The sequence below is a fragment of the Enoplosus armatus genome, chromosome 5, assembly GCF_043641665.1.
Source record: "Enoplosus armatus isolate fEnoArm2 chromosome 5, fEnoArm2.hap1, whole genome shotgun sequence".
Classification (NCBI taxonomy): Eukaryota; Metazoa; Chordata; class Actinopteri; order Centrarchiformes; family Enoplosidae; genus Enoplosus; species Enoplosus armatus.
In genome coordinates this window covers 22,818,907-23,395,622 of record NC_092184.1, presented here as the reverse complement: position 1 = coordinate 23,395,622, position 576,716 = coordinate 22,818,907, and the positions used below count along the sequence as shown (strand labels likewise).

The following is a 576,716-nucleotide window of genomic DNA, read 5'->3' as shown; positions in this document are numbered from 1 at the left end:
CATGACTGTCCACTCACTGCCCCTTTTGACTTACACACATGCACATACCCTCAGAAGATTGCCGACACACACACACACACAAACACACACACACACACACAAAAGCCTGCCGTGTTTTTTTCCTGTCCTCCTGCTAAAGTTGGACTGTATTCCCTCCTTGTCCTTCACCTTTGACCCCCACACACCCTCCTCCTCCTCCTCCTCCTCCTCCTCCCCACTTTCTTTCTCTCAGTCTTGGTGAGGAGTTCTATAAGGAGGCCATTGAACACTGTCGCAGCTACAATGCCCGTCTGTGCGCCGAGCGCTCCATGCGTCTCCCCTTCCTGGACTCCCAGACCGGCGTGGCCCAGAGCAACTGTTACATCTGGATGGAGAAGAACCACCGTGGACCAGGTGTGTGTCTCTGTGTGTGTGTCTCTGTGTGTGTGTGTGTGTGAGGTGTGTGTGTGAATAAAGTGGCTGGCTGAGGCGTGAGGAGCACTCCAGAGCGCTCTTGTTGGTGTGTGCGTTGTGATTGCCAGCTGTTGTGCTACACAAATTGTTCTCTCCGGTCATTTGTCCCGTGGCTTCCTTTCTTCCTCTGCTCTGCTTGTGTCCGTCTCTCTCTTTCCTTCCTCTCCCCTCTTCCTCATTTCCTCATCCTCTCAGGCCTCCTACCTTTCAAACCTCAACTTTTTTTAAGAACTTTCTCCAAAGGGTGTTTCCTCATCGCTTTCTCTTTCTCCATAACATCAGTGTATTTTGGCAGTGAATCAGACACCCCTGTAGGCGATGATACGCCGCTGGCACCAACTATTCCAGAGAGAATGCACTCGTGTGTGTGTGTGTTTGTGTTCTCGTGCACGAGTGTGTTTAGTCTGGTGTCTGCCAGTACAATTCTTTTGTTTGTTTGTTCGTTAGTTTAGTTAGAACTTGATTTGCATAAAATAGTATTGAATTAAATAGAAAATCAAATGTATTAACATTCAGATCTAATTTATTTTTATTTCTATTTGGTTAATTTCAGTCACGTTTTGATGGCTGATTATTCATCAGCAGCAACATTGCCATGACATTTTACAAAACCAACAAAAAGAAAAACACATTTGGAAACATGTACAGCACCATTACAGACTCCCATTTACACCACAGCCCGACTGAAATATATTATATGAATTAAGATAAAATATTGTGCCTCAGAGTGGAGTTTCTCGACAACTATTGGATGGATTGCCATGATGGTTCAGACATTCCCCCTCAGCATAAACTGTAATAAGTTTGGTGATAAAATATCTAACAATACCTGAAAAACCAATGTCATTCTCATCATCTTCAGCTGCACTTTGTACTTAGTGCTAATTGGAAAATGCTAGCATTCTAATAAAGTAAATTAAGATGTGTCAGCATTTAGCCCAGTGCAGCCTCGCTGAGCCACTAGTCGGGCTGTAGACTCCTAGTCTAGTTAAATGATGTAAAACACCAAGATTAGAACAACAAAATTAAAATGATGTAGATAAACATAATGCTAATATTCCATCATGTCAGACTGACTCTCTATTTGTCTAATCGCCCATTTATGTTCATGCACTATTGAATGTGTGAATTCACGGTGGTGTAAGACAGTAAATGTGAAATAATATTGTGGGGCATATTCTCTGTAACAGTGAACCAGGTTGTTTGCTGTAGTCAAATTGAGGAAAGAAACGTAGAAGAAGAGCTCTTAGTCAGAGCAAGTGCTGTTGCTGTTGCCAGCCTCACGTGTTGTGTGTCAGTTGGGGAGAACGCCACATTAAGTTCCATAAAAGCTCTTCTTTGACTCCCGTGGAGCAGCGAGAGTTTTATTTTCACCTGAAGTAATACAGTGGTGATAGTAGTAAGTCCTATAGCCGAGCTGTGCATTCCTCTGTGTTTCAGGTCACGCTCCAGGTCAGTTGTACACATATCCTGCTCGCTGCTGGCGCAAGAAGAGGCGGCTAAACATCCTGGAGGACCCACGGCTTGTACCGATCGAGTTCAAGATCGGTAATTGAGAAGCAATTTTGATAACTTTTACCGATGACAGAATTGTGAAATCAGAGTCATTAACCCTAACATGCCATTTTGCCCTTTTAATTCACCTTATGTAGCCTTAAGGTTTGAAAAGTCCTCTTTATTCTACATCGTCTGACAGTATGTCGTATATTCCGCTTATGCAACTATCATTGAAGATATGTTATTTTATAAACATGTCCCCAAAATTCAGACTGACGTATTTGGCGTTTTTGAAAAGTTTGGGAATGCTCAGCTGCACACCACGATAGTGTAATGTCCCCCCCACCAGCAGGTCAGTGAGGGTCAAGATGTACATCACCACTTCCACTTTCCTCTACTTTTGCTCTGTGTCATGGCCGAGCTTTGTGTTTGTATCTTGATTGAAAGAAAGTTTTATTCGTAGTCATAGTTATTAGTTAAACTCACAATAATTTGCATATTTTGCCCATTTACTGACATTCTGCAGCAGGTGAAAATGTGGATGCTTCCCACAAGCAATTCACATAGTTTTAGACAAACTGCAGATGATCACTCCGGCGTCTGTACACTGAAGCTGAAGTCCTTGTGTCGCCATGAACCAGCCAGATTTTGTTTCCTCGGGGCACTGTCGGCTCGACTGAGCGTGTCAGTATGACTGTGAGATCTCTGCTGTTTTCTGATTGTAATTGTCTCATTCTCTAGACTACGAGGCTTCTCTAAAGAAGGAGGGGGGTATCCCAGACGGCCCTGTGTTGGAGTCGCTGCTCGCCGGGGAAACCCTGGACAAGAAGGTAGAAACCAAGGAAGAAGAGCCAATGAGCGAGTGTCAGGTGAGACTCTCGTTTCTCTTTCTTCCCTGTCTCATTTCCTCTCTCTCGCTCTTCACTACTTTGTTGTTCTCTGTGTCTTCTCCTTGTTGTTTTCTTCTCATCAGGCTGTCTATCTTTTTTTTTTTTTTATCCGCCTGTATTACCCTCTGTGTTTGTGTTTCTTTGTCTGTCTCTGCCTTTGTCTCTCTCGGAGTGTGTGTTTTGGTGGTGACACTGCCTCCCGCGGCTCTGACAACTCCCTCCTGGCACCGAGTGTGTGCGCGCTTGTGATTGTGTGTGATTGCGCTGCAGCCAGTCTCGGGGTGTTTTACAGGGATTCGCCTCACGTGTTTTAACCTTGTGAACTATTTGAAGGACATTTGAGGAAAAGTCGATCCATCTCTTTGCTCTTTGCCCTAATACTTTATATCAGTAACTTCTGAGAAAAAACTTAATGCCCGTCTGGCTGGAGTATTTCACCAGCTGGAGGCAGCTGCTCTCGAATTCAGATGGACAGCTAATCAATCAGCAGTTGAGTGAATGGCCCTCACAGTGGCCCTTTGAGAGCTAGAGTAGTGTTTAGGGCCTCTAATCCAGGGCTTCCCCTGACTCCAGCCCAGCTCAAGGCTCACCCAGGCAGGCATTGCTTCAACACACTGTGCACACTTTGCTCTTCCCTTGGTGCTATCTCGTTCAGATGTTTTATGACTCAGTATCAGAGATTGTGTTGGTGTTTTCCTACACCAAGGACAAAAAAAAGCAAAACGCCTCTTGTCTTGAAGGGGCAGCCCACTGATTTTACACATGGAGTTCAGTTTATTTGTCATGAGAAGTTCTACACAGCCTGTTGTAGACTGTCTCATAAAAGAGACTATCAAGTTGCATTATGGGAAATGTAGCGTCCAGGGTTTTTGGAGCTTCACCCATACTAGGAACTAAAGATCAGGATATCTTGGCCTTTGCTCCTTGATTCTTTTGAGTCCCCTAAAAGAGACTATCAAGTTGCATTATGGGAAATGTAGCGTCCAGGGCTTTTGGAGCTTCACCCATACTAGGAACTAAAGATCAGGATATCTTGGCCTTTGCTCCTTGATTCTTTTGAGTCCCCTAACTTATAGAAGCACAATACTAAATTGCGTTGGTGTACCCCCGTTAACTGAGGACGTTGTAAATCAAATCGTTTATTACGATGAAATGGTGACACATTTGGCTATATTTAGTGTTAAATGGTTCTGCTCTTAAGGTTGTTGATTATGGATTATGTAAACACTCTCAAAACCAGCAGGGAGACGTGTAATTTCATGATCACCCATGGGTCCATGCAGAACAGTGCGAAAGCAGGTAGAGGCTGAGATGGTTGAGGGGAAAGGAGAGCAAAGAGAAGAAAAGGTAAAAAATAAATTAAAAAAGACCATCTGTCTCTCACTCTCTGTATCTCATCCACAGAAGCTGCTGGTCGGGGATTTCCCTCATGAACTAGAGGTGGACGAGATGGAGGAAGACGTCCCGAAGCGCAAGAACCGTACCAAAGCACGGGTAGGACATCGATTACATTTCACGATTCATCTCTCTGTGGTCATTTTTTAGTAAATTAACAAGCCAAGAAAGACATTGTTTGTTTAGCTGTCAGGGTAGAAGAGTGAAGCTGGGGAAGCCAAAGGCTCAGAGTCAAACTGTGATGTGAAAGTTATTCTGCTGCACTGGCACGACCCATATAATCATAGTGTGAGAGTCCTGTGTTTCTTATGTCAGATTAATATTGCAAGGATTTTTTTCTAATCCCTGGTCTGAGGTCTACGGTAGATGTGATATATTTTATTTCATAGCGAGTTTGACTTTAACTTGTGCTTTCTCTGTAGTCTGTAGTGAAATGTCGTGTGAAAAAAACAAGCACTAACGGATCCAGAGATTTAAATCATGCTGGGACAACCTTGTGTTTTTTTTTACAACTTTGATTAGATCAGACAGCCCCCCCCCCCCAACTCTTTTTGGGCATCCTATGGGAAGATAATCAAGTGTTAACAATGTATTCTGAAAGTCATCACACACACATACACATGCTCACACACAGACACCAGGGTTGCTAATTGGAGCTGTTGCTCCCCTGCTAGGTGTCATCAGCCCCCTCCTGCTGGAAGAGGAGCTTTACACTGAGAGCAGATGATTAGAATGCAAACGTGCGTGTGTGTGTGTGTGTGTGTGTGTGTGTGTGTAGACACTTGAACACACAAGTGAGGAGTGTGCTGTTACGCTCTTTATGTGTATGTGTGTGCATACAGGACTTGTATGAAGTGTGTGGAGGTTCAAACTTTTTGTGTGTATCTTATATACACGTGTGATGTTGCATGTGGCTGCCTGAGGTCTCACAAGTGTGTGTGTGTGTGTGTGTGTGTGTGTGTGTGTGTGTATGTGGTCTCTGCAGGCTTACGGTGTCGGGGGCATGAGGAAGAGACAAGAGCCCGCTGCCATTGAAGATAGAGACAAGCCTTACGTCTGTGACAGTGAGCGTTGCAACTTTATTTCTTTGTTCCTGTTTCTCTTTTTTTCTTGACTTGCACATACAGAAAACATTTTTTACACTGTGTGTGTGTGTGTGTGTGTGTTACAGTCTGTGGAAAGCGCTATAAGAACCGCCCAGGGCTGAGTTACCATTACACTCACACACACCTGGCAGATGAGGAGGGGGAGGAAGACTCGGAGCGACACACACTACCCTTCCAGCGCAAGAACAACCACAAGCGTGAGTCTGCTCCCTGAATACTAAACATACTTACAGTCCAGCTGTCCATCATCATCCATTATTTACCTCATGTGGAGTGTTTTGGTTGGCTGGGTACACAACGAACCTATAGTTTAGGCGTAGCAGTTTCAGGGTCATTCCAACAATCCTTAATAACCAGAATATTATCAAGAGTTATTGATTGTCCTGGAGTTCCTCCTGCAGCATTATAGATAGTTACAGCGCTGACTGAGCCAAATCCAAAGTGTGCACTTGTGTGGATGAAGGATAAGGTTTCTCTCAGTGGAGTACTGGGTTTAGCTGATTTCTTCAGCCCTCATTGATTCCCCTTTCAGACAGAGCCGCAGGTTAAAACTGTGGGGTCGATGAAAATGGGTCAACGTAAATCACCCGACTTTGCTTCTTGACCCAACTCTTGACCTGGGTTAAACAAGGGTTGCACGTTGGCTTTGGTGAACAGGTAAAAAGTCTAAAAAGTGAGATAAAGCGGAAATGGCGTAATGCAATGTTGTGTAATTCGCAGTAATGTGGTTATGCAGCTGCAGTTGGGAGCTTTTGTGGAGACAGTGCTTGTTGTTCCCTGTCGAGAGCCAGAAAGTGTGTCTCCAAGTCAAACAAAGTTGCACATAACACCTCGATATTTGCATGGTTGCCCCAAGGCTAATTTAGTCCAAGGGTAATTTACTTTTTTTTGTCTTACAATGCAGCATTTAACCTTTCACTGTCTGTGCTGCAGTAGCCCAGGGCCAAAGTCACTGTCAGGCCTCTTGTATTAAAGGTCAGACAGTCAGGAAGAACGCAGAATCAGCTGCCAACAAGCTTGTGGAATCATATAGACATTTGTCTTAATAATAATACTCAGAAAAAAAGGGTAACTATTTACATGCAGTAGAAGGACAAGTGATGGTGGCAAGCGTACTGTATGATAAAATACTAAGTTCACATTACAGCTAATTGAGCAGCATTGATCTAACCTCGGAAATGTATAGGTGAGCGTCATTACGGTGTTTCTATCAGTCATCACCTATCTGAGTTAATGTGACACTTCAGACAGTTTCAACAGCTGCTGCAAAGATACATCAGCTCAATGAGGTAACAAACAGCTCTTCAATCAACACTTGTCAGCTCTAAATAACTATCAGTGAACAAACACCAGTCATACACTCACTTAGCACACTCTACACTTATATTTCAACTTCTACCTTTGAGTTCGCAGCACACAGTATAGCTGCAGCTATCAATGGCTTAATGTGAATCCATTAACGCACTGCTCCAGAATATCATGAGGTAGTAATGAAGACCCACGGTATTGTTTGCCAATGCCTCCAGCACTTCTTGCCAGACAGTGTAGGTATGTCTGTAGAGGCAGAAAGATTAATACAATAAAAAAAAACCAATGCTAGCGGTGTGGCTCGAATGTCAATGTTGGTGTTGTTGGTCGGCCCACCACTTCGGTCCAGACTCAAATATCTCAACCACCATTGCATGGATTTCCATGAAACGTCATGCAGACATTCACGGTGCTCCGTAGAGGATGACTCCTAATTACTTTGATGGCTTTTCTTCTAGCGCCACCATGAAGTTCACATATATGGTTTTTGAGTGAAATGTCTTGACTTTTGGGTGGATTTCCATGACATTTGGTGCAAGCATTCATGTTCCCTTCAGGTTGAATTGTAATCACTTGACTATTACTCTAGCGTCCATCATCAGGCCAATATGATATACATATTTACTATATTTTACTATATAGTTTGTCCAATACTTTGGTTTATCACCAAATACCTACAAATACTAACGACTGTCCGATCAACCTCAGCTGTACTTCATGTTTAATGCTAATTAGCAAATGTTATCATGGTAACTTGCTAAATTAAGACGATGAACATGTTAAACATGACACCTAATCGGCATCAGCATTGCAGTTGTGATCATGTTAGCATGCTGACGTTAGCCACTAGCATGGCTGTGGACTCTTGTTAGTAATAGACCCAAGATTTTGAGGGATGCAAAGTATCGTACATTTTATGTCACAGCAATAAATCACTAGCACAGATTATTACTGTTGTTGCAGTAGGCACTGTCATAGGGAGCATACCCATCAGTTTATCCCACACTGAAGGCCCCAGTATCCTAGGAATTACATTCATATTGGACAATTCCACAGGATGCAGTGTCTTTTATGAAGCAAGGCAGAAAGTAACAGTGTGGAGGGGGTGAAGGGGGTGTAGCATGTTTGACTTTCATGCAGAAGAGACATACATGCAATATTTGTTTGGCTTTTTCTTAACCATAACCATGATCTTTCCCTAACCTTAGTTAGGTTAAGCAACAAAGTTTTTATGTTGCTTAACCTTAACTGTATTTTTTACCATAGTTAATTTGCCATAATCTAAATTTTAATCTCGACTTTAAACATACAAACGCATCAAGAATTTGACATTAACATTTGTCATTGAATGAATAATCGAGGGCTTTGCAGAATCATCCGCTATCAACACCCTCTGTCGATGAGGTTTGAAGGCCCCACGAGGTGCATGAAGAGCGCCATCGTCTGAAGGAAGAGGACAATATGTAAAGTTATCATTTTATAGGAGTTATAGAAGTTTTCCTTCCTCCATAATGATGACTCCATTCCATTTTGGGTGCTCCAATAAACCAGCATACCAACCATGTCTTGGCACTACATGGAACAATTTAATTGAATGTGGCCACTATAAATGTTATTACTCAGTTATAATGCCCATCATAAAAAATGTCAGATGTAAATCAGGCTCAGGGACGTTTACTCACACTGAATATCGGTGTGGATTTCACCTCAGACCACATCGTTCCCTGTGGGATTTTTGGCTTATATTTAATAAGATGAACAGCAGAAAGTAAGTATGAGAGTTATTGAGTTTTGGCAGACTTCCTGAAGCTGTAAAGGGGCCTAGTGCAAAACCTGGAGGGATACAGGTTTGTACAGGCATTTAAACAGTAGAGCATGATTGTCCAAAGATCACTGGTGCAGTAAAAAGCATTGACTTGTAGCGTACAGTATGTATAACAGTGCTGCGGGTTGTAGGCATCCCAAGACTGCACTTAGCGCAAGGCTACAAAGGTTCTGCTAAATGTATCATGGGTATCATAAGAAAGCAATAAATGCCAGTGAACAACGAGGAAAGCAAATATTTAGGTTTGAACAGACCTCAAGCCTCCCCTCCTGTCAGCTGCAGCCTCCACACTAACCAAATTGCTCAACGTCTTTGTTTCTTTGTGGCTATTTATTTTCACCCCCAGGGCTAGTTTTCTATCAGTATGTGGTTTTTGTTCGGTGTTGTCTTCTGTCTGTGTTTTGTTTGTTTCTGAGCACTTCTTTTAAGGACAATAGTATGCTTTTGTCCTTTGGGAGATTGTGTTTTGGTCACTAATCGTCAGTAAAATGACTACAGTTGTTCAAGCTAGAAAAAAAAACAAGAGAAATAGCTGTGGACATTTGAAAAAGCAGCGAAGACTATTCACCCACTGTCTTTTGTTCCTCCCGGTCTTAAAACAAGCAATCTGCTCAGAATAGAACGCAGATAAACACACAAAAACACACATATTCACATTATCTGTGAATGCTGCACTACAACAATGTCCACACTGAAACTATGCTGCCTCTCAGTTAATTGGCAGTGTGTGTTTTTAAATTGGCCTGTCTGACAGAACAGACTGGCCCTGTGAGTGTGTGTGTGTGTGTGTGTGTGTGTGTAGTATGTGTTGTGTGTGTGTGTGTGTGTATGTGTGTGGCTATGCTGCAGTCTTAGGTCTCTCCAGTGGAGGAGAGCAAGAGAGACAGCATTTGAATCGTTTAATATCCCCCATCACTCCCTCCCAAACAGTCAGTAATCGCACACACACACGCACACAAACACACACACACACACACACACACACACACACACACACACACACACACACACACACAGCCTCAGAAAATGCAATCTTCTCTGCTGAAATGAAAAAGGAAGCTTAGCCTTTTGGCTTGGTGTGTATGTCCACATGCACATGCATTTGCAAGGCTCTGTGAGTGTGTTCATACTCGTGAGTGTGCGTGCATTAATGTGTGTGTGTGCGCGCCATCATAGCTTTCCCCAATTTGGTGAGTGTCATGGAGGAGACTCCACCACCCTCCACCCGTCGGTATATTGCCACATATGTAATAATATTAATATGGCTCCCCCAAATGAGAGCAACCCCTGCATGCATAATTAATGCTATATTCTGGCTCAAAAAGCTGTCTAGACGCTATAGCATGTATGCTGCATCCACAACACAAGTGTGAGCTGAAACTTATCACAAAAACTATGAAACTGTCTTTTGTGAACCTTATCCAGCTCCATTCTCTCTCCCTGTTTTTCCCTCGCTGTGATAGATGAGAAATTATTCCACCAGGAGATGAGATTTTCCTTCCCTCTCCTTCTCTTCGTCCATCTTTCACTACTTTCCTCTTCTCCTTTTGCTCTGCGTCCTCCTCTCCCATCCCTGTCTGCCTCTCATTTTCCATTCTCTTCTCTATTGTTTTGCTTCATCCATCATACAGCTTTGGGTTTGCTTTCAATTTATTTCTTTGTTTTGTGTCTATACCCCCCCCCTCATCACCAGAATCATCCACCACTACTAAGACTCCCCATACATACTGGATCCCAGCTGATATACTATTTACTCAATATGAGCATCATTGCCATTAAAATTCATGACTGCACCACATACTATGTTTTTTTTTTTCACTGTTCTTCCACTTATTTTCTTCCAAACAGAAGATCGGAGGTTGAGATGGAAGGAGGGAGGGAGGGAGGGAGAGGTGGATATGGGGTGGGGGGTAGAAGAAGAAGAAGACAAGGAAGGAGAAGAAGAAGAGGAAAAGAAGGCTGAAGAGAAGTGGATGAATAAGGGGGATGTTTACTTTAGAGGTCGACCCTGCAGTGTCCACCTGAAAATTGGTTTTGTGGGAGAGAGAGAGAGAGAGAGAGAGAGAGAGAGAGGAGGTAAATGAGAGAGAGAGACCAAAATAGTGAAATAGCAGGAATGAGATAAATAGATTGCAAAAAGGACACAAACTGAGAAGAACAGCAACTGTGAATGAATGAGAGGAATAAGAGAAAGACAGAGAGAGGCAGAGGGGAAGGGAGAGGGAGGAGGGGGGGGTAGATGTCATTAAATCCCCCCTCTCAAATCAGAGCTGAGATTCAGAGGCCACTTTATCTGGACGGACAGACGGTCCTACGGTGTGGAGCAGCAGGGACGCTCTGAGTGTGTGTATTTAAAAATGCACACAACACACACACACACACACACACACACATGCATGTGCATTTCCTTTGGTGTGTGTGTCTGTTTGTGTGTGTGAATGCGGTGTATGGGCAATCATGCCCAACTTTGAGTGTGTGTGTGTGTGTGTGACATGTAATTGAGCCCTTTGAAGGTCAGCGTCCCTCTGTTCCTACTCACCATTGTTGGTTGTTGTTGGGGTTCTTTTTTCCCTCTCCATTTTTTTTTTGTTGCCTTGTGTCTCAAAATGGCCTCCCTGTCCTCCTCCCGCTGCCTGCAGACAGACGAGTGAAGGACGAATTTTGATCAACCATCATCAATATAAAACAACGCTGAGAACCTAAAATGGCCACTCCCCACTCCGTGTCTATTGTCACCACTGCCTCTGTTTTTTTTTTCCCCTCGCTCTACATCTATCTGTCTTTCTCTTCTGAATAACAGACAAGATGATTTGAAGTGTGGTAAGATTCCAGCTCTTGTGTTTATTGCTTTAGCTATTACATTGCCATTTATAGCAGTATCACTGGGAAGATACAGATGCGTTTCTCTACTGGGACTAGTCTTTGTAAGCTATCACGTCTCTGCATCTAAATGCTGTTTTCCACCAAAACTTTCCAAACCTGTACATTCGGACGGAAATGTCTGAGGAAAATGTGGAGTGATGTGCTGCGATTTTGTTTGTGTTAAGTTTCAGCTACCCTTTTTTTAAAAATGCGTTCAAAGTTTAATAGATTTCTGAGGATTTGTTGCTTCATCTTTGCTCTCAAAGATGCATTTTGAAGTATGGAGAATGCCAAAGCTTGCCAAATTGCCCAAAATGCCCAAGTTTAATGACTCATCTTTTAAATGTCTTTCCATTGGGCTCCAGTGGTGTGTGCACGGTGGTGTAATTGTATGTTAATTAGCACATGTGTAAATTGCCTATTATTTGTCTGTGTGTGCACGTGCACAGCAACAATAGGAAAACTGGCTTTGTGTTTCACATTCAGAGGAAAAACCCTCTAAATGTTTGTTTTGTTTGTTTTCTAATTGTATTTTTCAGGCCTATTCTGTATGATAACACATTTTCAATTTGAATTTCATGTCTTTCAATGCAAGAGGCAGATTGATTTAATGTTCATTTGTGTAATATTTCTCCATGTCAGGACAGCACATGTGGAAATAGAGGGCATGCAGTGCTTTCTGGATGTCTTCTGAACTTTTCACGTACACCGGCATTCCTCCTCAGCTTTCGATTGGTTGATTGTTGCCGCTGCTGCACGGCGCAGGAAAGGAAGGGAGAATCGGCTGTTGCCTAGCAATCCGGTTGCCATAGATACCGCCAGGGCTCCCTCCTAAAGAGTACACTGTTATGTACATTGAAAAAGAGAGGGAGAGACAGAGGGAGACGGTAGGAAAGGGAGGGAGGAGAGGTATGGAGAGAACAGAGAAGGAGAGGAGACAGAAGGAGAGAAGAAGAATGGAAGAAGTTGAAGTATAGGAGTGGAGAGAAGGAGCGGAGGGGGCACAGAGGAGTTCATTACTGTAAGAATAACATAAAGAATGGGAGGAGAGAGAGAAAACAGACAAAGGCAGAAGCAGAGCGAGAAGCAGAGAGTTATACAAAAAAGAAAATCTCTTCATGATTCATCATATAGATTCCCCCAGACAGTTGGAGTGGTGAAGGCAGGGTAATATTGGAGTCTGCTTCATTTGGTATTCTGTCTTAACATGTGGTGCTGTGGCTTGCCGGCTGGTTGTTTTGTGGTTCCTCAGCTGTCTTGGCCATGTTTGGATAAGCCCCCACACCACCACAACACCCCCCCCACCCCAAATCCACCCACACCCACTCCATCTCTATCTGTCTGCTTGTTGTCTGTTTTTCTGCGTGTGAATGTAACTGTTACTGTAAAACACAGTGAGGAGAGGAGGACATACATTCATCAGTTATTTCTGCTATAATATAGCATAATATGTGTAAATATGCATATTGCAATAGTGATTAAACTAATGAAAACTTTTCCACATCCTAGTCTAAACTCTGTCAGACATCAGAGATGTTCTTTGGTAAAAAAAAATCTTCTGGTGCACAACAAATGATGCCTTTTACAGTTCTGGTTTGTTTGGAATAAACTGCTAATTGGTAGTGAGCACAAGCAGCGATAGCCACCGTGACTTGAACACACAAAGAAAACTGCACCACCTACAGAAACTCAAACTCACTATTCCAGAGCAAAAATGCCACAAAAGCTTGGATGCCGATTTCCATTTCAAATGTCTTTTATTTTTGTAAAATTCTCCTTCTTTCATTCTTTTATGTTTATGTTTTGTTTTAGCTCGACTGGACATTTTTGACATTTCCACCCGACAGTACCCGTCTGACACACCGTATAGTGGACCATGTGAGGTTGGGCACAATTCAAACAGGATTTCACAGTCACATTCCGAGCCGGCTCTCTCCCTGGAACAAAATAGGATTAATAATTTGCATTTTAACTCTTCATTGACAGGCACACACAAGCCTGTGCTGGCTAAGTGGCTCTTTTTGAGAATATGCATGTGCACAAAATATATGCACACATATGCATAGGCTGTGTGTGTTTGTGCATATGTGAGATTTCTTTACATGCATGATTTATGGAGCAGTTGGTGTGTCTGTGCGCGTGTGTAATTTATTGGCATGTGTGTCTATTTGCTACATGTGCACGTGTCTGCAGACTGACGGACTGTGTGTGTGTGTGTGTGTGTGTGTGTGTGTGTGTTCCTGTGGGTCAGTGTGATTACAAAGCATCCATAGATCAAGTTTTATTATGCACCAAAACTGCCTCTGTCCTCTTTACTTTGCAATGTCATCTCTGCACACTAGCTCACATTGCACACACACACACACACACACACACACACACACACACACACAAATGCATGCATCCAGACCCACAATGCACTGGGAGTTACGCAACCTGCTGACTGGACATGAGTGAGAGTAGTACTTGTGTGTGTGTTTAAGGGTGAGGGGTGGGGTAGGTTTGGAGGGTGCAGGGATGGAAAAGGAGCAGAAATGGGGGTGGGGGGGTGGAGGGGGGGGCAGAGGAGGAAGAGCAGAGCATGGCACTGGTGCAGGCATTAGTGTGACAACAGATGGATTGCAGGAAAGAGTTCCAATTTCCTCTTTGAGAGTAAAGCAGAGGGAAGGAAAAAAATAGACAGAGAGACCAAATAAGGAAAGGGAAGCGAAGAAATGAAGCACAATGAAGCGCAGAGAAGAGATCGAATCAGAGGCAGTAGCAATAATGAGAACGCATGAAAGTGCGAAGAGAAAGAGGGAGGATGAAGATGGGAGAGAGAGTGAGAGGAGGAAGAGAGAGAGAGAGACAGAGAAAGGAAGCCAGTGACTTTTCATCTGTGACTGTCGCTTTCCATCTGACTGCATCTCTGCCTCCTTCTCTGCATAAAAAACCTGAAGATGTCTCCTTGAGCGTTTTGGCTTTGTGTCTGTGTGGATGTACATGTGTGTGCTTTTTATATGTCCTTTTGTTTCCAGTTAAAATATGCACAATTCCTGCGACTGTAATTGTGTGTGTGTGTGTGTGTGTGTGTGTGTGTGTGTGTGTGTGTGTGTGTGTGTGGCTGGACGAGGGTTACAGGGACTCTCATTTATCACATTAAAGAGAGCAAGTGGGGGATGGGACTGAAACTGGACAGCAAAAGTTATTATGCAAAGGCTTGGTTGTAAATCTCTGAGTGTGTGTGTGTGTGTGTGTGTGTGTGCACTCTACTGTATGTGTGTGGTTGTGGGTGTTTTCATGTTTGTGTGTGTGTGTGTGTGTGTGTTGGTGCTCTCATTGTGTTTGTGTGTGCGTGCGCTTACTCCTCAGAGGCTCTCCTCATTAAGCAGCGGGGCGACAGGAGTGCAGAGTGTGTGTTTTCACACACCGCTGCTCCGATACAACGGGAGCCACTTTTTTCGCCTCCTTTCCTTCTCTCCCCTTTGTGCTTCCTCATCTTTCTACTCCTCCTCTTCTCCTTCTCTCTGTTAACCCCTTTGGCTTCACCCGTTTTTTTTTAAATCCTTCCCTTCCTCCTCCTTATTCTCTTCTTCCTCCACCTTTGTACCTCCTCCTCCTCATCCTCACCCCTTCCTCCCATCTACACCTGCAGTGCTGGAGTGTTTGTTGTGAAGAGCAGATGCACTCTGAAAGTGAAAACATTCACACTCAACGGTTACTTGTTAATTCCCATCTAAACCTCAGCCTTGATTAACCAAGTTTTGTATTTTTGTGATGGTGGTAGCCACGGCAACATGTTAATGTTTGAGCTTACCTTTATGTGTGTCTACACAACAGAACAGAAGTTTAAAGAAGCACATTAAATCACCTTCAACCAGTTCAAGCAAATGTCATGCAAATGTGTTAATACTGTTTGATATGCTAGCAAATCAAGGAGCAGGCGCACAGGCAGAAAAACACAAAAAAATAGTGGAGACAAAGATGAGATATTTAAAAAATGTGGTGGAAGAGAAAGTGAGAGAAGTCAACAGGTAGGCCTATTTGTTTGTGTGTGTATGTGTGTGTGGAGAGGTAATTCCCTTTGGATGGAAGCACTAAGTTGATGAGGCTTCCACCGCGGCCGGCCAGAGGATGAGATTATCGACCAGCCAGAATCGGGCTGTGGTATTGATTCCAGGCCAGAGTATGGGAGGGAGGCGGCGGGGAGAGGGGAGGAGGAGGAGCAGGTAGAGAGGTTGGGAGACAGACAAAAAGGGGAGGAAGAAAATGAGGGACAATGCCAGGATGGGGATACAGATCAGGTCACGACTTCTTCATGTTTTTGGTGCTGTGCTTTTCTCACAGCGTCGCTCTTTTTGTCTTGTTCCTTTTCTTAATTACACAGGAAATGTTCCTCTCACCACCATTAGTCACATAATCTTCAACTAAACCTATTCTTCAAATAAAATTATTCTGTCAATTATTTCCAGTGCGGTACAAGTTAAAAAGCACAAATCAAATCAAAATGAGAAGTCCAATTTAAATACATATGTTTTAGCAGGACAGTGAAAATCATTTTTTTGATTTTCAATTTTTCAGACAAAACCGAAGAATAAAGTGTTCATTTATGGGTCGAGAACAATCTCCTACTTGTTGAAGCTAAATAAACCATTAAAAGCCCATTAAGGTATCTGCAAAATGCATTGCTACAAAGATGAAAACAGGGTTGTATTTCTAAGCTCATGAAAAGTTGATGTTTTGGACGTGCAGACGTATCGAGCAAAGTGTCTGCCGAATGATTACAAAGCATTTAAAATCATGCAACAGTGCACAGATTTGAAAATTCATGAGTTCATTATTTCATTAATCTGTGACGTGTCGAAAATGCAAAACATTGAAAACAAAATTATTTAAATTAAGGACTTTGTGTCATTGTTTCTGCTCTGCTCTCCCCCCACTTTTTCCGTCTTTTTTTTTTTTTTCTAACACGCAGGATTAATCAATCGTCTCATTTTGGCCAGCAGAACTTCATCACTACGTTTTAGTCGCGTTTTTTCAGGAAAAATTGCTTCATTAAATCTCTGAATACATAAATAAGGCACAAAAATAAACAGAATAAAAGAGTGAGTGAGAAATGTAAGAGGATACAATTATTTTTGCTAGAGAGAGTTCAGTTGAAAAAGGAGCAGGGGCAAGAGAGCGAAATAACAACGCAACGTAACGAAGGAGCAGCATGGAGGAGGAAAGGAGAGAAAATGAGACAGGGGGAGAAAGAAATTATAAGCAGAGAGGGAGGAAGGAAGGATGGGGAAGGGCAGGTGTTGGGGGGGGCATTTGAGGATTCATCTCTTGCTGGATAATTCCCAGGAGGATCTCTCTCCAACACTTGAAAGCTGTGAAGTGTGCGGTTCTGCTCATACTCCTCCTGGTAATTGGAAGAGGAGAGGGGGGAGGGGGGGGGGGGGGGGGGGGAGAAGAGAGGGAGAGGAGAGGAGGGTCAGGTAAAGGAGAGAGATATGGAGGTAAGAAAAGAAAAGAAGAAGAGGAGAGTGGCTGAAGCAGGTAAAGATTTGGAGACGGAGAGGAAAAAGAAGGACAGGAGGAGAGACACAAGTAAGGAGGGGGTAGAGAGAGAGAAGAACCACCTGACCTGTGCCTTCCTTCTTTCTTCAGTCTCTTTTTTTTTCCTCAACCTGGCTCATATCTCTTATTCTTGCTCATTAGCTCACTCCTCTTCATGCTCTCCCTCCCTCCGTCCCTCCCTTTGCCGGCGATGGCGTGTCTGTGGTTGCAGGCGGCTTCTAAAACACGGCCGCAGGCGTTTAATCATTGATGGAGTTTTTTCCTCTATGCAGGCAGGCCAGCAGGCAGCCCCAACTCACTCACATGCGTCAGGACCTGCTGATTCACTCTCTGGGGCCTCCAAGCACACACACACACACACACACACACACAGATGTAGGCACACACATGCACACAGGAACGAATACAAAGGCAAACAGAGATGCACACACAGACAGAGATAAAATGTAGCCTGAGTGTGTGTGTGTGTGTGTGTGTGTGTGTGTGTGTGGATATCCACATGTGTGCCTGTCTAGTTTATCCCACCAGGGATTGAGAGGCCTAATCAGCAGCAGTGAGCCCAAGTAAAAGCAGTGAAGATAAAAGCAATTTATTTGACCAGAACAAGGAGACAAAAACGTGTTTGCGTTGGCTCCAGGCCTGCACGCCACATATGTCTCCACAGCTTTATACGTCCTTCTGCTAGACTCAGTAAACATCTGGCTGTGTTGTTCTTAAAAAAGTAAATACACTTATATAATGTATCCTCATCCAGTATCATTCTGCTCTTCATCTTCTGTATTCTGTTCCCCTTTCATATGGAGCAGGACGTCTTCATGCAGTTTGCACACAAGGTTCAATACTCTACTCTTTAGCCATGCTAGCGGTGTGGCTAATGTTGGTCAGTCCACCGCTTTGGTCCAGACTGAAATATCTCAACTATTGGACGGATTGTTATGAAATGTGGTACGGACATTCATGTCGCCCTCAGGATCAGTTACAACAACGTTTCATCTACTGCCATCATCATGAGGAAATTTATTTTTTTCCATTTTCTTTTGGTTTTGTGACCAAATGCTTGAAAAAACTGCTGGCATTCCCATCAGCCTCAGCTGTACTTTGTTTAGTGCTAATCACCATGCTAACAAGCTAAACCAGCCATGAACACCCTAAACTAAGATGTTATGAACACTATACCCGCCAAACATCAGCATGTTAACATTGCCATCGTGAGCATGTTAGCAGCCTGATGCTAGCATTTAGCTCAAAGCACCACTGTGCCAAAGAACTGCTTCACAGACCTCTAGCGTGACTGTAGACTCTTATATAAAAATATAGGGATTACATGTTGGAATGTGTTGGATTTATGGTAATATATGCAGCACTATTTCAAAGGAGCCTGAACTGTTTGATGTACAGGAGGATTTGAAGAATATACTTATGTATTTTGTTCATTTATATGTACAGCTTACTTACTGACTTACTTACTGCTACTACTACTAATAATAATGATAACAATCTTCCTCGTCCTCTGACTTGCTTATGCAGAATCCAACATCATCATATCATTTCAACGATATAAAAGACCTCACTGACTTTCTGATGATTTTTAATAAAGGGGGGGAAAAAATAGGCCAGCACATAGTCCTGATGATGTGCAGGTAAATTTATTTCTCATTATTTGAAAAAGCTGACACCAGCAAGATCTCATAATGTTATCACTGGCAAAAGAGATTATTGAGGAATTAGGAGGATGGAGCCATCTGTGTTAAAACACTAAATTGTGAATTTCAGGTACCAGACAGTGTGTGTCTGTAGCCACGGCCAAGACAACCCACTCAGTTCAGTATACCCACCTTTTTTTTGTTTGTTAAATCTTACGTACAGTACAATGAATCTGTGGCACTGAAAATCCTTTCGTACATCCTGGTAACGAATATATTTTAAGCACATTTATTATTGTTCCTTGTTATTCATCATTGCATTTCATATGAAAGTGCACAGCCCAGCAGTGAAGTCCTATGCAGTTGTATTCTCTCAGTATAGATGGCAGCCTCGTGCTTATGGTTTTTGCTCAGCACACTCCTGTTGAATTCTGCAGTAGCAGGTCCAGTTTCCCTTTCCCCTCCCCTCATCTGTTCTCCGTCTGTCTGTCTGTCTGTCTGTCTGTCTGTCATCCTGATCAGAGAGGTTTTTTTTTTTTATTATTTTATTTCTCGGGGGATTAAAGCCAGACCCTGTGGAGTAGAAACCCAATCTCTCTCACTCCTCCTTCCCTTCTCACCCTCTTTTCCATCAAATTCACCCTCTGCTCACCCCCTCCCCTTCCGGCCAAACAAGACTCCACCCTCAAATGGATGGATTAATGACCTCTCTCTGTCTCTCATGTAAACACACACACACTCACACATACACAGTATCACCTGCAGCACACACAGTCTGCGTGCCTGTGTAGGCTTATCTTTTGTCTTTCTGCAGTATGTAAGCCTTTGTGTTCGTGCCTATATGTATGTATGTATGTGTGAGAGCGAGTCCCTGTGTAATCCACTTTATTGTATTTACTGTTGCTCTGTCCGGCCTGGTGAGTCATTGTGAAGGACTCGTCCAGTGCATTACATCTCAGAGAAGAAAGCGCACATACAAAATAGTCTGCAGTTGTTATGTGATTGCTTCCATTAAAGTGATTATGCAATCAACAGCAGTAAGTCAGGCAGGAGGCAGACAGGCGGGCAGACCAACAGGCAGACAGACAGACAGACAGACAGACAGACAGACAGGAGGACGGGGGGGTAGACGTGGAACGCACACACATATATACACAACACTCAGGCAGGCAGGGGGGATTTCTCTCTTGTTAATAATCATTATGAAACGTCTTCACGTGGAGCACTTGGCTCACCGTGCTCAGCATGACGGCAGGTCTGTCCCGGCAAACCTCCCTACGCACACACACACACACACACACACACATACACACACACAGACACACACACACACACACTCCTACTTCTCCCGCCTTTCTTCAGTCCCTCCTCTTCTTCCACCTCCTCCAATCCTGACAATATTTACCAGACCCTAGGGGCTCCCAGTGGACGTCCCTCTCTTTGCCTCTCACCGCCACCCCCTCCCACTTCCTTGGTGAGCCGGGGTTTGGTGAGTCCCAGGCTCCAGCGCAGGCCTGCACCGCTGCTTGTTTTTACCAAAGCAAACAGATGGAAAAGGAGAGACAGATAGAAATAGCGTTGTGCTCAGCTGGGATGGTGAGCAGCCTGGCAACGGGGACTTAGTTACAGATCTCCTCTCTTCTTCTTTGTTTTACACCTCAACATTTTACCTCAAATCACTCCCTGTCAGTGAAACACTCTGTCGACGATGTTTTCTCTCTCTCAGCACACCTTGGTGACGGGCGCTCTGTTGACTGCTGACTTTTACTGTCTGTCCCTCTCCACTAGAGATTGATACAGCTCCTTCACTCCAGGGCAACATTTCATAACACTGACTTATGAGTTTACACTCTGCTCTCCATCCCCCTTTTCTTCAAGAGCCCACTTTTTCTTACCTGCTTCTCTTTTCCTTGTCCTCTTCCAGCCAAGAAAGCACCCGACGGCTCAGTGATCGCCAACGGCTACTGCGACTTCTGCCTCGGAGGCTCAAAGAAGACCGGCTGTCCTGAAGACCTTATCTCCTGTGCGGACTGTGGACGCTCAGGTAGGGCACCGCTGAAGGGGATGATTGGCAGGAGGAAGGCGGTCCTCTGTTGATGCACAATTTTGAAAAGTCTCATTTGTTGAGTATAGATTTCGTATTTACTATATAAATAAATGCAAGTTTCGATTCCTGTTACTCTTAAAATGGATGGACCATACCAGTGTTTTTTGTTTCAGCCCGTCTACTACAAATCATGTACAGTATACTTAACCGTATTAATAGCCATTTGCTGTAATGTTTTAGATTTTTGTGGTATTTTTCGCACCTTCCAGGCAGCCATTGGTTTACATGTTTTACAACAGCTTGAAACCAATTTGCAGAGACTTGAAACTCACCCGAGATAGCAATTTTTTAAACTATGGTGGCCCTGAAGGACAAAATACAGGCAGCGAAAGGTTATTGGAGGTTCTCCAAATAAAAATGCAAATACCAAAACATATAAAAGTAGTTAAATAATATTAATAATGCTAACTCACTAATGTTAGCTAACAAGGTGGCATCACCTCTCACTACCTGTGACTTTAACTTAACACTAGCCGAGGTATCTATAAAGTTTGAGTCGGCAATTAGAGTTACTTTGGTGACTTATTGTCCTTAAAGGCCACCGTACATATAAATGAGATTCATGCCTGCTTTTATTTGTGTAAGTTATGTGTTTGTAGTAGTTATAAGCGCAGGTTAATTGGAAAGATCTGTGCTGCATTACCGTTCAGCAGTAACACAACTTGCAAAATAAAAACGTACATGAACTTCACTGTGATGTGTTGCCTTTTGTTAAATTGTTCTCCTGTATGGAAAGGAATAGAAGCCCTTGGCTGCCTGAAAGGTAGAAAACACATTACAACTTCTTAAACAACATGACATGCTTTGGAAAACAGTGGCTATAATGTCAAATGTACTGAAATCTTCTGTGCAAGAAGAATTTCTCGCTTCACAAACACACATCTGTTGCTGCTTGAGAGGTGTGAGAATGGCAGGAATTTAAATCCACTTTTAAACCTTATTTTGAACACCCAAGAAGAAAGTGCTATTCTATATAGAGTGTAATAAATTTCATTTTGGATTTTGTAAAGTTTTGTATAATTCCAAGAATATCAAATAGATTAGATAAATCACATGAAATGCAATTTAAGATATTTAACAAATTGCATGTAGCTTCCAGTATATGCAAGAAATATGATGTTACGAGCTCTGCAGTATGCCAGAAGTGCATAAACACTCCGGCATGAGACTACTGTTTCCAGGGTCAGGAATGAACTTTCACACTCAATCTGGCTCTTATTTTCCTTTAATGTGGTCATGTCCATTGATCACAATGCTGTCAAAACAAAGACATTCCTTGACATTAAAATATGAATGGATTTAATAAAATGTAATCTTGGTGTGACCTTCTTGTCTGGCCAAAAAACACAACAAAATCTTGTCTTCTGCACGCCTTTCAATCCTTTTTAAATACTTTATCATTGTGATTATGAACCATTGTCTATTTCTTCTTTTGAAACCGTGTCCCATGTGCCACAAGGATCTAAGATGAGTTTGTGAGAGAATGGCCGCCCTTAGTATGTATTTTGGTTGTGAATGCCCAACAGTAAATTTTATCGGAGTAGAGTTCAACTATGATTTTTTTTTTTAATATGGTTGTATTATTTTTTCCCATTATAAATCCATTTGTTTTGGTATAGGATGTGTTTGTATATTCTGGTTATATGTATACATGCAGAGATTGCAGTGTATATGGTGCAGAATTTGTGTATTTATTACTTGATTGCATGTACTGTATATATATATATTTTTTCCCCCACATGTTTCTCTTCATCTGAAAAATAAAAAAAACAGAACAAAAAAGATGTACGTGACTTGTAGTGAATGGGCTACAGCATGCAGAATGCATTGGTATGGTCCTCTTCTTTATAACCACTCACAAAGAAGACAAATGAAGGTCAGACAATGACATAACAATATTTATATCGTTGTGATCATGTAACAGCAGCTACCAAGAAAAACTACACAATAGGATAGGAAGAGGAAGAGGAGAGATAGAATATATTCTAAATGGCAAGGAAGTAGACTGCAGTGGAAAAGGACTATTTCTTTCCTGTTACACCTGCAAAATTGATGATTTGGAATTTGTTACCACTTTTATTAACTATTTTTGTAGTTCTCAAGATCAAATCAAAAGTACGCTGATGGTAGATTTATGTTACTTTACCTTTCCTAAATATTACAATTTTACCAAAGTTGTACATTCTTAATGTAAATACAGGTATGTCAGCTATCTCAAGTAATGTAATGTTCACATCTGTTGAATTCCCCCTTCAAATGCAAATAAATCATCTGCATGAAGCAAACAACCCAATGGATAGACAAAGTAGATGATGGGAAGCAATGGTGAAAAATGTTGTGTGGGCGTGTGCTTGTGTGTGTGTGTGTGTGTGCGTGTGTGTGTGTGTGTGTGTGCACCCAGGCCACCCATCCTGCCTGCAGTTCACAGTGAACATGACGGCTGCGGTGAGGACTTATCGCTGGCAGTGCATCGAGTGCAAGTCCTGCAGTCTGTGTGGCACCTCTGAGAACGACGTAGGATCTCACTTTATACTACATGTTAACACATGTGGCTGCACACACACACACACACACACACACACACACACTGTAGTACATAATACTGGAAAACCTTCTAACTTATTGCTTGAGTTCAGGTTTTATACAGTCTTTTATAGGTATAGCCAGTTGAGTGGATACTGATATTTGAGATCCAGGAGCTTCACTGGCTTGCTTGCAGACTGGAGTACATGAAGGTTTGATCCCTCTGGCTGAAAGATGATTTCTAACCACTGGGCTATACTGTTGCCCAGTTAGTCTCACTGGGATGAAATAAATTTAAACTCATGAGAGCATTTCAAAGATACATAGATGTCAACCTGGAATAAAAGCAGTATATTTTTTTATTCCTGAAGCGTAAGCAGGTTTTTGTATTCACACAAACTGCAGTGCAGATAATAAAGTCCCAGTGCAGGTTATTATTCTTTCTTGGTTAGAGAGAATAATTTCTGTGAAGGGAAGTTGTTGATTACTCTCCACCAAAATAAAAGTCCACAGTGTTAACAGTGTTTCAAATAGATAATTGGATTCTCAATTCAAAAATAATCACACCTCAACCTTTTGATTTATATTCATACAAATTCTCTAAGTGCTATACACATTGAATAAATGTTCTTGCATCCTCAGCTTTGATTTTCAAATCTGTCACCGTATAATAACATCTGTTTGTGTGTGTATTTTCCTCTTTGTTCCAGGACCAGCTGTTGTTCTGTGATGATTGTGACAGAGGCTACCACATGTACTGTCTGAGCCCTCCCATGTCTGAACCACCAGAGGGTATGTATAAGCATTATAACCAAGGGATACTGCATTCATATCAAGGACTTCTGAATTCACAGACCTATATTTGGTCAGACTGCACAGCCCAAGGAAACTCATCTTAACATTTTTGTTGTTTGTACAGAATTACATAACCGTCTGTACTGTAGGTGGAGAGACAATCGCAGTGAGGGGAGTGAAAGCTGCGGTCAAAACAGTCAGACTATCCCCGTACTGACTTTTAGGTAGCATAAAAGAATTTAACCCATCATTGGACGGGGGACCCTCAGGACTCCTCATGAATCTGGATCTCTTTGTGGGAACATCGTAATTTAACTACACTTTAGCTACTGACGCTGTGACCATCGTCCCAGAAATGGAGCTGGTACATCGTTCCAAATTAAACAGTCATTTGAATACTACACATAAGATGGCTGCCTTTGGATGTTTGATGGCGTTGTCATGGAAATGAGTAGTAGAAAAGATAATCTGTTTCCATGGCAAAAGTGTCACTTGGCTGAACATACAGTAGCAGTGCCACTTGGTGTTCAACACTCACTAACAGTGTCATGCTCTGCCCACACATGAAACGCTTTTGAATTACAAGAAACGTCGGTTATTTTAGCTTTACTCTCAGGAAGAAACCCGACTGAGCTCTCACACGGAGGGTAAACATATATTTTTATACATACTGCTCTGTGCTTCGTGCTCACAGTATACCTTTAGGCGTAATACAGCAGGATCTACATACGCATTGACGAATAAAGGCTCAGAGTTGCATTTTAACATCCATCTCAAGTTGATGTTTAATTAATGTCACAAATCCCATGCTCAAATCCAAACCAAACTAGTTCTCAAATCCCCTGCATCCGCAAACCACAGACACAGCATGTGGTGTTTTAACACGCCGCTTTAATTTACAGTATTACTCAACGCTCTGTCTAAAATGAGGGTTTAATCCACAAGGCTTTACAATAGCAGTGATTGAACTGATCTGAACCGATCTGTGATGTGCTCTGCTTGTGTGTTGTACAGGGAGTTGGAGCTGTCATCTGTGTCTGAGACAACTGAAGGAGAAGGCCTCGGCCTACATCACCCTCACTTAATCTGCGGAGCTGCGCCTCATCCTCTCGGCCCTTCATCGTCTCCCAAACCACCTCTTCGTCGCCCCCTCTCTGTGCCTCAGCTGCCCCCCTCCTCGTCTGATCCACCCGCCGCCACTTCCTCTACAATCCGTCCCAGTGACCTTTGACACAACTGAGCACACAGCGCCGCACCCATTCTTGAACGTCTGTCCAGCGGCGAGCTAACCTCCGTCCTTTTGTGTCACTCACATTCCCTGATGTGCTTGACCTGAACACCCCCCCCCCTTCCTGCTCTGTCTCAACAGAGGAATTCATCAGCTGGCAATAAGTTTGCTAGCGAGACACACACTCCAGCCTGCCAAGGGCACTTCAGAGGCATACTACTCCACAGGAACCCTCTTAAGGGCCCTTGGAAGAGCCCTAATGATCTTCAGCTGCAACTCAGTCAAGTAGTGAGTGAGAATTAATAAGATGGATAGGTGTTAGGCCGAGGACAGGGCATGGAAGACCCTGGATAACCATGGAGCAGTATGTTTCAGTGTTAGCCAACTGTGAAATATACACCTAACCAAAATTTCATTTACTCCCTCTGTCCTTTTCCGTGTACAGCAGAGCTGAGACGTTGAACTCTGCTATTTGTCTGCAGGACTCAATTTCAAAAGGGGAACGAATTGTACAGAATTCAGACTGATTCTCTATCTACACACTCTTGAAAACTCCCCACACTGGCAAACAATGAGCATCTGGTCAGGAACTCAGACCACCTTTGACCTCACCGCGTCCTTTCTCCTTGCATGTGGTTTCCACAAATGAATGATGCATTTTGGGATTGACACTGAAGGTTTTAGTGTTCAGATGTGATCCGGGGATGAGAGGAGAGATGGATTCTTCTCTAATCAGCTATCTCTGATCAAACAATGTATTTAAAAACAACAATTTAGGCTTAGCATCTCTCACAAATCCTTTACCTGACCTTTATCCGCCCTTCCCTTCTATGAAACAATGACTGTGAAGCCAGTGCGAGACTGAAACACTCCTGGTGCTTGGTGTGTATTATCTGTGTGTTAAGAATGTAGGATTGATGTGTGGACAATGCAGATCTTTGTCTGGCCCATGCAGAGGCCTAAAACTTCTTTTTTATGATTCTTTTTTTATTTCTTATTTTCATTTGCATGTTGTTATTTCAATTGTTTTTAAAGACTTTTGATTGAAATTGAAAAGAAAGCACACTTAATTCGCAATAATGTGTTTGTGATATGAACTATTTTGGCCAAACTGGGTGTGTTTTAAACTCTGTGTGTGCCTGTGTGTCTGTTTGTGCGAGTTTATCTGAGCACTACAGTACTTGTAGCCAGCTCCGTGCCAGGTGGCATCTGTGAGAGGATTTGAGTAGCACGAAGGTAATGTGAATGTAAAGAAAGTCAGCATTTTCAGGCATTCTGACAGAGGTTGGACAAAGTCACTGTTTTGCAAGTCACAAGAACAACAAGTGTTAAAGACATAGTTTGACATTTTGGGAACTAGATGCAAATAAAGACAAGTTAGTTTTGTGCCGAACTATTTCTTGGCAGTAACTCCAGGAAGTCACTGTGCCCAGCCAAGAAATAGCCTGGCACATAATCCCCCGTAAAACCATAACTTGTCACTTTACCCTTGTTTTGTTTTTTTTTGTACAGATTAAACAAACAAGCTATATGAGGTCTTGGTGAGCTTTAGAGGTGCTAGTAGGTGGATTTTGTTGCCTTTGGACAGAGCCAGGCTAGCCGTTTCCCCCGCTTCTTAATGCTAAGCTAAGCTAACCATCTCCTGGTTGTAGCTCCATATTTATCAAATATCAAATCAAATATGAGAGTGGTATCAATCATCTCAACTAACTCTTGACAGTATAGTGAATGAGTGCATTTTCCAAAATGTCAAATTATTCCTGAACTTCGAGTCCATTTACTAAACCTTGAGCTTCACGATCTTCTTGCCACATTTAATGCCATTTAAATCATTAACTTCATGTTGACATCTGTATTTTATTTATTCCTAAGCATGATACTTCTTATGTGAGCAGGCCTATCCGTTTTTCCCCTTTCTTTTCTCACAACTCTCTGATTTTACTACACAATATGTAGATAGATATCACCACCACCATTGATTTATGTTCTGCAGAGACACTAAGCTCTTTGTTACTAGCTTACTGCACCCAAAATATGTCCTTTTAGGATCAAACACTCAACACTTTTTGACTTGAACCGTGGCTTTTAACACTAAACCACTCCTGTAACTTAATCCACTTCTTCACTTTATATTTCGATCGAAACACTTATAATATCACCAAAATACGGCTGAATGCACCGCTTCTGTTTGACACTCGCTAACATGTGCACACTCAAGGAACATACTGAAGCATTAGATTTGATGAAATCATTTTTTTTTTTTTATCTTTGGGCTTTGTGAGGGTGAAGTCACAAGACATTGGTGTTAAAGTCAAAGTCAAGTGGCAAATTGCGTTAGCTTGCTAGCTCTGTTTCTTGGCAAGAGAAACAAATTGTTTTTATTACCTTTGTGTCCTGCAAAACACCTGTTTTGTGAGAGTGAAACACTGGAAAGAGAAGGATGTTAAAAAGAATTCTGCTATCTGCCAGTCTGCTCTGCACGTTAGAAGCCACTATAATAAATCAGTGCTTGAAGACCAAGCTGAAATGTTAAGGCTGAGTTTGTCTTAATGGGATTAATCTAGCCAGCCAGCATGTATTTTTGTGAGCTTGCACTGAGAAAAATCTCTTTTTTCTTCAAACCCAAAGGCCCATTGTGTTTATCCTCAACCAGTATAACTGGACTTCTCGATGCCACTTTAATGGGAACATTATAAGATAACTAAAGTGCAAGTGCTGATTTTGGAGGATGTTTTCAACATTTCTGAATTGTTTGTCAGTATAGAGAAGGCATTCATCCAATGATCTTGAGCTTTAAGCTTGGAGACAATAGCTGTAAATAGGGGATTGAATTAAGGGCAACAAATTGCCATTTCATACCGTATTTCATATTCTTGTGTACATATCAAAGTATGAAACAAGTCAAATTCAGTTGGTTTTGGTTTCAATGACCATCTCATTTTAATGCTGCATCATGTCTCTAAAGGGAAACTTGCAAGATCAGATGGCTTGTGAGAATGTACCTGAACTGTAATTGTGTTTGCCATCTGATACAGAAAGACGTTAGGTGCAAATACTGTGCTACCCCCAAATTCAATGTAACTCCACTGATGCATGAATGACACCTGAAATGTTTCTGATTTCATATTTTGATATTGTCAGTATTGCTTTTTTAAATAATGATGAGAAATAACCTTTAACTTATGTTCATTTCCTGTTTGTTTCCTTGTTTTGTTTTTGTAATCTGTGTCTTTTCACATTTTGCACAGCGTGGCTGCATTTTGCGCTCCAAGTGTGTTTATGCCTCTGTGTGTATGTGTGTGTGTGTGTGTGTGTGTGTAATAACTACTTATGATTACTGGAAGGTCAGAGAAAAGCAAACCGAAACAAAAATAGTGAATTATAATTATTCTGCCGACATTTTCTTCTCAGCGGAACCACTTCCATGGCACAGCACTTGTAGGGTGTCGAGTACAGATTACAACAAAAGTGTACTTGAGTGTACACATTTCACACAGGGCACTTATACAAGATGAATGCTAGTGTTATCAGTCAGTGTTATATTTGCCAACCAAAAAAAACAGTGGTATCCAATCAAAAACTGTTTATTCCCATTAACCAATCAGAGCTAACGTCTAGATTTGAAGTGTGTTTTGAGTGGAAATAGTTTGACGATGAAATTAATGCTAATGATTGTTAGATTGAATTTAATGGAAATGTTTGTGTGGTGGATGGATGATGATGATGATGATGATGATGATGATGATGAAAAGCCTTTATATTGGGAGCTTTCCTGGTGGAGTCGAGTTCATTTTGATTGTACTATCTGGAAGGATGTCAGTGTGATTACTTAATGAAATATGAGCCTTCCCTTTGTACAAATGGACAAACCAAGGTGGTGATGGTGATGATGATGATGATGATGATGGGGAGAGGGGGTCAAACAAGTTGATGCCATTACCCCCATGTCCCCCCATTTTAGGCTGTTGGGGCAGCTCGGTCAGAGGGTTGAGACTTTGGGCCACTCGAGGCCTCTCTTGTACATTGTCGTTCTGTGATCTTGCTTGCACTTTTTTTTTTTCTTTTTCATTTCCCAAAAACAAGAAACTAATTGTAAGTATGTGTGTGTGTGAGTGCGGGTGCCCTTTTTATTTTTAATCTTTACATTTTTTCAACGTGATTGTCTGTTGTAAACAACACTGGATAAAGATGAGTTTTTAATTTGTATTTTTTACCTTGCGAGGAAGATGAAATCTTCTTGGACATTTTTTACCCCCCCCCCCCCTTGCCCCCCCCCCCCCCCCCCTTGCCCCCCTCCCCTTCTCTGTCTGGTACCTGAGAATGCTTTGAAATGTGGACTGTGACCGCATTGCTGTCATCACTGCAGTCAGTCATTCTCTGTGAATTCATCCGACTTTCTCAATTTACCCAGTTTTTTCTCTCTTCCCTCGTCTCATTTTTTTTCCATTAAAAAGATGAGATTGAAAAATGACCTCTACCTTTGTGTTGTCATTGTGTGTGTGTGTGTGTGTGTTTGGTTGTGCATGTGCATTTATTTGCTGTAGTTCCTGCGGTATAAATCACTGTGTGCGTTTTTGGACAGAAGTCAGTCTGTCTGTCTGCTCGTCTGGTTGTCTGTTGTTGCCAACTAGGGCAGCTTACAACAGTTAACATGTTTTTCTCAGGTGGGGAGGATTTTTTAGCCCACACAGTTCTTCCATCACATGCAGTTATAAGCTGAAGCCAACACCAATCATTAATTCATCTTTTCACTATGCAGATAGCAATCTATCAAAGCAGTATGTTCAAAGTCAGCAATCAAACCCTGAATATCTAATTATCATTTCCAATTTAAATACACTTTGTGGCTAAATCACATTCACTAGACCTCCTGTCTTGGCTTTTTTGCAGCATACTCCAAAAATATTCTAACCTTTTGTGTTTGAAAAAGGAACAAATTGGCTATAAATTGACAAAAGATTAAGGGACAGCATTGTTTTGCTTTTCCAACTGGCCTGAAAAACTGGGAATGGGGGACAAAAGAGCCCCATTGTCCGCGATTGTTTTCGAACAACACTGCAGAAGAGAGTATACTTTGCTATTCAGGGCAGGTACAGTTTTGCTATTTGTGATGTATTCCTGGAGATGAGACATTCATCATAGCTGCTGTGTTGGCCAGACCTGGCTGAGCAACAGCAGCAGGGTGAAGTCAAGCTGATCAACAATTCCATTTTTTTCCCCTTACCTGCTTCCTTCCAGAAGCCAGAAAACCGAAAACCAGTGCACACTCGGTTCCTTGGGGGAATATAGGTATTTTTAACAATATGCTCTGAAAAAACTCCTCCATCCATCCTTTGGCAGAGCTCCAACCTTATCCAAAATCCTGCACAGCACCCCCCCCAACCCCCGCCTTCCTGTGCATACAGAAACCCACACACAAAAACGCCCGTGTGCCACACACACTCAGACAAGTGTGCACACAAACATGCTCTTTCACACACATACTGTACAGAATGCACATGCACACACAGCCTAGAGCCCCCATCTTCTTATGAGCTTCATTACTCTGACCCCAGTCTCCCTTTCATATCTCTGAGGATGTTTATGCAGTGTGTGTGTGTGTGTGTGTGTGTGTGTGTGGGGGGGGGGGGGGGTGTGTGTGTGTGTGTGTGTTTTCCACTCAATCCCCAATAGAATATGTGTATGTATATGTATTTAGGCCCAGAGTAAGTATTGTGTGTTTATATGTGTGTGTGTGTGTGTGTGTGTGTGTGTGTGTGTGTGTGTGTGTGTATTTGTGTACATGTGCAAGGCTGTGTATACTGTATGTCAACGTGTGAATACTGTACTGTGTGTGTGTGTGTTTGTGTGTGTGTGTGTGTGTGTGTGTGTGTGTGTGTGTGCATAGTGTGTGTATGACTTCCCAGCCAATTACCACATCTCCCAGACAGACTGAGACTGCCTAGGCCCTGCCAGCCAATCAGAGAGGGGCTGCGCACTGCCGGGCCGGAGGTGGTTGCTATGGTAACCAGGAGGCCTGTTTGCATGGTGGCTGATGGAAGAGTGATGGATTACAGTAATGGGATGGAGGGAGGGAGGGAAGGAGGGAGGAAGATAGGGAAGGAGGAAGGAAGAAAGAAGGAGGGAGGTTTGGGAGGAGGTGAGGATGGGAGGAAGAGAAAGACAGAGGGAGAGAGAAAAAATTGGGGGAGGAGGGAAGGGAGGGACAAGGGGAGGTGAGGAGGAGGAGGGAGGGAGACAGACTCATACATAAAGATATTGGAAATGTATGAATGCATCTGAAATGAAGCGACTTAAAAAGATGAAAAAAAGAATGAGAGAAAATGATAAAGGGAGAGTGGGGGAGGAATGGGGGAGTATTGGGAAATGGGGTTGGGGGGTGGGGGGGGCAGTCTCTGTAGTGTGTGATTGAATTCCTCTCTTTCCCTCTTCTGTCTGGGCTGAGATGTGTGTCTGGCCATCTGTCCTTGGAGCAGACAGAGAGGTAAGTGTGTGGAAAGATGCAGTCTCACCTTTTTGCCTCCTCAGCAGCGCTGCAGTCAGACTGTACGAGAACGACTTCAGTGTTTCCTCCCCAGTCTGCTCCCACTCACACTGAAATATGAAGATAACGCGACAACACGATGCACTTCAATAAGTCATTTGGAATCTGAAAACGGTGCGTGTTATGTTAAACTGAATTACAGGAGCCTTTTCACCCGTTCCTGATCCAATTGATAATTAACTCTCTAACATTTGCTTTACTTCCTCCTTGTTTAGGGTCCCACAGACTCCAGATTGCTTTATGTGTAAAAATAATAATAATGGAAAAATCTAAAAAAAAAAGTATTTGGGCAATGATTGAAGGGGTAGCACCTCACTTTGAAACAAACTGGGCTTGCACATGTGATGGTGACAAAATACAATAACAACATTAAAGTGTTGTTTTCACCCCGAATGAGGAAATGTATCATGTTGTATGTGCAAAGTACAATTGTGTACAAAAATGTACAGTTAGTTACCTGATGTATAAGTTATGGAGGTCTAACAAACTGATATAAAACTAAACTAAACAGACTTACTGTACCATCTGAGACATGTGGTCAGTCCAAAATCATGTTTGTAAGCAATTAAAATAAATAAAACTAAGAAAATATGTAGAAATAGAACCATGTTAAGTATGTTTTATTGAGCTGTTATAGAGGGCTCTACGACCCCAAACTGAATATTGGGGTTAATGCAAATAACAAATGAAACGTTAATGCTGACTACTTAACATAAACAATAATCAATAACAATAATCTTCATTATCCACGTTGGATCTATATGACCAGAGAGCCCAAACGCAGTTGACAATCAAATTGGTTAATTGACAGTATGACTAGCAAATCAATCGAGTGACCAGGATCAATGTGAATCAAAGCACATGGTTTCCTGGACTCACAAGAGTCTCGAGAGGTGAGTTCAGAAAATTGTTCACAAGTGAATATTTAAACAGAGATTTTTTGCTTCCAGGTCTATAGTCTCTCACACATGCAGTTTTCCTGTTGAACCACACTGACTTCCCTCTCATTGACAGACAGCCACTGAGGATGCTTTTGAGTCAAGGATTAGACTAAATCTGCGTCTGGGGAACCAAACTCCCTGTGATCTTTTTAAGCGACAAAGCGCTATTCATGTCAATTAAAGATGCAGTCCACTCAAATTAACTTCTTGGCCAAATCAAAAACATAAAAAAAAAAAAAACGTAACTAAAATCCATCATAGTGGCGGTTCAATACGTTCTCTTGTCATTCAGAGTGTCACCTTTAATGATTATCTGCCACAGTCCTCACTTTGAAGCCATCTATTGAGACAAAACTGTAATTGACTTGTTTTGAGCGTTGATAAACCAGCCTATCAATGATTGGATCATCAGTGTGCAGAATGAGTATTTTGCAATGCAATATAGTGTTCAAAGGAAGGAACAGACTTCAAAGGTGCACTTAAAATCATAATTCAACACTGCAACCTAGAGGCAGACTTCAGCAACAACATCGGCCTTTCAAATAAAGTAACGCCTGCTTCACCTGTGCAACATCGACCCATCAGTCAAATACATGTACGGAGAAAGGAGGAATTCACTCATTCATAATTCAATTTAAATCACGAGAGAAAGAAAACAAATGAAGAAATGTATGAAAGCATAGAGACAAAAGATTATGCTGCACATTAATAAAAAGTGCAATGCTCATTGTTTCCTGTGATTCTATGTGTGATTTATTTGATTGTTTGAAGGAGCGAACAGAGTCTCATGAATGAAATGATTTAAATTTGTCGATGATTATCTGAGTCCTTGGTTTGGCTGCCTTTTCTTCCCTCTCTGGATGTTTACACTATTTACATTACTGAAATTAGATAGACAGCCAAACAGTATGGATCATTAATTGCTACGTTAATTCATTTCCTATAACAATAAAGTAATTACCCTCAGCAAACACAGTTACAACGTAGTGTGCTGTCGTTTCTCTGTCTTGCAGTCATGTACTGCGAGATTTACACTGTTTGGTTAATGTGAGAAATGAACGTCAGCAGAGTAATGGGAAAATACAAGACTGATTAAATAAAGCCTCACTCTCTTTATCTTATCCCTTATGTTCCCTGTGTTTTCTCTGGCAGCCACCAGCATCCATGGCTTCATTCCAGTTCAATATTATTCAACCTTCAGTGGGCCGCTTTTTAGCTAAAAAGATTTGAAGGATTGACTGTCAATAACATTATAAGTCACCGAGAAACATCCATGAACTAGAAATGTGTGTGGCTATTCATTTTGGGAGGCGAGCTTGCAAATTTAGATTTAAAATGAGGATGATTTTTTTCATATTGGGACATGAGATGATAGCATGGTGAGTTGATCATGTCTCAGCAGCTGTTCTTTAATATATTATACTACAAGTGTTGCCGGAGTTTTGACCAAACTCGTTCAAAAGCGATGACACTTCAATCAAAAGTTACTTTCATTCATTTTCTTACTTCCACAACATATTTATGTGAGTGTGCAAAGAAAAATAAATATTAATATTGACCCTGAATATGTCCCACCAAAACCCAAATCCCATAAATAAATAAATCATGATTATAAATGTGGGGCTTGCACCCAATGTAACAACACAACTGGTTCAGCTGTCCACAAGAAGTGTCATTTATCTGTTAACATGTCTGTGTGGAAATTATTACATTATTATTACTCATTCAATTAAGTGTAAGCAGCATTTTACCAGTTGGTTGAGGTGAAGCCAGTTTTCAGCTATTTAATATAGCAACTAATGATTATTTTCATTATGGATTAATCTGATAATCTGAATGTTTTCTCAACTCGATCAATTGTCTGGTTTGTAAAAACAAAAAAAACCCCAGAAAATAGCAAGAAGTGTCGTCACAGTTACTTCACAATGCTTGTTTTGTTCAACCAACTGTCCAAATCTCAAAATTATTAAAAAATAATAATCAAAAGGAAAAAGCAACAGATTCTCACGTTTGTGAAGCTGGAAACATGAAATGTTTTAGCATCAAAAATGAGTTAAAAGATTATCAAATATGCTAATTAATTTTCTGTCACTTGACCAACTGTTTTATCTGTAAATACATACAGTTTAAAGTGTTGGACAGTCAATCATAACAAAGCATCATATTTCATAAGATGTTTTGTATATATCTTAAGGTTTGAAGTCTCTTCCTTTAGACACATAGAAATTGAAACGGTATCTCTGTCAAAGCAAGTTTGTCTTTTTAACTTTAACCCAGAGAGGGTTAAATAAAGATTAGACTTGAAGCCGTTTTTGTCCATATTTGTTCTCAAAGAATATACATTTGTTTTTGGGAACAATAGGAAATGTAGTTAAAGGATGGATGTGTTAAGGTCAACCAGACTGACTTTGAAATCCATGAATGATGAGACATTGAACTATGTTGGGTTTTAAGGTTGAAATTGTACAAAATTTGCTGCTTTGTATTGAAAATGAGACTCAACCTTTTTATCAATTGATTGCTTAAGATGAAAGATTGTATATAATAAAGAATATTTGGAATATATTTGAATAATGCTATTGTATATTTTGTATTTGTTTTAATTGATATTTGTCTCAGAAATGTCTGTCTCCTCTTGGAGCAAATATCTTGTTTAAAAAGATGATTGATGGTGATTTTGTTTCGTATACTTTCGACGGGCTGTATATAAGGAAGTCAAAAACAACCTGAGACACCATCCTGATGAAAGCATGATAGTGAACAAAGCATGGTGTACTGGAGAAGGCCTCTCTGGAGACACATGGAGCCGGTTAAACATAGAGATTCCTCCAGGGGTTCTCACATTTAGAGCATTTTTGTGTTAAGCGAATGCAAGTTAGAGAGCTGGGATTAGTCCACATGTGAGGTTCGCACATAGCCTGTGCTGTGATCGTGGGAAAAAACACACATGAGCAGATATCTTGGTGTTACCTAACCAACAGCTGGCTGCAGGAGATTGTGAGTGAATTTGCCAAATGCACATGTAGTAAATATTTCAGGAGGTGTTTTTTTGTGGTATTAAACTCATAACAGTCATCAAATGTAATCAAATGGACTGAAACGCAGATTTAAATGCTTAAATGTATTATCTCAACATCACCACAAAGCTGTAACTCTCTGTCTGATTCACAGTGTAAAATGATCCAAATTAGACAGTAGCTATAAATAGACAGTTATGTATTGGAAATGTGCTTGATTTCATACAGTATTAGGCATCAAATGACCTGTGCAGTGGTGGAAGAAGTACTTAGATCTTTAACTTCAGTAAAAGTAACAATACTATTACAAGTAGAAGTCATGCATTCAAAAGTAGTACATCAAAACATACTTCGAATACCAAAAATATAAAAGTGCTCATTATGCAGAATGGCCCCTTTCAGAGTAACATGTATTATATCATTGGATTATAATTGCATTAACGTGTACGTCACTTTAATGCTGCAGCTGGTAAAAGTGAGGTTAATCTGAATTATTTTTTCATTTATTTGTTGATTGCTGATGGAGTAAAAAGTATAAACAAGCAGAAATTGGAAATACAAGTACCTCAAAATTAAAGTATTTGGATAACGTGAAATATTGTCATAGTGACAGCACATAAAAATGTCCTGTTCATATACACTTATCTCATATCTTTCACAAATTCCTCTGGGACTCATTGTCATTAGTCGTGCTAAAATTGGCATTTTCTTTGTCATTGTTCCATTTTTACACACTCGTCCACATCCACACCTCAAATTCTGGTTCATCCCACACAAATATCACGTGTTAACAGCAGTTCAGGTGAAAGGAAAGGACAAACAAGGTGAAAGGTGATGAGAAGTCAAACATAAAAGCCAGTTCCTGCTGGACTGCGGCAGCTCGCAGGTGAGTGGAATCACACGCATCCAAACAAACTGATCATCTCACGTCTGCAGGCCTAAGCTGTTGCAGTAGACCTGCTGTATATTTACTGGTTGTATTTTTTTTTTACCATATTCACATGTTTCTGTTCTATTTGACTCTACAGGGCAGACGTTTTGTCCAGGATGCAAACCTTCATAACTTTGTGCGCTCTTCTCTCGCTCCTCTTTTCTGTCCATGCAGATGTTGTGGAACGTTTTGAGGTTTGTGTCCTTATTCCGGTTTATTCAAAAGCTTTGTGTGTGTGTGTTACATAAGTGGTTCACTTAGGAGCCTGTGTTATTTTGTTGTTTTGTCCCAGGATGTGCCAGAATGCGTGAAGTACTTCTATAAAGAGAAAGTGCCAGAGTGGGGGGCTTCTACACCCGGTGCTGCTCGTCTCTGTCAGCGCTTTGTCAACAGGTAGGGAAAGAAGAAAGACGGTTTACAGCACTATAATGTGAACTCCATAAGTGGACCCATTAAGATGTAGCTTGGTTTCATTCATTTTCTAATGCAATAATAGCTCTAAATGTTTCTCAATTTTCCATTGCAACACTTCCGATCTCCAAATACTCCAAATATATCTTTGCACCACCAGGTACCACTTTGCCACTCTGTATGACACCAACCATCGTATTGCCGTCTACTCCGCCTATCATTTCCAGCCCAGCAATGGAGGTGGCAGGGAGAGAAGGTGGTTTGTAGAGCCTCAGGTCGGTGAATACTGTGCATGTGTATCTACAGTAGTATAGAGTATGGAGAGTACTGTTTAAATCTGAGAGGTTTCGATTTGCCCTGTAGCTGGTGAACATGTCCTGGCAAACAGAGATGAAGGATGGCTACTGGCTGGGGAAAGACCACCCTGGGGTCTACTTGGGAGAGAGACAGGCTCTGAATGAGGACTACACACACTCTGGCTTTGACCGTGGTCACCTCAACCCCAATGGACACCATGCAGGTAATGGAGGTTGAACATGGGTGATTTTTGGGACTCAGGTCAGTAGGTGGCAGTAGTCACCAGCCAAAGGCATCAGTTGAGTTCACCAGGGGTGATGTACAGTATTGGGAAGTGTTGGATTATTGCTTTAAATCAGTGCTCTCACGTATTCACACAATTCACATACTTGTCATTTAAGTTAGTTTGCTGTTTATGAAATTAATGATAACCACACCACATATCCACCAAATTATGATCCAGTCTAGTACAATGGCAGCGTTCCCTTCTGCAGCTCATTATAGAAGTTCACATACATGATATTGGGAAATAATGAGCATAAACAACACCTTCACAATGCTTGTTTTGTCCAATTAATAAAATAAAAATAATTAAATTAAAACTATTATTATTAAATTATTAAAAGAATTAATAGAAAAAGCAGCAAATCCTCACATTTGTGAAGCTGGAACCACGAAATGTTTTTGCGTGAAAAATGACTATGAATTCATTTTCTGTCTATCGACTAATCGATTAATCGACTAATTGTTTCAGCTGTACTTGTATAAACTGTTGGGTATTTTAATGCATGTCACATGTTGTAACTAACTAAAGCTGCTGATGAATGTAGTGACGTAAAAAATATTTCCCTCTGAAATATGGAGTGGATGACAAGAAATTACTCAAGTAAAGTACAAGTACCTCAAAGTACAGTACTTGAGTTAATGTTACATTCCACCACTGGCATCTGGTTAATGTTAAGGATAGGCACTTGTGTAGCAACCATTATTTTGAAGATAATCTCTCCACCCAGCTGCTGCCTTGTATTTTGACCTTCTCAGGTAATCAGGTGTGCAATTATAAACAATTTTAAAGAGTACTTTTGGTGAAATCTTTAAACCAGGTAGAACGAGAATGATCCAGCTACAATAGACACATCTTCTCTCCCTTCTGCATCCTGTCAAGCCACATTTACAATAGATAAATGTATTTCTTTGGATCCACAAACCTCATTTATCACATAACTCTCCACTCCTCTCTCTTACAGTCCCTAGCCGCAATGCCACTTTCACCCTGACCAATGTGGTTCCTCAGAACCCCAAGCTGAACCAGAATGCCTGGAGGATCCACGAGTCCCAGCTCACTGACCTTTTCCGGGACAAGTGCTCCAAGGCCTTTGTGCTGGTTGGTGCCATTCCCTCTGCAGACAACTGGATTGTCAAAAACAATGTGAAGCGGGTCAACATCCCAGACTACCTGTGGAACGCCTACTGCTGTGTGGACAACAATGGCAGACCCATTCAGGGTGGTGCTGCCACAGCGAGGAACACAGAGGACAACTGGGTGGAGAAGGTCTCTGTGGATGAACTGGGAGAATTTCTGCAGCAGTTCTCCAATCAACCAGTTGGGGAGCTGTTTTACAACAACTGCAGGGCATAAAAGAGAACAGGGGGACGAAGAAAGGATTATCTTAGGTGCAATTGCTCTTTAATGTTACATTACATTTGTAGAACCACATATTGATTCAAGTGTGGTAATACAGTTAAAAAACAAATGTACTTTCACACCGCTGTCAACATGGTGTACGTTACCATTTAACAGCTTTAATACGTCCCTTATTATTCTCCTTCAACCACAAATAGATGAATAAAAATCAATAGCAGAGGGATAAAGTGACTGTTTCCTTGTGTCTTTTCCATCGACAGTGAAGGCAAAAATCAACATACAAAACTGAAAAACATAAGCGTCTGTCTTATAAATCACTTACTATGATATAATTACTGGATAATTAATAATTAATAACTGACTGCTCTCCTTACAGGTCCTCCCAGTCTCTTTTCTCTTCCTCCGTTCTTTACAAGAAAATACTGTTTTATTTGAGGGGAAATTTAGAAAATTATTGCTTTAGAGTGATGCAGCATTATTTAGCCACACAACAATGGAGCTGTACAGATTATCATCTCAGTCCATCACTTTGGTCCAGAGCGAAAGAATATGGTAAAGACATTCAGTGTCCAGAGGAGGAGTTATAACTTTTATGAATCATTACTAAATTGTAATTACGAGTTTTCAACAAGCGGCAAAATGTCAACTTGTCCAATGCGTAAAATGATGAACTCTTGTCAGCCTCCTAGAAATAGGAATAATTTCCGTGTTAACTAGTCACCGGACACCCAACATGGTTGTATGACTGTCAGGTGAGGGTGAGAATTACTGTGCATTGATAATATATGACTATTAGCATCACATTAGGGTTTATGTACCCTGAGTGCAGGACTTTGGCTTATGTGAGGCATCCATAGTTATTTGTCTTTTCAGGCAGGTATTGTTAAATGTCAAGTCGGATATCAGAGCTTTAAAAAAAACGTTTACAGTTTCACAAAGACATACGTTTGCTATTACCACGGACATAAAGTTATGTGTCCTATGATCTCTACACTTTCAGTCAGCAGCAGTCTGAAGTTCAGTCATACTGGACCATGGGGTGGTCACTCCAGGAAGGCAGGCTGGAGAGTTTCTCCTCAGTGGCTGATTCGATGGGCCAGCCCCAGGCCTTAAAGAATCCAGCCAAGTTCATCCCCACAGTCTTGGAGAAAGTCTCAGCATACAGGTTCATCTTTCCTTTGTTGTCCTTTGGAAAGTCGCTCATCTCGTGGTAGGCAGCAAACACCTTCTTAAAGGCATCCCAGCCAAACTTCTCCTGGAGCTACGCGGAAAGGGGACAGAGGTAGAGGGAAATGTGAATAGAAATATTAATATTATTATAATATTTGTTCATATTAACAAAATCAATCATCACTGAGACAAAGTGTATGGCTACCAAGAGACACTGACAACCCAGAAACTCCTCTCAAAAGTACCACAAAACACTGGAAAGCATGCCAAGTGTGGTGACTGCTATACAACTTGGATTAACACTTGGTGCGTCCACTGTGATGCGTGACTTGGAATTGAGGAATGTCTTCACGGACCACCGTCGGTCCATGCACTATACAGGTAAGGAGTACAAATGCCTGAATGAATGACAGCACAAGGTCCACACAGAGATGAGTCACCTGCAGCTCTTCTAACGGTGACTCCAGCGGTTTAGGTACTTCAGTGTTTAATTATGGATTTGCGTAATGGCAGTATAAATCTTTGGTATCTTTTGCATGTAGTAACTTCACAAATAAAATGCATGTGCTGTGATTTGCTCTGGTGCAGACATGGAGTGAGTGAGGTTTTCTTCTGTTAAGGTTAGAGTGTGTGATTAGTGATTTTTCTCTCACCTGCATATATGTCTCCAGGGCAACAAACACCTCCCAGCTGCTGAGTCTCTTGCCCCCCTTTTTATACTCTGATGCACGAGTCTTCCTTTTTGTCGAGGTCATCATGGGATGAGCCTACAGCACATTACACTTACTGATCAAGGTGAAATTACATGATGTTGACAGTGTGATCACAGTGAAAAGTTACATTTCTCCAGGAAGGATTTACTCCACCTGTTCCCTGTTAATCCCCAGCACCTCTTCATGCACATACACTGACCACAGGTTGCATGTACACTCTGTGGTGTGTGGTGGGAACCCCCAGCAGTCTCTCTGTTGGTTGTGTCCAAGCTCGTGGATGGGGCCCCACAGGCCTTCACTCCGAGCATGGTCAATGCAGACCAGCTCTGCTGCTGTGGGCCTGTGTGTCATGATAGGATAACCTGCATGCATCCAACCTGAGAAAAGTTAGAAATAAAAACACAAAATTAAAGTGGTGGGTCACTGATGAGCTCACCGTCATACAAGCGCATTTTATTTTGACTTTGGCCTGTGTGGCTCCTGCTGAGCAAACAAGAGGCATTCATATACAGTACCACAGCCACTTACCATAGGAAATCTGCACATCAGTAACAAAACGTTCCTTGCGGGGAAGTTTGTGTGGGATGGCAGCAAGATCAGCGATGCCTCTCATGATGTCATCCCAGTGCGCTGCCAGCTCGTCGGGGCGATCCAGGTCCCGAACAACATCTGACGGTACAGTAAGGATGACGTTGTCAAACTCCAACTCTGCCCAGGGCGAAGGGGCTGTGCGCAGCGAGAACCAATCAGCTGCTGTTGTCACGCCTGAAGCCAAGAGAGCATACGTGTATTCAAAAGTGAGTCTGAATTTGTGTTATTTTGAACTTTGAAAACATGCACCATGGTTGACAGGTCATAGTGAGTAGAAACTGGGCTCCAGCCATCAGAAAGTAACACCACCGAGCAACGAGCCTTAACCAGGATGTTGCATCTCCTCCTGGAGCAAGCTGGTGATATGAGTCGAGTGTGCACCTCCACAAGCCTCTTTCCTTTCCACTGCTCCTTCAGCTTCCAACCTCCACTGATTAGTGTCTCCTCCATCCAGGCCTTTGTCTGCTGCTGCCGCCACACCTTAAAAATGGCCCAGGCAGCTTAACCCAGCTGTTCATCTCCGACTCCCTAGGTCCATGCACGACCATCCTAACTTCTTTTGTGTGCTCCCTTTGGATTTGTTTGCCACATTGACTGTCTTTCTGCTGTTGAACCCGTTGAACCCCTGAACAGTTTTTCCTGCCTTGCCTCTGCATCCTGATTTTGAGTCCTCACCCGTGTGCCAGAACACTTACGCCATTGTCCCCTACTGTACACTTACCAGATTTATAATATGGTGCAGGGACAGCCATTTGCACTATGACCTCTACCCCATGCACTTGTGTTTTGGGTGGGGCTATCAGGTAGATGAGACCCCCCCACAGGTTCCACACCTGCAACATCTCTGTGGTAACAGGAAATAGCTCATGAACACATGGTGCTCTCTTCAACTCCTCATCATTCAGTATGTCTGTTTGGCAGCCTATCTGGACCTGAGGAAGACATGGAGCATGTGTTACTGCTTTGAAAACCTGTCCGAAGAGTGCAGTATAGTTTGTTATATAGTTGCATGTATGAGTAAAAGGATGTAAGGCCAGCAAGATTACCAGTACTACTGCAGAAAGTACACAGTAGCGTCATGGGATATTACTGATTGGCTTGATTTGTTAGATGGGGAATTTCTTTTAATAAAAAAACCTTGATGTTTAAATATGATTTTGTGCACTGTACCTCCCATCCCTTGTTGACAATCTCTGCTGGTATGGCCATGTAGGTCTTCATACCAGGAGAGAGGTAGAGACCTGTACTGATCCACTCCTCCTCTCCTGACACACACACACACACACACACACAAGTTTTGCGTATTTTTGCTATGCAAATGCACACACTACAATATAATCAGTTGTGCACACAAATTATGTCAACAGAACAACCCCAGTTCTGCAAATACAGTATATTACTTGGAATTACAAGTGCGTCATGCATGTGTGTCTGACCTGCTGTGTTAGCATCAATCTTGATCTTGTGGTTGTAGACAACGGGCATCAAGGGGTTGTGCTTGATGAGGTAGGGCAGGAGAGCATCAGGATCTGGGCAAACCTTGTATACCTCTGCCCCCACACTGAGGAGTAGGTGGTCTTTGGGACTCTTCACAGGGGAGCTGTCACACACCTTGAAAATGAATGACTGACGTTAAAAAAGACGTTGCTCACAGTATTTGCAACCAGGACAATGACATCAGATCCCATGCAGACATTATAGTCCTATTGGTAGTATTGTTCCTATGGTACAATTATTTGTACTAAGCAGAGTGTGGTAATTAATGCGCCTTCAACTTATATGTCCAAGGTAACTGAATCTGTCACTCAAGGCAGTGAATGCCCGAAAACAAACTGAAAAAGAAGCAACAAAATGGAATCTTCCTTATTCACAAACTCATTACAATTATAGACTATAAAGTCATTTACTGCTCACCTGTGGCATGCCTAACTTTAAGATGTCGGTGAGAGTGGACACCACCCGCGTATAGGAGGAGCAGTCACGAGCCTTCATGTGCAAGTAGTCGGCACAGTCCCCACCCAGTTTCTTAAGGCATCCCTCCTCATGCCCTGTTAGTTCCTCCCCGTGCGTTACATGACCAGCAAAGCAGCGCAGAAGGTGGAGGAAGTGGCAGGTGTCTTTGATGGCCTGGCTAGGCACAGGGGCCTTGTAGGAACCTTCCCAGATTATCTTCTCCAGCAAGCTCAAGCCCATTTTGTTCAGGATCTTATTCCCTGAAAGTGCAAGAAACCTCACTTGATCTAAGTAGGACTTTTGGACTAATGGCCAAACCTAAAATGTGGTGCTGATATTCAACATATTTGAAAGTTTGTGCAGGTCTGTTATAAAACAACAGTCTACCTTCTTTCATTACATTTGCCCACATGCACCATCTACAAGAAGTAGATGTAGGTAACAGTGGGCCATTTCCCTGATCAGACTGGCCCTGACCCTGTTGTTGGAAAAGGGTTTCAGATGTTGCACACTACCTGACAGGAACCTATTTGAAAAATAATAGAATATATAGAATATAAATTTCCCTGAGCTTGATTTTATGTGCCTCCATGTAGTGATTGTGTGGAGTCTGACTTGCGTAGATGTAGGCATGGGCCCATTGCCAACACTGTGCCTGACCCTGACTTTTTCCCTGCATTTAGATGGTGGTACCTGTGATGTATACCCATGCTACTACTTGGTACAACAACTAATGATGATGAACATCCTCAAGAACATCTTCCATAATAGACTGTACTGTACCTTTTCATCTGACTGCATTTGGGCAGTCAGCATTTTGTGGAACGCTCTACCAGACAACATAAAAAATTGCAATTCGATCAGTAGCTTTAATGCCAAATTAAAAAACTGTTAAACTACTCAGCACAGTAACCTCAGACTCTGCATTTTATTGGTTTTGCTTTGTATACAAATATCCTTGCTTATTAATTTGTCTTACATACACTTATTGCTGACACGGTGTGTTTGTGATGTACTGCTGTGTGTAATTTTGTATTATGTGTTCTATTTGTTTGGTGGTTTTCTGTCACTGTGCGTGTATTTTAATTGTGACCTGCAAAGAGACTGCAGATGAAAATGAGCTTTAACCTAACTTGTACATGGTAACATACAAATAAAATAAATACATGTCATATTATCATGGATTGTAATTGGCAGCATACAATAAAACACTTGTGATGTATTATCATACCTGAGAAATCTGTCATTGGGTTTTGCCCATGGTGTGTCTGTACCCAGTACCAGGAATGTCCACCGATCAGCAGGCCTCCTCCCTCTGCCACAAAGTTGTGGATTTCTTCCACATGTTCATCGCTATACGCTGTACACACAAATACACTCAGGTCTTCCCTGAAGTTTGACTTCTTACAATTAAACTGTGACTTGCTGAAGAGGTTAAAGGCGTGGTCGAGGTTTGGCACTACGCCAATAACCCCATTCCGGCTTTGATCCAACCAACGAATGGCATTGTTCCAAAATGGAGCCAGAGTCTGTGATAAAGGTTCATCCAAGAAAGACAGAAGTTTGTTAATCACATTTAAAAAAAATACTTGGCAGATTGAGTATACATCTCATTACTTAGCACACTACTGGTGGTCACAAATGAATGAGCAAGAAGGCTTTCTGGAAATGAAATGGATGTTTGCATCAATGTAATAGAGTCACTTGATTTGTAAAGTATTTAATTCACTTTATTATCCATAAACAGACAACAGACAGACAAGTCTCTTGAACTCTACTGAAGAGATAAATATAGTTATCCCCTCCTTTAGTGCTTTACTGTCTAACACGCATTCCAGGTGTTCAGAGTGAGAGTGGCATGCCTTAGCATATGACTGACTTGATTTCCAGACTCAAACCATTCAGTGACCCCCACATTTCTGCTTATTAAAAAACAAATTCAGACCCCACCTCTTGTCTCAGAAGTCCTTCATGTGTGATCACAACAACCCGTCCCAGGCCAAAGTAGGCTCCTGCCAAGAACGCTCGTCCATCCTTGGTGGTACCAATGGGGAAGGCAAGTGGGCCATGGACCAGAACCTCAGAAGCTACGACCCCATTCTGGAGGTCAAACTCTGACACACCTTGGAGTAAGAAGTCTAAGTCGTCCTCAAAATCTTTACCGATTCTGAATTTGAAAGGGGTAAGCGGAGAGGGAAAGAGAGGTGCCCAATATGAGAGATAGTTTATTATAGATTATTCTGATTCTGATGACCAAACATTCATGATGACCAGAGGATGAATCCTACTAAAGTTTTGGTGACCCTCTGACTTTTCCTGTAACCAACCATGAGGTTGACATTTGTGGTTTTAGTGAAATGTCGGAAACTATTACACATATTCATGGTACCCAAAGTTTGATTTCGGTGGCCCTAATAGTTCACCTACCACCAGTAGGTCAAAGTTTTTACTTGTCCAGTAAAATATCTCTATGTCAACGTGACGGATTGGCACAGAATTTGGTACAGAAGTCCATAGTTCCCGGACTATGAATCCTAATGAAGTGGGTGATGGCCTCACTTTTCCTCTAGCTAACATTGTCTATGTGAGCATGATATCATTGTTGATGTTAGCATTTAACTAAATACAAAATCAACCTCACACAGCTAGCATGGCTATGCCCTCTTGTCTTGTTGTCTTAAATTCAATTCATTAATTGAACAAAAATTCAACCAAATGTGTGCAGAAGTTTTAAGATTGACAGAAAAGCTGCCATTACACAACTTAAAACTGTTTCAAATGTGCAAAGAAAAATAAGTATACACTCACTTTACAGCCATCCAGGAAGATGGGATCTGAGGGTAGACAGGAAGGCACTCTACCGCACCATAATGGTCAGAGAAGTAGATCCCTGCCACACCAGAAACCTTATTCCCTTCAAACTGCAGCAGCGTGTTTTCCTTAGGGTGCTTTGCAGCCCAGCTCCACGCCTGCCCCGCTATCAGCACCCCTCCTCCAGCTTTCAGAAATGCCACAATGTCCTTCACGTCTCCGTCCACGGAGTAGGCGTTAGTCACATACACCCCCACATTGTTACTAAAGCGCCCCACAACTTCTGTGCGGAAGCTGGATTTGCTGAGATTATCAGCGACTGCCTGGACATTTTTGTGGACCCCCACAGAGAAGTTGTCAGATCCATCTCCTCTCAGCCAGGTCAGAGCGTTCTCTACCAGAGCAGGAAAGGTGGTCAGGTAGCCCTCATGACCCAGGACCAGAATCCTCCCACGGCCGTACAGAGAGGCAGCCATCAGGACCTGGCCTTGGCTGTTCATTGCTAAAGGAAAGGCATGGTCTCCATTCAGAACCAAGTCACTGGGAACACAGGGGCCCCGGAGGTCCAGCTCTCTCAAGCCTCTCATCAGGGACATGTAGGCCCCTTCATGGTGGTTTTGGATGGGCTGGTTAGACATGGCGAGAAGGATTGATGCTCTGAACATCAGATGAAGACAAGAGTGGAGAGCAAAAGACAACTATGCTGAGTCAGATGTAAATTTTGTTAGCGTATGAGGTTTAACAATTGTTCTTAGATGGATGTGTCATGGCTGTGCAAACAGGGTAGTTAGGCACACAGGGAAAAGGATCCAAATGTGGATCACTGAGGCAGAGTTGATGCGAAACCAGTGCAAGACTTACAGGATGGTGAGACAGAACAAAGGTCAAAACCGCAGACGGAAGTTCAAACAGGCAAACAGGCAAACAAATCCGACAAGGAGCAGCCAGGAATCAAAGTCCAGTAGCCAGGCAAAGAAACAGGAAGCCAAGACATAAATCACACATCACCATAACATACAATGAACTGGCAAAGGAATGAGTGGAAGACCCAAACTACATACTAAACAAGGGTGGAAAAACAAGACACAGTCCGGGCAGAGCATGCAGTCAAAACTGGCAGGAAACACACAAACGCAGTAAGTGAGGTAGTCTGAAACAAGAGGAGAGGGAGGTAACAAAATAAAACAGGAAACATGAAACTAAACACATAACTTAGGAAGCAAACTGTGACAGAATGGATGTTGTGTGAGTCAGGCTGTTTATGTTACACATCTATAACAATAAAGTGAGATCAACAAAATATCGATCTGCAACTTCAGCTTCAGAGACAAAAAGTATATACGGTAACGGTAACCCAACAAAAATCAAAAAGTTATATTTTTTACCTGAAAGTTAAGTTGTTTTTCTGCTTGTTTTATTACACTGTGTCCCAACAGTTTCCCAAACTGGCAATCCACCAGGAAAACTACCACACAGGACAGAAGAGTGCATATAAATGAGAGCAAGAGCAGGAGGGACTATTTAAATGAAAAAGGTAAAGACAAAAAAAGGAGGGACTTCAGGCTGAGGCTAATGGGAGAATAATCACTGGACAGAAGTGACTACTACGGTCACCACTCTGTGTTTGTTTTCACTCCTCAGGGCTTACTTATGGGGCTTGAAACAGAGATACATCTTTACTGTGACTATATAAGAAACCTGTTCATCCAGTCAAAAAAAGTCAATATTTGTGGATGCTAAGACTCTAATGATAATATATTGACCATGAAATGTCACATTTGTGTATATAGTTCTTGAAGAAACCTATGATGATCTTGTGTAACGCAAGAGAAATCTAATACAATCTATGGAGTAATGTTAAACAGCCATTTTAATTTTTGTGGTAGAGAAAGAATCATAAGGTCAGTCATGGGAAATGATCCCCGCTGAGCAGGAAGATGAGAAGTCCCAGATGTTGATCTGGCTAAAAGAAGAATAGTTAATGCTGGAAGAGTGTAACACTAGATAAAGTATAGGTTTATTTCTTTGTCAAAACTGAGTTGTTATTATTGACACCCTCCTGCAAAGCTATCATTATAAATGTATAATGTGATATTGCCACAAAAAAATCCCCAAAACCTTGGCATTACAGGTGCTGCATTGACATCAAGTCAGATATCAACCCTGGACATCAAAGAACCCCACAACTTAGTTGAAAGTCCAAACTACAAAGGTCATATATCAAATATCCAAACAAAACTAATAGCTTTTATTCAGCCATAGCTTAAAGACTGTGGATGTTTGCTTGCTTTGTGGGAACACTTTCAGCCCTGAGCTACCTCCCCTATAATCAAATGCACAGACTCTGTTATAATGGAAATGGGTGCTTACTGTACATCACTAACCAACAGAGTTTGTGTCAAAAACAACGGCTGAATCAATTTGATTCTTGCAAAGAATACTGTGGAAATACTCTTAAACTCAATGTTGTGGGAAGACATTTTCACGCCTCCCCCGTTACCTCCCAAATACCTCACTTTTGTTCCCGCCTCCCACATTTGCATAAACTTGCACAACAACAAATGCCCTTGAAAATCCTGCTCTTCCTGTTTTGGAGTACGGTATGTTGTCTGCTGGACTGCAAGTCTTGATGGGTAACGTGTCCTGATCATAAAGCTTAATTAGTGCACAGCTGGACAAGCACTCGGCACACCCTTGCTTCATGAGAACACGCTGTATGACATTGTATTGCTGTGTACTCAGAAATTCACAATCTTTAACTAAAAAGATAATATAGCGATACAATATATTCAAATGAAATTATACAGAAAACAAATTAATAAATGAACGATATCCAATAACCAGCTCTCTCTCCACTCAACCTGTAGAGGAACTGCAGGGCAAAAACGATTTGCAGAAGGAACAATGAAAGGAATTGTTAAGGTGTATCTGCAATTGAATTCGACATTAAAGCTGTCTATCGTTGAAAACACTAATCCATCCCTTACTACTCTTGCCATTCAAGAACAAATGGATGAATAAAAAGAAGTGGCGGAGGGGTGAAGTAAATGTTTATTAGTGTCTTTTCCCACGAGACAGTAAAGGCAAATATCATTGTAGTGAAATTAAAGCCTGACTGATTTCGTACTTCTTATAGGGTTGAGATGGGGCAGTAGAGGAAACGATGTACCACGGAAAGATGCAGCTTACTGATTCACACACAAAACATCAACACACCAGAGTTTGTGTTATTATGACCCTTTTGTTCTTATAAATGACCTCATGCTAGTACTGTGAAATCAAATAGCTCCCTAATGCATTCAGCACAGGTTACAGTGGTAGTGCAAAGTACTAGGGACTGAGACAGGTGTAATGAAGAGAAAAGTCTAGAAGCAGAGTGAAGTGGCTGCATGTGAGAGCTGACCGCAGCGGAGGTATTAATGCTGCATTTCCAAATAAAACAGAAAATTTAAGTGCAGCCCACCTGGTAGCAATTGTGTTCATTTAATGTCCTCTTGGGTTTTGGTATTTTGGTTTTAAAGCATTTAATAACTACAACATTTTTTTAAATGTAGCTACTTTAAAAGCTGTATATATATATATATATATATGGTCAACTATGTAACTCCTGTTTCTTTTATAAAATATTGCAATAAATAAGGTCTAAATACAACAACAACGAAGAAAACAAAGTCAGTTCATTGGATTACCCACTAAATACTCAATATCAAGAATTTGGTCCTCATTGAACCCGTCTCTCTACACTTTCAGTCAGCAGCAGTCTGAAGTTCAGTCATACTGGACCATGGGGTGGTCACTCCAGGAAGGCAGGCTGGAGAGTTTCTTCTCAGTGGCTGTTTCGATGGGCCAGCCCCAGGCCTTGAGGAATCCAGTCAAGTTCATCCCCACAGTCTTGGAGAAAGTCTCAGCATACAGGTTCATCTTTCCTTTGTTGTCCTTTGGAAAGTTGCTCATCTCGTGGTAGGCAGCAAACACCTTCTTAAAGGCATCCCAGCCAAACTTCTCCTGGAGCTACGCGGAAAGGGGACAGAGGTAGAGGAAAGTTTGAAAGAATGGAAGTAAAAATAGAAGATGAATAGAACATTTTTGTTGTCTGGTGTACAATGGGCACTAAAGCCTCACTGGGTTGAATGGGGCCAGAGACTTTCAGTCTATTTGACATTTTCATTTGCCTTTGAAGGGGCGCAATTTTGTTTAAATGCTGACTCCGATGTGACATAGTTTCTCTACAGGGTGCAATGAACAGTAATTCTCTCTCACCTGTATGTATGTCTCCAGGGCCACCCACACTTTCCAGTTTCTGAGGTCCTTGCCCCCCTTAGCATACTCCTCTGCTCGGCTGTTTCGCTTTGCTGAGGTCATAGCTGAATGAGCCTGCATTGAACAAGATGAAATGATGAAAGTGAAGCAGTGTAATCCCAGTGAAAAACCAAATACGATTCTAAACATAAGACAAAAAAGAGAGAGGAGATGTCTTTTGTGACCTCTACTGATGTAAAAAAAATATGTCACAATACACCTTAAGACCAGGCTTTTCTAGCTATTGGTCTCTTGTTTTGTCTAAATAAATAAAACAAATTTACTCCACCTGTTCCCTGTTAATCCCCAGCACCTCTTCATGCACATACACTGACCACAGGTTGCATGTACACTCTGTGGTGTGTGATGGGAACTCCCAGCAGCCTCTCTGTTGGTTGTGTCCAAGCTCGTGGATGGGGCCCCACAGACCTTTACGCCTAACATGGTCGGTGCTGACCAGCTGGGCTGCTGTGGACCTGTGTGCCATGATAGGATAACCTGCATGCATCCAACCTGAAATGGGGAAACGGATCATTAAGGTTCCGTATCTATGGTAAAGAAACATCACAAAATCCTGTGTCAAAGTCAAACACACTTACCATGGGAAATCTGCACATCTGCTACAAAGCGTTCTTTGCGGGGAAATTTGTGCGGTATGGCAGCCAGGTCAGCGATGCCCTTCATCATGTCATTCCAGAGCGCCGCCAGCTCATCAGGGCGGTCCAGGTTCCGAACAACATCTGATGGTACAGTGAGGATGATGTTGTCAAACTCCAACTCTGCCCAGGGTGAAGGGGCTGAGCGCAGCAATGACCAATCAGCTGCTGTTGTCGCGCCTGAAAAGAACAAACGGATGGATTCAAAACTGACCTAAGAATTATTGCAGAATTATTTTGTAACTGCTAACTTACAAACTAACTTTACACCTGCTAATCTGAAATGATTTCACTTGAATTGTCCCATTGTTTGATGATAACTAATGATATTGTGTTGGATTTTGAACACGATGTTGTTACTTATACTGAATCCATATTTATATATACGATATTTATCCCCTACTATAATGGACAAAAATCACTACACACCTTCTATTTACCCCCATGAGGATACACACATCAGCAGACACATACACACATCCACCACAGACTCACCAGATTTATAGTACGGCGCAGGTACAGCCATCTGCACTACGACCTCTACCCCAGACACTTGTGTTTTGGGTGGGGCTATCAGGTAGATGAGTCCCCCCCACAGGTTCCACACCTGCATCATCTCTGTGGTAACAGGAAATCGCTCATGAACATGTGGTGCTCTCTTCAACTCTGAGGACTTGAGATGGTCTGTTTGACAGCCTATCTGGACCTGAGGAAGACGTTGAATTGTGTTACTGGTAGTAAGTGTTGTTTGTACTATAAATAAAAGGTTGCCAAGCTGGAAAAATGGATATGAGTAAGATCCTTTTTGTTTAACCGGAAAGTCCGGTGAGTTGCTTGTGAGTTGCTGCAGGAAGACTGAAGGATTTCTTTCCACAATGTTGTCAGACACTTAGAGTAACTATCTGAGCCTGTCAGTGGCAAAAACAAGCACTTTTAGTGGACGTACTTTTCACGTTGGAACCACTGCTGCCCATTGGTGGCTGTCGACTGAGGTGACCAATTCCCAAACTTTTGGTAACTATTACTCATTTAGGCCAAATAGGGCCCAGGTTTAAAAATACCGGAATTACCCTTCAACAGAGACACAATGAACTCAAATTTGTGCACAGTACCTTCCAGTTCTTGTTGACAATCTCTGCTGGTATGGCAATGTAGGTCTTCATACCAGGAGAGAGGAAGAGACCTGTACTGAACCACTCATCCTTTCCTGTCACACACACACAAACAGCAGAGGCAAAGATTAAACTCAAGTTATATTTACATGTATAAAATCTGTGAGGTCCGTAGATTAATGCAATGTAATAGTTAAAACATAATTCATGAATAGTTCACATATTTGTCCACAACAACGAGGTCTGACCTGCTGTGTTAGCATCAATCTTGACCTTGTGGTTGTAGACAACGGGCATCAAGGGGTTATGCTTGATGAGGTAGGGCAGGAGAGCATCAGGATCTGGGCAAACCTTGTATACCTCTGCCCCCACACTGAGGAGTAGGTGGTCTTTGGGACTCTTCACAGGGCAGCTGTCACACACCTTGAAAGAGAACGAATAGTGAATATTATTAAAGCTGTTCTGACTGGTTGTCAGCCTTGTGCTGTTCTACTGTGCCTACTCACCTGAGGCATGCCTGACCTCTTCAGGATGTCAGTGAGGGTGGACACGATCTGCATATAGGAGGAGCAGTGAAAAGCTTTCATGTGCAAGTAGGTGGCGCAGTCCTTGCCAAGCTTTTTAAGACACTCCTCCTCATGCTTGCTAAGTTTTTCGCCGTCGCTTACGTGGCCAGCAAAGCGGCGCAGAAGGTGGCGGAAGTGGTAGGTGTCTTTGATGGCCTGGCTGGGCACAGGGGCCTTGAATACGCCTCCTTTGATTGTTGACGGCAACAGGCTCAAGCCCATTTTGTTCAGGATCTTGTTCCCTGAAAGACATTCCAGCAAACATGATTTGATCTACTGTGTTGTATTGTTGAAACAACTATGTTTAGGGATTGGCCCGATGTGGGTGGCTTATAGAAACATGAACTAGTCATTCCGCCCTTGCCCCCATGATGTCCTCAGTGCCTGCCTGACTTCCACCCCAGCTGCAGTTCGTATGATTAATTACCCTCCCTTGTGCGCCTGCTGTACATGTACAGGACCTTAACACAAATCACCACCAGCCTATAAATACTGTACTTTCCCTCTTTGCACTCACATGTAGCAGAATGTCTTGTCTGCCCTATCTCCTGTCTGTTGTTAGCCCCATCGTCTGTGCACCTTCAAACAATATCTTGTCTATGACAGCTGGCCCTCGACGGACGGGTATGAACAACTTCCTTTTGATCATAATCCCACCCACTAACATCCAGCCTGACAGATATGAGTCGTCGCCTATCACATCATCACACCAGCATGTGCATTAGACAGTAGTACCTGGAATATGCTTTGCATGCATTATGTTATATTGTCATGGGATGAACTGGGCAGTACATAATCATACTCTTGTGGTGGCATTATCATACCTGAGAAATCTGTTAATGGATTTTTCTCCTTGTGTGTCTGTGCCCAGTACCAGTTATGTCCACCAATCAGCAGGCCTCCTCCCTCTGCCACAAAGTCTTGGATGTCTTCTGCACGATCAGAGGTGCTCACTTTGCACACAAATACACTCAGGCCTTCCCTGAAGTTTGTCTTCTTACACTGCAACCCCGACTTGCTGAGAATTTTGAGTGCAGGAGCTTGTGATACACCAACGACCCCCTGCCGGCCTTCATCCAACCAATGAAGGGCATTGTTCAAAAATGGAGCCAGTGTCTGTGATAAAGGCAGTTATTGCAAGACAGGCAGTTTGTTAATCACATAAGCAGGTGAGCACACATCTCATTATTCAGCACACTGCAGTAATATGGAACAAAATAAATAGGCAAAGTAATCATATTTACATTACATAGTCTAGGTATAAAATGTAACTCTACCTCATGTTCTATCATTGCTTCATGCGTAACCACAATGACCCGTCCCTGTCCATAGTAGGCTCCTGCCGCTAACACCCCTCCACTGTCTGTGGTCACGATGGGAAAGGCTAACGGGCCGTGGACCAGAACCTCAGAAGCTAGTAATCCAGGCTTGATGTCAAACTCTGAAACCCCATGGAGTAAGAACTCCAGGTCATCCTCAAAATCCTTACCGATTCTGTATTTGAAAGGGGGGGAAGGAAAGGGAAAGATGGATGTCAAGTATGAGAATACAGTATATAATATAATTACAATAAAATAAATCTTTTCTATTCTTGATCAAAACTTTTAATCTGCTGATTTTGTTTCTCGATGAAAGAGTTTAATATAAAACAGTAAGTGCAACTATATAAACAAACAGTTATCATAATTATTATTATTATAGTTGTTTGCATGCCCAGAGATTAAAGTTTGTCACCTTGCACAGTGGAACCTTTCTAAGTGTGCAGTAAAAGAGTACAGTATACACTCACACTACAGCCATCCAGGAAGATGGGATCTGAGGGTAGACAGGAAGGCACTCTACCGCACCATGATGGTCAGAGAAGTAGATCCCTGCCACACCAGCAACCTTATTCCCTTCAAACTGCAGCAGCGTGTTCTCCTTAGGGTGCTTTGCAGCCCAGCTCCACGCCTGCCCCGCTATCAGCACCCCTCCTCCAGCTTTCAGAAATGCCACAATGTCCTTCACGTCTCCGTCCACGGAGTAGGCGTTAGTCACATACACCCCCACATTGTTACTAAAGCGCCCCACAACTTCTGCTCGGAAGCTGGATTTGCTGAGATTATCAGCGACTGCCTGGACGTTTTTGTGGACCCCCACAGAGAAGTTGTCAGATCCATCTCCTCTCAGCCAGGTCAGAGCGTTCTCTACCAGAGCAGGAAAGGTGGTCAGGTAGCTCTCATGACCCAAGACCACAATCCTCCCACGGCCGTACAGAGAGGCAGCCATCAGGACCTGGCCTTGGCTGTTCATTGCTAAAGGAAAGGCATGGTCTCCAGTTAGCAACAGGTCACTGGGAACAGCGGAGCCCCGGAGGTCCAGCTCTCTCAAGCCTCTCATCAGGGACATGTAGGCCCCCTCATGGTGGTTTTGGATGGGCTGGTTAGACATGGCGAGAAGGATCGATGCTGTGAAGGTTGGATGGCAGAAAAAGGTGTGTTACGTCAGATGCAGGTTGCGTTAGTGAGTGAGTTGCACCACAGTTGCACCTAGATGTATGTCTTGAGAGTTGGATGTCCTGTAGGAAAAGAAAAAGAGCTGACGGAGATTAAAACAAAATACAAACGTGATCTGATCTGATAAGTAATGTGTTACACGTTTATAACAATCACATTAAAACAACCAAATGTCAATCTACAAAACCAAAAGTTAATAAGCTGCTCTCCACCTGTTGTCATTACAACCAAACACTTCCTAAAACACAAAGTGATTGTCTTCTTTCATTTACCTGAAAGTTAAGTTGTCTTTCTGATTGTATTATCAGACAGCAGCTTTTCCAGGCAGGCAATCCACCAAGAACACTATCGGACCGGACAGAAGAGAGAATACAAATGAGGACAAGAGCAGGAGGGACTCTTTCAGGGTAAATGACAATAAGAGGAGGAACTTCAGTGAGACCAACCCAGTGGACGGCTATTAATGACTGCCAAGACTGCCGTAGATACACCCTGGCTGAGACTGTTTAAGAAACCTGCTTATCCTGTCGGTGCAGCTCAATGTTTGTGGATGTTGAGAGTACAACAGGACATCTTGGCTGTGAAATAAACCAATAACCACATGTGTGTTTTGGAGGTCTTGGAGAATCTGTGTTTTCATGTTGTGTTGTACTCTGGGTTGAGTGTGTGTGTGTGTGTGTGTGTGTGTGTGTGTGTGTGTGTAGTTGCAAGTCAAAGAAGAAGAAGAACATTTCTATTATGCCTCTAAAATAAATAAATCTAAGTACACTGGCCATCCTGTTATGGAGGAAATAGTTTATCCATCAGTTATTCATCAAGACATTTAACGTTTATATCATTATACAGTATAATAAAAGGGAAAGCTGGCGAACAGGTATTTCTTCCTTAGACTACATTATTATGGGCAGAGAAGCCTTGAGCCCAAACCGGGACCATGCCATTTCTCTTTAGTGTCTTGCTCTTGGCTTTCTCCTCTGACTCTTGTCTGGCTGGCTGGAGGAGCAAATCGGTACTTCACCAAGTTACTGTCCTGCGCAGCCCTTAAAACCGAAACTCCTTCAAACGTACAAGAAATAACGTTTTTGTTGTTACCAAAAACTTAATTAATGAAAAGGTCTACTTTACCATGCGGACTTGGCTTTCGTGACTACGGGGGGTCAACAAAGGAAGAATGATCAGACTTTGCTGCTAGAAGGAATTATGTGTGCAGTCCCGGAAAAGTTAGTCATGAGCGGAACCTTCGAGGGGATGACGTTTCTAATCGAGCGTATTTTTCTGATGGACCCCTCCTGATTGTTTTACTCTTACTGCGACAAACTCCGATACAAAGAAGTTGTGGCAAACGCAGTAATTTTAAACGCAGCGATAAGTGTTTTTATTTCTGCGTTTCTGTTCATAAATCTCTGAAACGAGTCGCTCACGAACACGCTAACGTCACGTTAGAGCGACGGTCGCCCGCTCAGATGTCCTGCATGCTGGTTGGCGCCTCCGGAGCTCCTCGGGTCCCTCTGGAGGATGGCCGAGCCGTGATTCTGGGCCGGGGTCCGGACACCGGGGTCGCCGACAAGAAATGCTCCAGGCATCAGGGTGAGGGAAAGTAGGACACCAACTGCACGTGCGGGTCACCTGTCCACCGAATTTACCAGTTTAAATTTTTATCGATTACTTTGCTTCTTTTGTCCAACACATCAGTCCAAAACCCGAAGACTCCTCATTTACTGTCATGGACGACAAAGAAAAGCAGCACATCTTCACATTTAAGAAGCTGGAACCAGCAAATGTTTTACATTTTCTGCTTGAAAAACGACCGGATTATCAAAATAGTTGGCAAATAGTTTTGATGTCATTCTTGTGACTGTGCATATAATACCTGGAGTGTATCACCAAATCAAACTGGGGCAGAAATGTGTCATCATCAGAGACATCTCTGAGATTTAATGAATATTTTCATCATTGATTAATCTGACATCTGTTTTCTCGAGTAGTCCTCTGGTCTATAAAATGTCAGAAAACTATGGAAACTGAACATGCAAACAGCTTGTTTTTGCATTGTTGCTGGAAAAAAAGTGACTTCAGCTGTGAATTATAAAAACTGTTGTCAAGTAGTCAACGAATCGTTTCAGCTCTAAGTGAATGTACTCTTTGAAATGTGTCTGTGAGTACATGTGAGGGTAATACTCCTTTGTGTGTTTCTTTCAGTGAAGGCGGTGGCTTGCTATGCAGACCAGGATGTGGTGGTTACTCAGGTATGAAAACAAACACTTCGGCCCGGCCCAGTGTCACAGTTTATAATTCGGTTAGTCTCCCTGTGAAACTCTCAGGCTAGAGAAACGCCGCTGACAGGTTGCGCTCGACAAACACCAGAGAGAGTTAATATTTGGCACCACACAGTCAAAACATCAGTTATCATGCCTCAAAACAGCACACCTCACTGCCAAGACCCCCTCTGGTTATATTACACCCTGTAGAATAACAATGTAAAGGCTGCTGTCCAATGTCCATGCATGTCCTGTTTTCTTCCACAGCTGGGTCCCAATCCCAGTTTCCTGGACGGTGAGAAGCTGGGCCGAGGCCAGTCTGGTAAACTCACTCATGGAGGCACCCTCTACCTGGTTAACCAGAACCATCCGTTTAAACTGCACTTCTCCCTGAGCTCAAACGGAACGGCCTCCAGCGCTTCACAGAAAGGACTAAAAGCCACAGATAAGACAAAGGGAGGAAGAAACGGGAAAGAAAGAGAGGCACAGTCGAGTCCAAATCCCAAGCGCAGTATCAAGGATTTCTTTTCTACCTCTCCCATAAAGGTAACACATTTGTTTGTTCGTTGTGTTGAATGTTACAACGACGAAGGTGAAATTCAATGAGACCGTATATTTATTTTTCGTTTTCAGCCATCTAAAAGACGACTGAGCCCAGAGAGGGGGCACCGTGAGACGAAGCGCCAGAGAAGAGATGAGGAGGCCTCAGATAGAGGGGTGAAGGAAGAGGACGAGGATGAGGAGGAGAGACTGGCAGAGGAAAAGCTCAAGCAGCTGCAGGAGATGGCAGAGAAGTCTATGGCAGTGAGGAGGAACAGCACCCAGCCCTCGTCTTCGTCATCATCTTCAAAGGGCTGTCTAAAGAGCAGCTGGCAGCAGATAGGCAACCTGTTGCTTTACACTGCAGCTGGAGTCAAAGGGAGTGACAAGGTGGGACCAGTTTCAACGAGACATTTAAATACCAAAAGGGGCTTGTGACATTAATTTACTGTTTTCTGATCTGGGTAATGGGTAATGAAGTTCAAGTGTCGATCTGGAGGTGTGTTCCCCATTTTGGAGGTGGTGAGATCATGCAGCTAATGTGCAAAGGTCTGAACATTTCCTTTTCTTTTTATCCTCTCCAGATTGCTGGCTTTGACATAGATGGCTGCATCATCACCACCAAGTCTGGCAAAGTCTTTCCCACCGCACCAGATGACTGGAAGTATGTCTGCACTCCTGAACTTTCCATTTTAAACCGTTTGCTAAAGCTAAGAGCTGTGAGAAATGACGGTCCTCTTCCTGATTTTCAGATCTGTGTTTCCAGCTCGGTGGCTATTACAGATTATATTTCACATCGACAGAGTTTGTTGTAACTGTCCTTGTGTTTAATTACCAGGATTCTGTTCCCTGAGATTCAGCCAAGACTGGCCAGCCTGCTAAAAAAAGGATACAAGGTGGGAGGGAGCTAAATGCAACAGTTGCTAATAATGTTTAGTGAAATTTGCGAGATTAAATCCAGTTAAATATTACTGAATTGTATGTCCTCTGATAGTGTTTGTCACTGGATTTCCTAGTCTACCCTTGCTCTCTTCCTGCAGGTGGTGTTCTTCACCAACCAGATGGGGATCGCTAAAGGCAAACTGAGACCAGAAGTCTTCAAGTCTAAAGTTGAAGACGTCCTCACCAAGCTGCAGCTACCTGTGCAGGTTGGCCAGTGTTGTAGGTTGTCTCTCGTTTCTCTCCTTAGTTACTGTCTTAAAAAAAACCTGATGTTTGCACCCTCTCCTTGTCTGTGTCTCAGGTGTTTGTAGCAACCGGTCCTGGTATCTACAGGAAACCCGTGATGGGAATGTGGAATCACTTGTGTGAGAAGGTAAATGTCAGTAAAGAAACATGGAAACACACCCATATTATTTAGGAACCACACCTCGTATGCAGTATGTGCACTAAGACAGACAGTACAATGTATGAATTACTGTCCACTGATTCAGCTGAGTCATAGGAGTCACTCCTCACAGCATTGTCTACAATAAACAGTCTGTTCTAATTTTAACTATGTGTCTTTGCATGTGTGTTTCCTGCTCAGGCTAATGATGGTGTGACTGTTGACAAGACACAGAGTTTATATGTAGGAGGTGAGTGAAGTGGTGTTGCCATAGTGATTAACATCCCATACTTACAGGTGGCTGTGTGTTCTCAGTTATCTGACCGCAGAGCTGCACACACAGACAAGCATTCATCTACATTTTGAAAACCAAACTTTTAGTTCAATCCTATTTCCCTAAATCCCAAAATGATCCCAAATCTTAACCATGATCAGCCTAACTACCTGAAATCTCCCCAAATCCTAATCCCTAACCCTTAATGCTGAAAGCTAGACCTAAACCTGTACAGGATGCCCAGGTCTTAATCTCAGAAATGATCTTCAATGTGCAGAAATGCAACAAACGTTTGCCTTGGAGGGGCAATTTTTCCGACTGCTTTAAGAACATTTGATCCCCAGAAAGTATAAGAACACACACACAAACATGCACACACAGCTGACTTTACCTCTATGGACAGATGCTGCAGGTAGGCCAGAGAACTGGGCTCCAGGCAAGAAGAAGAAGGATTTCTCCTGCAGTGACCGACTGGTAAGAGACCTTCTTTTTACCACTTTGTGCCACTCCTCCTCCTCCTGTCTTGACTTGTTGTCTTTGCTAATTTGTGTTCTTATGTGTCATCTCATCAAATAGGTCTTGAGTATGTTCTGGATGTTTCTTGATTTTATCTTAATGGGATAAGGTGCACAAAATGTATGAAATAAGAGCGTTGCGTACCAGTTACTGTGTTTCTTCTTGTTCTTCTAGTTTGCTCTGAACATTGGGCTGCAGTTCCACACTCCAGAGGAGTACTTCCTGGGTTGGAAGAGCGCCCCCTACAGCCTGCCTAAATTTGACCCTGTGAGTACAATGAACATACTGGTTGCGCACTGTTTTTGTTTTTTCTACAGTCTATGAGAATACATTTGTGGGTCTGGTCTGTGTCTGTATTTTTGTTCTTCCAGAGGAAGGTTGACTCCACTGCCCGGCTGTACGACCCACCGTCTGCCTCTCTCACCTCCAGCAAGACAGAAGTCATTGTTGCCGTGGGTTTCCCTGCATGTAAGAGAAAGAGGACGGTGTGTCACCTTTTCTGATCTCCCCTCCCACTGACACCATTCTGATCTTGTTCCCTCCTCCCTTTCTCCACAGCGGGTAAATCCTCTTTCTTCCACACCCACATCATTCCAAAAGGCTATGTGTATGTCAACAGGGTGAGTGGACTTTAATGAGCAGGGTGCAGCCAGCAAGGCTCCACCTCTAAATGCAGCCAGAACATTTTATATATGTTAACTGTCAACAATAGAAGGAGTTTTTGGTTCACTTTGATAGTATTATTGTAATGATGATGAACTAACAACATGAATAATGTTAATCTGTTATTGAGCCCTTTCCTTAAAGTCTTCCCTGACGTGTTGTGACCCACCTTTTGTTGTGTATCAGGACACGCTCGGTTCGTGGCAGAGCTGCGTGTCAGCATGTGAGCGCGCTCTGAAAGAGGGCCGCAGCGCCGCCGTAGACAACACCAACGCAGACCCAGAGTCTCGCAAACGGTAAAGCACACATGTCTGTGTGTGTGTGTCATGTTTCAGTGTGCAGGGTACACCTTTATGCAAACAGGACACACAAGACAAACACCTGGAAGGAATGATTCAAGCTCACTGCAAGTATGAGCTCAGGATATGAGATCACTTAAACAAGCTGCAGCTGAAGAATTTAGTGCTGTATTCCAGAGACATCAGTTTCTGCAGCAACGTGGTGAGCAGAATGAATCTACCACTCCATGTCTGGTAACTGCAATTAAGGGGGGCTAGTAATTGTTATAACCATATGTCTTGTGGACTATTTATCATGCAACGCAGGTTTGTTGCCGAGTAGCTGTATTTCTTGCAGTAACTGGATGTATCCTTCTCTTCTCTGTCACTAAGTGCTTCCATTTTTCTGCAAATAGCCAAACACATTTACACTTTTTAGTATAGTAAGGTATAATGATGAATTATTTAATTGATTAATCCCGATTTACATGTAACACTTCTACCCTTGTAGAACGTCAGCGTATGAGGAACACTTTTGGCCCATGCTATTCATCTCTATAACCGTTTAACCTGGTTCAGACACAGCAGTATATTGCACAGAGACATTGTAACAGACTATATTACCTTCATTGCCACAGTCGTAGCCTTTTTCTAAAGGGTGCATTTAATAATGTGTGTACTAATTGTATGCTCCTGTTGCTGTATTTTGTGTTATGAATATACTCCTACTGCTGCCTGCTGCTTGTATGGGCATTATGTTTGTGTAACCAATGTTCTGTGTGCATTTTCCAGATATGTGGACGTGGCCAAGGCCGCAGGAGTGCCCTGTCGCTGTTTCCACTTCTCAGCCTCTCTGGAGCAAGCCAAACACAACAACAGAGTATGACTCACCTCTCCACTCTGTCTCTCTTTACTCTGTGTTTTGTTTTATCCTGGCTGGTGGTGACTAAGTATTTTTATTGTTGTTCCCAGTTTCGTGAGATGGCTCCATCAGAAAGCAAACACGCTAAGGTCAATGACATGGTTTTCCACAGCTACAAGTAAGAAAGAATACTTACTACAATACTTTCTTCTCACACAATGAAAATCTGAAACTGTGGGTTTTGAAAACACTTCTTTGTACTAGCTCTGGTACTGGCCTCTCTAATCTGGCTTTCTCGCTCTGGACAGGAAACACTTTGTGGCTCCTGCTCTGTCTGAGGGATTTTCCGAGATCCTCCAGGTCCACTTTGTCCCGAACTTCAAGGACAGCCAATCAGAAATCCTATTCCGGCTGTTTTCTGAGGGCTGATTGGACAGCTGGCTTTCTAACAGCTTTTGACTTTCACACTGACACAGAAAATACACAGATGACAGTGAAGCAGCTGCGGCGTGAGATCCAACCAACAAGCAACAGTCCTAGAAAAACACACCATGTTAGCCGGCATGTTTTTCTGTTTCAACTGATGGGCCGTCTGTATGGGATCCTCACTGACGTCTGTGTATATGCATAACTGCAAAGTAAGACCTGTTAACTAGACTTGCAGCTCCCAATCAGGTCCTTCCTTTCAAGTATTTTATCTAACAGTTCAACGTATTCATATGAGTACAGATATATTTCCATTATATATGTACCTCAGGAACAGATTATGCACGTGTTATACATGTTGAGTTTAGAAACAACACAGCGAGAAATCAAGAAGAAGAACTTTTTTATGTTGTGTGTGTGATTTGTTAACAAAATGTCTAACAAACGTCTTACCACAGCTAAAAAAAATCAGTGTTATTCCATTTGACAATAAAGCTTTGGAAATCAGTATTGAATTCTGCATTCTGCTTTGTGTTATTGCGGCTTAATCCGAAGAGATCTCGGCTGGTTGATTATTCTCAGTCGAACTCAGGCAGGAACTTGATCTCCCCACCCAGATGCTGTTTCAGCCACGGCATTATCTTGAACAGGTCGATGTGAAAGTCTCGAGCATCAGGAGGCGGCCTGTCAGAGCTCAGAGCTGGGTTGAGTGTGTTGCATACATTAGTGGTGCCCCAGCTCACTACCCCCACCTGGAGATGAAAGCAGGAGAATTGTTCCAGTGATGCCGATTGCAGTGTGTTATGAGGCTTTTTGTTTTTTAAAGTGAGAAACTTGCTGACCTGAAAGTAGCGCTTTCTTTTCTGCAGGAACAGGGATCCACCAGAGTCGCCTTTACAAAAAGAGACGACATGTAACTGCAATGTGAATCCCGTGTTGGTCAAACTGTGGTGGCTATGATGCGGTAAGTGCAGAGTCCAGACCTTTACAGGTGATCGCATCCTGATATCCCGAGGATCCCCCAGAACAGAGGAATCTGTCGGTTATATACTCATCCAAAGTCACATCGGTGGGCTCTGCTAGTGTTTGCATCGCCTTCTCCACGCAGCTCTGCCTCTGGAGACGGGAAATCAGTCACAGTTCGACACTCGTAATAAAACAGCTATTTCCTCCACATTGTTGAGTATCCGCATGAGAGACGCCTACAGTCAACTGTCGCTCACCTGACTCTCTGTGTGAATATGTGTTTCTTTGCGTTTGGAGTCCTTATGGATGAAAAAGGCAGTGGTCTCCGTGTGTGGTAGCAGTTCCTTCCCTGAATACACACACTCATTTTACTGAGAATTTACTGTATTCAGGATTTTTAGTTGGAGTTCTAATATATCATTAACACTATGTTAACAGGGATGATGTGGAAACCTTGCATACTCTTAAAGATATGAATGCTTCTGTGTAGTGTAAAGGTCAAAAGGTCACATACTGTGCTGCTGACAGGTTGAGTTGATTTTCTTCATGGCCCGGCTGGCCGGCACGGTACATGGCAAGCAGATGGGTCTGTCGTATAACATACAGCATACTCAACACTGAAACTCAGGAGCATTTATAGTAGTTGCATATGTTTTTTCCCCTTTTCTAAGCTACACAAGGGTGCAAATATAAGTCACTGCCCACACACGTCTTAGGTTAGATGTGTGTATCCCTGGTGGCTAACAGTTAAGCATCTTTTCTCCGGAGTGTCTCACCTGGCTTTCCAGGAGAGCGGGATACTCTTGTTCACCTGTACCAGAGCTACATCGTAGTCATAGAACTCGGATACATTTTTGTGTTTGAGTGCTCTGGTGTTGTACTTGGGGTGCATGATCACATTCTTGGGAATCACTGTGCCCTCACCTGGGAACCAAAGAAGCTGCTTGTTATTTCAACATTAAAGGGTGCTGCTGTTTTCTACAATGTAGTGCTGTAATTAACAGACACTGACCATGTTGTATGAGCACCTGCTGAGGGACCTCGTCCGTGCTCGCTCTGGCAAAGCAGTGAGCAGCTGTCAGGACCCAGTTCTGGCTCACAATGGATCCAAAACACGTCATAGACTATAAGGGAAGGAAAGTGTTAATGTGTGAAAATCCACTCTAAAATATCAGATGGGGGGGAGAGGAAATATGCATTATGATCTTAGTGACTGACTCTCACCGTTGTCACAGTGACGTGCCAGGGTTTGGTGTAGACTGACTTATCCTTCTCCGGTGTGTCAGAGATGGCTTCCTGAGCTACCCCACACATCGTCACAGTCTTGTCACCTGTATTATGAAACATTTAGGCTTTTCAAACTTCCCGTGTTTAGTCGATTCTCAGGGGAAAACCCTGCAAACTCTGGGCTAACCCAACAAGCCCTAGGCTAAAGTCCGGGTTAGCCCATTTGGATTGCGCCAGTGTGAAAGCTTTCTTAGCCTGGGGCTAACAGCTCCCTTAGCCTGGGGCATAGGTCAGTGTGAAAAGCCTTAAATATTGGTATTAACTTTTAATAAGCAACATTGCATTATTAGATTTTAAAGATCACATATTATGCTCATTTCAGCTTCATATTTTTTTCTTTGCATGATTCACAGTTATACTGGCCCTTTATGCAGCCCCTCAGTTCACCCTCTCTCAAGCCGTTTTCGACAGACTGAGCAGGTGGATGAGCATCCCTGTACTTGGTGGGTGTGCTGTGCCTGGAGCAGGTGACCTGCTGGGGGGCGTGACTGAGTGCAGTGACTGTATAGTTGTGACATCACAACCGCACGGAAGTCCTGACGGCTCGTTTAAAGACAGAGTGTTTTGATACTTTCACAGTATTTATACAGCACCTAGACCTGCTTTATAATCAAACAAGACATGGAAATCTCACTTTCTACAATATGGGACCTTTAAATCTAGTGTGAAAACTGCTCATATTTTTGTACATTTTTTTTGTATTATACTTTTCTTTTTTCATGTTGCCAAAATTCAATGTTCTGCTGATATATTGACAGTTGAAATCAGAAAACACACAAGCTTTTTGTGCCTTAGAGTTCTAATTACTTCTTACTAATGATGCTGTTGAACACCTGTCCCAGTGTTTTGAAGTCTTTGAGAACGAAGACGTGCCTCTCGCCGCGTTTCTTTGAGGCGAAGGAGTTCAACTGATCTCTCTTCACTTCTTCCCCAATGCCAAATACATAGACATCTGAAAACGCACACAAAAACAAAATTTGCCTTGCATGCCTGATTTATGACAGCCGGTCATTTTGGTGATGCAGGAGCTGTTGCACTCAAGTAGTTAAAAAGTAAATACTATACATGGTGTATTAGAACATTTTATTTTTGATTTTTTTTTTTGTCATAATACCCAGCATTGTCTCGTCTGTGTGATCGTTGGACATGTTGTGGAAGCCCAGCAGATGCCGGATCTTGGCCAGGGCAACCTGAGGCTTGGTGCCTGTGTTAGAGTAACCTGCCAGCAGAAAGACATAAAGAGGGAATGAACGTCTGAAGATGAGGCTCCTCTAAGGGTCTTCTTTTCCAATATTCAAAGAGCTCTAATGGGTTTGAAAAGATTCGCATGAGCTGGAGATGCTCAACAGATGCTTTGTTGCGAGTTTGGGAGACATTTCCTGTGTCTTTACCATCTGTTTCTATGATGATGATGTTCTGAGTCTCATTAAAACGGTTCTTGTCGCTGTTTTGCTTAAAGAAGGCGATCACCTCACTGACACGGTCCAGGGCAGCGTGGAGGTTGGTGCCCGTCTGACTCCCATGGCCTGCAGATGAAAACAAAATGCAAAAGATTAGATGATTGAAAAAGAAATTGAATGAACTGTTGAGCACATTGGTGCACTATGGTTGTAGCGTACTGTAATGATTAAGGTCTACTTGAGGAGATCACCCCGCAGGAGATAAAAATATATAGTCGTTAAATTAATTAATATTGCAAATGAATGAAGGGATAACAAGCCGAGTCCTACTATGGTAGTCAAACTGCATGAGACTCCATATGACGTCCTCTGCGCTACCACTTGTATCCTCTTCTGTGATGTCTACAATGTCTAAAGACTTGCTGGCAAATGACAACACGTGGAACTTCAACTGTACCTCGTAGCTGTCCAGCTAGAGGGGAAATGAAGAGGACATGAAGGTATCACACCCACTGAGATACGATGGCAGACAAACTAGTAGACCAATGTGGATCATTTCTTTCTCTGTCTTTCACCCACGTCTCCTGTCGACTGAGGTAAGCTCATTTGGCACAGACCTTTCTGATAAGAGCAATGGTGGCCTCCCTGGATATTTCAAAGTCCTGCTTTCTGATGCTCCCTGATGTGTCCAGTAAAATGTAGACATTCATACGGCTGCCTTCAGCCACGCGGAAGGTTCGGCCAAAGGACATCCTTACATCTAAACACACACACACAAACACACACACACAAAGTACTTTTTATTGCAGTTGACTTCAGGTATAGGTGCTCTTCTTCATATTCCTCTCTCGCTCTGAATATGTTGTTGTAATAAGACAAGTTATGCGCACCTTTCTTTTTGGAGTCTGGTGAGAGTACATCCATGACTCCTGCAAGAGACCCTGCCATGGCCTCCGCCACCATGCTAGGGGAGTCAAAGGTATTTGGGCCTGCAGTAAAGCACAAAGATATCATGCATGGATGTTTTATCATAATATAATAGTTCACTAGATACTGTTTTGGCACTGCTTTGACGCCCAACTGCTGTAAGTCCTTTTTTTTGGTCTAAAATGAGGATATTCTGTTGTTTTCGTGTGTAATTACAACTAGACAACTTATTGGATGTATAAAAACTGTCCCTCTGCACCTTGGCACCGTGGTGTTGAGCCGCTCCACTCCCTGTTCTCCAGGCAGACCCTTTCAGCCGACCCGAGCAGATCCAGACCAGTCTGACACCGGTAGATCACCTTGTCTCCCGTGTGAAACCGTCCCGCCGACCTCTGGGCCCCTGGTGGGATCCCTGGGTCATTACAGTCGTCAGCTGCATTCAAAGACAGAGGGCGGCGGTAAACAAAATATTAAAAGCATTTTTTTTAAAAAGGATATTGGTGTTTGTGCTCGACATGTTCAGAATAGAACTTTATTTTGAAAAGATTATGTTGTACTTTGAAATGATGTACTCAAGCATTTTAAGACATCAAAACACTGAATCATAAAAAGTAAGTAAGTAGAGTACCTGTCACCACACAAAACCACAGTAAACCACTGTATAGAATTAAAATCTGTTTATAGGGATTACTTATTTGTATTCGTCAAAAGCTGCTTTACAATGTAAACCTCTGTAAGTGTGAGCTTAGTTAGGGCATGCTCGATCTACCACAGGCTCTAATACACCTGATGACCTGATTTATTATGAGCAAGGTTTACAATGTTGTCCGTCATCACCATGGTTGTCACAGACAGGAGTGGTTCCTGTCCAGTCCCCAGAGAGGGTGCAGTTCCTCTGGGCCGACCCATACAGGGTGAACCCTTCCCAGCAGGAAAAGCTCTGCGTCATCCCAATGCGGAGCCACTGGTCCCTGGGCCAGAAGTCACCATTATCCAGCTGGAGCTGAGCCGGACACAACACGTCTGGGAGCGGGAGAGAGATGGACGGACAGAAAAGAGGATGGAAGGAAGGAGAAGGGAAGGGTGAAAACAGAGAGAGGTGCTTTGAGAGAAAACTCACATTATGAACACAAGAGTCCTCTTGTGCACCTATGAGACTGAATGCATCCCCATTCAAAACATTACCTTTGCAGGTGGCCCGCGTCACCGGCCTGCCATTGGCTAATCTCATGGCCGACCAGACCCCACTAGCACTGCAGAGCCTGTGGCTGACCAGGGAAGGGTACCGCCCCTGGCCACAGTGATAGGTCAGCACACTGCCCGGCAGCCCTCCCTGCAGAGGACACATGGTCATTTTTGCAGTTAGATTACGTAACATGGAGCTTTCCAGTAAAGAGATGCTTGATTTGTTTCACTTTCCAGACCTTCTAGTTTTTTTTTGTCATGAATATGGCCTTCCTAATTCAGCATTGACTATCATTTTTACTTGCAAAAGCATTATTTTCACTTAATTGTTTCGTTATTGTTTCTAACATATTACTATAATATTAATATCATCCTCAATTTGACCCATTATCTGTCCCTGTAGTCCTGGCTGGTTGAGCACCTTGTAATTTGCGGTGTTTTATATTTCTGTTATTAGCCTGTTAGAATGAAATGTATTATTACATCTCAATTCACCTTTAAAACATAAGAAACAACTACATCAGGGCAACAGAGCTGAGAAAATGCATATATGCACTCTCAAAGGAGGACTCCTTCCCTGTGGTGTGAAATGTGACCTCTCATACTGAGTGATGTACATTAAAAATGAAGGTCTGTAGATTAATGTGACCATTACACCAATCATTCGTCTTTTAAACATCAGAAGCAAACATTTAAAATGCTCTAATCAGCTCTAATGTACAGTGTGTTATTTTTACCTGTGAGTAAGTGACATGTCCACCTTTGATGCTCTCTGTGGTTGAGCAGTTGGTTGGCTGTGGATCCTTGTGTGTCTCGTCTTCATAATCATACACAGTACCATAGTCCTGCAGTGAAACTGGAGCGCAAACAGTAAAAGTGTTGCTGATAAACATGCATCTCTGCATGCACGCACAAGCAAAAGGCTTCCACGGACACATGCGTCAACACGGCCGTATGATATGGATCCATATAGATTTGACGTAATCACACATTACAAATGGATAGAGTGCAACACCAAATGCTCACCCTCCTGGACGGAGATGAAGAGAAGGATCCACAGTACGGGCTTGACATACATGATCAGACTCTGTATCAGTGGTGTTTGCGTCTTTGAGAGACAGAAAACACAGCGAGAGTGTCTGTATTGACCTGCGGTCAGCTGCTTTGTTTGATGACTGATTACCCATTAATACAAAACTGCACCAAACTGGGAAGGAGGGGTTGAGCAATTTAGGACAGAACACAGATTTGAGCTCTTACTTTCACTTTTGGTTGCACTCATTTGATCTGATTCTCTTGTTTTAGGATTTTCTTGACATTTGGTGACATTTTTTTACATTTACTCATTCATTTAAAGCCAAAGAGTGGCCTCGAAAAAAGCTGCTCCAAAGCTTTTAAATAAAAATCTAATAAGACACTCAAGTGCAATGTCATGAGCCAGCTTTGGGCAACTAATGCAATTTCAAATCTCACAATCTCTTTGGCACTTTTTCACCGAACACTGTTGTTGTTTTGATGCCTAATTACTAGGAATGATTACGAAATGACTCCGACTGCGCTGTCTCTGTGTCAGTGTTTTGGGGTTTTAAAGGATGTGTTGTGCTCACATGTCTTTGCATTTGTGTGTTTGTGCACCTGCTGGCTCAGGTTTGGGCATGCAAGCGTGCGTGTGAATAAAACATTTTAGGAGTTTAAAAGATCATTATGGGGATTATACAGAGATTTAACAGGGACCCTCACCCCTTCTCCCCTCCCCTGTCCTCCCTCCTCCTCCTCCTCCTCCTGGGGGCTCAGTCCACTCAGCTGACTCGGCTTTATTCAACACTGCGCAGGAGTTTCTAAAACTCTTTTGTAACCACTCACACCATCAAAAAACAAGAGAAATACAGGTTGATGCTGCTAAAACAGGCAAAAGGCAGAAGAACAGCAGCAAACATGGATATTTTGATAACTGGAGTTTGAACATTCTTTGCTGTGAATTATATTGTGTTGCTTTTTCATTTTGATCTGGACCACATTGATGGATGTCCAACAAAAGGCTCTGCCGTGCTGGAGGGGTGAAGGCCGTGAGCTTACCGCACTTCAGTGGAAGTTTACTGTTGGAGCAAAAATTGAACAATGTTAAGAAAACCCAGGAAAACATCTGTAACGTTCCCTCTCTTCACAATGTCACCACTGATGTATTTATCACAGCGTCGGGCTCTTTGAGAAGAGGAGCGCTGACAGAGTGACAGCCGACTGAAGATGTCTGACCTCAGCCAAGTTGCAGTGTACTCAGACTCTTCAGACATTTATAAGGTGAGTGAAGATGACGAGATGGATGATGGTTGTTAATGAAGGTGCTGCATTGTGGGAAAGGTCTCAGAGTTATTGAGACATTCAGCAGGAGATTGGTCAGCACTTGATCATCATTTTTTTTCTGAATAGCTGGCTTTGTATATATATTTGACATGAAGTCAAAGTTCTTCCTCATAACTGGGCATTGGTTTTTGCTTGTACGTGTGTGGTAATACTGTTAATACAAGCCTTGTGGACCTGGAACCCTGCGATGGCAGTTCTATGTGTGCATAGTTCACAGTTTCAGTTTATTCTGTTTGATATGGACGTATCAATAGTGTTGGAACTGCAAAGTACACTTATGCACAAGCACCAGATGCATTATGTTTAGTGTTTATAGCAAAAGGCCAATTTATAACACCTGTCCTTTTTTTAAGTTAAAATAGAAAGAATGAAATATAAGAAAAAAAAGACACAAAAGGAAAAGAAAACACAATACAGATATAGAAATACAATACAATAAAAATCCAGGTGTGTCTATACAATGTTGTTTCTCTTTTAGCCACGATTTAACACCTCTAACTGCATTGAACAATCCTGCTTCTTAGCTGTGTGCATTTGTCTCTCATGTGTGCATCATCGGTGTAAATGTAACAGCATGGGTTAGTATTTAAAGCGATGACAAGATGACTGCACATTGAACATTTCCTAGGATTCAGTCATTTTGCTTTAAAGCGGCTATAATTCATATTTTAATAATTTTAATGATCTCAATGTGAAAGGAGTCATGAAGGCATCCCATCACTTGAATCTGCAGCTTTACGCAGCTTTACAGTGAATTTCAGCTCATTTTCTGGCTTTAATGTTCTGGTTCACTGTCACCGCTTGAGCACTAAAAACCCACAGTACGCGACCCGCTCAGCACCAAACAGCAGACAGACACAGGTAGAGACTAGCTGGTAGAGACCAAAAACAGAGCTAAAAGAAGAGTGAATGCTGGACTTATATTCTCCAGGTGGACAGAAACACGACTCCAATGAATGAATTATGAATGATAATGTTGATCCATAACTACTGGGTGTGTAAATAAGCAACTGTTTGCTAACAAAGGTGATGATATGTCAATGTTGTGTTCTCAATTTGTTTCTGCCGCCCCCAAGTGGCGAAACAAAATGAGCTACTGCAGGTCTAGACACCATCATGAGGTGACCTGACTGAGAGCGAGTGGAATGGGACCATGAACACAAAATAAAGTTAGCTAACTGATTCAGTAATACAGCAATATCTAAAGTTTGCTAACATGAGCTAACAGTAGCCACCAAGGGATACTGGTCATACCAGACCACATAAAGCTGTAGCAGCAACCCCCCTGAGCCTGTTTAAATGAGTAAAGGTGTGTTTCACTGCTTTTGAATTCAACTTTTCATTTGAAGAAGGAAGAACGTGACATTCATTATTTCAAAAGTTACACAGTCTCGCCTTGAAATCAACACTAATCTTTTGTCTGTGACTCCATGACCTTTTTCTTTTAAATAGATAGTTTCATTTCCACTTCTTTCTGTCGTGCAGAATGTGTTCTGCAACCCTGCCTTTGAGCTGGAGGGGGAGCGAGAGGAGAGGGTGGAGGGATTCAGGACATCCTCGTCCACCCCTGAGCCAATCAAACCGCCGGCAGCTAGTGAGTCAGCCAACCAGCTTGCTGAACTTGAACTGTAATTAGCTGTGTGTGTGTGTTTGACATGTGTTGGATTAGTGACATTATTGCTTCACTTAAACTCACTTAAAGTCCAGACAATGACCCTGATGACGTCATCGTGATAGTCATTTATATACATTCATAAAAGAAAACCTGTATTAAAAACTGGAGGTGAAGAGTTTGAAAGACATGGCAATGTCTAATAATTCGTATACAAGGGACTAAAAGTATCTTTCAGTCAAATTTCTTTCAAACATTGGAAAGTCACAGTCAATTTATTAATTGTGCATCGTCAGAATTGCTGCAAAATAAATGATACTGTTGACTTTCATCCTGGTTGGTTGTTTTTGACCCATGTCTGAAAGTTTCAGTTAGATGTGTTTACATCTATTTCATTACATAGCAAGACAGAGAAATTAATATAATAACTTATAATAATAAAATCAAAATAATTAATTATTTCTCAAAAAAAGACACCATTTTGTTAAAAAGATATTACAAAGAAACATTCAGCTATGTGCTAAATACCGTTGAAAATGAGCACAGGTCATTTTTGACCCATGTTGTGCATCAGAGGGGTAACTGAAAACAGCACCATACATGTCTGGGAGTAAACATAAATAAAAATAAAATGAAATTACACAGTGACCGCAGTATTTTGTCTGGTTTATTTTTAGCTCCCATTTTGATTCATTGTAAAATGTGAGAGGGGAGTCATTTCTGACGTGGTGAAGTATTCTGTAAGCTTTGGAGCATGTGACGTCATTTTAATACCAATTAGGTGTTAAATGAAAGGGGGTAAAGAGAATAACATCTAAACAGCAGAAAGTTAAAATCATGAAAATAAATATCTCCTCTGTCCTGCCACATACCCACGTTTGTGTGTGTGTGCGCTGTGTCATTCAGGCCTCGGCTGGGGTCTGTTTGGGGTGTGTGTGATGCGTCTGCGGGGCCCGGGTTGTGGCTGGGGGGTGGTGGTGGTCTCTGCTGCTGCCCTGCTCCTGTTGGCAGCCCTGGGACTGGCGCTGGCCCTCATCCTCACACGTGAGTCACTGCCGCGCCTCAGATCATCATCACAATCAAAAAGAAATACCTAAAACTGATCTAAAGGGATCAAGTGATTTTATATATTCAGATTCAATGCCTGAAGATGTCATGTTTCCACCCTGTGTGTTTTTGTCCCTGATTTAGAGATAAAAGGCCAGGCGGTGGAGGATCAGTTGCTGTCCACCAGCCCTCCAGACCTCCTGAGTGCAGGAGATGGAGCGTCCCATACTTTACCCACAAACTCTGCTAACAGAAGTCAGCCGGACAGCACAGCTGCACCGCAGCCCGCCAGGATCCCGCCATCTGAAACACGTAAGAGATTCAAGCAAAACGGCCATTTTTATTCTAATTTAACATCCAGCATTTGTCAGTTTCATGTCTGTCATGTCGTGTTGTCTTTTCTTGATCTGGAGGCTTTTTCTTTCCTTCTTGTGAAACTGAAACAAGGCATTCCTTTCTGTCTCTCAGGCTGTGGGGGGGTTTTAACAGACTCAGAGGGCAGTTTCAGTTCTCCAAACCACCCCGGCTCCTACCCCCCCAACTTGCTGTGTGTGTGGGTAATACGAGTCCCATCCCCCTCCCTGGTCCAGATCCACGTGTCCTCTCTGACCATAGAGGGACCATCTCCCTGCCTGTTTGACTGGCTTGAGGTGCAGGAGCAGATAGAACAGAGATCAGTGGTCACCAGGTTGGTCAGACCCCCGACTATCTCCATGAATCAAATACGTTCCCCTCCAGATGCAACACATTTTTGGTTGCTTGTAGATTTGTCTGTTGCACTCACTGTCACTTTGGAGAAGAAGAATAAAAGCAGCTGAAGTGTTATTTTAATACGTTTATACTATCTCACCAAATCAAGTGTCTGGAGGACTTAATCAGACCTCAAAACTCAACCTGTAGGCTTGTCCCACTTAGTCAATTAAGCATCATTTTTATACATGTTCTCCCTAAAGCAACATTGTTGAGGTTCATGTCATTACCTTAAATTGTTGGTAGATGGCGCTAAAAGTCTGTGCATAATTGGAGAGCACTTCTAGGTACTGAGGGCTTCTTGGAGACATGTCAGTACATGTGAATACTGTGACCTTTTTTTGCTTGCTTGCATTTGTGGAAAGTGTCGTAACGTGATTCGTGAAATTTAAAAAAAAAAATGTTACGTAACTTTCTCGCAAATCCTTTAAAGAACTCATAGTGCAAAGTTCAGACTCACGTGGCAACTCTAAAGCTGTAATATGGAGGGAAATAAACAGATTATTCAAACAAAAGGTTGTGATTGTTAAACGGTCTGTTCTCTCCTGCAGGTTCTGTGGTAACGTAGCACCACCGACAGTCAACACGAACAGCAGCACAGTGTGGGTCACCTTCCGCTCTGATGGCAGCATCACAGGCAGCGGCTTCACTGCACAGTACAGGGCCATACTTCCTGCACACAGTCAGTAGTGTGTGTGTGTGTGTGTGTTTTAATACATGTACCCATTCCCATTTGAATGTATGTGCATGTATCTACTGTGTGTTTTCTCAGAGAGCTGCTCCAGAGAAGAGTTCATGTGTGACAGTGGTCGCTGCCTGCTGCCCGTGTCAGTGTGCGACGGCCATCCGAACTGCCACGACCAAACAGATGAGGCAAACTGCAGCCATAAACACAAAGGTGAGCAAGTTAAAAACACAAGGTAAACACACTTGAAAAGGCCCTAGGACACACAAGGGTGAACTCATGGACCTGGTTTCTACTCACAGAATGTGGTGGGCAGAAGACCGGGCCGTACGGTTACATGTCAAGTCCAAACCACCCCAGGCCTTATCCTCACCAGCAGGTACATTCTCAACCACGTTAGACCGCCGCACACACTCCAAACTGGCTATCACAGGGCCGTCGTACACTAATCTCTTGTTCCTCTGTTTCCCGTCAGTTGTGCATATGGTATATATCTGTTGAGGAGGGTCACGTCATCACACTGAGCTTCAGGAACTTCAGCCTGGAGACTCAGGATGTGTGTGAGTTTGACTACGTGGAGGTGCACGACAGCGTCGATACTGGGGCTGGAAAAGTGCTGGGAAGGTGAGTACCACCAAAGCCTTTATCTTTCATTCTGTGCATGTCAGGTGTTAGATTCAGTTACAATAACTGTAGCCTCAAAGATCCTGTCCTTGTTGTTTAACTCCTGTATGTTAGTGAATGTGTGCCCTCCTTTATGTGAGTTATGTAACCACAATGTTCTGAAGCAGCTTCTGTGTCCTCCACCTTTGACTCAGGTTTTGTGGCACCACCTTCCCTCCAGACCTGACCTCCTCCGGCCCCCACATGACTGTGGTGTTTGTGGCTGATGAGGGAGTGGCCGACAGCGGCTTCAACGCAACATACCAGGCTGTGTCTGTACTGGACAGTGAGTTCTTGTTTTTGTAAAGCTAATTCATATCTAACCAAAGAGCTGCTGTTTTTTCCCCCTGCCTCTGATCCGTCTTTCTTCTCTTCCTTTGTTTTCCTTCCTGTCTCATTTGTGTCTCTCCTTCCTCCTTCCTTCTTCCTTCAAATCGTACCTCTCTTTGACCATCTGTCCTTTCTTCTCTGACCTACATTTACTCTTCAAAAATTGGCAGCTTATACCTGATGCTTTGTCAAACCCTCGGAGGCCCAAATTCTTTCCTATTTCAGTACTTTCTTCCTTTTCCTATGCCTCTTCCATCGCTCTTCACGTCACTTTTGGCTTTCTTAAACCCTCTCCTGTGTGTTTTCTTCTTTATTAAAAGGGACATGTGGTCCCAGCCAGTTTGCCTGCAGAACAGGGGAGTGTCTTCAGCAGCAGTGGTTGTGTGATGGATGGAACGACTGCCCTGACGGAGCAGACGAACAGGGCTGTGGCAACTCCACCTACCCTCCCTTTAGTGAGTTATCTCTGACCCCGATCAGAGTCCCACTAGAGAGTCACAGTTGTTTTTGTGTCCAGAGTTTTTATGTTGAAATCACTTTTTAAAAATAAAACCCTTTCAGAATAAACATTTGCAGGACAGAGAGGATTTGTGTGAACGTGTATAATAAGAATAGGAATGATTTCCTTTCTCCATGCCCTCAGCGTCATCGTGTGAGTTCATAGAGGTAGAGATGTGTCGAGGCCTCAGCTACAACCTCACCTCATTCCCAAACATCTGGTTGTCCATTGCTGATCAGAGAGAAGCTGCCACACTCCTGCGACAGTACCGGGTAAAAGCTACCTTCGTTACCTACTTATATTTTCTTGCTGCTTTTGTATGAGCTTCAGAAGTGGGGCTCCTGGGAAGCACGAACACACAAACTTCTTTTAGCAACTGCACAAGCCAGACATTCAACCTCACACGCTGCCCGTTTCTCCGTTTTGTCGTCCAGGTGCTGATGGAGCTGGCGTGCTTCGAGCCCTTGCGGAGGCTGGTGTGTGGGATGTTTCTGCCCCAGTGCAGCCCTCAGGGTGGCGTCCTCCAGCCCTGCCGCTCAGTCTGCTCCTCTGCTGAGCAGCAATGCAGCCAAGCCCTGGATCTCTTCTCCTTCAGCTGGCCCTTCAACTGCCACCTCCTGCCTGACTCACAAGACCCCATGGAGTGCTCGCTGCCTTGACACTTCAAGAGTTTGAAGTTTCTGCTGTGTTGATGATCATCTCCATCCCAGTCTGCTTTTTCAGAGAACATTACACACCAGATTTGCAACAGTATTTGAGGACCGAGAGGCCGGCATTTCACAGAGCTGGAGACTAATTGTCTGGACTCAGATCAACATTCAAGAGTTGTGTAGAAATCAGTTTGACTTGTAGCATGACTGAAACCCTCCCCCTATAAAGCTTGTGGTGCATGCCAAAAATTGTGGCACAGTAGCTACTTTTAAGACGTTTTTCTCCAATAGAAAGCTGTTGTAAGTTGTCTTTTTTCACTATTTATTGCTTTAATGTCAATCGTGTAAAACAGATCTAACCTATGAAGAAAAGATTAATACAGAGAATACCTTTAAAAACAACCTTTATTGCATTGTTCATCAACACACCACATGATGTGCTTACATCATTTCAGTGTTTCTAACAGTCCAGATAAAATGGGCAGAAATCATGGACTCATGCTGTGCTTCGCTGTGCCGACATGATAAAAACGGGACAAACACAAGCCTCATGTGAAACTCATGTCAAAAGTTATCTCGATTGATTGATTTAACTAAAATCCATTTCATTGGTAACTGGTGGGAGGAGTTGTAAGCATTTAAAAATAAAGCAGCATATATATTTATATATACTGAGGTAAGAATCAATCAGGTATAACAAAGTATTCGCACTGCTTCTTTATGTTGTTACTTCATAGCTGTTCTTCATCAGTGACCGCCATCTTTATACTTCATTCAATAGATTCTTATACACCCGAGGTGATACTCCCAGAGAGGGAATTCACCTTCATGAATGAGAGTGGATGAATGAAAATATTTTGTATTAGCGCCGATTCCTGACATGATTTTCCGACACAAAGTTTGATTGCACATTTGTCATAATCAAATCTGAGTTACATGATAGTTGTGATGAAGTACTGTGTGTGTGTGTGTGTGTGTGTGTGTGTGTGTGTGTGTGTGTGCCGTAAACGGTTAAGTAACAGTGACTGAGCTGCTACAGAGGGACAATGAGTTTCAGGGTGTAGTCTAGGGCGATGGCAGTCAGGCCCCACACTCGATGCTTCCCGTTACGAAATACTGGAAGGGTGTATCCGTACTTGTCACCTGTGCGGAAGTGTGTGTAGCCACGGTTCTGAGGGTTGCACAAGTGGGACAAGGACAGGGTAAAAATTTCCTCCACCTGGGACGGAAACAGAAAAAGGTTTACAACTTTGGTCATTTGTTTACTCGTCTATTGATTTGTATTTATTTGTTGCTAATTTAAAAAAGACAGAAACAGGGTGTCTACATGTATCAGCAAGTTTAATGCTTTAATGCCACCGTTTAATTAAATTCAAGGCCAATTTTGCAATAAAAATAAACATCAAATGTGAAAATATAGGCAAATTCTCGTCTGAGTAAAAGCCTACATTGTCAGTTCAAAAGTAAAGCAAAATGACAACAATTGGTTGAGTTAAAAATCATTTGGCCAAATATGTGTATTAGTGTGACAAAAATATAATTGTCCTTAATGATATTAATCACTTCAAGAAGTTCTGAACTGAGGCTATATCAAGGTAGAATGCCAATTTTGTCACACTAATAAACGTATTTTGATTTTTTTTTACTCAACCAGTTATTGTTATTTTGCCTTACTTATAATTTTCAACTGACAATACATGTAATTCATTTGGAGTGAATTTTAGACCATGCTTCAATAAATAAATATTGAAGACCTTCCCAAACAGAATTTAATACTTTTTAAGAACTTTGACCCGTGGCCACCATCGGTGAAAGTGCTATAGCATGAAAATACTATAAGTAAACGGACCATAATATCCCTCTAGTGTATATTAGGATCTGGTATGATTGTGGTGTGACATGGGTGTGCCAGTGCTGGAGAAAGGTTTGGCTGAACCCATTATCATTCTGGTAAAGGGGGCAAAAAACACTCTGTCTTGTTTGTATTCTTTCAAACCAGTCACAGTCGTCTTAGGCGGTGCTAAGCCCAGGAAGCAGCGACGGTGCCCTTGACAGTGACACAGAAATAGTGGAAGGGGAGGAGAATGCCGACTGAAATAGTCGGCCAATGGCAGACTTATCCCCCACTTATGGTGAGCCAGACTTATAAAAGAGAGACATTTTTTTTAAAATCTGTTATCTGCTAGTAGTAAAATCACTGACATAAACTGTATAAAACATGACTTAATAAATACATAACCACCATCTCCACCATGTCCAAAAACAAAACCTCCAGTCATTTAAACGTGGAAACCAGCCCATTTCAAGTAGCTACAGAATATAGGAAGTGCTAAAAATAGGATGCCTGTACCTCTCCAGGGTTTGGTTTGAAGGACAACTCCTCTAGGGGACCGAGGTTAGCCAGCACAGGAGCAATCATCATCCCTGACTGGTGGAAGACAAAAGACACAAACAGCGTCAGAATCAGACACAGATTTATAATTCACGAACTGTTTAGCCTTGTTTTAATCATGATTAGTGTCTGTATAAGTGACACAAAACAACTGACTGTTTTTTATTTATCTATTATGAAGACAAGATTCATCTGTGGCCTAACTTCATCACAAAGCCGAGTCTGTATAGTAGTGGACATAAACAGAAGCGTCTGTGGGCCTAATCATGCTAAATTTAAGGCTAGCGCTGGAACAATTTATCAATTGATCGAGGTGTCATTCAACAGAAAATTAACCAGAAACAATTTTGATAATCAAGTGATTTCTCTCAATAACAATTTGTAAATTTAATATGTTTGGGTTTTAGACTGCTGGTCAGACGAAACAAGCAACTTGATAATGTTATCTTGAGCTCTTGGAATTTGGGATGAGCATTATTTACTATTTTCATTATTTTTCACACATCAACATTTATAGACTGAAAGATCAATCAACACAACTGTTGACAGACTAATTGATGATTTAAATTATTGTTATTTGCAGCCCTATTTAAGACTTTATAACCCATTTTCAAAGCTAATGAAAATGAAATATGAAGAAAACTTTTGCAATCAAAATAGATGTGTTTCCCCAACATAGAGCCACGGTTTTACAATGCCTGCCATAGATTCATAAACAGTAAAAATTCCATCAAATCAATTCCTTAAAAATTACATCAAGTGGCGCATGAAAGGAGCGTGCAGTGAGTTCAGCTCACCCATTCATTATATGTCTTAATCCCTTAAAGACATAACAGCACTTGCACTCACCATGTCCCTGAGAGGCTTTAGGATGCCCCACACTCTCTCTGTTGCCACATTAACACCCAGCTCCTCCTTGGCTTCCCTCAATGCTGTGGCCACCACATCTCTGTCTGAGGGATCACTCTTTCCTCCTGCAAAACTACAAATGATTGGAAATGAGATACAGAGCTCTACTGACCATTTCAAAACAATGTAGCCTGTTTCCAGCCTGCCACTCACCTGACATCTCCCTTGTGTCTGCCCTTCAGTGTGCTGGAGCGCAGAGTGAAGAGAAACGCCGGCTCCCCCTCCACAGAGCAGAGAGAGACCAGGACTGAGGCCCATTTTCCCTGGTTCTTTTCCTGGCTCTGACTCGCCCCTTTTCTCTCCTTGTCCACCTTGTACAGCTTCAAGTTGGGCCTCAGGTGCTGTCGACACCTGTTTTCATTCTCCAAGGATAAACAGTCTCTCCAGGCGTCTGCCACATGAGGGGCAGCCTGATGAGCAGCTCTGGTTTGGTGAAAAGAGAGGCTGGAGGGTTGTGGTCTACTGTGAAAGTGGTTCAAAATCCATGCCGTACGTGTCGACAAGCTGAATGGTCTAATAAAGTGCTGTCTGTAACATAAATGGCTTTGAAGAAAGTTACACGGAGTCTTATTGGTGAAACTGAGTGAAGGTTGGCCAATGTCCCAAGGCCTTCTCCGGGGTTGAAGACAAGTTACGTTGATTAAACAGTCCTGGTAAGTGCTCACAGCTTTGAGGTTTTGACCTAAATGTTCCACTTCAGTGCATTTCCAAAAATCAGACGCTCGTCTGGCTTTTGCAGAGGCAGAAACCTGAGGGGGGTGATGATGGCTGGACAAAATGGCTTTGGATAGGAGGTTTTGCAATGGAGCCTCTCTCAGCTGGTGATTATCACAGTCCAAGCTAAATAAAGACAGCTGTGTTGTGCAGGATACAGTCTCTGTGGACAATGATGACCTCTCCTTACTTCCATCGATCCCTTCATATCTTCTTTCCCTCACCGCTCTCGCAACCTGCCATCCAGCCCCAGTGTGCTCAGAGAAAGCAGAGAGGTGGGATTCTCTCAGCAGCACGAATGGCCTTATGGGACAAGACCAAGCCAGGATCTGAGGTCCCCTAAACATCCTACAGAAAGAAATAGAAACATACAACGTCTTGTCAATGATTGTGCTCATCAGACAGCACGTGAAGTCCTTTCTATCTCACACCTGACTCCACCTGCAGAGGAGGAGTGTAAACACGAGCTGGTCACAACCCGGCTGGTCTGAGCTCAGAGGTTTATCCAAACGTAACACTTAATCACCACTGTTCACGTAACCTTCAACTGTTGCCCACAGCTGGTACAGATCCGGAAAACTTATTCCATCTTAGCTTCAATTCTTCAAACCCACAAAGTTCAGCTATTACTCCCCAAGTTTGTTACAGTTTGAGGTCAACTTATCTGCGAGTCCCATCGCTGTCAAACTTTGGCTTTTTAGCTAACTGTTACAGCTGCTAGTTAGCTGAGTTTCGTTAGCTACCATGACAATATAACGTTAAGTATCAGGTCTGTGGCTTCTTCGCTACTAACTAAAACTATCAAGAGCTGGTTTAGTAGTCGTCAAGATCTTCTTTGGCTCGGAAATCAGCTGTCGAAGTGTTACGTAGGCTAACTAGCCTGCTAAGGCATTAGCATAAACTAGCAAAAAAACAAAGCTAGGTTAATGTCGTATCCAGAGGCTGAAATTTAAATTTCGCCAATGGCAAGCAGAAAACACGACAATGACCCATTTTCTAAATTGAGAAGTAATCTGAAAGCGGAAAACTCACTCACCTTAATAGTTGAATCAAAGGCAGCTGGCCTCTCGCCCAGCGAGCCGACTGCCACTAGTCAAGATGGCGCATAGTAGCTTCAAGCGCGTCACGGTTGCCCTCACTGTGCTGTGATGACGCCAAACTCATTTCATAGCTCCTCCATTTAAAAACAATCTAAATCTAAGTTTTTGTTTTTATAAATATAGGGTGGGGGTGTGACAGAGTATTTACATTATTTATTGATGATAGCATTGGGAACCCCCCCCCCACACACACACACAATTTACATCACTAGTCACGTCGTCAGAGTTGAAAAACCAGTCTGTCCTCATTGGACCATGCAGTAACTAGGCTGAGACTGAAAGGCATGTTCATTGTAGTTTTAGTTTCTAAGGAGACTTACATCCTTGTCTGGCTTAAATTCTGAACATATGAATTCTGAATGTATGATTCCATTATTGGGCATTAGTTCATTTTCACAATAACATATAAAGCTGTCATTATATCATGAGGTCTTCCATTTATCATTTCAGAAACTGGGAAGCACCTGTGACATGAAGGAGAGAAACTCCTCACCACACCTGTTTTACCAGCCGCACCCTGAGCCCAGGCTGCCGCGTTTTTTAAGCAGCATGTGATTCATGTGAACTGGCATTTCAGCCTTGCCATCCTTGGTGTCTCTGCTTGTTACCATTATTTCCATTCAAACAGGGAACCTTGTTGTTGTCTATACATCCAGGTCTGACCTCCAAGAAATCTAGCTCATCCTTCTCCGTTCCATCCAGCTCCATATGGCCTCAGCCTGGTCTGAAGAGGAGGCCTTTGTCTGCTCAGTATGCCTGGACATCCTGAAGGACCCGGCCACTCTACCCTGTGGACATTCATACTGCTTGGCTTGTATCAAGAGCCACTGGGACAAGAGAGACAGCAAGGGTCAGTACAGTTGCCCCCAGTGTAGGCAGATCTTCAACCCTCGACCCTCGCTGGCCAAAAGCACTGTGCTTGTGGAGGCTATGGAGAAACTGAGAACTAATAGCCTCAAGGAAAGCCCCTCCACAGCTTCCTCTGCTCCACCGTCGATGCCTATGTACCTGGAGGTCCTACCAGATAGAGGTCCACGGCAGGGCAGCATGTACCCTCAGCTTCCCACAGCGGACCCCAGACCCTGCCCTCAACACAACCGACCCCTGGACCTGTTTTGCCATGAAGACAAGGAGTGTGTGTGTGAGGTGTGTTGTCAGGACGGACACAATGGACATCGTGTGGTGAAACCACAGCAAGAGAGGATGGAGAGACAGGTATGTAATGGACAAGACAAATATCACCAGGGTAATATTATCAGTGCTCTTTTGTAGTTTTTTCTGTGTTGTTGTTGTTTTTTTCAGAGTGTAAGATGAGGTGCAGGTGAATCAAGAACTGTGTCACAAGTGTAGTATTTCCAAAATGTAGCTAAACTTGAAGTACATGTAAAACAACGGCCCTTTCTGTGCGATCCTGTCATATGTGTGTTCTTGCTCCTCTTTAAGGGGATTTTCTGGCCAAAATATTTTACAACTGACTCGTCACAAAGTAAAATATAGGTCCATTACTGTATGTGGCCTCTCTTCAATACTAAGTCATGGATGACGTGTGTGTGTCTAGAAAGAGCTTGTTCAGATGCAGGTAGACATACAGAAGAGAATCCAGGAGACTGACAAGAAGCTTAAGGAGGTCCCACATGTTGCTCGTCAACACAAGGTAACAATTATGGTTGTTTTCTTATGCGCTAAGTCACCATTTCTGACATCTTGCTTGTAGTTCTGTTAATGACATTTACATTTTCATTCATTCATTCGTTCCCTCTAATCTTCCCGGATCCTTCTCTTCCTCCACATGCACTCCTAGGCCTTGGTACAGGCTCTAGAGCAAGAGAGCACAGATTTATTCTCGGAGCTCGTCAAGGACGTGAATCTAACCGGCATCCAGGTCGGTGAGCTCCTCAGCACCCATGAGACCTCCTTAGGCAGCCATGTTGAGGGGCAGATCCACAGACTGGAGCAGGAGGTGGCACAGCTGCACTGGAAGAGTGAAGAGCTGAGCAGGCTGGCCAATATGCAGGATCACATCTGCTTCTTGAAGGTAATTCGTGTGAGGCAGGGGCGTGGCTGGAAATTGATTTCACTGGATAAATGAAGAATAAGGTTCACTGCTGTGACTACTTGTAATACTTTGTGTCATCTGTTCTCAAGAACTTCCTCATCATGGAGCCTCTGGGTCAGACGGGTGCCACAGGAGAGTCAATGCTGAGTCAGGAGGAAGCGGTGGTAGCCTCCATCCGCTCAGCCATGAAAGAACTACAAGAGTCAATACAGGAACTCTGCAAAGCCAGCCTGGCCAAGATCACCAGAATAAGTCAGTATTCTTCGTCTCTTCTCTTCTTTTCTCTTCTCTTCTTCAGACAGTCAAAACCTTCCTTTTCTTTATAGTGAATCAAGAGCCTGTGAATACACCCGATGGTGCAGCAGCAGCAGCAGCAGCAGCAAACCCTACAGCAGCTAATAACAGTGGTCAGGCCCTTGTGGAAAACACAGGTACGGGAAATTAAAATCCCCCATTGTGTCATAAACACAGCATAAGTTCAAGCACAACTCATCCACTCTTTTCTGTAGTGTATGAGACGATGACAGACCCTCCACCTCTGCCACTTCCACGACCTCAAGGTAAGTTACTTTAGAAACTTCAGATACTGTATGTCTGTGGCTCATAAAGCAAATGCTCATGGATCGGATAACATTCAAATGTGGCTGTTAGAAAGTCCCTGAGTTCATATTTTGCTTCATCTATTCGTTCTTTTTTCCCCCCAGAGCACAAGGATTCATCTAAATCTCATCCTGCATGTCCTCAAGGTAAGAATAAGAAAGCCTGCTACAGTACATGAAAAAAAGTTTTAGAAATGTTAGATGTCATGTAGTTGAGATTTTGTTTGGTTTACCTGTTCATTTGTTTCCTCTTCCCCTCATGTTTCTGGACATGAAGCTTCAGCCCCCCCTCCACCCTCCCCTCCTCCTCAACCTCAAGGTAAATACAAAAGCATTAGAAACTGCCATATCAGTCTACTTCTTCCCCTTGTAGAAGTAGAAAGTGTGGTGTAGACAACTTTTGATCCCTGATTTGTTATATTCATTTTTGTTTTTTCCTCTTAGCACCTCCTGTAACAACAGTGGGACTTGTTAATCCAGAACCAAAGACAAGAGAAGAGTTGCTGAAATGTGAGTCCATCGTACTCCACAGTATGAAACAGAATGTAGAACAACGCCAAAGCCTTCGGGAGTCCTTACTAAAATGCATCCTCTCCCTTCAGTTCGCTTCGAACCCACCATGGACCCCAACACAGTATATCGCCATGTGCAGCTGTCAGATGGAGGTCATAAGGCCACGATGCGGGCTGAGAACCTGAACCCACCAGACCATCCTGAACGCTTTCACTTCTGGAGACAGGTTCTCTGCAGAGAGCCCCTGGCTGGGAGCCCTTACTACTGGGAGGTGGAGTGGACCGGCCAGAAGGTGATAGTCATCAGTAGGGAAATGGGTGGTTTCAGCTAGGCGTATGCTTCATTCAATACATTGCAATCATTTTATATAAACTTAAAGCACTAAATCAGACTGCAGCTGAGACCTGTGGGTATAAAACAGTTCTCCACCCACACAAGGTGACAACTCCGTGTAAAACATGGGCTGTTCACTGACATCCCTTTACATGTTGAAGATGACATTTTACTGTTACCCCTCACTGCCATTTGCAGCCACCAGGATTTGCTTCCTTTCCTAATCTAGTTTTTTCTTGTCCCACCGTACAGATCACCATCGGCGTGGCCTACAAGGAGATGGAGCGTAAGGGTTCTGATGACAACAGCCGGTTGGGCCACAATGCTCTGTCCTGGAGCTTATACTGGTCCGGGACCGGCTTCTCCTTCTGGCACAATGGCCAGGAGAAACTGCTGGGCTCACCTAAGGCCCGACGGATTGGCATCTATCTGGACCAGCATGCAGGAATTCTGGCCTTTTACCGCATCGTCAACAACCAGGCTGATCTCATCCACTGTCACCAGACCCAGTTCACTGGCCCACTGTACCCAGGGATCAGGTTCTGGGCACGAGCAGGAGCAACAGTGACTGTTTGCCAATTGGATTGAGTTGTAAATGAATGATGGGCTGTTTTTTTAACCTTCTTGTCTGGTTGGAAGCATGTGACACTTTGACATTTGAATAAGGAAGTAAATGACATCCTTTAATATTCCCTTTGCACCAGCCTGTATTGATGTGATGTCAGTTTTCTAAAAATGTCTTTGTAAGTTAATAAAAGAGCAGTAAACACAGGTTTCATCTATACATCTTTTTTTTAAATGAAGGTTAACATCTCCTAAAGCATTTAAGTAATTAAAAAAAAAAGATTAATAAAGACATTTGGACTGGATGGTTTGAGTATCCCTCAGTGTTAGTGGGACTCTTATGTAGGCTAATACAGAACGTCTTTTGTGACTAAAGGAATAACCAGAGTACCGCTGATCTTATCTTTGATCCCCATACCTCGGTGACCTGGAGGCATTTAAGCTCTCCTCTATTATTAAGTTATCTGTAGTATCTTTAGTATTCCCACATGGAGATATTTGACCTTCGCTGGTCTTTTGTCCACCCATTCCTTTCTCTTGACACAGCTAAGATGCTGTTTATTAACCGGAGTCCAGATTTGTGTTCAATCAAAGAATTATTTCGAATAATATTCTTCCCTCCTCCCTTGTTGCTCTCTTGGAGAAAACATGTTTGTGAGTCTTTTCTCTCTTATTCCAAACATTCATAAGCCAACAACCCTGCTTTGTGCAGGTAAACTCAAGAAATTCAACACTATTTAAAGGAGGACAATGAAACTCTCATTTTACACGTGGTGGCAACAACTTGGTGTGTCCTGCCCTGATTGAAAAAGTTGGACAAATTAGGAAGATATAATGAACACTGATGTACTGGCTTCTTGGTGCAAACATCTGTCTTGGAGATCTGCCGGTACAGAAAACAATACTGCGCCGTCAGTGTTCAATGTATAATTGAATGATGTGATGGACACAAACCTAAATCTCAGCTCACATCAACGATAACTCTAGTTTTGCCTTTCTTAAACAGGTTCATGTGAACTAAAATCCACAGTATCTTCAGCGCTGCAAACTGTCTTGCCACTCTATCTTTGATGCACAGTAAAGCATTGCATGCACTAAACACTGAGCAAAGACGCAATCTTTGTGTGCTGATGGGAACACTGAACCACATGGACCACCCGCCTCAGAGGATAAATGATACCTGACCTACATCTACAACACAAAGCCCTGGAGGGAGTGTATGTGTGTGTGTGTGTGTGAGACAGAGAGAGAGAGTGTCTGTGAAAGGAATTAGTTAAGGTATACAGGTGTATACGTACACAGGTGTGAAGGCAAAAAGGGTGGACTATAGGGGAAATAGGGAGGAGCTGAATTGATGGGAAACATATATATACATAGAGATGTGACTCCTGACCCTGCATCAGTCTTTCACATCTTCTTCCTGAAGCCATCATCAGTTGCCAGCACCACCATGCGAGGTGAGAATGAGCTATAGAGGTGATGCATGTAGGGAGACAGTTTGAGAAGTTTGTTAAGATGTAAGGGTAAAAATGTCTGTTCTCACGAGAGTCAATGTTATGATTCTTTCCGGGTTTAGTGGTTCACGCCTTCACTCTTCTTCTCTCAGCTTTTGTATTGCTGTGTCTGTTGGAAGCCGCGTTCATCCAGGCTAATGAGTATTCCTGGACCGGACCTGACGCAAACAGGGGAAATGGAGGCGTGGATCCCAACACGGAAAATGGTGAGAGATTTTTATGAAAATAAAGTCAAGTCATGGGACATAGTCAGCGTGTCTGCACTCACTCTCATTGGCAACCTACTACATTTCTGTGTGTGTGTTCAGTGTGTCTTACGGACCAGGCGTCGTGTGGCTGCTGTCTAATGCAGCAACAGATACACAGGATGAAGATGTTCTTTAACATGAGCCTCAATGAGCTGGAGAAGGAACTGATAAAAACAAAGACCGTCCTCAACAATGTCAGAGGTGAGACAAGTGTACAAGCCACACAAACCAGAAGAGATTGAATGCCGTCAAAACAGGTTAAAGAATCAAACATTCTCAATTCTTGATGTTTTTTCTCTTCCTCTCTGCATCTCCAGCCAGCCGCAGTGCCTTTTCTGTCGCTCTATCCAATGAAAACAACTTGAAATGCTTTGGCCCCTTCCGCGACGACAGGCTCATCGCCTACAAACATGTCTTCATCAACCTGGGTGATGGCTACAGTGCGGAGACCGGTATCTTCACTGTTCCCCGCTCTGGTGTCTACAGCCTCGCCCTCACCGTCTACAGTGATGCTGGTTCTCCCGGTAACAGTCTGGCTGCCTGCGCCGGTCTGCAGGTTAACGGCAAGCTGGTGGCAGGACCCAGAGAAAAAAATATGCAAGACCAAGAGGACAGTGCCACTATTGTTGTGGCCCTCCACCTGAAGGCTGGGGAGCAAGTGGCTGTGAACCTGCCCATTGGATGTTTCCTCTGCGATGACAAAAGCCACTATAACACTTTCACTGGTTTCCTTCTGTATGCTACTGACTAAGTTAGGCATATGTAGCTGCTCTGGGATCTGTACCAACTCTTGCTCAAAGGTTTTGATACATGAAATCTTTGAAAATATTGTCTCTATTGTCCCCTTTCTGACCTTCCTCACAACTGATTGATGTCATACAGTCTGGGTATCTTTGTTCTTGTAACTGTAAATCTGTCACTTACTGATTTCATGTGATCGAAATTGTGATGGAATTATGTGATATACCTGTAAAATTACAAGAAAATAAATCAGGATTTTGAGCAAAATAGTAGCACCATGAGGTATTTTGTTTTAATCTCCACAATGGCACACTGAAGGGTTAAAAGAGGACTCCACTGATTTAGTATAACATTGTTCGACTCACAATGGACAGTTACAAAAAACATGCCCACAATGCAACTCAACCGAAACAGTTAATTCGGAAATTCAGGTGTGTTATGCTTGTAGCCCCTAATGTAGCCTCAAGCCGCTATCCGTAAGCATAATTAAGGAGTGGGCTGCAGAGGTCTGGTAAGCTCAGTTCTTTCTAACTCCTGTGAACAGACTTTGGTGTGTAAACCCCCCTTTAAGAGTGATGCCCAAATGTAATAATGGTTGTTGGCAAACAGAGTTAACTTTGAATTTCAACATGTACGGGAGGTAGAGCTGGTTAGAGCGGGTTGGGGGATCGATCCCCGACTTCTTAGCTGTAAAGTGCTTTGGGAACTGTGAAGGTTGAAAAGCGCTATACAAGTGAGATCATTACAGACAAACACATTTCTTTTGACTGGCTGGTCAGGTTTTGTTCAAAGCCATCACCTTCCTGCTGTGAGGCAACAGTTACGTCACTCTCTCACCAGGATTACTAACAACTACTATATAACTGCGGGCCGGTTACGTGTATTTCTTAGTTCAGAGGCTTAGCGTGACCTGCTCTTCCAGGTGGCACAGAAGAGAAGAGCAGTAAACCGTAGACCGGGAGCAGAGAAAACCCTGATCTACAGCAGTCAGTGACAGAGCTCAGGACAGCACATGTGACAATGGACCAGCAGATCTCAGGAGGGAAAGAAACTGTGACAGCAGGTTTCTAAAAACTAAGCTGTTGCTACCAGCTCACTATAGCTAAACGTAGCAAGGCCTAGCTGAGGTGAAATTAGCATCACTGTGTGACCTTTGTTTCTAAGGGCCGAGCATTTCAGTATTATTTACAGTAAGGGGGAGAAAAACCTGCATGACTGTAGGCGGGAGACTGCTGAGGACAACACAGAGCTGAATGTTTGGCAATAATCTCCAATTTATGCAAACAATTTCCAGCAAAGGCTGGATATTAGCTTGTTGAGGGGTGGCAAGTACTTGCTGAGTACTGAACGTTGAGGGACACCATACATAACAGAGATTAAAATTTATTATATGATGATGATCAATGAAAATCAATGCAGCAGAACAACAGATATCGTCGTTTTTATTCTATTCTAATATTGAGAGGCTGGAGGATCTGATGTTGAAGCCTGCAACCGATTTAGTCACTGATAAATTGGAAAAGGTATATTAGAGGCCAGCAGTGGTAAATAAGAGGATCTCTTCCTTATCACTCTCCAGGGCAAGCTACCCACTCTGTGAGCTAGACTATTACTTCGCCAAGCCAGGTACAGTTGAGGGTGGTGCAACTGCCACACCAGGCAGTGATGCAGTCAGTTAGGATGCTCTCAATGGTGCACCTGTAGAAGTTGCATAGTATCCTGGCGTCCACGCTCAGCCTCTGCAGCCTGCAGAGGAAGAAGAGCCGTCGCCTTGCTGACTTTACGGTGGTGCTGGTGTCCATGTCAGGTCCTCGCTGAAGTGGACACAGAGGAACCTGAAGCTGCTGACTCTCTCAACCGTAGTCCCGCGGATGGAGAGGGGAGCGTGTTCTCCTCTCTATTGCTTCCTGTAGTCCACAATCAGCTCCTTGTTGCTGACGTTAAGATGGAGGTTGTTGTCCTGACACCAAGATGTCAGGGCATGGTGTTAAATGCTGAACCACAGTTAGTGAACAACATTCTCACGTATGTGTTCCTCTGATCCAGGTGGGAGAGGGCAGTGTGGAGGGCTTGAGAGCCTGGCCCAGGGTGCCATCAGGTCCAGGTGCCTTGCGTAGGTTGATCATTTTGAAGGATTTCCACACATGTGCCCTGGATATGACTAGTGGGCAGGGGTCCTGGGCCTTTTGTGCCTCTTCATCCAGGGATATGCAGAGATGTACGTGTAACAGGCATTCACTACAGATAACTCCCATTCCTATCTCGACAATCCACTGGATATGTAACTGACTTTGCTCGTCACTAGCATCTCTAGGCTAGGAAGTAGCATCCCCGGGCTAGCCGTTCACATTCCAAGGCCACTCTGACTCACGAACGTGCGCTATTTAAGGAACATTTATATGTAAGGTATGCATGCAGGTGCACATCATTGCTGTCCGATGAAAAACAAGTATCTCCAACAATCGGTCTGATCATCCATAACAAAAATTCCTGTGGGTGTGGGCCAGGGGACACAGGGGAGACTCTGATTAGAGGGCGTTAACATCCTTTTTTAGATAGATTTCATTCAATCCCAACCAGTCGACTCTGTGTTAGCATTGGCCAAGTGTCAATATTAACACCAGCATTGATGTGTTCACATCACAGTACAGTCATATCATTTAGTTTACAGCTAAATAACATAAATGTAGTACTTCTATGTGCAATGCTCCACACTCATTTCGTTCCAAGAAGAGAAATATGTTCTTTTTCAAGTGTGGACCGGGTGGTTGGAACAGACCTATAAAACTATGAAAATAATTTAAATTATGCAGCTCTATGAACCATAGTGTTTGGCTGCTGATGAGAAAACTGAAATCCACATTCAGAACACCTCATCTCAGGTGATAGGTGATACCTGGGTGGCATCAACAACAAAGCGCTGGAGGGTGTGTGTGTCTGCTTGTGTGGGATTTTTAGAAAATGAGAACCCCTAGTGATGAAGAAATACATCTCCAATGATGAAGTTATAAAGGCATATAGGGCGGGTAATAAAAAAAAAAGGAGGAGCGATGTCAAAAGAGGATGAATAAAAATGAGAGGTACCAAGGGAGGGGCTCTCAGCAAAATATATATCCACGACTTTTGTCTCATGATCAGTCTGCACACCGTCCATCCTTCTGAAACCGTCATCATTTACCAGCATCAACATGAGAGGTGAGACAAGTTGCAACTACCGTGGCATAATATTTAGGAGGGAGATGGTTGGAGACTCCAGAATGACTTTTCAACTGAAAGGTCTGACGTAATGGAAGTCGTTGAGGTTAGAAATATCCTGACTGGAGGTGGTTTATGAGTCAAATATATATAATGTGGTAAGATAAAGTGTCCTGTGTCTTCAGGTTTAGAATAAATACAAATTAAAAAAGAAAAACAATTTGGGGAATAAAGAACAGTGTATTGGAGAAGAATTTTGCGACTTGTTTAATAGATGGTCTTTTATTGTGCTACATGCCTTTGCTCTTTTCCCCTCCAGCTATTGTATTGCTGTGTGTGCTGCATGCAGCTTTTGGTCAGAAGAATCCATATTCCTGGAACGGACCTCCCCGCACAACGCTATCACCTACAGACCCTTATCAAAACAATGGTGAGAGAGTGAAATCTCTTCTGTCAATATGTAGTTAATGTGTCTGCATAAATCTCATCTGCAACCTAATGTATTAATGTGTGTGTGTGTGTATGTCTGTGTGTGTGTAGTGTGTCTTTTAGACCAGGCGTCATGTGGCTGCTGTCTGATGCAGACACAGTTAGAGAGGATGGAGTGGTTCTTTAACATCACTTTTGACGAAATGAAAAAGGAGCTGACAAAATCAAAGATGGCCCTCAACAACATGAGAGGTGAGCGAACATCATCCAAGTGTCTTAAAGTAAAAAAGTGCTCCACTTCTTGTACCTCTAGTCTGACTATTTCTTCTCGCTTCTCTGCATCTCCAGCCAGCCGCAGTGCCTTCTCTGTGGCTCTGAACAATGACAAAAGTTTGAACTGCTATGGCCCCTTCAGTAGTGACGAGCTCATCGCCTACAAACATGTCTTCATCAACCTGGGAGACGGCTACAACGTGCTGACAGGTATCTTCACCGCTCCCCGCTCTGGTGTCTACAGCCTCAGCGTCACCATCTACGCCGCTAGTTCGTCTGGTGGCACCCTGGCCGCCTGCGCCAATCTGCAGGTTAACGGCCGTCTGGTGTCTGAGCTCCTCGAACAGAACGGCCAGGACCTTGAAGACAGTGCAACTACTGTTGTGGCCATGAAACTGAAGTCCGGGGACCAGGTGGCCGTCAACCTGCCCAAAGGATGTTTCGTCTGCGACCAAAGCAGCCACTATAACACCTTCACTGGTTTCCTGCTGCATGCTTCTGACTAAGTTAGCAAATGTAGCTGCTCTGAGCTTCGTACCAACTCTGCTGACAGTTTTTGAGTCTGTTAGATTAAATCTTTCTATGGTGACAGTCATGATTTGTAGCCCTTAATCTGTATCTGATCTACTATCAACAATCCCAACACAATGCTGTCATCCTGATTTTGTTTGTTGTATTCCATCATGGTTCACTACTCTTCCTGAGATCATTATCAATGTTTTTGACCTTAAAAAAATCATTTTTCATGTCTCGCTGTTTAAGTGTTAGCTGTTAATCTTGAACTACTGAAATGATGTGATGTGAAGTGCGAAAGAAATGTGAATAAAAGAAAACTGCTGTACCCAAAACCTACCAACAAAATAAACCAGACTTTTAAACGAACTCGTTGGCATTCTGAGTTCCTTTGTTTCAATCTCCATTAAAGAAACTGAAAATACAAAAGTGATGTCGATTAGAGATGTCGTAGTTGACCAAGTTGAATCAATAATGAAGCTACTGTGAGCTGGTTAATAAAACGAACATTTTAGGATCAACTATGATAACTGAAATCTTCCTCAAACACGCTATAAAACATTTTGTTGTAGCCCTTACGTTACAGTTTTGATTACCCGTGTCATTGCCTTACTGATAGAAACTGAAGATTATTTCAATAAAAATGGATGCCATTTTACCAGATTGATGAAATAGAATCCATAATAAATAAAGTGTGACTACACTAACATATATATAATTAAAATCTAAAGACTACTGTCCAACATAACTCAAATACATTGTGGACATTTTTAGGGTCTCTTATTCTGTACATAACACACCATATCTGTAATGAAAGCAGTGAAGAAGACATTGTCAGGATGAAATGAGATGTGACCTATAACATAACTATAGATTTCTACCCTTTTATAGAGCCATTTTGAACACAATCTCTTCATTATTTAACGCAGCAACAGGATATGGTACAATCATGAGCAGATCAGTGCACTAAACCAGTGTATCACATTGGACACAGTAGCATGTCATCACAGAATATCACAGAATATAAAAATCATTTAAACTATCTTGCTCTTCAAACCTGCACAGACAACTCTTTCCAGACAATAGACTATACCTGGACTGCAACCAACCACACAAAGCCCTGGAGGGTGTGCGTCTACTCGTGTGTGATTCTAGAAAGTGAGAGCAGCTGGTGATGACGATAAAAAAAAATGCCCAGTTATACAGTAACAGGGCGGACGATTAAAAGCCCCCCCACAAAGAACAAGGAGGAGCGATAACAGGAGAGGAGGAATAAAACGGAGAGGTAACAAGGGAGGGGCTCTGAGAAAAATATATATCCATGACACTTCCTCTACTGATCAGTCCATCACACCTTCCATCCTTCTGAAGCTGCCATCGTTTACCAGCATCAACATGAGAGGTGAGACATTTACAGAGGTAGCAATGGTTCAGATGTGCAACAATACAGTAACAGCAATGCAAAGCTCCTTGTGGGTTTAGTGCTATATGCCTTTCCTCTCCTCTCCCCCCCCCCCCCCCCCCCCCCCCCCCTCCAGCTTTTGTATTGCTGTGTCTGGTACATGCAGCTTTTGGTCAGGGTAAGACATTTTCCTGGGACGGACCTGGCCCCGGACAACTGGATCCAGAACCCAACACAAGAAGTGGTGAGAAATTGTGGGTACATAATCAGTGTGTCTGCATATATTCTTTTCTGCAAGTGTATTTATGTGCGTTTGTGCTCAGCGTGTAACACGGACCAGGGTTCTTGTGGCTGCTGCCTGATGCTGCGAGAGAGCAACAGGCTGGCGAAGTACTTTAACATGACCCTGAATAAGTTGGAGAAGGAATACATACAAACAAAGCTGAGTCTCAGCAATATCGAAGGTGAGTGACGCATCCATGAGTTACACCAAGCAGGACAGAGTGCAGATCATAACACACACCTGTTGTCTCCCCTTTGCGTCTCCAGCCAGCCGCACAGCCTTCTCTGTCGCTCTATACAACGATGATCATTTTAAGTGCTACGGCCCCTTCGGTGTCAACCACCTCATCGTCTACAAACATGTCTTCCTTAACCTGGGTGGCGGCTACAGTGTGGAGACCGGTATCTTCACTGTTCCCCACTCTGGTGTCTACAGCCTCGCCCTCACCTTCTACAGTGACGCTGGTTCTCCTGGAAACAACCTGGCGGCCTGCGCAGGTCTGCAAGTTAACGGCGAGGTGGTGGCCGGGTCCGAAGACCAAAATAGGAACGACCAAGAGGACAGTTCGTCTATTGTTGTGGCCCTCCACCTGACGGCCGGGGACCAAGTGGCCGTCAACCTGCCCATTGGATGTTTCCTCTGCGATGACATCAGCCACTATAACACTTTCAGTGCCTTTCTGCTTTATGTTACTGAATAAGTTAGGCAGACGTAGTGTGCTGGTATCAACTCTTGCCCTACTAACAAAGTTAGAGTCTGCTAGATGAAAACTTTCTGTGGTGCCTTAAAGCCCCTCAAGTCAATCTGCTCTTTCTGAGGGAAGCCAGGTTTTAAATCCATCACATCTGGATTCAACCCATGCAATCTGAAAGCATACAGAGTATCTTGAAATGATGTCTTGTAACATTTGAGAGAAATACACCCATGCACCTGTAAAATTACAAGAAAATAAATCTTTTAAACAAAGTAGTTGGCATCATGGATGATTTTGTATCGACTGAAGAGATGTGTGATGTCTACATTGAAGAGATGGTTGACAAACTTAAAGTGTTGAAATATTACCCTCCCTTTGGTGTCTATTTTTGATACAGTTCTAACATTTTGGATGAAACGGATCTATTTTTGGTATGAAATTTGAATTTTAGTTAATAACACAAATCTAAACAAAGCACTTTATTCCCAGTTTAATTTATCTGTGTATGAGCCTTCCTCACAGAACATCATGAGTTGACATTAAATTAAAACCATATCAGCAGCCAAGCGAAGTAGAATCTGTGATGAAGTGCAGTTTGCAATACGAAACATACAGTAAAATGAGATATGTTAACATTTTGTTGGATGGTAATTTTAAGGCCTTTTATGCGACATGTTCACAAAACACTGCTGACAACATTAAGTGTCTACAGAACATCTGAGACAACAGATCTATACTATATACATGACTTTGTTTTCATTTTGTTGGGATACTACAGTATTACTGTTGAATAATACAACAGCAGCACATGTTTATCCACCAAATAATTACAGGACCAGAGTGGATATTAGATCCTAACATCCTGATGCATATGTGAACAAAATGTTGTATAAAGCCGCTTGTCGCTCCAGAGGGAGTCAGCATCGGTTGGGTCTGAAGAGTCTGAAAATGAAAACAACCTGTAAGAAGTGGGTTTACCAGACGACCTCTGTAGCCAGCTCCTCATCTCTGCTGGAGACTAGCAGCTCGAGGTTACATCAGCAGCTACTAGTATAACACACCCGATCCTCGAAAAAGGGTGGTTGAGTTGCATTGTGGGTAATGTAGGCACATGGGGCCCCTTTCTTTTTAACTGTCCATAATGAGTCAGACAATGTTGACAAAATCGGTGGAGTAGTTTTTTATGGGAAAGGAGATGCATTAGAAGTGTGTTTAAAATGTTTCGAAAATTAAAGAAAAAAAATGTAACAAATACATTTGGGAAGTGTATTTGCAAAGTTTTCAAAACATGCTGTTAAAAACAGTGGACACAAGCTGTACATTGACTTATCATCATCCTTTAAGTTGAAAAAGAAAACTTGTTAGCAAACAGTTGCCTATTTACACATCCAGCCGACACAGAGCATTAGAGTTGTTTCTGGCAACCTGGCGAATGTGAAGTCCAATATTCACGCTCTTTTAACTCTGTTTCTTTTAACTCTGTCTCCTCAAACTCCAGAGGGAAATATCTGGCTCTTTAGACGCTAAGTGCTCCACCAGCTAGTTTCTAACTTTGTCTGATGTTTGGTACTGAGCCGGTAGCATACAGTCCATTTTTAGAGCTTTTTCGCTGAAAAACACATCTGCCTTCTGCGGATGAAGACAAAGTAAAATTGCGGGCTGTAGAACCAAAATAAAGAGTTATGTAAAGATCCTTATCTTTAAAATCCTGTGTAACAGCTCGTAATGGTAGCCTTAAAAAATGTGTAAGCCCCGTTTGTGGCAAAGGGAAAGGCTATCACTTCAATACTTCTCTAGATATGGAGTTTTAATGAGGCCAGAAAAAAAAACATTTTAACCAAAAGAATTTGATTTGAGGTTGAGTTTGAAATTCTTATTTTTTTACATACAGAGCAGTGGGATATGAAGGGCAATAAGGAAGTAAGTAATTTTCCTTGGAAAAGTTCAGTAATCTTAAACCATTTGAAGGTTTTTGTGACAAGACATGGCCACTTGCTGATGGCTTCATCACAGGAAAATAAACTTTTTTCACCTTCATATCAAACAATCTCAGAAAGACTGAGTAACTCTTTTATTTTCACCATTATGCAGTAATTCAAAGGTCTGGTTTGAAATCACATCTGAGGCCAGGGCACAGCTCATTTCACTTTTATCCCATGCTGTTATATAAATCACCTCGAGGACCGGGCTGCTTTCAAGAGGTGTGTGCAAAGCAGACATAATAACACCGGATACACCATGGCCTCTATCTAGCAGATAAGGCTATGTGAAGAACCAGGTCAGGACTTGGGACTCCATACATGCAGGTGGGCCATCATAACAAACACAGACAATGCACTGCCACCTGAGCCAAGACAACTTTAAAAGCATCTGTCAACACAGGAAACACCCTGTTATCTAATAGGACTAGAGGAACAACAACTGTCATTTTGTTTTGAGCTCTCTACGTATGTCACACACGTCAGAAAACCTCCAGTACTCCTGCAGAGAGTCAGCAGGTTGTGATTTATGCATGAATATCACCAGACTCTTTTATCATTGTCTAATTTTCCATCAATTTCCCTCTTTTTTTCTCTGTGGATACTCAGCCGTGACTTCACTTGGCTCTAAGGTTATAAGCCACAATGCAAAGTTAAAAGTGCTTCCATTACCAAATTTCTCCCAAATAACTGCCTTTTTCCTTCTAAACATAGGGACATGAGGCAATATTTACCCACAGCTCCACAGAGAGGATAGACAAAATGACTTAATCAGGATTAAGATGGCTCCCGTGCTTCTTTGTTTGTGCAACACAAAGCTTGAATGTCGTTCAGAAATTGACTTTCTTTGAATCCGTCATTGAAAAACAAGATGAAAGAAGGCAACACCGAGCCGTTCCTGTTAATGGCTTCGTGACTTATTATTAAATAAATGGAGTCCACTTTAGCCGAGTAACTATCCACCCACAACAAACCACAATCAATACATCTAGGTTTCCAACAATATTCGAAGGGAAAGTAATCATGGGAACATGCAATATCACTTCTCTCTTTCAGCATGAGAACCAGGCGTCGTTGTATTTTCTTCTGAAATCTGGGTCTTTATCGATGGGCTGATAACACTTTCCTATCAGCTTCTTTTGTCTTCTCGTCTGTAGACCATTATATCCTCAGGGACAACAACGTTCTCCATATCAGCTGGTGTCCTGTAGAAGGATGGCAACCAGATCTTGCTGTCCCAATAAAGTGTATTATGGTCCCAACAAAAGGGTCCTGAAAGGTGCTTGTTCTTTCACACTAAAGGAAAACCATCTACTGTGCACTGTGACACGGGGGGCGTACGTGGCTCTGTTTTTGCTGTGAAACCTGTGTGTGTGTGTGTGTGTGTGTGTGTGTGTGTGTGTGTCCGTGAGGAGGCGGAGCTTCTGTCATTCACCTCCTCAAGGGGAGGATCACCTGAAGTGCATCAATAAGATGCTAAAACCATCCTCTGCTTAAAACCCTCAGTTTCACAAACTCACAAGAACTTGACGTAGTCTTTCTGAACAAGGAGAGGGAGGAACAAAAAACAGTAAGTTTTATGTTTCTGTCTGTACAGAGCTCTCACCAACTATAACTATGGTCCAAAATTGGTCACTCTGGCTGTCAACCACCAACCAATGCAACTGCCTTGATAAAGACTGTGAAGAGTTTTATAGCTTTGTCTTTTCTCTCTCAAATATGTTTTGCAAATTATTGGGTGTGATGATTGATGTGGTTTTGTGACACAAAAAACGAATTCTGCAGGTTGGGTTTGACAGAAAATGTAACACATCTGGAGTTATTGTTAGATTATGTACCCCAGTCAGTTGTGTTATCTATAATTCCTGTAATTTATTATTATAAGTTATTTTATCTTTATATCAATTACTCATTATTCCATGTAATAATTTAAGCCTGTATTTAGAGACTTCTGTCCACTAGTGGCAGAAAGAGTCAAAAACAAACCTACAGAAACGAATATGGCTTGTTAAGTTGTTGAGACTAACCTGTTAGCAAGCAAATATCTACTTGCACATCCAGCAGACACATAACAACATGGGCATCCCACTATGAGTTGTGTTTCTGGCCTCTTGTAAGTCTAGTATTCACTCGTCTTTTAACTCTGTTTTGGTCCAGACAGATATCTGTGTTTTTCAGCTGTGTGGTGTTTGAACTTGTTTTGTGCTTGTTAACTTGGTGCTTTGTTGTTTGATGCTGGGCAGACAGCTAACCTTGTCCTGTTTGGCTAATTCAGAGCAGGTTTGTTTGAGTTTCCTAGTAAACATTGATTTGGTGATTTGCAGGTCTAGATATATAGATTAAAACCAGGCTAATTTTGTAGATGTCTGGGTTACATAAACAATTGTTCCATCAGCATTTAAATGAAAACATTATTTCATTCTTTTATTTATTATCGTTTGTTCATGTGTGTCCTTTAAGAGATTCCTGACACTGCTCTGAGCATTCAGCTTCTCTGGTTTTCAATCCAAGACTGATCCAATACTGAACACGTCTTTTTTCAGATGGTTGTACTACCGGCTTTGTTCCTGTTGGGGTCGCTGTTTCTCTGTGGTCGTGTGGAGGCCCAGTCCACCACCTCTGAGATACTGAAACAGGCTGCACGTAAGGCACACAAACTTTATCCCTTTCATCCAGCGCTCATCCACACAGTATATACATATACATTTCATATTCATGGTTCATATTATCCACCTTTAACGTTACGTCTTTTGTGATTGCTATACAACCCAAATTTGTGCTTTTTTAACTTTAAAGTGGGTTAGGGTGAATTTTTTTGCTTAAACTTATCACTATGAAGTAAATGTTGATTGCACAATGTACTGGCTACAGAATAATGACCCCATCGGCGTTTAGATTGGTTCCCTTTAAGCTTCCACTTCCACTGCTTCCACTGCAACCAAAACAGAAAGAGGATAGGGCTTTACCCAGGGGTGGCTTTACCCCCACTCCCTGCCCCTGTTTCCTGTCGGCCTCTTCACTGTCAACTGTCGATAAAGGTGATAATGCACCTCCACCCCCATAAAAAGAGAATAGCACTATTGGTAGCTATCCCCAGGTAACATTGGAGTAACTGTGAAGAGAGCTGCAGGACATGAGAGGGTTCCAGACCGACATTCAGTTGGCAGTCTTTCTACTAGATCAGTAAAAAACGAAACATGCCTACTTATTAATGATATCGGCTGCACTGAGATCGGGGTGTCTCGTTCAAAGTGGGATCCTTACGGTTGTTTCTTGCTTTGGACAGTTGCTGGGCAGTGTGTCCTGTGCTGTTGGAAGCTCTGAGGAAAACGAAAAGCGGTCCAGTTGGCTTTGCCACAGTGGCGCCAACAATAATACCACTTGGAAACGCTACGGGGAAAAGTTGTCTATTGCCACTTTAATTTACTCAGACAAAGTGGACAAAGCAAGCATGTTCATTTGCAGCAACATCCTGCTTCAAAATTGCGCAGTTACACGTCTCTGCCCTCCATGTAGAACTTGTCTCTCACTTAACCTTCTGTCCCCCCCCTCTTCCCTTTTTAATTTCTCACCGCTCGTCCATCCTATTCCAGTTCAATGGAAGGGGCCTCTGACCTGTGACAAGTGGGACTGCAATTGCACTTTCAATCGCCAGCGTGGCTGCTGCTGTGCAGCCAACGACATGTACCAAATAGAAGAGGATACTTACATAAGGATTAAATATTTGTGGCATGGCATCAGCACGCTGAATAGCAGAGTACAGGCGCTCACAGGTAAACACACTCACAGTGATGGATGGTAGATTAAGACCAACATATCTGGCAACACTCACACAAAACTTATGTTTCAAAAATCTCTTGTGGACACTGAGCTTCATTATACATTACAATAACTCTCCCTCTCTGAATCTCAGATGGTGTCAAGGTTGCCTTCAAAGCAACCATGGATTCAAATATTGCCATCACAATTCCTGAAACTACTGAACGTTGCTTTGGTCCTTTCAATACTAATGTGCCAATCCCCTACTCCACCGTCACTCTCAACCATGGCAATGGATATAACCCTTCTTTGGGTAGGAAACACACACACACACACACATCAAAACTCAAATGACTTGTGAAAGTTTTACCCACCATTTTAAATTAAAGCCTCATGTAAAACATACATCACTACAGCTCCACTAACTCTTCACCTCCCTCCCCAGGTGTCTTCACTGCCCCTCGTCCTGGAGTTTATGTCTTTTCCTACACCGTCTACTCATTTGTGGAGAGGGATGAGCGCCTCTACCATAAAGTAAACAAACCAGATAGATTAGCAAATGTGTGATATCAGAATAGCTTTAGCAAGTCATTTGTACCTTAATTTTGTGTCTTGTTGTGTCTGTAGGTCCAGTTGATGAAGAATGGGAAGGCGACGGTGAGCGTGTGGGAGAACAATAGAGAAGATGGTGAAGACAGTGCCAGTCAGGTAGGAAGTGAAAAAGCACCTGATTGTTTAACTAGAGCGACGTAACGTGATTCCACAAATGGTTGCTACAAACAAATCTAGTGATCAAACTTTACAGTTACGTGAATCACGACAGTTCACTGTGTGTGCTTTCAGGTTGTGACGCTGGAGATGCAGAGAGGCGATCAGGTCTACATGGAGCTGATGTCTGGGAGGAAGCTCTGTAAACACCTGCAGTACAACATCTTTACTGGTTACATACTGTACCCCGACATGGATGAGTAATACACCAGCTACTTACATGTTCTGACGCCAGGACCTTAAGTGAATCCATTTTTCCTCGCTCCACTGAAATCCTGATTCATGAAAAAAAAAAAATAGTGTTCTTTGTCACATATTGACCCACCGGACGTAAGTTTGTGACCTATCGTGGGACAAGCCCCCATAGTTTAAGAACCCCCTGCAGTAGAGATAAACAAGATAAGTTGTACACTCATAGACTGGTGAACGTGTATGCAGGCATTTATGAAACACAAAGAAGGGCACACTTATATTTTTGCATAGCATGAAAACAGAAAGTCACACATCAGGAAGTATTTGCATCATTAAAATATATATGAGAATGCCTGTGAATAAACTACCATAACTACTATGACTGTGTACAGGAAGTGGGACTTTTTTTATTCATTTGGACATAAAAGTCTATTTGACAGGTATTTTCAAAATTGGTATGTATTTTAACTCGACACACACACAAACACACACGCACACACCATGAATGGAAATAGGTGGCAGTCAGAGGCTTTGATATAATTTGGGAATGATAACATTGGGTCATAACGCTGCCATTGCTAGCATTTGGCCTATGACAGTATTGTATAATACTGTAAACAAGTGCCTTTCATGGAAGCTCATCACAAATGAATATAAACCACAGGCAGACCAAGTAAATTCCTTCAGTTGAATAAACACATGATGTAGGAGCAGCTTGCACACACATGCTGCACACACTTTCACACACACACACACACACATGCGAGTGCGTTTAGACGTACCAGTACTTCCAGTAAAAAGGTAGCAGGAAGCGTTGGCTGGTGGTTTTATGTTGTGACTTTAAAAGGAACATTTTGGGAAATATTATTCGCTTTCCTGCTGAGAGTTAGATGTGAAGATTGATATAATAGATATGACTGTCCGTTTAATCTTAACCTAAAGCCAGATAATGTTAGCTTAGCTTAGCACAAAGACTGGAAACTGGTAGCTTGTTGTTTACATGTTGGTTTTTGTATGTATTAAACAAAAGAGAGTTGTAGAGGCGCTGGTAGGTAGATTTTGTTAGCTTTGCACAGAGCCAGGCTAGCTGTTTCCCCCTTTGTTTCCAGTCTTTATGCTAAGCTAACTGACTGCTTGCTGTAGCCTTATAATGGACTGACCATAGACTGTATATACAGATGAACGACATAACAGCTCCCCAAAAGTGAAGCCAAAACATCTCGATCGCCCCCCTGGTGGCTGGCTGCAGTATAGGTCAGTTAGCGGATGGGACATGGGCCAAACTGACTATACAACCACAGTACCTGTCAAATAAATATAGTTAAGAAGAACTATGAAGCAACAAAAATGGAAACGCGTAAGTACATGAACTTCAAAATTGTAGTTCATTACTATAGTGAACTTTTTTGCAAGAGAGTAAGCACTTTGTTTAAAGTAAGGAAAGGATCGTGGTTTCGGTTAAATGTTGATAATCAGGGTGTGTTTTGTGATTTAGGAAAGTGAAGTCTAAGCAAAATAAAACTTGACTCCCTAACCTTAACCAAGAGCAGTGAGTGCTTAACGATAACCGTAAAAAAGTTGAATAATGCTGTTGTTGCTACGAGTGGATTGTATTGCAAGATTGGATATTTTGACAGATGACATATGTTGTCAGTGAACATTTTACCGACGTTTAGTATCAACATGTTTGCCTCTGCAGATCAGATGAATCACATTTACAGGAGACAGGGTTAAAATACATGCATAAGAAGGAAATACATATGACAATATGAATATTCACGTCATTTCTTTGTTTGATTTGTTTTAATTTATGCATTTTAAATGCCATAGTTTTTGTCAACTATCAAAGGAAAATCAATCACATAAACACACACCCAATAAAAATGTGTGCAACAACATCTGGCTCTGATCTACTTACAGCCGATCCAAGCAGGATTTAATGAGAAGACCGCAGCCATATGGCACTGAATATTACAGAACCAAAAATGGAAAGACAGATGAGACAATTTGAAATCTGTGACATTGGCGAGGTTTCATTTCTTAATATCACAAAGGAATTACTCCTTCTCCTCCTGATTATGAGGCAAATGTTCATCATTTACTTCATGCACACATGAACACAGTTTTGTACACACTGCAAAATACTTTTTTGTTCAAGAGAAAACCTCTCTGGCCTTGCAAAGCTAATTATTTTAGAGAATATTCAAAATGATATAGATTCATAGTTAGGTTCAATTTAAGTGTGTAACTTAATCATTGAGAATTGTTTTCAAGAATGCAATCTGATTTCACTGCTCTGTCTATATGAATCCTACGTACAGCATGTGTTAGAGTGAAGGTGGATACGAATGAGTGTCTCATCTCTTTAACTTCAAGCTTTCTACTGAGGGAGTGAAGCCAACTGCAGTTATAACACCTCTCTATTGAAGCAGGAGTGCTGTGCCAAAAGGTGTCTGTAATGGAATGGAAGTGATGGAAATGTCATGAGTGGTGGTGGAGGGGTACACACACACACACACACACACACAGTGGGTGCAGCTCTTAAAGAGGACCCAGGACTTACAAGGAGTTCTCTGCCTGAATGATGATGACTCTGTTACTCCTCCTCACTCCATCGATTTCTGTCTCTCCACTCCTCTTCTCCTTCATCCTCTTCCTCCCCTCTCCTCCTTCTTCCTCTTCTCTCCTCTCCCTATTCCTATCACCTCCTCTCTTCTCTCCACATTGTGCAAAAACCACGTGTGGACATTGTTCCTTCCCTACAATGGGACAGGACCAATACCTTAATTCTTTCTCTGAATCTCTTTTCCACACCCAGTGTCTCTTTCTGCATTTTCTCTAAGTCCCATCTCTTCTCTCCCTCCATCTCTACTCCTCCCTCTCCCACTTTCCATCAGCCCCATCCCCTCCCTCACCATCTCGCTGCTACTTTGAACGAGGAGGGACGCGGTGAAAGTATTTGGAGAATTCCTGCTGACCAAACCAACCCTGCCTGCCTGGCTGCCGTCTCTCTTCTACATGGAGCAGCTCTACCCAAATAAGGCTGGGCTTTTAACTAGACGTGAGGGGAAGAGACGCACAGACAGGGAGAGGGAGCTGCTGAAAGGCCATGCCCTTTTAAGGATGAAGTTTCCTTTTTTTCCTTCCCTTCTCTCCATCCTATTCTCCGTCACATTCCCTCCTTCCTCCTCCCTCTCCCTCTCTCTCTCCCTCTCTCTCTCAGTAGACTAGTGAAGTCATCTTGCCTCATCTGCTCCTTTTAAGCCAGCATTTTTGAGAGGGAGGTCCCTGTGAAGCATATACAAACACTCAGTCAAGCATCCACACTCACCCCACACGGTGCACTAGTAGCCAGCAGAGAACTGACCTTTACCTTCACACAGTGAGTATACTTTTCTTTTATTCCTCCATAAATGAAAATGCTCTTGAACTGGATTTGGGACTGTTAGTTGGACCAAAGTGGCAGATAGTTTGTCAAGATGCCATCCCTTTATAGATCAGTCAGTCAGTAGTTTTGAGGCCTTCCTCGCTTCTTATCAAAGGATGTGCATGTGTGTCCTTCATCTCCCAGTGTTTGAATGTAAGGTGATAACAGCAGAAGTATGTAGCTACGTAATCATTCAATGGTCAAAGGAGAGGTCTGTATGCAAATATATACACTTTGTTTCATAGTGGCGATCACTTACAGTATGTGCATAGAATATTTAAGGTGGTTGTTTAATATATCTAAGTTTAAAGTTTCCTAGATTATATGATTATGATAATGTCAGTAAGAATACTGTTAGTTACATGTGATCAATCAGGTATTAGTCAGTTGGACCCGTGTAGTAATAATCATCTGTTAAAAACTGCTGTTTTGACATGGAGTCTGGTTGAATTCAAGCTGTGTGCTTTTGATTGGGATTTCTACAATAACCTAAGTGTGACAGAGGATTGTCTCATTGTAAACTGACTTGCTGTTTATCCTCGATATGATTCAGAGTTTATTTGAGGGTTAATATGTTTTCCATGTGAAGCGACAAGAGGAGAAGCAGAGAGGTGAGCCAGACAGTGTTGCATATCTCTGTCAGTGTACATACTTTTATCTGCACAAGCAAATGATGACCGCTGCCTTAAATGGGCTTTGGAAGCCTGTGAATTGTGAAAGGCATGAAAGGTAGCCACACTTCCCAATGAGGACAGAGATGCAGATAGACCAGCAGGTATAAAAAATATTCCAGGAAGGCAGGCACATTGACACAGACATGCGGAAACAGATTATCTCCACACAAGACATTTGAACTGCAAACTTTCACTCTCTGGCTATGAGCACGGGTGTTTTATAATAGAAAACGTCTGCAAGCTCGCTGTGATGTTTGAGTCATTAAAGATGGCAGCACACACAGTGATTCCAGTAAAGCCAGACCAGCAGTAACAGAAGGGAAGTACCAGTGGGCAGCTTAGCTTCCAAGCAGCAGCAACAGGGGCAGATAACACTATCTCCACTGCCAATCCTGTGGCAGCACATAAACACAGCAGAGCACAGTAGTTTATAAGGCCAGGAACTAACCACATCCGTGTAACAGGGCAGGGGCTCTGGCACTGAGATGAATCGGACAGCACTATCTACACTTCAGAGTCCGTAGAAACACATCAGCTCAGGCACACAGCAGCTATGAAGTGAATGACCATGACGGGTCTGGGCAGCAGTTTCAGAAAATTCTTTCAGTGCTCATAAAAGTCTGGCATGTCTACGTCAAAGCAGCAGATTTCTGTGCAGCTGGCATAAACCAGAGCCCTGTAAAAAAAAGGGCTCTGAGTCTGAGGATGTAATTAACCTACAGTACATCAGCTAGCAGGGAGATGACTCCAATTACATCAACACTCAATCCAGCTGCTTTATAACTGACCCCGCCCTTTAACAAACTTACAGTGAAGGATAAAATTATTACAGCAGCTGTTGAATAAACAAGTCCCCCAGCAGTTTATTCATACCAAATCATTACATGGTGGTTAGCTGGTTAACTGCAGAGGAGACGAGGCTGCATGACGCCACGTCCCCTCAGGCTGCCACAATTGCCATAGCCCTCTCACTGGTTTCCTGTTCCTGGCATCGGGCAGATTCACCATGGTAATAGAGAAACAGAGCAGGAAAAACACAACGGAGAGAGGCGGATGAATGGGGGGAGGTGATGAAGTCATGTTTGTGGGATACAGCACATTTTAAAATGGGGCATTTTGGCTTTCTTTTACTTGAAATGTGTGGTTTTATCCTACTTTTGATCATTTTAGATTTTTTATCTTCATATTTCCCTTCTTCTACTATAATCTTTTCTCTGTCTCTATTGTTCACATTAAAGGCCATTACTTTTACTTTACTTTTCGTGCCTCATTCACATTTTTATTGAATTTTAGAAAGATGTCTTGCATTGTAATACTTCTTCAGTTGTAGTAATGAATTAAACTACTACTAATGGCAGTACTAGTACATGCAGCAGCACTAGTAGCAGCAGTTGTAGAAGGCTAGTCGTTATTATGACTGCAGAAACAGATTTTGTGCATGGAAAGTTTGATTCTATTGTAGTAGTAACTGTTATTGATGCAGTAGCAGAAGTTGTATCAGCAGTAACAGTAGCAGACGTGGCTTTTGTACCACTAATACCAATAGTAATTGTAGCATCCTTTTCTTGATAGACAGTAGAAAGCTCATGCGGTAAGTCATGTTTACTAAAAGTTTCAAACAGAATTTGTTTTTATATTATTTGTCAAGTGAATACTGCCTTAAATACTTAAGGAGAAGCAGCCAGACAGCACAGGAGCTTGTTTATCAGATTGTTACTGAGTTGTTGGACCTGGGCCGGGTCCCAAGGATAACAACAGGTCCCTGGATACACATAAATACCAGAAATAGAGATCAGGCCCTAACGGACTTGTTCAACCTCCAGAAATATTAAGTGATCTTTGTACGTTTGTCATACAAATGCACACATACAGAGTGAAACAGTACAGAACTTATGGGAGAAATAGTGATTCTCTTCTCTTCTTTCCACAAGAGATGAGAAGGCAATGAGTGCACAATGTGGTGAACATAACTTCTATTTCTTTCCCCACAAAGGGTGCAGTGTGTAGTGGGTTTGATTTGCAATTGTGGTCCGGAGTGTAGTTTATGAGGCCAATGGAAAAAAAGTTAACGGCATACCAGACAAACATTACTCTGTAATAATGATTATATAACGATGCATGTCAGTGACAATAACAAGGAGTGTGTGTGTGTGTGTGTGTGCCAGAAAGAGAGAAAGGCAGACAGACAAAGATAAAATATAACATTTGAACTTGTGGTTGTACTTAAGTGAGCGTGTTGCCCAGCATGTGTGTTTGGTTTCTTGAGGTCTGGACGAGCACCACGGGGAATGCAAAGAGTATAAACGAGGGCTGGTGGTAACACTCTGGGCAGGAATCCATTAATGGCATTGGCACGCAGACTGTAACATGTAGACATGCAGTGTATCTATTTGCAGTGTTGGAACAAGTATAAACACGCTTTGTTTAGCATTACCACAAGGTTAAAAAAATACTCCACTACTATTAAGTCCTGCATCAAAAATGTTACTTTATTTACTGTGAGTAAAAGTAAAGAAGTAATAGCATTAAAATGTACTCCGGTACCTATAGTACTCATTGAGGGCAGCTGTGTAATGTTAAAGTGGTCGCTCGTAGTTATAACATGCTGTTCCCCTCAGCTCCACGGAGCATTTTAGCATCTTTCAGCTCATCATTGTTACCGCCCGAAACTTTCCTACTTTGGTTCGCTCTCACCACTCCCATCAGATCATTTCCAGCCGCAGCAGTCAGCTGTTTTTAGTGAAAAAGCTCTGATAAACCCACTGCACTCCCTGCCAAGCACCAAACAGTAAACAGACAAAGTTAGCGACTAGCTGGTGAACATGGTGGAGCAATTAGCAGGTAAAGAGCCAAACATTTCCCTCAGGAGTTGGCAGGAAACAAAAGCAGAGCTCAGAGAGAGTGAATGTTGGACTTCTTCAGGACACAAATGTGACTCCAAGTGAATAATAATGTTGCTTCATATCTGTTACATGTGTAAATAGGCAACTGAACATATGCCAGCATTGTGTTCACACCTATTGCGGGTTTAAGTTTAGCTTTCTGATGAAACGTTTGTATGTACATTATTATTATTGAGTTCAGTACTAGTAACTTTCCATCTCTGTCTGTATATCCTCTTGTTGTTTGTAGAATATATGTTGGCAATACGATGAGACAGATTTACTTGAAACATAAAAAGTCCTACGTCAGTCCAGTGTTGGCCCATCTTGACATTCTGTCACTTTATGCGATGAACACTACAGCCAACTGGAAAAATCCAGTGACCAATGGAAAAAGACTCCATGCACTCAACAATGCACAAAAGGTCTGTGTATTGTTCACAGACAGAAGTGTATTGTTGCTCTCAGTAACAACATTTCCCATCTTATGCCAGAGATGCGCCTTCTCCAGTTAACTCCTGGGTTTAACCTTTAACATTTGAACTTTGAACCTCCCTAGGAACAGGAAGTTTTGAAGTGACCTGACATCAAGATGGCAACAAAGGTTGGATGGTGCAGACAGCACTTTGATATGGGTTTTGCACTTGGCTGTTGGCCCAAAGGCAATACAGAAGCATAAGACAAAAAAAAAAAAGTGCTGGCAATGGTATATGTGTTGACTAGGAGGGAAAGAGTGTGTATGTGTGTGTAAAAGGAGAAAATATGCAATAAATCAGCTGGCTGATATAGAGCTCCCATTGTACACCACTTGGCCTCAGACACAGGTCCTGATAGGGCTAAATGGTGTGCATTAGGAGACACAACGCTGTTAATGCCATTGTTCTGGGAAAGGTGTTTAAATTAAGTGCTGAGCATTTACGCTTATATACACGCTTATGACCTGCATGTTTGTACTGGTGTATATTATGTACAGTATATACTGTATATGGAGTATCTGTATGTGTGTGTTTTAAGTAAATATGCCTTCATCTAGATTATCCGCACACTATGCATGTTTGTGCATACAGGCTACATCCAAATTTTACAATTTTATGTGATGTGAATGTTAGAACGTTAACACACAAGAAAAGTAAGTTTATAAAAACAGTAAGTTTATAAGATATGTTTGTTGTCTTGAATATACACACTGCTGTAAATAGTCAAGATAGTAGATGAGGATGATGCTGGTGAAAATCCAACAACTGATCATCACATTTACTTAGATTTCACACTTTCTCCAGAGATCATTGTTCCTGAAAATGTTTCTTTGACTTTCTCCTTTTCTTCTTGCATCTCTCTTTGTCTCCTTCCCCGCGCTGCCTTGCTCACCCATCTCGCTCCACTGTATTGTCCCTCTTCTCTGCCCACCTCTCCATCTCAATCTTTTTCCCCTTCCTCCGTTTTACGCTCACTTCTCAGGGCGTCGGCATGGCTAACAAGGGTCCATCCTTCGGCTTGAGCCGGCAGGTTCAGGATAAGATCGACAGCAAGTATGATCCCGAGCTGGAGCAGATCCTGGTGGAGTGGATCATCCGTCAGTGTGGCTCTGGTGTGGGAAGACCAGAGGCTGGCAAAATGGGCTTCCAGGCCTGGCTGAAAGACGGATGTGTGAGTGCAATGCATCTGTTTGAAGACTTGTTTTTATGCCTCTCCGTCCTCTCTTCCCCCCTTACCTTCTCCTCTACCTTCTGTTACTCCGTCTCGTCTCCCCAGGTTCTGAGTGAACTGATTAACAGTCTGTTTACCGGAGACAAACCCGTGAAGAAGATCCAGAGCTCATCCATGGCCTTCAAACAGATGGAGCAGATCTCCCAGTTCCTCAACGCTGCCGAGAAGTATGGCGTCACAAAGACTGACATGTTCCAGACTGTGGACCTTTGGGAAGGTCAGAGGGGTTTCGTGATCTTCATTCCTCTGTTACTGCAAACATGTTATGCTAGAAGACAAGACTTTGCTTGGGTTTAAGCACGTTGGTTGTGTAGTAGCAGAAAAAGTGCTTGGAGCATCATAATGTGACTGATGCTAGGGTGTGTTTGGGAACAGGTAAGGATCTGGCGGCGGTGCAGAGGACCCTGTCAGCTCTGGGTAGCTTGGCCGTCACTAAGGATGAAGGCACATACAATGGAGACCCTAACTGGTTCTTCAAGTGAGTCCAATTCATGAAACCGATTAATCTATACCGATCTAACCAATTAGAATAAGTATTCATAGGACACTGGAGGATAGTTTCATTCATTTAGTGAGATTTTCAATGTTGTGTTGCAGGAAAGCAATTGAGAACAAGCGGGATTTCACCGATGACCAGCTGAAGGCGGGCAAAAATGTGATTGGTCTACAGATGGGGTCCAATAAGGGAGCCAGTCAGGAGGGCATGAGCTACGGAAGAGCCCGACAGATCCTGTAAAATCACTGAGCCACAGAACCTTTTCAGCCCGTTACACCTTCTTAGAGCCTGTAAGCGTCTAACTGGTCAACTACAACTCCCCTTTCATCATAAAACCTTTTTTGCTTTAGAATTTAGTTTCTTACTAACAAGTACCCCCTACTTCCTGGTCTTGACACTTGCCCTGAACCCCTTTATATAGATGCTTGCACTGGTGACCATCACAGAGCTCACCATGCTTAGTTCTTCCCACTGCAGTTAGGACCAGTACAACTGAATGTTTGTAGTCTTAAGCGGAAATAGTAACCACAAAAATGACCAATGTATTGCCTTGGAGGTAAAAACACCAAGATGGCCGTGTGCCAAAGTCAAGCTGTTCTGTCCTTCTAAGAGGTTTAAGAAATGGCAAGCATATTATTGATAACTGACCAGTTTCATCTGGCCAGCTTTCACCTACAACTTCCCACAACGCTACGCCTGCTGTATCAGCGCCAATATTTTTGTACATTGTCTTATTAAATAATGACTTTGAAATACATCTCTGAATTGACTTTGTGATTCTGGGTACCTCATACACTGGATCTTTCTGTTACTACCACTATTTAGGACAGGCTAAGTGGGTCAAAATCCACAATACTGTGTCTGAGCAAATATGCACCTCTTTCATTGGAGTTGTGCTAAAAAGGGATCTCTTCAGACAGGAAAACAGCGACAAGTAACTCTTTTCATGGGCGTGTTACCATAGACTTGTAGAAAAATCTGAACCCATCCTTTTACATTTGAAAGTATGTGCGCTGTCTTCCAAAAATGTTATAGCTTTGTTGTTTTAAATTTGAATTCAATTTGAGTTATTTAGCTATGCTAGCTGTGTAGTTTTAGGGAATGATTACCAAATAATTGCAAATGTTGAATTGAATTTTAGCATGTTAACAGGCTAAACTAATGGTGAACGTGGTAAAAAGTTGCCTTTCCTACACCACACATATAGAAACTTCACACAACCACAATTATGTTCTCAAAGTGTGTGACTTTGTGTCTAAAAGATGATATTCCATCAGCAGTCTTTTATCTTTCAGATCACCTGTGACTTCCAACTTCACTCCAAACACTACTTTCCATTAAAAAATTAGAACTCTTTAATACATTCTTAAAAACACTTTGTATAAATCATTAAACACAGTTGGTATATATCTGTATGGCAGGCACACATTGTGTATATATTACACTTCATAAAAAAATACATATACAAATCCCACACTTGAAAATCCCACTTCAAGTTTTCAGCAGTAGTTGGTTGATAACCCACAGATAATAACCCCAGACTTAAAAATCAAATGCATCAAATAACACCTCAGAAAATAAATCTTATTCTTAAAATACATCAGTACGCTCTAAGAACCTCACATTTGAGGACACTTTTTCAAGGAAGACCTTGCATATTGCAAGCACACCCACACACACACACACAGCAGATTCATACATTCCTCTAGTGCACATCACGTTTTTTCACGTGTTTCTTGATTAAAAGACGCCAAAGGTGTCCGTAAAGTGTCCACCAATCTGTAAGCTCAGTTCCTCTTTGGGTAAACATTTACATACAGACTGCAGACAGACATACAACATGTACAACATGCACTTGTACTGGGACATTAAACCCTACTAGGTCCCTCTCCAGCACATGCTTGAACCCAAACCTAACCCTGATGAAATGTAACTCCGGGGGTGACAAAATATCCTCACTATGGGAGGATTTTGTTCATTTTTCTTTCCTTATGAGGACATTTGTTAGAGGGACAGTTGTAGCAGAACACACATACACACTCCCACACGTACTGTCACGGCATAAACACAGATTTTTCATTCAAGGCCACGTGTTTGGAGAATGCAGAGCAAAGAGTCCGCTCTTCAGTCAAGTCCATCTGCAGTCCACACTGTGACCCCCACCACCACCACCACAGATAAGGTTGACTGGAGGCTGGGTGGGTGAGGAGGAGAGGGTGAAAGCCTGAGAAGTCCCATGAGCACAGACAGTGAGAGGTTTTAAACCCATCATCTGGCTCAGTGCTATGTTGCCAACCGCCCTCCATTTAAAAGAGACACTTTGGCTTCGGAGTCCAGCACCGCCTGCAACTCCACCCCAGAGTCCCGCTCCTCTTCTTCCCCGTCCTCCTCCTCGTCGTCTCCCACCACCTCCTCCACTCCTCTCCCTCTGTGCCCCCTCCTGGCCCGGTGTCCTCCCCGTCTCCTGCGCAGGCAGAGAAGGCCCCTGAGGTCCATGTGGGCCAGTGTGACCTCCAGTGTGAAGTAGAGAGACCAGAAAAGAGCAAAGCAGCCAAGCAACAGCAGGAACTGGAGGGGAGGACAAGGAGAGAGAGAGAGAGAGGAGGTAAATCACAACAGCACTAAATCACTGGTGGATGCATGTGTGGAGGAGGTGGAAGACAAAAAGCAAGAATGGCTACAGAGAGGGCAAAAGGAGAGGACGTGACGCACTCTATGACTATTAGTATCCCCTTCCTGCTTTAGATGATTTAACCAGACTCATATAAAGGTTTTTTTAATGTCTCTGCCTGCAGTGAGAAGATTAGCTTAGCTTGGACGTATTACTGGATGTCTATGGGATCAATTTGATGCAAAGATTTTGTAAATTTTACAATTATCATTGCAACCTCACTTTTAACACAGTAATCAATGTCAATTTCAGATTAACTTCCTGAATGAAGATTAAAATTAGTTTTTTCACCACAACAGCTTTTCTAAACTGGTCAGAACTGTACAAAGTACCCTGAGCTAAAGTACGCTAGTCCCTGCATTTAATATACCTCCATACTGCATATAGAAAATAAATCATCCTTTAGCTTGTTAACTCTGAGTAATTAGGAGGTTTTGAAATGAAACTGTCCCTTTAATGTTGATTTTCTAAAGGGATGAGCAGCCTGATTGTCAATATATTGAGCTAACTGTTAATGGTATTGAATCTAATTTAATTGTATTCTCTGACTTTGAAGAATTTATACATTTTCATCACTTCCCAGAGAGACACGGTGAACATGTATGGTGTTTTGGGTTGTGTAGTTTACCTTGAGGCTGTTGGAGGTGAAGGGGCTGACGATCTCTGGAGGGATATCCAGGCCTGGAGGGCAGGGCAGAGAGAAGCTGCTGTCCAGATATTTGCCACTCATAGCCTCCTCCACTAGCCTGTCAATCATGCACAGCCTTTTATGTCAGTCAAAACACTGAGCCAAACATTATCACTAGATTCAGGTTACAAGTATGTGAATAACTTAAGTCCAAGAAACTGAGATGAAAGCTAATTGTTATAGACACTGCTGCAGCATGAAAAAAAATAATGCAACTGCAACAAAAACGGGAGTTAAAACAGAACACAATTTCAGGAAAAACAGGCTCAGGAAGCACAAAAAGCCTGCGAGGTCTCACCTTTGTCTGTCTTTGACCTCGCTGTCGGACATAGAAGAACCATACAGGGTCAAGGCCCACTGCTTCAACACTCCCGCGGCGGCACACTGCTCAGGCAACGGCTCTTCTACACGAGCAGAGAGAGAGGGGTCAGTGTGGGCAGGTGAGGGACACGAGCTCACAAGGAAACAACATAAACAGTGACTACCATACAAGAGACAGACGTGTGTGTTTTGTGTTTCCCACTGCTGAGAGACATTCCAACCCCATTGCCCACACATGACAGTGTTTGTGGCTGTGTCGGTGTGTGAGCAGTGTCTTACTGTGGTCAGATATCTTGAGGGTGTACTGGCCTTCAGCTGTCTCTCCCCAGCAGCGCACAGTAGAGAAAGTCCAGTCCTGGTAGCCTGCAGGATCTCTGTGCGCAAAACACAAAGACACTATTATACACTATTAGACACTTATACTTTAGACTGCAGTCAAAAATGTTATTTTCATATGACATAGTTACATATGACATAACATCTGAGGTACTGTTACATATGATTATTGTGGGTTTCCTTTTGTAACTTTAAGAATACCTTATTTTCCTCTACTTTAGACACATGGGATTGTGTGTGTGAGTACCTGTCGATGGCACGGCGTGCCCCGATGACCGATGTCATACCGCTGGGGCAGACCAACACAATCTCTACGTTGCCACGGCAAGGGTGGGTTATCGTCACGGTAATGGCCACATGCTCCAGTGTCTCCATCCCAGACTGTCTGAGGTCAGCAGCCGAGACTGAGGGAGAGGACAGAGCAGCTTAGTCTGTGTCTGTGTGTGTTCGACCATTTCCTGGATTGATAAGGGTAGTCATGTGCCCGTTATTGGGAAGATTTGACCCCTGCATTATAACAAATGAAAATTCAAGTGAAAAATGATCACATTAATTGTCTTTTATTGCACATAATGTGATAGGGAGAGAAAACATCATTTTTAAATTAAATCTTCCATCAGACTCTGGATCTTTCTTCTTCATTTTCACTTTGAAACCAGTATCAGTCAGTCTTCCTGACCATCTCCCGCCCTCCCACTGTGAGTGTCTGGTAATTTCCTGGTATTTCCGGGGCTCTGACTACTAATGAGCCATGGTGCTCTCTGGCCATGTAGGGCTGCACACATCCTCGGGGCAGGGAGGGACGCAGAGGGACGAGGGGGTGAGGAGTGTAAACAGAGGTGTGGAAGGAAAGACAGAGAGTCAGGGGACAAATGTAGGAGAAAGAGGGAGGGGGGAGACGGTCAGGAGATGGAGACAAGTGGAGGAGAGGCACAGGCTGCAGAGTTTCATTCAGCTTGTATTCAAAATTATTGCTCATGAATTTTGTACTTCCAGCTGCATTTTTATCCAGATATTTTAAAGACAGACAATGTCCACTGGCTATAGTCTCTCCCCTCCAGGGGGTTTATATCAGTAATATATTCCAAACTATTGTCCAGGCAACAGACGGACCTGTCTATGCTCAGAGATGAAAGGATGAAGACATATCCTGGAGCAATGTGTGGGAAAACTCATTCTGCTCCTTGAAGAACCCAAACCACCAGCTTCTTCATTTTAAGTCATTTCACGGAGCTTTCTAAACCCTGCAGGAGTTTTAATTCACATAGAAGCAACAAACACATGATGTGGGACTGTCCCTCTGTTTTGGGGTAGAGTATCCAAAGTTTCGTCTGAGTTGATTATTTAATGAAAGCCAAGGCGAGGTGATGCCAGGGGGTCTCACGGCCACCAAAAAACTTCTATTCCAAATATGGCTGCCGCCTCGCGAACATTGCACCAGAAAATGGCCGACATATTTTCACGCCATTGTGTCAGTTAGAGCTTGAATTAATCAGGCACAATCCATAACTTAGGAGATGTGGCCACATGCAGCAGTGCAAATAAAAAAGAAGTTCCATGAACAGAGGAACACTTTACATCATACCTTACTCAATTTATTATGGTCAAGCAGTCCATGAGAGGGGGTGGGTGGTTGGGGGGTCTGGGGATGGAGAGATTCACTGTAGCTGCACATTTTCTCCTCTCTCATGTGTTTTTTTCTCCCCTTTTCAGAACAGATTCCAGCTGAACAGGTCACATTTCCATACAACTTTTCCCTTTAATCACAATCTTCCTCTTTTGCTTTCCTTCACCTCAGAATATCCCAAAACGTCAGCTCTTCACGAGCATGACCATCTGTATACACACACACACACACACACACACACACACACACACACACAGTACCATGTGACTGGTCATTATTAGGTCAAAGCCAGTCACTGCGTGCACACACAAACACACATTTGTGGCGACGGTGTTCACGTGGGAAGCCACCAGTTGAAAACGGTTAAGGGGCAGTGCATTAGCCAATAAGGCAGCCAAAGCACATAGAAACTACAACAACAAACACTGCTGAGAAGTGTGACAGGCAGACCTGAACTCTGTCAGTGACAAAAAGCCTGATTGAACAGAGGATTAAATGGCAAAGTGTGTGTTCCAGTAGTTTGATTTGATTCAATTTATTTTAGAAATGAAGCCCTGACGTACTTGGTGAGTCTGTTCTGTAAATGTCAGCAACTTTGCTCTTAAGAAACTCCTGTTGCGTTGCATGACACACACACACACACACACACACACACACACACACACACACTTGTTTCTGGCTGTGCTCCTGACTGCGACTAGACCATAAAAGAGAGAAGATATAGATCGAGGGAGGAGAGGAAAAGTTTCTGCTAGAATGAGGTCACCATGAGCATATGTGAAAAAGTGCGTGTGAGGAAAAAGAGAGACAGATCGCATACACAGACAGTCGAGTATGTGATAATTTGGAGGGGGTGGGGAGTGAAAAGGGAACAAGAACTACAGAACAGAGTTGTAAAACGCAAACACAGATTTGGGAAAAAAAAATCGAGGCAATCTGGAAAAATCTCACCCAGTATTTCAATGTGGACGCAGGAACTGACAAACAAGAGAACATTACCTAATATGGAAAGGCAGACTGACTGAGGAGCAGGCAGGCAGGGAGGGAGGGAGAGAGGGAGGGAGAGAGGGAGGGAGTCGGCTACGTAGTGCAGTGTGTAAACTCGACATGCAACTGTCCAATACAGAGCTGAGAGAGGAGCAGACGAGCAGACAGAGTTACCATTCCAGGTGCGGATTAGCTCATCGGGATAGGTCAGGATGGATGCTTCCTCCTTTATTACTGAGCTCTGATAGGACACGAGGAACGGCACCGACTCCCATACCTGAGAGAGAAGAGAGAGAACACTTAAAATATCATGTTTGTAAATTAAATGTGTCATTAAAAAAAAAGAATCAATACATGAATTCAACGGCCTTTGCAGCCCTACTTGTGTGTATGTATGCATGCATGTACCTTGGCAGCATTGACGAGTCTCCATGCGTTGAGCAGACCGAAGCCGTGCTGGTGGCTGTGATGGAAACCGGCTCCGTTCATCCTCCAGTCTGCACTGTCGTCACACTGTTAAAACAAATATAGAGATGACACACACACACACACAGCCCAGTCTACCCATCTTGGAATGCATTAAACATTACAGATGGATGATACCAGTAGTGCTGACACGATTAGTCAATTAATTGATTAGCTCATTGAAAATAAACAGACAACAAGTTTGATAATTACGGATTTATCAAGGTGGAGTGCCAAACATTCGAAGTTCCCAGCTTCTTAAATGTCAGAATTTGCCGCTTTTCCCATTTTTTTCCATTGTAAATTGAACATCTTTGCTGGACAAAACAAGCAATCTGTGGGGATTTTTCACTATTAATTAATAATTAATTAATCAAAACAAAATAATCAACAATAGATGCAAGCAGGCTCCAGCTACACTGATGCACATGTTTTGGCATTGCCCCTCATTAGGTACCTTCTGGAAGTCAATTTGTCACCCTATTTCTGAAGCATTAAAGATAATCATTGACTCATGGGCTGGAAGTCTAATCAACCACCATCTCATATACATTGGATGAGATATTTAATGAGTTGCTGACATCTTGAAAAGATTAGATACACACGACAAAGCAAGGCACATAAATTTCATTTTATCTCTTCTCCTCTTTGACCGCTGACAAGCTCCTCTACTGACTCCTCAAGTCTGACTCACTCTCGACTATCCTCATAAACCAACCAGCCAGGATGTACTGTGGGGTGGTGCCCATATTGGAAGAATAAGCTGTTGTCCAATAAAGATAAATGGAAGAATCGAAACTGTGAGCTTAACTGTGCCTGTTTCTGAATTTACCTTACTTGTTGTCCTGTCCCCTGTAGGTTTTGAGCACCCTGAGGTTTCATACACTGATAGAAAGCATGTCATTTTGCATCACTTTGTGAACTGCTGCCGTCCCACCTAATTGGCTCTAACAAGCGCACAATCACTTTCAGACCAGTATAACACACCTTGTCCATTAGTATTTCATTTCTCTTCATACAAAGGTAGAGCTCCCCTGGTGCACCACAACATCCAGGAATGCCACTGAGAACCCCTGCCTCCTGATACTAGTATCCAGGTGAATGAAGCATCAACACAGGCATGTATACAGTGCCGACCGAGGCAGCAGGAGATGTAGTCAGACCTACCTTGGTGGCAGTGAAGGCGATGATGTGCTGGATGTCCCTCCAGCTCAGACAGGGGCGGACCTGCAGCATGAGGGCCACCATTCCTGCCGCCAGGGGTGCCGCGGCAGACGTGCCGGTGTGGCCCTCCGTACACCCGGTCCCCGGCTGCACGGACCAGTCTGATGTCACCTGCAGAGACAGACAGATGAGTTAAGCAGAGGAATACGACCATGGAGAACAAACAGTGCCACGGTGGTAATAGCTCTGGCAGGAGGCCACACACGAACTGGCACTAACATATGTAAGTATACACTGACAGACGAGTGAAGGCAAACCTTTTAGGGGGTATATCCAGTACAAACTCTTGAGCATGAAGGTTCTGTAACTAAACTTGCAGCAAAGAACACTTTACTCAGGCGCCAGCATCATGGAGCCATCATGACAAAGCGACATATTTACTTTACTTTTACGGGTGGCCAGAGTTCAGCACTGTTTGTGTACAGTTAATGGAATACATGAGGATTGTATGACAGGGGTTTAAAGGCCTGGGGAGGTTCCGCTTTTAAAGAGATGAAAAGAAGAAGGACCAACCAATGAATGAAGAGTAGGCAAGTAAACGCACAGAATGGAAATGTAGAGAACTTTGAAATCCTGATTAACTTTATGAGCAAAAAAAGACCAATATAATGTAGTTTTACAGCTTTGTTTCTCATCACTATGTGAGTGAGGTCAAACCAACCCATATGCACAACTGCAAACATGTCTCACATGTCTTCCATGTGCACCACCCGCCGGTACACACACAAGTGACAGTCTGTCGGACAGAAGGACCACAGCGATGTGGGCTGAGGGATTCCCATCCCTGTGTTTACATGTGGGCCTTTTCCAACAGCTGCTCCAGCCATGTAGAAGGTTTTGAGCTACTGTGCAGTGTTGTGCATGTACAGGGTGCCCTAGCAGGGCTAAGTAATGTTCATCCCGCCCAGCTGTCTATGTGGTGAGAGTATACAGGCATCATCAGGAGACATGCTACACATGTGTGTCCATTTGTAAAAGTCACCTATTATAATATATTCATTCAAGTAGGAACACTGACTCTTTTTGGGTGAACGGCTGAATCTAGAATCCTGTGTCATATTTTGGTTAGCCATAGACATTTCGTGCCTTACATGATCAAGAATCAGTGATGAATGAGTCTCTAGAACAACCTCACATAACCTGATCAGCCAGCGGCCATCAAATATCCAAAACTCTTGTTGAATATTCTATAACTAACCATGGAAGTTCCCATTTTGTGACTTTTCCAGGCTTCACAGACTCGGAGCACTGTGATAAAATGCATTTGTGAAGGCAGCAGTTCTTGGTACACTCTTAATGGGTTCTTCAGAATAATACACTAATGGGCAGTGTGTGGTAAGCACTTGGCCTGTGAGTACACTGTGGTTGGTGGTGGTTCAGCCTTCTCCAGAGAGAGCCAACCCTGGCTAAACTCTTCTCCCCCAGGCGATGACATCCCTGGTCCAAGCTGTGTTGTCATGGTGACAGCCGCAAACAGCTGCAAATCCTGGTCAGTGGCTTCAACGGGCCCTTGCTCCTGTCATCATCCGTCATCGTTTCAGATGAAAATAGCCTCTGCTCCTCTGGACGCGGAGCTGCTCTTTCACGAGCTTTCAAACATTTGTCACAATCACTAAATTCAAAGTTGTTAGACCACTTGAGGTTCCATACAGTGACATTGAGATATATTGTTTTACATGTCATGTTGTGTGGAATATGGTGTCTGCACGCTTCAAGAGACGCTTCTTTCCTATATTACAACTAATGAATTCAATGAATTTGAACAAGTCTCTCGTTAACCTGAACAATAAGAAGACAGACTGTGTCTCCCACGATAACCAGGTCTGAAATGCTTCCCTTATACAGATCACTTAGAAGATCCCTTTCTTGACAGTTCCTGGTCACCAGATGGATTTAACAGTAGTTTAGCTACTATCACAGAATACTGTGGTTGGTCTTCCTTGCTTTCACACCACAAACAAACCGTACCAGAGTCCAACTAGAACCAGACCTAGACCCTCCTTTTCAGGTGGTCCTAGTAGGGTTGCATTCAGTAGCATTCACAGCTTTCATACCAGCCTAAACAAACCAAATGACTATGGTCAAACACACAAGAGTCTGTTTGAACTGTACTTAACAGGTTAGGTGTGAAGGCTCCCTAACTCACTGTGATTGGACCAACTAAAGAATACGATGACATCATCTTTTCAGGTCTTTTTCCAGCTTTGGGGAGGTCATCATTGACTTCCTGCTTTCCTGTTGTTCTTTATGCCACTACTCACCCATTCTCTAGTGTAGTCATCATCAGTGTGTGTGTGTGTGTGTGTGTGTGTGTGTGTGTGTGTGTGTGTGTGTGTCTGTGTGGGTGTGTGTGTGTGTTTGTGTTCCAGTAAGACCTACAATGCTCCTCAGCTTGCTCCCCCCGCTGCTGAAAGTGACAGCCAGCATGGACGCACACTCCTCAGCATAGAAGGGCATCCTGCCTTTCTCATCGACTGCTCCTGCAACCCACACACACACACACACACACACACACACACACACACACACACACACACACACACACACACACACACACACAGTGTATTGATTATTCATGGCCCTACATATGCACACCCAAAACACAGGTGACATTACAGAGGCACACACTCACACACCTGTGAGACTCGTCTTACCGACTGTGATGGTGTAGATGGAGTTGGCGTAGCCGTCATAGTTGCAGTTGTCATTGTATTGACCTCCGTTGCCACTGGCAACCACAAAGATGCTGCCGAAGCCTTGTCTGCCTGCAATCACCCCGTGCTGCAGCGCCGCCTGTGGATGGAAAATAAAAAGAGGAAAGATTATACTTTATACAATCAAGAACCAAGACAAAATCAACCAAGTGAAAGCACTGCACTTTTTTCTCCTACATGCCTACTCTTCTGTAATCTGTTGCAGTGTACTGCCCCCTGCAGGACAACAACAGGGCTCCACACAAACTGTCTTTCTCTTACCTTGCCCAGGGGATGGGGCCCATCCACAGTGAGTCCGTCATCATCTGGACCCCAACTAGAGAAAACAAGAGTCTAAATAAGAATCCAGGCAAGACTTTCACAAAACGGTACTATAGCATAGAAAATATTACACCAAATTACACAGGGAATGCAGACGTTACATTTTCAAAGGCTTGTGGAATGAGGAGACACATGCACACATACACATCTGTATGATGTTTTAAAAGCCATGTTGCTCATGGAAATACTTCATGGGACCACAAAGAGGCATGTTTGTTACCTGCAGCTGTAGATGTCATTGACCTGGTAGTGCTTGTTGAATGCTATGGCCTCCAGGCTGTCCGTCAGCGGGCCATCCAGGACTCTGATACCTAAAGGGAAAACAACAAGGGAGAGATGTTTCACCACCAAAAGTCTCAGCTTCTGTCTCTGTGGTTCTTAACACTGGGACATCCACGTTTTAAACAACAGTTCCAAATCAAATTATCTCGTCAGTACCTGCCACCTTGCTGCCGTAGGCCACCCCGACGGCACAGAAGCTGTTGTTGGGAACAGCTGCAATCTCTCCGGCACATCGCGTCCCGTGGTGGTTGTCACTGCGGACGTCTGAGTGAGGCATGGGGTCTGGGTCATTGGAGTTCAGGTCGTAACTGCCCTCTGGACTCTAAGAGGGAAACATTCATAAAGAAATGAAAAAGTATTGTTTGATTTTATAGACTAGGTGCAGCACTGACACAACCAGAAAGAGACTTCTACTACTATGTGAAACTCTTAACAACACATTCACTGTGATCATTACTGAATTTGAATAGGATTAGTTTTAAGCGCTGTCACCTTTTCTGCCACTACTTTCTTCCTGGTTGTTGCTGCCATTAACTGTGAGCTGTGTATACAGTGTGAAACTCTGCCTCCCCTTTACTGTGAGTGACATTCTCTTCAGTTTAGAAGTCTTCTGCGCTCTTGAAAATGAAATGCTCGCTCCGCTTAAAATAAAGACAGGCACAGCAGTTTTTATAGAGTGCATGATTTATGTAAGCCTCGCAGGTACTGACGGCCTTCCACGTAAAAAGGCACTCGGACGCTGACAAATAGCGATGAGCACAGTCTTGCTGGTAAACATCAAAACTGTTTCTTGCTGTCATTGTTTTGTTTTTCGAGATCACAGGTAAGGAACCACTGTTAGTTTTGACTTACATAGTTGGGCTGGATGTCCTGGTGGGTGTGTTCCACCCCGTCATCCACCACCACCACCGTGACTCCTCGGCCAGTGATGTTGCGCTCCCACACCCCTGTTACGTTGATGTCCATACTCTTATTGAGGTCATTGTGCTGCAAGAACAAGAAGAGCAAGGAAAAGATGAGGTAACATAAAGGGGAGGAGGACAAAAAGGTACAGGATTAAAAAGGCAAGTCAAGGAAATAAAAAAAACACTCACTGTGCAACCAGGAGACACATTAAGTCTAATGCAAATATAACCAGAATGCCAGTAAAGCAGTCTGTACTGAGCTCAAGAACTAGTACCTGCGGTCCTCAACTGCTTTTAGACTGTATGAAAGTCTCCGTCTGTAGTTGATCAAACCTCTACAGCCATTTAAAGCAGAACAGATCTGTGTGTTCTATCTACAGCTTCCAAAATGCCACTATCACCAACAGTATTTACCTCGATTAATTCACACAAAACCTGTTCCAGGCTGCAAAACAACCACACTAATGTCTTTGCTTCAGCAAACACCAACAGCTAATCAATGTTGTTCTCTCACTTTACCTGTTGTGAACCACTGCACGGCGGAAACGTGACAACCTATTCTAATCATGTAAAGAGGATTATTTAACCGGATTATTATAGGGAACTGAGTCATTTCTTGCAGTCATGTGAGCACCTTTTTGGCAGCAGTGGCATTATTGTCATTGTCAACATGAAACATATCTTGATATCATTCGATGTGATTTGCACTTCTAGAGGATATCATTATCGTTGATGCCCATTGAATTACAGGAGGACCAACGAGTTTGCTGAAAAACAGTAGGTGACTGCGGCTGTAATCATTTCTGGGGCAGGAGTGAAAAATGACCCACATACGTGCTTGGGACGGGATTAAAATCACTGACCAGTGTAGGTAATGTTAAATTCACCCCACCTCCCCTTAAGTCTTGAGCTGTGCCTGCTCTTAAACGTTGCCCCTGCCAGTAGTGTACTCTCACTGATAACAAGAAAAGTAAATGAAAGCACATAATGGCTCTGTGAAAAACAGGCTCCTGACAGGCTGCCAGCTAGACTGGTTCTATATAAAGTGCTAGTGTTGAAACAAACAACCAAAAGTCAATGATGAATATTGCATGCAGATTATTTTGTCTGGTGAATTATTTACTTACCAACTCTTGACAGCCATTAAGTTAAATTTAGACACTAATCTAAGGCAAGGCTTACTGCTAGACAACTAGTGAGTGAGCAAGATGGTAACAAAGATACACAATAGTCTAGATTCTCACCAGGTGCCACTGTTTAGGGTAGCGGGGATCGTTGAAGGCCATTGATCTCTTAGAGCGGCTAAGCACTCTCTCCTGGGAGTGCCACAGGACATGAGGGTGGGCTGCCAGGACGTCCCCAGGCTGGACACTCTTGCTCCAAATACCAGCCACAGATCCAGTTCCAGGCTTGACAGAACACATCAAGTAGTGGCCTTCCAGCTGTCCTATCTGGCCCTGGTTTTGCAGCCCAGCCTGCTCTGCTACCTGGGATGGAGAGAACACTGACTGACAATACTTCTGAAAGTGGGCAACTTGTGTTTTTTCCATTTTTAACACATTAGATAAAACTTCAATGATACATGCAGAGAAATGGGGCAAATGGGAAGCATTTAACTAAAACAAAAAGTGCTAGGCATTCTTAGAGAAAGAAGATGAAAGAAAAAATGTATCGTTCCCACGAATCATAGCCTCACAATCAGAACCAAGTAAATAAATATTGTAGCCCTCCTGAATTCTGTTTTATTTTGAAAATGTCAGAACAGAGACATGAGTCTCTGAGCCTTGGGAAAATTCAAGAAGTGACAACCTATATAAAGATTAAAATGTATCGGCAGAAAGTGTTCATGAAGTACTGTACCCTGTCAGCTATCACATCCAGGTGCACAGAGCTTTCTTCACCATCTTCTTCCTCGTGATGTGGGCCAGCATAGAGCCGGACAGCCCAGGACTGACCCAGGCCGCAGGAGAGTGATGGCCAAGTTGAGGGAAGAGAGGCGGAAGAAAAGGGAATTGATGGGGCAACGGAGGGCAGGAGGGTCAGAAGCAAGAGGGTAAAGGAGGACACAAAAAGGAGGAGCAGGAATGTGGGAAAATAGGGTGTTGCCATGGCAACGGAGGGCAAAACACGCAGGGTCAACCAGGCCAGCCCTCCTCATCTGAACAGGAACCTGGACATGAGACAAAAATGAAGGTCTTGTTAGTAGTGAGGACCATCTGAGAATGAGTGGCTGGTTGATTATCATCTGTGTGCTGCATTCAGAGGCCACTTACTAACTTCACAGCATCACATTAACTGGACGACAGTTCAGAGAGCTGTAACCACAGCACATTCAACTGACACTTAAATCAAAGTTCCTGCACTGACTACTGTGAAGAGGCCTTTACAGATGAATGCTATTCTATTAGCACTGTTAGGCTAGAAAATTAGATAATAGGACACCATTGCCTTGTTGTGACATGAAAAGGTGGAGAATGCATGCATGCATGCAGTACACTTCAGCAATGATTTTAGTAGAGCAGCCTATGAAAAATTAAAAAAGTCTACCTGGAACTAAATGTACAGTTGGCTTAACCTGTTTAGGGGTGTGTGTGTGTGTGGGTGGGTGTGGGTGTGGGTGTGTGTGTACCCTGTCACTCCCAAGTAGAGTATACACGACATGTTATACATGGCAGATTCATTATTTGTTCAGACATTTTTTTTCTCATATAAGGATGTATAAAATACAGCGAATGCGTATTTATGTATGATAAAAGTAGTCACACCAACACCCCCACCTTGTCTAATCGTCTTTGAGCAAAACACCAAACCCCTGCCAGCTGCTCTGTAACTGTAAGCCGAATGTCTAATCTAATACGTTCATAACGGAAATAGATAATGGAAAGGTTATCAACAGATCCCCCGTCAGACATTAGCATCAACAACAATAGCTCAGACTTAAATGACATTCAGCTTCTTCAGTTCAGCGTCCTTTTATGTGAAACCACCTGATATGTGCTAGAATTTGCTGCCTTTGCTATAATCAAACCTGTTAGCCCTGTTGTCAGCTAGCGTTAGCTAGCGCTCAATTTTGCTGAATGCTCAGTTTTTATTTAACGTTAGCCAGTAGGTCAGCTAGCTATTCGGGCATCTAGCTGAGGTTAGTAATGTAATGAATGTGACTGTGACTAACTTTACAGGTATGATAAAACAAATAAACCAGTATTAACTAAAAAAAAAGTCAAAACAAGTTGGAGTGGGACTCGTGTTTCAACCGAAGCATTGTTGTTGTCATAGTGAGTTAGCTAACGTTAGTGTCCTGACGCTAACTATTCAGATCGCTGTTCTTTAGTAAAACAGCACGAATCCGTCGTCACGACAATTTACCGCGATTATACAGTTATATCTTACCTTTCTACTGAATTCGTTTTTCTCATCTGTTCACCCTACTTGTGGAATTTATTGAGCTTGACATCTCATTTCCGTAATACACAAGTCTTAACCCGAACGTACTACGTCATGAAGTGTCGAGCGTCCGTCGTGCGCGCCACCTGATTGGTCCAGAGCCACAGCGGAACACAGGTACTGCACACCGTCAGTCTAAACTCGTTCCTTTCAGCTGCACTAACACTACTACTGCTGCGGCTACTACATTGCAACAGGGGAGATTAAAGCAGGACCCAAGAAACCAACAATGAATGAAAGAGCAAATAAATGAAACATGTTTAGTCCATTTTAAAGGGGGTCTTTCATCTTCTCTTGGGATGCACAGTTCATGTCATACTTATTCCTTATTATTAAAGTTTAATTCTTCTGGGATCTAGTTGGTAAAACGTTCATTGAAAACAGCTCCACCGTGCCATAAATATCACTTTGAAGGTTTTACTGTGGAGTTTCTTTTTTTCTTTGGTATTCATTGGATTGTATTTGCTGTATTTGCATTTTCTAAATTCTTTCCCATCATTACATGAACTTTATGGGGGAAGACATTGAATCTTTGTAAATATCAACACTGAAACGGCATAATTCAAATCTATTGGATGTCAGTCTATAAGTTAGTTTTAGAAGTTAATGTTTTGTGTGAAGAAAGGAAAATCACATCACATGTTACAGTTACAATAAGTACTTTATTGGTTCAACGGTGCTGCCAGCGCCTGACAGATAAATATACAGTTCTGAGTTTATCTATTTACAGCTTGCTGAGAGACCATACAAAGTGTCCCTTGTAGACATACATAGTGTTCTTTAGTGTATAACATACTTTGGGCTGGTTGTCCAAGCATATATGGTCCCCATTGAAAGATGTGTTAGGCTGTTTCTGTGTCTGTGAGAGAAGCCCTATCAAGTCTTGGTTTGCGAACATGTAATGTGTTGTTACATGTGCAAATGGTGCAGCAGTAGGATAAGCAGAGTGTATTCTGTGGGTGTCTGTGTGTGTGTGTGTGTATGTGTGTGTGCCTGCGCAAATAGAAGATCTGGAATGCACCAATTCTTATGTACAATAGATATATTTAAGCTATCAATATAAGAGGGAAAAGTGACATCTGATATTGACTGCGTTCAGTAGTCAGTTTCACACAAAGCGAAACTGATTTTATGCAGTAAATGCTGTTACAATCTGATATTTCATCAAATTAGCCTCTTTATGCTTTCTTAATTTGCATTGCGGAATTCCTTGCTGGCATTTGCAAAATAGTGTAATTTCATAGATGCTATTCATACTCAGTAGTATCATCTTCAGTTTCATTAAATCTTTCTGTATACTCTTCACTTACAATACAGCTGTGCACACAGACATGCATGCTCACACATATCAACCTTGTTTCATTCACTCATGAGCCAAAAACAGTAGATCTATAAACACACACGTAACCTCACGCTCATATGTTCAAATCAGACTACATCATGGCTTCCCACCACGTGTTCACATTGTTGTGAGTTTCTTCATTTATGTTTGTAAATGTTTTCTCTTTAATTTTCCCCAAATCCCTCTGTGTGGAGCTCTGTAATGTTAGGAGACAAATCTTTCAAAATTCCAAATCCAATCCACCTCTGAGATCTATTTATACACTATTTATAACAAAGAGCTGATTTTTTTTTTGTTTGTTTCGTGTTTTTCCCACTTCAGCTCCTCTAGCCACGCTGATCTGCATAGGTAGCTTAAACAGGCAAAGTTGACACTGACGACATCAACTCTCTTGTTTGTCCTTCAGGTTAGTAATGGCTCAAGTTATCCTCAAGTGCTCTCAGATTTGAGGGCAGCACTGTTCACCGTGTGTTCTCTGCATGTCACCTTTTCCTATACTTTACATATTATATTCCTGAAGTGCCTTTTCAAAGCTCTCTTTCAACAGCACCAACATTATGTAACGATGTAAATCCCTTTCACCACAATCCATCCCTGTCCTGTGTTTAAAGTGTAGGTCTCTACGACTCCTTTGCGTCTCCTTCCCCCTTCACTTAAGGAGCGATATGTCGTCAGCAAAGTCCCCGTGTGGGTGGAGGCAGCGGGCGAAGCGCCACTGGCACACCATGAGACACAGCGGTAGCATGAAGAGAGCGCAGATTCCCGCCATGATGTAGGCGATGGTCATGAGAGTGGATTCATCCGTCTGAGGGATGTTGTAGCCGCAGTCCTCCAGGTCGACACCATGGAACGGACCTTCCACAGAGGCTGTGCGGAACTCATCATGCACTACAAATGGGAGAAAAGGATTGAAGGTATTTAAGGAACACAAAGATCAGGATAACAGATACTGTGTGTTACTGCAATAATACCCTTAAAAACTGATATATCCTGAATTTTCTATATATTATTTTCCTGCCTTTTAGGTTGGCCCTCCACTCCAATACTTCCTTCTATGAGTGTACATATTGCTTTTCCATTTTTCTCTCCTTCTTCCTCTTCCCCTCCCCATCCCTCCACCCTCTCCTCCTCCTCACCATGGCAGGTGCTAACAGCAAAGCCGATGCGTTTCTTTTCTCGGTCGAAGACCACATAGAAGCCTTCCATGATGACAGCCCCCATCACTGTGCCAGTGCTGGACTGGGACACGGCAAACTTATAGCAGTCCTCCTGGGCGGAGGCCACATCCTCTACTGGTCGCAAGTATTGCTACATAAACAAAAATGATAGAAAAATCAAGGAGTGGAGACATGGAACAGCACACACAGCCACTTGTCGAAGTGTAATGCCTAGAATAGCAACACAGCTCTCACTCTATGTTGCGCTAAATAATGAAAGGGGCATTATGAATCCCTGTGAAATGAAAGACTTTTGAGAGGTACACGTTAACATTTCCAGTGTTACAATTGTTCATGTGAGTAGATATGTTGTAATGTAGAATCTGTGTTCATTTCTGTGATGTTAGGATGCATTATGCTCTCTTCCTTCCCTTCTTTGCGTTCTGGACTTTTGCCACAGTTAAGGCCTCTTGGTGGAAAAGGTGCAGTGGAAGGTGGTGGTATAGTGCAAAGAGCTCATTTGAGTATTCATTGTAACCCCCGACCAACGCAGTTGCATGGCTGATATTATGGGTTGACTTTAGTTCATCTCAGATATATATTGTAACAGCGTATACTGTGTGTTGCCTAATAACTAACAAGAAAGTGCAGTGGATACATGCCAAAGACGTTATTGCTGTCGTTACATAGTTTGTCCACCAGAGAGCACTAACATGTTTATCTCTCATCCGTGAAATGCCCCACTCAGTGCGTACCACGGTCACAATTCTTTATAAACAAATTAGGGATCCTTATGAATATTAGCTGATATAATATCAGATTCCTTAAACTCTCAAACAGCGATTTACAGTATCAGCCTCAAATCTTCTAGTTCATTGGTACATTTGCACCTTTGTTTTCCTGTCTATACATAGGGTCAGTGTACATTCTATAAGTGGTGATTTACTTTTGTACCTTTTTGGAATTAGAACAGAAGGCGCAGAAAGTTAAAGGTTTTCTCAAGCGTTTCTTTCTGTATCAAGGACACGAGCCTCCCACAGACTTATGGAACCTCGCTTGTAAATCTCACTGTCAAATCTTATTCATTCCACCACCATCAAGGCCTTTCTGAGTGGCTTTGAATAAAACCATTTAATGACTTTCCAGAGCTTTATGAAAAGCTTTAGAAAATATATTCAAAAAGGTAATTCTCTTTGAAATGTGGTCATTATTATTTCCTTCATGGTTCCTATCCAGACTTTCATCTATTGAGGACTATATAAGTTCGGCTGAAGGATAGGGTGACTTACTGTGACCAGACTTCTGTATGAGTGCACAGGGAAACAAAAATTTCTGTTGTACGCCTCCCCCAACCTGTCAAGTTGCAGTTGTTACATCCATGTCTGTCCAGACTCATACAAAATATACGTAGAGAACACATGGAAGGAATTGAATAAAAGGTATAGAGGGTATTTTCTGACTGAATGGAAGTTATCACCATATCGATGATACATATGTATGATTCCAGTGAATTTACATTGTTGAACTGATTAATATCATAGATGTATTAGCTAAACAGGTACACATGTACTTGATTACTATGTAAAGATGGATTCTTATAGAGTATAGCTACACAACATGTGGTGCTTTTGTTTTCTCCTGGTATTTTTAGATGTGAAGCCTCTCTATGAGCTGTAGGTGAAACTAGGCACGCTCCATTACGTTGTTTGCAGTCACGTGATTCCGATGACGCAGAAAGTGAAACGCAGAATGGACGAAATGGAGGAAAGCGTCTTCCCGGCGTGGAGTTATAACGAAAACTCTGCATTTATTCAGGATTACAGGCAGTCCGTGAAATCACCTGAGACCTCCGAGTTACAGAGGATGTACATGACTCATAGTAATGACAAAAGTATTACAATTTTAAGAAAATATCAAAACGTCTTATAGGCTGAGAGGATCATTTTCACTTCATGAATCCAGGTAAAATAAAATATAGTAGCTACTGATCATTTGGACAGTGATATTACTTCATATGGTCTTAAGTCCATCCCTGACCTGAAAGCATGCATGAACTCCTGCTTTACGCAACCACACACGTATTACCTGTGGTAGGATGGAGATTCTGAAGGACTGGTTGTGGTTTTCACTCATCAGGTAGAGGGAGATGACGGGGAAGATGTTCCAGGGTGTAGTGCCGACCTGCCAACATACTAGCTGCTCCCCGAGCCAGAACCCAGAGGGAAACTGTTCTGTCTGAAAAACAGGGTCGAAAGGACATTCATTCTTTCCTTTCCCGCTCATTACAAATCAGGGCCATGAGAGGAGGCTGGAGCTTATCCAATAGCTGTGGGGAGAAAATCGATTCACATATGAATCGTGATTCTTATTTTCAATGATTCTGAATCGAACCAGATTCCAAAGATCAATGTTGTAGGTGATTTTATGTCATTTATTTATTTATAAGGACAACACACATTTCTATAAATGTGTCGTGATGTCGTGGAAAACAGTGGAATACAAACAAGTCTCAAGTTTTTTAGACTTATGTTGTAGACAGTGTGTTATGAGAGATAAAGTTTCCATAGATCACAGCCCTTTTTGGTAGTCTTTTCACCTTTACATTAATATCAAGGTGAGAGCATTAACAATATCCATCTAATAAAATGAGTCTCAAGCTTTTCCATGTGGGGTAAAATACTATCATCTGCTTCCATCGCACATCTCAAGAAATCAGAAACAACTGGGGCAGCGAAAGCAACAGAGGAGGAAAATGAGTGTTACACAGATTACAATAAGGATATATCATGGTAAGGACTGACCGAAGAGGCTGCTTCAATAGCCTTGACTGCAGCCTGGAAGACTTTTCTGGGCAGTCGAAGGTTGGTGGTGCCACTGTCCACAATGCTCTTATCATAGTTGTACTGTAAATGACAGATAAACACTCATCTATTACAGATCTCTTACATAGCTTTTAGTATCAGCCATTGACCATGAAATCATTCTCGCTTTCTTTGGTGTTTGCAGCCATCCCTCTGTCAGATCGTACCTCTTTACAGTCCATGTTGAGGTCCTGTCCATTCACCTCTATACGTACAATAATGACCTCATAGTACCACTCCCTGCGGATGGGAGTGTACCAAAGCTCTCCCACGTAGAGTGATGGGTCCACTCCTCCAATGATCTAAGGGCATAGGGAAATATATAATCCAGTACAAATATGATATTAGCTGATTTTTACGTGTGTGTGTGTGTGTGTGTGTGTGTGTGTGTGTGTGTGTGTGAGTCTCACCATGCTGCCCCCGACAGTAGCGCTGCCCAGGGAGTAGTTTTGGGTGAAGCCAGCTCCACACAGCTGGAGAGAGAAGAGGTTGGGGACAGGAGTCTGGCGAACCAGAGAGTCAAAGAAAGGCTCCAATGTCTCGTCAGGCTGGAGAGAGAGAGAGACAGAGAGAGAGACAGAGAGAGACAGCGAGAGAGAGACAGAGAGAGAGAGAGAGACAGCAAGAGAGAGACAGCGAGAGAGAGACAGAGAGAGAGAGAGAGAGAGAGACAGCAAGAGAGAGACAGAGAGAGAGACAGTGAGAGAGAGACAGCAAGAGAGAGACAGAGAGAGAGACAGCGAGAGAGAGACAGAGAGAGAGAGACAGAGAGAGACAGCGAGAGAGAGACAGAGAGAGAGACAGCGAGAGAGAGACAGAGAGAGAGAGACAGAGAGAGACAGCGAGAGAGAGACAGAGAGAGAGAGAGAGAGAGACAGAGAGAGAGAGAGACAGAGAGAGAGAGAGAGAGAGAAAGAGAGAGAGACAGCGAGAGAGAGAAAGAAAGAGAGAGACAGAGAGACAGACAGACAGACAGAGAGAGAGAGAGAGACAGAAAGAGACAGAGACAGAGAGAGAGAAATAAGCAGGATAGCTCTTCTTATGAATGGCCAAACAAATCTGCTGTTTTCAGCTTTTCATTTCCAAAACACTGAACAAGCTTCAACCTTTTCCTAACCTATCAGCATCCCTGTTGTCAGATCAGTTTTCCCTATCTCTCCTTCCCAGTGAATACAGCGGTCTTACTGATCATTCCCATACAAATGCTCTTTAAATAATTTGCTAACAGTAACTAAGTAGTTTGCTTACAGTGTTAATTTTGGCATATAAGAAAAAATGACGCGTCCTTTCCCTTACAGCTAAGTATTGATCTAAGATGTGATATTTAGCTCTCTTCCTCCTCTCCTCAATCTCCCCCTTTCTTTGTCATATACTGTATGAGTTTGTATACTTCACATGTTACTAGAAACACTTCGAATTCACTGGACTAATATAACTTTTTAGGCTTCAATAATGCAGTAGGCAAGACGTCATGTAATGTAATGTAAAAATACATACATGTGCGCTGTGCAGCTTGAAACTGAGATCATTTATCTGAATTTTATTCAGATTTTGAGGGACCAAACCATTCGCTGCTCTTACTCGGGCTATGTCGGCGTAGGCCAGTCCCAGGATTCCCTCCCAGTTGGATCCGTTGATGAAGAAGCGGTCCGACTGGATGATTGCAGCGATGTTGGCGCGCAGCGTGGCGTTGGGGCCATGTGGGACAGAGACTAGGTCGGTGCCCAGCTCCCCCTCCCAGCGACCCTGGGTGTAGGGAACATACACACTCCTACCCTGGTCACGGTATGAGCTGGAGCTGTGAATGGATGGTGCGACAACAGAGTTCCACTGTTATTACAGTAAAACACGTATTTATTTTTAACGTGTTTATTCTCCTTTTTGTATGTAAAAACACAGTGACTTCATTTTAAATCAGTTTGACACTATGTACAGTGATAGGATACAGAATGTGAGACTATGATTTGCCATTATGATGTCAGTTTTAACAATTAATACACAAGACCTTAATGATGAAATAAAAAAGCAAAACGGCTCCTTATTTAGAACCAAATGTGGCTGTACATTTTACCACCCGTGTGTCGACTCACAGTGAGCGATGGTAGTATCTGCGCAGGAAGGGATGAGCAGCTGCCCCGACAGCAAAGTTACTGCTTCCTGTATCCACCAGGATGTTCAACTAAGAGAATAAGAGAGAGAGAGAGAGATTTATTAAATTGCATTTTGCAAAAATCAATAGGTTTGTAAAACTGACGCTTGGGTTACATTGTGAAATTGATTATGTTCAATCTCTGAAGGGGAAATTAATCTTTATCTTTGCTACCTTAGAGACAGGCTTTTTGATCTGGTTTGACTTTTTTTTCCAGACTGATGGTCTTACAGGGTATGTTTTTGGCTAATTTTCTCTATTACAGCAAGTAGTCAGCCTCACCTCTCCCAGATTTTCATTCTCTGTATCCATTTCTCTTTCCTTGTAGTGTCCTGTGCTGTTTCCTGTTGCCCTAAATGCCCTTCTCTGTCCCCTCTCTGTCTCCACTCTAAGCCTCCACTCCTCTCAGGTTGCCCGTTCTACTCCCTCTCTCTCCCGTCTCCTCCTCTTCTGTCTGCATCTCTATGTAAGTATCATATTTTGCGTGATCGGTCAAAACAGTTAGTGAACGTGTGAATGGAGCACAATGGCAGAATATACAATACCTCCTGTATATGCATCATATTATACATTAGAAAGTATACTTACTACACACAGTTTTACTGATTGACAAATAAGGCAAAAGAACAACTCCTTGGTGGAACACATATGGTGGATACGCAGTGTGGCACAGACCCAAACAGCCATGAACAGACAGGCAGCCAAAGAGCCACAGCAAGCTGTTCAATAATGGATTGGCTCTTTAAATATCCAGAGAAGTGCTACTGTCTCAAGGGCTGGGCCCGAACGCCCAGAATAAATACTGTCTCTGTACACCTCACTTTTTTCTAACACACACATACACCCATTTCAGTGATATACATTCACACACACACACACACACACCACCACTGTCAGTAATAACGCTGTGCACACTCTGTCTTCCTCTCTTGACCAGAGATTTGCTGACTGCTCAGGATAGATCTAATTCTTTCATACACAAACACTCACACACACACACACACACACACTAAAGGCCACATCCTGACACACTGAGACCTCATGTCTTTCCCTCCTCTCTCTGTCTTCCTGTCCTCCCTGGCAGAGAGCCTGTCTGCTCCAGCCATTACATTTGCCCTTCCCCCTCCTCTATGGAGGAGAAATCATCCAGTGGTTACCAGAACAGAACGCAACATATCTGACAGTTACTGTAAATCTACAGAGCATCTCAAGTTAAATGCTATTATGATCATTAGAGTTCAAGACCATTTACCCTTGCTGAACCACTGAATCACAGTGCCACTTTAAATTCATTTTATGTACAGACAGATAAATGAATTTATATAGTGCTTTATTTATCTAGATGCATTAAATACATTAGGATAATTTGATTCTAGATATCTTATCTGGTTATCCTGACTGGTCATTTTAATAAAGGAGATGGTCACTGACCCTGGACCAGCACTTTCCTGCTTGATATACACAACTGCTGTTTTTACTGTACTACAGGTCATGCATCCCCTGAAGGCGCTGAGGGTCAGTGTGCTTGGTATCTCAAGGCTCCCAACAGAGTGACTCTTTCCTGAGCTCCCCATCAATTCAAGCACATATCAGAAATCTCTACTACACCCTTTAATATGGTCCAATTTTATTCTCTCAACGCCTGAAATGAAACCCAATCTTTCGCCATTTCACATACATACATCCACCAACGAAGACTGAGCAATACTCAATCAAAATGTGAGAAAGGTTGTGGGGATGTTCGCTGATGTTTCCAGCATTGTCGAAGCAAACCCACACGGTCCCAATAGAGCTGAGTAGCAGAGTTTTTGATTGTTAAACTCTTAATAAATAATACCTATATGAATATATATGTAAGTTGAAACCAAGTTTTCAGAGGCCTTACATATGCTGTCGGACATGAGGAGCCCCTTTGTTTTCCCCCCTATATTTTTGGAGTCCATATTGTCCAAACTAAAGTTTAAAAAAATAATCCTACAGGTTTTCATTGAAGGCAACGGACATTAAAATGGTGCGTAGACCTTTGATATCCATTGAATATACTTGGGTTTTGCTCATTACTGTATATTAGGACTACTATGCTAGTATTTATAAAATCCTGGGTGTGCCTTGATGTGAGCTCCAAAATGCAAGAGAACTAAAATAATGTGATAGCCTCCCGATTCTTAAAATGAAATTCACTTTTTGATTGTCTTTAGGTCAGAGGTCATGGAGCTGGAGGTAATCAGGCTCCCATGAACAGTGCAGTGATTTTTGGCTGTGATTAAAAAAAACAACATGTACAGTACACACAGCTGTGGTGAAAATGCTCAGAGCATCTTAAACAGGACTATCTTACTGTCACAAAGTGATATAAACATGTTTGGGGTATTCAATGGTGTGAAAGGGCCCCTATGTTTGGATCCAGCGTTTAATGCATCTTTGGGTGGGATTCAGTGTCCTGGTCGTGGTCTTTGATCAGTTTCTCAAATCATCATTTTTCCAATTTAAGACTGTATTTTATTTAGGCAAAGTTCCCGTCGGGCCGCTTGTGTCCAAACACCATTTAACCTTTGAGAGCTTTGGTTTCTTGATTAAATAATAAAGGGGGGTTTTGTGGAAAAATGTTTAGTAAGGTGTCTAAGAAAACACTGGTTTAATATCAGTAACTGGTATTGTGTCGCCACCAAAATAAAACATTTCAAATTATACCCGGGCCTGGATCGTGGGCAGGGTGGATAACAGCTGACATGGGAGGGAACCCAGACTGCAGAATACCCCCACCAGGCCGAAACATCAGTGTGACATCTCCACTGAGGGCCCTCCATCTCTTCCTCATCATCACCCTCTCATCTCCTTCTTTCTTTTTGTTTCCCCAAAAACTTTCTCATTCCCACATCCTCCCTCCATCATGGTTTCTCTCTTCTTCTCTCATTCACTCCTTGTCCCTCTGTCACGTTCTCCCTCCCCTTCTTCTCCTCTTCGACCACCTCATCACTTTCTCCCCCTCCCGCCGTCCGTCGCCCTCTGTGTGCCAGCCTGTACACTGCAGCTGCACCCAGTTGGCAATCCTCAGTCTGCAGAATTAATGGTTCCATTATCTGTCTGTGTCACTCAGTCCTTTCTCTCACTTTCACACACACACACACACACACGGGCCATCTGTCATCAACAGTATTGGACAATCGGACAGTATCTTTGAAGTACTTTCTCGTCAACTGACTTTAATTTTGCATTCCCTTTTAAATTGTAGAAATCTTACATTAGAAATATTAAAGTATGAGAATATTTACATAAATAAAGGACACACACTGTTGAGTTTCATAGTATCTTCTATAGTATGATTGTAATGTAGGGTGTAGTGTGTGTATGTGTGTGTGTGTGTGTGTTTGTGTTGCTTAAAGATGAGTTATATTGATCTATTATTGTTTTTATAGTGTTGTAATTTGTGCAGTTGGTAAAAAGTGTAATGAAATTGTAAAATTGATTGTCATACTTTCATATCAATAAATAAAGAGTGAATGAAATATTCCGGCCAATAAAGCACATTAGATTAAATTGAAAGCGAGAGACGGCGGGTGGGAGACCAAAAGATGAAAATTACATTTTGCAAAGAGAGCCAGCCTCAGCTCAGAGTAGGCTGATAAGGAATAATACTGAGCAGTCACACTGAATGTCATCCTTAAAGAAAGGTGCATTGATTTATCTGAGTGAACCTGGATATATTGTAAATAAAACCGTTACCTTCTGCGGAGGAGAGCCCACGGCCATCTCCACGTAGTATCCCTGACCGGACTTCCCACGCAGGTTATCAATCATGTCCACGAAGCTGACACCGCCCGCCGCCGCCGCTCCTCTCCGCCTGCGCGCCGGGTGCTTCGCCGTGTTGCCGCGCTCGCGGAAGGCGGCGGCAGGTGGCAGCGGCGGTGGCTGTTCAGCGCGAGCTCCTTGCCGCAGTGGCACGCGGATGGCTAGAAGGAGGCCCGAGGCGTCCGGCGCCGAGTGACCGCTGCTGAGCAGACACAACACGGTCCACATGAACAGACACGTCAACCAGAGGGGCTGCAGCGTCGACGCCTCCATGTTGAAACTCGGTAAAGTTGTATTTTTGGTTTGTTAGGTTTTGACTTCACGGCGCTCCGTTCAGTTTGACATCCAGTCTGCGGCGGCACAGGAGGGCAGATCAGGTGGCGATGATGCTAAAGTGACGGCTAAAACCATGATGGCAGTTGAACCGCAAATATGAAGAGGGACCGGGTCGCTGTGGTTTTTCTCCGGTTTGCTTGACGTTAAATGAAAATCAAAACAAAACAGAAAGCAGTTTTAGACCACGACAAAGTAACATGTAGTGCCCGATAGATTACGCTGGAAATCAAATCACCTTCACAATTAAACCAGGCAACCTTCGGTGTCACAGATAATTTGACGGGTAAACGAGGCTCTCCCTCCGCGCTCAGTGTATCAACAAACCGCAGGCCTGTGTCGTTTTCTCCGCACATCCTCACGTCAAACGCCCGAAACCATCGTCGGTAGGCAGGCTGGCCGGCGGGCTACCGTAATCCGCATCCTTCCCCTGTCCAGACCCGTTCATTCTGTTCTCCGCCTTCCAGTCTTTCACCTCCTCCTCCTCCTCCTCCATCCACCCCGCTGCATCCCTCAGAGCTGCGAGAGCGCGAGCAGCACCACCGTCAAGGTAGAGTACAAAACCACGCGACTTCCTGTAAGCATTTTCTAAATAAGACCGTAATAAACAACCCAGCTGAAACATCAAGCAGCATAGCACCCCAGTTAGATATTTATTCATGCAATAAAATACTGTATGTTAGATTATAACACATACATAAACATCATACATACCTGACATCATTCCACTCTATTGTAATAAAAATGATCTGGACTGCCCTCTTGTTAAAGAGTTTTGGTGGCGCTGATCATTTAAGTTATAGGTGGGGGACACAATAACAAGCAGACCTACACCTGTATCCTACATTATAATGTAAGCCAATATAGTAGGTCCTCAATATCCTACATGCTACCTCAGAGAGGTTTTAAATGATAATGATCATGATGATAATAATAATTATTCGGCTGGGGTGTGATGTTGTTGTTGTGATCAAATTGCATTACATGCGCCGTGTTATTATTATATTATAATATTATATTATATATTATAATATTATTATGTGTATAACTGTTTTTTTTTTAAGGAAATACTTTAATTTGGATTAATTTAGGATACATTTTGCGTCTTGCTTTACAGGGTTTTGTTCGTTTTTCAAAGCGTCTTTTAGTTTGAAGGCCAAATCGCTATCGCGTCACGGCTCTCGCCGCTTCTTCAGGAAATAACCCTGGAACACTCCGCATTCTGGGTAATGAAGTTTTCGCCGTGATGGCTTTTGCGGATCACAGAGGTTTATATTCCCATATCACATAATTTGCTTTTGAGGCATTGCTTCCTGCTGTAATCCAGAACAACTAGTCCAAGTCCACATTATTTACATTTTCTGAACATTTGTTATAATCAGAGACCAAGATTTCTGAATGTCATTTTATTTTCTCAGACAACAGACAGATGCATTGCAGTTGCACAAATGTTATAAGGAGAAATTACCATATTTTAATAACATTACTAATGAGACTTACTATAGTGTGTTTGTTGTTCTCAGCTGTGAGCTTGTGGGGACATCACTGTATTGTTCCTGTAATCTGTACTACTGTACTGTGACTCTGTGGTGCTCTTATTGTATGCTATGGTATTATTATAGTGTATGGCGTCATTACAATATGTCTATCCTATTGGTTAATGCATAGTATCCCTATGACGACATTTTGTGAAGGAGACCACAAACTATATACATTTATTATAAAACACACATTCAAGTTGTATGATATCGAATGAGGAAGCAAGCAGTAGGTGAAATTCAGTTCAAAGCTCAGTCAGTTCTCTTTCCCTATGACAGACTGCCTCTCTCTTGAAATGACCATGGCCAGTCCCAGTAGGAAGGAGGAGGGAGGAAGGAAGCAGGTGCTAATATACTGTCCCCGTCTTTCTTCTCCGTGGTGAGTCCTGCAGAGTCTTTACAGTGATGGAACAGTCCACACTGCTCCACCAACAACGGGGCGGGGTCCTCCTGTCCTGAGGATGCAGGAGAACACAGTTGGATAGGTACTGAGACAAAGTTATGTCCTCTATCTATCAAATCTAAATCATTGCACCACTGCTGAGCAGATTCAGCAGATTCTACCTGTTAACCCATCCAGCTTCACAACACTGGGTAAGATTGATGAATATGGTCAAAGCACTGCTGGATAAACCACAAAGATGGCTGCATGAAGCATCTCATCAGCAAATAGATCCCATTAAGGGCCCGAAAATTGTGGATGTGGATGAAAATGTGTTATTATATTAAAAACTAGAATGAAACACTATGTACTGAACACAATCAATTATCAATTATGTTGAGTCCTTGCAATCAACATATGGTGTAAAATACGGAGAGATGCTCACTGGTTGAAGTCTTTGAGCCCCAGCTTCTCTGCTCTCCAGGTTTGATGATGAGGGGCTCAGCTCTGCCCTCTGGTGGACACCACAGCGCCAAGGGTCCAGAATTACCCACCCTACACACACACACACACACACACACACACACACACACTTAAGTATTCACCCCACACAGATACTGTATATAGTCACACAAGCGTAGTAGACAGAGGTATACACACCCATACGCACACGTCCCTCACAGTTTTACCATGCATGGCCAGCAACCTGCCATGTGTGAACCTCCTTTGCATTCAAAGGTCAAAGATTAGCTATCATCGAGACTGCTGCCTTATCGCTATGTACCAGCTGATAACAGCGATAAAGATGCACTGTGATCTGTCCATGATTTCAACAGGCGTTTCCAGGAAACTGTACTCACTGGTCCTGGGGGTCTGTAGTCCTGAAGCCCTTAGCAAACGGGTTGCTAGCAATTTTTAGCTGGGTGATCTGAGAGAGAGAAAGGGGTTAAAATTAATGAGATAAAAAGCAAAGAAGTCATATCAGTCCATTCAAAATGTAATATTTTAGGAGAAAGGTGTCAGGCATCTGCTTGATACAAGTGTGTAAAAACAGATGCCTGATGGGCCGGGGGAATATTTAGTTTGAAGCCTACTGATCCTGGGTTTCCTACCCGGTGGTTCTGATAGGCAGTGACGGCCGTGAAGCGTGTCTCGGGGAAGGAAAAAGAGCAGAAGTTCCTGTATGCATTTAAGTGACTGTTGGGAGCTGGATCCACATACACCACATGGAAGCGTGGCTGGTAGCGATGCATGGAGTTCAATATCATCTGGCAGGGAGGAAGGAGGAGAAAGCACACGACAAGCAAAAAAAAAGAGAGACATTTCTATATGTTATTTCATGATGAAATGGAAATAAATCAGAACAATGTACTTTGTTTCTTAGGTTGTATGCTCTTTTTCCTGCTCCCAAAAGTAAAAGCATGTAACATAGGTGAGGACATAGATGAATTGACCTGGGAGGCTATCCTGGCTTTTTACATTTTTAACTCTACTGGCCAGGGCCCTGAAGTGCTTCTCCCGCAACGCAGTCACACTAGCCGATGTCGTTCACTTCATGAAATTAAATGATACATACCCAGGACCATTACCAAATGTGACCGTACTTGGCAGCCTCTCATTGGGCATATAGAAGAGCTACAGCTCCATCCTCCGACCCCTTCTTCAACTGTCTAAAACTAATGTCGGACCCACAGTTATATATTTCATGTGTATCATGTGAAAACTCCTCAATCAGTTTATATATAGAACCAGTGTAATGTCTGCACTTCTTGTTCTTATTATGGTGTGTTTTGTATTATTGTTATTGCTTTTTTTTTATTCAACCTCTATATTTTTGTATTTCTCTGTCCGTTTTGTATCTAATGAGACAATCTTAAAAACAATCATTTAAAAAATGTAAAAGTGTGCAGAAGTCACATTAAAGACATTGACTGACATGTCCATTGTCATCCGTTGTTATTTTAATTTACTTTTTGTTTTTATTCTACTTCTGTGATTTTGTACGTCACTGTTTTGTACCTCTCTGTCCTTTTTGTATCCAGCGATAAAACCTTATTAATAATAATGATGACATCTTATTAAGATTAGTAGGAATAATAAAAATAATAATAAAAAAGTAAACATCATGTAGAAGTCATATTAAAGATAGTGACTGACATGTCCATTGTCATCCAGCAGGTTGTTGGTGAGCTTGAGAGTGTCGAAGGATACAGTCTGCTTCATCCACTGGGCTCCACAGGCGGGTGAGTCTGGGTGGAAATGCATCCTACTTGGGGCTACAACATCCGCTTGCCCTGCCACCAACCAGGATGAGCTGTGGAACGCATATCTGATACATACACACATGTTTTAATTTGTAAAATAGGAGATGAAGATTGTATGGGGGCAACTAGCACAGATCTAGGTTATAAGTGGACAATGGTGGTCTTGAATAAAGTGATGGAAATACTAGAACAGATCAGAGGTAAAATAAAAACATTTACTGTGTGTTGGATCTCTGTTACACGCTACAGACTAAGCACTGCACACCTCACTCTGTATGTGTGTCTGACCTGTATCTTTTATCGTCAACAGGGATAAAGTCCATGAGCAGGACGTATTCAGCTGCAGGATCCATCCCGGAGATTTGCACTTGGAATGTTGGAAACATCCTCCTGCAGGTTGTGAACATGTAAAAGAACGTAATGTAATAAGAGACACCAGAGAAAGAGAAGCGCAAGATAAGGTAATGAATAACATAGATATAAGCGTTATTGTTACCTTCCAGCTTTGGTAACAATCATCTCAGTGCCCAGCTGGTCAAACTGCTGCCAAAGTGCATGCATCTCCAGCTGAACTCTAACCCCACTGACTTGGGGGGCCTTGGCACTCGACAGTGACCCCCCGTCTGCACAGCAGGGCAGAGATAGTTCACAGCTCTGAGACAGCTGAGGACCTAAGGAGAAGAGAAGAGAGGAGAGGAAAGATGTGTGGTTCACAAGCATGTGTATTTTCTCCACTGAGCTCAGATAGTTTTGATCATAAATCAAACACTTACCATCCATAATTTGAAGGTCTACAAGATAAGGAATTAATTTGCCGGTTTTATCCCTTCCTTTGATATTTATGTTCACTCTAGTCTGTTCTTCCACTTCTGACCACAAGTAGAAATCCAGTCACTACATTAAGACCAGTGGAGAACCAAACCCACAACCTTATGCATAGAGCATAGCGTAGAACTGAAGGCAGAAATCTTCCTCCCAATCCAGCGCCAGGTGCTGTGGTAGATGTACATCCAAGAGTGGCTGTTTGTGTCCAGGAACAAGCTGGTTTTATACACCATGAGACTCTCACTGGGGACCTCCATGCCCGCCTCATCCATTACAATACTCATAGTGCTACTGACATGCACTGATCACAGCTGCACGCGCATGCTTGCATGCCCCAAGTATCTCCTATTGTTTCATATAGCCTAAAGCCTTAAGTGGAGCTTGTCTTGACCAACCAGTAGGACATTAATAACATCCTAATCAGCCTAGTGTTACTGGGTGTGGACAGATGAAGACAGCAACAAACTGCTTTTATTATTCATCGCCCATTTTCTTGGAGCAGAGTTTCAACACCATACTAATTGGAGACTCAGTTATTCCCTAAAACTGACTGACATGGATATTTCTGGTTTGGTTTGATGGCCAAATTCTAGCATATTTGTAAAATGCAACACATCAGACTGTAATGTTGTAATAAAAGTTGTCCTTGTCCCGCAGCCTGTATGTGTAATGCAAGGTTTTGTGTCACATGAAGACCTGACCGTAGTTCATAACACTCAAAGTAAGACACAATTAATGTGATATATGATCTTGATAAATCAAAGTTGTGTGTGTGTGTGTGTGTGTGTGTGTGTGTGTGTGTGTGTGTGTGTGTTTACAGCCTCATGTGGCTCTATGATGGGACAGTGTTGACGGGTTCCAGCCTGAGGGAGCCAAAGTAGAAAAGCAGACTTTACCCTAATAAAGCACAAGAAGACTTAAATTTGTCAATAGGCCAATTCACACCCCCGATCACCTCATTAATCACAGCTTTCAGGAACACAGGCAGAAATATCTCATTGTTATTGTTGTTATTGGATGCTTGTCTTAAGTCGAACTGATTTTATTAATATTGTTTTTCCCAATGGACCTTGTGATCAATGATGACCCCCTCAAAATGCTGTCTGTGTGATATGACCTTAGAGGCTCACCGAGGTCAAAAACACTCAAATAAAGCTTAAGGTGTACTGTTATATTCCTGAGAGGATCGTATTTGTTATTATCATTATGTATTTTAATAGTTTAGTTGAAGAAGCCATTTCCTTATGTTGGCTTCAGATAGATCAGACATGGGTGTAATTACAAAGTGAATTGCAGTGTGCTATAGATTGTTATAGACAATATTCTGTTTCATTACAGACAGACCATTTAGGGAATTTCAAAGTCATCATTTCAATATCTAAGTGGCATATAAAACTGTTCAAGTGAGAGTCAGAGAGCAAAGTAGTATAAACAGTCAGATGTTTATTGAGCTGTATTTCGTCAAAGCACAGTTTTCATCAGACAAGCATTATTACACAGACGTTCAGGCACTTGTGGTAATTCACATACGATTCCTACACAAAATGTAAGCAGTTGGCCATGGCATGCAAAGAGTACAGCATGTGTGTGCTGAGTATGTTTGTGTCTGTGTATGTCTTTGCTTGCATGTGCTTGAGCATGTGCGCATGAAGTAAGGTGTTTGCATGGGAGAGAGAGAGAGCAAGAGTCCCGCCATTTTGTTGCAAAGACAGGCATCAGTTAGGCATTGGCTTCATTTTGGGAGGTGGTCTGTATGCGCATGTGAGGAAAGAAGGAATGGCGAGAAAGGTGGAATGGATCTAGGATTGACAGGTAGGTGAGGTTAGTTACAGGAACAGGGAGGAGAGGACTTAGTTCTTGGTGACGGTAGCAGCAAAGGCCTCGAAGATAGCTTGAAGCTTAACCTTGATATCAGCGACTAAAGGCGCAATCTTCTCCTGCAGGGCATTGATCTCATCGGTGTTGATGGTCTGCGCCTGGCCGTAGGTCTGCACCAGCTTGTCCTTGTATTCCTCAACGTAGGGAGCAGCCAGCTCCTTCAGAGCCTCCAGACGCTCAGAGAGCTTGGTACGCACACCCTCCACGATGGGTATCAGGGCGGCCTTGGTCTCCTCCACGTTGGTAGCCACCTTCTCGCGCAGAGTCTCCACAAGGGGCTCCAGTTTGGTCTTCAGGGTTTCCAACTCTTCTGTGTGCTTGTTGTAGTACTCTGTGACGATGGGCTGTATCTGCTCGCGGTACTCAGTGATGTGTTTTTCGATGACTTCCCTCAGCTTATTACGTTCGGGCTCCAACTTGGTTCTCAGGCCTTCAATATCCTCCAAGACAGAGGAACGTAATTCAGCTGTGGCAGCAGAGAGGGTGCTGACGACGCTGTCAGTGACTGGGGAAACAGTCTTCTGCAATTCCGTGATTTGAGTGTAGATGTCGTTCACACGCTGAGATAGGCTGGCCCTGGGAAAGAACAGAGATGGGGGAGCAAAACCATTTAGCTTAGGTTAAATAAACACAACAACGAGTTAATGGTGACTAGAGAACTGTACAAAGTGACTATGGGAGAAAGGTGAATGAACCAGTGGCCGAGCAAGTATCAATGACAGAAAGTGGGACTGACTGCGGGAATGACATGGTCTTACTTGAGTGCACCGTGCTCAGCGTCATCAAGCTGGTCCAGGGCTCTGAGGGAAGTGTCCTTCACCTGATTCAGGTAGACACTTAGAGCAGACCGGAAGTGTTCCAGACCTGAGGGTGCATCAGCCTGCAGGGAAGCAGCCTGAGAGCCTGAGGAGGATAGGAAAGGAAAGGTGGGGAGGAGAGATGAGCAAAAAGAGAGTGAAGTGCCATTTAAAATAGAAAATATAATTAAAATATATCAAATGGTACGTAAAATTGATCTACCGACTGAGAAAAGCTGCACATGCAGGTTAAGTGAGAAACAGCACAGTACTCACCGACAGCCAGCAGAAGGGCGAGAGCGAGAGCCACAAACTTCATGATGGTGGTCTAGAGTGGGAAAACAGGTAACCGTTGCTTATTATTCAGTACACATGTCACACTCACAGTATTACACTTATTGGTTTTAATAAATCCGTTTAAATTACACAAAGAAATGAACAGAAACCCCCATGTCAAACTGGAAACCCATTCATTAATCCAATAAATCTTAAATCCCCCACCTAAAGTAATGTGAAGGCCAGATGAAGAGGCTTAAAAGTAAGAATGTCTAAAGCTACACACTCATCCCTGAATTGGCCCAAGTGAGTTCACACTACACATATGGCTGCCTATTGAGAGAACCTGTAATCTGGGTAGATTAGCGATGGCTGCAAATGAGAGATTCAGCTCGATCAGATTAGCTCTGGACTGCTACGTAATCCTCATCCAGGCTTTACAGTCAAAGAATTAGCAAGTCATCTCTGTGATCTCAAAGACAATCTCAGTTCAGTCACACTTAAATTTAGGCATCTCTTCATCTCCGTGAAATGAAGATAACTGCTAAAAATTTCACCACAGGCTAAACAGCATTATAACACTACAACTTTTCTATGTCACAGAGAAACTTATTTTAGGCACTGGCTCACAACTTCATCAAAGTCAACAGATTGAAGAAAGCTGAAGTCTGGCAGACAAAAAGTTCTCCAGCAAAGTTCTTCTTTTTTGGCTACCCATTCTACAGCCCAAGTCCCAGTTAGCGCCACAGCGTGTGCTTGTCTTACCTGGGGGGAGTTCTTGACGAGACTGAACAACTCCAGCAAGAGCAGACTTTTTATAGTGCGGGATGAGTCCATGTGGGGAAGAGGGGCGGGGGGGAGGGGGAGGTGTGAGGACTGTGTGTCTCCGTGGAGGTGGACCTCACCCCCCTGCCATCTCCCTCAGCAGGGGGACTGGGTTGAGAGTTCAACGGTCACCTGCTAGGAGGAGATCACTCAGCACACACACATTCACAGATTCACTATACATTATCATACATGTACTGTAAGTTTTACAGAAGTACACACATTTCTTAGGGAGAGCCTTACAATCCTCTAAATTCACCACATTTTTAGGGCAACAGAGCATTTTACTATTATAATACTTCTGGTATTGTAATAGTAATAGTTATGGATAGCTATTAGCATTTTGTTCTGCTTGATGAAGGCCTTTCAACAAGGCCGCTCTTGTTGTGTAGAAGACATGAACAAAAGGCATGTCGGTGTGAAGACGGAGCCATGCAGATGGTTAAATTAGGAAAGAAGTGTGAATATGACGAAAAGGGGAGGGAGTGACAAAGACAGAAAATGTAGTTTTTTTTATTCATTTTTGCAGCATACTCTTCCAACAACAGTTTAGGTTGACCCCCCTCCTAGTGGTGTTCTTGCATACCATTTGTTACAGAAGAGTGTGCAGGACAGGAAAGCCACATTATTTACAAAAGGCCAAAAGGCTGCCAAGAGAAACAAACAAGAGCAAACAGAAGACAGGGACTTGTTGCAATCAACTCTCTGAAATGTAATCACATTCAATCTGCAGTCACTAAATTGTGGATGACAAATAAGCGTGCCTTTTCATTCACACAGGCACACACAAGACCAAGTTACAGGGCAGTGATCTATTGAGAACACAGTGTCATGGCAGACTTATCTCAGCTCATGGATAACAAAGTTTGTGGCTGGAGTGTGTGCGATGATTAATAGGTCAAAGGCTGGTGTGTGCCATGCTGTTGTTTGTTGTCCTATCACCAGTGGACTTTGGCACCGTGGTTTCATGTAATCTGAGGAATAGGAAAGATCATAGTATAGAAAGCTGTCTCTAATTATACACATACAGTATATGCATATATCGTGTATGTCCTCTGGCACACAAATATAATAATTCCTTAGTTAAAGGTTCAGGCCAATTCTTTGGAGAGATATTAGGAAAAACAAAAAAACCCACTACCCTCGTGACACGAAGTGAAATACGTGGTAAAATCAGTAATACACAAATTAAAAACACGTTCTTGTTCAGGAACTAAAACAATGCTACTTAAAACAGAGAAGGTGACGTAATGTACTTGCTTTATTAACCCTTGTGTATTAATGTGCTGTATTAATTATACATTCTGCACGAGCATCTCTATGTGCTGATAGGTGTACCATGATAGAAGGAAAATGCTGCCATCTGTATATCAGACCACAACTATCTGCGGAGTGAAAGCTAGTCTAATAATGCAGTGTAATTAGGTGCAAGGTTCATTGTCATCAGTGGTCATTGCCAATCAACTGTAACCAAGAGACTCGTCTGTGTTTCTTGCATAATATAGTTCCAGTAGCCTATATAGTCAACGCACTTTTCTCTGAATACCATTACTCTCAAATTCTTGTGCTGTCAATACTTGCTCTGAGTGATTGCAACATGTCCAGTTCATATCTAATTTGATTCAATTCAATTCAATTTTATTTATATAGCGCCAAATCACAACAAAAGTCATCTCATGACACTTTACAAATAGAGCAGATCTAGACCGTACTCTTTATAGTATTATTACAGAGACCCAACAGTTCAGTTGGAACATGTGGCAAGATACTACAGCAAGACTTCAAATCATATACGGTAACATACATTTATATATGACATTCAAGACAATTGACACCACAAACGGCTAACTTTACTCTCAGTTTTCCATATCAAACACAAGTTCACCACATCGAATAAAACTTATAGATGGTGTTAGATATCCAACAGCAATGCACTCCGTAATATGAAAATAGGAACCCTAGTTCAGTGTTTTGAAAGCCAAATTGAGAATGTTCATCAGTAATAGTGACTTACTGCCATACAGCATGCTGGAAGAATGCTATGGTACGTTTTCAGTTCAGGCTTAATTTGTACCTCAACCCATGAGAAAGTACACCTGGTGGATCAAATGGTCTGCATCTGGTCTCTTAAGGGCCCATTATGCTACACCAGCAGTTGAGTCAACTAATCCCTGTCAGGATCTCAAGAAAGAGCTGAGCATGAATTTATTACACGGCGGTTTTGTTGGATTTCATTACATTTGTGTTGGGATTTTTGTTTTTCAGGAGTGAAAACCTCAAAACAAATTTCCAGTTTCCCTTTGTGGTGGTTTCAGCGTGTGTCTGCTGCTATTCCTATATATGCCCATTTAAAAATCACATTTGACCCTTCTTTGTCTTTTTCTACTTCCATTTGCCTTTGTTATTCATCATTTGACACCGTGGCGTCTACCTTCACTCTCGCCTCCGGACTACAAACTCACTCGCTTTTACATTTTTATGGGCAGGAGCCAAGCTGAGCTTGATGAGGCCATGAAGACAAATGGGTGGCACAGCTCTCACCTATGCAAGCCACATCAATGCTTGCTAGGTTCAGACCAATGCTATAAACTCTAGCCATTTGTCTGACACCAATTAGCAAAATACAGCAGACATTTTGAAAATGTTATAAAGCTTTGTAGTTGACATCCAATAATGTGTATGTCTGAATTTCTGCTTGAAGAGTGCCTTATTAAGCAAACAGCCAAGCAAGGACAACAATGGTTTTGAATTGTTGGTTGGACACAAACAACTTGAAGATGCTACCTTGGGCTCTGGAAAATTGTGAGGCGCACAAGTGATGAAAAAAATGATCAATAATGAAAATAATCGTCAGTTGCAGGTCTCCACTATACACACCAAGAACAGTAAAGGGCTGAACAGATCACAGCACAGCCCCTCTCAATGGCTCCAGCTTGTAGTGTCATTGCACAGTAGTCTTTAAGGCTTTTGACCTGGCCCGTGAGATAAGAGTGTACTACATATCAGCTGCTCTGAGCTCAGAGCTGCTGAGTGAAACAGTCCTCGTCAAAAAGAATGACTCTTATCTGGAACAGCAACCTTTGAGACTGCTTGCATTGCACCACGTTGATTCAACATCCACAAGGAGCCATCTATCTAGATTACCGCCGTCGTAATTGTTATCGATACAAACTCGGAACACCTGGCTGGCAAGAAAATTGCTAAGGTGGCATGTTTTGCAATACTGAAGGCATCTGAACACTAAGTTATTGTGACGAGCGACAAGAACATTTCAAACGGGCAAAAGGGATCAATCTAAAAATTTGGGACATTTTCAAACTTAAGTTGCTGACAACCATTTTGGTCAAAATCACAAAGGCATTGTATCGGCAGCACCATCACTGGGTCAGAGATCCAGCTGGATTGCAAGCATAACTTTTGCTTGAATTAAGACAATATCACTGCTAAACAGAGACAGTTTAGGATTTACTCGGCATCAACAAGGCCTACTGATTTCTAGCCTGACACATGTGATGGGATTTTATTGATGCTCTACTAATAAAAAGGAACTTCTTTGTTGATGATCAACAACCAGTTTTACAGTGACCATCAAACAGCCAGACAGATGTGGGGTAATTGCCTGGAGCTGATAAATATTTAATCAGTAAATCCACCATTTGATCAGGCCCTGGCTGAGGTTCAAAGGTCACGTCATTGTTCCAGCTGCCTCCATGATGGAGCACTGTTCTCAAACCAGCAGGGGAGGTTATCTCAGCTGTGAGCAACAGTGTGGAGCTCTTTCTCATTTTCTCCGGCACACACACCACTTCAGATTGCTATACCCAAGTCTACTTAACTGTAGTGATGTGGTTTTGCAATGTCACATCTGTTGAGGTCGCTTCTGCTTTAATACAGATATTTGGACCAAAGCCCTGGTTGGAGAGTGTCACTGTAGGTTGTATCGCCCTGTGGGTTGTACAGCTTGACAGCAAAGCAAGAAAATCCACCCTGAACTCAGATAACCTAAATCATTAGAGGAGCAGAATGAAGGTGACAGTCAGAGTCACAGTCACCAAGGAATATTGTTTAATCACAAAATAATCAAACACGCTCTCACAAATACGCTTGCACAATTAGAGAATAATGAGGACACACTTCAGTGCCAACCAACATGCAGTGAGATGCCGTCCTGACTAGTGATAGGGAACATTATCTTCTCCTTTTATGAGCCTCTGTAGACATTAGCTGCTCTCAAGACTGTTCCAAAGATAATGTAATGTATTAAAGTGCACAGTTAAATGTTAGGGCCTGCCAACACAAGAAGAACATGGTCCTTGGTTCAGAAGTGCAACACTTCTGAAAGCTGATATAGCTGTTATAAACTGTGTGTGTTTACATTGTCAAAAAGGACACACACTGCATAGTTTAAGTCTTTGCTACATACTGTAGTGGTCCCCTCAAGAAGGTCACTGCCAGAAAACATGATGGTAGAGTTTTCCATTTTTATTGATTTGATCCATAGAGAGAAATATGCTTTTTACTTCACTACATTTATATTTTGGCTGCATAGGTTACAAGAATGCAGATGCATATTTCTCACATGTAAAACATGCAAAAAAGCTCAAACACTATTATGCATTGCAATAGTTTAATCTAACAAGCAGTTATCTAGTGCACTTGCTGCTAAATGCTTTTTTACTGTTACTAGTAAAACTCTGAATGCATGAGTTTTACTTATGTAAATGTATTATGACTATTACATTATTATTTCAATGCTTTCTCCACTACTAATTTTAAACAGTGGCTAAACAAGGTATTGAACACGTCAGTTATTGGTGAAAGAACCTGCACGCATTAGCATGCTTGCATCATTTTTTTCAATTTCAAATGTTTCCTGAAATGGAAGGGGTCATGATGCTTCTCAAGTTGGGTTGTTCAACAACACAGATGTAACATCTGCCGCCATCATAGATTAAAAAAGGATGAGTTGGCTCAAATTTTAACCTTAAAAAAATGAACTTCGTGGCTTCCAAATTGTAGCTCCTTCACAAACTGAAACGTACATGACACATGTTTGGGGTGCTGTGTTTGAAATACACGCTGCAATCTCACATTAGGACTGTGTATGTTGTTTTAGCGCGTAGGTGTTGAGTTGATCATCTGAGTTTCAAGGCCTGTTTGCAATGCTAAAGCTACCATTGCCAAAGATGTAGATGTCATTCACCCTGTTTCTAAAAACCAAGCCGCCCACACCATGGCAAACACAGAAAGAAAAGTCGTTTTTTACCTGAACCCATGCAAGTCAAGGATTCTGGATCACTATTTATTACTTATTAATACCAATCAAATGTTACATAACTATCATTAATATGTGCTTTATTAGCGTTTTATTATCTAATAATATGTACCTATTACCAAAAAGTAGCATGTCAAATATGTGAGAAACCAACACGTGAGAGGGGAGGAAATACATGTTGAGCAGTAGGGGGTATTTGAAAACTTAAAACTGCATTATTGGCACCACATTAAGCCAGAGAGTTAAAGTAATTTACTTAATTCAGTGCATCACCACAGCTTCTATGTCAGAGAGGTGGACTAAAGACTGCTTGTCAAGTGAACCATGTCATGTCATGTCTCGCCATGTTGCATCCTTCCTGCCCTCTTGTGGTAAAGATTCTCTCAGAACGTAATTCAAAGTAAGATAGTGTTATTTATTTGAAGCTATAATCCTACTCTGTGTACATACTACACCAAGATGGTGGACAGAAAAGTCGTTCTAATTTACTAGATAACAGTCAACAATGGATTGCATGAGAAGACTGTCAACAATCTGATGTCACACCCTGGCTCCGGGACGGGACAAAGGCAGCGATTAGCAACACAGTGTTAATGCAGCTCCCAGCTGTTATTAAGAGGTTTGGGGACAGAAAGTGCAATTTGCCACACTACAGGGATCCTTACATTGTAAACACATGCAAAACACTTCCACTTTTCCCTTTGTAAAAATAAACTCAGTCCTACTAAGCTGTTTTTTTTTAAAAAAAGAGCAGTTATTTGAATTACAAGTCATGATAAAGAAATGACAGTATTCTAATTCAGATTGTTGGAGACAATGCCAGGCTAACAATGCAAATCACTATCATATATTTTGGTCCTGCCCTGTCCTGGCCGCTTACTAGAACGATATCCATCAGACTTTAGAGGAGGTATTCAGAACCAAAGCTCTGAATATTTCTCAGTGATGAATTTAAGACATTACAACATAACCAGACACCGCTTACAGGTGGAAAGGGGAATATGAGTAATTTTTCCAAATATATATAATATTCCAAACAAAGTATTCAGTGCTCCTTTTAAGCAGAAATGGCAGAAATGAATGTGACTTCAGTCCTAAACCTCACAAGAGGAAGAAAAGAGAGTGAGAGTAGGATGGATACAGTAGCCACGTGTAAAATGTAAACCTGGATCTCTGAAGCTCATTCCCTACAACACCCACACTAGTTTTGCCCTTGAGAAAAGCAAAATTGATTAATGTTAGTAAATTTATAAAAAATCAATTAAATGCTTCTGTAATATTGTCTTATCTCTCTGGTTATGCTGAATCAAAGGCGGTTCAGTGACATTTTTCAATCGAACAAAAGCCACTAACGACACTATTATTAAAAGTACTGTATATGTTGACGAATAGGGGAGATTACGAGGTCGCCTGAACGCCTCATGTGGCTCAGCCAGTCAGAGCCACGTTTCCATCGTCAACAGGAAACGGGGGAAGCGTCCTTGGAGATGTTGTTAGTGTTGTAACTTTCGCATTTTTCTCCCCTCTGCGCACACAATGTCTGTGTCAAACAACTGACAACTAATCGATATTGCCACAGAGGCTAATGAGAAAACGATTAAAAGTTTGGAAGGTAAATCACTTATCACGAATAAGCTATTCTCAAACTACTTAGCGGGCTGAGCTAACGTTAACTAGCTAGATGGCGCCCAGCTAGCTAGCTTTGAAGTTAGCTGAGATGCTAGCTTAAATAGCTTAGCTCACCCCTTTCCCAGTTGTCCCACGCATTACTGTCCTTAAAATGATTTCACGACAATATCTTTTATTTATCGAGATGTTGATTCGGCTTTACTGATGCACAGTTTCTCACAGGCTCAAGAATGTGCTTTTATATTGTGTACAACAATCTAGCTAGCTTCAGAAGTTAATTTGTTAATCTTATTAGTTGAACATAATGGCAAGGCGTTTTGCGCTATCGAGCAAGACTTGTGTAGTTGTCTGCCACTGTGTTATATACATCTGCCCTTCTTGTGCCACTCATCTTGTTTTGCATTTCCCCCGTGTCTCTGCAGTAACCATGACTGCAGCTGCTCTCATAGGAGACCAGCTCATCCTTGAAGAGGACTATGATGAGACCTATATACCCTCTGAACAAGGTACACGGTGGTGAGGGTAATAACCTGGGTATGGGGACCAGCAAGGATATGATTGACTCACTGTGCCTAGATTAGCCCAAAATAAAAATGCAAGCCCCAGGTAAAATTTACTTGCAGCAGGTATGAAATCCTCAGCTTGATTGTTTTACACTGATATGCTGATTATTGATGATAGATAATGGAGGATCCTTCCTGACAGCAGCAGTATGGAAAGTATTAATGTAGTTTTATTTACACTCTTCATTTATTCAGTGTCAATATCGAGAGTATCTCCCCTCCCAAACTCTCACATCATTCTTTTGTATCATGTTTTGTTTTGGGGGTGCCTCAATTTGCCTTAATGAGCTGTTAAACCTACTAGATGCTGTGTAATGTACAGCTTTTACGTTCAGCTTGTCTCATACCACTCTTTCTCTCTGTTTCTCTTTATCTTGTCAGAGATCCAAGAGTACGCCAGAGAGATTGGCATTGATCCCGACAGTGAGCCAGAGCTCCTGTGGCTGGCCAGGGAAGGCATCGTTGCCCCTCTGCCTCCTGAGTGGAAGCCTTGGTAAGTAAGGGGAGAGAAGCTGGGGAGCTTGGCGACACACAGAAAACAACCTTACGCAGAGATCTGGAGCAGAGTATTTGCTGTGGTCTTCTAGCGCTGGGTGTATTATGGAATCCTATTTAAATGGTGTGGGGAGGCTGTGGTCTTACAGTCTTACTCAGGGTTCCTATTACTCTCAATTTGAGTTGAAAGTTGTTGTGACCAGTCTTGGTGATCCATAATGAACCACCAAAGATACAAGCTGTCCCAGCAGTGTGTTTGACAGTAATGTAGTGAAGGAGTGTTTGTGCCCTTGCAACTAATCAAGGGTGAAGGTCTGTCCTTGACACCTGAAATTTGAAGTGAATAGCAACCTTCTCGTAACAACGTCTCCGTGGAGATGTCAGCTGCAGTGAAATAAATAATGCCTTACGTTACAACACACTACTAACACAGCAATCAATACAAGGTATAGTTCTGAGGGTTTGTTTAGGATTGATAAAGCAACAAGCAGCATCTAAACCAATTGAATTGCTTATTGCTCAACTAAATTTAATACCCGTCCACCAGTTCTCCTCTCTGTGTGTGCTCTTGTTGACAAATTATGGAGAAAACAAATTAAATTAATTTGTGGGATATCACTTCAATCTGATGCTTTGAGTGGATGGAACTAATAATAAAATAGATTTTGTGGGTGTAAACGAATAAATAATAAGTTACACAGTCAGTAGTTTCAGGTGTCAACACAACCTCTGACAGCTCTCTGTTCACCTACCCGTCCACTCATCATCTCTGCCTCCCTTTCCTTGGCCTTTTTGGAGGTGCTGAAGTGACCCCCCCCCCTTTCCTCCCTCCTCCCCCGCAGCCAGGATGTGACGGGGGACATCTACTATTTCAACTTCTCCTCGGGCCAGTCCACCTGGGATCACCCCTGCGACGAGCACTACCGCCGCCTGGTGGCCCAAGAGCGTGAGCGCGCCCAGCTCACAGTGGCTGCAGGAGGCGCAGGGGCGAAGAAGGACAAGGACAAGAAGAAGAAGAAAGAAAAGAAGGAGAAGAAAGAGAAGAAGAAGAAGGGGCCAGTCAAGACTCCTGGAGTGAGTTTTTTTGTTTTGTTTTTTACCACTCTTTTAATCATGTATTTCAGTTTTTTGTGTGTGTGAGAAATGCTTCACTCTGTGTTGTTACTGCCTTATAAGAGAGCAGAACAAATGTATTCAGCCATTGCATTTCATTACAGAAAGGTATACATGAAAAGTGAAATGAAAAAAATGTAAGGCCCTTGAGAGAATATTTAGTTTTTTAGTAGAAAGTTTACATATTTATCATAAACCTATTCCTATTGTGGGAACCCATCATGGAAAGAAAATCGAGGTTGGCCGAGAACAAGGTCTCACCACAAGAACACACACACTGTATTTTCCCAAAACTGAGCCCAATGACAAGTTCAAACTGTGGGCACAAGCGCATGTGGGTGTGACCAACACATCTTTGAAATTTTGAAGACCAGAGGTGCCAGTTCAAACCTGGTGCAATATTGTAGCCTATATAGTAAGAGTACAGCAGTGTAAGCAGGTACAGTCAAGACAAGCTTTAATGATGGCCAATTTCATCAGCTCCCTTCATCCCCATTAAAATGATCATAAAGTTTAATGGTCCCAGAGGAGGTATAAAATGTGTTTTAAATGCTGTTTGTTGTTTGTAAACCTGGTGTCTCTGTATTGGAATCGAGGTGAAGGAGCTTTCACATCCTCCAAGCAGGTGTGGATCATGGAAAGAATCACTCATTAACCCAACCTTGTACAGAATGAAAAAGGTCAAAATGTGAAATTGGAAGAGCAAAGTGCAGGATAAAGGAAGAAATCATGCTGAATTTGGAGAGGTGGTTTGGCAAATTTACCACACAATTACAGTTTAGAATACAGTTTATCTGTATTTAAATGTGTGCATTTTGTCAATGCTGAGTACGAAGCGAGATGGACCTCACAGCAATATTAACAATTATCTATTCTTGCTTGGAGATGTCAAAATGATTTGACTCATCCGGTCGTCTTCTAATTTGTCTATAGGGATGATAAAGCATACTCTTTGCACACTTCATGCTATACACTAGCAAACATAAAGGACTCAGTCAAAAACTTGATCTGGAGATGGCCAATCAACTAGTGGGGATTCTTATTTTAATGAATTATGTACGTGTTTCTGATGTTTAGAGATTCTCGGTCTCTGTGCTTACTTCTCTGACTGTGTCTCTTTTCCAACAGGCACTGAGCTCAGCCTTGGGACCCCTACCATCCCCGCTGGGCAGCCTGGCTCCTTTGAGAGGTCTGGATGCCCCAGGCCCACTCCCTGGTTCTGCCCCTGCTCTCCGGCGGTCCCTCGGTAGCTCTGGGGGACTGGAGCCCCTAAAGACCCCCCTTGGGGTAAGATCCTAGTGCTATATGAAGGACCATATGATATGCTTGTGAATTTGTAGCCTCTCCCAAACCCTTACAGTATTCTGTATCTACCGCTGTCAGGGCCCTCGGAGTAGTGGAGCATCTAGTGTTTTGGGCAGCAGGCAGGAGGAAGAGAGGGTGTCTCTCACTCTGCCTGGCTTTGATGATGATGATGATGATAATGATGAGAAAATCTCAGAAAACGAGGTACAGTACAACCTAAAGACAAATGCAAGGTGATGAAAGCAGTTGGCTCTTGAATGTTTACTTTATGTCCCTATCAAACCATTGTCACTTTTTCAGCCGAGTCCTCGTGGTTCAGACCGTTTATTGAAGAACCTGCATCTGGACCTAGATGCCCTTGGAGGAGGCCTACAGTATGAGGTAGACTGGACAAGCTAAATCTTACAATAAGAGAAAATAAGAACAGCTGTTGCAAGGCGCATACTAATATATTTCAGCCTGATAATTCCCTCGAATCGAAACAACAGTGTTCATTTTGTAGATTTAGATTCAGTTTGATTCCATATTATTTCCAGAAGCAGACTCCAGTGCTTTTATTATTTAATGGTTTATCAATTCCAGTGAAAAGGTTTAGTGTCCTGTGTGTGCGTGTGTGTGTGGACATGTATTACTCATGTTGTGGTGACATAAATCTGTTTACACAGTCACGTTGTGGGGACTAGTCCCCATAACTTAAATCATTAAATGTTAGGGTGAAGACTTAGTTTAAGGTTAGGCTAAAGTCAGGTTTAGGTTATGGTTAGGGATAGAGTTAGGCAAGTAGTGGTTATGGTTAGGGTAAGTCTCCAGGAAATGAATGTAAGTCAATGTAATGTCCTCTGAAGTGATAGAAACACGACTGTGTGTGTGTGTGTGTGTGTGTGTGTGTGTGTGTGTGTGTGTGTGTGCTCTAGGACAGTGAAGCTAGTGGTGAAGCGCCAGCTGAGGAGAGGACAGAGCCAGAGTTACAGGACTTGGCCCTATCTGGAGATCAAAGCCCTGAACCACCATCCCGACAGGTAAAAACACACCACACACACACACACACACACACACACACACACATTGTCCACTTTTGCAGTGGCTCCCAGCTTTGTTTTTGTCTTTCTTGCTCGCGCTGCCATTTCTATGTTCTGTGTGTAACACCTGTGTGTGTGTTTCACTGTGATTGACAAATGATTACCTCTGACACATTTTTTTTCATATCACATGAGTTCACAGGAACCTTAGAGGCACAAACCTGGCATCTGAGGTATATTCATAGTCATGGAGGTTAACATTGCGTCTGCACTGCATCTTTGAACCAGAGATTTTGTATAAGACCAGAGTTAGACTAATATGTTTTTAAGTTTGGGGCTGTCCTAATGGTTTACATATTTCTACACATTCTCAGCGTGGCACAACTATAGTGGACTTTTCTTGTTGTCTCTCTGATTCTAAACTATCTGTTATTCCTTCTCTTTGTCTCGTGTGACCTCTTTGACCTTTAAACCCCTCACCTTTGCACCGTGACCTGGGATGTGTTCCTGTAGCTGCTGTGCTGCTGGGATCTGTCCTATGGCCACGGCTGTTACTGTGTCTTCCTCTTTGTCCTGCTGTCTTCCTACTGTCACTGTTACTGCTTTGCTGTCTGAAGCTATACATCAGGAGCATGTATCATCACCATCAAAACAGTGAATACTGTCATTTCCCTCTGATTTATGTTCTCATCCTCATTGGGACCAGTACAACTACCCAACACTGTCATTAGATTCAGTCAGTCATAATTTATTTCACATTTTCACATTACCTGTTAATGAAAGCTGGTAATGAATTTATTCTTTGTTCTAAAATTACACAATGGTTTAGCGGAACTAATGCGTATAGATTCAGATATTTCTTCTACGCATGTGTTGGCTGTCTAACTTGAATATTTATGTCTTTTCAAAATGCACAATCTGTTAGTTTTGCATGTATTTGTGTCAAGATCATCACCCCCCCACCGCCCTTCAACGGGGGTCACAATATTTTTGTCTGCCTCCTACGCTCACCTGCCCTCCTCCGTCCTTTCTCTCCCTTGTGTTTCTGTTTGGGATGGATGGACTATTCTTCTTACCCCCCCCACCAAGGACTCTTTGAGGGGCCGCCACCTCCACCTGTCCTCGTTGGCGGGCAGCGGAAACCATGTCAGTGTGGTGGGGTTAGGTCCTATAAGCCCTGAAGCTGAACACTCTGCTGGACAGGAGGAAGCTGAGGAGTTAAATGAGGTGGTGGAGGAGGAGCAGGAGGGAGGACAGTTGGAAGATGAGGAGGATGAAGGAGGAGGGGAAGCAGAGGAGGGAGGGACGGAGGAGAAAGGAGAGGTAGGAAATGAGCAGGAAGAGGGAGAGGCTCAGGGTGAGGGAGCAGATGAGAGAAGAAGCAAAGAAGACGGGGAGGAGATGGAGGAAGAGCAGGGAGGAAGTCAAAGGTCTGTAGGAAGCAAGAAAGAAGAGGAAGAGTGTGACGAGGTAGAGGAGGAATGCTGTGAAGGTGGTGATGAAGAGAACGAGGAAGGGGATGGTGGAGTGTCAGAAAACATAAAACAGGACGAGAAGCAGGAGAGCAATGAAAGAGAGGAAAATGGCAGCGAGGAGGACGTAGAAAGTAGCCAGCATGATGAGACCAAAGACAGAGAAGAGAATATGGAGAGTTTAATGGAGGAGAAAGAAGAGGAGAAGGAGAAGGTGCACGCAGAAGAAGGAAAATGTGAATTTGAGGAAGGTAGCGATGAAGTTGTGGAGAAATGCTTCAAAAGTGACAAGGAGAGAGATGAGCTTGAGAGAAGCGTAGAGGATGAAGAGGGGCAGAATGAGAGTGAGGAAGAGGAGGTAGAGATAACAAGCGAAAGGGAGCAAGAGGAGAAAAAAGAGGAGGAGGAGGAGGGTGAGAGCGATGCCGCTTTGGAGAGATGCTCCCTGAGCCAGAGGAGACTGACAGAGAGTGACGAGGAGGTGTTAGATAGATGTGTACAGAGCGAAGGAGGAGAAACAGAGGGGGAGGGACTGGAGGAGGTAGACGAGCAATCAGACGCCCAAAAGCCCAGAACTGCTTCGGAGAGTGAGGAGGAAGTCGTCGAGGTTTTTGAGACTGGAACGGCTCAAGTCCGACCAGCCAAGCTAGGCGAGAAGACGATGCTGAGTGACCTTAAAGCGCTTGACCGAAAGAGGAAAACTCTTGCTGGCAAGATGAAGGATGTGACAAAAAAATGTCCCCTTCCTGCAGAGGTAGGGTTTGTTGTTGCCTCTGTGCGTGCTCAACCCTCCACTCCACCCCCCATTCACCACCTGACCCCAACCCTGATCCTGCTTGATCTCTGCAAGCAGGTGCATGTAGTTCCCAGAATTAAATTCCACTGCCTTAGGGGCTTCTCACCCTCTGGGATGTCTTTACTCGCACACTGGAACATCAATTGGTCAAAGGACAATCCATTTGAGCCCCTGAGGACTGGATTGGATGGTTTTGCTCCCTTTTCCCACTGACAATGCAGGCTTTTGGTAGTTTGGTAGTAGCTTTTAGTTTGGCAGTTGATTTTGAAGGGACTCTCATCTCCCGCCATCGCCTCTCCCATTTTCAGAGTCTGCTTGCTTCAGTTACACAATGCTCGACTGTCTGGTTTTACAGTATGCCTGCCAACTCGCCGGCCTTGGTTGTGTTTGCATGTACGCTCTGCTTTTTACCTTCTGCTGTGTGTGTTCCTGTGTCTCCTCACACTGCGACGTTTAGTGCTGCTTGCGCAATTTTGGTTGTGTACCTGTGAAGAACTGTCACTGAGTGTGTTTGCGTGTGTGTGTTTATTGCAGGAGTCCGAGGCCAGTAAGAACTTTGAGGAGGCTTCATCCTCCATAGATGTCAAGGTAGAGCAGTGTGACACCAACCCACCATTCATTCATTCATATTGTCAACTAGTTTTGTAATGATTCTGGTTTTGTATCCTAAAGCTGTCGGAAAAGATTCTGGACATCAACGACCTTTCTGGCACTGTCAGTCCACTGGAGAAAGACGACAAAGGGGAAACAAAAGAAGAAGAGCAGCATGAGGAGGGGGCAAAGACAAAGATGGCAGACACTGCCAAGAGGTAGGTTGTTGTTTTGATATTCTTCCTGGAAAACAGCTGCTGTGCTCAGACTAGGAGGCACTATCCTTACGAGAAGTCTCTCGAAGAAGTGTGTCCACGTCTTCAATAGTGTCTCACAAGGAATTAGAAGTCTTACCTTTTATTTTAGAGGCCCTCTTAACCCAGTGTTTTCCATCATCCCCCGACAAATGAAGCTATGTGTCATGAACATTCAGGAAATATGCACAATTTGTCCATTAATAAAGTAACACTGAAAGCTGTGTGCGATCTTTGGATATTTTCTGCATGTATTTAACGTTGGTGTAACACATCTCTCCCTCTTCAGGCATTTGCAGGCGGCTGGCAAAAACAACCCTCTGGCACCGAAAGTTGACCGACTCGTCCTCCACCAGTCCAGCCCCTCGTCCTCCCTCTCAAGCCTGTCCCACTCAGAGCATGGTGTCGGTCTCCCTCTAAAAACCAAAGGCCTCGGCACGTCTCTGGGGCTACAAAGGCCTGAAACCTCCAGAGGTCGGCTTGTCCGCCATGCCAACACTCAACTGGAAGATGCTGAATCCCCCGTACAAAACCAAGAGAGCCCACTGGAAGAAGAGCCAAGCTGGAGAATCCGGAAAGACAGAGAAAAGAAAGAGAGTGAGAAAGAAGAGGAGGAGGAGGAGGAGGAGGAGGAGGAGGAGAGGAAGAGGGCAGAGAGAGAAGAGAGGAGTCTGAGAGAGAGGAAGGAGGAGAAGGAGAGGGAGAAGAGGAAGGCTGACCAAGAGGTGGGGGAGGAGAGGGAGCATCTGATGAAGGAGAAGGAGAAGAGAATGCGCCTCCTGCAGGAGGAGCTAAGGAGAGAAGAGGAGGAGGAGGAGAGGAAGCTGAAGGAGGAGAGCGAGGAGAGACTGAGGTAGACGAGAAGAATATAACACCAAACTTTCCCTGCTTTATTACATTACATTTGTTAATTCATAAATGCTTGTGTCTCCCCAGGACTCTGCGGCAGCGCCTCCTGTCAAAGAGGAGAGAGGAGGAGGCCAGGCTGAATGAGGAGTCTGATGGGAAGCTGGAGGAGCTCAGGGAGTCTGCCCAGGGGGAGAGGGAGAGGAAGCAACACAAACTCAGGTCAGACACACATTAACACATAAAACAGAGGTGCACTAGAGCAGCGGATGTCAAAGTGAGGCTAAATCTGCGAAGTCTGATCACATGGGTGGCTGATGGCCTAATAGGTGTCATATTATTACTCTTTACTTACTCATTATAGACATCTGAGAACTCCTGCTTTACAGAATAGGACCCTTGCAAATCAACTGAATTTAAACCAGTTTGCAGTTAATCACCTGTAATCCCCCAAATAACATCAATGTGTGCATCCTGTGCTCAGGGAGGAGAGCGAAGTCCTGCTGAAGGAGTTACGCGCCACTCTAGAGGAAGAACGAGTAGCGGAGCGCGACAGGCTGGAGGCCCAGAAGAGGCAGGACATTGAACGTCTGAAGGCAGAGTCGGAGGAAGAGCTGCGAGCAGAGAAGAGGAGACTCCAGGGAGAGAGGGAGGAGAAACTGAACTCTCTGAAACAGGAGGTGAATGAGGATGATGCTGGCCTGCTTGTGTCCAGCTCATTTTGGATTTCGGTATTATTTAGCTATTCAAATCTCACTGTTTAAATGTTGTTGGCATGACTTGCCTTGAGACAAACACACTATGGAACAACAAAAATAGGTACAAATAGCTTGACAAACATCTGTTTGAAAATCAATGATTTAAGTTTGATAAATGAGTGAAAAACAAATGACTCATAGAGCTTCTTGACCCATGCTAGGTATTGGCATATTAACCTGGATACCAGTTGTTTTATGTAGAGGAAAGGTCAGCCTGAGACCGTTCTAGTTCTAGTTCTAGTGACTCACGCTCCTGTCACCCTCATCAGCACAGCTCCAGTTTGGGTTTATTTCCTGTCAGTTGTTATTAGCAAAAAGCAAGAGCAAGAATTCTTATGTTATGTTGTTGCTATCACGTTTTACCAACATATTTGCACCCATTTTGGAAGTAAAATGTTGATGCCACTGTGTTGTTGAGTACGATAGGGCAGCACTGTTGTTCTATTTGTTTTAAAGAGTGGCATTAACAGGACATGAACTCTAATCATTTTCGAGTGTTAATGTTTAAAGGGGACCTATTATGCTCATTTCCAGCTCTATATTTTCATTTAGTGATTCCACTAGATTCCACTAGATTCCACTTTTTAAAAAGTTTTAAAAAGTCCTGATTTATCTTATACTGGTCCTTCATGCAGACCCTCAGTTCACCTTCTGTCCGAAACAAGCCGTTTGAGCCCCTGTCTCTTTAAGCCCCCACTTTCTTCTGATTTGCCGGCTAAGTTCCAGAAGTCTTGGGAAGAATTTCCGAAGGCAAACTCTAAACCTAACGTTACTAAGCAACATTGACATAAGCATAAACATCTGGTCTGTGCCTGGAGCAGAGATACCATATTAGGACATCCGTGCCTGTCTGACATCAGACAGACACGGTGGATGAAAAAACTGAAACAGAGCGTTCAGAGGCTCACAGGGATTACTTTTACATACATTTATCTCGTTATTTGGCAACTCTGGCAATGTTTAGTATGAACATCCAACATTTTAACATTATATATATATATACATATATATATATATATATATATATATATATATATACTGAGGTAAATGTATGTAAAAGTAATCCCTTTGAGCCTAAAGCTCCGGCTTCAGTTTTTTCATCTGCCAGGTCTGTGTGATGTCAGACAGGCAAGGATGTCCTTATATACAGTATATATATATATATATATATATATATATATATATATATATATATATATATATATATATATATATATATATATATATATAAATATATATACGTATATATATATGACAGAAAATAAGGAAAAGCATAATAGGTCCTCTTCAAACATGTTGGATGATCACATTGTTCTTGTGTTAGGTTTATATGAACAACTGGAAACACCATGAGAACCAAAAGTTTGTGTTTGTTCTGTTTTGATGGAACGTGTTGCCTTTGGACTTGAGGGACACAGATTAATGACCTGTCTGTGTGTGTCTGTCTGTGCTTGTTTCTGATTAAAGGCCAAAATCACAGAGAGGAGGAGGGAGCTCATGAGTCCACGACCTGAACACCAACTGGCAGAGTACCACCGAGAGGTTAGAGGTCACACACACACACACACACACACACACACACACAAACACACACACACACACACAGATTTTGTACAGTTACGTCGTCATCATCATCATCATGTATTTCTTTCTGAATGTGAGTTAAGGTTTTAATTAAATGTTGACTGGAATCTAACTTTTTGTTCTGTAAACTGACTTCACTGTCACCGTCTAGCTGGCCGATGTTCTTCAGGAAGTGCGGGATGAAGTGCAGCGTGATCACGAGAGGAAGCTGGACCAGCTGAAGGAGGACCACAGGAGGGAGATGAGCAACATCAGAGAGAAATACCTGGATGAGGTCAGAGTGTGACTACATTTCTCAATCAGCTGATGTGTGCCCTCGTCCTGTATGACTTATAATAATGAAAACAGCACAATATGTTGAGATCAGTGTTATATTTTTGTTTCCAGCAGCCATCAACAAAGAACTTCAGGCTCAAAATTATAACAGTAAAACCACAGCTTGTCATTTTTACACTTTGGTTTTTATACAGGTTAAACAAAGAAGATATAATGAGTTCATTAGTGAGGTTTAGAGGTGCCGGTAGGTGGATTTTGTTACCTTTGGGTAGAGCCAGGCTAGCTGTTTCCCCCTGGTTCTCGTCTTTGTGCTAAGCTAAGCTAACTTGCTGCTGGCAGTAGCTTCATATTTATTGTACAGACTAAATTTCACCTCCATCCTCCTGTTCTGTTTGTTTTTATCAGTCATCCATCCCAAAGTCTAAACTAGCATAGATGTGAAATACCAACAAAATGCGTCTTGTTTTTGAAGGATATCATCTTGCTGCTTTGAGAAGAAAGTAATATTGTTATATATTTTAAGAATTTTGAGTAAGAAACACTGTTCAGTGGTCAGCAACACCACCTAGTGGAGTGGCTTTCCCATTTTCAGTATTCCCAAGTTTTTCAGTTTTTGTTGTTAAGGATGGCGATTATAAAACGTTGTGTTTGTGTATTCCAGGAGACTGCTCAGAGGGAGCGCTTGCTTTCTACTCTGCAGGAGGACAGAGAGCGTCTCCAGGCCTCGCATGCTGTCCAACTAGAGAAACTCCGCTTGCAGCTCGACACACAGATACAAAAGACACAGCTGACACACTCGCGCAAGGTGAGACCAGACATACACACACACACACACACACACACACACATATTCACTAATGATGCAGTTCTGAACTCGTGGTGCCAGTATATTGTCTAAGGTCCTCCTTTTCCTCCTGGTATCACTGTTTGGTGTTTAAATGGATGTTTTTAATGTAAAACATGGACTGGAACCATGTTGTGATGGGAAGACTTTTCTAATATAATACACACTTTATTCCAGAGAATAAATCTGTCTTATTTTTTCTATTAGGAGTCAGAACTGCAGGATCTAGCAGATCAGATGGAGCTGAGAGCCAAAGAGCTGAAGAGCCAGGAGGCCGTGCTCCAGACCAAGGTCTTCTATCCCACACTATATGTACTATTAATCACTGATACACTAGCCTAAGCCACATGGACTAATGGTTTCTGTCGCTTATCAGGCAGCAGATCTGAAGAGGAGGAGGAAGAAGCTTGGGGAGGAAGAGGAAGAAGTGGACAGACAGATAGCGGTGGGACATCCCACTTTTTCTTCCTAAAAAGGAGAGATTATATTCACCCACCCGTCCAACTATCAACCCCCTATTTCCCCACCTATATGTGTGTCCAGGCCTTACCCCGGCTGGTCCAGGAGAGAGACCAGCTGAAGGAGGAGCTGGAGAGGATGAGAGAGGAGAAACATCAAGCCAGAGAACTCATCCAGAGAGCGAGGGAGGAGAGGAGTGAGGCCAAGGAGGAGGAGGAGAGGCTGAGGGAGGAGAGAGACAAAGCCAGGGAAGAGAGCAGGAGAGCCAAGGAGAACAAGGAGCGCCTGGAGGGCAAGGTGGCGCTGCTGCAGGAGAGATGCGACCGTCTCAGTCGCAGAGTCAGGTATAGTGTCCGACACAGGACATCCACGCATTCCTATGTTTTTACTTTTAGCCAGTGGAATTACTCAACTGAGAAGAATGCAATGATTGTGGTCTTATTTTGTCCAATCAGTGAGCTGGAACAAGGCGAAAGAGTGAGCGCCTCCCCCAGGCCAGAACCTGAACCGTACAAAAAGAGGGCAGAGAAAGCAGAGGTGACAGCGCCCTCCAGTGACCGGAGAGACTCATCACTACATGTAGAGGACCTGGACGAGCGGCCACTGTCCCCTGCTCCTGACAGCCACAGCAGCATGGACGAGTAAGGACAGACAGAGAAAACAGAACACTCTTGTGATGATAAAAGCACTAATTTTGGTATTTACAGGGTACAGATGAACTATTAGTCTATTAGGCCTCTGATCAATAGAGAGTTGTCAGTTCTTACAGGTGTTAAATGGATTACTGAAAGCTGATATGCTAATATTCAGTGTTGTTAATGCCACGATAACAAGTAGAATTGAATAATTGTTTGTCTTCAGCCAGGGCAGTACTGTTGTTGTTGATGGAGGATTTAAGTGGTATGAATATTACTAATACCACGGCATTATTTGATTGTACAATAAACACAATCTGTAACATATCCATCAGTTGAAGGTGTATGAGGGAAGTAATGGATCACTAAACCTTCGTATTCATGTCATCTTAGCTTATAGATAGCTGATAGAAGGCCTAACATTACTCTCACCCCCACGCCTCTATGTGTTCAGGTTCCGACGCTACATCTCCTCACATGGCGCATCCATCCAAAAAACCAAACTCTTCCTGGAGAAGGAGAGCAGTCGGCTGATGGAGAGACAGGCAGCTCTGCAGGCGGCCCAGACCAGCTCCTCCCAGGACCCCAACCAGGAAGGAGGGGTGGTGACCGAGGAGATGATAAGAAACCTCCAGCAGGTAGGGAGGAGCATAACCCCCCCCCCCTGCAGAATAATAATTGGTGTGATGACGGGGTTGAGTTTAAAATAAGTGTTATGGGCTGGTTACTTCCCCTCGTTCTGTCAGGAGGCCAGAAATGTGGTGGAGCTGCAGCGGACGGTTCAGAGGGGAAACAGTCTCCTGCGGAGGAAGGAGGAGCAACTCCAGCAGCTCGAGAGCTCTATAGCTGAGGAGGTCAGGACAAAAATACCAGCCGCTATCTGCAGCCTTACAGTAGTGATACTTAAATCATACTTCACAAGTGTTATCGACATCATGACGTCAACCAGCACCTTTAGTCGTAGCTGAAACATTCAGGGTGATGGTGAAAATGTATGCTCATAACAAATCTATAAACATAAATCATTCATTTCCTCGCACTCTCTGTGTTCACATGTGTAATCTGTATAGTCACTCTGATAATAGAGTTAGCTCTAAATAAAATTAGAAAATGTCTTAATAAAATGACTTGGATGTTGGCGATACATTGTGTACCGAAGCTTACTTTACTTTAAACCTCATTTCTATTCAGAATGGGCATTTGTTAATTTTGTGTTTCTAATATTTTTCCCAGTTTTTATGAAGATAAATCAAATCAACAGGTAATAAATACATACAGGCAAATCATAGCTGCTATTAACCACACTTTGTCCTGTTGCATTCCCCGTTTAGCCGCTGTTTGAGGATCTGTCTCGGCTGGCAGGAGAGAGGAAGGTGACCTTTGATGTGACTGAATCTGACCTCAGCAGCACCGTGGACCCCCCGGATGGGACAGGTGACACATATTCATAGTTTCACTAAAGAATCTGACACAGACTCTGTTATTATTGCTGTTTCAGAAACTCTTCTCAGATTATTATATTTTTCCAGCTACCCTAAGGTTGTGTTCCTCTCTTTCTCTCCATTTCTCCCTCACCCCCCCATCAGGAGGTCATCCCACTGTCCCGGACAAAGTCCAGGAGCTAGCAGAGTCCCTACAGCAGATCTCAGGCCAGCTCAACACCGTCCTGAGTGCGTTGGGTTCGCTGGCCCAGAGGCAGAGCACCACACCCTACACAGTCTTTCCCTCCACCTCTCCCTCTGCCCCGGTCATGCCCCAGATGCACACCCTGGGCCCCAGCTCCTTAGCCCCACCACCCACAGTGAGGCTCTCAGAGCCTTCCTGGAACTGGGCGCCCCAAGGCACCTCCGCCGCCCCCCCTCTCTTCAGCACCCCCATCAGCAGTGGGCTGAGGGCTTCTGAGGGCCTCATCAACAGCCGATGGAGCCAGATATTCCCCAGTAAGCATTAGAAAGAGTGAAGCACCAATGATGGGGGTTGTTAAAAAGGTTGTTGGTCCTGAACTGTTGTTCTGTTCTCCAGGAGCAGCTATGGACCCCGTCGCCTCCAGCACCATGAGGACAACCTCAGCTTACTCATCATACGCTCCTGCTAGGTAACCTGCTCTACACCTTTAACCATGTTATTATTACATATTACATACACATGTGCTCACAACAACCCTCAAACTGTGTGTGTCTCAGTGAACACGGTCGCAGCCTGCGGTCCGTGCAGAAGTCAGTGGAGGTAGACGGCCAGAGGCTGCAGGGCCTGATTGACGGCAACAAGAGGTGGCTGGAGATGCGGAAGAAAGACACCAGCATGTATCCTTCTACCATACACACTCATCCACTCACACTGACACACATACATGTTAGCGTTGTGTTGAATCTACGTGAAGAGCACGCAATCCTGTGTCTCATCTCAATGTACAAAAATGCAGTATCCTCCAGTCATTTGGTCAAAAAGCAATGAATGTAAAACTCAACTGTGAGGACTGTTGCTAGCTAGCTAGAATTATATTTCTTTTTACACTTTTCACACATTTTGATTATGTAACTAACAATGTTATTTATTGATACATTCAGTTATATTTTTGATTCGTCTGATAACCTTTTACTACTTCACATCATTGCCATCTGTTGTCTAAAGCACACCATCACTTGTCAGACTGTTTTATAAACACAGCGCCTGTCGTCGCCTTTAACTCCAGACCTTCCAGACCTCTATTCACACGCTATCAGGCTCCTTCAACCAAGAGCAGCCTGGTCCAGCTGGGCCTGGACGATAACAACCAGATCCGAGTCTATCATTACTGAGGACAGGAGGCACAGTTCAGTCCTGCTGCACCGTGGCTGTCACTGAGGACTTTGGAGCATTAATGACTGTGACGGGTCAGTGTTGCGTCGTTTACACGTAGGGCCTCGTACAAGAGTCCTGTGCCCTCTTTGAGTCATTCTTTTTTTTAAGCCTTCAGTGCAAAGGTTTTCAGGGAACGTAAGACCTCCTCTGCTGTGATTGGTGGAACAGATGACTGCAGAGGGACTTGGCAGTTCAGGGAGCAACATGTCACAGAGGGCTGAGGACTTTTATCCTCCAACATAACATATAGCTGTGAGCAGCAGGTGACTTTTTCAAGCACTCCCAGTGTCACGTTTACAGATTATAGCTCCGTGCCAGACTTGGGCCAATCCGTTTTTTTAAAAGGTTTAGTTTACTTTGATGTCAGATAGGAAAGGTTTGCTTCTTACTGGTTATAATAAGACAATCACGTAGAAGATAAGTACTTATTTTACTGAAAACGATTCCAGACTCATGTTGTGAACCCATTTGCTGCTGCTGGCACTAAAAAGCAGCTGCACAGAGGCCGAGCGTCATTTCATGACAGATTACATTTGTATTTATGCCACTAGGTGTGTAAGTGACTTGTTTGTGAACTGAGTTTTTAAATAATTTCTACAGTTTTTGTCGCCTTTCAGAAATCACTTAGTATCAGGTGAAGCTAGCTTACTTTACATTTCCATATTCCACTGACGTTGGCACAGCAGGAGCAGTGAGCTGTTGATTACACTTTCAACATATGTCCAGGCAAAGAGATAAAATGTCTGTCATGTTTGTGTAAATACTGTATTTTTCTATAAAATATTTTAATAAATATAGTTTTATATATACATATATTCATGTATTTCTTGTGTACTGATCCTGCTATAGGCAGGTACTGTCGTGTGTGTGTGTGTGTGTGTGTGTGGTTGTTTGTCCATGTGCGTACAGGCAATTATCCACACCCAGATTATCGTACTGTATTTTGTTCACACAGATAACAACCTGTCAACCTGCACGGGCTCACGAGTGCCAGTATCAGTTTGCTCAAGTTCATAGATTATGTTCAGGTAGGAGTCGCCGTCAGAACATGCAGAAATTAAAAAATAAAAGTTTCTGAAAATGACACCTTTATTCAGTAACCGCTCATTGCAATGTTTGACATTAAAATCAGTTTTTTCATACAGTACAGTGCAAAAAAAACCCTTCGCATTCAGACTTGAGGGCAGTCGAGAAGTAAATACAATCATCATCATTATTATTCTCCTATGAGAAGGACGGTTAGAGGATCTGACCAATCAGAGCACAGTATGTGACTAACATGATTAGAACATTAAAGGCCACCGACAGACTGGACAGAATTCATGTTCTCACATTTATGTTTGTAAACACACTCACACCTGTACAAACACTCACACAGCATATAAACAGCATACAAACAGTAATTTCAAAATGCGTTGTAATGCGGACAGTATAAAATAAGTTAATTCAGATAGTTTTTTTAGCAAGTGTGTACATTATCTTCAATGTCAGCAGTAAGTAAACATCGATTACAACAGTTATATTGATGATGGCAGCAAGAGGACAAAACACTTCAGCATCGCTCCACGTCCATCCGGCTCTTCATTGGCACATTTGTGTCCATGCAGGTGGAGGGGGGGGGGGCTAGTGCCCTTCCCTGACTGGCTGATTGGCTGTGAGAGGCAGAAAGGTGCCATCTGTACAGCCTTTGGGGGAGGGGGAGGGGGGGCAGGCTACTGGCTGTGCTTTCTGAGAACATGACGGAGACGCAAATGGAGAGAGACGGTAGCGATAAGGCAGAGAGGAAGAGCTGAGCTCATCTCAGAAGACAAAGATCTTGTCTCTCTGGACGGTGTCAAGGTCGTCGTCCATGGTCAGGAGGACCTAGGAGGGAACGGAAGAAGTGGGGGGGTTTGTCAACAGAGTTTCCTGTCTGCAGATTCCAATGTCAACAATATATTTAAGTTTAAAATGTCACATATATTTTGAGCTGTCAGCTGTCGGGTATTTACTGTACTGGCTGTTATTCACATTCATTGTTCTGAACTGAAAACAACACAAAGCAAACGTGATCATACCAGGAAGGATCCAAACATGGCGATGGAGGAGAGGAAGTGCCAGATGTCGTGGTCGTCAAAGAACGAAAGCAAGATACAGTCCCTGTTGTGCTCACGAGACTCTGCTGGTGTTTTCTGAGTCGGGAGAGAGAAACACACACAAAGTAAACTAATGCCACATTATGTAGGAAATACGTAGTTTGAGAGCCAATATGTACTCTCGCTGGGTGGAAGGCAAAAGGTGTGTAAGGCTAATGCTTCGTCTGTATACGAGTGTGAGTTACTGACCTGCCAGGTGCTGAGACCCTGGAAGAAGAAATACAGTGCAAAGCCCCACACGACGGCTGTGAAGAGAATACACACCAACGGCAGACACTGGATTCTCTCGCCGCTCCGCAGCTACACACACACACACACACACACACACAAAAGAAAAAATAGCTTTAATTATACAAAACATTTCTGCTGTTTCAGAAATCTAAACAAACATATAAACACACACCTTCATAATGATGTAAAAGGCAAAGTAGAGCAGCAGGTTGCAGATGGCGATGGCCAACAGGTAGGAGGCAAAGTCATTGGGTCTCTCTATGAGGCCGTAGGCAGCTCTACAGGGAGGGGGCAGGGAGAGACACAGAGATGATGTCACCAGTCAGTCAGCATGTTTTATTGTCTCCACTGTGGAAGAAACACACGGCGTTTACTTACAGAGACCAGTTGACTATGTTCCCCATTACGAGCAGAACCATGCGGTCCTGTCAGACGGACAGAGGGGGGGAAGATGATTCAGTCAATACAGGACACAGTGATTCTTATACACACCTAGATGTTCTTTACACAACACATTTCTGCTTTTAGCCTGATAACAATAACCTCCAAGCCCCCCCCTCCAAAAAAAGAGACAATAATTTAAGGCAATATTTGTATTTTCCCGTGACATCTGAAGATGTAACTGCATCTCCACTTTCTCCGTATAAACGTAATAAACTCTTAAATACTATGATTTCTTGTTTCTTCACGCCATGACAGCACTTCCTGGTTATTACTCACAATGTACATGGGTCCACTGCACTGTCTGATGGAGTCTGTGTAGACGATGTACACCATCCTGCGCAGGACCCCAGAGTCTGACAAAGACACAGACGAACGTTAGCTGCAGTTGATCGAAACTACCGTGTTGCTGCTACACATTATAACTGATTGTTATGAAGCCACTGCACAGCATCACTGCACAATATACACAGCTAGTGTAAAGAATGGTGTTACCACGGTCTTAAATGTTCCTTTTTCTCTAAAATGACCATGTATGATTTCTATAAAGTGATGCATGCACTTGAATACAACAGAGGGGGAACGTTTAAATAAATCAACCACCACTAATATCAAAACGTTACGATTCCAGAGGCTAAAAGTAGGAGTTTTCATGTTCCTTGCTGTGATCTTACCCAGTCTCCATCGGCCCATGTAGTAGAGCTGTGTGCTGAGGAGGAGAGTGGCCAGAATGTGGATCACTGAGAAAACAATCCAGAAGACTGTGTTTCCTTTCCCAAATACCTGCAAACAGACATGAATAAAGGTCTATTTTGTGCATTTTTGCGTGTTAAACATCACCAAGGCGTGTGTGTGTGTGTGTGTGTGTGTGTGTGTGTGTGTGTGTGTGTGTGTGTGTGTGTGTGTGTGTGTGCATACATACCACGCCCAGCACGGAAAAGAAGATAACTGCAGCCAGGCAGGCGTAGGCAGTGTAAGCACTTGCGTTGATGTCTGGGTGTCTCTTCTGATACAACTTCAACATACACAGTCCAGCGATCATGTACATGAAGGACGTGTCTGCAAAGGAAAACAGAAACATTACAACATTACAACATCATCAACTCTCTCAATAATACAAATGATAGAGTCGGCAACAATCTGTTTCTATTAAACAATGTTGTATGTCATCTCAATGAAACAACAGAAAGCTGAGTGGAGGATGCAAATGTCACATCAAGCTAGTGATTCTGCTACAACAAACACAACAGAGGGCACATGAAGTTAACGCAAGCTGTCTTACCAAACTGGAAGTTGGTGTAGTTGGGACAGACGTGGTAGCAGGCACTGAGCAAGCCCTCCATCATCAGAGCCGTTCCCATGGCATAATACAGGCCAAAGTGCTTTGGGATGCCACATTCCTGGGTTTGAGAGGAAAGTTGAACTAATAAATGTACTGTATATCCCTGGATGTGCATGTATCCTCTCTTCAATACTTCCTATTTCTGATTTATTTATACAAAAAGCTACCTGAAGCTGTGGCTTACGAAGAGCAAAGAGGTGTTGTTATGCACATCACAGAGTAGAGTGTCTAAACAGTAACAAGCCATAGCACAGAAACCACTGTTTTTGTGAGCTAATTCGTCTCACGGTGTGCGTACTGCGCATCTGTCTGTTTGCATGTGTCTTTACCAGCGCGTTGAGATCGTTGCGGACCAGGGCTCGATTGTGGACGATGTCTCTTTTGAGGACGATAAGGAGGAAGAGGAGTCCCAGCATCACGTAACCGAGGTTGCTGAGGATGTTGTTGAACGCACTGTGTACGGCAACAGGTTAACATTCAGTCTTAACACTACTTTAAACACAGGTAAGTGATCTGTTAGCCATACTGCGGTTGTAATGATACATTCAGACACCTAAACAGACACAGACACACACCTTAGAGCTCCCAGGGGGTGGGCACACAGGAAGTTGTAGAAGCAGATGTCCTGGTTTCCTGTCACATTGACGACCTGAAGAACAGAGTGTCAGTTAAGCATCAATCTACAGCGCACATCAGTGTGTTGATGTATTTTATAACTCTTTTCTTATCTTTTCACATCATATCTCATAAATCACAGTCTCGTCGGCGTACCGTCTGATAGGTGATGACCAGCTGGACGACTGGCAGGGCATAAAACACGGCAATAGTAGCAATGTTCCTGGAGAGAAGAAGAATCATTAGACTTGTTCATAATCACGATGACAGGTTTGTTGAAAGGATGCCGTGCTTCATTATTTCACATCTCTCTGTAGATGCTCTAGTAGATGCGGCAATTGCAGAGCATGTGTATAATTTCAGCATTTTTTATATTTCATGACATAATGTCAAAATGGTGACAGAGTGTCATTGACTATAAGCTGGTTAATGAACTGTGGATCTATTTGATCTCGACTGGGATATAAAGGGACCTGTTCTTGTATTGATTTTTGTAATTGATTCAACTCTTCGTGGTATTTGTCAGTCTCGGTGTAACCAGTGTCCTCACCAGAAGTAGATTTGGTATTTCTTGCTGAGGATCCTCTTGTCTTTGCGGGCCAGGTCAGACACACAGAGAAATTTCTGGAACAAGGAGAGGACATTATTACTGATCAAGTACAATGGGCCACAGCAAGGAGCTACATTACAAGCTGATTTGCCATTTACAAAAATCAAAATGAGTCATGTGTATTGAGATGTAGAGACAAGGCGTACCTTCGTGCGGACAATGTTTTTGTCTGAGTCGATGTCGTCCAGCGTGTCGTAGTCATCCTCCTCCACAGAGCTCAGAGACTCCTGCCTGCTTCGCCCGACGCTCTCCAACGATCGCTCTGAAGGAGGGAGGGAAGAGAGGAGAGAGGAGGAGGTCATGGCGGAATAAAGAAAAGATGCTTTTAATTCACTGGAGGGACAATCTGATCAATTAGACGGACGCCTGGATTGAAAAGAATTTCTTTAATGATGCAAAGGTGTTCAAACACACCACACCTTTTAGAATTTCTTTGTAATTTTCAAATAAATTCAACAGAAATATTGGAATGTCATCGGATTAGGGAATCTGGCCACATGCATCAACATCTAAGTCTCATTGATGTATGATTCACACAGTGCTGATTGGTTTGGCGTAACCCTGAACTGATTAGGCCAATTATGCGGCAGTGTGTCACCGATGCGGACGGCTATGTGGTGAAGGTGATTGAGGATTGGGCGACGTTTGAAAGGCTCCTGTCCTGATGAACAAAAGACACACAGAAAACCAGTGAGGGACCAGAGCTGCTCAGAGCACGCCAGGCTGTGGAGACATACTGCAAAGTGACAGTGTTGGGCCAGAAGAAAAAAAAAGTGTGTGTCCATGTTGGCCATACCCAAGTATCCATAGTTGTTGTCAGTTGATGTGGCGCTGTCAGTGATGGCCTCTGAACTGAGCGTGCTGCCGTTGTCAGCTGGAGAAGAAGGTTAAAGGTTATTTAATTCAAATCCCTGCACGAACAAAGACATAACCGAAGCCAGAACTGTCCAACACTCACCAAAGGAGCCATATTCATATGGTGAGGCTGGAGTCTTGCCTGGGGAGATGCAAACAAACACACACTTAAAGTAACTAGCTGGGCATATGTTAACAAAATGCACATACATGAACTAGCACCACTACAACCAACACTCATTAGTATCTTAACGCTACAACACCACTGCAGCTGAGTTGTTAGTACAGCGACACAGACAGGTGAACACATGCAGGGATCCAGTTAGATAACTGGTGCCAGCTCAGACTGCCTGAGTTTTAGTGAATGGGTGAAACTGTGAGTACGGAGCAGTGCAGAGGCTGATTTGTTGTGGAAAGTGGTGACTGCTGCAGTGAGAGTGAATTGTTTAAAACTGTGTCCTGCGGTTTAAAATCATGTCAGCAAACACTGCAGTGAACAGATACAGACTCACACTGAGAGGCAGCCCTGAGCTGAAGAACCACATCAGCAGTGTACACGTTTATCTCAATGATTATCTCCAGGATTTCTTCATGGAACAACTTCTAGTTTATGCTTTTGTTGATCTATCATGTCGTTAGCATTGCCGACTATAATGTATTATACTTATGTGTTTCTTCAGACAACAAACTGTCTAACTGTGAGGAGAAGTACAAGGACACCACTGGGACCAAAACCGGCAAAATAACAGGATGGTAACAGTACTTTACTAATAAGTACTTGTGTATCTGTTTATGATGCAAGCCACACAAGCTCAATTGAGTTACTACACTACAGTCAATCACATCTTTTTATCTTCCTGTCTATGAATGCTGCCTATATGGCAAAAGATATGATAGCATGTGAACTAATGCATGCAGAGCATCTGCAGACAAGCAACACGGTGAGAGCAGAGGGCAACAAGTGCAAGATAGGAGTAACTGTGTCGCTATACCATCTCCGTTCTTCCCGAGCAGAGAGGCTGAACCAATCATTAGCATGAGGGAGAGAGAGTGAAAGACATTCAGTACACACAGACATGTTATATTCCACATAAAAAGCTTAAGAGTTAAATGATTATTATACAGTATATTAAGGGTAGTTTAACATTAAATATACATTGTGGCGTCTACTTTACAGTGCAGGTTCATGACTTTAAGAAAATGGTATGCTCCACACACCCTCTGACGAGCCCCTAATGGGCCAGTCCATCATAGCTAGTTGCTGGGTTACCTGTCTCAGCAGGCGACATGTCAGCTGGATTCTCAAACACCTCTCTCTTCTTCATTCTGCAGAAACAGAGAGGAAAACATGCAAATTAAAATCATTTGTATTCAGTTCTTCTTGTGGTGCAGTTGTATAAATCCAGATTCTTCCATTCCAAACCCCTGAGTTGAAGTGGGACCAATAATATATACAAGTTTTCACATTGTGAACTTGTAACTACTGTTCTTTTTTAGAAAGCATTTAAACTAAACATTTTTTCTGGCCTTTAACCATATTTAACCAAACAAAAACCAATTAAGGTTAATAAAATTGTCAAAGGTGCAAATATCGCAATGCAAAGTTTTACCGCTTGTTTTCCAGACAGGCCATCAGCAAGGTGAGCAGGTAGAAGGAGAGGAAGATGCCCAGACAGAACAGCATGCCCATCACATACACCTCCGCTGTGGAGTGCGAAGACAGATATATTTACTGTAAGCCTATTCACATGCTAATACTGCATGACCTTGGCTGCACTGCATAATGAAATGATACAGCATCATTAACTACAGCTTACAATTGGGTGAGACATAAACAATATGCAGTACGTACCTTACATAAAGACAAAAACCTTTGTTCTCTGTCCAACTTTTCCCACTTTTGGAGAACATAAATTTTATCTATAACTTTTGGGAACCTGGAAAGATGCTTACTTTCCCCACAGTTGCATGGTTCATATTGCTGACATTCACCAAAGAAGCTTCTACTGCAACAACACAATCATGAACCTGATGATAGCTGAATAGGTATGTTAGCTTTTTAACAGTTTAAGTCCAATTTGGAGCAAGCTCTTCAGTGTACAACAAATCCACAAGGGTTATTCCTCAGTCCAAACTGTTCATATTTGTAAACATGTGACTTACAGTTGATAGCAGGGGAGACGATCACATCAATGACCTTGCTGCGGTTGCCTGCGTCGATCAGCTCATCAGGACGGAGAGGGTAGAAGCGCAGCGGACCACCGCATGCCTCGTCCTCTGTTTTTACCACTACCACCACATAGAAACTGTTGCTGGGGAAATCTTTCCTCTAGATGACAGACAGAGACATTAGAAGACATGATATGACTCTGCAGGTGTGGTAATGGGGTGGGCGGTATCAACGTATGTGACTGTGTGGTCAAACACTACCTGCACAGTGATTGCGCCTTTTTTGGTCATAGTCTGGTACATCCCAATGAAGGCCACATTGTTGTCAAGGTCATAGACAGGGCACTGAAGAGAGAGACAGAGACAGAGAGAGAGAGAGAGAGAGAGAGAGAGAGATCTCAGTTCAATCTTCTCAGAACACCATGAACTGACACTGTTACAATGAACTAAATTATGCCCTCATGTGGCCCAAGAGTGTTACTGCGGGCTGACCACAATACCAGGGGCCACTTGAGGACAGCAACTGTCTGGTTTGAGGGGATGGGGAGGTGGAATAATTGTACCTGGATGTCCTGGATGGACATAACGGAGCAGGGAAAGTTCATGTCTGAGTTGACCTTGACGATCACAGTGTCCATCCCATCAGGGAAGACATACTTGAAGTACTGAGAGAAAGGGCAAGGGAAAGAAAAGATAAGTCAGGAAGGGAGTAAGCAGAGGGGATCAGATTGGAAAACATCAACCTTTTTTCTGTTTCCCATCTTTCATCACTATCTAATTTACGTATGTAGGAGGATGTGATCATTTCCACGACAAAAAGCACAACATGATGAAACAAAAGTAGATAAACTGAAGTACTGGGTGACCGTCACGACTGATGCACAATTGATTACAAGGTTTATCTGAGAGGTGCTACAAGAGGCCGAAAAGAAAACACAGGTCATGAGTTGAAAAGCAGAAATGACAAAAAACAATGTCGCTGCATGTTGAATTATTGTGTAATATCTGAAATTTACTCCATTCTTACCATCAGTTTTCACTTCCACTTTTTCCTCAGCTTCTCTCATTCTTCCCATCATCTGTGTCCTCCACCCCCATCCCTATTCTCACCCTGTCTTCTATTTACATTGCTGTTATTTAACTTCCTTGTTGTACAAGAGCACTTAGTGCCATGCTTCTAAACACACAAAGCTCAATATCGAGGTGTATACCTGAGGTTGGGATGGTGACGCCGTGAAGCTGAATTTCTTGTCTGTCCTGTAATCAAGGCGACAATAACATGTCAGACATACCAGAAAGTTACTTGTCACAAAACCAAATTCAGGCAGCTTCTGCACAGTGTGTTTGTGTGACTATATCAGATATCACTCACTGCAGGGTGAAGCTTTCAACGCGGCTGATCCTGAGCTGGTAGTTTGTACCCTGGCTGGACAGGGTGGACACGTCCACAAAGAAGTACTGGGTCTCGGACGCGGCCCGGGTCGGAGGCTGGCACAATGTCCGGCCCACATGATCGTAAGGGTACTTCCTCTGGTAGCTGAAGAACAAGAGTGCTCAAGTTCCCATTCAAAAGGTTAATGTAATTTTGCAATTACATTAGTAATACATACAGAAAATAAATGATATGTAGTATTATTATATTTATTGAAAGCTCCTTTCCGTTGTATAGGATAGGCAGACACAGAGTAATGTAGACGAAGAAAGAAATCAAAGCAAAAATATGGACTTGTTACATGATAAGGAGGGAAATTATTCTATTAGGTTCTTCAATGTTATAGGAGTATACTACATTCTCAAGGATTGCTGGTTCAGAATCAGATGACCTAACTAGATAATGCATAGTCAATCCTCTCTGAGCAAAATCAATGAAAAAACAGCTCTAGCATATGTTGCTAAATGCAAATGGCGTAGCTCAAAACATGGAAGTGAATTCTTGTAAAGACAGGATTTGACAGAACCTCCGCAGAACAGAAGTAAACAAAGTCTGACTAAATCAGATAAATCAGAGATAGCTCGTTTACAGTAAGCTGGGCTCCTGGTGGATTTCAGAGGGGGAAGTGAAAGTCCAAGGCTCATTAGTGATCTGCTACAACATGTGGTCCACATGACTGCATATGCAAGACTATGACCAAGTCATTCTGGTGTTGCACAACCACAAAGACTCCCACTCCGATCACATCACAGATGGACTGTTGGCCAATGGTTGATAAACAGCTCAACTTTTAACCTGTCATAAAGCTCCACCTGTTTAAGTGAGGTTACAAAAGCTGCGTGCCCCACAACCACTGAGGTCCAATCCAGATAATAGTAAAGGCTGTAAGTTTGGTTGTTTCCTCCCCACAAAGTACATCCACAGCTGGCTTTAATGCTTACACCCATCCAGAAAAGAAATCAACAACTAGCAAATGTCGAAATACAACTATTACATCTCCAAATGAGAGACATTCCTAAAAAGCAGCACTTCCTGGAATAAATCTGACCCTGGATCTCAGTGTTGTTCAGACTTGCCTTATAGTCCACTTTCAATTGATTTGGTCAGTTTAGGCATTGTGACAGTATGTCATGACATACAGCTAAATCTGTACTTGTGCCTATCTTGTTCCTTTTACTGTCTAATTCTCTAAGGAGAAGTGTGCAGATTAAATTCCATTTGAATTCCATATGTATTTAGGAAAGTGTATGTGGCAAAATATGAGACACCTCAAAGGAGCAAGGGACCAAAACACAATCAACACGAGTTTCTTTTCAGCTGATTTTGAAAGAAAACATAAGATCATAACTTCTGGATGAGTCCAGTTCCCAACTGGTCATACTCACAGGCCTCTTAGTATGAGAGGGACTTGAAAAGACAGCACAGCTTGCTTCTGCCGTACCACAAACAGGATAGGACTCTCCAAACCCTGCGACAACACATCCACAGACACGCGCACTCCCTCCGTCTGAAACCCCCAAAAAGGAAAAAGATCATATTACACTCCATATTACTCAACGTGAATAAGTGGAAAAACAAATCTAATAGTCTGCCGATTAAAACTCACCTTATTCCTGGAGATAGTGTGATTGAAAGCATAGATGGTCTGGTTTTCACTTGTAACCGTGTCATTATAGGTGACATCAAACTCTGCATCCTTCTGAATCACATTTTTGGTCCCCCCCACCGCCCCACTGCTGCAAGCAAACTGGGTGACACATAACCAGAGCAGGGTTGCCAATCCTGACCGGATCCAACGAGGAGCAGGTCCGGGGTAGTTTTTATGTCGAGATTTCCAGCAACTCCTTAACACCATTTTGTCTGACACCGTCTTCCTAAACTGGAAACTAATACCTAACGTTACTGTAGCCGGTGCGGCGATACTAATGAAAACTCCACCCCATTCAACAATCACTCGGATAGCAAGCTGGCTCGCGTAACTGTGCCACTTCCAGCAATAACCAACAATAACAACAGCTGCTAACTGACAAGCTAAAGAGACAGCGGGGTGTTTACATTAGCTAAAGACTCGGTCCTCGTCCTATTGACATCCGTAACAAACTCTGTGATGTCCGCGATGCAAGTTTCAAGACAACAAGATGATGCGACATTCAATTCCTCTTCACCAGAAACGCAAAATCTAGCAGGCTGCTAGCTAGCTGTGCTAGCGTTAGCGTTGTATGTCCGTACGCTGGTCGGCCAGCTCCATGTTTTGATATCGGAGTTCAGTTCCAGCGTCGCGGACCGTGTCAAAAATAAAACAGCACCAAGTGTTTTTTCAAGTCTGTCCGATGTGAGCGGTTGTCAAGGCCTTTATTGGCGTCGCCGCAGCATTGTACAAGACTTCTCGTGCGGAGGGTGAAGAGATTCGGTGTGTTTACAGTGTGAAAAATGTGTATCAACAGCGCCCCCTCCACGCTCAGACAGTAAACAAACCCAGTGCGACGTCATGACGTCACGTCGCTGCCCTCTACTATTCAAATGAACAGTCCTGGGGTAGAAATGATTTTTATCAATAGGGAAATGATTATTAATGTGCAGAATGATATATTTGATGTGATGTTGTACCTTGTAGTTCATGTGGCGGATATTATCTGTATAAATCAGTTGCTGGTCATTTAGTAGATAAAAGTATTTTCATATTGGCACAGATTTTGGTTAGGTCTGTTATCGCTTTATAACAAAATACTAATCGGTTGAAAGCATGGAACAGTCTACCAGGGGGTCCTGGGGCAAAATAAGCTGTTGGGCCCCATCGACTCTTCTCTCTCTGTGTATTAGCCTCCAGGTACTCTTCAAGTACAGAGCACAAAAGGCAACTTTATTATATTTTGCTTAGAGCCCCAGAAACCAACCAGTACTCCTATGTCCTCGAGTACTTCCTGACCCCATGGTTTTCTGTATGTCAATTGGTCTGTTTAAACACAAATTTATTTATGAATTATATGAATGCGTCTCCTCAAAACTAGATTTTAACACAGGGCAGATCTACAATCCTGTGCCAATCTACAATCCAGTGCCTAGAGTTTATATAATGCAGGGTCTGTCTTTAGGGATATATCAGTTCAGCTGATTTAATAGTGCCCATACCAAAAGAACATTTCAGTTAATCAAATCACCTCAAACAAATTGACCTATAGTGAACCTGGTTCTTTCTAGGCCCCTGGAGTTGAGACGCAGGGCAGCCTTGCTTTGCTCTGCTCAGTTGCTAATCCAGTTTTGAGTAACAGGATGCAGGAACTCCTCTCTACCATGGAGGGGTGCTGTCTACAACCTCTTGACGCGACCATAGAAAAGAATAGAAGAATTGTATTTTCCCCACATACTACAGCTCCCTTACAAAACAGCCTATTCTAACGCATTTCTGCATAACAGGTCAGAATAAACAGCAGCATGATATGAAATCATTAAATTAACAATGTTGTTGAATTTAAATAATAGATTTTAGGTTTTGGTCGTTGTTTTCAACTATGCATGTGTATTTCACATACTAGACTGGACACAGCAGTACATACCTCTTCATATTGGATCGTCGACTTTAATACAAAATAATGAAAATTATATATAGATAAATAAATAAATCTGTTTTTCACTTTAACAGGACCAGAGAGGTGACTGTGGTAGATGCTTTCAATGCCCAGTGTCTGACAAAGGACAGCACACAATATGAAAAGGCCCAGAAAAGAAAATGTATATGTAATATGCAAATAAAGTACTTTTTTGAAATGTGCTTAATGCTGTAGGAGAAAAAAATATGTTCTTAGTTCCAACTGCACCTGTGTAGTAGAACTGCAGTTGTAGTAGCCTAGAAGTGTGTGCTATGTGTCCAGTAATACATGTTGGTAAAGGTTCAGAGTCTTGGGGTCATGGAAGCTATTGAAAGAAAATCATGAATTTTCCATAAGAATATTGTCATGAAATAGAAGAAGCACTAAAATCCATTAAGAAGAGGTAGCATATGTCCTATGTGTCCAATGTAGTAAATCTTTTTGGTACTGAGTGACATTACATGGAAGCTTTTGAAAAAACTGCCATTATTTTCTGTCAAAAATATTTATGTAAAATAAAAGAACTAGCCTACACATTAGCAATCAAAATGTATAAATAAAACAGTGTGTACGAACAGTATAAATGGCCGTGGTTTGTCTGGACCTCGTCAGAATGAACAGATCCTTTGTGAAAATGTGTCATAACGTCAGTTATGTGTATTTGAACACTATGATAGAGTGAAATTGTGGCTTGAGAATGTCTGTTTTCCTCAACTTGATAATTTGAATATGTCATTGTAATGTTAGAGCGGCGTATACCTTTAAATCCTCATCATAAAGCCTGATCATACATAGTGCAGCAGTTTGCAAGGAATCACTGAATCATGGGAACCAGAGTGATAATGCGCACTTCTTTGTCGCCAAGGCAACCACAATACGTTTCTGTGGATGAAGTCATTTGTTACGCTGATCGTTACCATGGTTACAACCTAGAGAGGGCGCTGCGGAGGAGCGTTCCACGTAAAATGACGCAGGGCGGGGGCGTGCCCGCGATGCGCGCTGCGCAAGGCTGCTTGTTGTTCCCGCAGAGAGGCGAGAAGATGGCGGCCGTGTCAAGCGGAGGTGCTGCTGGGTCCGCTGCGGCCGGGATTACGCACTCTGCCCGACCGACCCACGCAGGCATGGGCTCCCAGAACCGAGCCCAGCCATCCTCCGGGATCAGCCACTCCAGTCGTACCAGCACGGCCACTGGGTGCATCACCAATCCTGGCCACACTTCGGCCACCAGGCCCCCCCCAGCCCGAGTGGGCCACTACGAAATCGAGCGGACCATCGGCAAGGGAAATTTCGCGGTTGTTAAACTAGCCACACACATCATTACCAAAGCAAAGGTAAGACGACTGATGTCCAAGCGTTAGAGGTGAACAATTACAAGTTGTCATTGTTTTATTTCAAGCCTTTTCGACCATGTACTCAGGATGACGCTGGGGCCTTCAGGCTCTGGAGACACAACGGCCAGCCCGCTTTGGTGACACCGCTGCTTGGTGTTGGGGGGGTCCGTTCGACACGGGGCATCACCTCTAACTACTGGACACAAACACATTAACCACAAGATAAATCTGTTTCCACATATATTAACTAGTAGTATTTTTAAGGAAAGCTAGAAAGGCCTGAGGTTAATGTGTGGCAAAGCGCAGAGGACGGAGAGAAGGGTATTGACGAAGATGAAAAAGAGGAGACACAGAACGTTCCGACTGTAGTAGCTAGCTTAGCTTACTAGCTAATTAGCTAGCTGTTTGGCTAGATACAGATATCTTTCAGACAGATGCCAACACACAAGGTTAAAAGTTTGCAGCACGCTATTGGATAACTTTAAATTAACAATGAACTTCCGAAGTTGGTAGGTGTATGTTGCCCAAGTATTGATAGCTCTCTATGAAATTCAACGTAAAAGTACCAACGAAAAGCCGACTATGGCAGAGTCGCTAGCTTGACAGAGAACGATTTTAAATAAACAAACCACTTTCCTTTTGTCATTTTGCGCCAGGAAAGTTTCTCACATCTTTTTAGTCAAATACAACGAATTTGTGGTGATGTAACTTAACCAATTTGTCAAAGCTGTATTTCACTTTAGTGTAACCTGTTTTTTGGTATTTATATATCCCAGCTAATATCTAGATGACATTTCCATGAATCCTCCTCAACAAGAAAACATTGACATGGCAAAATTAGTGGTTTCAAAACTGCCACCGCACACTTTGAGTGTACGCAGATGCTTTTGCACCAGGTAGCAGTATACTGGATGATTGACACCTTCACTAGCAGACACTGTTATCAACAAATTATGTTCATGCAAAACACAGAACAAGTCAGCCCTGTGCTGCAAATCTATAACTCTGGTCATGACACTTAACATTGTACCAAGGCATTTTTTTTATAAATGGATCTGTTAGTGTTTGTTACAGACAGAAGGCTTGGACCTTTTAGGGTAGGAAGGGAAAGTTTGGGGCATTACAAGAGGAAGGGATAGTTTATTCCAAGTAGTGTTTTTCTATTGTGCTGACCTACTGGATCAGGTTCCTCAATGTTTCAAAGCTTTATTTGCCTGTGAGCAGTCTGTTGTCACTCCCAATATGTTGGCTGTATCTTCTTGGCTGGCATGGTAGTGTAAGCCCAAAAGGGCCAAAACAAATCTGAAAGCCTCAGTTGGTGCATTTGACAACCGCAGCATCAGTAAGATTTCTGCTAAGAAACACTTTGATTTCCAGCCTATTGGAAAGTTTCTATTCAGGACCATACTTACAATACGGTGACATGAGAAAGCCTTCCTCTGATGATATGACTATTGTGATCAGTATGCACATCCCTTATGATGGATGCTGGGGTTGAACACTCACAACAAATAGGGGTAGATGAAGCCTAAACTTACAGACAGCTCCCGCAATATAATTTTTTCTTTACCTGGTGAAGAGCCTGTAATTCTGATGGAACAAATAAAGGTGTGTCAAGGCAGCTGAGTGTGCAGATTTACCTCTATGCCCTTGTTGACATACACACAGACGGGCAGACACGAGTCATTTGGGTGCTTTGCGCCACATAGCCCAGAGAACCTTCCATTTAGTTTCATGAGGCCAATATAAACTGGGGTCAGTGATGGCCATGTAGTATTTTTCAACACTGCAGACTTCTCTTTAAGCACCTCAACTGTTGATATGACTATAATGTAATTTACAGACTAGTAGGTATGGGAGCAGTGTCTTCAGTCTTAGTAATACAAAGACAGTACAGTAGCAACATTATAGTGTGAGATTGATGAGCTGGTTGTGAAGCTCCTTGTGTGTGAGCCTATGCTTGCCTGTATGTGTGTGTGTGTGTGTGGCTGTCTGACCGAGTATGAGAGACAGACAGAGGACAAAATTACAGTGGAACATGGACTGACAGAATGAAAGAGATGCCTTGTCTGTTGTCTGTTGATGGTGGTCACAGACAGACCAGTCAGCTCATGATTTTCATCAACTAGCTCAGGGTTTCAGCACCCCCAGTTGTTCATGAATATCAGAAGAATAGGAGTGTGCTTTTACATGCCTGTGGATATCATGAATATGGATATGATGATCAGTCATCAGATGAAATGCGCTTCGGAGCCCTGTTTTATGGCCTAGGTTTTATAACGATCCAACGAGAAATGCTTACTCGTCAAAAATAGCCTAACAACTCTCTCCGTTGTTAGATGGAGCTGGATGGTATCCTGCAGTGCAGTCACACAGAAGAGGACCTGGTTATTTATACTTGGTAGCTTAGAAGCCCAGAAAGGGATGGTCCCTTTCTATGCCTCATTTGCTCTCTGTTGTTTTGTAAAACATAGAACATTCAACAGGCAATTTGTTTAGTTTATTTCTCCAATATACACACAACCATTTCAACCATGTATTTTGCAAATTCTTGTGGAGCCGGTCAGTGTGCTGCACCTGGATGTTGCAAAAGTGAAAGTTCATCTCCTCTTGACAAAGGCAAACTAGTGAAGTGGAAGTCAAAACAGGAGTTTTGATACTCTCACACAGTGTATCAGGAGTTTTGATACTCTCACACAGTGATCACGCTTTGATTGCTGTGTTGATAAATGTTGATTTCAATGTTCAGTCTCTCCATAAACTTTATTGCTGGTCATGACACTTCAACAAGGGCCGTACATTTTCTTTTAGCTCTGGGTGACATTTTAAACAACTCGTTTTAGGTGTAGCTCTAACACTTACTGCTGTACACATTTAGGGACTTGATAGACTATGACCAAACGATTATATTGCTTGTGATATTTGGGATTTTGTTTTCAGTTATTGCAGCAGCACCAACAGCCAATTTGTCCTCTTTGATTTCCATTTTTGCAGCCTAGATTAATATACAGGAATAGCTGTCATTTTAGGTGCAGCCAGTGTGAAAAATGTCAGCACATAAACATTTAAACTAATTGAGTTAGCAAAGAATATATTGTTTGACATGGTGAATACATGCATTACAATACAGTGTTGCCAATGATAAATATTAAGAAGTAATGATAGATATTATTAAACAATTTATATGATATGATTTTATTATCAATTAATCTGTTGGTTATTTTTTCTTTTAATCAAATCAATGAATTGTTTAGTGTATAAAATATCAGAAAATAGGGCACAAATGCACATCACAGCTTCCCAAAGCCCAAAGTGACATCTTCAAATAGATTTCATCGTCTGACCAAAACAAATATATTTAATTTCTAATGATATGAAACTGAGATACACAGTAAATCCTCACAGCTGTAACTAGCAAATGTTTGACATTTTTAATTATAAAGAGATTACTAAAATTGTTGGGTGTTGCAGTTTGAATTCCAAGTCTGTTTCCATTCTTAAATGTAATCTAGTCAAAGCCAGTGTTGTTTATCTCCACCACTCCTGAATTTCTTGAATTACTTGTACAGAGGCTGGTAAAGAAATGTTTAATGTATACACATGTTGCTTCTTGGGTATCACGCACAGAGAGCCAAGTTGTTGAAAGAATTATTTTCCTGGTGGCCGAGGTTATGCAAATGACCGCCCCACACCGCAATTTGATAGGTTATTAATGAGGCCTTGTGTTTCTATTTACTTGCGATGATATTTCAAATCCTGGCCACCTTCCTTAACAGATGGCATATTTACACATCCTTTCTACGGCCATTGTATGCACAATTAATTGATTTGAGACAATGAAATCATTCATCATTATTCTAGCTTTGATAATTTTAGAAATTGTCCATTGCTGCTAGTCAGGTATAATAAAACATCTGTGGTCCTGACTGGCCTCTTATCTTAGGTTTTCTTACTTTATCTGATCAATTGCAAAAAAACGTATAAAGTATTCATTTCATAATAATACGAAACAACAAAAACACTCTAATCTTAGTCGATGTTAAGCTGTAACCAGAAATTTGCCATTCTTCTATCATAATAGACGACATTGATAAAATGATTATCAAGATTTCAATGTTCTGTCAGTCACGTAATTGACTAATTGTGTCAGCTTTCTCTGCAGAATATGCTGCTTTTTGTCTTCAGTAATGTACCGTTATATGTACCTGTATGCCAGCAATGTATTACATTTGAGTGGATATTTTAACACAATCTTTTCCATGTGAGTGTTTGTCGTATTTGATAAGCCCACTGAAATACAGTGAATGCGCGGGACTGCCATTGTATGTTTGTGTGTGTGCGTACTTGTAATAGCTTGACTTGACAAAGGAGGTATGGCCAGTGCCCTTGTATGACCGGACTAAGGATCAACTACACTTTGAAGGTGAGCAAGACTGGTAAAAGATGGCACTGTGTGGCATGTCCCAACCTGTCCGTCTGTGGGGAAGCAGGCCTTTTCCCCTTCCTCTTCTTCCTGTCTTCTCCCCCTTCCTCTCCAGTGTTTTTTAGGCAAGAGAAGGATGAGCAGGAGGAAAAGGGCAGGCAGGATGGCAAGTGTTAGGTAACAGGCCTAATGTACTGTGTAACAATTTCACTCACTCCCCCAGTCACACTCACACACTCACGCAAAGCTCTCTAACATACAGCATCCCCTCTATGTTTCTCAAAGACACACATTCGCACACTCAAATGTGATTTCATTTGGGTGAATAATATGACAAAGGCTGTGTTTCTGCTTGACTTATCTTCATGCCCTCTAGTCGTCTTCTGCTGCATTCTTAGTTGTGTCAAAAGAAGAACACAGTCCAGACTGTGTGTGTGTGTCTCTGTTCCATGACACGAGGGAGGGCAATGTAGGCTTCATCAGTATGATCGTGTTCCTCATCATATCAGCACCTATGTTTTTGCCCCAGACTGATGCCAGTACTGTTTGTGTGTGTGTGTGTGTGTGTGTGTGTGTGTGTGTGTGTGTGTGTGTGTGTGTGTGTGTGTGTGTGTGTGTGTGTGTGTGTGTGTGTGTGTGTGTGTGTGCGCATGTGAACCCCCCGCCCCTCCTGTAACCATGTACGAACAGCACACATTGTGGCAGTTAAAAATCACAACTGCCATCATCATCCACTGCGCTGCTTGTTGTCAGAGGCGGCTGTGTGTTGCCAAGGCTCCTAGTTGGAGAAAGGTCGCTCCATTGCAGTCTTACTGGTTTCCATAGCAATGGTGGTGATTCCAGCCCCCAACCATCAATTCTGAATGGAACTGCCTTGCCATTGGCAGAGCTCATTGTCTGTCATGAAGACAGTGTGTGTTATGTGTCATTTGTTCACCAAAGTTATAGACTGGAGGCAACAAAATTTGTCAGGTACGCTTGGGTTTGCCACCCCAATGTTTGAGACAGGCTGGGTCCTTGGCTTCTCTTTGCCATTGAATTGTTTAGTGAAGATGGTAGTTACTCTGCTGATGCAAAGTCTTCCAGCCAGAAACCACATAACATGATCTGTGCTCTAAGAGTGGGCAACATGGATAAAATCCTCTACTAAAGTATATGCAACTTTAGGTCCTGATAGCAATATATATTGTGATATAGAACATTTGTTTTGTTTTTGGCTAATCTTATAAAATAAATCAAAGTCACTTCAATGCAATAAACATACAATATCGTTCAAATAATTGTTTAGTCAATGAAATATTAAGAAGCCCATAGTGATGTCTTCAGATTTCTTGAGTAGTCTGCTCTCAGCTTTGTCAAGTCCAAAACCCAAAGATATTTAATTTATTATCATACATGATAAAGAAATGCAGCAAATCCTCACATTTGAAAAGCTGGAACCAGCAAATGTTTGGCATTTTTGCATGAAAAGTGACGATTAATTGATAATCAAAATAGTTGCCCATTCATTTTCTTTTTACTGACCAATCAATGAATCGATTAATCATTGCAGCGCTACGTGAACATTTGGAATGATCACAGTGGACACGCAGAGATGATGGTGTAGGACTAGGGGTGACACGATTTCGATTCTAAATTGAAAATTGATCAAAATGAGCTTTCACGGCCGTCCATACCCGGGAGCCTGCCACCTTGTCTGGACCGGAGTACAGGAGGTAACGTAGACGCCAGAAATTACAAAGATGCAACTCTGACGAGAGGTTTCACTCTGTCTAAATTAGGGTAACTCCAATTCTGTAGAGTAATTGTGGAAACCAAGAATGTCTCGACTGACCAGATAACTTTTGTACATACTGATACAGACTGTATCAGTATGTACAAATAATAAACACTGTGGGAAACACAAATTGCACCGTGACCTTAGAATCGAAAGTCAAATCGAATTGTGGATTTGGAAAATTGTGACACTTAAATGTAGGACGTATGAACGTAAGACCTGCTACAGCTAGCAACGATATAGTTCAAGTAAAGCAAAAATGCTCTATTTTTATATTTAAGTTTGTTCTGTGTTGTAGTATGAAGACTTCGTGTCTTTGAGAGACTGGAAGGCAGCATAATATAAGATGGTAAGGCTTCCTCAATTCCAATTTAGGTGGTGTGTTCATCAAAAATACTTGCCAAATACTGGTTATGGTTACGTCTCCATGTCTCAGAATTTACTCGCACAAGTGTGGGCTCTGCTATGCAAGAAGAAGAAAAAACTGCAAATTAATGTGTGATGTCCAGCTTTTCCACACTGTAGCATGTCCCCAGTCTTGTACTTTCAGCCTGACACACTCAACTGAGTCATTTCCACATATAAACTCATACAAGTGCAAAACACACAAGCAGAACATCTCTGAAAGGCATTGTGCTGACTCATACTGCCTGTACGCTTTCATCTCTGTGTACACGCACATAATACAGTCATAGTGCTGACCTGCCGTGACCTTCTCTTGTACGTATGGTGCTGTGTGATCTTCTCGTGACTTTATACAAACTCTGACACACACACAAAAGCCTCAGTTTTAGCTTCATCCCAAGGAGCTTCTAGTTGGCTGTAAAGACAATGTTTCCAGATAGCCATGATGCCATGTTTCCGTCCTGTCCGTTCGTCCGTCCGTCCGTCCGTGTGTGCGCATGCATGCGTGCGCTTGTGCGCATGCACGTGCGTGTGCCAGTACGGGTTAGACTCCCTCACATGCTGATATGGGTTAAGCCTGAGCATTACACCCCCTGTGGGTCTTGTAATCTGTGTCACCTGTTGAGCAAGGTTAACCTCATACGTAATATCACCACCCCTGTGAATGTGTGTGCATCCACTTGCCCCAGCTTCCCACTGTAGACATTACACCATAGACCCAATTCTCTGTTTAGGATTAGTCTCATTGTAGTTTAGTCATGGATGGATGTTTTCAAAGTGAATATTGGAGTCTTAAAGGAGGCTATATAAACATCATATATAAAGATATATATTTAGATTTGTTCATTACATATATTTTGCTTAAAAATCTAAACCTGTGTAATAGACCTATATAAATAGAAAAAACAATGCCTTTATTATAGCATAATGAGGGATATATTTCACTACTTCCAGTATTATTTCATCAGAGGGATGAAAAATGCATCAACCAGGACTGTGATGAATAAGCCATTTTGTTTCTGGTTATTTTGATTGTTTAGTCTACAGTGAGTTGTACATGTTGCTAAAACTAATGCAGTCCTACAATAAATCCTACCCTCAAAAAGACAAATTACTCAGCCTAACATTTATAAGAATCATGGAGTGTTATGCACTTATGCAAATCGATTTCTTGTTGTAGTAAACGCCACTCTATGCTTTGTTGTGTAAATAGTTTCTTAAATGAGTGGCATGGCATAGGCCATATCTCGCAAATAGTGGTACACATTAAATTTTTTGCTGAAAATGCAGGTATTTGTATTGTACTTTAACCAGTGACAATGAAATGTCCCTGTCACAGAGCAAACTCATGTCTGCATGAGTGCAGGAACGTAGCACAATTAGATATTCTCATACAATACATGCTGCTGTGTACATTACTATAAATGTGTTGTGGTATTAACATGATGGTGTGTTGACATAGAGGTTTCTAACTCAGCCAGCCAACGCTTTCTTGTTTTCATGTATATGTTTATACAGGTTATTAGCCTGTGAGTAAGCTCCTAACAAGCTCCCAGTAATCTCAGTCTTACTAGTCTCTATATGGTAGGTGCATTGTTGTTACATCTTCTTAACATATTGTAGGGTTTCTGCAAGTGCACCTGCCTGAAATAAAGCGCGCTTTCGCTAATGACAAAGGAAATTATTAGATTTTTCTGAAATATAATAATAAGCATCTGGGAAAATGTGCAGAGGCGCTACATAACACAGCAAAGGCCACATATTTAATGAGTGATGCAATTGTTCAAACTATCATCCAGTGGCTATTTTAACAATAAGACGAGATATGTCTGCCTGATTCAGCTCAGCAGATGACAGTGATTGAATGTTCGCACTGTTTGTCTGGGTATTTTATTTTAAACTCGTTTTGTTGCCATCAGCCGCCGTTATGTCTTTAGTAGTGTAAAGCTAGAGTCAGTGTGTGTTGTGTAATGTACAGTAAATGGTCCAGAAGCCTTTGCTGGGCACCAGCTGCTCTGGCATGGTGCTGTATTGAGGTCACTGTCTTGTGATCAGAGGGGCTACGTGACACTTCATCTCATTGCAGCTGGCCTCTCAGGAGTGTGTGTGTGTGAGAACCCAGATCTTTTGACGGAAAATTCCAGGGTCAAGGAAGCTAGTGCGAAGCTGACTGAACACCCTGATGCTGGTCACAACATATTTACTGTATCTTGGCTGGAAACCCAACCTTTGAGATATACACTGCTCACATGGTTGTTTGTACGGCTTACTAGCTAGCTAGCTAGCATCACTACTCGTCCCGCTAGGTCTATGCCTTGTCGTTAGTCGTGTTAACAATTATCCAATCTCTATGGTAGGTGAAACACAGCAGTTGAGCGACCAATATGTAAAGCCTGAAATGTTTTGAACTCCACAGTGTTAGTTAACTCCTGTTGTGCCAGGGTGTCCATCTTGTCATGGAGCCACTGAACAAGTTCCCTGGCACAAGGTTTTATATTCAGACACACACCAAGCCTTTGTAATTGTAATTGTAGCTCAGTTTTCCCATCTCCAGAAGGACCCACTGTCCTCATCATGAGCATAATGTCTTCATACAATTGAGTGTGGGAGTGTGTGTGTGTGTGAGATCCAGATGTCCTCTTGTTACCCTCTAGAAGATGCAGAGGGGAGCGATTACGTCAACAAAACTGGATAACTGCCAATGCCAAGAATACATTCTTAGAGTTTAAAATACCACACAGTCACACATTCCAAACAGATGCGTACATAAACACATACATGGCTAGAGATGTTTATTTAAATAATACTACGCCAATCCAAAAAATACAAGTGTAATTGTTTTAGGTGGGCTGTAAGTGTCTTAAGGCTGAGTGACGCTCTACCATTTTAATTATAAAGAAACATACAGGATGCATCAATATCTTTTTAAATGAAGAACTCATCCACAAAAAAAGCACAATTGAATAATCAAATAAACTGTGCAGAACACCATGGTTGGTAAACTGACTTGAGTCAGTCTTGTAAATGAGTACATGTTGGGACGACATGAACTCTACCAATACACATGTTTTGCACCATTGTACAATGCCCTTGAAGGGAAGGGCCCTGCCTGAAGGGAAGCTACACACAGACACACACTGATCTGGATTAATGCCACTGTTAGATGTGGTTCTGTGCTCTCTCAGGAGCCCCCTCTTTGCGCTCCCTCACTTCCCCTTCCTGTCCGCAACAGGAAGTCAGCCTTGTAGGGCTTCAGATGGCCTCATCTTCTTCATGTTTGGTATCTGGAAAAGGGGAGGTTGGGAAGGCACTCAACAAAATTTAATGGATGAGGTGTGTGTGTGTGTGTGTGTGTTAATGCAGGACGCATGCTTTTCATTTTTTCACACACACTCAGGCTCGGCCATCTATTTTTGGAAGACACTGTGTTTTGGGGCAGCCCCATTAGCTTCGCTTGATTAAGTCATTAAAGTCGTCTACCCATTCATAAGTGGCAGAGCAAAGCTCCTGTCACACACCATCACCGTCCACGCTGCCGGAGCCATTGTCGAGGGCTCAGCAGTTACGCAAGAGTCGTGCTTGCAGTCGAAGGTCGTGGCTCAGGTCAGGTTAGCCAAACAAGCTGGAATCCAGAGAAAGCGCAGTGTTTGACAACACACAGTTTGGCTAGTCGTCATCTTAAGTGCTAGTATCTCCTCGTAGTAACTTGTTTTCTTAACTTAGCCGGTGGCAGATAATTATTTGTGTGTTTTACTTATTTTTGTGTTTGTTAATGGATTAGCTGTGCCAGGTCATGTTAGATTGAGTCTGTCTGACTCACACCTAGGTGGTTGTTTTCTTGGCGCTTTGCTCTTCTATGCTTATTGTGTCATCACAGCAATATTGCAAGGGCACTGGGAGTGTGCCCTGGTATTGTTGCCTATAATTTAAGTGTCAGCTAAATACCATTAATGTGAATTTATTGTCTGTATTTTGAACACTCAGCTGCTGGTAAACATATTGCATGGTTTTAAAATGAATTCTGTTTCTGTCTCTTTCTGTCTTCCACACCCCCTCCTTGCCTCACTGTTTTCTCCTTAATCTCGCCCTCTCTCTTCACCACTTCACCCTCTCTCATCATTCATCCTTATCTCTCCCTCCATCCCTTTCTTGTCTCTCTGTCTCCAGGTGGCTATAAAAATAGTGGATAAGACCCAGCTGGACGATGAGAACCTGAAAAAGATCTTCAGAGAGGTGCAAATCATGAAGTTGCTGAAGCACCCCCACATCATCCGCCTCTACCAGGTGCACACTCGCACTCACCCACAGAGCCGATAACGCACTCTGCTCACATCGTACACCTGAGACCAATGGCCAAATAGGAAAAGGACAAATAAAATTGTTTATTTAGCATTAACTGATGATACCTGCCATTTTGGGTTATCTGTACCACGGCGTTGAAGATTGTAGGCATTGGTTGGCATTAAATTGTAAACTGTACCTGGAAGAAATACTGTTTCAATTTGTATCCAGGGAAAGTTCACAGTTTCTTTTCACATTCATGGTTTCACATCTGGGGGGCTGCCCAGTACAACCACAGTCTTCTGCCTAAGAACTTTGCGCTGGTGAGACTCAGTGGTAGAAGCTGAGAAAAGAGTGTTTCCTATTTGTTTTCGTCACCCAAACGTTTCCAGCTGTATGGGGATTTTAACACCAAACCAACCTGTCACAAGTCGACTTTTACAGCCTCTTGTCTGAAACGGCCCCCAGCAGCACAAAATTTAGTGTTGAAATCCACACGCATGCATACAGTGAAAACTGCACTGAATAAATGACAGTTTTTTGTTCTATTTAAATCCATCTGTTTATATGCTGAACACTGCTTACTCATTCTGTTGTGTAACGGGTGAACCGCCCATCACTAGATGTTGGCCTGTCAGAGGGTCTGCAGGTCCTGGTTGTTACCATTTGTTTATGTGTTTAGGTGATGGAGACTGAGAGGATGATCTATCTGGTAACAGAGTACGCTAGCGGTGGAGAGATATTCGGTAAGGGAGTTCCCCACTGTTACCTCGAAGTAGATTGTCTTTGTTGTCGCCTCTGCTCCCTCTGCTTTACAGTTTGTTTATGTTTCCTTCTGACTTTTGACTGCAAAATTTAACAACAACTTTCTTTTAAATTCCAAACACGACTGTTTTTTAAAATGTCTGGCAATAAGTTATGTTGAGCACAGGTCATGTTTTCCCGTTATTGACTTCCTCTTGTCTTTTGTTCCACTTATTTGTAGAGTTGAAATACCTCTCTGAGTCATATCATTGTCTCCTATGTCCCATTTTTCTGTTTCTAAAGGATTTGAAAATATGTTCTGCATTTCTCCTTGGTAATTAATGTTGTCATTTATTAGGCCAAATCAGAACAGAATCACAGGCCTCACTTCCTGTATATTCAAAGATACAAATGGGTACTATAAATCTCTAAACTGTACATTGTGTGTGTGTATGTGTAGATCACCTGGTAGCTCATGGGCGTATGGCAGAAAAGGACGCCAGGAGGAAGTTCAAGCAGATTGTGGCAGCAGTCCATTTCTGTCACTGCCGCAACATCGTCCACAGAGACCTGAAGGCTGAGAATCTGCTGCTGGACCACAACCTCAACATCAAAATCGCAGGTGTGTGTGTTTGCACTTAAGAATGTATGGGTGGGAAACTTAATTTAGTGGTTTTGGGCTGTCTTGGTGAGTGGGTGTAGGCAAGTCTCAACATGTGCTTTTGGAGCATTTTCCTGGGTTGATTGAATTTACTCTGAGGAAAGTGATAAGATTGATTAAACTTCTCCTCTTTTCCTCAGATTTTGGCTTCAGTAACCTGTTTTCTCGAGGCCAGCTGTTGAAGACGTGGTGTGGCAGCCCTCCCTATGCCGCACCAGAACTCTTTGAGGGCAAGGAGTATGACGGACCTAAAGTAGATATATGGGTGAGTAGACTTTTAGGTATGCATAAGGCCCCGTTGGGCTGCAGCACAGGGTGCAGCTAACTGGCTTGAACTTAACAGGAAGACCCTGACAGGTTTTTGTCTTTTGTCTATAGCGCTCTGGATTGGTTAATAATGAATATAATTGTTTGTTGAAGCCCTATTTTAAAATGATGTACTCATCATTTGTTTCCTGCTGTCTTTTCTCTGTATAGAGCTTAGGTGTGGTGTTATATGTGTTGGTGTGTGGCGCCCTGCCTTTCGACGGCAGCACTCTACAAAACTTGCGGGCACGTGTCCTCAGTGGCAAGTTCCGCATCCCCTTCTTCATGTCCACAGGTAGGACTCCAGTCAACTCTTACTCTTTCCCATGTCTCTCCTCTTCCTCCTCCAGGCCATACCTTAATCAGTTTTTTCTATCCAAGGGCCAAGCAAATTCCACAGTGATAATTTCTTTAGTATCAAGCACTTACCACTGTTTGCTTGAAATGTGGCTATTGAATGCCTGTGCCTTACCAAACGCACTTAGTGTGTCCTTGAGGTTTAATAAACATGTTGAGTGCATTTCCTTCCTCATAAAACATTTGCAAAGCATATTTTCTTTTCTGTGCAATGCATCATGCAGTATTTATATTAATGTTTGCTTGCTTGTGCGTGACCACGACCAGCTGTTGATCAGCAGAATAGTGTGACACAGATGGCAGGACGTGAATTGTCCCGCTCGTGTGTGTGTGTGTGTGTGTGTGTGTGTGTGTGTGTGTGTACTATCTGCGTCCTTGTGCATGATACAAACAAAACAGGGACCCACTCGTGAAAACATTGCTCCATAGCGCTCTTAGTAGTCACACATTCTACAGGGAACCTTTAACAGTGGCTTTGGTCAGCTTGAATTTGTGTTGGTTAGATTTGATACCAATAGTTTTCACATTGAAAAGAAATATAAAGACGTTCACTCCTGCGGCATATTATGTAAACAGATATACAGTGGAGGACACAGAACAAACGGATATACAGTGGAGTGGGTTGAGAATTTTCTGTGGATATTGAGATGCTTATTTCTGCCATGGAAAGGACATTAGAATGGGAATCTGTTGTAACCAACACGAAACACTGTTCTTTACTACCAACTTTTAACAGCCACCATTCAAGCCTACAATATGTAGTATTTGATTAAAAGACTTTGAGGGGAGTATTTTCTTTTTCTTCTTTTCTTTCAATCACCTTTTTGAAATGTCAAAAGAAATGCCAAATAGGGTTGATCCACACAAATGGACTTCCTGAACATAAAACAGCTGGTGAAAACTAATGCTGCAAATGTTTACTGTCTCTTTGCATGTTTTCCATGTTTAAGTTGCTTTAATATATGTAATGTTTCAAGTGGTGTTATCTCATGTGAACGCACCCGTGTGTTTGTGTGTTATTGCAGACTGTGAGTACTTGATCAGACACATGTTAGTGCTGGACCCCAGTAGAAGGTTGACCATGGAGCAGATCTGTAAGAACAAGTGGATGAGACTAGGAGACCCAGACCCAGACTTCGACAGGGTGAGACCCCTCTAGCAGTATTCAGCAGTTAATATCTTCTCTCAGGGCAGGGTCATGTTATTTACATAAAGCAAAACTGTGTTTCTCCTGTGCTGTCCATTGTATATCTTTTTTCAACTGTTTTTAAGAATGTGATGACTTTTGTGACCTCTTGACAGCCCTTGTGTTGTGTGTATCATCGTCGCCAAGATAACTCACCCCCGACCTGAAGTGCTCACTGTATTTGTTACATTAACAAAATATTTTCCTGGCAAATAATGTGGTTTCCACTAAAGATGTTAACGATTCATCAGAGACTGATTAATTACTGTTGCTCTGTCTGATCGATAAAAGTGTGTTTTAACTAACAATGCACACAGTTGGGGCCCTAGTATCCAGGCTCTTTCAATGTTTTTAACAGTTAAAGAAAAGGTCTCTCATATCTGTCCGTTAAATCTACAGTGTGTAAGGTTACAGCCAGCTACCAGTTAGCTTACAAAGCCTACACAGGCTTTACACTTCCCTTCTGAAGTGTATATGACTCGCCTCTTCTCCCCTCCAGTTGATAGCAGAATGTGAGCAGGTGAAGACGGAGAGAGAGACGGAGCTCATCAACGAGCAGGTGCTGATAGCCATGTCTGAGATGGGCCTGGACCGAGAGCGCACACTTCAGGTTGGACACAAACGCGTAGCTGACTCACACTGGTGTATTTACATTGTCAGCACTGCCTTTTGTCAAAAGTCATCCTAGCTACTTCTCTTTTATCCTCTCTAGTCCCTACAAACAGATGCATACGATCACTACAGTGCCATCTACAGTCTGCTGGCTGACCGCCTCAAGAAACAAAAGACCCTGCGTGTTGCCCCGCCCACACCGCGACCCATTAGCTATCCTCTTAACGCTGTACAGGTGACTGTCCATTGGTGTTGGCATGATATAACGGTGGCTTTGCAGCCTACATGTGTCAATTTTCAAAACAGTTTGATTGTTGTGGCGAGTTGGGTCTATTCTAAGTTTTTATAGCTTTAAACAATATTTCTAGAGCCAGTGGGTCACAACATGATCTTAACACACCCTATAGGTAGCTGATTAATCCTGTGTATCTGTGTACTGTGATAAATTGATTCTTTGTGGATATGATGTCATGATGGACTTGATTGGCTTTAACCCACATCTGCCAATCCCACTGCACTAAGGTGATTGTTAGAAAAGTAGCACAATCCTCACATGACCTGTGTGTGTTTTGTGTTCGTGCCCAGCAGACGGATCCACAGGGTAATCCCGTTAGCATGACTGTTCCCCATGTACAGCTCATCAACCCAGAGAACCAGATTGTTGAGGTGAGTCAACGATGATGCCTGGGACCAGGAAGGTATCCCATCCGTGGCTCTAACCCTAACTGCTTCTACCTTAAAGAGTTTGACTGGTTGTCACTCCTGGACAGGAGTCCCTGACCTAGCACGGAATTGCTGCAACACTTCTTTGTAGCACGAATCAGTCAACACAACAGCATCCAGTCAGTCAGATTATATATGATTTGCATGTTTATAGTCAGTGGTTGTCTTTCTAGTATTCACGGTTTACTACTACAGTTTACTGCTGTGAGTGTAGCGCGGGATACATCTCATAGACACGCATACATGCACACACACTCAAACATAACACACACAGCCTCGAAGCTGACTCACAAATGCTGTGAAACTCAAGAATGTGTCAGATCACTGCATTGCAGCAGGGATTTTAATAGAAGACCTCAACTTTTGAAGCATGTTTATTAGAATTGAAGTACATTTGAAATGTAAATTATGTTTTGATACATTGCCACACAAGCATCCAACACACACTACCACAGGGCATCACTAAAACCAAATATGTGTGTGTATTTATTATTTAGCCTGATGGCAGCATGGCACTGGACAGTGATGAAGGGGAGGAACCATCTCCCGAGGCCATGGCTCGCTACCTTTCGATGAGGCGGCACACTGTGGGGGTACCAGACCAAAGGTAACGCATAAACACACAACTCTTCAACCTACTATCAGTGATTTTTCTGTTAATGCTGCAGTATGAGAGGAAGAAAGAAAGAAATCACCTCAGTACTTTACTTACTTTAACAATAACACCCCCATCATTTCCATGTATTTTTATTTACACTGGCACGTTTTGTTAAAGAGCTGGTGCATTAAAATGCCAGATCTTGTTTATAATGGGCCAGCAACTTAGTGAAAATAAGTCTGCATCTTTCAGCAGTTCCAATTTTTCTCTCTTCTGTGGTGAGGATCAAACGTAAGCGCTGTATTCATTCATATTATCAGAATTTTGGGTGGAAGACTGACGTCACAATTGCGTTTATTTAAGGCTGTTGACAAAAGATGGTAAATGCTAGGCTTCTGCCAACTACTGAGCAAGTCAAGGGATTGCAAGTTTTAGAAATCAGTTTTATAAGTTTTATTGTAGCTTTGTAAATAATCACAAATTGGAAGTGTTTATTGGTGGGTACGTTGATGCAGGGATGGTGGATTATTTAAGGTGCATTTAAATACTCCCAAATAAGACATTGACTAGTATACAAGTTAGTTTCTAGCTCATAGACGTATCCAGTGACTCCTTCCTGTTGTTCTCCCTCCTCCCACCGCAGGACAGAGATGCAGGAAGACCTCCAGAAAATGCCCCCGGGTTTCCCTCGTGGTGCAGTTCCCCAGCCCCCCTTCCAACCACTGGCCCCCACTATGGGCCAAATGCACACTCTCATGCCCACACAGAGCTTGCAGCCCACTCAGCAGCTGGAGTACAAGGTACAGTCAGTTGGGTTAGATTGGACGTGAGGTCTTTCATTTGGCTTTAGAAGGCATCTGGAAGTCATCAGTTTGCAGAAACCTGCATGTGGAGGGTCTAAATATCAACTTTATTGATTTTCTTCTCCAATCTGACTTGCTGTGTCTGCTGATCCTTCAGGAGCAGTCGTTGCTGCAGCCACCTACACTGCAGCTGCTCAACGGCATGGGGCCTCTTGGTCGAAGAGCTTCCGATGGCGGGGCCAACATTCAACTACATGCTCAGCTCCTCAAGAGGCCCCGGGGGCCCTCACCACTTGTCGCCAGCCCGGTGAGGATCTGGACTTCTGTATGTGTGGAATTTGTATATTTTCCCCTCATATAAACTGTGTTGACTGGTGAACTCTTTGCCTCCCTTAGCATCCTATCCCTGCGGTAGCTCCGGTGGATGAGGAGGGTTCAGACGGAGAGCCAGACCAAGAGGCAGTACAGAGGTAACCCACGATGACAGGTTTTGGTGAAAGGATATACTGTACAGAGGTGCTGTCTAAGCTGGATACTCTGGAGGGCTTGTAACCTGTGACATCAAGTTGGTGGTTTCTGTATGAATGGTGAAGTAAGGATTCAGCTAGCTTAAACGGTTCTCAAAGCATCTTTTTTTTAGATTTACATTTATTCTCTTAAGGCTTGATCTCATATCATTTAACATCATTTACCAGCTGTAGTTCAGAATACAGATCAGCATCACGGCCTTCAATGTAAACAAACCTTTTACAGCTTTAAAAGCTTGGTCAGTACATTTTAAAGTAGGGGACTGTGTTAAAGCTGAACACAAAAGCAAAAACAATAGACTTGCATAACAAATACTAGAACCATGCAGTGGAGGTTCATAGACATGTTTATGCAAGAATCTAGAAAAACTGTCCAAAACAAGAGCTTTGACATAGAATGACCTGAAATTAGGCTCAGGTAAAGATAGGCACAGGTTTGGTATATGGAGTTGAGGGGTTGGATTCAGAGGTCCAGGTTAGGGTTTCCAAGCTGGTCCTCTTCAGACAGCACCTTCTGTAGACTTCGCTGGTGTCCTGGGTTGCTGGGAGTGAGTGCCTTTAGGCTGCTCTGCTTTTTCCCACGGGAGGTGGCCACTCTGCTGTGGTGCTTACCCCATCTCTCCTCCTTTCTTCATCGCGCAAGTGCCTTCTGCCACAGTTCCGAACTGAATCTGCCACCAAATCCAGCCCTCCTATCTCTCAAACTCTTTTGCCAAGAGCTTCTTTATCCCTGTCATTTCAATAAGTGCCAAATTATTCTCCGGACTTTCTCACGCTTTCTCACACAGCTTTGCTAACTCTGAAGCTTGCAAAACCAATGAGTTAAAAAATGGCAACCAGTCCAATCCTTAAATTGGAAGCTGGGGGGTTGTGGGATACCCATAAGCTATAACATCCATCTATGGTGTAATTTTATTCTATGTTTTTCTGATTGGCTAAGATGATATGAATGATGGCACCCATTGGCAGAGGTGGGAAGGGGTGGGCCTTTCCCCCCATCTCCATTAGCCAATGAGGACAGAGAGCTGACCAGCGCTGCTTCCTGTCTCCCACCCTCACCCCCGTCCTCCCCCCTCCCTGCGGCCCAGGTACCTGGCGAACCGCTCCAAGCGGCACACGACGCACGCGCTCACGGGCACATCGCATGGCGAGCCCTCGGCAGAGTCACAGCGGCCCCAGGGCCCCCGCCAGAGGGGGGGCTGGGCCCCCGACACACACACCCGGTGAGGGGACACGCCCGCTCCGAGCTGTATATGCACAACACACACACACACACACACACACACACACACACACACACACACACACACACACACTCACATTAAATGGGCATATTAAGCCTAACTCTTTTTCTCTCACGCACTCACACACACTTGCACACACAGCTGATTTCCCACACATTGGTGATGATGTTCTCGCACCAAGTGAAGGTTGTGCACCTTCCAAAGAGGAAGCATATTTTTGTCAATAGTGGTTTTGGAGGTGGAGGGTGTGGCACATGACAGACATATCTCCAGTAAACCGCTTTTCAGTAACTGTTATATATTAGCAGTAACTGTTAAGTAACTGTTTCTTCCCCACAAACCTGGAGGAGCAGGTATGTGACAGGTTCACGCCAAAGATTTAGCAGAATGTTCTTGTTTCTGCAACCCCTCAAAGCTAAATCATTACCTCTGTGTATTTCCTCTCGGTCATAGCAGTCATATTTTTGTGTTGTCCATGTAGTAATTATAGCTGTTTTCCTCCATAAGTATCGCCTCCAACTCAGTTTAAAAAGTCTTTTGAGGTACTGGGTGTACTTTTTCTTCATTGTGAATTTTTGTGTTTGGATGCGGTGGTAGGCAGAACTTGTGGTCTAAATTGGGGTTTGGTATAGATAAATTTGTGCCTGTTGTTGTTAAAGAAAGCATGCTCTGTTGAGCTACAATGGATGTATAAAACCAGAACCTGTATCTTTTGTTTATGGGATACTTTTTGGCAAGCAAAAGGCTGTGATCTGCTGAATGAAAAATGTATTTCTTTGTGAAAGTGACAGCTGCATCATTCAGTTCTCTTAATTATCCACCTTTTTCAGTAATTTAGTTCTCTATGACATATGCCAACACATAGTAGTTGTTTATGTTCTCTTTACTGTGCAATGAAAACTAGCTTATCTCCTAAGAATTGCACAGGGAAACATCTGTCATCAATGGCAAGTTGAGTAAAGAAGCATCCCTTTAATGTCCTATTTTGGCAGTGTTGCCTTAGAGACTTCCATTAACAATGGTACATGTATATATAACTTGCCTTCAACTGATGATCAACTGTGACATGGAAGTTTTTGCGCCATTGACTTCAGCTGTTAATGAGGTGCAGTGACCGCTGAGACGACGTATCAAGGGTTTAAAAGTGATATGAAACGTAATCACTGTGCAACTGTCAAAATATTAACTTCCAAACATTCAAATCGTAGCCAATTTTGCACAGTTTCTCTTCAAAGTTAAAATCTCCCCCCATAACCTGTCTCTTCCTCTGTCATGGTGGACAGGATGGATGACATCATTTTAGTTGTGTGAATTTTGGGGTCATAATGTTTTGTACACTCAATGTATCACAGTCAGATTCTTTACTTGCAATATTTTGTGCACGTTCGAAGAGCTCAAGCTTCTCATGTGTCTGTTTCTGTGTCTGTATGACTGAATACGTGTGTGTCCATGTGTCTGTGTTATCTGTCACGTTCTGTCTTTGTGTGTGTGTGTGTGTGTGTGTGTACACACATGTTTGTGTCTGCTCCATGTGGTCCCCTCCTCAGATCCTGCTATAAGGACTGTAACACCCTTCATCTCCCCATGGAGCGCTTCTCACCTGTCAGACGGTTCTCTGACGGCGCCGCCACCATTCAGGCCTTCAAGGCTCATCTAGAGAACAGCAGCCTCATTAAGCAACTCAAACAGGTACGTCACTCTACTTAATGTCGAGGGGTATTGTCTCCTTTTTTTCTCTCTTGCCTAGCTTTACGAAAAGAGATGTTCTTTTTTCTCTATCTGCAGGAGAAAATAAGGTAGAATTTCTGTGGTGGGCTGATAGGGTTATTGATCAATACCAATGACAATTACTTAAGCAGGTGCTGAGATTTCAGAAATTCCCCTCTGCCCTAACCCCCCTGCCTTTCCAACTGCTCATATGAGGAGGAGGACTGATAGGTGCTTGCAAACAGTGGTGCAACACATTTGGCTCTCAAGGCAGAAAGTGCAGAAATAGTGACACATTGCAGCTAGTCTGATGCAATTTTGACTCTCTTGGGAATACAAACCAAGATCCCTGGCGCTGCAAATCTGCTTTATGAACTGAGGTAAACTGATGCAGGAGTCGGTGTAGGAGCAGTCACTCACTGGATATGGACCACTGTGATGAGCCCCCTCGTTGCATTCTTCCCCCTCATGCTCTCTCCTCTGGTCTCAGCTGCCATTTCAGTGCAGAACAGAAACAGTCAAGCTACAGTAAGAAGCTAATGGTGTCAGCTTATTTCTGGTTGTAGTATTAAAAAAACTGCAGTGTTGATCTGAGTAAGCTTGGTGCCATTTTTAATCTCTGACTGACTGCGTTTGGCCCTGGAGTTCAGATCAGGTCTTCTGACGTCCCAGCCTCAGGGATAAGGTCTTATCCTGTGAGCAGCATGACGATGGTACTCCAAGTAAGCAGGGGGGAGGGGACAAAGTGAGAGTTAAAACAGGGTCATCACCGGAGAAAAGCTTACCTGTTGTGACCAGCAGTGCTACAAGAGACACCCAGGACTCATTCTGTTGGGTCAGAGGTAGGACGAAATGGTTAGAGTGAAAGTGTTGACAGGGATGAAAGTCAGATGCAGCAGGAGTTTTATGTGACCATTCACTTCAGATCTGACTTCACTAAGTCTTAACCTGCCTTTTTTGCTGTTTGTGATCAAGTGATGTTGTAGCGTAAACTGGGTGAACCAGTCGAAGCATTGTTATTAAACACTGACACCATTTAACTCACTGTAATCTTGACACACAACATACAGTATTTCTCAAGGTGAGTTCAAGCGGAGTCTTTTACCTGAGAAAACCTCAAGCTGCTTCTTGAGACATCACATCATTCGCAGTGACAATGAGATTACCTCACCCAGTAGGAGGCATAGGTAAGGAGAAGGATAATCATCATGTTCGCAGTGGGTGCTTCATTTTAGGCACGCACTGACGTGCTGGGATTACTCCCAAGTGTTAAGAGGGTTAATATGGGTAGAGGAGAGGTTAACACATGATAGCTATACCCAGGAAAGGACACCTGAAAAGATCAAATGTTTATTGAAAATGAGTGTGCAGATTCTACAACAGGGAAGAAACTGGAAGTAAACAAGTGCAGGGAAGATAATACGTCCTCAGAGTACATCATACGTGTTGTAGCTGGTTCACACAAGCCTGTTGTTTTTTTTGGGTTGGGTTGAGTTTGGACTTCACAAAGTGCTTAGAGACATTAGGTTTCAACATCTCACTTGCACGTGGCAGGAAATTGGTTTGGACTTCCATTCCGCAACTAAATGTAACTCAATGTGATTAGCACCATTAACCAAAGCATTAGCTTAATTGTATGAGTGCACCTGTGTTGTTCAAGCCATTTGACTAGCTTTAGGATAACAGTCAGCCAGGTGATGACACATGGTGTTAAACTTTGGGCCCACTGGGAGCTGCAAAGTAGATGAGTGTTGTGTTGTTAGTGTTGCCTCTGAACACTAACCATCATGAACTAATTACATAAAGCAGCATTTGCATAGACTGTTTAGATATGATGGTTAGTGCTGAGATGTGCTGCCGTTGTAATTGCTAGCAAGATGGTGATTTCTTACAGGTTTCTTATTTTAAGTGTACAAAGGTTATGTATTACCACTTGCGGTTGATTCATTGTTAAATGACTGTATTTTACTGCAAGACAAGAATAATAAATTCGATTTTCACCCGTAAAAAATGAATACATTTCAGCCACTGTGTTGGCTACTTTTCTAGATCCAACAAATGACAAATGAATGTAATGTAATATTTGGTCTGTGTTTCCAATAGGAGTGTGAGCAGCTCCAGAAAATGTACGCTGCCCAGCAGGATGAGCGATTCCTGGAGCACACCCAGCAACAGCATATCCTCTACCAGCAAGAGCAACAAATCCTCCACCAGCAAATCCAGGTATTTGAAGCTGTCAAATAGCTGTCATAAAGACGTCATTATGAGCCAAAACTACACTCACCATGCATGGTGGTCACAGAAGGCACCGTGATGTTTGTAAGAGATTATAAGCTCTCATGCAGGATGAGGTGAGCTGTGTTAATTGACCTTGTAAAGCATAGAGATCATACTTTAATTATAGCAACTCTTACATTATGCATGCGTTATATTGAACTACGTGGGTATCTATAAAGCATTGATATAAGCTTCATAGAAAGTGCTATTGATTCCTATCCTGCGCTGTGGCCTGATTTGTCTCTTCAACTTGATTCCTTTCTTTGGGTCACGAACACTTTGTATTAGCACTTCTATCATCTCATGCAGTCACCATCACACAGTCATAATCACATTAACAAATCATTATATTGAAGCTTTGAGTTAAATTTAATTTCTCTTTCCCTGCAGGGTCTGTCTTTAGGCCATGGAGAGAGCCAGCCCAGTCACCTAACCCACCAGCTCCAGAGGTAAACACACACACACACACACACACACACACACACACACACACACACGTATTACTCATCAGCTATTGAACGGTGAACAATGAACTTGATACTGTGGTGCAGTGCTATCGACTGAAGTGTTACATCATTGTCGTATCTCTCTCTTCTCCTCTCCTACTCTGTCCTGTCCTCCCTCAGGTTGCGTATCCAGCCCTCCAGCCCTCCGCCAACACATCCCAGCAACCACCTCTTCAGACAGCCCAACCAGAGCCCTCCGCCTGGCTCTGCAGGCATAATGCAAGGGCATGGTTAGTAATGCATTTGCTAGAGCGCTTAAATGCTTCTTATCTTGTAACTTGGGACTTTAAGTAGAAATGGATAGCTCCATCTTCCTCTGATCATAATCTTCTGACAGATTATATAAAGTGGTGACTGGTTATTTCAAAGCTCAGTTTTGTCTGTTCGGTCACATTTTTCGCCTTTCAGCTTACATTTGTTATTCATGGTTATACGACAGTTGACTAATTATATTATTATTCGTTTTTTTGAAATAGGCTTCTTACTTGCAGGGCATGACATTCTGTCTCTTGATCACTTTTGTCACCTGCACACAAACACTGACATCTGACATATTCATTTTTGACATTGTGTTGTCAATAATGTACTAGAGGGCGTAGTTTATGCTGACACAATGAAAATGTTTTCCAGAGGCAGCAGGTGAGTAAACATGTCGGTCATCAAGAACACAATAACTTATGATGATTACTATGGTGAGATAACAACTGATTGTATTTACTCATCCTATCCGGTACCATTAGTTCGGATGCCTAACAATTAGTTTGAGAGTAGTAATAGAAATTTAGCTGGCACCCAACCAAGCAAGCTTAAATAGATGGAACAAAGGCCAGCTAAAACATGGACATTTCAGAAAGAAGTTCATATGGAAGACTTTGAACTTCACTCTCATTGCCAGAGGGATTTTGGTGGGTCAAAGAAAGCTTAGCTTTCAGTAACCGGGGCCAGAGATTTGCTCTCATGACTTCTCTCTTCCCCTAGGAGGTCCGTCACCAGTGCAGTACCAGCACGGAACTCCAGCGTTGTATCAGGGCCAGAGTGGCAGCCCCCCTCCCACAGGCATGCCTCGAGTCTCTCTACCAACCAATCAACAAGCAGCATCTGCTCGCCCCACCGTCCCACTGGCACAGGGTGTACCTCAACAGCAGCAGGTGACTGGTTTTTGTCATTTTCTCTCTGCTGATGGTCGCATATATTTCTAAATGAATTCCCTCTGACTGACATCTAAATCATCTAGATCTGTTTTGACATTTACGTCTGAATAGAAATGTAATTGGTGGTGGCAGCAAAGTATTTAAGGGTGTTACTCTGATCAATAATCAATATTAACTGTTTGTGCAGGTGACCATTCAGGTTCAGGAAGTGGAGCTGGGAGGTGCGGCGCAGAGACAGGGCAGCTTTTTGTCCACGCCAGGCGGACACAGAGTCCTCGGGAAGCAGCTGAGCGCAGACAACGCTGAGTCGCACAGGTGACCCCACCCATCCTGTCACCACGTCCCCTGATGGAGGCCAAACTCTCCCAACAATACCAATGGCCTGTTTCTCTGTCCTCTTCTTCCGTCTTTTGGTTTTATTTTTGTTTTATTACTCTCCATGACCTCGCCACTCACAACAGACACCGTCATGCTATTTGTTGTTTTTTTTATTTATCATTGTATGTTTCTCACTGTTTTGTTTGTGTTTTACATTTCTGCCATGTCCACTGTTTTTCTAGTTTGTTTGTTTTTAGTTTTGAAACTTCAGACTAATACTGGTGCTCAGGCCAGAGATTTTATGTGTGAGAGGACAGACTTTGAGGACACTATTTGTTACCAGTATTGAAAATGAATGTAAATCCCTCATCGACTTTGCTGAGATGACATCCTCAACAAATTCTCCTCCTCAGTGTAGCTGGGTGAGTGGTTGGATGTACTTATTTTGGAAGTATATGTAGAGTAGGAGATCAGTCATCATGTGACCCCTGACATCATTACCCCATAAACACCCCCTGTAACCAGGACTGCCTTCACTGAGAGAACGTGTAACAATCTTCAAATAAACACTTAATCATAATGTGTCCTTTTGGTCTTTACACCTCTCAGTGAATACTTGAACCTGGACTCGACCTGAAGTGTTTGCTGTGTGATGATTTAATGAAGGCCCTCTGTAGATTGCTGATATATTTGCGCTGAGGATGGGGAGCATGTTGATGCTAATTGTCCTCTGCATTTCCTCTTTCTGTCCAGTCGCAGCCTTGGCCGCTTCACATCAGCCTATGACCAGGCTCAGTTCAATCCCCACCTCTTCTCTGGCGACGCCGCCTCCCGGGGCGCCTCCGGAGTGGTTGGCTCCTACAGCCCCTACCTGCAGGGAGCCTCCCTCAAAGTCCCTGGCCTGGATGGCTACCAGAGCGGGGTCGTGGGGACCAGCAGCTACGGCACCCCCTCTACACTACAGCAGGCTCTGCTCTCCCCAACTCCTTTGGACTACCGCCCCCCACAACAGCACGTCACTCCCACCCTGCAGGGCCTCCTGTCCCCCCGCCACTCTTTAACAGGCCACACCGATCCCAGGCTGCCCCCCCAAGACCTGGCCGCCCTGCTGAAGAGGCAGAGCCCCCGGCCGTGCCCAGCGCCCCCCACACCACCCAGCGGTGCACCCCAAGAGTATGGAGAGATGCTGCTTCTCCGCCAGCTGAGCCAGGGTGAGAGCTTGGAGCCACCGGCACCGCAGGTTGCCTCCGGAGGCCAACACTACCACCACCTCCTCCAGATTCGACCCCCAGAGGTGCAGCCACAGCCGCACCCAGCCCAGGCACCTTGCCCCAGCTTACCGCACTCAGAGAGCATGGAGGAGGATGAGGTGCCGGCTAGCTACCACCACCCACACGAGGGCCTGCTGGTCAAGGCAGGAGAAGGTCATGAGCTTCTGGGGCCTCCCCGAGGAGGCACCCCGCCCTACAGCTCCCCTACACACAGGCATGGTGGCTACATAAGGAATGCTCCTGCAACTCGAGGTAAGACCTGAACAAAGCTGTTATAAATGTCACTACTCTGTCCCGACCTTCACTTTGGTTTTTGCTGGCTTTCATTTATCAGAGCAGTTTTATTTTTTACTTCAGTATACATATACACCTAATCTTTTCTGTCAGAATCTGAGCATGTGGAGTGCAGGCCCCCAGGGCAGGCCATGGAGGTGCCTGATCATAATGGTGTGGGCTATTCGCGAGGTCCCCAGGGTGACGCCTATAGGTCCCGTGGACAGCTACAGCGCCACCACACCATCCAGACCTGTGACGATGCCTATGTAAGTGAGACCGCTCCGATCATACTATGTTAGAAAAAGCTGTAGTTAAGCCTGCAGCATAACTGGGCTTTTCAATGTGTGATGGCAGGAACAATGCAAACAATGGATGCATATTGGAGAGTATGATGTATCTGCTCATCTTGCTTGCCAGCGCAGTGCTGGAGAGAGCCAGTTCAGCACGATGCTCATCCAAACAAAGTTCTGACTCATCATAGCTGCTGGAGGCTGTTCATTAAGTACCAGTATGCTTTTTTTTCCTGTGTGTAAAACTGTTGTTCACTTTCTGTCCAGGATCAGGCAGACCCCATGTCTGGGATGAGCCTGTTGGCCGGAAAGGCACTAAGCTCCGCTCGCATGTCGGACATTCTCAGCCAGACGTCACTGACAGGAAGCCAGCAGCTGCACCAGCGGGAGGAGTTGGGTCAGTAGGAGACATGCATTCGTCCACCTTTTTAAAATCCACCTGAGACATTGTGTGGATTGTCTTTGGCCATATCCGTGAAAGATGTGTGTTTCTCACGCAGTGTGTGATGTCGAAGGGGAGCTCCATGCGGCAGCCTGCTACCCCTCCTCCTGCACCAGTGACATGCTCCTCAGCTACAAGCCCCCTGACCTGCAGTACAGCATGGAGCAGGCTGGGGTCTAGCACAGGTACACACAAACACATTTCACAGCTACATATACAATTGCAGATTAAAGATTTTTCCGTATCTGTACGTCCTGTGTGGCCTCAAGCTGCATCACATCTTTAATCCTAAATGAGCACGATGGCACATCACCCCATAAATTACTTTGTGAAACTAATTTTTATAGATTTTATATAATCACCACGTAGTAAGTGCTTTTGATCTTGCGTTAATGGTTTCCTTAACATTTATTACCTAGCTTTCTCTGCGTCTGTTCATGTTCTCGCCTTACAGATGTTTTTATGTTTGGACATGTGACAAATCTGTCTCTAAAAAGTATCACCTCACTTGGACCTTTTCATGTTGTTGATACCATTAGGCTTTTTGACACAGGTCAAACAAAAAAAGAACTCAAATGTCAAAATGAAAACAAATTAATCTAATTTATGTATGAATATAAAACACAACGTGAGTGATTTTCATTGTTTAGTAGAGGTGCCTTTGGCAACAACTACAGCCTAGAGTCTTATTTTTTTATGATTGACTTAACTATGAGGGACTTTAAGTGCCTTTAGAATGTTTTGTATTCTTCCAGATGCTTTTTACTTAAGTAGCTGCTAATTTGTTTTGAATGTTTCTTTGTGTTTTGTTTCTTCCTCTTGATGTAGTTTGGATCTTCCAGATGCCTTAGAGGGCAAAAAACATTTGAGTAGGTCATTATAATTATTGTTAAATGGGTCTTTCACCGGTTTAGTATTACACTTACATAAAGTCCAACTTCAGAGAGACGGATTGAAAAAAGAATAATCAAAATCAAAGCAGCAGAGTTTTAGTCTCTGATATGGTTGAAGCTCTAAGATCCTGCATTTCCCACAATGCAACTCAACTGCATCTTTCATCTTTCACCCAGTTTGCAATCCAGGCTGTCTGTGTACGTGTAGTCCTCAAGCCCAAATCAAAATAACCCCAATGTACAAATATTCATTGTTTCTTCTTCCCCTCTGTGTCCTTTTAGGAAGAGGTGTATCCTGTGTACAGCGGTCCATATCAGCCATCCTGAGTTGTGTTGACTTGAGTTGAGCAGCATCACGCCAAACCACCGTCGTCTGCCCATGCGGGGGCGCTCTACGTCCATCTGTCTGTCTCCATCTGTCCCTGGGAGGGCAGTCTGGGCGAGAGAGGGGTATGTGGGTGGGTGTAGACATTACAGGGTGGGGCCTCGGGGTTCAAAGGTCAAAGTGCCAGCATTTTCTGCACAGACATCCAGCATTCATTGCCGCAGGTTGTCTCCTCTTCTCACCTCTCATCATGGGTAGATTGGGATTCCACTCCTCCCTCTTTCGACTTGACCCCCTCACTTCCTCCCCCTACAAACCTCCCTCACCCCCCCCCCCAGCGGCTGCCCTGACCTAATCCTCCCCTTTCACCCTTCGTCTTCTAGTAACTGTTGGCATACTTCATTATGTGCCTCATTGGCCAACGCATTGATACAGTCTTGCAAGAACATAGAGTCCAATAACACAAAGAAGCAGACACACTGCTGCCACAAACCCAAAGTATTCACATTAGGTGTGAGAGTGTGTGTGTGTGCGTGCGTGACTGACAAGAAGAGGTGAGCGGAGGGGAAAGGTGTCTATGAGGTTCAGTCTGCTCCTCCGTCTCTCCCCCCTCCTGCTGTCCTGCAGCAGATCATTCCGGAGCGGGCTGAAATCTCAGCAGCAGTGCCCCCCCCCCTTTTTTTTTTTTTTGGTCAGGTGGCGGGGTTTGTTTGGGTCAGGCTCCAACTGGGCAACAAAACCGCTCTCTCCAAAGATGGAGCTCAGTGACATCGCACAGGACAAACCAGCTCTCTCATTGTTTTTTTTCTTTCTTGTTCTAGCATTCATTTTTATTTTTTATTTTCTTTTAAAATTCATTTTTACGGCAAATGTCCATGTAGGCATTATGTTCAATATTGTTACTCTTATTGTTATGACTGTTTTCTGTAAAAGAGGTTTTATTATAATGAATATTATTATTATTATTATTATTATTAAAGGAAAAACAGTTCTGTGTTGCAAGGAAGACAACATTGTTCTTTGATTACTTAAGTAATTCTGCACTTTCGGTTCAAGCTATCTTCTCTCTGTCTGTTTCAACCCTCCTCGCAGTTCCTCGCTCTCTGTCATGCTGTTAGCCCCCACCCCCCCACCTTCAACCTCTTCTAGCCCCAACTTTCCCCACCTTGTGTTACCCCTTTTCTCCATCCTCCCTCCTCCTTACCCATGTCAGTGACAGTGTATTGCATTGTGGGTAGTTTTACCAGACATTTGCTCCTTTCCTTGTACAGTGACGCCATGTATAGAACGCTATTGCAATTTCTGTATCAAATCTTTTTTGTTACTTTTTTGTTTTTAGATGTTGTTGGGGAGGCTTTTTTATATTGGTATTGTTTATCATTTGTATTTTTGGATGTCTTCAAAATGTTTTCTTTTTCTTTGTTTTTGTTTTATGAATCTTGAGATTTCTAGCCAAAAGAGGACAGAGAGAAGAGAGACAGTGCTCTTTCTTTGTCGTAAAAAAAGATTGTTTTGATTTGTTTTAATATTATTATATCGAGACACTTGAATAAGAGGAGAGTAATTATTTTGTGTTGCTTTTTAAAGTATCATTTCAATCGATGTTGTTGTGACTGTCATTCTTGTTGATGTTGGGCCTGTTTTCTGTTAATGGGGTAGTTGTGGCAGTCTATACAGGGTCAGGCTTTGGGCTTTGTCTGGGTTGGTTCGGGTGCTACAGAGACTTGACACTCTTAAAAAAAAAAACAACAACAAAAGACCAAAAAAAGACAAAAAACGAGGGAATAACTTGTAAAATAGCTGACATATCATCCTAAACATCACAAGTGTGGAGACGGACAAACCCCCTCTCTGTCTCTCTTCTGCTGCCCTGCCTATCTGCTGTGATCCTCCCGCCATCTTTTACTACATCGGCTTCTGATCGGATGACGCCTTACAGACATGGCCCCTCCTCCTGAGCTAACCCTGTTACAACTACTACTAATCGACCCCCCCCCCCCCCCCCTCCTCTTTTGGTTTTTCTTTAACCCCCCAAGCCTGCAAGGGAAGATCGCTATGGCTGTGTGTCATGAACAGTTAATGGATCTTGTTGTAGTTGGATACACCCGGACACACCTCCAAACCATAAAAGGGAAACATTTCAGGAGGTGACCATAGGAATGCATTGTTTGAGTTGGACTTCCACAGCAGAGGAATACAAGGTTGTGGCCAGAGCGGGGCAGGGTGTGCCCACCTTAAACATGTCTACCAAGGACTGTGCCCTAAGCTGAGCCCGGCTCCAGCACAGCCAGATGGAGGCTACAGCACATTGGGGACCACAGCAGAAGATTGAACCCCCCCCCCTTTTCTCTCTCTTTTTTCTTTTTTTAATTTAATTTTATTGTTTGACCTCCATTTATCCTCCCATATACAATACCCCAGTGTATTGAGTCTGCATTGGGCCAGCAAGAGACTGTGGTGCAAAGAATAACGCTCCACTTCTATGTGTTTATACAGGCCAGATTTCACAATACCTGGCTGCATGGTTGACTTTGTATGCTATGTACATCTGAGGGCTGTGGATGGTGTCATGCAGCGCCTCTGCTTTCCATTTGCACTCATGTCACTTCCTCTGTACCAACGTTCACTCTTCTTCAGAGCAGATTAGGATTCGTTTCCGAATCTCTAAAACAAGAGTGCGTGCGGGAGTAAACGGAGAAGCGGGATGGAGTCATGAAATTAATTGTGTTTTCTGTTTCTTTCCAAACCGAGTCAGTGCCTCAATGGGCAGAAGAAGCTTGTCTCCATTCCATCTCAGGATTCCCTCCAGCTCTCATTCATTCATCTGCCAGATCTGTCCTCCTGTTTTCTCTCATTGTTTACATCAAGCCAAAACTGCGATCTGGAAGAGAAAGAATACTTGTCGGGTATTGGAGAGGAAACGGCTGGAATGGAAGACATTGCGTGTCTCTTGTCCCATGGCAGGAAAGAAGCTCTAAAATTAAGAGCAGAGGCTCCGACTTGTCTAATATCGTGACCGGTACCAGAGAGCAGAGGCACACAGGAAAGGACAGTTTGAGTGAAAGGAAAGCACTGAAGATGATTCACAGATAACAGGAAGGAGAGAGCTGCTTCACACACATCTTCTGCCTGATCAGACTGACCCTTCTCCCCCCCCCCCTCTTTTTTTTTCTTAACTCTTCCATCCCTCCCCTCCGTCTTTTCTCTCTATCCCAGCCTCCCTGCTCAGCAAGCCAGCTCTCTGCTCTACTCATGTTTCTTAGGTTCATTTTGTTTTATATTGGTTCATTTTGTCCTTTTTTTCCGTTTTGTTTTTATGTTCATTTCTGTTGAGTACAAAAATACTAAAGTGCAACAACAATGATTAAAAAGAATATCAACCAAACTGAGATGAATAAATAAATATATATAAATAAAGAAATAATTTAAAAAGGTCATGACTTGTGTCTCTTTGTATCACCTGCTTGTCTGGGTTCACGGCGGAGCATTGTAAGTTCTTATAGTGCAGTGCAAGTGTTACTAGAAGACCATAAAGGAATATGTCAGTGTTTTATTATCTTTTCAATTAACATAATGTCTCAGATCATTAGGGCTGCAAATACTAACAATTTTAATTTTTGATTTGGCTGAGTTATCGATTCAGTAACACGAATTCTTTGTTAAAGCCCAAGGTGGTGTCTTTAAATAGCTTGTTTTGTCCAACAGTAGAATACCCAAAGATGCTCAGTTTACTATTGCATAAGACAAAGAAATGCAGCAAATCCTCAACTGAGAAGCCGGAACTAGGAAACGTTGGCATGGCATTTTTGCTTAAAAAAAATGAACCAAACAGTTCCCGATTGATTTTCTCATCGATTAATTGACTAATCTCTCCATCTCGAATGATAATGCAGTTGTAAGTCCACATAGGTGACGAAACATAAATACATACATGTGATTTTTACAAGAACAATAGCAATTTATTGTCCGATAGTAGTCATCAGATCCCTGAGTTTTTTTTTTTATTTAAGAATTGTGACCAAGATACATGCTGAGTGGGACATTTTACAGTCAAAAAAATCAGCTTGTCAATGCTAACGGGCTTCTTCAAAGACATTTCTATTACGAGGAAATGGGATAAAAATGGAAAGGACAGTATTTCCTGAAGAGAATTTGAAGCTTGTATTTCTGCATTAGCGCAGGAGTTATATCTATTCTACGAGTTTCTTTAGTCTGCAGCTCTGCATGCTGCTGCTCAGGTCTGTACAGCTGCACTGCAGAGGCTTTTCAGTCAGAAGTAATTGAGCTCAGACAGTGTGAGCCATGTAGAGTGACTGCCTTTGTATATCAGGGGTTACTTTAACATGCCTGATGGACAGGACGAGATCTGTTTATCCTTCTGAACTGACAGTTAACTCTCTTCCATCCACCGCAACTCCATGTTCAATCACTAGTAGGTCGTTGAAGATTGATGTTTTGCACAGAGCTCCTTCTATTGTGTTCCAGCCTGTATATCCTCTCCTCTCCCACTCCTTTTTTCTTCCCTCACGACTCTGTGCCCACTCTCCTCTCCCTGCATCCTCTGCTCCTCTCCCTTTCTCCCTGCCTTCATTCTCTCCTCTTTCCCTTCACTCTCTCCATCTCCTCAGCTGCCGGCTCCTTCCCTCTCTCCCTCCCTCCTCCTCCTCCTCCTCCCATCCCACTCTCCCCGTCCTCGGAGTGGCGGCAGCGTGACTGCCTGCGTCAGCCAGCCCTGCAAGCCCCTGCCAGCTAGTAAACGCTGCTACTGGAGCTGCTGTGTGTGTGTGTGTGTGTGTGTGTGTGTGTGTGTGTGTACGCAGATGGGAAAGCAACTGAGTCAGGGAGGGCTGCCTCTCATCTCCTCGCTGTTATCACCATCCTTCACTCTCCCTCCTCTCCTCCTCTGCTGCCATGGAGCTCCAGCAGGCTGAATCACAACATCGTCTGCAGAAAGGGCTGAGGTAATACTGTGTGTGTCGTAGAGGGCTCTTTGTCTGTATTTAAGTGCACACACATCTGCATTGAAATGCCTGCATGCAGCCTTACAAAGTGCAGTATGTATATGTGTGGACTTACAGTGTAATGTGTAGCCCCTTGCTGCCTATTATATTACTCTGATCGTCAGTGCAACCCCAGCATCCTCAACCCATAAGGGCCAAGAGCTGCAACACCTGCTATCGTGTGCATGTGTTACCAAGATTTATTTTCTTGGTCGTCTCCATATGTGTAGGATTATGAGTGTTTCCTTGATGGCTCAGTTCCTGCTTTCGTCCAAGGTGCTCGCACAGATCACGTGACCCAGATTGCAAGCAAGCACCAGGCATTGCTCATTCCCCGCTCCTAGTGTTTGTGCACAATCAGCGACCAGGAGCAGGCCTGTGAATGTTTTGTTTTGTAGTGATGGGGTAAGTCTGCAAATCAAAGCTGGACAGGCAGTGTATTATTGAGAAGTGAGAAGCATGTCACTGTTGGTGAAACATCTTTACAGGATTGCATTGAAAGTTTCATTTCAGTAGGTCTGTCTGCTCCTTTGGGCTTACATCTCGGGTGAATACACCAGGATCACAAACCAAACCCATATCCTCATGTACCCCCCCAGTGGAATTCAGCCATGTAGTTTTGAGATATCCATCTCGTGATAATCCATAGAACCTCATACACATTTCATCTCTTCTCCAAGCAGGTAGATGCGTATGCGTGTGTGGTGCTCCGTTGGGCCAGTATGGAGCGTGGCTGTCTGAGAAGGTGGGCTTCGGGCTCCGCTGTCGTGTTCCTTCACACACTGGCCTTATCTTGGACAGGTAAGGCACACAGCACCTAGTGTACATGACCTGCTCCTTTTGCATAATTAGAATTCAATCCAAAATTGACCTCTAGGCTTTTGCACTGCACCTATTTTAATGGTGTTAATAATATAATACAGTAGGTCATAAACATGACGGTTGTCTCATCCAATTTCAAGCAAACTTGGTCCTTAATCTTTTGGTATTTCCATTAAAACACACGTAGCATTGGCTGCAAAGAGAGTCCTAGGTGATAAGATTTCAGATGGAAGCAGGTTCATTTACTCTAAATATCTTCGGAAGATAAACTCCAAGAATCACTTTTTAAGACCCGAACTAAAAACTGCAACTAACCAGCAACTTGGTAAACGGTAAAGAATTAGTTCAACCTTTTTCGGAAATACGCTTTATGGCCGAGAGTTAGATGAGAGGGTTGATACCATTCTGTCTGTAGCATGAAGCTAGAGCCAGGGGACGGTTAGCTTAGCTTAGCACAAAGACTGGAAACAGGGGGAAGCAGCTAGCCTGGCTCTATCTAACGAAATATCACTGATTAACACATTATTGCTTGTTTGTTTAAACCGTACAAAAAGTAAATATGTTTTACAGGGGCTGGAAACAGTTAGCTTGGCTCTGTCCTGGACTCTTCCCTAGTTCCCTAGAGCCATGCTCCCAGTCTTTGGGCTAAGCTAAGCTAGCTGGCTGTAGCTTTATTTGTAGTGGACAGATATGAGAGTGATATCAATCGTTTGCATGTAACTCAAAATATGCATGTGGGGCATGTGCCCCAAAATGTCGAACTATTCCTTTAACTTGTAATATCTGTGTAGAGTGACACTAAGCCTGTACTCACAGGTGCAATTGAGCCCACCCCCAAAATTGACGGACGGCACCAGGCAGCTGTGACACTGCAGGAGAACATGACACACCGGTTCAACTGCCAATCAGGCGGCTGGGATCCCCGTGCCCCTCCCTTGCTAACCTGGTACCTGAACGGGGAGAAGCAGAGAAAGCCATCAGCCAACCGTGGGCGCCTGGTGATGACAGATTCTGAGGTCATGAGACCGGGGACCAATCACAACAGCACCTTCTCTCTGCAGGCCAGGAAGTGGGACAGGGAGCTGGTGTGTGTCGCATCAAACCCCAGGACAGGAGAGAGCTACAATGCCACGGTCACACTCAATGTCCAGTGTGAGTCTATGTGAAATACTTCAGGACTGTAAGTGGACCCAGTTATTTTCTGTTGATACAGTGAATAAAGTCGTTCCTCACCTCTGTCTCCCAGTTCAGCCAGAGATCCTCAGGGTGAACGCCCACTACAGTGAAACCTCAGACCCCGGCCTCTCCCTGGTCCTCTTCGCCTTGGTACGGTCCAACCCGCCTGCCACCATCACCTTCGTGGACCAGTCCGGCCAGCTGGTGGCCAACACCTCCGACTTCCTCATCCTGGACTCGCGAAGCTACCCCTGGCTGACCAATCACACGCTGAGGGTCATGCTCAGTAGCCTATCAGGGAATGTCTCGCTGAACGCCAGCAACAGTGTGGGAACGGTGCAGAGCAACCTCACGCTGGCAGGTCAGTGATGGTAAAAGGCAAAGGGAAACCGATAAGGTCTCTCTTATGCTAAGCTAACTGTAGCTTCATATTTACCATACAGACACGAGAATGGTATTGATCGCTCATCAAAGTCTCGGCAAGAAAGCAAATGAGTATAGTTTCCAAAATGTCTAACTATTCCTTTAACTCTCTCCTTCTCTGTCCAGAGTTCCTGCAGTCTCGTGTGGAGGTGCCCATGCTGGGAATAGTGACTGGGGGAGCCATGGCCTTCATGGCCCTCCTCATCCTCAGTCTGATAGTTCTCTGCCTCATGCAAAAAAACAAGAGCAAGTCCTTTGGTGAGACCAGAGTCTGTTTGTGTGTGTAGGGAGCAAGTCAGCTGGAACATTTCACTATAGCTTGCATTGTTTTATATAACACGCATTCAGCAGGATAATACATCTCCTTGTATTATGTTACAGACGAGCCGGTGGAGATTCTGATGACAAAGAAAAGGTAAATAACACAATCAGACTTCTGTCATTGGATGTTTGTGTGAACTCCCTTAATAGACTCAGAATGGAGAGCGAGTAAAGCGGGCCAACAAAATGTTGACATGACAATGACTCACACGCCTATCCGACATATCATAATAATTTCCATCTCAGCATCATTAGTGGATTGGAAGGAAAACACTGATGAAAGCGTTTTTGTGCTCTTATGAATACTTTATGTCCATCCTGTAGACCAACAACACGTCTAATCCAAGTTGGATATCTCTCCTCCATATTTCCTGCACAGTGACTCTGCCAATCTGAAGACAGAGAAGGCTGATAAGACCCACATCCCCAGAGAGAACATGTCTCTGCCTTCCAACATGCAGCTCAACGACCTCAGCACTTTGAGAAAAGGTAAGAACCTCATGCCATGAATACAATCTGTTAACTCATGAGACGGTATACTATGATTTCAACTGTCACAAGAAGGTTAGCTCAATTAAAACATAAGTCAGTCAATAAACGAATATCAATACAAATATTTCAGTTGTTTTAACCATCGATGCTCAGTGCTAAAGGTTGGCAAAATGGAGCCTCTTACAATTGGGTACTTTGCATGCTGAACAAAATATGCACACAAAGGTTTCCGACCAACTTCCGCTTTGGTGTAAAATGCGATCAATTGTGGCCCAAGTTCTTGTTTACGAGCAAGCACGTTATTCAAGCCATGATCCCGAAAAGGATTTGAATGCAGCGTAAATTGGCCGTTTAGTCAGGGCTGGGGTACGGCAAACGCAGGGGCCCCGATTCCTTCTGTAGTAGTACTTATCAGGTTAATCCAGCTACGCAGTTAGTAATGTAATGTGTTGTTTTTTACCCAAAGTGTAAAAACAAAAACATGTGTTAATGAGTGAGCTTTAGAGGTGCTGCTAGGTGGATTTTGTTACTTTTTGAAAGAGCCAGGCCGTCTGTTTCCTGATGTTCTGCTAAGCTAAGCTAACCGACTCCTGGCTGTAGCCTCACATTTAGGGTAAAGACACGAGAGTGGTATCAATGTTTTCATCTAACTTGCAGCAAGGAAATATAAATGTATTCCCCAAAAACTATCCCTTCACACTCATCCCTACATCTCTTCTGCTGTGTCCTCCATCCTTCATAAATCACTTCTCGTAGCCCGTGAGGCCGCCCAGCAGAATGGTGTGGGAGAGAAGAAGAAAGAGGAAGAGGAGGAGGAAGATCTGTCTTTAGCCTACGCCGCCAGAGGTCAGGGAAATACACTCTGATACATTTTTCATTATTTATACTTTAGATTCAGTGCGTGTTTTTTCTGTGCGGTGTTCTGTCTGAATGCTTCCCCCCCCGATGATTCCCAGGTTTTGCCAGATATCCGATGGTGGGCTACATCTATAAGGTGAACAGCACAAGCAGTGAGGAGATCTGGCTCTGACTGACCTCAAAGCTATGCACACATACTGTACATGCATGCAAAACTACTTCCAACGATGCAGCTGTCCAAGAGGAAACCCAGAACAACTGCCAGCCAGTCAACCAGGAACCAGAAACCGTCTTGTTGTGAAGATCTTATCTGGTTCGAGGCCACACACCGTCTCGACACTCTCTGACGAGTTCATCCGTGAACTTGAATTTCTCGACGTCGTTGTCTGAGTATAAACTCTACATAGAAATGCTCATGTTCTGTATGTCCTGACATGATTTCCTCCTGTAACCACATACTCATAATGTCCTCCTCCCTGTTGCATTACTGGAATGCGTTAATTGTTCTATGCTAACACCAGAAAGTCCAAGACAATGTACTGTACGTGAGATTTGACATTTTGACCCGTAATATCCAAATGAGATGGTACATGATTATAGTATTTGTATATGGACATGTAACATGTCATGTACTGTATATTTGTATGCATATGTATATGTGTATAAAAGAGGACGTCTAATAAAGATAATATTGAAATTGTATGAAGTAATTACTGGACTTGCTGTGGTTTTATTGATGCTCACCAGGGGGCGCTCTAAGGTGCTTTATAAGCTGGAAAACATGGAGGACTTTCTGTTAGTCATGCGGGTGATGTGTGTTTTAAACATTATGCTAGTGATGAGTGTGTGTTATGTGAAGGTGAAAGCATTGTAGCATGTGGTGAAGAAAGAATTTGATACTCTGCTTTCTTTTTTTGCAATAGCAGGTGCAACACACAGATAATGCCTTTATGTTAAAATAATGTCTTTATGTTTGACTGTGTGTGTGTGTGTGTGTGTGTGTGTGTGTGTGTGTGTGTACCAGGTGTTAGCTCTAGGTCACAGGTTGTTGTGGCTTTTCTTCAGACAGGATGCCGAGTTGTGTTGTGGGAGCATCTCTTTGCTTTCGATCTCTCTCTGCTTCTTCTTCTTCTTCTTCTTCTTCTGCGCCGAACAGGGAATGTAGTCATTCACACGCAGCGGGACAAACATTTACAGCACACAGGGAATTTAAATATTAATATGAACACACACAGTTGTGTTCATGTCTTTGTTATACCAGATGGAGCTGCTCCGCACATCTCCCAAAGCAACCATCCAGCGAGTAGCAGACATTTACAGCTGATATGTGGCTGGCAGTGACTTTATTTCTATAGTCAATATGAAGATTTTCCTTCACAGATTATTGCTTGTGTCTTTTGGAAAATGTGGAGTGTTTGTCCAAATGAGAATGAATTAACAGCTCACTTAACAAGTCATTGGAGCTTACCTGTTGCAAATGTACTTAACATTAGTTTAATTTAAATTCACCGTCAGTATATCCTCATATCAGTAGAGGAGGAAGATACTTTACTTGACTGAAAGCAGTCTACTATATAAATAGTCCATCACAAATAAATCCTGCACTGTCACTTGAGCAAAAGTACGTAAGTATTATTAGCAAAATACAAAATGCATGTGTATGCATGTGTCAAACGTAAAAATGTCTCCTGTCCTATTACAGATTATATTATATTCGATTATTAGGTTATTGATGCTGGTGCAATAATGTGTAAATAGCACTTTGCTGTCACAGTTAGTCAAGGTAGAATTAACCATTTGAAATAGTGTTCGAGTAGTTTAATTCACAACAATGGAGCATGTATTTTGTATGTAAAATAAACATAGTACTATGTACAACACTTCCCTCTGAATTCTAGTCAAGTGGAGGAATAAAGTGAAATATTCAAGTACTTTTCAAGCAGTTATATCCCACCAGTGTCTAACATATGGTGTCACATGTCGTATGCTGGAACAGATATAACTCCAGATGTAGAAATCAACAAAGCCTTCCAATAAACCAACCACACTCACTTCCTTCACACACACACACACACACACACACACACACACACACAGACTGAGACACTTCAACAGACGGAGGTTGGATGCTTTGACAGCAGGGACACGGCAGCTCTTTATTTTAAGGTCTGTACTTTTATTTATAATGTGCTGTGGATTTCATATTTTCAGTTCAGCTCAGATTGCGGTGTGTGTCAGTGTGTATGTTTAGATGGAGACCCAATAATACAATTTTTTTTTTCTTTTGTAAAATCAACTAAGTCAGAGTTTTTATTATAGATTAGTTGTAATGATTTTTCTTGAAATAGCACCCTAAATGTCGTCTTCTGTCATAACTTATCTGTTACAATAAGTTGAATAAAATGGTCGATGGGAGCAGAAAATGGCGCTCTTCCTGTTTGCCGTTGCTCTTACTTACAGCGATCTGAAATAGCTCCTTCTGTCATCTGCAGAACTCAGAGGAGTAAACACACAATGAAGTGTCAAGTTCTGCCTGCCTGCTTGCTGCTTCTTTGGACACTGACAGCATCTGTCAGTGCACAAGGTAAGAAGACTGTTTCAACTACATGTGTGAAATTATGTTTAAACCTGTTTCTATGAAAGCATGCCAGAGGGTAATTTGCAAGACACAGTTCAATAATCAGCACATGGTGCAGGTTTATTGTCTTACATTTTTAATGTTTCTTTTTCCTACACAGAGGAACCTCCAGAGTTCGTTGTGAAAACTGTCTCTGATGGGATTGAGCTGGTCTGTGGTGACAATGATATAATTAGAACAAAAGATGATAAAAGTGTTAAATCCACAAAATTGCACTACAAAGATGAGAACACAGGGGAGTACATGTGTGATAATCCTGGCGAAGCAAAGTCAAAAATCTTTGTGAAATTTCGGAGTAAGTTCTACAACAAAACTTGTGTCTTGAATCATGTGATGAAAGCACTCATTGCAAGTTTTTATGAGTTTTATGTGTACTTTTCTGCTTTTATTACTTGTACTTACACTGTATTATACGTACAGTATTTCTTGACAGTAATCATAACAAAGATTCTCAAGATGCTGGTGTTTGTGTGTTTGTGTTTGTGTGTGTGTGTGTGTGTGTGTGTGTCCAGCCTGTGAAAATTGCATAGAGGTTGATGCGACAGCCATAACGGGACTAGTTGTAGGAGAGGTGATGGCTACGGTTGTGATTGGAGTGGCTGTCTATCTCATTGCGTCCCAGTTTCGGAGCAGCCCATTCACCCCTCAAAAGAAAAGTAAAATCTATCTATCTATCTATCTATCTATCTATCTATCTATCTATCTATACAAGGCATGTCATTCAATAATACAGTATTTTCTGTGTAAATTTGTTAACTCTGAATAGAAATCAGTATCCTGTTTTGAAGTACCAGGAACTACTTTCTGTGTTTTCACAAACACAGCTGCATTACTGTATACTGAGTTAAAGGACAGGTTGACTTTTTTCCAAGTCTGTCTTAAAACAGCAGCCAGGTGCCCATATGAACACTGAAAGAGGTTTTGGTCGCTGCAATCATTTCTCCTGTTCATACTGGCCTCCATTGTAAGTGATGGGGGGAAAAAAATCCACAGTCCTTAGAAAACATCTGTGTCTTTATCTGTAGCTAATGTGAGACTTCAGCAGTAGGTCAGTCAAACCAGGAACAGCTTCATCACAACGCTCAGCCAGCACAACCATGTCTATTCGCTGCACACATGCATCCCCTGCATATAGTTAGTGTTACACGCATTAAAGAACGCATGTGTCACAGCCATGGTAATCATAACAATCAAACCACAGGCGTGACTACAGCCATAATCTCATCTCTTAACACAGTGGAGCCAGGTTCACTAGCCTCCACTAAGCTGCAAACACTCATACTGTATACTGGACTCTACTTTCCGTGCCATGCGCTGCTATCAAACCTCAGAGGCAATGCAAAACTTAATGCGGGGTAACGCAAAAGTATTGAGAGGGAACACAAACGTTTTTCAGACAGAAATTCCCACCTTGCGTAGGAAACAGCTAGCCTGGCTTTGTACAAACACAATAAAAGCTGCCAACCAGCACCTCTAAAGCTCACTCATTTACATGTTATATCTCGTTTGTTTAATCTGTACAAAAACTGAAGTGTAGGCAGATTTTGTTACTTTTAGACAGCGCCAGGCTATCTGTTTCCACCTGCTTCCAGTCTTTATGCTAGGCTAAGCTAACCAGCGACATATTTTGCGTACAGATGAGTGGTATCGATCTCCTCCACTAACTCTCAAAGTGAATAAGCGTATTTCCCAAAATGTCAAACTATGTCTTTATGGGTGTTGCTGTGTTGAAGGTGCTCCTGTTAGTTTTGTTCTAAAACACTTCACAGATAAGTTGACCAAGAGACAAATCTCCTGAAACATCAATCCATTAGTTTAACTAGCCCACTAACTATATATACTATATACTTTATATACTATAGTATATGCTATATACTACTATATATACCACATATACAAAAAACTAGAAAAAAATCATGCATTTACAATTCAATAACTTAAATAGGCAGTAGCAGTAAAATGTATTCATTATGAAAACAAAACTTCAGTGGTAATTTACACAAATACTCCTAATAACAGAACTTAGTATTAATAATAATAATAATAATAATAATAACAATAATAATAGTAATAATCCGATTAGCCTCTGTTTGCCACTTAACTGTGTGTTCATATTTCTATATTAATATTATCAACACATTTATCCTCAGGCTCTGATAGACAGCATCTTGTTCCAAATGAAGTGAGCAACAGAGCGCCCAATGACCATTACCAGGTAAGCTGAAATGTGAGGGGTCTTTCGACCGGCACGCGTGATTATCACATGTAAAAATGAAAACGATAAAATGACACCTTTTCTCTTTGTCCCCTTCACGTTCGTTCATCATGCAGCCTCTGAGACACAAAGGTGGTCATAAGGAAACGTATGATGTACTGTCCAACAGACGATAGAGGGGTCCGTGGCTTGCTGCCTGGGACCATGCCCCCCCCCCCCTCCAGGCTGAAAATATACCTTCCACGTGTCCTTGCAACTCAAACATCTGCAGGAGGGAAAAGTGTGTTATCTGTTCGCGGGGTCAACATCATGGGATCATCATCACTTTCTGACGTAATTTGCTTTGTTTGATACTGTTTTAGCTTGAGATCTCTTATCATTTCTTTTGCCTGTAAGATGTTGCTCTTAATAGACCGCTCACATAATGAGTGACTTGTTAACCATCATAGTTAAGTTTTATCAGCCGTTGTTTTTTTTTGTGTTGTGGTCTCATTTGAATCGACCACTGTGGTATATTTCATTCATTATCTATGTTTCTTTCTTCCCATACTGTAAGTAAGGCTGCTACAACAGCCACTTCATATTACCGACATTATCATGATGCAAAATTAAACACTGAGGAATAAAACAATTTTGAGGTACTTGTACTTGCTACTTTATACTTCTACCTCAATACATTTCAGAGGTAAATATTGTGCTTTTTTAATGCCCTACATTTATTTGACAACTATGATCACTAGTTCCTTTTCAGATTAAGATTTTAATTCAAAAGCAAATATAATGCACTGTTTAAGAGCCTATTTGGTTTGTGACCCCTTATGAAAATAAAAAAATGAACAAATAAACAAAGATTACAGACGTGTCTAAAAATGAATACAGATTTGTGGTGCTGAACTTAGTTTTTTCTTCTTTTCCGCCTCATTAATCACGACCCTGATCCCTTGGTTGGGAACCACTTGACTAAATTACCAAACCGTAGGTGACAGTACTTATTTAAAACTAGCTCCACCTCGACCAGCTACAACAGTAAAATGCTTTTTAGGCATTGATGCATCAGTATTAATCTAATCATATAATATATAACAATATATTGGTCACATTTTGTGCATAATTAGTACTTCATGAAATCAAACAAAGTTTTTGATACCAATGTGTTTGCCTATTTTTTGTCAATAGCCATTCAATGTATTTACATTCTGTAATTAACTAATATAGTGTAGTATTTTTAGTGGCGGAGTCCGCCATTCCAGCTCTGGATTCTGGCCGGCATGTAATCCAGCGTTTTGTTTGTAATTTTATTCCATTGACATCAGCCTCACTGTTTACTGTTCACTCAGCTACAGCTACATTAAGTTACCTCTAATGCTAAACTGCACTTACCACCAGTAACCACAGGTGTCGCCACATCAACCAGGACAAAAATCTTAAGGATTATAACTTTGATGATAATACTGTATTTTTATGTAAGCAGAACTTTAATTAAGGGCTTTTACTTGTAATGGAGTATTTTGACAATGTTGTATTAGTACTTTTACTTAAGTAAAGGATCTGAATACTTCCACCACCAGAGGTCTATTTCAGTCTGTGGCAGACACGATTAGACGAGAATACAGAGACATAGAGAGAGCAGTGATAGAAAGAATTACACAACAAGGGGTAAAGAGAAGAGCAGAGATGAAGGTAAAAAAGACAGAAAGGTTAAAATAGTAACAAAGACGAGGAGGAGGTGGAAATTGTGAAGAGGAGGACGTGAGAAACTCTGACTTTAGAGGAAGCCTCCCCATGTCAGATAACCTAATTGCTCAAATTCTTTGATCCCTGCTCGAGACTTTTGCCTTCCTCTTGACGCCGCTGTGACAAAGCTACAAACTGCAGTTTTCTACCTGAGGAAGAGAAGAAAGATCAAACAACGAAGCTTAGACAACCCTGATCAACCCACACACACACACACACACACACACAACCAATTTCTGACTCAACGCGTGCACACACACTTTCATGCACTCACACACAAGCTCATGTGTATGTTCTCGCACAGCGCAAATGTGTACGTTTGTGCACGGACGTTCACTCACACAACCACATACACTCGTCGAGTAGATGTAGGTCTGTCGGTTTGACTTTACTTAAGACAGATAGAGGAGCACATAGTATACAACGCCCCCCCCCCCCCCCCCCCCCCCCCAGCTCCTCTACTTCTTTGTTTCTCTCTCACACAAACATACAGCAGATGTAGATGAAGATAAAACCGAGCAGCAAGTGTGGGAGTGTTTCCACTAAACACTACACCTCGGAGCTACATACAGTGTCATAGACTTGTCAATTATTAGTAGTCTGAAGAAGCGATATTACGTGTTCCCTGCTTTCATTTCCATCACTACAGCTGTGCTCAGTCACTGCAGGGAAACACACAAGTTCTACAAAAACATGACACAACATTTCCATTGTGAGCACAATGGATGTAAAAAACATGTAAATATGCATTGAGACAAAAAAAGAGACTCCAGTGATGAAGACATATTGATGGTGATAATGTGCATGCGGGTGCTATGGATATGAGCTGTGGCTTTGAGGCCGCTTCATGAATACATATATATATATATATACAGTTGTGTTCAAAATAATAGCAGTCCCACATCACTAGCAAGATAAATCACTGTTTTTGTTAAAATTTCAACTTCTACACTGCAAGTAAGTTTCTAGAAGGTTTAGTAAAGGTATAGAAAACCAACAGACCCAACAGGCATGGCGTGCATGCTGCTGATTCTGTGAAACTGAATCATTAACTGAAAGGGGCGTGTTCAAAAAAATAGCAGTGCTGAGTTCAATAAGTGAGGTTATTGATAATGTGAAAAAAACAGGTGTTAAACAGGCGGCCCTCATTTAAGGATCAAGGCAACTGACGCTGCATATGCTGGCTGTGCATTTGTCCTTGAAAAACAGAGTAAAATGTGTCGTTCAAGACGCTGTTCAGAAGAAGAGTGTTCTTTGATTAAGGAATTAATCAAAGAAGGGAAAACCTATAAAGAAGTGCAGAAAATGATAGGCTGTTCAGCTAAAATGATATCAAACGCTTTAAAATGGCAGCCAAAACCAGAAAGGCGAGGAAGAAAAAGAAAAACGACGATTCAAATGGATCGGAGAATAACCAGAATGGCAAAGGCTCAGCCAATGATCAGCCCCAGGAGGATCAAAGAAGATCTAAGGTTGCCTGTGAGGACTGTAACAATCAGACGACGTCTACGTGAAGCCAAGCTACCAGCAAGAAGCCCCCGCAAAGTCCCATTGTTAAAAAAAAGACATGTGCTGAAGCGGTTACAATTTGCCAAAGAACACATTGACTGGCCTAAAAAGAAATGGCGTAATATTTTGTGGACTGATGAGAGTAAGATTGTTCTTTTTGGGTCTAAGGGCCACAGACAGTTTGTCAGACGTCCTGCAAACACTGAATTCAAGCCACAGTACACAGTGAAGACGGTGAAGCATGGTGGTGCAAGCATCATGATATGGGGATGTTTCTCGTACTGTGGTGTTGGTCCTATCTATCGCATACCAGGGGTCATGGATCAGTCTGAGTACATCAGAATACTGGAAGAAGTCATGTTGCCGTATGCTGAAGAGGAAATGCCCTTGAAATGGGTGTTTCAACAAGACAATGACCCCAAACACACCAGCAAGCGAGCAAAATCATGGTTCCAGACAAACCGCATTCAAGTAATGGAGTGGCCAGCACAATCCCCGGACCTTAATCCCATAGAAGACTTGTGGGCTGACATGAAAAATGCTGTTCATGAGGCAAAACCAAGAAATTCAGAGGAATTGTGGAACGTAGTACAAGTGTCCTGGGCTGCAATACCTGTTGACCGGTGCCAGAAGTTGGTCAACTCCATGCACCACAGATGTGAAGCAGTTATCAGAAACCGTGGTTATGCAACTAAATATTAGTTTATGATTCTCAGGAAAGTTGAATCTTCAAGCATTTCTTAGTTTATACAGTACATTTGAGTTTGTAAAGACAGATGTCAACACTGCTATTTTTTTGAACATTATATTTCTTGACTTTCTGTAAAATATTATCAAATTCAATTACTTTTTCCAATTTTCTTGCTTTGAAATAGAAAGTGCTGTGTCCCCAATGCATTTGTGTTCGTTAAAATACAATTTATTTGAGGGATTTTGACGTTTACTCACCTTTTTAATCACACTGCTATTATTTTGAACACAACTGTATATACATATCTGTAGAAGCATCTCAGTACTGTTTCGAGCTGAGCGAAGAAGAAAATGAGAACAGTGTTGGCTGTGGTTTGTTTATTAGTGACACATGTTGCGCCCATTACAGTAACAAGAAGTTTAACACCGCAGATTAGAATGAAAAAGCAAAAAAGAGAAAACACAGTGAGCAATTTGCGCAGTAACATTTTACATGTCTGACAAAAAGTAACTGCTTTTACAGTGTAATAAGTCAGAACTCATAATGACATAATCATAAAAGTATGTACAAAAAACACAAACATAAAGCATGTATCTCTCTATTTGAAATCACAATCAAGTTATGATTTTTATTCATGACATTATTGTAGATTAAACAGTACAACAGTACTCTGCCAACTTTTTATATTAAAGGGTCAGTACACTCATAGTACAATGAACTAGTTTTCATGCACTCTCAATCTCAACACTTCAGGTAACTGTCGGACTACGATAGTTGGTAGAATTGATAGATTATTGTGACGATAAATGTGTTGAAGATTAGAATCACACCAATTTGTAATGTAATTTGTGTGTGTGTAATTTCCTCATAAACTCAAATGTGTCCATATATATCATATAATCAAATCATAATGTCATATTTATTCAAATTAGCTGCGCAGCATGACTTTTCCATGGACCCCCTTGTTAAATCTGATCCACAGAAACATTGTCCCCGTTGCTCTGAATAATCCTCTAAACACACTGTCAACAGTTTTCACAGGGACTATTTCTTCAGAAGAAAGTAGTCCCTAAGTAACTTTTAAATACTGTGAGCACCACAAATTGAATGCCTCTCTTGTACCGTGGCGGCGGCGGTATACCTGGACAAATTAAACCAAAGCTACTGCTACTGGCTAGAATTTCTTTTTTTTGCCATTTGGATTAAACAGCCCTTTAAATTGAAAAATATAAAAGTCAGTGTGTTTATACTGGGTGCATGGTTGATGCTCATGCATGTCTTTTGTGAATTTTTGCCTTCGGTAACCTGTCAGGTGTCAGGTGTCTCTATCCCGTCCTGTTCACGATGGAGTACGTATCCTGGGAGCGAGTGTGAGTGTTCAGTTGCTGCCGAAACACAACATAAACAGCGTTAGGTCAATCACAGTCATATAACTCCTAAAAATGTGAGATGTTTTGTTTTAAGATGGTCGCACTGGGCTTCCAGGGGCACTAGTAAACTATGTCAGGAAGTAGATTTTTAAATGAAATTATTTTCATTTACATAAAGGAACAGTTTGACATTTTGTGAAATACGCTTATTTGCTTTTTTGCTGAGAATTAGATGACAAGATTTTACGATGGGTTACGTGCTGGACTATTTCTTGGCCGGGCACAGTGACTTCCTGGAACACAACGTGTGGTGCTTACATTTTGGATTTTGTAAAACAACAATCTATTATTATATTAAAAAACGATATATAACGTGTTATCCAGTGAGCTTGACAGGTGCTCTTCGGAGGAATCTTTTAAAACTTTTGGGCAGTGCTGGGCCATCTTCTCATTTACCTCTCGACAAGAGAGCAAATAAAAATGAATAAATAAAAATGACCCTCCCTCATCTTAAGTCTTTTATTATTTTGCAAGGATAGTTTGACAGTTTTTGCTTGAAACATAATTTAACATTACTTCTGCGCTCACTCTGGAGGGGGAAAAAAAAATCAGTTGAATGTAAATGCAGAAGTAAAATGCATCATTTAATACACAATACCTACCTCATAGTGAGAAGATGAGACAGGTGGACCCTGGCCTCCTGAACGAGCAGGTGCTGCAAGATAATGACAGGAATATGTGTGACCAATCACTTGGGCTATCAGTACTTACTTAATGGGATGCTTTGTGGTTGATTGTGCATGCATACAGACAAATATTATTATGAGTTAAGATTGAAATTCAAATCTATGTGTCTATGTTTAACTCATTCGCAAGAGCTGCATGAGAAGACATACCCTCCTATTTCTCAACTGCAAATACGTTGAGTGCATTCTTACCTTTGGAAGCATGAGCCGAGCTCTCTTTCTTCTTGGTGCACCTGTAGACAATCATCATTACAAATGCTGTCCCGATCACGTCCGCAGCGATGGCCAGCCCAAACAAAGACGCGTCCAGCTCGAAACAGTTCTCGCACACTGAGGATGCAAATACCAGCAGTTGAACAAGTGAAAGCACAGTAAAGACAACTAACACAGACGGCACATCGTGAGGAATTGCAATTTGTTACTCACCCTTTCCTTGCACGTAGAAATAGTATTTCATTTTATTTGTCTCTGAGAATTCGGGGTCTTCGTAATATTCACAGTAGTAAAGGCCTTTCTTGGTATGTTCATACTTCAGTTGATATGTCGCTCCCTCAGAGACATTTTGTTTTTTGTAGTACCAGGACCCTTCACCTGGACAGGTCATTGTGAAATATTCCCTCCAGACTGTTACGCCTCCTTGACAGACACAGACAGATATATGTACTTCAGCGTGTGCATGCTTTAGTTCATCATTTCATCAAGACCCTTCTTCCCCGTTACTTTTCAGGGAGATAGAGCTGATCAGAGAGCTGAGGTGGTTTTTCAAGGCTCAACTCATCTCATGTACGTCAGAGTGTAACATCATGCTAACGTCTTACATACACAGAGCTGGAAATGTTTCCAATAATTAAGTAACAAAGATTCATGCAACTAAGTGGCATACCACACTACAAAAAAGAATAAAGTCAATCTGAACATAAGAATGAAAGGAGTACACGGTACAGGGGGGTGAAACACACAGAAGGATACACAATTTTTCAACACAGCAGTTAAGGCGTATAAAGTAAATACAGGAAATTGGAGTTTTTTTGGAAAATGCTCTTAAAAGTCATATTTTTTTGTTAGAATATGTGTTGTTCTAAATCAAGACCAGTATATTGAAACTTTATGACTTCAATATATGAAGTAAAATGAAATACAATACAATATTTACCTTCACCAGCCTCCACGGCAGCTATGAACAGGAGGAGGACGGCGAGCGCAGGCCGGACACCCATGCTGTTCATTTTCTTAAGGCGACCTCTGTTTTTTATGTGCTGCGTTTCTAGCTTCAGCTTTCCACTCTGCGGGTCAGATCCAACGTATCCACTGCAAGATATAAAAAAACAACAAGCTGTCTGTTCAATAAGACAACAAGCTTCAGAGAAGTAGACTTGGTGGTTCTCGCTCTGACTCTCTCTCTCTCTAAAACACACACACACACACACACACACACACACACACACACACACACACACACACACACAGACATGTCACACAGGAAGTGTTTTTTTCAATATGAATTCACGGTTAAACCTCAAGATGAAGCCAAACTGTGGAACACAGAAACATCTGTTCCTATTGATATAGAATCTGATTCCTGATTGATTACTGATCAGAAACTCACACACTGTGAAAACTGTTTTATTGGTTATTCATGATTGTGCGTTATGGTCTGTTTTGCATCATATTCAAATGTATATTATTGTTTTTCAGTATCTTGCATTATTTTAAATGTACTCAGGTCTCATAAAGGTTACATACAACTACAACAGCCACAGGAAAACAGTTTGACTGACATACTACTGCTGGATGCATCATATCGCAGTAATGAATATGAACGTTCATCGTGAAAGTCGCCATCGTACATATGAACGACTTGCTTTTATGCAAATACTTGCTCCCTCTCTTTGAAAACACATTGTGAATATTTGATGGTAGTAAATGTACGTCATACATTTTGTTAGCGGAGTGTGTAATCAATCAGGTCTTTATGACATCTTCACGATCTGATGTGGTAATAACATGTGTGGCCCTCTTTTGTAGTGTTACAGTAAAATGTGTTTGTATGGGTTTTATATGCATTTCCCCATATCGCTACAGAGTAGGTGATGTATGGATCAATAACTATAATTCTGACGTAACAGATGCTTATGTTGTTTGATTTTTAATTGATTGATTTTTGACATGATTAATAAGTGCATATGAACAGTTTATGAAGTGGTACCAAATGCTGATTGGTCATTTTACGGCTCCCTTTGGTAAGATGTTTCTTTCAAGTTCATCATTTTGTGTCACAGCTCATAAACTTGTATGTTTCCAAGTCATAAAGCTGATGTGTAGCAGTTCATATGTCAAACAAATATACAGGCTACAATTAAGGTAAAAAATGTCAACTTTTTTAGGTGAACTATTGAGATCTTTGTGCAGTTAACAAAGGTGTAAATGCGCTCATTTCACAGCCTTGTCCAGTAAGATTGAACTCCCAACGTAAATGAAATATATTGACAGAACTTACACAGGGAGGCTACATCAAAGTGCAGCTCTGCCCCCAAGTGGTTCAAACCAGTAACAAGCCAGTTTCACATTAAACTGTACAGCTTGCTGCTGGTCTGCCTGTGAAGGAGATTCACATCTCACTGGTTTGTTTTCACAGTGAAGACAGAACAGTCCAATCAGCATCAGCTTTGTGGTTGTGAAGCTGTTCATGGTCACAGATTCTCTGGCTTATTGGTACAAAGTTTCACCTGATGCACTAATATGACCCAATTAACTGAATTTGACGTTTTCATTTCATTTGATGATACAGGAGGTGTCACAGTGATCTCAGAGCCGACAGCATGAATATCATACAGAGTCCCAGACATGTGTTTTACGCAGCAGCAGAACAGGTTGGGTGACAATGAAGAATTTGCCGGCTTTGGGTTTAACATGAGAGCGAGAGATAAGAAGGCAGTCAGGAGAGCGGACGACTTTGTTACTCCGCCCGAAAATGTGGTGGGAGGGTGCTGAAAGGAAATGTATGAGGGCAGCAGCGAGTTGGGACGCGTCTTTGGAGACACAAGGTGGAGGAGAGGACTCGTCGTAACTTCATGGTTTTTATCCCTCTCGACAGGGGATCATCCACAGCCGGGGTTTCAGTCTCTGTGAGTCGGCGGAGGAGTCTCAGTGGGTTAGCTGACTCCCGGTCTCTTTGTCATCGGGCAGCCTGCCGTCCATCCAATGTGCGTAAAAGGGCTCTATTTCCTCACCGTCCTGTCTGGACTCGCAGCTTCAGGTGAGACCCCGGTTGAGTGTGAGTGGATAAACCGTGTGAAAAGATGGATTTAAATGAGAGTGGTTGGGGGTGTTGTTCAACACTTTTTTTTGTACAGTCCAGTGTGAGTGAAGTGTATGTTTTGAATGTTTATAGTTTCAACCAATAACACGCGTTTTGGTTGCTGTATGTTAGAATACAGTAGCCTACATATAAATACACCCTCCAACAACGAAACAAGTGAAATTGCCTCTATAATTATAAACAGTCTAAACAAACCTGTATCTGCTTGTGTATTTTAGCATCTGGGTTTTCCAAAACTTTACATTGGGAGTATGTTTTTTTCCCCCACATCCCATGAGTGTTCTCAAGACATAACAGGATGACCCTTCAGAGCCCCCGACAAGGTCTCAAAGTAAAAGAGGAGACCCTGATTCTCTTTCCTTTAGTGAAAGCTCCGCAGGGACCCGTAACCTCCATCTCTGAGCGCCCGTCGTGCGTCATTGGGAAGTGGAGAACTTGGCACAGTGGCACCGCTGAAGAATTCCTATAAAAGCTATTTAAAAATAAACGGGGGTCATTTCTGACAACATAATAACTTTTCATTATTTACCGGCATCAACTCCTGGCCGCATTGTGTTTTGGTTGTACGCAACCTCACTCATTTCCTGCCTATTAATGTGCATCCGCGCTGACGTTCACAGAGACTGTGAAGTGGCCCGCTGGACGCAGATAAGTCCACCTGCTTCCCGTACTTGGGGGTCCAGGATATGTTAGTTGGATCATAACATCAGATACACATACATATGGAAATAAACACTAATAAGACCATGTCCGATTGTTGGAGCTGCTCACATTCAAATGCTGTAATGGCACTAATGGAAAATGATTTAATATCTCAAACTGGGGTATCAGTGGCAATTCATTCAGCAGACGGCAGGTTGTTTAACCTTGAAGTAATCTGTGTCCATCCCAGTTAAGTGGATTATATTGATTGAACGTGTCCATCCACTGCCAAAGCACCATGTAGGGATTCACTATAGTAGCAAGCTGCTTATGTTTACAAGGAGCCTGCAGATCAGCCACGGTGTAGTCACAGGCTGACACAGACTGAACAGGAGGATGACCAAATATACTGTGTGGCTATAGAGGGACAGATAATCAAATAACGGCATGTGGATGACGGAAAGCATGCTGGAACTGATTACAGCTCAGCAGCATCTCAGCTCTCATGTCTGTTAATGCTGCAATCATTGCCTTTGGCTTTATTGTGTTGGCAAAACCTCACGGCATGATGAAACAAGCCGTATCACACCTCCATGAGACATGTGCAGGTATAAAAATGCAATTATGCGTGCAAAATAGTTCACATTCATCCCTCTCTCTTATCCCTTCAGGTAGACTGATGCACTGTGGCATTAAAACTGCACGCAGCTAACACATTTACCCATCAGCCCTCCACTGTTTTGACATGCATTGCACTGATCAAAGACAGTTACTGTTCATTTGCAGACATGCTGCGATGAGCCTATTTTTTAAGGAGATGTGATATACAGCAAACAGAAAACTCTCCCTCTCTGCTGCTGCTTCAAACATAATCACAGCAAGCGTTGCAGTGGTAAAAGTCCTTCATCGCTCTCAAAGATAAACGCACTACTCCTTTGTGTATTTTGTAAAGTGGAGTTTTTAAGAAATACTATAAATCATTATTTGCGTCAAGATAGTTTTGGGAGGAGTGTTTTTGCTTTTCACAACACCAGAATGGAATTGCTCTCTAGAGCAGATGTGATCACTAACAGATTACTTTTTTTTTTGTATTTGTGAGGCGTTCTAAATGCAATGTTAAAGCAGGATCAGTGGAAAGCTCTGGTGCCTCAGGAGTCTCATGGAGGTGGAGGGACAGCACAGTCAAACTCCACAATAGTCTGAATAAAAGGAGAGCAACTGGTCGCAATAACAACATGTCAAATGTCCCTTTAAAATGTTAATGTACTTTTTTAAAACGGTTGAAACCATGCTTTGTATATGTACCCCTTCACCCCCAAGTTGTCGTCAAGTACAGTACACACAGAGACACAAAAACCAGCCTGTAATCCTGCGCTGGAATAACACTACATGATACTGGACCTCTCGCAAGTCAGGGCCAAAGGATAAAAAAATAATACATATCGTACTTAAGTTGTGCTAATTTGCGATTAACAAAAATAACAGACATGCAGTTAATGTGGGGCCTTTGGGGCCACTGGATTTCTGAGGCATTTGCTCTCTTAAGAAACACGTTCTACATTGACTTATAAGTAAATCAGTAAATTAATGAACAAACTAAAACATAGCAGTTGCCGGTGTCTGCTGACAGTTGTGTGGTTTGGTCCATCTCCTCCTTTACAACCTCACTTGTTTTGTTTGAACTGTGAGCAGTAGCCTTCTATAGCCAGACTTCACCGGCAAAATCTTGATTTTGAAGTAAAAAAAAAACTCCACATTCAATAGACAGAATCTGCATCTTCTTCATTTTTCTGTTCTGGTATTTTTCATACATTTGTTGTGAAATATAATGTGATTTGGTAGCAGCGCACATTTGAACACATTTTTTCCTGTCTGACCCCTTGGATTTAAAACCGGCAAAAATAACAACTCAGCCACACACTATGACTCGCTAATTAGGAAAGGAAACATACTGAAAACAAACACCCTGATTAGTTTGAACAACTTCGACCAGATTACTCTCATTTCTCTTCTGTCCTGACCAAACACAGACAGGCAGCAAAAAGTCTTTTCTGAACGTTGTCTGAGACCCTGCTGTTGATGATAAATCTGTCTTTTTTTGTTTTGGTGCTTTACTTTAATTCCTTTTGTCTTCTTCCTCTAACATTTGCGTCTTCTCAGAAGCCTGAAATGCTCACAGGCTGACGTGTGCCAACCTGTCCTGATTTACAGGTTTAGCACACACACACACACGAACAAATGGCTGTCGCTGACTGCAAACAGCCTACCAGGTGCTTACACTGGTTGTTCAGGCTTCAGTTTAACTCTGTCAGGTTTACAGTAGACGAGCAGCCTCTTGTGTGTGTTGCTGGGATATAACAGTTATCTCTCTGCCTCGGTGTCTCTAATCTCACCACAATAATAAGTCAGTATAACAAAGCATTGCTGCGGTTTTTGACATGCGGTGCTGCGTTGACACACCTAGGAGGACGTCTGGCCTTTGTGTTGGGTTGATGGGATTGCCTACGGGTGTGTAGAGTTGACAATGACTTGTTCATATGTATGCAAGAACGTACCGTTCCCCAACACAGCGGGCTCACCTCATTTCTGTTTGTGTAGTCACAGTCTTACACTCTTGGCTGGTCACTTGTTCTCAAAACTGTTTATAGTTACGGGTAAACAAGTAGATCTTCCAGTTAAAGCAACACCTCCACTAGGTTTATGGCATATGGACTAAATCAAATGTTTAAGCCAAGCAGAATTTCCTCATCAGTTGCCATTAGTTACTAATATTTGTGATCAAATGCAGAGCAGTCGTGACGATAGACTGTCCCAGGCTGTGAACGTTTTAATTTCCTTTTCTTTGTTTAGTACCAGAGTCCCGCACGTACTCCAGAATATCCAGCTATTGTTATTTAAAACGCTGACGAATAAAACTCTGTATTGAAAGAGTAGCAGAGGCAGCTACTTATCCTGTTTTGTGCACTAATTATCTGACACTGTACTCTGCAATTTAAATGAATGAGTGTAAGTTGAGGAGAGAGGGGGTGGGGCTGGTGGGTGGGAGAGGTGAATGACAGGATGCAAGGGTTTGGTCACACTTGAACGCTCCCTCCACCTCTCTTTAATTTCTATTGAAGCCAAAGTGATTGACATATACAAGAGTGCTTTTCTGGTTTTGGAGTTCAGGTGTAACTCGTGGCAGTCCAATGTCCAGCCAGTTTATGTCCTTGCTTATATACAGGAGCTACACGGGGAAGGAACGCAACCTTTAGCATTCTTTTAGCCCTTTTCTAGTTATAGTCTGACTCTGAATTAAAGTGTCTCTCCAATAATTTAGCAATGCAACCTTGAGATTTCACTCCCAAGTTTGTAACACAGGTTTTCTGTTGTAAATGTGAAGCCTCAAGCCAAATTAGAGATGTTATTAGGGTCTTTTTTCTTACACTTTAAAGCAAAAAGCGACTTTTGCTGAACAGCTGCCACATATGACAATTATGGGATGAGGATAAAATGCTAAAAACTTATTTGGTGGCGTGCCCCCAAAAGGTTGGAAAGCTAAGCGCAGAGAACCTCCTCCACAGTGTGATCTGTGTATATATTGTCATTAGCTGACTTATTCGTCTGCTCAGGAGCAGAGGTGGAAGTCACAGTGGGACAGGATTCACTCTGACTCCTACCACTGCAGGACACTAAACATAGGGCTAGTCTAGCTTTGTAGTAAACATGTGAAACTAAGGTTATCCTTTGAGTATTGGACCGTCCTTCCAACTGAACCCTGTGGGTGTGCTGAATCGAAACACATTGGACCCCCCCTCAGGAGTTTGTAATCCCGGGAGAAGTTGTTGAGTCAGCTGCGAGGTGTGAGTGGAAGAGGTTTGATGGATTAAACTCTTATCCTCACTCACCCACTACATGTTTCCTCTGGACACCGCCGCCTGATGAATTACAATTGGCCGGGAGGAAGCAGGAGGGGGAAAAGAGGCAGAGGAAGAAAGAGTTAGAAAGAGAGATTGATGCTGTGTTTGGACTGACCTTTAGAGTGTTTTGTAGTTTTCTAAAGTCTGGTATAGTCCATACGTCTAAAGGGTTAAAAGCGGAATAAGAATAGTAAACCCAAAATTGCAATTTGTGACATTTTCATACAAAGAGATGTCCGTGGCCAAAGTGTGTGAGTGATTCCCCATAAATCAAGCTAATGAAAGCTTTTAGATTTGCTGTTCCAAACACCCGGTGTCTGGTACATCTCATGTAATCCATTTTATGCCTCAGCTATATTTGGAGTAACCAGTGCAGTGCCCGTCGAAAACATGCCTGATTTTGGACTTAGAACCTACAATGTAAGACGGAGAGCGAGCTGTAGCCAGCATGCAGTTCGGTGGTGTAATAGTGTGCTCTAATAAATGTTACTAATAAATACGTGGAGCTCGAGATAATCGTAGGACAGACAGACAGAGACTCCTTCCGTTTTAGAGAGATGGGCATGAGCAAGGATAGTCACCGTGGATGACCTGCACCTGCACAAACACCTTCAACAGAACATCCAAGGAAGCCTGTTCAGAGAAGAGAAAGAGAGATGGTATGTGCATGTGTTATACTTTACATGACCACAAGTATGTGGTATGGATGTCTGAATATTACACCTATATGTGATAGTTGCACGCCATTCCAAAATCCCTGTGCATAAATCTACTGCTTTAACAGCCTTCACTCCTCTGGGAAGAATCCCGATCCACCACAAGGCTTGCAGTCGGTGTTCCAGATCCCAAAGGTGCTGGATGGGGGTTGAGGTCAGAGCTCTGTCAAGTCAAGTTCTTCTACACCACTTGGGGAAACCAGTTCTTTATGAGCCTGGCTTTGTGCACTGATGCATTGTCATGTTGAAACAGGAAAAGACCTTCCCCAAACTGTTGATACAAGCACACTGTTGTATAAATATCATGTTATGCTGCAGCACGAATATTTCCTTTAACTGGAACTAAGGGGCCCAAACCACGAAAACAGCCAACAAAAGTACAAAAAAGTATGTGAACACAAACCTTTGGCCATACATTGTATTTGCTTGTTTTGGCACAACTGCATGTTAATGGCTGGGTGGAATGAACGGAAACCTGTGTGGAGAAAATGTACAGTTGTGTCCATCTCATGGGTTCCCTCCCATTACACCACTCAACACTCACCCTCTCCCTCATCTCTGGGTCCTCCTCTGCGAACACACTGTTACCTGAACCTGCTATTCCCAGCCCTCAGTCCAGCCCCGCATGAAAGACTGGCCTTGTTTTAAAAAAAAAGGAAACTAACCTGGGCTTGTGAAAGCTCTCACAAAGGAGAGAAGAGGCTCTTTGTAATCCACTGAGCTCTTTGTGTGCTTGGTCCTGTCCTAAGTGTTTCCTCCAAAACCGGTGCAACAGAGAGTCGGGTTTCCTCCGGTGGTCCCTTTGTTTCTGAGCCATAATGAAGAGAGGAAAGGCACAAGCACACACCGTCTAGGAAATAATGTAATGAAACCAATTTCCTGATTCAGGGAGTTGTGTCAACTGCTTGATTTCTCCTGCAGTGTTTCCTCCTCTCTCTTCTGAGTCCAAGAAGACTTAAGATCCTCTTGGCAAATGGAAAGACCAGGCCTACAGTCTGGTATCCCCATGGTGCCCCACATGGATATCATCATGTACTATCCGATCATAAAAATATGCTTTGCTCCCTCTGCTTTCCCATTGCTGTTCATAAATCGGCATGTTTATGAGCAACTGCACCAACAAGCCCTCGAGCTGTAAGGCGACATGGAAACTTTGACAAAGATTTTGATTGTGCAATAAGGCAGGCATGGTTTCTTCATTCTGTGGCTTGTTTTTAAGATATTCAAAGAAAATATGTAGAATACCAGAGAATGTTTGCTGAGCAGTTATGACTCAAGTTCAATATACCAAGCATGCCTCTCTGCAGTGTGAAACACACCCAGGATGGCCTGAAAATGCAAAGGTTTTGGAAAAGCCACCCTTGGTAACCGTATCTAAGTAGACTCTCTGAGGAGACTGTTCTGTTTGTTTGCAGAATAACTCAAAAAGTTGAGGGATTCAACTGTTTGGTGGAAAGTTAGGTGATGGTCCAAAGTGATAATATTTTGGTGCAGAACATCTATCACAGGATTGTTGTTGTTGCAGCATTGGCAGAAGTATACACTATCTGAGTGCAGTTTAACCAGATAATAAACATAGAGTCCAAGATGGCAGCCTTGACGATTGACTGTTTTCTAAACCTCTTCCCCGAACAGACATTGTCATAGCTCAGCGACTGTAACTAGGCAGACCTGTCAAGCTTTGTTTCTCCACATGCCAAAACAGTAAAAGCAATCTAAAGAGCTTGGAGGGAGCCGATCCTCTGGGCTATTGGAGTTATAGTTAGCAGCTCTGTCCTGGTCTCTTTAAAGCCAAACAGGATTATGTGCAAAACAAGAGCAATGCTGCGTCTTAATTTCCATGTCTTCTACATGGACCATCAACTGGATGATGACTTTTTACCTGGAACCTGTTAGCTTGGTATGTAGCCCTCAAGTGCATAATTAAGACGTTTGTACAGGGTCCTTGTTTTAAAACGAGACAGCTGGAAATATTTTAAAAATCATTATGCATATTCGACCAACTTGAGGAGCCAATGTTAGCTTGGTTAGGTAGCTAATTTCGGTTGATCAAATCTGCCAGTGACAGTTGTCCTCCAGGAAAGTCGACAGTTGTCAGCTAGAAATAAGAAGCATGCTTTTGCCCGCCTTTGTCTGAGGTCAAGAAAAAAAGCTATTTCTTTTTCAGCTATAGTTGAATAAAAAAATTACCTTTCTTCTGCACTGGCACAGTACATGCACAGATATACTAAATCTGCCAAAGTGAGACTAAGGACACTGTAAAGCATGGTAGAGGTTATGCAGTTTTAAACCTGCCTACACTCTTTGACATTTGGTGAAATGTTATATGGGCAGGTCAAACACTACTTGATATTTCTTCTGCCTCTTTGGGAGGCTTTTATGCAGTCTTGGGATGGCTGCCAAGCCAAGCAAACCTAATCACACTCGAGTGGGCTTGGTTTGATTATTTTACAGTAGATGAAAGTATTTTCTCCTCTTTGGCTTCAGAGGAGCCAGTGGACCAGTGCAGTTTGTAGCAAGTAGTGTTGACAGGTAGAATAAAGTGCATTAAAGGTTCAGCAAGTTCATTTTTACCATGATATATTGGACATATTGACAGATATTATGCACTAATGCCAACACCGGTACACAGAATGTGTGTGTGTGTGTGTGTGGACATAACAATGGAAGATAATATTTTACGAGAATAGAAACATCTGGAGTTTACATTGACAAAAATACACACACACACACACACACACATACACACACACACACATTTTCTCCAGACGTTTGTGTTAGATAAGATGCCGACCTGAGGTGAAATCCTGTGAGTCTTTAATTGTTGCTGTAGTAGTTTTAAGTTCAAGCAATCAGGCAGCAAAGTGTCAGCACACTTCACACAAAGACTAATTTTGTCTTTTTAATTACCAGTGAAGAGTGTAATAGATCCCCTTCACATGTGTCACAGCATTTAATAATTTAATGAGGGAAATATGGAGTAGAGACACAATCTTAATGATGTTTTCTTTTTTATACTTTATATGATCTAAAATGTGATTCTTTAGTCGTCTTTGCTCAGCAGAGACCTCTACATAGAGACAGGGTATTTAAAAGCTTTTGAATCATTTAAATCGATATCACCTTTAGCATGATCATGCAGGATATCAGCTTGCAAGAAAATTAATACTAATTGTTTTTACTAATAAAATGTGTAGTTTTGGAATTAAATCTCCACATTATTCAGCAAGAATTCTGCAAGAAAACGTTTATTCTGCCAGACAATGTGCCCAATATTTGAAACATAATTAGGATGAATTCCTATATTTGTCTGCATTCTGGCCCTGCCCTCCTCTGTAGGGTACATAACTCGATCTTAATAAGCCGTCAAAGCTCTCTCTCCCTCTGTCTCTGGACGCTGGGTGTGGTCAGCACTGGCCAGGCAGGATGTTCAGACATAAACAAGTGAGCGACTTAGACTGGACAGAGAGGGAGAATGGACAGACAAACAAGCAAGCAAACAAACACTATTATCTTATCTTCTCCTTACAGACTTGCAATTATGTAGAAGAATACATTTTCCATCATGGTGTTATCCCCTAGCTCCATCCATACAGCACTCGCTCCTTCATCTACTCAGTCATCCTGCTCTTGTTCATCACTTTAGCTCACTCTCTCATTTCCTAATTTCTGCTTGTTTATCTCTCTTCTCTCTTTCTCTAAATGAGTTAAATTTAGCGCTCTTAATGTGTCTTCGCTCATGTAATGGCACGCATCCTCCACAGGAATTAGTGCCTGCTAACGACCAATTAAATAGCGATCACGCACTTTTAGCTGCAGGGACAAATTAATACTGTAATTGAGGCACTGTACATAGCCCTAACAGTTTTGTCATTCAGCTAATATCCATTTTGCCTTCAAAAAGGCCTAATTAACCTTAATTCTTAATCAGCTCAGCTTCCGTCAAAGGACGGCGTAGTTGAAAGCGTTTTACTTTTTTGTTGTTGAAAGGAGATTAGCAACGCTTATTTAAATTCCTGTACTGTAAATAGATTGGTTAAGGGGAGAAATTTGAAATGAGGTGTTGTGGCCTGGAGGACCTGCTTTCTCTCCTGATATATGAAGCATGATGAATCATTTCAGCATGAGCTAATAAACAATTTGGTAGAGGAGGAGAGGCATTGCACTGTATTGCTCAGCTAATCTTCCGTGAGCACTATACTCAAAGCAAATCAGTAGTCAGAGTTAAACCCCTCCGTTTCTACATCCTTCTTTCATGGAGTAATTGCAGAGATGTACAGATGTTCTCCTCTATGTATAAATCAGACTGATGGTCTACAGCCATGCTAGTGGCTCTATGAGGCTGTACTACAGTGGTGCTTTGGGCTAAATGCCCAATATATATAATATTACCATATTACCCATTTAATTTAGTGTGTTAGTATGTTAACATTTGCTGATTAGCTCTAAACACAAACTCAAGCTGATGGGAATGTCATAAGTGTTGCAGGTTTTTGGTCATAAATCAAACTATTGGACAGATGTTGACCTGTTGATGACGTTAGATGAAAACTTTAAAGATCACCAAAGTAGTACAATTCATCTTTAGGGATGCCTGAACCAAAATTTGTGGTTTCACTCAAAACCAAATATGTCAACCTAGATGTAAAGTCAGGAGGTCACCAAATGATTCTTCTCCTGGGGACCATGAACGTCTGCACACAATTTCATGGCAATACATCCAACAGTTGTTGAGATATGCCAGTCTGGGCCAAAGTGGTGAACCATGCTGCTAGCGTGGCTAAAAACAGAAAACCATGTATTCTTAGTTTGAAATGAGGTACTTTTACTCGCTAATAGGAGTGGCAGTCGTTTCTGTGACACATGCAATTGAATATACAACACTTTCTGCTCCCTCTCCTCCTCCATCCCCTTCCCCCTCGTTCTCTTTGTCAACCTTCACGTGGAATATGGAATATGAGATCTTTACCGGGTGGTTCGGACTCTTCATCTGAGTTTTGACACACACACACACACACACAGACACACACACACACACTTGCAGTCGAGTCAAGGAGGGAGTCATTACTGGCTGTACCGATAGAGCCAGCGGTGATGTTATCTGCCTAATGAATATCCTAAACACAGGCCGTTTAATCCACTAACTTCAGTGTTTCCACTGCCAGGTGGACGAGGAAGCGAGAGAAAGACTGAGGCTTGTTCCCTTTGAAGCCCATCCATCAAAGCTTAAAAAAGTTACAGTCATATTTTTCTCTATACAAGCAAAAATATCTGCCAGTGAGTGAAGATTTGTTGTATTGTTCACAATGCAAACCAAACTGTTTTAACATCTTTCTTGATTTGAACAGCAATTTATTGATGCAGGCTGAAATACCGGCTTTGGTTACAAGCTACTGATGCAGAAAAAACTCAAAACAAGCATGTACTGCAATCTCACTGCTATGACATGTCTTTTAATTCAAGTAAAAATGCTAATTTCAGTCTGAAAAAAGACCCAATGATTTGCAGAGGTGGACATTTCTTGCAGTGTGTACTCTGCCTGTACTGCTCACTCCTCCCAGGTTTCATCGGGCTCATTTAAAACACATTAGGCTGTTAGAGCGCTGTCAGGGCTCGGTGATGAGAGAGAAGCCTGTCTGCGTAATGCTGTGCGGGGGCCGTCTGGTCGCCCCACTCTCTCATCCCAGCCCACAGGAAACTCTCTCCAGTCTGATAAGGAACAGAACACGCTGCCCGAGGAGCCAAGCCCCTGCTGATATTTTCCCAGCTAGCTCCTGCCTTAATGCTCACTGCATTTATAATGCAGGGGTAGTGATATGGCTCAATTTGCCTTCTCTGGACTTTTCTTATTTCTATTCTCGGAGCCTTATATTACCATTTAACATAGGGCAAACCCACCTTAACCCACATTTTAAATTGTTAGCTTTATCCACCTTTTTAGGGTTTAAATTCTTTATGATATAATTCAAATCCATCACAGTAAGCACTGTGAAACTGCTGCAACCTTTTTCAATAATCAACAGCTAGAGGTTGCATCGCATCCATTTTACCAGTGGCCTGATTGCATCAGCAAGTTATTTGCTCATATATAAAACTGAGGGCGGGGATGACGCGTACACCAGGTGATCCATGGAGCCACAGGCAGCTCGTCTGTCAGACTGAAGTGTCTCTGAAAGTCAGAGCTCTCATCAAGTGTTCGGCTTGTTCTGTAGGATCCTCATATGCAGTGTGCTAATGACGTTAGGACGAGTCTTGGCCACCCCGAGCTCACTGTGGCTGTTTGTGTCTGCCGTGTGCTTGGGCATTCACTTTAATAAGGCTAGACACGGCTCCTGATATTATTCAGGTATATTGAGCTCCCTCTATATATAGACCAGGTGATTTGGGCTAGACAGCCTGCACATAAACCTCCACAGAGACTTAGACTCACACACACACACACACACACACACACATACTCACGGGGTTGCTTTAGAATAGGGTTGGATCTACCGGCTGTCAGACAAGAACTCAGCATTAAGCATGTCTCTGTCTGGGACAGTGCATACATGTGCGTGTGTGTGCGTGTGCAGTGTATGTGTGCGTCAGTTCAAACTCCATTCTGGGGAGCTCCATCCATCATTATGTGGAAGAGCCAAATTGTTGCCAATATCCCCCTCCGCTCTTCCAGTCCATTCATTCTCCATCTAACAGGTCTATCACGTACTGTAAAGATGGATGTAGTCCATATCCATATAATCAACAGGAGATTGTCAATTTCAGCCCTGTCTCTGCTGCAGTAGTGTAGCTAAAGTGGCTATTATTCATGAAGTGTCACAGATTTGGCCTACTGATCTGATATCAGCTTGGACTTTCAGGATGTAACAAAGCAGATATTTGAAGGGAGTTCACTCACAGATCGCAGATCTGATCTTGTGCTCTCAGCATTTGGACCAATCCTTGGGATTTCATTATATACAGTAATATATGTATCTAATACAGTTATACTGACAACTTAGAGTTAGTGATTTTTCTTGCAGCAGCACTGCGTAGGCAGAGGTGGGGTCACTGGGTTACTGCATGCCCTTCCTAGGCAAGAATTTACTGATGAGGGTGAAGTCATTCCGCATCTGTTGTATTGTATTTTTGTAATGTATTTGTGTTTCTTTTATAGACCATTTATTGATTTATTGATTTTTGCTCTGTACGGCCTGCATTCTGCTTTTAAAGTAAACTCTGCATATGTATGTACGTTGCAGGCGTGCTGCAGGTCAGCGGGATGCGTATATACACATCTGGGGATATGGAGGCAGTCAACGGGACGGATGTTCGTCTGAAGTGCACATTCCAGAGTTCCTCTGCCATCAACCCCAACTCCATCATCATCTCCTGGAGCTTCAGACCCCTCAAACCAGGCCGAGAAGAGTCGGTGAGTGCACGCGTGTGTCTGTGTGTGTTTGCGAGAAAGTGAAATCAAACCTGAAATCTCCCTCATTGTGTCAGGGAGCATCCACCCCCTCAGCCAACCGAGAGAGGAGTCGGTGAGTCATCAGGCTCCCTACAGAGCGTCCAAGACAGCCTTTGTGTGTCTATGCGAGTGTGTGTGTGTGTGCATATTGAGAATAGAGAGAAAAAGAAGCAGCAGGTCTGGCTGTATGTCTTGTATTTCTTTCTCTGTGAGAATAAAATACCTTCCTTCCCCAGACTCAGTTTGGTATGAATTTCTATCTGTGCCAGTCCAACCAGTCAAACCCATTATTGCTCCAACCAACTTGACCCATCAATTTTCTCTTTCAGGTGTTCCACTACCAGCAGCGACCATATCCTCCTTTAGAGGGCATTTTCAGGAAGCGTGTCACCTGGGCCGGTGATGTCATGGGCCGTGACGCCTCCATCATAATTCAGCAGGTCAAGTTCACCTACAACGGCACTTACGTCTGCCAGGTCAAGAATCCGCCGGATGTTCACGGCACGAGTGGAGAGATTCGACTCCGTGTCGTCACCACAGGTCAGCAGTTTGACGTTTAGTTTTTAGACACAGTATTTCGTGTAGTCATGTGTTTCTGTTTCTCTGAGGAGGACAGCACAAGCATGAAACAAAGAAAAATATATTCAAATTTCAGAGGCACTACTCGATTTGATTTAAATGAAGCAAATCATTTTTTCAATTATGAGACTCATCATTTAACAATGGACGTTGTTTGGTACGATGTGGTATGAATTATATATTATTGCATTGACACATTTTAATTAAAAACATTGAAAATGTTCCAGACATATTGACTTAAAACAAAAAACCTCAATAACTATTAAATGTTCATTTTCATATTAATATAATAGTGTTTGAACAGTAGTTGAAAAAAAGGTCGCTACAGGTACAGCCTGTGCTGTGACATTCGGTTATCGTTTTAATGATTTACTGACTGATTATGAGATTGATTAGATATTTTATTCTGGCTTGCTGTGTGACCCAGCCAATCAGAACTATTGACCAGAGCTACCCATTTTATTGTGTTTAAATATTTAAACAGGCAACAATATGTCAACAAGAGTCTACATGCTAACGTCAGCATGCTCATAATGTTAATGCGTTAGCATGCCAATCCAACTGGTAGCTCTCAAAGACATTTCACTGAAAGCCAAAAATGTCAACATAGATGAAAAGTCAAGGGATCACCAAAGTCATCTTCATCCTCTGGGGGCGATGAATGTCTGCCAGCCGACAGACAGACCGACTGGCCATCCCATCAACATGTCCAAAAATGAAGAAATATGCTTTTCTGTTTGTAACAGCTTCCAGCCGACAGTTACAAACGCACGATAGAATGGCTTTGAGCAGCGATGGCACTCATGCTTTATCAAACAAGCGCACTCAGTCTGCATCCCTGCGTTTCTTTCTCACCCACAGCCTCTTTCTCCGAACTGCTCCTTCTGGCGTTGGCCATCGGGGGCGGTGTCGCTGCTGTGGTCCTCCTCCTCATCATCATTTTGTCCTGCAGGCGGTGCAAGAAGAGGACTCAGAGTCAGCGGGAAGGGAACGAGGAGGCTCCCCGCAAAGAGAGAAAAGACCCCACCGCGTGGTAAGACCAAGAGAAAGACAGAGGGAGAGGAAGAGGGGGATAGAGAGAGGAACAGAAGAATCACACACTTCCTCTCTCGCTCTCCGTCTAACTCTGGGGATCGGGCTTGTGGTGCTCCGTCTTGGGGCCTGGGGCTCTTTTCTTACTGGACGCTTCACTTCCTCCTTCCTCTCCAATCGCAGTCTTTGGATCCCAATTCTGGACAAGTTGATGGGCAGCTGTCATTAACCAGACATGCAATGAGAATGTGCCTTTGTGTAGAAAGCTGTAGATACAGACCTTTAGCCACACTGCTGTGTATCTTTTATATCACCATGTGCCTTTCATTTCTGGAGAGAAACAACTGTTTTATCAGTTTATCTTTTCCTGTTCAGCTAAATTGGCTTCCAAACACATTTCCTGTTTAGAGTAAATGTTTTGATGCTGTAGAAGTAGAACAATGGTGTATTCCTGCTGTTTACTTTCCTACTAATACATTTCAAACCCAACAACATACCAATGCAGTACAAACCTCATGTTTGATATATTATTTCAGCAAACAATAGAAACTGTGCTACAATGAAGAAGCAGTTTCCTGGCTTCTACTGAAATTCTGTTTTAATTACCAGATGATGAGAAACGTTATGAAAACCAAACCTTTTATCAACCCTCATTTCAGTGGTCGTATACAGTATCAGCTGCCTGTACATTTCTGTTTTGTTTCACTACTGAAGTTATATTGCTGTATTTTTCTGAGATTCTGTGGTGTTTTTAGCCTGATGTTGAGACTCCTGCAGAAATAATCAAGGTGCTATTAAATAATCACAACCTGATAGAGAGCACTTGTTGGAAACAGACATTTCATAAAGCACTTTTGTAAAAGTTTTTAATTCTAAATTTCATTGACAACGTGGCAAATCTTCCAACCATCCGATGGCCGATTGTCTGTTTCGAACAATGAGCTGTTATTTTCTGGGCACATGGGACTTGTTTGTTTCTCTCTTGGGTTTTCAGATCTCTCTGCAATCGATGCTGTAACTTGTTCAAAACTGTGTTGCGATAACTCACTGTATGCACCAGACTTTAAGAGCCAAGCCTCTCAAGGAAAAGTTCACAACTTTGCTGTCGTCACGGTCGATCAGATTTATTCAGACTTCAAACCGAATCTTTCACTGAAAGGAAATATTTTGATTTAGATCCAACCTTTGCTCTCAACTTTGGACGATTTAACCCCGTGTGACGCTAACACTTTGTACCCTGCTGTGTTTGTGTCTGCTGGTCTTTGTCCTGTCCCCATTGTGTGTGACTTATGCACATGCATGTACATAAATAATTCATGAATGCGTCATGCATGAATTCATGTGTGTGCGTGTGTTGCTCTTACCTCCCCCTGGTGCATGCCTCCCTGTCTCCTCTGTGTGTGTGTGTGTGTGTGTGTCCAGCCACCCATCGAGGGCTGTCCACCTCTACCTATCAGAGACGTCCATAGAGATTGACAGTTCAGACGGCATGATCTCAGAGGCCAGCACCCCAGACCCGAGCTCCTCAGAGGAGGAGGGCCCGAGCTCGGACGACGAGGACGATGGTGACGACTCCGACTGAGGAGGTTGGGACAGACAGAGAGACAGAAACACAGATGTGAAGCCAGCCGGGAAGCTTCCTGGAGGGGATGCCCAGATGGCCCCCATGGATAACGCTCCACGAGTGGAGATCAGATGAAGAGAGCGGCGCTGCTGCTGTATCGAGAACAAGCACATTGTTCAAGAACGGGAGGAAAACGGAAAAGAAAGTTCTGTTTGAAAAGTTTCCGAATAAGAACAAAGAGATTAGAGCGACGCTTTTGATGAAGATCAAGGCTATGAGACAAGATCGAAAGTATTGTAACTTTACTTTTGAGAGAGACCAGAAATATTCATATGAGGAAAGGATTAAGCCTGCAGGACTTCAGAAGTGAGAGGCCGATCTGTCTTGCTGTTGTTTTAGAGATGGATTTTGTTAAGCGTGGGAAGTCAATACCAACTGACAGCAGTCAGAATGAGGAAGGTGTTTTCTGCCATGATGAGCCATATTGAGACCTTTACATGTAGAATCTGTCGGATCATCTTTTATATTTTAGTTTTACCGTTCAAAGTCATCAGGGATAATGTAGGTCTTGCATTTCAGCCAGTTATGCACACCATCATAATACCTGCCTCTCACTGGTTAAAGGCAGTTTTATCCTCCAACTGTGTGCTGAGGGGCTTATGTCACATCAGATTACTTGGATAAAAAAAAGCATAAATGTGATGTTACTGTAATTACGTCTGAAGGCCAAATACTTGATCAGTGAGCAAGCAACCGCATGCATGCATCCATCCTGAGCGCTGTGTGGGCGCGCGCAGTCAGATCTGAAAACCCTTTTGATTGAAAAAATGTCCTCCAGAGCCTGTTTTCTCTCCATGCGTCTGCGAATGCACCACGTCTACTAACAAATGATTGTAATACCTGTCTTCCTTCCTTTTTACGACAGAGTTTTGTACTTGTGATGTAATACTGAGCAATATGTTTATAGATTTGTCTCTTTTTTTAAAAATTTTATTTTAGAAAATGCCAGAAGTATTTTATCATGTTGTTTAAAATGTCACTGTATGTGTTTGTTGTAGAGCTTTTATAAGAAAGATTTTCTAATAAAAATGCCTTTGACCACATTGTGTCACACGCACACAAAGGTGATCTGGGGAGATACCAGTTGGCCCCTGAAACAAATAATCACACGCAACTTGGCGAGATTTGACAGAACTCATCTATTATGTAAGAGAGGAATGCTGTTATCCACCATTTATTATGCATCATTATCTTTAATGCACTACCTCCAGTCGTGTGCTTATGTCTGTCTGCAGCGCTCTTCACTTGTTTACCTGTAAGCGTTACTGCAGCGGGTCGCTGTTTAATTTGTTGCAGGTCCAATATGCTTATGCCTGCCTTTGTGACCTCCGTCTGGGTTTGCTTGTTTGTTGGATGAGATTGTTCATGACTACGAATATGTTACTCTATATCTTTGTGTGTGTGTGTGGGGCCTATTTGTGTGCATTGATCAAAGTCTGTCCCTGTGGGTGCAGCTTTAGTTACTAACTGACAGGCCTAAAGCGTGTGTGTAGTTGGGGGCTGAGCAGGGTTGGCACATAACAGGTTGGCTAGCACTGAAAAGAGGAAGACAAGGTGGGCGGGAGACAGAGTCTGTTTATCCGAGCTAAATAATTACATCTTGTTGTAGAGAAAGGCCACTAGTGTTGAACTGATAAAACAACAGTGGGGTCTCTAGATAATCTCGTTTGTATCACCAAAGCGTCTGTTAATTACTCTTGCAGAGTTTAGACATTGGCCTTCAAATAATCCTGCCTCTTCAGTAATCAACTGCGGGTGAGGGCTTATTTGACAAGCCATTGCTAGAGTTTGTTGTGACTGTCACATACGGTAAATTAACATTTTAATGTGACAAAGATTTTTTTTCTAGCACAGCCTAGAAATGAAACATGATTTTCGCGCCAAACCTCAGCAAATATCTCTTGTAGGAAAAGCAGATATGCCATTTTCTCCTCATCATCCCGAGTAGACCAGAATGCAATGGAACATGCAGAACACTATGTTACTCAGCTATCATCGCTGCTATCAACTCGCTCCACCCAGACAAACAGAGCTGCATCTGCGTGCAGCAAGTTCATGCCCGTTTTCTGGTGGTTGCCAAAAGGCAGGACACCAGGCAGATATTAGCTGTTGTTCCCCTCACCTCCACCTCCTCCTGATGACAGATTTTGCCAAATACAAAAAGGAACACATATTAAATGGTGAACATCTCTAGTTGAAGAATTTCCAGACTGATCTTTGTGTATCAACAAATCATTCTGCTTTACTGCTGCGTCTACCTGGATGGTAGCCGGTAATGTGAACCAAACTCCTGGGAGAGGTGTTCACAATCATTCCTTGTTCATGACTCATTTAATACGCCATTCTCTTCCACAATGTGTTTATTACTGCCACAAATCATTTCTGAGCAGACAAACGTGGGCTTTGTTTAAGGAAGGGAAGGGAAACATTTTGCAGTCTTGTACCAAAGAGGAAATCATGTTTTTCTTCCTCCTGCTTGGTTTCTGTCTTGCTTCATCTCTTTCTCTCTCTTCTCAGACTGCATTCCTCACCTTAGGATGGGTTGTACCTGGCACAGTAATGTGGAGAAGCACTAAATTCCTTCACACATACTTACGCAGACTCACTTGTGTGCAAACACACACACACACACACACATACACAAACATAGGCTTGGCACGGCAGGTTTGCGGAAAGAGAAAACAAATGACCTCACTGGTATGCAACTATAAGACTGAATGTCACAGTAAGAATTATATTGACGGCTGTTATTTTCCACACACATACACACACCCACATATGCACTTAAACACTGCAGTTATTAATCCATTCACTCTAAAGGTGGAGTGTCAGCTTGATTTGCCTCCGTGTAGTGTATAGAGCCTCCTGCAGCTATTGAGGCTAATGAGTAATGCTGTCATACATGTTTCTGACAGCCCTGAGAAAAGTGTCTGTGTGTGTGTGAAACCTTTAAAACGGTGTGTGTTGGAGTGTAGCAGATTCAACTTTTCATCAACCATTCAGTCCGTGGAGCTCATCTAAACGGATGAAAAGGCAGAGGGACTCTCACGTGTTTGGCTGAAGGATAATGGTTACATACACCGTCTGGCCCCAACAATTTAAATCACCTTTATTAGTCCCCTGCAGTGTTGACAACAGAAGAACAGGTCTCTTGTCAAGTCACCAGAAAGCCTGTAAGTGGGGAGAGCCTTCATTGTGACTGAGAAGATTTCAGCTGAAACTGACACCACACTACTGTAACTAGACAGAAAGCCCCTGTATTCATGTGTGAGAGAGAGAGAGTACCCAGGTAAGAGGCACAACACTTTATCTTCCAACAGCGGATGGGGGGAGTCTCTATTAAACTCAGGCACATTATATAATATAGTTAACACAACACAACACCGTGGAACGCAGAAGACGTGAATGCTCCCAGGTAAGTCCTGTAACTCAGCATCTATTCAAAAAAAGGAAGGGGTATCCCTGCCTCAGTGTGGGAACTGTTACATAATATTGTTAACAGATACAATACAAACACTGCACTTGTGAATGGATGCATGGAGGAGCAAACCTGTGCCTAACTCTCTACATCTTTATCTCATATTAGAGAGGGCGTCCACAGCATTTGCAATGAATCTGGATTTTGCAAGGAACCGAGCATAATCACAAAGTACAGGCAGGTAAGAGCCTGAGCCAAAAATGCTGTGTACATTGACGCGCCTGCCTGTGAAGAAATCGCTGGATCGCTTTCAAAAGGTAAACAGTGATGAAACATTGCTTTCAGAGACATCATTTTATCCAAATTTAATCTTTATATTCAACTAACAGCTCACTGTCCTGGCAAGTTCTCACAGGAATAGTTTCCACATGGTCTGCAGTAAATTATAAGTTAGTTACAGAGTAATTTATTGTATGGAAACCACTTTTCACAGTCCCTTATTAGTGAGCCTCTAGGCACGTCTGCTTTTTCATTAAAATCAAGTCAGGGTGCAACGTGTAACATGAGGAATAAGCATTTCCCTCAAACTCATTAAACTACATCAAATTAGTTTTTGCTATACAATTAGCTTTGTTTCAGAGTACATAGGGGATTATTTGCTTATAATTCTTTTTTTCTCATGGCGCCATGCCGATATGTATTTAACTCCGGCTATATAGGTTGTAATGGTGGCACACGGCTGATACATACACAGTGTATCTGAGTAATAGAGGACGCCGCTCTCGTTCGATATCCTCTGATGTGTCATGAAATGAAACGAGGTTATGCAACACGACTACAGCATCTCTGCTGTCTGAATGGAGGAAACGCTCCTGGCAGACTCGAAGGATGTGAGGATGGAACTGACAATCCACACCAAATAAAGGCATAAATAAACTTCAAAAGGACCCTGTACAAACATGTAGTGAAGAGATAAACCATTACACCAGAGTGAAACTGAACTGCTAGAAAAATAAATACCTTCTCCCATTAGAGATAATTACAACAGTAAAGACAGGAGATTGGGGACAAGGATAGAGGAGTAATATGCCCAGAAATAGCAGAGGAGTCCCATTAGAGCATCCCTGGGTTTTATACAGAAGCTGGCTGGGGAGATAAGGGAAGGACTGGGCCTCAGGCCTCCACACAGAGGGGTCATTTCTGTTTCTGTTACGTTTGTAAGACCGTAAAGGTCCTAGACCTTAGAAAATCGGCAGGCCCTGACAATTTCCCCCCTTACTTCTTACGCCTGGCTGCAGATATTATAGCTGAACCAGTGTCACATGTTTTACTCTCTCTATACAAAACAATGTCATTCCTGATGTCTGGAAAACTGCCTGTGTCCTTCCCTCATTGACAGGCGGTGATCCCGACCCACGGTGGTGAATAACTACAGACCCATTTCTCTATTGAAGCTAAGGTCCATGAAAGGCTGGTGAAGGAGCAGATCAAGGAACACATGTGCTTGAACAACATGCTATCTCCTCACCAGTCTGGATTTAGGAAGCAGCACAGTACAGTAATCATGGAAGTAGTAAATTATATTGTGGAAGCCTTGGACGTCAAGAACTATTGTACTGCCTTTTCTCGTCTGTGCTCTTTGCTCTTGTACATAGTTTTAAAAAGTCTGACTACTACTTTGGCACTTTTTGTCTTTGTGTTGAATGTCCTGTAACTTTGTGTTGTATTGCTGCTGTTGTCTTGACCAGGAGACAACTGTATCTCAATGAGATTACCCGCCTACCTAAATAAAGGTTAAATAAAATGAAATAAAAATATGAGGCGGATGTAGATGTACAAAGAGAGTGTTTGATATTTTAACAGCCCATGCCTGTTTCAAAGATGCTCATGATCGACATCATTATCTGAGGGTTAAACTGCTTAACTAACTCCCTCACTCACATTACCTCCAGCAATAACTGAATTCATCCAAATACAAAAAAGCCATGCCACTTTATATTATTATTATTATTATTATTATTATGGTATTTGTTTATTGACACAGGCCTATGATTTGGCCTATGTATTGTTACACTCCAGTCCCTTTTATAACTTTGTGTTATTCTTTTACAACCTGTTTGCATTACAAGACCTTTCTTATGGCGACAAATTAAACTATTTGATAGAATAACAATGTGATATTGCTCAGTGGTGTCTCCTTATTCCCCTCACTTACGCTGTAAAGTTGTGTTGTACTCGCAGTGGGTCCGACAGCTCCACTTCCTGATACACCTGTTTGTCAGGTGGGACAGTCAGTCAGCAGCCCGCAGTCTGCGCAACGGAGAGACTGAGTCATGACTAAATAGATAATGGACGGAATTTCACCGGAACTTTGACGCAACTTGGACTTTTTCCCCCCTCCTGATCGTCATGAGAGTAAACCCGTTTTCACAAGTTAAAATGCGCGGACGGCACCGAGGGAGCAGCGCTGCGAGCGTCGCGTCGCTGCTGTGTTTGTTGGGCTTCTTCGGTGAGTAAACAGGCCGGAGAGGCGAGTTCATGTCGCCGTGTTGCAACGCAAGTTACAACAGAGAGAAACTGTTTGCACCAGTGCAGCCGGGCCCTAATGTTCGTTAAACATGTCGACGTCTTATTTCAGTTTGACTTGTCTGTAACGTGAACTCACTTTTAATAGTCCACGTTTCATTTCCGCGGCCACCAGGTAGGAAAGTCAGAGGAAAGTCAGAGGAAAGTCAAGGCCTGCTGGAAGGAGCTCTGTAAACACCATCAAACGCCGTGATAACACTGGTTCATGCTTTCCTTTCTTTCTGCCTCGGCTTGAGAAAGACAATGAGAGTATAGTCAAACTCAATCGTGGAGTTGGCAGTGAAGTCAGACACATGTTGAGTCAGTTATGTCCGTCAGTTGATGATTGAATGTTGTGGGAAGAAGTCTGAAGACCTCTTGAGAAGTCAGCCACTGTGCAGACGGCAGCAGGCCATAATAACAGACCGGCCAGGCTCAGAAAGACTCTGACAACTGCTATGTAGTGAGTTCAGAGCACTGAGTATTTCTGCCAAGTACATTACAAACATGGCTCTGCAAGGTGGGGAGTTGTTTTCCTCTCTGAGATGTTATTGAAGGGGAAAAAGAGATGCTGACTGTAATGGCTGCTCTGTATCACTGGCTTAGTCAGGACACAGGCAGCAGCAGATTAGTGTCATTGTGGTTTGTCTTTATTTGATAAACACTTGTTTTGGGGTTTTTATATTTGTGCCCAGAGCTGTGTCTGACAGGACAAACAGCAGCAACTTGTTCCTGCCAGGGTCACATCAGGACAGCTCAGAAACTACTTTTAGTATGAAATCGTCTTCCCTCTGACTTTTTTTTGATCAAGTCCAGACATCTTGAAGGAACTAGGTGTCAACAAGGACCACTGATGAGCTGCCAACTTTCCTATCCTGCCACCAATTACTATCATGTCTTCAAGTTCAAGAGCGGTTCAGCTTTCAAGGCTCCTCTGCTTGATTTCAACTTCTATGATGCGATAGCTTTGTTCATGTTGTCGACTCGCTCACCCCGGGCTCTCTGTAGATGAATCGGGCTGATCACATGATACACTCTTTAGTTTAAGATAAACTTTGTCCTCATCACAGCTTTTGGGTTCTCAGATGGAATCAGGGGTTTCAGTCTAAGATCGGATATACCAGCTGATAGTCGGGTTTTTGCTCTCGCTTCGTCCTTGGAGAAAAGGCGGTTTGAGGCCTTTGCTTTGAAATGCAGGACTGTTTCATTTATGCCCAAAAACCAACTGTGTATTAATGTCACTGATGGGGTGTTGGCATGCAAATATAGCAAGCTTTCTATGAAGGGCTCACGTTAAAGGGCAGGGGGACAGTGATACATTATGATGATAGCTTTTGTTCCGGGCTGGAATATCTCAACAACCGTTGGATGGATTGCTGTAAAACATGCGACAGATATTAAAGGTCCCAAGAGGACGAATCCAGATGACCTTGGTGATCCTCTGGCGGTTCCTCTAACGCCACCATGAGGTTGGCATCTTTGGTTTTGAGTGTAATATCTAGACAATGGATTGCCGAATGCCTTATGACCAAATCTGCAAAACGAATGACAGTCCCATGAGCCTCGGCTGTACTTTGTCTTTACTACTAATTAGCAAATATTAGCACGCCAACACAATAAATTAAGATGGTGAGCCTGGTAAACATGATCTGCTAAACATGCTGGCATTAGCATTACAGCCTCCCAGAGAAGCGATCATGGCTGTATCCGTATGTTCAACAGAACTAAGTGATCATGGCCTAAATAACCAAAAATCCTAAATGTGCGCTCTGGTTGCCATAAATCCTGCCATAACAAGATTGTGAAGGAAACGGGTGAATCCATCTCTTTGTCAGTTTGTTGGTTGTGGACATTGTCCCAGACCAGCTGTCCTGGCATGCTTGGCCTCTACACCTCTCTAGAGTCATTATGGAAATCAACTGAACCCAACATGAATTAATTAAAACGGCTTATTAATGACTCATTAATAAAATACTAAATATTTGAAGGTTCTCTCTCAAAAGAGGCTGCCAGTATTCAGCTCTTGTTCGTGGGTACGTTTGTTGCAGACACTGCTCTGGACGGCCTCCCGAGGCACTCTGAGTGACGTGATAACAATGAAAAAACATGTAGAGACACAGGGACATAGCTTTTACCTGCCGTTGAAGGCCCCCGACAGACAGATGTGTAGCATGTCTGTGAAATACAACAAGAGAGGATGGTGAGAAACTCAGTTCAGCGACTACGAGAAGGAATTTGCTGTGCTGACACTTTCATGCCTCCACAATGTGGGCATGTTTGTAGATGCTGTTATGTTTTTTTTATTCACTATTTTGCGCACAGTAAGTGAGTAAAATGTCACTCACAATGTGTCCTCCTTTCCCTTTCGCCTCCATTCCCCTTTGTCATTCTTCTTGAACAACTAAACATGTAAATATTATCACTCTTATCATCTTTTTTTTTTTTTTGACTCTTTCACCTCCAGGCCCTTCCCCAGTCGCCTCCATCACAGTGAATACTCCAGCAGAGCTCTATGCATCTAAAGGGGATGCCGTCACATTGTCTTGCACTTTCACTTCCACCAGTAGGCCAACCAGTAAAATGACTGTCGACTGGTCTTACAGGCCCCAGAGTGGCGGGCCGCCACACACAGTAAGTATGCGTTTATCAGAATTACTGTGGGAACGAGGCTGTAGTGTAGACGCTGTTGCAGCCATTGTTAAAATGAGCATTATGATTAATTGTCCATTCATGGTATGTATTTGTATTGGTGAGTTCACGTTTTCCAAGAAAAATTTGGGCAAAACATTCTTCGTAAAACCTGTTTATTGACTTGATTGTGGATTTGATGTATTAATCTACACTTTGAAAGGTAAATGTACAAGAAAACAAAGACGTTGACGCTGTCTAGGCAACATATAATTAGTCAACAATTATGGTGATGGTTGATTTATCGTTTCGCTCGTTATTTAAGCAAAAATGACAAAAATTCACTGTTTCCAGCCTGTATCTTCTTTACTGCACTGGTCTGGGATGTTTGGATTGACTTCATGTAAGGTGTATGGATTAATATAGGTTCTCATTAACCACTTATATTTCAAAGATTTGAACCTGGCATTAACAGTTAAAACTTGTGACTGTAAACTAATATTTTCTGACAATTTATGGACTAAATGATTAGTTGAGAAAAGCATCTGCAGATTGTTCAACAATGAAAACGATCATAAGTTGCAGCCCTAATCAGTTTTAAATGATACTTCGTACTTTGAAGACCTCACTCAGACTGTGTTCATGTACAGGTGCGTGACTTCCATTGCTCACTCTGTACAAACATGACTTGTTTGAATATCTGGTTGCTTTATTTGCGTTTGTGGCCAGCTTGACTACTCTTGATTTCTGAATCTACATTTACGCCTGCACCCTGAAGCAAAGTCAGGTTTAATGAAGATCCCGTATGTACCAATACCAGTTTGATTTATCAGCATCACTGTTGAGGTCCAAGTTTTATCCATTCACATTCCAGCCCAGCCCTTGTGTCTTTCCGAGGCCTCCCCAGGAAATCCTGGCTGGTCAGCTCCCATAAAACCCCTTCCCATGTGCTGGTTTCGTGGTCTTGTTCGAAATGCGTTCAGATGTATCCATCTCAGCCCATAACTGCACTCAGTCCTACAACCCTGCACACTCTGGGTTCAGTTTCAGCAACCAGTCCACTGAAAATCCACCACATAATTTAAGCAGTTCCATTTGCACTTGAAGATAGACATCAAGTGTGGTTCTATGTAATTGCATTTGGACCATGGGAATCCATAGTGTGGTAGCTGCAACCCTATATGCCATCATTTCCTATAGGAGCACTCAGAGTTAAGTGGAGGCTAATGTTTTGTGGCTCCACTGATATGGAGTGCTGTTGGTTTAGTCATTAAGATGCAGCTGTGTGGAGGGAGAGGAGGAGAAACATGACTTGGTACATATTGAGAGGGTGTTAAAGTGTGTATACACCTTCATAAAAAGGTGTGTCAGCTGCTACCTAAGGAAAATCCACACCAGTACCCGTATTTTCCTTCGACCCAGCCCAACTCATTTGTTGTCTTTATCACAGATAAATAATGTGTGGCAGTTTCCTGATAGGGCCCATAGATGGAACAAAGTCTGGAAGTTTCTAATTTCTATTTCTAAGCCGTCATTTACTTTCCATCCAATTTCATTAGCAGTTTTGGCTGGTTTATTGGCCTGTGTGTCCCCGGCCGTATATCACACTGGGAAAGACCATGAATAAGCATGTGAAAAGCTCCATCAGAAAATATAATTTTGCAGCCAAAGCTTTAGTGTCAATCTGAATTGCTGCAGTGCTTCAGTGGCTTGCATAATTACCTCAGTCCTGATGAGAATTAATTTTGTAGATTGGAGAAGAGAGGCTGAATGTTCAATCAAATATCAGTGGGAGCTGATGGTAATTGGAGGATTTGGCAATTGAATTCTGCTGAATAATGCTAAAAAAATCTATTATGATGATCTAAAACTTCATTTGGGCTCTGTCTTTAAGTTTGTCAAGTCAGTGGAAGCTTTTGTCTAAATGATCAAATAGATTTATTGAATAGGCGGCCCCAGTTGAAAACAATCCAACATCCTTGGCCGTGTTGCAGCATTTCTTATGAGTTTAAAAGGATCATCGGGTCTAATGTTTGTTTCCAGACTGAGCAGACTCTTCTGTAGTCAGTGACTTCAAGCTGCTCTCATGTAGACAAGTGAGCTCTGCCAAGTCCTCAAAAGATCAGCCGTGGATGAATAGCGAAGGGACTGGGTTTATATCTGCCAGGCCTACAACCAGTCTCTCAGAATGATGCAGCTGAGAGACACCCTGTTGTAAAACCATAAAACCGCATCAGTGTCTGTGATTGTTCTGGTGATTCTGTGTTAGCTTTTGATTTTTATTTTATTCGCCTCAGTTTATTGAAAGGTGACATTTATCCATGTTGAAATATATTCATTTCACATTTTGGATACTTCTGCACTGTATATCACAAATTATAATGTTTTTCTTCCTCAGTATGCTCTGCCTCATGTGTAGCTCTTATTATTGACACTTTCAGTTGTTAATGTGATCTAGTGTTGTATGCCGTAATACAGAAGAAGAGTGTAAAGCTTACTGTTGATTTTATTTTGGATCGTTATAAATGAAAATAGACTGAAGAAGAATAGAGAAACTTTATACGGCAGTTGTTTAAATGGGGCTGTTACGCCAGGCATGGCATTGACGGAGATATTCACTCTTCTGAGTGCCATATAGGTTTTTTTTTTTTGCAAACATGGTGTTCGTTCCAAAAACGACGTAACTCAGCTGCCACTTTGGTGATTTTGTCAACGAGAGCACTCTGAATAAAAACACTAAATATAACTACATACTTGGAGCAAATTCGCAGAAAAAGGGCATTAATGCTTAAAATGTAAATAAACAATTTTAACTTAACACTTCCCAGCGTTTAAATCAGCATAAAAAAAATAATGTTTAATGTGTATGAAGCAGGAATGCACGTTACTTAATCCGTTACTTACGTAATCCAGAGCTGATTTAAACAAGAGCTTTTCCTTCAGTTCATTAAATCCCTGCAGCCATCTGAAGGCAGCAGGACAGATCTGTTGATACCGGAGCGCATTACACACGGCGTCCACTGTGTTTACCGTCATTAAATCAAGTGCAAATGATACCAGGCTGTTACAGAATACCCCCCCCCCCACACACACCTCTACACTCATCAGACTGGTTGACTATAACTTGGTATTCTGCCTGTTTATGCGGGAGAAGTCAGACTACTGGAGCTCATTAACCCTGCCACCCACAGCCTCCTTTCCAACTTAAAAAAAAAAAAATTCAGCTGTTCATATTTTATTCTTGAAACGCATTACGAAGCAAACGCTGCTGTGTCACATTTAAAGATATGATGTGACTTTTACAAAGTGAAACACTGGAATAGCGTCAGATTGATGCGCTCACATCAACTGCTTCACCAAACTGTTTTTTATTATTTGCTTCTGTCATCATTTGTGCGATTAAAATAGTGCCCTTTAGGTCAAATATGGAAGGAGCTGCATGAATTGGCTGGATGCAAAAACAGCCATTGTGTTTTTCGGAGAGAGATCGATAACTCCCTTCTGCTGAGCTTTGAGAGTACAGATGAAGGCCATGAAGCTCCGATTTTATCCTGCAAATAATCTAAAAGCCTCTTGATGTCTTCATGTTCCTTGTCTGGCTCGACCAGCTCAGTACAAGCAGCTCATATTACGTGACTATTTACTAAATGTATTTCTGTGTCTGAATGTAAGGGTTTCTCTTCTGGTCTAGTTGACGGTTTTATCCTTTTCAACCATTCATGTTGGTGTAGTTTGAAGTTTAATTATACAATTTCCATAGGAAAAATCAGCTGAAATGTTATCTGTTCATTCTCACTGTACTGTATAAAGTCTTACTGTACTAAGTGTGTAAGTGTGTGTTGCAATGTGGATGTTCATTCATACCAGTATATAAATGGATTCAGCTCCTGGATGATCAGCTCTACCCGAACCCCGGGTCACTTCCACTTTTACTCACTTTGTCGCATGGTTTTCTTTCAGATTTCATTAAAATAAGATGTATAGAAAGTGAACAAAGGGTCAAACAACAACATAAGACATAATGACCAATAGAGGAAAGATGAAAGCAAATGTCTTCAGTATCAAACCCTCCGTCTCACAACTCCATCAAATCACTTGTCAATTTCCTGTTTGTGTTTGTATGTTTCTACCTCCAGATTTCTTCCGTCCAAGGCGTCATTAAACTTATTGAAACACAAACTCTACTTTACTCTGTGAAAAACATTTACTGTAGTATTTCCACATTTTTATCCCCCCTTCTCCACGCACACACACACACACACACACACACACACACACACACACTCGTACTCTGAATGCCATGTTTCTGAGAGGTCGTGTTTTTGAGCTTGACGTGGGAGTAATGACGAGTTGGGAGTTTGTTGTTGAAAACAAACTTATGTGGTAAATGTTAAACTAAAATGTAAAAATTCTTGTTTTCGAGACACCTGTAGTTCAAATTTTCTCTCTCTGCAAGACTCATGCACACACAGGAATTTCTTCGCCTTGTGCTCGATCACATTTGTATTCATATTTCTTAGACGGAAGCCCTCTTCACTCTGCTGTCCACAATATTGCCAAAAGAAAATGTCCCACCACCATCTGTCTCACCACCTGTTGCTCCAGACACTTTCCCTCCGGCAGAAAAATGATAAGTTAGATTTCGGAGTGTAACTGTACATCAACATTTCTCTTCCCTGAATCTTACCTCTCTGGTTGAGTTAGTCACTAGTTTTTTCACCAGACTTTAATTAGACATAATTTTACACGCTTGCTCACGGCACACTGCATTTAACCACACCCATCTGTTTCATACAAATAACATATGATTTTTTTGTTGTTGAATCCTCTCTCGTCTCCCTCCAGTTTTTCCACTTCTCCTCTCGGGCGTTCCCTCCACTTGACGGTCAGTTTGCCGGTCGTATCCGGTGGCAGGGAAGCCCGGCGCGCGGGGAAGCCTCCATCTCTCTGATCAACGCCACGTTGAACGACAATGGGACCTACACGTGCTCTGTCAGAAACCCTCCTGATGTCCACGGGTCGCCGAATTCGCACACTGTCCTTGCTGTCACACCAAAGGGTAAGATGGTGCACATACACACATGCAAAACAACCAAGCGGGGCCCATTCCTTAGCCTTGTACATTTTGATGGCTTCAATTGTGTGCACTCTTGAATGCATACAACATAACAGTAGTTACATTTAGACTCTTATGATGCATTTTTTGCTGTAGAATCATATTTATCTTCTCAAACATGTATGATTTTAAATTCCTTCCTGATTTCACCTGGATTTATCTTTTCTGTGTACTGTGTATATACAGAGACTGGAGAAGAAGAAGTTTAAAATCCACTGCCAGCCACATATTTCTTAAGATAGCAGCCTAATCCATCTATTTCGTGTTTGTGTAAGCCTGTGATGATGTTAGCCATATTGGCGTCAGCAGACTGTGGATGGTTAGAGGCGGGGGTGTCGTGGAGGGTAACTTGTTGCCTGCTTTTAGGTACTAATCTTAATGTTTTTGACCTTAATTTATAGTCGTCATCATACTAACAATTATTAAACTAATGCAAGATAAATGACAACAGGGGTTGAATAGTTAGACATTTTGGAAGTTACACTTAAAGGATTTTCTTGCAGAGGGTTCATTTGCTTTCAGACGGTGAGCGGTTGCTGCAGCGGCTGCAGAGAGGGCGGGCGGCTGCAGAGCGCAGTTCTTTAGATTAGCATAAACACTGGAACCAGAGGGAAAACGGCTAGTCTGGCTCTGTACAAAGGTAAAAAAAAATGCACCTACCAGCTGCAGGAAGTTACTGGTCCCAGCCAATTAATGGCGTGTGTAATGGCGAATAGTCATTGTTTTTTGTACAGATTTACAAACAAGATATAGCGAGTTAATTAATGAGTTTTAGAGGTGCCAGGCTAGCTGTTTAGCCCTTTTTCCAGTGTTTATTTTAAGCTAAGCTAACCGGCTGCTGGCTCCAGCTACATATTTACTGTACAGACATGAGAGTGGTATCAAGGTTTCCATTTAACTCGTGGCAAGAAAGCAAATACAATATTGAGCATTTCCTTTTTAAGGAGAAGGATTTTTTCCTGAATTCCTGAATTCATAATAGCTTTGTCTTTTTTTAAGTGGGTTTGATATTTTCAAAGTAAGTGACTGCATGTGTATATGTGGTCATGAACAGCGTGTTAATGTGTGTTTAATGACCTCACATCCTCCCCCACAGCGCCCAGCATTCGCTTCTCTGATGTTGCGGCCCTCCTCGCTTTCATCCTCCTCCCCTCCGCTATCATCACCCTGATTCTGATTGGACGGATGCTCTGTCCCAAGAAACAGAGCAGCCAATCAAAGGCCTACAGATCACCCATAGAGGTCACGGAGGGGTGAGTAGATTTATTCAACCAATCACTGCTGTGGGTCTCCTGGGGGTAATGATAGTCGTTGCAGGCCTTGATGGTTATAAATGTGCTCCTGGATTGCCAATTTGATGCGTGTTAAACAAGAATTAAAGTTTGAGTTGAATGTTTGATTTCAGTTGGTGTGCTTGTTGTACAAAGGTGCAATGAATCAGTGAGGAGCCCCGCACTGAAGTCTGCAATTAGCTGATCAACAGGCTGCTTTATAGCGTAGCTGTGTTAGTCCCTGTGGTTTGAAGTCACACAGGAGCTGGTATTTGCTCTTTTCACTGACGTAATCCAGGAAAATAAATGTTCAGCAAGCCAGTGCTACACTGTAATACATGTTTAATAGATTGCATCAATTACACGGACAGGATTATGTAAACAATGAGCAGCAGCTCAAGTTCACTCTCATATGTATACGGTAATTATGAAGCTGGAGCCAGCAGCCAGATAGCTTAGCTTAGCATAAAGACTGATCAAGAAATGGTCCAGTGCATAACAACCTGTAAAACCACAAATTGTAATAATTTATATATTAATTAGTGAGCGTTACAGTGACTGGAGGGCAGTTTTATTACCCTGAGATAGGGCCAGGCTAGCTGTTTCCCCCTGTTTTCAATCTTCATGCTAAGCTAAGCTAACTGGCTGCTGGCTCCAGCTACATACAGACAAACATGAGGGGTAGTTTTGATCTTATCATCTGACTCTAAGCAAGAACGTGAATTTCTCCAAAAATATTGAACTGTTCTTTTAATATGTAGATTAAAAAAAAAACATAATTCTGGATGAAGATCAGTTTAAATCATTGCACTAAATTCAGTGACAAGCTTTAGCCTGATGAGCATGTAAATACAGTGTACACAATGTAACAGGCAGGCTTTTTCATGGAAATTGTGAGTGTGATTATTATTATCATGACTAACCATCTTAACTGTCCATTCTGCATTCATCAGAGAGGAATATGGCATCCACCCACCAGGGGCCAAAGAAAAGAGGCCCTCATGCTGTGACCTATATCTGATGGTACAGTACAGAACGTTTCATTATGCCACACCGTCTTCCAACCCATAAATAACTTAATGAGACATGTCTGCCAGATCCATTTCATGTTTAATTTTACATACCCCTATGTCTGACAACAGCACTTGAGGGTTTATAAAATATTGATTTTTCCAATGTAGTTGTTTTGTGTCTGGGTCTGTATATATATATGTGTGTGTGTGTGTGTGTGTGTGTGTGTGTGTGTGTGTGTGTGTGTGTGTGTGTGTGTGTGTGTCTTGTCTGTAGCTTCAGCTGACTGTCTCGTTTTCTGCTTTGTCCAGGACTCAGAGGATGAAGATGGTCTTTACAACCTAAAAAAGAAGCCTCCTATGGAGGAAGGCTATGCTGAGTCTCAGTGCTAGAGAACCCTGCTGGTTGAAAGATGTAACTGCAACATCTAGACCTACTGGTGCCTTTACAAATGGGAGGTATTGGATGGAAATTAATGCTGGATTCATGTCTTCTGTGCCACAGTCAACCACATACCCGGTCACTTTGGTGATGTTTACCATTGGTGGTGAGCCGTTTGGAATAATACTTGTATTTTTGTCTTGAGACAATCTGAATTATGCATCTCCAGCATTACATTTTATAAAATATGTCAATAATTTGATTTACATTTTGCCTACAAGCTCCTAAAGTCCTCTGTTTTTATACCAGTGAGCTGCAGAGGTCTTAATTCCTACAGTTCAGAGTTTGTGGTTTTGCTGACATATGATTTGTTTATTCTCTGTCCAGGTAAGAAGCTGGTATCATTTTGTCAGCTACCAACTGACCCTGTACACGCTAACACGAACACACAGTCGAGCACTATGCATATTTTTATATCTTGATGATTTATATTTGTCACTTTGTTATTGTGAAGGAGATAGTTGCGTTTTGTCTAATTTATTGCCTGTGTTGATGTCTTTGTAGTGGAACATTTCTGTTATATCCTTAATATTTGGACAGAAAATAAATGGTTTGATTTTGAATGTCAACTGTGACCAGTTAGTACTATTTATATATATATATATATATATATATATATATATATATACAGTATGTTTTCTATATTTTCAGTGTCTGTACATTACTGTACCATGTCATGATTTCAACCTCAGTAGAAAATGTGTGTGTGCCACGTTGCTACTTAGTATATTTTGGGGACGTCCGAGTTTGGATGTGGTTTCATGGATATGGTTATTTCATGTGATATAACAGGATTGAATCTTGGTTTTGGATGCACAGCTTTGCTCTGTCAATTAATTTTTCAGCAACATTTTTGCCTAGATAAATTGTTAAAGAGCGGATTCTTTTGGCTTTGTGAGGGGATGGACATGACTTTTTCAAAAGATGCTTCCAGCAAGTTAATAAAAAATAATTTGTTCATTAAATTGATGCGTTTTTGTTAGCAAACAGAGACGATTTGTTGGTAAAGCTGATAGGATACGGCCACCAGTTTCTCCTGTGCTCTCTCTTTGTTTGGCTCTGTTGCACTATTCATGAATGTTGTTGAATATTCCTTTAAAAACTCTAAGGACAGGCTGGAGTCTCAGAGCTTCACTCACAAATTGCGGCAGCATCTGTTTCATCTACGCGGTCGCAGGACTCGAGAGTAATAAAAAGACCTAATAAAAACCCGCCAATGAAACACACAACTGTAAGTCCTCATTCTGTCTCATTTCTTTTCTATTTCTCATTCAGCTCATTCATGCCCTCTAGGTTTTAATAATTCACACACTGCTATGGTGAAACAATTATCATTCCTTCTTCATCTGAACTGCCATGGCAACAGCTAAGTCATGTCGAGCAGAAAAAAAAAAAAAGAACATTGAAAAAATGATTGATGAAGAAAGAAAATATGTAGCTGATTGCCTGGACAAATGTTGGGGAAGGGGCCATTCAGATGTTTTTGTCCCCCAGGCTGAAGGGATACAGCATCATTACTGCCAAATAGCATCAGTTACATTTACAGATTTACTAATCCAATGTAGATATACTTGCTGCTCCATTAAGCTGGAAAGTTTGTGAAACATTTGTTTGATTAACCTCAATTGTATCTCTGGGTTTAGCAGAGAGGAGGAAGTTGAAGTGCTGTAGACTTGCCTCATTTATCCAAGTCGCGTATTGTTACGCGGAGGAGGGGGGGGGGGGGGGGGGGTCATGGCGAAATGTTGGTACTACAAATACAAAACTCTCCTAAATGGCAGCACCCAGAGGAAGCCAGATCCACCAATGATGGCTGAACCTTAAACCAGCTCCACCCCCCCACCGTAGGAAATTCAAGTCCAGTGAGCGCACTGAGAAGTGAAGTCAACGTCTGCATAGTATCTTGGTAAGTAGCATCATATTCAGATTTACTGGCCGTATGTTTTACACATCTATTCAGTCCATGACCGATTTAAAACATGCATGTTTTGTTGGTGGTCTTTAACCCAGTGGTTCGCAACCTGGGGGTGAGGATCCCATGAGAGGTCCAGGAATCCATCAATCTGAAGGGCCACCAGTTGATTAAAAAAATATTTCCAACTTCTATTTTATTCTGTTTTTTTTCTTACTTTGTGAAGTACTCGCTGCAGTACTTCTGACCTCTTCAAGCCTCTAAAAATCAAATGGAACAATCTGAAAACGAATAAACTCACGCTTTGGTTGAACTGTTCTCAAGTCCGCACTGAGAGTCCAACCTGTAATTAGGGGTCAAAGGTAGACTTTAGATCATGGCCTTAACTGCACAAGATATAACACTACAAACACGAGGACAAAGCGATAGATATGACCAGCTTGAGAATGTAAATACCAAAAAAAGCACAAGCCATCATCAAGTGAACTTGTGTTAATGGAGCTGTGAATGTATCTCTTACAATGTTATTGATTCATTCTTTAGTGCTACAGTACGATGAAGAAGGTGGGTTCGTTTAGTCTACAAAAATATTGACCAATAAAAACCAGACTATAATTTCTTAGCAAGTCGGTCTACTTTCTCTTCACTCAGTAAATTGGGTTCTCATAGAAGACCACGTGTGGGACATGGTGCGAGTGCAGCTGTCAGATGAAGGAGTCTTGTCCCAGCTCAGAAGTGGACACCTGGTCCACTTTTATTTTATTATTGCTGGTGGGAAAACCTTTGATTTCCCTCCTCTGGATCATTGTCCTCTGCTGTCTCAGGTCACACTGAGAGCTAGTGAGCAACAAAAGTGGTTTTAAAAGTTGTTTGAGGCTAAATTAAATGTTCAAAACATTGTAGGTATACGGAAAAACTTAATGTTACTTATTTTTTGTGTCTACAGATAGATATGAGCTGTATAGCAAATACTTCTGAAACACACTTCACACAATTCATCTGCTTCCTGATGAATAAATACAGGACGGATGATCAGCCTGAGGTTGAATGGGTGCAGAGAAGATGTGTTGATCCAGAGAACAGTATAGATACTAGAATTTAATGGACAAATGGGCTGAATACCTGATGATGATTAGATTTCACAATACATTTATAAGAATAAAGCTAAATATGATATATTGGCAGAATGGATCCTTCAGTATTTCATTAATAATTCACCATAAATGACTTGTTTTATTGTGTTCCTGGTTATAATTTAATACTGTGGCTTCTGTCTTGGGATAGAGCCATCTGGGAATGTATATGATACACAAATCCTGATTGGTTTGAAAATGAATAAATAAATAAAACGAGGTAGAAGCTGAAAAAAATAAAGCTTTTTCTTTTAGCAGGCTTTAGTGCTCCTTAGGGTGTTTTGGTTAACATATACTTTGACAGATTTGCAGCAATGAATACTCTGGCCATGGATAGTGTTGGATAGATGTGCACTATTAAATCCTTTCCTTTCCATTTATCTATTCTTTTACACTCAACTGGCAAAGGTTTCATTGTCATATTTAACCAGCCAGGCAAACACATCGTAGCTGTGGCTTCACTGCGATGCTTCCCTTTGACATTTGGTCCAATCAGACTCCTGCTCATTGATTGTAAGCTGTGGTTCCTCTCCAGTGATGCTCAATAAAATCTGCTTGACAGTGAACCATTTTCTTACATGTGACATTTTGGCAGCTTCCACTTACCCCACCCCCCCCGCCCCCACTGGTATCTGTGCTTAGCCATAATAACACCCATAGTGTATCAGCTAGCATGAACGAAGATGTGAGTGCAGGTCACTTTGCAGGTAATAATAATGTTGTGGTGCACAAAGGTAACTGTTCTCTTTATGTAACATGACAATCTCTGTAATCAAAGTTCAACACCTCTACAGTGTCAGTCATTAAATACCCGACAGAGCTGCGATTTCCGAGCTTTAGACTTTCAAGACAGGTGCTTACCTCTGTAATACCGTCTTAGTATTTTGTGTTCCTCTTTTATACCTCCTCTACAGATGCTTCAGTTTGATTTCTGCACTAATGAGCCAGTTTGCCAACTTCAATGGGGAATATTTCATGTCAGTTACAGGACAACGTGATCTGTGGTGAAGATCTTTGGTGCTCCTGCAATTATTCGCCCACCAAGAGAGCCTGAATCGTGAAAGGTTACTTACTGCTCCTTAAAGATCACACATTAGATATATTATTTATTTTATTTTAGTATTTTAAGCTTGATGCTGCAGTAGTGTGATATGTTCCTGCCAGTTCTGCCATTAGTATTAGCATCCAGCTTGTTCTTGGAAAAAAAATGGATAAGATCTTAAGCACTATAGTGTTCTACATCTTCATAAGGGGCAATTAATTGATTAAAATTATAATTGTACAATTCTAATAAATGAATTGTCATTTGTTTTTGGCTTTCACCTTAATATTTCAAGATAACTTGCAGTTGGTAGATTGCATGTGAGTCTCATTGTGTCGCAGATACGGTGACCTTTCATAGTGCAAATGAGGAGCTGCATCACTGTCAGTCTGAAAGGACAGACTGCATTGTTGATGTACAATGCGACAGACAACAGGATGTATTCAAAGATGCACCAGGCAAGATTCACTTGTAAAACAGAGTTGTCTTATATACTGTATGTATAAGAACCTAGTTTGGCTTTATAAGAAGAATAAAATAAGTAATATGAACTTCAGTGTATGGACATGACATTACTTACAAAGTAAGTAAGTAAAGCTTTATTTACACAGCACTTTTTAAAACACACGGTTTCAAAGTGCTTACTAGTAGGATAACTAACACTGCTCCAGGGGAAGCACACTCAAACCGAATGAGAAGCAAGCGGTCTGGCATCAGCTGATGATGTGACAAAGCGTTGTGGGTAGAAATCACGCAAATGGCGGCGGCCTACTGTAAAGTGTTGGCAGAACATACCTCCTGACTGCTTCTCGATACTGGCAACACAGTGTGACATTATTGATCTCTGCGGTCGGCACAGCAGCTGATTAAGCTGCTTAACAGAACAATCAAATAACTGGACATAGAGTAGCATACTAAGATGTTAAGATAAGGACCAGCTTCTGGGTCTGTTAGCAGTTGACTGCTGGCCAGCCTGCTGCAATTGAAGATGGAGTGTTTTCAAAGAACATCCCCCACACTCTCTCTCTCCGTGTCTTTGCCACCGCCCCGGCCTCAGCTTGATTTGGCTCTTGGGGATTTGAGTGTTTGGATCTTTGGTTTTCATGTAGACAACCTCAATCATTTATTATAGGGCCGTGTTGCTAGTCTTTCTTCTTGTAGCAGTGTTCCCAGAGTGGGGATTTGATCTGAAGTGATTTGCCACTTGTTGTTTAAATGTTGAGCCAATGCTGCTGGAATCTGTAAGTAAACAGGATAGAACTAACTAACTAATGATAACATACAGATGTGACCAGCATATGGTGTCTTGGTAAGGTGTTGGGCCACCACGAGCCACCAGCCACCAATAGAAGATGGTGAAAACCAGCAAACATTCACATTTGAGAAGCTAGAAGCAGTGAATTTTTACCTTTTTTTTTATTTTTTATAAATGACTTAAGTGATTAACCAATTATCACAATTGTTGGCATTTTCTTTCCTTCCGCTAATCAATGAATTGACTAATCATTTCTGCTCTAATCTGGTGACCAGTGAAGGCCATGGCATATGACTCACATCATTTTCACACTCATCATTATGTTTCTCTGTTCATTTATTCAGGTTTTTGCTTCAATTTTCCACCTGTTTGTACATTTGAAGCTTCCTTGGCATCCAGACAACTTCGCAAAATCTGGACAGAGAAATTCCATCAGTTCCCTCGAGCAAGGCACTTATCTAGCTGGTTATTCCAGTGAAGTGGCCCAGTAGGGGACTGTGAACTGGCAGCAGTATGAATGTGCAAGGCTGTGTAAAAGTAAAGCAGGGCAGTGCTGAGGAAGATCATGCGTACTCAGCAGAACCCTGCGTTATTACAGCGTCTGTGTCATGCGGTCTGCTATAGAACATGATGACACATAGTGATGATGTAGTGCAGCCAAGTAATGGTGCTAGATGTGCCTGTGTGGCAGCAGCGACCACCGGGAAGGCTGTGGCTCAGCGGTGCAGGTTAATGATTTCCCCTCAGTGAACTGGATGTGGAATAATCCTGTAAGAGAGAAGAATAGCAGAGGACAACCCCTCAGGACCCTTCTTCCTCCTCTTCTTCCCTCCATCCACCCCTCTCTCTCTGTCAATCCTCCTCTTCTCCATCTCTCCCTCCATCCTCATTGTGTCTGTAGCATCTGCTGGTGCTCGCCGGTGTCAGAGCGGGGGTGGGGACTTTTCTGACACCACAGTGTGTGTGTGTGTGTGTGTGTGTGTGTGTGTGTGTCTGTGTGTGTATTATGAAAGACAAATACAGAGTGTGGGTGTTTGCATGAGCATGCGCCTGCGAGCCTCGCTGCACGGTAATGGTTATAAATGTAGTTGTGGGGATAATGCATGCGTTGTGCCCGCTCATTAAACCAGACTGTGTGCAAATGTGGGCACAGAGGGAGGAAAAGAAAGGGGGAGGGAGAGAGAAAGAGAGGCAGTTTGCCTCGTCTGCTTGTCTGCCACACCCGGCCCCCTTGCTTCCTCCTCTCCATCCCTTTCTCTCCCTCCATCTCTCTCCCTCTCTCTCTCCCTCTCACACACACACTCCTCCTCCTCTGCTCTTCTAGTCTATCTGCTGGTGTTTCCATGAGAACAGAGAGCGCTGGGTATTGGGGGTGGGTGGGTTGGTGGTGCGGGTGACGTGTCCTAAGAGCACAGTGTGCGTGTGCGTGTGCGTGTGCACACGAATGCATGCGCCTCGCGATCATCACTGCTCTCTTTCACACGTCTCTCTTGGCTAGAGCTGCTCCCGGCTGTGCCAGAAAACATGCTTTTGGCATTGCCGTGGTAATTTGGACGCAGAGCTCCCAGGCTCATAACACTGATCAGAGATCCGGAGAGTGTATAACACACAGTCTGAGAGGGAACCTGAGCAATCAGAGGAGGCGACTTCCATTTGGGAGCTTCTTTTAAGAAAAAAAGACACCTCCTTGTGTGTGTGTGTGTGTGTGTGTGTGTGTGTAAGGGGAGGGGATAAAACAGGGAAACAAAAATAAAGCACAATAAAAACAGATCTATCAGAGCAAAAATTGGAGGTATCCAGTCAGTCATTAAGCGAGAGCCTTTTTAGGGTGGGGCCGCAGCTTTAACTGGAGCCAGGCTGAAGGACAAGACGAGGAGGAGGAGGAGCAGGATGAGAAGATGTAGAAGAGAGGAGTGCTGATCTAAAAGAGGTGGGGGGGTTCATCACTATGAGCAAGAAGAGGAGGAGGAGGAGGAGGGGGATAGTGTGAAGGGAAGAGGGGAGGAGAAAAGGATGGAGGGAGTGAGGGGAAGGGAGGGGTTTAAAGGGTGGGCTTGTAGTCATTGTCAGCGAGTAAGAGGGAGAGAGAGAGAGAGAGAGGTGCGCCCAGGCAGACCGAGTGAAGAGCGTGTGTGTGCAAACTGGGATGAGTAAATGCACTGGGCGGTTTAGCTGTTGATACAGCCAGAGAGAAAGAGAGAGAGAGAGAGTGTGTGTGTGTGCACGAAAGCGAGCGAGAGAGAGCGCGCAAGAGAGAGAGAGAGAGAGAGAGAGAGAGAGGGTGAGAGAGAAGAAGTGAAAGGGAGAAAAAAGGGAAGAAAGAAGCAGAGAAGAAAAAGGGAGGATACTACAACAACTAACTACAACTATGCTGTGCTGCATAAGAAGAACCAAACCGGTAAACTGCTCTGATTTGCTTGATCACATATTTTCTGCTCTTTCATATGACAAAATGATGCTTCTCAACTCTGAACTTTGGGGAGTGTTGGTTTGTAGTCAGATCAGCATGCTTGAGGACAGATTAGAGGCAATGCTGGTGTAATTTCCTTTGACTCGGGGCCTGGCTTGTCTTTGTAGAAGTCTGTCCACAGAGCCCCAGACACGCCTAGTTAATGTGATTATCCCGCATGAATGGATGTTGCCACAATGCCTCTCAGACCTCACACAGGACTTGCAAAGAGGCACAAGACTGTAACTCGATCTTGGCTAAGCTGGGCATTCTCTCGTATTGATCATGCACTTGAAAAAAAGTGATTATTGAAAGGCACTTGATAGATTCTGTATCAAAGCTTTATTCAGGAGCTCCTATGAACTCAGCACAATCCACCATTGTTAATGATGATTTATATTAATTAGATCAACCTATGTGCTTTTAAACGGGGCTTTTAGTATCTTTTGTACTTCTGTTATCTTGAGGAGAAATGGGTGACACAGGAAAGTAAATTTCCACAGAGAGGAGAAAAAAAAAGGGTGGGGTACGGATTGAGTGAGCAGCACCATCATGTCAGTGGCCTCGGGGGAATACAATGGGAATAAATGAGTCTAAATGGATTATCATAGCCCTCCAGCTTTATAAGTGGATGCTGTCAATGGAGGGTACCATGAAGTGTGCACTCATTTAAAGGGTGTGAAAGGGTGGTGTCGGGTAGTTTATAATAACCCATGGCTATTCTCAGCGGCAGAGAATAATAAAAAAAAAGGTGTTGCATGGAAGCGGGTGGGTCTGGACAGTAGAGGAGAGGGTGGCACTCTCCCGTGCTTCGCTATGTATTTCAGCAGCTATCATGGTGGTTTTGTGTGTGTGATCAGGGCCGGTTTCCTGCCGCTATCACAAACTGAGTATGATTTTATCGGACTCATAACACTCTGGATTCCGATGGCACTTGATTGCTTCTTAAATGTTAGTCTGGATGAGTCATATTAACTCTGGCAGGGAGGAGAGAGAGAGAGAGAGAGAAAGGAAACGAGGCTTGCCAGTTGAAAGACATGCAGGAAGAGCGGGATGCAGAGAGGCAGGGTGGAGTGTAGCTGGTGCACATGGAGGTAGATGGTGGGGAGTGGGGAGTGGGGGGGGGTGGGGCTGCAAGAGGAGGTAGAGAGCGAAGGGAACCTGGTGAGCAGAGAAATAAAGGTGAAAAAAGGATTGAGGCTGGGAGGGAGGTTGCAAGGTATGGGGGGAAGGTAGGGAGAAGCAGGCATGCAGAAAACCTGAGAGCCAAGAGGGAACAAACCTGGATGGTGGCTACACCGGCAGGAGATGTGATGGTGACAGAGTGAGGGATGATGGTTGGGGGAGGTGAGCAGGCGCAAAGGTGAGAAACATCAAAGGAAAAGGAAGCCGGCGTGCTGCACACTGCAGCCATGTGGGTGAGGCACCGGCTTTTCCCACAGAACGCTGTCGCTGCCTCGAGCGTGCGCGTCTCACCACGGGGAAAAATACCCTCCCGGCCTACAAGCACTTATCCTCCTACTTTTGAGGAGCAGAGGCATAAATGCATAAATTAATCCAGACAGACTCTGTGGTCTTCATGGATGGATGAGCAAAGAGCACGGTTTTCTGCTTTAAACATGGCTGTATTGCTGTGGGTCCTGCCGTTGTGGAGTGTTAAGTGCGGCTGCAACGTCTTCACTAAGGGAGTGGCTACTAGCTCTTAATTGAAGTCTCCTCAGTAGCCCCTGCCCCTAGCTTTATCTTTAGTTTCATGCAATTTTAGAACCAAATTCACCACCACAGAGGATGCTCCTTGTCCTCGCCTCAGGGTTTTTTGGGGAAAGATCAAGGATCAAGTCCAAGTCCATCTTGGGTCCAGGCTACAATCTACCCAAAGCTGCAATTTCTTCCATAAACCAGGACTTCAAATCCCACCCATATGTGCTCTCCACCAACTCCGCCCAAACTCCATCCCTAGTTCTCCTCCTACCGCCAGAACCATACCTGCCTGTCCTGCCAAGCCCTGCCTCAGCTTTCAGCTTGAGCCTGAATCATTAATCATAGTCAAACTCCAAAATCAAGACCCAGTACCTTAGAGACGATTATCTCCTCTCATACTGTGGCTCCCCTTGCACTCAGAGCCCCTTTACCTACAGCCTGGCTTCAGCCAAAGCACCAGCCACAGCCCACATTTCCAGTTCTTGCCTCCACCAAAATCCCCGAGCACCATGTTCAACCCCAGCCCCCTTAACTCCAGCTTCTCTCCACTTCCTCTTGCACCTCTCCTCAGCCCCACTTGCCCCTCTCCCCTTCCTCATCCCCAGCCCCTATGAGATCAGTGGTGATTGCGGAGCCTTTGTTCAGGCAGAGAGTCGGTGTAATTGAATTAAAGGCTGCTCCAGAGGATGTAATGACGCTGGCATATGGCCGCTTATTAGTTGCTGCGGAGCATCTTTTCCCGGGCCGTCGTAAAAGAAACAGTGCATCCTTTAACATCGCTCATCAATTCACCGTCAAAGGAGAGAGAGATGGCGAGCGCGGGGGCTGTGGCAGTCACCACCTGAGCCCCCCTCTCCTCATCTGCAGGAGATAGCTGGCTAAAAGGGTGTGGTGCTCCGCTGTGTCTGTGAGTGTGTGTGTGTGTGAGAGAGAGAATGAGTGGGTAGCAGTTTGCTCAGTGAGAAAGAGAGTGAAAGACGACAGAAAGAGAAAGAAGGAGCGGGAGATATTCAGCAGTTGCAGACAGCAGCCAGTCTTTGCTCTTTGGTGTCTGGATGGTTCCTGCAGAAAAGTAGACAGCCATTGAAATGCTTGGATTTTCAGGAGAGATGTGTCATTGCAGGAAGTATGTGTGCCACCAGCAGGGTGGCTAATATTATATCTCTGCCTGCTTGGGAATTGCGGTAATATGACAAATGTTTGGGGAGTTTTTCATTTTTATTTAAATTAGCCAAAGCACTCTATATTTTATTACTTATAATATCTGGTTTAACATACACAAATCTTCAATAATTAATTAACAGAAGCGACTTAGAGAATAAATTCAGCACCTGTTGGGTTGGTGATAAAAGGGCCTCGTTCTCTCACCATTATAAATGCAAATATTACCTTTAATATTTCTCTCCCCTCTTGCTAGCGGCATTCGATCCAAGGCTGGGCGGAGCAGCGAGGTGAAAAAGGAGTCTCCCACTTGAATGGCTCAGAATTAAAAAAAAACAAAAAAAAAACATGATTATGTGCGTGCCTGGTGCGTGCATTAGTGGTAATTCAACCAGCATAAACCCCACCGCTCCACCATACCCCCCCCCCCCGTTTCTCCTCCCTTCCCCTGCTCCCCCCTCCTGAAACAAGTCCCTAATGGCACTTGCAATGAGGCAGTGGGAAGGTGGCGGATTGTTACTGTGTGTCACCATTGGGGGATGGTGTGTATGTGTGTTTATTACGTGTGTGTGTGTGTGTGTGTGTGTGTGTGGTTATGGATCATTCGGTGAAGCCATTGACTCTCGGGTGTGGTTCTCACGACAGCCGGTGCCCACCCAAGGACAGAGCCAGACAGGGAGCGAGCACAGACTGCAGCTGATAGGCGAAACTGTAACAGACACATCCAACCGTCAGATAATGTACTGAACAGGTTTTAGCACGGCCATTTATTACCCTTACAGACAGGGAAGACGGAGCGTTTGTCCTCTGGTGAACGGCACCTCTTGTGTTTAGATAAATTAACCTGTGCGCTATTCTGAACATGAAGATGTCATTACTTGTCACCTACAGCAAGCGTTTGATGTTGCTATGTTCTACTGTAGCTGTTATAATTGCAGGAGGATTGCATAATTTTTTGTTTTACAATCATGCAAGAAAAGCAATTTCATAATGCAAACCTTCCACTTTTTGCTGGATAATAAAAACTGTGGTTAATGTAGTGTAGCTATGGCAACCTGAAAAACCAAAGAGGAAACACTGCGGGCCAATTCTAACACGTCATTTGATTAACCTGATAATGCAAATATGTTGTCTCACTGCAAATGAATCAAGGAAGCGTTTAAGGGGTTGAGTCTTGGCGTGAAGACTTAAAGGGAGTGTAGCTTGTGGTGTGCTGTATCTTTGGGGAGGTGGTGCTGTATTTATGAATGAAAATGTGTGCCGCACAGACACCGAGTGGAATAGCGCCTGCAGGAGGGTACGTGACCAGGGTTCAGTTAACAGTCACAGCCTTCAGGAAGCAATTCTTAAAGGATTTGCAGTAATGTCTCTGTTTACTGTAGATATAAATATGTGATTTTAATGTAGCCACTATCTCGTTCTTTAACTACTGCATAATCAGTTTGATGTGACGGTCAAAGTAGCTCAGTACTGAATCTTATGTCCCATGGAAACCGACTACAGCCGCCAGAAAATGACAGAGCAGCACTTTTGAGGGCGATGCACAGACAAATATCAATAATTCAAATGATGATGCTACAATTGTGGTCAAACCGTGATGGTGATCTTTCTTTCCCCGTCTCCTCACACTGATATGAGATCACTTGGCACTCTGCTGGTATTTTATTACATTTGCGCTCATGCACGCCCAGATCTCTAAAGTAAATGACATCCCCTCTGTTCCAATAATGATGTCATACCCACATATTCCCAAACACCCTCATCCATCGCTTTCTCTTTCTCCCTCTGTCTGACTCACTGTATGCAGCCAGTAAGTAATTCTATTTAGAGTTAAGTGCTTGGGTCAAATTTTTGGCAATTGTAAGCACCCATGAGATCAGACATAATAAAAGCCCAATAAGTCACCGGAGACATGCATATTATTAAGAGCAGGGTGTGGTGCTTTGTCTGTCTCCACATTGGCTATATGTTCTAATAGCAGGACACTTGTTAAAGTTTATTTCCATGTTTAAAACAGCTGATTGTGACGTGAACCGATTCTAGTTCAGGTTTTAAAGCTAAATCACTACAGTTGAGGAGCAGTGTTTAGCGCCTGAAAATCTCCTATCCCCCTCACAGGCAGCAGCATCGTCCCCCTGTTTCCACATTGCACAAAATTGCTTCAGGAAGATGGTGTATATTAAGAATTGCATTATTGCCCGGGGCAGGATTTACACCCTGAACCCTGGGGATGGCATACGAATAAAGGTGGAGGAGGTGAATATACCAACACAGCTGCACCTTGGCCTCTCTGCTCCAATATTGGACTGACACACTGACCCTGAAAAAGAAATGTTGGTTTAGGGCCTCTGGCTCTTAAATCATGTCGCACAGATGTGATTCCTTGCACAGGCAGCTGTCCAAGTCACACCTCATGTCCAATATAATGACAGAGACAGAAGGTATGAGGAAATAGACTGATGGACGTACCTACCTGCCGAGTTGCATCTTGAAACCCATTTTCACTCAAATTCACTGACCTTAAACAAGATGCTACTGCTCAGTGACACAGATGGCCAGCATTGATACATACACACACATGTAACCCCATCGGCCCCCCCACCGCACCCTGCCGCTACATCACGCACAACCCCTCCTTAGCCATGCTGATTGCGCTGCGTGATTTACGAGTTCCTATTGGCCCGCTCCCCTGAGGGGTCAGGTGCGCTGCCAATCAGGGTGACATATAGTCTTTCATAGCACCAACCAGCAGACAGCGCCGTGATGAGTTAGCACTCTGGTTGTCAAGGTAACCTTTGATGGTTGGGAGGGGTATGGCAGTGAATGCTGAGGAGATTCTAGCAGGCAGCTTGTTCCCTAGCAGCCAGAGCTGGAGCCGTAGAAAGCTACTGTACCTAGAGAATAGAGATTGGCTCATTATTTTGGAGAAAGAGTCTCAATTTTGAACGCTCACATTTTTCTGTTTACAATTTTGAAGAAATCATTAAGAGTGAATGCAGGGAACATTAATGAATGCCATGGAGAGGTTCTACATTTGAGTTTAATTATTCACTAAATCTATTTCAGCACCATTATCCAGAGGACAACATCAACCTCATGCTTAGATTGAATGACTGCAATAAATGCCTCGAGTCATTTGTCGTGCCCCAAATCCCGGTGTATCCAATTCATTATGTGGAGACAATCGACCCGCACACACATCTGTTATTCTCATGATTCACAATGGCACTAAATCTCCTCTTTCCAGCACATGAAATGATGTAGATTCCTTCTATTGTCAAACCAATCACTGACTCCTGACAAAGCCCTGGTACCTGGGAGGACAAAAACACTTCAGATGCTGCAGTTTTCACATCTTCATCATTTGGCTAACTGATGCTGCACTGCCTGCATGCTCTTTGACAATTTGTGTTTGCTTCATGTTGCTTATTCACATTCATTTAAAGTGCACATTTAAAGCTTTTGATTGGTTGAACCGTGGCTAGAGGATATTTTACCTTGATTTGTTTGCCTATTCATTTTGAATGTACTGATTCATTTTGTTTGCCACTTTCAGTGCTCATCATTCATTCCTTTATTTGATTTGATTTCTTTTCATTAGATTTATATGACTCATAGCACAACCCACTATTTGATGGACAGCTATGGATCCAGTTACAGAAGGTAATATCATTGAACCCCTTTCAATATTACACTGTGTACTGTCCTATTCCTAACCCTGCTCCTCATCCAGTCCTATACTTTCACTCAATTCCAAACCAGTCCTCAAGCCCTAACCTGACCTTTCCCTGTCTATAATTCTCCAGTAATGGTTATAAATACATCAATTCAAGTTAACTAATAAACCCTTTCTCACAGCATATACTTCTGTCTTTTTCTGACTTCTGACCTTTCAACTCATCATATGTTGTACCTATCTTTGGAAGGATTCCTATCCCAAATATAAGTATGCCAGCATGTTTGGGATGATCATCCTCAAGAGGGATTCTTTGCAAGTTTTTAGTTTTTAGTCAGTACATTCCCTTGCTGGTTTCCAGTGGACCTGCATGATGGCCTACGGTAGATGTTAACCTGCTGTATTTTCTCTTGGCTCCCAGGTGGAGAAGAATGAGGAGGCGGACCAGAAGATTGAACAAGATGGCACCACCAACAAACCCGAGGACAAGGCCCACAAGGCTGCCACCAAAATACAGGCCAGCTTCCGTGGACACATAACTCGGAAAAAGATGAAAGATGGAGAGGAAGAGAAGGAGGGAGACAGTCCTGCTGCTGCAGAGGAGGCGACAGAGGGAGGAGAGGAGGCAAAGAAAGCGGAGGGAGAGGAGGCACCTGCAAAGGAGGAGGAAGCCGCAGGAGAGGAGGCCAAGAAGGAGGAGGAGACAAGCCAAGCCAAAAGCCCAGTGGCAGACAAGCCAGCTAACTCCCCAGCAGCTGCTGCTGCTTCTCCTGCAGGCGCAGCGACGTCTCCTGTAGCGGCGGCACCCGCCGCAGCCTCTCCTACGGCCGCCACAGCGCCCTCTGAGCCCCAGAAAGAGGAGCCAAAGGCGGAGGAGAAAGCCGAGGAGAAGCCCAAAGAGGTGGAGGCCCCAGCTGCGGCAGCCAAGAGTCCCACCACAGCCACAGCTGAGGAGAAGAAGGAGGAGGAAGAGAGTGAAGAGAAAAAGGAGGAGGCCAGACAAGCCGATGTGCCTGCTGCTGTCAGCCCGACAGCTGAGAAGGAGGAGCCTAACCAAACAAAAGATAAACAAGGTATGCAGATTATGCTAAAGCTCTTAACTTCCATTCATTACAGTAGGATTCATTTAAAAACCCAGTACATGCACACATGCCAAATAAAATAAGCCTACTTGGAGAGGATCTACAAGAAGGTTCTGATGCTCTCTGAATCAAACACTTGTGTGCACATGTTTGCGAGGGCATTGAGTTCAGAGACAAAAATAATTCCAGATACACATTTACCAATAAAGAAGCAATTACTTACTGTAAATAAAACTAATAAAGAAGAATAGGTATGCTTCCACGTTGTCTGCTTGGCAGGCACCACAGGAAATAACTGCTGGTTGAGTCTTTGGGATTTAAAGATCTTTGGCAGTGCTCCACCATTCACTGGTTAACACAGAAACACAGCTCAGTATTAGATTAGACAGCCTTGTATCTCAGCCTCTGCAAGATGGAAACTCCATACTGATGAGGCAGAGATTGGAATAGGAAGGCAGGGTTGGAAATGATTAGCGCCCGGTCGTGAATGATGTTGTACAATGGGCTAGTGTTATCTTGGGAATGTTCAGGGTTACTGTTGAGAAGCAATGTAGTATTGTTTGCTTAATGAGAAAGCAGCATGTTTTGTGAGTCATGAAGGTTCTTGAACATCCCATATGGGTTCATATCAATTTCATGGTACAAAGAACATATCAACCTGGCTGCTACTGTCACACAAATTAAAACACAGATAGTGGGGAAAATGGATGACTTATTAAATCCTTTTTACACAGGTCAAATATTAAAGAATATCCTTGCTGTTTGGACCTCCAACATTAGCTAATAGATTCCAAAGCAAACCACCATTTGACGTCCAATTATAGTGAGAACGCATACCTGAGAAGAAACTGGAAGGCCAGGAAATTACATTATAACACTGATACAACAAACTCTCACAACATACACTTGACATGAACTCATATTTCTGGTCCAAGGACTCTCAGATTGGGTCAGACAGGTAGTTAATGGAGCATGCTCAGTCTCGAGTAGGTGGGGGTGTAAGGTGGGAAACACACACGCACACACACACACACACACACACACACACACACACCAACTGGAGAACTACACGGAAACTAGGTCACCTAGGCAGCAGTGTCTCCCTGTTGTCATAGTTACCACCTCGGTGGGATAGCTGGCCTGCATGGAGCAGAGCCGGGATAACAGGTGCTCTGATTTCAATGAATGATTAATGATCCCTACTGGTCACGATCTGCACTGGGGAAGTCTGTCAGAAACAAACACCACTTGACAAAGAACTGCTAATTAAGAATCCACTGCTGGCCGCAATCTGCTTTACCAACCGAACCGACTCAAGAGAGCAAATTAATATTCATAACTGACTTAAGGTTAAGGCTCGTCAGCGCACAGACAGGAGTCACATGCACAAGGACACCAGGTACTCTGATCTGACTGAATCGTTTATGAGGCGGCCTGGGGATGATCCAGATTCTCCACCAAGGATAGTCCATGTCACTGGCTCCACTTTGTTACAGTTACATCTGACCAAGTCATAGCACTGTGACATAGCGTCAGATATTCAGACACAATAACATAATAATAAACTTTATTTATGTAACACCTTTCATACAGCTCAAAGTGCAGACAACTTCAACAACAGTTACAATTGCATACATTTTATTAATAAAAATAAAACAAAGAACGGCAATGATCACCACATCCACCATCATCTCCTCAGTAATTGTAATCATCTAAGACTGAGCAGTAGTGGACATAATCAAGAAATGGCTGTGGAGAAGTAACAACAAAGGTTAACAATCGCTTAAATGCCTCAAATGATGTTGCCGTGTTCAGATTCAGAGGGAGAGAATACCAAGTTGGGTCCAAAACTACAGAAAGCAGCTTCACCATAAATCTTTGGTATGGTAAGCAGCAGTGTGGATCTGAGGGAATACATATCATATCATATCACGCAATCAGGGGCAAGACCAAATACATTCATAGACAGTTACACGTTTAGTTTTATCCTAAAACTGACTGGGAGCCAGAGAAGAGACTAGAGCAGGAGTGATGTGATGTCTTTTCTTTGTACCAGTTAAAAGGCATTCTGTATGAGCTGTAACTGATTTGTTACAGCGGCCGGTGCATTGCAGTAGTCATGCCTGCTTGTAATAAAAGCATGTACGAGCTTCTGTGTTAGAACTCATAGAATAGAGTCGACGATAACACCCAGATTTTTTGCCTTAGGTATAAAGTGCTGAAATAGTGTAGGAAACTGGAGGCACATTTTGTACCCTTCTGCTCTTTTGGAGGACCTCTGTTTTGTTGTTTGAGAAATTTGGGGTCATCTATAAATTGATGTCAGAGATGCAGTTCTCCAGGGAGCAAAGAGGGTCAGGTCAGCAGCATCAACAGTATATAGAGTTGGGTATCATCTGCATAGCAGTGAAAATCAATACTGTGCTTATGGATGATGACCGTGAGTGGTAACGAAGACTGAAAAGTAGTGGACCCAGGACAAAGCCTTGCGGCCCTTCATATGGAAATTACAAGTTTAAATGGAAGTTGGAAAAAGTAGATTATGTGCATCTACTTTATATGGGAAAGTTTCTTTAGTTATAAGTTCCACAGTAAAATGTGTTTTAGTAAAATGTGTCATGCTCTCATTAACATTGTTTACTGAAAACTTCAATGAAATCCGTGGGCAGAATCGACAAAGATCACCAGAGTTTGGGCGTTTGTTTTTTCATCTCCACTTTCTTATTTGAAAATGCTTCAGCAAAACTGAAGCAGCATTTTAGTCATCACCGGTGCAGACAACTGAGATGACACTGATGTCAAAATACCAGAAATGACGGGGCTTAGGCTCCGTGAATCGGGTGAAATTGCATTTGCATCACACAGTTCAGTGGCTGTAGAGAAAGACAAGTCTGTCACACTGGCTAACAAGCTAATTACCTCTTACCTGGAAGATCATGCATCTTGAGTCACACACATTAGTACAAGCACTAACGCTGACATGATTGCCCCACTTCTCTGTCTCTCTCTGCCTCGCCCTCACTCACACACCCACACCCACACACTCGCACTCCATCACCCCAATCTCCCAGGCAATGATGTCATTCTTTGATGTCTCCTCTTTCTATTAAAAGAGCATGAGCTCATCGTGGTATGACATCACCGCTTTAAGGGCACTTGAATAATAGATTTGGTCAGAAACAATAAAAATACAGATCCCAAAATCATTGTAGGCCATACACTGCATGAAAAGGTCTTATTTGTCTATTTTTTTATTTTATTTTATAGACAGTTGATTGATATAATTATGTACAGGATTAAGAAATGCACTAATAAAGCATCAGTTACTGTTTCAAACCCGGTAAGTAATGGCTTAGTGATGCACCATGGATCGTTATTCAGCAGCATTCACCTCCTTAGTAAGCCACCACTGGATGTTATTACAGTGCATTACACTGTGGGCATCACACGGTATCAGATGTGACAGGCCGAGATGCTGCTGTTAGCGTTGTGATGTCAGTTCAAATGCTTCATGGGTCCATTAGGAGCACTCTTTTCCTTTATTATTTACACAGCCAATGTGGGATTTCAGACATTAGGTTGCAGCTTCTGACTGACATGCTCTCAGTTTTAGTGGAGTTGACATCTTGTGAACAACACGGCGTTACATAGTTCTTTGTGTGTATTTTTCTTTTCCAGAATTATCCACATTTTCATGATTTTTCACGAATTACCTTATGCTTGTTCTCATACAGAGAACCTTCACAGGTGAAGTATTTATATACTTATATATATATAATATATTTATATATCAAAAGTAGCAGCTGACATGTGAAATCTTTGATGCTCAGTATCTCAGAAGACCCAGGTAGAGCTTTATTATTCCAACCTCCCATTGTAAAACCTCCTCTCCACAGGCTAATTTTCCCTCTTCCTCTCTCCTCTTTCCAACCCACCTTTTATCTACTATATCCCCCTTCTCTCCACGCTTACATCTCGTTGTCCTGCTCTCTGCCTTGCCTTTTTCTCTCTTTACCCTCCCTCCCTCCCTCCCTCCACCCAGATGCTGCAGAGGAGTCTAAAGCAGAGGAGGCCACCCCGGCAGATGCAGCGGCAGAGGCCACCGAGTCCAAGGATGACTAAGGCAAAGTCTAACCTAAAGAAAGCAGAATTAAGAGTATGAAGAATAACACAAAAACAAAAATCTAAAAAGGTTGCTCTTTGCCTTCCCATTGTGAAGGCAGTCCGTTTCTATTTGTTTGTCATTTTTTGTGTGGCAATGATTTTCTCATGTTGGGGGAGTTTCCAGCGTGAAGTTTTTTGGCTCAAGCTAATACTATGAGGAAGTGATGATGATGTTGATGTTGATAATGATGAAGATGATGATGATGATGATTATGAAAAATGATTGTTACCTTGATGATGATGATGAGAAGGAGGAGGATTTGATTTGGTACAACTTCACTATGTATTGTAAGTGAATCAGCGGTGGAATGAACGCTCCCAACTGGATATTTACACATTTGAAATGCATTGTGAATGCACCACACTTTATTTTGCATTGCAATGCACTTCCCTTAAACACATTTTGCAAATAAATTCTGTACTTCTGCAAATGCACGCACAAAAACAAGCTGGTTTTAAAATGCAACTCTAGTTTTCAAAACAGTACAAGTGTATTGAGAACGCAGCAAGTAGGTAATGTACTGACACATCAGATGGAGAATAGAATGTATAATTAAATGTGTGACTTCTCCAGTTGGGCAGCTTTATCCTGAATCCAAAAACCACATACAGGACAAGACTATTACTCTCTCTCTCTCTCTATTCTGCTTGAGTCATTCAAGCTTGGTTTACACCCCTTTTACAGACTCTCTGTTTACTCACATATACAGTAAAGGACCTGTTGCCATTTAAATGACATGATCATATAATGAACTATAGAAATCAGCTATAGTATTGATGTAACTGGCTCTTACAAGACGATTTGTGTTCTGCCAACCAAACGTGAGAACAGTAGCATGAACCATCGAACCAGATGCATGATGGGAACTCTCCCTATTGAGAGGAACTTTTTCGCAGTCACAAAAACTTAAGAGGTGTGGCGGCTTCTTTTTGATGTCTTTGGTGTTGTTATGACAGTTTATATGAATTGGAAAAATACTCTTGCACTGATGTTACGAAAAAAAAAAAGTAAAAAGAGAAAATCAAACAAACGAGCAAACAAAAAATACTTTTCCCATGTTCCAGTGAGTGCAATGTCCAGTTTCAACCTTATCAAGGAGTTCAAACTTGTGAGAAAAAAATATGAAAAAATACAAATGGTTTCAATGTCTGTTTTCAAAATAAAGCAAATGTGCCAATTACCATCATAAACTGTGGAGTTTGTTTAAAGCCATGTTAAAATTTGCTGTTACTTCAAAGGGTAGAATATATATCTGGGGGCAAGACTGATTTTAAAGGAATAGTTTTACAATTGGGGAAATGTGGTTATTCGCTTTATTCCCGAGAATTAGATGAGAGGATTGACCACCACTCTCATGTTTGTCCATGTGAAGGTACAGCCAGCAACCGCTTAGCTTAGCTTAGCATAAGACTGGAAACGGGGGAAACGGCTAGCCTGGCTCTGTGGGAAGGTATAAAAATCAGCCTATACCAGCACCTCTTAAGCCCACTAAGTAAGATATATATGTTGTTTGTTTAATCTGTACAAAAACTGCTGCGTAAGAGGAGAATTTGTAGTTTTACGAGCAGTTTATGGACTGGACTATTTCTTGGCTAGGCGCAGTGAGTTCCTTGAGACTCGTTTAACATCAGATGTCGACATCATCTACCAGCCTTCCTTTAAGGTGCTAGTTACACAGAAATACTCGCAAATTATTTGCAAAACCTTAGAAAATCACTGTTTTAGACATATTTCCTTAGCAGAAGCAACTCCTGGCATGCATGGGATGCAACGTGCACATGAGTGTCTTGGTTGTCTTATCCTGGTTTTGAGCTTATTTGGGAAAAGACATTTACATGAAACATGAGAAACCTGGTTATCCCTGGATCAGAATCCAGCTTTCTGATCATCTGCGTGCAGGTGTGTCTTGATTCCTCAACATCATAGACATATGTATCTCTAACATCAGAATGAGATAATTATTTAAAGATACTATCGAAACACAGCAATACGATTATGCAAGAGAAAATGCACTTGCTGGGGAGTAACCTTCTGTCGAGATAGAAAGGTTCAGTAAGAATTAAATAAATAATAGCCCCAAGATTAACATAAATACCAACCTCAGTCTCACAGAAGTTGTGTGACCTTCACGCTAATGAAGCTGGTTTGCTGAACAAGCGGTCTTGGATAAGGAGGATCATTTCTCTCAAAATGTTCTCGTGTTGCCCTCTCTCTTCTAAGTCATACACTCTCCCACACCTTCCTCCACTTGTAAACTCCTATCTTCAAGTTTGAAAAAAACACAATCCAGCCCTGCCCTGTCACAATCTCTGTCTCAAATCCCTCTATTTCAAGGACTGAAATGGGTCTCACACCTTCATGTTTTTTACTTTTTCCCGCAAAAAAAAAAAAAATCAAGGTTGTTTTTACTGTTGCATCCAGTTATGGTATATATAATATAGAACATGTACTTTCACCGCCCACATTTTCCCAGCCGGTGTGGGGGTTTGAGCTGGAAACTGTGCAGCTACCGGCTTGTTTTTCTAATCTTTGACACTGCTGCATTCTCTGTTCATCTTCAGAGTCAGAGGCTAACTATGATGCAGAATAATGTGTTTGCTTCCTCATTCTGCCTAGTGGGGGCATTATTTGATTTGTTACGCCACCTTGTGGTGAAACATTTTACTGCGGCAGTCCCTGTGGTCGTACGCTGCACAGACAGAGCCAGCCTTACCTTTCATCTCTAGCACAAAAAAGTGGAACTGGAACATTCCCTTGGTGACGAGCTGAATCTCTGTCTGAGGATAAAAATGTCTTCCACAGAGAATATAACAATACATATATTATTTTATTTGCATGTTACATGGTGATAAACACAACAGTACCATTAAGATTCTGTGTGTTCCAAGCTATCTCCAAAAAAAAAAAGAAGTTACTTGCCCCGACATCTCATGTCACATTCAAATACAGAACACTGAATTCAAACAACTTTATTTTGTGTTATGAACATTTTCTCATATACCTTTATTACATATCTTTTTTTTTTATTTTAGAAACTGACTGCAATCACCTTATGCCATAATAAAGTAAAATAAAATAGAAAATAAAAACCCGGGACATTGCTGTGTCATAATCCATGATTGAATCTTAATTTCCCATGACAAAGGGAAGGGACATACAAACGCGATAGTTACTGTTTAAATTTTTAAATGTTGAGTTGTATAAACACGATCTGATGGATTTGCTGATTTTACAACATTCTACTGTAGAAACATCATACTGTATATACACACAGAGGAGGAACAGAAGAAAACAAAAGAATTTAAACTTAGAATAGAGGGTTACCACTGTAACCATCAACGGAAAGTAGAAAGTTAGCTGTTTGGCCAACTCGTCATGTATCTCATGCCTCGCGTTAACTTCTCAGATAGGTTAATAATAATGAACAGAACCAGAATCAGAGTACACACGCGCACATACGTAAGCCAACAGTGAAGCGATGGTGATGTTTTGAGGCAATGCTCAATAGTAAACTAGATAGCTGTATCTACAGTCTTCAGTAGATATCCAGGTCTGTCTACAGGGGGTTGGTGCTGTGTCCATAGGCTGGCTGTTGGTCTCTACGAGCAATGGAAGGACGATATCCCTTATTCCTTTCTGCTTTATGGGTAAGACAGAGCTCCATGGCTTTTACATAAGTGGTCTTAGTATCCCTCAGTGCTTATTGGCTGGTTTTAACCTGCATGGACACACTTGGACGTCCACATTGGTGAGGTTTACATGAAAATCACCTGAATGGTAGAAAGTTTAGACAATGACAGTTAATTTACTGTAACATCCTTTAAAAGAAGATTCCTCACACTATGTGCCTGGATGCAGTGAGGGGACTCTATCCATCATGCAATCCAAGCAGGTTAAAATAAATGCTGAGCACAGTTTGGAGATATTTGACCCTGCTCTGGTAGTCGGTCAGAGTCTGCAGCAAAAAAAACCTAAACAAAACAACACAGTTTAGTTTGTCTGAGAGTCTGCCCAAGGCCAGCCTTGCTCTGCCCTGAGGTTTTTTTTTTGTTTTATGCGACACAGTGAGACAGACAGACTTTCTGGAATAGACATGTAGCACAGATCACTCTCATGCAAGCTATTTTCACCACAGCTTCCAGATTATTCACTTCTTACTACAGCAAGAAGATAACTGTTGCTGATGAAGTAGCATCCTCAAGTATGGGCTAGCCAGAGGCTAAAAAAGCGGTAAGAGAGTCTGCAGAAATACCAATGTAGTAGAAAAACATCAGGAGTCAAGTTAATCCACATTAAAGCGGATACACCAGAGTTGTTCAGTTGTAGAAAATAAATGAAATAAAAGCCTGTGTAAGATGATGAAAGCATAAAAACAAGCAACTTTCTTATCACTTCCTAGACTGAGAAATCTGACTGTAAGATATTGTTTATGTTGTGACTGATATTTTGATGTTATTTTAACTGTTTAAATGCAAATTGTGGCCCGTTTCAGTCTCTGCACAGCTCTACCTCTACCGCTTCACTCACATGAAAATTAGACCGGATCAGACGGCATTACCAAAACTACAAAGTCACACAGCCATGGCCTCAGAAGCATTTACAATGAAAACACTGGGAACAGTTTCTTTAATGTATGATAAGGATGACATTAATTACACTGTGTGTTTTACAATACTAGTACATCTCGGCTTGGTTGTTGGAGGAGCGGAGACGTGAACACACATACAGTTGAGGAGCTGAGCTGGCCGCTGGAGTCCACGCGCTATTAGTCACCTTATAGAAGGTCAAATTAAATGGCAAAAAAAAGGCAGCTAATAGTGCACCAGTTTCAGCAATTCTTGCCACAACAGCAGCGACCTCTGAGCTGTTTCCTGAAAGAGTTGCACTGTTTGAAAGATCCTCTTCTTGTGAGTTTTACTAAATGTCGACAAATGTCGCCTTCGTTTAACCATTTTGCTCATGAGGAAATACATTTAGTGATCAGCCCACGTTTTGGCAAGGTGTGATGAGAAAATTTGCTGTAGGACATGTAATGAAATGGTATTATTTTGTTAAAGAGGCCCGTCAGCACGTTGGCCTTGATGGGCCTTAGGGGGAATAATTTTGTTCGCTGTTCTGGTAAACGGAAGAGCATTACAAGCTAAACATAATAGTCCATTCTCTATAACATCATGTAAGCCAGCACTTGCATCATCTCAAGGATAGGTACAATAGTAACTGCACAAAACTATCTTCTTTTTTTTGCTAGACCTTTTTTTTTTTAAAAACATCATTGTCTAATGGGCTTCGGTTCACATCATAGAGCAGGGTCGCCAGTTCAAGAGGTCTACGAGTTTATCATTCTCGGCAAATTGCTACCCTATTCAGAAACATGGACACATAAAATTTGCCGTTTCATATAATATAAGGACATTGGATTCAAGTATATATACACACACAACTAAAATGAATGAGGTAAAGACAGAAAAAAATAACCTCAATATCAATATATTATGAATTTTTCATATTAAAACACGCATACTTCTTTGAAAGAGAAAAACTAAAAAGTAAGTCATTCATTGGTGTCATACATTTTTATCCAAATTCCAGCAGTATAGAAGAATGATCCTAAAACTTATAAACTAAACGCAGACACTGTATGTGGTACAGTATATATAGCTAAATGCAGTGCAGAGACAAACTGCACAGTGCGGTTGGTCGGTCGTCAGACAATCAACGTACACTGCAACAGTTTTCTCTGTTTCCTGTTGTTACAGTGGCAGAACAAGTTGTCTTATCATAGCGAAATACAAAATTTTTACTATGTACAGTACGCATCATTACAACCTACTGTGTGTCTTTTCCTGCTGCAAAAGAAAAGAGGAATTCTTTTGGAATAAAGGCGAGTGGTTGCAAAGCCACTGAATGAAGACGTAGATATCCATCAGCAGATAAACTAATTTCTTCAGGTTTGTACCCCGCGTGGTTTAGCTCTGTAGGATCAAGTCGATTCTATTCACTGCATCCTCAATTTCTGGGCTGGACAGCAACAACCCAAGTGACTGCTGCATCTAGAAACAATGTCGTTGATTGGAGAGATATCCGGCTAATGCTCTATATCTTTGTTTCAGTCTAGTAGCATCACATTATGGTAGTACAGACTTAAATATCAAGCTAATCTCATTACAGAATCAGCTGCAGTGTTTTCCCTTTGATTTCTGTATGTGTTAGTTTCAAATCTATATAGTTTATGGATATTTGGCAGATACTTTGCAAGTTATTCATTAATGCACTGGTTAAACACTCGGTTAAATCTACAATTTAAGTTAACATAATGCATCTATGGGGATAAGAAGAAATACACTTTATGTCTTCAGTACTTCTAGAGACAAATGATTGTTGGCATCCCTGTGAGCGGGGTGCCTCTGCTTTCATTCCCATGAAGACAAAAACACAACAAATCCCGAACCAGATCCGGACCCCGAAGACAAGATATAGCAGAAACAAAGAAGTGCATACGAATTAAAAAGAACAATGCAATTCCTTAAAAGAGCACTGTTTGCTTGTTCTGGCCTTCATTTCACTGTTTTTTTGTTGTTCTTCTAACATTTTACTCATAACCCATCGCTTTTCGTAATATCTGTAAGCAGTGCTCGAGAGCACGTAAGGTTTTCGTATCATGATGCAAACAGTCTGGGGGGGAGGGCGGTAAAGTTGGTAATAAGGTAGCAATAAGGATGTCGGTGAGTTGGAGAGTAGGAGGATAGGTTGGGGGGTGGGGGTGGGGGTGGGGGGGTGAAGAAGAGGAAGAGGAGGACAGCGGTATTAACACTTGAAGAAAAGGCAGGCGAAGCAGGCCAGCAGGAGCCACAGTGATTGAGATACACAGGCGGAGCCGTTGATATCTCGACCTGTCCCGGGTCCTGCACAGAGAGGGGGGGAGAGAGAGAGGGGGGGAGAGGGGGAGAGGGGGAGAGGGAGAGAGAGAGTGGGGGAGAGGGAGAGAGAGTGGAGGAGAGAGAGAGTGGGGGAGAGGGGGAGAGGGAGAGAGGGAGTGGGGGAGAGGGGGAGAGAGTGGGGGAGAGGGAGAGTGGGGGAGAGGGAGAGAGAGAGTGGGGGAGAGAGAGAGTGGGGGAGATGGGGAGAGGGAGAGAGGGAGAGAGAGAGTGGGGGAGAGGGAGAGAGACAGAGAGAGAGGGGAGAGAGAGAGAGAGTGGGGGAAAGGGAGAGAGAGAGGGAGAAAGAGTGGGGGAGAGAAAGAGAGAGAGTGGGGGAGAGAGAGAGAAAGAGTAGGGAGAGATAGAGAGAGGGAGATAGAGAGAGAGAGAGTGGGGGAGAGGGAGAGAGAGAGGGAGAAAGAGTGGGGGAGAGAGAGAGAATGGGGGAGAGAGAGAGAGTGTTAATGTGGTCAGAGTCACAAGACAAGGTATGAGAAATATTTGGATACCCACCCCTTTGGTTTTCTTGAGCATTCACACAGATAACATTGATATTTTTGAGGAGGATGTCCCCGTCCACTTGGAGTTTGAGTTTGACCGACCACTAAGAAATGCATTGTTCTGCTACTTTGCATTATATACATGTTTACATATGCACTTCCTCTGAGTCAGTAAATACATGAAATGTAAGCGACTACAGACTTTGAGAGGTGTTTGGTGACATCTGGTGGCCGTGTTGTGCTATTGACTACCTTGCTGTGATGGAGGCTCAAGCCCAATTCATGCTTCAGAGAGCACAGAAGAGGCATAAACTGGGCATCAACGTTTGTTGAGTTGTGTATTTACATTATCCCAAATATTTCTAACAATGTTCAAACCATAGACTGTATATAATAATTACTAGCGAACAATTTTATAAACGTACGTAATATCTGAAGCATGTAATCAGAATGATTGTGTGTTCTCGCTTTGCAGCGTTTTCTTTCTAAATGCTCCACATTGTTAAATTGATGAAGATGTTTTCTTAATTTGCTTTTGTTTTGTCTTTTGTACAATCCCCCCCCCCCCCCCCCCAATAAAGGATCAATAAAGTATTTGTGATTCTGATTCTGATTTATCTTTTCTTAAGCTGCAGTATGATGAGCTCTGAGTGGCGGAGGAGAGTGGATATTGAATTTACATTCCTCCAGTAGTCTGAAAATCCACTCACAAATGAATGCTAAAGTTGCTCATGCTGGGTGTGTTAGCCCTAATAAGCATATAAGCCAGTGACATGTCAACTTGTTTTTCTGCCCTCTAGTGGCCATAAAACGATCATGCAACTATAAAGTTGAATAAATATTCCAAACATGAACCTGCTGAATAATATGGCGCAGTTATTACTTAAATTCACAAACTAATCACAGACTTCTTTCTACCTTTCAAATCCAAGTTTAGATTTTTTTGTATTGTGACACCTTAGACATACAGGTGGTCTGTAGTGCATTGTAGATATGGAATTTATAAACATAGACCCTCTTGTGGTCATTTCTCCACACTTTGATATTATTTTGAATAAGAAATTACACTCAAAGTTACAAACCAAAGCAATGCTTCCATTTTGAGGTATTCTCCACCAAGTTGAACGGACAGTTATGGAAATTATGAAGGTGAACATCAACTTTTGTATGCTCTTATCCCATTTTGGGGTGTTGAAAGTGGATTTGGATCATCCGAGAACACATTCAGAGGGTAATCTCCTCCTTTGAGTTTATTTAAAATCTCTGAACATGACCTTACTTTTACCAGATGTCACCTCTCCGGCCATATTCCTGGACTTTCTTGAGGGTTCGGTTAAATTACCCTCATGCAGAGTTGAGTACACTGTTAGCCGAATTACTAAAAATGACTAGCAGCTTAGCTCTCATACTAGCTTCCAATTGTTCAGCTCTGACAGTGAAGCTTAAAGAAAAGCACACAAAACTACAGTGGGTTCCCTCCCTGCTGATTCTGATAATGATTCAATGGGAAATTAGGTTAAAAGCATTAACACCTCAAAGTCATTCAAGCTCACCTTGAAACTGGTGTGAATGATGGTTTGTTCGAACATGGTGCAGAGGTGCAAATGTAATGCTCAATACTTTCTCTTTGTTCTGAGGTATACATCTCCAGAGGTGTCACAATTATATCTATTGAGTTGTATCTTTTTAATAAGACAAGAATATAGCAAATGGCAGTCGTGTCTATACTCACTATAGAGGAAAAGACTGGCATTCTGGACGCCCAGTCGGTTCGAGGCCACACAGGTATAGTTCCCATAATCCTCTTCGGTGACGTTGGCAATCATGAGAATAGTGGTAGTGCCAAGAATTTGGATGTTGATGCCCTGGGCATTGGACAGCCTGGAGAGGAGAGACAGACAAGTATTGCAAAGAAATGAAAAGTTTAAACCAGAAGGGAGCTGGTGACACTTTGGGCAAAATAATAAAGTCTGCAAAGTAAAGGGGAGAGAACACTTCACCTGAGCCTAATTAAGCAACAAAAAGCACAGATTTTTTTATTATAAGAGAATATATCAGTCACAACGTATGTTCTTGCTTAAAAACAGATTTAATTATCAGCCTAACAGCGACCCGGCACTTTTCACAATGCGGTTGAGAAAGTTTAGCTGCTTCCTGAATGTGTTGTTACATCACACCAGAGACGCAATACTGCTGCCTTTAGAACGTACTTGTACTAACATTAATTCATTTTGCCAACACCTTACATTGCTGTCATAATGTATAAATTATATTGAATTTCATTGTAATGTGATGGTTTCTAAACTAATGGACACTGAAGGCCGTGAAGTCGACATTTGAAGGCAGCCAAATCTCTATTGCTCACACATAAATAGCAGACCTTGACCACTCAATCTCAAAAATGCACAAAAACTCAACCATTTCAATAGAAATGTCAGTATTTACATAACTGTATGTGACTAAAGGTCTAACTAAAGTTAATAACATTAATTATATTCCATAACGAGTTATGCTTTCGCGCTGGAAATCACTTTGCAATAGCAGGAGGGCATGCATTGAGATTGTTAAGGGGGGAGATAAGTCTTTCTCATTTTGGAACAAACCCTTTTCATTAACAGTTTGACACAATGCTGCATTTACCCGAAAGGCAATCCTTGACCTTTGGATTATGTGCTGAGCAAACAATGTAAATGTAAACTTTGTAAACATGACAAGACAGCCGATACAGAGTGCAAATGTGAAACAAATATTATTATTATATATATATAAAACACATATTTTACAGTGGCCACGAGAGCTCAGCTTGCACAAACAAATTAAGAAAACAGAAGCAAATTAAGGAAACATCTTCACCTATTTGAATTTGAACACAAAATGCTACAAAGTGAAAAAACACAGCCAAATACAGCAACGCTGCAAGCAGCACAGACGACAACAGAAACTGTTTCCAGGGGACACTAAAAAGTGACGAACACGGCTGGGACATGGTTTGTGACTCATGAAGTTATGGAAGTCCGCTTTCTGTAAGTTGTGTTGGAAAATTAGCCAAAATATGAAAAAAGTTTTTTTTGGTGGGACGACAAGCGCGTCCCAGCAGTGTTCGTCACTTTTTAGTGTCCCCTGGAAACAGTTTCTGTTGTCATCTGTGCTGCTTGCTTGCAGCGTTTCTGTATTTGGCTGTGTTTCCTCACTTTGCAGCATGTTTTGTAAATGCTGCATTTGTTTTCAAATTGGTGAAGGTGTTTTCTTTAGTTGCAGTGAGTCAAGCTCTCAGGGCCACTGTAATATTCACTGTGCAGTATGTGCTGTGCAGTTTTTTTTGCTCTAGCTGGACAATTCAAATGCCATTGTTCTTGTTTATTTCCACGGATTACTTTGTTGTCTTTTGTTGTCACCAAACAAACAGGATCATTGTTGTCCTGTTTTCGAATGAAAGATTAGCATGCTGCTGAAGTCCTCCTCCACTCCTGGGAGTCCTAATGACCACCAAACTTCTGACAATCAATTATGTCAACCTTGAACCCCTTTCAGCACAAATGAATCAATGCAACTTGCTGACTCAGACTGCATACCTCGCTGATGAACTGTCCCTTACATCATCACAACCAAATAAAACTCTTTTAATAACACGGTGCACATAATGGATTCTGCTTGTTCTGGGCTGATTGAGCGCTTTCGTATCATGAATGAGGTGAAGTTCATTTAAGGCGCCTCAACTTAATCCTGCTTAAGTCCGGGTAATGTGGTAATCGGAATTTGAGCAGGGGAGCGAGGAGTTTATGCTGACACACACTTGGCTGATAGAAAGTATTAACATAAAAAGGAAAACGCACATCATGGCACAGCATAATTTGGCTCACTGGGGAGCGAGGACTTGATAAAGTGCTGAGGTCCTCCCCATAGGGACACCTTGGGAACAGTGGCAGTTTGTGTGTGTGTGTGTGTGTGTGTGTCTGAAAGCGAGAGAGTGAGACCTAAGGGAGGGCAAGTGTCCCCACTTCATCTAAAAGTAAACCCCCCTCCCACGATAAGGCCAGCAGCAGATATATTCTCCAGTGTGTTTTCATGAGAAGTGACTGCACTATTAAAAAGGCCCGCCTGCCCACAGAGCATGCTGAGAGACCCAGATAATACACAGCGCCACAGGGAGCTGAAAGCAAACAGCGATTTTTACTATAGATTATAGTGCATGATTTCAATGCAGTAGCAGGAGGATAAACTGACCCAAACAGGTCAAAAGCGACAGAACTCTCTGCTGTTTTCACAATCAAGGTTTCAGCTTGGACTCTGTTTTTATTTGCACACATACCCAGCAGCAGAAAAAATCTGGAGTGGAAAGAACAGGAAACTGGACCTCAGGTCTTTTCTGTCAGCATTTACCGAACTCAACATTTCTGCTGCCCATTTTAACTTTTAACGTGTTGGCACGCGCACATCTGCAGCTGGCAACTTCTCTCAATTTTGAAGTTCATCCTCAAATAAGCCCGGCATAATAGACCGGAATGCATTATCAGGAAAGTTGGCAGAAATCGTGCACGTCTACCTTTTTTGGAGAGAAGTTTTTCACTTATTCTCATCAGTACTGTATCATAGTTTGATGTCCTTCCTCACAGACAGAGGGCAGCAGTGCTCTACTGGATATCTTCTGTGATCATTTCTTGATGCACAGAGCCGCTGTGTTACATTAAACCCTAAATTGAAATGACTTGACCCCTCTATTTGGCGCAGGGCACGCGGTGTGTGCGCAGGGCTGCAGCGACCGGCCGGTAGAGATGAAAGACCAGAGCAAATCATCAGATGGACAGATTTGATTCTGTAGCGTGTGAGAGCATCTAAAGTAGGTTATCACTGCCAGAGAAAGTGACAGGCCTGTTATGATTCAAGGCTGATGATAAATGAAATCAAGTGAAGAGTCCTGCTGAGACTTGTAACCCAGGGATGATTGAAAACGGTCCGGTGGCTGTGACAGCCATATATGAGCTGACAAAACAACAAACAGATCTGTCTGTCAAGTTAGCTAAGAACCCCCTTTGGATTTATAAACATGGATGGAGTGGTTTACTGCACAAGGAGCAGGAGCAACATCTTACTTTAAAAGATGCTTTTGTAGATAAACAATGGATAATTCATCAACACTGTATAGACTTAAGTACTGTTATGAATTATGGCGTTACTGCATAAAACTGGACGATATTTTCTCTCAGATTTGTAGCTTCTCCTTTAGGGTTAACAGTCCACAATCATTTGAGAAAACACGGCTGAAGGGGCAACACTGATTCAAATTCTATCATGGACAGCCAGTGAGAAGAGACAGGGAGGGTCATGCCAGCCAGGTAGTGAAAGTTATCAGTTATGGACTGCTGGCCAGCTGCTTTAAGATCATGATGCATCGGTTTCTACTGAGACTAATTGGGTCTCTAAACGCTAAACTCTAAACGGAGTGAGTGATCTGATGAGGTGTGTTTCATCAGCTGAGGGGGGCCACGTTTTCATGTGGATATTGAGACCGACGGAGGGTGGATATGCACAAGGTTAGGTGAGTTAGGCTGCATTCAGACCAAATCAGGCGTTCCGGCGCAAATGCCAGTCCTCCCGTTCATTTGAATGTCAGTTCAGGCCGCACAACGCCGCGCTAATCGCCACAACGTCTGATTTGGTCTGAATGCAGCCTTAAGCCTCTCCAGTCAGAGGAGGAGAGTCGAGCGAGCTCTGCAGCCCAGTTTGTGCCAAGCAGTTTGTTCGAACTCTGGAACAAACTCTGTTTACTCCTTCAGTTCGGTCTGTTTGGGCAGGTGAGAGGGATGCTTTTTGAACTTGGCACTAGATAACTGGACCAAAAATGTGTGTGTCGATTCCAAGAGAGCCGCAGTGTGATTTGTTTTGGGGTAACATAACTCACCAAGAGGAAATGAGTATGAAAAGTTGGAAGTTGCTGAAATGAACAAGGTTTCATTTCAAATGTGTGGGGTTATCACACTATGATTAACCAACATACTCTACTTGGGGTATAGGAATAGTTTTAACACTAATTTACGCCCCCACATCCAACAATCAGAAACAAAAGATATAAAAATAAAATGGGGGATTAAGGAAAACAATTAATCAATGTCAAATACAGTGAAACCTTGCAAAGATAAATCTGAAGGGTATTAATTAAAATGTGACACATGACAGTTTAGTTTGTTTATCAAAATACCATTAAAAGGGATTAAAGGAGGTTTAATTCAACAAAGGACCAAAGTTAATCAGAAAACTTCTGTTAAACTTAGCTGTACTTCTAAAAATGCAGAAATGATCAAAGTACAGTATTTGTGTTTGAGGCTGAAATAATGAGAAGTCACAATCCAAATCCATCAATTCTAACATGTTTCTCTGTCTTCTTACTTTTCACATGTTTTAACTGGTACCACCAGAACGTGTGATTTGTAAATTTGTTAGTTGTTAGCGTAGGTGTCACGTGTAAGGGTGCAATCACACCTCTGGTTTGTTCTGTTTGAGCATAAAACAGATTTGTTTTGACTCCTTCAACTCCAACATGGTAACCCTGGGAAAATGGCTTGTTCAGATACAAAAATGGTGCAGGTGTCTTTTGTTTTCAGACAATGACAAAGCTGATAGAGAAAACGAAAGAAAGAAAGAAAGAAAGATTATAGCTGCACTAACAACTGACTCCAGAACTGATTACACAACTGTATTTCATTTTTATACCTATAATGCAATATTCCTAAAGTAGCCACTTGGCTGTTCATTAAACCCTGAACAGCAATTGTCCAATCACAGCTTAGGTCTGCCAGGTCTGTCAAGCTTTGGACGAAGACAAATGAACGCGGCTCAGCGAAAACAGCTGATCAGTCATGTGAGTTAAATGTTCGCTTCGTCAGAATTTATTCAGCAAAGGTGTTTCCATGTCCCATTTAGCATGATTCAGTTCTGTTAATGCATGTACTGAACACCTCTGATGCTGACTTTTGGCCTGGGATTAAGCTTTAGCCTCAAACGTTTAGCGCAATATCATGTATGCATCCATCAAATACATATCAAACACAACTTTTGCAGGGTTCTTGTTATAAAACAAATCAGGTGGAAACATTAAAAAGTCAGCTGGAGACTGTTTTCAACCAACCAATGGAGTTGACTGTTGCACTGCTGATAACATCTGATAGTCAAAGTTTCAGCTGGCAAGAAATGACAAGACTGCTGTTGTCTACCTCTGTCTGAAACAAAGAACCCACTGAAAATGAAAAACAGTTTCGAGTAAATGTGCCATGCGAGGATTGAAGTCTTGACAGCAAGTGTAACTAACATATTTTCTTTGATTTAAATGCAGATTTCAGGGTGGCCACTGATTATTGTGTGTTGATGAGGTCAAACTGATTAAAAAGGAAACAAGTGCAGGAGCAATCACCTTGACAATCAGGTAAATAAGACACAACAGGCTACATTGCATTAAGCTTTGATACTTGGGGAGGGGACTGTGAAATTAACTAGCCAAGCAAGGATAAATGATATTATTATGGTGCATTAACATCACCATCCAAGGAGAAAGTGCAATAACACTTTCCACTGGCACAGAGGGAGAAGGGGGCCATGAAGCAGGCACATAGCCAAAACCCTCCAGGGGACAAAACAACTGAGATAGATGGAGGTTGGAAACAACAGATAATGCAAAATATTTCAACGACCATAAATCTTTCTTTTCAAGCACTGGTGTGATAGGCCTATTACTTTAGAGACCATATCTGTGATAACACTTGTGATAGTCCTCCAATATTTTTCTCCCAATCTTCAGTGAACTTCTACCGCTGTAGTTTGGGTGCGAGTGAAATTGCAGATCATGACGCTCTGCAGGCGCAATTTTCTTATCATTAGCTTTTTCCATTTAAGCCCCTCCATTCCCAAACTCATGGGGTGAGTTTGCCGCAGAGGAGGGAATCTCAGGTTATTAAATGACAAGTGTTGAAATGGAGGGACTGGGTTGTTGTCGTCTTTGAATGTCATTATACTTCGATCCTTGTCAAGTGGTTTCTAGACACACGTGTGACACTTAAATTGATGGCTTTCCAATGAACATCTGTGTCTGTAATTTCACAGGAGACAGTACAGTGTGGGAAACCTGATTTCCATTTCATTGGAAGTACTTGTGGCGCGAGAAAAGAGCTACTGAGATTTTCAGTGACTACAGTATATAAACTGATCTGCTCTCCCTTTCCTCTTCTCAAAAAAAATATCACAGAATCCACGTCTGTCTTACACAGTAATGCTCAATTAACAATGGAATAACTGCCTAGTGAGTGATTAAGTGGGTGATTAGTCATTATCAAACTACACAGATGATGTCATCAAATTAACATTGGGATGTGACAATGGGACCCCTGTGAGGGCAGATTTAACAAAGGGATCAAAGAGATCCATTATAACCACCGAGTAAAATGATACAGAGCATGTCTGGCGCAAGAATAAAGTGATGAAGCCTCAGCCACATTTGGGAGATGAGGAGAAAACTACTCAGGAGAAATAAGTCAGAAAGCTTCTGACCCAGGCCATTTAAAAAAGAACTGCTCATTGAAAGATCACAGGCTGGACCTCTGAACAGGACTGCACTGAGATTATTGCTCACAGTACTCACCAAATACTTGCATAATGTTCAGTATGAAGCGACGCTATTCATTAATTGCCCCTTAATTGTGCTCATAACAGAAAACAGCAAAGCCTCTTTACAGCTGCCATGGTCATGCCTCAGTAAATTCAATGTAAATCTCATTATTTTGCCTCATTATTTTATTTGTAATGGCGGCAGCATAAATAGTTTGATCTTTGAATCAAGGCAAGTCAGGTCAAGTCCATTCAAGGTTATTTCTGCAACCTGTCATCACATGCGTGTCACCAGCAGCACTATAGTTGTAACGAATGATCAATCATGTCTCAATACAGAATCCACCAAAGCTAACCACAAGGGAAGCACGTGATATGCTCTGGAAAGACAATGTTACAACACAAGCTTTCCCAAACTGCAGCATGGTGGCGCAGTGGTTAGCGGGTTGGGGGTTCGATCCCTGGTCCCCGTCATGTCGAAGTGTCCTTGAGCGAGACAGTGAACCCTAAGTTGCCAGCACCTTGCATGGCAGCTCGGTCGCCATCTGCGTGTGAATGGGTGAATGAGGCTTAGCTGTAAAGCGCTTTGGAACGGTGAAGGTTGAAAAGCGCTGGAAACATTACATGAGATCATTACGGTAATATAGGAGCTTCAGGTGCCAGTCTTGGTGGATGTGTCTTACAGTTGATATGGTTGTTTGTGATAAAGCAGACTAATGGCTTGTGCTCTATATAATGGCCTGTTTGACTCAGCTCAGGTATTTTAGCTCACTCTCGCTTAGCCCTTGTTTGGACTTAAGCATAAAAAAATGCACATGACTGAGCTTGCAACATCATCTTGAGTCAGTGTGTTAGTTATATTTGATCTATAACTATAACTATAGTGAAGTGTTTCTATCTGTTTTTCAAGGTTATTTGATATCGATGTACAGAATAAATTATTAAAAGAATCTAATCAAAAGTCCAGATCAGGTGTATGCAGCTCTGTATGGGTGTCTGCGTGTGACACTGGTGGGGGGATTGATTTGATGTTTAAATGTGTGTCAAGGTTTACCTTTTTTCGTCTCTGTACCATTCAAACTCTGGTGTGGGCACAGCGGTGGCGTCACACTGCAGCGTCCCCATGCGGCCCACCTGGGTCTCTGAGCTCTGGGTTTTCTTTATTGTTGGAGGGTCTGCAGAGTCACACAATGTTGGCATAAGTTACATCTTAAAACCAATAGCCAAACCAACCCTCATGTAATCAAGTGTTACGCTCCTCCTTGATAAAATGTGGCACTCAGTTTTTCTATGAAATTAGATTTCCGTTTTCCTAAAAAGTGAATTCAGTTAATTTTGTCAAGTATGTCTGAATAAGCTCATAGGATATCATACAATGAGAAATGCTCTGTATTGAATCTCACTGATAAAAGCAAACAAATAAACAAACAAAGAAATATCTTGGATAAGCTCAAGGAATTGAAAGTTTCTTCTTCGTGCTACATTCTGTCGTGAAAAATGAAATTCTACTTTTAGGCCTTCAAGGCCCGAGAACCAATGTAAGATAGATTATCTGGGGCTTGATTTAAGTAATCAGTGCTAAAACTTCAAATTCATCAAGTTTATTAATATTTATACATAATGATTTCTACAAACATCACAATGGCCAGAAATATGTCCGATGTGGATTAATGCCCGTTTTCCATTTAGGATTACACACTAAGAAATGGTTTAATATAAAAATCTTTATCATTTAATTCAGGCACTCAGACTTGGCTAAAGTACGGTTTGGGCAAACAGCCACGCATGATTTGTTCGGATGAAAGAGAATTCTATAACTCCTCTGGGGATGGGGTGGTTTGGTTTGTGATGTCTCATGAGCTGTTCATCAGTCCTGAACAGCCAACGTATGTATTACACTCATCACATCTAACATGGAGCCCTGGCAAGATGCAATTAGGTGATCTTGTTTTGAAACGCTAAGTGCCTGATGATGATGTGTTCCGTGAGAATTACCATGGAAATGACAGTTGCAATCAAAGTTAGAGATCTTTCTCTTTCTACCTGGATTCATCTTGAGAAGAGTGAAGGGTGCTCCAAAACTTTCAAGACACCGCCTTCACTCGTTGCCACACTATATTCTACATGTCTCTGCTCATACTCCAATCTTGACTTTTATAGGCTTTTATCTGCTGAGTGTATCATCTCGTGAAACGTCTGACATGAAACGTGTCAGCATATTGATCAGTGTTCACTTCAGAACATAGCACAGCGCTGCCGTCTGTCGTTACTTACAGTTGACAACCACATTGACATATTTGACATCAGGCGTGGCGACGTCGTTGCTGGCCTTGCATTCGTAACGACCCGCTTGGTTTCGCATGATACCTATAATGTCCAGGTACTCTTCTCCGTCCAACGGCTCTGCTGCAGAGAGAAAGGAAGAGAGAAAGAAGGAGGTGGGATGAAGACAAAGTTAATGTTTGAGCTCCGTTCCAGAGAAATACATTTTCCAGTCTTACTTTTCCCAGTGGCTCTAAACCAGCTGAATCTACTGGCCATCAGAGAAGCTGACTACAAGATAGATCTGCGCTGGATGATCATGTTGAACAACAACTGAATTAAATGGACAGTTCAACATTCGGAGAAATACGCGTATTCACTTTCTTGTCAAAAGTTAGTAATAAAAAGAACATAAACTGTGTGTTTGTGGCATTTGCGGCAGCGGGTGAGGCTAGTGTGAGAGAGAGATATGTTCCCAATAGAGGGGTTAATATTCAACGACTTGTTAAGCTGACTTTTATTAGTTGTTTGTCTCAAAGCTACAATTAACAGAGGAATGATATCTGCAAATGTCAGACAAAACATCTGAACAGAGTGCAAGACAACCACAGAGACTGTCAGACAGATATCTTACTAATTGTTTAATGAGCAACCCCGCTAATTAACCATGTAAAGAACACAGCGTCTAGGCGTCTCAGTAGGAAAGACCCGTTATGTCTTATTAAAGATCTATGGTTGGGTCAGGAGGAGGAAATGGCAAATTCTTTGATGGGCTGCCATGCTAATTGCACTTCATCTTGTACCACATCTGAATATAGCATTGGTGTTGAGACCCTGAGATATCGTTACTTGTGATATCACAATTTATTTATGTGAAGGATGTGTGTGTGTGTGTGTGTGTGACATTGCAATTAGTTTGACAGAGATGTGATAATTAATGATGCACGTGATAATACGCCGTGTTTGCACACCATAGAAAGAGCTCGTTCATTTGACTTGAACACATCATTCTACATACATTTCAACCTGATGGAAAACGAAATGATCGGAAATCACAATAACTAGAATCATCTGCTTTTAGCCAGTATGCCAACAGTGCAGATGTCAGAATATTTCTCAGAACTATTTCTCACTATTATCTGCACTGCATGAGGGAGGGAGTCTCCTATGGCCCTGCAAATATAATAACTACAATAACATCGACTGATACTTCCCTTAATCTAAGAAAATAAGGAGTGATGGAATCTTGGCGGTGGAAATAAATTGCACAGATGAGATCTCTAGGGTGAATGGGGAAAATGCACTGTTTGTAACAACAGTAAATGTCAGTGGTCTCAAGTGTGGGCAAGTTCATGCTCATGTTACGAGCGAGGGGCTGCAGGCTCTCTGTGAGAGCGAAGCACCGCGACCTGAGAAATGAACCGGCAACTTCAGGCACTCGGATGTGGGAGCTTAGTTGGAAAACAGCTGTTCTGCTTTGGTGAACGCACATAAATGGTCTGCCATTTCATGCCATAAAGCTCACAAATACACCAGGTAACAACACCCCAAAAACATCAGACTGACTTTTATAAATGCCTGAAGCTCAAACAAAAAAAAGTCTGCTCTCTGTGTTTGAAACAGAAAGAGAAAAATAACTAAATGATCCAAATCAAGCGCATGATGGAGATGGAGGTCAGACAATACAGTATTATTTCATATTGATTGAAAGATCAGTGGGATCATGATCAAAGTCTAAACCAGATCACATTCAGCTCTCCCTGGACGAACTGCCAGAGTAACGTGATTGGAGAGGTATGATTGAAAATCTGTTGCCATGGAAATTCTATTGAAGCTCAATCTCTTCTTCAGCGCTTTAGGTTTGCTGCTGGATAAAGAGAGAGAGCGAAAACCAGGTGACTGCAAAGATCAAAGATTAGAAAAGAGAAGAGAGAGGAGAGAAGGGAATTTAAATGAGAGATGAGAGAAAGCGGCTAGAGTAGTTTTTTTTTTTTAAGCGCAGCGATTAACTGTCAGTAATCTCACCTGATGTGTATAGAGAGCAACTCAATCACAAAGGATGAATGGAACGTGATGTATTGTCTAAAGAAACAATACAACATTTCACGCATCTTTGTCTGCGCCCACAGGAGAATACGGCTTCCTGCACACTAAGTGTGTGCTTCACATGTTATCTGTTTAATGAAGTGTAATGAAGACAGATTGGTTAATCTTGTCTAGAGGGAATTGATTGGAGTGTGTGTACAGTATATCTGTGCATGTGAATGCCCACGCCTGTCTGTGGCGGCGTTATGGTGAGTCTGAAGCGTGCATGCATGAAGTGGGGTGAAGACACATTTCCTCGAAGGCTTTCAGGGAGCGCTGAGAGCAGTGACTGATTCAAAGTGTGCACGTTAGAAAAGCCCCATGAATCCTGGCATTACTATATTACACCATCATATTTTCATGCTAATCTGGACAGAGGAGGGCGAGTGGGTGACAGGGAGGAAAAGAGTAGGGGGAGTAAGGGAAGGGCAAGGAGAGAGCATCATCTTTTGCATATAGACACCAGCATGCTATCATGCTCATAATGGCAACATTAACATGCTGGTGTTCAGCGAGTAAAATGTGTACCATCTTCATTTAGCGTGCTAGCATGCTCACATTTCCTAAATAACACTAAACACAAAGTACAGCTGATGGGGATATCATCAATTGTGACAAATTAAAATTTTAAATGAAATGTTATGGGATCACCAAAGTCATTAAGGTTCACCCTCTGTGTACCATGAATATCTGTGCCAAATGTCATGACATTCGAAAGTGCCTGACCCGTAATGATACAGCTGACAGCTCTGCACTGTAGCTGCATAAGCCAATTAGCATTAGACATTAGCTTCACTGACTGACGACTCAGAGCTTTTAAGGAGATATGCTTAAAATGATGATATGTACTTAAAAGTTCAACCGGGAGATTCCAACGACCAGCCATCTTACATTCAACAACGTTACCTGCTAGCTACAGTACGTGCCTGAAATCGACACGAGGCGAATATCCCAAATATTTCTACAAACAATCAAAACAGATAACGCAGTCTTTATGTTTTTACACATCAAAAATTCTTCCTGGTATACATTGGAGTGGGGGGGGGGCACACGAGTGTCAGTAGCCTTGAGCTACTCTAACAATAGAATTCACAATGAGGAACACGGAGGGAATAGGTAGCAAAATGCTTTGTCTATTTTCTACTCTGAAAGAACAGCATTAACCGGTCGCAGAAGACGTTTTAGACCACTGAACTGTGGAGTTTCGGCAAATGAAGCATCCACCTCAAAAGTAATAAACTGTGTGTCATCACTTGATGATGCATCATTATAAAATGAAAATGTCATAATTTGTTCCAATTTTGTGCTTGTTATATCTTTTTCAAGAGTTATACTATTTGAGGGCCTGCATATCTAATTCGTGAATGAAACTATTCCATGGTTATCAGAGAGAACTGTATACCCAGCCCACAAAAATCCTAAACTAGATTACCTTCGCTGAGATGCTTGGTGACTGGAAACCATTTCTTTTTAGAAAGCATTGTTTTAGGAGCTGCTGACAAGTAATACCTCTGATGTGGGAGTTTGAAATCCTGCTCCAAAAGGATACTGTAAATGGAAACCATGTTATAATTGACAATTACAGGAAACACCTGTGAATAATTAAGTAATACAGTAAGCTGCATTACAGCTGCCTACAGCTGAGAAGCGATGGCCTAAATGAAGCACTTCAGCCAGCTTGTCTCCCTAGCCATTATCATTTGAACCTTCATGAAAAAGTTAAAGGTTTGTGAATGCCCAAACTGCAAAACATATAGTGCGTACCACATGCATATAGCTGAGCACATCAATCATGGTTATTTTTTTAAATAATGAATTTAAAGCAGCTCTCTAAACTCGCCTTTCACCCCTTCTTTGACACCGAGCTCAAATTGTTTTTGCCATTCTCTAATTTACCATGCAGCTTGGCACTAGCCATGCTGAAAAGAATATGCATATAATTGCTGTCTTTTTCTACACATTATACTGTTGAAAGCCCTGCAGCCTTTGGGATATGCAACAGCAGGCTTTTGTAAGTGAGTTGGGAAGAGTTGAGGGGCCTGGAAGAAGTACACTTCTACAAATGGCTGCTGGATACTGATTTGCATTGCACTGGCAATTTCAAGTTTATGTGAACAAGTTTTCCACGTCAATTAAAGTACTCTGTAGGAGTGAGGGACAGCAGTGGGATGGGAGCACCAACTCAGATTCTGTAGGTCCATACATGTACACATGCCCCCACCCCACACCTCCCAAAGCAAGAGGGGGGACCAGGGAGGGAAAAGTGACAGAGTCAGAGGAGACGGAGGGGTGCGGGATGTGAATCACAAACCAGCAACTTCAGCTGGCAACTGGATGGTACTCATTAGCATATCCTCATGCATCATTCATCAGCATCACTTTACCACAGTGCGAAACATTACATTTATTTTGCAAATGCTAATTTATGTTAAGCAGCTGATTTGAGAAACTTCAGAGTCGAGTAGCATAAAAGACCCTGCGACATTTATTTTCTTTTGTCTGCACAAGTGTGACAGTAAGTGTGCCTGTGTCTGTATACGTGCATACCCATCACTCCACTCTGGACTTTGTGTATGTGTGTGTGTGTGTGTGTGTGTGTGTGTGTGTGTGTGTGTGTGCATTTGTGTTTGGACAGTTGTTCCTGGCTTTATGTAACACATGGTTGCTATCTTCCTGTCAGGACTCGGTGTGATTTAAATGATGGGTCAACACATAATTACCGAGCGACTATCCTCATCAACACACTCACCCACGGTGGAGATAATGAAAAGATGACTGAGCTCAGAAACTAAATGAATCTTAAGCTCAATTATGACTCTATTGACAGTGTGTTGCCAAAACCAAACATGCCATGCAATGCAAATATAAATCTACAGGGCTTAATACAGCTATCTTAAAGGCATACCGCACTGTTTTCAGTGTGTCAGGCATTGGCTTTAAATAACAAATATCATTTTACAACAATATAAATGCATATTTAACATTTATACACTCTGGTAGTTTAGCAGAAACCACAATCTGAAATGCCTTAATTCCTTCGAAATGAAAGCATCAGAAATATCCCTGTGATAATTCTAATGTCCTATTACACTTGGCACCAATTCTGTATATCTGAGAAGAAATCCTACAGGAACAATATCTTTTCAGCAGTTTGAGGACAAAAGGTGAACTTCCACTTCTATTCACAAGCCATTTGCTGCCACTGCTGCTGGCGGTGCAGAAATAACACAGGTGTTGGAGCCAAAAACAAGACGGCTGTTTATTTGCCGCTTCTTGAGCCGAAGAAATGATACGCACAGCGGAGCTGTGCAGCCGTCTGTTTTCCTGAACGCTGTCTTTCCTCTCTCTATCTCGTTTTCCCACTCTCTTCTTCTTCTTCTTCTTCTTCTTCTTCTTCTTCTTCTTCTTCTTCTTCTTCTTCAACTTCTCATATGCCATTGCTGTTTTTTGTGGTTTCTCTCAGTGAGGCCGCACATTTTATGGCACGTTTGATTGTTTGTTCTATTCAAGTCTGAGACTTTGAAAGGAAATTAATTATTGATAAAACAGAACAGGGTTTAGCGATTTAATTCTCATGAAGGGTAGTTTGGTTGTCCACTTTTACTTATACTTGGCTGATAAATGGATCTAGCCTATTGTGGTGGGGAGACTTCTTATTACTGTCTGGGTAGATTCAATGGGCTTGTGTTTACCAAGGGAAAAGAGGCTTTGTGTTATAGAAGAATAGCAAGGTCAGGCACAGAGTATCACTGCTTACCCCTCTATCACTGGTTTTATCTGCACTCTCTCCTTCAACTGTCTTTGTCGTGCTCACACCACTGCATGCAAAGACACATACACAGATACACTGTGAGTCAGGACCTGACACTGATAAACTCCTAATCACGCTGCATCTCTGCACGTAAGTCTTGAGGTTTGGCTTCAGGGATGAATGCCATCAGAAGGTGCACATAAAGACGGAAGAACAAGGATGTGTGTGTTTGCGTGTGAGCGTGCATGTGATTAAAGAGATGTGTTGCCAGTAGGTCAAGGCTGTCACGTGCCCTCATCACTCCACATGACCATGACTATATCAGTTTTATTTAGTTGCTAAACGTAGCATCTGCATAATCGGCTGTAAATCACTTGCCTCCTGCAACATCTCAGTTTTTTCTGCACTGTAACCGACAGATGACATTGTTCCATGTCACACATGTAGAACTGATTTACAATATATATGTTTATAGAGCTTTACCACTTTCAGTCCCCATGTAAAGACTGATTAGATTAGATTTTTTGGGAATTATGTGGTAAGAGTTTGAGAAATGAGTTGCATTGTTATGAGAATAAAGTTGTAATTTATTTTATTATATTATGACAATAGTGTTATAATATTTTGACAGAAAAGTTGTTATATTTTGAGAAAATAACAACCAAAACATTTTCTGGTAACTCATATACCCACAATCTTGTATTAGGTTATTTTGAAATATTACTTCTGCAAAGAAAATAAAAAATACAACTTTACAACATTATTTCCTGCGATATCATGATGTGGATCATCATTTCATTACGGATAATGATGACTTTATTCTCAAAACATTGCAACTTCTTCCTTGAAACATCATATCGTTTTAGTGGTCTAGATACTCCTTTGTACCACATAACTAGGAAAAACAAAATAACACAATATCCTAATTGGGGAAGGTTACACTGCCCACACAGATGGGTACATTTTCTATTTGCAAGCTGTATAATCTCTTGTGATCTGCTCTGTTTAAGCTACCAGGCAAATTACTTTTTCAAAGACCTACAGGCTACAGTGTCAGTCACTCCCATAGGTGATCACTTCTGTGAGTTCTGGTGAATGCAAAGGCCATAGCATATTATTCTCATTATTGTTACATTCCTCCACTCATTTATTTAGGCTTTTCCTTTAATTTATCACCTATCTGTGCATGGGAGCTGCCCAGTATGACCACATTATTTCACCACTGTCTACTTAGCAGCTCTGCTGGTGCAACAGGGGGCTTGCTCAAGGGCATGTGAAGAAGAGGTAAAATACAGAGAAGACCTCGTGTCTCCAGTCTCCTCCCCTGCTTCTATCTCCTCGCCTTGCGCAGGGATTCGAACCAGAAACCTTCAAATCACGGGTTCGCTTCTCCTTCAGGCTATTTCGTCCCTGAAGGGCTGTGTGACTCCGGGCTCTTGAAAAAGTGCTTATGGACTGGAAATAAAGTGCTGAGTTTCTGTACAGTTGTGACTTTAAACAAGTGTGAGCTCCAGTGTTCAGCCAACCCAGCGGTGACTACACCTAATGAGGCTGGGCAGACTCAGGGCAAGCTGTGCTCATGATGTTCTGTGCACTGTGTGACAACAGACTGATTTCAGACCAGCTGCTTGTGGTGCTGATTGTAAACAAACAAGTGAACAGTGACAGTCAGCAGATCTGAGACCTGCTGAGAGACAGATAAGCAGCTGTCGTCCCAAAAGGCTGGCGCTCAACTGACACACACACACACACACACACACACTCGCACACAGCTGGAGACTTGGAGCCGGAGGTTTGACCTGGGTTGCTCTGACAAGGACCTGTCACCACCTTACACTTCACTCCCACAATCAGCAGGCTTGTCAGCTCCTCTCTGTTACTGACAGCTTGGCACACAATGATATGTGTGTGTCTATATATGTGTGTGTGAGTCTCCTGCCTAATCTGCTCACCCACTCCCACTACACGGGAGTTACACTACTGAGGCACCTATGTATCTCCACTCTTGCCTGCTCCACTCCCTCCTGAGAGGCAGAGATATGTGTCTGTGTGTGCATATGTGTGCTGTGCAGCGCTCTCCTGCTCCATGTCTCTCCCCAGACAGTGAGATGAGGTGCGGAAAGGACAATTGAAGTGACTGTCATACTCTGCTGAAGGAAGAGATGGGAGGATGATGGAAAGAGGAGGAGACAATGAGAGTGAAAATGAGGGAGAGGAAGACAGAGTGACAGCTGAAGATGGACAGACAAAGAGTTGCAGAGAGGAACAGGGAGAGAGCTTTCCAGACAAGGTGACAGTCCTGGGGAGACTTTCTCGAGCCCTGTCTTGGAGCATGGCCGACACTGCCGAGGCCGACGTAGGAGGGATGTCAAGGGCACTCAGCATCAACCCTCTAAAAGGCTGCCCTGCCAAGCACTGTTATAAAAGGCTTATGACTTCAATATGCAGCCGGATCATATAGCGTAGGAGTGTGGGCTGCGGTCCAAATCAATTCATTTGGACAGATGTCTTTGTCGCAATGAAACTGTTGTGGTAGATTCATAGCTTACCATACAGTTAGCTGACACTATTATCCAGAGCACCTTAAGGGTTCAGCTTGTTGCTCAAGGACACCGTGACAGTAAACATGACTGCTGATGGACAGGCAATAGGTGTTGAGGAAAGTAAAACCGATATCTTTTGTTACAAGACACTATTCGCAGCCGTTCGTCCATTCAGCCGCAAGGGTGCAGCATCGTAAATAAGTCAAGGCGTCTTTATGACTTGAATTTAAATCGCCAGCGTTGTACTACTTTCCCTGCAAGCTCCTCAGATGTCCAGATGTGTGTGCCTCTGCTTGAGTGGATTCGAGGTTCACTGTGGTTGTCCTCCCTGCAGTGCTAAATGACTGACAAACTCTATTACACCAGAGAGGTGAGAGGATCTCGAATGCATAATTGAACATTAATTAACTACTGGAGTTACTATAACTAATGATAAGAATAATTGCACATCTAATGAAACTGGCCATTTGCATAATAAAACACTATTCTTGTTCTGTCATTTCTCTCTCTCTCTATCTCCTGCCTGTCTCCCCTGTCTCTTTTCTTTGTTACTTCCTCCTTTCCTCCTTCCCTGAGGAGAGCATAACTTCCTCCAGTTCCTCTTCTTTCCTCTGCGTGGGTCCTCCATGTGTCATGGAACACCAGAGGCAGCCAGAGGGCATGTCTTTTTCATACTTGTCTGACCGCTATTTTGGTGGTCTGAGAGGCATGCAGTGAAGGATTCCTTGTTTGACCAGCGGCTCCACCCCCCCCCCCCCCCCCCCCCAATCCTCCATTCGTGCTCGACGGGGTGCTGCCATTCTCCCGGCCTCCCACCCACAGCAATCATTCTGGGGGAGTTAAATAAATCAGGAGTGGACTAAAGCCGGGAACCAGCCAGCTAAAGAGATCAACACCAACATGCTTGTAGGTCTTAGCACATGCATGTTGCACTGGACACTGGAGGCATCATGCATTAATGTAACATACATGTGCATTCATGCTCTCTCTCTCTCTCTCTCTCACCCAAACACACACACACATCTTGTACTTCTCCTCACCCTTCTCTTTCATCTTCTTTCCTTCCTCCCATCCCGCTGAACATCCCGTCACCTCTGCTCTCCTCCCCGTTCCCTCCACGCTCTATTGATCATTCGCCTCTCTCCCAGTTTGAGCAATGAGTTATTCAGTCAATATCCGCAGCAGCGCCCACGCAAAGGCCGAACAAAAAGGGCTTTCATAAAAAGTACAAGAACCACAAGATAGCGTGCTACGTACAGCATGGCCACTGTCTCACACAGGTAAAACAGATGTCACGCTGCTTCTGCAGCTATTACACACTGCGTCCCCCTCAGATCTTCAGAGTCTCCATTGCTGCCTTCTGTGACTGTTGTCAAAGCAACCTATTTAATGAGACACATGATGGATGTGTTGTGTTGTTTTTTCATCAGCCATCAGTCGATATTTTCACACTCAAATTCTATGCATACAGTGCAGTGGAGTTTTATAACGATAGCAACACTTATTCTCCTGATGAATCGCATGATGATGATGAATCCAGGTGAAAGGCCATTAGGTGCCTATTGAGTTATATGTGAATATCTTCTCATCAAAGACAAGGAGATGAGTTAGAGGACTTTTATGAAACTGCAAAAAAAAGTCCCCCAAATTAAACGACTAGAATACATAAAACGAGACATATGAGTGTTTTCTGGTCTGACACCATGAGTCTGTGCCTTCCAAAGGTTAGGAAAACATCGTGGTTTGGGGTAAAATGACTACAACGTTAAGGTTAGGGGACTTTAGTCGCCATGGATACAATAATAAACTCTTGGTTAAGTTTAGGGAATGACTGGTGTTTTGGAGCAGAGACCACAGATTCTAACTCAAGATAATAATGGCGTAATATTTTGTACACGGTGTATGGAAGAAATGGGTTAATAATTACACAAGGTTTCATTCAGGTTATTATTTGTGATTGTGGTAATTGTCACACTATGCTTGTTATCTGCTTTGGCAATGTAAGCCTAACGATAAATAAAAACCCTTCGGGTGAACTGGTGCATGTACCACTTTAATGAGCACCTTGTTTGCTCTGCCCACAAAAGTCCACATCCTTACTCATAATGAAGCATCTCCCGCCTCAATGTCATCTTAGATCATGCTCAAAGGGTTGTAATATTTACCAAGCCGCAGTGTTCCTCACTTCATCTGATGGCTCTCTGTAGTCTCGACACAGCGGGTCTGAAAATCTCTGCCTCAGACTTGCTCTAGCGGTGTATTATGAGACCTCGGGAAAAGTCATTCAATTCAGTCTCACAATTCCTTAATTACAAACGTAGCTCAGTGATGTGCCAGCAAATAACCTGCCTGACTTCTCGTTTCAATGACAACCACAAACAGTATCTTTGATGGAGTCTAATTATGTACATACATACATATCCCCAGCACTGAAAACGCTCTTTCTGTTTATCTTTCAATCTACCCAGCATGCCATTTTGTCATTAAGAAACCTAACACGTCACTTATAATCTAATTAGCTTCATGATAACCGAGCGACAGAGGCAACAATAACAGAGAAATAAGATTGTGCAGAGCTGAGAAGGAGCAGTTTCAGCTTGGATGGCCCCGTAGAAACAGATGACAGCCGTAATCGATGTGGACACCCTGAGAAACCCTGCTATTAACTGTCTCATAAACAAATCTTAGGATGGAATACCAATTTAGACAGTTGGCTGAAAACGTTTCAACTCCGGCATTGGAGGCATCATTTGTCACTCAGGTTTCAGATGCCAGCTGACACATTCCAGATCTGACTTGTTACCGTCTGCAGTTTGATGACTTCCTGGGTTGTTGTAGTCAGTTTGGTTTGATGTAGTCTAGAGTTTTACAGTGTTGTCAGTTTGATTTAAAGCAAACCTTTTTTGCTTGCTCCTTCAGCCTCTCCTTTGGCATAAATTGCTTTTTGAGTTTGGCAACATTTGAAAATAGAATTCAATCATGGCATTACCTGTTTAATACACTCGGTAGCCTCTGTAGTTAGACTCATGTATCTACATAGCAACGATGTTTCTATGTTGAAAACAGTCTATTTTCTGTGGGTCTGCTAACACTGTTGTCATAAAATGGCAGGTGTGCTTAGATTTTACTGGGGCTGCAACTAATGATTATCTTTATTATCGATTAATCTGTCGATCATTTTCTCATTAATTGATTAATTGTTTGGTCTATAAAATGTCAGATGGTGAAAAATGGCCATCACAATTTCCCAAAGCCCGAGGTGACATCTTTTAGATGACTTGTTTTTTCTGACCAACAGTCCAAAACCACAAAATATTCACATGATGAAAGACTAAAGAAGCGAGAAAATAGTCACATTTGAAAATATGGAAGCAGAGAATTTTTGGATCGATTAGCAAAATAGCTCCTGATTAATTTTCAGCCGATCGACTAAATTTGTTCAACTGTATATTATCAAACTATCATATTATTTCTATAATTATTCACTCTATTGTCTTCATGCTAAAATCTAGCTTGCTCTACTTCAAAGTTAATAGCCACAGAAGCCGATGGGCACTTAGTGCCAGACAAAGAAAACCTTTAGTTGACCAACCACAACAATGAGGAGGTGGGCATTATGGCCCAGATTACAAAGGTAACCAATAGGATGGGAGGGTAGTTGGACTTTTTCATACATGTTTGCAAGCTATATAAAGGAGGGACTGTTTGTTTATATCTGTTGCTGCTGTAGCTCATCTGTGTAGATTAGTGCATATTTCCCCTGAGTCTTTTTCTAAATACGATAAAGTGCCAAAGTGTCTTTATTCTTCAAACAGTAATGCAACTTGGTTTTCTTTCAATCATTCCTCATTAAACTACTGAAAATGATGCACTTTTAAAGAGGACTTCCAGTTAAAGAGACAGTGTTCCACTGGGAACTCTCCCAGTGCTCCCGATGGCCAGTCTGGGCCTGGTTGTCATTAATCTGGAGGACTGTTGTCTCATGTGGCTTGAAGAAAATACTACAGAGTGCCCTCATTTTAAAGATTTTCTATATGAGTGTGTTTGTATCTGTGTTTTGGTGCTCTTGTGCTGCTGTCCTGTGGGAACGAGTTTGAGTTTCTGACAACTTGAGTGTGGAAGTGATTTTGACAGGTGGTTTAATCTTTGGTTTTGGGTTGAGAATTAGGTTTAAATTAACGACAGGTTTAAATCAAGCATGCAGTCGTCAGGGTTAAAGACCGAAATTTTCACACATTCGTGCACAGCAACATGTGCACAAAGGCATCAATCTGAATATGAATATTCATGTGGTTATGCAATGATGAGCTTCAGCCAGATTTTGGCACTCAAGGCTATGATCTAAGATTGGTAAGGCATTGTGAATATTCTTGATGAATTTTCTCTTTTACAACCTTACTTCATCTACATCAGAGTGGGCCTCTGCCATCAGTGTAATGAGCCATTAGCGCTAGCCTTGACCTTATGACACCGCTGTTCTGAATGAGTAGATGCTTGTTAACTTTGTTTAAACAGTGCTTCACCATGTGTTTGATTTTAATAATCAAGTGTCTTTTCCACTTAAGGTAGTAAATGGTAGCCTGTTGCTAATTTGAGCCAGTTTATGAGGCAGGTTAGCTTGCAGTATCAGTCAAAACATGCAACGTTGCTACTATTCATTGGCCAATTTACTGTAGTTCAGTTGTTTATCTACTGAGATGACTGCACCCTCTTGATAATGTGCTTCAAAGTAATGACAACAGTTTTTCCTTTATACCCTTATAACAATAAAAAGTATGATTTATCTGCAGTGAAATTTGTGGAAATAGTCATATTGTTGGTAAGTTTAAACCATTGTGTAGACTTGAGCTTGATCCTCATACTGTAGAATCAAGACTTGACTCAGGCTTTGAATAAAAGACTTGAGTCTTGACTTGGACTGGCATTTTGTGACTCATGAACATCTGTGGTCCCAGCAAACAGTTGAGAGCCTCGCTAGCAGGGCGAAGCAGCGTTACCGCCCAGGCAGGCGAAGGCGTGAAGAAGTGAGACCACAGGCTGCCAGACATCATTATCTCTCTCAGCAGTCCGCCACATGCTCTCAAACTGGGTTAGACTTATGTATTCTGGGGTGGAAGACACCCGCAAAACAACAACAAAAATAACAACAGCGCCAGTGTTTGCAAATGGTGTGGGACCCCCATCTCTGGCGCCACATGTGCCTGTGTAGACTTACAGGATCCAATCCTGCCAGGACGCTGACAGGATTGTTCCTCCATCACACTGTGTCCGTTTCACCATTCACAGTGTTTCAGTAAAGAATAAAGACTTAGGGAAAGTGGTGTGCTGTCTACTTCCTCAACAAAACATAATGAAAAGAAAAGCTAACCTTATGGAAGAAACTGGACAGAACTTACAGAGGCGTAGTTACTGAGGCCCAGTTCATTGCAGCTTAAAAAACGTACTATCGGATATTGCTTTTTCCTTCCCTCAAAGCTGTTTAAACTTACAAAAGCGCTTCGCCAACAGTAACTTTGAGACATCTGAACCTTCAGGGCTCCTCTTCAGTTTCGCAGCAAGAAAATGAAGGGTATTTTTCAATTTTCACCACAGCTCTGTATAGCAGCCGGTCAGATCCATATGGCTTGCAGGATTAGGCCGAACAAATCACTCTACTTTAATGCAAACCGACAAAAGGAGCAAATACATCCATCCAAGTTGTTTAGCTTCCAGGTGCAGGAAACAGATGTATTTGATGAAACATGTCTGAAGCGCTGACAAACTGGCACAGTAATTGATAAAGACACACAAAGAGAATGGCTTTCAATCAACACAAGGCAGTTATTAAACTGAGATGTTGTCAACTCAAGCATCTCCTTCCATCACACTACAAGCTTATCAGCAGTAGGAGACATTATTCTTTTCTCTGAAATTGGATTAAATCCCAAAGGAAAAGTATTGCCACTATCTGAAAGCACATATATGGATAGATGTACCAACTAACAAAGCTAGCAGCTGCATCTGCAACAGTTTATTTCAATAAAATGTCACTTTTTTAAAAATCTGCATTCAGATTTTTCTAGACATGGGCAGGACCTATATAGGAAGTTCAGTTCTGTGTTTTCAACTGTCATTTATACTTCTCATATGTATATGTATGCTAACTGCTCACAAAATACAATGCAATACAAATACAAACAAAATAACAATACTTTTACCATGTACCTAGATTAATCAAAAATAAGCATGATTTGAGGAAAATACTAGTCATAATTGCATTGGGCCATATTCTATGATTTCTCTTTAAAAACTGGAGGCTGTGTATATAATCACAGGAGGCACATATGAATTTAAAGTTGGTCTAAAGGGTCGATGACAACACATGAGAAACTGACTGGCAGAAACCGGGGTCATGGACATGCATTTGTTTTGTTAAAAGGAAGGAGGTTGTGCGTGCTGTGGGAGGAGGTCCAGGTGAAGTGTCATTAGAAGTGCATTTCAAATAGTTCTCTTGTCAGTTTCCCGTCTCTGTCACATTGCAGTGCCAGGCTGCAATGTCAGATCATGAGGTAAAAATAACAATAACAGATGTGAACATCAATCAAGCTTCGTCCTGCATTGCCCAACAAATCTGGCTGATGACTGATGAATATATATATACTGTATATTCTCTCTCGTAGCTCTTGCATACAGCATGTAATTCAGAGAGACTGGTATTCTGGTATTCAGATGATGAAAGACTCTGGCACACCATTGACCAGACATCTAGACTGACACAAATGATAATGAGTACTGATTGGATGATTCTTACCTGAGGGGTTGAGCAGCCGCCAGGTGATTGCAGGGTCCGGCCTGCCACTGGCCAAACAACTGAGTGTGACGTTACTGCCCTCGTTCACTGTGATGTCTTCTGACACCTTGTAGATGTTGGCTGGAACTGGAGAGACAAGAGAAATGACATCAAGGTTGTGTGTTTTATCTCATACAGACCAAGAGTCAGAGCTTACGGGGGGGTGTCAACTAGCATAAGTTGACAACTGATTTTGTCTTTTTTCTTTTTTACATAACTTGAAAAGCAAAAGTGTTTTATTCATCTTTATGTAAAACACATTTTCACTCAACAAAACAACGAGACTTTTCCATTAAAAAAAAACCCCATGCCAGCTGCTTTGCTCCCATAACATCCTTTGCCATCTCTTCATAGAAACTATTGGCTATAAACAGAGATTAAACGCAAACACAGGCTGACCTTGATTCTCTCAGTGAAAGGAAGAGTTTAGAAAACAGCTTTAGAGAACCTTTTTTTCCCACTGCTATAGCCCTCAGAGGTACTTACAGTAAACTTTCTCAACCCAGGATCCAAATAAGCAATTTAATCTCCTGCCCCGGGACCTGAGCTCATGAAAACAGATTGCTTCTCTTGTCATACGGGGACCCACCAGACGCTTGGCACTGATTCGGAGTTCAGACACATACTTTCAGAAAAGTAGGCTTTAATATAGGAATCAAAATTTAAAGGTGAAATGAAGAATCTTTGTATGTGCGTGTGTGACACTGGTGTTCAAAGTAACACCGAGCTATTTCATCTTGACGCAGCAGTTAATGATCACCTTGCCTCGCGATCACCATCTACTCCTCACCCCTACTGTACTGCTCGCACTCCCACACAAACAAACAGAAACCGAGAGAGAGGAAGAGGGAGGGAGAAACCTTTACTCTGGCAAAAACAACTCAGATGAATTAAGAAGGTACAGTCTGTTTTAAAGTGAGTCAGCAGCAAAGATGCAATCAATCATGAAGGATGTAGAGGCATACATCACTGTTTTCACTAACAGTGGGTGAAGTGGTCGGGAGAGGGTATCAGATATATACAGATTGCAGGCCAGAAATACAAATAATGATCAATGGCTTTGGAATATGATGAATGTTGGAGCATGCATAATGCGGGCAAATGAAGATGAGTAACTTCTTCCTCTAAACCTGTGATAAGTGGATTTACTATTCTAATTATGTGTATGTGTCAGGTCTACATTCCTTTGGGCTCGACACACTTTAGGCCATGTTGCCGCTCTGAGGGGATAGTGACATTGTTTGACTGGAGTAAAAGTTGAGTAAAAGTTACTTTTAATAAAGGTAATAAAGGATAGATATATTGATTGTATTTTCTCCAAAAGGGACATTTGTTTCCAGAGTGGGCATTATGTGTGCCCCCAGAACAAAGATATATTTATATCTTTGTCATATATGCACGTTTGTGCAGAAAAACACAATGTGTTCTTGTGATTCTTGCTATGGAGTTTAGCACCGCTATGGCAGAGGTGACAAAACTAAAAAGTGCCCTTTTCCATCAGAGTGTCCTGTATCTGCACCCCGATGGGTAGAGTGAAAAATGGGTTGCGGGGTTGTCCAGGGTCATGTGCTATGCTGAGTGCCAGGCGAGTGATGGCTCTGTCATTGAGATCGGAGAGGTTGGGGGTTGGGGGCCCAATGATTTTAGAAGCAGTGCGTGTAACACATGACAACTTGTTCTTGTTGGAGACAGACAGCATGGTGAGAAAACAGGGGGAGCAGTAGAGTATTATGGATTGTGTGACGCTTTTATAAAGTCAAAGAGTCACACCTGAGTTTATTGTCCAGCGTGATTCCAAGGTATTTGAAGCTGTCGACCTGTTCTACCGTCTCACCATTGGTGGGAATGGGACTCAGGAAAGTGCAGTGTGAGTTGGGGCTGTTCCTTATTAATGTTCAGCTGCAGATAGTTCCTGTTACAACACTGAATGAAATGGGAGAGTGGGGCAGCGTTGACACTGAGTACTTGAAGTATGTGGTGATGGGGGATGGGCTAATGCTAGAGGTAGGGACTGAAGACACAGCCTTGAGGGGCTCCAGTCTCGGTGGTGATGGTTGGAGATGTTGCTGTGCCGACCATTACAGTCTGCGGTCTGTCTAGGACACACCCAGGATTCTAGGTGTTGTACATCATCCTCAGTTCCCCTCTTGGCCTTGTAGCTGAGCCACATAGCTGATGACTGAGCCAGTGATTTCAAAGAATGAATGAAATTACTGATGCCGATCAGCTGAAGCAAGCGTGATTTCAGTGCTCTTTAACCTTATGCTGCACACCTTGACATTTGACAAATAAATGTATTTTGTAACTGGATTTTTCTTGGTGAACCCAAAATCTACATGCACATTATCCATCATATATCTTCAATGGAACCATTCACATCAAATCTGTCCTCATTTCCTAATAGCCCGGGCTATTCTGAAATAGAATATGTGCAAAATGAGGTGATATTCATGAGCCCTCTGCCTGGGATGGGACGCTTGAGCCTGGGAAATGTTGTGCTGGTGCACATTATCATAAACATGCAGACATGCAATGCATTCTGAAAGTTGAGGATGTTTCACTTTTGATCTTCTCTACTTCCTAACCTTGTGAGCTGTGTGCTTCAAGGACGACTATTGTTGACCAAATGCAACTAGACCTATGATCCACTCTTGACCTGCATTCATCGCCTGCTGTATATCGAGCACATGCACGGTATCAGCTTGTTATTGAAAGTCAATTCGTAAATAATCTGCAGAAATCCTTGTGTGACTGTTAGACACAAAGTAAAGAAAAGCTTGCGAAATCACTTGCCTCTGTCTGTTCCTGCAATGTGACCCTGCCGTTATCCTGAACAAACCCAGAAAGTAATAATGCGATTAAAGCCACAGCAGGTGTTGCAAACAGTGACATGAACAACTCTTTGTCTGCTCTTTGTGTTGACAATCGGTGGATATTAGAAGGAAGAAGGAGAGTGCTGTACACTTTTAAGTCACTTGTGTTCCTGTTTTTACACTACATTAAATGTATTTAACTGAGGATTTTATCCACAGTGACTTACGATAAGTTCATTTAGCCATGTGGAGTACATTGACTTTATCAAATATGCTGAGCTGCTTCAAGTGCTACATTTAGAAACAATAAGTTGTTTGTTGTTGTTTTATGTTTGAATGTGTGCATCTTAGTGTTTTTCTGCCATATTTGAATGTTTTGTGTTTCTCTATATAACACAATTGTATTAATACACTACTTACAGGACATTTATAAAAATAGTTTTACCTTTTTCATTTCATTGTATTTGGGATTCATGCTTGTAATCCTGATTGGGATGTAGTAGATAATTTAGAGGTCTTTATCAAAAATGTAAATACGTCGATAAAAATCTTCTCCAGTACACCAAGCTTTGTTCCCCAAATGTTTGGGGATCTCTCTTCTTCATCAGGGTGGTGTCTGAGGCTGTTTCCAGTTTCCTTACATACTGTTCATTGATCAGGCATGTGACTGACCATAAATACAGAACATATAATATTACAGTCATCTTTTCAGAATATTCTTTAGTAAATACCAGCTTTCATCAATGGTAAAAAAAAGGTTGCATATCCATTCTTTCATTTTAAGTCAACATATTTGGTTCCTTCAACCTACTATTTTTCTAACAAATTCTTCAAATCATGGTATACTCCAATCCTTCCCATCGCTTAACATTTATAACCCTAACAACCTTCAAAATCTACCTGAATTGACCTTACTTACTTTCCCCTGTTGTCTGAGAGCAAATATAATCCAGTAGACCCTATAAAGCTCGAGAGGGTTTAATGAGGAATTAGACTTGGATCCATTTTTGATGGACTTGTACTGGTCGGCACCTCGCTGTGTGTGTGCGTTCTTAAAAATGGGTCTTCCTTAACCATCAGTGAGCATGTAGACTATTGTATGTCATTGAGAGTTTAAGTGTGAGTTTGGGAGGTGGAAATATGTGCTGAAAGTGTGTGACTTTGACCAGCAAATGCATTGTAGTGCAATAAACCTTAATTGCCATGATTAAAAATGAGTCCACACTCTCTATAAATCAGATTTCCATTCATTTAGCCATTCAAATCATTTAAACACAAAAAGCAGGGTTGGGAAGTAAACCATTAAAGCTTATGAGTTACCTGCTTAAAAATGTCAACAGCAGCACAAACAGTGGCAAAAAGCTGATGTGGAAAGTAACAGACTCTGCCAGCTCTCAACAACTGTTGTCAATTTGTCCATAAACAGGCACTTAAATCCCAACTGCTCCATTAAAGTTGCTCAGTTGCCCTACAATAAAGACGGTGCTGTAGTCGTACTGTAGCTTCCTCTTGTTGTGAGGCATGTTGCCAGTTTCACACCTTTCTTTTTGGTGCCGATTTAAAGACTTACTACAAAAAAAATCAATATTCGCCTAGCTGACTGTGTAACTAACAAAAACATATGGAAAATCTTTACCGAAAACATTTAAGAGTTCCAAGTCGTAAACACATTTGTGAGAGCTGCATGTGGGAATTCAGATCCAATCTGATAGGAGTAGCTGTGTTAGACTGAAATAAAGCTGCCCCCTTCCATCATATCAACCATGTTTTCTAAGAAACAATATTTCAGTGTTTGTCTCTTTCAGATTGTTTCTCCAGCAAGGTTATTATTGAAGCTTTGTCTCTGTACAGCATCTCTAACAGCCTCCCTCCACCTAACATCTTTCTCTTTCTCTCTCTCTCTCTCTCTCTCTCTCTCTCACACACACACACACACACACACACACCATCCCCAAGTAACCCATCTCTTTAATACCAACTGACAAGACTTTCACAATCGTGCCAAACAGCATTTTAAATGAAGTCGTACAGAGTTATTGCTGTCGTCAAATGACCAAGCCAAAATGAAGATGTGTTTTCCCGATATGGAAAGATGGAATGGGGGTGGTGGGGCGGGGGTCCCGGGGCGGAGGCACTCGAATGAGGTGACGAAGAATCCAATTGGCTTTTCTTTTTTTTTTCTTCTCAAAAACAACTAAAGCAGTGGGGTGGGCAAGTTGATTGGCTGAGGAGGATGTGTGACTGGAGAATTAATCCTTGGAGGCATAGATAAAAATGGATCGGGTAAGACACAACTGCTCATACCCTGATAACCCTGTCGCCTCTATAAATGACAGGGCAGGCAGGGGAAGAGGGACGACGGGGAGGAAAGTGGGAAAGGAGAGGAGATGAAGAACGGAAGACAATAGGGAAGGAAAGAAGTGCGAATGACATTTCAGCTGTAACAGCAATATAGTGCCTGATGTCCAGCTGTCAACACTGAAGGGGGAGGAGTGAGAATAAAGGACTGAGTGGAAATGTTAGTCATAGGTCAACCTTCAAGGAACAATGTTGGAAAGGGCAGCTCTTTGAAAAGCACTTTACATCTGCAACTATAGGATGGATGAATTCTGTAGAGATATGCAGCACTCTCTGCTAATGTTTCCCTGTGGTTGGGTTTGTATGAATTATAGGATGGATAACTGTGCAGCTAAAAACGCGGTGTACAGTAGAAAGACGCACACTTACTTTATACAATCAGACCTCTACACCTTGGAGAATTTATTTTCTAATGTATTCTGTTTTAATTTCATTTTCATTCACTCCCCAAAGTAGAATTCATTTCAAATATCCCCAGCTACAGTATGCGGGAGAATTTTCCTTCTTCAGGTTTGAGGGTTTCAGGTTTCTCCCCCCCCCCCCACCCCCCCTCCAAAAAAAACACACCGTGTCCTCTCCAGCTAATGATCTCCTATTCCTCAAAAATAATAAATCTCTGATGAAAATGTTATAAATACACTGACCTTGCTTTCAACTCTAATTTCAAACTTCAAAGTGAAAAGGAAAAGCGAGAGTGAAAGACAGAGACTGAGAAAGAGCAGTGAGTCAGAGAGAGCCACAGTAATTAGGGGGGGGGGGGGGGGTGTTGTGTTGTAGGTTTGTGCATTAACTGAGCACCCGCACAGAGAGAGATCCCACAGGCAGCTCCACAGTCCATGTGACAGGTTATTCACCAGGGGGAGAAATGAAAGGTGATGAAAGCACTTAACTTGTACTCACTACTGGTTCTATTTAAATGCACCTAATTTTGCAACTATGGCCAAATATTCCAATCAAGTCAAAATTATTCTATAGCATGAAACCTCCCAAAATCAAAGGCTACACATGTCAGGATTATCTATCTACTATCAATGCAAGTACTCCGTATATGTGTTTTAAGAAGTTATTAACCATTCAACATGTTAATAAAAGACAGTGTAGACTTTGCATCAGGATCCCTGTTGTGATTGTGCGTAGTGGCTCTGCGCTGTTACATTTTTAAATTGCAGAATCTGTCCTGTAACCTTGAGGTGGCTGTAGAGATTCATCCATTTAAGGAAAAGGCTTTCATGCTGTTTAAAATCTGCTGTGGATGATGACAGATAATGGCTGAAATCACCTTTTAATTTTTAGCCGAGTACAGCCGAGTGTTTTATTCTTACTGTAATTACACTGAACTTAATTTTTGTGATTTGCGCAATTGTGTGAATGCATTTTTATCCAAGTATTAGTATAGTAGTTTATGTTTGTTCACCAGGCTGTTCATCAGCTTAGTGATGCATAATATGTGTGTGCCATGAACAACGCTAAAACCACCCCCACATCTGCTCACGCACATTTACAACAAAATATGTTCCCAATTTGCCAAATATGGTACACAACATGCTCAGAAAAAGCAATAGTAGCCTAAATGTAGGACAACTTGTTGTGGGAAAACAATTAGGTAAAAAATAAAGATGACAAACTTCATGGACAAAGAGGTTGAGGTTCTGTGATTCACTAAATGTAATTCAGCAAAACCAAGAAGTTTAATTTGGCACTTTCACAACTGGCTTGTCCATTTTAACAAAAGATACACCACAGGGGAGGGTGAATAATGCTGTGAACACTCTGTCCTCATAATGAAAATGCTCACAATGGTTTAACTGGAAAGATCCAAAACAACAAAGGCATCATCCCTGATTGGTGGTACATCGAGTGCAATCACAGAAGAGAGCGGACACTTGCAGTATAAGAGAAAAATTGCAGGACACAAATACACCAAACAGACTGATAAACAGCACTTTAAGAACTGCTTGCATCTGCCACAAAAGCAGAGCCCTATATCTCTATCCAGACTATGGACTATCCAGTACTCACATGCCTCGGCATTTCTCCCCCTCTGTTCTCCATTTCTTATAATCACAGGTGGTCTGTTCTCTGATGTATCAAAAATATGCCAACAGTCTTGCTCGGTCCATCTCAGACGCAGGCGTATTGAGCATGAAATTAGCCTCTGAACACAAGCACGGACGGCAGCAGATAATACAGGACGCCACCTCGCCCACCTGGACTCTGTCAGATTGCTTTACGTTCAAGGTAAACTGTTCATTACAATTCAAGGATTACTGCGCCAAACTCTGTTCCACTCTTTAGTGCACACACACGGGAAACAATAAGCAACAAGACAGCTTTGGGCTTTGACTGTGAAATTCATTCTCTTGCCTCATCCCACCACAGACTAACAACAAAATACATGTGACTGTGTGGACACAAAATAAGCAGCAGTGTCGACATTTTGGAGTTAAATTGAAGAATAGTTTTTACAAGCACAGCAAAGGAACAGTTACAGTTATTTTATATCAATGACATTAAATTATTGTATGGCAATAAATCATCCATACTGTCACTGGTTCTGTGTATACCAGTTTACATGTTTGGTGTTTTTCCCCTCTGGCTCTTTTTGCTCCCTCCTACATTTACCCCCCGCCGGCTCTCAATGTGACATTTGGAGGAGTGATGTGGCAGCGAGTGAAGAAGAGGCGTGCGATTATGCTCAGCTAATTTGAAACCATTAGAAGATAATCAGGAGAAAGCACTCGCAGCTCTTTAGCTTTTAGCTTTTAGTGCTTGGAAGCTTTACTGCCAATTACCTGCTTTCTATAAAACAAGGTCAGCTCAAACCTCCCGTCCAAAGTCCCCAAAAAAGAACAATATAACCAGCCTGTTGGCCACCAGGGTGGCTCCGGTCACAACTCAGGATTGAATACAGGGTAATGTCGGCGTAAACAAACATCTGCTGTGCTTTAATGCTGGTGTGTGTTAGCGTTCGTACTTGCCTGATTTTTGCCTTTTTCTCCACTGTGCCACTTTTGACATTAAGAGAGCGCCAGTCAGGGAATCTTGACCATTCAAGGGTTGAAAAAGACAGACTATCATCAATCTTTTTCTCTGCATTTGGCCATTTGAGGTCAAAGGAAGAGGAGAAGCACACACGTACACTCTTACATGGAAACCTTTGACAAATCTGCCGCAAATATTTTCACCCTTACACATAACATGGCTTACTGAGAGACTTTTAAAAGAGGAAAAAGGCCAAAGGAAAGAGGAGTAAAATGTAATCGCCGTGCTACATCTCCAAATGTCTGCAATGTGCTCGTGTTGATAAAGAATATCTCTTTAGATTAACTCTAAGCCTTGTGGCTGAGCCGTCGGTTACTACTGAATCATACACACACACACACACACACACACACACACACACACACACCTGTATGCATATGCACAAGTACAGTCACAAACACACAATTTGTTTTCTGTAGCTTAGACATTATGTCCCCTTCCTGTGTGAGTCATTGTCAATATCCATGGTTAATCGCTTCAATTATTCATGTTGACATTGTTGCTCAATGTAATGACAAGATACATCTGCATTGCATGAGCCGCACACACACACACTTGAACACACGTTGTGCCTGTACTATCACGTCACCGCATGCAAAATATAGAAGAGCCCCGATTTCATTTGATCTGAGACCTTGGGGCGTGTTTTCTGCAGCGACACACATACACGCTAATTCCTCTCCGCCTGGCACTGCAGAGTTGAAAGGAAAGAGAATGCATAGGCCCGAGAAGTGGGCTGACGCTGCTGTTGCTTCTGCAGGAGGAGAAGCTCAAGTGGCCTGGCATTGCCAGTGGGTCCCCCCTACGCCCTCTAAGCGAAAACAGAAGAGAAGAAGAAAAAGTAGATGAGAGAGGTGATGACATAGAAGAAGACACCACCCCCCCCATCCCACTTGTAGCCGTCAGCAGTGGCAGCGCTCTAAAAACCCCAAGATGCCTGTGAAACTTTCAAAGGAAACACCGGATATGAGACAGATGCAATGGCCTGCTGGAGGCGCTGATGGAAACAAGGGAGGGAGAAAAAAAAGGATCTTTCTCTGTTTTTCTGAAGTGGGATTTTCTGCATTTGAGACCCGTCACGTTTCCATCCATTCCTGACATGATGCCCTCGCTCTACTTGGGGACACGGAGCTGATTAATTAAGGAGATGGTTTCTTTCAGTCTGCGTTCAGGTGTTTCTCCAGTGAGCGTCCAAGGGTAGCAACTCGTAAATCACATGAACATTTTAATTGGTGCTTGCATTGAAAGAGGGGAAAAAACACGGGTGTGTTGGTAGAAAGGTGTAGTAGTAGTTTCTGCTAACAAGCTCCACACAGGCAGCCAGGGGGGGTCAAAGAAGAGGAAATGCTACAGATTGTATTTTTTTTCATGAAACCAACTAATGGCAGCTCTCACCCTTATGAAAAATGGCTGTGTTTATATATTCTATATAAGCTGTAATTCTTATCTTGGCCTAACGGAGGTACCTCCATAAATCCTTTGCCTCCTCAGGAGCAATAGCTTTGTACATCCACAAAGTGTGGAGGGCTTGCCAAAAAGGCAAAGCAGATTTTGCATTCAAGCCATCGGATGATTTAGAGGCTTATGCTATCATACTGCTCATGATAATGAGAAAAACAAAGATGGCTAGACAAGCTAAATCCAAGGTTATAGAATCTTGGCTGCAATGGTCGCCTTTCCCTCTACAGGTACCGTTTCTTCAATTGTTTAATACCACTTCCTTCCCTTTGCTCTTCCACTTCCAAATACCATTCCTCATTATGTCACCTTGTCCAGACAAGGGTTATTAGAGATCACAAGCCCTCCCACAACCCACATACCTATGCAGCTCAGTCTAAATGCCTTTTACGCCCCACCACTTCTCATTTTCCTCCCAATGTGAAACCATCACCTCCTCTTTCTTATGCCAAAGCCATTTCTCATCCAGTACAGCTGGTTCAGCAAAACCTGGGTTCACGAAAGGGAGTCAGTGGTGTTAATAATAATAATAATAAATAATGTCTTCTTCTCATGTTTGTCTCATTGTTGTTCTAGTAAGAACGACAAAAATAGTGATTATAACTTTTGTATTTATTTATTATTAATAAAGCTTTTACCTATCAATAATTAAGTAGATAATGATGTCAATAAAACATCAGTTGAGGACTTTAAAGAGGACTTAAAATTGAATAATAAGGCTTCATACTGGATATAATTATCCAAACTCAAAAAAAGGTTTTAAATCTAAATGAGCTGTGGTGAACAAATGATCCTTTTGTATCTTTTGCATAAAAAAACATCGTCCATGTATACTTAACAGAATTACTGATTGTCTTTATTACAACACACTACTAAACCTGGACAGCATCTTATTGATTTATGCAGATTCAAAGTTAAACTAGAAGTTAGTCAAAGCAACAACATACAGTGTCATTGTTCACTCAGACATTAAAACGGGTCTATCAAATTACAGCTTGACTTATTGTGGCATTCAGATGGCCTTTCAGCGTAATTCCCCTGATCCTTAAAGGCCCTCAAGGATCTTCTGTGGAAGTCAAACCAGCAATCAGCACTAACTAATCAATACTACCTGATCTGCACACATTTACAATATACCAGATTAAAAAGGGCACCCCATAATGGGAAAAGTGTGTATATCTCTGAGAGTGCATGGCCGTTTAAGTGTGTGTGTGTGTGTGACCATTAACAATTCAGACCCCTCCCCAGACTGGAGGCCTCCAGACTCCTCGGTTAGAAGCCATTAACTTTTAACCTAAGATTGGGTCCAAAGGTTCTTTATTTCAGTCTGCAGCTTCGTTGATGGACTCTCATGCTAATGACAAAGGAGCAACGGGATTGATGAGCACAAGCCAGCTGACACACAACGATATAATCTGTATATAAAGAAAGCCACATACCTAAATGCACATATAGGGACAAAAAAATGATTAGTTTGATTTGGTTGATGCCCTCTGAGACACATGAAATGAGGAGGCCCCATAATTGGTAAAATGAAGACGATTCAGTGAGCACACTTCTAATTAAATAACTCGACTTAATTGAGTCTTTCTGTCTACAAAAACTGGAAATCTTTTCTACAGGCAATTGTACATTTCAACAAATATGGGGAATTCATATTTAAATGTATATTTACTTGGATTTAAATTAATCTCTGTCAGTTTTTTCAATCCAGTTAATATTTAACAGTTGTTTTATGGAATTTTCTTCTGAATGTCAACAACTGCTTGTAAACTTAACACAACAAGCCGAACTCTGTTTCCTTATAATTAGCATCAAATTACATACTTAATTCCTGAAATCATTGGGAACTTGTTAGCTGGCTAATTTCCATGTCAAAATACATGCATACATTCAAAGAGATACTCATGAGATTTAGCATTAGTCTTGCTCAAAGTTGTGGGAATCAAAAGATTTATATAGTAGACGTAGATGTAGATTTAAAAAATAACAATGGTCAAAACAAAGGAAAAGAAAATCTCCTTAAAGTTGAAGCCTTAAACCCAAACTGAGATAACCCCAATGACATCATCAGGGTAACGCTCTCAGACAGGCTCCCTCCAGAGTCCCTCCAGGTTGTATAGTCCTCCTCATGATGAGTCAACTGACCTTTATGTGTAAAATCAGTGGTGTGATCCTTTAACAATACATTTTAAAACATTTAAATATCAACGTCAATTTCCCAATATGGACACGTCTTGGAAAGCAACATATCTAAAATTATATTTTCATGTTGTACCAGAAGACAAAAACTGTCTCACCCTTTTGTCCCTCCCGTCACGTCCAATGTTCCCTCTCTCCCTATCTGATATCCTTTTCCTGCTTTATTGTTCCATTCACAAAATCATTGAAAAGTAAGATGCTTTCTGAGCGCTACTTAATTGTGACGTTAGTTTTAGCTTCCAAAAACTATCACGGCACAGCACAAGCCAAACCCCGGCTGTCACAGCGAATTTCACGAGCTGCTTATTTTCCCTCCTCAGTAAGGCCAAGTGCCAAGGGTGCAAAGTGCCCGCTGGTAAACACCGCCCCAGCAAGGTAAAAGGATGCAGAGCAAAGCACAAAACGTTTAATCAGAATTGATTGGATCAGGTTTGCACTCCTACTTATAAATGAAGCACGACACAATAGTCGAGGTTTCTCAAGTGTACAAATTAAAAAATGACAAGAGGTTTGAATTCATTAAATGTAAAACATTTTATGTAAGAAATACGAGCTAGAGTTAGAGCACAAGTGCATGTAGTGATGAAATCATCACTTGATTATAAATTATTAGTTAATTCTCAGAAACATATTCTATTTTCTGCATCCCTACATTATAATGTGAAAATCTATGCGTAATTAAAAAGACATACGGGATCAAAAATAAGGAGAAATATTGATTTGGATAATCTATAGCAGACAGAGTTTGCACAACTTGCAGAGTCATTGGCTTGGAAATGTGAAAATGAAGAGCTGCCGTTGTGTTCGTGGTAATTCGGGTTCCAGATCTGTAGACTCTCAACCAGCTTGTTGGTTCTTGCCGTGAGAAGAGCTGTTAACAGCTGGTAGAGTGCGGAGCACCTGACACACTCTGCTGGAGACCACCCTACAGTGCTCATCTCACACACACACACACACACACAGCCTCTGACTGGGCTCACATCTGCTGCTGCTGCTGCTATACCAGCTGGTGGGAGGGGCGTGTTCGCCATCTCACTTTCTCTCCTGTGTCTCTGTGGGTGTCACTCTTGCTGCCTTTCAACTTCCTCTTTCATCAACTCTTTTTTTTCTTTCATCAACTCGCAGACTGCAAATATCCATTTAGGCACATACATGTTATAACACACAACCTTCTTCTCTCTGTGTCTGTTTCTCCCTCCCATCATGCCATTCTGTCTCCTCAACTCTTTCGCCTCATAACTGTCACTCTGTCTCCTTTCCTCACCCTTTCTTTTCCTCTTCCTGTTTCTGTGCTTTGCCTTGAGCTGCAGTCTAATGAGCGAGTGGCTGGTGTTTTTTTTTTTTTAGCTCTGAGGAGAGATAACAAGCCCATATGTTATTTACTACAGTGGCCACTGCAGCAGCCGACCAGTGCCAACTCTCAAAGACCCTCCCAGGGAAAAATATTTGCCATCAAAAATCCGTAGCTGCGCCATCAAAATGCTGGGAGGTGGCACACACTCGACAACACTCAGCTCCTGTAGCCCGTGCATTAGAGAGCAGCATATTGTAATGAAGAGTCATAAATATGTTCTCTCCATAAGTGATAAGCAATTTTTTTCTCATTAGTGGGATGTATTTTTAGTTTCTCTGAGGGCCTCTGTTGTGATTACAGAGCATATGCATGCTTCTGAAAGAAAAACTTGAACCTAAGTGTGGAATAAGTTTAACAAAGCAACATCAAGATAAAAGTTTGAGTCACTTTATAGAAAGTAAATCTAGTCTGATGACATATGTTTGCTTATTTAATAGAAAATACAGTCAGACGAGAACATTTCTGTCAAACCTTCAAACCACATGCGATCAAATACATGACTGCCATTCAATAACTAACCACTTATTGAAAACAGGCATCAGTTTTTAATCCCCTAAACTTGTCCCAACCCCAGCATGTTGAAAAGCTGCCCTCCATCAAAAAGACATCCAACAAGACATATGCTCCATCACGAGAAGTGTTTAGCGCTCTCCTGCCACTCAGAAGACTTGGTATGTAAAGCACTGCATCAGCACTGGCTACCATATGGTCCATCTAAATAACATGCCAGACATCTGGTGGGGCAGTGGGCACCGGGAGAGGGAGCAGCCAAGTACACTCACTAGAAAACCACTGAGGACGAGTACGTAATCCAAGCAAAGCACATGACAGATGTCAGCCAATGAATTCTGAGTCTCTCTTAATGTAAACAATGGCTTTAAAATCCTCCCCTGCATGTCTTTCTCAGTTCAAACTGAACATGGCTGAGAGCCTACAGCCATGCCAGCGTGTGAGGCTGCACTTAGATACAGCTGTGCTTCGAGCTAAATGCTAACATGCTCACGGTGACAATGCTAATATGCTGGTGTTTAGCAAATTTACCAGGCTGACCATCGTAGTTTAGCATGTTAGCATGCAACATTTGCTAATTAGCACTAAACACAGCTGAGGCTGATGGGAACGTCGTTAGTTTTGCAGGTATTTGGTCATCAACCAAAGTATTGGACAAATGAAACTTTTGACCTAATGATAGTGCTCGATGATATTTCAGTCCAATGGTAGACCGACAGACCAACATACCAACACTGGCATACTTCAAGCTGAGAGGGCATATTTCATACTCCTATAGTAGGTCTGTACTTCATTTCTGAATGCTCACAGTAGAGAGAAGTAGAGCAAAGGTAGTGAAGTAGTTTGAATGCACACGGGCTCGAGCAGTGCTGAGCTTGCTACAACCGAGCAGGAAGCCTCTGAAATCAGATATCTCTCTGCGGGCGAATGTGCAGTGCAAGCTTGTGCCACCGACACACACCAAGTGCACGCAAAACAATGACAGTTCTTCGTCATGCTGTTCTCTCCCCTTCACGGGCCAAAATGGACCTAACAGGTGGAAGTCATTAACGGACCACAGCGGTCACCCCCTGGTCTCACCAGTTAAAAACGAGCAATTTCTACTAATATTTAGCGCGCTCTACTCAGTATTGTTGTCATGTCTCAGAGTAGCAGGGGCATGTTTGCCTCTCTGCTCTTCTCCAGCCCATGGTGATAAAAGTGGGATCAAGGCCTAGCAGTGGGATTGACCTGAACACCAGTGAGGCTGAGTGGCTGAAGGTTCGCACACTTGCAAACACCACACATACACATGGCAGGTGACCCTGAGTAATGTAGGGCACAGACATTGAAGAAAAGGTGATAGCATTCTATCAAGCCTCAGCGGGGGTGAAATGTTAAAAAGCACATAGTTGCAACTCAGAAGGGTGACAATTTTAAAAGGCAGTCACAAGCCCATATATTTAACCTACCTATACAGGACCACACACTCAGTGCTACATGTTGTGACACACCAGACACACACCGACACAACCTCCACACACACCTAACCTCATCTTTTTCCCTCAGCAACAGCAGGTGAGGTCAGGTTTAACTTGTGCCACTCAATCTCACTTCCAGAGGCATTCACAAACGCGAGGAGCACCGTGCCAGAGGGGTGTCCATCTATCTGACAGGCCCAGGTCACATTGAGGATGGAAAAGGATGGAGGGAAAGGATACTGGCAGGTCTTATACAAGTAATGGGCATGCGTGTGGGGAACGAAGGCAATGGAGAAAGAAATAGGGGTCCTCTATATCAGAGACTGGGGAGATACTGTCCAGAACCAATGGCCACTGCCTCGCCTGGTTAGTCTGTGAAATATGGCCCCTATGGCTCACCTGCAGCCATGTCATGTGTGTCCATGGGATAGCCCCATTTAAATGCATGAGAGCACCTCTCGCAGCCAGCATAAAGAAGATTAAAGGAGACAGAAGTTTTATTTATTTTTTCATTTTTTAGAGATTCAGTCTAAGCAACATAAGCTCGGCAGTCCTGAAAGAAAAAGGGAATGGTAAATTGTTGCTTTCATTAAAACTTCAAGGAGTCAGTTTCATTATGAAGGTTCAAAGGCAATGGAAATTGTGTGTGGTTGCTTTCTCCCACTCTGGGTAGCTACATGGAATAATGGGTGATGTGACCACTACATGCACTCTTGTCCCTGGAGGGCTGGTGTGTATGGATACGTGTCTAGTCGCTGGTCTGCTGTCCTGCTCACAGCAGGCATAATGAGGCATGGCAGGGCTTACTGCTGGCTTTCCACACAAGCCAGTGCTTCTGCAAGGTTTACTGTGGGCTTTTCAAGTGCCCGAACCTTGGACTTTGATTTCCTCTTAATATTCAGAACGTTTACAGGCAAAAAATAAGGCATCGTTTTCAGAGATAAGTAAATCAACCGCGCAGTGATGCTTTTAACGCTGCACTGATCAATATCTTTATATTAACAATGGATCAAATGACTATGTGTAACGTGAGAGGGGTTGCTTGTGTTGACAAACCTACGGAGAATCATCACCCGACTCTCTTTAGCCTTTGACAACTTCATAAAGTAATAATATGTCAAAGCATAATAAACATTAAGGCTGTAAAGATTAAAACTCACAGAGATATGACTACACGACCACAGATCTGAACCAAAGTCTGTTTGGAATTCGTAAAAAATAATTAAAATAAAAAACAATCTTTCCAATCCTTCCTGAGTTTGTACGACACACCCATCTATCGCAGTCCTACTTAAAACCATCCATTTCCTTCAAAAATTCCCACCCTACAAGAAATGTCAGATTCTACCCTTTACAACTCTGTCCGAAATCCAGCTAAATCGAATTGTAACACATTTATCTGTATCATATCTCCCTTGGAGCTTGGAGCATGTACCTCTCTAGATAGATAAACACCCTTAATCAAAGCACATCACATCTTGGTATTGATATATTGCAAATTGCAGTGTAGGTGGCATCAAGGGAGGTGTATGCGGTAAACACTTGAACAAGACTTCAAGTGCCATGCTCCATGTGCCTCTTGCCTGCTGGAAAGCCCCTAACAAACAATGGGAGGCTGCTAACGGCTTCTGGATGGAGCTTAGCGAGGAACAAAGTTTGTTGATGTGTTTGCTATTTTTCTTTTGGTAAATGGAAGCTTCATTGATCTCCCTTAACATGCTTTTTTTCAGACAGGTAAGGAGGGATCATCCAGCAAAAAGAATGTAGTCTGGACTCCATGGCTGGCGGCAAAACAAGCAATAATGTGTATGTGGGTGTGATCATAGTGCTGTAGCAGTAGAGCCAGACAGACTGCCGATATCTAGAATTAATGATAGCTACACCTAATCACTTCCTCTAGCACCACAAATGCGCACTTCCCTCCGCATCCCTTTCAGTTCTTCTGCCTTTCCCAGTCTTTCTGTCTCCCCTCCTGAGAGGAAGTAACAAAACACCTCAGCAACAGCACAGATAAGGGGTGGTCCAAGTGTGAGGGGTGTGCAGGGGCAGAAGAAAAGAGGAAGCAGTCGTCGGGATGGTAAGAGGTGAAGAGGAGGATAGTAGATAGATGGTTTCACAGCCACTGCTGAAAGGTTCTGATTGTCCCATGATAATTGTTAAAAGGTCAGGCCTCCTCCTTGCCCAGACTGTAGAGTAGAAGATATGCGCAAACACACAGACACACATAAATGGGCGCACGCACACCTGCCCCCTCCTGCTAGGGTGCTCTTTAGAGTGACACGGCTGCCTTTAGAGAGTTCAGCGGATTAGCTCCTTAAATACCACAGCATTGTGATACAACGATGGAAGAAATGAAAGGAAGAAAAGATGGATAAGTGTGTAAGAGGAGGCATTTGATGTTTCCTATCTTTTAGTCTGAAATTCAGTGATGCCTAGTTGGGATAAAGGTCATTTCCTGTGGCTGAGTTAGGAGTCAATAATAAGGTTAAGGCTCATACTATTAAAAACAAGCATAAGCGCACTTGCCAGACACAAAATAAAGGTTAAAACAACCAACATGCTGGAGGGGAATGTGGTTGAAATTGGAAAAAAAAAAAGTGTTTCCATGCGAGATTAAATAAAACTGTAACATTACACTAGGACATAATTGTATTTGTTGTTGTTCATTCATGCCGTGGCCAAAACAGCACACACAACATCCTGTTGTTGCATTAAATCTGTCAATTCTCCATGCTCCAGAGCAAGTGTCTGCAGTACATTAACACGTGTCACTTCTCAATGGACACAACATATTGAAATGGGGTCACAGAAGCCAGGGAACAGCTGCTTACGGGAGTATTCACTTTGTCTGCTACTTTATAGTCACTCTGTTTCTGTGACATTTATGAATGGATAATGCCATCTGTCTGGGAGGGAAAGCTGCTTGCAAGGAAGGTTTGGGTGATAACTTATAGATTTAAGAGCTAATCCAGATTGCCTAGCCAGACTGGTTCTGGCCATAAACCCAACAGAAATAAGACGTATGATGTTGCATTGAAAAATAAGCAGGAATATACAGTCCAGTGAATGTGACTTGTTGTTTAATCTGCGCTGCGCTGCATTCTAAAACTGAGGCAAGGTTAGAAGGACATTTAAAAAAGCAATTGTTTGAGGGTTTTGATCAATTGAATTACAATTTTTATATTAACAAGGCTTAAATCGTTTCATAAAGGTCAATGCATATTAAAGGGCTGGCAGTATCAGATCACTGCTGATTTGAATCAGCTGATCAAGCACTGTCATCGCTGGAGTGAGAAGGAAGTAGAGAAAAAAAAAAGAAAAAGAAAAGAAACCAAGAAAAGCAGTCCATTACAATTGGAGACCAACAAGAGATCAATACTATTGACAGGCTTCAAAGACCTCATGGTATCTGGCAAACGACCAACGCGCACTATTGGCATAATTGGCAGCACAGGTTAATACACACACATATGTATTCCTTGTATAATCACTAGCAGCAGGACCGCATGTTAAAATCCATCCAGCTGTTTTGGCTCCTTCAGCTTGGGATGCACGAGGACCTTCGATTGACTTGTGGCTTGTGATTAGGCCAGTGAATCACTCACTGGCTGAGGTTACTGACATTTTCCTAACTGGTGAAATAGTCGCGTCAAATGATCACTGACTGTTGGATACTCTTGTGGAAATCAAAGTTCAACAAACTGTAATATTTCTGATTGGGTTCAGCCGGCAGGCGGATTGTCAGTTACAGTGAGGGCTAAATGGTGTAAAAGTTCCACTCCTGTTGGATGAGTATTATAAGAGGACCTCATGAGATGAATGAATCGCTCCCCAGCCTCTGCATTTTATAAAACACATTTGCATAACATGTTGCTGAATTTGCTGAAACACAGCTGCTGTGGACATGGTTGTATAAAGGACTGTATGGAAATGATTGGGGTGGGGATTAGGGCTATATTTGGGCTTATGTGTCTTTTTTTTTTTAAGCGACACCCTCTCCAACATAACTAGTATTTTACTGCACCTCCTCATTTGATTTAATAAAATACACTCAACATGGCCTAATTTCTCAAAATAATGTAGTAATGAGATTTAGACTAAGAGTCTACAGCCATGCTTGCTGCTCTGTGAGGCTGTACTGTAAGATAAATGCCAACATGCTCACAATGACAATACTAACTGCTGCTGATGTTCAGCAGGTACATTGTTTATCATGTTCTACATCTTAGTTCAGTGTATTAGCAGGCTAACATTTGCTAATTAGCACTAAACACAGCTGTGGCTGATGGGAATGTCATTAGTTTTGCAGAAATCTACTTCAACAAATTAAAAGTCAGGTGGGTCACCAGAATTAATACAATTCACCCTGTAATAACTCTGTACCAAATTTTATGACAAGCCATCCAATAGTTGCCAAAAATTCACTCAAAACCACGAAGGTCAGAGGAAGTGCTAGAGGAGAAAAGTCGAGCAATCATTAGTCTGTACAAAACGTACCAATCCATCTAGTAGATGTTGAGATGAAAATTCAAGAGATGACCATGCCATGGGGACCATGAATTTCTGTACCAAATTTCATGAATTTCAATCCATCCAATAGTTGTTGAGATACTTCAGCCTGGACCAAAGTGGCGGACTGACCAACTGAACGACAGGCCGACCAACCGACCGAATACATTTGATCCACCCCCCCAAAAAATGTGATTCAATTTGATTCCAGGAAAAGCTTCCTCAGGGCACTGAATGTGCTAGGTCCGGCCCTGTTCTGGAGGCTAAGAAGCTGTACCCACTGTAGCAACCAAAATGGCGTTGTATTTCAATTCTGCTTCTGTTTTTTATGAGGGAGACAGAAATCGTCCGTCCTCAGGAACAAGAAAAATTAATTGCAGGCAGAGTTCAGGACTATTCACCAGGGATTCTTTTTATCAGAGGACATCTGATCACCAGCATATTATTCTCCAATCATAGACTAGGCAGATCTGATTTTATGTTGTCATCTGTCCTGATGCGTCTGCATTACACCCACTGATTGCTATTGAATGAACTACAATATTCAGTTACACCTAGCAATTTCATACAAAATGAATAGCTGTACATGGTCATCCTTACTTACACAATGATCCTCTCACAAGTTGTGCTGTTTTTATAGTCTTGTCTTGCTTGCCACTGTCTCTCTCTTGCTCCTATCTCATTTTCTTTCCCACCGCCCACTGTTCATTGTAATGATGCTAGTTGGTTAGTAGTGTTGATTACACCCCATAACGTTGAGCAAATTGCTAGGCCATGCTTGTAAGTAAGAATTTGTTCTTTAAGTGACTGGCCTGATAAAAAAAATACACACAGAAATGGTAAAAAAGTTAAATGATGTCCTCAATTATTGGAGATTACTGGATGTTCTCAAGTTACATTAGTTCTACGCAAATGGATTCAAGAAAGCTTTAGCTCATTCAGTATGACATGAGTTATAAAGGAATAAGCTATTAAACTTTTTAGTATGTCAAATATTTTTCTTTTACATTCGGGGAAATGTACTCCTGCCATCTGTCCTTTAGGAGTGGAACAGTATCATTTATGACAGCCACACAGTTTATATGGGCTACAGATAGGATTTAACACTGGATATCAGCAGGAAAGCACAGACTGTTCCCCCTCACTGGGATTCCTGTCAGACGCAGCGTCTACAGAGTATACTTTTTCCAACTTGATCAAACGGTGGAATATTTATCTTGAACTTTATGCAAACTCCAAAAATTCAAAATCAATGCAGCACAGTTATAATTTTAATTCAAGTTCAAAGTGTGTATATGTAAGTGCATATTATTTGATAATACCTCTCCATAGGCTACGGGAAAACTGAAATGGATAAGTTTACTGATTAGAAGAAAAAGCAAGAGAACATTTTTCATTATTTTCAACGGAGACCATAAATCAAACAATGGTCTGAACTTATTATAACCACTATTGAAACAACACAGAAAGCCATCCCCACCGACATAGAGGTACGTGTGCTTGCATACACACACTCATACTTATATTTCCACACACATAAACACCTCTTGACTAGCTAATGGACATGGCAAACATCAAAGTCAAACCTTCATACATCTCAACACTGGCCTGGACTTGCCCGTCAGCAAAACTTCTATGTCTGTGTTTCATAAAAATCAAATTGGATTGGGGTGGAAAGCCTGCCATTATGTTGGGATTCTTGTCATGTGCAGTGACCCTGCCGCTTGGTACCACTCGTCTGAGCCCTGCGAGTCTGCCACTTTTTCATCCACCACAAATTTACTTTGTCTGATCATTTGTTTTCCAATTACGTCCCTGTCCCTGCTAGCAGAAAATTGTCAGCTTTGGTTATGTGAACCCGCTCTTGGGTCGGCAACCGGGGGCAATGTTTGATGTTTGGAACATTTTCATACCCATTAAAAGATGAAGGCAGGGTGAATTATTATCCCGCAGACTTGATTGGGTTTTGTGGGGGTTGGTTTAGGTTCCTGCAAGTGATGGTATGGTAGAGCCACACAGAAAGACACATTCTTATCTTCCCTTAGTGAAAGACTTAAACCTACACACAGAGTAGAATAATGATTGGATAACTAGACCAAAGCAGAAGTTGAACTTAAATAAGTGGTGGATTGTTCATGAAGCTGGGTTTTACTTGTGCACTCTTGTTATTGAATCAGTATTCCGCAGTTTCCTCACACCTGTGTTCATTATTTGACCACCTTTTAAAAGTAAATAAAAACACAATATTTGTTCACAGTTATACATTCAACGTAATTGCCAGAAATCTACGCCTTCAGCACTGCACCACAATTTAGATGAAAGATGCTGGACTGAACCTCAAGGAGATTACGCCCACGTAGCGGGGAAATACAACAGATGAGCATAACAATGGCAGCAAAATTGAATGGGACTTTGAGAGGCAGAGCAGAGGACAAAATAGCAGGGTAAGAAAGCAACAGAATCAATGTTTGGCTATAACTGTCGCATTAGCCGTGATAAACGAGGCCGCCGACAGAAACTGTGGAAGTCGACGCAGGACATTCCAATGATCAAGCGCTGAATAATCGGACACAATGGATTCTGGGAAGGAGAGGCAATTTGCTACCACGGATCCAAGAAAGAGGAGCATCAATTCACATATTGACCTTTTAAAAACGCTATTAATGGATGATATCTTCAGTTCATAGCTGGATGAGAAGTTCTCTAGTAGGCTATTGTGTGCGGTGAAATTATACTGTGGTGCATTTCGTCCACTGACAGCCTGTAGTCCTTATCTGGGGTCAGGTTTCACATCAGACCGTCAGTGGGTTTAAAATGGAAAGGGCAGTTAAAACAAAAGCAAACCCTGATTGATGAAACAATCAACTGTGGTGAAATGTTTTGAGCTGCAACATTAGATTTGTCACCGCACATACACAGCACTCCGTGTAGTGCTTCAGTATGTTTTCTCAGGATAATGGACAGATGACAGTTGAGGCATTCATAGCTGAAGGCAAAGCATACATAGACACGCACCCCCACACACATTCAAACAAACAAACAAACAAACTAACTATGGGAGATCTCATTTTTGAGCACTCAGGTACTGCACTCGCGTCTGTCAGGCAGCCTGTTCCTGACAGGTTAAGAGCAATTTCTGTCAACTAACTGTGACTTTGGAAAACGAGACTACAGAGGCTTGGCAATGGCATTTTGACGGATAATGAACTCTCCTTTTTTGGCCTTGATGCACAGCTCAATGTTTTTATTGCTCTTATTCTTTCATGGTCCCGAGAGGGGCTACTAGCAATTCCGAAACATTTCAGAGGTTTAAAGAAGAGCTTCAAGGGCCAAGTATTCTGACAGTTAAAAAAAAAACAAACAACAACAAAAAGAAACAGTCAAAAGCCTGCTGTCGCTGCAACACGAAGAAATGAGAAGATCAGAAAATGGGTTTTAATGTGGTTGCTTTTGCTAGGATTCTTTTTTGGCCGTTATTCTCTTCATTAGACTTTGTAAAGTACGTAGGTAAGAGTGAGGACAGTGAAATGACATGTGACAGGTCAAAGGGTATTCCAGTAATATATGCTATACACGTAAAGGCTATAGTCTATACTATTAAACATGGAGCTGGAGCCAGCAGCCAGTTAGCTTAGCTTAGCATAAAGACTGGAAGACTGGAAACAGGGGGAAACTGGATGGTTCATAAAGTAGCAGTAGATCAGAAATGTATTTTGGCCGTAAAGCCAGTGTAAAGATTTGAGAACTGGATTGATGTGTTTTACTTTCTTGGTATTCGTCCTTTAATTCTTGCTATATTTCTGAATCGATAGTAGGCTGATTTTCTTTTTGTCTTAATCAATAAGTGTAATAATGAAATTACTGTAATTTTTAAATCTAGCATTACGGATTCAAGCAAAGCAGTGAGTTTCAATCATTGTTCTTTGGCACCAAAAACAATTAACACATCAAATCATTGGTTTGTTCAATCCACCATTGCTTCTTGGCAATACCTTTATGTAAATTTGGGTGTCGTCTGCATAATTATTGTAAGATACTTTGTGGTAAAATAAATATTCAATTCTTAAAAACGCTTTTTTAAAAATGAGTTGTGAAATGATTTGTCTGGGATGATTGTCAGCAGATTTCACTTCACAGGGAACATGCAGAATTACAAAAAATAGAAATAAAAAAACTGAACATGACTGCATCTTTTAAGCGCCATCTTTTGTCAGCCCTTTCAGGTACAACAATTCAATTATGTTATAGCATTTCTTTCTCTTTCATCTCAGGAGCTACAACCTTAAAACCCAAAACATAACTTTTGCAAGATATTTTGGTAAAAAAAACTTTTGAATAAAAACAAAATGTACAGCCTCCAGTACCTTGGATCAAATCCTGCAGCACCTTCTCTCTGTCTTGCTCTCCTCATGATTATCTCTCATTCTCAACTTTCCTGCTTTCTCTATTCAGGAGAAATTACTTCATATCCTTTGAAATGGAAAACTGCTGTTAAAGGCTTTTCAAGTGCACTCAAGATTCATTTGAATTGGAACAAGAAATTCTGCTGCTGTAGGCGGGTGTTTGTGACATATAGCTTTTTCTTTTTCATGACAATAGATATTCATATATTTTCCTGGCAGACACCTTGAAGGGACACATTTCAACATTTAATAATAGAGTGTAGGTGACACTGATGTCGGCTGCTTGTGTTCTGTTGGACAATGATGTCTCCGACTCTTGAGCCATTTGAAATATAATTTAAAATACGTAAACATATAATAAAGGAAATTTGTGGTTGATGAGTGGCAGCTGTTCTGTTTCACATATAATGTGTTTTATTGACTCAATTTCCAAGTTTATATCTTTCCAGCTGGCATGGATATGTGGTGTGATATGTTTACCTTTGCTGCTGGTGTTTATGTGGATGCCGCTTACCTTGTACAATGAGGTAGACCTGTGAGGTCTTAGGCTGCTGCTTAGTCTGAATAGAGCAGGTGTACGACCCCTCGTCATACACATCCACCTACACACAATAAAACAGAATATTGTTATTTCATTAGCTTGAATGTTGAATTCCTTCATGTTACATCGATATAGTGCTTTATCATTTCATTTTAGTTATTAGAATTCTCCAAGAAATTATCCAAATAAATATTTGTGATTCTCAGACTACACTGAAAAACATCAAAGAGGAACCACTAACTTAACGTAAATGCTTATGTTTTATACATTTCAGTTCAGTTCAACTTAAAATTTCAAGTTTTTACACACGAGTTCTTCTGACTTGAAGTCTTTTGAATTAAAATGATGAATTGAATCAATGTACTGCTGAGAGTTCAATCACCTCATTAAATTACGCCTCTAAAGAAAAATGATTAGCATATTAGCAAACATCCCTTCATGCATTATTTGAGTTAAAACTCTCCAGAGACCCATTTTTTTTTGTAGTTTGAAGAAAACCCATGTGATGGAAACTTGCAGTTTGTCTTTAATACTGGTTAAATGAATTATGGTTGTTTCTTCTCATGGCAGTAAAAACAACCACAATGGTTATTATGGTTATCTCCACATACTTATAATCTAACATGGTCACTGGGAGCAGCCTTGCGTGTTGCCTTTGTACCAACTCTGGTACATAGTGGCTCCAACAGGAGCAGCAGCAGCTGTAAGTTGTCCATGTAAAACGCAGAACTGACTCTTCACACTGATGGGAAAGATCGTCGCCCTGGTGAGGTCACTTGCAGGAAGAGACAGGACGTGTCGACCCCCTTTGCAAATTTTGTTTGGAATGCATGATTTATTCCAGGTATTTACTCCAGCCTTGCTTGTTGCCTTTGTACCAACTCTGGTACAACAGGAGCAGCTGCAGTTACTCCTGTTACAGTCGCTCCTGTTTGTTTTCTTATTTTTTCTTACTTTTTTCCTTGTCTAATCCCCCCCCCCCCCCGGTGGATCAATAAAGTCTTTCTGATTCTGATTCTGATTCAGGTTGTAACATGAGGCATCTTTGGTGTCACTCAGATTTAAGAAATAGCTCGACATTTTTGGAGAATATGCTTGTTTGCTTGTCTTGCGATTATATAAAGACTGATACCGCCGTCATATCTGTCCATTAAATATGAATAGCTTTTTACCTTTGGACAGAGCCAGGCCAGCTGTTTACCCCTGTTTCAAATCGCTAAGCTAAGCAGCTTCATATTTAGCGGGCACTCAAGCATATTTACCAAAATGTCAAACTTTTCTTTTAAGTATTAAATTATGCTAGCAGATATTTTCTTCCTTCCTGAATAAACCAAAAAATTCTGTTCTCTTCCATCTCTAAATCCAACTGTCATCAAAAACCCAGCTTGTGATGAATCAAATTTATAAGGATTGTAGGTTGTAGATTGTAGTAGTCCAATCCAGTTTCTAGGTCAGCATTACCTTTTGTATGCGCAGGCTGTACTCCAGCTGTCCTTTAGTGACCAGATCTACTCTGGGGTCCAGGGACCACTTGTCCTGGCCGGCAAAGATGATGTTGGATCGATTGAGCCAGGCCACCTTGGAGACTTTGTCATCAACATAACACCTGCAGGCACAACAAGAGTGAGTGAGGTGAGGAGAAGGAAATCGAAATGGAAGGCTTGGTTTCTCATTAGGGGATGCAGTGCAAGAAGGTGTGAAAAGGAAGGGCATGCAACTTATTTCTTTTCATGATATGTAACCTTATTAGGAGAAAGAAAATGTGTTGAGTTGTGTATATAGGAAACAAACAGATAACTGCAATTATGCAATCTCACAGAATAGGCAGGCTGTATGGAACTCAGGGTTTAAAGGCACAATCTTTCCTTGAAATGAGTCACGCTGGGTTTGTTGCAACACAGTTTAACAGTGTTGTGTTTGATACTGCTGACCCGCAAGGCTATTCCTGAGTTAGTTAACTTAATCAGACAACTCAGCATTCCACTTATCCTGGGGTCGAAAAGAAAAGAAAAGAAAAGCCAAAGTTGAGGAGCATCTCTTTCCCATCTTTAATTCATCCCTCCCACTCATTCTCTCTCGTTGTCTGCTTTTAGCCCCCATCTCTTCTTCTCAGTCTCCTTCTTTAAATCTGCCCTTCCTCCCTCTCTCTGATAAATACATCTCCTTTAACAGTGAGCCTATTCCTGTGGATGAGAAAGGACACCGGTATCCTCTTGTTTACTCCTTGTTGCTTGCTATCAGAGCATTACTCCAAGTAAGCTCGAGCTGAGACATCTCGCACGAGGAGGGATGGGAGCCGAGCATCTACCTAATGAATAAATGTAAATGTGAGAAGACGTCGGAATCAATGAGAATGGATATCAGCTGTAATGCAAGCCGACAGCGGATGCGCCTCACATGCAAATTCCGGCGACTCCCCGAGCCTTGGCTGTGCACACTGCTTTGGAGTGTGTTGGGCTACAAGAGAGTAGATTAGCGAGGCAGTGGAGTGAGGCTGTCTTTGGCAGGTGACCCCGGGTGATGCACAAAAGTGGTGGTGCAGTCACCCCGGCCTGTTACCCAGTGGGGGCTGGATGTCAGTTTGTTGAAGGCTTGTACTCGCAGCTTGAATCCTTGTTGATGTTCCTTTCCTTTGTGTGGAACTCAGATAACTCACTGTTTATTGACTCGCTTTGACATCTGCCTTCTACTCTGCTCACTCTGAAGGGAAGTGTTTCAAATATCTTCAGGGCTGTAATTAATAGACTCTAGCCAAATGCATCCTAAACTAATTCAGACAAAACTATAAAAGCATGGATTCCGTGAATCCAGAGGAAACATCTGGAGCACCAAAATGGAGCCCGAGCCACATAATTAAAATTCATACAACATAGAACATTTTATGCCTCAGATTTAGTATGAATTTTGAGCTTTAACCTCTGCAAATCATCCATGAATGATGGGCTCCTGCGGTGCGTGTTTCATGTTACAACCCTCAGAACTTTAAATATTCTAGTCAAGACCTCTGTGCTTTCAAAGATACAAAAATAGCACCATTTATAATCCAATGGAAATGCATAGAAATGTGCTCAAAACATCAAAATATTTCACTGAACAGAATTATGATTCGCTGTACTGTAGCTCCAGTTTAGCATTGAAACAGGCAGATGCAGAACATACCACGTACAGTATAGTCTGTGACATTGTTGTAGTGTGGGAGAAAAAAAGGTCAACAGCTACTGAGATGTGATGCGTCTTTTCATTCCTCACGCAATTGTATAAAATCCACTGCATAGAATTGCTGATATGTTTTCTTGTATGCCAGATTTTCCCTTCAAACTGGTATTTCCTTTTTATCATCTGCACGTTTTCTTCATTGTAAGAGCAATCTTTTCTACAAAATGCATTGTCAGATTCTCCATGATTACAAATGTATAATAGGTTTGATTTTTTAAAAGGAAGTTGCTTTCAATGTGTGTAAATGTTCTAGAGCTGTGACCTAATCTAATGACTGTTCAACAACTGATAGTGCTCCATATTAGTGACAGATATATACACAGGGTGACAGGTTGAACAGTGTTAAAGTGTTTGCAGTGAAGCAATAAACTGCCCTGGCTGACTGAATGGTGGCATGTTGTTTGTTTTCACCGAGCTCGCTTCCTCTCTTCCCTTATTACTAGTCGCCTCCTACCAGGAAGCAAACGGTAGGAGGTGAAAAAACAGAAGCGTGAAACGTGGACAGAATCGTGACTCGAGTTTCCTTCAGTTGTCTCTTCCAAAAACTTTAAAATGTTATGCTGTTACTGAACCTGAATCATGATCTTGTAAGCACTGTAAGACAACGGTCTACTGTACAGACATTTCATCCTGGAAACGAAATCATTTAATATAATAATAATAAAATAATATAAATAATTCCTGTCTCAGAGACACACTCCTCAATTTATCTTTTCTGATGACAAAGAGGTACCTCTCAAGGTCTAGACCACATACTTTGTTTGATGCAGACTGCAAAAAGTGCTTCTTGGAGTTTTCATTTTATTTTACTCTACTAGGAAATAAAAAAAAACAACTTTCTACTTTCTACATACAAAACTCTGTGTGCTGAAATTGTCACCACACACCCGCTGACACTTTTATTACTATTTACAGTTTACGGAGAGAACAGAGACGATTGTCCAACGAACGACTGATGTGGCAAGCTGTTGATTTCTACCATGTCGAGGGCAAATGCAGATTTTAGGTTTTCTTTCGGAGCTCTGAAGCAGCCGGCCAGATCCTTTGTGATCGCTAGAAACAGTTCAGAGACTGCAGAGTTGTTACTCAGCCAATTGTAAACAGAGATTCATCATGCAATTAATATGTAAATGTTAAAGGCTTTGAACTCCCCAAGTGGATTTGAGATTAGATTTAAGTTGTGTGGAAAGTGGGTAATTGAAAGGCCATTGTGATAGAACTCAGCGCAGAAAAAAAAGGGAAAATAAACCTCTCTGCTACTTCTACAACAATAAAGTCGAAAGAAACAGCTGTGAAGATGATAAACACATGAAAATGGCATTTTTGTGTGTTAGCATGTTGACATTTGCTACCGCTGTGCAGTTGAGGCTGATAATTGTTATTAGTTTTGCAGGCATTTGTTCATAAACCAAAGTGTTGGACAAATTAAAATGTTGACCTGATGATGGTGCTAGATTGGAAATGAATGAATCAGCAAAGGGGCACATGAATGTGTGTACCAAAATACATGACAATCCATCCATTTGTTGAGACATTTCACTCCATACAAAACCACAAATATCAAACTCAGGGTGCCCCAAGAGGAAACGGAAGGGGGTCACCAAAGTCATAAGGATTCTGGGCACCACGTCAAAATACAAAATTGCGCCAGTCCATCTAGTAGATGAAGAGATATGCCACTGGACTTTGACATGCAGGTGGTGCTAGATGAAATCAGGGCATCACCATACTGTACTATGGGGACTAAACATGTTTGTACCAAATTTCATGACAACCCATACAATAGTTGTTGAGATATTTAAGTCTGGACCAGCAGAACGACCAACAGGCCGACACTGATATCCACAGAGCCACTATACAATAGGCATTAACAACATGATGCCCATCACTACAGTAATTAAATGGGTTTTTTTGTTGTTTCATAAAACGCAGTTGTATTCTGTGATTTGTTTGTTTTGTGGAATGCGGTTTTGTTGTGAACTTCCCGGCCATGGTAAAATAACATGAAACAATAAAATCCTGAAAGGGCACGCCTCCTTTATGCTCTGCCATAGGCACAACAGCTTGCTATGATTTCCACAAGGGAAGGAGGAAATACGGTGAAACAAAAGAGCAAACATTTGTAGTGTAGCAGGATGCACCCAATTATACCCTCTGTGTAAGTGCCACAAGCAGTTTTAATTGTGGATAGCACTCATACTGTGAGTGTGGCTCCTCCAAAGCATCATGCGATCTCTTGGATAAATACAGGTGACTGGGACTATTAATCATCCAAATGCTCCTAATTGTATTACCTGCTTTCAGTCAGCGGGCACCATATGCTGCTCCATATGGGTCAAAAGAAATAGATGAATAAACACACAGCACATGGTGGTGTACATGCCCCCACACTCAGACTTCAATCAGAGCCATGTTCCTCTGCTCCTAACAGTCTCATCTTCCCTTGCCTTATCTATTCCCCTCTCATCTTGCACCTTGCCTCGCCACACCTCCACTTCTCTTCCTCTCGCTATCTTGGTTTTCTCACCCCGGCTGCCTCTCATCCGGGCCATCCTTATTCCTCTCTGAAAGTACCCTCTCCCCTCTCATCTCTCCATCAACTCTCCGGAGCAGAAGTGGACAGTATGAAATAGAAATCAAAGGAACTATTCATTGATCTACGCTAGGGATCGGGTTTCTCTGTTACTTCTTGCTCTCCGCTTCGTCTGTCTTCCCTCGAACTGCTCAAGTCTCCAGAGGGTCCCAACAACCCTTGGTGCAGAGTGTAGAGCATGCTCAGTAGTGGCTATTTCGTGTTCTCACTAATGAGCGACTGCCTGGGAAACAGAGAACTTCCTATCACTTGTCAGAGCAGTTGTCTGCCTGTAGCTCTTCCTTCCTTCTAGCAGAGTAGCTGTCAAGGTGTGTCTAGGCAGGGTTTCTCGGGCTCTGCTGGACCAGAATGAGAAATAAGAGCTTGGCTGTCTACGGCTGGCCTGATCTGAGGCACATTCAACAAGTCGCTTGCAGAGGAACCAGATTTGATTGGAATAGCGAGCCACGGTTGAACGATTTCTAATGAAAACCCATCCCATTAACTGGCTGCAGCCCTCACAATGATGCAGTATCTCAGCTGTGTTATTTAGCCAGCGTGGCTTTATTTATTTGAATATTTGGCACACAAAAAAAGCAGCCCTTTTTAATCACAACAGCATCTCCATGGTCGCAATCCTTTGCAGAATCCTCTCCAAGCCCATAATCCTCTGCAGAATACATAGCCTCTGCTAACATGAAAAAGCTTGTAAATGCTAGCAAATATTTGCTGATGCTTGTAAACAAAAAGCCTTGTTAAATGCACCTTTTTTTATTTTTTTACTGGATTTCACAAAGTGGCGTTGTTTATGAGTCCCTTCAGACTCCGGGGCTGGGTTTACGCGGTGTCTGCTTGTGATGGATGCCTAGGTTGCTGTCCTGCGCTGTTTTACCCTGAGTTTGTTGATGTATGCTCTGCTGTGCGATATTATACTCTTTTTCTGCCCCGCTGTGCTGTGCCAATATGGACTGGCCAATAGGCTATGGCTGACAGGGGACTGTGTGGGCTGACAGATGCCTGGGCCAGAGCTGCTGAGCTGGGCTTGTGTTGACAGGAGGGCTGGGCTGGATGGATCCCTGCTCCAGGGCTAGCCGTGGGGGAGGACCAAAGAGCAGGCTGAAGCCAGGGAGTGAAACTGTAATGAGAGGAACGATGTGCCAAGACTGACAGAGCAGCCCCACCACCCGCTATCCCCATCAATACCCGGTTCTCCTCATCTCACCTCGTCTTTTCTCTCCTTTTTTGCCTCTCTGACACCTCTCCCTCCTTAACAAAACAAACTTTTTTTCCTCCATTTTCTCTTCATAGTGCGTCTGTTGTATTCTCCACCTTTCCAACCTTCTGCCTCCATGTCATTCCCCTCCTCCCTCCTTCTCCTCATCTTGACTGGGCAACCTGTGTCACTAAGGTGTATTTGTGTGTATGCATGGGTTAGTGCGGATTTCTGTGTGTGTTGCAGCAAATACCTTTCCTGCAATACAGAGAGAATCAGATTTTTTTTCTCCCAAAGAGTCAAACAACTTGTTTCAACAATCGATAAAGATTAAAGGCGAGACTGGCACACTGGCTATTGGATCGAAATCTGCTTCACTCCAGACTGGTGGAAAAGAGCCACCAAGGCTACCCAATAAGTTCTTTGTTGTCTATTCATGTGGCATGGGGCACGACAGACACAGGCAGGGAGACGGAGAGATTGCCAATCAGACAAACAAACAGACAGCGAGAGAAAGACAAGACGCGCCGCAGAAGAAAGCGACGCTGAGCAAAGAGAGGAAACGTAAGCTATCGGTTAGAAGCAAAGCTAAAGCTGCATCCCAAATCAAAGTCAGGTCATTCCTTTATAGCCCTCAAAGCAGTTTCTTGCCCCAGATATTTTCTGTGTAGCAGGTTAAATGTATTTCCGGTAAGGTCTAAGTTTATCCCCTAGGACCGGGCTTAGCAGAACAAAGCATTTATTGAAATACCTGGTGCAATGCTGTCTTGCAATTGAATTCGCCTTCTACTTTTTTTATATTTGACAAAAAAAGGAAACTAAAGCGAGATTTCTCCCCCTGCCATTGACGAGTCCAATTTATACTTAAACATGGATGCAGTGAGTAAGAATTGGGCTGATATTTTATGTGGAATCGCAGAAACACAAATATGAAACTTTCAAGGAGAACGTATCGTACCTGTGTACCTGCATGCATGTGTGTTCGTCACTGTGTGCTGTTTTAATTGACAGCCAGCAGGTAAAATCTTCGTTATGCCCAATTATAAATTGGTGTTGATACCAGTGGCAAACAGATCACGTTAATTATTTCAGAAGTCAGGTGCTAAGTGTTTTGAAGCTTGTTTGTGAAATTTCCATTGCAGGTTTGATGAGGCATTTAAAGAGAGGAATGATGAGGGTGATATGTCGGGCTTGATAAACTGTCTCCTTTCATTAGTAGAGACTTTAAACAAAGCTGTTATCAACAGGAAGAGCCTCCACCCTGTGGGCCCCGCAGACACCACAGAGAGGCCTGTCTGTCTATGCCTGAAATCCACACACAAAGAGGAAGGACATAGACAACAACAAAGCTGTTTTAGACCTTTAACTTCTTCAAGACCTGCCATCAGTCATTACAGTCACTTCAGTTAGTGCGCTCATCATTCCCTCCCTGGAGCCAATCACTATAGGGAAATCCCCGGTGACGCAAAAGCATCAGAACAGAGTTGGAGTAACCTTTGTTGCTCAGTTCATCCCGTCTGCTTCAAAGCCCCCAGACAGCCTCATATAATTCTCCCATCATGAAGCCCCTCCATCTTGGCTGGCATGCACCAGTGCTTACAGCAAGTCATTAATCAGGGCAGGAATGATTGTTTTGAGACTTGGCCAGCAGACCTTGTGGGGGGAAATTATTAATCAAAAATGATTACAAACAACTCAGGAATTTGCAGGTCTGCTTGATTCAAATTTGCTTGGCACAGGTGTGATTTCACCTCTAAGGCTTTGCAAGTGCCAGGGCAGTTACATTTCTGCGCATCTCCTGTTTTTCCAAAGTTTCTGAAGCCGTTCCAAATATGATGTTGTGCTTGGGTCTGCTGTGAAGTGCAAGATTTTAAATCTCCACTGCAACTGTTGGGGCCAGGGGAAGGGGGCAGGCGCAGAACACGCACCAGTGGAAACCAGCATCTAACTGCTGATCAGAGTTCACACTGCACGTCAGCATTGCAGGAGCCCTGAAACTTCTCCTGTCAGTCTCAGCTTCACTGTGACAAATTCATCCTCATTTTAAAGTCAATGCGACAACTCCTCCATGGTTTCCTCCTTCCTCTCTTCTGTGTTGTGTTTTTAAGCAGGGTCGGAGTGTGAGGGAGAAGTGGTTGGATGTAACGAGCCCATGACAGATGGCGCCTCATTGAGACGTAGGCAGGAGGATCTATGGCAAGGGCAGGATGCTGCTATTAAATTACAGGAGAAGTACTGTGCTTCCTCCCTCTGTCATATCTTCTCTTTCTGTCACCCTCATTCTCCTTCCCTCTCTTTCTGCTGTTTTGTTCCTCCTGTCTTTGCCCTTCCCTCTCTGTCTCCCTCATTCATTCTTGCCCCGTCTTTTCTCTCCACCCACCCTTTTATTCTTCACCTCTCCACTTCCCATTCTTAGCTCATTCTCCTTTCCCTCTGCCTCTTATGACTCCCCCATACAGCTGTGGTCTGACCGTACAGCAGGATCGTCAGTCAGTGCATGTAGAGGATGGACAAAATAACACTAAAACAAAATACTTCTGTACCTTTGTGAAGCTTATAATATAATGTTTTTGTTGAAAGTGCAGCTAAGAAGGGTTGTTTCTACAGTTTGCATCAGGATGTTGCTGTTTCTATGCCTTTGACTGTGTGCTATCTTGAACTGACAAAAGTGTGTAAGTGTAGGGGAGAGAGATATCACTGCTAATGTAAGCCACATGCCTCTTACAACTGCAAATTATACTCATTACTCCACAACTACTGGCTGCAGAAGGTCGTCTTTTCCCACATATCACTGTTTTTAAACTGCATTTCCTTCCAAACACACGACCTGCTCTTATTATTACAGGGTGTCACATACGGCCTTGTCTCCAAGTGTGACACTGTGGAACTACTACCTAATTTCTCCGCTCTCCACATTTACCTCTTCTGCGATCCATCACTGTGTTCTGCTTTGGTGCATTACGGGCAGAAAGAGGTGAATCAGTTGATGATGCAGTGCCACTGAAGGAGAGCAGAGGCAAGGGGGAAAAAAAGATGCTCTTATAAGTACTAAAATACTCCAGACCTGGCTGCCTCTATTTAGGCTGTGAAATGAAATGCAGCATCATAAATTCTGTCTGAAATGAAATAGGCTTATTTGAATTTGTCAGCCCAGCACACTATTTATGTTTCTTGGGAAAGCTTCTGATAATGTACAAAGTAGTACCAAGACCTGAACTACATCTCAACAACATAGATTCCACCCGCATCTAGCAGAGCTTTAGCAAAGCCCAGAAAATCTAACAAATACAAGCCAAGGGCTTTGCTACCTTTCCTTACTCATAGTCGTCTTTATCTCAAAGGTAACACTTTGGACTGAAGATATATCGTAATTTATTATGGTGTGAATAAGAGCTTGGGGCACAGGTTGTTTCAACGTCGTTTCCTATTTGAGAATTGGCTTTTATACCCCCATGCCACACTGTAATCAGCAGTTCTCCCTTGTGGGCTGATTTTCAAACACACAGCCTTATTTAGTTGTGCCATTTGACGCTGCATCTGCAATGTACAGCATTTAGTCTTGAGGGCGGACTAAAGGTTAGTCAGCAGTGGTACGGGAGCCAGCATACCAAACACATGACTGACATGTGTCATGTCAAATGAGAGAGTCAGAAAGCTCATCTGTGATTTGTTGAAGGATGGAATAGTTAATTCACAATGCCGATGCAGCGGGGGAGGCTGAAAAGTTGACAGCTATTCTTCACATCTATGTGAAATCTTACAGGCAATTGGGGACGCTGCCTATAACATGTACATGCACACATTTTGAGTCTGAATAATGCACTTCACTCATGCCATATAGGGGACTAAAAAGAGCGGTTTATGCCAGAGATTAACATTGACTGTGAGTCTGTTGAATTATTAAATATTCTACATTTGATCTTTCACACTGAATTGCCTTAGGCCATGCACAGTGGCGTGACATCATAATCAAAAGCAACCTGAATTTTTTGTTTACTATTGGGTTGCTTGTGTGGTTTATTTTACTCGACAGTTTTGCATTGAAATGCTTCCGCAGTCGTAGCGAACACACTATCCAAGCTTCAAGGAACAACTATGGAGCTGTGAATGCAATCTTTGCTCTGCTTTCTGAAGGGAGATTTGTTGGTAAACATAAGCTCTAATGACTCCAGTGTTCACACATAAAGCACAGCGTCCACTTTGCTTCGACCCTTCATGCAAAAATTGTCTGTCTGGAAGAAGAGCGGAGCAGCCTACTGTTGTTCAACTACAACATCAATTGAGGGTGTAGCCATGGCAACAATAGAGCAGTCACAACATATGTCACACATTATTTTATTTCCTTTCCATGGGGTATAATCATCAGTACTCCTTAGCAGATTTCAGATTGTGCGACATGAACTCAGCATGAATCCCAATACTGTTAGAAAGGTCTATAGCACTTAACACCAAGGATAACGCATTGCTTCAAGTGGTCCCCTGAGCTGGTACAAGGCTAACCAATGTTAACAGCCACTGCATGCCACACGAGGCTTAAGTGTAAAAGGTTTTGACTCAGTTCGGAGCAGTTTCCTTACAATGATCTTTAATTACTCACTTTATGCTGAGTTGGTGTCTGTCTACTGATCAGAGAACAGGGACACGGTGAGCCTAATGGACTTTGACAAGTAGATGTTGATCTCCGTGTCCGCAGTGCCCCAACACAATCTCTCATAACAGGGAGGCTGTTACAGTACATTTCAGGCTTCTAGACTGTCACCTCATCCTCATCCGGATCACAACGCATGATGATAATGAAGGGTAAATCCATTGATTGATTGATTGATTCATTAAGCTATTCATGCGGCAAGGCACAGCCCCAGAAGTGCTATTAGGTTCTGCTGTAAAACTCATTGCCACAAAATCATTTAGACCCAGTAGGGGACTAATAAATTAATGAAAATAAATCTTTATCTTATCTTTGACCTAAATTACTGTTTAATTGCATCGCAGAGGCCTAAGAGATAAACCAACGTGAGAAGCTTGTCTTTTTAGCACCTTGTCACTTCCTGTAAACACACTAATGCAACAGGTCTTAGATCACACAGAGAGGAATGATTTTGAGACTGATAAAAACAATTCACTGGAAAATACTGTAATTACTGAAATTGCATATATAATTTAATATTGGTATTCTGACATGCATATATTAACCTAATGGTCACACCTGATGTGCCATTTTATGCACAAACGACAGGGGAAATGCATACAGTATGTCGTTGCATGATTTGTACTTAAAAATAAGCATTTGGGCTCCATAATGAAGTCCTGTTCATTTAAAAGCACGTGAAGTAACAACACATGTCAACACATGGCTTTTCAACTTATCATAATTGATGATTAATAGCATTCCCTTGAGTGCCTACAATTGAAGCCTATTGGCAACACTTGGTCTTGGCAGTTTCTTACAAAAGGAGGGCAGTTAAGAGAGAGAGAAAGGGACAAAAGGAGAGAAACAAAAGGAAAGACAGCGAAGATGTATAAGTTGCACAATAACTGTGGTGGAGAATAAAAGGCCTCGTGCTCTCAAGCCCTGTCATATGTGGCAGCACGTGTGCCAACGCACAGAAGGCCTCATCTGCACACTGAGAGATGGGCAAGAGCAAAACGGAGATTCTGGGTAATGATCCAGCAATGCATTATTATCATAACAGCCCGGGAACCTTCTCTGAGATGGTATAAACACAGACAATCTAGCAGATTCCCTTTTAATTGCTTTCTCTTCTGTGCGGGGGAATGAGAAAGAGGGGATCGTGGCAGGGATGGAAAGAGGGAGGGGGAGAGTTTGTCTGGTTCCTCAGAGAAACTGTTCCAGCAGATAATACCAAGCAACCCTGACAGGGAAAAGGGATGAGAGGGAGCACGAGGGAACAGGAGGCAGAAGAATGTGTTTTTCTGGGCTTGAAATCATCCCTACTTTTTGCCCTCTTCTGCCCATATCTACGAGGGAGACAGAGAGAGAAAGCTTGAAGCTAAGAATCATGCAAAAATACTCAACTGACACTAGAAAATAAACAAGCAGACGACTGTAATTTCATCACAGTGGTGGTTTAATAACAAAAGAAACTATGCCATTGTTGTAAAACTCAGACTCTGTGCGGGAGGAAATTAGCCTCTGGCACAAACAAGGATTAGGAGGGTTTTTAGAACTTTCAAAGAAAATGCCACACACTGTTGGTCTTTTCATATAGTACTCCTTAATGCAACAGCGCTGCATCTAGAAATCACCAATAAACACAATGAATAGTTGCTGCTGATCCACCGTTATTGCCAAGGGCAGTGTTTACCAAACCTGTAAACAAGGTTGAATAGGCTCTTAAAAAGACCGCGCCAATTGTATCATATGTCTCAGTTACTGACAATTGCATTACTACTGACCATTTACAAAGATTGTCTTTTTTTTCCCCAGCAGCCACTGGGCTCCATTCATTTTAGTGTAAAACTTGCTTGATATGTAATCCATCATATTGAACATTTTATTGGTTGAATGTTTTTGATCAAAGTTACGCTTTCCAGATGTGAGCAGGGACTCAGGTCTGAGACCTGTCGTGAAGTGGCTGCAATCGCACAGCTCTCATCAGGAAGCAGTTTTCAGCAAAAAAACAAAGCTCTAAAAACCCGCTTTACACTACCTGCTCAGCACCAAACAGCAGACAGACTAGCTGGTGAACATAGTTGAGCATGGAGTTAATGACTCCAAATGAATGATCATGTTGCTCTGTGTCTGCTGGATGTGTAAATAAGCAACTGTTTGCTAACAAGTTCGCCATATCAACTTAAAAGATGATGAAATGTCAATGTTGTGCTCTCAACTTGTTTCTGCTGCCCCCAAGTGGCCAAAAATACCAGTTACTGCAGTGTTTAAATACGAGAAGATTCAAATGATCCTCTTCAAAGCACTGATGTTTGCTTATGTTCTGGGATTGAGCTTCCAAAAACATATATGAATGCGATGACTTCCTGCTACCATCTGTCAAGTCTTGGATGCTGGAACATCTCTATATACAGTTCCTAGTCCAAAACTGCATCACTATCTGATGATCATGAGGAGTAAAAATACACAACTCTACCAGAAACACTTTCAACCTCTCCAGTCCACCTTCTCTATCAGGGTCAAACTCCAGACACACAGTTTGTCAGCCTGTAGGATGTAAGAGGTTATCATGGACGGCGAGGAGATAATGAACTTATCTTTCCTGGTCTGTAACATCACCTGCCTCCGCTGATAGCATCGCCACACTCCAACATTATGTACCAGCGAGCCACTGGACCACCATTACCGTTTGAAGCAATCTGAACTCCAGCTGATTTTGATTCCCCTCCAAGTCACTTGCTTTGGTGCTCTCGCTCACATCAACTGGAAAACCCATTTTGCGGGGCTTCAGCCTGGCCAATTTCTATCTGTCACAGGTAGTGGGGAATTGACTGTGCGACATGTAGCATATCACTTTAAAGTGACAGTAAAACGGGAAATCACTTTGTGCCAGCCACATGCTCTTGTCGCCTTCCATAAGAACTTTGTTCAGTCAGAGGGAAAAGTCCTTAAAGCTAAATGGTTTGTGGGGGAAAGATAGCGAATCAGTGCCAAGTCCTGTCTCCTTACACCCACTCAGGACACACAGCGCAAGAAGCAACTGGGTTAAAGTACACAGTCGTATACTTTAAAAGACATGAACCCGCATATGTACACACACGCCAATGTGTGGCTGCAACTCCAAATGCAAAAAACTCCCACTGCAGCACACTGCACACCCATGCATACACTTATAAGAACTTCATCTAACAAGCTGAGCTCTCAGGGTAGACTGAGATGTACGATTTTTATGTGTACATTTGTTTGATAGTAATAGTGGAGAGAGACAGGATAAGGGGGGAAAAAGGGAAAGAACAGGGCATTTGCGCCCATGTGTTATGCACCCTAACCACTCGGCTGTCGCATCGCCCCCACACTGAGGAGTTTTGATTACCTGCTTACTCATCTAAGATAACCAGAGATGAACTTTAGGAGTCTCTATAGCTACACAACCGCTGACAGATGATCGAATTTAATCCTGAGAAAACACACAAACAAGACAGAGGCAGGCTTTTCAGCCGCGGGTATCGGCAATCTTGCTACATTCATGCGTGACCTGATGCTGGCGGGGTGATTTCTTGGATTCTTAGCCAGTTATCGTACATTTTTGACAGCGAATGAAGCTTGAAATGTGACTGTAGAAAGGTGGCAACCAAACTATAACCCGAGGAGGTATTTGCATAACCACAATTATTATTACACTACAAACGTTTGTTTTCTGTTATCCTTAGCTGCCATGGCTACAAATGGCTATCTTTAACTTTTATCTAACTACATTTTTGTATCATTAGTTTTTTAATAGGCACTATGTATGACTGCATGGGCATGCTGTTTTTACGTGGTGAGTGTAAGAACAATATATATTAAATTTACTGTGTGCTGTTGGAGGATTGTGAAAAGGACAGTTCATTTTTGTGTGTGAGCTGTTTGTGTGTTTGTGGGCATTCTGATGTTTCTTTTAAATGACTGTGTCAAGTTTATCGTGCTGAGTATCAGCCAGTGACAGAAATGTGTGTGTGAAACAGAGGGACAGAGAGACAGAGAAAAATGGTTCAGGGGAGGAAGACAAATTGCAGAGGTGGTGTAACAGCGGGAATGCTAAGTGTTTATGCAGGTATATTTGAATGTAAAAGGTGGCTTGGAAATATTTCTAGTGGTTCTCATGTGTGTGTGCAAGCTGTGATAACCTTGCAGTGTGGGATGCTAATCTGCATTGAAGTTAGGGACACAGCAATTTAAGGTGAACTTCACATAACATAAAATGTCTGTGATGTATCTGATAAAGATTGAAGCTCTTCCTCTATCGCAACCAGACACAGTGTCGCAGTGTGCGTGCGTGTGTGTGTGTGTGTGTGTGTGTGTGTGCGTGTGTGAGAGCATGCAGGTCGTTAATCACTTGAACAGTGCTCTGCTTCAACTTCAGTTCAAACTGTCAGAGAGAAGCAAGGACTTCACACCAGAAAAATATACAGTTATTTTTACCACGAACACTAGGAGCTGTCAGTTTATAGATTTGCATGCAGTTCTTCTGAGAAGGGCTGGAGGGAGGTGAGAGCAGAGCAGGCTAAACACAATCAACTTTTTGAGGCGTATTGTTTCAAAGAAAAACTCCTCCGTGATGAAGTAGCTCTGTCTGAGATGTGAATAGAACTTCATTTCATGAAACCCTTTTGATTTATGGGGCTTTTCCTTGAGCCAGTTTGCCAGTGGTTTTTTGGAAAAGCAGCACAGTTCATACCATGCTTCAGGGTCGGATCAAGACCCTAAACTCAATTTAGTTGTGTAGCTGGGTCAATATGTGATGTTATTTTATTTTGGTGAGCTTTCTCAAAACTTAACTGTGAAACATTCTCTAACACACATTTGGAAATATTCCTTTAAATGTACTTCCAATTTTAATTTCAGATAAACATGCCTTCCTGATGTATCATATTCCCTGTTTATGTGTAAACTGGGGGCTTTAAAGCACTAACACGGCGTAACTTCAGACTCACGGCACAAGCTGTGCAGCACCAGTGATGTGCTGTCCGTGTTTAAGCTAGCAAGCTTAAAAGTGGCCATCATTAATATTTAAATTGACAGATGTTGCCTTATTAGCATATGCTCTGACCTGCTGTAGTGGACAGGGAGACAGCCTGTCACTGTGTGTGTGTGTGTGTGTGTGTGTGTACGGACTGTGCCCCTAGCATGTTATAGGTATGTTGTGGCGTTAAAGGCCCTGGAAACTTGTTTTCTCACTCACTCAATCCAGCGTCTTACTATGAGTGACAGTTTTGCAACAGTTTTGTTTATTTCCCATCACAGATTTTGCGTGTTTGTCTGTGCTCTTACTGGTCTGAAGCATGAAGGCGGGACAGTTGGTCACATATTTCTGTGCACTAATCAGAGTTTAGCAACATTTGAAAATCTGATGACAGTTGTTGGTTTGCTTGCTATGTCTGCAGCCCACTGTCAATCAAATCTGATTAACCACACCCACACAGTCTTGATGAGGCAAATTCGCGAAGTTGATTTTTTTAAGCATTTATGAATAAATAATATTCTTGTCCTGAAGTTAACTTTGGTGCTTATTTATTCATGTATATCTAATGCTACAGAGAAACATTTAACCCTTTCATGCATGAATTATGACAGGCTCAGTCAGGATTTTGACGAAGTGTTTTTATTTCTCTTTAGGCATGAAAAAGAATTTTTAACTTAATTTTTTTCAAATGTTCATTTCACACAAAGTTCTTCACATGCATGGACAGCATGCGTTTGAGTTTTCAACTGAAGAAATATGTATTTAACACACCAATGAATAAAATGGAAATTTTAACAATTGTATTACTCCTTAGTTGTTACTTGATGTTACCAAATTTTATTTACTATTTATTATAAATTATAAATTTATTTAGGGTCTCCTACTATAGAAGGATTGGCAAGGTATTCCTGAGCTGCTCAGCGTTTCTGGCCTTCCGTTGGCCATCTTGGTTTTGAGACATTTGTGTTGCGCTTACAATGGCTGGCCAGTGGGTGGCAGTGTATGGGATGACGCACTAGCGTCCACTGTGGTGGTTGATGTGCAACTACACCATTAAAACCCATGCATATACAAGAAAACAGCTTTTGAATAGCTGTCCACTGTAGTGACCACTATGCGTGAAAGGGTTAAGATTGGAAACCAAGTTTTATTTAAATACACTTTTTTCTCTTTTCTTCTAACCCTTACTTAAGTAACTTAATATTTCAAGAATTAAAAAAATTAATTTGATTTTGAATTTGCATATTGAATTTCTGTTGAAATTTAAGATACGTAAATTCAGAGAATATGAAAAAAGGGGGTGGAAGAGATCCTGCCACTGTGCATCTGTTAAAAAGTACAGACCCTCAGTTCTAGTGTGACTTGCGTCCTTCGGTCCGTGAGCGACCACCTCACACCTTGCAATAGGCCTTTCTCACAGCAGACATTTTGACATTTTACTAATAACATTAACAATGGCTCCGTTCTATTAAAGTGTCCCAGTAATCCAGTGTGACAGTGAGTCAGCATGCACAATCCCATGTCCCTGACACTGAAACAGCTAAATGGAATTCAGCCATCATTCATTCATTATATACACCTCTTTCCTACTGCGCCATGTCAAAATGTCTCCTGTGAAAAAGGCCTACGCGCCTGACGTTCATCTGTTCAACACCACATGACAGCCCACATGCTTAGTGCTCGATGATGTTTTTCTGCACTTCTGATCAGAGAGGTAACTTCACATCCATCCAACACTGAGGAACCAACCACAGACAAATGCAACGTGAAAAAAGAAGCTGGTGACATACAGACCACAAACAAACAAAAGTAAAGATCACGCGCCTCCCGCTGGCTGTGTTTACTAAGAGGTCATCATGAGTTACAAGGGTTTCGACACTGGCTGCCACAAAGTTGCTTCTGACTGCCTTGTTAGAGTGTTTTGTTGCTCAAAGACACGGCAGCTCAGATACGAGACCAGCCAAACATCAATCCTTTTGTCTGGCATGGCTTGTAGTTTTGGACTCAATAAACTGTTTGCATGGTGGCAGATCAACTCGAGCACTCTATGAAAAGAATTTCAAAGGGAATTCGCTGCAGTTGGTGCTGGCAGCAAGCTAATGGCCAAATCAGATCGCTCAAGTCAGAAATCCATCCAACACCGTAGGAAATAATAGACTAGAGCCAGCAAATAGGGCGCCTGCTCCGAACTGGCCTGGCAGCTTATTAAGCTGCCCTGGCAAACAAATAACTAAAACAGACCTAAACAATGCGAACCACAATGTTCAGGAAGCACTGTGAATTTGAATGTTATCTGATTATTACAATTATACAGCAGAAGTTTATTAATAGATATGTCTTTTAACTTCCCCCTTTTTTTTCCTGAAAAAAAATACAGTAGCTAAAGACAGTAAGACAGAGCACATTAATGATTAAGTCATCAAAGCATCAGCATCTCAAAACAGCTGGACTCTATGCTCACATCTGGAAAGGCCTATGGCTGTTGGCCTTCCTCTCTCTGTCCACTCAAACACAGCAAAGAGAATACTAAAAGCCAAGCCAGCTTTCTTTTCAGAAGATATATTTTTTCTCTCCTACAGTACACGAAACACCTCAACACTTGAAAGAGAGCTACGGTTGGACTCTGCAATGATCCTCTCTCCAGTGTAACAGAAATACAGAAACCGAATCTCGCTAGATCTAGTTTTCTGCCAATGACAAGTATTAAATACAGTCTTTTAAGTAATATGCTATAATCATGAATTATGTCAGTTGGAATTTGATTTGATTTATTACTGTATGTCTTACTTCAGGTATATAACACTTGAAACCTACTATTTGATGTTTTGCAAATTGCATTGGATTGCTCCCAGTAATTCTCCTACTCGATCAATACATTTACAAATATCTCAAGAACTTTCCGCAGTTATCTTCTCTAACTTCATCGAGAACAAGAAGCAGAGACGTATAGTAGTTCACACTTCATGTAATCACTTCTGGGTCTTTGCCTTTGGGTCAGACAGAGAAGATTTGCCTGGAAACATCTCAACAGAGAATGCCCACTTTCACCAACATTGAAGGGATAATTACATACTGTTTGTTGCCTGGCCATATACACAAAAACAGATATTCTGACTTTACCCAGTCGGTGCATTCTGACATGAAATCTCACCTCTGACTGACTGAATGGGGTAGCAGCTTGGTCCTATGGCGAGTGCGGCAAGAGCTTTGGCACCAAAATGAAACCAGTATTTGGTTTCTCTATCTTTCAATAAGTTGCATGTAACGAAGCAGAAGTTAATTCAAAATCAAATGCAAATCAGCTAACTTGTGTTATGCCATCCCAATAGAGTGGGATAGTTAAGATGTCATCCTCGCCGCTCATGCTCTGCTACATATGCATCTCACACCACACCACCTTACCAGCTGAAATTGATCTGTTGCTTGCTCTTACTTTTGGCTGCCTTTAAATTACGCTCTGGGGAGTGATACCAAACAGAATCCGGACAGCAAACTAAAATCACATTTTTTCCCCCTCAATTCTTCAGTGTATCTGACTTGTCTAATAGAAATGCATTATTCATTCAATTTCTATCTGACCTCAATGTTAACAGACCAGTTGCTCGGAATGGGCTTCTTTTTGTTAGAGAAGCAAGCTTTGATAGTGAGATCACAGTAAGACTGAGAAAATGTGAATGGTGGACGTGAATCGGAACTCCTCTCTATAAAAAACTGCCATCGCATTGTCTTTGAGGCAATTACACTTCGATGAGCTCGGCGTTCTGGTATTTTTTAATCACGACTAGGGAGGTTGATTTTGTAATGTCCGTGTAAAGAAAGAAAAAACCTGCCTTCATAGAACCATGCCATATGACACACACAATACAGCATGTTACATTACTGTCATTCTCCAAAACATACTATGAGGTTTGGATTCCATTCACTTCAATACACCGTGATAATCAACTTGTCACAGCTGGAGCACAATATGTTCCTTACTGGTACATTGGAGGAAAAGTGACATTTAAGATTTGGGAGTCCTCTACAGAACAGACAGACCATGTTTAATGCTATAAATAAGCGACACAATCCGTATTTTTTGCATTTGTACCACTTTACTTTAGGAGGCACAAAAAGGGTAAGAAATGGTCAGATAATTATTAACTAATGATTAAGTGATGAGTAATCAATAAGTTGTTACTAATTTGTGCCACTTAAGAGTTAATGAATCACTTCCTCAAGATTCACTAATATAGTATCTCCCACTCTACTCTTATCTACTATCCTCAATTCTGAGTTATCCAGGAACTGCTTATTAATGATTAATTAATTATCGCTTAGAAACTACTCACTCTTATGTGTACCTTATTGTAAAGGCCTGTTCACATACTTTTAATGGTGCCAATTTGCCAAAATGTAAACAAATATAGGTTAAAAAAAAAGGTGTTGCACACTTGATTTTGTCTGAAACTGAAACTGAAGCCTGTGCTGGTTGTGAACAAACCGCATGCAGTGCAAGGTGATAAGCTGAAGCTAGTGATTTACTTCAAAGGTTTGTTTAATGGTCACAACACAACAAAAAAACACAAAGCAAAACGTCACAAAAAACTATTCATTTTGATGGAGAGAGGGGGGGTGAATTTAGAGGTCTCACAGCCTGGGGAAGAAGCTGCTCTGGAGCCAGACGGAAGCTTTTAGGAACTGTCATCACTGTGAGCATATTGATTTCCTCACTAAGAAGAGATGAAGTGCTGCCTGGACGAATTTCGTCTTATTATCATGGAAAAGATGCATTTATCTGCTAAGTATTCAGTTAATTTACTAATTGCAATTTGCAGTTTTGCAGTGATGATAACTGACATTTGTAATTAGTGGTTTTCTAACACCCGCAAACTTCTTCCAGACACATATAATTTTCTTGACATTACAGGGATTAAAGATAAAACATCTCAGCTCAAGATGCAGAAGCTACACAGGATGAAAACCACGCTGATGATCTGTAATGACTGCTTAACAAAAAGGGAAACCCTCATATACACAATTTGTCATGGTTAATACATTGTGCTTCCCAGAGTGCCTTTCATTAAACTGGTAACTGCCTTCGGAGAGCAAGTGGAGAGAACGCAAAAAGTGTCATGCAACACATTTTGTGTCTGCACTGCATTGTCACCTATTGAAAATTGGAATCTGCCTTTTTACAAATGATCTCTCTCTGCATGATTGTTCATAATGGTGGGTTTACAGAGAGGTCATGATTCTTTGATTCTAAAATACTACATTGATCGTAATTTCACCAGAACGTCTGGAAGTGATCATGTTCGCTCAGTGATCAGGAACAATTTACTTTAAGGGTGATTTTTTTTTTCCTTTAAGGATTGGAGTGTGAAGAGAAAACTCAAAGATAGAGCTCACAGCTGTTCAAACTATCACTATTTTGATCACAGCAACATCAAGGCAAGCCAAACACTGATTATGAGCAACTCAAAGATTCTCATCTCAAGTGTTGATCCTCAATCGATATACTGTAGGCTCAGGGTGTCTACTGATGTGACTCTGGGCGTTTAGGTTCAGCTTTAATGTTGTCTACCAGCCCGGGCTTTGGCTGTGTGGCACCCTGCCAGGACGCCACCGGGAGTCAGAAGCACGGATCTGTCAGTCTGGGACACCGACTGATGGTTGTAATCTCCTCCCAAGCACACTGTCAGTTGGTCTATTCATTACAGGCAGATTCAGCCTAAGTCAGAGAAGACAGGTTTTATTTCTTTGAAGGTGGAAAGTCAGAAGAAAATATCTTTGTGACCAAAAATCACTATTTTAGTGCGAGACTCTGGTAATGATGGCCAATTTTTCAAATATATCTGTATTCTGAAACAAATGGCACATTTCACTAAGGGCCGAGCAGAAGCAAAAACAGCTCTTAAATATTTAGCGCGATTCTCCATCTGCTTTAAAACCCACTCCCTGCAGTGCTGCTAAGGACTTGGCTGCAAATGATTTACTGTTTACCTCTTCCTCACTCTTGGATCTTTTAAAATATTGTTCAAGGATCGTACTGCTTTATCTAATTAGCTACATTTTGATAAAAACGTAGTAAAAAGTTTACTATTGCCTGAAGGCTGCTCCATGATGAGCTGACACTCGTTGGTCTGTGGTGTATTCAGGTGCTGTGTGAACCTCGAACATAAACATTTCTTCATGGACTTTAATGAAATAATAACATTAAATTAATGTGCTATTACAAAAGCCACCATACAAGGAATTGGCGCATTACAGAGGCATGTCCTTAACCAGGAAAGAAAATAATTTAATATCTGGTCTGGCAGCAAAAAAAAGGAGTTTTCTCACTTGGATGTTGGTCTATAGTTATGTCTATAGCCCATTCAGATTTACTGATGTACCATCATCGAACTATCTAAGGTTGTGGGAATGTATCCTAAATCCAGTTTATCTATCCCAGAAGAGATTTTTAGTTTTATGTTTTTAACTTAAATACAATGGTTAATCTGCAAGGGAGAAAATGAGATATGGAGGAAGGAGCAGTGGCGTGTGGTCCATTAAGGGTGTTGGGGCGCCGCCCCTCCTGCATTTCCAATTGTGAAATACATATTTTAATGAAAGATCATTAATGTTATTGTTGTGTTGTGTTGTGTGTATACATTTAAGTTGCTCCTCTCACATAAATCATACATTACAACAGAAACGTGCGCTGACTAATAAAAAAGCGCTGCCTACAGTTTGTCTGTGTGCCGAAGGGCGCACTTATCTCCGCCCGACGGCGCTATGTGTGTAATATGTTCGGCTTTCCCTAGTGGCCCCTGATTGGTTGACACGGCACCAGAAAATAATTGAATCTGGGGCGGAAAATTTTCCGTCCAAGAAATGTTGCCAAATTGGGCGATTTTTCGCCCATTTAGGTGGCTGTGGGATGGTTTCATGTCAGCAAAAATTAGCTTGGGTGGGTTGACAAAACTTTAGCCTGATTTGTCATGGTGCAGATGTTTTTCTCATTTTTTTTCAATACTGATATTATTTTTTATAATTTTTATAATTACATTTTTGAACCAACCTGGCAGCACTGCCCAAGTAGCAAGAAGAAGTACTGAAACGGAGCGGAGGAAACCGACAGACAGACAGACAGAACACGTCACGTAGTTTGGTTTCTCTACGGCGGCCTGCTTGCGCGAGCATAAACAAAGCTTTAGCTAGCCTGCTTGCTTGCTTTTCGTGGTTGTAAATTGTCTGTGTGTGTGTGTGTGTGTGTGTGTGTATGTGTGTGTGTCAAACTCACACAGACAACAGAGGACAGAAGCAGTGCGCCTGTAAATGACACAAAACGCAGTATAGACTCTCAGCATAGTTTTTTTTAAGTGACAGTACGGCGGATAGCCTGCCAAGATTTAGTAGCCCCACCTAGTGGAAAAGTCACTCCACACCACTGGGAAGGAGGACAGACAGAGACAGCACATCTCTTTAAGTTGACTTGCAGCCCTCCTAAGTAATTACAAAGAACAAAGTTCTTCCATGGAGAGGTAGAGGTGGAGAGGGAGAGCGAGGTGGAAGCAGCCTGGCAATTATCCCTCGGGGGCCTCTCTAAGGTAAGCGACACAGACGCCATTTCTCAGTGAGACCATTCCCCAGCGATTGAACTAGTTTGAGTTGTGATGCCGCTGTCAGCGTTACGTACTGGGATCCAGTCTCCGTTCACACAGCTGAATTGCTAATATCGTTGCCATGTGTGTGCATGTGCGCGTACCATCTGAGCGCGACCGTGTGAGCAGCATCTTTGGAGTCAGGAAAAGGAGAGCTTTTGTCCAGAGCTCATTACCCAGAGTGCACAGCAGCTAGACATTTCTGGCATTCAGGTCCCTGGCTAATGAAGTGCCTTGTCAGAGTGTATGCGTGTGTGTGTGTGTGTGTGTGTGTGTGTGTAGGTGTGTAGAGTGCCCCACTGAGGTATCACGTTTAATAGTACTTTCACAAACTATTTTATTGGAAAGTGTACACAGACACTACTTTTAAAAGCCTGTACAGAGACTGGATCAGGCTGGATCATGAAAATTATTCTTTTCCACCTCATTTTAAACAAGATCAGCCAACTGTCACTTCACTCTCAAGGAAATAATATCAACAACTTGAGTTGGGTTGATTGACGCCAAACAACTTTATTGCTGTAATGTTCTGTTCTAACAACGACAAAGACATTGATAAATGACTGTAATCACAAATGCCATATTACCCTACATAACACCCACAACATTTGAAGGACACTCCATTAATGCAGCTGCCTTTAAAATGAACTCCCAGAATAGGTGACAGCATAATTTCCATGTTGTCTCATGATTGCAGCATAGTTACATCACCAAATTTGTATTATACCATATTTATTCTCTTGTCAAACCCACACTGGACAACATATTCACAGTTGCCAATGGCAAGGTAAAAACCTGTCTGTCCTACAGCGATGACAGTGCAGTTCCTGGCCAAAAAAAAGGGAGAAATGCTGTTGCCTTTTCTTTTTTTTTTTCAAAACAGCTTCCCAGACAGAATTTTACATCTCTAAACGCCTAAGAAGAAGACTTCCAGAGGCTATGAGAGACATGCAGCCCTCCCTGTACAGAACGCAGTGGGCACAAAGTGATGTTTGCATTCTCCTGCCTGCTCTGACACGTGGGAGGGAAGTTAAGCGGCGGTGGTCTCCAAAATGAATGAGATGCCCAAGGCCTGCTCCTGGATAACGGTGATCCCGAGCTCACTGGTCCTGCCGCCACAAAACGTGTGTACTCGTGCACATCGGCATGTCTGCGCGTTGCTGTGATGTGTTTCAGCGCTTCGGGCCTTGTTATTCTGTCAGCTCAGAGAGGCACTTGAAAATGTCAGGAAAATGTCCCAAAGTGCACCAGATATATGCTTGTGATTTCCCTGCAACTGAATGCATGTTGAAATCATTTGTTCACAAGTATATCATACTGCCTTATGGGGGCTTGTTTGTACAAGTAAGAAGAGTGACGCGAGCAAACAGCAGCCAGAATGTCGAGTCTAATTTGATGCAAGAATTTTAATAAAGATGTTGACGAGGGAACTGATCGGAGGTTTCAAAGCCCGGATGGATGTTTTTATGTTTGTATCGATGGATGAACATATGGATGGAGAGAGAGACGGATGACTGAATGAAAGATAGACAGATACATACTGAGCTGAATGATGGGCTGATGATGGATGGATACTTTTGTTGTGTTATATTCGTACTGTTAAGTGTACTGACAGTTTGTGCTGCAACATTGCCTCGCTACACCTGGCACTCATGCTGCGCCGACAGCTGTTCATCCACCCATCATCTACATCTGACACAAGATATACGAGCTACAGCTAACCTCACATTATTATAAACTTAACAGAGTTACAAGCCAGTGTAGCTGAACATTCCCGCTTGGCTCTAATTAATAATGTTAGATTATGTTGCTGACAACACAGATGCAACAGGTGTTGGGAAATAAAATAAATGGAGCCTATGTGTATTTGTTTGTCTTGTACATTACTACATATATTACAGTTATGCCTGAGTTAGAATGTATGTGTATATATTTGCATGTGTTGGTAAGTGATGTTGCATAACAGTTTGAGAGATTAAACTTTATTGACCCTTATGAGGAAGTTCATTGACTCATTACAGCATTACAGAGCTGAGTTACAAATCAAACTCTGGTATAGAGACAGCACAGAGCAGATCATAAATAGAAAGACACATAAATGAAGGTAAAGTAGCTCTTTAAATCCAGTAACATTACAGTTACAAGGATATTAGCACTAACCACAGGTATGCAGTGCAAAACAAAGGCATACCTGCTGCATGGATGTGCAAATGTCCCTCAACTATGTACATAGACTCACAGATAGAGGTAGCACAATATCACAATGTTGCATATAAAGAGGAACTATGTGCCACCCACACTACTAAATTTCAAAATAATACTCCATCGATTCAGCAATGCACTCCTATAACATTGTTGGACTCACAATGGACAGTTAAAAAAAGAAATATGGTATTTTTTTTATTTTTATTCCATTCTTCTTCTTTCTCAAAACCTGGCGAGTAAATGGTAAATGGAATGCTTTTCTACCTTAGAAAAGCACCGTACAATTTGCCTCTCATTATTCACCTATTCACTCACTCACGCAACCGAGCTGCCATGCAAGGCACCGGCCTGCGCGTTGGGAGCAACTTCAGGGTCAGGAGAAGCATTGAGCTGGCAACCCTGTGACTAGTGAACGGCCTGCTCTAACTCCTGGACCACAGCCGCCCTAGCGTCTAACGTAGCCTGGAGCCGCTAGTGTCCAGCAGAGAGGCAATTCATCAGATTACACACAGCTCGCTCTGGAAACAGACTTTGACTTGTAAAATCAGTGGCCGCCCCCTCAAAGTCCAGTGACCTGGGCACTAGTTAGATGACAGACTGCATGGCAACTATAAATGTGTGGCACTCACAGGGTACTGTACAAGGTACAAGGTTTAGTATTGTTCCTGTTTGTTTGTTTCTAACAAAGCAAATCACAAACTATAATAGGGTGAGTTCAGGTTGTGCAAGTTAAATATAAAGCTTAAGTCCCTTTTAATGCCAGTTCAAATCAAATTTAAGACCATTTTCATTCCAAAGTGAGCCTGAAGATTAAAAAGAGAAAACAGAATACATCTCTGCAAACACAGAAATTCTCATCAGAGGAGTAAAGCGAAGACAAGCCGCCATGTTTTTAAGACCTCTAAAACCAGATCTCACAAGGCACAGCCAACTACTGAACAGTATATGTTGGCAGGTTTTCATTATGACGGGCTGTAGCTCAAATCACCCACTGTGTGCAGCAAGGCTCTCGCAATACAAATGTCACACAATCACAAAAACAACATGCTTCTCCAAATTCTGGTCCTGGGTGCTCTGCCTAAGACTGTACAGATAAACATTACCAGCTGAGGAGGTTATTTACATCCCTGTTTGTTTATTTGCCTATTAGTCTAAAATGGCTCAGTTTTCAGTGGAATGTGGTGGAAAGATGGAAAAGAACACGTATCAGTTTTTGTGAGTATCCAGGGAAATATAGGCATATAATGCACCTTACATTTTGGCTGTTAACTCCTGAACTGTAACATGATCAAGCAAACTTCTGACATGAATTCCTTTGTTCACAACACATCTTTTAGTATTGGTCATAACCATTACTGCCATTCTTTTTAGCTGTCTTTGAAAATAAAACGCACAGCCATGCTTGAGGCAATTCTGCATACGCCAATTGAAGCTAATTACAATACAAATGTGGAGTAGATGCTGTTAGATACTTTCAGATAGATGCTTTTTGCTTCTTCGAGATTCCCTCTTATAATACTCACTACCACTCATCTTGTCAGCTGTCTTGTTGCTGTCTTCATCTTTGCTTAGATATTCAAAACACTTGCCTGAGTCTATCGTCCCAAACGTTTAGTTTTTTACATCCCATGTGGCAAATGTTCATCATAGTCTGGCACATAAAAGAAAATGTATTCATAATGTGGATATATAACCATGGCTGTGTGTGTGTGTGTGTGCGCGCGCGTGTGGGTGGTTAAAGCAGGATAAAGCTTTGCATTCATCAACAATAAAACTGAGTGAGTGAGTTGGGTTGACTGACGCAGATTAAAGCCACAGAGCCACATTTGGGAGTTTGTGCCTTCTAAGGGAATCTGCCAACTGTGGATAGTAGGGCTTCAAGTATGCATATGAGGATCTTTTAACAATACTGAAACCCTCTTGACAGAGTGTAAGTCTCTCTGTCGTTCCCCATTGCCGTCTCCATCATGACTTCTCCCCGGCGCATCCCTCTCCTCCCAATAATCCCCCCCTTCCCTTTCTCTTCCTATCACTCCCCCTTTGTTGTCTTAATCATCACTCTTCTCTGGTGAATTCCTCCTCCTCCAACTCCCTCTTCCCCTCGTTGTGATGTTGGGGCTGTAGCCCGTGGACCCGTCGGAATAAACACAGCATCCTTCTATCTATCTTGCCACAGGCCATTCCCTTATCCCCACTAGACAGGACTTAGGGGAAAGATGCCGCCAACAAACAAATGTTCCGCCCGCCTACGGACACAAAAACACATTTGCATGGACACACACACACACACACACACACACACACAGACTAAACTTTTTAACACTCTGCCTAAGGACAAGCAAACTCTTGTTTTAAATCTTTAAGGTTTAACATAAAAGTCATTTCATGTACACGATTCAACTGATAATCTCCTTGCGCTCTCATTTTGATAATTTGTTTGTTTGCCCAATATGGTTTCTGCATTGTGCTGCGGTCTTTAATGAGCCAACAGTATTAGTTATCCTTTTGGATTCAATTTGAGGGAGCAATGAGCCGTAGTTAAACCCAATGAGTGGACACTTTAATGCGTGTTTGTGTTGTTATAAAAATATCATCATCGTGGAGCCAACAGTTCACGTTATTATTGACGACTGTTTTTTGATGTTTCTATTCCCTTCAACTTGCTGGTAACTTTAATAAAAGAAAAGTGCTGAACTGCTATAGTTGTTATTACTGACAATGCAAGCTTGTGTCGACTGGCACATACGTTGGCCTACACAATCGAGCATCTAACATGAATAGCTCATCAGCCTCTGGATAACTTCAGAGTCTTTCTTATATTCTTTGTTTTCTCTCCCGTTGGCTCTGCATTTGACATCAATCAGACTTTACTCTTGGCAAGCTCATTTCAAACAGTGTGGGAAGAAAGTGGGACTTTCTTCTGCTCTTTAGGGAGGGGGAAATCTCTCTCTCCCTCTCTTTGCTTGTCTCTCTCTCTCTCTCTCGCTCACACACACACACACACACACACACACATAGACAAGAGATTAAAGCATTAGGGTTTTCAGCATTCAGTGCCAGAACATGATGATCCTGTTTGTTCCAAAAAAATGGCAACAAAAAAATTAAAAGTTAGATCAATACGAGTGGCACCACCCCTGTTGGCCTCCTCTTCTCATGCTCTTCCACTTTCTTTACTCCCGATCATCCATCAACACTCCTACCCCTAATGCCAGACAAGAATGCCAATATTGATTTCCAAAGCCCTGAACATCTTTTATGTTCAATGCCAACCTTTTTACGATACTTGCACATGGCAACTATGGTCAAGGTCAGGTACCGTAAAGGACCAGGTTATTGCAAATAAACTGTGCTTAATGTATTTGGATTAGGCAACCCAAACTCTGGTCTCCTACATGCCCATCCACCGTCCTGACCTCCACACTCCTACTTTCCATCTTGCTCCATAAGAGGCACACTACTTTCTCCTTTGACACTGGATGTAAATATGTGCAGGACTGTCCAATATGAATGTAATAGTAAGGATACTAACACACACAACTTCTTCTCTGCCCCCTAAAAATGTGATCACTGTGTGTCTCAATCCTTCTCCCTCAGCCTATATTATTCCTGATGCATTTAAATGGCTTTGTTGCTGGCCATCATGGTGATCTTTCATGCAGTGGCCTCGCTCCCGGGCTGTATCACTGCTTCTTCCTCACTCACACAAGAGGTGTGAGGTGCAGCTCCTCCGCCTCAGGTACAGGTACAGCGCAACTTAATGTGCAGCACAAAGAAGAGGAAGCTCTGCTGAAGGGTGACTGCAAAGCGTTATCAGCCTGGGACCTTTGATGACAAGAGGAGGAAGTGACGGAGGGAGGTGGAGGGTGGAGGTGGGGGGGTTACTGTTTCAGTGCAGGGTAAACGATGGAGGGGACTGAAAGATGGTAGACTTTCAGAAGAGGGGTAGAAAGCAAAGTGCGAGGGATGGATGGCAGAAGAAACAGCAAAGGGGAGGTAGATGATGGATGGAGAAAGGTGGAGGAATAGAGATAAGTGAGGTAAAAGGCAACTAACAATTGGAGGCTTTGATTACAAAGGGTTGTGACCGAGTGTGTAGGTGTTTGCATGTGCGTTATTGTGTGTGAGTGAAACAAGTGAGCCCACTTCACCAGACGGAACAAAGCAGAGGACAGAACTCTTGTTGTCAGTGACCGAGTGAACTCAGTGGTGGGCTCAACACTGAACAAACCTGTGTGTGTGTGTGTGGGGGGGGGGGGGGGGGGGGGGGGGGGCTACATGTGTGCAAGTTCCAAGCACACATTTTGAATTCATAAGAGGGCTAAACCTCTATTCCTTGTTGCAGGCATTAGTGAACTGACGGTGTTACAATATGATTACACACAGAATACGAAGTGTTTTTCTCAAACACTGTTTGCTGAGACTGTTTCCTGGATAAATACATTACTCGCCATTTAGGAGATTATGGTTTGTTTTCAGCAAACAGATTGAAACTGTGTACAGGGAAAAGGGATGGTAAGATGGCCAAAAGCCACGACAGATAACCATAACCCCCTTGTGTGCCAAGGCATAAAACAATTAGGCCCTGTGTTTTTAAATGTGGATGGACTCGTTTTACCACATGTGCATCTCTAATGAGAGGAAGAGAGAGGAAGGCTGAATCTAGTGAACTCCTCTCTACACTCCTATCATTGCACAGATCTGCTGTACCAAGAGTTGAACAAAGATCAGTCTCTTTTCCGTCTGGTATCCAATTCCATCTGGTGTCACCAAATTACTGTAACTCACACACAAACCCCCAAAAAGACATCACATATTGGAGAAAAAGTTTCTATTTGACGCTAGAGACAACAAGCTGGGGTAGTGCTACCTAATCTAATATACTAATCTAATCTATATTTGTATGCGGATCATACAAAGTTAGGTGGCACTCTTCCTTGATTTATTCCAAACATAAACATGAATATAAAATGAATCTTTTCCTCTGCATCTCAAAGTGTTTTCTAGGGCCTGGCGCTTGTTTCGAAGTGACACTTAAGTTAAATATCAGTGAAGGACACAAGGTATAGAAGGGCTGGGGACAAGTGGTGAAACTAATTCCTCCACCTTTGGGACACACTTGTTTTCCATTTCCTGTTGATATGGTGCATCTTCACTGGCAAACAGATGGCGCGGCCTTTGCTGCATTTGACTTTTGATTTTACATTTGACAAATCTGATAGAGAAAAGTATTTCAGCTTTTTTGCATCTCCGGCATACGATGATTCTGGGAAATGCATTTTAATGTCAATGTAATTCCACATTTAATTGAAACATTGAGGCATTTTAAATAGATTACCTGACGTGTCCTTTTTCTTCAATTAATTTTATGACTGATTGTGTTTTATTGTTCATTTTCATCCTGATTTCACTGTAGCACTGATAACTTTCTACATTTATTCTGTGAGCTAATTTGCATTTTGGCCAACATTGATTTTTACCTACAAACCATGTAGAATGATGTGTCTTTAAACCAACACTGTTTATTAAATTAACGCTTTGTATTACTTACACTTATAACTACACTTACTGATGCAATGTATTGAGTAATACACTAGCAAATGCTACGATGTACCCCAACTGGTGGCTTAAATACCAGTTCTCTCCCCCTGTGCTTGGTATTGGTAGATGACTTGCCACGATCATGGTTAACTCTGGCTTTTAGGCCCCCAGTTTAGTGACCTTTGTTTCCCTGAACTGACCTGAGGGCTAAACACCTTCTTGCCCCCACTGGGTTCTGCCCCCACTGGGTTCTGTCCATTCAGAACTGAGACTGAGGCTGAATGCCCCCCTGCTTAGGGGCTGGTTTGGGACCTGACGTTTCATTGCACCAGAAGCCGCATCATTTCCAGCACCTGCCTGTTAAACAGCTGTTCAGAGGAGAAAATTTAAAAGCTTAATGGCCAAGGCTCAGTTGGAAAATTCTGTCATATACTACCTTGCACCAATCAGGACTAACATTATTTAAATCAAAGTCTGGTGACAGTGATGGGGTTGTCTACTTCTGTTTTCAATCAATTATGATCAAACCAAACCCACACAGTCATAATAATAATACCTGTCAAAACAGAGGAGAGGTTTTTTCAGTACTGCTGTCCATTTCCCTACAATTGATTCCAGGCTGCATGCAATGAATTGCATGAGCGAAATTGACTTGCCTCAAGAGGAAGCAATGGTCCTTGATAGCATGGGGCTTCAAATGTACCTACAGATGTTGTTTTTCTACACCTGAACCCTGAAACCATATACCTAGCTGCAACACCTTCTGCTCTGTATTCACACCCACTACAGGCACTTCTCCAGGGTGACGCCTACAGAGAGAAAATCTCTTTGACATATTACAGCACCACTAAATGCCACAGAGAACGTGTCTTCTTCTATTTATCCCATATTGACACTGAATGGCAAGACAAAGGTTCTGTTTAACTTTTAAAGCCGTGATTTTTTTTCAGCAAAAATGTTAAACTGAAATGGCAAGGCGGCTGGAGAAAAAAGGGACAACATTTCAGGAAGCAAAGACAAAAGTTTGTGACCAAATGAAATTGATGAAATTGCCAAAATCCTAAAGAAGAATTCCTATCTGTGGTCACACCTTTGAGGTTTGTCTCACATCGATTTCTGCTATTTAGTTAAACAAACTGGGTTTTCCAATAGCATTTGAGAGACCTGTTACTGTGTATCCTGCACTACTGTGTTCAAATCAAAGTGTGAGGATCAGTGTGCCCTGCAGTAGCTGGAGAAGTGTGCATCCAGTGGAGAGCATCCAGCCTCTATGCCTTGCTGAGTTAATTGCAGACATAAATTAAGTCCTGAAAAACACAGCGCAGGTTCCAGCTGACGCTCACTTCCTCTGTGTGGTTGCTCTACCGCAAAAGCCAGCGGCGTGTTTTGGTATGTGTGTGTGTATGTCTGCGTGTGTGTGTGCCTACACAGCACTTGCGGCTAGCTCAAACATTATTAAGTGACGGTGGGTTGGAAGGCACGTCAGCTGGACGATGGAAAACAGCTGTTCAATTTCACACTTCCTCCCGCTCTCTGTACCTACACTCCCTTTACCTTCCCACTCCCCATATCCCCTCCACCTCCATATCTGTCCAAACCTTATGCCCTCTCTTCCCGTTGAATATACAATGGTGCCTTTCAGACAGCAGCCTCTTAGGTCTTTCAAACCCTCTAGAGGGACACACAAACTCGTGCACACACACACAAAAATACAGCTTGTTCTGACCCAGACCACTGGGCTGAGCCAACATTTCAATTATTTATCACAACTCTCCTACAACACACACGGGCCGTCCAGCGGAGGGATTGAGCGGGTTGTCGCCACAACAACAACAACAGTGATGAGTTCTTGTTACTCGGCTCAGCGTTTTTCTACTAATACAACAAATTGCACTTCCAGTACCACGGGGCTGAGAAGCATTACGTGTCATCATTCAGTGGAGCTCTTTCCCCTCCTTTTCCTTGTTCCGCTGTCTGTCTTTCTTTTTTTCTTTCTCACACACACACAAACACACACAGTATGAAGAGCCGTGTCCCAAGCTCAACTATCCTTACAGTTACGTACAGGACCTGCACTGAATTGACTTCAGGTGAGGGACACATATTTCACAATGGCTTTTTTATGCCTTTTCACATGACACACAACCACTTTCTGCAGCACATACTTACACAGAAACGGAAGTTCATTCGTGCTTTGACAAATCAATACCCCTACAAAGAATGTACGATTCGTTCTTAATGGGCACAAATGAGTGAACTAAGAGAACTTGTTGCATTCATCGATTTTCTCTTTCTACTTTGAATTTTCTTTTAGGTATGGAATTCACAAGTGCTTCAGTCCTGGCGTGTGAGTCATGTACAGATAATGTGATCATCTCCACAAGGGGAAAAAAGACCCTGAAATCATGATGCCTTAAGTATTTAAATATGATACAGAACTAATGAAATATATAACTAAGACAAACTTTATGCAAAATTAACATTCTGTTCACCATGTCATTATCATCATGGCTTGCCAATTTACTGCCGTATTTTGGCACAGCAACACATACAGGTCAGTCGTTGTTAAAAATGACTCACTCTGACGGCTGCCTCAGAGTCTTTATGCACGTCGCTGTCCAATATCATCATCTGTTGCTTCTGACAGTGTAACATCAGCTACTGTAGGCTATAATATTCTCTAATATCTCTGTCACAACCCCCTTGACTGCCTCTCATTGTAATCATGGCCCGCTTTGCTTTAAAAAGACGTTTTCCTGTACAGCATCAAACTTCATGTCAAACTTGTCCCTCTTTATTTCTGTCCCAGTACAGCGCTGCTCTGGTGACACGTCGTTGACATCGTTCTGATATTATTTTCCAATTGTTTTGGGACACTGCTACATTTATTTGCTGATTTCCGACAGCAGGACTTGAAGCTCTGCAGTGTGAAATCCATCTTTTTACTCTTTGGTATCATTTTTGTGAATGAAACTTGTCCATAAACAGCCAGCGTTACATGGCAGTTTTAAGGTCGTCGATTATGCTACTGGTGAAATCTCACAAACATGCACCTACTCATGAACAGGTGACATTCATCAGGCTGAAACGACAGATTTACGACAAGTTTGTGCAGTTAAGAGGGTCTGCTGAATCTGACTTTGAATACCAGTATGAGCAAACCTCAAAGGGAAAAGTAAGAGATTTAGGAAAAGAATATGTAAGTGTTCTTGCATGAGACCCAATATCACTTCCTCTCTCTTACTGTCAAACACACATACACTCACTCACACACACACACACACACACCTAGGTGTTGTTGCCTGTGCCCAGCTCATGGTATTTCGTTATCTGAAGATGGGGAAAACAGAGAAGAGCACAGCGGCAGTTACCCGAAGATGACCTCATTTACCTCAACATGACCTGCCTTCAATTGCTGCTCTCGGCCTTTGATGCAACAGATAAGCAACATCAACGCGCATATGTGCTTATAAAGACATAGACACAGGCACATTGACACCTGGGCCTCAGCTAAATTGACTCAATCTAAATGGATTAAAAAAAGAAAACTGCCCCAGAGGCAGTGTCAGCGAGTTCAACCTGCTCAGAGAACAGGCAGTGTGAGCGATAGAAGGAGGACGTGAGATAGAGGGATATATACAGACAGAGTAAGTGACATGTATTGTGCATCATAACATATTCTTTTCAGTTGTGAGGAAAGCTTGTTTCCAAGATAGCATGGGCTCAGATTTCGTGTCCAATTTCCAGCTAGCCTTGAGGAAAAGTGAGGAGTGCAGGACCGTCGAAAGTGATCAGACGCCCGACTCTCAACAAATCTACTGAATGAGGCTCCATTCAGTCTCGGCTCAAAAATCTCATTATGCGTTACACATCATGTACAGTTTGCTGTTATTGATTGGGCTTGACTATTACAGCGGCACCAGCGTTGTTCATTAGGCAGTCCCAAAGAAACACATCCAAGGATTTCCAAGTGTGCTTTACACCGATAACGGTGCACATAAGGTCTGACGCTATCGGAATCATAATAGAGATTTACAGTTTGAAGTCATAAAAGCAGGAAGTGAGTCAGCACGTTTGATTGGCTCCTTCGCCAGATTTCTAAAGTTATTTTTTTCCACCTCACATTAAGGAAATAAGGTCAGTGGTTAATACGTGGCTGAAAGAGTTCTTTTCTGAAATAAATTATGCTATGACTTAAAGTGCATTTGTGATTATTGCCTTCTAACATAAAGCTGTTGGCAACCAGGACTATTAATTCCACCCAAAGGAGATGCCTCCTGTCCTTGGAGACTCTGCACCTCCCGGACACATTTGTGTTTTCCTAGTTCGGTTCAGTTCGAACTGTCCTCTATTATAAAACTGTCAAGAAGCAACAGCAGGGAGTGAAATAGTTTTTAAGGGAATAAGAGGAGTGGATTTGATTGGTCATGATTGCCTATAGCCCCTAACACACCCACTGATGATGAAGTTCTCCAGTGCATCACGAGTCTGACTTCACATCATGCACCGGTGGTTTACAGAAGCAGTTCTTTTCATCCATGAAGCGAGGATGACGTGCAAATAAAGACCTTGTACTGATTGTCTTGCTCTCTCTCTACGGTTGTAGAGTTTGTGTACATGTTGTTCCAATGCTACATCAGGAAGTTCCATTATTTGTGGCTGTGTGGCCACACCTCAAGTCACTTTCAAGATAGACTCCAAGACGCAATGTCACACCCTGAAATCAACCCAACTCTCCCCAGAGAGGTGTTAGAAGTATGCCATCCATGACAGCAGCCTTACATCAGCTGGGGATCTCTTTGTTATGTCCCTGGTAGAGAGTCTGGCTGCTGTTTTTCATATGATTTATTCACTTTTATCTTTTTTGAGAAAGCCGCAGAATATCTAGCACTGAATGTACTGCAGATGTTAAAGTAACTATGTCTTTGAAGGGAAAACAAAAAGAGAGCCTAATCCAAGTATATCATTTCAAAGATTGCTTTTCTGTTGTGCTCTCCCAAAGAAAGTTCAAATGATCCCTCTGCAAAGCTTGACCTCTTAACCAACATCTACTGCCACACCACAACTCAGTGTTTGCTGTGCATTGTTGGTTTTGGAGGCTCCAAAAACATTTCAGATGTAAGAATAGATTCACTGGAGCAAGAAATGGAGAGCAGAATTGAAAACTCTTCCACTGTTTCGAAATGTGCACATTCCTATGATTCAAGACTGGAACTGCTTTCAAAACGCTGATAGCCTGATATTAATTTTCTGATTCAGTTTGTCATTCACAGCAATGCTCTACCTTTACAGAATTAGATGTCTCTAGAGTTGAAATTGAATGGGACTAAATGAGCTGACAATATCTTTAATTATTGCATTTACTGTTAATAAGCAAGCCATTATGAATGAGAACACAACAACGGATTTGGTGTTTTATTGTAGCACTCACATTTGAATCAGTGAAAATACACATTATTGAGATTAATACATTATTTACAACCACAACCAAATCCACAAATCGCCAGATTTCACTTTTACTGATAAGCATACCATCTACAGTTATAAATATCTATTGTACAACTAAATAGCCAGTATGTTTTTGATGAGGACAGTCGACAGTCCTGTTTCATAATTCTGCAATATATCAGCATTGGAAAACGCACATTTTTCCAGTGCTGTTTTGTTGAAGAATCCCCATGTCTCCACATTTCCTCTTTTGAGGGGACCACTGGGGGAGCTTATCATCAAATACCATTTGCCTGTTTCATGTCTCCACACAATTAGATAAAATACTACTGAAGGCTTGTCATTGCATAATTAGATTACGATTCTTTAATTAAGAAATCAAATATTCTTAGACAGATTTAATCAATATCAAACACCAGCTTGAGTCACTGTCATATGTTCAGAAAGCTGATTACGCCACAGTGTCGTCACTGGTTTCCAGTATATACAGCGGCCAGTATAATCAGGAATATTTGTTAGAAGACCTGCGACAGTACGTGTAATCATGCACAGGCAGTGGGTACACTATTTTTTTTTTAAATTACAGCTCTGATGTCAATGCTTCAGCTTGAATCATGGAATCCTACAATATTTTCACATCCAAAACTAAGTGAAGTTTGACTGCACACTGTGAAGCCTAGTCATAAACTACGTGTATCTTTTCACGTTCTAAACTACTGTACGACCTTCCCACACGTGGCAAGTATTTAGCTCGTGTTGAACTAGTTTTCACTTGTTGAGTACATTAACATTTGTATGTCATTGGACTATAAGAAAGATTTGGAAGTTTTAGAACTTCTAAAAAGTTCCACAAAGGGAGACTAGGTTGAAACACGAGAGTGAAAAGATAAACTTCAATAATTTACCGTGAAGTAAAACATGAATGTAAATTGTGTCACATAAAGGACATGGTAACATCAAAGAGAAAGAACATCAAAGAGAAGAACCCCTCGGTTCCTGCAGGCATATTTCATCTAACTGAAAAACAAAGATAGCATAATGTTGCTGGGAAGTTTCCGAAACTGTGAATTTTGAAAATGGCCCCGTGTAAAAAGCATGATACTCAAATGCCAGTAGTGGCCTCGAAGGATAAAACAATAGTTTTTATTTCGTATGGTGATGGACATCAATCTTCTCTTGTGATCATATCAATTTCAAATCATGGGCTGCCAATATTTTCTGTATCACCCTCCGCACACAAGGAGCTTAGAAGCATCAGCACTGTGCAAGTTAACCTGTGCAGAAATCGTGCACATCCTTAATGTTATCATATGTTATTATGATATGCAAAATAACACTTTTGCTTATCAAATACAAATCCTTGGTTTCCTGCTCTGAGCACAACAAAGAAAAAATCTTTTGTCTGGTGCCTCTTTCTTCCCTAAAGACACATAATGACTGTAGTGTTGTCGATTTTGCAGCATGACAGAACACTGCACATATCCAGTCAAGACGAATGTGTTTAGAAATGTATGGGTGGCATGTAATACACCATGGGACTTTACATTTTTGAAAAACCTCACACAGTTCATCTCCCTCTCGTCTGTGACAGTGAGGATTCAGTGTTTTGTCACTGGGACCGCAATTGTACTCAACAGACTAAATTAAACTAAGTATGTCAGGCATCCTGGATGTGAATGCTCCCCATTGTACAGTCGGTCATTATCAGCCTGGCCCTGCAGGCACATCACTCGGCTGGCACGGAGATCTAGTCCTGCCATCAGCTATGCAGAAAGATGTGTCAGGCTGGCAGACACATACCTGCACACAAGCACACTTGTTGGCTCAAAGTACAATAGTGGACAAGAGTTTCAATTATTTAGACTGGCCAAAGCAGCAGCTTCCACCCGCTCTCTAACTGGCTCGTGGGCATGCAAATGCGCACAGCCGCCCGCACCCACACTAACACACACACATTAATTCAGTCTCTCTACCCCTCATCCTTCAAAGTGACAGAAAACAAGTCAGTTGTTTCAGAGTTGATCTGCGGCAAAATCATTCCTTCATCACACATGCGACTGTATTGCCGCTTGCTTCTTAATAGAGGCCATATGGACACGAGGGCCGGGGGGCTGGGAGGGCTTGGCCAGCAGTGAGGCTTCACAGCTGTCCTCTGGCAGCATCCAACCCCCCTGCTGGTAGGCCACCATCATTAAAGGGCCTAGTGGATAAAGGGGAGCATCTCTCCAACCCCGGGGTGAGTAATCTATAATGTCCACTGCCTGACAGAAAGACCGCATCCAGGCGGACAGAGGGAGCAGGGAGACATGCAGAGGCCGACACACACATATGTAGACAAGCACATAGGAGACGTGTGGAATATGGTAAATGGTGAATGGTCTCCACTTATATAGCGCCTTTCAACCTTAACGGTTCTCAAAGCGCTTTACAGTTCAGGTCTCATTCACCCATTCACACACACATTCACACACACATTCACACACACATTCACACACCGATGGAGGCCGAGCTGCCATGCAAGGTGCTGGTCTCCATCGGGAGGTTCAGTGTCTTGCTAATATGTCAGCTTTTATGTATGTCTGCACACACACATATACACTTTACTTCACACTATACTTTAGACAATTCTTTTAATCAAAGATTCTGTGTAATTCACTCTAAGATTAAGTATTTCAGTGTTTTTAATTGCAGGATTTGAAATAAAGAAACATTTCTATCACAAACAGCTAACTTAAATATTAAATATTGTTTTTAACGTGTGAGTTTTGTTGCTATCTTAACTGCAATTAACTGTCCAAACTTGTTCTGGTGTGTCAATACAAAACCCATTAGCAGAGCCAGGTACTGGAGACTGCACTGCATTTACACCCACATTAGTTCCACGGTTTTGGTTCTGACTAGAACACAAACAGTAATTACTGAAGATCTTTTCGAACAGAATCCTGATTCAAGTCAGCCATGACACTATTTAATGATTCTTTGGGTATTAGCTGTACCTCCCATCCTTGCATACCGAGCATTCAACACACTGAGGATGAACTGTCACGTTACTGTATACCGGTAATAATACCATCAGCATCAACTTTACCATTCGGAATGCTGCACATAATTTAAACACCACAGTCTCTGAGATACCAATTTCAGATATTTTGTCACATACTTTTATGGAATAATACGTTAAATCAAACATGAGTAAACCGTTTTGAAAGACCAGCCCATGATTGAAAAAACACAAAACCCTATATGAAGCTAAGAAATTAAATAAGCAAATCTCATAGTGTGTGTCTAGCTTTTTACAGTAGCTGCATTTATTGCCATTTTTATGTAAGGAAAATGCCTAAAAGCACAAATCAATACTGTTATATCTATTTATCTTTTCTAGAAGCCACAATCATGCTGCCTAATTCACTTTTTTATGCATATCAATGGCACTATATTTCCCTGGCGCACACAAATCACTCCAGTCAGTGTTACAGAGCTACAGCATTTACTGATTTTGTAGTGGCTCCCTGTGCTCCACCAGACTGCTCTGATCAGGTAAAGGAGACACAAGTTACAAACAACCAGCTGGGTTCCGATCCTTAGAGGAGCGCTGCGCCGATTGTCAACCTTGTTTTCCATGAATTAGTCATAAGGGTGTCATGTCGATAACATCCACAATGTGTGCTGAAGTTCTCCGCTTCACTGTAGTCAGCTGTAGCAGCCTAGTTTACTTTTGCCAACCACTGACGTCAAAACATATCAGTGGAGAGCTGAAGAACAACAAGGAGAGCTTGGCTGAGAAGCATTTTTGTTTTTCCGTCTCTGCCTCCAGGGAGGCATCATACCCTTCAGTCAGCTGTTGGATTTGAGACATTTTGGACAGACTAAATAGCTTCCCAGTATATACTCAGAGAGCACATTATGGATTACTTCATACTTCATAGCATGCTGTCAGAGTTGAAGGCTACCGGCAGGGAACGTCTTGAAGAAGCCCGAGCACCTCTTGACCATTAAAGTTGGAGCGGCCTTGCTAATCTTGAATTGACACCCAACTAAAATCAGTTTAATGCAACCACAACATTTTATATTATGCAATACAGCACAATGAATCAGTATAATACAATGAGATAAGCCTGATAAAAGCATTGCACTGTGAGAAGACCTTCAGTGCTCCCTTTATCAAGGAGTGGATACATTTTATCTGGAAAATCAGACATTAGAAAGCTGCATCACCAGCCCCTAACATGGCATTTAAAATAGTTAGCATAGAGGGATACAGTATGACATCAGTAGATTGAAAACAGGACTGCCAGCATTCTGATGCTTTGGTAGTGTAGTGTATATTCTAAAAAGCTCGGCAGCCATCTTTTTGAAGATATCTTAAAATTGTCACTGCAATGCATGACTGTCTTTTATGAGAAGATTTGCACTGAACTGTGGCACTGTGCAAAAAGCTCTTTTGATCAACTAGGAACAAAGTCAGTAGGATTGCCCCTGGTGGCATTAATTTTACTGTCAAGACAGAGAACTGTTTGGGTTGAATTTTTTTTCCCCCTGTTAAAGAGTTTTTTTGGGGAGTTCTTTTCAATTCCCAATACAACCGGATGGAGGGCTTAAGGACAGAGGGTGCTGTGTGCTGTACAGATTGTGAAGCCCCTTGAAGAAAATTTAGGATTTGTAATATTGGGCTATATAAATAAAATTGACTTGACTTGAGAATGACTAAAGTGCAGAAAGACTAAGTGCATAAAACAGTGTGGGTCAACGCTATACTGGGTTAAGTTTACCCAGTACCAATGGGTTGTTTTGACCCAGTATTAGTGTTATTTTTATATTACTGCTGGGCTACTGGATATTAATGGGCAATGGTGCTGAAAAGATAAGTAGACTGACAAAAACCACAACTATTTTAATAACCAATTTGTCTGAGTCATTGATTAAGCAAAAATACCAAACGTTCTCTGGTTCTAGATTCTCAAATGTGAAGATTTGCTGCTTTACTCTGCATTCATTGAATATCTATGGGTTGTTAACTGATTGGACAAGACATTAGAAGGTATCTAGGAAATTGGGATGTGCGTTTTTCACTGTTTTAAGACATTTTTCAGACTGAGTGATTCATTGAATAATTGAAAACCAAAGTGAAATAAAAAAAAAAACTCATAACTATATCCACAGCCACCACAGCCAGGCAGAGCAGCTGCGGCCGTGCTCACAGCCAGTGGCTGTATACTGTCGGAGCTCGGCCTTTTGAAAGGAGTAATGAGCAATAAATGCATAATGTAAAGTGTCACATCATCTCTCCTTTCTGTAGTGTGTGCAGAGCATTTCCCTGGCAGTGTATCCTAACTGGATTGGACCAAGACACTAACTGTTCCGATCGGTCGGAGGAATGCGAAAGTAGTTCCGAAAATAAAAATGTGACACTACATTAAATTAATGAATAAAGGGAAGACTTGAGGAAGCAGTTCATTTAATTTTGTGAGAGGCTGCTGCACCTGTTGCATCATGAGGCCTTCACAATGCCCTTGCAACATAGCAAATCACATTTTGGCAGTACCACATGACAGAGAAACAATATGGAAGTACAAAAAGTCATCAAGATAATTAAACTGACAGGGCAGAACTCTCACCTTTCAAATGCTGTCGGTGGTTGAATTATATTTTGTTCATGCTGCAGAAGCTGTATGAAACCTTCCCTCCACAACAGATCAATAGGCCAACACACAAATTATAAGAAACTGTACAAAATATTATAGGAAACCATCTGGTTCGTATTGGTATTTGGCTGGTCTTTAAATAATACTAATGACCAGGCAAATATCATCATTGAAAATGATGAAAAAATACATTAAGAGCAGATCAAATGCAATGCAATGCTTGAAAGATAAGCCCATACAGAAGGGGTCATAGCTATATTACTCTGTAAACAAGGCACCATAGAACAATGGAAATGCAATAAAGAAAGAAAGCATAAATCACAGGAAGGCAGGTTAGATAAAAGTACAAAGCTGAAATAAATGTGCATATAAACACCAAAAACTCAACTTTACCTTTACATTGCAAAAGATAATATAAAACACTTATACACGGTACTGTATAATTTCCCCCTGGGACTCAAATTATTTCTGACACACTAATATAAGCATTTTAATAATAAGCTATTTTCTAGTGTTTATTTACACCTCATGCACAGTGGAAAGGATAAATCAGAGAATCAACAGAGATTTGAATTTTCTCCAAACAATGGAGCGTTAATAGTGATGAGTCATGAGTCAGACATAGAGGGAGCAACACAGAGAGGTGGGGAAGTGGGAGGGTAGCATTTAAATATTACCATCATCCATAATTAATTTGGAGAATTCACAGGCACATATAATCCCTCAACCTGCAAACACACGCACACTCACAGTCAAACTCCACAAGGTAAATCCCTCCGTTTCTTCGACACCAGTTAGAGGTCATGCAGCCCTCAGTTAGCCTGTCAGGGTGCATTATCACTGCCACAGCTCTAACATGTTTCTGATGTAGCGTATGTACACATTTTTAGATCAGTAATGGTGCTGCCGATTTGTAACTACTGCATGAGTACTGAGCAACAATGTTTCTAGGAATAAGGTGCAATTTCAGTGGACAAAACAATGTAATTACTGCACCACTGCACCGTCAATTTCTGCTAATCTTCGACTATTTTTCAGATCAGAATCAAGCTATTAGGACCAAATGGGAGGTGTGTCTGGGCGTGTGTGTGTGTGTGTGGGGGGGTCTGTGAATTTCACAAATGAATTATGCATATTGACTTAACCTTCAAGGTGGCAGCATTTCAATGTTGCTCTCTTAGTTCTGTCCGTCTGTCTCTTGTGAGTTGTTTTCAGTGAGGAGAGAATGAACACAGCTTTGCCACAATTATAACTCAGAATAAGCTGCTGTTTGGAGACTAATTGACTAATTTTAAATGTGAAAATGCAACAGGTAGGTGTGGGCGTTCGTAGCAGACTAATGCATCAGGCTGTGAGATTATTTGTTCAATAGAATGTACAATTCTCCAGCAGTTTTAATATGCTGGAAAAAATGATAAACCCACTCCCTCTCTCTCTCTCACACACACACACACACAAACACACATACACGTATTTATTCGCATAAACAGCAGCGAAGCATCCATCCAAATCATTCCAATCAACAAGAACAGCGAAACAGACTTCCTTCACTAACAAATAAACAAGATCGCTCTTTCGTCCCTTCTTTCTCTCATTATTTTTTTGTGTGTGTGTGTGTGTGTGTGTGTGTGTGTGTTCGTGCTCCTATACAAATGTAACCAAACAGCAGCAATCAATCTTTCCCTTTCAGGAAACAAATGGCCTTGACTTGCAATAATGGCAAAGGTTATGTGTCACAACACAACATGTACTAAATCATACATTCTGCCACTTTTCATGATGTTACTTTGCATTTACCTTCTGATAATCCCATGCAAGGAAACAAGAGCAGAGTTTCTTTTGAAAGATATCACCCAAGCCACTGTGGAAGATTTTTTCCCCCATTGCTACTATGACATAATCAGTTACAATATTTGAGTGTTAACTATTCAAGTCAGTGTCTTAAATAAAATAAAAGAGACTCCCCACAGGAGCCTAATTTCTTCAACAACCACATGAAAAAGTGATGACACAGTGCTGTGGTGGACGCCGCACAGCTGACTGTTTGCATGTCTGACTGACAAGCCGCCTCAAAGACAAGCTGTCCGTTTGATTGACTGACTGGCTGACCATCCAACTGGAAAGCGAGCAGACTCGCTTCTGACCGACAGATTAACTGACTGATATGCTGACTTGACTGACCGACTAACTGGTCGCTGACACGCAGTTGAATGGCAGATGTCACTCCAGTCGGTGGGTGGCCACATAGATGATGTGTGGGTAGATGGCTAATGCAGAGCCGCTCATGCTGCTGCAGACAGCGAGAAAGACGGAAGAGGAGGAGGGCGAGGTGAAGAGCTGGAGTCAGAGAAAGAGAGAGCACCATGTTTTCCTGTGATGCAAAAACACCACCTGAATTTGTGTGAGTTTGTCTTCAACGCAGGCATCTTGGGCAGGCAGACAGCTATAATAACCTCTGGCTGCCAACGTGACGCTATGAGTCCGAAAGGAATGCCAGCAGGCACAAGTGAACTGTGTGTGTATATGTATGCTTGTGCCTTTACTTAGACTTGTATGCATGCATGCATGCATGCATGTATGTATGAGTGCGTATGTGTTTCTGTGAACCTGGTTTGTAGCTCTTTAACAGTGCACACCCCCCCGAGCAGTTCCATCTGAACAGCCACAGCTTCACAGTTCACAATAGCCCCAGCTGTATTGTGTGCCAGATACTGGGGTATTTGTGACACAGGCAAACTGGGCTCAGCTGGCCCTAACTGGCATTCTGACGGCCAGACCTTCCAAACTGAATAAAATTGCACAAGCTTGGCATGTGCGAAAATAGCATCTTCTCTCTTTTTGTGACACTGGTGGCAGCTTGTGCCCAGCCAGCTAAATCTCTGCAACCTCACCTCAGGTGTATTGGGAATTGAAATTATGTTCAGTTTTACTGACAGCGGTGGGCAGAGGTGTCAACGAAGCCCATCTCAAGAAAATTGGAGAAAGAGTACACGTCAAACCATTTTAACCCAGTGTTGGCATGCTTGGAGACATTCGGGGGGATTTGGTTGAGCATGGCATATTTGTGACCTTGAAATCACCGGAGGTTCAAACTGTTCTTGGTGAAATGTTCATGAAGCCAGGGCTGACTGCCAATGAGAATGTTTTGAATGATTTGAACATGAAAAGAGGATATTCAACGGACCTGCAAATGTCCACACTATTAACACAACTTGGAAATATAACCAGATTTATTTTCAGGTAATGCCTTAGAGCCTTTGATAATATGACAGCTAGTTGTGTTATGTGGAAGATTTAAAATATCTAAATGAAAACAAATCAAACAAAGAAATAAAGTGAAATACAATACACATTGTCTTTTTATATATGCATTTACTGTGTTGTAATTGCACGAAAAACGTGTTAAAAGCACAGTTATTTGCTTTTTGTCTTTAGTTACTGAAGAGATTGTTTTTCATTGTGTGAAAGTGCTGCATTACTCTTACCCTCCCGATGGCTTTAATTCTTCCTGTCACCATATTGGTTCCCAAATAGGCCTTTACATTGGTGTTGGCATGTTTCCAGATTGGCAGAAACTATTTTGACTTCCTCTTTTTTCACACAGAAGTCATGTCAGAATGACTGTTTTTGGAGTTCAGATTTGTTTTAGATGTAGCATGGAAATTCATGTCATAATGAAAAACAATTCCTTCAGTTATTGAGGACAAAAGGCTAAATAATTGTCCTTTTAACATGTTATTCGTGTAAATATGACACAGTAAATGCATACATAGAAAGTAAATACATTTTAATTGTTTTTCACATATTTTGTTTGTTGGATATTTCAAATCTTCCACAGTATGATTCAGTTTTTCCTTATTATTGCATTTTTGTACTATTGTGGTAGTGTAAAAGCATGAACGGTTGCATTTCAGTCTGGTGAATGTGAATACCAGTCCACAAATAGTCAATAAACAACAGCAAAGAGGGATTAAATAGATCTGAGATTCATTGTAACGGTGCTGAAAACGCAGCACAGAGACAGAGTTTACATTTGTTATATTTCCATTTAACTTCAACTAGCAATATTGGCTGCAATTTGTTGCCATTCTGTTTCATTGTGAAAACTTAATGAAAACCATCCATCTCCTTAGAAGCATTTGCCTGATCACTGTTGCAGACTATAGATCCCCATGGCAGCTAATTTCAGAGGTTCCCTGCCAAAAAAAAAGTGATAATGTTCAACATGCAGGCATGAAAAAGACGTGATGGTATTTCATCCCAGAGAAATACAGTTCAGGAAAAGCTCATGGGTGTTTATAAAGTTAATGTCATTGAGGCAATCAAGAGTTTTCTCTTCACATCCTTTAGGCTTCCTCCATATGGCACTATCGTGACTTTCACAATTCATACTTCACACATCTTACTTCATCTTCCTGTAATGGCTCCCCGGGAGCAAAGCTGTGCTGATGATAATCTTGCCAGATGGTGAAAGTGGTAAAACAGTAGAGGCAGCTTCTTTCCTTCATTTAAATATCACTTTCTCAACAGGGAATGCAGCTTAGGACAAGGGAATCTGGGCGGAAATGTACACGGTAAGTGATAACCTCCGTGTGAGCTATTTCTTCCTGTCGCACAGTGTGTATGCTGCTTGGATTCAAGTACATGAAAAAAAAAAACACCCAACATCCAAACCTTTCCCTAAAGCCTAACCTGGCTTATTCAGACTATTGAATATTGATGCTGAAGAAGGAAATAAGATACATCAGTGTTCAATCAATGCTACCATGCACAATATCTCATCCTTAAATTAGCCTTTCTGACTAAATGCCTGGCAGGCAGCTACATTAAATGAACATGTTATGTCTCAGGGATAAAAACCTTGGATGAGAAAATTATTCATGAGGGCATGTCTTCATAAATGATCCCCTCACATTTGCCTTCATAAAAATCATGTGGCAGAGAGAGACGTTCATCGCCAAGTTCAGTATCAGGCTAAAGGACACGAGTGAGGAAGAAATGAACGAAAAGTACAATCACTTAGCGGCAAAGTTTAGACTTAATGAACAACATTTTGCCAGTGGGAAAGAAAACTCATAACGGCTTGCTTTTTTTTTTTTTCATCTTTGCACTTGTCGTACTGATAATGACATGTTCCAACTATTCTTCAGGAATTATGCTGGCTACAGGGATTTATCAAGCTTGTATGAATAGCTATTCATAAAAATGTCAGGAGGTCAGACGCTAACAACACTCTGGTACTATATTATTCCTGTGCATGAACAGCGATAACTTGGTTTGTTGCCATGGAAATGTGGCATGCCATGGCAACTCATATTACTCGGAAAATAGTTACCTTTTGCCCACTGTCTATGACAATGGAGTTTTTAAGGACACTCTATTCTACCTCTGCACAAAGGGAAAGAGATTAAATTCAGCTTTAACTCATCAGAATTGTAACAAAGAAAGTTTCTTTATATGGCTAAGGCAAGGAGTTAGAAGTTTTATAAGGATTCTTAAGTCATCGACGCATTCTCTGTGTTTCTCCCAGGAGGGATAGAAGTTTAAGTCTAACTGTGGAAGTAGACCATAAAAACCACAAACACTTTTTTCCCCCCCTCTCTATCCTCTCCCCAACCCCTCTCTTTTGCTCTAAACCCCCCCTTTCCTAATAGAAATCAGTCACTAAGCTTCCCAGGGACAACCTCATTAGAAAAGAGGAGCAGACAAGCAGACTTCCATCTGTCTCCCAGTCTACTAGTTTAATGAGCTTTTACTTGTGTGCTTCACCAATCGCAAGACATGGCTATATTATTCATTCAGAGCGACATCATCCCCAGGAGGCCAATCTACTTACAGTACATACTCTTATGTAGAAAGGATGTGTCCTCTTCAACATAGACGCATATTTGCATTCAACATGGCATGTTAGTATCAGCATATGGTGTATCACAATATGGTGTATTTATCACAAGATGTATTTCAGAACAAACTTGGCATCATTGGTCAAGGACAGCCACTTCTCCTTTTGGAGTCCGCTCCTGCCAGCCACTACGTGTAAATTACAGTCACTGACCAGGACGAACAGGGATCACATTACTCCGATTTTGACATCCCCTACATTTGCTTGTAAGGCTTAGAATTGATTTCAAGGCCTGGCTCAAAGCTTTATCTCAGTCCTTGAAAAAATAAATTAAGACATTCTCAATGTTTTGACCACCCACTTGAACAGGTGAGGATTTAGAGACACTAAATTAAAGAATGTCAGCACCCATAGACTGCATGATGGTGGTGACTTTTTGATACTGAAGAGGGCCAAGGGCAGAGAATTGCCCATTTCTATGCTGCAGTGCAGTATTTTCAGTATAATTTCATCCCAATATTAAAAACACATAATGTGTCGAATGAAGGCACAGGAACATACAGCACTATACAGGATGTTGCACTTCATCCTGTAGACAGATACTGACCTAACCCTTATTTGTAGAGGGTATACATTTACAATGTACAGCGTTTAAGAAAAGTCACCTCTCTACATCCAGAGCCTTGTATATGTGCTCCTCGAGTGACAGGAAGGTTACTTAAACTTGTGCTGGTATTAAGATGATTGATTATGATGATTTTCTCATGATTCTATGCTTATGGAAGTTTTTTTTCTCTGTTTGTGCCACGCTTGTTACATTCCTTGTACACTGTGTTGAGACATTAGAAATGAAGAACCCATGTGTTCCACTTTCTTTCTGGATTATTTCTGGATTTTGTTTCTGGCCAGATAAACGATATCCATCAACTCCTAAGGAAAATATGAATCTCTTTAGCTGCTAAATGCTCCATTGAGTTCACCAGCTATAGTCGCTAACTTTGTCAGTTGAACAGTGGGTTTAAAAGAGATTTTTCATTAAAACCAGCTGCCTGCTGCTGCTGGAACAGGGTTGGTGAGAGCAGTGACAGTCAACCAGGCTGTAAAATCAAAACAATGACCTGAAAGACGCTGAAACGCTTCTTAGAACTGAGGGAAACTGTGGAGTTACGATGATGAAGGTGATAATTCTCTGTTGGTTCGTCAATACCTTTCGCATTGCAAGCAGTCCTTTGATTCAGTGTTAATATGAAGGAACTAAAGATGTCAGTGAGTTTAACAGAAGAAAAAATCTTTTGCCATCCTTACCCTTCAACAAGGCCATTTACCCCCACCTTACCACGATCCCCAGTCTTTACAGCACCTGCTAGTGCAGTTCTTGATCAAATCAAAATCCGAGCCAGTCAGAATTGCAGGTAAGCACTCAGCAAAAGGAATAAACCCACAAATTAGAGTTCATTTAAAAATCAATCAGGTTGTCACCTCAGCAACTTCCTCACGACGCCTCCCTCCATCTCCCTTTCGGTCTCTCTCTCGCGCTCCACCAAGTCGCTGCCTCGCCCCAAATGATAGGAGCCACTGAGCCATGCGAGCGTTAAAGTGAAATAGGGAGGTGAGAAATGCATGAAATAAGTAAACGTATGAAAATGTTTCAGGTGTTTATGTTTCAGCGAGCAAAGGAGATGGCGCTGAGACATGGGGCACGGGTGTTTCTTTCACGTCTGTTGGTGGAAATGGCGTGAAATACAGTCTATTTCACAGGCTGCTGGGCGGAGCGGGGCCAAAACGGCAGAGACCTACTCTTTACTCACTCTCAATTAAACACTTCATTTTGCAATGAAGCACAAGGTGATGAACCCACGCTCAATATCACCACACTGTGGAACGGGTGCATCTATCACGGGTGCATCTATCACGGGTGGGTGGTGTGGGTGCGGTGTTGATGATGAAATTCATTGTCACTGTGTGTGTGTGTGTGTGAGGGGTCACTGCCGTGGTCGATACTTGTGCATGAGAACAACATGCGTGCAATTGCATGTGCAAGCCAGTGTGAATGCATAAGTGGGCTATCACAGATGGTTGGTTTCATCCTGCTGACTTTGTAATACATTTCACAGGCAAAATCTTCTTTCACGTGTAAAATCTGCCGCGGAAGCAACCAGCAGGAATACCAGAGGTTTGTTATCAGCATTGCACAGTGCTGTGCTTTATCTTACACCTTATGTGCTGAAGTGTGTTGTCGGTGAGCACTTTAAGTGTAGGTGTATATGCTCGAGCCTCACTCTGACTGGGCAGCGCTACGTCGGCCAATACACTGAATAAATACAGAGGAAACACAGAAATGATGCATCCAATCAACAATGAAAATGACATATAATAAGTACAAATGAAATCAAAAGGAGCCTATTTCAACACCAAATAGGACGTGCAATCTTCTAAATCCTTAACATAATTCAACCAAGAAGACTGAAACAAAATTGGAATTTAGATCCACTTTGATTTGCTTACAACAGAGGTCCAGATGATGCACTGCCATGTTTTATATCACTACTAAATGCATCCCAAAGGATATGCCAGAGTGTTATTTGTGGAATTTTTTTTCAGCTTTTAACTCTACCAAGACACACGTCCTTTTAGAAAGACTCATTGATCTGGGGGTTAATGGTGACCTAATTCTGTAGATAAAAGATTTTCCTTAGTCGACCACATAGAGTCTGTGTCAGCGGAAAAATGTCTGACTTGCTCACCGCAAGTACAGGCATTCCTCATGGGTGTGTTCTTTCTCCTGTACTCTTTGTACAGAAATGAATTCTTGATTAAACAGCAGGGTTTCTGTTATTTTAAGTATGCAGATATGCAGACATGGCCTTAGATTGTATGTGTTTTCTTGTGTACTGTAGTGTGCTCTATACTTTATTGATTTTGTCTCAGTATTGTAAGTAGATGTCATATTTATGAATGGGAAATATCTGATTTTGGAGTGAAAACTCTGGAATGAAACAGTCATGTCAAGACTACAGTGTGAATGAAAACATCCTGTCAGCGTTGATCAGCCTCCTCTGCCGGCACTGAAGTCATGGTTGAAGCATTGCTATATTGATTAAGTACTGTAACAGCCTATTGGGCCAGTAGGGCCCCTACAGGGGCTGCCAGTCAGCATCATTCCCACAGTGTGAGAAGTGGAAACATTCCATATCAGGCACACCGGAGAGAAATGAAGTGTGAAAGTGCACTGTTGCCTCTCTTCTTTGGTAAAATATGAAGTTTGCTTTAAATGAAATCAGGGACCTAGCGAGGGAATTCATTGGTTTGCATATTACTTTCTGCACGTGTGTGCTTGCTCGCACACACACATGTTCAAACACAAGACAGCAGCACATGCAAACACAAAACAATCCAATTTAAATGGTTATGGCCCCACGAGGGAAGATTATTCACACAGTTCAAAACACAAATCACCACATCATATAACATGCAAATAAAGGTAACATGCGTGCAGAACACACACACACACACACACACACACACACACACACACACACACACACACACACACAGCCATAATAACTCAACCTCCATTGCAGCCTTTAATGGATTTTGGCCTGCATTTTCTCTGCTTACTCTATTCACTTTCATGATATTTATATAGGACATTCCTTCATATGTGACTACACTTTTTTTCAGTGTAATTGTCACTTGTGATGAGACAGGGATACACAGTTACATCAGCGAGAGAGCCCTTCACACCTTCAATGGAGAGTGAAAAATAGCAGAACAGAGCCCGGCCCAATGGCTTCTCTGCCTTCGGCGCTCAAGGTGCGCTTGATTCATACTCTCACGTACAACTATGGGCAATAAAAACAGCCAAGCAAGGGCGAAGGCATTATGTGAATAATGTTAAACTCAAAGGCACCTCACGAATATGACTTTGCACATTAGTATTTGATATGTACCAGATTCAGGTCAGCTGCACCACTGACCTCTTAACAGAAACACGGTAAAATCAGTATGTGAGATGAGACAAATTAACCTCACCTTATTCATAACGGGGTGTCGCAAATTTAAGTAATGGGCATAAAATATAGATGAAACATTCATTGGCTATGCACTACTAAAGGTTGATGCATGAATCCAGTGCAAAAAAAAAGTTGTGTGTAGCTTTATTAGTCTTAATTGTGAATATGATGGTGCCATCACAACAACCTATGAACAGATGCAAATTTTTCACACATTACTTCACAAGATGATTCATTCACTTGTGAGTGTTGAAGACAGATTTTTGAAATGAGCATCCCACACATTTCACATCACACACACATTTCCCACAAATGTGGACTGCAGCTTTGAGACACAGTTCAGCACAGGTTCATGCTGTCATCTTAATACAAAAAGGGGGGGAAATGTCATGTTCCTGGTGAGCTTCCTGTCAAATCAAGCCAATATCAAGTCTCTATAACCGCAGTGTGAAATATGCATTGAGTCTTGCCATGCTCTCTCTACACCACCAACTGCAGAAGGGAAAAAACACACTCTCCGGGCGCGTTATTATCAAATGAAGTGCACCTCCAGACTCTACATATTACAGCTATTTTAGATATGCCTTCAGCCACGGTCAGGTGCACTCTTAAGGCATTCCTCCACCTCCACTTTCTGAGGTGCATTAGCCCATTCCTATTTACTCTACAGCTCCAGAGAGACTGTGATAAAGAACATCTAACCAAGCCCTCTAGGGTGTGAAACCCTGTTTTTCTGTGAGCCTCTGTGTGTTTATGTGTTTACCAGACAAGTGCGCACATACTAATGGCCCACGCTAAGGTGTCTGAACGAACAACAGAGAGGTACAGTTCCTCTTGTCTATGATTCTGTGTGGTAACTCCTTTACCATCTTCTCCTCTTTCTCTTCCAGTCCTTTCCACCTCATCCATAATACATGGAGCTCGCCCTGGCTCGTCAGCTGCAACCGGAGGGCCGCAGATGTAAAATTCACGGCTGGTGACTCAGAGGGAATAGGTGTATGGTCGTCCCTTCCCATCTCTTCTCATGATGTGAATATCATTTCCTCTCCATTAGCAGGGCACCCTGCATTGAAATGCATGCTTGCAAGCACAAGTGTGCTGTCAAGGATGAGTCAGTTTATGATGTTTTATTAGTTTCTTTGCAGAGCTTTGCATGACTTTGCATATGTGTGGCGGTCAAAAATGCATTTTTTCAAACTAGAGATGGCCTCAGGACCTTATTTACCAGTAAGCCAGGCAGAATTAACTATTTCATGTTTTTGCAACATGCAGGTGTACAGAAGGCCAAAGGCATTATGAATTTTGGAAGGCCACACTGGTGTCCCAGAGCATGTAATGTGGCCTCTGTATGGGGGCCATTCAAGGTTCTGGAAAGCACCCTTTTAAAGAGCTGTGTTAGACATAAATTTCCATTATACAATGAGTATGGAGGAATTCATTTTCTGGCATATACCTATTTGACAAAAACCCATGTGGACATAATAGCAAAGGGGTCAAAGCAGAGGAGCAGACAAGAGAGCTGCCTCAGCAGCAGTAAATGGGTTAAGTGTCTTGCCCAAGGCCACGTCAGACTGGGTGGACACTGACAACGACCCTCTGGCTACAGAGCGCCTTACCTACCAGGCAGACGGTCAGAGTACTGCTCCAGCATCACCAAAGGACCCTTGAACTATTTATTTTTGTGGGATTTGAATGACCACAGAGATAAAAGACATTTTTATCTCACTATATATACTTAAAGAAACTGCAGGTTTACCCCTGGATTCAGCCCTAACTGATCTAATCCGCCATTTGATCTACACTTAGAAATCATATTCCTTGGACATCAGTCAACTGGGAGCACGTTGTAACCATGTAATACCTTTGTACAAGAGCTACGAAGGCAAGGCTCCATATCTACTTTAAATTGGGCCTTCTGTTTTTGGCTAAAGGAACATGACAAAACATTGAGGATAATAGTTTGCAGAGTCTTCTCTTTATTCTACCTCATGTGAGGACGAAGAAACGTGAAAAACACGGCGCCATTAATGTCAAAAATAATTGCCCACACTAACTTTCATGTAGCCTCATCAGTCAACTAGCGGGAAATAATTAATTCCATCTGTCCGCTATCGAAAGTGGTTTACATATTTGATATGCGGGCTTCAGGAGTGGAGCCGCGGCCCAGGAGAGAGTCAGGCTCGACAAGCCCCTGCTCCACATGGCTGCATTTAATTAGGAGGGATGCTGGAGAGGATGTGGGGGTGGTGCTTATGTTAACTGATTTCCCTCTTTAATCAGTGCTAATCTCCAGTCATTTTCACAGCACAATGCCGGCTCATTCATGAAGTCAAATTAATAAGTGAGAAATATAGTGCTGGCTGGCTTGGCCTGGCGTCATACGATTTTGGAGTCCTATCTCTTCCTGTCTCTCTTTTCTCAATTATTTTATCTGTACCTCTGGTGGTGGTGGTGGGGGGGGGGACATTCTGTACAAGAAATGGGGAGAAACAGAAAGCGTGTGTGAGAGTGTGTGTGCATGAGAAAGAGACATAACGACAGTAGGTGCATGAAAGACGAGAGAGAATTTATTGCTTTCACTGGTATTGGATATTGCATCTTGGGAGTATAATTATATGTGTACCTGATGTCCTGTCTTGTCTCTGTCCTGGAGAGAAGCTCACAGCAGCCTCGCTTGATATGGCAATAATGTTTTGAAATGCATCTTGAATTTTGAAACAGACAGGCAGCGCGTGTGTGAGATAAAGATGGAGGAAGAGGAAGTCTCTTTGAAATAAGGGGTGGCTTTTACAAAATAAGTCAGACTACTATCATTAAGGCGAGTGATGACTTGATTGTAATAATCTGAAAGCTCTGCCTATCCCTTGTGCCCTGGAATTAAATTCAATTGTACAGAGGAAGAAGATGAAGTGAACTGGAGACAGGAAAGGCTGCAGCTGCTCAAATAAGAAAGCAATTGGTTTGGGTAACTTTTAGACTCCAGCCATCAGACTGGCTAGCTTTGCTCCAACTTTTTTCTGAGGGGCTGACAAAATATTCCTGCTGTTTCTCCGTATCTCTGTGGGTGTCAAATAAGAATGGGGTCCCTGTGGCCTTCAGATGTTGCTAAATAAAATGAATAAAACTATTGTTGGGTGAAGGTCAGGGAGCCAACACAGACTGTAGTGGAAGGTAATGTGAGCCAGAGACAGAGAGGCTCTCAACTGAAGCCAGATTTGCAGATTCGGATGTAGGAGGGAGAGAAAAATGGCAGTGCAAGTGTGTGGAAATGTGTGTGTCAAAGAGAGAGAGAGAGAGAGAGAGAGAGAGAGAGAGAGAGAAAGTAGAGGTGGCCATCTGCAGGATTATTACAGGCTCTGCCAGGTTAAATGAGGCAGAAGGCGGGGACATTTGGTGGCACATCTTAGGTAACAGTGTGCACATATGCAGTGTGCAAGTGTGTGCGTGCATGCGTGTGCACACACTCATTCATGTTAACGTCTGAGTCGTAACACAAAGTACTCTGTCAAAGGCATTTTCGCTGGACTATGACCTTTCTCTTTGCTCTGTGGCATGATCCCAATATAAAAAGGAACTGTTCTGTTGAGGGATTAAGAGTCTATTTTGGGCCTTGTCCTGTCCTGTACATTGTGTTGCACTTTATGTACTGGCGTAACATATCTATGCTGATGACACTGTCCTGTATTGTAATGCCCAATCTAGCCTTATGACTGAATAACTTTAGCTTGCTTTCAACAATCTCTGTCTACATCACAAGACAGCACAGTTGGCTTTTGCTGAGTCATAAAGTTGTACCTAACTACTATTTACTATAAATTGTACTACTTCGGTTTTATTTATATTACAAGGAAACTTGGTTCCCAACAAGTTTGTTCTGTAGACTGGTTAAGGTACAGGTTCAACAATAAATACAGAGAATGGGAGGTCTGCTTTCACATACGCAGCTGAAGCATGGTGGACTCATTTAGAACTGATTTGGAAGTGTAAAAATACTGGTGTCTTGGGGTAGTGTCAAAGACCTAATTAAAAGAACATTAATCTTAACTGTAAATGATTTTATTCATTGATACTTTGCAGACTTGCATTGCCCTCCCACGTATGTTGATGCTTTTGCTTAATGTCTTTGCAGAATAAGTGATTTCTTAATTTTTAATTTATTATTTTCTTTTGTTTCAAATTATAAACTCAGCACACTTGTTAAAGAAGGCTATTGCTCCTCAGTGTGTCTTTCGGAGTAGATAAAAGTTGAAATTAATATGCCATTCATCTGTGGTGTTACTTTTGCTGCTGTGAGAAAGTAATGAATAGTTTTTCCTTTAAAATGTCTAATGATGTGATTTGTGCTGTTGCCAAGCAGGTCCCACAACAGCTGCTGTCTATAATTTCTGCTGTCACTTATTTATAATATTCCTTTAAAACTTTAAAGCCTTTTTTTCCCCCCATTTCTTTGTAACCCACTATACTAAAAGTTTCTCTTTAAGATTAACAAATCATAAAGGTTTGACATATTCACTGTAGCTTGATTATATCAAAGAGGGACATTTGGTCACAAAAGAGACTTAAAATATTAATCAAAGCTGAAGGATTGGACTTTAATATCCAGGTCCAGATGGGGCCTGAGCAGCTGCACAAAACTCAGTGTTATCAACTTTTAAATACGGCACATGTATGTCACTAATTTAGTAAACCCAAGTTGTCTAACTTTTAATTCCAATAACAATGTCTTTGGATTTATTTCTTTATGATTTTTTAGTGGGGATGCCTCGGGATGGGAATGTCAGTTACTCAGTGTTTCTGTACGTCTACGTCCCAATCACTTTAGTGACTAAATTTCCATGAAATTTGCTGCAGATATTCACGGTCCCCAGAAGATGAATCCTAATGTTTTAGTGAACTCATCTGTGAGGGAAGAAGTCAGATCTATTTCTTGAGTAAAGTAACATATTTTATATACAGTTTGCTTGTTTAGTCCAGTGGTTTAGGGGTCGGCCCCCTTCAAAGCATCACAAGATAAATCTGGGAGGTATTGAGTTGACTGGACAGGAAAGGAGAAAAACAAACTTCTAATACAAAAATCTGTTCAGCGTTTGGACTTCAACTACTCAGAGTTTTTCATGAAATATTGGATCATTTGAACAGTTATTGAAATGAAAATGTGAGACATTTGAAGGGGAAATGTCTGTATGGTGGAACAACTCATCTGAACACAACATCTGAAACATGACAAGGGGCTACAACTACACACTGATTTTAAATATACACAGTATATATATGAAGACAAATATACACAAGATTCTACTCAACTATAGTACTGTACCCCAAATGTGCCCCACGGTTACGTTCCATCCCCTGAAATTCCTACCCTGTCCAATGTCAGGCTATTATGAGGAATATCAAAATCTAATAGGCAGAATGCCATGAAATGTGCTGCTGCCCTTAAAAGCATATGCTAGTGATTTAGTATGGTGCTTCCATAAAGTTGGGGTCTTGCAAGAGACGGATTAAAGAATAATGATCAACGTTGGTTCAGCAGAGGCCAAAATATTGTGACTTTTAGTTTCAAAAAGCTGGATCCTACAGTTCTCATGATGCAATTTAAAAACATCTGTCCTACCTACCCTGCCTTTTAAATGCCCTCATCTTTCAAACTCCATGTACCCAGTTCATGATGCAGTTTTACTGTCAAATATTTGAACCCCTCTACTGATAAAGATCTGCAAAATCATCAGTAATGTAGAAATATTTATCATTGCTGTCTGTGGGGATCAGTCGGCCTTAGACCTGTAGTGTTTTTCTTTCCCATAAATAATGTGTCCTCTAGTGTCGCTGTAATGTTTAAACTGGTGACTAATATGCCATACTGTAACAACCAATAGAAATAATGGCTAAAACTATGAAAATAGGAAGCAAGTCAAATACAAAAAGACAACAACCTTGAATTACTGAGGTAACTCTTACAAGGCAAATGTTGAGTTTTCTTTAATACCCATAACTAATCTGGCTTTGTTGACAAATTCAAGAAGGGTAAGTGTATCCGGCACAACTTCACCTACTTCCAAGGTGCATTGAGAAGGGAAAGAGTCTGCAGAGGTAAAATCTCCAGCGACACTTGTAGTATACAGAACGACTTTATTGTTAGACCAATGAGTTTCAGCTTGTCGCCTTCATCAGGGTCATCATAAAAACACATTACGAAGAACATTTAAATAGGGTAGGTATGAAGCAGAAACCTTTAAACCCCTTTTTAAATACCTTTAAAAAGGTAAAAAAAAATATGAAACACACAGACTCCAATCTGCAAGTTAAAAAAGCCTCCAGATCTAAGCCACACCTTATTTACTACATTCATCCCTAAAACTAAGAACATCAAGGACATAATTCTAAAACATATTCTTCAAAATGACCCATCCTTGCAAAAAACCTTTAAAGATGAAGAAGATAAAGTTGTTCTACTGTATATACCAGTGTCGCTGGCGTTTTAACCTTTGCCAAACCGAAAAGACAGGACAGCACATGTGTGAAGGTGAATGAGAGTGATGACTCAAAGAAGCAACAGAGAGCGACTTTGTATTTTACACCAAAGACTGTCTCTGATCTCACATGGTATGCTTTGAGTGAATGAATAAGCATGTAATGCAATATCCACACACTGCACGTGCCTGTGTGTGTGAGCTTGTGTATGTGTGTGTGTTTACTGAAGGTCAGTTATGCTCCCCCATCCTTACAAATCCCCCTGGCACTTGGCATACTCTCACCAAAACACCATTACACGCACACACAGACACTCAGCGGCCGGCACACAGCTCTTCCTCCTTATTGCCAAGACTGTGTCTATGTTGTGGCTGACAACACAACAGGCCTTAATCCCTCTACCTGTGACTTTTTACAAACAGGATTAGTCCCAGTTTCCCCACTAAATTCCCCCTCAAATACCGGTAAATGCAGGGCTGCTGGCTGATCTACGGGCCATGGCCCTAACCCTCTGTTTCATGTCCTGAATACACTGCTGCTCTTATCTAAATGAACAGCTCTGCTCTGGATGTGAAGCACCTCCATTTCTCATTTGCGCACTCTTTAGCATGCTGCCACGTGGATAGACAAGCAGAGGTGAATACATGCGTGACCAGGGAGTGCACGCACACCGTTGAATGTCCAACAGTGAGAAAAACATGCTAATCCCGTCCCTTTCCCATACACAGAAACACATTAACATTCAGGCAGACACTCACATATAATCACTAAATCTGCAGGTGAAACACGACATCTATAATGCAGCAATGGGCGCATACCACAGAATGACAACCTGTATACATCAACTGGACTTTTTGAGCATTAATAATGTGGTTTAATGTAGGATACAGAGTGGAGGAACACCAACAGTGATTCATTAATCAGGCTGAACAAGTTATATATCGAAACACAAGTAGCACATTTGTAATCCACGAGCAGGCTGGTCGGCAAAGCCACACATATAAATGAAACCAGATAACTTCCCAGGAGTAGAGGTCTGTGGGGTTTGTATTACTAAGTATGGCACTGTGGAGGAGACAAATGTCTCCAGCATTGCTGGGCATATTCTGTCATATTTTGTCTTTTATTGTAAAATGAATGACAGAGTGAGTCAGTAATATTTTTGTATACGATGACTCATGCAAATTGTTGATAATAACACAAAACTAATGGCTCTTATCCAAACAACCACTTCTCACATTTGTTTTTATGATTAGTCACACAAGCAAGGTAAGTAGTCATGTATACAGGTGACAAGAGAAAGGTTAGATACGGCTTTCTTGACCGCTACATCGTCATCGTCCATCTTGAATAATATCAAAATGGGAAAACATGTTTCAGTGTAGATAAGGTTCCAATATGCAGAAAACACCATCCTCTCATTCATTTCAATGTGGGTAGTGAGTTTAGGCTGCAGCGGTGCGGCGAAAAGCTCAAACAGAATCACCTTTTGGAGGAATGCAACCCAACATCGGAGCTCCAGAGCTCCCACACTGCGCTGATCGCCACAACGCCTGATTTGGTCTGAATGCAGCCATAGACACAAGAGTCTACGCCAATACCAGCGGCTCTGTGGTGCTTTGGGATAAATGCTAACGTTGGCATGGCAACATGTTCACAATTACAATGCTAACATGCTAATGTTTAGCAGACACCAGGTTCACCATCATGGTTTAGCGTGTTAGCATGCTTACACTTGCCAATTAGCACTATACACAAAGTATTGGACAAAATAAGATTTTGACCTGATGAGGTAAAGTGAAGGGATCACTAAAGTTATTACAATTCATCCTGAGTGGGACATACATTTCTGTCCCATGGCAATCCACTATCCAATAGTTGAAGAGAAAGTGGTGGACCAACTGACAGACAAACCAACATTGCCATCCCGAGAGCCAAGCCGCCAGCATGGCTAAAAAGCCACAGTTAGGAGAATTACTTACATTCTTCTCAGGATGTAATGTTTCATTTCTCTGGGTTCATAACATTTTAAGTTAAAACTCTCAAGGCGCAGCTTCATGTGGAGCAGACTGATACAATTTGCTTGCAACCCTCTTAAATTTCAGCAAGTGACAGTTACGACCCCCAAGCCAGTGCCAACAAAAAGTTGTTTGATATTTTTAGAAATACACTAAATACATTTCTTACTAAGAGGAAGATGATCAATACCACTCTCATAGCAAGGAGATGATAAGCTTAGCTAAGCATAAAAACAGGGGGAACAGCTAGCCTGGCACAGATGATCAGACTAGACGAATCTGTTTTATTTCTTCCCATTCTCACTCAGCCACTTGACTTTTAGTATTGCAAATTTTGTCACACATAAGAATAAGAATTCCTTATGTTGACTTTTTGCTGCCCAGCAAAATAACAAACAGGACAGTATTCAGTGACATGCCATTACAAGCTTGGAAAAAAAAAGAAATGGTCCTCATTTACATTGCTGTACACATTAACAGTGTCTTGTCTCTACACCAGTTATCTTTATTCTCTCCTTCTCTGCTTCCCCCTTTTATGTACCACAGACTTTCTCTGACTTTTTTGTAATTGCCACAGATCAAAGGAGAACAGAGCGACTGGAAGAAACATACAAGTGTCTTTCTCGTGCCTTAAAAAGGTCATGGGCATTTCCTCACATTAAAGTGACACTACTCTTGACTCAACCGGATAGGCAAGGGAAATTACAGAACGGGAAAGACAGCTTCAAATCCTTCCCACTTTCCCCAAGTTTTGTACTCCGACTATTGGTTTTGGGAGATAAGCACTTCCACCGCTTTTAAGAATCCCATAGTCACATCAGAGAGTGAGTTGAGGGGACTATTTGGATGGATGCGGCATGACACTTCAAGCTTGTAGCTGTCCACTGGGTTTATTAGGTCTCCCCCTTAGTGAGGAGAGATTTGAGAGAGGAATGCATCTCAAGCGATAGTATGTGACATGTGAAGCTACAAACCCTTCACTGGGCTTTTCTTAAAACTGTCCCCTGGTCTAAAGGAGACATCAGCGACATGAAGTGGATATACAGTATGTGCCCATGCATGCGTGTGTGTGTGTGTGTGTGTGTGTGCATAAGGGGTGACAGCAGGCAGTGCTGATTACAGTGCCCTGATTCACGGGCTGTGACAGCAATCTCTATTTCGAAACTCTCAGACTTGTTTTCAGCAGCATATGACTATTCAATGAGGTCCAGGAGTGTGCACTGAGTATGCAAAGACAAGTTCACAGTCAGTCCTCAGCTATATGCTCATGTCAATGATATCAACTTTGGTTCACACGAGGGATCGTCACTACTAAATGTACCTGGAGGGCATGCTTTCATTGCGCAAAAAACATAAAAGAAATGTGAGGTGTATTGCTAGGATGAAGTACTTGTCTTACCTGTAAAGAGTGCGCGTGAAACGGATCATTCAGGTGGAAGACAGATGCACACACGTCCCCAAGAGACCATAGAAGAAAAAAGACATATGAAAGCTTTGTTAGCCACAGTAGAATGATAATTTGGTATGTGAGACCATTCTATAAAAATAGACCCATGTAAGTCAGTTTCTGGTTGATTACAATGGCAAAGAAGGATGAGATCACACTGGTAACACATTATCAGATTGCATGTTCTTATATAGCTTTTACCCCTGCTGTGAATATATTTAGTCTGGCTTCCCATTCAGAACCTGCTATTCTTTCCTGAAAATCCAGGAAACCTCAACAAAGACATCAACAGTCATTTAAGAGAATTTCTGTTGTATTCCTTTGCAGCAGCACATGGTTGGATAATGAAAATGATTATATAGAATAGGATAAAAAAAAAAGTGTTCAGCTCAAAAAGCCCCATTATAATCATCATTGTCATCACAGCAGAAGCACCACTGCTACCTCCACCACCGTCATCATCACTGCCACCATCAGCAACATCCCTAACCTCACCGGCACCCTTATCAATATCAATACCAGTTTCCCCAGCGCTGTAATCATAATCAATCTCAAAATCCTAACATCCCTTGTAGTAGAAAGAAAAAGAAAGAAGAGAAGAACTCCTTTTATCAGGCAAGTGTGTAAAACTCATTTTAGATTAAGCTTCATGTACTTTAAAGTTGAGTCCAAGAATTTCAAGGTGCTTTTATCTTTTCACAAAGAGCCACAAAGGTTATGTATGTAAAAAAAAATGCCTGTGTGGGTGCAAATGTATTTCTGCAAGGACACACACTGCCACAGTGGCATACTACTCATTCAAGTCGTATAAGTACATAGGGGTTAGATTCCCTTGCTCATAGGCACTTCTTCCTTGAACTACCTCTAGAGTTAATTGAGAAGTTATTTCACACCTTTTGCAGCAAAGTTGTTTTAAGCTACTACAGAAATTCAGTTGGTGAGAAAGTTGAAGCAATTCCCACTGCCTGAACTATATCTGACATGCTACTTCATGATGAACAACCCGCCAGATGGAGACAGTTCCATTTCCTGTTCAGGTTGGAGCCCAAATCCCTGTCTAGTCTGTTCTCTCGATGGGTGTAACCTTTCAACTTCCCCCACTTCTCATCACAGCTCCCCGTAGGGACTTACGGAAGGATAGAAGACTATTATAAATGGCAGCATCGCTTTTCTGCTGCTGCTGGTGATTTCGTGTTTCTGCGAGGAAAGGTCTGTGACAGATCTCTGCCGTTCCAGGGACAGGTGTTGAGTTGTGGAGCGGGCCCTGCCACGGCGCTATGGAGGTAAAATGGCAGAGTATTGATTGGGAAGATAGAGGACTTAAAAGCCAGAGCAGGTGTGTCCTTGAGCAAGGTCACGGACCGTTAGTTCAACCATTACGACCAACGACCACTGCACTATACATGTAGACAAGTGCAAACATACAAGGATCCAATACACAAACACACATAACAGCGGCATTATGAGGAATTACTGGTGAGCAACCACCCTAGGCTTTTTCCAATAATAACAATCTCTTTCAATAATAACCACATAAAATGGCAAGATGAGATTCTGCATGATGACACGTAATGTGTTTGGTTTCCCTGAGTTACAAGTATAATGAGAAAATGCCTTCGAGTTCACAAGTAAAACTGATCGTTGATTTGATCATAAAGTGCCTGCAGTGGCCTTTGAGATATTAATTCATAAAGTGTTACTAATAGTATTGCCGAGATTTCAGCAGCACAGGTAAGAATAAAGGGCAACTATAATTAAAAGTAACACATCTTAGTAAAAGATCGGTCAGTCAATTTGGGTTAGGAACGCGTTCTTCTAATGCGTGACTTCCATGCATGCATATGAGTATTTCAATAAGCTGACATGCCCTAACAGAAGTTAACAGGCCAATGTGTTTTAATAAAGCAAGTCTTGCCACCGGGCTCCGTGCGAATAATGAACTACTTTAAAATCAGGGCATGATAAAATTACACACACAGACTATATAACAACAACGGAATAATGTGTTGCAATGGGAAAGTGCCTTATTCACTTCGGCAAACAGGGTCTCAAGACCATGAGTGAGTAGTGAAAAGGTTACCTCCTCTGACATATTGAAGGGGGAAGGTTAATGAGAAGGCCAGAGAGAAGCTGTGCCACATAACTGGCATTTAATTAATTGTGCATTTATACTGAGAGGTTATGGACATCTAGTACTTTCCTTACAACGAAAGGTTCCCTGCTGTGATATATATAGGCAGGTTTAATTGTGAGCTTTAACGTCAACACGTTTAATTACCTATCAACTGCTGACAAACTTTTGATGTGTTTAATGCCGGCAGGCATCAAGGATATAACTAACCAGATGTTAATGAGACAACATGTTTTATTCTGGATTTTGAAAATAATATCACTTTTACACTACTGCTTGTTCAGGGGTTGATGTTGTTAAATGCCTCTGGAAACACAGCAGGGTTTTAAATCAGTTAAATCTTTCATGAGTTAAACTTTTATTTTGAACTACGGAAGATTGAATGTCTATAAAAGTCCACTTTTAAAAAACTATATGTACTGCTTTGCTCCCAATATGTTTCCAATACTGAAATAACAGAATCCACCTTCTGGTTAGGAAAAGGCAATACTGTGAACTCAGTGTCCTCTCAACTTTGAAAATTATAAAACTAATATCTACCTTTTCTCTCACTATACCTTACAGAGTTTCAAAATGACTTAGCAGAAGTTCTTGATTTCTTTCAGCATTGGCTATGACATGTACAAGTAAGGTTAGTTCCAGGAGGGAACAAATGTCATTCCATTTAAAATCACTTTATAAGATCTGCTTCAACTAGTTATGTCTTCTTGCAAACCACCTGGCTAACCTTCATCTCAGTATCATAGCGTTTCAATTTGGTCCTGGGGATTGAAAAGGCTTTTTCATCTGCAGGCAGCCTTAGATGGTCGTCTCACGGAGACACCACCTTTCTCTGTACAAAGTGAATCAAGGTCTGGGCAGAAATGAGTCGAGAATGAGACAATGTTGGAGAGAACCGGCTGTGGTTTGAGGTTTGGGGGGCCATAGTATTAAGCTGTTGCACACTGCAGGATTTTCATGAATGCACTTTCAGCAAAGGGATCCCAGCGGCTGAGTACAAAAAGGATACATTTCAATCAGATGGGATTTTTTTTTTCACAACAAAGAATTTAGATGACTTTAATTTGCATTCTGAACTACAATGTACCATATCACCTAAATCGCACAACATTCGACCGCAGTCTTTGACCTACAGTATTTCATTTAAGGCAGGTCTGTCCTATCTCTCTGTTTGTGCCTTTGAACACCATGTTTGATTTCTATCAGAGAATGTCCCTCCTGGGTGGGAGTCGGCTGACAATTGGTGTTTGTATTTCGTCTACAGTATGTGTGTTTGATTCAGTCATTGATTGTTTGTGGCGTTTTGTTCAACGGTCCGAAGGGGACGACAAGTGCTCAAATTGCACATTTCATTCAAGATAGAACAATGATGCAGAATGATCAGCAGCCAACAGTAGCACAAAAGCACATAAACACACACGTACAAACACACACCATCCCAATCAATCTGTCGGACAACCTCTACTGGGCATTATTGGAGAGAAAAAAAAGGATGAGAAAATCAATAGGCCAGTGGCCACCCTGAAATAGCTGCTGCTGTATCGTCGCACGTCATTTCCACATGTGCACCACTCCTATCTTGTAGAGAGAGAAGGTGGAAAGAAATGGAAGGAAAGAGACGGAAGGATGTTGGAAAGATAGGAAAAGGCCAGAGGCACCCGTTATAACTAAGTCACAAGAAAATGTCTTATGTGATGAATTTGTGGGTCATCTGAATCATATCATATTCCAGCAATTCAAATATAGTGATATTTGAATTGCTGGAATATGATATGATTCAGAAATAGAAATCAGCCTTCCTTCATGCAGCAGTGCACACAGGCTTGAATGAGAGTGAATGGGAGGTGTGAAGTGAGCAATTACTGTAGTGTTAGGGCCAAACGCCCACTTGAAGATGTTTTGTCTGAAGCCATGTCCCATTTGCTGAGTATAATTTCAACACTGATGCCGGGACAGGGGCCACAGGGAGAGCATATAAGGACATAATGCAGCACAACTGAAGATGCAGATACACATGCAAGTACAAAAATAAGTTGCCAACCCCCCAAACATATAAATGAAGGGATGAAACTGAACACCCAGGTAACTGGCATGCTGGCATGCATGTACTGGTGACAGACTCAACTGCCAGAATGAGACAGTTGGAAAAATGTATTACAGTCTGTTTGATATGAACTTGCACAACTCACTGCTGTGTTGTTGCAAACAGTGGGGGCTGACCTTCTCACAGCAAGATGTTAACAAGTAAATCTCTATTCTATTTGTCTATAAGTCTTACTTGAACACGACTTGAGTCAGTTCTGTCTTAACTGAAAACAGGCATCCATCCCATGTGAAAGAAATAATGTAAAAGGGGAGCACAAAGCCGCCATTATACTCCATCGCCACTGCTTCTCGGATGGTGGAGCAACTTCGGAAATCCCCACTTTTTGAAGTTGAAATTGTGAGGGGCTGTGTCACACCATTTCTGTAACTTTCCGAAACCGACAATATGACATCAGCACCCGTTTCACAACGTGATTGGCCAGCTGTGCGGAGGTGATTATTCTGATCAGATTTCGTGTTTACATCTGAGTGCAACACTTCAGGAAAGACTGTCTGAAAATGTACGCCATCATACCCATATTTAAACGATTATTGCATCTACCCTCTCTTCATGATGACTGCCTTGTGTGTGACTGTTGGGAACGGGTACAAACACTTTTGACTTTCGACGTGGTCGGACAACAAGTTAAACTCGTTCTTTTCTAGCATAACCCAGCCCTAAAGGAGTGAAAAGAAATGAAATAATGGATAGGGGTGAAACTGGGCATTCTGGTTTAAATACACCTCTATCGCCTGACAAGAATGGTGATATTGGACAATTCTTCAAAATCTGGATTACATTCAATGACAGCATTTTTTTTGACAGCAACTAGGGTAATATTAAGGTTAAAGAAAGATCATGGTTATGGCAGGTAAATTATGGTTAACATATGGTGCGGATTAGGCAAGTAAAATACTTGCTTAAGGTAAGGGAAAGGTTTTGGTTAATAAAAATGCAAGTCAGTTGTGGGTCTGTGATGGGAGGTGAAGTTGGATTCACGCCCCACCCATCCAACATCCAATCCTCCACAATCTAACTTTCCACCTTGCTACATATAGATCACTCTGCTTCCCACATTGGCTCTGAACCTCGGCACTGGATGTAAATCATAAGGTGCAGAATCGTCCAATATGAGCATAATTCCCAGTGATACTGCGCTGCTTACATCAATATAACTAAATTAAGTAAGTATAGCATTTCCAATATATATTTGTATCATGAAATGGCAGACGTATGTGAAATCAGATATATGAAATAATCTGATTTGATCTGACTGATGTTCAACGAAAGGAATTGCGTTTCATTGTTATACATCAGACAAAACTCTTCACACAAGTACAACAAAAACTTTAAAAACTACTTTTGACCAAATCATTTTGTAAAACAATATCCTATTTATTACATATCACACAATTCCACATAATGAATGAGTTAATGTTTTACATAACTCCATATTATTGTTCTTGTTTACCTGATTGTAATCATAAATCAGGTGTTAAGATTCTGTAACAAAAGGTTTTTTTTTTGTGTGGCAGGGTTATGAGATGAAAGATAAAATTCAGTCAGTAAAAAAGGATAATAGTCTGTTCTTCTGGTTCATGAAGCCGTCTTTGTATTGTGGAATCATTACAATGAATCAGGCAGAGATAGAGAAAGGAAAAGGTGATGAGGTGGGCAGGGGATGAGAGAGAACACTAAGGTTTGGGTGTCAAGCCTGGGTGAGCATGACAAGGGGCTGTATCTCAAAGGTCATGACTGGACCTGTTGATTGGTTCACCTACATACCACCCCTCTTCACCCCTCTTCCTCCTAATCTCCTCCTCAGTATGTGTCACAGAGGCCCTCCAGATCCGCCCCTCACTGACCTTCTCAAGCTCAGATTGGAAGATAGAGGGAACACATTGTGAATGTGGGAGACAAAAAAAGAAGAGGTGTTTGAGTTGGACACTATAGAACACACATAATCGCACACAATACTCTACAGTACTTGGTTGTTAAGCTGTGTGACAGCAAGCATGGGACAAGCTGTACAAGACTCTGCGTGGTTACTGCAGCTGGTTCTCTACACAGGGACTCTGAAAGGCTTATATTTACGTGTGTGTGTTTATATGTGTGTTCCCCCTGGGAGTGAAGAGGATGGTGGGTCGGTGAGGAGGAAGAAAGTGAGGAGATGAAGAAGTTCTTGGAAGCATGCAGTGTTATCCCTCTTCCCGCACTGGAGAAAAGAAAAGTGGAGAGGTGGAAGATGAGGAAAGAGGGATAGAGAGACACCGGGGATTGGTAGCTCGAGTCCACGGGGTCTGCAGGATCTGAGAGACTGAGGAGCGAGAGGGAGAAATGAAAGAGAAGAAGGAGAGCATGAAGGCATGTCCGTCTGAAACGGCTTATCAGCTAGCTTTCCCCAGGAGAGGCAGGGAAGGAGGAGGATGAGGGCGGGAGATAAAGAAAAAGAGAGGCTGAAAGAAAGAGAGACGGAGGGTGAGTCAAAGAGCAGGAAGGAGGTGGAAAATTGCAACAAGGATGAGTGGAGCAAAAGTGGAAAGAGGGGTGAGAGTAGAATAAAAACGGAGAGTAAATGGAAGAGAAGAGCGTGGGGGGCACAAGTGAGATAATTACTTGGAAAGGAGTAAGATAGGAGGGAAGGTTATAGAACTCATGGCGATGATGGGGAAAAAAAGGTAAAAAGAAATGCAGCAGAAAAGTTGAGACTTGGATTCAGATAGTGTGAAAGAATGAGTAAAAACTAAAACAAGAAACAAGAGGGTGATGATGAGTGATTAAAAGGATGAATGGAGGCAGGGAGAAGGAAGAAGGGGAGGGGGAGCAACTGAAAGAGACTTTACCAACAGCCTCCCTGACACTCCTATCCCCATCCTCACCTCTGTTTAATAAAACATCACCCTGCAGTGATCAATACACACCGTCACACTGAGACACAATGCACACATATAGATATGCACAGGCACACACACATACACATATGCATACTGCTTTACATGCTTCACCACCGCTAGCCTGAAAGCCTGAGGAGGAGAATATGTGTCACCTATCCATCCATCCACCCACTCTTCCACTGTTTCACTCCTCCCTCCCAGCCCTTTGTCTTTCATTATGAAAAATCAATCTTTCAAGCTTACATGTGCCGCAGACGTCACACACAAACAGTGTTTCAGTGACCAATTTACAAGCGCTGACGAGTTTGTCTTGCAGCATGTACGCGACCTATCCTCCCACACGTTTGGAGGTCAGATGGAAAGCAGATTGGAATTTTAGTTGTACAAACATTTCTAGGAGGCAGAGCTTTGCTTTGAAATCAGGCTTTATCTCAAACAGAGCTCAGGACAACAGATTTCATTTTTCATTACTTGTAGTTTTTTTTGCTATGCAATATAAGCCTGATGCCAGATTTAGGGTAATTTTATATCAGAAGAAGAAGAATAGAGAGCTACAATACAAAGGAACGAGGTTCAGCTTGAAAATTCAATCAATTTCAAATTCAATTTAACCATACCGTACAATTCATACAATACCTTAATAGTCACATGTTAAGAGTTGATTCAATTAGTGTGAATACTAATACACTAATTTAACACTTTTACCTGGAAGGCTGACATCAGTAGTGTAGCTGTTTCGATGCACATCCCCAATTTGTGACGCCAAATGGGAAATAGACAATTTGTAATTACCATTAGAAGCCTGCTGTGAACACTTTTGGTTTGCAGAGGCTTTTACAATAAATCTGATATGAATATGAAGTATGGAGCCTTTTGAAGTGTGTAAGTGGGAGCAAAAAAAGAGCAAGCAAATATGAGGAAGTCTTGCACGCAAACTATAGACACACTGTCATTGTGTGGTTTGGCAACTCTGCTAAGGGTGAAAAAAAAAAAAGTATCCTACAGAAAGTCATAAGAACTGTAAAAATGATCATTGGCTCATGTTTCTACACTGTAGGGTCTCTGTACACCAACTGCAACAGGTCAAAGTCCTTGGATGGCCCAAACACCCTGAACACGCTCTTCTCCTGGTAGAACAACAAGTACAACTTAAGATGTCACATACCTGAAGGTCTTGGGCGCTGGAGTCCATAGACTATGGAATGTATGTGGAATTATCAACTACTGAATAAGTTCATGTTTTAAAATGATTTTTTCTTCTTCTTCACTACAGCAGACTTGCTTTGAAAGGATAAATACAGTTTTGTTTTTATAGTTCTGGCTATCATTCATATCTGTAATAATAACACTGTGCTCACAAACTTCATTGCTGAGAACGCAGCAACATTGCCACAAAGAAGACAGATGGGACAAGAGACAGATCAGGCAGATTTTCACACAAACCAATGGTTAGCCAAACTTATTTGGAAGAGAAAAGAAAGGCGAATAGCAGAGTATGACCCAATCTGTCTGCTGTAAACATTGATTGACTCATTGAGTCAGTGGGCTAGTTTTCAGTAGCGTTGCTAGCTTGAATACTTGTACTGTAGAAGAAGTTTATCAGCAAAGAAGTGTCCCAGAAAATTAGTAAAACCTCCTTACAGCAAAGGAAAAAACCCTGCAACAAGGAGTATTAATCAATCTGCTGTTCCACCCAAGTTCATAAACCAGAATCATCTTTTTAAGTAAGGATTAATGCTAATCTACTGAGGAAACATTTGTTTGCATTTAAGAAAAAGAAGGTATTTTCCTACAAATTCTTGTACAACACCTTAGGATCCAGTGGAGTCCTCCATAACCTCAGTCAAGTCTCAGGTAGAGAACCACTGTGTTTATGGAAGCACAAAACACTGTTAAGTACCTGTAATTATTAAAAGTATTACAGCGGCATGAAATTAGTTTAAAATGGTCACATCCTGAGAGTCCATTTGTATTATTTAGGATACTTAGTCAAGTCTACTGTTCTCTACACTGAACTTGTACTTGAATAGATTCACAGCCCCAGTCATTTACACAGTCCTCTGTAGAGATAACCCCAATTACTGCTTCTTAAGACTCACATACACACACGGCTACAATATAATGTGTGATGTGCTCAGGAACTGAGAGCCGGGAGTCAGCAAGAAGATAAGAATGAGAAGATAAAGACGGAGAAGGACAGAGAGGCTGGCAGAGAAAGAGCAAGGAGTTGTTCGTTTGAATTAAAGTGAGGTCAAAGGTCCGAATACAGGGGAAAGCTGATGATGGCACCGGAGACCTGAACTCAAACACGACCTCTGTCCTCTGCTGTCCGCTCTCTCCTTCTTTCTTCTTCCTCTCAGTGTGAGAGTGTGTGTGCATCAACACATAGTTCAAACTTTATTTCCCTCTCTCTCTCTGGCTTTTACTTCAATATGACATCATGCCCTGTATTCAAAATATCCACTGCTCCTTCCACTTCTCGCTATGAAAATACCCTAAATATTCAAAAGACAAATCGATTGTTCAAGCTGTTCAATGCTGGCCCCACACTAGAGGGTAATTGGTCAGATTTTGGGTCAGATTTTCCACCCTCGACAATTGCGCGGGTGTTCCCAATTCGAGGCTGGTCTGAACAGATTATCTGCCCAAATGACCCTGTGAGAGATTTACAGACATCATTTTAATGTTGACGACTGGATCGGAGTCTCCTCAAAATATCAAACATGTTTGATATTTATGACTTGAAATCCTGTAGTGTGAAAGGAACAGCGATGGATTATTGAGCAGTAACCCACAATAGCCAATGAGCGCGACCTGGGAAGCGTAACCAACCATGATCGCAACCAAACAGCTCGCGCTGCAAAATGTATGAGCTTTGCACCCACAAGTGCAACCAGCTGACGAAAGTCCGCCTCCATGTTTGTTTTTTTATGAAGTCACGTTTGATCATGCAAGTTTCTCTGTTTCTGTTTAAACTAAACGATTTCAGAGTATTAAAGAAATACAAACAAGTGTGGGATCCAGTGTCTTGACTGAATTGCCTGGTGTGGGCGTTCTCACAATTAAAATATTACAAGGTTATGAGGTTAAATCTCCCACGTTTTTTAAAATCAGTTAAGATTTGAAAATCCTCTAGTGTGCACCAAGTGTGAGATTTGCGCTGACCAAGAGACATGCACTCCAACACACAGAGAGTAGATCCGTAGTGTTTGTCAAGGCTCAGCTGTGGTAAAATAATACAGTCCAGCTACACAGCAAAGCACACATTATCAAAAGTCCAAGGATTATCTGGGATGTGTTTTTTTCTAGAGGGTTAAACCAGCTGCACAGTGGGTCAGGGCTCAACTCTTAATTTGTCTCTGAGTGAGTGTGTGTGTGTGGACATGTATTGCTCATGTTGTGTGAGTGCATGTGTGTGTGTCAGGGGACTGGGTTGAAGGGTGCTGGGAAAAAAACACACACATTAGGGTCTAGCTATTCAGCACCTCCATCGTCCCATGTAACAAATTGGAACAAACTGCAGTGTTACAGATTGGGGCCCATAAATCACATAGATTGTAACAGCACAGTTTGAAGCATGTGAAGTTTGTTTATTTATAGAAATCAACAACTATTGGATCGATTGTCAAAAAATTGAGCACCAACATTCATGACTTTTGTGATCCCCTGAATTAACTTCTAGCGGCACCATGAGGCTGACATTTGTGGTTTTCGTCCCAAACTTTGGTTCATGGCCAAAGACCTGAAAAACTAATGACCTCAGCCTCAGCTGTACTTTTTGTATAGTATTAATTAGCAACTTTAAGCATGCTAACACCCTCAACTAAGATGGTGAACATTGTGCGCATGCGCCGACCGTGCATGCAGCCTGTTACAGTCACTCCTGTTCTTATTTTTCTCCATTTATTCCTTTATTTAACTTTTTATATTTTGTACATACTTTTATTTGTAAATTGATGCTGCTTTCTAATCTTGACTGGGAGCACCAGTACTGTAAAATTTCCCCCCAGGGATCAATAAAGTATTTCTGATTCTGATTCTGTAAAGATCATACCTGCTAAACATTAACATGTTAGCATTGTCACTGTGAGCATGTTAGCATCCTAACGTTAGCATTTAGCTCGAAGCACTGCTTCAGTACTTCCTCACAGAGTTGCGAGCATGGCTGTAGACACCTAGTCTTATGAAAATACCGATAAAAAAAACGTATTGTGGTTCGTAGGGCCCATATAAATTAGTGAATATTCATATTTTTGTATTTTGTGTAATATGCGAATGGACATGTACATGAAGTGGGTGTTTCCTGCTGCTGTATTGCTGTTCACACCATATTTGCTACAAGCACCCATTGGCATGCTGGAGCCAGGACGCTCTGATGTTTGACCTGCATCCTTACATCTATTAGTGTTAATAAGTTAAACTGTGTTATGAGGAGGCAACAATTTCCAACAGCTCTTCTGCGGAACAAAGCCAGTGTTAGTTTTAATGCTACAGGAGAAGCCGACACAGAGAACACTGCTTTCAGTAACGTACCTTGCTGTCTAAAGGTTAAACTGTCTGTTTGCTAAAGCATGACGGTACTTCAGGTAATGGCTACAATTATTTCAGTGTCGTACAAAGGTTGCTGTTAGGCAGGTCTGAAAGCGTTCTTTCATGCAGCAACGGTCAGAGACTGTGTCTGTGTATGTGACTGTGAGTGTGTACTAATGTCTACAGGCCTTACCTGATTTTCTCATACAGTGCATGGAATCAGCACACACACATTCACACAAATACAGATTCATTTATGACAAAAAATCTTGAGTCAAGGTCTACTCTATCTTTTTCTGAAACAAAATGGACCTTGAGTTTGAGTTTTTTGGATCAAACTACTGTTTCCCAGGTCAAGAATGAATGTTCCTTCCCTGATTAATTGATGTTTAATTTGTCTCATTTATATATCCTTTTTATAAAAGGTAAATTGTAGTAGCGAATGCAGACTCTAGTGTCATGGAGGTATTATTTTTTGGAGTCAAACTACTAATTGATTCATAAAGAAAACAAGGTGTCGCAGCAGTGAACATGTTTAATGTTGAATGAATGATGGAAATCGCCTCTGGAACAATCAACCACACAGGTGTTACCTTTGTTTTGATTTATTGATCATTGCCCTCGGGCCAATCAGTGCACTTTTGAAAAGCAATATTAACTGATTTGTTTAGGCACTTGGGGGCAGCAAACCAAGCTGTAAACACAACATTGATATATTATCACCCCATAAAGTCATTAGGATTCATTTAGAGTTGTGTTTACTCCTGGTAAGGTATATATAAGTGTTAGGCTCTTACTTACTCTTACTCCACTAAGTTCACCAGCTAGTAGTCTGGCTCATAGGATGTAGGCTGTTCATATAAGACTGCCATTGGCTGACTATTTCAGTCGCAATTCTCCTCCCCTTCCGTGTTAACATGTTAACAAGGGTTAGGGTCTAATTACAACACTGAGTGTCGTCCTCCAGTGCCTCAGCCTCTGGACACCACGGGATGACGACCGTAACACATAAGCTGTCCTCCGCGCCTCCCCAGAGGCATGAGTAGAGTCCAAAGCCACTTAGAAATACATGGATGGAGGCAACCTTCCGACGCCGTCGTTCATTAATTCCTAATAATGGACACGTCGGGCATTATCCCTTAATCGACAGAAAAATATTGATAAGTGCAGCTTTAAAATTTCCTGAATCAAACAGAAAAAAATTACTTATCTTCCACAAAGTTTCATTAAGTCTATTGACAAGTTGTGACATGATATTCTGTTCACTAAAAGATGAAATAAGATGATAATATAACCTCCTTTTACAGAAGTCACAATTTGATATGGGTTGATCTATATAATGGTGAGAATTCCTTCATGTGATCCATCGGTCCCCCAAGTCTCTTCTGATCAGCTTGGTCTGAGATATTACGAGTATTTGGAGAAAAAAAATGAATAGGCAGATGTAGACTAATAAATAGTCTCTGGAGCAACAACTATTCTGTGACTATGCTATAAATCAGTTTAAGACCAAAAGGAATCTAATGCTGTGCTGACCCATCACATTCCCCCAAACTAAACATGAGCTACGCCGGCTTCAAGCCATCTCAACAAATCAAAGATTGAGCCACTGAACTGTGTTTGTTTTGAAAGTTTGTTTTGAAATGATTTGTACAGCCTCCTATATGCTTGTAGTGGGAAAGTGAACTTGCATCACTTGAAGACTGATTTTTTTCTTTTCTTTGCATGAAAGTACACAAATTGGAGTTTCTTAACATTTGAAAGCACAGACTGTTGCGGCTCTTCATCTGAGGAATTCGGATGCAGTATTTCTTTTCTGGTTCTCCAACCTCTGCTGTTCAGTGGGCCTTGATCCTCCAAGCAATGGGAAGTGGTAATTGCATAACAGGATTAAAGGCTAAGACAGTTTCTGAGGTAAAGCTGGTTGTAAAAGACCATCCTCGATTAGGAACCTCCTCTGCCACGGCCACCAGGCCCAGAGGCTTGTGGGTGCTTCCTGACAAACTGGCCTGTCTTTATTGATGACAGTGATTGATCACGGCCTCCGGGAAGCTATGAGCAATAAAGTTATTTCTAATTGAAAGTTCACACAGTGCCACAGTCTGCACACACGCACACACACACACACACACGCACACACACACACACACACACACACACACACACACACACACACACACACACACACAAATGCACACACTCACACACTCGTCACAGAGGTCCTGCAGGCGCAAATCCCACATTAGGGAATAGTATGTGCAGATTTAGAGTTTGCAAATGTGTGCGCAGATTGAGCCGGAGACCCACAGACAGTAAAACGGACACACACACGCACACACACACACACACACACACAGAACTTAGTGTCAACCGGCTAGAAAGAGCTTGGCTGACATAATCGATAAGGAGAGGAGAGTCATAGTGCGTGCACAGCCTTGTCTAGCCAGCCCTCCCCAGTGTGACATGACCAACATACCAGATAGAATCTGTTCACGAATCCACAAAGCATCCCTGCTCCGTTCCTTTAATTATATTTTTCTGTGTTGTATCCTTTGTTTACACATTTTTTACACACATATTTATTTCTCTCTCCAGCTGTGGCTCTCTTCCTCTCTGGCTCCGTCCTCTCTGTTTTGTTCTTTATGTTTCCACCTAAAAGACAAATCTTGTTTTCTGTCCTCTCCAGTCTACTTGTTTTTTCATTCAGTCTCTTGGCCGCTACCCCTGCCCCTCTCCCACCTGCTCTCTATCCCTCCCTCCATACTGAATAGATGTTTGCAAGTGTGTTGGCCTGGCCAAACTTTGAATTCATCCCAGAGTGCGTGGAACTGCATGGTTATGGGGGGGGGGGTGTCAGTTTAAACATAAACACAACACAGCATAACTAATATGCTAACCACTGTGTGTGTGTGTGTGTGTGTGTGTGTGTGTGTGTGTGTGTGTCTGTGTAGTATGTCAGTGTGCTGAGATGGATAGCATTGCATATGATAGATTGCATAAAAATGCACAAGCAGATATTAAGAATGTGCATTAAAATCATAATTTTCGTGGAAGATAATTACAATAATGTGGCACCTGTATCACACACACACACACACACACACACACACACACACACACACACACAAACTAACCGAGAGGTGGATTTATTTTGTAAGGGGAGATAAATCCAGCTCTCAGGTTGCTTCTGCAGTCACTAGAAACTGTATATCTCTGGCTGTTTGACAGTGGATCAAACTCTGGGCCATTAAGAACACCTTTAGCCACTGGTGTGTGTGTGTGTGTGTGTGTGTGTGTGTATGCAAGAGAGAGAGAGGGAACTGGGGAGAGAGAGATAAACAGAGAAGGAGACACAGAGAGGGAGAGAGAGAGCTCATGGTGCAGCCCACAGCCAACTCTGTCTAAATGGCTCCTTAGGGAATCACTAAAGCGGAACAATCGATTTCAACAATGGATGGCTTAAAGAATGAAAAAAAAAGAAAAAAAAGGACCATGGTGTCCTTTCCTCCCCTCAACTTCAGTCGTTTCCTTCTAAACTATTAACTGATTCTCCTCACTTATTAACTGATTCCTTCACTAAGAGGGAGGTAATGAGAGAGGCGCCCCGGGAGCTGTAATGGCTACTTCCAAAGGTGCTGCATTTCTGCGAAGAGTTCACCTGTCTACGCTTGGTCTGCTCCGAGTATAATGATGGAGACTGAGATTGGATTATCTCATGAAGCCCAATTAAAGTAGTCATACATAGAGGATCTTGTGGATAGCTGCTTACATGTAATCATCTAATTGGAGTACAATCTGCTTTTTCTTATGCTTAGTTATGCCTCTTGTTTTGCATGCTAATTGGCTGGCTTAAATGCAGTGTAAACAAATGTGTGAAAGTGGCATGCATGTGGGGAAGAGGTCTGTTTCCACTTTAAACTGCAACAGACTCAAAATACTCTGCTGTGTTTATATAATTGTACCATAGTTAATATAAAGTCTACTTTCTTTTATGATTACAGTGTAATTGTGTCTCTTTAGCCGCACATTAACATTCTTTTTTAAAGTAGATGACATGCAGTTAAATTACCATGTTGCCATCTGGCATCTTGATAAAAATGCATTTTTTCTCGAGCTATCATATCTTAAGGGGAAGCCCACGTCCGTCTGGACTGAAATGTCAGCTTGGTTGACGATGATCGGGTTTGTTTCAACCATCTGACATGTTCAGACGAAATAGTTTTAGTTGGCTAGGGTCTAAGCCATTACTTAATTAATTACGGGGCTGCAGCGGTTACCTTTTCACTATGAAATGTGTTGAAATCAAATGTATACAAGTACAAGATGGCATGGCAGTTAAATAACACATAATGAGTACATTTCCATGTATGCCAGATACTAGGAGGAATCAGCTGGTAGCACCCAGCGTTTGATAAAAGTTATTTATATGGTTGGAAGAAACATGAATTCTCCTAAATGAACATATAATAACACACATCAGTCTATATGTGCCTTTACGTGTCCACATAATGGAAACATGAGCATGAGAGATGTATAGAAGTGTTAATGGATTGTGCTAAATCTCATCATCAACTGAAATTAAGATAATCACATAATGATGTTTACATGGTAGTTTATATAGCCTCGATACTGCCTTCATGATCGTCATTTTTAACCAGTTGTTTGATTGCCATAGAGATAAATAGGCTTTCATTAAGCAAGCCACCACAATCACTCTGACAATGACTATGACCTGAAACTGAAAAAAAAAAACAATTACTTCCTCCATTCAGCATCAGTACTAACATCCCACACCAGCCATGCAAATCTCTAAGTGGCTTTGGACTCTAGTCATGCGTAAGGTCAACCCCGGTCAATTATGCAGTTATTTCTGCTTGGTCAAGCAATTTGGATTTTAATCTCATGGCTGTTATCTCAAAATCCACTTTATGAAGTATTGGAGCGAGCCAGCCAGTGGAACGTATATTTCGACCTCCTCTGCAGATGTTCTTGAGGTGAACAGGCCAGAACAACGTCACAGACGATACCAGCGGGTGGGTCAGGGGAGGGCACGAGATCCTCCGATAATTTGCGCACAATAAAAATAAATAAATAAATAAACACATGACAAAAAGCGTCAGCATTTCATCAGTCAGCTCAATGTCTCTGCCACCCTTCCTCTCTCCACCACAGGCCTCATTATGGAGTGCTTTGGAGATGGGCTAAGACGGCGCCGCTTGAGATGAGAGAACAATTAGTGTCAGGAAGCATCGCTCTCTGCATTCTCTGACACTCCGCAAGGGCCATTATCTCACATCAGTTTAGTGCGTACCGATGAACAAGGAGGGTCTGGAGCTGTAAACATTGTTGAGGCAAACAAAAGGAACATGCCAGAAGAACAAGGCGAGCCTCTCAGTTTGGATACTGTGCCCATCTGTGCAGAGTGCCTGTTTAAGAGTCTTCATCGAGACTGGATTGATGTGTATGCCAATATCCGCATATGTTTTTTTTTTTCTCCTGTGTTGTTAAGAATAAAATGTTGATGAGCTCTACAGTTTGACCATCAAAGGAGCAGGAGCTTGCCACAGTTTCACTGCTGGCTCAATATAAAGTGTGTGTCCCGGAATGTATGAGTTCAAATGTCCTTGAAGTGCACTTGCCACACACAAAATAGCACACTGGACAAAACTGCCTTCTTACTATGTAATATGCTTGAAATACAGAGCAGCAAGTCAATAAAAGCACAGCACAGAAGGAACTGTACTAACTCCAACGGAGCCATTAACTATTGATAACATTTGTATCGATTTAGAGGGGTAACTGTCTGAAAGTTTAAAAAAGGACTCTGAAGGGGAAACTCAAGGATAAGGAATTCAGTGATGACTATGGGTTATGGTGATCATTAGCACTAATATACAGGAACCAGCGCAGCATAACCTTCTTTGAGTTCACATTTTATTTCATATCATTTTTTAGATTTAGCAACTTCCAGCCGACCACCCCAGATAATTAATGGGCTTAGTTCATTGAGAGGAATCTTCTTTTTCGTTATTGAAGAATGCATAGAAGAAATAGTGAGGATTTCTTATCTATGTGGATGACCATTTGACATTCTGTTTGTTCATTTTCTGTGTAGCACCATGCTCAGACCACGCTGAGCTTTCCATTCACGCCGGATAACAGATGGATAAAAAGATTCAGACACTGCAGTGGATGCTGTCAATATCGCCAATGACGTATTGCCACGTCTGCCTTGGGATGCAGTCCCAAAGCTACAGTACAGTATGTAAATGATTGCTGGAGGTGCTTTTCTTGCAGTACCTGTAATGAAAAGTACTTACTGACAATGTGCCTCTTAGTAGCCAGTATTTTCAACATGTATCAAATGAGTACATCAGCTAATTAACAGTTACTTTAAGTGCTATACATATTTTATCTGTCATGTCATGTTCTCAGGAAATGAATCAACAGTATAGAACTCTTTCCCACTTTCCTGTCATGTCTTGTTTTTCTTGCCTTTTCTTCTCCGCAATTCGGGAAGTCCAATTCCCGCTGCACTGCAGTCCTTGTCACTGCTACTTCTACTGTTGACCTGATGTGTATCAGGGGAAGCCACGTGTCTCCTCTGATACACAAGCTTTAACATGTGCAGAGATACAGTATCCCCAACAGATCCCACTACCCCTTGCAGGCGAGTATTAATCTCTATCGCTGAAATCAGGCCATGATCTCTCACCAGCTTCCCAACTACAAACGGTGTTAATTATGTTCAGTGACTGACAATGCCAGCTGAACTGCCACAAGGCTTCCAACATCAAGTTTATAAATATCTGGGTGAGAACTTTACCCCTGCACTGTTTATCGCCTCTTCCTTCTGTCTTAAGCAAGCCTTGCAAAGAGCTGTGGACAAACCCTTCCTTAGCAAAGAAAAGGGTCGTCATCGAGGTGCCATGTTTGTTGACAAGTCCACCAGCAAGCAAGAATGCTTATTAATACCAGGAGTGAAGGCACGCGATCAATTGTGATCATTTAGATAACCCAGACACTGAATGCATGTTAATACCAGGTGAAAGTGGGGTCATAGAACATTCTCGATGCACACACACATTTTCCATACACATTACCATTTTCGGCTAGAAGTGAGTGGCCACTTGCACTGTTTAGGAGACCAATAAAATGTTTTAGAGAGGCCTGCTGGCCTGTGAGAGAGCTGTTGATGCCGGCCACCCACAGTGCAATAATGTGGCAAGATGTTTCAGCACATAAACTAAATTAATAGAAACAGAAATCTTAAATCTGTCCTGCCAGGAAAAGTCCCTTGGGGGGTTGATGTTTGCATGGCTGACAGGCAATGGAATAATCCTTCTATTTTATATATGAGGTTATAAAACTTTGATGTTGCGCTTTTCTCTTTCTCCTTTTGGCGCTGGATGATTATGTGCCATTCTGTCGAGTGTATCTCTGGTTTTGTAATGTTTTTTTGTAAAGATTCATGAAGGAGCCTTAGGCGTCTTATTGATGAAAGCATCTATACAGTAGTGAAGTCAGATGCACAAATATGCGCAGTCACACAGTGCAGGGGCCCATCGGATGCTTTTTGCTTGTTGTCATGAGCAGAGTTAGAGATTTTGCAGGGCTGACATTGACATCTGCAATTGACTTGAATTTAATTTGATGTGTGTTCATTTGAGCTGTAGTGGCACATTCCCCCCGCTGATTCAGTAGTGCCGGCATTTCGAAACAAAAGCTGTACTGTTTCTATAGCTGGCAGGAGAATTCATATACAGTGTCTAAGTCATTCAAATGTACAGCAGCGGGCAAAAGAATCACTTCTTTCAGAGCTGAGTGACTGCATTTGTTCGATAAAGAGACAACTCGGCTGATGTGGTTCAGCAGAACAGAGATTGACAATGATAAAATTACTGTCCTTCCGTCCTGTCCTCCCAGACAAAAGAAATATTTAACTCACTATGCAGCCGAGTGACAAACACTTTGGTGGTGTGTATGTGTACAGCTGTGTAGTGTGTAGCGCTATGATAAGGAGGATGTTAAGTGTCTGTGTGGATAATTAAAAAATCTTTGGTTATGTGTACATGTGTGGGACAGAAAGTTACTGCCAGGGGGAATGTGAAAGAAAGAGTATAACTTTAAAAACAACTGCTGACTAATTCCTGATTCCTGTCCATGAACTTCCGTTCAACTCGCCGCATGGTTTTGCTCTTGCAGGAAAGACAATCTCCTGCATAATTACAGCTGAGGTGATTTACAGCCACAGATATCCAAATGCATCGCCTGATCAGGGGAATGATGCCAAACAGAGAGAGCAACTTCAAAAACTCCTAATGTTGTTCAATCAGATCTTGTTATTTATGTCCATGTGCAACCTTGAAAATCTCGTTAGTCTGTCTTTCATTTGGCTTCCCATTCATTCCACTTCATTTTATTTCACAATAATAAAAAGATGATGGATCCAGGATCAGCGAGGTGTTTCCAGCACTGAGTTAAAAGTAAAAAAAAGGGGCTCTCATTTGAAACAGAATTATTATTAAAGACTGATGGAAGATTTACACAGAAGACAGTCACATACCTGAAATTAAAGAGGTTTCTACCGTGGCGGATGATGGACAGTATCAGCTGGGTGTCTTGTTAACCTTCTGTGCACACTTCTATTACAACACAAATGAAGCTGTAAGCTCAAACTGCATAAACAAGGATTTGAGGATATGACAGTTTTGGATTGTAGCCACAATATACTTTCAGTCTGATCTATTATCTCTGGGAGAAGAAACAAGTCAGTTACTGATTAAATGCTTATCTGCTTGGCACAACATCCAAGTTTATGTGGAGTTATTATCACCACGCAAAGTATATTGATCACCCTATTTTGGAACATACTGTGAACCGCAAAGCCAATCAAATTCCAACCCAAAGTCAACCGCCAACTCCTATGCTCATTACATTCCCATCCCAATTTGCATCACAGTTTAAGCCTGAAGAAAGCCTTTCAGTTCTGTTGTTGTTGTTGTTGTGAGTCAGTGTATCCTGCTTGCTAGCTACAACAGAGGCATTCTTTGTCTCTGAGGCCTCTTTGCTGTGCTCTCTTTCTCTGGCCCCTCTTCAACACACACATTCTCTCCCCCCAGCGAATGAGTCTCTGCTATTCCTTCCCAGCTTTGCGCGGGGAGGACATTCCATTCCTTGCATATTAATCACCTCATTCATCCACCAACACAGCATCCACACTTCAGCCAACAATTAGTCCCTTCCTTCCCCTGCTCCTCCTCCTGCTCCTCTTTCCCAGAGGAGTAGAACCCTAGCGTGGGTCGGGCAGCCTATAATCAGCTAGCCACTAATTATGAAGCGGAATCACTACGCTGACGGCCGAGGCTAAACCCTGAAACAGTTACTCGTGTGGGTACATAGAGTCAGAGCGATTATTCTTCAAGGTTGACACTGATAGGCCGCAATTCCTTTTCGTTTTCCTTGTCTTTTCAGCTGCTGCCTCTATGGGTAAGTGGGATATTAACTTGAATGTGGAGAATGATATACAAGGCAGAGACTGAGGCCAGTCAAGATTAAGCCAGCAATAAATTGAGGCATCTGACTGTTTTTTAAGGTGGAAGAAGTTTTTCTTGTTTTTCTTGGTTCAGCATCCTCATAATCCTCTCAGGCGCGAGCATGCGTGAGAACAGAGAGCCAATGATACAGCTGCAATAAATGTGATTGAACACGGACCGTAATTGTCCCTTAGTGATATGGCCTTTTATTTCGCAGCTGGGACAAGAGACTTTAATGACTTGGGTGGAGGCCAGCCGGGCGCTAAGATGGTCAGACAGTGGGACAGCGTGGCACCACTTAGCCCCTGTCAGTAATGGCCTGGACACCTCCATCCCTCTCCTCCGACACAATGGTCTTGCTCTGCCATACCTCATGCCGTCCCTTGCTGTCTCTGCTCCCACACGCACACCAGAAACACACAACAGAGCCGGGCAGACTGAAAAGGCGGGTGATGAGTGGGGGCGAGAGAGAATAGGGTGAAAGGGTAAATGGAGAGAAGAGAGAGAGACACAGATAATGGAGAGGGAGGACACTGAAGGCGCCATCAAAGGAGGGGAGGGTCTTGTGAAAGAGGCAGAGAGACGGAGCGCTGGGAGAAAAAAAAGGAGAACTTGCGGCCCTAGATGATTTGAGATTTTTTTTTCTCCAGTGACAAAAGGCCAAAGCCGCGGGAATGCCAGGGTCAGATAATGAGCGCACACATTGCATCCAGTCTCTGATTCACAGCAACCCCTGAGGGATGACTTCTGAGCCAGCGAAGCACCCTTGAAAAATCTCCACTTACAAACAACAGTTAAGAAAAGTCGTCCTTTTCATGTTTGAGTCTTTCAATATTCTTATCTACACTAGCAGTTGGTGTATTGTAAGCATGTACTGTAAGCATGTGCCGCATGTTTTGCTTGCTAGGCCCATGTTGTCCACGAGCAACTCGTGTAATTTTGCATAATATTTACGCTGAAATAAAACTGTTATGGAACATTTCGCCATTGTGTACAATAAGTGTCCACTGGACCGAGCATCGGAGTTCATTGTGTTGAAAAGACTCCTGTGAGTATGGAAGTAAGTAAACACTGTCACTTTGAAGGACAAGCTCTATTCTGCGCTGTTGTCGCTCTGAGAACACACAATGTTCAACACTCTTTTTCACTTTTTTATTCAATGCTGCTCTCACTTTTTATTTACTTTGCTCATCCTCTCTCTCGTTTTCTTTCAGCCTCAAAACTTTTCTAAGTGGTTACCAGGTTAAGTAAGAAGGTTGACATGACAGCTCCACTCATCTCCACTTTTGTAAAAAAAAAAAAAAATTTGCCAAACAAATTGCTCCCCCAAAGCCACAATGTCAGGAGCAGAGCAAATTATGGGACAGAAAAGGAGAAGGAAATATGGCAACGAGAAAAATCTTGAAAAGGGAAAGAAAATGGCTCACAACAAAATCGATACAGTTACACTTGAACTTTTTCCTCACTTCAAGGTTCTCCTTGGGAGAACTTAAGAATACAGGGACTGCTAAACATTACGCAACAAGAGGAGTGATGCCCTCAATGCACCTCACTTTTACTTAACTCATCGCTCACTCTAGATGTTGTTGAAATACAAAAGTAAAATCAAAAATATGTTAGTGGTGTCTTTTGTTCCTTTATACAAGCTGATCTTCTACCAGTCCTTAGGGATGGGTACTGAAACCCAGTATTAAACGGGCCCCAGGGCTGAAGACCGCGGTATCGACAAGCTACGTCGCTATCGGTTCTGTGTCAGTAGGAGAAATGAAGAAAATAGATTTCTTTAGACTACATAACGTTATCTTGCACCTTTTATCTGAAGAACTCTGTTTGTAATCTGCAAAAAGATCAAGAAATTCGTTAGTCTCTCCTTTCGGAGCCTGTCATGCACACACACACACACACACACAGAGTCCTGCTCGGGTTCGAGTCCGGCCCGGGCTCTTTGCTGCATGTCACCCCCTCCCCCTCTCTATCTCCCCTGCCTTTCCTCTCTCTCTCTACTGTCCCGCCAAATAAAGCAAAATTTTGGGGCATTTCGGTTTATTTGACCGGATACATATTTTAACCAGATAACCGGATAACCATTAGCTGATCATTTAACATTTAATTATAAATAATAATACCGTTAAAGTACCGGATCAATAAGCAATATCGCTAAGAGTAGTAGTACCGTTAAAGTCTTGACGATACCCATCCCTACCGGTCGTATTTGGTCGATTAATATGATGCTAGTTCTGCGCTGGTGACAGTGATAAAATATTCTAATTGTGTTAATTAGGTCAGCCTATGAACTGACCCAGTGCACTAGCCAACCATATGCCCCAACAAGCCATCATAGGACTGTCTAATCAATAATAACCTCATTGTGGTTGAGTGTCGCTGAACTCCTCACACACATACATGCACACACATGCTCCAACACAAAATATCTCTCTCTCTCTCTCTCTTCTCACTCTCTCTCATCCTTTCTCTCTCTTCCTCAGTGTGTCCTAATTTGGTAGTCCACTCTGCCTGCGGGTCAGCAATCTGTCTAGCTCTCATTAGAGATCTGTCATATTCATTCGGAAACCCATTTCTTTTGGCCAAATATAAAAGTGGGAAGTCCATGCTGTGCCACATTTTATACATTTAATTGAGGAAGGAGGGAGACTGAAAGCAGGACAGATAAGTCACTTCAAACATTTCTAATCTCCTCCTTATTAGCCAACAGTAAACATGCCTATACACACTGGGGAATGCAATTTTCTGGTATTTTTGTCTTTATTGGGTCTGTGACAAGACATCGAGAGGCAGCATTTAGTACAGCAGCACAGACCGGCAAATAAGTCCAGGAATCTGCCACTTTAATTCCTTGCCAGTAAACCACTAACTTGTCTTTATTACCTGTCATAATGCTCCAATGTTCACGCCTTTGTTCAATTTAATTAAACCTAATCCATGTGGTAAGAAAATAATAACAAACAGGTACAGTGATTGTGTTATTTATTCAACCCTCTCTAGGTTTGCATGCTCAACAAGGGCATGCTAGTAATTAATTGGAGCCTGGAGGTTGGAAGGCCCGGGCCTATCGCATGAGGTCAATACGGCGGCAAGGGCCACGCCTATCCTGTAATAAGCTGACATAGTTAAGGACGTAATTGGCTGGCGCAGCCAAGCGACAAGGGCAGGCCGGATGGAAGCACTGACCGTGAAAAATTAGAGAGGATGGTTTAAGATTGATCACTGAAAACCTCTCCACCGGGCTCCTCCGCTCATAATAACCCACAAGGATTACAGAACGGCAGGCAGACTAATCTGAGGGAAGGGAGTATAATTGCAGAGGCCATATCTCTCAGAGAGCTAGCTTTTTAAGCCTAGTCATCCGTTTGTGAAAGATGACGCCTTTTGGGGGGAAAGAAAGGCAGTAGACAAAGAACAAAGAAAAGTTCATCTTGCAGAACCACTAATTTATCCCCTTGTCTAATATTCTCTTTGATACTTACATGCTAACTGGATGTCACCCTGCACACTGTCCTTGATAGGCTGCTCATGTGGATATACGCTTAATCACTCCAGGCTCAACACGGGCAGCAATAAAAAGACGTCAGGAGCCATGGCGATGGCGGTGAATGAAGACATAAAGCTCAGCCCGATCCCCGATCCCCGACAGGACTGAGCCGGGACGACAGTATTGACAGCCGCGGCCGTTTGCCGTTTAGCCTAATTGGGATAGTGATTTCCATATAAACAAGCAACAAATTGTTACAAATGACGTGTTAAGTGGGAGCGCATAATGCAAGGTGGCGGACTGCGCAAAACAAATTGGGAGCGGGAACTAGCGCCTAAATACAGATTGTGATGTTCTCAGTGGACTTCAAGAGGAGGGGGTGAAGGAATGGCCCAATTAGGCAGAATGGAGAGAAGATGGTAAAATCGAGGGTTGTGGGAAATGAATGAAAGATGGCACGGCTGTACAAAGTTGAGGAGAGAGGGAAGGAAGAAATGAGTGTGAGGGAGCTTCGTCACACCTCTGTGTCAAGTTTTTCTAGCTTCTGAGCCCCGGAAGGATTGACTTTGACATGCATGAACACATGCACACAGCCCCCTTGCCTGTGTAATAAACTGCCATCCACCTACTGCTCCCATCCCGTTCTGATGTGGAACTCCACTCATCTCAACAGCTGCTAAAACACATCTATTCATTTAAGTACCCGCTCTCTCTCCCCAGTGTGTCAAATGAAATACCCCAGAGAATCACGAGTATGGCTTCTAAATACAGGTAATTGGTCATTCTGTCAGTTTTTATTAGTTGAAATGACATTCGGTAGCCTCTCTGCAGCAGTTTGAAGCACACATGATGCTATACTGTTCGCGGTCTAAGGCCCATTTCCCACAATCCCCTGTGATCATACATCATCATGATGGGTGACATTCATGTCAGGGCACTGGTTGCTATGTAAAATTCATGATAGTATGTTCATGAAGTATATAGACTCTATGACAGGGCTGCACATTGGGATGGCATTTTCGGCAGGACTTGTGATATTTATAAACAGTACACTGGCCAATGTTTATATATAGCTCGACAAATAGATGGAACCTGTATGAATTCCGTTCAGCTATTACTGGGTGCAGCATATATTTTACAAAGAAAAAATGCATTGATATCTCCCGCTGACATCCAGACATGCTGCTGCAACAGTTAACAGTAAGACAGAGTGAGTCCTCCGACACTGACACTGTGTTTTTGTTTTTCCACTAATGGCTCTATTTTTCTCTTACCATACATCAAATTAATTTAGTGCCTGATATGCAGTCCCGGGCTATTCTGATTTAAATAACTAATGAAGCGCTTCTTGCTGCCAAGAAGGAGCATCTGCTCAAAGAGACGCAGAGTCAATTTTCATGAATTCGAAACAGCCTCTGGGGAATCAAAGAGAGAGGCAGAGGAAGGATGGACGCACGAGGAGGAGGGTGGGAGGAGAGACTGTGAAGAGATTCACTCCAGACCTAGCTTTGCTGTACATGTTATACCAATAATCACATGAGGAATACTCCTAAATAACATGCTATATTAATGGTTTGTTCCACAAATCCTACCACAGTGCCCGATAGATCTTTGCCACCTGTGGATTTACGAGCTGGTCATGGTTCGTAAAATACAACGTCACAGCTGTGATTAAATGTGCGACAATGTGAGCTTGACAGCGTGCAGAATATTTAATTGAAATACGTCCATCTATGTTTTGTATCGACAGGACGGATAATACTATAATTAAGATAAATCCAAATGCCAGGTCTACAGGTTGCCATCATTGCTGATCGTTGACTGACTAACATGCAGCCAGCTAACTCCACAGTTCAAGCTGTAGTTCAAGCAGACATGGCAACATACTGTATATTTAACAATAATCAATAAGGGATTACTTTATTTGTTTACTCTTTGACTGACAGTGCAGGAGCTTAATTGCACACTCTGCTGTTGCAATCATCGCTGCTCGTCATGCTGCTGTCGGTCATTGCTGTTGCTCACTAATCAGCTCCCGCCTCCACCCATATCCACCCATGGACTTGGAGTTCAGGACACAAGTTAGTGCTTTGACACAAAATAACTACACTGAGCACATTTCATTCATCACTGTAAGAAACTGGCATCATTAGAGCTGTCTTTCCCAGTTAAATTGATCAATGAAAGTAATCACATATGAGCGTCTTGATTATAGATTTCATATATCTTCAAGGTATAAAGATTTTTTTATCTTAAAGATCCCAGTTTTGCCAAAAACCGTTGGCTCATTTTCAAAGAGCAACTCTGCAGAGAGTTGGCATATGTACTGCACTCTACTGAATAACTAACCTACACTTTCCTTTAAGGACCCCTCAACTTGGATTTATGTCAGAGTCATGCTGCGTGTTACTTCAACTCTCCTAATTATGTGATTGAGATCCAACACACAGGACTTACTCAACCAGTTGATGTGTATTATTTGATACTAAACATAAAAGGAATCTTTTCATAAAATGATATACAGTACAAAGTTGTCACGTATGCAATGTTCCAGGTGGATAACTAGCAGATGTTGGGGCCCCATACTGATAAGATTCATTATAGTTTGGGAGTCTCCCTTGGAATGTGGGAGTTATGCGATAGAGGTCTCTTTTCCTTGACCCCTAGACTGCTGTCCAAATAACTTGTATATCATAGGTTTTGGGGTACTGAGGGACCCTAGGGAAAGATAAGTTTATAGATTTATGAGTTATAATAGGACCCTATGTATGCCTAAATGTATAAAGGACGAGGTTGAACAGTGTTCGAGGCAGCAGTACTGATTCGGCTACGGGTGCTGTACAGGTCAAGATGCGCATGCCTGTTGATCCTGTTCTTTGATGCAAATAAAGAATATTATGTGAAAAGTCAGTATCAGCGGAGTTTCCTTCCATCATCGAATCATCGCCTACATCTGGGGAATGAAGAAGAAATTGACGACACAGTCAACCAGATTTTAAAAATAAATCGAATAAAGACATTTTCAGTTTAGTCTGCTGCTCAGCTACTCAAATTGCCATCCTTAATCTGAACCATTCTGTAAACAATAACATTATTACTACTGCACTGCTGCAGCATCTGGTTTTTATCTTTTGCTAACGGAAACAACATAAACTGGAGTCCCTGTGATGAGATCACACCAGCCGCGATGCCCGTCGACATGCTGATGTTCCGACTGATGAGTACGCAGTAGTCATGACAACATTACATGAGTAATCAGTACTCATTGGTCGGACCACACCCACGTACTAACATACTGGGATACAGTGATATGACTTAACATGAATGAGGGCCAGGGGGGGAAAGTGGCTCGGACCACACCTATCTTTGAACTCGGCCTTCGTTTTTATCTCAACTACACACCTGTAAAGTTTCCTGACTGCATTTTAACAAAATCTGTCCACAGACAGATTTATAAGACAGACAGATGTTTAAACACCACACACACACACACACACACACACACACACACACAAGGGGAAAACAATACCAGCCGCACACTGTTGTGGTGGGTAATTATCAATAGATGGACAGAAAAGACGGACAAATAAACCGCTAACTTGAAAAATGCTTTTTCCATCTCAGACAGCAGTATAACTGTGCCCGGAGGTCAGATGTATGTACACTATGCCACAATCTCCTGCACGGAGGGTGTATTAGTGAAAAGCACAACACGGCACATTATAGGAGAGCACGCAATAAAATGTGGATCAATAACTGCACAATTCCCCCTATATGTGTGAAGGCAGACCTTGATAAAATGCAAGGGGGTACAGCAGGAAGGTCTCGTAGAATGTGATGGTGCTTGTACTGGCAGCTGTCGGATTGGTTGTAAATGTTGAAGAGATAGTAGTGTACAGTCGCAACAGTGGTAGTTGGAATTTAAGTAGCAGTAATACTTGTAGAAACAGTAGTACTGCTTAATTTACTTCAAGTGCATGTTACTTTAGGTTAGGTTTACTTTGACTGCACAGTAAATATTAACATGTATTGCCCTCTACATGTAGAAAAATGTTTCATACTGTAACTGGAGCCAACCAAGTGAAAACAATACAATTTTATTTCAATTGGCATACTTGTGCTGTTACAGTACAGGTATGATGATGAGAAAACCGGCTATACCTCCTACAATATTGTGACAGGTTTAGCAGAACTCAATATTGTAAAAGACACAACAATTGATATCACATCAGACAGCATCATTCTCCCCGCAATCAGGCTTCTGTGATAAATAACTAAAGCTGCATCAGCCGATGTCAGGAGGGCCTAATACTTCATCTCGAGTTGATCCTGTTAGTTGGATTCAGTCTACTTGTTAACTCCAGTGGCTCTCTAACGCTCTCTATCTACTATACTATCAGCTAATTCCCAGCATAGGAAAGTAAACAGACATTAAGGGCTTCTTGCAGCTTAATATAGCTATTATCTGTAATGTTAGCAAGTAATGTTACTTATGATGGAAATTATTAGGATTCCAATCAGTCCAATCAGTGGGCTGTCGATGTCAAAGACCACAACGTTTTTCTCCAAAATCTGCTAAGTGGTGTCCTAGCTATTATGTGTGATAGATGCGTAGATAGAATAAAATTCACCACATGTAGGTACATTGAGAAGTATGTTTTCAAAGTTGAGCAGTCGTGTATTAGCAAGTTTAAGCTTAATCGGCTGCGTGTGCGTGTGAGAGAGAGAGAGAGATACTGACACACCATTAGATATGTCACAAACCAATTCATCTGTCATCTCCCGAAACTCGTTTCATTACCACCGCCACCCTCGGGCCTCGCACACCCTTCACAATCACTCACGTCTCCATTGATTAGATCTGTTGCATCTTGAGCAGTGAATCATTTTCTTTGCACGCTGAAGCAAATAAATGTAAATGTAACACTGAGTAGCCATAGAGACACTTTAGACAACCTTTTACCATGTGCATGAGTAATATATGCACAATACCAGGGATATAATAGTGATGGATGCTGAATAACATTGAGGAACCAGATTACTGAGACAAAAGATATTCAATAAAAATGGTTGTGTCGGGAACTTAAGGTTATCCATTTAATTAGACAGTAACCTTGAAAGCTGTCTTATTGTGTACATCATTTCTTTTACATAATTAATTATGGAAATGTCATTCATACTCTGTATTTTGTTGACAATTATGGTTATTGTTGACTGGAGTGACATAAAGAAAACCACACAAACACGTTGAATAACATCACAACAAGCTCCTATAGCTTTAGCTTTTTGTCTTTCAGAAATGCTCATTTTTCTTTCTTTCTGTGTGGAACTTAATCCACCAGAGATAAGACTTGCTGTAGTTCAGTGGAGCAGCACACATCAGGTAAGACAGCAAAACTTAGCAAGTACTTATACACCTGCACATATGCTGAGCAGGAGGTGGGAAGCATTATACTGTAGCTATTTTTTGCAAATCTCCTGTTTTTTTTCTTTTCCAGGGATTCTCTGAAGCAGTGAACTCTGTCTCGGCAAGATGTTCGATATTGTTTTTCTCCAAGATCAACCTGAGCCGCATCACACGGTGCCACAGTCAAAGAAGAACTATGTAAGACACGGCGGGAATGAAAGAGAACGGTGCACATTTACAACAACGGCTAATTAGGATTCCTCTTGGAAGGCATGTTGCATATTGTAACCCAGCGCGGGACTCCGATGTAAAGGTGTTGAGAGAAAGACTGCATCAAGAGATCTATGCCTCCTAATATGTTAAAGTTCAGGATATCGTGCATTTTACACAATGGCATCTGCCTGTGTAAGCTATTGTACTGTAATGAGGTGATTTATCTCTTCTTCAAACTACCTCTTCTTCACTCGACTGCTGTGAAAAACGAGTCGTGTCTATGAGACCCCACCACTCTGCCTGTTGATGCTTTAGAACAGAAGTTCATGCAGTAATTACTAGAGGTGGGTGGGTACATCTGCGTCTGAGGATTTTTATGGTACTCTAGGCTAAGCGTGTGTGTGTGTGTGTGTGTGTGTGTGTGTGTGTGCATGTGTATTAAATCAGTACCTGTGAAGTTGAATCTACAGTGGTAAATTCCCTCGTGCCCTGCAAAGCTTGAAATGAAAGTTTCCCCTAATTATTGTTTATTTTTACACTTGAATTAATAAAACCCCTTTTCCCACAGATATCAAGTTACACCGCACTTTGAAAAAACAGAAGAAAAAAAAACTAGCTCTCTGCATGATCTGCAACGAGGAGAAGCACGCTCTGCAGATTAAATAAATATCCATATGTGCTCTGCTCTCATTTTCTTCAATGTGTCCCACACTTAGAAAGAATCAGTAGCAGCTGACTAATGAGCTCATTAGCGGATCTTTCAGCACCTGAATATTTGTTCCTCTTCATTGGTGAAGAGGGGTGTGTGTGTGTGGGGGGGGGGGGGGGACAATACCTATCGTAAGAAAATGTTGAAAAGAACCTAAACAACTTCATATTCTGTCCAAATGCAGTTGATGTGTGCGGTAAAGTGGGTGTGGCCCTTTCTTTCACACATGGCGGTGCCTTGGTGCATTCCCTCGTACATATGTGCATGCCTCCGAGGTCACTAATCCTCTTATTAAGTCAACCTTTACCATGAGATTAGTGCCATGTCTGAAACTATCAGTTGCTACGGGAGATATCGCAATAGGGCTGAACACTTTGTTCTCTTCGAGGCACAGCACATCCTGAGAGATTTAATGTGCACAGAGAGAAAACAGCACTTGTCCAAAAAAGGTACGAAATAATCACCACTGATTTACGCCTCCAAAAGGCTTTACAATTTAAATTAATTAATTGAGAATTAAAATGCTAAACGGATAATTGGCTGGAGTCCTTCTTCGCCTCTAATGTGGGAGATTGTGGGGTTATGTGCTCTTGAATAAACAAGGATCCTCTGGTGATTATGGAAAAAACAAGAGACACTCAACAAGTCCGTTAAAAAAAAATGGGTTTATTTTATTTGACGAGCTGTTTTGCATTTTAAACTATCTGTTCAATGGGTTGTAAGTTTGATTGGACCTCAGGTAATCAACTACATCCGCTTCCGATTCTCATTTGCATGTTTATTGCCTGTCAAAGATCCACAGTTCTGTATGAGTTTAAAGGGTGACTCAATAGTATTCAGGCACGGTGCGCTCCGCCCACAACCCAAATAGTGACGTCAAAGAGGGTACTTGGGAGTTGTCTATCGATTTAGCATTGCACTCCTATGACACTGGGCTCACGATAGACAGTTTACAACAAAAGATCAAAATCGATGCAGCAGATGCACCCAGAGATATCATCGTTTCTATTCCAACCCCTCTTCTTCCTCGTCAAAACCTGGCACCTACATTACCCACAATGCAACTTGTCTGGTGACAGAGATTCAGGCATGTTATGCTAGTGGTGACTAATGTAGCCTTTAGACTTTATACAACCTTTGCAGATATGCATAGTTTCACATATGCAGTTGTCCCCCCCCCCCACGTAAACAGTTTAAAATCCCTTTTAAGTTATAATCCTTTTAGATTCATGGTCACTATTTTTTCAGCAATAGCCATTCAATATATTTGCATTCAGTAATTATCTTTCTTCACAGTAGTTTTCATTGTTAGCAGCACTGTCAGCCATTACCGTACTGGATTCAGATTGCCTTCAGACGCACAATGGATTCAGAGAAAACGATGCTGCATGTGATCCAGCGTTACTGTTTGTGATCTCAGCATCTCTGTTTACTGTTCACCTGCCTAACACTGTAGCAGAGATGTATTACATTACTGCTAATGAAAACCAAACATGTCTGCTGCTGATTCACATTAAAAGCATTCAACTGGTGAAGCCACAGGAAACACAATGTATTTGTCGCCAAGGTTAGCGCCGACTGCAATCGTTCACTTGTTTTGTCAGTGGATCACTTTTAAATAAGTAACAACTTGATGGAAAACACCTGATTTGACATCACCGAATGGGTGTGGCTGATAGAGTAACACACCTTTTACACATTTAACACATTTAAACCCATGAGCAGTGCAGCAGCAGCTGCTACTTCTTGGTGCTCAACCCTGTCAGATTTTAAGAAGCAATGTTTACTGACAGCAAAATTCAGTGTTGCCAACAGAACTAGACACCAGATTCATCCCTCCACCCCCACTACACACAGACGGTATAAACACCCTCTTCACTCAACCGTGATTTCTCAGTAATTTGAGTTTCAAACAAAGTTCGCTCCTTTAACATAAGTAGAAAAAGAAGCACAGAAATGCAAAGAGAGGGATGAGTTGAGCTGAGAGAAGGTTGGTATCTGACAGAATGGAATGGCTGAGGAATGAGGCCTCACACAAAAGCCCACTAACCTTGATCATTCCTTCCCTCTTTATTACTACATCTGCATTCAGCATGCTCCATCGTGCAATATTTTCATATGCAAGTCAATTTATCTTGCAGACAACCAATCTGTCATACAACCACAATGTCAAAACAATTACAGCTCACTGAAAAACAAGACTCAAGAGTGGGAAGAGGCTCTGCAATCCACTCAAGCAGCAGCAGACCATTAGCCTTTCATTAGCGCCAAAAAGCACAGAGTTGGAGGAAATGCATGTTTAATTGTATTGTATTGTGACAGATGAAGAGATGTGGTGAATATGGGATGTAGTGTTCTTATACTTGTGCATTTGGGGGCTGTGAAGGAGCTGGTTGAATTCTGCGTGAGAACGTACAGTAGATGTGTGCTTGTAATATACATGTTTTTGCATGTGGATGTATGTAGAGCTTAAGTGTGCGCATGACTCTGGAGGAAAAGAGTGTAAATGTGAATATCTAGGCCAGCAGTAATGAGTTTCCAGTCGCTGCAACACCAGCCACCCTGTGATCTATTTCTACATTGCCACTGGAGCTTGCCTGCCTCTTACCATACAATATACTGTACATATGTACGTAAATATGTGTGCGGGTTTGTGTGAAAGGCTGAATGTGAGAGTGCTGACTACATGGTGGAGATCCAGATAAACGCAGGATGTCTGGAGAAGCCAGTACTAAGGAAGTTTAATATTTTAATCTTCTGGAGGGGACGGCATTTCCAGAAAGCTTGTGTCAGTCATGTACTTTTTACAGTCATGCTTGTTAGCAACATCTGGTTTTATAGTGCAGTGAGGCTATACTGGTAACTTATCAGAAACACACACACACACACACAGACATAATCACATCACAATAACACACCCACAAGCTAGCCAGCCAATATGCATCCAATCAATCTCATTTGTTCTGCACATGTGCGCACACACATACACACACTTTCAATTCTTATGGGCATGCAGTTGATTAGCAGTAACCTAGTTCAATAATATCCACCACATGTAGGTCACTATATACTAGGACCTGAGTGGTGGTGGTGGTGGTGTGTGTGTGTGTGTGTGTGTGTGTGTGTGTGTGTGTGTGTGTGTGTGTGTGATGAGTGTAATGGGGCTGCAATAAACCAGCTGGATGGCAAACCGCAGCAGGTCTTCCAGGCCTCCAGCAGAGGCTCAGCTTGTGGAGGTCAGAAGTCATCTCTACTGACACAGTGCATACCTGTATGTACAGTATACACTGTATACACACTTAGATCCATATAAATATTACATGCAATTTTAAATAACATGAATGTATCGAAATACACATTTATTTGCTGGTTTCCGGTTGCGACAGTGGGTCAAAGCGCCCATTGCAGCCCTAACTTAACGGCAGTAGCACAGGATGGTGATATCTTGTGTAAATTCTTGTTTCAATTTTATATTCAGTTATTTGAAAAGAATGAACATGCTCTTCAGAACAGGTGTGCTGAAGGCACAACAAGATCCAGTTGTCAGAATCGACAACATCTCACACCACAGACACTTACAATTCTCACAAACTTTGGCATGCCCAAGTGGGGTTTTGCCAGATGGCCAGTACACGATGTTTATGGATCAAAAAATACCATTAGTTTATTTGAAGCTACGGGCCAGCTGGATGTTGATCTCTGTTGGCAACAAGATGTTAGAGAGAAACGGGGGAACTGGGTTTAAGTTGTGGCTAAATAATGAATAAGCCCTGGCAGGCCTCGGCTGGCCCTGTAGTTAAAACATGAGCTACTACAGCCCATGGTGCTCAGCGTAGTGCATGACAGTTTCACAAAGTTCAGCTAAGGTTTTGGCACAATAGTCACAAGGACTTTCATTTCCTTAAAACTCCATGTCTCTGTGGTTGCAGGGTAGATTGTCCACTCAATTTGATTCTGCTGTGTCCTGAGCTGGCCTCAGTTCACTGAGATGGCAGCACTCAATTAAGAAGTGATATCAAGGGAATTGATAAAAAACTTTGATGAATTGGTGAACTTCCCACTCCCCTTTCGGTGACGAGCGCTAGTTGAGCAGCACAGCAAAAGATGAAAGGACAATTTGTACCCGAACCTAGGCGTGCTTCGAAATATGAGCTAGTATAATGAGATTGTCTAAAAATTATCTCCCAGGGCAGGATAAAGATGAAGAACTGCTCTCCTATTGGAATCAATTAGACCAAAGAGGATTTCTGCCCCAAAACAGCTTTTTATTGTGATGTGCAGATTTTTTATAAAATACAAATTGAATCAAAGGGAGTGGTAAAGCAATGTATAGGCCAAAGGTTATTACCAGGGCTGATTTAGTTTCTTTAGTCTTATATAAAGGTAAAAGGTGATGAAGCACACTCCCAAAAATACACCCAGTCCCTCTCAACGCAGAGAAATTCCATCACATCCATAAACGCGGTGACAACTCTACCACAACTTAACATAATATTTGTAATACTGCATAATACAATAACATTCATTCATTCATTCATTCACACAAACACCACGTTGACAGTGACAGGAGTTGCAACCCTCACAGGTTGCCATGTGTTAAGGGGAAAACGAGAGGCCAATCCCAACACCCAGACAGTATGCAAACTGCACAGAACAGGCCACAGCTGGGAATTAAGGCCGCAAACTTGTTGCTGTGCTAATGACTTAGCCAGTGCCTCCTTGCCCTTTTCCTCCACTCTCCAATGCACACCACAGGGGACACATAAGAACACAAATACATGCAGAGTACCACTCACTACCACAGCTTGTAAGCACAGATATAGCCAACCTTTCCCCATTCTGCTTTGAGAAAAATAATAATGGCAAAGTCAATAAGCGCACTCCGAGGCAGACAGACACATGCCAATGGACAAACACAATGGCATCTTATCTTCACTGTGAAAAGGCCAGAAAAGCTGCATGTTTCTCGTGAGATGATAATAACCACCTTGAATTTAGCTCATCCACTTGGAGGCTAACACTAAAAACCTGCATATGTTTGCAGAACCTCTTTGTCATTAGCTAAGAGACAACCTACACTGATGGTAATTTACCTCCTCATTTTTTGGAAATGATGTTTCCTCTCCGATCTGAGCCCTTTTGCCTCAATCATTATTTTGCTGGAACAAGACTGATGATGCTCCAGCCTACATGCCTCTATGACCTATATGTGTAACTTGGAGGAATTTCCACTTTTCAATACACTCTCATCTACACATGCATCCACTAGTGTGTTCATGCACCCACGCATACTTAAAAGACCTGCACACACACGCATGCAGGCATTTGTATGATGTACGCATAAACACATCCGCTAAACCTGTATGTACATGCTGAAAACATGCATGTAAACATATCCACATTTAAATGCTAGGAATCTTGCTTAACAAATCTCTCCATCCAATCAATGGGGGTCACAGTCTAAACCCACACATACTAGCAAGAAATATCACTGCACAAATACAGTACATATGATGTGGTGTGTGGATAGAGATTAATCAGATTAGGGAGATTGTCACAGGGGCCAGTGCATCTGGCACTAAGCTTGGCCTAAAGGCACGCACTGATCCCACAGTAGAAAATGCATAAGTAGGTTTTGTCTTCAACCTGCCAGCTCTGTAATCAAAGTGGAGCAGAGAAATCTTCCGCATGAGTGTGCCCTCTTATTGAGTTCTTTTTAAAGGACCAAAATGAGAGATGATGCAAGACACACTTGCATAATAGCTTTGTTTTATGTAAGATAGATTCAGGCGTCTTGTTGGCAAAGAACTAATCAGGAAATAAGGCTGGATGATTTTATAATTTTACTATTAAATATGGCAAAATTAGCGCTGAGCTCTGTTGAAAATATAACAAAGAATACTGGTGCAGCACTGCCAACATAAGGAACAAAACTGCAAATACCATTCTGTGTCAGGTAGCTGTGTAATGATGGCCATCGTACACATTCAGTTTTAGTGATGCGTGACACACATATGATCAAAACTTTTCCATGGGAATCCACGCCATGAAGAACTCCGATTCTTCTGAAGGCAAAACGAGCGGCCTGCTTGGCGTCCACTGAGTGTACACGCCATGAATATCCTATCAACAAACGACCCTGTGCAGAGAACAAACACCATGCTTCCAGCTGTGTTTGCTGTATATAAGTACATGTTGGGTGATTGTTGGCACAAGCCCAGAGGATCTCCTCCTCAACAATGTGAGAGCAGAGTGTATACAGTGTTCAGCTGAGGGGTCTTAATTGGCGGGCTCCCATGCTGCTCAGCAGTGAGGCGTTGGAGGCTGAAACTCTTGCATGTCTCAAAAGTGGCTTTGCCTTATGATTGATTATAATTATGGCCCTCTCTGCAAATCCTGGCTTTCTTGGGTGGGCGAGCTAACGTGCCTGGCGGAGGCTTAGATGAGGGGGTAAAGCACAGTAATATGCTGTGAGCGCACACACACACACATAGGGAGACAACAATAAACACACTGAGTCATTTGCACACACGCACACGCATATTTCTTCTCCCAGCCCAAACCCTTGAACAGTGGATATGGGAGTTTGACAAAACCAGTCAATTAAGGAGAAGCACTGGCTTCCTCTGGAGGAAGCAGAGAGGAGAAAATTGGACAGGAGCGGTGAGACATAAGGAGGAGAGGTAACAAAATGTAATGCAGGGAGGAGGATGGTGGGGATGAAAGGAAGGGACCAGCAATGAAGTTGTAAGAAGTTGTGCTAAAGCATTACCGAAATATCACTACCAGAGAGAAAAACGTTTTAGTCATAAAGATTTGCATTAGCCTAAAAGTGTGGGCAAGTCATTTCTTATAAAGGAAAGGAAAGGTACGTTCTCATGGGAATATTGTCTGCTACATGCCTGTGAGTGATGTAAGTAGGAGACAGAACAAAGTGCCTGTGTTGGGTAGGAGAGAGAAACATAAAGCCAAAGTGAAAGACACTGGAGGTCAGGAAGTCTGAGAGAGCATTAGACAGAAGTGTGAAAAAGAGCACAAATGGCAGCTTCCACATGTGGGAAATGCATAGCCCGGAGCACACTGACATTTCCGCCCACTCAGTGATCAATCTCTTTCTTCTCGCGCTCTCTCTCCCTCCCCACGTCTCTCCTCACTCTGCCTCTCATCACGCTCTCTTTGCCAAATCATATGAGGCTGATTTCCTTTCAAGTGCCAACTTGTGTGTCATAGACAAAACTGGCATCACGTCTCTTTGTCTTCCGTAACGAGGTGTAGCAAAGGTTAAGTGCGCTCATTATGTTTTCAAAAAAGCATTGCATCGGCAGGTCAGGCGGTCTCGATGTCTCCGTCAGCAACCATACCAAGGCACCTGGTGGATTTTGGCAATCAGGGGGCCGTCGAATTCTGCTGCATTAAATAACACGTGCTTAAGCCCTGAATGTTACTGTAATGTTAAACTACACGTATTAATGTTAACACTAACACACCTGCACTTTATAGCAAATATTTTGTTATCAGTTAAAAACAGACATGAGTGCACAAACATGAACTAACTCACAGAAACATAAGCTTGGAAAATGCCATGAGCCCAGTTGCTAACACACCTCTTAGTCAACGCTACCGTCGGAAGCAGCAGGCGTGCACTCCGAAACATGTCCCTCAGGTTCTGCCTCTTTTGTCTCGGCTGTGATAGTGTGTCTTCTTTCTTGTATCCTGTGATCTCTCCCTCTGTTTCTCCTCACAGCATACAAACACAACATTTATCACTCCCTCACTGCGCTCCATATGCTGGATTAACTAGCTCTGAATCAGAGATAAGTCAGGCGGGATGGAGCTATAGATCTTCCACCATGTCAAACTGCGTTTAGACTCATGGAATCAATAGACTTCCCTAAGATAGAAGAGTTTGCTCACAAGATTTCTTTCTTTCTCTTTTTTTTTTGTGCCAGCCTGGATGAGAACATTCAAGTTCTTGGGTTGTGGCATGATATCACACTAAATGATAAAACTCTCTGCTGTTGTATTTTAGTCTTACTGTCAGTAAAGTATGGAGGCACAGCGTGAAGCGCCTCACTTGTTCCATGGTGCAGCTCTTCCAACAGAGAATTGTGAGATTGTGAAGGAATCAATGGGGTTCATTATCAAATTATTTCCATTCAACTTTACGTCCTTTAGTTTCCTTGCAATGTTGAACCAAACAGTGTTGCCACAGTGACTGACACATTCTTGGAAAGGGTTTTGTTCTTGCAGACCAGAAGCTCTAGGGACAACGGCACACACGTTTTATTTTAGTATCCCTTTTGATTTGTACACTGGTTTGCAGAATCGTGCTGACACGTAGCTCTACAGCAGCTCTGGGTGTGAAACTTTCGCACTTCCAGCTATGGAAATTACACTCCCTGTTACTCCTGCAATAGGCATTGACCCCAGGATAGAGGTAGACCAGGCAGAGCGCGACTGCATTAATGTTAATCGAAATGCATTGGTGAAAAAAATAAAATAATTGTAAAAATATATAATTAAATAAAATCTTGGCTTCAATACTCAATACACAGGTTCTCGCATGTGCTCCAAAATGATTCATATTTGAATTAATTTTTAATAAATAATTTTCGTGGTTATTATTAAGGTTTTGGATTAAGGTTTTTATCTGCCTTGCTGCTGAGATAGAATTCTTGGTGAACCCTCGTGTGAAGAACGGTGGAAGTCTGGATGAGGACAAAAAAAAAGATGTAAATATAGCACAGCCAATCAAAAATGACATTAATGACAGCATCCCACTGCTAATAATGATGGAAAAAAGTTCATTGCCATAATTAATGTGTGAATATTCTCTAGCACATTTATTTATTAGCACCACCACCAGTACTCCTACTTGTGCACATGATCATTATTTTCATGATTGTATTCCCCTCTGCCTGTGTCATTATCACCACCGCTGGCATCTTCCCGTGGTCTCTGCTTTGCCATATACTGTACATGTACACACTGTTGAAGTGCTGGGAAGTACAACAGTTTCGACCTTTCCAGAAAGGCAGCAGAGAACAGAGGGGGCTGTGGGTAGGTCTCCCATTATGTCCTCAGGGTAGCAGGTGTGATGGCTCCATTATTCTCAAGCCTGTTTTGTTCAGTGTCCTGGCATATGAAAAAAAATCTCAAAGTTTTCCATCAGGGAGGAAGTGCATGATAAATGCATGACAGAATGTTTCTTGGGAGAAAGATGCAGGAACTCCAATAACTTCTTGGCTGCATCTTCAACTTTTCATCAGTCTGTCTTTGCGATAGCGCTGTGTGACATAATTGTTGAAAGCCCGGTTTCCTTGTATCAAGTCTCTTCAGAATGTGTCCAAGAAATATATAGATATGGCGCAATGGGCCATAACAGCTGCTGTAAGTCTAGGACAAAGAGAGACGACCCAGAGGAAAGCACTTTGCTCACTTGGAAAGAAAGAGAGAATAAAATACGCAGCTAGTGCATATGGGTCCTTAGCTTGGCCCTCTGAAACACTCCTAGAGAGAGGCAGCTCAGTTTGTGGCCAAAGACGCACACTTCACTGAGAAAGGTTCAAACTGGGGCAGAAAGGTAAGGCTAAATTATAAAAAAGCATTAAGACCATAAAGACAAGCAGATGTACTGAAGCCACTGACCAAATACATTGAGAAATATCCAAAAGCCATTCTCTGAGGAGACAAAAGTGTCATGATGCCTTTTACAAGGCCATGACAGATTTAAGGTTTTGAAGACAGCTTAGTTTGGGACAACTGAGACGTCAAAATAAATAGAGAGAGGAGAACAGCAGCAGAGAGGAGACGAATTATGAGCAGAGTAAGAGTAGAAGTGGAATGTGCATCACGCAGAGAGCACAGCGGGGCACTGCAGGGCCAGTTGGAAAATGCTGACTATCCGACAAAAAAAGCTAAGAATGTTGTTGTACAAACATGACACATATAGTTGCTGGTCAGCTAATAGCATATCACAAAAGAACCTCGGGAGCAAATTCACCGAGACAGCACTGCAAGGGAGCTCTGCATTTATTCTGCATATTTTCATTTATTCCGTGAATCAGCCCCACGAGCTAAGATGATTTCTTGTCTTATTTGCTAAAAATAGTCCCATTTATCACCAACAGTGAGCACAAAATGTATGCTTCCAATTAAAAGGTAATCCGCTAAGGCTAGCACCCTTGTGCCCTAAAGCACAATTTGCATTGGGGGTGTTCCAGGATGAAAAAGCCTTCCTTTACTTGCCTGACAGCAGCCATTCTGTACTGCTGAACTCTTTGCACGGATAACATCTACCATAATGCGGAGCTCTGAATAGCCTCACCCTTGAATAAATAAAAGAAAAAAAAATAGATTTGCATGCTGTACCATTTTATTGGCACCATTTTATTATGCAAGTCCTGTTAGGAAGACTTTCCCCTCACTGTGTGCAGTCAGTGAATACCATACCTTTCCTATGTGTCACTTTGGCAGAAGTCTTTAGTGAGTCTCAGTCTGGATCTGAATAGAAATGGAGGGGATTTGTGTCTAAGACTTGGACAAGCCTGCTACATAGTCAATCATAACAGAAAAAGGTATTATAGAGTGACAGAGAGGGATTCTTTGTTTTCTTTTCTGTGCAATAAAAATGCTTTCACAGTACAAGTAATACATTGACAAAGGGTATAACATTGTATAGTACTGAGAACTATTTATGTTTACCTGGTTGTATATTCTGTGTAGACAGTATAGTGGAGATTGAAATGTAAGCTAAAGGAAATGATTCTGCCGCCTCACCTCTAAACATGAGAGTTGCTTTGGTGGGTTAAGTAACTATTTTAAAGTCAAATCATGTGAAACCATCAGGTGTTGTCTGTAGCCTCTGGTGGTTCTTCAAAGAGTCCATTTTAAGGATCAAGGAAATCTTCACAGAGGGTATGTAAGGGCGTGTTTTAAAGCATATTAGTTTGCTAAATTAGGTGAGGGCTGCAAAATCAGCCTTTCACTGAAAAAATAAATCGTAATTCAAAATGTAATGTGAAGATGCAGGATAAAAAACAAAATCAATGCTCTAAAAGTGAGTCAGACAGAGTTCACTGAGGCATGGTAGATGCATCTCACACCTCCACACACACACACACACACACACACACATCAGAGGAAGCTTCTTCAGATTTTCAGACTTTTGAAAATATCTGCTTAATGTGTTATGTAAATATTGATTAAGTGAAGCCACAAAAGTCCGAATGGAGCGGCATGGTCGCACTATGCATCCTCTTCGATAATACAACATGGTAGAAAAGATGATTTTGGTCCATGGTGCAGTCAATAGAGTGTGTCCGCCAACCCTTTTTGGCGTAGTCTGCCACGGCTGATTGGATAACCATAGAGGTTTCTAATCCCTTTAACCCTGGTACAGTAGGCTTCTCACATAGGCGTTAGTGGGAGACACACAAACATAAGGGAAATGGACACATACCCAAACATACTGTGGGTGTATATAGAAGCCATAATAATACATACAAATACAAGCCTCGAAAAACAAATTTTTCTGCTCACTCCCCTTCAAACATGCCAAACATATCATCACACAACTCACAACACCATCCTTTCCTGTGTATGATTTATTTTTGACAGCCTCTGTTGCAGGGATATAAAAATTGAATGAAAATGCCCTCAAGAAATAAAGCAGACATTATTTTTGAGCAATGGCTCATAAGACTCTGAACCAAGCCATGGTTAAATAGGCTGAGCGCTTTCCTTCCTTTGTTTCCTTTCTGTTTGAAGACACAAAGGAAGGCTGGTACTGCCATCTCTCCAAGGGACTGTGTATTTGTACTTGGCCACCTGTTCCTAGTCTTTGGGTACAATGTTTACTTCAGGCATACCACATTGCGTTACGTCCTCCGGCATTGTGAGTCAAAGCAATAAGATGCAAATGTCTGCAAACTCCTTCATTTTAGGGGCTATAGTAATTAAGCAAATTGAAAACTTAACACAACTTTAATGAACTTTTCAGGCACCTAAATGCTTAAGTTGCACAAAGACGTGGATTTGAAAGCCAAGTAGAAACGTCCTTCAGGCCAAGTAATACTGAGACACTGACGTTCATAAACAACAATGTTATAAATAGAGCGTAATGGAGCAGTAAAATATATGAATCATTTCAAGGATGGGAACGCATAGACTTTAACAATACTAAATGATTTTCAAAATGCATGGCAACACCCACTTAGCAATGAATTGAAGTCATAAACAAATTTACTGCACCTATTGGAGAAAACTGGGGTAAGGTGACAAACAGTGTAACAGATTATCCTGCCAACTCCCAAAATATCACTTACATCAAGGCCTTTAATCTATCTCTGAAAGTGGTTCCCTTCATACTACTGACTAATCTGAGTAGCCAGTGTTACACATAAAAACACTGAGTTGTATGGATGCAGCAAAGCAGTGACTTTACACTAGATTCCATTTCAGCACAATAGTGCAAAAAGCATAATTCCGTCTAATATATTCTGCAAAACTCTAACTTTGGTATGAAAACACGTGACCAACCACCACTTTACTCTCATTAGGTTTTCTTTGCTTGCTGCTCTTTCCCTGATGTGCTGCCAGAGAGATGCTGGCAAATGCCACCCCTTGTCCTCAGGTGATGGGAAAGCCTTTATGCACAGTCTTTTAAATGTGAGTGCACCGCAGTGCTTTAGCTAATGTAGTTTAAGTGCTGAACATCAGGTAATAATGAATTAGTCACGCCTGTGATGTAGTCCTGGGTCAGATCGAGCTCACTACAAGCCCATAGGTGGCAGCTGACAAGAAGGCTTTGTTGAGGGTCAATGGTACATTAAAAAAAAAAAAAAAAAGGTAGAGGAAGGTTTATGAATGGGGGGCTAGCAACGATCAATACCTGAGCTACTCACTGGGGGACCTGATTTAATTAGAGGTAATTGTATACCATGCAGAGACACAAGTGAGATTCCAGTAATTGAAAACAATGTTGTTCCATTGGGTAGAGGATTATATTGAATTGAATGGGAATAATGAGTGGCAAATGAGACAAGCAATACTGATTTCCTTTTCTCTTTTCCTGCTTGTTGATGCAAATGCTGAAAAGTTAAATGTAACGATGCCACACTGTATACAATGAGCAAGTATTTCAGTTAAACTTATACACATCTGACACATTTATGTTATACAAATCAGAGGAGAACGCAGAGCAGAGCAAGTAGGCCATGGAGTCATCCCCATTTCCTTAAATGCCAAATGCTCCAGAGAGAAACTGTCATTAATCTCATACACCTTTACCACTGTGGCCTTTTCATATGCTTCTCTTTTGAAATGGAAAGTAAAACTCAGTGGGATAATGCGGATCAAAACACGTTGCCATTAAGGCCACTTATTGCATGCCTTTGAAACAAATCCAAACAGTTTCCCTAGAGGTGCATGCAACATTTCACGGGCATTAGTAAGTGCAGAATATGGGTATGCAGCTAAAAGCTCACTTTACGCAGTGATACTAAACAATAAAGGCTACTTTCATTATACTGATTCAAATCCGTCTTGCGATTATAATGTTGATGCTTGAGTACAAAAACACACGTGAGCGGCCTAAGCAGTGGACTGAGTGTTAAAATGTGGAGCAAAACAAGCGTGCTGGCATTAAATGATGTGGCAAACTACGCATGAGAATGCTCGTTTTCACAAGCATGGGCACTTTTTGTTTTTCTTTTTCAATAACTTCACTCCCACAAACTGGCTGTTTTCCCTCGTGCACTAATTGCTTCCAAAGTAATTTGCACTGATGGAATTAATCTGAATAACCATAGGAACAACTCATTTTATCCTCTAATATAATCATATTTCATCTTTCCTTTTAAAATCTGAAACAGAATTTACTTTAAATATCATAATCAATCAGGAGTTCAAGAGTTTGCTGCTCTTCTGTTGTTGTTCATGCGGAGTGAATTCTATAGATAAACACGTTTGATGGAAATTCACTTTGCAACTGCAGCCTTCAGCTGCTTTTTCATCATAAGCTGTATTAGACCAAACCATTTGAATATATCTGGGGATAACAAGCACCTCACTCTCAAATAAAATTAGACAAACCCTGGTAAGTAACAATGGGAGATTTTTCAAATCGTATTAGGCGAATGACTTTTATCATCAATAACACTGCGTATATTTGTCATTAAAAAAATAAAATGATGGGACATTGAAGTGATTAACCAAGCAAGTAATCATGTTAATAATTTCATTATCACAAAAAGCGGTTCACATTATGGGTTGAGTATGAGTAGCGTTCAAGTATGAGTAGCGTTCAAGATAACTTGACCACTCAATACTTCTGCATATTGCTAAACTACACACTTCCAGTGAGTTCCAGATCACTGAGTGTTACAAACTCACATTAAGTTACTGTGACAAAGTGTAGCCCCCATTGCATATTGAAAATATATTTTAAGTAGACTAATACAATTTCAACACAGTTATTCCCTTCATAAACAAAACAATGATATATATATATATATGTATATGTATGAAGTTATAAATGAAAAATTACATTTTCAGCTAAAAAATAAAACATAACAATACATGTCCAACATCTGTACAAGTATCATTGATTAGTTTGTCATGTCCTCTTGTGGCTTAAGTGGCACACAACACTTCATTTGTGACAAAAATCTGAAAAACTAGAGAGCTTGATTTATTCAGAGACACTGACTGGGTAAAAAAATCATCATTCATGATTGGAAAAAGTAACCTTGGCTCATGTGGCACTTTAAAAACATGCTTTAATAGTTTCGTCATTGTCCTTCCTTGCAGCTGTGCTTTTTACAGCTTTGTAAGAAAGCAGGCAGAACTTGTGCTCTGTGTCTATTGTGTTATTGAGGCGTGTATATTAACAGTTGTGGTGTCTGGTTATGCTGCAGCTTTGCCACAATGAACACCCTCATCCAGAAACGTATGATGAACGAATGTATAATTTAAATAAACATTACACTTAACTGATGACACGTTCACTTCTCTGACACCACATCTATCATCACAGTGTGATGCCATCTTGTACTGTATGTGTCAGTGGGTCAGTAAGCAGATTTTTGCTGATCTTGGAAGAGATGGGAGGTAAACAATGAGTGTGCTCATCCAGGACTATACTTACTGCGGGCCTCTAATCTGCTTTAAAGCCATGTGGATTTACAGCTGCAGGGACGGGAGTCATCACAAGTCAATCCCACATGTTTCAGCTTTAATTTGAATTCATCCTGACTGACTGACAGACTTAAATGTATTTAACCTGTTTCCACAGCTCCAGCTGAACTGAGCTCAGTCCGGGTTCACTGTCCCTTTTCATGTGTCCCACTTCATGTCAGGGGTGAAACAGGGGTGCTAGTGAAATTTGTCAATTTTAATTCAAATTCCTGCTTTGTTCTCTTAACTTTTACATAACAGCTAAATTGCTGCAAAGTGGTTGGATAATGGCAGTCGAGTTGGAAACTTCCCCTGAAGTGCTTGTGATTTTTAAGCAGCTGTACTGATTTTGTAATTAATCACAACCGCACACAAGTAATGGCGCTAAACCTCTGAAAGACGAAAGCATTGCAATGACCAAGCCTGGCTGAACAGAAGATAAACTTATACAGTAGAGTGGGAAAGACATACACAAGGTGTTGCTGTATGCCACACAGCACAGTACATCAGGGCATGGATAGTAATTACTTGAAACACACCCTTTGTGTCTGAACCATCTTTATACTACATCTACTGCAGCTCCGAAGCACTCTGACATTTTGAGGTTTTCTGAGAGCAATAAGAATACTCTTCCACTCCACTTCTACTGCCGTCGCCTATAGGTAGCCAGAGCCTGTGAGAAATTGCTGAGTAGTTTAAATATGCACTTAGAGACAGTCTGGCCTGCCCAACAAAAGCCTAGGTAAAGGGGGAAATGGAGTGGAATTGCTTTTAGGGAGAAGCACTGCTTTAATATTCAGTTGTATCAAAAACATTTCAGGTCTGGGTCCCATGGTTGAGTTATTCACGAAAAAAGCATGTTGAAAACACATAATGAAGAGCTCAGTGTGAGTGCCTTGGTATGTTTTCTGAGGATGAACCAGCAAACATCAAACTACTGGCTAAAAGTATATCTGGTTGGGTGCCTTTGAAAGAGGCCCAGACAGCCCACTGAACTGTATTGGATTGTGAGTTTCAGATGAAAACGTCAGAACTCTGTTCATCTGCCATGTCAAAAGACTTCACACTGTCTCTGCAGGCCATTATTCAGATCCTACTGACGGAGATGAAAGCCTCTGGAACTTGTGATGACTCAGAGCCGTTCCAAAAGGCTTCATGGAACTTTGCGGAATTGGCAAAATATCAACCAAAGCCCATGTCCCCGTGCCCCCGAAGCTTTGCTCCTCACCTCTGCTCTGTCCCAAGCCAAAATGGGGACAAGACGATAATGACCCAACTGGCAGCCACTCAGCTCTCCCACTGTCGCATCATGAGCGAAAATGAAATTGATTTGAAAATCCTGCGTCGGCCCAGGCTGGAACAGAAGGGATTATTGTGCTGATTGTACTAATACTGTGTGTCCCTGCCCTCCCCCACCCCTTCCACTCTAATTCTACCCATCATACTCTCCTCTATTCCCTCTGTTTGTGTCTCTCTTTCTTGGTGAGGGCTCTCTGGCCATCATTCTTCCCTTTTATAAGTCTTTCCTTTATCGTGCTCGTAAAGACACGCCCTCTTTTTCTTCCCCGTTCTCTCGTTCGACTTCATGTTCACTCTGTGAATCAGGTTAAGACAGCGCAGCTGGACGATTCAGTGCTGGCAGAGAGAAAGAAAAAGAGAGGGAGCGAGCAATGAAGAGATAGATGGACTGAGAGAGTCCTAGGGAGGCTCTAAACTGAGTAAAAAAAAAAAAGCACTCCGACCTGATGAGCTGTAGAGAGAAATATAGAGGCCCCCAGGGGGCTGGACATCCCAAATTATGTTGCACTGTTGCCCTCTGCCTGGAAATCCAGAAATTGATCTGTTTTTCCTGTTTTCCTCCCTCCACTTAGAATACGGCCTGGACTGTATTGCCCATAGTGTCACCTTACCAAAGGTTTGTGCTGTCTGCGAAAATGAATCTGTGCTGTGTCTTCACCATAACTTAATGTGACAGCAAGAAATGTTGATTACAGCTCAGTTCTGTGGAATGGTGGTCAACACTAGACTTAACTGTGTTTGATTAATTAATTTCTAATCTATTGGAGTTTATCAACACAGAGTGCAGGTAAACTGTCACAGAGCCTCACAAACTCAGGCTCAGAACAATGCAGTACTGTGGCAGCAGCTGCCACATGGATCATACTCTCCCTGTAAAAATAAAAAACGTTGCTTTTACCTCGTCATCGTTCCATCAGACAATCCAGTTTTTTCCTCCAATTTTTCCCTTTTTTAACTTGAACTTTTCTCTTTCAAAATTATTTATTTGTGCAATATTCTCTCATGGCAACTTCAGTGTGGTTGCTGGGAATGTTAGCAAATGTCTAACATCTGGAAGGTCTTTGTTTCCATGTTGGAAAAGTGCAGCTCTTTGGAGTGCGGCTGATGCACAAGGCAGCATTCAAAGATGCATCAGCCATCAGAGTTCAATAGTTGAGGTTTTAATAATGCAAATGAAAATACAATTGTATTGGATCTCAAATTAGACTAACATCATGTCTTGTGTTGTGTCGGAGCCTCTAGCAGATTTTACATACATAATATCTGGCCGACTCTGACTCAAATTAAAGGCAGAGCTCTGGGTTAAGTCTTTACGTAGGTCCTCCGGGGGAAAGCACAAGTGCAGAATCATCTTCCCTGAAAGTAACAAGTCAGGCAGAGTGTATTGTCAAAGCGCAGATAATTGACCCAGAGGAGAGCAATCACAGAGACTGTGTCATTAATGCTTTAATAAGCAATTGTCAATTACAAGGGCTTCGCCTGACATTGCAACCTTCCCCTTAAGGCCACTGCGGAGTGAGTGACTCAAAAAAAAGCAATTAAAAAGTAAACTATTGTAAAACATAAATGGCTTAAAGAAACGTGGAGAAACTTTTCTCTTTCTTCTCCTCAGATTCCTATTGTGACTTGCCGAGGATGAGGAGAGTTTGATTTCACTTGTTGGCATCATCCTTGTGAAAAACAGGCTACGTCACCGTGGAAGGGGGCTCTGAAATACGGCGTGTTTTTCAGTGACCTAAATCTTATAGGTCTGAAACACGACTGCTGGGACACAGACCTAGATTTAATATGCTGGGACTTATGTTCATGCTTTCCAGGGGCAAATGTCACTTCAAGCAGATACAAATTTTCAAAAAAGCCCCCTTTTAGAGCAATAAGACAGCTTGGGGACAAATGTAAGACCCAGATAGTCGGTAATCTTTGAACTCAACACAGAGCTACCAGATCATTAAAAGAGTAGAATTGAGGATGGGGCATGCTAACATGGCTACTTCTGAGTAAAGCATGTTACACAAGACCAACTAGAGATCCTAAGAAAGTACATTACAAAACCTTACCATTGCTACGGTTGTGGTTACTAGAGTTTAATCCCATCAGATGAGCTCTAAATCACTTCACATGGTGTGGAAATGTTTATTTAACCCAGTCAAACACAGTGACTGTCTTCAGAAGAATAAGCTCTTTCAGATTAACCCCTCGATGGCCTGTTTAGGAAAGAAAAAAGGTTAAGAGTAGCTAAATCTTTACATCTGATGCTGACTTAAAGGAGAACAGGCTACCACAGAATTTCAGTCTTGTAAGACAGAAGACGAGCTAGTGAAAATCAATTTAGATTCACTGCTGCTCCCTATAGGCACCAACAGTTGGTGGAGATCTGTCAATATTTAGTTTATGTTCACTTTTGATGAAGTCGGAGGGAGAATGGGTTAGGTTTTTTTTAGAATGTACCACCCAAAACCAAAGTATTGTATTAAACGCGCTCATGACATGAACTGATCCCCGGCCATTATAAAGCTTAAACACCTCTGACACAGGCTTTCACAGTGAGCCACAGTAGTGCTGCAAATCTGAAAGTTTTAAGCATGAAGGGAAAAGACTTAGTTTGCTTATTTATTCAGCATGACACAGTTCTGGGCCCCTGGTAAAAATACATTTCCCTTCTCATTTCAGTAGCGGGGGCCTGCTGCTGTGTGAGTCTGTCACAGCGGTTGCTCGGCCACATACTGTTCCTCTACTCCACCATCTCTCCTCTTGTGCCATGAATGTCACGACTGAAGCCACAGGCTCCACTAAAGGAGCACGGGCCTTATTAAACCCCCAGGTCACCAATATCCCTTCAGCCTTCACAAAACCAAGCTTATGGAATCAGATACACTGTGTAGCTCGACAAATTACTAGCCGACGGCCTCCCACCCCTGCTCAAAGTTCTCACATTTTAGCCCTTGTGTTACTCCCCCCCCCCCACATTCAATTTGTCAGGTGGAAAATGGGTGTGAAAAATTGTTGTGTTTTTCAATGGAGCCACAGGGATCTGGCATGCAGTTTATTGTTGCGTAACTGACAATAAATAAGACCGATCACTCATGCCAACAAGATACATTAGAAACATCAAACTAATTATGACACTCACTGAGTGATTACCACGGATAATTATTCAGAGATCGTTTATCTGAGATAATAGTGAAATGGTGGACTTAGGATGCAGGTGTTTTCTTGGAAAAGAGAATCTAATTTGGCTCTGGCTGAGTGCAAAGCCTGCTGTTACCTTTAAAGGAAGCAGACTGACTCGGTGACTAAACGGCTGAATATAGCAAAGACGCAGTCAATTGGATTTGGAAAGTGAAACAAATAGCTGTGACCTGCGGTGAGTTCAGCAGTAACTGAGTCAATAGACTAATTTGATCAGCAGATACCTGAATGGATGGCACCTATTTCACTCATTCCTTTTGTGTGTGTGTGTGTGTGTGTGTGTGTGTGCATGCACATGAGGGAATGTGGTTGTGTGTCTGCAGGCTTCTTGACAGGCTGTGTTAAAGGTCTATCCCATAATTGCATTGTATATTCTCACACTCATTAGACAAGACTGGGTGGCTGTACTGTAAATGCACCATGGAAGAGAAAGAGGGGTGAGGACGGAGTAAGAATGCGGGGGAGAGGAAAAAATCAATGTGATTGAGTGTTTCAGTGTGCAGCCTATTATGCCCCTGGACTTCCTTACAGTACATCCCTTTTTTTTGGGGGGGGGGGCAAAGCACCTTGTTTACTAAAGCCAACCAAATCTAAATCCCCACGCATGTATAGCCTGCCACAAACACATGGCTCCGATCACGTGGTCACTGACATCTGCCCAGCAGTATCACAATACCACTGAGTTGACAGCTTGCATTGTCTGGGAAGTGATTAAGTGGGATGCGGGGTTGTTACGGACACACAAACTGACTCCACGTAACAGACAAAAGCTTTACGATCAGGGATTAACGGACTCTTGACACTGACGGTGCTTCACTTACTCGTCACCTATACAGGCTGCAACTGGTTCACTAAACATCCCACAGTAAACCGTAACATCGAAGTAGAAGTGCAAACTACTCTGTGTCGCCTCGCATCATCCTCTTGTCTGTGTCCCGAATCATTAATCCACACACACAAACGGCATCTCCGGACACCGTGACGCACTTCGCCTCATCAAGAGCTTTCTGAGTGAAGTAACAGACAGCGGCTCTGTGCGTCATGTCAGCGAAGGCGTTTAAGCTTTGCTCCAGCCATGTAAATCCCCCAAGAGAGCGATTACATCACTGCAAAACTGGCGGTAACATATAGGGATGGGGCACAACAGGAGTGTTATGTATATTTTAGACATCTAGGGATTTTCGTCGGGACTGGTGGGTGGGATAAAAGTTGGAAACCTAAGCGAATCAGCTCCCATCAAAACACTTCCCATCTCCGTTTACTTCTTCGTAATCTTGTGGAAAATATAAATCGAGCCACCCGTCAGGGATCAACAAAGTAAGGCAGCACATAAAGTGATGCAGCTGCCTGCTCGCGGGAGGAGGAGGATGCTGCTGAGAATCCGGAGGGAAACGGGAGGAGAGGAAAGTTGGAGGATGACTCTTACCTTATAATCGCTGTGTCGCCCTGGCGGATGGTGATGTTGTCGGTGGCCCGCTGCATATCCACGCTCCGGACGGGGAATCCTGTGGGGATAAGACACAGCAGTCTGAAAAAAGAAGCCTGCAATTGCCTCCAACACGATTTGCGTCCGACTTGCATTTTAAAGCACAGGCGCGAGCTATAGATCCAAGGGTAAAAAAAAAGAGGGGGAGGAAGAAGAGTAGTTGTCCAGAGTTCTCGGAGATCGCGGGATGCCTTTAGGTCCAAAGCAGTCCGGGAAAGGACGGGTGATACGGTTTCCTAAGAGACTTTTAGGTGCGGTGTTGTGCGGAGTCCTTGCGCTATAGTCCACTGATGCGTAATGCTCTCCGCGTAAAGGGACGGCACAGCCAGCAGCGGCGATGGAGAGAGGCAGGGTTTTGTTCAGAGTCTGGGAAAATCACCCCCCCCCACCACCATGTCTCTCTCTCTCTCTCTCTCTCTCTCTCTCTCTCCCTCTGATTATCCAGCAGCCTGGCTGTGATGCTCCCCTTATTGGTTGTCAGGACAACAGCACCACCTGAGGTCCCTTTCAGTGAGACACAACTGAGTGAGGACTGAGGAGAAGTGGGTGGGGGTGTGGGGTGTGGCTGGGTGCTGATAATAATGCAGAAACCCACCCATTCTGACCAAGTCCACAGGTGATGACCTCTACACCAGATGTGATCTCAACAGTATCACATTATCATTAGTCTTCAAACAAACTGTATGCTCACAGGTATCCAGTTATCTACAGCAGTGGCTCCCAAACATTTTTCATGCCAAGCTGATTTGCAATGGACCATGAACCCTCCAGTGGATAAGACTTTCTGCAGTTAATTATGGTTTGGTGTGGGAAATTACATAATGTCAATGTGCTGTTATCAGCTGTCATATTATAGCTATACTTTTCTTCCTGTCTTTCGGTATAAAAAAGAAAACAATGTTGGAATGTTATTATTTTCACGTCGCAGCCACCATCAAGAACTCTGATCTATACCTTTCAGATACGTTATCAACGTGAAATATTCTGTTCTACTCTCTTCTGCTCATGCTGATCATGTAACATTACTCCCTTTTACAGTAGAAGAAGAAAAAAAAAGGGAGAAGAAAAACAAATCCAAGAGCGCAAACACTCTGTTGACCATGAACAGGGCGAAGCTCAGCTGTGAATGGCTTAACCAGACATAATCACCTCTTGTCTAGACTGCCAGGACTGCCATGATGCTGTAGCTCGGTAGGTAATTACATCCACTTTCAACCAAAGCAAGGACACAAGTTTTGAAGGTGTGCATCTTCCATTTCAACATGAGTGTGAATGCAGAATGAGCTTTTAACCACCACCATTTCACCATTTGCCAATCAAGCACCGGCTTAATAGGCCATGATTCCACAATGTGCTCAATCAACTGCAGAGTAACAATTTAGGCAGTGCATTTAGCATTTTATTTGATTCAGAAAATACATTAATACTAATGTGAATTGTTGTCATTCGCTGCACGGTGCGGTGTCTCTGGGGGTATTTGGTTAATAATTTAGAATCAGACACAAAAAAGTCTTTAATTCTGGTACTCAGATGTGGAGTACAGGACATGGTGAGGATACCATATATGACTTGAATGTAGAATGATTAGATATGATGTTAATGTTGCACGAACTTGCGTGATGACTCCCCCCCTTATCACTAAATATAATGCAATTGTTCTGGTGCACATACAACGGGGAGTAATCCTGTTCCGAGCACCAGCAGCCTGACTGAACCACTGCGAGGCGGTGTGGTTAAGCCTTATTTCCAGCATCAGCAGATTTTAAGCACCAGATCAGACGCTTTTACAGCCGCCCCTCCAGCAGCTGTAGCCTACTGTGACATGTAGGCTTTACAGCTAGATTAGAGAAAATGGAAGTGCAGATGTACGCACGGCTGAAAAGGAATTACAGTGAGGTAATTGATATCGGGGAGTGTATGGACGTGCTAATGTTAGTGCATTAGTTAACGAGCACTGAAATGTTTTCAGCGAGGGATGCTTGAGCTGCTCCCCATTTGGCCCTTAATAATCAGTGCCTGTTACCATTTCCTCAAAGCTTCTGGAGGTTTTCGCTATCTTGGAGATTGCGCAGTTTATGAAAGAGCATATGCATTAAGACCACTTAAAAAGGGACTACTGGGCTCTGAAGAGGAGAGAAGAGGCGCTTCTTGGCATACAGATTTATACAGGAACAACTCCCACGTGGCTTTTAGCTATATTTTTAGTTAAAAATTCTCAAAAGTCTGTCAGTGGTCTGAGAGATAGTGTGTGTGTGTGTGTGTGTGTGTGTAATAAGTAGAACTCTTCCTTGTATGGCAGAGAGATGGAGGAGGGGAGGCCAGGGACACAGCAGCTTTAACCAGTTCCTAACAAAAGGCCAGTGATCCCTCGCTCTACCCCACACTGGAGAACACACACACACACACACACACACACACACAGACAAACTGAGTGCTAGAAGACAGAGGGGTTATTATCATGCTAGTGGGATGCTCTCGGCTGGTGTTGTGGCAGCAGAGCCGGTCATATATTCTGCTGCAGGGTACAGAATAGAAACTGTACATAATACACTGCAAGTAAATACAACGATACATGTGTAGAAACATGTGTGAACAGTTACAGGTTAGCTATTAGCATTAAAAACCTCTCAATACCCTCCATTTGAAGACAGCTGACGGCCGCCAAATAAACAGAAGATGACACACACAATTCAGGAATGATGACAGGTGAATAATCAATATGTGCATATACAGCAGAAACTATTTCTTGCATCTGCTGCAAACACAGGACAATAACAGTGCTGATGTATGATACAGTCAGGAGAAATACACAGTAATTGGTATCTTCTGTGATAAGTACCGCCGTCTGTGACAGAGAAATGATGAAACGACGACGACACGAGGGGAATTAACATCTTTGAGGGGAAAGCGGAACATGATCTATTATTCAACTCTGTGTGGTTCAACTTAAGAAGGTGACAGCAAGGAACGCCCCAGGAAGCGATTTTATTGAAACTCACCAGAGACTAATGTAATGCAACTAGAAATCATGTTGCTTCTTCACACTTCTCCATCAGGGCGATCACACTGCATCGTAAATTACGCCGGAGCCGGTGCTTGCTTAGAGGCTGGATTCAAACCTGCAAATGCTTCCGATATTTGTTAGTAATATGCGACTTGGCCTCTTGTAAATTGTTTTTGACACAGGGTCTGAATCAAAGGGCAGGCACTCTAGAGTGATTGTATTAATACACATTATGAGGTGCCCTGACTTTCTCCCCATCTTGTTAGTCATAATGAGTCTGCAAGAGCGACTCTGTGCAGCCCCGTTGATCAAAGAGGAAGAACTCAGAGAGAAATATAGATGCATGACTGATGTAAAGACAGAAAATCCACTCTTTACACTGAATTCACATGCACCGTTCCTATGATGTTAGCTCATTATACATTTACAAATGTTACAATAAAGACACCAGAGAATCAATTCGTCAGTCTGTGATATGAAAACAAAATGGCACCTGCTGTAATGATTCAAAGCCTGGATGCCTCATGGGGATTGTACTTTACTTCTGAAATACCCTTTACTTGAAACAGAAAAGCAGGAAAATAATATTGCAAATTTTGGTTGCATTTCCCCGCTATCAATACAATGAGTGACTTAACATTGTACACAAATCTAGAAGGACTGGTCCAAAATACTTTTACTGTGGGGTAATTGTACAGCTAATGAGTATAACTAATGATCTCATAATGCAGATATTGCAGTTTCACGTTGTGTTAGAATACTTGCTTTTCGACAGTATAAGAATAGAGAATAACAATTGGTTGCAATAATTTGCTTCAAAGTCCAATTCAAGTAGGCTACGGCCAGCATGCGATGCATGTTTTATATGTGTTGTTTTGTGTACTTATGAACTAGGCTACAGAATTTGCTAATGTGTATTTCAAGTCATGCTGGTTCTTGGTTCTTTTTCGCTGTCAAGAAGCAACATCGTGACGTAGTAGACATCAGTAAGGCTTATTGTGGTCTTCCCTCTCCCTTTGGGAGCCTTGTTCAATAAAGCAGGTACAAACATGCATTGTCAGAGTGACAATGGCTGCACATTATTTTATAACACCATACCATGACCTGGATTTCATCAGCATTACCTGGATTCATCATTACTGCCTGGATTTCATCATTTGCTGTTTCTCTCTGTAACGGTTTTGTCGTGCAGACTCTTTTTTCTGAGCACAACCATGTTTCTACATTCATACTGTCCATTATATCTACACCTACAGTACCAGCATGCATTGCACATAAGGGTTCACAACGTCAAATTAACCTTCAAGCTCAGGCCAGCTCGATGACTGGCATGCGTAACTGGTTGTTAGCATGAGCTCCATATCACATATACCTACTAAAAGCAAGCATTTCTGCTTCTTCTACAAGTGCATAAACAAGATATGGATACATGTGTACAGTTACAAATAAGTAACAAACAAACACAGGGTACTTCAGGACCTTTTTCTTTTTTCTTTTGGCTCATCTTTAAGGAAAGTTTCTCCTGTAACACACATCATCAAGACCTGAGCAGGCAACAGGATTCATCAGAAAATAAGGCAACCAGTAAACGCATCAAATATTGCATTTCACATGGGCTGTTAAACTGCTGTCAAATATCACACTGGGTGCAAATTGCAGTAGGCTCAAAGTCTGTTCAATTAATAATGTCCACAGATGGAAGTCACAGTGGGAGGAGACAAAGTGGGGGAGAATAGAAAGTAAACACACAGCGAGCAACAAGTGTTGTCACTTCATTTTGGCTGCAAACGCTACAGTTTGCCAGTGTGAACATGATTTCAAGTATTGTGCCGGTGTAAAGGTCAGACGCCCAGACGGGTAGTTGGCCTGGCCACAGCAACAGCAGCATCTCTGCCTCACTGCATTTCCTCGTTGGTGGCCACTGGCTTATACAGTACGCTTCCACTGTGACAACATGTAATAAAAAGTGAAGTAATCAATAAGTAATTTGAGACTGAGATAAATTTTCAACTTCAGCTTCAGCCATTTGCTGACTGAGCTGCAGTCCCCCGGAGGCTCAAAGGAGAAAACAAAATTTTGTTTAGTGAAAATTCTCTCTGTAGTTCTTCCACCTTCCACTGAAGTCAGTGCTTTAGCTTTAGCTGGAAACATTTGCACATATTTCATTGCATTTCCTTTTTTCTATTCTTGAGCAGGTGTTGGGTGTTTTGGGTTCCTAAATGTTGCGTGTATCACTTTGGAATAAACCTCCTCATAGGGGAATTTCGTTTCAAGATGAATTCTCCATCTTTGGGTCCCAGATCAATAAAGGGCCTATGAAATGCAAGCACCAGAAAAGTTTCAACACGAGGAGGATCTATAATGGGATTCTGATTCTTCATCCACCTCCATTGTGCACTATGTAACCTCTGCATGAAAACAAATGGCACTCCGCTCGGTCGTGAGCTATAGAAGATCAATGAGCCAGGCTTGCCACTCGGATTTTTTTTCCAAGCCGAAATACGTTCTTTGTCAAACTAGAGTATGCTGCATTAGCAAAACATGCCCACACATACACTTGAAGTAAGTGTGTGTGCAGTGTGTGTGTGTGTGTGTGTACAGGACAAAAACACTGAGACAAGAGATAAAAAAGGAACAAGTTTTCTTCTCTTTATGAAAAAGGAGTGCATGCATAATTTGCCCTGGCATTCCTATCAAAACCTGAATCTTGGCAGCAAAATGCATGATACGCAGGAAAAAGAATACCCAGCAACATACTCAGCAGTATACTGTATCACCAGTAACACACTGACCCACACACACACACACACACACACACACGTGCAAAATAACACACCTTGGCCTGAAGCCTTGCTCTCCATCCGTCTTTCTCTCTGTCAGCAGAAACATAAAATAAGGCAAAACTTGGTCCCACAGCTTGGTACATTGTAGACAGTGTGCTAAAGCGATAGCTCTAAGTTTAGAGGGAAAAGGGACATTGTGAACACTGCAGTGAATTTTTGTTTCTATCTATTCAATTCGACCAAGTTTCCAGCACGCCGGCTGATAAGTGAATGAACAATCTCTGACTGAACATTTATTCAGCACGGCAGGTGCCTACTGCATTTATACTGACTCGTTGGCAAGAGATGAAAGTGACAAATGATCACCTATGGGTTTTTTAAGTCCCCCCCCCCCTGCTTTTGGTTAGATTAACATCTGAGTAATGTTGTGTATTTCCAAAGAAGCCTGTTTACACTGGCGTAATGCCTACCTGCAGAGGCTGCCAACACCTACAACACACGCAAAACACACTTCAAAGGACACATTAACCATAAAAAAAGCACTCACTCCAAAAGCCACCTTTCAGGGCTCCTTTGCATAAACGTGCTACCTTGACAAAGTTTAAGCTGGCCTGTGAGTGGTTTTATGTGTGAGCAGGTGTCTAATTGAACTGCAGTTCTGATGTTGTTGTCTTTGTGCAGACCTGTGAACTGAACAAGGCTGGATGTTGAAGAGGGATTTTCTTCCCCAAGTGTTAGATGGTGAGTTCTGCGTGTTCCCTGAGATCTACAAGCTGCGTAATGTGATCATATCTAAATGGCTGTTTTCTCTCCTGCTTGCGTGTTCTGTCAGATAAACGTAATAAGTATTTATTTGTGTGTGAGTGTGTGCACGGTGTTTAGACTATCTCACAAACAGCAATGTGTTTTCTATTTTCTATTTGGTTTTCCTCCTTGCCTGGAACTTTTCATCAATATGTACTTTGCCAAAAGCTGTTTTGGTCCCAAGCCACACTTCAAATATTTCATGCAGCCTCAGAATCTATGAGGACCACAAACTTGGATCTGCAGAGGTAAAACCACAAACATTTCCTTAATGATCATGGGAGTTTTCTTGTGGGAATGAGACTTTTTTTGTCTTGTGTTTTTAAGGAAGGTGGGCCACACGGTGATATGCGTTTTGCACATAAATGACCTGGCCAGGGTGTGATTGCACACAACTTCTCAAAACAACACCATTATCCTGAGGTATATTAAGCCCCATGGTGCAACTTTCATTTCTGCTCGTTCCCAGCCTTTTCACACCGAGCAATAGCTTCTGACTTTGAGTTGGTTCATTTCATTCGGAGATGAAATACAAAATGCAATGGCCTGCAAAAGTCCCTGAATAACATTCCTAATGAGGTAGCATTCCACACAGACTTGTGCTATAGATTAACAATGCTTATAGACAGTATGAATACGCACTGTAAGTACAAGTCAAAAAGGATGAGCAGTAACACAGCATCATCCTTTGATGTGGAAGGTATTTTTATCTACTGTCTCAGCCTCATCACTCCTCTGCTCTCGCAGTATATTCCTTGATAAAAGGGAGAGCAATTCTACTTTGGCTCAATTGGCAATGCAAATGTTCCAGCGCTCGATGGTTAGGAAAGCCAGTTATGCTGTGAGTCACACCACATCTGTAAAGTTTGACCTGTACATTATCCATTTCTCCCACCCCCACCCCCACCCCACCACACACACACACACACACATACCCACACACAGACACACACACACACACACACACACACACAGACACACAACATCCCCTCAATCTTCTTGCGAAAGCATTGCTTTGAGTTGGCCCCTGAGGGTCATCCCTCCTCTTGCTATTCAGTTCTATTAGAGAGTTCAGGCACAGAGAGAGCGTGCTGAGGAGGATTGGTTTAGCTGCAGCTGTAATGTTCAAGGTGAAAACCTACGGGGTAACAAGATGAATTCCTTCCAGAAGTACAAGGATGTGCAGTCTGATAGATCGAAGGAGCTTGTCCTTGTGAACACAAAGCAACCGTGTGAGTCTATGGAAGACTAAGTCCATGCAAACCATCACGTAACCACCCTTCACTCGGGATGTTGTTTCTGTGTGTAACTCATCTGCTAAATTGTGGGATGCATTTCAACAAGTGATGGATGACTAATTAAGACTTTCAGAGTACGCACAAACTAAATGACTCCGAAGACTGCCTACATAAATGAAAAGCAGTGGTGTGAAATTGCCTCATTCATGCACAGATTTATTCTTTTTAATTAAATCTCGTAAACCTAAAGGGTTATTTCAGATATTTTGACATGAGGTAGTCTGAGCTACTTGATACTGATATAAACTTCAGATCATTTGGACAGAGTTATCCCACAGAGATGACTGCTTGTTGGACAGAAATGAACAGCAGTAGATGTGGCCAACTAACAAAGACATTTTAATTATAACAAAGCAAAAACATACCTGAGGACTCACAAAGCAAAACTCCCTGAAAGCTGCAGAATCCTTTAAATGTGTTTTTGTGGTAAAATAATGATTGATTTTACTTTATGGAGCAAGCTAACAAACTTTAACAAACTTAAAATTGAATTGACATTTGTTGCCTTGACATTTTAACTTTTTGGTTTTTACAGTGTAACTAACAGACACACAGTCAGACAAACAAGACCTAACACAAAACCTCCTTGGCAACATTTATAATGTGCTGTAGTTTCAGATGGTGATAAACATGTTTATCTTCCATCCTTGAGAGTCATTTTTTAGTACATTGCACAACCTTTGCTGTCAAGCAAACAGCCAAATATACAAGTATTTCATTTTGTTTTTTACTTAATCATTTGCATATTAGAATGTATTCCTAACAGACCTTTCATTCAGCTTTATTTACTTGGAGTCTAAATCAAATACAGACAAACATGTAGGAAACAAAAGGCTGCAAATAATCCAAAGAAACCAGTGCCCTTGAGTCCCCTTCAGATATTCCTTGGCAGCATGTAAACCCTCAAACATTCCTTTGGAAGTCCATGTGAACTAATTCACAGTGTAAATCTCAGTAAATTGTACTTTCCTCTTACAGGACTCCTGCTGAGGCTGATATATGTATCGATCCTGCAGTAGCCAGAGGCACGGCTTTGAAAATGCAACTGATTCTTATAGCTTAGCAGCTCCTTTAAAGCTAGAAGGAATATCTAACAAGTAGGTCAAACACCTGCCAGACTTTTATTTTTGATTGTTGTCTTTATTTAGCCTGCATGCTGCCATCATTCACTGATAGTGACATCTGTTTCCAGATACAGTATGTCAAAAACAAATCCATTTATTTCAGATCAATAACACTGATGTGAGGAAATATAAACACAATTCCATTTTTATCAACCACTGAAGATCCAACAAATTGTGGAAGCAAACACAGCAAGCCTCTTCTTCCAGCGCTGTTATTTCATGCCAAGAAGTTCCAGCACAGAAGCACCATTAGAAGCTAAAAGGCTACCAGTATTATGGTAAATTGCTTGTGATTGGCAGTCGGAGAGGCGGAGAGTCTGTGCTGAGGAGGATTTAACCCATGAGTAAGTGGGTAAAATTGCTGAAAACCCACACAAGAATTTCTCAATAAGCTTTGCCAAAACCACAGATGTAAAACAACCCTCAGGAGGAGAGTAAACACACACATATGTGCACAAATCTAAATTGTTCTTTTCCCAAGCAGTCCGGTGTGCCTCCACATCTTATTTCTCCACCCCCACTCAAGTTTTACTCCTTTTCTCTCGCTGCCTCAGTGCATCTCACTCCCAGAGATGAATAATGTAGACCTCCTCATTGTTTTGTATGAACAGAGCAATCCCCAGTATGGGCTTCTCTCTGAGGACTGGAGAGCCACAGGCCTATCTCCAGGCCCTCCCCTCTAATCTGCATTCCCCCTCTGTTCTCTTAATTAGGAGGCCATGGACAAGAAGGCACAGTAATTGCAGTCAGTTGTTGCAGATTTCTCATTTTATTCCTCCCCTGTGACACATCCTTATCTTCGTCTTCCCTACATTTCTTTTCCCCAAGTCATAGTTCTTTTTATCTTTCCATCATCTGCGTCGCCTTCGTCGTTTCCCTTTTCGTGCTCATCATCCTCTTCATCATCATAAACACATGTTTTTATCTACATAGTCAGAAACAGAGCCAATGAAGGGAGGCTGAGGGGCCGTGTAAGTAATTAAGGAAGAAAGAAATGCCACAAAAGTCAATAACAACCCTACGTAAAACCTTGAATGGCTCATTGCTTATTAGGTGGATTATTAGGGAAACTGCAGAAGCTTCATTTCTTGGGATAATAGCCTTATTTCATATCTAATAACACAGACTAAACTAGAATGTGCTCTCCAAACCTCCCCTGACAGAAATTAATATATCTCTCTCTCCCTCTCTTTCTCCCTCTCCCTGGTGAATTACAGGGTAAATGTGTACAGCAAAGGAATGACAAGCCCGGGGCCTCTGGGTACAGCACCACACAGCACCCAAGGGATCTTCACCACCTTCATATATCAGCTATAACACAGCTTTATAACCTAAGAAGCTAAAACAGTGCTCTCAATCAGGCTTCAGGCACATTAGGGTAATCCTCTCACAGAAAGCAACTTACTGTACCATCCTCGCACCCTTGTACCCCCTTTGGCCATGTTCACTCAGACAACAGCAAAAAAAAGCAGCCCCCTCATTCATTTTAATGAGATCACTGCATTGGCACAGCGGAGGTCCTGATACTGAGGGCTCTTGCAAAAAATGAGACAAAACTAAACAAACAAAACATTGCATCGGTCATTTGGATAAAAAGGTTGCTCAAGTTTGGTTACAATCAGGGTTCGAAATACAGGGGAGCTACGGGGAGAAGACATTCGGCATACATTTACGTTTTCCTGTATATTTAGGTTCCTGAAATAAATAATAGGCTAATAGTAAAGCACTTGTTAACGTTTATTACAATTTAGAATAATTTGTGTCTAATAAACACCATGCTGTCTTTTCCTGCTGTTGCCATCCATGCGTGGGGGCATGTTCCCCCAAGTGTTATGGGATGCAACCTAGGTCTGGTCTGTTTAATAAAGTAAATAGTTGCATTTTCATTGTTTCTCTGCAGAGAGCGATTAAAATAAACATTGCAGCAGCAGTGAAAATGTTTTCTGTTTCTTTGTGGCCTTTCCTAGGCTAAATATTATCTGTATGAATTGAAATGTATTCGTAGTATGGTATATTTTTGCACATGTGCATCTATACACATGATGTTTTTGTCTGCCATCATTTTTCATCCCTCCAGTGGAGCGGAAGCTTCAGTGGATGTTTAAGTCACATGCTTTATCTACGTCATCATTCATTCGCTAAGCCTTTTTCCATTGCACCGTTCCTTTATCCAAATATTTCAGTCTGAAATAATCATTTTGATTTATTGACAATGTGTTTGATAGTGAAGTGTTGGATATTTAAAAGACATTAGGCTCCACAGGATTGAGTGTGATGTTGTAATGAGGAGCCAACGGTAATCAAATAACCTTAATAAACCATTATCTTTTATATCATATAACACCATATTTATTGAGAGATAACACCATTATTATCGAATGGGCAGAAAACTGATGTATTTTACATAAAACAGCTTAAAATCAGGTTAAACTTCTGCTTCAGCTACCTCCGCTATGTGTAGCTCTCAGTATCCCAAAATCCATTATCCACACGTTTGTTCAAAGTATTGTCCTGTTGGTCCCCAAAATCTATTCTTTTGGTCTCAAACATCCAGCCTCTGTGGGCTTGAAAGGCCTACACAAAGAATGCAAATTGACATGTTGGTTACAATGGATTCCAGTGGTGGTAAGTTTCATAATGTCTAAAAACATCCAAAGAAACCATGCAAACCACTCCTGCAGGGTAATTCACGTCCTTGTGCTCTGTATTTTCGAACAGCCATGGATTTGCTAAAATTAGGCTAAATACATGGAATTGAACCAGGCTTTACACATTCAGCCCTTGGTAAGAATTTTGATTTTATTTTTGCAACCTAATATATTATGTTGAAAGACAAACATAGAGTTTGTAATGGGTTTATGAGTAGCTGGTGCAAATTAAGATGAATTATTAAAACTGAAGCTATTCATGCATAAACACATACTACTATAGTAGATAAAAGTACTGATTACATGAAAGATATATATATATTTTTTTTTTTACAAAAACATAGTGACATGTTTTAATGTCAAATTTTAAATCCCCAAATATTTCCCTTCTTTCTTTCAACTCGAAAACTCTGATTCTTCAACCAGAGCCTGGAAGGCAGCATACTTCTCACTTGTTAGCTTCACATTTTCACAAATATATACAGAACACTGTTAGCTCAGAATTCAGTGTGAAGAGCAGAATGTACCAAAGTAAAAAACGGTGAGGGGAAAAGAGAGATGGGACGTGACAAATGTATGACCCCATTTGCGCGCACGCACACACACACACACACACACACACACACTCCTAATAAGGAGCCAGCCAACCAGTCTACAGCGGAAATACAAAACACCATGAAGTTGTTCTTTACTTTTCATATCAGTGACCGACCCACCAGACCACCGCCCACTGCTCCCCTGGTGCCTGATTTAGTCATGCATACATTACTGCAGTTTGTGTCATAAATATAAATGACAAAAATAATGGTGCATTCTTCTATCTGCTTTCTCAACTCTCAATAATTGCCACATAATAGAGTTTCTAGGTGGCCCATTCAACCAAGACACCACTCAGCTCTCTGCTCAGTCCTCACCAGCAGTTTACACACATTATCATTCCATCTGCCTGACTGCACTTAAGCTGGTAGCATGGAGAAAAAAAATTATAATTAGGTCATTTACTCGTACGTTAGAACATCCACTTTATGCTCCTTTATTATTTTACAGTTTTACTCCACTAAATTTCAGCAGGAAATATTATGGTTTTTACTCCACTACATTTATTTGACAGCAGTCGTTACTAGTTACTTTTCAAATTAAGATTTGAAATAAAATTTAAAAACATGCTTGGTTTGCGAACCCTTAAAAAAAGCTGTGTGTACAGTAGCTGGGGCCCCTTGGTGTCCAATATTTCACAAAAAAGTGAGATTTGGTTAAATGCTGTGGTCCAAATAATATGATTTATTCTCATTGTGCTGGAGAAAGTTTGCAGCCATCCAGGATTTGATGTCCTAAAGACAGTTATTGAGGTCTGTTAGTTTGATGCAATAGTATAATTTCCCCTGGCAATGGGGAAAAAAAACACGACTAAACGGTGTCCTCTCACAGTCCAACCGCCAAATCAAGGCGGAAAAAGATCAGAGTTGATCAAATGTTAAAATGCTAATCTGAGTCTTAAGCTTCGCAAGCAGAAGTGAGTGATTGGCAGAGTGTTCCTCCCCCGAATGTTGTCTCTCAGGCACTATGCTTGGTGGAGGTTGTTGGGGCTCTATGCAGCTTGTGAGGAAGATGGCAGACGTTATTCAGGGTTGTAACAGTCCCGTAGCTCTGCATTTTTGGGTGAAACATAATTTTGCTGTTTTTATTTACATAATTCTCCTATGTAAAAACAGTACTCTGTGTAGTAAAGATAGAAATAAAATGTTATTTATTGATGCATATTGAACATTTATATAATTGTTTGGAAGTAACAAGTCTCTATCTAGGAAATTATAGGTTATTATTTGGTTGGTGCATTATAATGCAGCAATATATCAATTATTTATTATTATGGAACCTATTTAATTATACTGTATTATAACATTTAACTTGCATATACGCCCCCAGTTCTAATACGCTCTTGGTTTGTTGTAGTTATTAAGCTCTAGAGGGAGCTAGCTCTGGGTGTCTTCAGCACATAGTAAAAAGAGAGGTTGTGTTTTTGGATAATATTACCTAATGGGAGCATAGATGGAAAAAAAAAAGTATTGGACCAAGTATAGAGCCTTGGAGGACCCCACAGGAAATGTAATGTAAGGTATTGGCGGTAGACTGAACATCCTGCCTTTATTACCGTTGCTTGTAATCTAGGGATTTATAACTAGTGTTAAATGAATCACTCAAAATAAGAATGCCAGCATAATATGTAATAATGTAATTCAATGTCATCCAAGCTGTTGTCTGCTCACAGATGAGCCCTTAGTCCAACTCATAAGCCTGACCGGAGTGGACACAGATTGGTAACAAAGGCAGATTTAGATCAGTAGTGTGGAAAAGAAATTCACCTGCACAGCTTTGGTACACAAAAATAAACTGAAAAGATAGCAGCAGGCTGCAGTATAGCTCCCACGTGTTATTACACGAGCACAATGGTTTCGTCAGGTACACTATAATTGAAAAAAAGTAAATGACAGTGTAGTTCAGCCACATTCTCTCAGGAGGTATCGTTTTAATTTATTTTTCTATTACTAAAGAAAAGTGTGCTAGGGAAATGTGTTTAATGTTTACACTCACTCAACAGAAATGTTCACGTATGTTCAAACGGATGCCTGACTTTAAAAGAGTTGAGGCATTTCTCGTTGTGATAATAACCTTTGCAGAGAGCTGCTGCTGAGAAGGAGGGGTAGATAGAAGGAGAGAGGAGGTGTAGAAGAAACTGGGGAAGGTCAGGAGGGAGTGGAGGTGACCTGATTCACACAGACATGTACACACACACACACACACACACACACGAGCATTCACACCAACTGTAATCTATCACTGCATTACTCGTCATTCCTGGACCTGCCATAATGACCCAGAGCCGTCTGTTATGGTAGAAGCCAGAGGTGAGGGTAGTAACACACACACACACACACACACACACACAACAGTGCAGATAGACATGTGCAGATCCTTGTGGTGCAGAGCAGCATTGCAGGTCCATCTGCTTCTGCACTAGCTCTAGTTAGGAAGCAGCATCTACACCGCCCAAAACTTCCAACCAATCTGCACCCATGACTCCAGTGAACGTAACCTTTCAGCTGCTTCAGGTGAAGAAGACGAAACAAATGAAAAAAAAAAAAACGTATTTGTGGAGAGAAGAAATGAGAAATATATTCATGAGCTCTTGTCACCTGCCTGTACTGATGCAAGCGTACTGTAACTGAGTGCGAGACTGAATTAATTTCGTGAGCTAGTTTGACTTGCATAAACAGGGGCTGTGTCAGCTGGATACTGCTAGGTCGAGGTTGTGCTTGACAGCATCTGTCCATGACAATTCCAGGAAAAATGTAGGTCTTCTTACAATTATTACAAGTTTTACACACTTATCTAATACATTTTGAAAGGGAGCGCTCTACAGTGTTGTGCGAGTCTTTGTGAATCAGATGGTCTGCTTACAAGTGACAAATACACTCATCTTATTAGCCTAAATCAAGTGGTGATGCAACTTAGAGTTCAGGATCCAATCCTCCCAAACTGATGGAATGCATATCTACCTTGTTTGGCTAAATCAAATTGCTTTGTCAGGTGAAATTACTGGCAGGAAATCCAAAGCTCCTACACAGAAGCAGGCCGGTACTCTGTCTGGAGAAGGCTGAACTTTGGCATCATTGTTTTGGCTTTACTCCAGCACAAAAGATGAATGACTATAAGTGCTGACTTTCAGCTTTAAGGGTATTTGTAGGTGTTTGCATCCATTTCTGGGTGAACAGCGTAGGACTCACTACCATTTTTAGCCTGGGGGGGGGGGTTCTGAGTGTCTGAGTTGTGAAGTCTTTAACAGGTGTTAAGAAGCTGGCAACATGATAGTGTGTGTTTTGGATTTTTAGTTTAAAAGATAATTCCACTGACCGAAGCTTTGTTCATTCTGTCTCTGTTGTACATCACTCGAGATGGAAATTGGTTATTCAAATTCATTTTCAAAGCTGCAGCTCTGTAAAGCCAAGCTTATTTTTAAGTTTTCATTTTACATACTGTAGATTGTGCCAGCATATTGCTTTGGTTTATCTCTTGGGTTGTAATTGGCAGGAGGTCCAAACATAACCGCAATGCTCACTCTTTGAAGACAGAAATTAGAGGAGCAGAAAGAGGGGGCAACAAGGAATTTAATTGGAATGGATAAGACATGTGCAAAACTGACTGTAAAATATATACTGTCATGATTTATGCATGTTTTGAATGATTGATTTGTTTATTTAGGTTTTCTGAACCAAGTGGTGCTCAGTGGATTTATTTCCCTCAAATGCCTCAATTCCTTTACTGCGTTTTGTTTGTACATTTTTTTCTTTATATGAAAACAAAAAGAAAAACTTGCAGCATAGTTTCTCCTGTAATATCGATTCTTTAATTTACAGTCTGTTCAGCACTTTCACGACAGTAAACTGTCACTCTATCTCTGTACTTTCAGCAGATGTCTCTACCTTGTTTGAAACAAAACCTTCAGCATTCATAAATGAAGGACTCACACACAATCACACACACACACACAATGTGACTGGCCGCTGATTCTGTTGTTTCTGTCTGAGATTGACGCAATTAATATTTCATGATTCAATCAGGGTCACCCAGAATTCAAGTAAACAGAGAACTCAGACTTCTATTGACCAATGTCCGATGCAAAAAAAAATCAACAACAAAGAACATTTGTTGGAAGTAAACTTTAGCAAAGAATTCTAGTTGACAGATGCCTCACAAGCATCACAACCAGGTCTTAGCAGGATCCAGTCAGCAACACCAAATCTAAAAGGGGAAAGCTTCCCTGGAAAATGATATTTTAAGTATCAAATATTCACTTTTGGTCGTCATCAAAATTCAGTTTAACTACTGTGAATGCAACCAGATGCTGTCCTCCAACAGCGAACAACCCACAATTTTTTTCGAGACATCTTTCATGCATACAGGCATCCATTGCCTGGCACTCAAAAGATATATTTAGATAGATAGATAGATAGACAGATAGATAGATAGATAGATAATGTGCTAACCGATTTAATGCAAATGTAAGGTGATTAAAAACTAAAAACAGTGCAAGAATAATGATACAATGGAAGATAAATATGTAAATAAATACAAATGCAGTTGTACATGAGGCTAACTGACAGCAGCCTAATGACAGAATGCAGGTGAGCATTCAATTTCACCTTGCGTTGCTGCGAGGAGTTGAATAGCCGTATGGCCTGGGGGACAAAAGACAGCAATCTGCCACTGAACATACTCCTCTGCTTAGTGAATGGGCTGTGCAGAGGGTGGCGGGCATTGTCCATGATGGACAACAGTTTATTTAGGGTGCTTCTCTGCCGCTTCCTGTGAAGTGAGTGTCAGTATTTTCTACCGTAAAGCTGCAGCCCCAGGTAGTTATAAGTCCTGACCATCTCCACATCGACCCCCTCGATAGAGACCGGTTGCAGATGGGCCCTGGTCCTCCGGAAGTCCACCACCATCTCTTTGGTCTTGGAGGTGTTCTGCTGCAGATGATTAGACCTGCACCATGTCACAAAGTCCTCCAACAGGCTCCTGTACTCGCCCTCCTTTCTACCCCTAATACACCCCACGATTGCACTGTCGTCTGAGTTGTAAAGGGTGAAAAAGACAGGGGAGAGCACAGTCCCCGCAAGGTAGTTCATGATCCACCCTCATCTCTGTCAGCTTGTCTCTCAGTAGGAGGGTCCAGGTGAGAGTAAGCCTTGTGTAGCAGATAGAGGATGGCATCTACCACACCCACCTTCTCCTGGTAAGCAGACTGCCGTGCATCGAGTGCATGGCAGACCTGGTGCTCAGGATGTGGAGCAGCCGTTCCAAGGTCTTCGTTATATGTGACATCAGGGCAACTGGCCTGAAGCAACTCACAATTTTGATGGGAACGACAATGTCCATGCAGACGTTTAGGTAGTCAGTGGTGCGACCCCCTCAGTGTCTTCACTGTGTAGCACACTCCAGTCAGTAGACTCAAAGCACAGAAAAAGTGAAAAGTGAAAACAAAGTAGAAAAAAGGGTAAAAGAACAAACAGACAGAGATACAAGACAGCCTGTCACTTGCATCTGCGCCATCTTGAATCCAGTCCAATATTTTGTGGCGTAATTGTTTTAAGACACATCAGTCTCACTATTTTTGATTAGCTTGTTGTGCAACAAAATTAACAAATAAAAATAGGTTTTCCTTCAAAAAAACATTGTTGTTGAGAAGTCACATACTTCTGCAAGAAAGGATGATTCAAACGAAGAGAGAGGTTAAAAATAGGTCCAATTGTCTGAGTAAGCTGGCACGATAGCAGTCAGAGATCTAACTTCCAAGCCTCCCGAAGAAAAGACTTCAGCATTAGTGTAGGTTAACTCTCTCAGACAGGTCATTCTCTCATGTGCACGGCTGTTTGACAGACTGAGGGCGACATCGAGGTCGTCCTGAGGGGACATGAGAAAAGGCGGAGCTGTGCCTCTGCGGCGTAGCGTGCACTGCTGCTGCACAGTGGGAGGAGAAGGACGGTACAGCTGATGGACTGAAACTACTTTAGATTTAATTATATATAAGTAGTGCTCTGCAACCCAGCTGCCAACCTACAGTAAATGACTGCCCGTCATCTACTGTAAGCCACTGACTACTGTTTGAACAAAAGAGGTTAAACGGAATTATAGTGACTGTGCTAATACAATAGTGATCCAACCTATACAACCTGACACCACTGAGCTTCGACAGTATGTCATGTATCTGTAATAATATTATAAGGGGTACAGTCTTGACCGGCTCTATATGTAAAGTGTCAAGAGATTACTTTCGTTGTGATTTGGCGCTATATAAATAAAATTGAATTGAATTGAACAAATTTCAGTAAGTTAACATGACAGTGTATTGTGCAATAAGCACAGTTCACACACACACAAACATGACATTTGTCACAGTATATATGTAATATATAATTAATTCAGAAAAATGTCATTGATCGCTGTTCTTCAATGGTGGGTTGTGTTTCTGGCTTTTAATTCACGTCATTGGTACCATTTACCCTAAGCACTATTCTTCTGTGGTACAATGCTCGATCTCAAAACACACTGCACTTCTCCTTTATGTGTGTAATGATACAGCTTATTATCTGTTGCCAGTTTACAACAATTTGACACATGCGCTGTTCTACACAGCAGAGTTTTGCATCATCTGAGGACCTTATTCCCAGATTTTGTAAATAGATTTTGAAGTGTTTTTAAAGAGGACAACCTCAATGTGAAGGACAACAGAAAGAAAATGTATTTATATCAAACACTGTTTAAACAGCGTAAACAGTGTTTTCAGAAGGTTCCCTTGTTAGCTGCTGTATCCAGTCTGAGAATCAAAGCAACTATATTTGATTTTACGTAGGTATGTCTGATTCTGCTGTGTTTCTTTGTGTCCTCCTATTAGATCTAATGGCGACAAAGTTTGGCCCCAATTAAGCCAGTTTTCAAATGTGCAAAGTGTAAAACTGTCATACCGATTTCATGTTTCACCCCTATTCATGGAGGACTAATTAGAAAGCTGTCTGAAAAGGCTGACTTGATTGTTCATTTTTGACTGTCTGTCTGTTGCACAGAGGGACAGATAGGCAGCTCTTCAAAAACCCCTTTTTGAGGACAAAAGGAATAGATCAAAAATTCAAACCCAGCAATGTCTGAAAGTCATTCAGCATCCACATATCATCATCAGCACAGTTGGAAGTGTAAAAGATGAGATCTTAAAAATGTGGTAGGGAACATTTTGATGTGCCATTATGCAGAAAACAGCCCACTCACTGAGAGCTGAAGAGGATTCCTTTACATCACAGTGCAAATAAAGGAACACTGTGGATGAATGCTCAATAGTGAATTTTCTTCTTTAAGCCAGTTGTTTTATTCAAAGACAATTATTGAAATTTCGTTAGGATATAATCGCCTTATTAATCAGGTTTATAGCAACAATAACAAGAATGGATATTCTGTTGCTATGCTTCAGAGGTCATTTCTAGCTTCTATAGAAACTGTTCTCTTGTGGCTAAGTCTCGTGTAGGCGACATGAGGAAGAATATCAAACACTGTACCGCCTGTGCTATTTTCTCTTATGGTACAATAATTGATCCCAAAATGGAAACTTTTGAATATCCAGCTTGTTTTAGAACAAGCCAGGAATGTTTCATTTTGTACGGATCAAGCTTTGAGATAGCGGCTGACACTGCAGTCCCCAACATGAATTCACGTTGTTCCATATTTGGTCCTGTTTCAAAAAAAGTCGGCAGAGGTACTGTCTGTGCTTTTTTTTTCTCCATATTCTCAGCCTTGTTTTCTGTTTCTTATCATTTTGATACTGCTCTGGCTGTCTCTTATCAAAATAATGGGGCTTAAGCAATGTGAAATGCATGTAAAATCAAAATGAATGTCTCAAACTTCAACAACTCCATAAAAAATACTGGATTTGAAAGATCGGTATTGGTTTGTTGAAAAAGAATGAGATTGTTAGGATATAAAAGATATAAACTTTGATAATCTAAAGGGATTAGCATCGAGATGTCACAAAAGGCCTGAAAACAAGCCAAATCGTTGTATCTATTTTTATATCAATGACATTTTAAAGGATTGCCAAGAGTCCTCTTAATTCTGTTTTTTTCAGGCAGTCTTGTGAGGCAGATTCTTTCTTCAGATAAGACAAATTATGACAGGCTGCTCAAAAAGAGAGAAACATTATTAAAAGCATGACATGGAACTGTCAAGCTCCCAAGTCAAAACAAGGTCTTGAGATAAAAAAAAAAAAAAGATCTATCCATCAACCGCAAAGAAGTTTAACTTAGACATAGTAATGTTTCATATGGAAATACTGTACAGTAATAGTAACATAATGAAGACATCACCACTCTACACTGCTCTGTTGTTGAAATCACTGCTGTGGCATTACAATTCAGGACACTCTTTAACTAATTTACTGACTGTGAATCCAACAAAAATCCTTGCTGTTGAAGAGTATAGCCATCTATCATTATTACAGTCTGTACTCTGCTGTAGTGCGATTAGGAAATCTTCCAGTGTGGTGATTCATTAGATGCTGGGTATGTGCACTTTTGATGGTTGGCTGATTGATTGCTTTTCTTCAGCAGAGCTGTGAGTTGTCTAACTTTGCCAGCATTTGTGGTTTGCTGGAATTGGCTTGTAGTACAAAAAAATAATAATAATAATAATAAAAAATAAAATCCCAAAGATAGATGTGCAACAGTCTCACATTATTGGGCAACTTCTGGTAATAGTGGCTCTGGCAAAACACTTGAAAATAACTCATTTAATCCCACAGAGCACAGCACAGTACAACGACTTTGCAATTATGAAGGAGTGAACACTTAACTGAATCAGGTCTGCATTCACCACCGAGCCTTATAGCTCCAAACATTTAATTCAATGGCTCACCAATTACCTCCCTCCACCAGTTCTTCAAATACTGAATGGAAATTGCAATAAACAACACAAACGTTAAACACAAACATGCTTATTTGTTATCTGGCAGAGATGAGAAGATTTATACCACTCTGATGTCTGTGTGCCAAATACATAGCTATAGCCAGCAGCTGGTTAGCCTAGCTTAGCAACAGCTAGCCTGGCTCTGTTCAAAGGTAACAAAATCTACTTAACACATCTAGTTCACAATTAACATGTTTTATCTCATTTTTTTTACTCCAGGAAGTGACAATATACTGAACAAATTGTTGTTTTTACACTTTGTACAGTTTTTGTATGAATTAAACAATCAAGATACAACGTGTTAATTGGTGATCTTCAGAAGTGCTGTTACACCACGTCAGGCCAGTTGTTTCCTCCTGCGTGTCCTCCGTGAAACTTAACGATCTACTTACTCCATTACCATCATTTCTTACCTTTGGCAATATTTAAAACAGGACTATGCAAAACCAACTGTGCAAATACTAACAAAGAGAGGGAGAGAGAAGAAAAGTCAAGAACAAATGAGACAATGAACAACATATGGGATAAATAGGATACGGTAGATAATGTCGGCCTGTAAATTTGCTCTTACAGTCTTAAATTTAGAAAGCTGAGCTATTTTGTCCTCAAGCTTGACTTCCTCACCCGATTGCCAATCAACTCAGAGCAAAAGGAGACTTAATCCCCTCAAAAGTTAACAAATCCACTTCTTTTCTATCAGAGTGAACACTTTGAGGAACCCCCAAAGTGAACATAGTTAAGGATGGTCAAAAGAATGTACTGAGGAAATGTTTTTTACTTTTCATCCCCTCTATTGTAAACATGGTCGACTTAACAAAGGGAACCCAATTATTAAATTGGTTAAAAGGAAGAGAAAATGTCTAAATACAGTAAGAATCAAACAAGCTTTATGGTAACTTAATTAATGGTTTGTATGGCATTTCTTTGTCCCACTTTGTTCTCTTCATATTTGGCCAACATGCCACTCATATTTAATTCTCTTTGTTGCAGTCATCATAACTATTCTGGAGAGAGAAGAGAAAAGGGAACAGAAGAGAACAAAGACACTTGCTGGTCCAAAAAAAAATATCAGGGAAAGTTATTGAGCTGCACATTGAACAGTTTTTAAGTCTACATGAAGTTTGGCTGATATTTCACGAGTTGTGCCAACTTCAAAAAAGGAAAGTGCTTCTTGAATAGTTTTAGTTCTGAAACCACAAAATAATGTACTTCGGTTTAAAATCAGCAAAGTCAAAGGCGGGTATGTGTTGGGTTTATGCAACCGATAAAGTCATTTTTCTAATGTCAGTAATATCCCTGTTGGTAGTTTCATTGTATGGCTGCTTATGATGCTACCTGCATCCGGCCTAGTATGACCCCAGCAAAGTTTAAGTTCCTTCTTTACATTCTTTTTTCTGTCTACACCCTGTATGTCTTTTATTTTATAGTAACCAAACGTTTACATTGCATTATTTTGTCATATAAAGCTTTTCAACATGTGTGTTTATAGTCCCGCACACTGTGAATATAACCATATATATCTGAAGATATTGTAGGTTATATAAAAGATTCAAGGGTGCTAATAATGGTGACCAGACCTGTACATAACACTCACCACTAAATAAGCTATAATTATTATAACTGTCTGTGAGTCTGATCCCAGTCTGTAAGTGTCTATTTGCACCCGGTTCCATAGTTGAGTGTCAATCGAGGGTAGTTATTGACCACAGCGGGTGCATTGGCCTGACAGCCGCGGGTGTTCAGCATCGGCTGCGGTTGTCTATATTCGGCTGCGGTGATTTAGTGCCCTGCCACAGATAGACTTCAGGAAGTCAGACGACGTAGTGTGAAGAGCGACAAAGTCCTCTTGGTGAACATGTTGAGATGGATGGTTGAGTGGATTAAGAATAGGTTTTTCACCCGGGAGACACCCTCATCCAACCGACTGGCGTACCCGCAGACCCCAGAGGTATATTTCTTGCCATATCTCACAGGTGCTTTATTCTATCATTCCAATTTTTTATGACTTTGTCATTCAAATTGTTATTGACTTTATGTTGTTGATTTCTGTGTCTGTTTTAATTAGTGCTTTCTACAAATACCAAAGTATTGGGATCCTGGGGGACGCTGTCAGTCGCATGTCAGTTAACATTTTTCAACAGATTTCTCTCTAAACACACTATAGCATTAGAAAGTGATTGCTGAAAACATGTGAAAAGACTGTGAGCTGTATAGCACTGAATTGTGAAGTTAGGCCGAGGCTGAAATGAAGGAATGTGAAGAACTTGGCATATGGCGTTGTTCAGCACACTCAGTGGTAAAAGATTCATTTCCTGCTGTAGCTGCTCTTACTCGTAATGTCAGTGTCAATTTGGTAAAGGTCTTTCTTAAAATGACTCACATAAAATCACCGTCCCCGACTTCTTAATAAAAGCGAGCGCTGATCCACTGGGAGCTCGACTTTCCGTCTTCTGAATCACAACTGTTCCGCCAAGCCAGGCAGACCTGCAAACTGCCTGTTGACATTAGCCGTCTTATTGTAATGATGCTGTAATCGAGCTAAGTTGCAGATCAGAAAGCCAATGTCATCAGGCTGGTCTTTGGGGAGGTGGACCATTATGTGAAAAGTGAGACTTACTGTCATGATGCGTAGAAGCATTATCGCATCTGGATGTATGTAATTAATTTATAGCAGTGACGATTGATGAAGCAACAATTACAGTATTTCTGAGAGGAAGGCCCGAGTTTACAGTCTAAGAATGGATGAAGAATGAGTAACATAATGACTGCGTTGCTCAAACCTACTGCTGAGGAGGCTGGGGGCTATTCAGAGCTACCCGCTAATCTCCTTCAGAAATTTCATTAACTTAAGTGCAGTGTTGCACAGCAAACACAAGCAACGGATGCAAATAAAGCTGTGAATAATCCATGGGCCAGTATGTGTTTCATGCATGGGGCCTCCACCGCAAGAACTGAAATTGCTGTGAATCCTAATGGTCTCTAGTCTGATTCAAAGTCCTATTGCAACAAACACAAGAATGTATTTATTATGAGTGCAGCATTTAAAAGATGTAACTATCACGGCTTGGTTGGTTCACATCTCTAAAGGAAATGCACATCAAAATAGAGTGCACCGCAGAAACATGCACTGTGCCATGTGTTAAAGTGTTACACATTGGGGGTTGTGAAGTCAGAGGGAAGGCAACTTGGGTGTGTTGAGTTACAAGTATCAGAAGATTTATAGTGTTTATACCAAAGGTAAAGTGATGTATGTTGCGCATTAGGGGGTGAATTACAAAAAGACATCATCCCGTAAAATCCTAGGGTAAAGAATGAGACTGTGTGACTTTCTTTTGGGAATGATGGTGTTTGTGTGAGACGGCTGTTGAGAGAGGAAAAGAGAGAAAATGCCTTTATAATGCCTTTGAATCATCTTTCCAATCTTGACACTTTTCCTATCTTGCGTATCAGAAATCCTGTAACTGTGACATCTGCTACTACTCTGAACAGGGAACCGCACTTGTTGCTGTAGCAACAAATGTGTAACATTTACAGATGTGTTGGCAGATGGATGGGACTTGTCAAATTGGACACAGAACATCTTATTTACATTTAGAAGAAGAAAAACAAGCAGAGAGAGGGTGAGTGTGTGCACTCATGTACGTGGTCAAGGGCTTTGCTGCTTTAATCTATGATCGCAGCAGTTCAAAGGCTCGCTGGCTCTGGTCACTTGGGACTTGTTACATCACTGGAACACATAACAGGACCAGACTTGGTTCCAAAACATATCAACATTTGAAAAACACACTTCCTGTGATTTATAGGTTAAAATTTAGAGTTGTGGAAAGTCCTGTTTACGTTAGAGAGGATAAGAAGTTACTTATAAGTTCATGGCTGACAAGATGTTCACCTTTTGGAGATGATGAATGAAACAAACAAAATAGAAATAAAAAAGATGCATTTGGAACAGAACTTCTTATTTACTCGTTCACTCTTTGTTGTCTCTTTTGTCCCAAGCATGACTGAAGATGGCATTGGGCTGAAAGCTAAATTACAGTTGAGGGAACCGGTGGAAACACTCTGGATGTTTGAGCAAATTTGTGCGGCAGAATAAGAAGTCAAAAACTTCTGCCTCAGACAGAATTTTTGTCACAAAGCTGTGCTTTTTTTTTTTCTTCTTTTCTTCAATTGTTGCTCTCTCACGCTGATATTTCTCTCTCATTTCTTTGCCCAGTTCCATTTCAAGAAAAAACAATCCTCGGTTCCATGAGGGTAAATAAAAATGGTAAATAAAAAAAAATAAAAAACATAATTAGCTCATTGGGGGAGCTGCATGCATACATTCAGGGGATCATTCTGATTTCAAATGGGTTTATCGTCCATGAAATTGCATATAATGGGAATTTGTCAATGGCTTATGCTCTGATTGTATTTCCCTGAGCAGAAGCAGAGACAGACAGAATTAGAGTCAGAGCAATAACATGGTGGGGGGGCTGGGAAAGGGAGGAGTGGACGGGGGATTGTGGATGGGTATGTTCGAGGACCATTTCTGTCTGCCATGCTATTATGTCCCCATTACACTCCTAATCACATTGGGAGGGAGAGAAAGTTGGGAGGAAGGCAGGCATGCTGCCTTGTTTACAAACCAAATCTATGTTTTCCCAAAGCGAGACACATCATTAGCAGTGGACACATCAGATCATAGTGATTTGAATACTGAAGCAACAATCAATGCTTACATTCACGCATAAATATTAAAGAGCCAAGCAGCCGCTGGGACCGAGAAACTCCACCATCCATATACTTACGGAGTTTCTCCACTTCCACAAATCTTAAACTGTCCTTTCATTCTACTTCCTGTCAGATTAACAGCTGTACAGCTTCACGGCTACTCCACAGCCTTCCTCCCTGCAGCCGGACCTCAGCCAGTTCAGTGGCCCGGCCTCATTTATTTATGGCTCGCCCCTGAGATCCGGCTCTGCTCTGATCCCAACTGCTTGCCACCCCCCCTTCCCTCCCGAGCCGTCAGCGCTCAGCTATTTCCCCAGCTCTTTAAAAGTTCACCCTATCTGAAAGACAGCATCAAGCCCTGGCTTAGCCACAGTCCTCGCCGACGCTCTCTGCATTTCAAAGTGGTTGGTTGGGCTGTGATGCAGAGAGAGAGTGAGTGAGAGACACTGAGACAGAAAGGAAGAAAGCTTTAGGGAATTCTCCACACAACGGTGGCTGATATATTCTTCTACACAAATTGGTGCAATACATATAGGTACACATAGTACACATGCAAACATATGTACACATTTACAAGCCACTTACGCATTAACACACACACACACACACACACACACACACACTCTCTCTCTCTCTCTTTCTCTCTCTGCTGGATTAGCCTAACCTGTATTGTGCCAACACTATCCGAGAAGCAGCAATGCCACAGTGCAGAGAGCTGCCACTGTTCTGGGAACAGTTCCATAACCCCATTGCCCCTCCTCCAATTCAAACAAACACACACACACACACACACACACACACACACACACACAATCATAAAACAAACACACTTCAAGGGGACACATTAGGGAGGAAGAACTATTGCTCAGAGCACCTGGTGTTCTCATAATGTCAGAGTCAGACACAGACTGGCAACCTGTTTTTCACAGTAGGTAAGGAGAACAATGTGTAAGTGTGTGTGTGTGTGTGTGTGTGTGTGTGTGTGTGCGCCTGTGGGTATGTGTTGAGTCTTTCATCTGTACCCATAATTGCATGTATTTGACAAAGCTATTACAGGTCTCACATCAGTGAGACTGCGCATCATTTCAAAAGACGGCAACAGCGGTGTCATCTTTTGTGTCATCCCGTTGCCAGATTTGAAGGAAGAATTTGCACACAACTACATCCGGTTTTTTTTTATTATAATGCATTACTCAACAGAGATATGTGATCTTCAGAATGTAATTCCACACTTGTTCAAATAAATCTTTTGGTTTCTTCTTAATTATTTGAAAAGAAAGGCTTTTTGCATTTCACTGTCAAACGATGAAAGACTACACACAAAATCCCTGTTCGTCTTTGCCGTCATTAAAACTATGTTCACACTAACGGAGATACATTTGAAAATGCTGTTCATGTCTCCGAAAATGTCCCACCGCACAGATTCCAGATCATTTTCTATGCTTGTGATACACGCTGAAACTCCAAAACAAAAGGAAAACTGACATCTTTTAATCTGCCTTACCTTTCATTTGGGAAACAACACAATTACAGCCGTCATCTGTTAAGGATGTGGGGTTGAAAGTATACAAACGTGACAGATACAAGCTCGAAACTCCATTCAGTCTCCTCTTATTTTGTGTTTCAGTTTAGCTGAGCATGGGACAGGCGTTCCCATTGTTTTATTTATTCTAATTTAGCTGTCAGTTGACAGCAAGATGTGCAAGTCTAAAACTGTGACTTGATTGCTACCTGTTAAGCATGCCTAACTTAATCATTGGCCTGTTGCATTGAGGAAACACATAAAATCATATTATATAATATAAAGTCACAGCAGAAAGATTTGTGACAGCCGCAACCAATCAGAGAAATAAAAGTTACTTTCTGATTGTTTCACGGCGGTTACGTTCTAAATCACAAATAAACACGCCCACACCTCCTCACAACCCTGCGGTAAGGTGCCATATTGCCGGATTTTGGGTGAAAGCTAAAGCACACGCTTCATCCTGTCCGCTGTGGCCTCTCTGCTCTGCATCTGTGTCGCGCTCAGCCCCACCCTCGGTCTAACAGACACACAGACCTGCAGCTCCATGACACAGAGGAGAGAGACAGAGGCAGTGATGTAACCTGGTCGCTACGTTTTTATAGAGTCCCTTGCGCTGTCATTGGCCGGGGGCTACTCACCCACTGCCCAATGGTCGGCGCCCAGAAACGTCCCGAGCACAGCAAAATAAGAAAATACAGGCAGAGGGAAGGTGTCTCTGCACATACAGACACCGCCACACAATTCTAGTGGGTCATAAGTGATGATTGAGACCCTCATTCTGCCTTTAAAAAGAAACCCAGTTTTAATTAAAAAAATGCATTCAAACCCAGAGTCACACCTCCGCGTCTCTGAACTCTCTGAACTTCTGTATTTATATGTCAGGTGTATGGGGCAAACATGACACATGTCACCTCTATAACTTCATACTCAATTTTCTGAGCACCTGCTGTTATAATGAACTCTATAGAATACAACCAAAATCCATAGATAGTATAGAAAAGTGACTGTAAATATAATTTAGTGGACTTAGTGTCAACTAAATGAAGATGTACTGTAGTATCTTGCGTACAGGGGTGTCCGATCAGAAAATGGTAATATTGGTCATAGTTCTTGAATGACAAACAACGTATTTTATCATTTAAAACCATTTACTGGGGTGGGAACACTAGCTCAGTGTGCCGAAACAGAGAAAAAGATATTTGTTTCCAAATGTGCATTAGTGTGGACATGGCCTCAATGCCTCATTAAATGTCTTCACTGTAAGAAGCCAAATCATATAACACGCCAATTGTGTGACACCAGTCTGTCAATAGAAGAGGAGTATAGAGTATCACCACTTGGGAAATCATTTTTATGCCTTTCTGCTTTACTGGCAATTAACATGCTGTGTTCAGTAATGAGAAACAGTTGAGAAAGAACGACGGACTGCATGATAAATCATGAGGTTGACTCACATGCTGTGAACACCAACGTCTGCTGCTTTGTGCCTAAAAATGTCTGACCCTGACCTGTGTAGTAAATCTCATTTAGCTGCTTTAAAGTGTGATTTAGACCTGGGGTTTTTGCTTGTAGGTGCAACATGGAAATAACATGAAACTTAATTGAATACTTGATTGCTCTATTGAACCCAGCCACAAATAGGCCTCCAGTGTAAGCATGCATCTTCAAGGACTTGGATGCCTTCCGGCGCTTCAGTTTTACAGTGCCTTTGATTTATCATTTACCATCAATTTGCAAATTAAGTCATGCCAAGTTGAAACTGCTATAGCCGATTAGAATAGCCATCAGCCTTATGGGCCTCCGTGGGAAATGAAAGAGACGGGGGAGAGACAGGTGGAGGGAGGGAGATAGAAAAACTGCATAAATGATAAAACGGGATAGATAATGGCAGTGAGGGGTAGAGGAGATGGACGGATGAGAGGAGGTAAGATGAGGAGAGATGCAGCACAGGCTAGATAGCAAGAAGCGAAGCGATATAGAGTGAGCGACAGATAGAGAGAGCAAGTCAACAAAAACACAGAGGCGGGGGAGAGAGATAAAGTGAGGTACAGTAAACATATTGAGAAGGACAGAAAAAGAGAGGAAGAACAAGGGGGAAGAGAAAGACAGACAGTGGGGGAAAGAAAAGAAAGGCGTGATGCGGTCTGACACTAGCTCACCCTCTGGATCCAATCCCACCCCCATCACTCAGAAAAGCAGAGAGCTCTTCTTTGATCCTGAACACTTTGAACATTCTGTCAGCCTTGTACTTTTACACCAATGAAGAAGTACGAGAGGCAAAAAAAAAAAAAGAAAACCTCTCTGGGAGATGAGTTGCTTGTAAGCCGCTCCACTAACACTCCTCCTTTTACCTTCATTCTTCCCATGTTTTGATTTTCTGCATGTGATGTAAGGAAGAGGAAATTTGAGGAGAGAGCTGCTGAAAAAGAAGGGGTGGGGGGGACAAAAAACAATTAAACGTAATTTAGAACAAGAGTTCCTTCCAGCATCCCTGGTGGACTCTGTCTCTCTCTCTGTACGCCTTTTATCTTTCTTCGTAGTTTTTATCTTCTTAGCAACAATGAAAGTGTGTCTTTAAAGAGAGGCAACAATAAGGTGCTGATGATTGCACGACTGCTAGCAGCCACCATGAGCATAATTGAAGCCTGGCAGATGCTCTTCTGCCTGCAGTGCGCTAAAACACAGACAGACACACGGACTATCACACACCCACAGACAGATATTTATGAGCCCGAAACACACGGAGGCCATTTCACTCACAGTTAGGCAAGTCTTGGTCAGGGGGAGTCCTGTTCTGGTCTGTTGCGGCTCCCTCACGAGGAATACCAAGCATTCGAACCTTGTTAAGCAGACAGTGCAAAATGCTAATGCAAACGTATTGTTTGAAGGAGGACTGCAGTGAAGACGTGTAGAGAGTGACTGCAATAAACTCCAAGATAATGAGGGCTAATTAGAAAATGCTTGGCCTTGGCTGTTTTGCCAAACACATAAAGCTGTGGTGGAATGATTGCTAATGGCTGACATCACAGGAAGATAAAACTGTAGGCGCATTACCATGGCAGTTATAAATCTCCTGTGAGTCACTTTATTTAGGCCCACTGCTTGGAAACAGTAACACAAAGAATTCAAATCAGAGCTGTTGCTTTTGGATTTCAGTATTGTTTTAAGGGCAGATGTAGAACTGTGTCTGTTTCTACAGTAAATCACTGATGCTAAAATGCTGATGAAGATGCTCTCTTAGTTAAGCTTGTTAGCATGCTAACATTTACTAATTGATGGGAATGTCATTAGTTCTGCTGGTTTTGAACTAAATCGGAAGTACTGGACAAATGTAGGAAAAATGTGATCACATAATGGCACCAGATAAAAAGTTAGAGGACCTCAGACCTAAATTATTTATTTTTGCGCTGTGGGCATAATTACACTGATTCTTGTTGGCATGTCATGTTAAAGCTATTATGCTCATTTCCAGTTCTATATTTTCATTTTGTGATTCCACTACAGCAGCTTTGCATGATACACAGCTCAAAAAAACTGACTGATCTTAAACTGGCCCTTCATGCAGCCCCTCAGTTCACCCTCTGACTAAAACAAGCCGGTTGAACTCCGGTCTCTTTAAGGCCCCCCTCCCGTAAAGCCCACTTTCTTCTATAGTGTGCAAATGCTATGTCTGCCCAGTTTTAGCTTGTTTGTGTCGGGCTGAGATCTCTGGCCCTGCGTCTAAGGTATATTAAACTCTCCCCTCAACTGTGGTAGCAGTTGCCGCAGCAAGTATAAAAAACAGAACAATGGCTGACCGAGGTGGATGTTTGTGCCTCTCATACATAGCTGCTGGTAACGTCAGCAAGCCTTCACAAGCGCTGACAAAGAGACAATGTTATTCCTTTTCTGTGGCCGGCCAATAACAGAGCTAGATATTTATTTAGATATTTAGGGCTGACAAACCACGATAAGCAGAGAGCTTCGACTACGAATGTCTCTTGACCTGACAGGAGTGGTGATTGTGTCTCATTTGAATATCTTTGAACTATGTTGAAAGGCACACAAAACCACCTCTATCGTTTTCGTTGACAACTTCTGAATAGATTTTGACTAATTTGTCAAAACTGGCAATTTTAAGATTCACATTGATAATCCCAAATATAAAACTGCCAGGGAATTATGTGGTCTATTTCAAACGTTTGGTCTTTTGCAGCATGTGAAAGGGCCGACACACAATCAAGGACACACTAAGACACCCAAACGAGATCAGTTTCTGTAAAATAAAATGAAATAAATTCATAAATGAGCTTACTAGTTGTCTTTTTATGGAAACTATGTCAATGTCACTACGCTTAACATCAGAATCTCTCTTTGATAGTATCAAAGGTAAGAGTTACTGACACTATTGCTCCTGAAAAGGTAAGCAGAGATGGTTTCACAGCAGAGAAACAACCCACCTGTCACAAGTCAGAGAAGAGAATACAAGAAAGTCGAGAATCACTAATCTTCAGTTTCACTCAGACATTTTTAAAGAGAGGCTTCGTATTTACAATTCTGAAATAAATAAGGCTTGACAAGCCTCTTTCTCTAAGATCATCAACAGGAGTGTGAATGAGAAGCTCACTAATCCCACACGGTTAGCGTGTCATGAGTTTGTGTCTCTTTTTACTGGCCATAAATGTCAAACAACGGAACCACACTGGAACAATATGGCTAGATTGTCAACATATACATATACATACATATATATATATATATATATATATATATATATATATATATATATATATATATATATATATATATACACACATATATATGTATATATACATATATATACACACACACACATATATATATATACATATATACAGAGATTGTACCCAGGCAACCAGGCAAGTAAGCAGGCGGAGCCAGTGCACCATATTATTACTATGTATAATACTATGTACACATGATGCATCATCATCACCAGTAAGAATAGTATAAGTATGGCAGTAGTATAAAGTAGTATAGAGTGTAAAGTGACATCACTGCAAGTGTCATAGCGATGAGCTCGAGAGCTGCAGAGTTCAACAGTCTTATGGCCTGCTGGAGTGTTTGAAATGTGCTGCCTTGCCTGCAGAGCCACTATCTGTACAACACAGGTACCCACAAAGCAACTCTCTAAAAGGAGCATATATGTGCTTCTAGCGGAGACAGGGACAGTGGCTGCTCATGGCTGGTTCAGCTCTGACCCCCCCGATACCCTCTACACCCCCCCCCCATCATCACACACTACGTGGCCACGCCTGGCATGGTATGATCTCAACTGCTTTCTGACATGATGCATTTAAACGTCAATATTCACCAGCTTAAAAACACTCAAACTCTTTGTTTCTGAAAGATTTCTGGTGAAGATTCTTCCGTTGTTGACTCTTTCTTTCCCTGCTTCTGTGAGTGTGTGTTTTAAGGCCATCTATCAAGCCAGGTTGTGTACAGTGTGGTTCAGCCGGCCATGGTGCAGACTGAGTTGCTGATAAATTGTGAGAAACAACATGTCTTGGTGGTGGTGGGTTCATGGAGAGAGCTGAGAGCCTAGAGAGAGAGAGAGAGAGAGATATGTGGATGATGGATGGAATGATAGAGAGTCGGTTGCAGTTTCCACAACAGGATATGCAAGAAAAAAGGGCTAAATCAACAGAAGGAAATTGTTATAAATGACCACAGAGACTTTTAACACTTTACCACAGAGACACACCATAAATGATAACTTTCACCTATTATAAGTTATCACATGAGGGAGTATAGAATGCACTAATTATCTCATTGGCACAATTTATGCTATTTATACTTTTTATTGAATCTCACGTCACAGCTCACAGGAGAGATTCATTACACACTCTCTCAGGAAGCCTGCAAGTCTAATTATATTACACAGTCATACATATGTACACACTATCAAATCATCTGCAGTAAATGGGACCATGCTGAACTGACAATGTGGTTGTGTGTGTGTGTGTGTGTGTGTGTGTGTGTGTGTGCGCGCGCGTGTGTGTGGAGGATTTATGGAGGCGCACAAGCTGCTAAAACAAACATGTCAGCTTCAAGTATGTCTTTTGGGAAATCCTCATTCTGCATGTTGACATAGAAGTCTCAGTGTTTCATGGTAGAGAGGTCACACACGAACACGGACACATTACAATAAAACTCTACAGACACCAAGACAATCATTTCCCCTTAAGCAGTGCTGTCACCAGTGGAAATCTATCTGACAATGGAGGTGTGTGTGGATACTTGTGCGTGTGAGTAACTGAGCCACCCTAAACGTCCCCAGAGACTGCATTGTAAAGATGTAGGCACAAAGCAGCAGTTTGCAGGGAGTGCATGTAAAGCACAGCCTGATTGTTTTTCTTCACAAAGGCACATTGTGAAGGCAGATGCGAGGTCAATGGACACAGTTGTTCCACAAACATATAGCAAAAATACAGATATCTGTCTCTTTACTGCAGCTGGAGACTCGTCTTTCATTAGCAAGCCACTGCAGAGAGGCAGTGTTGGAGGGAAGAGTCTGCTGTTATCCTGTTCTTTTTTTATCAAGTGTGTGGACAACTTTTTAAGTTGGGCTCGTTCCCCTAAGGCACATGGTGCCCTATTTTGAGAATCAAGGTGAGTGCACAGGTGGTGGCACAAGTTCCCAGTGCTGGCTCACCTGGTTGTGACCAAAGGCTTTGGCACACTGGTGACACAGTTGTATAATGGGTTAATGGGTTAAGTCAGGGCATCGGCAGGTGTGCTTGGCTCCTAATATAGACAGCCAAACTGGCACAATCTATAGGTAACCTATCACCTCACTGGTCAGGCAGGCTTCTATTTCTATCCAAATGCGTTGGCACAAAGTCGGTGTACAAGTTAGTTTTGTAAAAGTATTTCTCTGTATTTGCAGCATGAAGTCTTTAAACAGTGTGCATGTTGGATGTACAGTAAAACGTGCAACAATAGGGGCCATGTGCCGGAGACAACGTGCACACACAAGTTTCAGAGTTGTGTTGGCTTTCACCAAGAACACATTGATAACTAGCTTTTGGAGGGAACTGAAGATGTGTCTGGTCCTTTACAAATTCTATATATATATCCACGTTCCACTGATGACAGTTGAATCCCTCCCAGCTACAGACAAAAGGTTTTATTCCTGTAAACGCCAACAAATGAATGCACTTTTTCGACTTTCCAATCAAACTATGGTATAAGTATCTGCTGTATCAACAATTATGTCCCATGTTTACAAAGTCTATCTCCACTTCTGTCCATCTCCTGTATTCCTGATGAAGACATCGGCTCTGCCACTGAAGGAATTTGGACCCTGTGCAAAAAATATCAGGTGAAGCTGTTTGTTTACCTATTTTTAAAGAGCATGCTGATAGTTGCAAAACATTTAATCCAGGTAACCACATTAGATGACTCTTGTGAAACTGTGCAATGCTTTGAAAACGCACGCCACGTTCCTTTTTGGAATTAGATGCTGCAGATGGAACAGACACAGCAGACCAGCTGTCCTCACATGGCTGCAGGGATTTAATCGAACATACAGCCTATAGGCAGTAATGGATAACCGGTATGGTAAGAGTCACTCCACATCTGACCTATAACACACTCCGCCATCTTAACAGTGTTTTTGTCTATTCACATTAAAATCACATTTTATGTGCATCTTAACATAACATCGAGTCTTTCCATAACATAATGACTCTAAAGTGGAATCTAGAGGCATTTACATCAAGATGAATCAGGTAAGCATAACTTAAGAATAAAAGAAGTTTAAGTGTTTTTGGAGTGGTCTATTTTGTGTGGTTTACTTCGATGCATTGGAAGGGGTGCAGACTCCAGTATTTTTATTAAAACTGCATTGGGTCACCGGTTTGCGTGGCCATTAGTCGTGCCCTCGACCCATTTAGCACCAAATTTGTCACAGACAATTACAGAACAGATGCAGGTGAGAAAACATCTGCTGGCGTTCAGCAACACGCTGCAAGGTCACTGCTTGGTTGGCAGAGCACAAAAAAAGTTTGTACAAGTACGGGTACACTGTATTGAGGTAGAAGTACTGAAGTACTGTAAGAATCAAACAGAACTAAACAGAATTCAAATATTTTGAGAGAATTGTAATGTTACAAGAATTGAAACACCTAAAAATCTACATTTTCCTGTCATTTTGATACCAATTGCTTTGGAAATTATATTAATCATTAGGAAACTATGCACATCAACATAGATAATTAATTAAATATCTAAACAAATAGTGATTTTTGTTTTTCATCTTATTTGTAGCCACTCAGTTGCGCCCTATGATATGATTTTATGGAAAAAGGCTTATTGCAGCGGAACCATAGACAACTGAAGTTCTTCTTTGGGTTAACAATGTGGGATTATACCTGACAAAATTATTTTAAGCTGAATTCAATGCTCGATAGGATTTATTCTGGGTCTTGTACGTTTAAGATGGTTGCTGCTGTTACAGAACTTTTCGTCATCCTCTAACTCAGCACTCTGCCAAAAAGGGATGCATTGCATTTCTCAGCTCAAAAATTTCAATGACGCACTTTTTTTTTTACACAATTGTTCCTTTCCTTCGGCAAATACAGCAAAATAGTAACTCACTAACTCTGTGCAACCCGGTCCAAATTAGACTAGCAGGATAATTTAATCGTCAATGACACTGAAATTATGGTTTATTTGCTCATTTGGCTGCGACTAAGCCTCTCTGGTGAATTGAGTATGCACAGACTGTTGTGTAGCGAGCGACTGCTAGCATCAATCATTATTTGGCCTCGTTGGAAAGCTCTGGCCCATCCATATGTCGGTGTGTCCATGGTCACTGTCTCCCAGCGGAGAGGATTTGGCTTTCTGTTGCTCCGCAGATGTTCTCTGCTTGTGTTTGCTGCTCCTGCTGATTGTACTACATTGCAGAGTGTTTGTGTCCGTGTGAGAGTGTGAGTCTTCCTGAAACAGAGATAGGTAGACACAGTGACAATGGGAGGGTGAGAGAGACTATCTCTGCCTCCCTCTCTCTCTCCCCCCCCAACACATAAACACACACATTATCAGCATTATAAGCCCATCTGGCGAGTTGTCTGCCAACACCAGACTTGTGAGGCCTCTTTTAACACCGTGTTTGTGGTGTGAGACAAAGACAAACTACATAGCTGTTGTGTTAAGCAGCTTCAGTCAATTCATCACTGGTGTGATCAGGGTCTAACATGGGTTCACCTTTCATACACAACAAAAGTGACCAGCTGACTTGCTGTGATTAAAAGCTAACACAAGCTAACAAATGGTTGCAACATGGTGGACTGTGTTTGGATGGTCACTGGTGGGAACGTGTTAACTAGCAGGGATGTGTGAAAGCAGTGCTGTGTTTGCCATGAGGAAACATGAGAAACACACTTCCTCTGCAACTGCTGCAGCCACTATCAGGAGGCCGTACTGCACGTTTACACAGTAGACGTTCCACTGACACATTAAAACACTGATCTGAATTGGTGACGGGAAACGTACTGTCAGATAACAAGTATTTTTCCTTATACATCATTTCTTTTGTGTCATTTAATAACAAAAAGGCAAAGATTTGCTGGCCTCAGCTTCACAAGCACGAGGAGGATCATTTTCTCCATTTTATGCTTTAGAAAAATATTATCTCTTTGGATAACTCTCAGACAAAACAAGACATTTTGAGTAATCATGTCGGGCTCTGGGAAACTGTGATGCTAATTTTACACAGATTTAACGATCAATCCACGAATCAACAAAATAATGTAAGTGAAAGATATTCTTGAGAACTTGCTGGATATTTGACACAATATGTAGTGTAGAGTGTAATGTATGTGTCAATCTGAATCAGAATCAGAAATATTTTATTGATCCCCGGGGGGAAATTACACAATTACACATTATACAAGTTACCAGTGATCCCCATTGCAAATATAATGGAGGGTATGTGGAGGCCTCAGCGAGGTCACTCAGTCGTACACGTGCTCCAGCATTTGTGAGGAGAGTCCATCTTTACTTGAGGAGGGCTCAGTAGCAATCAGTTCCTTCCTGCTGCTGTGTTCGAGCCTCACAGGTGGCTTTCACACTTTGGTATGCTGGCCAGCTATGCTTCCTCAAACAAAGACATAATGTTGGATGGATATTTGCATCCTAAGTGTGTGTGTGTGTTCGCTCTGCGTTGCAAGGAAGACAGAGCAAAGAAGGTGTAGGGAGAGGGAGGAGGGAAAAGGGTCCAGGAGAAGATGAAAGAGAATGACTCTGGAAAGAAAAGCAAGAGCGCACAAAGGAACACGAGCATGGAGCTCTATCCTCCAGGCACCAAAGAGAAAGTGCAGAGGGAGGGAAAAGGAAGGAAGAGGAAAACTTGAACTCCAGACCCCCCCACCCCCCCTCCGATGAACACACACTGACTCATGCATCCAAACACTTGAGCTACTCCTTTCTCTACGTGTGTTCCATGTGTTTTGCATAACCTGACATTTCTAGATCTTTACCACTGAATAGCTTTGATGAGATATGGTTTTAAGGCTGAGATTAAGATATTCCTCGAGGGAAAGCTTTGTGTCTACACTAACCAGATGCTTGTTGAATGATTCCCTCTTCCATCAACTATAAAGGTCTCCATTAAGCTTCTGCCATTTTCTCATCGCACTATTTTTTCTTTTGCATGCATAAGAAGAGGAACAAAGAAGAAGAGTAGGTTCTGCAGGCCCTCCTACCTACATTATCTTCTTCTTTAGAAACACATTTTCAAGGACCAAAACAGCCTTCTGACTGTAATATTCAAAATAATAAGTCTATGAAATCTCCATCCCACCTAAGTCTGCAAAAAAGGTGTTTTCAGTTATTGTTCTGAGATCTCAGAGGTCTCTAGCTGGTCTGGCTTGAAATTCACTTGACATATTGAAGCCAGGTACAGTTTATTATAGCTCTGCCACTGGGACAATGCGCTTGCCCTAAAGCACCTTTTGTGACTCGACTTTTCTGGTCGCTTGAATGTGCGATTGGGGCAGACAGCGTCACTTGCTGAGCTGCATGTTATTCCCCCCCCAAAATACCAATCAGAGAATTAATTTCAGTGAACACTGTCTCAGGCAGCTTAAAGGTTGGCAGGTCACAGTGCCTGCTCTCACGCTTGTCACATCAGTCTCTGCAGTAAAGACCCATTCCCACCTGTACGCTTCACAGGTCCCTGAAGATAAAGAGAGTCAAAGAAACAAGGGAGAGAGAGAGACAATGCCTATTGCTAACACTGATGGCGGTGCTAGGAAGCGGTAGCATTTTGCTGTCAGTGGGTGTAAATCTTATATTTTCCCTCTTTCCATCAGGAAGGCAGTGCCTGTCAAAGCATAAAGTTGCCCCTTTGAGCAGAACCTTCAGCTGAGCTGCTGAGCTCACACTTGCGCAGATATGTACACACTCAAACACAACAGCGTTAGGAGAACCTTAAGCGATCGCCGTCATTGCATAACCCTTAAAGCAACATTATGTAACTATTTTACCTTAAAATAACAGCTTCAATATAATTTATATGGTACACTGACTTGTAATAGGGAGAATGGTGCCTCTTTCATTCCCGAACTCTTGTTCCTGCACTATGTAACTTGGTTGAACGCGCACAATCTGCAAGAAGTGTGTAACGCATTACAGCACTATGTCACACATGGGTCTTGCTCGGTATTCTCAGTATGGACATCATGGCAGAGGCGAAGAGACCAGGGTGGATGTTGACGGAGGAAGATAAGAGGAGAAAAAGAGAGAGTGACCGAGCAAGAGGCCGGGCAAGAGTACATCTCGGACTGGCTCTTAGTCGTTGACAGAGCTTCACAAAACAAAAGGCTGCAAGACAGACGGCGAGCTGGGCTTCTTGGACTAGTAAGTAATATTAGCTGGCTTGCTGTGTCTTGTGGTGTTGCATTTGCTTGATGTTTGGCTGTGTTAGCAAAGTTGTCGACTCGCTCGTTTTTGATCAAGCCAAGTCAGCCCACCAAATCCAAATCCTTCAGATTGTCAACAAATGCATTTCGGCTGTCCATGAGGGTGAACTGCACTCCGAAAACTGTGGCGGCGCATAAAATACCAATTTTTGCATAATGTTGCTTTAAAGGAATAGTTTGAAATTCATGTTACGCTAAGCTAACTGTTTCCTAAAGAAAGTAAAGAAGATTGTTTCCCAAAATGTTGAACTATTACTATAAATTAAGCCACCGTCACTATATGCCTACAGCCACTGCCTAAAACAAAGAATGCTGATATAATCTAAACTCTAAACCAGCATCACATCCTAATCCCTTGAGGAAGTCAGGAATATCCAAAATGACTTTATATAAAGTATTTTTTCTTCTCATTCCATATCTCTGTATCCCATTGGTAAAAATAGTACTCAAAAGGTCATGTAACTAGACTTTTTGTGACACCTAAAAGCTCAACTATATACAGCATCCACCCATGTACATGAAAGTCAAGCTCCATCCGTGCTCTGTATCCTGTGGTCCTATTTAGAACAGAAACAGAAACACAGGCATGCACGCATTCATACACCTGCACACCAACACGTGCACAGCCAACCATTCCGGCTGTTTAACTCCAAAGTTATTTTGTTCCAGCGGGAACATGGGGGGGATGCTATCAGAGAGCTGCAGACCTGCTCTCAATCTGACTAATCACACAGCCAGAGAAAAAGACTCAAAAGGAGTACCCGAGCTGGAGATAGAGAGAGGGGGGGTGGGGGTGATGGGAGGGTAGCCGATTGGAACGAGGGTGACAACAGACAAAAAAAATTGGAAAAACTGCCCCCTGTTTCTTTACTGCCACATAATGGAGTGATCTTCAGTCAGTGGCTTGTTGTGAGGGAATCCAGCAGTGAGTACTGGTGGGCGAGACATGAGGAGAGTAATCCATTTAGCCAGCGCAGTGCATGTCATTGGATTCCATTAAGGTTGCATTGTGTTACATGTAATATTCAGCAGTAATAAAGACTCCCTCTGAAAACACTTTCCAGGTAGCTCTGATTCAGAGGCTTACACTTAAATTGCTCCTAATGACTGCTATTCACATTTCATTTATCTGTAGCTTTCCTGAGGGATTTGATAAATGTACAATACATATTCTGCCCTTGCTGGTCTGGTGTGTGGCTTCTAGTTTGACAGCTAACAGGTTTCTCCAATAAACACCCAGGAAGTGGGTCTGTCAGTTTTGGATGCTGTGAAACTGCAATCCAAAAATAGAGTGCATTACTGACTGTTTTTAGAAGTACAAATCAAGTAAACAAAAAAAAAAAAAAATGGCACGTGAACAACAGCTAAGCATTCAGGTAGTAATTAGTGTTAGCTAGCGATTATCTTGATGCTAATGTAACATGCGATAAGCATCATTTTTTAAACATTTTTATGTTTCTTATAATTCTTAGAACTGTTCTATAACTACATATAAACTTTTTAATTGATATATTTTGGAATTTGGTGAAGCAAGGGCTGTGGCATGGTGTATCCTTGTATTGACTAACTGAGAAACCTAAGTATATAACTATTATACTGCAGCTGAATTATGGACTTGGTGCGTAAACATGGCAGCTTCTTGGATAGAGGCTGTTTTGTTCTCACAGTCCAATTTTTTTACAGTAGAAAGCTCACAGATGCGACGTGTAAGTATATTGTTTTCTTCTTTTTTAGCCGAGATAATGACCACACATTGTTTTGTTTTATGTGAAAACCTCACCCATATAAAACAGCACGTTTTATCAAATCAAGTGCTGAGAGTTAATTAAAACACAGTGTGACCTCTATCTGGGCTTCAGCTCTGTGTTTATTATTACATTTAGTTTCTGAAGTGGCAAAAATTGGGTGCTGTTTCTTTGATGCTCTCCACAAGGGGAAGAAAAAAAGAGTAATGCCATCAAAACCACAACCAGGAAGCATCCAAATTTAATCTCCTATCACTTGATCAATCTGATAGAAGCATTAGTTTATCATTAATCTTTCATCTCGGAGTTCGCTGTGAATGTCAGAGTAGATTAATTTATTCTCAATTAAGATGGGTCGACTTGCGCCAAGTGGCTGTTGCAAGTCCTGTGCAAGGATTCCCAGATTGCATCGTAAAATTTTAAATAGCAACTCATGCATATTTTGGTCTGGCCACATCTCCTCCTCTTCCCCTGGTGATGATGTCGTTACAACCCTGACCTTGAGAGAGCGGGGGGCTGTGAGTGGCTGGTCAGGGTTGAAGGTGATCCCTAAATCTATTTTCCTTTCATTTCCACAGGATGGAGGGCTCAACTTCTCTTGACAATGCACAGGGATTTCCGGATCGCGTTAAAAAAGAGTTGGGAGAGATTAAAAGTTGCTTTATCGCCAGGCCATGAGAGCTCAATTACCCTCTTGCCTAGCATGAGCAGATATTGGCTCTTCACATTAACCTTGGCCAGCTCTAATCTCTACTCAGGTCTTATCTTGACCTTTCAAAGACACTTGTTTTGGCCTTATCATCCGGTGAGAGTGTTTTTTGTTGTGTCGCCAAGAGCTGTAATTTAATGTGGAGTTGCTTGATGCTGCACTACCTCAGTACTTCAGTTCTAATTGAGTGACACTATATGTTTTAGCTTTATGCATGTCCCTCTGCTGGTGCAAAACCATTCTGCAGATTCTGCTCTTTATTTCAGGGTGGAACTAAATAAACAACAATAAACAATAAACTTATTTTACTGCTCGTGTGGAGCAAAAAAAGAAAAAAAAAAAAAAAAAGCCAAAGCTACCGCCGTCTTTGTTTTGCTATTTTCCTGCCCAAGCTTGCAAGAAAAAAACCTAATCTGTAAACTCTCCAATTAAAAGTGGTAGCAGTCCAATGATCTTACAAAGTAATTACAGGAGCACAGTGATTTAACAGTGGCCTCTACACCTCCTTCTCTGCACAAAGATCAGGGCACATCAATAAAAGATGCACACATATACACAAAAAGACACACACATAGATACAGGGACACACGTACACACCCATGCACGCAATCAGAGCCTCCTTATCTTGATCTATGTAAGTACATGACCTCCATTGACACAGCAGTCTGCAGCGTGCACCCCTGTGTCATTAGATTAGTGAGCCTTACGATCCTCGCAAGTCAAGCCCAACCAGGGCAGCACATTAATGGCAACAGCATACAGAGAATGAAGACAAGAGGGAAACAAATGCCTATATCTTGATTAGTATACACAGAATCACCTCATTTCCCCATAGAGATCATTACAGTTTAACTTCATCCTCCCTATGCATCAAACTTGGGACATACATGCAATCTGATACACAAAGATATTGTTTGTTTGTGAGAGGGTCACAGCCATCCAGGAACTAACTCAGTGAGTAGCTTAGTGGCCTTTCCATGGATGTTTATTTGACACCAGAGTATAGAACAAATTAGTTCAGGGCTGCAAGTCATTTTGTTTTTTGATTAATTGATAAATCATTTAGCCTACGAAACGTTTAGAAAAAAACAATGGAAAATTGCCCATTAAAAGTCCCCAGAGGCCAAGGTGACGTTTTCAAATTTCATGTTTCGTCCGACTATAAGTGGAAAACCCAAATATATTTTTCCCGCAATTGTATGCCTTTATTAGATGGTGATAGTTGACAGATTACAGAAAACAAGAGAGAGAGAGATGCAACACACTCCGCAGCCTGACTCGAGCCAGGGACATTGCAGTTCATGGTAAATGTCTCAACCTCGGAGCCACGGGCGCGCCCCCGAAACCCAGAGATATTCCATTTAAAATGATATAAAACAGAAGCAAATTCTCCCATTTGAGAAGGTGGGGCCAGAGTAGACTCGACACTTTCTTGATTAAATGACAAATCGATTATCAACATTGACAAATTAGCAGTACATTTTTTTGTAACACAAAACATACAAATTGTCTTAATGTGGGTCATTTGTCTTCTTTTTTTTATTTTCCAAAAATGTTCTTGTTGCTGTTTTTAACCCAGCTTATGTAGGACAGCTTTTGTTTCGATCTTCTGAGTTCGTAATAAAGAAGAAATGATCAAAACAGCGGGTGGACATGTAGCTCATGTACACACACACACACATACACTCACACACACGCAAACACGCACGCATGCACAATGGTACATCACCATCAGATTTTCTATTCATAGTAATGCTGGGTTAGGCTGGAACCCAATGGAGAGGAACAAAGAGATTTCTGAATACAGCTCAAATGGGGACATTTCCACAGCTCATCTCATGTGGATGTTTGCAGGGTGCAGCTGAAGGGGAATTAACTGTACTGTCTTGCAGAAAATAAAAGCTACTTACAATAACTTTGTTGTCACAGATGTGCCTTTTTCTTATGAATAGAATGTAACATGTGGCCTTATTTGAAACCAACAGGATTCAGCACCTACAGCATATTCATGTACATCAATTCAGAAAAGAAGGAGGGGGCGGTTGTCCCAGGTGGGTGCGATTCTTGTCCATGAAATGCGATGCAGGCTCTCTCTTCTCCCATTCTCATGTTGGACCTGTCAGTCTCTACTGCAAAAAGCTAAAATGCCTCTAACACTTATCTCTCTAAAAAGATGATCAAAAGGGTGTCTTCTACTGTGTAGGGACAAAAAGATTACTTGTCACACAGCCAAAAAATGGTGTTTCTTAAATGTAGGGTCTGAGCAATTCAGAAACCTTGTTGGTGCTGATTTTTTTTCCTCCATTCTTTTCTAAATTAGACTCTGCTTCTGTACATGGGGACAGAGCCAGTCGTTAACCAAGCAGACGCACTCATCAGCACCATGAGCCATTACCCTCTCAAGATCTCGCACTACTTACCCTGCAATCAAAGTGTCTGTATAAAGGGGGGGGGGGGGGGGGGCACTTAAACAAAAACAGAGATGTCCATTTAAAGGGATCATTCGAAGATGCAACACCTGTTACATATGAAAAAAGTAGCATACAATGTTAGAAATAGTGTCATTTCAGTTCCAGCAACTGGTCAGTCGGCTGTAGTCCCGGGGCAGGACACGTCGCAGTATTAGAAGAAAAGAGAATATAAATGTTTGCATTTGCAACACCGAGCCATGAGCACCAAGTAAGCTTTGTTTTGGAAAATAAACGATTCTTTTTTTCCCATAACTATTTTTACATTAAGACGGCATTGCTGTGAGACAGGAAAAAAAAAGTGACTGTTTATACTGCGATAATTTAAAATTACACGGTTTACCAGCTGAGTGGATGAAATGTTCGACAACACTGGTGGAAAATTGAAGGAACAATATACAGCTTAGGCATCCACCTGAATGCACTCATTCACGTCAGCCTGTCTGCACCGATGAGTTCAGATTTAGTTGCACGAGTGTAAGCGCCGACATACGAAATATTGAAGGGAATACACACAAAAGCAATAAGTGAAGATCTTTGTGTAGAAAGAAAAGGAGAAAGAAATTAAAAACCTGCCTGATGAAGGTTGTTAGTGCCAGCACCTAAAGTATTTCCTTGTTTATTTGTGCTGATGAAGCACTGATTCACGATAATACGTCATTTGGCTCTGAGCTCTAAACAGACCACACGCTGGCTACCGTGTGACACCAGCAGGCTAATACATCCAAGCAACATTACTGGTTGTAATGTAGCTGCTTTATAAGGCAGCAATAACAATGCTGGTGAAACCGCACGGCAAATCAGGGAATGAATCAGTCCTGCCTATGTTGTTGGCACCAAAGGTAGAACACTGAATATTTAGGTAGATGTTTAAGAGAAAGTAAATGCGCAGGTATGGTATCTTGACTCATATAGTGATTGCCTGTTAAAATGAACAGGATGAAGGGATAAATAAAATAATCAATAATAATGTGTCATTAACACAGAACAGATGACAGATTTCATTTTTAAAAATGTGCATATACTTTCACAGGATCGAAGCTGTCTGAATCTGGCAGTAGAGTACATTTATTTATGTATTTTAAAAAAAACACAGAAATAAATGACACCACTGAACATAATGACCGACATGAGGTGAAAATGCTCTGCGATACATCCTGATTCTTAATCAATCCTCAAGTCTTTCAGATCCTTCCCTCTTCTCATTGTAATATGGGGAATTGTTCCCATAGTTACTGGTGAATGGAGCCTCATTTATTTCACTAACAAGACCTAACTTCATTCGAACTATTCTGCAGGATTCTTCAATAGGAGATAAATTAGCATAGAAATTGAAAGCAAGTTGGTAGGCCCAAATCTTCTCATTCTCCGAGCAATGTTGCTATGTACCATTGATAAAGGTGTTTAATTAGTCTGTTCTGACCTGGGAACTGATTGATTGGTGAGAATATTTGGAGAACAGAAGAAACGTTGAAGGAATGGAAGGTTTTACTGCACTTTTTTTTTCGTACTTTTCTCTTTTGTCCTGTACTTTCTGACTTGCTCCTGGCACATACACATGCAGTGAAATAATAAATGAATACAAAACGTGCCTGTTGAAAGCACACTCGTGGGTTGTAATTCCAGGGAATAATAGAAAAAAGAAACTGCCCTAGAGGAAAAACATTTTGTTCTGTACTGTTTGTACTTTCATGGTCTCTGGCATAACATTTCACCTTTCAACATCAGCTTACAAACATGAAAGAAGCAAAAGGCCTCTGAAATGACTTAAACATGGGTGACACCCTTTATGGCTGAGTGTCCTTTTCATGAAAACTCATCATTAGAACAACTTGGAATAGCTAATGCAGCTATTAAATGAATTCAAATGCTTTTATGTGGGCAGGATGCATCATAAAAAAAGAAAGGCTTACAGTTCAATAAATTAGTTCTTTAAAGGTGAATCATCAAAGGACTGTATTGCGGCACCTTGCAGGAGGCGACGGTTACTTTTTATTTAGCATCCTTCCACCTGGGTGCTTCAAAATGGATGTTCCTGCTCTTTCTGTTTGTTTTAAGCGCTCCTGTGAAGTCTCACTCCCGGTCTTAAATGCCTGGCAAACACAAAATGAATGGAAAATTGCTTTCCATAAAGCGCCATTTGAAGAAGGAGCAAGCGCAAGATAAAAAAAAAAAAAAAAGCCCTGAACCATCTCTGTAAGGTTGATCAAAAGTGACAGCTCTGTATTGCGTTTGACTACACTCGACCAGCCCCACCGGCAGACGAATAGAAATAGGGAATATCAGTCTTCAGCTTCAATCCTTCAATAAAGACAAAAGTCGGGCCGAACACATGGGGGGAGATGAAGGGTGAGAGTGATACGATGTGGCATTAATTTTCCCCAGCGGCGGCGTTTACCACATTTCATTCAATAATGCTAAGTCTTTCAGGGGACACTGCCGGACTAGTCAGCCATTTAGAAAAGAACTTAGGGGATTAACTAGGCACTGAACAGGCTCTGTTTAGGCTAGACAGAGGGAGGGATGGAGGAGGGGAGAGGAGGGGAGAGCGAGTGATGGCTGAGACAGGGATGATAGAGAGGTGGCAGAGAGGATGGTGGGGAGATTGAAGGGACAGATGAGACATGATCAGCGGATAGTAGACGAGATACGGCGAAAGAGGAGAGCGGAGGAGAGACCGGAAGGGGAAACTGAATTTATTCAGGTGTTGGCCATGCAAGTCCGCACAGGAGATTTAAAATCCGCCCTCCCCCCCTCCATGCTAATGGAAAAGTATCAGTCATGAGTAGAGAGCCAGAGATAAATACATCATGGTGACTGGAGGCCTGATGGCAACACTTCCTCTAGGAGTCAGAGGAGGACGGTGGATGCGGTGGGGGTGTGTTAGTCACCGGGCCAGCACCTAGTAATTCCAACCACGTGCCTGCAGCTCTGTAGTCAGAAGCAGCATGCTTTTAGTCATCAAGCGTTTTTGTGTTGGATTTTAAAATGTTTTGACTGGAATGTGCTCTGATTGAAAAAAAAAAGGCTACAAAAAGACAAACAAAAACTCTTCAGCTGCTAAATGCTCCACTATGTTAGCATGTTGCTAACTTATCTCTCAGATGTTTGGTACCGCGCAGCCAGAATACGGTAGGTTGATGAGTGGCTTTTTCGCTGAAAACAGCGGCTTTCTGCTGATGAGAGCGGTGAGAGTGGACCAAAACAAACAAAACAACGAGCTGAAAGACGCTGAAACGCTCAGTCGAGCTGAGAGGAACTGCAGAGTCGGGTGATAATTACCTGCGCTCTCATCACTACGAGCTCACCTGGGCCCATGTGCTTCCTGCTGTCTGTCCCTTCCTAAACATCCACACTGCATCACTTTCCTCTGGGTTTGCACCTTCAACACTTCTATAGCACATTAACCACACATCCATGCGCTGCTTTTATTGCTGATGTTGCTGATCTACACACTCCATCGGCCATTTGAGTTAACCTTAGTTTTAATAAATAATGACTCTTGTTTTAAGTAAATCTCTTGCATACGCTCCCCCCTTGTCACATTCCCTGTTTGTGACAATAAAACAATATTGATTATAGCCGTAATTATAGCTCAACAATAAATGAAATAACTACATATAATGTGAACTCTTATATCTCATTGTTCTGCCTTTTCAGCTGCACATACAGTATAATGTCTTGTTGAGAGAGCCTCGTGTCTTATGAAGAAAGTTGAGCAACTGTAAGCAAAACAGTGGAAATAGTGGGAAGCTCATGTTGCTCTTTGTCTGCTGGATATATAAGTGGGCAGTTGTTTGCGACCAGGTAGTCTGACTCACTATGTAGGCTGTCGGTATAAGTCTGCCATTGGCAGACTATTTCAGTTGGAAATCTCCTCCCCTTCAGCTATCTGTTTTTAGTGCCGCCCAAGAAGATTGCGATTGGTTTAAAGAAATACAAACAAGTCAGAGTTATTCCCATATCCCAGAACCAGACCAGATTTCTCCAAAGTGTGGTAGAACAGGTTGTATCTCTTGGCTGTGTTTCTGTACATTTGTTTTGGAGTCTTTCTGCCCCACACTGGTCAAATAGCACGTAATGCACCTTCTAAATACAATTGAAGTCATATATCCATATTTCACCATATCAGAGCCTTCACCAGCCAGAAGGCATAGTTTTATTTTAGTTTGAAAAAGTATAAGATACTACGATGGTCATATCACTGGGAGGTAGTTGAAAACAGGATCAGAAAAATGACCAGACAAGTGGGAAGGAAGAGGGAAAAAATACTATATCCTGGTAAAAGTGATTTGCTTTAATAACCTTACTAAATATTAGACTTACAACTATGTTATGCCCCTTAATAGTGATGATTTTTAATAATTATTTTAACTGAGTTGCCAGTTTATAAGGTTCCCCCAACTAAAACTAATGCACTGTAATACAACACTTATGCAATGAATCCTTCCTTCATGAATGAATGTCCGGTTTTTGTCGAATCTGTTTTCGAGAGAGATTCAACTTTATGGTCATACAAGAGGCTGTATTTTGTGGTGCTGTTGAATTGTATTGATAAATATGGGGTGGATGAGCACACTTTTAAAGGCGCGGCACACCCACACAGGTGTATTCAGCTATTCTGGCTGATTACACCTCTGCTCTGTTTGTAGCTGGGTGCTATGCTGGGAACCACGTGAGGTCACCAAACTCCTTGTAGTAATGAAAATGATGATGGTGTCAGTTGTCCTGCAATGACAAGTGAAACAAAGCAAACAGCAGGGTCAGTGATATATCCATCAAGCTTTATCCATACACGTCTCTCTAATCAGGCAACACGGGTGAAAACATCAACATCGGTGGACCATGAGTTACAGCGGTCTCTAAATCTTTTCTGGCTAACTTGTTAATCCTGGTTTGTGAAATGCTTAGTCTGAAGGTTACTGTATCTGAGCAGAATCATAACATGCATCATCTTATGAGGGGAGGTAAACTGTGAGCTGTGGCTCTCCTTTGGCCCATTAAGCAGAGCTGGGCCATAAAGGAGCCAGGTCAGGCGAATAAATACTAAACGACCCCAGCGGGGCATTGGGGAGATAATGCAGAGGAAGGGGCCTGGCCGGCTGATGCTGTCACCCATACATCAATTACCCAAAGCTAAACATTTGTCATTTGAATGGCTCGCCGTGAAGGCTGGCTATTGGTAAAGCTATTTGGCTAGGAATCATAGGTTAATCGGCATCCGCACCAGGCATTTCAGAGATGTTTATGGGGAACTGTAAAACCATATTTATGTTTGTCTATAAGGATCTAATTGATGGTTGTTATTCAGTGGGATTTAATGGGACAAGGCTGCATTTCGGCCTATGCTGGTGTCCATGAAGAAAGATCAGTTTTCATGAGGTCCTGGCTGAGGGATATGGGCAGGACAAAAGGACAAAAAAAAACAGGAATAATAATCTCCAAGGGTTGGTGACACAAACATTTGAAAATCTATACACTAAGACATAGAAGAAAGCCTGCAAAAAATCACTAATCCTTTGAGCTTTAAGCTACTCTATTACCCAAAATGCCCTCCATGTAAGATCATTCAATTACGAAAGTTAACATTCACCACACTCCTTTAAAACTAAGGCAGGCCTGCGGTGCTCACAATCAGGCCATGCAATCCATGGGAATTTGTCATAGTGTAGGAACAGCTGGAACATAGAGCACCTGAAAACAATTGAATGCACCATCTGCACAGAGGCTGGGTTCACTCATGACTTCACACATCACGCAGCTGCCATGCTTACACATACAACAACAACCAGGTTACATAAAAGGCAAACAAGGACCATATTAACTGAGTTGACTCTTAGGATTATCTAGATTTGCATATCTGTTATGCAATTAATCCGTCCAGTGCACACCCTCACAAAGGCCTTGAATTTACAAAGAGCTGAATTTTCAGACCTTGAAACCTTTATTTAAACAGGCAGATCGACTAAGGGAATCCCTACATACAACACCTCTTGGGATTGTCTGTACTGTAGGATTACATACACACATATTCATATCCACACTCCCGCACGCACACAACAGAAAAGTCCCTCTTCTAACCTTCAACCAACCATTGCTTCACATGGTCATGCATAAAGTCAATTATCTGACCATACTATTGCAGCCTTTCTATCTATAACTATGTGGTAAGGATTGCTGTGAAAGCATAAAGGATGGTGTGCATCAGTGGCATTTAGCGGCTCTGCCGCTTAACCAAGTGGTAAAATAGCATGAGCACAAAAAAAAAAAATCATATTGTCTGATGATTGGCATACATCCTAGTTCTCTGCACCCCTTTCATCTGTGTGGCTGGCAACAGCCATGACACTGAAAATCTCTAACCCAAAAACTATTTCAACTGAGCTGGTCCTCGGCTTGTGCCATGTGCATGTATGTGTGTGTGACCGCATGTGTGTGTATGCCTATAAAAGAAAGTCCAGATCAAAGCGCCCCATGCAACCCATGTCCAGCCAACTTGGCAGCCTGATTATTTCACTCCCATCAGAGCCGCAAAATAAAAACGTCAAAAAGGGAACTTTGTGTGTGTGTGGGAGGGGGGGGGGGGGGGTGGCAAGACAGGAAGAGAGAAAAAAATGGAAAAAAGGAGAGTGGGTGAAAAAGAGATTGGTTGTATATAGAAAAGTGAGATTGTTTCTCGTTTGAGAGATGAGCTATTTCTTTTTTGTTGTGGAGAGGCTGTGATCTGAGTGGCAGATGACAGATACTGAAGCGTTGCAGTGCTACATGAGGTCACAGTGCAGCTCCTTCCTGCTCCTATCAAACTGCAGCGGAATAGTGGAATAGACAAAAGAACTGAAGGAATGACAGAACGATATCTTAGCAAAGACAGGCAGAAAGAGAGATTATGTGCATGGAGGGCAAGGAACTGTAAATTATAAATAGTTGTCAAGACAACAAACAAACCACCCTTTCGCCCCTGTTTAAGATAAAGAGAGAGACTGTTTTCCAGTGGTATCAGACGGCGGGGACTTCCAACTGTCTAAGGGTCAAAATACAGGCAAGTTACCCCTCAGGTCATAACACCATAGCAGATTTTAAGCTCTGTCTGTCAAAATCCATCATAGTACATTCATGTGCAAAGGTAAACATTTCAACAGAAGGGTGACACATTAAAGGAAAAACACAAGTCTCAGCAAGGTGTAGTTTCACTTCCGACAGAGCAGCTTCAGGATTTAGGCTCAATCAGAGTTTTGATGATGGTGGCAGAGAGTGCTGTCTCAATAGTAAACCATCTCAATGAAAAACTGTGATTTTAGATCGTACTGTGAGACAAGTTCACTGACAAATTCTGACAGTGTCAGAGATTTACGGCCAAAATATCTCCCTGGTCACGACCGGCTTCACAGTCTCTCCCTCCTCTTTAGAAGTTTTTCGATGCAAACCACTACCCACAATGCAACTTGACCACCGACAGGTCGGTCGGAGAGTCGGTTGTGTTATACTAGTAGCTGTTGAAGTAGCCTCGAGCCTCTAGCCTCCAGCAGAAATGAGGAGCGGGCTACAGAGAAACTTGTAGTCTTCAGCCTCAACCAATGCAGTTTATCAGATTTCACACAGCTCCCTCTGGAGCCACAGACGGCTTCATACAAGGTTTTTCACGTATGCAGCAGTACTTTGATGTGTAAAGTCAGTGGAGCTCCCATTTAATATGTCACATATCTGTATATTTGAACAGTAACGTTTCACTTCAGGTTTCTTAAATTCAAAGCAAACTCATCATCTAACACTGTCAAATATTATTAAAGAAGATTTCATACTGTATGTCTCATTTGTGCTTTTCTTAAACCAGGCCGATGAAACACAAGGTGGTCTTAATGATAACCCGACAGGAAACTGGAGCTGGGAATTTCCAACTTCCTGAATGGTCTGTGGCATTATAGTGAAACAGGTGCAGAGAGAGGAACAGGGATAATATATAAGCAGGGGGGAGGGGGGAGCAGCCTTGCTCCTTGACTTCAATCAGCACCTGTTGTTTGGCAACAGGTACGCTCTCCACCTCTCTGCACACCCGAGGTGGACAGGGTCAGTCCAATTGCAGCTCAGGCCCTGACCTCTTTCATACAGGAAGAAACTAAATGCACACGTTCAACCCATGTTTGACCCCGTTCTTATGAGACTGCTGCCACAGGTTAATCTCATGTGCTCAGCGTTTGCAGATTCCACTCTGCAACAGTAGTTAAAGACACAGTGCTGAAAAAAAATCACAGAATTAGATACAATTCACTTTCATTCAGTTTCACTTCGTCCCTCACACTAAGTCAGCCTTTTTTAGACTAGTCAGGTTTTCAATTTAATTCAATTTAATAACAGTATATTCCCATCCCCAAAAGAAACACTAGTTCACCAAAGCCAGCGTATTTATCTAAAATTACATACTTAAATATATTATATTATTAGATATAATTACGACAGATATTGCTGTATTTGTGTCTTCACTACACTGTGCTTTGCTGTCTAATATTTGACTCCTGTTCAATCTTTTAGGAGAATATTAACTGTAAATAGAAATATAGATGCAATAGATTCACAGCCCCGAATCGTGTCTGCAGGTATTCCTTTCAGGATGCGTGCAGCCCCAACAGCCCTCACCAATAAGGTAGATTAGCCTGTATGTAGCTTGAGAGGCAAAACCCAAGGCAAAAAAAAAGTCACGACCGTGGATGTATCTGAAACAATAAAAGTGAGACAAAAATAGGACATACCTTCCCCCGCGGTAAATTTGAAATATTGCATTTATATCAGCATACAGAGACTATATCCACAACGCTGACCTGACTGCTGACCTGAAACATGCAGGCTATGTGATGCTCCCAGATCCAACAAAATGAACTTACAGTTGCTCTGTGCAAATACAACGAAGGAAGCGCAGCTGAGAGCTTGTACATGATGGCGCACAGAGACTGTGGCCCTGGAGATTCCTCCGGGATGGTAGGAACAGCACTGAGGTGGAACACTGTGGACTCTTACAGCCTGACAGGTCAGCGTCTGCCGTAACCCGTAACGCACAATGAAACGAGATGACCAACCAAGTGCATCCATGTAGCTGGAATGTCACAACTAAAGCTCAGACACGTCCCTGTGTCTCTGCCTGTCCCTCACCATACTGTACACCTTCTTCCACCTAATACTTTGCTTTGCTTTCTCTGTAACATGTGTGTAGTTTTCCAGGTAGAGGTTCCAATGAATAATTAGATTTTTATTTTTGCTGTCAAGATTTCTATCCCCTATGTTAAGGATGGTGCAGCTGCAACCCCAAAATGCTGCTTCTCAACGATTCTCCAACTCCTTCTTTCTTTTGTTTTTCCAGTTTCAGACAGCGTCTTGTGTCAGAACGGATTTAGACATTCTCCTCTCAGAAACTAGAGGAAACCTATTCCTGCCTATGTTCCTGTTTCTTTTATAGACAACCTGAGAACATCATGCAGCCACTTTCTCCTCCAAAGCTATGCCCCGAGGCAAGCCTCCACCTAATACCAACAAGAGCACTGGAGGGCACAGTCTGTTTAAAGCCAGGAGAAGATTCTGAGAAGTGGCGAAGAGGAGAGGATGTTTCAGAGAAAAGTGGATGAACAGTGGGAGGGCGCTGCCTGAAGCAGAGATTCTCTGCTGTTGCTGATTGTCCAGTGAATGGGTCAATCTATTGATACACTCCTCTGTTTGTTGTATATACACTCACAGTTACACAAGGCACAAAACCACATTCTCTTAGAAGCTCCATTTACCCCCTGAAGTTAAGCTAAGGCAACAGTGAGACTGCCTTCTCTGGCTTGTCAACTTTGAAAACACTTTTTCCCTGAGGCTCTGTCAGCAAGTAATGATGTATAACAGGCCACTATATTATGTGTCTGTGCCTCAAAGGGAGCAGAGACACACACCTGTGCACTTACAGTGTACCGCTGAAAATAGCATCATGGCCACCCCCCTACCAAGTTTTTTTTATCCATTGTAAACCCCTGCAACATCAAGAAACTCCGTTAAAGGTGGCATTGATTTAATGGATAAACAAAAGGGGAAATGCTTTTATATTTGGTTCATAAAATATTTAAAAAAAATAGATTTGTGTCAGGAAAAAGACATCTGGCAAAAGTGCATAACCTCCTGCTGGCGTGTTGTTTGTGCTTCCCGCATCCAACACATAACTGTCAGCCTTTAGAGTGCAGAAAAAGGGAGTTTTTCAAAAGCGAAGCAGTGGATCCTCTCAAGAGACCTTCAGGCCTGCATGCATTCACCTCAGTCTTTGTCTTTAAAGTAACAACGAAAATACAGAGCACAAACACATCTGTATTTTTTGTACTGCTTTTAAGTTTATTTTGTGTAACAAATACGGCAGTTAAAAAATACATAGCCTATTCATTTTATTTCATTTGTTTATGTTCTAATATCTGAACATAACTGAAATTCACTGCTTAGAGCTGTTGAGGTATACACACACTGTGGTACTCAAGTGGAGGGAACAGGTTTAGCTCTGCTACAGGGAAAAGGGACTTGTATTGATGCTGTAGTGTTATGAGTCATCACAAATCGTTCTGTGCTGATCACCTATAAAATAGGGTCCTTGCTACTTGCTGTGTCTTCAAGGCTATCAATAGCTCCTATTGACAAGGAACTAGATGTCACCTTGTAACTTAAAAGAATGTGAGGCATTGATTAGCATTTAGGACATACTGTGACAATCACTAGAATCCACTGAACAATGGTGTTAAAAGGTGGTGATTTACACGAGTATTATATACTAACATACATACAATAGTCTTGAGAAGACCAGTATCCATGAAAGCCTCAATCACAGATGAATTTCTGCATTTAGTTTTTTTTTTCTTTACATAAAGACTTTGTGCAACACATCTGTAAAAAATTGTTGATGATGAGATAACATGATGAAAAGATGCGTGACATAAAGTCCCTCACTCTCAATGATTTGTGTAATTGTGTCTAAACATTGTGAATATTTCATCAGGTACCAACTTTTGACAGGAACACCTATTCAGAAACTTGGCAGATGAGCATCAAAACAACAAAATTATGCTAATAGCTGAAACGCAGCAACCCTGTTCCAGTGTTTAACTCGTTGAGTGACACCTCTTCTTCTGGGAGAGGCGTCCTATAGGAACCAGCAGGTGACAGCGATGTCATATACAAAATTAATTATAAGACTTCCTTTTCTTTTTTTTTTTTTGATTATGCAGATTGATTCATTATCATATGCAAATAATCTGAGGAAAACAGAAAGAAGAGCTGATGCAAATCAAATGCAATTCTCCCCAAAAGACTGCAAGAATGTGGTAATGATGGTGTACTTGGGCAGCGCCATCCTCCTGTTGGTCAGAGTTGGGAGATCTGTATTTTGAATGAGGCTTCCCAAGGGGAAATCGAACTGAATCAGAAGCGCAGCACCTTGCATTCAAAATATAGATTTAAAGCTGATTATGCAACAACTGAATGTATTCCTCCAGCATATGCTATTGGTAATCATTGGAATGCCTGTCAGACAAATCACATTAAAGTTAATGAGCACCACGACTGTTTGTATAATACAGAAGGGCTCAACAAGTGAATGATAATGCTCATTAGCAAAGTGCGACTTGTAGCCGAGGGGAGAGATGCAGCAGTTAATTGTATTGTATCCATTCCATAAGCTAATCTTAATAAAACATTTAACCAGCACTCATGAGATAGAGGAAGAGACAGAGAGTGAGAAAATGAACAGAACCTATAAGAGCAAGCGTTATTGAATTATGCCATGCAAATTATCCCCCCAGTCAATTTGCCCACCTCCTCATGAAAAGCCTCTATAGTTTGCAAAGTCTAAGGTTATAGAGTAGAGCTCTGAATAGAATATTTATGTGTTTTTAAAGTTTTACAGCTCATTGTTATTCACCACCTACATTACAGTGAATAAACAAGAGGCTCACAACGCACCAGGCTTTCTGATTCATAGAAATCTAAATGGGTCACTAATGAGTAAAATGAGGTTTTTTCACATGTGGCATTGAGTGGCATGCAAAATCTATCTATACACAGTGTATATGTAGATTTATTGTATGTGTCTATTTTATTTATTTTTTATTTCTTAATGACGGGAACATGGCCTCCCGTGGCCGGGATTTCACCCCACACGCTGTCAGCTGCCTTTGTTTTCCTCACACAGAGCCGCTCAGGCATGACCAACTCCTGTCCTCCTCTTTCCACCTAATCATCACTTCACTCGGTTGACAAGGACGCTCATAAAAATGGTGAATGATTTGACTCGGGTCGAATTGAGCTTTTCGTCACGTCATTGCCGAAGGATATTTCACAAATCCAAACACTGACTGGTTTCGTGTGTCGGATGAGATTGACCCACAGGAAGTGTTTTCCACCCTTATTTTGGATGGAGGTGAAGAAAACGATGGATAAAAAAACTGAAATGGGTCGATGGATGGATTAAGAGTCTCAGTGCATTAGCTTAAGGTTAAGTCAAGAACTTGTCGGTTTTCCATATTTTCCTGAGCTGCCTGTACGTGAGAGGAATTCAGCAGATGGCAAAAAATTAAATAGAAGGCAAACCACAGTTGACTATGTTATATTTAAAGGAGCTTTTTTCTGTTTGACCTCTTCAGCCCATGAAAACGCACTTATGGTCTCCTTACTTCAAAGCAGTTTGTCTAAAAATAAAAATGAAACAGCCAAAGAAGTGGGAGACTGAAACTTTTGGTTCCGCTAAAATTGCCTTTAGCAGTCCTATTGATGGGATTGGGCATAGTCTTTATTCCAGAGCCAAAAACAGACGTGAAGAATCTTTCTTTTTTTTTTTTACTTTTGCAGTCAGCCAGAATTACATCTCAAATGCTTTTACACACCGATATCAAATTGTAGGATTCAAACAAACGCTGGGGGCCAAAAACATTGTGCTTATCTTTGGCCAAAACAGCATTAGTTTGAGGAGAGACTGAAAAGTACTCAGTGTTGTGTTAGGATCTCCTCAGAACTTTTAATTGACTCAAAGAATAGTTCCAAATTGATTTTCAAAATGTTTAAAAAAAATGTTCTGAATTATTTAAACTTGAAACATAGTGCAGTAATGAGATCAAACTTTTTTTAATCTTTTAAAGTGTGTGTGCACCAGGAGGACATGCCTGCTTCCGCATGTGTGTGTGTGCGTGCACACTACGGTCATTTCACTTTTAGAAAGTGAGGTCTCTCATGAGCTAATGTCTCCAAACATAACATGTGCCTTTTTAACTGTGGAAGGATGCTGGTAATAATAATGACGAAGAAACAAACAGCTAGCTCAAACTAGAGATGTGATGCCGTGGCTTGTTTATCATGTTTTAATGCCTTTCATGTCCTTGTTGTAATTACTAAAAATTCTGAATTTTAAGAGAGAGAAATGTTGTGTACTCAAACCCCTGCTATGAGTCCCAGACATGGTCCAAATTAAAACCCTCTACAGCATCAGATGTCAAAAAATATTGTTAACCGAAAAACACACCGAGATCTACAAAGGAATGGAAAGTGGAGCATAAACATCAGCTAGTTTTGATATCCTAACAGCTGCCAGACCTAAATCAAGGAGTTTATTTTAGGTGTTCAGTCAATATGGGAGTTATTGATCAGGTGAGTGGATGAAAATCCAATAAACAAATGATGGCAAAAAAAAACCTGTGTTGGTGCATGATGATCAGTATTCAGGCCATCTAACAGCTCCTGTGATAAGTGTGAAGAAAAGTGGAAGAAAGATGTCCAATACTCCATGTTACTAAATACAGGGTCTCCACCTTTCCACAATGCACAGCCACAGAAAAAATAAGCCTTGTGTTTGATTCTGCTATCGGCATTCATCAGGCTCGGTTTGGTGCCACTGAGCAGCCGCGCAGCTTACGGGCTCTATTTTAAGCAGAGCAAGTATGAAGGCAATATGTGGATCATAAGCTCCAAGCCACGGATAAAACAGAATAGAGCAGAAAGCAAACTAGCAGGGGTAACGAACAGCGTGGTGGTGTAACCTAAGCGACATCTTGAAAGGAGGTTAGCTTCACAGAGTGTGACGTCCATGTGATTCTTGTAAAGAAAACGTGGAAAATCCGGCACTTGTATTATCAACCACCACAAAAAAAGAAGAACAAAAAGACGAGTCGTTAAAGACATTAATAAGAGAACAAAAAATGGTATTCGGTCCGTTATCGTCCATCATCCCAGCTCACATTGGCCGAGATGCAGGGTACACTCTGGACATGTTGCCAGACCAGAGCTCAAACATATAACACGTTCACACTTGCACATATGAGCACTTTTAAACCTCCAATTACACTAACAGCTGAAATCCAGACACACCACTTTCTAAAAGTCCATGTAGCACAGTAGTACAATAGCTGGTAAATAAAATCCTTCCACCACTTCTTAACAATGGCACCTTACATGGGTGTCACCATATCTACAGCATACTGGTGGAAGGCTATTCAATAGTTTTTTTAAGATATCAAATTGTGTCAAATCCAAACTTCCAAAATAAATTGATTGACTGACATACACCCAAAAACAACAAAAATTGATCAGTCAAACCTGTGCTGGCGTGGTTGTGTCAAAGCTACACTGATGGAAAGTGTAGAAACGGATGGTGTACAATCTAAAAGGAACACACAGTTTCAAGTTAGGGAGTCGAATCCCAAATGTGCTTCCATAATTAACTTCAGTCTGGCCCAAAAGGGCGAGGAATAGACAAGGAAGAATAATACTTTCTTATTAGTTTTACTTGGTGGATCATAATGGATCAGATTAGGGACACGGAGGATCTGATTAGCGATTCTACTGCCACCCTCCTTCAAGAGAAGATTTGTGATAAGCCCCATCCATCAAACTTGACTGCCTCATTCAAAGTGATGGGAGAAGCGAGCCTATCTGTTTATCAGCACTCTGCCTTTCAGATAAGCCTATATACTCTGACAACATAGGAGAGAAGCTGGAATTAGACACGGGAGCCGCTGTGGAGAGTGTTGGTTCCCCAGTATAGGAGAGACATCTGCTGGCTACCAGCTGCCTTACAACTCTGTAAAGGGCTTCCCCTGTAAACCGCCAGGGAAAGCTTAATGTGGTGTGATGGACAGAAAACTTTGCTTGATATCCATCTTCACCTTTAACTTCCTCTCGGCTTTTCAGCTGTTGCACCGTTTTAACATTAAAATGTAAAAATAGTGACAGCCAATGACACAGTGACTGAAACTTGTGCAGTGAAAGCTTCATAAAATACTGTTTGTCTGCAGAAATCAGGAGTCAGGAACTGTTTCTTTCCTCTTGTTCAAGAAGGTTAATTCAATATGAAAAGTTGCAACCCCCATAAATGATTTGTTTGTCTGCCAGTTTGATTTGCTGACCAAAAAAAACAAAAATCAAAGTATGTAAATGCAGCGCTGTTTGGCAGCCAGCGTAGACATCCCAGATGCTGTATTTCTCCACCACCACATGTACGCAGTGAAAATGTTCTAGCTAAATAAAAAAATGATAATCATCTAATGGCTGGAAGCCCAGATTGGAATCACTACCAAAGTGTCCACCAAATTTCAGCCAAGTCCATTTGCAGGTTTGTGTGGTAAAACAAAAATAAACAGAAAGGTTTTACAACTTCACAGGCAGATGTGACAAGAGATGATTAAATCAATTAGTAAACTTTCTTTTGAGCTGTTTCAAGTTCAAATATTATTATATTATACAGCATATTGTTATTATTTTGATCATAAAAAGGTAATTTATTACCACACAGTACAATGGCCTTCCTGTAATTTCCTTCTTGCTTCTCCTGCATTCCAATGAACGTGAGGAAACTATCAATTAGCACTGTGTGTCTTTATGCTTCTGCAAATCGAAGAGAGTGAGTCCCAAATATATTTGTTATCTTAGGATCTTATTTAGTGGGTCAGTCCAATCAGACAACAGGGTCTTGTTCACTGTCGGGGGGTGAACTGGAACGCAGTTTGCAAGCGATCTTAGCGGGACGGGAAGCTTGCGAGGGCTGCACTTGTTTGCCATCTCCAGAAGAAAATGTCATGGGCTACCCTGAAGAGATAACTGTTGTCAACACAGAGTGAGCAAACTAGCGAATTACGGTATTATGGACCACAGAAAATGTTGGCAGACGCCGACTGAGCGTCACACGGCCGCGCCATGAGTCTGTGTGCACCTGCAAACACACACAAAAACATGTGTTGTGCCTCTCGCTGTATTTACACAGACAGATCCACCGAACGTCTGAACAAACGCCTCTCATTATTTATCAATTTAGCTCATATCCACATTTAATCAACAGCCATATTTATCTCCAGCTGCTCTCTGTTGTTTTGATGCTGCAGTTATATGGGCAGCAATCTCCAATTCACAGCCATATGCTGCCAACCTAATTCTTGAGAGAGGTCCATGTTTAAAATGACTGTGTTGCTGTGGCTGCCAAGTCAGCTCTGAGTGGAATTAATTAAAAAGTACTATAGACTTCCATCTGCCTTGCACATGCTGGCAACCCCCAACGTTTTACACTCTTGGGAGACAAATGGAAAGAAAGTTAAAAAAACATAATCTTTATGGGAGGCTGTGAGAGAGAGTTACCTATGTTCTAGGGGGGGGGGGGGGGGGCAGTGGGGCTGCACAATTACACATTATATGAGATGGTGATAGGCGTTGAATATGGACAAGGCTAAGCAGTTCAGGATGTGGTTTACAGTCCAACACTTGAAACCAGCCAATTAATAAACCACAGACCAAACTTATACCACTGTTTTTGTTTCCAGCACTTTTTGGTGGACAAGTAGGACAAAGTTTGCTGTTGCGTAATAGCGCTGTGATGTGTAATTCATGAAGTGCTGCTATTCATTTTCAACACCCATCCATATTCAGGTTGTTGTTCAACGCGCTAATTACCCAAGCCACTGGATACGCACTTTTCACGCAGGAGTCTGTGGCTGGGCACTAAAGCCAACCCTCCCACACAGGACAATGTAGTTCAAACTAATAGGTCAGCTTAAAAAAACAAAAAGAACAAAGACACGCACACATCAAAAAGTGTCAAATTGTGTGGGTTTTTGTTTAGTCTGCATGCCGTGCAGATGAACTGGCTGTTTGCATTAATGAGCAGGTGTGCCCGATAAAGTGTCCACTGAGTTTATATTTCATGTTGCAGTGATTGATGCCACATTGTTTATTTGCATTTGCTTTAACGCACTACTATTACTTCTTTTCCCAAGATGTGTCGGCAGCGATGAATGAAGGCATCGTCAAACGTCTGACTGGTATTGTGTGCATATTTTGACTGGGTATTTAATTCACTATGGGTTCTGGATACAACTGCTTCCCTTCTCCCACTTCTGGGCCTGCCTGCCGTTGCTATAGAAACATCAGAGAGAGAGAGAGAGAGAGAGAGAGAGAGGAAGAGAGGCACTGACTGCAGTGTAGGTGTGTGCGTGTGTTCGTGTGTGTGACTGTGACAGAGCGAGATTTCAAAGAAGACTGTTGAGCTGTGTCTAATGAGTAGTGTGTGCCCGCACTATCGTCTGTGCAGTGAATCTGGAAGCCTACAGCAGGTCACATCTGACTGGGAGTCAGTGCCCTCAGCATCTGCACACACACACACACACACACACACACACACACACACACACACACTCATGCACACTCTCTCTCTTTCTCTCTGACAGTGGGCCACCATGGAAGTATTGAAGTCCAAACACTCATATAGAGCACAGCATGCCATTTTCACTGTAAGGACATTCACTTACAAATATAATACAATATCTATTACTTTGTCTTTGCATTCCTGCATCTATACAATTTCTCATGTTCTTGTGTACCAATAAGTCTGTGGTCCAGTGGTTCAAGAGTAAAGCAAATTCTGCTGAATGATAGTAAAGTACTAACCAAGAACCGCTGCAGAGCCAGAATTGTAAAGAACTTGTCACTTCTACAGAGGCAGCATTTTCAGTGGCAGAAGGCCGGGGCTGATTTGTGGCTCGTCTTTGCTGGGTCTGTTCACAGTGCTTGACTGGTACGTGATCCCTTCTGGATTAAGTCATTGAATGCAGTGTCGCTTCAGAGCCCGTTGTGTGAAAATCAGATGCACTGCTTTTTCCATCTGCCAGGAGGAGGAGTATTGTTAAAAGCTGAAAAGGCTGTGGGTGAGAATGTTACTTCTTTACGTCTTCAGCTTTGACACGTCCAAAAGGTGTAGAGGTAAGTATTCTGGACGTTGGTCGTCCTGAGTGAGGAAAGAGGAGGTAGATATAATGGTTTAATGCATGCATTAGTGATGCATGCAGTGAGAAAAAGCTGGATGTCTCTCGAGTACAAAGGAGCTACTTCTTGATATTCACACTGCTTACTTAAAAAAAATAAATAAATAAATACAGATTTGGGTTATTTTCAACTGCAATGTAGCAGCTGAAATTTGGGTTAAAAAATAAATAAAATAACATAAACCATCTTCTTTTCAACTTTTCTTTTAGCATCAGTTGAAAAAATACAGAAGCAGACACTCTTTGGCCATTTTAATAAACAACCTGACAGGTGGTTTTGCTTTGGCCTTGAAGACCCTCAGACAGGGTTTTAAAATATCCAGATGCATGTACTGAGCAAGCAGAACAAAACACCTGACCTGGTCTACTAAACTGTCTCTGTACCAGTCAGCAGCAGCAGGCTCTTTGTATAATTCAGAAACAACAGGTAGGCCCACTTTGTTTTTAGGACTGATGTCTAATGACAGTGGTTTGCTAATAATGTGGTCTCAGAGTCGTCGTGTTACATCCACTCAACACCAAGGCTACAATTAGACTGTCAAGGACTTAAGGGGGTTGATCCGAGCTGAATGTTTGTTCACACACACACACACACACACACACACACACACACACTGCAGGAAGAGGCACAGAAACGCACAAATACACAAACACTGTTGACTATCTGTGTGTGTGTGTGTGCTGGTGTATCAGTTTACAGTTTGCCTACAAGCACTTTTCTCTAGTCAACATTTGCTTGTGTGTGTGTGTGTGTGTGTGTGTGTGTGTGTGTGCGCACTCCCACCTTGGTTTCGGCTAAATCAACTCCGTCAAAGACGAGGCAGGTCGAGCCATCCTGACTTCACAAGTTAAAGATCTGATAAAGGGCATGGAAAAGTTAAAGATATAAACCTGTTAAATGTGCCAGAGATGAATAAAGCATTTTCTCTGATTTTGAAATTCTTGGCTGCTGAAATGTTTACTGTTTACTTTTTAATGAAGGCTGCAAGGTCACAGTGTTTTTGTTTTCCATTATTTATTCAAACTTGTCAAACTTTTGACTCTATGATCTGAAGCCTTAGAGACCGCCTTATCTTTAAATTTTCAAACTTCTTGTCTATTTTGCTGCAGACTCACATTTGAAACAACTGAATTCATATATTATTTTATGTCATTTGCATGTATTAAAGGTTTTAAATAGCACTGCATCTTTCAAATCTCCATAAAATCTTACGGCCCCCGACACACACAAGCTGACTTCAAAGAACCAGTGACGGCAAAAGCTGACTGATCTCTCTTGTGTCATCTGTCAAAAGTTACTTGAGCACAGTGCAAAGAGCGAGGCAAACAGCGAGTGGACCACTGACATGCACATGTGTCTTTGTGAGAGGAAGTACAAGGCATCAGTCTGATAAAAAGTTACACTGGCATCCAAAGTTTTCCTTCGCTTTTGCTACTTTTGCACATTTGTGGATTACAAAAAACAGAAGAGTTGAAGACGACATTCTTGCCGCTAAGTCAACGTCTTCAGTCGACCGAACCAGTATGAACTATAAAGTTTCTACGATGCCATCACGACTCAGTGAGCAATGAGAGAGATGGCAGTTAATGAAGTAAAAGTACACAGATATGTCGGCTTTAGACAGTCAAATATTTAGAGACTCTCATTACAGACTTGTTTTATATGAAATCAAGTTTGAACGTCCCACTATATCCTCCTTGTTGTCATTGGCAAAACTTTGCCCAACATCATGTAATATCTGCTCCCTGCATCTTTTACCGCCTTCACATTACTGTACCAGCAGAATGAAACATTTTGATAGCTGACAGCGGACACTGGCACATCAGTGCTGTTTCCAGGTATTTTATATATTTTTATAATACATGGTATATAAGAACATTTGTGCAGTGTGAAAACCTCATAGAAATGCATTTATTTACATGTGTATATCTCAAATGTGTTACGCATTTTGGGTCATGCTTAGCATTGTGGTACCGTTCACAGTTATGAAGCACTAACTGTCATTAATACATCTGTAAAACACCTGTTCAAATGCCACCACTGGACTATGCAGTGAAACATAATGACCACTAGATGCCAGTATATCCTTATATTTGATGTGTTTGCCTTGTGATTCCTTGTTACTCTAACTTACAGCATTAATCCACTATACACACACTTGTACTGTACTCGGTGTGTGTGTGTGCTGGTGTACTTTTATGTTTGTGCCTAATATATCACATTTCATCTTGATGAATAGGGTTCACATATAGTTTTTTTAGGAATGTGTGTGTGTGTGTATGTGTGTTTGTCTGTGTGAGTTTAAGAAAAACGAGAGAGAGAAAAAACAAAACATGAGAGACGGAGAGAAAGAGATAAATAGATAGTGACTGCCTCCATTAGTCATGCAAGACATTGTTATTACCAAACCTCAGGATCATTAACATATTCTACCAGCAACACCCGGAAGCTTACGTGCCCAATCCGTGCACCGCTGCATGAATTCTACCTCTCAGATACTTGACATATTGCCTCGAGGAGTGGGATTCCAAATAAGATTCAGATCATTTGAGTGTGTCTGTGTGTGTGTATTTGTGCGTGTGTCCATGTGTGACAAAAACAGATTTAACAGAAGACTGATGAGCAGCACATAATGTGTTGAGCGTTTGCATACTCACACCTTCACAAGAGCGCTGAATGAGAAAGCCCGCAGCAGGCACACACAAACACACACACACACACACACACACACACACACACACACACACACCCACCCACCCTCAGTCTATGGTGATGGATACATCAGAGCAGTGTAAGCGTCGTTCTGATTACATGCTGCGTCCATCCTGCTCTCCTGTCTTTAATAATGACGTTTAATCTATGGCCCAGGGCCTCGTCTACAATACTGCTGTGATAAGGGCAAATTAAACAATGCGCACCTCTCAGTTCCGCTGATGACAGAGGTGAATTTGATTGAAGCGATGCTCATCCGCATGTGTATATGCTTTCACCCTATGCATGCACACGAATGCATGCCAGACCAAGTATCATTACAACCAACGAGGCTGAGAGTCGATCAGTTTTAACCTTGAGCTCGAGGTTGATGGAGAGGAGAAGTCAACCTTCACTTCAGCTGCAAATTCAATATCAGGTAGGCAGAAGAAACTAGAAAACAATGCCTGCCTGAGAGGCTCCCAATACATTATTATAGTTCAAGGGTACATATGGTTAACATTTTGATCACTGATTGAACCTGATGAAGATCTGATGAAATGTTGCTCACATATGTTCTAAAATCATAGTCTGTCACTGCTGTAGACATTTGGTATGCATCGTCTCTCCAGCATCTGAGGTGAATTTTGATGTTCACATCCTTTCCTTTTTTCTAGTTAGCAACTATGTTCTAAGTCTTTAGAAATGCTTGGTTCCTACTTATAAATCATTGATATCTGTCGGACATTATTCAGAACAGTGACTTAGATTCAGAAATAAACAGAAGACAGATGTTAAATCTACTGCTATAAAGACCACCACACCTTAAAACATACATTATACATTTGAAAGCTTTCATGCAATTTTGATGTAACATGACTTCGAGTCTATAGCCATGCTAGTGGCTCTTCGAGGCTGTGCTGCTAAATGCTAACAAGCTTCAGCATGTTCACCATCTTAGTTTAGCATGTTAGCATTTTAACATTAGCAATAAACACAAAGTTGAGCTGAGGCTGATGGGAATGTCACTCGTAATTTAGGTATTAGAACATAGGGGTCGACCAAGTATTACAAATCACCCTGGGGCGTGTGTGTGGGTACAAAATTTCACTGAAATCCATCCAATGTCAAGGGATCACCAAAGTCTGTAAGATCCTCTGGGGACCATGAACGTCTGTACAAAATTCCATGGCAATGAGATATTTGAGCAACAGACCAACATTGTCATCCCTAGAGTCGTGCTGCTAGCATGGCTAAAAATATAAAAAGAAAATCAAATGGTGACAAATTTCGGAACAACAGCAACAATACATGGCTTTATTTGCATACTTGCATGCAACTTTGCTGTGTTCGAGGACATGTGTGTTCAGGGTGTGTGCGTGCTGTCCTTTCTCTGCCCTGTGCAGCTGTAACCATGAAATTGGCAGGGCTTTTAATAATATGGGAAACAACTTCATTTACACCCTTCCCTATAAGCGAACAGAGAGAACATTATATGCATGAGCAGGTGTACAGGTTTGCAGGTGTACGTCGGTGTGACTCGATGTCTGCCAAATGACAACCAGGAACATTTGTCAGACAGAAAAATGTGCATAGATGAATAGATAACCAGATGCTGTGGACAGATATGCGTCTTCCTGGTCTGGTTATGTTCCGTGCTACAGCTTTAAAAAGCTGCGACTGCCATCCACAACATATGGCGCCAAATAAACAGCAACATCGTTAACAATCAGGTATGCATTAATTTCAACAAAACCCGAACAGATAAATTACGTATGGTTAGACACTGAGAGAAAGGCCAGTTGTGAACACTGAATGTGTTGACAAGATGAGTGTGGTCATCAAGCTGTAGCCTACCTCCCACACACACCCACACACACCATACTATGGTGTTGCATGTCCTTTTACTCTACAGTGAGAGGGGAGGAGACATTTTAAAAGTTTTATGGAGATACACACACACATACACACCCACCCATGCCTGAAAACAGGCCAGACGCTGTGCACCCATCAGACACATGCTCACATTTTTATTTCTCTCGCTTCCCTCTCACGCACACACTGGCAGACACACACATCCCAGCACCCAAGGAGTGATTTTGCAATGCGAATGAGCTTCCTTAGGATCGACTGTCACGGCTTGGAGAAGCCACATTGCAGAGGGCAGTTTGAATTCGGGAACTCTAACCACTGCGTTGCATCAGCACCTCGCTGACATGCCAGGAGGGGAGGCTGTGTTTGCTGTCATGGCTGAACACAGCTTGAATCCACACAACACATGCTGCAATGACAGAGGAACTGACAGAGTGAAGCGAGCTACTTGGGTTCATGGACTAGTACATGGAGTGCTGGAGGATGAATGTATGGGAAGAGTGTCAGTGTGAATTCAGTGTATGTATACAAATGGAGTGCAGTCATGACATTTCCTCAAGTCTCCATAGAGAGAGGGAGACTGAAGAACCACAGAGGGGGATAACGTTTTTTTACGGCACTCAAACTGTTTGGTAAGGTTTTTTCAATAGCACTGTGCACCACAACATCTCTTAGATTGTCAACATAACAAGCATTTCTCCAGGGCAGTGAAAACACACAGGTATCCAAACACATCCAGTTCAAAAGACTGATGTTTGAAAAATGCTGGCTTCTTCTGTCAAGTTGTTTTTCTTCAGTAGACTGATCATGTGACAGACAGGTTTATGTTCAACTTGACCTTGCCATATGTCAAGCAGGAGCATATGCGATACATATATATATGCCAACTGGTGTCCTTGCCTTAGCTGAAATGGAACAAGATGCAACAGCTGATCTGCTTGTTTGTAACCTTCCTGTGAGTGAGCTAACTGACACGCTGACTTTCTCTTGCCCGATTCTTTTTTTTACATCCAAGTGTCATTATTATTCACTGCTCAGAAATTCTGAAAATAACCCAACTAAAGGTTATGACGTGACAAAGGTGACTATGTACTGTAACACAAACTGACCATATGGCTGTCACTGAAAGAGCTGCAATAACACTGGCAAGAATACAAACTAGACACAGCTGGTCATTTCCTAAAAAAAACCTGAGTCAAGCTGGCATGTACTGTAGAAGTGCAAGAATGACTAGGACATGACATTTTGGGGAAATATAGAATCATTAAATTATGTAGTATATTACCAGTATTGTGCAGCGTTACACTAAAAAGTTAGAAGAGGAAGGAACAAAAGTAGACTCTGATAAAATAGGACACATGCAATATTTGTATGCGATGCAAAATATCCAGAAATGGTGAACATGATGTTGCATTCGTCCTAGATTTTCCACAGGTTATTTTTTTTCTCTATTACTTGATTCACACTGGAAAAAGATGAATAATTGCCATTGAAATCAACACTACAGACTAGGCCCACGGTCATTGGTAACAGATGGTATAATAAAGTGACTGCACACTCATTTATGGCTCAAAACTGTGGGTTTAGTGTTATGTTACTCTTTATCTAGTGGGCTATTATGATCAAGTGTGACATGGGGGATACCTGACCTGATGATCTGGCAACCTGCCGTACTACGTGTTGCCTGAGCCTGAGCAGCGATGAATGGAGGTTTAAAGCAGTTAGCATTACAGTTTAACCGAAAGTAAACATTGCGGGATTTAAAACATCTTCATTAGATATAACTAACAAGTTAAAGATACTAAGGGGTTGGCTAATTTGTGTTCATTGGTCAGACTTGTCATATTATCAACTCAACAACTTTATTACTGGGCAAAAAATGCCCACCAAAGGTAATTCAATGATAATTTCATGAGGTACAGAAGTGTAGGTAAGAGCTTAGCTGTTCTGTAATCAATCCAAACATTTATCATCTTTGAAATTCATAATATCCTCCTGAGACCCAGCAATTTGTTTTTGTGCACTATACTGCATATTAGTGTTTTGTTAATTTCTCCTATACTATATGTGCCATACTAATAATTCCTTTAAATTAAATTTTTTAAAAAGCTTTAAAATGACATCACATGTGTGGGGGTGTGTCTTGCCAACTCCCTTTGCCTGTCTTTTCAAAATGGCAGCTATCCCAGCGAGCACATTTTACGGAAGAAAGAAAGGTAAGCATGATATTCATATTCAAACTGTTTTTTTATGTTATATTTTGATTGCTTTTAGTAAGTAAACACCTAAGAAGTAATTTGAGTATGTTTTCAGAGCTGAGCTCATTTATTTTCATAGGAAAAACAACTGATTTATGAACGTACACTGTAGTGGACGTCAGGACTTTGGACTTGTGTTTACTTCCCTTTGATTTTTAGTAGACAGGTCTTTGACAGAGGCAGAGAGAATTCTCCTGAAAATCATTGAGGGAGATTCAGACCTAGACCTTTCAGAAGATGAGGGTCCAGTGGTCAAGACAGGAGAGGGTGAGAGCAATGAGGAGCCAAGTGAAGTGGACCAAGACGCAGGGCCAGCTGAAGTCGTAGAGACTGGAGCCCACAGCAGTACTTCCAGCAGTACATTTTTGAGAAAATAATTCAGGATCTTTCCTTCTTCACCAACCAACGTCTCATTCAGGATTCAGATTGCAGCTTGAACACAACACCAGAAGAGATCAAGATCTTTTTAGGTATCTCAGTGTACATGGCATGCCTTGGATATCCGAGAATTAAAATGTATTGGGCTGTCAAAACAAGAGTCCCGATCATAGCTGACTCCATGACACGAGATCGTTTCTACAAGATCAGATCTTCACTGAAAGTGGTGAATGATCTGGATGTGCCAGAAGAGGAAAGGAAAAATGATCCCCTTTGGAGAGTCAGACCGATTCTGAAGAGAGTCCTCCAAGGTTGCCTCGACCTACCCAGACCATCAAAGATCTGTATTGATGAACAGATGGTTCCATTCACCGGCCGGTGTCCAGTTTGTCAGTTTGTGCCTGGGAAACCGAATCCGACAGGATTAATGGTGTTCGTTCCTGCAAGTCCAGGTGGCCTAGTGTTGGACTTTGAAACCTACATGGCAAAGAACACCTTCGCTCAAGTCCAAAAGATGGGAATAAGTGGAAATTCAGTCATGCGCTTGACTGAGACGGTTCCCAGAGAAACACTGATCTACTTTGACCGGTATTTCACTACCATCAGTCTTCTGGATGCTCTTCAGGAAAGGGGTCTGCCTGCTACAGGAACAATTCAGAAGAATCGGATTCCAAAAGAGTGTCGCCTCACTTCTGACACGGTCCTGAGCAAAAAAACAAGAGGGTAATCAGAAATGATTGTACGGACACCTGATGAAATTGCAATCACCAAGTGGATGGACAACAAGCCTGTTGTCATGGCATCAACTGCCCATGGGATTGAGCCCCAGGATACCTGTTCCAGGTGGTCAAAAAAAGAAAAGAAGCAAGTCCAAGTCACAAGACCTGCAGTGGTTGTGGAATACAACAGGAACATGGGAGGGGCATGCTCAGCTTCTACAGAATGTCCAGCCGCACCAAGAAGTGGACTGTGCATAACATGCTTCACTTCATTGATTTGGCCATCACCAACTCATGGCTTCAATACCGACAAGACAGCCAGGCCTTGCAACGACCTGCAAAGAACACCTCCCAATACCTGGAGTTAAAAACCCTTGTGGCTGAGGAACTGATAACCCAGGGACAGACAACAAGACAACAAGATCAGAGCGACTCAAGTGATGAAGAATTCTCTCCGGAAACCAAGAAAAGGAAGCCCCAACCAGATGAGAGAATAAGGAAATATGGTGCAATCCATATGCCCGAAATGGTCAACAGCCCAAGTCCTTCCAGGTGCAGAATGCCTGGGTGCAACAGTAAAACATATGCGAGATGTGTGAAGTGTGAAATGTTCCTTTGTGTCTCGAAAAAATCAAAGTGCTTCATCAGATACCATCAATGAAGATGCTTCATTGATGGTATCTGATGAAGCCGTTTGGGAGTTAGGTGTGTTATTGTGAATGGCCAAGCCTATTGCCCCTCTTTGACCAGTGGGTGTGGACATTTAATCAGTTCTTCATTAGCCTATGACCAGCCTTGCCCCAAAGTTCTGTGGTATTTCATGAAGCCATTAGGGAGTTACATGCCGTTTTTGTAATTGATCACAGTTTGTTGTTAGAATTTGGGCTCACGGCTTACAAACCTCTTTGTTTGTTACTGGAGCCCGAACATCCAAATATGGGCAAAGAGCAGGAGAGCAGCAGCATGTGATTGGGCCAGACACCTGTCAATCAAAACAACTATGATAAACTGTAGGACAGGATGATGAGATGAGATGATGCTGCTAAAAAGGCAATTCTTTTCTGTGGATGCTCTATAATATATTTTACAGTACATGTAAAGCTGGTTTCTTTATATTCTGTTTTTAATACCATGATAAGTGTGTGTGTGTGTGTGTGTGTGTGTGTGTGTGTGTGTGCGTGCGTGCATGCGTGCATGCATGTGTGTGCGTGTGTGTGTGTCTGTGACATCACATCAGGGTTCTAGAATCTGGCTCATCAAAGCACAGTTTCCTACAACAGGACTTTATCTCAGACCAGAAACTACTGACCTCTACTGAACTACAAAAGACTAGTACGTGTCCTAGAGAATAGAGAAATCACAAACAAGTGCCATGTCTGAAAACGACACACCAGAGACAATCCTAGAGAAGGAAAACTGTTCTGAGGCCACCATGAACCAACCTGAAACACCTATGGAGTCTGCTGATCCTTCTGCCTCTGGTTGTGAGTCTGCAACCCAGGCAGAACGTGAACAGCAGCTCCGGTTGTTCGTTTCCCTGCTGACGGTGAGAGTGTTGACCAAGTGTCACGCTGTCCAGAACCGCAGCCAGGAGGAGTGGGTCGCCCACATCAAACTCCTGGTCGACAAGACCATGGAGGGGCTCACTATCACTGAGGGCTTCTGCCCGGATGTGAAGAGCACCAAGAAAGTCTGCAAGGCGGTGTTGAAAGACCTGCAGAAGAAGTTCTGCAGTAGGCGCCTGCTGGAGAAGATAATAGTATTACAGGACCCAGATATGGACGCAATCATCGTCCAGTCTTTGCAGGCTCACATCAAGGACCAATCTGCTCGGCTCGCAAAGAAAGCCGCCCCTCGCACTTTCTGGAAGGATTTCCTCCAGGTCGTGGCTTTAACCGCAGGTTTTCTGGGCAGCTTAGTTGTTATGGTCGTCATTGTATAAAGCGACACACAAGGGGCTGCAGGTGGAGAAGGTATGCAGCGTTGCAGCAACATCAGCTGTCAGATGTCTATAGGGCCGCACAGTGGCTCAGTGGTTAACACTGTGGCCTTCACAAAATCAAAGTCAGGGTCACCGACTCAGACTCGTGTCGGCGTGGGTTTACTCCGGGTTCTCCGGTTTCCTCCCACTCTCCAAATTAATGTTATACAAGCATCAAAGCACAGTTTCCTACAACAGGACTTTATCTCAGACCAGAAACTACTGAACTCTACTGAACTACAAAAGACTAGTACGTGTCCTAGAGAACAGAGATATCACAAACAAGTGCCATATCTGAAAACGATACACCAGAGACAATCCTAGAGAAGGAAAACTACTCTGAGGCCACCATGAACCAACCTGAAACACCTACGGAGTCTGCTGATCCTTCTGCCTCTGGTTGTGAGTCTGCAACCCAGGCAGAAAGTGAGAAGCAGCTCCGGTTGTTCGTTTCCCTGCTGACGGTGAGAGTGTTGACCAAGTGTCACGCTGTACAGAACCGCAGCCAGGAGGAGTGGGTCGCCCACATCAAACTCCTGGTCGACAAGACCATGGAGGGGCTCACTATCACTGAGGGCTTCTGCCCGGACGTGAAGAGCACCAAGAAAGTCTGCAAGGCTGTGTTGAAAGACCTGCAGAAGAAGTTCTGCAGTAGGCGCCTGCTGGAGACGGTAATAGTATTACATGACCCAGAAGTGGACGCAGTCATCCTCCAGTCTTTGAAGGCTCACATCAAGGACCAATCTGCTCGGCTCGCAAAGAAAGCCGCCCCTCGCACTTTCTGGAAGGATTTCCTCCAGGTCGTGGCTTTAACCGCAGGTTTTCTGGGCAGCTTAGTTGTTATGGTCGTCATTGTATAAAGCGACACACCAGGGGCTGCAGGTGGAGAAGGTATGCAGCGTTGCAGCAACATCAGCTGTCAGATGTCTGTAGGGCCGCACAGTGGCTCAGTGGTTAACACTGTGGCCTTCACAGAATCAAAGTCAGGGTCACCGACCCAGACTCGTGTCGACGTGGGTTTACTCCGGGTTCTCCGGTTTCCTCCCACTCTCCAAATTATTGTTATACTTAATGCAATAAAACTGTAAATGTAACTGTATTTCTGATGTCCGAGGAACTTCTTCTTAAATTAGAGTTATAAAGCAGACGTGAAATGTTAATCAACTGACCTCAACACACACACACACACACACACACACCCACACCCACACTCAAGCAGGTCATAAATGTTTACAGAGGTTATATACATCCTTATCAGACCCAAAGGTAACACGGGATAAATATATGAAGACATAAATACATGTGGTAGTATCTAAATAAACAAACAAAGGGTCACAAGATAAGTCTGAGGGGTCATGAGGCCTCAATGGAAGAGAAAAGAAGAAAAAACAAATTCATATTCACTTTTTGGACGTTGGGTTTTTCTTTATTTTGTAAAATATTGGATCCTTTTACCTCTTTGGACGTTGGACGGTTATTGAAATGAAACCATGTGAGAAGTTTAGAGTGGAAATATTAGTATTTGGTGGAATCTGAAATTTGACAAGGGGCCCCAACTACACACTGCTTTTTAGTGAGAGGTCAAAAGCCAAAAAGGTTGGAAACCACTGACTTTAACAATGTGCTGGATTTTATAAATGTATCATATTTTTCTTTATGTAAAATCTTAATCTGAAAAGTAACTAGTAACTATAGCTGTCAAATAAATGTAGTGGAATAAAAAGTTGAATGTTTCCCTCATAAATGTAATGGAGTACAAGTATAAAGTAGCGTAAAATGGAAATACTCAAGTAATGTACAAGTACCATAAGAATTGTAATTAGATGCTTACGTACTTGAGTAAATGTACTTAGTTACTAGTTGTACTGGAAATTGGAAAAATCATCCAGCACCCAAAAAGGTATTTTCTCACTCTTTCTCTCAAGAGAAGTCAAAAAAAGTATTTTTTAAAGACTAAATTGTACCAAAATATCTACCAAGTGTCAACAAAAGCTCAGCAGAATGAATCATATTCTCGATGACTCGGGTCATCAGAAGTGTGACCTGGAAATTCAGCAAAACTTATATACAGTATATGGAGTAGTTTTAGCTCATTGTATTGGTGTTTTACTCGTGTAAAGGATCTGAGTACTTCCTCCGTCATGAGTTACGGGCAGTGTTGGAAAGTAACTAAGTACATTTACTCAAGTACTGTGCAATTTTGAGGTTCTTATACTTACCTATACTCTGTTTCAAGTACAAGTTATGCATTTGAAATCCTACTCAAGAAAAGTACAGAAGTATTATCAGCAAAGTATTCTCAAAGTATCAAAAGTAAAAGTACCATCAATGAAGACACGTCATTGATGGTATCTGATGAAGCATCTGATGAAGCCGTTTGGGAGTTAGACGTGTTATTGTGAATGGCCAAGCCGATTGCCCCTCTTTGACCAGTGGGTGTGGACATTTAATCAGTTCTTCATGAGCCTATGACCAACCTTGCCCCAAAGTTCTGTGGTACTTCATGAAGCCATTAGGGAGTTTCACGCCTTTTTGTGATTGATCACGCCCATTGCCACACACCCTTTTGGCTAGTGCAAAGTCAATGTGAATTGTGAATGTGAAGTTTCTATGAAGTTTTAATGTGTGTTTTAAAACAAATACGTTCATACATTTTTTATTTAATGGAAGATTCCAGATCAGCTTTCTATTTTCATGATCAGCTTATTTACTTCGTTAATGTTTCACATTCAACATCAATGAAGTCGTATCGTACACTACAATGCACATATTATAAAATGTTAATGAAGTTAAGTTAAAAAAAATAATCTTTGGAATATGTTCTTTACCACCAACACTTAATTTATATAAAAAAAATCAAAATGATAAAACTTTTTTTTCCCTGGGTCTCAGGAGGATGAGATAAACTAAGATAAGATAAACTTTATTTCTCCCACAGCGGGGAAATTTACAATTTAATGAGCAGGATTAATATTTATACACCATCCCCACCTCTCCTATTTATCATGAGCGGGTCAGGAGTTGATATTTTTGTATGGGGCATTATATTATTATACAGTGCTATAATATATATATCATTAAATCTATCATATGGACATTTTTAATTACAGTCTCAGATATATACTGATAACATGCAAATATTCCCACCAAAGTTGGAACCAAACCTACGTCCTTGATCTAATCAATGGGGCTGTTGTTTGATATGATGGATGAGAAAAGCAGGGACACCGTGGGATGCAGAACATGAGAGAGCAACAGGCATTGAGCTAGTAATCTGAAAAGTCAGAAAAGAACCAACGAAACTTGAAAAGAAAAACATATGTTAATCATCTTGAAAACTTTTATCCTTCTGACAGAGGAAATGTTCAAATTATCATATAATTTCTCCCTTTCTGCTCACACTCATTCACACTACGTTTACCTGAATCACAGTGGGTGCAGTGGGAGGCTGACCTTCCTCTGTTCACTTACTACAGCAGTAGTATCATCTCATTAAAAAAAAACAGAAAACATTGCTACTGTACAGTCGAAATCAAAGCTGTAAACCAATAATGGTGCCAAGCCTTTAATGTAGGTCCATTGATTTAAAAAGTGCAGGTTTTGTTGTACATAAGTCAGAGGCGGTCTGATTGCTCAGTGCAGAGAATGTAAACAAGCCACATCACAGCCAGGAAAGAGAATAAAAAAACAAGCAGTCTAAGAGATTAGAACAGTCAGACTCAAATGAAACTGTTAACAGTGTGAACAGAAGCACGTGAAGTGAAAGCATCAGACAGACTAAGAAAGCGAGAGAGTGGATGCCAGGAAACGTTAGTTGTCTGGCACATTGTTTGCCATTAGAAGAGAGATCGTTACGGCACCATGTGGACAGTTTGGAGGCTCCATCAGCCCTTAGCTCCCAATTAGTTTGACCTCCCCCCCTCCCCTCTGTCAGCATCTACTGATATTGTTTCACAGCAAAATAATTATGGTTAACAACTGGGAAACATTTACATACACCAAAACTGCTCTAATAGCAACAGAATCCAAAATTGTCCCGATGGCTGAAATTGGTATATGGTTCCTAAAAACAGCTCCACTGCATTGCTGGTTTACTCTCTCTCTGTTGTTTTGTGGTGGGCATGTAGTGTATGCCCGCCTATGTTTTTATAGGGAGTGTGGCGGCCAGCCCAAACAATGACCTAAACGTGAATAGAAGCAGCTAACAGGCCAAAGCAGACTGATAATTCTGATGGTTAGGTATTACAAGTGACCCTTTCACTGTCAAACCACTTTTATAACAAAAAAGTATGAGAAGAAAAATAGGTACTCCTTTTAGCACCACCTAAAGGCAGAGGACATACGATGTTACTAAAACACTGAACTGTAAACATGTCTTATTCCATCAGATATTAAAAAAATAGATCAAGAGGAGGTGGAGGTGCATTAAGTAACATATAAGTGCATAGCAAATTACAAATTACTGTTTTGTTTTTGGGGGGGTGGGCTTTCTTAGAGAGAGAAAGAGCATATTAGCATATTATGCATTTTTTTGGGGGGTTATTGTGTTACTACTATGGTAGTATTGTAATTGTCACGATTGATATTGTACATTTTAAATTGTTTGTTTTATGTTTTATTGATACACTTACACCTCTTGAAAATGAGATCTCAATCTCAATGAGACTTACCTGATTAAATAAAGGTTAGCAACAGTTAGCAACCAAACACCAGCAATGAACTCAACCAGCTCAGTCAATGTACAAAAAAACCCAACAGAGATAACATGCTCATTGGTTGAAGAGTAAAAATCTGACATCACAGCTTGGACTGAATGACTGGGACGGAGGATGATTCTCTCCAACCCGATGTAGCTGAAAGTGAAACACCATTCATCACACAAACACTCTAACCATATGGCTGTCACTGCATGGGGTGGTTTGTCACTGGCAACCACACAAACTGGCTACAAGTGCAGAACAATTCGCTGTCAGACGAATGTGGTCAAATTAGATTAATTCAGTTATGAAAAATGTCCCATAGAGTACACTTTCTCTGACGTCACTGTACCAAAACTTATTCACAAAGCTATGCTTCCAATGTCAACGTCAAATTGCAAGGAAAGAAAATGTGTGATCCATTCTCTCTGCCAGTAGCCTATACATATCTTCCTAACTTATATATCAACAATCACTTTTTTATCATTCCTCCATTTTCACAATCATCATCAAAGGAAATATAGTTTACTGCTCCTGTTAGTATGCCAAGTATGGACAATGATACTGTATTTAGCAGCTGGCTTTGTTGTGGGAAAGATTTGACTAAATAATAGTGGATGAATAAATGGATTGGGGTTTTTATTATGGAATCATGCATACAACTACGCCCAGCCAGGCTTACAAGACACCACAAATTCACATAAGCCAGGTGCAGAATGCTGAGTAAACACAAACGATGAAGGACGACACCAGCACTTTTGCCCAGTAAATCCTTTGTGCTTACAACTTACATCATTGACAACCATTTCCCAGATAATGCAAGTGGCGCTTGCATTTTTGCATTTTTTTCCCTACCTTCCAGGGGCCCATTGGTTTTATTTAAGTATGCTATCAAAAGCAACTCACAGAGGCTTTTAACTTTCCCCCCACAGCTAATGCATCATGAAGAAACACACGCGCCCGCACTGGTTTTCATCAAAGTTACTCAATTTTATAGTTTCAACAGTGTTTTGCCATTCAGCTGCCACACATCATCAGCATTCATAAGCTATCCACAGGGAATACAAATGGTTATCAGACATGAATGCTGTAAAAATCATGAATTTGACAGACAAAATGATTTTGCTGACTTGAGTTCCATTAAATTCCTCTGCGTTGAACTATTAGTCACCAGTTAATAAACAAAAAGAAGTTAGAAGCCTATTCACAAGAAAATGTCAGACAGAAGGTTTTTTTTTTTCAGGCTTTTGTCAAGCCAGTTCATGGAAAGTTGAATCATCACAGAGCATCATATCATACAGTACAAGAGAAAATGGAACTCATTGTCCACTTTTCCCAAATCCAATCTTCTTTTTTCACCCTGAATATTTGTGAATCTACTCAACTAAAGATCTTCTAGAGATGTAACATATGATTTGATTCCATCTGTATATCAGCTCATGTACACATTTACACTCTCACCCTGTTAGTACAAAATAACAACTACTGCTTGTTTTACCTGCATTTCAAGATCCACAGATGGGCCCAGAGTGGAGCAGATCAGAAGAAGACAGCATCCCCGAAAAGCAGACAGAAAGAAAAGAGACAATTAGTACCTGAACCATTTAGTCAAAATCACTCTAAACAAACTAATAAAACTTGGTAAGATTACGTGTCAGGAGGCATAAATCTAAAAATATTAAAAATGGATTATGGGGACAGAGAAGCTGGTTCTGTTTCAGTCCAGCAAATCCAGCTGCTGAATGCTCTTTTTCTCTTCGGTTTCGCACTAATTAGCTGATTCCTCCTGTAGGGACGGAGGCTGACAGGGTCTGGTCCGTGCCAGGGTGAGATAGTGTGTGTGCCAGCTCAGTCTGGCACGGCAGCATGGGAGAGGCTATGCGGCCAGGCCTGAGATGAGGTGAAGAGTGCTTGGGTATATTAGCAGATAGAGTGTGAACATCTTCATACTTGATGGGCAGGGAAATACAGAACTTATTATTTAAGACAAACATACATTTAATGCAAATCTGAGGACTGGTGGCAGGAAAGCAAGGTCAGCAAGATGAACTGAATGATGCTAATTTTGTCAATGAGTTGTTTATTGTCTACAGCTGCTTGTGTGTGTGTGTGTGTGTGTGTGTGGAAGATGAGCAATGAAAGCTTTCCTCTGGAATTTACTCCATCTCTTGTGAGGGGTGAAAAAACAACAGAAAAAATTCACAAAGCACTACTTTCAGAGTGAAGGTGAATACAAACTCTGGAGACGGAATGACTTTGTGTTGAAGTGGAAACGAGAGAGTGAACGTGGGAGGAGGAGGACAAGGAGAGAACTATTACTAAACCCACTGGTGACTTTGCACTCATGGAGTTTGAGAAAAAAAAAAAAGGCCAATGTTTTGAAACTTGTCAGGAATAATGTGAGAGGTACAGACAGTGCAGAGGAGAAGACGGAGCACAACTATAAACACCCACTGGCAGTTCAGCATGCATAGCAAACATCTCTCCTTTAAAACCTGTCAAGAGCAGAGGAACTACTCTCGCCTGAAAGCCTTTAATGCCTCCTCTTTACTTCACGTCATGGCAAGTGGTAGTCTGTGGCAGTCTCTGTGTGTAGTGTGTGATGTCACCGCATGAATCTGTTTGTGTATCTTTGTGTTTGCTGTAAATGTGCGACTATTTAGGGCTGTAGGGGGTCTTTTCTCAACCGCGTGTTTGAGCAGGACTTTATACATTTCTTAGAGGCTCAGATTGAGCGTCTGTGTTATCAACTGATGACTTAAGAATTGCTTTTGCAATCTTAGAGCATGAAAAGCAGAGGCAGATAATGCTTTAGTCCATCACCCAGCATGCAAACAAACGCAGTGCGAAATGGTTTTATGTGTCCTCCAGAAGTCAGGTCAGAAGTAACACACAAATACACACACACACACACACACACACTGTCGCCATGAAAAAACAAAAAAAAACAAAAAAACAACACAATGTGATTAACAGACAGTGCTCTCCTCTGTCTGGTCGGACAGCACGGCATGGCATCTATCCTGCTGTTGGTGTCTAATCTGTTTTTATCTCTCTGAGCCTTGTTTCTATTGTCTATCCCCAGTTTAAGTCCCTCTTTCTCTGCCACGTCCTCTATCCACCCTTACTCCGTTATTCTGTATTTCACACCATTACATTTATAGTAGATGTCCAGCATTTCATCACAATACGGGTCATTGTTTTGTCTTCCTAGAAGTCCGTACATCCCAAACACTGCCCCATAGATCCCTGTTTAAATGCCGTGGCTGGCTCGTTCTTGGTGATTTACGACACAGCCACTTAAGTCTGGGCTGTTTCCAATTCACTCGATAGCAGACAAAACCTTAACTGACAGAGCCTCTCCTCTTCTCCTCCCCTCCCTTTTTCGTCTTTGTTCCTTTTCTTTTCACCCGGCTGTACAGCCCATGGGGAGGTCAATTGCTGGATGAACCGGTTGAAATGCTTTTGCAGCATCATACAGAGAAAGACACAGAGAGCCGAGTTTTGAATGGGAGTAGGGATTACCTACAGCCTCTGCTCTCCTAGCCTTAGCTTCATTACTGCAATATCCTGAGGAAAACTAGTAAGTTGGTTAAGGCTTGACAACATGTCTACCACTACTCATTGAAAAGCGTTGAGTGGCGAATAAAGGAGCAGGTGCCAGAACAAATGAGAGAAGATTATGAAAAGAGGAAGCAAGTTGCCCTCAAGATAAATTACCAGGCAATGTAAAAAATAAATTAAAAAAAAAAGATAAATAAATGCATTCATTTAAACAATTGGATTTAAACATAATAAACCATCTGTGCACACAGTAAAAAGTAATAATGATGCATGGTTTTGATCAGGATGTGGAAAAATAGTCCAATCCTGTAAGCATTGTATACAGTGAATGTTTGAAATGGATCATGGTTCTGGAAACTGAATAAATCCCACCAAACAGCTGTGATGGATCCTATTTAAAGCTCTCTAATCAGTCAAAGCAGACAGCAGGACCGTGACAATGACATGGCTGAAGGGGACGTGACGCTTTGTCCTGGTTTACAAGACATAAGATGGAGGTCAGTCTGTGTGGGGTTGCTCTGTCTGTGGAGTCTGGTGGAGAAGAGACAGAGAGAGCTGAGGTCCACCCACTGACAGGACACAAGGGAGCAGCTCCAGCCCTCTGGTTCTGACAGAAGACAGACTGGGAGGGAGGACAGCTGTCCAGCTCTGGATCAGAACATGGAAAGATATGAGGACCGGAACAAGGACTGGACACTGAGGGGACACACATCCACCCTCTGGCTGACCAAGAGAACAAAACACTGACTTCACGGTGTCACAAAGTTCACATCATGTGAGGATGTGGTCTTCATTTAAACTGAAGACCGGTCTCCATGAAATTAATTTGAATAGGACCGTTCTGTATGTCCACACTTCAAATCCAGACTCAGACTGTAGGCTCCCTTGATAAAAGTAAAAGCCAATCTAATTTCTATTATCAGGTGATTTAATGTTCATTTTCTCCATTATGAGCGGTCATCAGCTCACCATCTGCTGGGCTACAGTGCTGATCAGCTCAGCAGGCATGTTGTGATCTAATGGGATCAGACAGGTGTGAGACACACAGGATAAAAACAAAAAAAACAGCTCTGCTTCATCCAAGGAAGCTGGAGTGAAGTCAACAACTTCACGATGGAACATAGTGGAATAAAGAAGTACTTCCCATTGGAGGACACCAGGAAGCTAGAAAAGACAGATATGAATGCACCTGTGCAGCCATACAGTCATACATTATTTCAATACATACAAAACTATTTAGTTACACTACGTTTTAATTGTTTTTAAGGCTGATTCCAGTACATGCGCATTCCAGTAGATTGCACATGTTGAGGAGGTTTCACAGTAGATCCCGACTTTGCAATGCGTCAGTGAATTTCTTCTTTTTTGTGTCGTTTTGTACCTGAGTTATGAAAGCTTCACAGAGGGAGAGATCTCTTTCTCTTTTGAGATGTTTTATGTGTCCTGAAACGTTTGAACAGGGCTCAGCTAGCTAGCTTTGAAGTCTAATGTAGTGTAAATCTCATTGCAGCTGTCATGAGCAAAAACATTCAACAGCCGACTTAGGAGGATGTCTTACCTGAGCTTTAAAAGATCCCATGGTATGCAAATGACATATACAGTACATGTAAACTGGGATGAAAATGCCATAAATTCTGCATTTTTTGTCTTACTCTTTAAAAGTCAGGCACATAGGGTCTAATATAACTGTATGGTGATTCTGTGTGCTACAATAAATTGTCACTCATTACTACAATAAACAGGAACTCCTAGCCTCATTTGAATCCTATCTGTTTTACTTTATACTGGAACTGGAAATGCATTTGATGCCCATTATAATTAACCCCATCCCGACTATAAAGACAACATTGTTGTTTCAAGAAAAAACATATAGCACCGATGGAAAAAAAATGGAATGCAATGCCCTATTAAAATAACCTTCATCAGATAATCGTTGCATTAGCTTCTCTGCGACTGTGACCCAAACCAAAGCTCTACAATCAAGCTGCTCCGAGTCAACATTTTGAATTCAATTGACATCAATAAAAGCTACATAAGAAACAGAACCTCCGCACATGTTTCGCAAAAAGGATGAAAGCAAAATGCAAAGGTTATTTTGACAAGACAAAGTTCGGCACAAAGACAACCTAATTCAGTGCGAGAATCGCTCTTATTATACACCTCACGGCTCCTCTTGTAGATTTCCTTTGAAGCTGCATTATATTATATTATATAAAACCCAGAAAAGGTACCAGGGTTGAACGTGTGAGCCTCAGAGGGTATCAGTCACTAACACACTGAGGGAGGTTTGAATACAGTGGCTTTGTAGTTCTTTTCTACAATGTATTTACAAGATTTCAACAAAGAGAAGCTTTCAGAAATGCGTTGCGTTTGACTTGGCTAAGGCTCACTTTAGGTTATCAACAAGAAAAGTAACCCCAGTCACATTCCATGGTATGAATACCTCAATATCTTACTGAGGATTGTCAAACAGGAACACACTGTTTAAGGTCAAGTGGCTTGTTTCATACTATTAAGTTAATGGGATAAATAAACAGCCGTGGCCTTTGAATCACAGATACTCAACCCACCGCCTGAGACACAGGCAGCTTAATATATCACCAAGATTTCATACAGTATTCATCCCATCTTTACTATTCTGAATAAATAAAACTAACATTTTTTTCTTTATTGTTGATTCATCTGTCAATTATTTTCTTGATTAAATGTCAGAAAATAGTGAAAAAATAAAATCCCAAATCCCTATTTCCCTATTCTACTTGAAATATGATTTACAAAATGAATCAATTATCCAAACAGGCGTCGGATCATTTTTGGTCGACGCATTATTTGTAACTACTAATTGTTATATTTGGTTCATACATTCTCCAGCCGTAATGCTTATGTTTAGAACAAGCACCTGGAGGCAACACAATGTTCAGCCATTAAATCAACTAAGCCCCAGCTTATGCGTAACACCACCAGTGGCCGTCTGTCAGTGTCAGCTCAGTGTCAGCTTAATGTATGAAAAGTAGAATGTACCAAAGTTAAGTTGATAGGAGGGGGGGCACCACACACACACACACACATACATACATACACACAATAGATAGCTTTTTTCATGTTGATGGACTGATTGCCAGGGTTGACCGACTCACTGTGAATCCCAGGACCTCAAATAAACAGTGATCCTGCAGTCAGCACTTAGTGCAGAACACACTGGCCGGTCACTACTCTATGACAGGTAAGACGTAGCCAAAGACACACATACACACATATGGTTATTAAGGACCAGGGTGGGGATTTGGAACTACTGACAGTCTTATTAATACTTGTGGTGCATTTGGGAAGACTGATATGCAAACTCCTATTAGACGTGGAAAATAATAAGCTGTTTGAGGAAATTATGACTGACTTCCATCTTGATAAAAATATTCCATTTAATTTCAGGTTCTAACGACGTGGTGATTTGCCCCATTTGACTGGTTTGCTATTTAATATGATTCACTGATGTGTATATTAACTGACAAGCTGCTGTCAACAATCAACCAACTGTGTGGATCTAGATGGGTATTAAGATTCACTGCTGATGGTGGATGCTCATCATCATCATTTGTCAGATAAATAACCTTCATTGAAATCATAACAGAAACTCAGTATTGGTATTAATAAACTTATGACACATGACACTGAAAGTTTGGAAACAGGAGGTTTGTGCTTTCATCCTTCAATCTTAATTTACTGCTGTCAGGAATTTGAAATGCTCCCATTTCGTCAAACCATATTAAATGTCATTTGAAAGTCAGTGTTCATAATTATATCTGATTGTTCATATGCATATCAAGATCTGAGGAGTATAGAAGAGCATCAGAATATTACCTGTCATCCCAATGACAGTATTAAAAATAGACTTAAATATGAAGATGCCTCAGAATTAAATAATGAACCCGATTTGTAAGACAATATCAGTCCATGTTGCAGAGATGTGATGAGATATAAGATCGGTGAATGCACACGGTGACTTAGTATTCAAAAGCCTTAATTTACCAATGAAAATGGCAGTTATATCTTGTACTTTAGAGCTCAGGGTTTGATTTCTTGGTTCTTCTTCAGTTCTTCTTTTCTCTCCCATGAAAATTACACTAAAAGCACCGACTGTGGTACATTTTAATGCAGGGTCACAGGTGTAGGAAGCAGGCTTAGAGATAAGTGTCTTTTAAAGGCAGCGTGGTTGTGCTTTAAAGGATTCAATATCAGCACTTTCCCCCATTTTCATCACCTTACTGATAAGCCAAGTGTCAGGCATAACACATTAATGGTTCCATCGTTGTGAAAGCAACCATCCAAATGACTGACGTCTCCTCTCCGCTTGGTTCCACTCAGCTGCCTGTCACCGACTCTTCATAAGAAAGTGTTGGAGGTTAGAGATCTATTTACTGAAGCTGGAGCTTTTAACGGTCCACATTATGACAAACAGTGATAACTGTACAACCGATGAAGAAGAGTGTCAACAATCTGAGAAAGCTGTGAGTTATCAGTCTGATTCTTCAAACCTCTCTGGGCTAAATGAGTCAACAGGCTGAGCTCTGTTCCACTTGAATCTGTGTCCTTCAGAAAGTTCCATTTGGAGGTTTAAGTGAATGTGAGAGGGCTTATTATGGACTGATGGGAACGCAAAGGCACTTCACAGTCATTTCTGCCAGCAGACAAACACTCATCAGAAGGCCTCTTCACCTCGCTCTGACAAAGAGACGCAGCCCAGTTCAGCCTCAATTGTAACAGAGAACAATACTGAGGAACAAATTACATTGTGGGATGGAAGTGGACCCAATGGCATTACAAAACCATTCACATACTTAACTGATGTGGGAACACATCAGGGAATTTTTAAAAGATCTGAATTGATGTTGTTTAGTTTCCAAACTACAGTCTGAACTCAATCACATCACTAGAAGAGAATGTAAGGCCATGGGCTCGGTGCTGTACATAATGACTAAAAGGTGAAGAGACATTTCGGTTCTTCTACCAGGACCATGTGAGATAACACACAAGGCAATACACATACAGTCCACCTACACACACACACACACCTGTTAAATGATCCTGACAGAAAATTTGCAGTCTGGTGTGGTTTTGGAGTGACAGCTGATTACACTTTTTTTTTTCTTTTTCAACTTGCAGAGCAATTTGTGTCATCATGCAGTTCCATAAAATGGTATTTTTCACACAGTTTCACAAGTTTTGTCCTCATAATTAAAAGTCAAATAGATTGTAGGCTTTACATTTTAGCTCAAACCTTCTGCAACAGGAAAATGTGGGGTTAATGTATGTGTCAAAACTAAACATCTTTAGAAAATAGCACAGAGTAGCTAGTGGTCATTTTCTAATTTTTTTAATTTTATATTCTGAATGTTTCTGCCCTAACCAAACAGGTTTGGGTTATCACTCTCTTGCATGGAACAAACTCACAGCACCAGCATCTGTAATCTGTGACGCAGGAGACCACCTCTGTTTTGAGTAAAATACAGCCTCCTTTGCTTAGCTTCAGGCTCCTGGCTGTACACCATTGTTCTCTTAATAGGTAAAGTTGAAAACGTTATACAAGTCCAGGGGCTGAGGCATGTTGTTTCACCATATACCCAAAATTGGTTGCAGAAAACATGCACTAATATGGAAATGTAAAATAATATGATGATATGGTGATTAATCTATGAACTGCTTCAAGAGACTTGAATCTTCCAGAGGAGGCTTGTTAACATTGGAGTGTGTGTACTTTTGTTTCTTCCCAGTAAGATTCTCATTGGTTGTTTTTCATGGCCCATCGGCCCCTCTGTTTTCATTCTTTCCACTGAACATGGTGAAAGAGTAGCAAACCCACTGACATATGAATGGCGCTGAAGAGAGCAGCTGTTTATTCATTCTCTCTTCCTTGTTTTCTTTCACTCTGTCCTGGTGGAGGTCATTGGCAGCACTTACCTATAACAGAGAAAAGAGAAAAGAATAAAAAGGAACATTAGACCAATGATGCATCTGATTTGGAGTTACTGTAGCTGCTGTAATGTATCTGTAGTTCAGTCAGCCAACACACGTGGAATAGCTTATTATGTAAATGTAGAATGTACAGTATCAATGTTTACCATCTAGGCTCTGACCTCGTCGCCCCCCCACGAGGAAACATTGAGCTCAGCTCAGCAGGGAGTGGTGAGCGACGGCAATAACTGCATTAGATCAAGAGCCACTCTGAGAAATCTACTATGTACTGAAAGTGCCAGCAGGACCACCTCCCATATGGCCAATTCCCTAAGAGCCACATCGAGTGGGATGTAGTATCTAGTGAACACCTGCTATGTGTGGGCCAAGGCACCAGCCACGAGTGGCCGCTTCCCTTCTTTGGCATCTCAGACCACAAGGGGAACATGTTATCTAGTGAAATGAGATGAATGAATCTAAACGCAGCAATCCACCTGACATGAAGCGGCACTCAGAGACACTCAGCTATGCAGCAAAATATTTAAATCCCATATTAATAGCTTGGAGCAGACAATCTCCTCTTTCCAATCACTGCCGTAGCGTGGTAGCAGGTGACCAGCAATCCATTGATATAAGCTGGGATTGGCAAAGAGTGTAGCAGCAGCATGATCCAACAGAACATGAGCTCAGCAGTTTAGACTTGATTTATGTAAAGAATACCCCCCAAAACTAAGCTTCATCCAGGGGGAATTAACGTGCAAAAAAAAGAAATGTAGCCCAAAATACCCTACACTATTCCAAACATAAGTACATATACTTTATCACCAGTGGACCACTAGTATTTAAGTGTTTCACATAAAATTGTTAAGAGAAACAAACTAAGACATTAGCAACAATAGATCTTAAAAACACACACAATTACAAACACTAGACAGCATGAGGCGAGACAAAGGCCAGTTTGAATGAATGAATCTTCAGCTGAAGCTAACGCACATCAGACAAACAGTAGCAATTAAGCTCGGAAGGTAGCTGAGAGCAGCATGAGAGCAGAAACCCAACTCAAAGAAATGCCCATGAGCAGATCTGCGCAAGAACAGCAACAGCAGCCTCGAGGGTGCACGCGTACTTCTAAGCAGAGAGAACAAATTTGCAGCACAGCTTTAAAAAATGCAGTATGCACAAGATGCAGAGCCAAACACGCATAAAGAGAAAGAGTTCCGAAACATGGGATGCACTTGGGAAGGACAGGAAGCGCTGTGCTTCATAAATGCATCCCTTTTAAATGTGGATTAGCAATCACAAATATTGCTGTATAATATCAGGCTTTGAAATTGGGGTTGAGGTTTAATAGCATTTTATCCAATCAGATTCCAGAATCAAATTTCCCTTGTGTTTCCCCCTTCCATGTGTCTCCTGTGCCCCTGTCTGTCTCTCTGTGTCTGGGGTGTGGGCGTGGCAATCCCTCTCTGGCTCTCCTGGCTCCTGCTGATTGTGCACAGCTGCTGAACCTGCCCACCTGCTGTCCATCTACTCATCAACCCGGCAGTATTTCATCCCTGGCTCTTCACCCACCCATTGTGCTAGATCGTTGTTTCACCCGTGGTTTGGTCACCACTTCTCAGTCGCTGCTTACTTGCCTGCTATGCCCAGGCCTGTTTCCTGTCTGCTGCGTCCACACAACCCCCAGTCTTCTCCGGTCATCTCAATTCTTCCATTTCCTGCCATCATCATTTCCCCCCTGAACTTTACTATTTATTTATCTATTTTAATCATATGAATTGTGGATTTCACGGGCTACATGCTCCAAACAGTTTAAGACCAGAAAAACTCTTGATAGGCTTAAATTATAGATGCATGAATGAGAGTTTCGACTCCTGAACTGAGAAAAGATTTCTGTTGAGTAAACAGTATAATCGCAAAAGAACAATAGCATTATAGAGTGGAGCATCTCTCCTCACAAATTATCTTTGACAGACTAATTTCTCTTTGGCAAGTCACAGAATTCACGTTAACTAGCAACGGCTGGTGTGTCACAATTTACTGACGAAACTGGTACACCGACCTTGGCTGATAATAATACAGAGGGAGGAAAAGTTAAGATTTGACAACATTCATCATTCATTCAACAAAGCCTCTCATTTTGGATCCACAGATGCAAGCGCAATACGTGAACTGTGGATCCTCATAGCCGATTACCAGAACAAGTACTGAAATTCGGCCTCAGGCTCAAAATGTGCATTTGTTTCCCCAATTGTTTGAGCATCACAACCCCTGCGAAATGAATCCGAATTTGATCAGTTTGTTCAGGTAACATTTGGAAAGTCTAGAAGAGCTGCACGATTTAATTATTTTATCCCCATTCAAGTTAGCATAGGGCTAAACCGGAATGTAGCCAGAAGTCTCTGGTGTGCATGCTCTGTCCATAGAGCATCTTTAATAGAAAATAAAACAGTACAAATCTTACATTCTTAAGAATGTTATTTTAATAAAAGAAGTAACAATTTCCAGAGTGTTATTTACCTTAAAACATTTTCATATTTCTTTGCGTAGGTTAGGGTTACAATAAATACATATGTAGTTATATTAAACCATCCAGCACAAGACTCAAGTTGGCCTGCTTGAAAGCTTGTCCTCATTACTTCAAAACCATGTTTATATCTTCATCAAGACAGTATGTTCCCATACGCTGCACTTCAACTGACAGTCAAAATTCAATTTAAAAAACTGCACTTGACAGTTCAACCTTTCCTTTAGTTGAAACTTTTCATTTCAATCAATGAGCAGACTACACATCTCTAACAAAGTCAGTGGTATTACTGCAGCTGAAGTCTTTTATGAACCTGTTCCCTGGAATATCTTCACCTTTTAGTCTAAAGCCACATCTGTGCATTTATGAGTCAGCTTAACAATCCTCCCATTGACACCTAAAGGAAGTGACAGAGGCAATGGTTGTCAAAAGCCCAAAAATCCTTTGGGGGACGGAGACAATCTAATCTCATCATGGCTGCTGATCTATATCTAAGACCATTGTAAAGTAATAAGGAAAAGATAAGGATATAATTTAGCGCCACCAAAGTTCATATAATGACACTGGCACAGTGAGGAAACTGGTGAATAATCTGAACTGAGCCTGATAAATGAGTAATTTTATATCATTTATTAGCCCAGTGCACAGGGAAAATGGCAGACAATGCATTAATTTCACAGTTCATACTCCATATATTCTTTTATCACTTTCAGGCATGGTTCATCGGACGCAGACAGAGCAGCTGACTGGTGGAGATACTTTGATCTGCTCATCAAAATACTTCAGAGAAATTTATTCAGTCTCTTCTGTGTATTCACTTAATCACAGCAGTGTAGTCAATAAATAAGGAATGGTGAGAGATGTCAGTTTTATAATTCAAAGAGACAGAAGACGTGAAAAAAAAAAGGTGAAAATGTCATCGTTTTATAATGTTTAATAAATGATTTATTGTAGAGCTGATTAATAGTGGCAGCAATTACTCTAACAAGCCAATAGTCTTTCTGTATAGAACTAGAGTTCAGAGGGAACATTTCTCTTTAGAAAGGCAGTCATACAGTGTGTCTCACGAGAAATAACGATTTCAGTTTTGTACTTTAAACAAGGACATTCATTCTGCTGTAGAGCTGTTCAATGGCGAGGATGATTGAGGACCTACAAGAGTTGATGACATTCACCCAGAACCTGCACTTTCAACAGTCCCCACCCACCCAGCCAGCCTCATGGTGGAGTGCCAATGTTCGGTCAGTGCAGCACATAAAAGCCCGGCGTCCAATTTGCATTACAGAGCGTTGTGACGGATTTCCTTTGGAGGATGGAAGGACAGAAAAAGCCACAAAGTCATTTTGCCTCCTGAACTCTGTCACTGAGTGTCCCCCACGGAGCGAATGTCGACCCAGAGGGTTTTACTGGTTTGACAGATGGTCGGCCCTGGACAACTAAACTCATGTCAAGCCTGTCAACAGCCCTGACACGGAGAAATCAGTTTTCACCTCACACACACTCCAAGATAATTACACATCATTAACGAGGTAGAGGGCTTTAAACGTGTTGAAATGAAAGGAGGCTGCCAGCCAAAAGAGGAGGGAGTCGAGATAAAGGTTAAGGGTCATTGCAGATAAGCATGCTGCACTAAGTTGTACTTGGTAAAGCAGGAGGACTTTTGCAGGGAGATGATGTATGCTCCTTTTTAATTTGGCATGATTCCAACCTTTAACTGACAATTACAAAAAGCACATAAGCCTCACAAAGTAACCATAGTCTGGACTTTAATTTAGATTCAGCTGAAGCATGAAATTGAAAGACAAGGTTAAAACAGATAATAAAAATACATTTTGATTGACTTAAAATTGGTAAAGACTTTGAGATGACATTGCCTGTGTGGGTTGCAATGGTGATTTTTATAGCAGTCCACCAAGTTGGTCCAGTCAGAAATATCTCAACAACTTTTAAATGGGTTGCTGTGAAATTTGTTACAGACATTCATGAATTGTAATAACTTTAGTGATGTCCTGACTTTTCAGCTAGCCCCAAAATCCGGTCAAAATGATTATTGTTCAATAGTTTGGGTTACAACCAAAAACCTGCAAAACAAATGACGTTCCCATCAGCCTCAATTTGCAAACGTTAGCATGCTAACACGCTAAACTAAGATGGTACAACATTACACCTGCAGCATGTTAGCATGTTAGCTTTGTCATCGTGAATATGTTAGCATAGGGTGACCATATTTTCAAACCCCCAAACCAGGACCCTCAAGTTTGTGCACATGCATCCCCACTAATGATGAGATACATGTTTGTATCACACCTACTTTCCTATAGAAGCCATCTTTTCCTTATATTCTACAATTACTGTACCTCTGCACCTGCAACCTGCCAAATCAACTTGAATATGTTACTGTTTCTTAAGTTGAGTTTTCCTGTGGGGAAATTCATTGACTGCTTTTGACCCAATCAAACTACTTAGGAGGATTGAGAAACCATGTAGTGCTCCACTTCTAAAGCCTTGGTCAAGGACAATGGCAGGAGTATCTCTAATGCCTAGCAACATGACTTGATTAATCACGGTAGATACAATTACTCTCTTGGTATTATTTTGTTGCATAGTGCACTGCTGCATACTACTTTTGTGATTTATTGTTGGTTAGACAGGTTTAATATAGTAGCCTGTGAGTGACACATACTTGTGACAAATACCTTGCTATATAATTTCACTTGTATCTGGCAGATCAGGGGGACTTGAGGTGCTGCTATTTCATCAGCCTGCAGGTATAGAGCCAGACAGAGCTGCATTACATCATGAAGTACCACAAGAGGCCCATGTATCTGTATGCTGCTGGATCTAATGGAACCCACCAGGAAAAATGTGGCTGGCTTGACTGACAGCTTCAAATTGAAACAGTGCCATGATTTCTGCATAGGAGCATGTATATATGCATGTATATATGCATGTATATATTTGGAAATAGTTTACAAGGTGTCCTTGGAATCTACGTATCTACAGTATTCTTGACATCTCAATGGTGTGTACACTGTATGCTGCCTGACATCTTAGTGTGTTGCACATTTGTACTTGTACCTGGTTAGATAAAAATAACACTTAAATGTGGTAAAAAGTTGCTAATCTACAAGTATAATAAGCAAACATTTTCCTTTACAATCAAGCTACGTATGTGCATTTGTCAGAGTATGTTTTGTCCCTGTGGGGTTTTATTGTATTAGCTGCTCATATTTTGCTAGCTGTTACTGACATTTGTGCAGCTGCGTTTGGTTATTTAACAATGTGTTGACTTGGAAATATGTGGTGTCCATGGAAATGGATCAGGAAACAATGAACGCGGGAGCAAAAGTGTGGCTCCATCAAAAGAATAAATATGTGACTTTTTGGATAATCACTGGTTATCTCAAAACCATTCAAAAGAATATCCTGCTCTTTCTATGTGACCCACAGGTACAGGTACACAGGTACAGTTGTGCTCATAAGTTTACATACGCTGGCACAATTTGTAAAATGTGTACCATTCTTTAATGAAAACATGAATGATCAGGCAAAATACATTTCTTTTATTTTAAATGGGATTCAGACTAAACTATGAGACATCTAAAAAAAAGCACAATCATTAAATAGAGCATAACAATAGAGAAAATACTGAGATGGTCCCTGTTCAAAACTTTGCATACCCTTAGTTCTTAATACTGTGTATTGCCCCCTTTAGCATCAATGACAGCTTGTAGTCTTTTGTGATAGTTGTGAATGAGGCCCTTTATTTTCTCAGATGGTAAAGCTGCCCATTCTTCTTGGCAAAAAGCTCCCAGGTCCTGTAAATTCTTGGGCTGTCTTGCATGAACTGCACGTTTGAGATCTCCCCAAAGTGGCTCAATGATATTGAGGTCAGGAGACTGTGATGGCCACTCCAGAACCTTCACTTATTTCTGCTGTAGCCAAAGACAGGTCGACTTGACCTTGTGTTTTGGATCATTGTCCAAGTGCGTAGCTTCTGGGCTGATGAGTGCAAATTGTCCTCCAGTATTTTCTGATAACATGTTGCATTCATCTTGCCATCAATTTTGACCAAATTCCCTGTGCCGCTGTAGCTCCCCCCCCCAAAAAAAAACATCAGAGATCCACCTCCATGCTTCACAGTAGGGATGGTGTACTTTTCTTCATCGGCATTGTTGACACCCCTCCAAACATAACATTTATGGTTGTGACCATAAAGTTCGATCTTAGTCTCATCACTCCAAATGATTTTGTTCCAGAAGCTTTGAGGCTTGTCCAGGTGCTGTTTAGCATATTGTAAGCGGGCTGTTTTGTGGCACTGGCGTAGTAATGGCTTTCTTCTGGCAACTCGACCGGGCAGCCCATTTTTCTTCAAGTGTCTCTTTATTGTGCATCTTGAAACAGCCACACCATTTTTCTGTAGAGAAGTCTGTATGTCAGCTCAAGTTATTCGTGGGTTTTTCTTTGCATCCCGAACAACTTTCCTGGCAGTTGTGGCTGAAATGTTCGTTGGTCTACCTGACCGTGGCTTGGTATCAAAAGAACCCCTTATTTTCCACTTTTTTATCAGAGTGTGAACACTACTGAGTTCAACTACCATCTCTCGCAGGTCCTTTGACAGTTCTTTTGCTTTCCCCATGGCTCAGAATCCAGCAAAGTCAGTGCAGAACTAGAGGCAATGTGCAGGGGTCTGTCAAGAGCCCAGAGACTCACTGACTTTTTATAAACAGACACTAATTGCATGCAAACAGGTGACAGGTGTGTACAGTTACCCTTACTAGCCATTTAAACCTGTTTGTGTCAACTTGTGTGCATATTATCAGGCCAAAACTTCAAGGGTATGTCTACTTTTGATCAGGGCTGTTTGGATGATTCAACTTGTCATTATGATTTAAAAAGAGAAAATACAATTGCGTCATAAGTTTTTCCACGATCAAACATATTTTCTGAAAAAATGGACAATATTTCACAAATTCTGCCAGGGTATGTAAACTTATGAGCACAACTGTATGTATGTTGTACTGTGTGTTGTGAAGTTTGTGGACGAGACTACCATCCACGACTGGATTAAAAACAACAATGAGAATCAATATTGGGAGGAAATCAGCAGAGTGGTGCACAGAGAACAACCTACTACTCAATGAAAGCGAAACCAAGGAGCTGATGGTTGATTTTAGGATAAAGGAGGCAGAGAAACACTTCTGTTTACATCAGTGGAGCTGAGGTGGAGCAAGTGAACAGTTTTAGGTTCCTGGGAATCAGCATCACAAAGAACCTGTCATGGACATCACACATCTCCACGCTGGTAAAGAACGCTCGGAAACGGCTATATTTCTTAAGGAAACCTAAGAGAGCAAAACTCCTGTGGCAAGTTCTTGTCAATTTTTACAGAAGAGCAATAGAAAGCATCTTGACTGGAAACATTACAAACTGGCATGGGATGTGCACAGCCCAGGGGCCTCATTTATAAAAATGTTCTTAGATTTCTACTTGAACTTAGTCTTTTATTTCCGACGGTGTGCTTACACTCGATTCATACAAGATACTGAGTGTAAAAAACCTTTCTTACTCAGGTTCTAAGAAGAGCAGCCATGGTTACTTCTTTCTAATTCGACACAGTAAATATAGTAGTATTTATGTATACACCTTGCATTATCTGGCAATTAATTCGTCACACCTTTAATTGATAATTCCTAAGTTCACCACAGGCTTGGGAGTCCCAACCCGCAATACCCCTACATAACCAGCAGGAAAATCACTTACGTCAAGTCTAGAGTTTGCTTAGAGATAAGACCATTTCCACGTCAAAGTAAGGTTTTATGGGTGACTAAAACCGCCCAGAACATCATTGGTACCCATCTACTGAGCATCAGTGATATCTGCGAGATGCCTGCGTAGAGCCCAAAGGATACTTAAAGACAACACCCACCTCAGCCACAGTCTGTTCACCCTGCTGGAGTCTGGCAAGCGAGACACAAGTGTCCACTGTCGTACCACCAGACTACAGGGCAGCTTCTTTCCTCAGGCTGTGAGACTCCTCAACTCCACCTCATCCTCTGCACTCCACCATATATAAATGACATGGAACTTCCTGTTATTACTTGTTATCTGTTTACAGATTACAGTACAGTGTTTCCCATAGGTTGAGAATTTACTGTGGTGGTGTGTGACGGAACAGCGCTGTGATCGGCAGGTTCAGTAATAAACTGGTTTATGAATAACTCAGAGACGTAACGTTAGCTGTTATGTTGGCTAGCTAACTTATCGTTATATCATTTTGCACTGTTCGGTGTAGAGGCTAACATTACCAGCTAGCCAGTCCAACTACCCTCATAAGTTAAAATAAGATGTGCAACATTAACATGAACACATTAGATACGACAAGGCATTCTTTTTAGGCATCCAATACTAGAGGCGTGATGGTACACAAAATTCACGGTTGGGTATGTATGTCAGTTTTGGGGTCACAGTAGTCGGATTTTTTCTACCTGGGTGGGTCTTAATCTTCCTGGACAGGCCCCCTAAGTAGAGCCTATGTGTGGGAAACACTGCTTTCTTTGTATAATATGTGTATATAAGTCACTGTATGTATATTTTTTATTTTATTCTTTCCTAATTTTAAATATTTGTATACATGTTCTGTGTGTGTAGCATGAGCTATAACTCTCATTTCATTGTGCAGCCCTGTGTTGTAGAATGACAAATAGATGCACCTTGATAACCTTGTCAACTGTCACTGTTGTCCCCATGGCAGAACAATTGTTTTCTTAATAACAGCTCTTTGTGGATTAATGACATTCAAATAAACAATTCTAAGACAAAGTAGTCATATACTGTAAGCATATATAAACATAAAAAAGGACATTAGCTGAAGTGCATGGCTATGCATAATGTGCATCAAGGATCCACTAAGTGGCACAACAAATCATGTGAACAACAGATAAACATAACATCCTCTTTTGATTCACTGCAGTTTTAATATTACAATGAGATGACTAATTGTGGACATCATTACCTCCTTGAATCCAGAAAAGGAAGGAGAGAGAGAGAGAGAGAGAGAGAGAGAGAGAGAGAGAGAGAGAGAGAGAAAGGACACAGAGAATTGATATTCAAGTGTGGCCTCTTTAGTGAACCAATGTAGAAAATGTTGGCAGACTGAAAAAAGATGTCGGTCTTCCAAGGTGAAAGCCAAATGGAAGATGACAACTAAAGCAGAAGAGGAATGGGTAACAAGGCTTTTATGTGGCCAGACTGCAGAGAAAGACAATAACCTGATGCATGGTTCCCTTCTCCATCGCTCTCCACCTTCATTTAATACATCGACCACAATGTCACAGCGCCTCCCTCGCCTGCACAGACACTGATTGATAGACGATTTGCAGGCGGTACATAAACAACAGAGGGAAATATGTAATATATTTGGTCACTTCTTAACACTGTACTTAATTTCTATGATTTACACAGGTGCACAAACATACAGAGCCAGGATAAAGTCACTATTTAAGTGGCATGAGTCACTGCCCTGTACCGCTTTCACCTCGAACCCACCTGCCTGTGAAAACCTTAAAATGGCATAGTGACAGTGAACATAAAATCTGGATGTGGATCTTGTCAGTCAGTGTGTTATACAGTATTAGATGAAGCTTGGAGGCCTCAAGTGCCAGTCTGTAAAAGGTTTTGTGGTGTAAATTATCTGTAAGGTGCAGGAGAAGAATTTGAAACGAAGACAATTCTCATTAATTAAATAGGACTGAGTCGCAGTTTCCAGTAGGCTATACATAGCCCAGTCAGTCTGTCATTGTCAGCTCAGCATATAAAAGGTAGCATGTACCAAAATAAAGCTGGCAGGGGAAGAAAGATTGACTCATGAGATGAGATGAATTTATGACTACCCCATGCAAACATCTGTAGACCATTTTAGCCATTCCTATAATTCAAAACCCACTGTATGCTACCTGCTCAGCACCAAACAGAACACAGAGCGAAAAGGATTGTGAATATATGACTAAGATCTGACGAGTAACCAGGAGCACAACTCAAAATGAATGCTAATGTTGCTTTGTATCTCCTGGATCTGTAAATAGGCAACTTTTTGCAACGACAACTATATAGGGGATAATATGTTGTTGTGTTTATAGTGTGTTTTAATCGAAACATATGATCATAGTCACTGCGTTAATAAACGATAACTCCATAAACAAATGTTCTAAATACCAGACACATAGCAGTGACTGTGCTGATTGTTTGTATTTCATTAATCCTGAATAAATAGGAGACAGTCCATGCTTCAGAACCTCTGCGTCACTCACCTTCTGTTAAAAGCACTTTGCTGTGATGAATAAGGATGTTAAGAATAGACGAGAGACATCTTGAATTTATCGGTAAGTCTCCTCTTTGTTGGCAATTTAAACCCAAAGGACAGAGAGCCATTGTTCCTATTCTTGTCCCACCCACAGTTTCTCTCAAACATCTCTTTCTCTCCTGCTTTACTCACTCTTGTTTTTCAGGTTGTTGTTGCTTTTGCCTCTTTTCTCATTTTCTTTAATCACTCTTTATCTTCCTTTCCCAACCCATCGTCTCCGTCTACCTCCCTTCAGGCTTTCTTTTATCAGGTCGAAACCACATTTCCGCCACAGCACTTATTCAGGGAGACGATTTTCTCTTCAGACGCCAAGCTTTTGTTGAATAAAAGCACTTGTTCAAAATCAATTTCCACTACTATCTATTATGTTTTTTTTCGCCCTTTCCTCCATTCATTCAGGTCTTTTCTTCCTCTCAACTCATTGTTTTCTGCTCTGAGTGATAAAGAAAATAGATTCAGTACTTATAGGAAGATTGGAGCAAGGATGTAGTTTCTTTGAATGACACTGTGGTCAATCTGATAGCGAGCCAAACAACTCATTATGCATCGCAAATGGTGTTGTTTTTATTCCAACAAAAAAAATATGACTGATTCCTACAAAATGCTTAACTGAGTCCTGACTTATTATGTGACTCTCAGGGTTTGGTTCTTTTTTTACAGTCTGCTACTTCGATGATTCTTTTCTAAATGAGAAAATACTTGTATATAATACTATATAACTTTGGGTTAAAATGAAAAAAAAAAAATATATATATATATATATATATATATATGGAATACTAGTATTTAAAACAATATTATTAAAACTGCATTACCGTTAGTAAACAAAATAACTATACAGTTATTATTGTTATAACAAAATGTGATCTCAATTAATCTCAATTAATAAAACTTAACTCAATGTCCATTTTAACTGCTGTCACTGCTTACACACCAGCTGACACTCGTGAACACACTTCAAGTATCTCTGGCACTTCAACTTCAACTGCTCTCATTGTTTACAGTTCAAGTGACATTTCAACTGCTTTCAAGGCTGAGGCCCCCACTGTAATGGGTGTCTCAGCCTTGTCAGGTACTTGCATCTCTTACTCTTTAAATGACAGTTCAGCTGTTTTCAGCTGTTACTCTTCAACTATTTCAGTGCTGACATAAAAAATACAACTGACAAGTCATCCGCCTACAGGGCATACACCTAAAACTTGCTTTTCGTTTACGCTTTAGCTGATTTCAACAGCTTTTTTCTTCAGTTTCTTTGGTCTCCTACACATCCGCAGACACTTCAGCGGCTCTTTCAGTGCTTCAACTTCAACTTACACTTCAACTGCATTAAGGGCTTAACCTGTTAACAATCGGGCCGTCAGATTGTTAAGTAAAACTAAGATTCTTGTGATAACCTGTAAAAAGTACATAAATGATGTATATAGTTTGCTGTGTGTTACTTTTTACATAAACTGCTTTGCCACCATAACACTTAATTTGTGTTTATGCTTCAGTTACTCCATGTCAACAGTACTGAAAGTGACTCTGGATATGGGATAGGATACCTCTAAGTGTCACCTTAAAGCCAACAATTATGACATTACATATATGTTCAAGCGACTAGTAGCCTTTTTATCCTAGGTATGTGGCCATGGTTACCAAGTGTCCTTTAGAGTGGAGAATTGTGTTTTTTCTCTGTTTGTAAATAAATATTCAGGCTGAAATAAAAACCTTCTACTTCAGTGTGCTCTTTTGTAATTTCTATCCCTCAATGCCAGTAGTATTAACAGAGGGTTACCTTTCAAAAGAGACCAAAACTATCCACTCCAAATGGTTCAATATGCCTTGCGTTTTAGGCTAATTTTACAGGAATGACAAGAGGTTAATTCTTGACCTTGCGAGCAGTAATTTGTCATAAAATCTTAACTTGAGGTCTACTTACTGTTCAAGCTTTTTTTTTAAATGCATCTCATCTGAAAAACAATAAGGAACCTTCACAAGAGACTGAATGAACACTGAAAACAGACATCAGCTGTCTGTTAACACCAGACCTAAAGTCACAGCATTGACTGTGGGGGGGGGGGGGGGTCAGTGGACAGCAGTGGCCTCACATCCTACGTCAAAAACCAACCTTGAACAGAGACTGGTTTCCCCATATGTCATGTTATCACGTGACCCAAATTTCATACTTGGGTCATGTGTTGACAACTAAAACAACTTCACAACTAAGCAAACTCCATCCACTAATGAAAACTGGTATTTGGACCTTGAGTTGAGATTTATTTTAAAGGTGACACTGGACCATAGAATTAGGTTTGTTCCAGTATCATTATTATTTTTTTTATGTATACATTATGTATATTTTTAATGGTTCATTACAGTGTTCTTTTTGTTAGGCGGAAGTGAGGCAGTTTCAAGGAAGCACATCTCTGAAAGCTCGGATTTCTAGATCCTGGAACATGAGGTGTCTTTCCCTGTGGGAGACATCAAGGCAGCCCTGTCACCTGCACAACTAGAGAATCAACTTTCAGAGAATCAGATCCACACAGAAGACAGCGGTGACACACAGCAAGACCACACGCCTCTCTCTTCTCACATTTTCCCTCTTGAGAGATGCCGTCCTCACCTCACTCCCCCGGTGCTTTTTTCATCATCCATGCTGTCTTCTCTCTCTGTCTCTGTCTCAGAGCAACACTCACCTTTCTACCTGCACCTAAGCTCATTTTCTCTTCTCTGTTCCTGTGAGACTGTTACTCCTATACCCCATTTACCAACGGCCCTTTTCCTCCTTTGTCATCACTTGTTCCATACGCTACTGCCTCTTTTGTTGCACAGGCATCCTTGAGAGAGCAGCACCACTCTAAATTACCTGCAGATGGACTGAGTTACCAGTGGAATTACTGTAACTGTACCGTCCTAATGTCATAGAGGTAATACATTGTAGTAATGCCCACATCTGAGATTGCAGTTCTTCTTCTCTAAGAGTATGATGAACACTGTCATTATTTATTTACACCTCCTTTGCGGGGTCCACATTTCACTTGACTCAAAGGCTCGACCCCTAGAGGACTCACATTTCAGGTCTGGAAAATTCTTCCACCGCTCCTGTTTCCCATTCCTCACCTTCCTGCTATTTCTACTCGTCTCTTCTCAAAATGATGTTTTGTCATTTCAATTCACATTATTCAAATACCTTCATACATATTTATGAAGAGTTCTGAGATAGGAAGGAAGGAGAGAAGTGTGAGGCCAGTGGAGGCTGTCTACCCCCACATCCCTGGTCATAGAAATTATTCAATGCAACATCTGAATAGAAATTATTTGCTGCAAATGAGGGAGAGCAATAGAGACAGGGAGAGGGAAAGAAGCAGAGAGAGCTTTAATTGGCAGTTGCCCACATTTACCAACCAAATGCTCCATATTCGGTTGCAGTCAGTAAAAACTGTCTGAACAGTCTGAGTGTGTGCACATGAGACAGGTTCTGTAGCACATGATGCTAAGACTTTGCATTCAGTGCCAGAGAGCTGTGCAGCTCCAGCTGATATCTCATGACCTCATGATAATGTACCTAATAGAAAATATCTTAATAGTAAAATCATGTTCCTGCTGTCAGGTTGTTGTTCTGTGCCCTGAGCGAATCATATTCTCCTACTCATTTTTCCTCCTTCCAGTTGTCATTGACATCTGAATCTAACTTTTTCTTTCAGCAGTATTTATTGACTATTCTCTAAAGTTCACATCTAACATAGATACATGCATTTGAACACCTAAAACTAAATCAGTTGTGCAGTGAATCTCAACAGGTCAAGTTATGTTTGTATTTACCAGAATTATGGGTGAAATTATCTCCTGGAAAATTTTGGTGGCGGCACAACGACCAGCGAAAGCAGCACTCCCACAGTTTGGTGTTTTCCTGACCTTGAAATTGGTTTTGCGCCTGTGTGGTATTTTGGTGCCCAGCGGAGAGCGTGCAGCGCACTGGTGGGAGGAGAGGCTCAAACTGGAGGGAGGTTCATTCAAATGAGGAAGCGCAAAGCAAGTTGTTTATTTTGGTGAAACATGGGTATTAGATGTGCTGAGAATAGACGTCTCAGGTCTCTTACTGGCACAGCGTCACTCAGCTGCCACTTTGGTGGTATTGTCAACAACAGGAAACAAAATACTTGGAGGAAATGCACATGATGGAATAATGCCTAAAATGTAAATACACTATTATAATAAGCTCTCGAACCAAGAGATAAATCTACATAAAAAAAATAACTGCATAAAAAAAAAATGTTTAATGTGGTTAAAGCAGGAGTGTCACTGTAAAGCAGTCTATATTGATCTAATGAATATGGAGGATTCTTACAGCATCTGCTGTCCACTACGTAATGCTGTATGAAAAGCTTCTCCTTCAGTTCAATAAAGAAGTGACACACCAGAGCACAGTGCCATTACGCGCAGCCGTCTAGTTTAGCTCAATTAAATCGCATGCAAGTGACACCTGGCTGCTACAAAGTAAGCTCACATCTCTACACACATCCAACAGGTATTTTAGATCTTGGTATTCTGGCAGTTAATGCGGGAGACATCGGATTACCAGAGCTCTTATATCGCCTGCATCATGGCCTCTTTTCCTGAGAAGGATTGGACGAATGCAATCCTCCTAAAGGCTTCACCAACATTTTCTAGAATTTATTTCTCTTGTCATCGTACTGTTAACAATCATACCTTCTGCCTCTGGCAGCAGATTGTTGGTGCTGTGTGTTCACCACACATCACACTGTACCGGTGTTGTGCATGAGCATATCCGTTTGCAACTAATGAACGCACTGCTCACGGCACCCGAGGATTTACAGCAACTGGCTTGCCAGCATGGGTAGTGAAGTCAGTTCACATGAATATTTGAAAGACTTTTATGAACAAATCAGTACAGATTCCAACGAAAAAAAAAAAGTGCTAACACATGGTGTTGTATACAGCATACCTTTACTGAGCCTCTTTGTTTCACTTCTGCATAATATGATTCATTGTTTAAGTGGAAATATAATCACATTGTTTTTTCTTGGCCTTTGTAATCTTGATAATATAATAGTATACAGTAATTCATTTAGTTTGGGAAGTAGGCAGTGGCAATGATAGGGGGCTGGGGGTGGATGAGTAGGTGGAGGTTCTACTGAAAAAGAATAAAATAGACGGAGGAAATGAACGTGATAGTTTAGTTTAGTTTAATCTGTGCGAGCTGAACTTGGAGCTAGCTGCACTGCACCACCCAGACAACAGTATGATTTCTCTGTGACGATTCTTCATTTGCGGAGTGTGATTGGCACAGCTGCTTGAATTTGTGCTTGTCGTCAGACTGGCACAATTACAATGTGACCTGTAAAATCTGCAGCGTACCCCTCCAACAAAGCACCAACTAACCAACATCCCCGATCAAGTAAAAAGGCCATTTTTTGCTGCAACAGCTCAGTGAGGAGTGACAGTAAGAAACATCAGCTATGCTATAATGATAAGGTTGTAACAAGGTTTCAAAACATGTTCACGTTACTGATATTCTGTATTCCTGGTAAAAATAATCAAACACCTTTAGCACTAGGTGATTTTGTACCAGAATAACTCTTGTCAATCATAATTCAGTGCGAGCAGCCCGAGAGCTGAAAATAACCATTCAGATCAGACTAAAATGGATTGCAGTTCATTGGTCATTATTTCACTGGTGATTAATGCAATCAAAGTTGATTAAATAATGATAATAATCATGTTAGGGACAAACAGCTCTATTGTGTCAAATCCCCATTAATCTCCCCACGCAGATTTCCAGGCACAGCTGCAACCATGTTAATGAGAGGAGTGTGTGTAGCTGTGATCTAAGTTGATCACTGTTAACAATTTCCGCGACCCAAAGACAAAGAGAGGATATGCTGCTTCCTGACCTTTCCCCCTATTTCCTTGACGTGTGTTGTTCCTAAACAGAAATGCAGCATGAAATTAGTCAGTGAAACCAGTGAATTTCAGGATTAACCTCCTGAAAGGCTAATGTTGTACTTACTGGGAAGCCTACATTTATGTGTAAAACAACCACTGCTTGATGTACTGATTCCGAGATTAACGTATTTCTGTAGAAATATGCCTGTGTTGCTGTTGTTTCTCAGTGGGGAAGAAGAAACTAACAGAGAATGGAACAAAGTCACCAGAGGCAGAAACCTGCAGGAGGTTTGGCTGTTTTGTTCCAATTTAACCTCATTAAACATTCATAAGCCTGCTGTGAAAATAAGAAAAAGGTATCATGTTTCCTGATCACTCGTACCGTGTAGAATTTAAACATAATCTGTTTAGATTACAGTATTTACAAACATATATTAAAGATTAGCATTGACTGCTTTGTATATAAAACTGGTTTGTGTCCCATCACAATACAACTAACTGCCAGACAACAACTGTATCATAGCTCCTGTCTCACTCACATTATAGACTGCTATGCCCACATAATGTGGCTTCTGAATCTTCCATCTGACTTCTGTGGCATTGCCTCTGTGAAGATCAATATTCCTCTAATAGCTCATTGCTTTGTGTGTGTTCTACTTCTAGGCACAATGCCAGCTTTATATCAGAACAGTGTAGCCAACTGGATGACAGTGATCACAGCACAGCTAGCGTCCTGTTCAAAAACTCCTAATACCGTAATGACAAAGTATGTTGTTGGTCACTTCTAAACATATAAGAGTGTTTTTTCACCATGCCATCCTTGAGGTTTAGGTATGGTCAAATTTAGGCATCAGCTTGGTCAAGGTTACCATCATCCCCATGGCGATGTGGTGCGGTCCTCTTCTCCGGTGTCAAAGTTACTCCTCCAAACGAAACAACAGAATACTTTTCTGAAGTCTTTTCCGATCTGACGCCACATATTGGAGGGATGGAATCAGATGTCTTTGCCTTCCAAAACTGTCACAAATCACTGTTGAAAAATGCTGTTTCACGATGTGACCACGCCATGGTCATAGTTTTATCTATGGTCATGGTCAGTGTTAAGATAAGCACTTTGTTAGAGGATCATTGGGGAACTTTTGTTGTCATGGTTACAAGGTTAGGGAATGATTGTGGTCTTGCTTTAAAAAAACAATGTTGAATGTTGTTTTGGAAACAGGAAATGAACAGCGGTGTTCCGTGTTAAATTGAGATGTTTGTTGACCCATCCATCGACCCAGACCTCCTCCTTACGTGGACTTTGTTGCTCTATAATAACGTCACCTGACTTCCTCCTTTGCTCTCGTCATAATTACTATGGCCACTAAGGGCCTTTTATTTCGGGGCACTTGAGCTGAAACAACGCAGTCGTTCTTCTCGGGAGGACAGTGCAGTATAAGAGCGTCACTCTGAGTGTCTCCATAGGATATTTTAAGCTGTTTGAACAATTGACTTAAGGTCTTGTTTTTCTGTAAAATGGTCATATGTTTTTTCATTTGAGATGGAGAGTGCCAGTGGTGAAGAACAGCGAAAATATCATATATTACTCTTCGAACACAGCTGCTTGTGAATTGTGAATCGGCCGCATTTTGGCCTAATTATCTTTAGTGCATCCTTATCCTTGAGTGAAGGGCACGCCTAATAATTACTGTATATCAGCTTTTATGAGACTGCTTAGAAATGGGTGGTGGATATCTGTAGCTTTTATCTGAAAAACAGACGAGGGATTTGTTTTCTAAATAGTAAAGCCTCTCTCTCTCTCTCTCTCTCTCTCTCTCTCTCTCACACACATTGAAATTTGGAATTCCCCCAATTTTGGATTAGTGGTTGTCAAGTCACCTATTAGACTGGGTGTGATTTGTGTTTTCTGCCTGTGCAGAAGGTCAGGTCGTGGTTGAGGTTCTGATTTATTTCATCATCCTTCCTTTGATTTTAGGGCATGCTTTATGATGACCAATTAGCTTTATGGGATGCTGTGGGGCTGTGGGTCTGCTGTAGACGCATTAAATCAGCTTAAAGTTGACTTCAGCTGCACTTTTAACATTTCTCTCTTGCTAGTCTGCCTAATGCCATCTGCATGGTATAGTGAGCTGTAGCCACTTGTCTGGGAAGTCTTTATTTATTAAGCACTCAGCCACTGTGCAAGAGTTTCCACACTTGAATGTGCAGTGTCCCTTGCCTACCAAGTCATTTAGACTGTAAACAGGGATAGGTGAACGACACATGGATACAGTGGATTCATGGTGCTGTGCTTAATTATGCAATGTGTCATGTTTAAAATGAGGATATCCTAACCTTCTTTTTTTTATTTTCATGGTATGCCAACAGGATATAATAAGGCTCGCCTGATCAAAGTTAATAGTCAGTGCCAGCCTGACTACCGTGTTGCTATGGTTGTATATTTCTGACACTTACCATCCCATAATCCTCCAAAATATTACCACACCTGTCTTTGTTCCAATGAATAGGGGGCATAACTTAAAATGCAAATTGCGCTGTCTGTGGATATTCACCATGACAGTAAACATAATGCTGACTTAATGGGGCTGGATTTTCACACCAACGCTCTTTTTATCCCTGCACAGCCGTGCATGGAGGCAATCTGTCAGGTAGCTTTATGAATTTAGTCTACCAGACTGACCCGATATCTGGCATTGCCTGGCATTTGTTTAGCTGTCTGGCAGCTAGCTACTGTTGCTTGGCTTCCTATCATTCTGCTGCTGTTTGCATGTGTGCTGTGTGAAGCAATGTGTGTGTGTACATATATTCAAGTCCTGTATGTCATAAACCTATTGGACAGAAAAACAAATGTTAGTTGTGCTTGACTCCATTAGTGCACTTCTTTTAAATGATCTCTGAGGTATCTTCCATATTCCTTTATTATATATAGTTCAGTATATATTTCTGCTGGAATCATTTTCTGTCAGTCTTCAAATTCTCTATCATAAGCCTTACCCCCAACACACATGCCACCCACCAATACACAGAGAGACACACACACGCACAACTTCCATAACATCCATGAGAGTTTAAACCATAATTTGTTGTAGATTATCTGATACCGTGAGCCAATATCACAAGATTCAACTCTCCAGCGATCCATGACATCTATCACAAATTGAGTGATGCTGGCAGGAAAATGACTCCAACTGCTAATCAACCACGAGAAGGTCTAATTATATCAAGATGAAATATGATAAAAATACTTATAAGAGTGTGTACATGAAAATAGGAAAAAACAAGGACAGCAGTGCAGAACATCCATGCAGTATACATCTTTCCAAGCTTTTAACTACCCTAATTATAATGTCCATCTATAGGAGGCCACTCATTTAGTAAAGTGGGTTGAATCAACATACTGTATTGATTATCTGTGCTGCTGCCGGGCCTCGACTTCTGTATAGATAGTCTAAAAGGGTTTTCTTTGCCCTTTTAACCTGACAGGGGCAGTGAGAGAGACAAGGGGATCCCTGAGGGTGCGGTGATTGACTTTGTTTTGGTTCAAAAAACACTCAATAAGTTACTGAGGAAAGTGCTCCACATAGCCAGCATCACATTCATTCACTGAACGATGGACAGCTACACAAAATGCCAACTGGCCAGTTTTTCCTGTATACCCACAATGAGTAGTATCCCCCTTTTTCTCTCTATAAGAGTGTACCATTTATCCGAAGCACCGACTCAACAAGATGGAAATTGTGCTTATTCGTTTGTGTGTGTGATAACCAAAGAGCAGGTACAGAGTTCCTACTGATTTAATATGTACTACACAGCATCAGCAACAATGCGTAGGTAATTTGCATTGACGTTCTACTTTTGTATCAGGAGTTACTGGTCGCTGTGACCTTACCTCCTCTCTACACAGGCCATGACTCCAGTGTAAGAAACTAAATACAAAGTCCTCTTTGTGTGCAAAAAGCATTCTAAAGTTTAGCTGTGTGATGAAGAGCTGCAGATGACATGGGCTCTGCAATGGTTTGTGCCAACCGGCTGACCTTCAAAGCATCATCAAGCTAAACGAGTTGCTCATGGCTCAGCTCGGTGCGAGTAATGAAAAACCGCATTACAGTGAGGTGGTGTGGGGTAGGGACCTCTTAATGGCCAGTAAAGAAAACTGGAATGTACATATGGGCATGTGATCATAGTAAAAACCTTTACTATCACTATGTTTTCTTTGTATATTTTCTAAATAGCTCAGGCACTTTATTTAAAGCATGAAGCAGTAGGGGTGCATCGCCAACAGTTTCCTCCTGCTTTTGTTCATCTCAGGGAGTTAGGTTTAGTACATTTATTTTTGTTTGTGTCTTTTGTTCGCTTAGGGATTAGGCAGACCTCTTGTTGAGAAGATAGTTTGGTTTGTTTATTGTTTTGGCCTTTGGTTCACCCTGAAGTCCACCTTCACTGATTGTGATAACCCTCACTGTGTGTAGCAATTTTTCCTTTTCATTTTTGCATTCATTTCACTCTCTGTTACCCGTTCTTATGTCCTCCCACACCCCTGCACCGGGGCGTAACACTCTCCAGAAATGAACTGCAGCTCACCCTGAACCCATGATTCCCTTTTTCCTCTGTGTGAACATCAATGAGTTCACGGTTATTGAAGGAAAACCCAATTTGGATCCAGTTGTTTTTGGCTCCAGTAAATCAAAGTGAAAAGTGCAACCCTGTCTGTATCATCCCTCTGTTCAGAGGCAGCCCTTTCTTCAAGGCTTTATTCTCTGATCCCTTCATTCTACTACGTTGGCTTATGAGATACTTTGGCTCTATCTGTCTGAGTAAGTAATATCCCCTTTTATTCTTCATAAAACATCAAAAGGTCTTTGGCATGCCTCTGCTATACAGTATCAGACATGGAGAAAAACGCTCCTTCATCCCTCCCATTATAGCCAGATTCATTTTAGATAAGAAGCCTCCTCTGTTTCCCCGGAGAACTACACCTCAAGCTGCCTTATGGATTGTCTCTTTGGAGCAGAAAATGCAGAGAATATCAGACATTCACCCATGAACTCTGCAGCACTTCAAAACAAGACAGCCACACCATATCCAATCTGTTATGTACAAGATGGCCAATCTGTGTGTTTTATCTTGTAAGCTTTCACTCCACCGTCCTTTAGTGAAGGTGGTCCTAAAGGATGCCGTACAGCCGTGTTCTCCTGGAAACTACAATGACACAAGAGTTCTCTTCCTGAATACATTCAATAGATAGCAGAGAAATGCTTCTCGTCTATTCTCCTCTCTGCACTTCAAATATCAGTCAATGATCTGGAGAATTTACATGTCAAAGTCATCTATGAACAAGAGAACGAGTCAATTTCACATGAATGCCACTTCAGCAATTTGCACACAAGCTATAAGATTTCTGTAATTCTTCTGCTGCAGCTCTAATGTGACTAAAAGCAACTCTCTTTTCTTTCAAACATACACAAGTTTACAAGTGTCTTAACGTACAAAAACGACTTCATTAGATGTCATATGTGGGAAAATCAGCCGGCGAAAATGAAGCATTGAATATGAAGACTCCTCTGTTTTTAGATGTTTTTTTAAGATTAGATTAAACAAAAGCACACACAAAGCAGGCCAATCTGACAGCTTTTATGTGTAATGCCATACTTAAATACAAATAACAAGAAATGGAAAATCATAAAGTAAGCATCAATGTAGGTTTTGTTTTTTTAGGTTGAATTTTGTTAAAGTAAATATGGCGAATTAGAACATTTTAAAAAACACCCTCATCAGACCAACAGACAAGCCTAACCCTCAATATTAGTCATATCAGCTGTTGTCATTACAGGTATTGGCTCCAGCCATAAGTAATGTGAGTAAAACAACAGCCAAAATGTACCTCTGCATTCTGAAGTCCATCATTTTTCTCTCTTTTTTAACTAGGGGGTACTGGACTGAGTGAAGTGGGATAAGCAGCAGAATTCCTAAATATTATTCCCTGTCGAATGTAATTAATAATGAGCCAATGCTGAGCTGCTTTGAAAACTATTGGGTTAGCCAAAGCATTCACCTGCAAAATAAGTTTTCAAAATCCATCACTTCCACGGCCTGCCTGAGGATTGAAAGCGCTCACTCACTTCATCTTCATCCTAATGCTTCTCCTGTGGGGTCCTTATTTTTCAACTGGCTGCGGCTCTCCAGCAGAGCTGCCGCCCTCGGTGAGTAGAAAAAGAAAATCTATCCAGAACTGTCATGTCACGAGCCAGCAGACTCAATCCTGAATGTGTCCTTACGGGAAACATGTGAAGACGAGATGTGGGTCAAAAAACCACCATCTTTGCAGGGTTAAGTGAACCCAGCAATGTGCAGGTTCCATGTGTGAAAGGGCTTCTGTGTCTCGGATTACTGTCGTGCTGCTCTGTGTCTTTCGTCGTTCCCCACGGATGAGTGTGACTTTCTGCTGTCTTATCAAAGGCAACCAACATTTAGAATGAGCAGATGGTTCACAGTGAGACTGCTGTCCTTTTCCTCTGCATAAAGGTCTACGTGTCAACTCCCAAAAACAAATTGCAACATCTGCGGAGAAAGTGTTCAGTTTCCTGAATTGAAACAACAAATTGCATTTTTCTCATTGAAGAGGCCAATAGGTTTTCCTTTAGATAAAAAGAATCAAGTCTGGTTTCACATTGTATATCATTAGTGTTACCATTATTCAGAATTTCTAAAAACACAACTAAAATGACCGCTAGTTTCCCTCAATTACCAGGGCAAAGATGCAATGTGGCTTTCATCTTTACACAGACTATTCTGAGCATCACGTATGGGGAATGAACAAAATAACATAAACACTAAAAGTAAAAGGCTTTGAACTTTGAAGTAACCAAATCACCCGGTACACTGAGTAGTTTATACTAAGTTGCCAATTATCATCATATATCACTGATGGTTGGTATCACAGCACATGTTTTGACTTGTCATGACAAGCACAAGTGTGAGAAATAATCTCGACGATGACTCTGTTCCTTTTTTAAAGAGTCCCTTTAAGCATTGAAAATTGGGGTATGATAGTGCTGATGATATGTGACAACTGTTGCTGCTGATTGGCATTCAATCAATAATGAATATTTGTTCACATAATAACCACATAATGGCTTACTGTTTGTCTGCTGCTTTACATTGCAGTGCTGGGTACAAAACAGGCATCACATTGATCTACAGCTCTGGCTCTATGGGCATTTACAAAGAGCAGCCTGTGAGTTAATCAAATAGCCTGTAGATACCTAAAAGACACGCATCATTTGGCGTCACAGAAAAGCATTGAAGCTCAGTGGAGAGACACAAGGCAACAAGGTCACAAAGACTCTGGAGGCAATTTCCATAGCAAACTAAAAAGATACATAGATGTTCACAGCAAGTATACACACAAATATTCACAGAGTATACTGCAGTGCAAATCCACCCACATTTCAGTTTCTGGCATAGCTTAAATCCAAACAAATCCCCCAAAACTCCTGCAGACTGCTGATCACTTTCTGGCGTGCAAGAACTTGTGGTGATGGCTTAAATCACAAAATGATGATCAAAAACTCATCATTCACCATCGGTGGTGGAATGTAACTGAGCTCATTTACTCAAGTACTGTCCTTAAGTACAATTTTGAAGTACTTTTGCTTTACTTGAGTATTTAAATGTTCTGCTACTTTATACTTCAACTCAACTACAATTCAGTGTGAAATTCTGGACCACTTTTTACTGTTTGACAGATGTTACTGGTTGCAGAATAGTTTACACACAAAACATGTAATGCACTGCTATAGAATAGCCACCTAGAAGTAGATGATAAAGTTGACCGACTGACATTAAATTGCTGCTTACATGTTAGTGCATTATAAAAATAATCAAATCATATAATATCTGTCTATATAATACACAAGCTACTGCTGCCATGTTTGCTGAGAACAGGATCACACCCAAGTTGAGTAAACCCTTTGAGCTACTGGAAGGCTTTTAATGTGAAACATCTGTACAGGAAGTGTTTATAATTAAAAAAAAAAGAAGAAGAAATAATCAAGAAAATAATGTTATTTCTTAATAAAAAACTATTTTGAATTTTCATCCAACATTGTCTGAATGTGGCAAGTTTGCCATAAAGAGTCTGGGTTTAATATGAAGACACTAAAGTGAGTCCAAAAGCCTTATTAACAGCCCATAGAGGGCCAGCTGCTGCTTACCTCCAGCCAGACTAAAGTGATGTGAACCGACTGACATTCTCTGAGACAGCAACACAAAAATTATTATCAAGCTCTTTATTCTCACCAGAGAGGCTAAAAATAAAAAACCCATCACCCGAAGCATTAAGTAATAGCATTCAGTAACTACAGCAGAAATACATACAGTATGTGTATATATGCTACTTTGGCATTCTGTGTTGTTCTGCCTCTCTCTGCTGGCCTCCCGCCTGCTGTATATCTCTTAACCTCTGTGTGCGTCACATCCACTCCTGAAGCCTCTCCTGACACTGTGGCCAAACCCACAACACAGCCAGCATGACCCTTATCATCACAACGGCAGAGTCTGTCCACATCTGTGGCGCAGCATATGCTTTAGTGTGCCTCTGTTCTCTGTATGAAAGATTTATTCGGGGCAGAGTACTACTCATCCGACAAGCAAATGCATTAACAATCAGCAGCACTTTCACCTGACAGGAGAGAGACAAGACAGCACCATGGAAACACCAGCAGCCCCAGAATTTGATGTTGGAAAATTGTACTGTGCTCTTACACCAGCTTTGTTTTTGTGTTTTAGAGAGATAATGGTATGTACTGAGTCCGGCTACCCAAAATAAAAGCCATTTAAAGTAATCAAATGACCGAACTCTATCATTTTTCCAGGTAATTTCACTTTTCCACTGAGCCCAGATGATCACAGACCATGTCTAATCTTGGCAGCAGTCCGTGGTTATACAGCGGCAATCTACATGATGTCAATACTGCACTTCATGCACAGAATCCACTTTACTGAGTCAAAGAAGACTTTGTCGCTGGTAGAAGACCTGTAGACTCCAATCTCTTATGTCCTTCATTTTTTAAATACTCCCCTTCATCAAGACTTGCTATCGCTTTTATGACAAGACACTCTGCATGGTATTGAAATATTACTGTAAGGTATGAAAAATATTTTAATTAACTAACATTTAGCAGCGACGTCTCGCTTGCTGTGGAGGACTCTCAACCTGCTCCGTCACACAACTTCATCAAGCAGACAAATAGAAGCCATACCAAAGGTGATAGCAGTGAGAGAGCTGTTAAACCTGGTGGGCTTTGACAGAGAAAGGTATTGTACCTCGTATTTTTTTCTTTTTAATGCTGCCATCCTGCTGGAGAAAACCCCTTCAAAAGAAACAAGATGGGGTAAAAACTGTCCATTTCTCAACTCTCTGCTTCTGTGTTCCCTTTACCTCTCTATTTGTCCTGTAACAGTTAAGATATAAAAAAAAAACAAGACTGAGAGTCTGCAGCCGTGCCAGCTGCTCCGTGAGGCTGTACATAGGCACAGCAGTGCTTTGAGTTAAATGCTAACATCAGCATGCTAACATGTTCACAGTGACAGTGCTTACAGGTTGATGCTCAGCAGGTATAACGTTTACAACAGTTCACCATTTTAGTTTAGTGTGTCAGCATGTTAACATTTGCTAATTAACACTAAATACAAAGCACGATTGAGGCTGATGGGAATGTCATTAGTTTTCAGGTATTAAGTCAGAAACCAAAGTATTGTACCAGTTACAATTTTAACCTGATGATTGCGCTAGAGGAAAAGTCAGAGGATCTCCAAACTCATTACAATTCATCACAGGGGGATCCAATGTGAATCCAATAGATGTTGGAAAAGGCAGGGGAGTACCAGCATTATTAGGATTAATCATGAATGTCTGAAATATCTCAACAACTATTAGGTAGATTGTGATGAAATGTTCATACAGTCTGAACATAAGTGGTGGATTAACCGACAGATTGGCTAAAAATAACAATATAATGCTAGTCTCAAATGGATTCAACATTGAATCTGCCTAATCAAAAAACATTAATGCACTTCCGAATCATTACATAAAAAAAAAATGATGATATGATAGAAAATTATGCAAAAGGGGATACAAAGGGATTCAGTAAAAAGGAATCTTGCCTTTTATTGCTGTTGGGACTTATAACGACTGATGGCAATCAATGACTCAATTAAAGATTGGATTTGGTGTTTTCCTCATGACCCTGAAAAATCACATATTCCACTAAACCATATATGCAATGCAATTAGGCCCCATGAGACTCCACAGTACATTATGATCTAATAAGAACTATGGAACAGTCTGAGCAGGGTTCTTTAGCTCGGAAATTTCAGGGTTACTTCCATGCATTTTTCTTAATTTTCAGGTTTTCAGTCCATCTAAATCTCAGTGTGTGTGTGTGTGTGTGTAAAAAGATACACATCATTCACAATTAGTTAAGGTTAAGATAAGGAACAGCCATAAGCAAATGAAAATAAAACACTAACGGTCAATGTCGCTGATCTGGGAAGTAAGGGGAATATTCTGCTGCACCAGCATCAGCAGGTCGGCTTGTTTCCTTATGTAGACAACCTGACACAATCTGGAAGTAGCATAATAAATCACTTCACCAGTCAGCCTCCTATTTGTATCCAAATGCGGGCACCTGGCATAAAGTCTGTAGGCTATACAACCTCATTTTGTAGAAATGAACAAAACACAAGTATCCCTCTGTATTTTCAGGAGTAACTCTTTTACAGGTAGACACATGGGGGACATACAGTAAAACACAGACCACACTCTACACAGTTTTGGTGTCATTATCATAAAGAGGTCTATGGTATTTTCAAAATTGGACATGTCACAAAAAGCCTATTCTACTCAGCTGCTGTTTTCCTTAGCTTTCAACATCAGCCCAGGATAGACTCCCTGTTCCTGCAGAATCAATAGCAGTAGTGATAGCTGTATCCCGTTAGTCACTGAAAATCTGCTGGCAACTCCGATCTGGCCAGAGCAAATCAGAATGAGAGCTGAATCTCAATAGTCTGCTCTTACATTCAGAGAAACAAATAACTAGTAATCATGTCTGCCTCATGTCTTTCCTTTTTGAGTGAAGAACCATTACAGGGAAATTGTCTATGGAGGAGCAACATGGCCTTGCTCCTCTACCGCATTCATATAAAGGTCAAGCATGTACTAGCACACAGAGTTTCCTTTGAATCTATAGTTCATAAGAAATTATGCAGAGGGCGAATGAGTCATATATTCTGGACTGCACAAGGATGAAAGTATTGCCATACCTAAGATCACCGTGAAAATACTGTTTGGAGTCTTTGATTCTGATGCTGAAACCATAGTAAAGTGGGAAAAGCAGGCTGTGGAAAGACTTTGATACCAGTCTTGGGTTCAAACCCTTATTGATAACCAAGAAACACACAAGAACACATACACACACACCTTATGTAAACTTTCTACTTAGCTAATGCTAAGGCTCTTACATGATTTGCGCTTGTATTGTGATTTTACATTTTGGGGAGAAGAGAGACAAAAAGAGTCTAATTTAGTTCAGCATATGAATGAATTTGGGGGTCTGGAAATCCATG

General features: G+C 42.0%; 26 protein-coding genes across 29 annotated transcripts in view; 15 read left to right on the top strand and 11 right to left on the bottom strand.

Annotated features, from left to right (window-relative positions):
- Window positions 1-25,033, top strand: part of dpf1 (double PHD fingers 1) — a 29,991-nt gene extending 4,958 nt beyond the window's left edge. The window contains exons 3-12 of the mRNA XM_070906582.1: window positions 233-393; window positions 1,894-2,001; window positions 2,692-2,819; window positions 4,245-4,334; window positions 5,221-5,299; window positions 5,407-5,538; window positions 20,448-20,567; window positions 23,032-23,144; window positions 23,864-23,945; window positions 24,963-25,033. Coding sequence (XP_070762683.1) covers window positions 309-393; window positions 1,894-2,001; window positions 2,692-2,819; window positions 4,245-4,334; window positions 5,221-5,299; window positions 5,407-5,538; window positions 20,448-20,567; window positions 23,032-23,144; window positions 23,864-23,945; window positions 24,963-25,033 — 1,008 coding nt within the window. The 5' untranslated portion in view covers window positions 233-308. The remainder of the gene's footprint in view (window positions 1-232; window positions 394-1,893; window positions 2,002-2,691; window positions 2,820-4,244; window positions 4,335-5,220; window positions 5,300-5,406; window positions 5,539-20,447; window positions 20,568-23,031; window positions 23,145-23,863; window positions 23,946-24,962) is intronic.
- Window positions 25,034-36,059: 11,026 nt separating this feature from the next.
- Window positions 36,060-38,956, top strand: LOC139285513 (endonuclease domain-containing 1 protein). Its single transcript, XM_070906080.1, has 6 exons — window positions 36,060-36,081; window positions 36,784-36,803; window positions 36,902-37,002; window positions 37,181-37,295; window positions 37,384-37,540; window positions 38,565-38,956. The coding sequence occupies exons 1-6, from the start codon at window positions 36,060-36,062 to the stop codon at window positions 38,954-38,956; spliced, it is 807 nt and encodes a 268-aa protein (XP_070762181.1).
- A 997-nt stretch (window positions 38,957-39,953) lies between these two features.
- LOC139285336 (TRPM8 channel-associated factor homolog) lies at window positions 39,954-46,838 on the bottom strand. The gene is made up of 11 exons (XM_070905888.1): window positions 46,198-46,838; window positions 45,340-45,556; window positions 44,621-44,918; window positions 43,351-43,649; window positions 42,873-43,047; window positions 42,607-42,701; window positions 42,158-42,368; window positions 41,374-41,610; window positions 40,999-41,222; window positions 40,786-40,899; window positions 39,954-40,223 (listed from the first exon to the last, which is right to left on the bottom strand). Exons 1-11 carry the CDS (start codon window positions 46,836-46,838, stop codon window positions 39,981-39,983), a joined length of 2,754 nt encoding a protein of 917 aa, XP_070761989.1. The 3' UTR covers window positions 39,954-39,980.
- A 2,395-nt stretch (window positions 46,839-49,233) lies between these two features.
- On the bottom strand, window positions 49,234-56,550 carry LOC139285465 (TRPM8 channel-associated factor homolog). Of its 2 annotated transcripts, none has more exons than XM_070906031.1 (13): window positions 56,454-56,550; window positions 55,601-55,673; window positions 54,623-55,390; window positions 54,111-54,327; window positions 53,658-53,949; window positions 52,774-53,075; window positions 52,516-52,690; window positions 52,268-52,362; window positions 51,651-51,861; window positions 51,099-51,335; window positions 50,789-51,012; window positions 50,461-50,574; window positions 49,234-50,211 (listed from the first exon to the last, which is right to left on the bottom strand). In XM_070906031.1, exons 3-13 carry the CDS (start codon window positions 55,261-55,263, stop codon window positions 49,969-49,971), a joined length of 2,751 nt encoding a protein of 916 aa, XP_070762132.1. In that variant the 5' UTR covers window positions 55,264-55,390; window positions 55,601-55,673; window positions 56,454-56,550; the 3' UTR covers window positions 49,234-49,968. The 2 variants fall into 2 exon arrangements, with proteins under 2 accessions (XP_070762132.1, XP_070762133.1); XM_070906032.1 differs by having other exon boundaries at window positions 54,623-55,280.
- Window positions 56,551-56,791: 241 nt separating this feature from the next.
- On the top strand, window positions 56,792-62,980 carry pnkp (polynucleotide kinase 3'-phosphatase). The gene is made up of 17 exons (XM_070905370.1): window positions 56,792-56,915; window positions 57,528-57,574; window positions 57,854-58,132; window positions 58,220-58,516; window positions 58,711-58,790; window positions 58,965-59,022; window positions 59,167-59,274; window positions 59,370-59,441; window positions 59,655-59,703; window positions 60,131-60,201; window positions 60,418-60,510; window positions 60,615-60,711; window positions 60,802-60,863; window positions 61,093-61,202; window positions 61,977-62,064; window positions 62,157-62,224; window positions 62,355-62,980. Exons 1-17 carry the CDS (start codon window positions 56,792-56,794, stop codon window positions 62,473-62,475), a joined length of 1,824 nt encoding a protein of 607 aa, XP_070761471.1. The 3' UTR covers window positions 62,476-62,980.
- On the bottom strand, window positions 62,859-69,332 carry LOC139284967 (complement C2). The gene is made up of 19 exons (XM_070905369.1): window positions 69,264-69,332; window positions 68,975-69,093; window positions 68,238-68,385; window positions 67,890-68,075; window positions 67,312-67,485; window positions 67,016-67,114; window positions 66,743-66,885; window positions 66,456-66,597; window positions 66,117-66,251; window positions 65,840-65,944; window positions 65,540-65,677; window positions 64,663-64,769; window positions 64,451-64,562; window positions 64,215-64,362; window positions 63,953-64,026; window positions 63,696-63,787; window positions 63,456-63,588; window positions 63,315-63,364; window positions 62,859-63,224 (listed from the first exon to the last, which is right to left on the bottom strand). Exons 1-19 carry the CDS (start codon window positions 69,313-69,315, stop codon window positions 63,051-63,053), a joined length of 2,331 nt encoding a protein of 776 aa, XP_070761470.1. The 5' UTR covers window positions 69,316-69,332; the 3' UTR covers window positions 62,859-63,050.
- Window positions 69,333-70,481: 1,149 nt separating this feature from the next.
- mfrp (membrane frizzled-related protein) lies at window positions 70,482-76,843 on the top strand. Its single transcript, XM_070906513.1, has 13 exons — window positions 70,482-70,535; window positions 72,084-72,192; window positions 73,117-73,254; window positions 73,402-73,569; window positions 73,726-73,945; window positions 74,559-74,689; window positions 74,780-74,905; window positions 74,995-75,071; window positions 75,168-75,316; window positions 75,511-75,641; window positions 76,006-76,140; window positions 76,329-76,456; window positions 76,619-76,843. The coding sequence occupies exons 1-13, from the start codon at window positions 70,482-70,484 to the stop codon at window positions 76,841-76,843; spliced, it is 1,791 nt and encodes a 596-aa protein (XP_070762614.1).
- A 378-nt stretch (window positions 76,844-77,221) lies between these two features.
- Window positions 77,222-82,001, bottom strand: nudt8 (nudix hydrolase 8). Its single transcript, XM_070906414.1, has 5 exons — window positions 81,886-82,001; window positions 80,289-81,197; window positions 80,076-80,208; window positions 79,185-79,262; window positions 77,222-78,053 (listed from the first exon to the last, which is right to left on the bottom strand). The coding sequence occupies exons 2-5, from the start codon at window positions 81,194-81,196 to the stop codon at window positions 77,868-77,870; spliced, it is 1,305 nt and encodes a 434-aa protein (XP_070762515.1). The 5' UTR covers window position 81,197; window positions 81,886-82,001; the 3' UTR covers window positions 77,222-77,867.
- Window positions 82,002-82,543: 542 nt separating this feature from the next.
- On the top strand, window positions 82,544-86,221 carry ftr86 (finTRIM family, member 86). The gene is made up of 11 exons (XM_070905572.1): window positions 82,544-83,164; window positions 83,508-83,603; window positions 83,751-83,984; window positions 84,095-84,257; window positions 84,332-84,436; window positions 84,515-84,565; window positions 84,710-84,751; window positions 84,882-84,923; window positions 85,049-85,114; window positions 85,207-85,409; window positions 85,703-86,221. Exons 1-11 carry the CDS (start codon window positions 82,658-82,660, stop codon window positions 86,036-86,038), a joined length of 1,845 nt encoding a protein of 614 aa, XP_070761673.1. The 5' UTR covers window positions 82,544-82,657; the 3' UTR covers window positions 86,039-86,221.
- Window positions 86,222-87,464: 1,243 nt separating this feature from the next.
- LOC139285512 (complement C1q-like protein 4) lies at window positions 87,465-88,527 on the top strand. The gene is made up of 4 exons (XM_070906079.1): window positions 87,465-87,471; window positions 87,621-87,734; window positions 87,837-87,977; window positions 88,094-88,527. Exons 1-4 carry the CDS (start codon window positions 87,465-87,467, stop codon window positions 88,525-88,527), a joined length of 696 nt encoding a protein of 231 aa, XP_070762180.1.
- Window positions 88,528-91,705: 3,178 nt separating this feature from the next.
- LOC139285510 (complement C1q-like protein 2) lies at window positions 91,706-92,920 on the top strand. Its single transcript, XM_070906076.1, has 3 exons — window positions 91,706-91,712; window positions 92,253-92,393; window positions 92,490-92,920. Exons 1-3 carry the CDS (start codon window positions 91,706-91,708, stop codon window positions 92,918-92,920), a joined length of 579 nt encoding a protein of 192 aa, XP_070762177.1.
- Window positions 92,921-105,262: 12,342 nt separating this feature from the next.
- Window positions 105,263-111,947, top strand: tagln (transgelin). The gene is made up of 6 exons (XM_070905845.1): window positions 105,263-105,386; window positions 109,547-109,591; window positions 110,446-110,634; window positions 110,740-110,911; window positions 111,070-111,172; window positions 111,292-111,947. Exons 2-6 carry the CDS (start codon window positions 109,580-109,582, stop codon window positions 111,428-111,430), a joined length of 615 nt encoding a protein of 204 aa, XP_070761946.1. The 5' UTR covers window positions 105,263-105,386; window positions 109,547-109,579; the 3' UTR covers window positions 111,431-111,947.
- A 607-nt stretch (window positions 111,948-112,554) lies between these two features.
- Window positions 112,555-127,219, bottom strand: pcsk7 (proprotein convertase subtilisin/kexin type 7). Its single transcript, XM_070905417.1, has 17 exons — window positions 127,122-127,219; window positions 125,592-125,901; window positions 124,976-125,218; window positions 123,679-123,813; window positions 122,983-123,148; window positions 122,765-122,855; window positions 122,485-122,539; window positions 122,164-122,302; window positions 121,889-121,989; window positions 119,453-119,620; window positions 118,229-118,333; window positions 117,995-118,097; window positions 115,454-115,610; window positions 115,150-115,244; window positions 114,848-114,950; window positions 114,490-114,607; window positions 112,555-113,758 (listed from the first exon to the last, which is right to left on the bottom strand). The coding sequence occupies exons 2-17, from the start codon at window positions 125,838-125,840 to the stop codon at window positions 113,474-113,476; spliced, it is 2,313 nt and encodes a 770-aa protein (XP_070761518.1). The 5' UTR covers window positions 125,841-125,901; window positions 127,122-127,219; the 3' UTR covers window positions 112,555-113,473.
- Window positions 127,220-129,166: 1,947 nt separating this feature from the next.
- Window positions 129,167-138,746, bottom strand: bace1 (beta-secretase 1). Its single transcript, XM_070905418.1, has 9 exons — window positions 138,408-138,746; window positions 134,626-134,714; window positions 134,117-134,333; window positions 132,946-133,083; window positions 132,703-132,837; window positions 132,476-132,577; window positions 131,760-131,909; window positions 129,654-129,825; window positions 129,167-129,405 (listed from the first exon to the last, which is right to left on the bottom strand). Exons 1-9 carry the CDS (start codon window positions 138,744-138,746, stop codon window positions 129,167-129,169), a joined length of 1,581 nt encoding a protein of 526 aa, XP_070761519.1.
- Window positions 138,747-139,164: 418 nt separating this feature from the next.
- On the bottom strand, window positions 139,165-144,087 carry LOC139285509 (T-box transcription factor TBX1-A-like). The gene is made up of 9 exons (XM_070906075.1): window positions 144,060-144,087; window positions 143,487-143,661; window positions 143,279-143,380; window positions 142,884-143,055; window positions 141,839-141,994; window positions 141,587-141,654; window positions 141,172-141,233; window positions 140,701-140,799; window positions 139,165-139,325 (listed from the first exon to the last, which is right to left on the bottom strand). The coding sequence occupies exons 1-9, from the start codon at window positions 144,085-144,087 to the stop codon at window positions 139,165-139,167; spliced, it is 1,023 nt and encodes a 340-aa protein (XP_070762176.1).
- Window positions 144,088-145,665: 1,578 nt separating this feature from the next.
- Window positions 145,666-147,580, bottom strand: apoa1b (apolipoprotein A-Ib). Its single transcript, XM_070905664.1, has 4 exons — window positions 147,535-147,580; window positions 146,767-146,820; window positions 146,452-146,596; window positions 145,666-146,269 (listed from the first exon to the last, which is right to left on the bottom strand). The coding sequence occupies exons 2-4, from the start codon at window positions 146,807-146,809 to the stop codon at window positions 145,666-145,668; spliced, it is 792 nt and encodes a 263-aa protein (XP_070761765.1). The 5' UTR covers window positions 146,810-146,820; window positions 147,535-147,580.
- Window positions 147,581-154,398: 6,818 nt separating this feature from the next.
- LOC139285130 (centrosomal protein of 164 kDa-like) lies at window positions 154,399-171,155 on the top strand. The gene is made up of 28 exons (XM_070905607.1): window positions 154,399-154,478; window positions 154,918-155,001; window positions 155,440-155,551; window positions 156,396-156,627; window positions 157,795-157,953; window positions 158,050-158,175; window positions 158,272-158,352; window positions 158,886-158,990; window positions 160,080-160,280; window positions 161,796-161,846; window positions 161,931-162,067; window positions 162,393-162,956; window positions 163,040-163,171; window positions 163,434-163,629; window positions 165,175-165,249; window positions 165,443-165,565; window positions 166,229-166,372; window positions 166,619-166,702; window positions 166,788-166,856; window positions 166,955-167,214; window positions 167,326-167,511; window positions 167,960-168,143; window positions 168,252-168,359; window positions 168,837-168,939; window positions 169,092-169,445; window positions 169,528-169,600; window positions 169,689-169,808; window positions 170,207-171,155. The coding sequence occupies exons 2-28, from the start codon at window positions 154,923-154,925 to the stop codon at window positions 170,301-170,303; spliced, it is 4,155 nt and encodes a 1,384-aa protein (XP_070761708.1). The 5' UTR covers window positions 154,399-154,478; window positions 154,918-154,922; the 3' UTR covers window positions 170,304-171,155.
- A 262-nt stretch (window positions 171,156-171,417) lies between these two features.
- On the bottom strand, window positions 171,418-182,068 carry sidt2 (SID1 transmembrane family, member 2). Of its 3 annotated transcripts, none has more exons than XM_070905603.1 (27): window positions 181,783-182,068; window positions 181,562-181,683; window positions 180,117-180,281; window positions 179,956-180,001; window positions 179,308-179,409; window positions 179,006-179,089; window positions 178,739-178,904; window positions 178,186-178,279; window positions 177,846-177,901; window positions 177,568-177,594; window positions 176,679-176,717; window positions 176,517-176,594; window positions 176,319-176,381; window positions 175,867-175,982; window positions 175,661-175,734; window positions 175,267-175,333; window positions 175,071-175,144; window positions 174,825-174,948; window positions 174,436-174,553; window positions 174,076-174,212; window positions 173,828-173,936; window positions 173,433-173,509; window positions 173,091-173,137; window positions 172,885-172,990; window positions 172,671-172,781; window positions 172,404-172,517; window positions 171,418-172,209 (listed from the first exon to the last, which is right to left on the bottom strand). In XM_070905603.1, the coding sequence occupies exons 1-27, from the start codon at window positions 182,029-182,031 to the stop codon at window positions 172,147-172,149; spliced, it is 2,628 nt and encodes an 875-aa protein (XP_070761704.1). In that variant the 5' UTR covers window positions 182,032-182,068; the 3' UTR covers window positions 171,418-172,146. The 3 variants fall into 3 exon arrangements, with proteins under 3 accessions (XP_070761704.1, XP_070761706.1, XP_070761705.1); XM_070905605.1 differs by having other exon boundaries at window positions 176,679-176,721; window positions 177,578-177,594; XM_070905604.1 differs by lacking the exon at window positions 176,319-176,381.
- A 2,735-nt stretch (window positions 182,069-184,803) lies between these two features.
- On the top strand, window positions 184,804-213,384 carry sik3 (SIK family kinase 3). Its single transcript, XM_070905543.1, has 26 exons — window positions 184,804-185,094; window positions 195,867-195,983; window positions 196,663-196,726; window positions 197,185-197,346; window positions 197,526-197,650; window positions 197,863-197,986; window positions 199,074-199,192; window positions 199,734-199,844; window positions 199,947-200,081; window positions 200,435-200,512; window positions 201,067-201,176; window positions 201,811-201,967; window positions 202,128-202,277; window positions 202,367-202,440; window positions 203,586-203,720; window positions 205,289-205,430; window positions 207,552-207,671; window positions 208,116-208,174; window positions 208,352-208,461; window positions 209,210-209,379; window positions 209,570-209,697; window positions 210,454-211,223; window positions 211,359-211,513; window positions 211,805-211,934; window positions 212,038-212,164; window positions 213,155-213,384. The coding sequence occupies exons 1-25, from the start codon at window positions 184,804-184,806 to the stop codon at window positions 212,157-212,159; spliced, it is 3,858 nt and encodes a 1,285-aa protein (XP_070761644.1). The 3' UTR covers window positions 212,160-212,164; window positions 213,155-213,384.
- A 5,535-nt stretch (window positions 213,385-218,919) lies between these two features.
- On the top strand, window positions 218,920-222,522 carry LOC139285442 (transmembrane protein 25). The gene is made up of 8 exons (XM_070906008.1): window positions 218,920-218,998; window positions 219,836-220,171; window positions 220,266-220,556; window positions 220,745-220,876; window positions 221,000-221,033; window positions 221,319-221,428; window positions 222,188-222,277; window positions 222,388-222,522. Exons 1-8 carry the CDS (start codon window positions 218,920-218,922, stop codon window positions 222,459-222,461), a joined length of 1,146 nt encoding a protein of 381 aa, XP_070762109.1. The 3' UTR covers window positions 222,462-222,522.
- Window positions 222,523-224,396: 1,874 nt separating this feature from the next.
- On the top strand, window positions 224,397-227,979 carry LOC139285443 (T-cell surface glycoprotein CD3 gamma chain-like). The gene is made up of 6 exons (XM_070906009.1): window positions 224,397-224,455; window positions 224,782-224,873; window positions 225,028-225,222; window positions 225,440-225,583; window positions 227,078-227,142; window positions 227,259-227,979. The coding sequence occupies exons 2-6, from the start codon at window positions 224,804-224,806 to the stop codon at window positions 227,316-227,318; spliced, it is 534 nt and encodes a 177-aa protein (XP_070762110.1). The 5' UTR covers window positions 224,397-224,455; window positions 224,782-224,803; the 3' UTR covers window positions 227,319-227,979.
- A 3,459-nt stretch (window positions 227,980-231,438) lies between these two features.
- Window positions 231,439-234,418, bottom strand: LOC139285661 (T-cell surface glycoprotein CD3 epsilon chain-like). The gene is made up of 5 exons (XM_070906266.1): window positions 234,346-234,418; window positions 233,619-233,828; window positions 233,385-233,522; window positions 233,109-233,161; window positions 231,439-232,461 (listed from the first exon to the last, which is right to left on the bottom strand). Exons 1-5 carry the CDS (start codon window positions 234,416-234,418, stop codon window positions 232,402-232,404), a joined length of 534 nt encoding a protein of 177 aa, XP_070762367.1. The 3' UTR covers window positions 231,439-232,401.
- A 1,804-nt stretch (window positions 234,419-236,222) lies between these two features.
- Window positions 236,223-253,533, top strand: LOC139285224 (myelin protein zero-like protein 2). The gene is made up of 5 exons (XM_070905734.1): window positions 236,223-236,448; window positions 249,007-249,176; window positions 249,545-249,755; window positions 250,656-250,827; window positions 252,249-253,533. The coding sequence occupies exons 1-5, from the start codon at window positions 236,394-236,396 to the stop codon at window positions 252,406-252,408; spliced, it is 768 nt and encodes a 255-aa protein (XP_070761835.1). The 5' UTR covers window positions 236,223-236,393; the 3' UTR covers window positions 252,409-253,533.
- A 4,667-nt stretch (window positions 253,534-258,200) lies between these two features.
- mpzl3 (myelin protein zero-like 3) lies at window positions 258,201-270,129 on the top strand. The gene is made up of 6 exons (XM_070905897.1): window positions 258,201-258,377; window positions 260,898-261,064; window positions 265,907-266,120; window positions 267,274-267,430; window positions 268,402-268,471; window positions 268,771-270,129. Exons 1-6 carry the CDS (start codon window positions 258,278-258,280, stop codon window positions 268,849-268,851), a joined length of 789 nt encoding a protein of 262 aa, XP_070761998.1. The 5' UTR covers window positions 258,201-258,277; the 3' UTR covers window positions 268,852-270,129.
- A 6,481-nt stretch (window positions 270,130-276,610) lies between these two features.
- gap43 (growth associated protein 43) lies at window positions 276,611-288,481 on the top strand. The gene is made up of 3 exons (XM_070906246.1): window positions 276,611-276,640; window positions 283,651-284,302; window positions 288,354-288,481. Exons 1-3 carry the CDS (start codon window positions 276,611-276,613, stop codon window positions 288,431-288,433), a joined length of 762 nt encoding a protein of 253 aa, XP_070762347.1. The 3' UTR covers window positions 288,434-288,481.
- Window positions 288,482-295,280: 6,799 nt separating this feature from the next.
- lsamp (limbic system associated membrane protein) lies at window positions 295,281-461,738 on the bottom strand. The gene is made up of 8 exons (XM_070905620.1): window positions 461,584-461,738; window positions 348,067-348,211; window positions 346,579-346,666; window positions 321,917-322,042; window positions 306,760-306,891; window positions 305,540-305,660; window positions 297,626-297,774; window positions 295,281-295,378 (listed from the first exon to the last, which is right to left on the bottom strand). The coding sequence occupies exons 1-8, from the start codon at window positions 461,736-461,738 to the stop codon at window positions 295,281-295,283; spliced, it is 1,014 nt and encodes a 337-aa protein (XP_070761721.1).
- Window positions 461,739-576,716: the final 114,978 nt, after the last annotated feature.

What these genes read in the sequence shown, in the direction of transcription:
- LOC139285442 (XM_070906008.1), top strand. Translation starts at nt 218,920, where the DNA reads ATGGAGCGTGGCTGTCTGAGAAGGTGGGCTTCGGGCTCCGCTGTCGTG. An exon ending in GAGCAACCTCACGCTGGCAG is followed by an intron (nt 220,557 to 220,744) that starts GTCAGTGATGGT and finishes TTCTCTGTCCAG; the next exon opens with AGTTCCTGCAGTCTCGTGTG. An exon ending in AAACAAGAGCAAGTCCTTTG is followed by an intron (nt 220,877 to 220,999) that starts GTGAGACCAGAG and finishes ATTATGTTACAG; the next exon opens with ACGAGCCGGTGGAGATTCTG.
- LOC139285513 (XM_070906080.1), top strand. Translation starts at nt 36,060, where the DNA reads ATGCAGAATGGCCCCTTTCAGA. An exon ending in GCAGAATGGCCCCTTTCAGA is followed by an intron (nt 36,082 to 36,783) that starts GTAACATGTATT and finishes CTGTCCATGCAG; the next exon opens with ATGTTGTGGAACGTTTTGAG. An exon ending in TGTCAGCGCTTTGTCAACAG is followed by an intron (nt 37,003 to 37,180) that starts GTAGGGAAAGAA and finishes TTGCACCACCAG; the next exon opens with GTACCACTTTGCCACTCTGT.
- LOC139284967 (XM_070905369.1), bottom strand. Translation starts at nt 69,315, where the DNA reads ATGTATGTCAAGCCCGTACTGTGGATCCTTCTCTTCATCTCCGTCCAG. An exon ending in CCATTGCTCTTATCAGAAAG is followed by an intron (nt 66,598 to 66,742) that starts GTCTGTGCCAAA and finishes TTTCCCCTCTAG; the next exon opens with CTGGACAGCTACGAGGTACA. An exon ending in GCAGGTGCTCATACAACATG is followed by an intron (nt 64,363 to 64,450) that starts GTCAGTGTCTGT and finishes TTTGGTTCCCAG; the next exon opens with GTGAGGGCACAGTGATTCCC.
- LOC139285509 (XM_070906075.1), bottom strand. Translation starts at nt 144,087, where the DNA reads ATGGATGAGGCGGGCATGGAGGTCCCCA. An exon ending in GGCGGGCATGGAGGTCCCCA is followed by an intron (nt 143,662 to 144,059) that starts GTGAGAGTCTCA and finishes TCTTCTCCTTAG; the next exon opens with GTCCTCAGCTGTCTCAGAGC. An exon ending in TGCTGGATGACAATGGACAT is followed by an intron (nt 141,995 to 142,883) that starts GTCAGTCACTAT and finishes CCTCCCTGCCAG; the next exon opens with ATGATATTGAACTCCATGCA.
- bace1 (XM_070905418.1), bottom strand. Translation starts at nt 138,746, where the DNA reads ATGGAGGCGTCGACGCTGCAGCCCCTCTGGTTGACGTGTCTGTTCATG. An exon ending in AGATACTACCATCGCTCACT is followed by an intron (nt 134,334 to 134,625) that starts GTGAGTCGACAC and finishes ATCCATTCACAG; the next exon opens with CTCCAGCTCATACCGTGACC. An exon ending in CTACTGTCGGGGGCAGCATG is followed by an intron (nt 132,838 to 132,945) that starts GTGAGACTCACA and finishes CTATGCCCTTAG; the next exon opens with ATCATTGGAGGAGTGGACCC.
- LOC139285224 (XM_070905734.1), top strand. Translation starts at nt 236,394, where the DNA reads ATGTGCGTAAAAGGGCTCTATTTCCTCACCGTCCTGTCTGGACTCGCA. An exon ending in GTCTGGACTCGCAGCTTCAG is followed by an intron (nt 236,449 to 249,006) that starts GTGAGACCCCGG and finishes TGTACGTTGCAG; the next exon opens with GCGTGCTGCAGGTCAGCGGG. An exon ending in AACCAGGCCGAGAAGAGTCG is followed by an intron (nt 249,177 to 249,544) that starts GTGAGTGCACGC and finishes TTTCTCTTTCAG; the next exon opens with GTGTTCCACTACCAGCAGCG.
- apoa1b (XM_070905664.1), bottom strand. Translation starts at nt 146,809, where the DNA reads ATGAAGTTTGTGGCTCTCGCTCTCGCCCTTCTGCTGGCTGTCG. An exon ending in CGCCCTTCTGCTGGCTGTCG is followed by an intron (nt 146,597 to 146,766) that starts GTGAGTACTGTG and finishes TATCCTCCTCAG; the next exon opens with GCTCTCAGGCTGCTTCCCTG. An exon ending in GCTGAGCACGGTGCACTCAA is followed by an intron (nt 146,270 to 146,451) that starts GTAAGACCATGT and finishes GTTCTTTCCCAG; the next exon opens with GGCCAGCCTATCTCAGCGTG.
- ftr86 (XM_070905572.1), top strand. Translation starts at nt 82,658, where the DNA reads ATGGCCTCAGCCTGGTCTGAAGAGGAGGCCTTTGTCTGCTCAGTATGC. An exon ending in ATCACATCTGCTTCTTGAAG is followed by an intron (nt 83,985 to 84,094) that starts GTAATTCGTGTG and finishes TCTGTTCTCAAG; the next exon opens with AACTTCCTCATCATGGAGCC. An exon ending in GGCCAAGATCACCAGAATAA is followed by an intron (nt 84,258 to 84,331) that starts GTCAGTATTCTT and finishes TTTTCTTTATAG; the next exon opens with TGAATCAAGAGCCTGTGAAT.
- mfrp (XM_070906513.1), top strand. Translation starts at nt 70,482, where the DNA reads ATGTCTGACCTCAGCCAAGTTGCAGTGTACTCAGACTCTTCAGACATT. An exon ending in GGCCATACTTCCTGCACACA is followed by an intron (nt 74,690 to 74,779) that starts GTCAGTAGTGTG and finishes GTGTTTTCTCAG; the next exon opens with AGAGCTGCTCCAGAGAAGAG. An exon ending in GCTGGAAAAGTGCTGGGAAG is followed by an intron (nt 75,317 to 75,510) that starts GTGAGTACCACC and finishes CCTTTGACTCAG; the next exon opens with GTTTTGTGGCACCACCTTCC.
- lsamp (XM_070905620.1), bottom strand. Translation starts at nt 461,738, where the DNA reads ATGCAAGTCGGACGCAAATCGTGTTGGAGGCAATTGCAGGCTTCTTTT. An exon ending in ACAGCCTGCGCATACAAAAG is followed by an intron (nt 346,667 to 348,066) that starts GTAATGCTGACC and finishes TATTGTGTGTAG; the next exon opens with GTGGATGTGTATGACGAGGG. An exon ending in TGTCAATGTGGTTGTCAACT is followed by an intron (nt 305,661 to 306,759) that starts GTAAGTAACGAC and finishes GTGACTCTGCAG; the next exon opens with ACCCTCCAACAATAAAGAAA.
- LOC139285661 (XM_070906266.1), bottom strand. Translation starts at nt 234,418, where the DNA reads ATGAACAGCATGGGTGTCCGGCCTGCGCTCGCCGTCCTCCTCCTGTTC. An exon ending in TTTCTACGTGCAAGGAAAGG is followed by an intron (nt 233,523 to 233,618) that starts GTGAGTAACAAA and finishes TTGCATCCTCAG; the next exon opens with TGTGCGAGAACTGTTTCGAG. An exon ending in TCTCATCTTCTCACTATGAG is followed by an intron (nt 232,462 to 233,108) that starts GTAGGTATTGTG and finishes GTGTTTCGGCAG; the next exon opens with CAACTGAACACTCACACTCG.
- LOC139285336 (XM_070905888.1), bottom strand. Translation starts at nt 46,838, where the DNA reads ATGTCTAACCAGCCCATCCAAAACCACCATGAAGGGGCCTACATGTCC. An exon ending in GATTGATGCTAACACAGCAG is followed by an intron (nt 42,702 to 42,872) that starts GTCAGACACACA and finishes TGTGTGTGTCAG; the next exon opens with GAGAGGAGGAGTGGATCAGT. An exon ending in TGGGGATTAACAGGGAACAG is followed by an intron (nt 40,900 to 40,998) that starts GTGGAGTAAATC and finishes AATGTGCTGTAG; the next exon opens with GCTCATCCCATGATGACCTC.
- nudt8 (XM_070906414.1), bottom strand. Translation starts at nt 81,196, where the DNA reads ATGTTTAGGGGACCTCAGATCCTGGCTTGGTCTTGTCCCATAAGGCCA. An exon ending in AGACACAAGGGAGATGTCAG is followed by an intron (nt 80,209 to 80,288) that starts GTGAGTGGCAGG and finishes AATCATTTGTAG; the next exon opens with TTTTGCAGGAGGAAAGAGTG. An exon ending in TCAAACCAAACCCTGGAGAG is followed by an intron (nt 78,054 to 79,184) that starts GTACAGGCATCC and finishes TTTCCGTCCCAG; the next exon opens with GTGGAGGAAATTTTTACCCT.
- LOC139285443 (XM_070906009.1), top strand. Translation starts at nt 224,804, where the DNA reads ATGAAGTGTCAAGTTCTGCCTGCCTGCTTGCTGCTTCTTTGGACACTG. An exon ending in AGCATCTGTCAGTGCACAAG is followed by an intron (nt 224,874 to 225,027) that starts GTAAGAAGACTG and finishes TTTCCTACACAG; the next exon opens with AGGAACCTCCAGAGTTCGTT. An exon ending in ATTCACCCCTCAAAAGAAAA is followed by an intron (nt 225,584 to 227,077) that starts GTAAAATCTATC and finishes ATTTATCCTCAG; the next exon opens with GCTCTGATAGACAGCATCTT.
- pcsk7 (XM_070905417.1), bottom strand. Translation starts at nt 125,840, where the DNA reads ATGGCAACACCCTATTTTCCCACATTCCTGCTCCTCCTTTTTGTGTCC. An exon ending in GGAGCAAGCTGAGGAGCATT is followed by an intron (nt 119,621 to 121,888) that starts GTAGGTCTTACT and finishes CTGTCTCTGCAG; the next exon opens with GTGACATCAGACTGGTCCGT. An exon ending in GCTAATCCGCACCTGGAATG is followed by an intron (nt 115,611 to 117,994) that starts GTAACTCTGTCT and finishes CCTCTCCCTCAG; the next exon opens with TCTCGGCTGCTGACCTCAGA.
- sik3 (XM_070905543.1), top strand. Translation starts at nt 184,804, where the DNA reads ATGGCGGCCGTGTCAAGCGGAGGTGCTGCTGGGTCCGCTGCGGCCGGG. An exon ending in CAGAGAACCAGATTGTTGAG is followed by an intron (nt 200,513 to 201,066) that starts GTGAGTCAACGA and finishes TTTATTATTTAG; the next exon opens with CCTGATGGCAGCATGGCACT. An exon ending in GCCCCCGACACACACACCCG is followed by an intron (nt 203,721 to 205,288) that starts GTGAGGGGACAC and finishes TCCCCTCCTCAG; the next exon opens with ATCCTGCTATAAGGACTGTA.
- gap43 (XM_070906246.1), top strand. Translation starts at nt 276,611, where the DNA reads ATGCTGTGCTGCATAAGAAGAACCAAACCG. An exon ending in GCATAAGAAGAACCAAACCG is followed by an intron (nt 276,641 to 283,650) that starts GTAAACTGCTCT and finishes CTTGGCTCCCAG; the next exon opens with GTGGAGAAGAATGAGGAGGC. An exon ending in CCAAACAAAAGATAAACAAG is followed by an intron (nt 284,303 to 288,353) that starts GTATGCAGATTA and finishes CCCTCCACCCAG; the next exon opens with ATGCTGCAGAGGAGTCTAAA.
- LOC139285465 (XM_070906031.1), bottom strand. Translation starts at nt 55,263, where the DNA reads ATGTCTAACCAGCCCATCCAAAACCACCATGAGGGGGCCTACATGTCC. An exon ending in AGAGGTCAGGCATGCCTCAG is followed by an intron (nt 52,691 to 52,773) that starts GTGAGTAGGCAC and finishes TTCTCTTTCAAG; the next exon opens with GTGTGTGACAGCTGCCCTGT. An exon ending in TGGGGATTAACAGGGAACAG is followed by an intron (nt 50,575 to 50,788) that starts GTGGAGTAAATT and finishes TGTTCAATGCAG; the next exon opens with GCTCATTCAGCTATGACCTC.
- LOC139285130 (XM_070905607.1), top strand. Translation starts at nt 154,923, where the DNA reads ATGACTGCAGCTGCTCTCATAGGAGACCAGCTCATCCTTGAAGAGGAC. An exon ending in GGCCAGTCAAGACTCCTGGA is followed by an intron (nt 156,628 to 157,794) that starts GTGAGTTTTTTT and finishes CTTTTCCAACAG; the next exon opens with GCACTGAGCTCAGCCTTGGG. An exon ending in AGGATGAAGGAGGAGGGGAA is followed by an intron (nt 160,281 to 161,795) that starts GCAGAGGAGGGA and finishes TTATTGCAGGAG; the next exon opens with TCCGAGGCCAGTAAGAACTT.
- LOC139285512 (XM_070906079.1), top strand. An exon ending in GGATCCCAACACGGAAAATG is followed by an intron (nt 87,735 to 87,836) that starts GTGAGAGATTTT and finishes GTGTGTGTTCAG; the next exon opens with TGTGTCTTACGGACCAGGCG. An exon ending in CGTCCTCAACAATGTCAGAG is followed by an intron (nt 87,978 to 88,093) that starts GTGAGACAAGTG and finishes CTGCATCTCCAG; the next exon opens with CCAGCCGCAGTGCCTTTTCT.
- LOC139285510 (XM_070906076.1), top strand. An exon ending in GGCCCTCAACAACATGAGAG is followed by an intron (nt 92,394 to 92,489) that starts GTGAGCGAACAT and finishes CTGCATCTCCAG; the next exon opens with CCAGCCGCAGTGCCTTCTCT.
- sidt2 (XM_070905603.1), bottom strand. Translation starts at nt 182,031, where the DNA reads ATGGTGTTAAGGAGTTGCTGGAAATCTCGACATAAAAACTACCCCGGA. An exon ending in AAATACCAAATCTACTTCTG is followed by an intron (nt 175,334 to 175,660) that starts GTGAGGACACTG and finishes TCTTCTCTCCAG; the next exon opens with GAACATTGCTACTATTGCCG. An exon ending in CATGGGCCGATGGAGACTGG is followed by an intron (nt 173,510 to 173,827) that starts GTAAGATCACAG and finishes TGTCTTTGTCAG; the next exon opens with ACTCTGGGGTCCTGCGCAGG.
- pnkp (XM_070905370.1), top strand. Translation starts at nt 56,792, where the DNA reads ATGTCCTGCATGCTGGTTGGCGCCTCCGGAGCTCCTCGGGTCCCTCTG. An exon ending in AGCTGCAGCTACCTGTGCAG is followed by an intron (nt 59,275 to 59,369) that starts GTTGGCCAGTGT and finishes TCTGTGTCTCAG; the next exon opens with GTGTTTGTAGCAACCGGTCC. An exon ending in GCCTGCCTAAATTTGACCCT is followed by an intron (nt 60,511 to 60,614) that starts GTGAGTACAATG and finishes TTGTTCTTCCAG; the next exon opens with AGGAAGGTTGACTCCACTGC.
- mpzl3 (XM_070905897.1), top strand. Translation starts at nt 258,278, where the DNA reads ATGAGAGTAAACCCGTTTTCACAAGTTAAAATGCGCGGACGGCACCGA. An exon ending in GTGGCGGGCCGCCACACACA is followed by an intron (nt 261,065 to 265,906) that starts GTAAGTATGCGT and finishes GTCTCCCTCCAG; the next exon opens with TTTTTCCACTTCTCCTCTCG. An exon ending in GCTGTGACCTATATCTGATG is followed by an intron (nt 268,472 to 268,770) that starts GTACAGTACAGA and finishes TGCTTTGTCCAG; the next exon opens with GACTCAGAGGATGAAGATGG.
- tagln (XM_070905845.1), top strand. An exon ending in CCTGGCTGAAAGACGGATGT is followed by an intron (nt 110,635 to 110,739) that starts GTGAGTGCAATG and finishes TCGTCTCCCCAG; the next exon opens with GTTCTGAGTGAACTGATTAA. An exon ending in GACTGTGGACCTTTGGGAAG is followed by an intron (nt 110,912 to 111,069) that starts GTCAGAGGGGTT and finishes GTTTGGGAACAG; the next exon opens with GTAAGGATCTGGCGGCGGTG.